Genomic DNA, 487,587 nt, shown 5'->3' on the forward strand with positions numbered 1-487,587 from the left:
GCCCAAGAAATGGCAAAAAAAATAAAAATAAAAAATAAAAGTAAATAAATTAGATACCTGGCAGTTAGAAACTGTCTTATTCATAAATATTGATATTACCAGTCCCTGGAGTTAGATCATAGGTTCTCAATACGTACTATTTCATGTAAACAGAATTAGACTTCCATTGAATCAACAAGGAAAACCAGATATCCTAACTTGGAGCTCCTCCATAGTTTAGTCTTAAATTCTTGTTGTGGAAATACCACCTTGGAGGTGGTGGTAAGAATAAGAAGCCCATCTAGGCCCCCAAAAATCTGTTCTAATATTCCTACTTATCTTGTTGGTTAATACTTTTAACATCATGCTGTTGAATCCCATTAGATGAGGTTCACATTTTTGTATTTGCCTGAGGCATGTGTGAATAGAAGCCAAGTTATAGGGAACGATTTGGAATAACAACCTCTCCAAAAAGAGTGAAAAAGTACCTCAGAGATAAAATTGAGTTACCGACATATAAAACAAAAAGAATTATTTTTATGTCTTTCTCAACCTTCACCAATGTTTAAAAGGATTGCATTCATTTCAAATTATTGAAGAGAGTGTTTCCCCTTGAGCCAAAAGTTTATAACACAGATTTCCATCCATAAGTCACATCTATTCTAAAGCCCTTGGATGTAAAGGGGAAATGAATAGTCTTTAACAAGTTCTGGCCTGTCCTTTTCAATTACAGTAGTGGAAAAAAAAACAATGGGTTTACCTCTCCATTTGAACTCCAACCAAGGTGATTTGGATATAATACTGTATGTTTATAGAATTCTTTACAAATGCTTGTGTCTAGATCTCCCACCAACTTCATTAGACTCGGTGTTCCAGTCTAGGTGTAGTTGACAGTCTTCCCATAGTTTCTGGTGATAAAATATGATTAAATCCTTTTAAAAAATTAAATTAGATCCCCCTCCCCCTCTCTCTCCTTTTCTGTGTCCTCCCTCCGTTTAATTGTTTCCTCCATACCTTTCCACGTCTGCCGTCTGGAGGAGTTTATGACATCGATGACGTGGTGAAAACACTCTTCCTTTCTCTGCATATCCTGTCGCAGTCATTTATTTTAAAGATGATATATGATATTGGAATCATGAAAGACAGCAACAGACTAAGCCTCAAAAGATCCCATTGAGTGTTCTTCCTCATGCTTGTTATGTAGTCACTTTCCCCCTTGAAAATTATTACAGTGGGGAATTTATTAGGGAAAACATCATTTAAAAATTTTAACAGCTGCTATAAACTGTCATTTGCAGCTCTCAGCTGACATTCAAACAGCTGCAGTCTGTGAGTGAGTTTTTGCTTTCAGCTGCCAGAGGTCTTTCAATTCCTGTTCCCATGGAAATGAGGAGGGCTAGATGGGTGGAAAGGAAGTGAGGGTTGAAATATACATTTCCCCATACCGTATTTTTCTTGCCTCCTCACAGTTTCCGTGGAAATGGGAACATAAAGGCCATTCCACTCCAAGCTTTGGAGGAACAATCATTCATTGTAAATAGCAATAGATGGACCTTAAACAGGCAAGGAAAAAAACTCACTAATCTCATGGCCTTTCCTTTATCTGTGTGGCCAAGCCTAATTGCAAATATATTCTTATTTGATCTACTCTGCACATAAAAATGATTTGATTAGCTTTTAGAAAATTACTTTGATCTTACCTTTTTTCAAAAGGAGAATCGTCTTAGACCTACTCTTATTGATGGTCAAATATATATATATGTTCAGCATTTAGTATGCATGATGTTTTTACTTTCTTTTTATGTCTTTCCCTCCAAGATTAAATAAATGAATTTCAATTTAGGAAACAGCATATGATTGCATAGCCTAAAAAAGCCTCCTCAAATAGTCTCATTCTTATGCACTCCTTTAAAGAAATTGCCCCACAGAGCAAAGGTAATTATTGGCTCTGTCAAACATATCAAGGAAAACTGCCATTTTTAATTGGTTATCACAGTCTTCTCATTTTAGGTAACAAAAATATCCTATGTTAAGCAGATTTCTGTGTCTTTCTACTTATCAACTCTGTGTCATCACATATCTCCTGTAATACTCATACTCAAGGAAAATATATGGGCATAGTCTTCATCTGTCATTTTTTATTCCAATATTTTAACTGCTTAGCAAAATCCATTTGAACCATGAGACATTAAGAATATACTTAACTGAACAAATCTGCATTAGGCATCCACTGAATATTCAGCTTTGTGTTAGATTAAAGCAGGCGATACCTGTTTAAATAAGGCAGGGTTGATTTTTGTTGTGGTGGTTGTTTTGCCTTAAGGCATCCTAATTGAGTTAAGAAAACTCATACCCCATCATAGCCATATGTGGTTATTATATGAGTGGTATAGACTAATTCTAAAGAAGTTTAAGGAGGAGAGGAATCACTTGGTCTAATAACCAAAATAACTCAGAAAGACTTGCTTTAAAGACCTCTTTTATTGGTTTTAATGGTCCTTTCTTTCCATTTCTACTATCACTTTTTTAACAAAGACCTTTTCTCCTAAACTATTTTCATCATTTACTAAATATTCTTTCAGTTTCCACCTATTCCTTTTCTTTATCCGCCCAGAAAGGGGATAAGTTTAGCATATATGCCTTTTCCAGATCAACATTCCTACCAGCACAGTTGTGATCTTTCTGTTGCCCTATTTGAAAACCTTAGTGATTTCTTATCATTACTGGGACAAAAACCTTTTTTTGAAAAAGGGATAGTTATGGAGTTCCCATTGTGGCTCAGTGGGTTAAGAACCCAACTAGTATTCATGAGGATGTGGGTTTGATCCCTGGTCGTGGTCAGTGAGTTAAGGATCTGGTGTGGCTGCAGACTACCTCATAGGTCACAGACGCAGCTCAGATCCAGCATTGCTGTGGCTGTGGCATGGTCTGGCAGCTATAGCTCCAATTTGACCCCTAGCCTGGGAACTTCTGTATGCTTCAGGTGTAGCTGTAAAAGGAAAAAAAAAAAAAAGTTCTAATGCCAGATATTCAACCTTCTAGAACCTATTAGCTACCAAAACAATAAAAAATTTAGTCTTTTATGTTCTTTCATGTTCTATATGGCTTCACATATCCAGAATGGATGCAAACATCTGTTAAAACTGTGTACCTGGTTTTTATTTGAGAAAACATGATCACTGAATTAGCAACTACCAAAATAGGTTCACACTTTCATCAATTTGGTGATGACCTAGATCTTCTAATAATCTGGCCGCAGTGTATTCTTCCAGCCTGTTCTGCAGGTGCCATAGACCAGGCACCCTGCTCCCAACCCAGACAAATATAACTGCCCGGCACAGTCAGTAGGCCCATGTTTTTAGCCCGGTGACTTTGCTTACAACATTTTCTTTCTGCTCCTTTATGGAGTGAGGAAAGAAAGAAGCTGTAATAAACTGTTTCCTCCTTGTCTCGCCCCTCTCTGTGGCTCTTACAGTCCTACCCTACTGTTTTACTCTCTGCAGTTTACATTAGGATGCTAAAACCTACACAGTGTGATATAATATGTGTTAGTTTTAGTCTATACCTTGGACTTGACTAATATTTGAAGCACCCTGATATGGAAATCCACAGTCTGTGGGTAATTGGCTGGCATTGGAAAGACCCTAGTCAGGAGACAATGGCTATAAATTTAACCTATTTATATGTAAATATACACTAAAGGGTTTTCTAATTACCATAAAGGACGTCAAGTAATTTTAAATATGGTTGGCTAGAAATACTGTATAGGCCCGACTAGTCTTGCATGGAGGGCCTATAAGATTCTGGCAAGGCAGCAGTCTAACACCTGCAGGATGGCACCTGCAGCTGAACATGCTGAGCTTGTAGGCTACTCCCTAACAAATGATGCTTCCTGCCTGGTAGAAAGGTAGTGAGGAGGAGACTTATGGCCATGCTTATCTCCAGTCCTTGGAGGATATTAATATCTACCAAACTACCAGAAAAAGAAAATGATGATGATAATGACGATGGTGATGAAAAGAAAAATCCTGACATGTGCAAATGTCCAATAGCAAAAGCTCCCTCCAAGACCATTCTTGCTTACATGCTAACTCCCTTTTAAAGTCTGTCCTAAATTTCTTCGTGGATTTGTGAAAACATTCTTGTCTAAACCAAAATAGCATGATGCTCATATTTCTATAATGGCATTGATCAGATTCTGTAGTTTATTGTAAGTTTCTTAATGAAAGAGTCATGTCATAGCTATCTCTGCATCCCATGTAGCATCTGGCATAGTGCCTTGTACAGTAGATGTTTGTTGAATCAATGAGCACATATGTGCACTTCCCAATTCTGTAAGGAGTGGATCCGGCATTGGGTTATGGGGGCACTGAGAGCCAATGTCTGGTTCCTGGAGTTCCACTAATTCATTGTTCTGAGTTCTCAAGGAGTAAGTAGTAATGGTCCATAACTCTGTCGGCTCTAGTGGGCCACTGGTACAAAGCATCAGGGCTGTCATCGGTCGCAGAGGAATGTGGCATTGTCTATGTCGTCTTCAGGAATCCCTACCTAAATGTATCTCACGTTGCTGTTTCTGACAACTCTGGCTCTAGTGAATAAAGATGGAGAAATATTTAAGAAAATTGTTTTTCTTGTTCTCTATCTTTTGGCCAATTTGAGACAATATATATAGCTAATTGAGTACATAAAAAGGTTAAAGTGATAGCACAAGACCAGAGAGAAAAAATTTTAAAAGAATAAGGTATAGATTGTTAAAACAAGCAAACTAGAACAATGTTAATAAAATGATGGAATCATATATAGTAGTTTAGAGCAAGGACTTTGGGTCTGGGCTGTTTGGATTGGACTAAATCCCCACCTTGCTAGCTCGGTGACACTGAGCAGGTTATTTAGCTTTCTGGCTCTCTGTTTCCTCCTCTGTAAAGTGAGGACAATTATAGCACCTGCGTCATAGATGTGAGGCTAAATAAATTAATACACGTAAAGCATATAGCATTCAGGGCCCGCTGTATAAGAGAGTGCTGGGTGTGGGTGCTATTTCCACGATGATGTGGCCAAACCATTGCTCTAAAGGCAGAGGAATGCTAATTTCAGTCTTTTTGAAGTCCTTCTGTCTGGGTTTTTACACTCTCCACCTCAAATGAGTAATCTTCATGCCTTGAATCTCTCACAAATTGGTGCTTATACTCTCTTGTGGAATTTACTACATTCTAGACCCTAAATTATAGAATTATTTGTAAGCTGCTTAAAAGCGAAGACTGCCGTCTTTGTCTTCCTCTTAGCACCCAGAAGAGTGCTTTCATAACAGCCTGGCTTACACAATAGCTCTTTAGTAACTGTTTGTGGGACTGTGAAGGTGACATTAGGAGGCTGGTCTGTGAGCTGGGTCCCTGGAGGCCCTGTCCCTCGGGCTGGTCCCCGTGTACCTCTCCTACCTCTTCAGCCTCAGCTAGCCATCTCTCTCCCCACGGTGCTCCATCTGCCTTTAGTCCCTCCAGCTGCATCCCTCTTCCCAGAGCCGGCTTCATGGGCATGTGACCTGCGTGACTGCATTTGGTGCAATGCTCTCCTGTTGTGTTGAAATTCTCACTTTTTGAACAAGGGGCCTTGATTTTCATTTTGTGTTAGTCCTGGCAAATTATATAGCCGGACTTGCTCTTCCCCACTGGTGCCCGTCGTTCCCTTTGCTGGGAGTACTCTCCCTCCCTTCTCTTCACTGGCTCAGCTTCATTGTCATTCCTGCAAGAAGCAATCAAAATTAGAGCCCTGTGCTCTGTTATCCCTCCACCTTCTCCCTAACAGCACTCACCTTACTTTGTAGGTGCATATTTATTATTTAAGACTGCCTCCCCGCCAGACTAAGCCTCTTGAGGGGCCATACGTGTGTGTTTATTCATTTATTTAATATTTTTTATTTTTGCTTTTTAGGGCCTCACCCATAACATATGGAAGTTCCTAGACTAGGGATAGAATTGGAGCTGCCACTGCCAGCCTACACCACAAGTCACAGCCACCCAGGATCCAAGCCATGTCTGTGACCTACACCACAGCTCATGGCAATGCTGGATCCTTAACCCACTGAGCGAGGCCAGGGATCAAACCCGAATCCTTGTGTTCAGGTTCACTCTAGTTGGGTTTGTTACTGTTGAACCACAATGGAAACGCTGATTTTTTTAAAAGCAAAGGAGGGATGCATTTTTCTTCCTGTGTTAAAAAGTTGATGTGTAAAGATGGCAATTCAAAACAATAGGTCCCTACTGTATAGCACAGGGAACTATATTCAGTATCCTGTAATAAGTCATAATGGAAAAAAAAACCATAGCCCTGCACTCATCTCACAGTTTAATACTGTTGCTAATGACTTCCAACCAGTTGGACTTACTCACTACCTTTATTTTTTTATTTTATTTATTTATTTATTTTTGTCTTTTTGCCATTTCTTGGGCCGCTCCCGTGGCATATGGAGGTTCCCAGGCTAGGGGTCCAATCGGAGCTGTAGTCACTGGCCTACATCAGAGCCACAGCAACTCGGGATCCAAGCCATGTCTGTGACCCACACCACAGCTCACAGCAACGCCAGATCCTTATCCCACTGAGCAAGGCCAGGGATCAAACCCTCAACCTCATGGTTCCTAGTCAGATTCGTTAACCACTGAGCCACGACGGGAACTCCTACTCACTACCTTTAAAGGTGATGAATGCAGTATTCTCTTTCTTTCCCACTACTTTCCTTTTCAGATAGTCTGGTATAGTGAAGGTGAGTCTCTCTGAAGAATAGAATTACTCAAGACTGTTTCATACAGCCACTGTTTGGTCTATTCGTTTTGAGTTAAATTTCTTACAGCATAAGTATCTATAACCTTCTGCCTACTTTGAATATTTTTAGCAAGATATATATATTAATGTTTGGCCTAACTGCCAATGACAACTGACATAAAAGCACTGCTTCAGGATTCTCAGCGTCCTGCAGTGCCAAGGCCAGCACTATCCTAATGAACGTGGCATTTGATGGTAATAAAGAACAGTGGCCTCCTTAGCTCTCCTGTCATTCTTCCCCTCCCGTCTCACTGTCTCGTTTTAAATAAGCTTAATTAGCTCACTCTGGATGCAGAGCTGTGTCAGCTTTCTGTGGCTCAGTTTGTAGACTATATCTGCTTATCCTACTCCCTGGAATCAGACCAATACCATTCAACATGTGACCACATTTCGTGTGTTATATACCATCTTACAGTCTTAATTTTTACTTATTTATTTATTTGTCTTTTTAGGGCCACACTCATGGCATATGGAAGTTCCCAGGCCAGGGGTCGAATTGGAGCTGTAGCCACTGGCCTGTACCACAGCCACAGCAACCTGGAATCCGAGCCATGTCTGTGACCTGCACCACAGCCCACGGCAATGCCAGATCCTAACCCTCTGAGCAAGGCCAGGAATCAAACCTGCGTCCTCATCGATACCAGTTAGATTCATTTCCGGTGGGCCACACAGGAGCTCCCTACTCTTAATTTTTAGCACTTGGTCATCATTCTTTTATTTTCCAAACACTGTAATAAACATTTTAAGTGTTGCATTTCTAACCAAAAAACTCATTTACTGCTGCAATATGTTACATGAGATATTATAGTGGCTTTTGAGCACCTCGCATCAGAAGAAATAAAAGCATCCAATATGGTATACTGACTTAAGATATCATTGCTTTTTAATTTTTACAGAGAGAAAACAATTTTCATAGTTTAGCCTAAAATGGAGGTTAACCAAAATTGTGAGATAAGGATTTGTGTTGCTTGAAAGAAGAACAGGCAAAATGTCTTTTTTTTTTCTCCTCGAAGTATAAAGAAACTGAGAAAAAAGATTTAAAAACCAGGAGAAGGAATTGCTGTAACCCAGTTGCAACAGCTGCATGTGGGTGAAAAAAAGAACCCAGCATTTTTGGTACAAATCAGCACGTGAAATGGGGGGGGGGAGGGAACAGAAAGAATCAAGGAAATATAAGAAACAATACACAGAGAAAGGCATTCTCACTGAAGCTGTAGGCCTCAAAAAATGTTCCATCTAAGCTCCATCCCGTTCCAACACTTTAAGTTAATTTGCTTTAAGCTATAAATCTCCCAGGTGTTTTATGCCTCCATTCATTTTTTTTTTTTTTCCACAAGGCTGGGCAAGGAGGAAAATACATCATTTCAATCTGTTCCCTCTTGAGACTTTATGGAATTTTAAGCAGGCTTCTCCCAGAGTTAAACTCCTGGTTCAGTCACCTCGGGGTCTATTTGACCTTCCCTTTTTTTTTATAGCTTGCCCAGAAAGTTCAGGGTGAAGGTGTTTATATTCCTCTGAGCCCCCGCTTTGTACTATGTAAGATGGCAGATATCCTGGGCTCATCATCTCCCAGTCAGATGTTAAAGTGTCTCCATTATCCTGCAGTTGATTTGCTCAGTTAGTTGCGGCAGGCGACGGAGGCAGTTTAGCAAGGGTCCTGGGGTTGAGAGCTCTGGGTGCTGAATAGATGACAGGCATGTAACCTACCCCAGGGAAGGTTTTCCCATTGGTATCAAAAAGGTCTGTGGGGAGTTCCCGTCGTGGCGCAGTGGTTAACGAATCCGACTAGGAACCATGAGGTTGCGGGTTCGGTCCCTGCCCTTGCTCAGTGGGTTAACGATCCGGCGTTGCCGTGAGCTGTGGTGTAGGTTGCAGACGCGGCTCGGATCCCGCGTTGCTGTGGCTCTGGCGTAGACCGGTGGCTACAGCTCCGATTCAACCCCTAGCCTGGGAACCTCCATATGCCGAGGGAGCGGCCCAAGAAATAGCAACAACAACAATAACAACAACAACAACAACAACAACAAAAAAGGTCTCTGGGGCCAGTCATTGCTGTGGTCCTTGGGCATGTCACATAGTCTTCTCAGTGTACTCATTTTGTAGAATGGGCATGGTAAACCCAGCTCAACTCTGTAAGACTTCAGTAATATGAAATATGTTAAATGCTTAAGCCCAGGGCCAGGGCATGCATTATGTGCTCCATAGAAGGAGACATGGTCATAGGGATTGCTAATTGTGTTATACCCTCATTTTAAAAATTAATAATTCAGGCTCTGAGTAAAAGCTTTAAATGATCTGCTTCTATAATTACATAGCTACTATTTGACAGAGCAAGTTTTCAAGTTTAACCCCGAAACCACCCTACATACAACAGTGGACAGAAACTCTATTGCTTAAATAATTGTTCTTGAAGCATATGGGTTTTCCCTTGTTTAAAACTTGATTTTCACTGAGAACTATGTCTAGATACTTACTTCTCAGCACAACAATGGCAGAAAAAATTATGTTTACATGTATGTGTAACTGGGTCCCTATGTTGTACAGTGGAAAAAAAGACAATTAAAAAAAAAAAAACTTGATTTTATCCTCAGATCCAAACTGTTTATAGAATAAATTCTTGAAATATTTTAGAACATTAAAAATATCAGTTTTTCTTGACGTTATTGTAATTACTCTCTCCTCAAGTTTATTTATGAATCGGTTGTTTGAAACTCAGGATCGTGTTCCCTGGTGGCCTCTCAGGTTAAGGATTCAGCATTGTCACTGGGTGGGTATCCCCTTAGAAACTGACAACTGTATTCTCAGGCCAGATCATAAACGCCTCTCCAGCCTGTTTGCCACCCTTCCCTTTCTAGCACTTGATGTTCCTTCCAGTGGTTTTCAAGTGGACAGTCTATCAGAATTGCTGGAGAAGCTTTATAAAAATAGAGGTGCTCGACCACCCCTCTGACTTTCGAATTAGAATCTTACGGTGAATGTGCTGGTTCCGCCCCAGCAGGAGCCACAGCAGGCTGGGAGTCCTGAGACTGTGCAGAATGCCCTGTGTCAAAGTAACTAAAAAGAAACAGTTCATCCAGTGTGGCTGGAGTAGAGACTGGTTGTCAGAAAACTTTTGATGGGGCATCCCTGTCAGCAAGAGTCACTTAAGCATATACCTCCTGTATACATCTGTCCATTTTGTAGTAAATTATGTACCTGTAATTTGATAAATGAGGCATACATAGGGACATTTTTTAAAAGTTGAGGTGAAAAATAAAACAAATAAAACCCAAAATTCTAATAATCGCCTTTTGCCTTTTCTGTTTGTTGGGTCCTTTTATGTACCCCTTGGATGGGTGAATCCCACTTTTGTAAAATATAGGCAAAGAAAGTAAGGGGAGACATAGATTGAAACCACATCCTTTAGAACCAGCAGAACTTTGTCAGGTATTTCTCTCCTTAGCCTAAGCACAACAAGAGGCAAATTCTTCCTGAAAAATTTAGGAAGGGGAATGACATCCGATGTACATCCTAAAAAAAAAGTTGATCCCCTTTGGGAGTAGAGCAAGCATGGATTGGCATGGAGACCAGCGTGGGGGTTACTGCACTAATGAGAGGCGATTATGGCTTGAACTAGGGCAGCGCCAGTAAGGGTCAAAAGAAGGCAAGCTAGAGATACATTTGGAGGCCTGCGCTGTAGAACCTAGTGATTGATTTCATGATCGTTGATGGGGGAGAGGTCAAAGGTGACTTCTAGGTTTCCAGCATGAGCACCCGGATGTAAGATGAACCCTGGGAGAACAAGTTGGGGGGTAGGGTGAGGTCATGTGTCCAGGTTTAAAATGCCTCAAATGTGAAACATCCAAAAGATGATATGAAATTTGCAGTTGGATATGTAGGTTGAGCTCCGTAGAAGTCCTGGGCTGGAAACTGTAAATCTAAGAGTTGTCAAAACATAGATAATAAAAAATTACTCTACCTCCAGATATTATTTATTGATAGGAAAGCTCTAGCGCAGAAGTGCCAAGGAGTTCTATAAAAATAGTATACAAGGTTAGATTTATAGGCCTGGAGATGAGGAATTAGAATTGAACAGATAAGCAGTTTCTATAAAATGCAAGCATCTTCTAAAGTTGCTATAGCCTTGCGACCAGACAGCTTATATTAGAATGTGGTAAAGAAAGTGGAAATCAATATTTCAGAAGCTTTCCTAGATACCTTGATGAACATACTACATTCAGGGGTGAACCCTGAATGTTGGAAAGTGACTCACATCATACAATAATTCATGAATGAGGATGGGAACCTGTCAGAGATGTGTGCACCATTAGGCTTGATTAAATGGGGAAACCGAGCATGCCAGATGAAATGAAAGAGCAACACTGTAGACTGATGCGTGGATTCGGGGCAAGAATCCCTAGGAGTTTGATGTCTGTGAGCCTTGGGAGTTCCTCACCCCCTTAAACCATGATGTTCCTTAAGTATTGGAATACAACTGATATTGCTAGAGGCTCAGGGTGGGGTGAAATGGGTGAAGAGGGTCAGAAGATACGAACCTCCAGTTGTAATTAAACAAGTCATGGGATAGAATGTACAGCATGGTGACTACAGTTAATAGGACTGTATTCTAGGGAGTTCCCTTTGTGGCATAGCAGAAACGAATCCAACTAGTATCCATGAGGATGAGGGTGTGATCCTAGCCTAGCTCAGTGGGTTAAGGATCTGGCATTGCCATAAGCTGTGGTGTAGATCAAAGATGCAGCTCAGATCCCACATTGCTGTGACTGTGGCTGTGGCTGGCAGCTGTAGCTCTGATTTGACCTGGGAACTTCCATGTGTTGCAGGTGTGGCCCCAAAAAGCAAAAAAAAAAGAAAAAAAAACAAGACCAAAAAACCCCAACAAACAAACAACCTATTCCATATTTGAAAGTTACTAAGAGAGTAGACCTTAAAAGTTCTCATCACAGAGTTCCCACTGTGGCATAGCGGGTTAAGAACCTGACTACAGTGGCTCCGCTCATTATGGAGGTGTGGGTTTGATCACTGGCCCAGCACAATGGGTTAAAGGATTTGCATTGCTGCAGCTTTGGTATACGTTGCAGCTGTGGCTTGGATTCGATCCCTGGCCCAGGAACTTCCACAGACCATAATGGAGATGGATGTTAACTAGACTTTTGTGGTGATCATTTCCCAATATATACAAATATCAAATCAATAGGTCGTACATCTGAAACTGATCATATGGCAGTTATATCTCAATAAAAAGAATATAATGAATAATCATAAATGATTCTTATGTTCTCTGAAGGTCTTTCCCTCTGGATCCTGGGGTAAAATTGGCTTTGTTCTTCCTCCTTCTTGTGCTAAAATCGCAAAAAGAGAGTAGCTTGGGAGTTCTCGTTGTGGTGCCGTGGAAATGAATCCAGCTAGTATCCATGAGGGATGAGGGTTCGATCCCTGGTCTCACTCAGTGGGTTAAGGATCCAGTGTTGCCATGAGCTGTAATGTGGGTCGCAAAATCGACTGGGATCCTGCGTTGCTGTGGCTGTGGTGGACCAGCAGCTGCAGCTCCAATTCAACCCCTGGCCTGGGAACTTCCATGTGCTATGGGGAAAGCCTTAAAAAGTACCTTCTTTTGCTAAACACTATGAAGAGAGTTAAGTGAAGTCCATAGGACATGGTCCGTCTTCCTAGATATCATCTCCTCTCAATTCCTTCCGTCGTTTTCATTCCAAGTCCTTTAGGCTGCTGCAAAATGACTATGAGCATTTCAGTTGCCACTGATCCACTTTCTGTGGACAGATCTTGACAGGTCCTTGCAGAAATGACTCTGAATTGAAAACTCTCAGCCTGTAGCCCTCCCTCCCCGTCACTAAGAAATGTGATGCTATACTTCTTATCTGTTTTTCTTCTGTCCAGTGACTAATGTATTAAATTGGGGTCATTTATATTTATCCTAAGAAGTTACCTGAAGTGAGCACGAATAGTACATAATGCTTAGTCCCTTTGGCCTGTTAATTTTTTAAGCACCCAGACCTCTGACCATCAGGAAAACATTAACCAGATCTCATCAGCCTTTTTTTGGGGGGGGGGGCTCTTTTTAGGGCTGCACCCATGGTGTATGGAGGTTCTCAGGATAGCTGTTGAATCAGAGCTACAGGTCTACACCACAGCCACAGCAACACCAGACCTGAGCCGCATCCACAACCTATGCCGAAGCTTGAGGCAATGCTAGCTCCTTAACCCATTGAGCAAGACCAGGGATTGAACCCACATCCTCATGGATATTAGTTGGGTTCTTAACCCAATGAACCACAACAAGAACTCCTTTTTCTATTTTTTTTTCAGCCTTTTTTGTTGTTGTTGTTAAATAGTGACTTACATTGCCAGCATTTGCATCTATCGGTAAATATTTTTGTATCATTTATTTCTGAAATAGAGAAGCAAATTCCTCAAGCCCTCAATAAATAGCTCTTACAAGTGATTGGCCCCTTGTTAAAATTTAGCACACGGGAAGTGCAGTATTTTTATTTTTTTATTTTTATTTTTTATTACTCAAATGAATTTATCACATCTGTAGTTGTATAATGATCATAACAATCCAGTTTCACAGGATTTCCATCCCTTAACCCAAGCACATCCCCTCACCCCCCAAATTGTCTCCTCCAGAGACCATAAGTTTTTCAGTGTCTGTGAGTCAGTATCTGTTCTGCAAAGAAGTTCCGTCTGTCCTTTTTTCAGATTCCACGTCAGTGAAAGCATTTGATGTTGGTGTCTCATTGTATGGCTGACTTTACTTAGCATGATAATTTCTAGATCCATCCATGTTGCAAAAAATGCTGGTATTTCATTCATTTTAATTGCTGAGTAATATTCCATTGTGTATATGTACCACATCTTCTGGATCCACTCCTCTGTCGATGGACATTTAAGTTGTTTCCATGTCTTGGCTATTGCAAATAGTGCTGCAATGAACATTGGAGTACATGTGTCTTTGTGAGTTGTGGTTTTCTCTGGATAGATGCCTAGGAGTGGGATTGCTGGATCAAATGGTAGTTCTATGTTTAGTTTTCTGAGTCATCTCCATACTGTTTTCCACAGTGGTTGCACCAATTTCCAATCCCACCAACAGTGTACCGGGGTTCCTTTTTCTCCACACCCTCTCCAGCACTTATTGCTTGTAGACTTTTGGATGATGGCCATTCTGGCTGGTGTAAGGTGGTACTTCGTAGTGGTTTTCATTTGCATCTCTCTAATAATGAGTGATGTTGGACATCTTTTCATGTGTTTTTTGGCCATCTGTATGTCTTTGGAGAATTGTCTGTTTAGGTCTTCTGCCCATTTTTTGATGGGGTTGTTTGTTTGTTTTTTAGTATGGAGCTGCAGAAGGTGTTTATAAATTTTGGAGCTTAATCCCTTTTCAGTGGATTCACTTGTAAAGATTTTCTCCCATTCTGTGGGTTGTCTTTTCATTTTGTTTAGGGTTTCCTTTGCTGTGCAGAAACTTTGAAGTTTGATTAGGTCCCATTTGTTTATTTTTGTTTTTATTGTCAATACTCTAAGAGGTGGATCTGAGAAGATGTTGCTGTTGTTTATGTCAGAGAGTGTTTGGCCTATGTTTTCCTCTAAGAGTTTTATGGTGGGGAAGTGCAGTATTTTTAATTGGGCAACCGAGTTTATAGTCATGATGAAAACCCTCCCCTCTGAGGCACTCTCCCCTCAACCCATCAGATTTCTTCTTGATCACCCTTGTACCTTTTATGAACATCTGCTATTGCACTTATGAAACTAAATGGTAATTAGACACATAACTGGCACTACATCTAGACTCTCAGCTCCTTGAGGAGCTTTGCCTTGATCATCTGGTCCCAGGCAGGAGATCAAAGTGGTTGAAGAGGGCAGCCTCTGAAGACAGATGGCCAGGATTCCATTTCTGACTCTGTTTACCAGCTGTAAGATCTTGGGCACGTTACCTCTCTTCAGTTTTCCTGTTTGTAAAATCCAAGTAAGACTTAACTCAGAGTTGTTGGGAGGCTTAAATATAAAATTTTCTAAATTACAGCTTTAAAACTGTTAGAAAGTTCTTTGACATGATGGCATTTCATGTTTTCCTTAGTGCCATTTAACCGCTGATCAAAAACAGAGCAGAACAAGCAGACAGCAGTGCTGAAAACCTCGTGTGCTCGGTTAGTCATCCTTTGTCTTCATTGACAGTGTTTAGCGCAGTGGTTTTCAGTAGGAATCCCACTTCCCAAGCATCTACCCTTCATGCATCCCATCCCCCAGTGCCCTCAGCTTTCTGTTCAGAAAGGTGTGTGCACGGTATCCTCATTGTCACAATGACTGGAGGGCATCACTAACCGCTCATGGGTGAAATGACAAATGGGCCAGGAATGCTAGGGGCTCAGAAATGGGAAGAGAAGTCTAACACAACTGTAAATCATTCCACCCCAGATGCCAAGAGCATCCCCACCTTGAGAAGCACTAGTGGCACCAAGATTTTCTCTAGTTGAATTCAAAACCAACTTTTCATAAAATTGATATACTGCTTTAGAAGATCAGCATATGCCAAAGATCATTTCATAAATTCTACAAAGTATAGACCAGGTTGGAAAATCTCCTCACGTGTATTCAGCTGTGTTGTGTCATTTCCCTCCTTTCTATGTATCAGTTTTCCTTAAGTTACTGTAATAGGCATATTCCAGATTTGTGATTTAAGGGTTTATTATTCTGTTGATTATTACTCAAGATTTAAGATCTGTTCTAGGGAGTTCCCATCGCAGTGCAGTGGTTAACGAATCTGACTAGGAACCATGAGGTTGCAGGTTTGATCCCTGGCCTTGCTCAGTGGGTTAAGGATCTGGCGTTGCCGTGAGCTGTGGTGTAGGTCACAGACGTGGCTCGGATCCCAAGTTGCTGTGGCTCTGACATAGGCCAGTGGCTATAGCTCTGATTTGACCCCTAGCCTGGGAACCTCCATATGCCGCGGGAGCGGCCCTAGAAAAAGCAGAAAGACACACACACACACAAAAAAAAAATCTGTTCTAAGGCATCTGAATTCCTTAAATGTAGGAAAATCACATTTGATAATCAGGAAACCTAACCAAATCATATATGTAAGAGAAGAGATATATTTCATTAGAAATTACACATGAAATTCAAGTATTAACAAGGAGTATTCAAAATAATGTAGTGAAGGTAAAAATATGAAATAAGGTAATAACCCAGGAGGGTATAATAATTAATGAGATAAAAGATTATTTAGATGAATTCATCTAAAAATTAATTGATATACAACACCATGTATGTGTATATATATTCATTTTATCAGAGTCATGTGTACAAACAGGAAATAAATGTTTTAAATGCAGAGAGAAAGCATGGGAAACAAAGAAAGTGATAAGCAGACAGTAGTCCCCCCTTATCTGTGATTTCACTTTCCAAGGTTTCAGTTATTGTCAGTTAACTGTAGTCTGAAAATATTAAATGGACAATTCCATAAACAAGCAATTAATATGTTTTAAGTTTCAAGTTGTTCTGAATAGGGTTATGAGATCTTACACCATCCTGCCCCAGTCCGCTCAGGATGGGAATCATCCCTTTGTCCAGCGTATCCACACTCCCTGCATGTGCTACCCTTGCAGGAGTCACTTAGTGGCCCCCTCGGTTATCAGAGCCACTGTCGTGTTACCACAGTGCTTGTGTTCCAGTGACCCTTTTTTTTTTTTTTTCTTTTTTGTCTTTTTGCCATTTCTTGGGCCGCTCCCAGGGCACATGAAGGTTCCGAGGCTAGGGGTCGAATCGGAGCTGGAGCTACCAGCCTCTGCCAGAGCCACAGCAACACTGGATCTGAGCCGCGTCTGCAACCTACACCACAGCTCACGGCAACACCAGATCCTTAACCCACTGAGCAAGGCCAGGGATCGAACCCACAACCTCATGGTTCCTAGTCGGATTCGTTAACCACTGAGCCACGACGGGAACTCCTCGAGTGACCCTTTTATTACAGCATGTTATAATTGTTCTGTATTATTACTAGTTATTGTTGTTAATCTCTTCCTGTGCCTAACTTATAAATTAAATCCTATCCTGGGTATGTATGTATAAGAAAAAATGGAGTGTATGTCGGGTTTGGTACTATCTGTGGTTATAGGCATCCACTGAAGTTTTGGAAGGTCCCCCGTGGATAAGAGGGGCCTACCGTATTCCTTTTCAGTCTTCCCCTCCTCTCCCCAGCTGAAGCCAGCCTGACTGACACTGCGAAAGAGTAAAGCAAATTAGTAATTACAGTCATCCCTCGATAGCCTCAGAGAATTGGTTCTAGGACACCCCCCACCCCGACCCCGGCAGATTCCAAAATCCATAGATGCTCAAGTTCCTTGTATAAAATTGCATAGCGTTTTCCTATAACTTATTTACACCCTCTCTTATACCTTTTTTTCCTTTTTTATGGCCACACCCGCAGCACATGGAAGTTCCCGGGTCAGGGATCTAATCCTGGCTGCAGCTATGACCTGTGTTGCAGCTGTGGCAATGCCGGATCCTTTTACCCCACTGTGTAGGGCTGGGGATTGAACCCACAGTGCTGCTGAGACAAAGCCAGATGCCTAACTCACTGCCACAGCGGAAATTCCCCTCTCATATACTTTAAATCTCATTCTTCAAATCCACACTTACATTTAATTTATTTAACTTAAAGGGAGAAATACCTCTACTGCTCTTGAGGTAATAGATTGTTTAAATTCTAATAACTTTTAATGACTTTCTGTTCTTTTAATTAAAACTACATACTAAAGAGATTTTTCTTTTCCTTTCTTTGATAAGAAAAATTTCAAGCTCAGTATTTCATTCCCTAAAATAAAATCAGTTTTCTTCCTGAAATACAGTTTTAAAAACCATAGCAGTCTGTATTCTTGGATTATCTCGTAAATAACAAGAGTTTCCCATCAGGTCTTCCTCTTCCTCCACCTTTTTCCCCCCTTTCACTTTGTGCCAATCACAGGCGGATGCTCAGTATCACCCCATAGCACAAGATAAATAAGCTTGGGAGGTTTCCTAGCAACATATTGTTCTGGGAACCTGCTCTGTTTCTCTGAACAAGATGAAGCCAAACATCCTAGAATCTCAACCAGATGGGAAAGGATTATCTTATTTGGGGGTGTTAATACATTTCCTAAAATTTCACCCTGAAATGAACCTCTTAACATAAGTAACAAGACTGACATTTAAAAGGACACTCTTACATGTTAAAAAAAAAAAAAACTCTCAGTAATAATTCCAGTTTTAAAAATACAATTTTAGTTCCCATAAGGGCTCAGCAGTTAGCGAACCCAGCAGTCAGCATCCATGAGGATGTGGCTTTGATCCCTGGCCTCACTCAGTGGATTAAGGATCCGGCGTTGCCATGAGCTGTGGTTTAGGTTCCAGATGCAGCTCGGATCCCGTGGTGCTGTGGCTCTGGAATAGGCCGGCAGCTACAGCTCCAATTTGACCCCTAGCCTGGGAACTTCCATATTCCGCGGGTACAGCCCTAAAAGACAAAAAATAATAATAAAATAAAAATGCAATTTTAGAGGAGATTCTCTAGAGACAAGCTTACATGATGTAATTCAGTCATTGGTGAATGGATCCATTCTAGAACCATGTAGAAAATCCTTCTGCATAGGACTGATGTTCAGCCTGGTACCCACTGGTACCAGTATTCAGCTACAGAAATACTGAAATATTGCCCTTCCTTCTCATTTGTGCAGTAAGTGGCTGCTAGAGTAGGCTCCCTCCTCCTAGGAATGCACGTGGAACCCCTGTCACTGCCTAAAACTCTGAGACTTCGTCCCTTTTCTCCTCAGCTTCAGGGCTACTTCAGTGCTAGGGATTTGCCACTCCATCTTGAGCGTCTGTGGTTTTCAGAGTATATGATGAATACAGAGAAAAGAAAACTAGAGGAAATCCCACTCCCCCAAAGTCCAGGAAAATAATGTTGTTGCTATTTTGTTAGCATATGAGCATGTGTATTTTCCTTGTTTGTCGAAGATATTGAGGCCACGCCGTTGGCAGGTGGTATTTTTCTCTCTCTTGCCCTCTCATTGGTCACTGTATACTGCTGAAGGTCTCTGGGGATGGAGCAGTAAAGAAAGGATTAGAGTTCTCATGGCAGAATTCAGCAGTGGTTTGGCCACTCAATTATATGCTGGAAAATGTCCTTCCTTCTTATCTGATGGAGTGGGCATCTCCCCCTCAGCCAGATAAATATGGTCATCATGTGGCCGTTGAGTGACTTACACAACCTAACAGATTTGGACTGTGTGAAATTTCCCAGCTGTGGTGAGAAGCAGATAATGCCAGGGCTTCTCAGTGCTCCTGGATGGGAAGAACAAAATAATTAGAATAAGCTGGGGAATGACACCTGGTGTCTTTTCTTTTTATTTAAATAATTCACTGGTCAGATTCAAGAGAATTGAAAGTATCCACATCCCAGAAAACCATAAGATAGTTTTATTTTCATTCTGATGCTTTCCTTCCTCTCTCTCTCACACACACTCACTCATACATGTTTTCCAAGTATCATATTTTGAACTCTACATGGAACAGTCTGTTGAGGGCCTCCTATGGGCCAATCACTTTGTTAGGCATCGTGAGGGACACAGAGGGACATCAATACATGGTCTTTCCCTTCAGTGAGTCCCCAAGAATTGAAGTCTAAAGGAATTATACCATTTTTTAAAATTATTATTTTTGTTTGTTTGCTTCTTAGGGCCATACCTGTGACATATGGAGGTTTCCAGGCTAGGGGTTCAATAGGAGCTACAGCAACACCAGATCCAAGCCGCATCTGAGACCTACACCACAGCTCACGGCAACACCAGATCCTTAACCCACTGAGCAAGGCCAGGGATTGAACTCACAACCTCATGGTTCCTAGTCAGATTTGTTTCTGCTGAGCCACGATGAGAACTCTGAATTATATCATTTTGACTCTCCAGGAAAAGCCTAAATGTAGACTTAATCTGTTATGTAGAACATAAAATAGATTGTAATGGGTTAATTTTAATGAACATTTTCTAGAAACACAGTTTAAGAAAATTCCATGCATCAGGCATTGTTTTCAATACTTTATGTCATAAAATTCTCCTGACAACCATTATGAAATAGAAATTTGCTTGCCTACTGATTTTAGAATCTGCTTTCTCCTTGGTGTATGAGCTCTATTAAAAATTTTTTTTGTTGCTCAATCTTTTATGAAATAGTAATTCTCATTTTTAACATGGTGGAAGAGTGAATTTTACTTAAAATTAGGCAGTTGCCAGAATTACTAGCACTCTTAAATACATTAACAAGAAAAAGTGGTGATATATCAGCACTTATAGAACAGAGATGGATAAAGGACAGTTCATTTTGGTAAATAAAGTTTTGCTGGAACACGACAACACTCATTCGATCGTGTATCAGTTATGGCGGCTTTTCTGCAATAACAGCAGTGGAGTTGTGACCTAGCCTCTCTGGTCCCCAAAGGCTAAAATACATGCTATCTGGACCTTTACAGAAAAAGTTTGCAGACCCTACTTTAGAATCTAGATTCTCTCCTCCTGCATGGAGTTGGGTGCTCCCCTTTGGAATGCCAAAGACTTCATGGGAAACACACCAGAAAATGTTTTCCTGAGTGATCTCCTTGTCTAATGTGCTTTCTCTCTAATCCCCACAGGTACCGACCAAGAAGCTAAAGAAATATGAGAAAGAATATCAGACAATGCGAGAGAGTCAGCTGCAGCAGGAAGACCCCATGGATAGATACAAGGTATGGGAGACGCGGGTCGCCTGTCACAGCCAAGCACTTTCCTTCCCCTAACGCTGCCGTTGTGGGAAGTTCAGTTCCCTGTTCCTTCTTCCCTGATGTGGACACTCTCTGACCATGGCCAGTGTCCAGGTGTATTTTCATTTCAGGAGACTCCTGAATAGCCAACCATAATATTTCTTCTCTTTCAGTTTGTATATTTGTAGGTGACTTCACCTGTTGCATTTATACTGGGAGTCTTCATAAGAAGCTGAGAGAAAGAGAGGGAAAAAGAAAGAGAGAAAGTGGCTATCGACTACTTTCAAAAATGAGAAAAAAGGAAAATGCAAAGTACTGTTTTAGCTGTGCACGGTCACATCCACAGAGACTTTTAGAAGGCGAGCTGTTCAAGACTGGCACAAGAAATGTTTCAGACTTACCTCTGCCTGTAGCCCATGTTAAAAGTACAAACTCCCTTGAAAAGACAAATAAAAACCACAAAGGCATATCGAGCACAGTAATGGTGTTTGTCGCAGCATTTATTTCCACAAACAGATTTATGAGCAACAGTGACTTTTCACTACAGTATGCAGTTCCAGAGTTAAAATGATTTCAGTTTATTACCTTAGTTAATTGCAGTGTTTTTAAAAATTGGGCCAGTCATAAAGTTCTCCTCAGTGGTCATGAGCAACACTGTTCCCATGAAGCAAATGTTGGGGAAATACTGATTTCACACTATTTTTTTTTTCCAGCTGAAATCTCATTGTCTCTCTTCAACATGTCTTAATTCTTCAGATTCCTGCAGATGCACGATTCCCTCCTCCTCCACCATGGCACATTAGGATAAGAGAGCGCCATATGTATACATCTAGCGCTAGCAATGCAGAAATGTCCTGTCAGAAAAAGTGCTGCGATGGCATTATTAAAAGTCCCCCACCGTGGGATGATGTCCATTTCTGTAGCTAGTGTTACCTCTCTGTGGTCAGACAGCGGGACGTGTGCACCTGCAGTCACACAGTCTATCTTGTCTCCATCAATAATAGCGTGGGAGGCTCACACAGGGGAGCGGTGGAAGGGGTGTCTGGAGTCTGTGGTCAGATCTGAGTTCAAAGCCAACAAAAGAGACAGGATTTGGAGTCCAAGTTGGGGGTTCAAATCCCCAGGCCACTGTTCAGCATCCGGGACCAATTATTGAACCTCCTCCTCATCGGTAGGACACAGAGTAGACATGTTTCCTTGAAGGACTGTTGTGAGGATGAGGGATGCTGTATGTTAAGAATCCAGCACATTGTTGCTGTTCAGTAAATGGTTTTCATTAGCCTTCTTAGGGCCACTACCTCTAATTACCTGATTATTACTAGAATAATATCACCTTATATGTGTCTGACCCACCAGTTCCTTGCTTATCTTCCTCCTATTTTCCCCAAGTATTGCTGCCCAATAATCTAACATCAGTATGTTTCTCCTCTTGTTTATAATAGTATCTGATAATAAAATCCCACATATTGCTATGTCCAGTAACCATTATCATATAAGATGCTCACAGATAAAATTTGAAGCTAATTTCTACCACCACCACCATGCCTCAATAAAACCAATTTTAATGAGGCTTATGGAGCATGCTGCTTTAGAAGGGCTTCAAGTAGTAATTTTGAAATATTATTAAGGATCCAAAATGAAGCTCTCCTACAGCTTGTGTCATTCTAATTTTCTTGTTGCTGCCATTGTTATGAGTAAAATCCGGGAAGGGTACTTTAAAATAGAAGATAGGGAAATGGAAGACTAAAATTGTGTATTTAAAATCAATCATGAACTTACTGTTTCTTAAATCCTTTTTGTGTCAAAGTAGATAAGTATAAATAATATTGCATATTATCTTTTAAAAAGTATCACATACAAACTATTGATGTATATAGTTTTTACTGAGCAATCAAAGCAGAATTAAACTTTTTGTTTGTTTGTTTTTGGTTGGAAAACAGGTACTACTTTTAAAATTCAATGCTCTATTTATGCATATCCAATACTCTCTATAGCCGTTTCTTTTGTATTACTGTAATAGCTTGTCAGTACCTCATCCAGCTAATAATGCCTAGAAATTTGTATTGGAGATAAGCTTGGTAAAGTTGTAGTCCTCGAGTTATAATTATATTTTCAAGATGGCAGTTGACAACATAATGTCCAACCATCAACAGATTTGTCCTTTCAGATACTTAGTACTTAAAGAAGCTCATTATAACTGTCTTCATTAAAGTAGGAAAGTGTCTTCGAAAATTCAGCATTTTATGAATGTAATCCTGTCAAGACTAAGATCTGTGTCCTAAGCATAAGCACTTTATAAATCATAGATCTTGGCCTGGGAACCTGGTTATATAAATTCCTAAGAATAACTTGGGGAGATCTTTGAAGGCATTGAGTGAGAACTGACACCCATTCACTAACAACCCCTCCTCAACTGTTAGGCTCCATCCTGCTTTAAATGCCATGTTTACCCCCAGCTTGCCACATGGCAGAGGAGTTGGGAAACTGTGTCAATTGTTTAAAAAGGCCCGGAAATATCCATACCATATAAGATATTCCAACAGATTTTCAGCCTGATACTATTTTTCTTGGGCATGAGGGGGTACAAAAGGGCCATTTCATGGAAGCCAGAGGTGAGATTAAAATCCAACAATGCAGAGATGGCACTCAGCAGTCACATTCTTTTTTTTTTTTTTTTTTTGCTTTTTAGTGCCAAACCCATGGCATATGGAAGTTCCCAGGCTAGGTGTCAAATTGGAGCTACAGCTGCCAGCCTGTGCCACAGCCATAGCAACTCGAGACCTGAGCCAGGTCTGTGACCTACACCACAGCTCACAGCAATGCCGGATCCTTAACCCACTAAGCGAGGCCAGGCTTGGAACCCGCCTCCTCATGGACACTGGACAGATTCATTTCCACTGTGCCACACCCGGAACTCCAGCAGTCACATTCTTGCTCTATCTATCCTCACATGTGTTTTCTGTCTATTTTTATGACAGACACAAGCATCTGCATTCTCAGGTTATGTCATTACACTACACTCACCTGCATCTAATACTTGATGAAATGGTGTTGGTATAAATTTAAATTTTAGAGCCCTAAGCCCAATGAAAATGTTCTGAAATTTGATAGTGGTGAAGGATGTACAACTTTGAGAATGTAGTAAAACCACTGAATTGTACATTTTAAAAAGATGAATTTTATGGTACGTGAATTCTCTCTCAAAAAAAGAAAAAAAAAATCCAAGCAGCATGTTCCAAGAGGATTAGCATCTGCCCACCGTCTTCTTTTCATAAATACCACTCACACCAGAGGTACCTGTACACAAGCCATACTTGTGGGAGGGAGACCTTCCTATAGAATTGGAGCTAATCAACAACTGTAGATCGTATGTGGACTCATATTTATAAAGGAAAGGCCAGCATAAGTGTGTGATACATTCACGTTCATATATGTATGTGTATATACATATATGAAATGTACCTATATAATATATACAATACATATATGCATATTCACAGACATTAACATATATAAGTAGGTAATGCATATATATACACACATATATATATGCACACACACATACTGCCTGTGTTACCCGGTCTTGGCATCAGTTTGCATTTGAAACTCAGCAGACTCTATAATGACAACTCACAGCCTTTGGTGTACTCTTTCTGTTTATCTTCAGACCTGAATCCAAAGCACTGGAAAGGAAACTTTATTGGAAGAAGATTATATAGTATTTATTCTAAGTCTCTTTTATTATCCTTCTTAAGTTTGACCTGGCCAAACTTGTATAGTGGTATTTATCTCCTCTGATATTTTGGTTTGTAAATTTATTTATAGATTATTTGTCTTTAGAAATATGTCATGTGTATTTTTATCTCCATATAAATCCCCAGAACAAACATTCATGGATATGTACCAGCTGTTTTCATCATTTTAAAAATGAGTAGCCAGGGAGTTTCCTTGTGGCACAGAAGGCTAAGGATCCCGTGTTGTCACTGCAGTGGCTCAGGTCACTGATGTGGCACGGGTTCGATCTTTGGCCCAGGACCATATGCTGTGGGCATAGCCAAAAACATTAGTAGCCAAGCCTCTAATAAGCAGTGATGAACTTCAGAAATTAAAATTTTTTTTTTCTCGTTTAAGAAGATGAATTGTTTTCATTTGGGCAAAGTTAGTTTTCTAATGATGTAACCTATTAATGGCATGTTTTAGAGAATTACAGCCTTCATCTGTCTGTAGAAGATGGTGTGCTTTTCTTGTTTAATTAAAGAACTACCTGTACAAACGTGGGATAAGCCTTTAAAAAGCACAGCTAATTAAATTCAGTGAATCTCCCAGAGCATAATGAAGGTTATGTTATTACCTGTTCTAGATGGGCAAATCCTAGAAAGACTCGGGAATGTTTAAACTCTCTTGGGTTTGGAAGAGAGAGAGAATTATAAATACATAAGTTCTAATTGAAGAATCTTACCTATGTTCAGTATAATTAAATTTAGAATGCTTAATGGCTTTCTTGAGGTTAGACATAGTAATTTTTTTAATCAAAATGTAATTCAAACAGAAAGGAAATGATTCCTCTAAGTTCACAGCAAGTTTTTCTTGTCCATACTGATTTTTGTAGAGCAGTTTTCCCTGCACGTAATTGAAATTAAGCTGTTTATGTATAAATAGTACAAACAAGATCTGAATAAAGCTTAATTGGTACTTGTATTATTTGCCATCCTTACATATCTAATGAAATAATTTAGAACAAGTATCACATTTTGTATTTAACTTGATGAGTGAAGAAGTCTGGAGTTCCCACCCTGGCGCAGTGGGTTAAGAATCCGACTGCAGTGGCTCGGGTCGCTGTGGAGACATGGGTTCAATCTCCAGCCTGGTGCAGTGGGTTAAAAGATTGCCCCAGTCAACTGCAGCTCAGATTCAACCCCTGGGCCAGGAACTTCCACGTGCCCTGAGTGCAGCCATTAAAAATAGTAATAATAATAAGTGAAGAAGCTTGAATTACGCTAAACTTCTTGGGAAAAAAAGATACCCCCCCCCCTTTTTTGTAAACTGTATTTTGGGTCTTCCTTATACAGAGAAGTCAAGATAAGTGAGTCCATCTTTGAAAAATGTTTTTCTTCCAGTGAAAGTAAAACTTTCATTTTCTTCTCTTCCATATCATAGAGATGTTGTTGGTTTGGGGAAATATTTAGTTATGAAATCATGTGCTTTTACTTAATAGCGATACTCAAGAAGAGGCTTTCTACCTGTGACAACTTAATGATAACTTCAGAAGGCTACTACTCTCTTTTTGCACTTGGCTAACTCGACAAGCTCACTCTTGTAGGTTGGTGGAGAATGCAAGCCTAAGTTCTCTTGATGCTTCTTGAGCAACTTAGCTGAGAAGGAGCAGGTGGTTTCTGATGATGCTTGTCTGCTGATTGAGTTATACTTAACACTCAGAGAGGTATAAATGTTATGCATGTTGAGAATTTCTAAGTATGTTTCTTGATGATTCTTAGAATTCTCAAATTTTTCTTCAATTTTTAGTAAGTCTTGTTTCCTGTTAAAAGAGTACTACCAAGAAAATTACATCACACTCGTATGTTTCCACATCATCTGTAACCCATTTGTTTTTTAAAAATTTGATTTGTGTGCTAGAGTAGTATAGGGGTTTGCAAACCATATGGCCTGTTTTTGTAAATAAAGTTTTATTGGAACACAGCTGCATACTTATTATCTATGACCACTTTTGTACAGCAGTGACAAAACTGAGTAGCTGCAACAAAGACCATATGGCCTGCAAAGTCTAAAATGTTTACTGTGTGGGCATTCACATTAAAAGCTTGCTGACCCCCTGCGCTTGAGTATAATCTAAGCTTGGTTTTAAATGTTAAAGGAAATGCAGTCTGGTTTGCCAAGCGCCAGTTAGTTATTACTGACAAGATTTTCTCTTTAGTTTGACATTTAAAATTGTTTAAATTTCCACCAGAAGGATAAAACTGGGTATGTTGGGTACAGGAAGAGCATAAATTGATTTCAGATATCCAGATTTTCTTTCTCAAATCTTCATCTACAGACAGAGTAGACATTTAAACATTTCATCTGTAGACATTTGTCTTTGGATGTCAAAAAAACCTGTTTGATGAAATCTGAATATGTTGACTATCAACTCTTTAGAAAGAAGCATCCAGAAGAAAAATGTGAGAGTTGAGTGTGTTGTTGCTCATAAAATTACACCGGGTCTTTTAGGAAAACATTTTCTTTTGACCCTTAAATATCTTTAAAAGCATGTGCCAAGAATTCGTTATAGCAGCAGACAGTACACCCAAAACACTGAGCCAGAGTTTATAAAGCCACCTCCTTCGCCTCTAGGTTTTCCTCTGAGGCTGAGCTTATTTTCCTCTGATTGCCAGTTCACATTTCTCTGGTTTCCCATCTTGGAAAAAATGAGATTCACTATTCCTTAGACTGCTTCATTCAAACTCCAACCCCCAGACACAAAGAGGACCTGGAATCAGTTTTTTCCTTTTGCATTCCCCTGCCCAGCAATTTCATTCTGTTGCTGGAAGATGAACTATTTTTGTTTTGCAAGGTTTCCGACCTTGTCATGTAAGGAAGTACCTTCTACCCAACTCTAATGACACAGTATAAACAACTCCCACTGTAGTTGCAAATAGTTCCACATACAGCATTTTCATCAGTCATGCAAACTGCAAATAGCAGCGTGGAGAGGGAGGAGTTTGGTGTATCCGTCTTCCTGAGTTGAGACTTGCCCACTGGCTACCTCAAGCATACTTTCTTCCATCAAATGTTAGCTGTCCTGCCGAGAATTTAGAATAAATGACACTCTAAGGGAAAAAAAGAGCAAAATAGCACTAACAAGTGTCTGTTTTTGTTATTATCATTTCCTAATTGTATTAGTAGGTGTGCAATTTCATTGGATATTCTTTTTTTTTTTTTTTTCAATTGTCTTTGTACCTATGATTGAAAACGGTAGTGGGTCTATGACTTTTGAGGAGGTAAGTTTTTTGTCTGTGTATGTCTGTAATATCAGCGTCTGTCTCTCCGAAAAAATGCAGTATCCTCCTCCCAAAAGTTACTAACCCAACTCTCCCAGCCGTACATCTCCTAGGCAAGAGGGGAGGGAACCGACGAGGGAAGTTGTTGTCTGCTTTTCGTCTAAATGTTGTTAATTGGGTGAGATGGAGGAGGTTTCAGACAGTGTGATGTGGATTTTCAGGGTCATGTAAATAAGCGCTGCGTCCTGTAGTCTTTTCTGAAAGGCAAGGAGAGCAATTTGCCTGTGTTGTTTATGGGCTCTGAGCCTTTAGCACATCTGCTTGTGCAGACTTACCGGCGTGTGAGCCGTTCTGGAGTGGCTGAGGTTAGCAGGGCCACTTCCAGTCTTTCTCTGGTGGGCCACCCTTGCCAACATTTCCAAATGATCCAGACAAGATTACTACCTTTCCCAAAACGAAACTGTCTTCTTTATTGTAGTATAAAGGCAAACTTTTTCTTGAATCAACACCCATTCTGGCTCCTCGGGGAAAGGCTGGAAAAAAACAGCCAAGTAATGTCGTCTCTCTTTAACCCTTGGTAAGTGTGGGCAAGTTCTTCCTCATAGAAAATCTCCACCTTGCCCCCCCACCCCCAGGTTCATACTTTGGAGGACGATACTGCATTTTTGGCCCCAGAGCTTGCTTTCCCACATGTCTGTGAGTGCAAAGCAGGAGGCTCACACTTCCCACTGTGCTGCTTGCTTTGCAGACACTCAACTGAAGCTTCTTGCTAGAGCAAAAGCCAGTCGTCTTGCCCCCTAGGCTATTTTGCTTCTTAGGGACCCTCCAACACTCATCATTCCCCTCTCCACCCACCCTCTTAGCTATGTGTCTACAAGGAAAGGTTTGAGCTGCAGCAGTCACACGGTAAGGGAAAGTTACGGGGCAAGTTTTAGCTGAGCTCATGTCTCTCATGTCTCTTTCTTGCTTTTTTTTTTTTGGCTGCACCTGCAGCTTATGGAAGTTCCCAGCCAGGGATCGAACCCGAGTCATAGTAGCAACCCAAGCCGCTGCAGTGACACCACTGGATCCTTAACCTGCTACGCCACAAGGTGATATCTCTTTTTTATTTAACAGCATAACCCATCGGATATTTATCTCTAATCAATAGTGAAGAAGCTATTTGGTGCTTTTTTTAAGTACCTTGAACACAGTGCTTTTCCACTAGCGTTGTTTGACTTTCCCTGGAGGTTCCTTTAACTCAGTTCTAGGCCTATGTCACTGTAACCTGAAAAACCAGTAGCTGCAGCATTTTCACTTATGCCAAATTAATTCAGTGTAAATAAATAGTTGAGGGAGCTCTTTGTACCTTGGAGAACTGCAGGTACAACTTCAGTAGAAATAGGACACTTAACTCAGGAATAGGTATTCAAGTAGTCTTCTCACGGTCTCTTTTGAAGGGATTTATCCAGAAATGAAAAAAATCTCCTCCCTGCCTAAAGCTGTCTGCCTTGAGAAATGTGATGAAATCGTGCTGAGTATTGCTGCCTGTTCCTGGCAAGGTGGAACTTTATTGGAAAAGTTTCTGAACCATATTTTTTTAAATCTAAGTTTCTGACAAGTATGTAAGTTGCTTCTACAGAAAGGGGTAATAGTTAGACATATCAGAATGAAAGACTGATCTCTAGCCCTTGCTCAAATTCGGATGATTTCAGCAAAGATTGAAAGATTCAGCTGGAGGTGCCCTGGCTATTTTTATATTTTATTTCTACTTTTGTTTTGCTCCTGTGGGAGGGTAGAGCTTCTGTAGATTGATGAGACAGAATTTGATGAGTACAATTTACCTCTGCAAATATGAACACTGTCTTTTTAGGAATATCTTGGGAAAGAGTTCCTGGCAAGATGGCACTTTTAAGGGGTTACATTGTATCTTGGTCACAGAGGAAGCTCCATTAAGTTTTCATCTAGAATATGAGCTTCTAATGGGAGAGGACTGTTAAAAAAATCCTCATTTTGGCATTTTATCCCTTCCAATGGAATTGACATTCTGAATTGCTTTTTATTTTTTAAACAACTTTTTAAACACATGTATTATAAATTCATTGTAGACAACTTGGAAACATTTTCAAAGCACAAAGACAACAGTAAGAATAATCTACTGCCCATAGTTAATGTTATTTATGTTGATATGAAAATGAAATTTTCCAGTTACTTGTATTTTTTTTCCTATAAGGTAGCATAAGCATTTTCCTGTCCTTAGAGACTTTTCACTGATGTTTTAACACTGCATGCAATTCTATCATTAATTTATTTAGATGTATTTAAGTTGGAGTTCCGGTCATGGCTCAGCAGTTAACGAAGCCGACTAGGAACCATGAAGTTGCGGGTTCGATCCCTGGCCTTTCTCAGTGGGTTAAGGATCCGGCATTGCCGTGAGCTGTGGTGTAGGTCACAGACTCAGCTCGGATCCTAAGTTGCTGTGGCTCTGGCATAGGCCAGTGGCTACAGCTCCGATTAGACCCCTGGCCTGGGAACCTCCATATGTCGTGGGCAAGGCCCTAAAAAAGCAAAAGACAAAAAAATAAAAATAAATAAAGTATTAAAGTGATTTGGGATTTTTTTTTCTTTTTTAGTAGATATCTTTTTCAAAATTGTTTTGACTCTTCCCAACTATCCCATTTTACCTTTTCCAAAGGAAGAGACAGAAATGGGCCCCATTGACTGGCTATAGTCAAAAGTGCAGATTTATCCTTTGGCTTCTCACTGGCCAAGTTTTTGGATCCTCTGCCTCCATGAATGCCTCAGGCTTTGCCCTGTTTCTTAACCTGTCTTGAAAGGACCAAAAAAAGAGAGAGAGAGAGAGAAAAAAAAATAAGAAATGAGGTTTTCTTGTTTCTATATAATAAACTGCAAAGTGTTCTATGGAAGATAAAATTCACTTCCTGCCCCATCTCCGCTCCGTACGCTCAGATGCACTATCTTCCAGGGCATAGATTTGTCTTCTGCTTGTGCAACACTGCTTTGTCTGAGTTTTTGCCATCCTTGCAGAAAATGCTTTGTTAGGAGTGTAAATCTGAAAAACAGGAAGGTCTCATCGCATTCATGTCTTTCCTGTCAGCTCTCTTTTGAATCTTCTGTAACTGCTCACAGCAGCAAAGGGAGCACTTTTGATACTTTGGGATGGAGGACACTAAATTGCTATTCAGAAAATAGACATGAATGTACTCTCCTTAACAGGGGAGTCCTTGCTTCATAAGAATTAGTGACTTGCTTCTTTCATCATGTAACTGTTTCCTTTTTTTTTTCCCCGGGAGTTCATGGGTTGGGGGGAAAGCTCAGTAATTCATTTTATCCCAAATCTTTTAATCTGAAGCTTTTTTAAAAAAAGCAAGTCAAACATTCAGAGCCATTATCGTAAGGCCTACTGCTCTTATCAACACAAAAATTGGCATGCAGAAAAGTAAATATATTCACGTCCAGAGAACGAAAATGTCAGTTGATAGCAAAAGAAACCTAAACTGTGTATCTTAAATATACTCAATGAATTTAAGCCCTGATATGGGAAAAACAATGTGAAGAAATGTCTAGTGGTTTCCCCAGTTTCATCACTATTGTGTCTTGCAGTTTCCTTTCTTATCAAGGGTCTGATTATCATGCATGTTTCAAACCAAAAATTGCCTGTGTCTGTGTTCTAGATCTATATGAAAACCTCACAGGATTGGGGGTGTGTTTGGAAGTTTTGCTTTTTGCGGCACGGTTTTTTTGATGAAGTCCTGTCTGGAGGGCTTCAGGGACAACTGTGAGTTTCACTGGGTAGCGTCCGCATCCGCACCGCTCGCTTAACCCACTGTTGTTTCCCAGACAGCAGCCCTGCCTTCCTGTGCCACTTGCGCCTTCCCCTTCTCACACCTTCAAAAGTTCACTTTGTTGTTGCCGTTGCTCGTCTTTCCTCCCCAGTTCCATTTGTTTCTGAGAGTACATCCAGGCACTAATGCCCCCCCCTCTGGCTGTTGCTCTTTTTCTGCAGAGGGAGAACCGGAGATTACAGGAGGCCAGCATGAGATTGGAACAAGAGAATGATGACCTTGCCCATGAACTAGTAACCAGCAAAATTGCTCTGCGGAATGACCTGGATCAGGTAAACCTGTGGTTCCCTAGGCAGAAGTAAGACTGGATGACCTCCTCCGGGCAGGGCCCAAGCTGCTCTCAGACAGGCTCCCAGGGCTTGCTTTGTACTTGACACTGAGTCAGCTGCTTGGTGGGTGGATGACAGTTGGGAGGGGACTGTTCTGCTCAGTGGAGAAGGTGGAAAAAAAAAGGCAAGCCTTTAAGATACTCAGCTTTTCAGTCCTTCCACATAGCATGTGCAACATACTTAAAAAAACACCTCTAAGCTTCTCTGGTGCCTCTTCTCTTAATCTGTATGTTTCCTAAATAAAGCTGCCAGCATCATTACCTGAGATTATCACTACCAAGAGTATACTAATACTGCACCAACATTTCAAGACATCATACCTTTTGTTCCAAAAAGAATTCTCATTACAGGAGTTCCCGTCGTGGCGCAGTGGTTAACGAATCCGACTAGGAACCATGAGGTTGCGGGTTCGGTCCCTGCCCTTGCTCAGTGGGTTAACAATCCGGCGTTGCCGTGAGCTGTGGTGTAGGTTGCAGACGCGGCTCGGATCCCGTGTTGCTGTGGTTCTGGCGTAGGCCGGAGACTACAGCTCCGATTGGACCCCTAGCCTGGGAACCTCCATATGCCACAGGAGCAGCCCAAGAAATAGCAAGAAAAAAAAAAAAAAGAATTCTCATTACAGTAATCGTGAGGATTTTGTATGAAGCCTGTACATTGAGATATGTATTGGCTTGAGAGGCATCCTAGTAGTTCAGAGCCAAGATTGCCTGGGCGTGAATCCTGGTAGCACCACTCACTAATCATGCGACCCAGGGTCATTCTTAACCTGCCTGTAGGTTTAAAAAAAATGTTTACCTCCTAGGGGTGATCTGAGAATTAAGCGAGGTAAAGTACTACAATAGTCTGTGTTCCGTAAACCTTAGCTGTCACTAGGGAGCCCTTAAATTGTTTAATTTTCTTGTCCTTTCCAACACTACTGCCAGCTTTAGCACTTACTGTTTTTCTATTGTTGGTGTCTTTGGAAATAAGTGGCAATAAAGAAAAAATCTTGTGCATATTTAAAATTATCACTTTCTTTTCTGACTTTTAAATTTAAAAAGTAAATATTCCCAATGGTGCGGGGTCAGAAACATTAGGCTGTTGAATCTGTTTAAAAAAAAAGACGTTAACCTGCGCTCTCACGATGCACGGACAGTATTTAAAGTACGAATTCACTAATAATATAAATATGATGGGATGTTTAAAATTGAAGGGACGTTTTTAATGTTTAAAAGTGGTCCACGCCACACCTCCTTTTTCTCCTGTAAACAGCTAATTTTGCAGCGCAGAGGTTTTAAGAACACTAAGATGGGAGATAAAACCGCTGTTAAGGAAAATAGTGCTGAAGGGGGAAGAGGAAGCTGAAGAAGTCAGCACTGAATGGAGTTTGAAAATCAAACAAACACTGTGCTGTTTGGAACACAGGATGTAGAAGGTGGAAGAAGCAACCCCATGGTGGTGGTTGGGGGCGGGGAGGGAATGGCCCTTTTAACCGCAAACCCCATTCAGCCAGCCTATTTGCAAGTTGTTGGAGGTGGTATGAAAACTGTGCAGCTAAGAGGCAGAACCAAAGAAGGTAGAAGGGTCCCCATTCAACAGGACCACACTCAGCCTGCCCTTGGTTGTTGTATTTTTGTAGTAATGAGAGCGTAGTCATGACTCAGTACTATAATGAAATTTGGGGTTCCATATTAGCTTTCCAAATGGCCTTGACTGACCCTTGATTCTGTCATCTTGTAATATTTTATCCATTAAAAGTTTTTCTAAGATGGCTTGCTGAGTGAAAAAGTTTCACACTAAACCTGTTGTGGTAATCATTCCATGATATGTGTCATTCAAGTCATTATGTGTAAACCTTAAACTTGCACATTCTCTGTGTCAACCATATCACAATGAAACTGGAAAGAAAAAAGTTTTAAGCAATTAGACTCAATAGTGATGCACTGAAATTAGCTATAAAAGGTTGTAATTTGAAAGTTACAAGGGAAATGAAGTTCCCGTTGTGGCTCAGTGGTAACAAATCTGGCTCATATCCATGAGGACGCGGGTTCGATCCCTGGCCTCGCTCAATGCATTGAGGATCTGACGTTGTTGTGGTGTAGACCGGCAGCTGCAGCTCTGATTTGACCCTACTCTGGGAACTTCGTATCCTGCAGGTGTAACCCTAAAAAGACAATAAAAAAAAAGTTATGAGGGGAAGGTATATGGTATATATCGTCTTTAAAAAGGTTGAAAAAATAATGAAATTAAATATTTACTGAGTACCTACTCTGTGCCAAGCCCTTTTATTTGACAGTTTGAAAGCATTGTCTCATTTAATCTTCCTAATGACTCCATTAAGCAGGTATTTTCATCTTTTGTTTTATAAATGAGGAAACTGACACATACAGTCTGACTTGGAAAGCTATCCTAAAAAAAAAAAAAACAGATTTGCTCAAAGATATACATGCAGAGTAGTTTACTGCATTGTTACAAGAATAAAAAGTAGAAATATATGTCCAATAGGTGGAAAGGATGAAGGCGTATCTGTAAAATGTCTTTTGGAATAGTTTTAAAAGACAACAGGAAGGTAGTGATATATATTTTTTAAAACAGTACATTTATCTATATATAATGTTTGTGTCTAAATCTCAAGGAAAATGGGCTGGCATAGAGCTGTCTATAGGAAAGGAGGCTGGAATATACCTTGATAGGAAAAAAGCCTACAAGGAAATACATCAAAATGTTGCAGCTAGATCTCTCTGAGTGATAAGAGTAAAGCTAATTTTTTTTGGCCACACCCACAGCATGTGGAAGTTCCCGGGGCCAGAGATCGAACCCATGCCACAGTTGCCACTGTGCCACAAGGGAACTTCCTGAATCTAATTTTTATGTTCATCTTTATACTTTTCTCAATTATTTATCTCTTATAAGAAGACCTTAAATTACTTAACCACCCTTGGCTAAGTAATAACATATCTTATAACTTTTTAATCATCAGAAAAAATATGTTATTTAAAAATGTGTTTCACCTCCAAAAAAAATCTGTTTTTGGATTAGTCTAAAATGATTGCTAAGTACTCATGAAATAATTGCTTATTGAGTACCTCGGTGCATCGTGAGACTACTTAGTCCCTGAGAAAAGATTCCTCTATTCCTTCATTTGTTCTTTCTCTTTGATTTCCTCCCTTCATACCTCTCTTTCTTTCTCCTCTTAAGTAAGTAGTTAAGACCTGCCTTTTGAAGTATATTATCTAGATGAAGGAATAAAAATTGCTATTTCATTGAATTGCTAATTCAAAAATTGCTGCCTTGCCATATCTGATTTTGCAGTTTCTACCTGAGCCAGGTTTATTTACAAGTGGAAAAACTGTCCTGGAGTTCCCTGGTCATGAAGCAGGTTAAGGACCTGGTGATGTCACAGCAGCAGCTCGGGTTGTTGCTATGGCATGGGTTCAGTCCCTGGCCCTGGAACTTCCACATGCTGTAGGCACAGCCAAAAAAAAAAAAAAAAAAAAGAAGAAGAAGAAAAAGTATCCCTGCAGCTTAAGTGTCCTGCCTCTCCAAGTCTTCAAGGAAGGGCATTAGCCTAAGAGAAAAAGTACTGGCTTGGCCTGCCTCCACCCGGTTTGCCCAGTACTTTTCCATTTCTAGTTTTCCTTTTTTTATTTTTTATTTTTTAATATTTTTATTGATTGACAGATTGGTTATTTGATTCTGCTTTTTTTTTAGGGCCACATGTGCAGCACATGGAGGTTCCCAGGCTAGGGGTCCAATCAGAGCTAAAGCTATCGGTCTATGCCACAGCCACAGCAACACAGGATCTGAGCTGTGTCTGCAACCAACACCACAGCTCACAACCTCATTGTTCCTAGTCGGATTCACTTCCGCTGCGCCACGACAGGAACTCCTCCATTTCTAGTTTTTCAAAATCAAGTCTCTTAGTTCGAATCGCAAAACACTGGCAAACATTAAACAAACATGAAAGCAAATTGTATTTGAGCCAATATGTAAAGCAAACAAACATGAATTAGGTAACTAGACACTTTGTAAAAAGTAAGTTACTTCTTACCTTTGTCATTTAGAGCTGGCTTCAGGCTTCCTGTGCACCAGCAGCTCTTCATTTTTCACTCAGACAGAACCTTCCCTTATGACAACTTGCCCTCCCTCAGACTCCTTAAATGAGGGCTTCTCAGTGATTAGAAATGAAAAAAGATACAACATCTCCATTTCAATTTCTGTCACTCCCTGCTTTCAGGCCCTTCCACAAGCCTGAAAGACACACAAGCATTGCTTTCCCACTGCAGACTAGGCCCAGGTCCCTGCTGACCAAAGTTCGACAAGTTCACATTAAAGCAGAGGCTGCATGGCACATTCTCTTGTTTTGTTTTATTTTATTTTATGTTATTTTTTCTTGTCTTTTTGTCGTTTTTTAGGGCCGCACCCGCGGCATATGGAGGTTCCCAGGCTAGGGATCTAATCGGAGCTGTTGCCGCTGGCCTACACCAGAGCTATAGCAATGCCAGGTCTGAGCCATGTCTGTGACCTACGCCACAGCTCACAGCAATGCCAGATCCTTAACCCACTGAGCGAGGCCAGGGGTTGAACTTGCAACCTCATGGTTCCTAGTTGGATTCATTTCTGCTGTGCCACTACAGGAACTCCTCTTGTTTTGTTTTAAATTGAATGACTGCCTTGGCTAATTCTTTGAGAAAACTAGGGATCAAATCAGAGCTGCAGCTTCTGGGTGCAGCTACAGCTGGTGGCAATGCAGGATCCTTAACTCACTGAGTGAGGCCAGGGATCGAACCCATATCTTCCTGGATACTAGTCTGGCTCATTACCACTGAGCCACAATGGGAACTTTGGGAAAAGCATTTCTGAAAGTTCCTCATTCCTGCTGTCAGAGCTGAGCCTTCCAAGCAGATTCTCAGTTGGTTTGTGATTTAATCACAGGCTCAGCGCTTGTGTCTCTCATATCTATGTCATAGAAGTTAGACAGTGATTAGAAGTTTCCATATCAGTGAGGCATCATGAAATGTTGGAAGATAATAATGACAGTGATCCATTCACTCACATCAAATGATGGTGAAGGTTTTTATCATTTAGGCTCAAACATGGAACTGGAGTATGTGTTTAGTATTTATGTTTCCTGGAGATTCCCTTTAACATTAAAGATGGTTTCTGCTTAAGTGAGATGCAGAGGCTGGCTGTACAGAGAACCAGAAGACCATTTTTAGAAGAACCAAGTTAGTTCAGATCTGGTTCTATTCTGATGAGCAGAATCATTCCTGCCTCACTGTTCAGTGTGGAGAAGAAACTCAGATGTGGCTTCCTGGGACTCTCCCCATGAGGGACCCACAGCGATTTCTGCAGATTGGATCTGATAACAGTAGAAGTGGAGTGAGGCCGCCTGACCTTGGCCTAGTGAAGAACATGCAGTAGAAAATGTGTACATAAAAATAATAGCACCCACCTTCTTACATATTTAAGTGTTTATCAAAAATTTCCTCAGGGGAGGAGAGTTGTTTTTTTTTTCCCCTTTCCTTACAGACATTTCCAGAACTATAAAACATCTAGATATGCTGCAGAATTTCAGAAGCTTGTTGCTAAGCCTCAGGATAGCATTGACTATTCAGAAGTTTATAGGAGGCCCATAATTTGGATAAATCTCTCTTCCAGAAGCCCAACTTAGAAAATATTTGTTTCAGAGTGTCATAATGTGTGTTATAAAAGGACTGTTCTCTTCATGAAATGGAAACTGCTGGGGGCATGGTAAAATGAGGTCAGATTGCAATTTTCTTTATTAGCAGAGCTATCGCCTGGACGGTCTGGGGTAGAACTTTAACCAATGGGCTGCTGTGGTAGGGAGACAGATTTGATAAGATTTTTAAGAACACTGATGCCATCAGGAAAGCTGCTCTTGATTTGTACCTGGCAGACCCTCTGTCAGAGACTTTGGGGACAATTTCCTGCTTTGTGGGTAATGTGTTATCAGGCTTGCAACTCCAGAATTCTCAGTTTGGAGTTTCCTAATCTACATCAGGTATTTTACAGTTTATTAAGACTGAACTTGCAACATACATGTTGCAATTTTTGAGACTCACCCCCGCTTTTAAGATGCCCTTTTGCTTGTGTAGATTTATCTCCCTAAAATCTAATGTGTTAGAACCAATTTCATAGTCCTTAAAAGGGACTTTTTCACTTCAAGTACCCAACAGTTCCAAATTATCAACAGAGCTAAAAGCACTGGGCTATGAGACATCAAGAACTGGAAGACAGATCAGAGAAGCTGGAATGTAGTTTCTCTGCCAGGATCCAGCAGACTGTGCTGGCCTGGCCATCTGGACATGTGGGAGATATGGCGAAACACAGACAGAAGGCCACCTGGCCAGTTTTCACGATTACTTGGACAATGTTTTGCTGCTGTCTGCCAGGGATGGCCTCTTCACATAGCTGCCTCTCTTCTGTGTCTGTGGTTTTCTCTGTTGAACTCATCCTGGGGGCCCCCTCCCGTCTGCTTCTCTAGTGACTCAGAGAACCACATTCATTCACTCCTCAGATGCTTAAGGAGCACCTGCTCTGCACCTGCCCTGGGCTCCATGCTGGAAATACAGTGATGAGCAAAAGAGAGGGGTTCCTGCCTTCCTTGCAATTGATTGGGCAAGTCACATAAATGACACACGCTATTCATCACTACAGATCACGCTAGTTGCTATCAAGGGAAATACCAGTTTAGATGGGGGTGGAGAGCCGATTAAGGCGGGGTGAGTGGACAGGGCTCAGACCCACAACCCTGCAGAAGCAAGCTTGAAGCTGAGACTAAAGGGTGAGCTGAGGGCCCTGACAAGCAAAACAGACACGCGTTAACTAAGTTACATACACACAGTGCTCTGTGGTGAATTTTGGCTCTGTATCCAAATTATGAGCAGGATACTCCATAGAAATATAGTCTTTCCTGCCCAGCTTCCTGATCCTTACTTCGCTTTTCCTCAGGGATGTGTCTATCATGGTTTTGGGTCTTCGTTTCTCCTTTCTATGCTCAATGCCATTGTGAGTATCCTGGTAGACCAAGCTACTTCAGCTGGACTTGGAATTTTCTCACCTAACTGTGGTCTGTGGATCCACCTGTCTGCTGGTCCTCTCTAAATCCACCCCACGGGCCCCCAGTTGGAAGCCTCCATGTGAGGCTCCCCCGCTTCATCCAGTCGGTTGGCACCGTCTCAGACTGAGTGCTGCTGTGACATCTGATCATGGGGAAGAAGCAATGGGAAAGAGCGTGGGCTAGGATGCCATTCAAGTCTGAATTCAGACAGTGGCTCTGATCTTAGATATGTGTCCCGGTCGGGTTATTTGATCCTCTCTAAGCTTTGTTATCTGGAATGTAATTTTCACTGTGAAGAGGAGAAATAACGTGTGCCAAGTGCCTGGGGCCTAATCAGCCTTCAGCGAAAGCAGCTACTACCCCCAGAGTGAGCGAGAGGGAAAAGGGAAGGCTTCTGGTAATGTTGGAATGGTAATAACTGGAGGTCAGGGGAAAGTATCCACATGCTTCCTTCACCTTCTTTATGACTGCGCTGTGCTTCTTATCTGCAGGCAGAGGACAAGGCAGATGTGTTGAATAAGGAGCTCCTCTTGACCAAACAGAGGCTGGTGGAAACTGAAGAAGAGAAGAGGAAGCAAGAGGAGGAGACAGCTCAGGTACAGGCACGGGCGGGCTTGTCTCTACACAGGTGTGTGGGTACGTGGAGTTGATTCATACTCTCCACCAGAAGTAAAATTAAATTTATGCTCAATCAAGGGGGATGTTGAAGCAGCACACGTGAGTAGCACTGAGTCATTTCTTTCGAAGGGTGTTCGGAGAAGAAGCAGCGTTTCCGCCCTTGAACAGCTTTTAGGAATTTGCCTTTACTGAGGTGTCTAGAAAGAGTGTTGTTTTTTCTAAGTTTAGGAACTTGGAATGATGATCTAGGAGCGTTGACAAATCTGCAGATTTCGTGTTGTGTCTCCGAGATCATTGACTTCGCTGAAGTCGTTTATGAGAATTGTTAAACCAACAGCCTACAGAGAGCTCTGCTGGGGGCTGCCTCCATCAGTCACGCTTAATTTTCCTGATTCATGCCTTAGAAGAAGGAGCACCAAGTCTTCTGTTCCTAGCAGAGCACTCAGGTCTTATTCCCTGGGGGAATTAAAAAAAGACATCCTTTGGGAAGCAGCTGTGAAGTTAATTCCCTTCAGTGTTCATGTGAGTTGGGAGGCCTATCAGCTGGAAGATGCTGCCATCTGCAAGAAGCCCCAGAGGTGACAGAAGGGGCGCTCCACCCAAGGAGTCCAAGCTTCCAGCTTCCCCGAGGAAGCGCAGGCTGCTTCGGCAAGGTCCTCCAGCTCCGTCAGTCCCAGCCAGGCCTGATTAGCTCATTTATTTTAACGCGTTTCATTCGGAGACATCCATAACACTAAATATAAAACAGAACACAAAACATTTCAAAGGCTGCTATCCAAGCAACCAGAAAAAGTTCCCGTAAAGTTTTAATGAAGGGATGTGTCATTTAGCACCTCCTGGGATTTATAAAAAGTGTTCCATGACTTTTTTTTTTTTTTTTTTAATGATGAGTCTTAGCAATTGCTGTAGACCAAGATTTTTTTTTTTATGTACTCAAAAAGTGTCAGGGGCTGATTGATTACTGAGTTTGTCCTGGGCCTTTTGATCAGTTTTGCTTTTTTTTTTTTTTTTTTGGCTTCTGCTTTTTGGGGGCCCACTTTGGTACTTGAGAACGAGGCTATTAGCACATAAATTAAATCCATGTTTCTCCCCTCTGTATGTTTGTGTGTGTCCTGTTTTATTGGTGTGATTCCCTTGTGAGTGAGGGATTATTCTCATCTACAGTGTAGAGAAATTCAGTGAACTTAACTCAAACCTCTCAACTGTCTCTTCACCCTGAGTCAATGGGGCCTTATCACAGCAGGGAAGAAGGGTGTGCTTGATGACTTTAACTTATGTAAGACAGAGAACAGAGACCAAGACAGACATCTAAGTTTGAATCAATATAACCTAGAAAAGCACTGAGAATTTAGAATGTAGCATATGTGAAGAAATTCAGAAATCTGCTAATGATAAGGCTAGTTATAAACTGCAATACCTTGTGAATATGCAATTACAGAATACACTCCATTCATAATTTGGGATGTTGCAAAGCAGAGCTCATTTATTTTTTCTGATTATGTACTTAAAGATTAACCAGAGTTGGGAATTCCCATTGTGGCGTAGCAGAAATGAAATTGAACTCCTTGATGTTCTGTTTTAGACTCTTATAAGGATAAAGATAGATTCTGAAAGTAAGGTTGACACTTTTTTTGAATTTTTAAAATAAATGTATTTAAACATTTAATAATTGTATAGTGTACATGTCCTGCAGTCATAAAAAGGTTGTTTGGGTATTTTAAAAATTGAAGTGTACTTGATTACAATGTGTTAATTTCTATTATATAGCAAAGTGAATCAGTTATACATACACACAGACACATATTCTTTTTTTTTTTTTCTTTTTAGGGCTGCATCTGTGGCATATGGAAGTTCGCAAGCTAGGGGTTGAATCAGAGCTGCAACTGTTGGCTTATGTCACAGCCATAGCAACATGGGATCCTTAACCCACTGAGCAAGGCCAGGGATTACACCCACATCCTCATGGATAGTAGTTGGGTTCTTAACCCACTGAGCCACAATGAGAACTCCTATACATTCTTTTGTGTGTGTGTGTGTGTGTGTATAAAATTTTTTTTTCTTTTTTTTCTTTTTAGGGCCTCACCTGTGGCACATGGAGGTTCCCCAGCTAGGGGTCAAATCAGAACAGCAATGCCAGATCTGAGCCATGACTGCAACCTACACTATAACTCACGGCAACATTGGATATTTAACCCACTGAGGGACGCCAGGGATCAAACTTGCAACTTCATGGTTTTTAATTGGATTTGTTTCCACTGCACCACAACGGGAACTCCTGTATATTCTTTTTAATTATGGTTTATCACAGAATATTGAATATAGTTCCCTGTGTTGTACAGTAGGACTTTGTTGTTTATCCATTCCATGAGTTTGCATCTGCTACTCCTAAATGCCAAATTCATCCCTCCCCTACCCCTGCCACTCCTGTGGCAACCACAAGTCTGTTCTCTATCTATGAGTCTGTTTCTATTTTATAGTTAGGTGGTTCATTTGGGTCATATTTTCAGATTCCACATGTAAGTAATATATGGTATTTGTTTTTCTCTTTCTGACTTCACTTAATATGATAATCTCTAGCTGCATCTATGTTGTTGCAAATGACATTATTTCATTCTTCTTTAAGGCTGAGTAGTATTCCATTGTGTATATATACCACAGCTTCTTTATCCATTCATCTGTTGATGAACATTTAGATTGTTTGAATAGACACTTATTTACCAATGTATTTATAAAGTCTGTATATGTAAATAAGCAGAAACAGTTTAATAATAGGATTGCTCATATGTCTTATATTTTTCAGGAAAGAAAGATATCTGTATCTTTGGAGATGAATAGATTTTTCAAATGATCAACATGCAGTTTCATTGGGAAAATGTATATACTTACAATTTCATTGGGGAAAATGTTGCTTATGTTGTCATTGACTGTGAATTGGGCAGCCTTGAATGTGGATGTTTGTGGACATGTGTTAAGATTTTGACTGAGTCTTGATGTTTCTCATTCTTATACTTTCTAGCTAAAAGAAGTCTTCAGGAAACAGCTAGAGAAGGCAGAATATGAAATAAAGAAGACTACGGCCATCATTGCTGAGTATAAACAGGTAATGTGCCACCTTGGGTTTTGTCACCATAAACATAATTGTTCTGCTGTTTTCTTTGGAGAAATTTTGTTTTATTTTAGAGTTTCCAGAGCAGTAACTGCACTGCAGAGATTAAATTTGTTGGCTCATTTTCTTGTCTGAAATAGACAGTGGTTGGACATGCTTGCTGATAACATAGGAAGTTTAATTGAGCAACACAATCTGTTGGCTGTTTACAGTGTTTGATAGATTTGGAGGAACAAGAAATCTTATTACCATTGGGATCCTGTTTCTGCCTTACTCAGAAGCTAATTTCCAACAGATCACACATTTGCCTCTTTGCTAAACACTCAAGTTTAGTGATTGTATCAAAGGGCAATAGCTCAGATATCTGTGTGTCCTTTGCTGTCGCAGGAGAGAATGTGGGAGCTCTTTTTCCCACACAGTCGTGTGGCCTTACCCAGTGGAGGCCAGTGTTTGCAGGAAACCTCCTGTTATGTACTTTAAAGTGATCTGTTAGTAGGGAGGGGGCGCTGCTCTCCTGAGGATGTTTCCAGGGGAGCTCAGAAAGCCCTCAATCTGGCTCCAGTAACATCTCTTTGTCCCTGCTGGTCATGCTGAGACATGGCAAGGACCTCTCTGGTTGTTGAAAGACTCTGACTGGACTGTTTTGGTTCCAGTTTTCCAGAATTGTCACGGCACCATATGCCACCTACGTAGCCAAAAATTGTCCTGGGGTTTCCTGCCTCACGTAGGAGTTTGAAGTCTAATGCTTAACTTTTTTTTTTACAAATGTGGGGTTTTTGGCTTATAAAGGAAATGTATCTTCCTTGTGGAAAATTAAGAAAGTGCAGAAAAGCACAAAAAAAGCAAACTTCTCTTAATCTTGCCAACTAGAAATTATAATATACCGAATATGCCTCGTCGCTATATAAATAAAAATGTCGATGATGTCATTCATGCTTTTGGGGGGGAAGGAATTCATTTGTATATTATGAACAAATGAATAATTAGAAGACTGATTAGAAATAAGGCTTCAGAGCTGTGTTACTCTCTTTTATAAGCAGTATGTGTGTGTGTGTGTGTAAATCTATGTATATTTAATGCCTGCTACATGTGAGGCCTGATACTTTGGAGGAATAAAAGGTAAATTCATTTAATTTCTCTCCTCTGGAAGTTGATCTTGTAATAGGGAGGTAAACCCTGTCCATAAATAGGAGAAGAGGGAATTTATTACATATGGGAAATGAGGAATCCCTTCCTGGAGAAGGGGTGATTGAGTTGTGCTTCAGATGCTAGGTGAGGCGTGGATATCTGGAGATGGAGGAGAGGATGGGAATGGTGGCAGGAGGGAAACAGCTTGTACACAGGCATGGGAGGCAGGGCAGGGCAGGGGGTGGGGGAAGATTAGTGAACAAAGAGTTTTGTTGAACAAGTTTCAAGTATAGTAGAAGCAAAGGTGAGCTGGCGCCCAGCTCAAGGAAGATGTACAGGAATAGGCTGGGGAATTTGGATTTGATTCCTTTTGTAGTAGGAAAGTGGCAAGAGCAGGAACACATACGTGGCACTCTCTGTCCCTGTGAGAAATGTGTAGCCAAGTGGAGAGATGCAGACGCAAAGACAGCAGTAAGAGGTGAACAGAGGAGTGTTCAACAGGTGAGAAAAAATAAGGCCCTGAACTAAAATAAGTAGTAATGAAAACAGAGAAGCAGGAGACACAAAAGAGTCATTTTTTGCTAGAGAAGGGAAAGCACTGGAAGTGATCCTGAGATTTTGAATTTGGGTGAACTAGGAGAAAGATTGATTAGAGATTAACCAACACAAGGAACACTAAAGACCTGGTGCAATGGAACTTGCCATGGCTACACATGCATTTTTTTCATCAGCGTGTTAGTCCTTGGGTGGACGCCTTGTGCAGCTCTTCAAAGAGCCGTCCTTGGGGCTCCTCATGAACATTATCTGGCAAGCACTTCAAGTATTGTAAAGGGCAGCAGACCCATCTCTTTGAAGATAATTCAAAATAAAGCAGAATCCAACTGCCCTCTGTAAGTGGAATTGGCTGTTTGGGGCTATGTATCAGAATATTGGGGTTTAGTTAAAAGGGTATATGGTTTGCCAAAATTGCCAGAGAGAGTGTGTCCTTTCAACATAAGCCAATCTACGCCTATTTATTGCTTCTAGGCTTGGATCTGGAGAAACTGGAAACTGAACTCAGCGAGTGGTCCCTGGTCCCTTGACCTTTTTGTACTTTAAAATAAGATATCCCCTGACTGTTTTTGGGTTTTTGTTTTTTTTTTTGCATTTTTTCCCAAATAAAAAATTCTTAAACTCAAGTTTAGCAAGGTTTGAACTTCCAGTAAAAAACACAAATTTAGGTGGGGGGGGGGGTGCTTTGAAAGCATTTATTTCTGTCTGTTCCTGGTATTGTTAGCACATTATATGATGGTGCTATATGAAGCCCTTTATATACATTTTTCCCCACCAATTAGCACAGCATAGCACTTTTAAGTTATGAGGAAACTGAGGTTTAGAAAGATTAGTGAATTTGCCCAAGGACTGAATGCTAGAAAGTCATAAGGCTGGACTTTCAGGCTTTTCAGTTATGTCATGTTGATTAGAGTTTTAAGTCTTTATTATTTTCTGGTCTTTTTTTTTTTTTTTTTTGGCCATGCCCATGGCATGCAGAAATTCCCAAATGAGGGATCAGACTGGAGCCACAGCAACGATAATACCTCCTTAACCACTAGGCCGCCAGGGAATTGCTTTTCTATTTTCTGGCCATTTTAACTTTTAAAAAATTCACTCTGTCATTTCCTAGGGAAACTTTTGTAATTGAAAACAGAAACTCTTTCTGTAGCTGTAGACAGGAGACATTTCTAGTTCAGAATTCATCAGATTCCTGCGATAGTACTTTGCCCAAAGTAGATACTCTGCAAAGATTCTGTAGTTGATTCCAAAGTGAGGACAGGATGTCACTGGAACCAGTCATGAAGGCTAGGAACAGAAGGAAATCAAATCTACCCGTGTGTTTTCTTTTTTTCTACTGATCGAGTTAGAGATGTGCTATACACACAGAACACTGTCAGGCTTTCTGCTCCTTGTTGCAGGAATAACTGGCATTTGCAGGGCTACCCATCTGCAAAAGTTCTCCCATCATCAGAGATACTGGAGTGATATATGCGTGGATAAACAGCTATCCATGTACATGTGCTACAAGAGTCATCGTATTTTCTAGTAAAGAAGCTCTTTTCTTTCTCTTAGATCTGTTCCCAGTTGAGTACCAGACTCGAGAAACAACAGGCAGCCAGCAAGGAGGAGCTGGAAGTGGTCAAGGTGAGGAAGAATGAACTAGTTATGTGATATTATTTCTTCCGAATTCATGTAGTCCTGAGTGAGTACCTGATAGGAGCATCCCAATAGACAATGATCCCTACCTCCCCACCCTTGTTTTAGGATTTAGGGATTATGGAGAATAAAATCTCTCTTCTGACTGGTGTGTGAGCCAGCTGAAAGGTTATGTTCCCTTAAATCTCATGGGTTGTCAGAGACAGGTAACATGAGAGGAGGTAGGGTTTCAGCATTGTCACAAGAGGGCCCTGAGCTTTCTTTTCGTTGGAAACCTGGAACCCTCAGCAGCCTGCGTCCCAACTGTGCCTGAATTGATGTGACTTCAGCGTGCAACTCATTTGAACCATCCCACGGCTCTCTCAAACTATGGATGCCAGGGGCACTCTAGAACTCAGCGGCAGAAAAGTGTTAGGTAACTGATTCTTCCACCAAAATTTTGGAGATTTGTTTTTAATGCATTTATTTATATGCTGCCCCCTGGTGGTAAAAACTTCTTATGTTGATTACCTATTTGAAAAAAGTGTTCACTGAGTCTATAGAAACAGCCATAAACCAAAAAGGATCAGTATTCCTAAGTAGTAATGTTGGCACAGCCAACCCTTGGAACCAGTGTTACAGAAACCTGATATATTTCTGCTTGAATGTATTCAGATTTACACTAGTACCTAAAGGCATTTTAGACACTGTAGCATATCATTTAACAGCTCGACAAGTTATTTAACCTCTCCCAAACTTTATTTGTATTCTGCAAAATAGAAATAACATTACCTACCTCAGAAGGTCAGTTTGAAGATTAAATAAGATAATGTATATAGAGTGCTTGGTTTAGTAGTTGGCACACAATAAATGCTCAGGAAACACATATTTTATAAGTTATAACCTGAAAATCTGAGACATGAGAACTGAAAATATGAACCCAGTTCTGAGAAGGTGACTTTTCAGGATTCAGGCCTGGGAGACATGCTTGAACATGCCTGAGGAAAAATTTAATGACCAGCTGCATATGGAATGAAGGAGAGGCTAATGGAAAGACTACACCAAAATCTCGAGGCCTAAATGGTGGAGTAACGCACAGTGACACAGGGGTGCTTTGTGTGTGTGTGAAGAGAGGAGTGCAGTTATGGGTATGGACACACTGAGCTTGTTGTAACAGTAGGCCATCAAAATAGAAATATTCTGTAATATCTCTTCTCTCTAAACTTTCGAATATTTTGAAAATATCTTAAGAAAACAGTAGCACTCTTGTTCAGTGCTGTGTGCTCAGCCAGCAGTCCAGACATGTGGCAGAGGTACTTTTATCACCTTCAACAATAAAGATCATCTTTGCTTAAAGCTGAGCAAAAGTATATACACTTTATTTATTGCAAAGGTAGGCTTGAGTTCATGAGAATGACCTTGCTCAGTCTCCCATAGGCAAATTACTTAAACTCTTAAGTTTCTTCATGTATAAAAGGCGGGTGATAATAGTACTTAATCATACAGTGGCTCTAGGATTAAATGAGGTGATGTATGTGGAACATGTGGCATGGAACTTGGCATCTGGTAAGAATAATGGTAGTGCAAACTTCTGGAACAGATTTCAGAAAAAAAAATGCTATATAATACTTTCTATCCCCAACATTCTCCCTAGAGATACTTTAAGAAAAAGAAGCACCTGTCTTGGATAGTTGGGTTTGGTGCTAACCATGACCATTTTGGTTGTAGCACAATAAAAATAATTGCTTTCATAAATGGGTCTGCATTTGATGACAACAAGCGGTATCTAAATAAAAAATCATATTGCATTGTTTCGGGAAGTGATCTATGGAAATACAGTTTGATGTTGGTTATCTCATTTGGATTTTTCAGGGTAAAATGATGGCATGTAAACACTGCAGTGACATTTTCAGCAAGGAAGGTGCTCTGAAAGTAGCAGCCATAAGCAGAGAGGACCAGGGAATTGAATCGGATGATGAGAAGGACTCTCTTAAGAAGCAGCTGAGGGAGATGGAGCTGGAATTGGCACAAACCAAACTGCAGCTGGTGGAGGCCAAGTGTAAAATCCAGGTTGGTGATTTGAGAAAAGATCAGTAGAAAAAAATGAACACTTTGTGGCCTAGGATATTCTAATACTGTAGAATATACCTGGAGCACTCAGAATCACTGCAATGTTACCATATATGATGAATACATTTTCTGCCCATGGATGATATGCAGTTTTGCATCATTTTTAAACACTGATATAAACAAACACATAGTTTAAAATACAATTAAAATTATATCTTACGAGAACTTAAGTATATGCTTTTTTTTTTTGTCTTTTCTAAGACTGCACTCATGGTATATGGAAGTTCCAGGCTAGAAGTCTAATCAGAGTTGTAGCTGCTGGCCTACACCACAGCCACAGCAATGCAGGATCCAAACCATGTCTGCAGCCTACACCACAGCTCAAGGCGACTCCAGATCCTTAACCCACTGAGCTATGCCAGGGATCAAACCCGCTCATGGTTCCTAGTTGGATTCGTTAACCACTGAGCCACGATGGGAACTCCTTAAGTATGTTTTTTTTTAAATTTAATTTAATTTAATTTAATTTAATTTAATTTTATTTTTTGTCTTCTTAGGGCCACACCCACTGCAAATGGAAGTTCTCAGTCTAGGAGTCAAGTCAGAGCTACCGCTGCCAGCCTACACCACAAGCAACACAGGATCTGAGCCACATCTGCGAACTACACCACAGCTCATGGCAATGCCGGATCCTTAACCCAACAAGTGAGGCCAAGGATTGAACCTGCATCCTCATGGATGCTAGTTGGGTTCGTTACTGCTGAGACACGGGGCTAGTATAGCCATGGGAACTACAAGTTTATGCCTTTTTAGTTTACCCTGATATACACACACACACACACACACACACACACACATATACATACACACACATATATATATACACACACACACACGTATATACATATATATATGTGTATATATATATATATATATATATATACACATATATATATTGTTTTGTTTTGTTTTCTTTTTTCCCTCCCCAAGGTCCTTTCTCATTGAACTTGGTCACTTAGCTTATCCTGAAAGTTGAAAGATCAAACCCCCCTTGTTTTCCTTCCCCCTGGCAGTGGAACATTGGCTGACAGCCATTCTTCTCTTTGGAGCTTCTCATCTTTACCTGTTTTTGCCAAATCCCTTTCCCTGTAATCTCTTTCCATACTGGAGGATATCAGAATTGGAGAAATAGTCCTGGCTTCTGATGGGCAATTCCCATTTCCTTTTAACCAGTAGTCCTTACCCTGGCCTGTGTCTTGCCATACAAAGGGCCAGCTGCACTACACTAAAGATCCTTAACTCTTCTGTGTCGGACTTTGTACGTTGTTCTCAGGGGCAAAGACCATGTGTTTGGAACTAGAACTCATTCATGCTTAAGCTATCAGTAAAAATTCATTCTATCTCTACATTTGTATTTACCCGTGGTTCTAAACATGTTCCTTCAGGCTGCACCATAAACCTAGATTTGGACCTCAATTTCAGGGAGAAAAGGGGGGTAAACAGGGTTTCATTTCTCTGATCAGAGAAAGCACAGATTCTGGGTTTTAGTGGTAATTCTTTTATTTTTTTTTTAATGACAATAACCATCACTTTTTAATTTTTTTAAATTTTTTCTACTTGCATAGCATTTTATTTTATTTTATTTTATTTATTTTATTTCCCCAATGCATTATTTTTTTTTCTACAGTACAGCATGGTGACCCAGTTACACATACATGTATACATTCTTTTTTCTCACATTATCATGCTCCATCGTAAATGACTACTTTAGCGGTAATTCTTTTAGCTCTAAAAATCTTTTCTTGCATTAAGAAGCCAACTAAATCTCTCCTGGGTTTTATAGGAAGAAAGCTATGGCTATATAGACTTGGGGATTCCAAACTCTATACTCTAGTTTTTTGGGTGTTTTTTTTTTTTGGCGGAGAGAAAACATTTATATAACTCAGATGATTTTCTTTCTTTAATTAGGAACTTGAACATCAGAGAGGAGCCCTTATGAATGAAATCCAAGCTGCAAAAAACTCTTGGTTTAGCAAAACCCTGAACTCTATCAAAACGGCCACAGGCACACAGCCCCTGCAGCCACCGCAGGCCACCCAGCCCCCCAAAGAGAGCACGTAGTTCCAGCCTCACCCAAGCACAAGAGCACAATGATCAAAGCAACGGTAACCCAGGAAGATCCTCCCTGGTGTCCCTTTGAAGGAGAGTAAAGGAGGCCAGACAGCAAGTCACGATCTTTCAGTAGCTCTCACTCTTTCTTGTGCGACACTTTCAAAGGGATGTAATTTAAACTAACATGGTTTATGTTAAATACCTGTTTTTGTGCTTCTTCACGGAAGGCCGTGTTCTGATCCATCATAGTATTACACATTATTTTATATGCCTGATGTTTGACTGGAAATAAGTAATTCAGAACTAAATGCTTTTTATTTAGAGCTAGAATTATTCATAATTATTTTTATCTTACATAAAAATGGAGATGTCTTTTATTCCAAGATTGAAGTGATAGGAAGCTATTTGTCATAGAAAAAAGAAAAAAAAAAAGATTGAAACCTAAACCTCCTAACTTTCAGGATTTATTCAGATAAAGCACTCTGGGGCCAGTCACGACCACTGTCAGGTTTCCTCCTGAAAATGATTCCCTGGATAGTGATAACCTTGTCCGAAAGAAAGAACAGATCTGGAAATGAACAGTTCCCAAGGAGAATTACTTCATTTTTATTTTCTTTGGGGTACATCTGGAAATAAAGTGCCAAGAACCACGGAATAAGGTTAGACTATTGAGAACACACATGAGATAGAAAGAACTGAGGTTTTGACATATGCAGGATAAAATAAATCATTTTGGTCCTACTATTCTAACAGGTCCCTTTAAGAACTCCATCTGGGAATTGCAAGTTCCTAAGAATGAGCACAGTTGTGACTTCTGGCAAATGTACAGTCAGAAGTGGATGCTGTGAGTTGCATCTTTAGGGATCTTCACAAGAGAAGCTAGAAAGGCCCAGGAACAGCTGTTGTGCTTAGAATGGAATAGAACCAGAGACAGAGTATTTCATTTAATGTTGTTATATACTTGCTAAGGAAACACTAATATACTATAACTTTGTTAAAGTTATGAAATGGGAAATAGAGGTCAGCTTCATGTCATCTTAGTGTAATATTAGGCAACTTTTTCTGATTTCTGTAGCTTCCTAAAAATGTGCCCCTGGTACCCCTAGATAAAGAGATGCAAATGCATTTGTAACATTTTTGATTGCATATAAAACCTTTATAGAAATACTTATCTCATGGAAAGGTAAAGCTATTGTTTAAAAGTTGATGGAAATATTTTTTTCAATTATATTTAACATGTCTTTATAAATAGACCTTGCAGGAAAATCCTTTGGTAAGGGAAAAACTAATTTTCCCATTTTTAAAGCTGTTTTGGAGGCCTTTGGTCCTTTTACACCAACCAAACTACTGTCAGCTATGTACAGTAACATGTATTGATACTCTTCCTTGGCTTCGTTGTTGAGCATATTTTTTGCAAGGGATCTTAAACTCTGCAGTGCCAGAGCAATTCTCATCTGTGCCATACGTCGCAGTTAAAAGTAATATACTCTTGGAGGTAAAAAGCATAAAAACCATATTCACTCCAGGAGCATGCACTACAAGCTCTTCACGGTGGATCCTTTCCTCAAAAATAATCATTAAACTCTAAAAAGTTAAGTCCCTTTCATCAGTAAGTGTTCATATCACCTATAACCCATAAAACTGATGTGGCTGTTATCCTTCGTCACACTCATCAAATAATACTTTTCTTACAAAAATTTTTTTTTTTTGTCCTCCACATCTTTTATCATAGTTTTCATTTCCTTTCACCCAAAAGGAAAGTAACTCAGCATTCTGAGTATCTGTGTTGACTTTAACATTCACTACATGGTGGTTTAGAAAAGGTAATTTTTTTTCTTTTTTTGTAAAATATAATGGCTAGAAAATTGCATCTTGGTACTTGTTTCTATAAATCATTTAGTATAATTTGTTAGCTTTACTGGTACTTCATGCTTTAGATCCCAAGAAGCCTTGTACACGTTGCCTTATCAAATGGCTAGCTAAATTAAAGCTCTTCTTTTGTGTTTTGTGACTCTCATAAATCTAACTGTACAGAGCTCTTATACCATTTCACAGAATGCCTAAATTGAATAATTTTCCTTAAATGGCAGTTGAGAGAGAAATAGCTGTACGTCCTTACCTGTAGTTATTACCTGTAGACATGGCTCAATTTCATAGCCCCTTATATTTTTTTCTTTAAACAAAATCAGTAGGTACATACATTCCAAACATTTAATAAATTCATCTTTTGCATTTTTAAAAACTCTTTTAAAAGATTATAATGACCATCTATAGATTTTTTTTTTTTGTACCCTTCTCCAGTTCCGAATCATACTTGGGTATGCGTATTGGTACCATAGACTAAACTGGCCCTCCCTGCAATGCCTTTGGGTGAGTAGCAACTGCAAATACAGAAAAAAAGAAAATTGAAAAGTTGGTAAATTATTCATATAATGTTATAATAGCACTGTCTCAAACCACATGTCCTTTACCATGTATTGATTAAAAACTCATGCATCCAAGCATTAAGTAACTGCTAATTTTAATTTCTCTTATTTTGAGTATATTTGAAAATTGCTACTCCTCTCTTGATTTCTTTTAGAAGGAGATTGACCAGCCCAAATATCCAGGAAATTTCCAAATTTCCAAGTGTTTTTCTTCTTTCCCTAGTATAAAACAGCCAACATTTGCAGCATTCTGAAAAGTGATTTTTTTTCATTAAATTCTGCAGAATCAATTAAGGGAATGAAATTCAATTTGACAATTCAATCATTAGCTTTTATATCTTAAGAATCTTAACACATTCCTTAAAGCTGAAAGAAACCAAGCTGAATTTTGCAGTGCATTGTTTGCTAGCTTCCTACATCCTGAGCCATGGCACAATTTAGTTATATTTAGTTACATATGATTTAATGCAAAAGAATTTTCAGTTACCTATAATGTTTTATATATGAGTGCCTATCAGAAACACTAATAGGAATGTGACATAGGCCTATGGCCTATTTTTCCATGCAACCAGTAACACTCTTCCCCTCTCCCAGCTATTAAGTTAGTAGTTTATTCTTCATTGGCTTTCTTAAATTTCCATAATAAGGTAGGAAAGTAATCTTTGTACTAATGTTGGGATATTTAATAGTATTTATCTTGTTTCCATTGTTTTCAAAAATTTTAATTCTCTTATGCTATGTATTAATATTTATTTTTCTCAAACCTTTACTCCATTTTCTTAAAATATTTTCCAGCTAATAACTAGTGGTTAATTTCCTAGCTAAACTGAGAAAAACAAGAGGATACATAGTTTAGGGCACAAGAGGTGAGAGTTAGATCCTTTAAGTTGATTAGTTACAAATCATTCTGCTAAGGTAGTTGTCTGATTTCAGGATCCTTTTAGAGAGAAAGGAGCCTTTAAAAAATCAAATACTTTGTTTTAGCTTTCTTGAAAAGAACACTTTTATTTACTAAGATGATTCCGTTGTATAACTTACTCTTTACAAAAAAACACTCTAAAGTAGCTCTGATTCTCTTGCTTCAGTTACAAGTAGATGAGAGCGTGGACAAACTCTGTTGTTTGATTTGAATGTTGTGAGGTGTGTGTGTGTTTGTGTGTGTGTGTGAGTGTGTGTGTGTGTGTGTGAAAGAGAGATTGGTAGAATTTTATATGGAGTCCCTGCCTCTTTTGAATACCCAGGTACCATGCAACTGAACATGCACATGGTGATCAGATATAGAAGGCCAGACACAGCTCAGTGGCCTGTTTTCCTACCAGACGTAACTTGTTCCCTCTAGTTGCCATGCTGGTAACATTGAACTGGAACTGCTCCACAACATACTTCCTCTCTTAGAGTGGCTTCCATACAATACAGGCAAAGCCCTGAGGCATTTTCCTACCTTTCAAAAGCTATCAAAACAAATACTTCAGTATGGGCTGCACCTCAGTAGGAGATGATCTTGAGTTGTAAGGAGAAAAGTGGATGTTTACAAGTAGCCTAGTAACTACAGTCAGCTGTCAGATGTTCCCTACTAAGCTTCCATCTAAAAGACTACATGTTAAGTTTATCTTCAAATGAATTTGCTACCTGCTATAAAAACATCTTCACCAACACGTCCCACTCTCCCCACCCCCACCCCTGGTTTATCATTTGTGGTATTCTGAAAACTTTAAAAGAATCATTGAGTAGAAAATTAATATTTTAAGTTTCTTTCCCTTTTCATTGGCAATAAATTAACATGTAAAATCTGTTAATAACTATATATTATATATGGACTAAAATATAGGAAACTGATTGATACGGACATAAATACATCAAGACTCTGGTGTCATGAAAGCACAAGAATAAAGCCTGGAAATGGTCCCAGAATCCAAGATTCCAATAACCTTTGCATCAGTTTCACTATTTTTGGTATTTTGCATAATATATGGATCCTTAATTCAAATAAAGAAAAAAAGTTTCTCAGCCCCACTTTATTTATTTCAATTCCTACCTTTCCCCTTGCTGGGGAGGTAGTAGAAATTCTATGCCATCTATTTTTGTGAATTCTATGATTTTGTCCATGGCTTCTCCAATGAAAACAGGTTCCAGAATAAAGGAGTTGATTAGACCAAACTGCTAATTGACTACAAAAGAAATTAGTGAGCAGCTTTTCTCCTCTCTAAACACTGACCAATTAGATGTTTCCATAATTCCATGTATTATGTATAGTACACTCTATAAATGTAAATGTAATGCTTGTTAAGAAAAGTGCAATTTATTGTACATTGTCCCAACAAATGTTTACTTTTATAATTGTTATGAACTTGAATTGGATTAGTATCTTGTTTTCACGTGTGAATGAAGCCTTGTGAAGTAAACAAATGCAAGAAGGTAGCAAGGTGACTGTTTTTGTGAGCCAGTGATGTTTTCAATGCTTTGTGTTGCCCCTTTGGCCCCATTAAGCAGTAATAAACATTTGTTCTGGAAACCATACATGTCTTTTTTACTTTCTTTAGTTGATTTTATTCTGAATCATCTGAACCCGGTTTTTATGTAAAACTTATCTGACACTAGATTCTACACAAGCAAGAAGAAATACACAGGAATTTGTTCCAGGTTATACCTACCCTACAAAACGATATCCTGTACAGCACAGCCAAGTGCCCTGTATTCCTCTCTGTAGAGATTCTTTGGTTGCAAGTTAACAGAAACTCTCTCCAGCTAGCTTACTAATAATGCAATTAAATAAGAAGAAAAAAGTATATTTAATTCATAGCTACCAAAAGCTAAATTGTTGGGCCTGAGGCAGCAATGGGGAGAGGGAACTGGTATTCCATCAGGAACCTAAGCAACTGTCCTCATAATCACTCTTCTGCTTGTTTTGCCAGGTGATGCTTATCTGCTCCTGCCTCTTTGAAAAGAGGCATCTGCTTCTAAATGCACAGCTTCCAAGTTTACATGTCTTCTCTTCAAGTGACCAGCAGAGATGGACTAGCATCTCAGCATCCCAATTCCAAAATCTTGCAAAAATATGCTTGGCTAGTCCTGGATTTGGTGGCTACTGCTAGCCTTTCAGAGTCACAGTGGGTGTCATATAATCCAACAGTGCTCCAGAGGCTCTCCTGGAGTGAAGGCAGGGTGCCTAGAATCCTGATTTGCGTTTTTTCCTAATTTGCTTTTCATTCAGGGTGTACATGGAACTGAATGAAAGTCAGATTGCAAATCTCCTCTTACAATTCAGTATTTTTTAAAAAATACTAATCAGAGATTGTAAAATTAGTTTGTAGCCCAAACCCAGACTACAGACATCTTTTGTTTGGTCCATGTTGTAGTTAAAACAATGAGAAATTTTACATCAAAAGTAAATTATTCAGAAAATATCTACTGAATTTGACAGGAGGTCATGAGTAGTCTTGACATGAATAGTAAGTGGAACTCACTGTTCACTACTGATTAAAGGTCCTACACTTAGTGAAGTTACCTGTTAACTTGAAGATTTTTGTTCAGTAGTGTGCAAATCCCTATTTTCCTTCCAGAGGAACACATAACTCCAAAGGCCATATGTAGTTTACTACACTATAGGACATTAACCAGCTTATGTCTAACTTTGAAAATGTACACTAACATTCCATTGTTAAATTGCCCATAAGTACTCAGCTATGCAAATGCACTTTTTGATAGTTTTAACAACTTATTGATTCTATCATTAACCAATGAGTTGTATGAAATAGCAAAGCTCATTTTATATTTGCCTGAGAATCTTGATTTTACCTTTTTGAAATTATACTTTAACAAAACTTTTGATTACTGTCAAAGGGGCACTCAAAGCACAATCTTTTAATAATTCACTTACAAGGAAGTTCAGGCTGCAGAAAGATGAACTCACCAAACAGAAATTACAATATTTATAGGAAAAAACTATACAATTTCCAAGTATAGACTCTGTAAGTAGTTTGTTTCTGCTGGGAAACAGCAATTCTCACACTATTATCCATACTTTTATTAGACATTAGCATTGCAAAAGTCACAGATAAAGTGTTTGATTTTTAAGGAGTCTAGTTTTATAGGAAAAGCTCAGGTTCAGAGTTTCATTGGGGAACTAGAACTAGACACAATGAACTGATGTGTATGTTGATGATGTTGGTTTTTGTTTTTGATGTTTTTTTTAATCTATCTCAGGATACAAAGTTTTTGTTTTTGCTTTGAGATCCCATGTACCCAATTACTCATAATGGCAGCAGAGCAAGGAGTCAGTTTTGTTTCTACATGATAGATGTATGGACAATTATAGTATACATCTGGAGAGAAGCAGAATTTTGTTTTGTTGACTCCTAAGAATGGGAATTCTGAGGTGTTTTAAATGCCGGCAGAAAGGGAAGACAGACAAAGCCAAGTGACGATCTGGTGGGAAGCCATTCCAGAGAGAAAGCAAAGTTTACATACAGAACCAGAGGTAAGAAGAAACTCAGTGGATTCAAGGAATGACAAAAATACCAGTGTTTAAACCAGGGAGAGGGGAGAGTGGTGAGAGATGAATTCCATGAGATGGGAAATTTATAAAAGGTGAGATATAAAATCATGTAGAACATCCTGGGTTATAGTGAGGAGTCTGGACTTTATTCTATACAATCGTGAAGGTTATTCTGGCTGCCCTGTGGAAAACTGTGGAGAAGCAGAGAAACCAGTTAAGAGGATAAAAATCCAGACAAAATAATGACACCTTAATCTCGGTTGGTAGCAGTGGAGATTATGAGTAGTTTTATTACCAACATACTTTGAAGATAAAACCAACAAGACTTGCCAGAAGATGGGATGTAGGACCTGAAACTGAAGACTTAGGTATGACTTCTTGGCCTGAGCAATTAAGAGAATGAGGTGGCCATTCACAGAGCTAGCGAATCATTGTAAGAATTGCAATGAGGTGTGAGGACGAGAAATTGAGAGGCGTTTTTTTACACAAGCTGAGTTGGACCTGCTTATGAGACATCCACGCAGAGACGGTCTGGATTTCCGAAGAGTGGTGGGAATGAACATATAGATGGTGTTTAAAACGTGTGACTTTAGGATATCTGAGGGGCGGAGTTGCTCCAGGTGCATAATCAAGCAAATTTTTACCACTGCATTAGGTCAAATTTTCACATAGTGCAATGGGATATTTGTTCCTATTTAAGTGCCTAAATAATTCCAAGCTTCCAGTTAGACACTTTTTTAAAAAAACCTTAAGTATAAATAAAATGCACAGATCTTTGGAGTTCAGTTCTATGAATCTTGACGATTGTTATCGGTATTACATTTCTACCAGGAAAATTACCTCTTGGGCCTACTTAAATATAACTTTTAGTTAAAAATAACATACACAAGAAACTGCACAGAAGGACGCTCAATGAAATTTCTACACAGTGAACACATCTGTAACCAGGGCTCAAATCAAGAAAAAAAAAATTAGCCGAATCTCAAAAGCCCCCTCGTGGCTTCTTTCTGTCACTGTCTTCCCAAACACAACCTGATTTTCAGTCTCACAGCTTTAGATTTTGTTTAAATGGAACCAAACGCTATGAACTTCTCTAGTTCTAGCATCTTTTCCTTAACGTCCATGAGTTGTGTGCAAAAATAATTTGTTTTTGTATTGTACTTCTGATTCTTTATTGAGATAATGGGCCTGCATTTTTCTGTACTTTTTTCCTTCTGTGACTTGCGGATCATCTTTACCTTGGGGTTGATAAAGCCGAGTGTGGGTTATTTGACGTCTCAGGGGTAACCGTCTACATTCTCAACCGTGTTTCAGACGTTTTGAGGTCCCCAGAGGCTAAAATAATCTATCTGAAAAGTGAGTTTTTCAAGGGCCTTACTAAGCCGGGCTGCAGGAGTCAGAACCGGAGCTGAATGCAGCCTCAGGAAATCTTAGCTCACATTTTCTTTGACATTAATAGGCTCACTGAAATCGAATCCAAATCTGGTGACTGGTCGGTGAAGGAAGCAAACTCAGCCACCCCGGGAGGCACCCAGCATATTAGGAAGCTTACTCCGCTTCGGAGCCGCCATTGGGTCCCGCCACACGGCCAACGCAACCCCACCTCCTACTGCGACCGGTGATGACGCCACCACGTCGTATACGCTAAATCCTGACGTCCCCAGAGCGCGAGAACCCAGTGAAGACACAACCGTTCCCCTCAGGATCCTGCGCACTTAATGTCCTCGTTTTTTCCCGTTTTAGCACATGTAGGCTCGCCTTTATCCCTTTTTTCGTCCTTCACTCGCATACGTTCACAGTCTTAAACAAGATGGCCGACGAAGGGGCCCCGGGTCCTAGAGCGCACCGAACCAGTAGACTCTCTAGTCAACTTCCGGTTTAGGCCCCGAAGATTGGTGCGTTATTTCCGGGGTGGTTTAAGGTAAGCAGAAGCGGCGGTTTCGAGCTGCGACTGCGCAGTCGGCGCGATGGGGTCAAAGTAAATTACGTACAGTTGCCCAGGCAGGAAGGAAGAGGCGTTACTCTTCTCGAACTGCCGGTGTGATCGCGAGAGTTGAGCCGTTGCTAGGGGGCGAGGTGGGCGGGGCGGGGCCAGGATAGGTAGGGCGGGGCCAAGCCCTATAGGCGGTGCTGGAGCGGGGTGGGCCTTCGGTGACGGACTCGCGAAGGTTCCAGAGGCGCCGCGTGCCGGAGGCCGGCTGCTCTCTCGCTTAGAGTCGGGCGTGTTCTCAGGCCACGGCCACGGCCACTGCGACTCGTGTCCGTGCGATCTGCGCTTGGAATCAGCGCTCTCGTTGCGGCGTTCCTGTTCTCATCCTGTACCGGTGGAGCTCGGGCCTTGCCTGACGCAGCTCGACCATGGCTTCAGCTTTGGAAGAGGTAAGGGGTCTGGCCTCATCTTCCTCCCTCGGCCTTGCTAAAGCTTCCCGCTGCGTCCTTCGCCCCACCGCCCTGTTTCCCCTATCGAGCTGCGCTGCGGCTGCCGGCGACACCTGCCTGTCTGGCAGCTTTCCTGCGTCCTTGGGTTCCCGCGCTTCCCCGCGGCCTCCCACCCGCCCAGCTGTGGCGGCCCCGGTGCCGACCGGCCACTGCGGGCCTTCGGGGCTTCGCTTACCCCGGAAAGTTGCCGTTGGATGCCTTCCACAACCCCGGCCGGCGGTCGGCGCTGTAGGTGAGCGGAGGTGTGTTGCGGTTCTCGGCGGCAGGTGGATCCAACCGTGGACCCAAGAGCTGGTCACCTTCACGTTATCCTCAGGCTCTTTTCACTCCTTGTACACCAGCCTTTGGACGTGAAGCTTTGTTAAATTAAAGCTGATTGCAAAAACTGAGAGTCGTTCCACTGAGAGGGCAGTTGGAAGGTGAGAAGTCCGCAGTCCTAGCACTTAAATTCTCTGTTATGTTTTCTCTACACATACTTTGGGCAAGTTATGGTGCCTCTCTGGGCCACAGTGGTATCCATTTCACAGAGTTGTAAACAGTGCTTGGCAAAACAATTGTTTGCTATGTGCGTTTTAAAAAATAATTATATTGGGAAATTGGTTGTAACTTTTTTTTAAAGCTCTATAAACTCTTAACACAGGTGGCTTAACTTTTTGGAGATTTAGTTTGTGCAATTACAAAATGGGAATAATAATACTTGCAATGACATTACTGTTAATCACAGTGAATTGTTGGGTTTCCACTAACTAGATTTACTCCCTGGGAATCTTCTGCTTAATATGAACAAGACTGGGAAATCCTCACATTTGACTTTTTAAGTCGAAGAATTTGCTTTAAATGAAAAAGTGTGTATGTGTTTTAAGTATTATTGTGGATAATGTGCCACAAGTTTGTTAGGAGTTTTAAAGATAGGTCTTAGGGTACCACGTGCCCTCAGGAAAGACTCTGAAGTGATTGTACATACACGAGTTGCTCAATATTTATCCCTTTCAAAGTAACAGGCTTTCTAATTGCAGTGTATAAGTTTAGGGACATTTGGGGGTTTTCTTTTTGTTTGATATAAAATTCGCTGTTTTTACCATCTTAAAGTGTATAATGCAGTGCTTTTTTTAGTATATTCACAGTGTTGTGCAACCATCACTATATGATTCAAGAACATTTTCATCATCCCCAAAGGAAACCTATTAAGTGGCCATTAGGCGGTCACTTCCCATTACTCCTCTTCTGCCAGCAGCCACCAGTCTGCTTTCTGTCTCTATGGATTTGCCTATTCCGAGCATTTCATCTAAATGGAATCTTAAAGCATATGACCTTTTTGGCCTCTTAGCGTTATGTTTTCAAGTTCATCCATGGTGAAGCATATACTTTTATGGCTGAATAATATTCCATTGTATGTATATACCACATTTTGATTCATAAATTATGGACATTTGGTTGATTTTCACTTTGATTATTATGAACAATGCTGATGTGAATATTTGTGTACAGCTTTTTATGTGGGCATAGGTTTTCAAATCTATGGTATATATGGAGGAGTGGAATTACAGAGTCATGGTTAACTGACAAACTGCTAAGTTCTTTTCCAAAGTGCACTATTTTTCATTCCCACAAGCAGTGTATGAAGGTTCCAATTTCAGTTCATCCTCAGCAACTCTTATTTGCTGGAGTTTGTTGTTGTTTGTTGATGTTAGTCATCCTGGTGGGTGTGAAGTGGTATATCATTATGAATTTGATGTGCATTTCCTTAAATGACTAATGATGTTGAGCATCTTTTCATGTGCTTGGTGGTCATTTGTACATCTTTGGAGAAATGTCTGCTCAAGTCCTTTGCCTGTTTTGAACCACTTTGGTTTTAATGCTTCTTAGTGAAGAACTTGGAAATAAGTTAGAAGAGAAAGCTTGAATATATTTATGATAGGAATAAAAAGGAGATGTGATTTTGCATAAGGAAGATAAATGAATGCCTAGAGAAATTAGGTGAGAAACTGCTGTAGATATCTTAAAGATATTTACAGGAAAAGCACCAAAGGGATCATTATTACTCATTTCAAATGTGTAAATAAGAGAACTAAGGAATTATCTTAAACAGGCCTGCTGTAAGTTGCTTCAGACTTAACAGTGGATATCTCATTTTTGTAGTGCTGTAGAGCCAAACTGGCTGTAAAGAGGGTCTGGGCATACATTGCTAAATTCACAGAGTTCTGAGTCTCCTAGAAAAAGGATCCATATTGTTTAGAATTTATACATTTTCTTTTTAAAAAAAAACTAAATCCCTACTCTGGAAACAAAACATACTCATTGTACATTTTAAATGTTTTAATCATATTATTAGAATCAGCGTGACTTTTTAAAGAAATTATAACAAAAAGATTGCTTTGGGAGTTCCTTTTGTGGCTCAGTGTGTTACGAACCTGACTAGTATCCATGAAAATGCGGGTTCGATCCCTGGGTTTGCTCCCTGGGTTAAGGATCTGATGTTGCCATGAGTTGTGTTTACGTCTCAGATGAGGCTCGGATCGTGGGTTGCTGTGGCTGTGGCCGGCAGCTGCAGCTCCAATTTGACCCTGAGCTTGGGAACTTCCATATGCTGCAGGTGTGGCCCTAAAAAGCCCCCCCCCCCAAAAAAAAGATTGGTTTGAACTAACAGCATCGTGGTTCTATGCTCGAAAGATGAGTTGCAGTTTTTTGCCTTAGTAATAAATGAATTTTGAGAGCCGGAGATAGAATGTGGACCAGAGACTGGGCGCACAGACTTTTTAAACCATGTTTTTAGCAGTCACATACAGGCAAAACAAGAGTATTGGAGTTAAGTGAGATAAAAAGACTTGTGATAAAAGAGTTCATTTTTCTGTTTTTGCATTTTCTTCTTCCTTTTTTTTTTTTTTTGTCTTTTGTCCTTTTAGGGCCACACCTGTGGCATATGGAGGTTCCCAGGCTAGGGGTCCCATCGGAGCTGTAGCCACCTGCCTACGCCAGAGTCACAGCAACGTCAGAGCCGAGCCGTGTCTGCAACCTACACCACAGCTCACCACAACACCAGATCCTTAACCCACTCAGCGAGGCCAGAGATCGAACCCACAACCTCATGGTTCCTAGTCGGATTCATTTCTGCTGCGCCATGACGGGGAACTCCCCTGTTTTGCATTTTCTAATACTATTAAGAAACATAAAGACTTTAAAACTGTACTTCACATATTATACTGAGTTATCAAGCATTTAAATATTTTTATTTTGAGCATTATATGATCTCAGGCTATAATATCAAAGTCTTCCCTTCAAATTGCTAGTATCAAGACAGATTGTAAAGTCATTTTAAGAAAAAATGAATCCCCTGTTTAGAAAGATCTTACAAATTTGCATTGTCAGAGGATAACCGAGGAAAAGTTTTTAAGCTCATTAATTTTCTAACAGTGTCTTTGACTCTTAACCTCACAAAATCTTGGCTCTGCCCCTGGAAAGAAATAGCAGTAGCTTTGGATAGGCAATGTCTTGGTGTAACAAATAAGAAGCAGGTGGCATTTCCAGTGATCCAGGATTGTGTTTTATGTTGGATTATTTGCCCAGGTTTTTACCCTTTACTGTGCAACCAAACCAGGTCCCAGACTTCTGATGGTAAAAGAAACCTGGAGCTTCAGAATCAAACTTATTAGAAGAAATATCTTTTTTTTTTTATCTTTTGTCTTAAAAATGTAAACTTTTATATATATTATTTGGGATAGGAAGATCAGTGAGGACCAGTTAGTGATGGAAAGTAGAGGATAACCTGTCAAGTTGCTGTAGCATTTCACCACACTCATCATGTATTCACTTATATCTTTTAATATTTAGAAAATTCCTAATATCTGATGATGGACTGGAAGTTACAAGGAAATCCCAAGAATTCCTTTTTGTTGAATTTCATCTTAACAAATCAGAAAATGTTTATAAATCACAAAAGTAAAAAAAAGTTAACAGTCTACCAAACTAGAAAGTTTTGGCTCGATTACCTATTGTTACTTGAAGATTAAGTTTTCCTATTTTAAAAAAAGGAAGCTTGAGTTATTTACAATTCAGTAGGCTGAACGAAAGAATCCTTGTTGCTACTCAACCCTAGAAAATTTAAATGAACCTCTTATTATTAGCTCCTATTTCAGTAAATTGAAATGACCAATGTGCACAACATCATATTATTATTTATCATAGCTAATGTGTTTTTTAACACAGCTACAGAAAGATCTAGAAGAGGTGAAGGTGCTTCTGGAAAAGGCTACTAGAAAAAGAGTACGTGATACCCTGACCACTGAAAAGTCCAAGATTGAGACAGAAATCAAGAACAAGATGCAGCAGAAATCACAGAGGAAAGCAGAACTTCTGGAAAATGAAAAGCCGGCGGCTGTGGTTGCTCCTATTACAACAGGATATACAGTAAAAATCAGTAATTATGGTATGACTTGCGCCCCCCCCCATCTAGTTCTTTCTGCCTCTGAGCAGCCTGTTCCTCAGTAGTGACCCACTAACAAAATCAGATTTTTTATTATCTTTGTCTTTCTTTTTTCTTTTTTCTTTTTCTTTTTTTCTTTTTTTAAGGGCTGCACATGCACATATGGAGGTTCCTAGGCTAGGGGTCAAATCAGAGCTATAGCCACTGGCCTATGCCACAGCAACTCCAGATCCAAGCTACACCACAGCTCACAATGCCAGATTCTTAACCCACTGACTAAGGCCAGGGATCAAACCTGCGTCCTCATGGATGATAGTCAGATTTGTTTTCCACTGAGCCACCACGGGAACTCCCCAAATCAATTTTTAAAACAGTGTATAAAGTATTTGTTTTTGGTGATTTATAAGAGAGCACCCGTCAGTTCTTACTTTATAGATGCTTTTTAAGAGATTAGAAGGGTTGAATTTCTGGAAGCTAATTAACAAGAGGTCAAGGAGTTCCCGTCGTGGTCCAGTGGTTAACGAATCCGACTAGGAACCATGAGGTTGTGGGTTCGATCCCTGGCCTTGCTCAGTGGGTTAAGGATCTGGCGTTGCCGTGAGCTGTGGTGTAGGTCAAAGACATGGCTCGGATCCCGCATTGCTATGGCTGTGGTGTAGGCCGGCGGCTATAGCTTCGATTAGACCCCTAGCCTGGGAACCTCCATATGCCACGGGAGTGGCCCAAGAAATGACAAAAAGATTAAAAAAAAAAAAACAAGAGGGCAAGATGATTAGTACAGTGATGAGTAGCAACAAGAAGGAACCTATTCTGAAATACATTAATTATACATGGAACACAGCTTTTGTTTTGGTTTTCTTCATTTTTTGGTTTTCACTTGGCCAACTATCCACTCATATTAACTGAAGAAGGGAATCATAAATTCAGGAAACATTTTTGAGCATCTAATATGTGCCTTTATTGTACTTGGACTTGTGAGTACACAGCAGTGACCAAGACCCAATCCTGCTCATGGTGTGGTTGGAACACATACAGCTAATACCATAACAATGTCATAATACCATTTTCCCTCAACTGATTATAGACATTTTATTTTGGAAATAGTGTAACTTGGAATCTGAGTAATGAGCTCTCATAAGGAGAGGGACAATCTTTATGCTCACAATATGTAGCACATAGTAAGTACTTAATATTTGCTTAACTGAATAGATTTATAAAGTACTATGGGAATATAGCTGTTAAAATAATTCCCCTGGGGGGGAGGAAAAGTCAGGAAGAATTGGAAGAAACATTTGAGTTTAAAGAGTGAGTTCTGGAGGTTCCATTGTGGCTCAGTGGGTTACAAACCTAATATCCGTGAAGATGTGGGTTCAGTCCCTGGCGTCTCTTGGTGGGTTGGGGATCTGGCGTTGCTGTTAGCTGCAGCTCTGATTCGACTCCTAGCCCAGGAACTTCCATATGCTGCAGATGTGGCCCAAAAAAAGCAAAAAATAGTAAAATAGTGAGTTCAGCAAGTGTAAAAAAGGAAGGCAAAGGACATGAAAGGCATCATGTTTTGAGTATTGTTATAGTAAAAAGCAATGTGTGTTTCATGTTTCAGTGATGCACTGCAGTACCATAGGAGATATGCTGTGCATGTCGTTAACTGTAGGAAACTAAGGTGGTAGGATTATGGAGTATTAACTAGGAACCTAGATTTGTGTTTAGGGAGAAATTTGGCAATGTGGAGGATGGGTTGAATGAATGGGGAGAAACAAAATGAAGTTCTATAGAACCATTTAGGACATCTTTTTTCATTGACACTGAATTTTTGTTCTATAGAATTAAGTGAGGAAAAGTCATATAGTACACAGTAAATACATGTATATTTTTATCATTTGCTTCTTGTGTGATGTTTGCATGTTTTCTTTGAAAGAATTCATCTAGGTTAGAGACTGAATAATTTGATAATAAATACTGAAATAGCCTTTTCTGGATATGTGTAGGTTAGTCAAACTGGCAGACTTGAATGAATTGGACTCCTTTTTTTCTTCCCCCTTTCTTTTTAGGGCGGCACCACAGCATATGGAGGTTCCCAGGCTAGGTGTCCAATCAGAGCTGTAGCTGCCAGCCTACACCACGGCCATAGTAATGCAGGATCCGAGCAGCATCTGCGATCTACACCACAGCTCTCGGTAACACTGGATCCATAACCCATTGAGTGAGGTCGGGGATTGAACCTGCGTCCTCATGGATGCTAGTCAGACTCGCTGACCACTGAGCCACAAGGGGAACTTCCCCTGGACTCTAAAAATTTATATTCATTCTACTTTGTCAGGGAAAGGAATTGAGGAAGCTAGGATTGCATTTTTTTGATTTGCTTAAAGAAGTAAAAATGTTTATGGAATTAGACAGTATTGATATTTAGCCAGTCAGCTTGTGGAGAATTAATAATATTTGGGAATAGGACAAAATTATTTCCATAAAAAGGGGAAATGAGCTATTCTTAAGGAATATATTTAACAATCATATTCCTCATTCTAAGGAATAAAAAGAACATGGGCTTTGTGTTCAGTAAACCTGGATCTGAATCCAACTTCTAGCACTAGCTAGATGCCTAACTTTGAATAGATTACTTAACTGCTCTGACGCTCACTTTCCTCATCTAAAAAAATTGTGTATTTTTTTCATGTGTCTGTTCCTAGATTTTTATCTTATAGTTTTTTGTTTGTTTGTTTTTTTTAATGAACTATAAGCATTTGCCATTCCAGAGATTGTATCAGACTTTACTCATGTTTTTTCTTTTTGTTGTTACCAGGATGGGATCAGTCAGATAAGTTTGTGAAAATCTACATTACCTTAACTGGAGTTCATCAAGTCCCCACTGAGAATGTACAGGTGCATTTCACAGAGAGGTGAGTTCTCATATAGGAAAGACAGTGTCTTATTATGGATTCTGTTCTTCTCAGTGTCTAAAATTCTGCTTAAATTTAGAATTAATTATCCTTTACGCTTGCTTTAAAGGTTGAGTCTTATCATCTGGGATGGCCAAATGCATATCCTAAGACTGTGCCTTTTTTCCCCACAAGAACTGAAGAGCACCTTTCCTGAGAACCAGAAAGATAATGTGTTCACTATTGTGTCGTAGGTCATTTGATCTTTTGGTAAAGAATCTAAATGGGAAGAATTACTCCATGATTGTGAACAACCTCTTGAAACCCATCTCCGTGGAGGGCAGTTCAAAAAAAGTACGTTTACCTTTTTTTGTCATAATACTGTGAAACCTTATGCATTTACCTGGCCAATTTATAATTAGATGAACTAGAACTGATTTATCTATCCTGTTGCCTGTTTTGTAAATTTTTATATGAACATACATTCATACGTTATCTGTGGCTGCTTTTGTGCTACCAACAGATGATGTGGCCCACAGAGCCTAAAATATTAATTATCTACCTTTACAGAAAAAGTTTGCCAGCTCCTGATCTAGAATAATAGATTATAGTAAGAATATTGCATTAAAATCAGGAGGGCATTGAATAAAATGAAAATGATTAAGAATGAAACTTGAGGGTTTGGGGTTGGTTGTTTTTTTTTGCTTTTTAGGGCCACACCTGTGGCATATGGAGGTTTCCAGGCTAGGGGTCTAATTAGAGCCACAGCTACAGCCATGCCAGATCTGAGCCGCATCTTCAATCTACGCCACAGCTCACGGCAACGCTGGATCCTTAACTCACTGAGCGAGGCCAGGGATCAAACCCACGTCCTCATGGATACTAGTCAGGTTTGTTACTGCTGAGCCATGATGGGAACTCCCAGTTTTATCATTTACTAGTTGTGACCTTGGGGAGCTCAGTTAATCACTGTCTACCTTGGTTTTCTCATTTGTTTTACGAAATTGAAATGATACACTAAAATGATATATATATAAAGTGCTTCAGTTAATGGTAGTAACTATAAGTATTAATGTGTTTTTGCTACATAAAAGGAATCAAGCACTAGCCTAGTTGGATTAGTAGAAACTATAAAACTTTGAAAAAATATTATTCATAACTTAAACTAATTGAGATAATCCCTCTTTCCTAATTTAAATAAATGAAGTTTAATGCATCTGGTATAAAGATGTGCCATTCTTTTTGTTTTTACAGTTATGTAGCAGCTTAAAGGCAATTAGGATATAATTTAATGATTAGCTTGTGACTCCCTGCTCCCTTCTTCATGTGCTAATCCCATAGTTGAAGTAATATTCAGAACACTCCTAGTTATGTGGATCATTGTTGAAAGAGTTTTATGTTCTTGCTGTTTACTCACCTTACAAACTCCTTAACCAGTGCTCCCTTATGATTTTCTGCCCATTTCTGACCGCTTTATGTTACTCTCGCCTTAAGTCTTAAAAGTCAGCCATTCCTCTTTTTTGAGAGTCTTCCCTTGGAGCCTTTCTCCTTCATATGTCAACTGTCTAGAAGGCCCTGTTTCCTGGATCTTGACCCATACCTTAGATTTCATCTCAGAAAGGTCTTTCTATTCAAGTTCCTTCCTCAATCCCCATTAACACCCTCTTTAACTTGGTAGTACTTAGTATTTGAAGGTTTTCCAGTTTTGCTTATTATGAACTTTCTCCATGAGACTTCAGACTCTGGCTTATTCATAAAAGTATTACTAGCACTTAAAACAGTCCTACACATAATAGTAACTGAAGTAATTGAGTAAATAATTTTCTAAATATTCATCTTTATCTCTGTGTGTTCTAAGAAATGGCTGTTATCCACTTTTCTTCCAGGTCAAGACAGATACAGTTCTGATCTTATGTAGGAAGAAAGCAGAAAACACACGGTGGGACTACCTGACTCAGGTTGAAAAAGAATGCAAAGAGAAAGAGTGAGTCGACTTTCATTTGTTTAAGAATTGTATTCTTTGCTAAGATTATAGATTTTCAAAGGTAATAGAATTAAAAAGTCTGTAGTTTGACCCTTTACCTCTTAATGTCCACTGACTAATCCAATTATGTCTGCTTTCACCTGTCAGAGGGCACCTGAAGGGAGCTTGTGTCTAGCAAGTTGCCTTTTAAGGAGGTCTTTGTACTTGTTGATTCTTTTGTGCTGGTGGTGCTCACCATTCCAAGAGATTCCATTTCAGTAGTTCCAGAGAGGCTAAGATACCCATAAATGGTTTTTGAATTCCGTAAAAGTTTCTGACATAAAGTTAGAACTTCACTGTCACTGGTATAGAGTGGAAATGATAAGAGTATTTTAATCCTACTTAGTAATGGCTATTCCGAAAAATGTTTAGTAGAGATACTTCCATTCTAAGTCAAAAATTCTTCTGCGCTAAATGTTCTCCTGCAGTGGTAATGTACTGCTTTTAGTCAGTCAGCCGTCCACATTGCATTTGGGATATAGTTGGTAAAGGTTAGGCATTGTCTGTGGGATTGATTTTAAATCTAGAATGAATCACCCAAGTATAGGAATCTTACTGTATCACCAGTGTCCAGTACAGAATTTGGCACTTAAAAAGGTGAATGAAAACTTAAGTATAAAGTTAATGGGCCCCTTTTGCACATTGATTGAACTAGAGGTGCTGACTACATTGAGGAATGTGCCTTTATACCACTAGGCCCAAGACTCATGCGTCTCATTAAAAGGATGACCTGTATTTATTGACATATAGTTGGTTTACAATGTTGTATTAATTTCTCTTGTACAGCACAGTGATTCATTTATATATACATAAAGTCTTTTTCGTACCCTTTCCTGTTACGGTTTATCTCAGGATATTGAATAATTCTCTGTGCTGTGCAATAGGATCTTGTTTACCCATCCTGTATACAAAGGTTCGCATCTACTAATCCCAAGCTCCCAATTCATACCTCCCCCAACTCCCCTACCACCAGCAACCACACGTCTCTTCTGTTCTGTAAATAAGTTCATTTGTGTCATAGTTTAGATTCCACATGTAAATGATAGATGGTATTTGTCTTAGTATGATCTTTATTTTAGGTCCATCCATGTTGTTATAGATGGTATTTTTTTTTTATGTCCGAGTAGTATTCCATTGTGTATGTGTATATACACACCCCATCATCTTTAGCCAATCATCTGTCACTGGACACTTAGGTTGCTTCCATGTCTTGGATATTATAAAAAGTGGTGATGGAGTTCCTGTCGTGGCGCAGTAGTTAACGAATCTGACTAGGAACCATGAGGTTGCGGGTTCGATCCCTGCCCTTGCTCAGTGGGTTAACGATCCGGTGTTGCCGTGAGCTATGATGTAGGTTGCAGACTCGGTTCGGATCCCGCGTTGCTGTGGCTCTGGTGTAGGCCAGTGGCTACAGCTCCGATTGGACCCCTAGCCTGGGAACCTCCATATGCCATGGGAGCGGCCCAAGAAATAGCAAAAAGACAAAAAAAAAAAAAAGTGGTGCTGTGAACATAGGGTGTGTGTGTACCTTTTTGAATTGTAGTTTTGTCGAGATAGATGCACAGGAGTGGGTTTTTATGATCATATGGTAGTTTTATATTTAGTTTTTTGCTTCCTGTAGTGGCTATACCAATTTACATTCCCACCAACAGTGTAGGCAGTTTCCTTCTTACCACATAACCTCTCCAGCATTTAATATTTATGGACTTCTTGGTGTGGGTGGTAAACCTCATTGTAGTTTTGATTTTCATTTTTCTAATAATTACCAGTGTTGAGCATCTTTTCATGTGCCATTTGGCCATCTGTATCACCTCTGCAAAAATGTTTACTTAGGTCTTTTGGTCATTTTTTAATTGGGTTGGTCATTACTGAGTTGTATGAAATGAGTGTGTATTTTGGAAATTAAACCCTTGTAGCATCGTTAGCAAATATTTTATTCCATTCTGCAAGTTGTCTTTTGGTTTATGGTTTTCTTTGCTATACAAAAAGCAAGCTTGATTAGGTCCCATTTGTTTGTTTTTGCTTTTATTTCTCTTGCCTTTGGAGACTGACCTAAAAACCATCCCACAATTTATGTCATAGAATGTTTTGCCTATGTTTTTTCTAGTTTTATGGTGTCATATTTTAAGTCTTTGAGCCATCTCAAGTTATTGTGTGTGGCATGAAGGTGTGTTCTAACTTGATTGATTTACATGCTGTTGTCCAGCTTTCCCAATACTACTTGAGATTATTTTCCATTATATATAGTCTTGCCTCCTTTGTGGAAGATTGTATTGGCCATAGGTGTGTGGTTTTATTGCTGGGCTCTCTATTCTGTTCCATTGACCTATATGTCTGTTTTTGTGCCAGTACCATGCTGCTTTGAGTACTGTATCTTTGTAGTATTGTCTGAGGTCTGGGAGAGTTATGCCAAGGAGAGCTTTTCTAACATGAGCTTCAGTATGTTTCCATACATAATTATGTTTTCCCTCAATGAAATTATTTTCCACATTATATGAGGAAACATGCTTTGAAAGAATAAAAACAATTAGAAAAGTAAATGCTTATTTAATTGCTAAAAATCAACTAAAATCCCAGTCCCATGTATAATCGCTTACTGTTTTAGATGACCATTCTTTGATGCATTAAATGTGGGTGTATAGTTTTCATTAAGATGAATTTGCACAGGAGTTCCCTCATGGCATAGCAAGTTAAGAATCTGGCATTGTCACTGCTGTGGCTCTGGGTGGGTGTCTGCTCTGGCATATGTTTGATCTCTGACAAGAACTTCTGTATGCTGTGGGTGTGGCCAAAAAAAAAAATTTGTGCATGTTATCAATTGGTACTCTTCCCCCCCCCATCTCCATTCCTAGACTTCCTACAGCCTGATTTATCTGTTTTCATATATAGTATATCATGATATACTATATATATTTCTCTACTTTATATAAATATATATACATCTCCATCGTTGATTGTGTTTTCTTTTTAACAGAAAGCCTTCCTATGACACTGAAACAGATCCTAGTGAGGGATTAATGAATGTTCTAAAGAAAATTTATGAAGATGGAGATGATGATATGAAGCGAACCATTAATAAAGCCTGGGTGGAATCAAGAGAGAAGCAAGCCAAAGGAGATACAGAATTCTGAGACTTCAAAGCCTTTGGGGAACTGTGATGTGGAAACATTGTTTCCAGTAAGGAAATGTTGGTGAGCTGCACAGATAAACTTGACAGATAAGTATTTACACAGCAAAGAATTCTCCATTTCCTATTGGAAAATTTATTTTAAAATAACACATTAAATACTTCCTCCAAAGATGGTTTTCCTTAGTAAGTGGGTCATTTCCTTCAAGAAAGGGTAATGCTGCAGTCCAGTGTGAAATGTAAAAAAGCAAGCGTTGCCTAATGAAAATGCCATATTGTGTGTATTTCTGTTCAGCTAAGAGGTAGAAAAGTCATTGCTTGCCTTTCAGTTCCTGACTCAGCTCCCGACGTCAGCTCCCACCAATGTAAGAATAAATAAAAATAAAACGTGAATTTTTTGCATAAAATTCAAGTTTGGACCTGTGTTTGAACACTGTTATAGAAAGGTTGATGTATGTATTTGGGGTTTTTTGGTTTTTTTTTTTTTTTTTTTTGCTTTTTAGGGCCACACCTGCACACAGCTCATGGCAATACCAGGTCCCCAATCCACTGAGCGAGGCCAGGGGTCAAACCTGCATCTTCATGGATACTCCCAAAATATATTTGTTTTTTCTGTAGTACCAGTTTTTGTAGTACCAGTTTTTTGTATGGTACCAGTTAAGTTTTGCTCTCAACCAGATAGCTTGAAAACAGTAACTATAAAGCAAAAATAAATGTGAAAATCATATCTCTTCCTATGTTCAGTGAAAGTCAGGTTTTTATTCTGTGGAGTAGCTTTACTATCTGTTCAGGAGTATGTCAGAAAAGTCAGGTTTTGGGGGAAATTATTTATTTTGGAGGGTATAGTCCCCCTAAAATCAGAAGTAAGAACAAGATGCAAATGATCTTCATAACTATGTTATATTGCAAGCATCTGCCAGTGCAGTTAGATAAGAGAAAGCAAATTAAAACGCATAAAAGAAAAATCTAAAACTATAAAAATTAATAATCAAGGTTTGGTAAAAGTAGTAGTGTAAAATTTGGTGGGGTTTAAAATTAACATATGAGTTCCTGTCGTGGCACAGTGGAAACCAATCTGACTAGGAACTGTGAGGTTGCGGGTTCCATCCCTGGCCTTGCTCAGTGGGTTAAGGATCTGGCGTTGCCGTGAGCTGTGCAATAGGCTGGCAGCTGTAGCTCCAATTAGACCCCTAACCTGGGAATCTCCATGTGCCCTGGGTGTGGCCCTAGAAAGCCGAAAATAATTAACAAACAGTTGTTACATAGGATAGCTATTACTAAATATTGAACACATTATAAAACCAAACTAAAATTAAAGGTCTTATGTTGGCACATGAATAAGCAGATCAATGGAACAAAATAGGAAAAGACCTAAGGTGTATTAAACAGCATTTCAAAGCTGTGGGAAAGAAATGGGCTCTTAATTGAAATAACTAAAAATTGCTACATGGATACATTCCAATGACCTAAATGTAAAAATGAAGTCATGAGTACTGGAAGATATGGACTCCACTATACCCTAAGGGTGAGGGAAAACCATACTATATGACTTAAAATGTAGAAGTAATAAAAATAAATAATTTTAACTACATTAAAAAATGTAAATGGCAAGAAAACCCCATATAACCAGAACATGACACATTAAGAGGATTCCTAAATTACTAACAGTTCATTACAAGAAGAAATACAAGTGACATATAAAAAGATGTGTACCTTGTTCAGAGAAATAATTTTTAAAACCTCCATTTTACATTTTACTGGAAAAATTCTAAAAGCACTGTTGAGGTTATAGGGAAATACATATGAGGGAATGGAATGTAAATGTTGAGCTTAAAACTTGTGTAAAATAGTTGGGATATCTACCAGAATTATATACGCATTTATTCTCTGACTCACAATTCTGCTTCTAGGCTTTTTCCCAAAGATAATACTGGCAGAAATATGGAGTGATACCTGCAAAAGATCAGAAATACCCAAGCATGAATTCATAGGACATAGAGAACTAGCTCAGCCGACGTACTTTGGTACATCCAGACAAGAAATACCGGGAGTTCCCGTCGTGGCGCAGTGGTTGACGAATCTGACTAGGAACCATGAGGTTGCGGGTTCGATCCTTGGCCTTGCTCAGTGGGTTAACGATCCAGCGTTGCCGTGAGCTGTGGTGTAGGTTGCAGACGCGGCTCGGATCCCGCGTTGCTGTGGCTCTGGCGTAGGCCGGTGGCTACAGCTCCGATTGGACCCCTAGCATGGGAATCTCCATGTGCCGCGGGAGCGGCCCAAGAAATAGCAAAAAAAAAAAAAGAAATACCGAGTCTTCAATAAATGATTATATCTGTGTACTAACCCTAACCCTAACCCATACCTGGTGGAAAAGCAAAGTGCATGCAGATCATTATTTACAGTATATTTAACTACTTTACTGTCAGAGGGAAAAACGTGAATAACATTTATGTGTGTGCATATACATACATGTATACTTGCATATATTTCAAAAAGAAACAAAGATCAGCACATAACCAGGTAGGATGAAAAAAAGGAATCAGAATGGGACCTGAACCCCTGGGAAGGAGTTGTGAAAGGTTCCTTGTGACAGTTGTGAAAGCAGGGAGATCTGGGCTGCTCGGACAGATAGGCTCTGAGGAGAGTGCAACAGGAGGGTCGATACCAGCAGAAACAGTTCTTGCCGTCTTTGCTGCACTTCCCAGCCTGAGTTGAGCACCTCCTGATGTGCATGGCGACTGGGTGCTGAACCCTGGGCTTCAGTGGGCAGACCTGGGGGGAAGATGGCTGGACTGGGTGAAGAGAGCCTGTAGAGCCAGAACTGGCACAGGCTACACTTGAGGGTGTGCACAGGACAAAGCCCAGGTCTCCTATCATGAGCCCCATGTGTGAAAGGAGGGGCATAGTTCTGCCACAGCAGCCTAACTCTTGGCTTGCTCACAGTGGGTGTAGCTCAGCCACTATGAGCTTTGGGAGTACATGCCAATGGGTTGCCCACACATGGAGACAGGGCTTAAAGTTGAGTCAATTCTCAGTGGGTGTACAATTTCAGAGGATTTAAGTTAGTGGCAGCACCTGGGGGACATCTGATCTGATAACTTACCAGCACTCCTGCAGGTGAGGCAGGTCCAGCACCAGCAGTAACAGTCTTTTGGGGTGTGCACAGGCTGGGGGCAGTGCCAACAACAGTGTACTTTTTGAGCACCCAAGTGGGTGACAAGTGACATCACAGAGCACGTGTCCTGGTGGACAGCTCCTGGGGAGGAATATGCAGTGGCTCTTTTCCCAAAGCAAGTACTCCAGTCCCACTGAGCTCACACTGCAGCTTAGAACAGGGTCTGGAGCCTTCTACAACTGGGGAGCAGACCCTGCACCTGAAGGGCTGTGGCGACTACAGAGCAAAGAGGAAACCCCACTCAACATCCAGAACAGGCTCTGGTGACCACAATACCACACACCCACTATTCAAGGTGTAATGCTCAGCACACACTGAGGAAAGACGTGATAGACATTCATACAAAAGGGAACCCTTGAACCAAAAATAACGGACTCACAAGCTGCCACATAAAAACAGCCCTTCAGGACCACAGTAGAGAAGTGTTTCCCCTAAGTGTGAGGCAGAGAAATATGAATAAAGTGGAAAAGCAGAGAAACTATACTTGATAAAAAGAAACACAAAAATCCCCTGCAAGAACAATGAAACATCTCTCCAGTCTACCAGACCCTGAGCTCAAAAAGTAGTTAAAGTGCTGAGGGAATTAAGGAAACCTGATGATAGAACTGAAGAGCACCATAACAAAGAACTAGAAATTATATAAAGAACCAATCGAAATTATACAACTCAATTGCTGAGATGAAAACTGAGCTAAAGGCAAGACAGCAAAATAACGCAGAACAAGTGATCTAGAAGACAAAGCAATGTAAAAGGTCTAAGGGATAATATAAAGCATGCCAATCTGAATAATAGGGATCCCAGAAAGAAGCAAGAGAAAACAGGATCAAAAATGTACTTACAGAAATTATGGCAAAAAACTTCTCGACCCTAAAGAAGGAAACAGACATACATGTACAGGAAGCACAGAGGATCCCAAACAAGATGAACGCAAACAGACCAACCAAAACCAAGACAGAGCATAATTAAGATGAAAGAAGTTAATAATTCTAAAGGCAGCAAGACACAAGCGAAGAGTTATTTATAAGGGAACCCTCATAAGACTATCATCTGATTTCTCTATAGAAACACTTCAAGCCAGAATGGAGTGGCAAGGTATTTTCAAAACCCTAAAAAGGAAAATCCTGCAATCTAGGATACTCTACCCATCAAGATTATCAGTTAGAATAGAAGGAGAAATAGATTTTTTCAGACAAGCAAAAACTAAAAGAACATAATTTCAGTAAACCTAAGAAATATTGAAGTCTTCTCTAAATAGAAAAGAAGAATCTACAGATAAGGGAAAATCACAATAGGAAAAGCAAATATATAAAGGATTGTAGATCACTTACGACAGCATAGATACTAAAAAATGTTGTGAAAGCAATTATAACTGCAATGAACAGCAAAAGAATAAGCATGAAGATATAAAATGTCAAAATCATAAATGTGGGGGAGGGGAGTAAGAAAATGTAGATTTTTCTTTTTAAATGTGTTTGACCTATGACTACTAGTCTAAAACACATAGGTATGGTATAACATACTTGAAACCCAGGTTAATCATCAATCAAAAACATACAAAAGATGCACAAAAACCAAAAAGAACTCAAACATAATACAAAAGAAGATAAAAAAAAAAGGAGCAAAGAAGAAATACAACCTATGTAATATATAACACCAAAAGTGAGCTCTACATTAGACTATAGACTTTGGGTGATAAAACGTGTCAACACAGGTTCATCAGTTGTAACAAAAGTACTTTCTGGTGAAGGATGTTGCTAATGGAGAAGGTTATGAGTTTGTCCAGAGCAGAGGGTATTTGGGAACTCTCTAAACTTCCTCTTAATTTTGTTGTGAACCTAAAACTGCTCAGAAAAATAAGGCATTACAAATTAAACTATAACAGAAACTGTACATAAATTTCAAAAGATAAGAAATACAAAATCTATTGAAATACAAGGTTTAAAATGGCAGTATATACATAACTATCAATAATTACCTTAATGTCAGTGAGCTAAACTGCCCTAATCAAAAGACATAGAGTAGCAAATTGGATTAAAAAAAAACAAGAACCTACAATATGCTGTCTACAAGAGACCCACTTTAGGGCAAAGGACAAACAGACTAAAACTGAAGGAATGGACAGTGGTAGTTCATGGGAATGGAAATAACAACGAAAAGGCAGGGTTGGAGGGGATAAGAGTCAAAATACTCTTTAAAACAAAGGCCATTAAAAAAGTTAAAGAAGGTGGTGCAGTGGTTAACGAATCCAACTAGGAACCATGAGGTGTTGCGGGTTCAGTCCCTGCCCTTGCTCAGTGGGTTAATGATCCGGCGTTGCCGTGAGCTGTGGTGTGGGTTGCAGACGCGGCTCGGATCCCGCGTTGCTGTGGCTCTGGCGTAGGCCGGTGGCTACAGCTCTGATTCGACCCCTAGCCTGGAAATCTCCATATGCCACAGGAGCGGCCCAGAGAAATAGCAAAAAGACAAAAAAAAAAAGTTAAAGAAGGACAATATATACTGATAAAAGATACAAGAGGATATTACACTCGTTAACATATTTGCACCTAATATAGGAGTACCTAAATACATAAAACAAACACTAATAGACAAAAAGGGAGAAAATGACAGCAATATAATAAAGAGTAGGAGACTCTAACACGTCACTGACATCAGTGGACAGAACATCCAGAAAATCAGGCAACAGAGATTCTAAAAGACTCAGTGGAACAGTTAGATTTAATTGATGCTTTTAGGACACTATATCCAAACACCACCAGAATACACATTCCTTTCAAGCACTAACATTGAACATTCTCTAGGACAGACTACATATCAGGAGACAAGTCTCAATAAATTAAGAGGCAAGAAATTATTTCAAATATTTCCTCCAACTACAATGGCATGAAATTAGAGAAATGAGAAAAAAATGATTACATGGGGATTATACAACACGCTCCCAAAAAAACCAATGGGTCAATGATTAAACCAAAGAGGAAGTTAAAAAATAACTTAAGACAATGAAAATACAACCATAAAAAATCAATGGGATCTATGCAGCAAAATTAGTCCTAAGAGGGAAATTCACAACAACGAAAGAAGGGAGGGAGGGTGGAGACAGGAAGGAAGAAAAATCTCAACTACCACATAAAAGAATTTAGCAAGAACAAGCAAAATCTCAAGTCAGAAGAAGGAAATCAAGAACAGAGAGGAAATAGAGGTTAAAAAAAAAAGGAAAAAAAAATCAGAGAGCTAGTTGTTTTTTGTTTGTTTAATGGCCACACCTGTGGCATATGGATATCCCTGGGTCTGGGACTGAATCTGAGCCACAACTGGGATTTATACCTCCGTTGTGACAACAATGGATCCTTTAACCCACTGTGCTGGGATGGATATCAAATCTGTGCCTCAGTGACCTGAGTCACTGCAGCTGGATACTTAACCCACTGTGCCACAATGGAAACTCCCAAGAATAGGGGGGGTTTTGTGTTTTGTTTTGTTTTTTTTTTTTTTAATTTTAGGGCTGCACCTGTGGCATATGTAAGTTCCCAGGCTAGGGGCTGAATCAGAGTCACAGCTGTTGGCCTATGCCACAGCCGCAGCAACACCAGATCCAAGCTTGCATCCTCGACCTACAATGCAGCTTGCAGCATTATCGGATCTTTAACCCACTGATAGAGGAGGCCAGGGATACTAGGCAGATTCATAACCCCCTGAACCACAATGGGAACTGCCAGAACTGGTTTTTTGAAGGGATAGACAATCAACAAACCTCCGGCCAGTCTCACCAAAAACAAAAGAGGACTCAAACAAGAAATGAAAGAAGGCAAATAACAACTGATACTGTTGAAATATAAAAACCCTAACAGAAGACGAACCATTATATGGTCAATAAATTGGATGAGCTAGAAGAAATGGATAAATTTCTAGAAACATATAGCCTACCAAAACCGAATCAAGAAGAAACAGGTAGTCTGAACAGACCAATCACTAGAAGTCAAACAGAATCTGCAATAATAAAATAACCCCCCTCCCTGCAGCCAAATCTTCCCAACAAAAGTCCAGGATCAGATAGCTTCACTTGGGAATTCCACTAAACATACAAAGAACTTACACTGATCCCTTTACAAACTCTTCCAAAAGACTGAAAATGAAGAAACACCCCCGGAGTTGTTCTATGAAGACAATACCACCCAGATACCAAATCAAAAAATATTACAGGCCAATACCTTTGATGAATATGGATGCAAAATTTCTCAACAAATTAGCAAACCATATCCAACAGAACATAAGGATCCATACATCACGGTCAAACTAGATTCATTCTAGGGTCACAAGGATGGTTCCACATACACAAGTCAATCAATGTACAAAAGAAATGACAAAAAAAGGCATGGTCATCTCAACAGATGCAGAAAAATCATTTTATAAAATTGAACATCCAGAGTTCCCATCTTGGTGCAGTGGAAACGAATCTGACTGGGAACCATGCAGTTGTGGGTTTGATCCCTGGCCTCGCTCAGTGGGTTAAGGATCCAGTGTTCGGATCCCATGTTTCTGTGGTGTGGTGTAGGTCGGCAGCTGTAGCTCTATTTGTCCCCTAGCATGGGAACCTCCATATGTCGTGAGTGCGGCTCTAAAAAGCAATAAATAAAAAATAAATAAAATTCAACATCCATTCATGACAAAAACCCTCATCAAAGTGGGTAGAGTGGGAACATATCTCAACATAATAAAAGCCATCTATGACAAACCTCACAGCCAACAAATATTCAACAGTGAAAAGCTGAAAGCCTTTCCACAAAAATCTGGAACAAGATAAGGTGCCACTCTCACAACTACTACTCAACATATTATTGGAATTCCTAGCCAAAGCAATCAGACAAGAAAAAAAGGTATCCACATTGAGAAGGAAGAGGTAAAATTGTCATTGAATGCAGATGACATGACACTCTATACAGAAAACTCAACACTTCCTACAAAAACTATTAAAACTAGGGTGGGATCAAGATGGTGGAGGAGTAGGATGTAGTGCTAACCTCCTACAAAAACATCCAGAAAAAACCATTCTAGGGAGTTCCTGTTGTGGTACAGGGGGTTACGAATAGGACATTGCTGCAGCTGTGGCACAGGTCACAGATGTGGCTCAGATCCAGCTTTGCTGTGGCTGTGGTGCAGGTCAGCAGCTGCAACTCTAATTCTACCCCCAGCCCTGGGAACTTCAATATGCCACAGGTGTGGCAGTAAAAAAGACAAAAAAGAAAAAACCATCTACATGTAGAACGATTTGCACAGAACACCTACTGCATGGTGGCAGACCTCAAAACTCTAGGACTTCCAAACAGGCAAGAAACCCTCTACATAACTGGGTAGAACCGAGAGGGGGGGTAAAAAGAGAGAAAAGAGAAAAAAAAATAGTACAAGAATGGCACATTTCAGAGGCAGCTGTGAAAGAGGAAAAGAATCCACACTCTGGGAGGCCAGCTGGGATGGAAGGGAAGCCTCAAAGAAAAGCACAGCAGGACTGTTACGGGCAAAGCAGAAAGAGCCGTACAGACCACTGGTACCACCACCAGGAGCACCACAGCATGATATACTCAGCAGGTGCTAGGCACTGAGATCCTGGCTTCGGAGATCAGTTCTAGGGAGAGGACTAGGGTTGGTTACATGGAAACAGCCTGAAGGAGCTAGAGAGAAGTGTCCCACAGCCTGAGGTATGTTGTGCCACAGCTGAGGGAGCACAGGAGGAGGGCTGGACCCACAGGAGAAGCAAGGTGCCACTGCTGGGTGGAGCGAGAGAAGCGGGGAGCAGAACCACCACAAGAACTTTATCTCAGGCAGGCTCTCAGATGGCAGGGTGCCTCTAGCATGAGCTATGAGGTGGGTGTAAACTGCCACAGCCTTCTTGAACTCTAGAGGTGGGTGCAGCCCAACACCACTGAGGGTCCCATGACCAGGCAACACTGGTGGCCCTGATCACCTCGGGGGTCGCCACCAAGGAGTGCTCTGCAATCCAGCATTGTACATTTCCCTCGCCTCCCTGGGAACACACACACTGCTGCCATTGCCACCAAAGGCCCACCCCCCCACCTCCTTGAGGGGTCACTGCCACTGCCCAGGGCCCTGCAAACAGAAGCAGCCTGCACCCCCCACCTCCACCTGGGTCCTCATTACTGCCAAAGGCCTGGCAACCAAATGACTCCTGCAGGGGCTGCCGACTTCCTCCACCTCCCTGGAGGCACTTGCAGGCTGTACACTGGCACAGCCCTATCAAGAGGATAAAGACCTGCACATACTGTGGAAAGAGACAGCAAGCATCCAAACCAAAAGTAGTCCTTACACCAAAACAGCACGCCTTCACAAGCTACCCAGGGATGCTGCCACACATAAGTAGCCCCCCAAGCTACATACAACAGATAGTTGTTTTGCCTAGATTCACATAATAAGGAAAATATAAGCAAAATGAAGAAACACAGGAACCATTCCCAGCTAAAAGAACAGGAGAATTTCCCCTGAAGAAGCAGACAATGAAATAGACCTCTGCAGTCTAACAGACACCAAGTTCAAAAAGGAGGTAATGAAGGAGTTCCCATCGTGGCTCAGTGGGAACAAATCTGACTACTATCCAAGAGGACATAGGTTCGATCCCTGGCCTGGCTCAGTAGGTTAAGTATCCGGCGTTGCCGAGAGTTGTGGTGTAGGTCGTGGAAGTGGCTCAGGGCTGGTGCTGCCCTGGCTGTGGCGTAGGCCAGTAACTACAGATCCAATGTGACCCCTGGCCCGTGAACCTTCATATGCTGCGGGTGTGGCCCTAAAAAGACAAAAAAAAAGTAGGTAATGAAAATACTGAAGGAATCAAGAAATGGATATCAACAGTAACACAAGTTACTTTAAAAAGGAACTAGAGGGAGTTCCCATTGTGGTGCAGCAGAAATGCATTCAACTAGTATCCATGAGAATGTGGGTTCAATCCCTGGCTCACTCAGTGGTTCAAGGATCCAGCACTGCTGTGAGCTGCAGTGTAGGTCGCAGATGCAGCTCAGCTTCTGCACTGCTGCAGCTGTTGTGTAGGCCAGAAGCTGTAGCTCTGATGCACCTCTTAGCCTGGGAACTTACATATGCTTCATGTGCGGCCCTAAAAAAGCAAAAAATAAAAATAAATAAATATTTTAAAAGTAACTGGAAACTATAAGGAGAAGATAAGAAAAGTCAAAAAATTCATTTGCAAAAATGAAAGCTGAGTTAAAGGCACTGAACAGCAAAATGAATAATGCAGAGGAACAAAAAAGTGACTTGGAAGATAGTATAATGGAAATCACCCAAGGACAGCAGACAGAAAGCCAAATGAAAAAAAAACAAAAGCAATATAAGACATCCAGGGGATAATATAAAGCATGTCAATCTACACATAATAGGGATTCCAGAAAAGAAAAAGAAAAGGGGATTGAAAATATAATTGAGGAGATTATGGCTGAAAACTTTCCAAATCTAAAGATAGAAACAGATACCCAGATACAGGAACCAGAGGGCCCTAAATAAGTTGAACCCAAATAGACACACACCAAGACATATTATTAAAAAATGGTAAAGGGAGTTCCTATTGTGGTTCAGTGGTTAACGAACCTGACTAGGACCCATAAGGATGCAGGTTTGATCCCTGGGCCTTGCTCAGTGGGTTAAGGATCCAGCATTGCCATGTGCTGTGGTGCAGGGTACAATGCGGCTTGGATCTGGTGTTGCTGCGGCTGTGGCAACTATAGCTCTGATTTGACCCCTAGCCTGGGAACCTCCATATGCTGCAGGTGCAGCCCTAAAAAGACAAAAAGACACATACAAAAAACAACAATAACAACAAAAAACCGAAACCTGGGAGTTCCTGTCGTGGCACAGTGGTTAACGAATCCGACTAGGAACCATGAGGTTGCAGGTTCGATCCCTGCCCTTGCTCAGTGGGTTAACAATTCAGCGCTGCTGTGAGCTGAGGTGTAGGTTGCAGATGCGGCTTGGATCCCATGTTGCTGTGGCTCTGGCGTAGGCCGGTGGCTACAGCTCCGATTTGACCCCTAAGCCTGGGAACCTCCATATGCTGCGGGAGCGGCCCAAGAAATAGCAAAAAGACAAAAAATAAAAATAATAATAATAAAAAAAACCAAACCCCCAAAAACAAAATAAAAAATGGCAAAGGTTAAAGAGATGATTCTAAAGATAGAAGAGCAAACAAGTTAATTATAAGGGAACCTTCTAGCACTGGGAACTAATCTAAGTCATTTATGATGGAGCATGATAATGTAAGAAAAAAGAATCTATACATGTATGTGTAACTGGGTCACCATGCTGTACAGTAGAAAACTGATAGAACACTGTAAACCAGTTATAATGAATATATATATAAAAGGGAACCCTCATGAGGCTATCAGTTGATTTCTCTTCAAAACGCTACAGGCCAGAAGAGAGTGGCAAGATATATTCAAAGTTCTAAAAGGGAAAAATATGCAACCTGGAATACACTACTCATCAAGTTTATCATTTAAAATAGGAGAAAGAATTTCTCAAACAAAAACTAAGAGAATACAGCAACACTAAACACATTCTAAAAGAAATATTGAAAGGTTTCCTTTAAATAGGAAAGAAGTAAGAAGATATAGGATGGAAGAAATCACAATTGGAAAGTAATCACTTAAATAAGCCAGTATATAGATCAAAAAGAAAAAATCTATTTGTGAAAATGACAATAAACACAAGGAACAACAAAAGGATAAACATGAAAATGTGAAAAAATCATAAAATATGGGGAAGGAGAGTAAGAAAATCTAGACTCTTTTTTAAAAAGAATGTGTTTGAGCCTATATAACTATCAATCTAAAGGAAGCAGATATAGGAAGGGGTTAACATACCTGAAAAACAGGGTAACCACCAAACAAAAACAAATATATTTACAAAAATCAAAAAGAGGACACAAGTATAAAATAAAAGGAAATCATTAACCAAAAAAAAAAAAGAAAGAAACAAAGGAGGAACATAGAATCAACTGGAAAACAGGGTTTACATGGCAATAAACAAATGTTATCAATAATTACCTTAAATGTCAATGGACTGAATGCTCCAATCGAAAGACACAGAGTGGCAGACTAGATGAAAAAAAAAAAAAAGCCTACAATATGCTGCCTTGTAGATACCAACTGCAGGGCAAAGGACACATATAAACTGAAAGTGAGGGGACAGAAGAAGGTAGAACGGAAATGACAGGAAAGCAAGAGTCACAATACTCTTACCGGACAAAATAAACTTTAAAACAAAGGCCATGAAGAAAGATAAAGACGCACACTATTTAATGATAAAAAGATCAATTCAAGCAGAGAATATTACACTCATCATTATATGTGCCCCTAACATGGGAACATCCAAATACGTACAGCAAATACTAAAATACATAAAAGAAGAAACTGATGGGAATACTGTAATAGTAGGAGACTTTAACATCCCACTCACATCAAGGGACAGATTCTCTAGACAGAAAATCAATAAAGCAACAGAGATGCTAAATGACACAAGAGAACAGTTAGACTTAATTGATATTTTCAGGACATTCTATCAAAAAAACCCAGAATATACATTCTTTTCAAGTGCACACAGACATTCTCTAGGATTAACCACATAACTGGGGAACAAAACTAACCTCAACAAACTTTAGCATACAGAAATTATTTCAAGCCTCTTCTCTGACCATAATGCCATGAAAACAGAAATCAACCACAGGAAAAGAAATGAGAAAAAAACAGACTCTATGAACAATAAACAAAATGCTACTAAAAAAAAACCAGGAGGACATCAACAAATACAATAAGATAAAAGGACAATGAACACAATCATACAGAATCTATGGGATGCTGCTGAAGCACTTCTTAGAGGGAAGTTCATAGAGATACGGGTCTCCCTCAGAAAACAAGAAAAATCTCAAATCTACAACCCAACCTGTCACCTAAAAGAATCAGCAAAAGAAGAATAAAACCTAAAGTCAGAAGGAAGGAAATCATAAAGATTAGAGAGGAAATCAATAGAGATTCAAAAAACAATAGAAAAAGAAAATCAGTAAAACCAAGAACTGGTTCTTTGAAAGGGTAAACAATATTGACAAACATCTGGCCAGATTTACCACGAAGATAGAGAACCCAAAGAAACAAAATAATGAAAAAGGAGAAACCTCAAAGAATATTACAGAAATAAAAAATATATATAGTAAGAGAATACTATGAACCATTACATGCCAACAAATCTGACAACCTAGAAGAAATGGACAATTTTTTTAGAAACATACAGCCCACCAAAATTGAATCAAGAAGAAATATATAATTTGAACAAAATGATCACTAGAAATGAAACTAAGTATGTAATAAAAATACTCCCTTACAAAAGTCCAGGAGCAAGACGGCTTCACAGGCAAATTCTACCAAACATACACAGAAGAGGTGAACTCTTACCTATCCTCTTAAATACACAAATCAATGTAATATACCACATTAACAAAAAAAAAGTAAAAAACCACATGATCCTCTCAAAAGATACAGGAAAAATATTCGACAAAATCTATCTATTCATAATAAAAACTCTTACCAAAGTGGGTATATAAGGAACATACATTAACATAATCTAAGTAATTTATAACAAAAACCACACACAAGATAATACTCAATGGAGAAAAGCTGAAAGCCTTCCCAATAACATCTGTAACAAGATAAGGGTGCCCACTTTCACCACGTTTATTCAACGTAGTATTGGGAGTCCTAGCCATAGCAAGCAGACGAGAGAGAGAGAGAGAGAGAGAGAGAGAGAGAGAGAGAGAGAGGAGAGAGAGAGAGAGAGAGAGGGAGAGAGGGAGAGGGAGAGGGAGAGAAGGGGAGAGGAGAGGAATCCAAATTGGAAGAAATTATATACAAAAAATCCTAAAGAGTCCACACAGAAACTACCCAAACTGATCAACAAATTCAGCAAAATAGCAGAATACAAGATTAACATTCAGAAATTCGGTGCATTTCTGCTGTATGCTAACAATAATGTTAGAAAAGGAATATTAAAAAAAAGAAAAACCTTTTAAAATTGCACCAAAAAAGAAAATAAGAAAAAGAATGTATATATGTGTGAAGAATGTATATATGTGTGACTGGGTCACCTTGCTGTACAGTAGAAAAGTGACAGAACACTGTAAACCAGCTGTAATGGAAATGAATAAAAATTATTTAAAAAATAAATAAAATTGTACCAAAAAATTTAAATAACTAGGAATAAACCTAACCCAAGGAGGTAGAAAGCTCATATGCTTAGAACTATAAAACATTAAGAAAATTAAGAGGATTCAAAAAAATAGAAAGATATCCCATGCTCCTGGATTGGAAATTAGTATTGTTAAAAGGGCCGCAGTGCCCAAAGCAATCTACAGATTCAATACAAACCCTATCAAATTACCCATGACATTTTTCACAGAACTAGAACAAACAATTCAAAAATTTGTATGGAGCCATAAAAGACCTAGAATTGCCAAAGTAATCCTCAGGGGGAAAAAAAACAAAGCAGGAGGCTTAACTCTCCCAAACTTCAAACAACATTATAAAAAGACAATAATCAAGATAGTGTGGGACTGGTACCAAAACAGACATACAGATCAAGGGAACAGAATGGAGAACTCAGAAACAAACACAGACACCAATGGTCAATTAATCTTTGACCAAGTAGGCAAGGATATAAAATGGGAAAATCTCTTCAGCAAATGGTGCTGGGAAAACTGGACAGTTGCATGTAAATCAATGAAACTGGAACACACTCTCACACCATGCACGAAAGTAAACTAAAAATGGCTTCAAGACTTTAACATAAGATAATGACACCATAAAATTCCTAGAAGAGACTTGGGCAAAACATTCTCTAACATAAACAGTACAAACGTTTTCTTAGGTAGGTCTCCTAAGGTAGGAATAAAAATAAAAATAAATGAATGGGACCTAATCACACTTACAAGCTTTTGAACAGCAAAATAAACCATTAAAAAAAAAAAGACAACTTATGCAATGGGAGAATAGTTGCAAAGATGGAACTAACAAGGGCTTAATCTCCAAAATATACAAACTCATACAACTCAAAAACAAAAAAATAAACAACCCAATTGAAAAATAGGCAGAAGACCTAAATAGACATTTCTCCAAAGAAGACATAGAGATGGCCAATAGGCACCCAAGGAAAAATGTACATCACTAATTATCAGAGAAATGCCCAAATCCAAACTACAGTGAGGTGGTACACACCAGTCAGAATGGCCATCATTAATAAGTCTACAAATAACAAATATTGGAGAGGGTATGGAGAAAATGGAACCCTCCTACACTGTTGGTGGGAATGTTAATTGGTACAGCCACTATGGGAAACAATATGGAGGTTCCTCTGAAAACTACAGAACTACTGTATGATCCAGCAATCCCATTCCTGGGCATATATCCAGACAAAATTATAATTCAAAAAGATACATGCACTTGCAAAATTACAGCAGTACTGTTCATAATAGCCAAGACATGGAAACAACCTATATGTTCATCGAGAGACAGACACACACACACACACACACACACACTCACACACACAATGGAATACTACTCAGCCATAAAAAAGAATGAAATGCCATTTGCAGCAACATGGATGGAACTAGAGATTCTCATACTAAGAAAGTAAGTCAAAAAGAGACAAATACCATATGATTATCACTTATATATGGAATCTAAAATGTGGCACAAACGAAATTATCTACAAAACAGGGACAGACTTACAGACATAGAGAAGAGACTTGTGTTTGCCAAGGGGGAGGGAGTGGGCTGGAGAGGGAGTTTGGGATTAGTAGATGCCAACAATTACACTTAGAATGGATAAGCAATGAGGTCTGACTGTATAGCACAAGGAACTATATCCAGTGCCTTTGGATAGACCATGATAGAAGATAATATAAGAAAAGGAATGTGTGTGTATATATATATATATACATACACACACACACACACACACACACACAGTTTCTTTGCTATACAGCAGAAACTGGCACGACACTGTAAATCAACTATACTCTAATAAAATTTTTTTTAAGTATTAGAACTAAATGAATTCAGCAAGTTAGAAGGATACAAGATTAACATATACAAAATAATGCCATTGCAGCAACATGGATGGACATAGAGATTACCATATTAAATGAAGTCAAAGACAAATATCATGGTATCACTTAATTGTGGAATCCCTAAAAAAAAAAAAATTAAGGAAATGAATTTATTTACAAAACAGAAGTAGACTCACAGACAGAGAAAATAACATAATTATCAAAGGGGATAGTAGGGATGGTGAAGTGGAAGGGTGGGAATAAACTAGGAGTTTGGGGTTAACATTAACATAGCTTCCACGTATAAAATACGTAATAATGACCTACATACTGTATAGCAAGGGGGATTATATTCAAAATCATGTAATACACTATAATGGAAAAGAATCTGAAAAAGAACATACACCTATGTATTAAATGTATGTATGTATAACTGAATCCCTTTGCTGTTCACCTAAAACTAACAAAACATTATAAATTAACTACACCTCAATAAAAACTGTAAAAAAATTGACAAATCTGTTGCATTATTTTACGCTAACAATGAAATATCAGAAAGTTAAAAAAAAAACTTTTTAAAAATTGCATAAAAATACCTTTGGAATAAATGTAACGAAGGAGGTGAAAGACTTATACCCTGAGAACTATAAAACAATGATAAAGGAAATTAAAGAAGATTGCGAGAAATATACAGATGTACCATATTCTTGGATTGGAAGACTTAATATAGTTAGATCGGCCACAGTCCCCAAAGCACTCTACAGATTCATTAAATCACATTATGATCCCTATCGACATTTTTCACAGAACTAGAACAAATAATCCTAACATTTAAATGGAATCACAAAAGACCCAGAACTGCTAAAGCAATCCTGAAGAAAAAGAACAAAGTTGGAGACACAGCCCTCCCAGACGTCAGATAATACTACACAACTAAGCTACAGTAATCAAAACAGTGTCATACTGGCACCAAAACAGACACATGGGTCAAAAGAACAGAACAGAGAGCCCAGAAATAAACTTAAAACATCTACTGTCAATTAATCTTCAATGAATGAGGAAAGAATATACAATAGAGAAAAGTCAGTCTCTCCAGCAAGTTGTGTTGGGAGAGATGGACAGCCACATGAAAATCAACGAAGCCGGAATACTCCCTCACACCCCACACAAAAATTAACTTGAACTGGAGTTCCCATTGTGGCTCAGCAAATTAAGAACACAACTAGTACCCATGGGGATGCAGTTTTGATCTCTGGCCTTGCTCAGTGAGTTAAGGATCTGGTGTTGCTGCAAGCTACAGTGTAGGTCGTAGATGCAGCTCAGATCCTACACTGCTGTGGCACAGGTCAGCAGGTGTAGCTCCAATTCAACCCCTAGCCTGGGAACTTCCATATGCCACAGGTGCAGTTCTAAAAAGAAAAAAAAAAATTAACTCAAATGGACCAAAGACTTAAATATAGGCAAAAGTCTCTGACATAAATCAGCAATATTTTTAGGTCAATTTCCCAAAGCAATAGAAATAAAACCAAAAATAAACAAATGGACCAAATCAAACTTATAAGCTTCTGCACACAGCAACACACAGCAAAGGAAACCATAAACAATATTTAAAAAACATTGGGATTAGGAAAAAATATTTGTGAATGATGGGACTGACAAGGGCTTAATTTCTAAAATATACGAACAATTCATACAACTAACAAAAAAGCAAACCAATTAAAAAATAGGCAGAAAAACCTAAACAGGGAGTTTCTCTCATGGCTCAGCAGAAATGAATCTGACTAGCATCCATGAAGACGCAGGTTCAATCCCTGGCCTTGCTCAGTGAGTTAAGGATCTGGTATTGCCATTAGCTGGGGTGATAGGTCACAGACGTGGTTTGGATCCTGCATTACTGTGGTTGTGGTGTAGGCCAGCAGCTATGGCTTCAATTCAACCCCTAGCCTAGGAACCACCATATGCTGTGGGTGTGGCCCTAAAAGACAAAAATGAATAAATGAATGAATAAATAAAAATATGATATTAAAAAATATCTAAACAGACATTTTTCCAAAGAGGACATACAAATGGCCAATAGGCACATGAAAATATGCTCAACATTGTTATTAGAGAAATGCAAATCAGGAGTTCCCATCGCGGCACAGTGGTTAACGAACCCGACGAGGAACCACAAGGTTGCGGGTTTGATCCCTGGCCTTAGTCAGTGGGTTAAGGATCAGGCGTTCCCATGAGCTGTGGTGTAGGTTGAAGACGCAGCTCGGATCCTGCATTGCTGTGGCACAGGCCAGCGGCTACAGCTCTGATTAGACCCCTAGCCTGGGAACCTCCATATGGCATGGGAAGCGGCCCTAGAAAAGGAAAAAAAAAAAAAGAGAGAGAGAGAGAAATGCAAATCAAAACTAAAATGAGGTACCACTAAACACTGGTTAGAATGGCCATCATCAAAAAATCTACAAATAATAAACACTGAAGAGGGTGTGGAGAAAAGAGAACCTTCCTATACTGTTGGTGGGACTGTACATTGGTGCAGCCACTGTGAAGAACAGCATGAAGGTTCTTTACAAAACTAAAAACAGAGTTACCATGTGATCCTGCAATCCCACTCTTGGGCACCTACCCAAAGAAAACCATAATTTGAAAAGATATATGCACCTCAGTGTTCACAGCAGCACTACTTACAATAGCCAAGACATGGAAGCACCCAAGTGTCCATTAACAGATGGATGGATAAAGATGTGGCGTATACATACAGACATACACACACACACACACACACAATGGAATATTACTCAGCAATAAAAAGAACAATGCCATCTGCAGCAACATGAATGGATCTAGAGATTATCATAGTAAGTGAAGTCATAGAAAGACAGCAGCCATTATGTATCACTTACATGTAGAATCTAAAAAAATAGTACAATGAACTTATTCACAAAAGAGAAACAGACTCACCAACATAAAAAATAATCTTATTGTTACCTAAGGGGAAAGGGGGGAGGGATAAATTAGAAGTTTGGGATTAAGATATATATACTACTATATATAAAACAGTTAAAGTTTTACTATATAGCACAGGGAACTATACTTAATACCTTATAATAACCTATAATGGGAAAGAACTGAAAAAAAGATTTTAATTATGTAACTGAATCACTTTACTGTAATAAAAAAAATTTAAAGAGAAAAATAAAAAACTTAACCTGCAAATTTGAAACCAAAATGCATATAAAGTTGTTATAAACGTACTTTCAAGTGACTTTAGAATACAGTGTTTCATCCATTTTCTAAGGACAAAAAAATAAATAAAAATCCCCTCACACAAGCATTACATTGCAATCAATATTAAAAGGAGTACTTTATGTATTATGTGATGATGGTAATAAGTAGGTTGATGTCATTATGAGCTAACATTTTTTTTTTTTTGGTCTTTTTTTTGCTATTTCTTGGGCCACTCCCGCAGCATATGGAAGTTCCCAGGCTAAGGGTCCAATCGGAGCTGTAGCCACCGGCCTACACAAGAGCCACAGCAAAGCGGGATCCGAGCCGCGTCTGCAACCTACACCACAGCTCACAGCAACGCGGGATCGTTAACCCACTGAGCAAGGGCAGGGACCGAACCCACAACCTCATGGTTCCTAGTCGGATTCGTTAACCACTGCGCCATGACAGGAATTCCATGAGCTAACATTTTTTTATGGTATAAAACCAGTATAAACTTACCATTATTTTTTATTTTTAAAAACATACTTATTTCCTGGCAAAGCCCACCAAAAGAAATAAAAGTGATAACTGAGAACTCACTAGCAATGAGCAGCACTCTGTATGCTCAAATGTGGTTTCAAACTACCATCTCCTACTAGAAGAGGGACCCTTGAAAACAATGTCTAAGGCAGGAAATATACAAGAAAAGCCTAGGTTATCTTATGTCAGAAAACAATGAACTATCAAACATCCTGTACCAAGTCAACAAGATACAGGACCCAAGAGCGGGAGGATTCATTTGAGCATCAAAATAATGTCTGTGAGTTCCTGCTGTGGCTCAATGGTAATGAATCCAACTAGTGTCCATGAGCACACGGGTTCACCCCATAGCCTTGCTCACTGGGTTAAGGATCCAGCATTGCCAAGAGCTGCAGTGTAGGTAGGTTACAGACTTGGCCTGTATCCAGTGCTGCTGTAGCTGTGGCACAGGTTGGTAGCTGCAGCTCCAATTCAACCTCTAGCCTGGGAACTTCCATATGCCACAGGTGCAGCCCTGAAAAAAAAAAGACAAAAAAAATAAATAATGTCTGGAGTGATTTGAAACATTACACATACAGAAAATCTACAAGTTTATAATGGTAGTGAAAATCATTTGTTAACCTCTGGAAGTTGCTAGAGCACCAACTCATTTACTCCAAAAATTGACAGAGGGGAGTTCCCATCGTGGCTCAGTGGTTAATGAACCCAACTAGCATCCAAGAGGATGTGGGTTTGATCCCTGGCCTTGCTGTGAGCTGTGGTGTAGGTCACAAATGTGGCTCAGATGCTGCATTGCTGTGGCTGTGGTATAGGCCAGCAGCTACAGCTCCAATTAGACCCCTAGGCCTGGGAACCTCCATATGCTGCAGGTGTGACCCTAAAAAAAAAAAGACAAAAAAAAAAAACAGATAGAAAATCACTCCATTTATCTAGAATTTAAGAAATGTATTTCAGGAGAACAAATTGTTAAGGTAAAATTCCTTACAGAGAAGTTCTGGCTAACACAGAAAAAAATGATGGAGTTTAGAATATAACCATTAATTGAAACCATGAGTGAAATGCTAAAATTATTAGGTGACAGGTTAATAAATGGTGAACTTCAAATGCACAAATTAGACTGACCCTACCTGAATCCACTGATCATCACTAAAAATTGGACAAGTTATGTGCCTATGGGACAGAGTACACAGCACACTTGAGAAAGTTCATTCCTAAAATACTGAACCTGAATCTAGTCAAGCCTCTGAATGTAGCTACCACTTCACAGGGATAGAAGACTAAGTTAAAAGGACACATGAAGAAGAAAACAGCCAAATGTTAACAGGACAAATGACCTGGCTCCTCCAGCAAATTAATGATATGAAGAAAAAAGGGAGGAGTGGGAATCGGCAACCATAACAAATGTATGGATCATGCCTAGACCCTGATTCAAAGGAGAAGGTGGATTATCAGTGACACGCCAGAGATCAGCAACCTTCATGTTCTAGTTATGATCTGTCTAACACTGGTTACTAGTTGGGATATTAGCTAGAGCATTCCAGTTGGTAAGTTGTAATAAAAATTTAGGAAATATGGAGTTCCCGTCGTGGCACAGTGGTTAACGAATCCGACTAGGAACCATGAGATTGCGGGTTCGATCCCTGGCCTTGCTCAATGGGTTAACGATCCGGCATTGCCATGAGCTGTGGTGTAGGTTGCAGACGCGGCTCAGATCCCTCGTTGCTGTGGCCCTGGTGTAGGCCAGCGGCTTCAGCTCGGATTAGACCCCTAGCCTGGGAACCTCCATATGCTGCGGGAGCAGCCCAAGAAATGGCAAAAAGACAAAGAAAAAAAAAAGGACATGGCTGTTTTTCAACTACAATAATAAAAAAATTTAGGAACTATGTATCCAAGGTATATCTTGCTGATTCCCTCTCATGACCTGATTTCCAGACTACACTTTCCCATTGGGATGACACAGGCATCTCCAACATTGTAAACCTGAAACCTGAACTTAGGTACATATCGTGTCTCCCCCCCACCAAATCATTCTTTTCCCCCCCATAATTTTCTACTTTGGATTTACCTTCTACCATGTATATAGTCACCCTTACCAGGAACCCAGACAAAGCTCTTAAAGCACTTAAATAGATCTTGCCCAATTTTCTTTCCTAAATAAACTTTTAAAATCTGTCCTCTCAACTACTCTGCTAATTCTACTATCTTAGTTCAGGTCCTTCTCTTCCTCAACAATTAGACACCTTCCCTAGTTGCTTATATATCTTACAGCCACTTCTTCTCATGGCCATCTACTACATAGCTGTCATTTGTCTGAAGAGCAAACTATCATGTCATCCCTTTGCTTAAAACTCTCCAACAGCTGGTATTTAAGTCTCAGCTCCTTCACACATGTGAAGTCTTCCTCGATAACGGCCTTTGTCATGTGCTTCTTAGTTCTGATCTATTGACATAACAGCAGGTCACTATTTGATGCCTTTGTGCCTTTGCTTCCACTGTTCCCTTTGCAAAGAGTCTCACCCCTTGCTTCCTAAGTTCAGGTTTCAGCTCCAGAAATACCTTCTGGATCGATGCTTCCATACTACTCCATGCATGTACTATCACTGGGCTGACAACACTGCACAAGACAAACTTTAGCTATCTTTACTCATTTATGTCACAGATTAAATAAATATGAATACAGAGAAATATACTATTCCAGCAAAACTCTTCCTCTTTGGATAGATTTTCAGGGCTTAAAGAGACATATTTTGTTCTAAGGATCCTTGAAGATGGAACAAGAAAATGATTAGTGGTTCTGCCTCTGTTTAGCTATTACATAAAGAACTTGAGCATTAGTTAGATAATTCAAAACATCAGCTTTACCTTCCAATGTATTGTTTGCCTAACAAATAAATGAGCTGTGCTGGTCAAGGTACCCAGTTCATGATTAAAAATTGCTACATACCAATTGAGTTGGATTACCTATAACATAATATTGCTGTATAAAATAACGCTCTTAAAAAATACAGGAACCCTTTTGTATTGCTAAAAGACTAAAAACTCGAAGGAAAAGACAAGCATACAGAGCATTACTTTCATAGAAATATTTTTTTATTACTCTATCCTTTGCCCTATGCCTGGTAACAGGATGTTTATTAAATCCAAGAGAAAAGATAATTCACAGCCAGAATTCACTGACAGAAGGAAACATTCAAATTTCTTCATTTAAAATGTAAAAGTAATTTAACTACAGACAGCATTCGGTAGATTAGACTCCTATTCTGCACCCTCATAAAAGCTTTTTGTCTGTTAGAAAAGTCTCTTGCCAGAACTGGTTTCCTTGCAAGTTCAATAGGTTCTGGAGCTGATTACCAAATTGCTCGCTGGACCCCAGACAGCTGCCCGTGGTCGGCTAAGTGACGGAAGACGATACGACTAAGCCTCCAGCGCCGCTTTACACCTCGTGGACGGGACGTCATAACACACCGATTTCTGATTCTAACAGGACAGCTATCCCGGGGAAGGGAAGCGATTTCTTCATCAGCTACTTCCTAGGGGAAGTCACAACATTATTTACACAGATCACATGTATTTTCTTATTCTAGACAATCAGTCAATGCTTAAAGGAAGAGAACAAAGAGCTATATTCATTAATGTAGCCAGAGTTTGGCTAAAGAACCCCAGACACGGTAGTGAACCTTAACCTCTCATGAATAGAAACAAACAGACTAGAAAAATGACAGAAATGTTTGACACGCTCTTGATATAATTTTTCAAACTTAACTGACACTTAACATAGATACATGAGAACCCACAAACCATAGGTGTAAAAGCTCAGAAGTTTTCACAAACAGAACATACTTATATAACCAGTCTAAAAGATGAAGACACATTATTGGCCTCCCTTCAGTTACTGACCTCCTGGCTAACAAGTAACCTGGTTACTAACACCACAGATGAGTTTTTCTTGTTTCGATTTTATGTAAATATAACCAGAGTACTCATTCTTTTGCATTCACTTCTGTTTTGCTTCTTTCATTCAATAACATGCTTGAGAGATTCTTTATACTGCTGCATGTGTTATAATTTGTTCACTCTCAGTGGTGCTAATTTCCCCTGTGGGAATACGCCATAATTCATTTATCCATTCTACAACTGATGGGCATCTAGGTATCTTCCAGTTTTGAGCTATAACCAACAGAGCTGCCACAGACATTCTCATTTCTCTTTTGGAAAATACATCAGTGCATTTCTGCTGTTTCCCCAAATGATCTTTTCCCCAGCTTTATTGAGATATAATTGATATATAACACTGTACAAGTTTTAGGAATAAAATGTGATGTTCTTATACATGTATATATTACAAAAAATAATTACCACAATAAGGTTAGTTGACACCTCCATCACCCCACACAATTACTTCTGCGGTGTGTATGAGAGCACTTAAGATTTACTTTTTTTTATTTTTTAAGATTTACTCTTTTAGCAACTTTCAAATAAATAATACAGTACTGTTAACTGTAAGTACAGTCACCACGTTGTACTTACTGAACCCCAGGACTTAGGCATCTTATAACCCCAAGTCTGTACCCTTTGACCAACATCTCCCCATTTCCCTCAACGCCCAGCCTCTGATAACCACCATTCCACTCTCTGTGTCTATGAATTCAGTAATTCAGATATCACTTCATTTAGTATCTGTCTTACTTCACTTAGCATAATGCCCTCAAGATACATTCATGTTACTGTAAAAGGCAGGATTTCTTTATTTTTTATGACTAAATAGTACTGTACTCGGGGGGGGGGGGGGGGGAATCACATTCTCTGAATGAATACCACATTCGTCTGTTGATGGATATTCAGGTTGTTTCCATGTCTTGGCTATTATGAATAGTGCTGCAATGAACATACAGGGGGTGCAGATATTATTTCTATCTAGTGATTTCATTTCCTTCAGATTTCTCCTCAGAAATAGAATTGCTGGATCACATATGGTAGTTCTATTTTTAATTTTTTGAGGAATCTCATGCTGTTTTTCATAGTGGCTGCACCAATTTACATTCCTACGAAGGATGCACAAGTGTTCCCTTCACATCCTTGAAAAGACCTATCTCTTGTCTTTGGACAGCAGCCATTATGACAGGTGTGAGGTAATGGCTCACTATGATTTTGGGCGTGGGGCACACTCACTGCATGTGAAAGTTCCTGGGCCAAGGATGGAACCCATACCATAGTGGTGACCCAAGCCACTGCAGTGACAACACCACTTAGCCCCTAAGCCACAACGGAACTACAGCTCATTGTGATTTTTAGTTCTATTTCCCTGATAAATGATGCTGAGCATCATTCCATGTACCTATTGGCCATTTGTGTGTCTTACTTTGAAAAATGTTTATTCAGATTCTCTGTCCTTCTATTTTTTCTATTATAGTTGATTTACAATGTTCTGTCAACCTCTGCTATACAGTGAAGTGAACCAGTCATAAATATAAATATACACACACACACACATTCTTTTTCTCACATTATCTTCCATCATGTTCCAACACAAGTGACTAGATATAGTTCCCTGTGCTATACAGGAAGATCTCATTGCTTATTCACTCCAAATGCAATAGGTGGCAAATCCACTAACCCCAAACTACCAGTCTATCCCACTCCCTCACCCTAGCCCTTGGCAACCACAAGTCTGTTTACCACATCCATGAGTTTGTTTCTTTTCTGTAGATAGGTTCATTTGTGCTATATATTAGATTCCAAATATGAGTGAATCATATGGTATTTGTCTTTCTCTTTATGATTTACTTCACTTAGTATAAGAGCCTCTAGTTCCATCCATGTTGCTGCAAACGACATTATTTTCTTGTTATGGCTGAGTAATACTCCATCATGTATATATACCACATCGTCTTAATCCATTTGTCTGTCAATGGACATTCAGGTTGTTGCCATGTCTTGGCTATTGTGAATAGTGCTGCCGTGAACATACACAGGTGCATGTATCTTTTTCAGTGAAAGTTTTGTTCGGTTATATGCCCAGGAGTGGGATTGCTGGGTCATACAGTTAGTTTTACATTTAGTTTTCTGAGGTACCTCCATACTGTTTTCCACAGTGGTTGTACCAATACACATTCCCATCAACAGTGAAGGAGGGTATCCCTTTTCTCCACACCCTTTCCAGCATTTGTTATTTGTTGACCTGTTAATCCTGGCCATTCTGACTGGTGTGAGGTGGTACCTCACTGTAGTTTTGATTTGCACTTCTCTAATAATTAGCCATGTTGAGCATTTTTTCATGTGCCTGTTGGCCATCTGTTCATCTTCTTTGGAGAAATGTCTACTCAGGTCATCTGCCCATTTTTCAACTGGGTTTTAGTTTTTTTGCTGTTGAGTTCTATAAATTGTTTGTATATTTTAGACATTAAGCCCTTGTCAGTTGCATTGTTTGAAACTATTTTCTCCATTCCGTAGGGTTGTTTGTTTTTAATGGTTTCCTTTGCTGTACAAAAACTTAGTTTATTTAGTCTCACTGGTTTATTTTTCTTATTTCTATTGCCTTGCAGACTGACCTAAGAAAATATTTGTACGATGATATCAGATAATGTTCCACCTACATTCTCCTATAGAAGTTTGATGGTGTCTTGTCTTACGTTTAAGCCTTTAAGATATTTTGAGTTTATTTTTGTGCATGGTGTGAGGGTGTGTTCCAGTTTCACTGATTTACATGTGGCCGTCTAGTTTTCCCCAGCACCACTTGCTGAAAAGACTTTATTTTCCCCATTTTATATTCTTGCCTCCTTTGTCAAAGATTAATTGATCATAGGTGTCTAGGTTTATTTCTGGGTTCTATATTCTGTTCCATTGGTCTGTAAGTTTTGGTAACAGGACCACACTGTCTCGATTATTGTAGCTTTGTAGTATTGTCTTAAGTCTGGGAGTGTTATGCCTCCTGCTTGGTTTTTGTTCCTCAGGATTGCTTTGGCAATTCTGGGTCTTTTACGGTTCCATATACACTTCGGGATTGTTTGTTCTAGTAATGTGAAAAATGTCATGGGTAATTTGATAGGGATCACAATGAATCTGTAGATTGCTTTGGGTCACATGGCCATTTTAATGATACTAATTCTTCCAATCCAGGAGCATGGAATATCTATTTCTTTGAATCGTCTTTAATTTCCTTGATTAATGTTTTCTAGTTCTCAGCATATGTCTTTCCCCTCCTTAGGTTTATCCCTAGGTATATAATTTTTTGTGGTGTGATTTTAAAAGCTATTGTATTTTTATATTCCTTTTCTAATATTTCATTGTTAGCATACAGGAATGCACCCAATTTCTGAATGTTAATCTTGTATCCTACTATTTTGCTGAATTTGTTGATCAGTTCCAGTAGCTTTGAGTGGAGTCCTTAGAATTTTCTATATATAGCATCATGTCATCTGCACAGAATGACGATTTTAGCTCTTCTTTTCCAAATTGGATACCTTCTATTTCTTTTGTTTGTTGGACTGCTGTGGCTAGGACTTCCAATACTATGTTGAATAAGTGGTGAGAGCAGGAATCCTTGTCTTGTTCCAGATTTTAGCAGGAAGGCTTTCAGCTTTTCTCCACTGGGTATTATTTTAGTTATAGGTTTGTCATAAATGGTTTTGATTATATTAAGGTATGTTCCCTCTACACCCACTTTGGTAAGAGTTTTTACATGAATGGATGCTGGACTTTGTCAAATGCTTTTTCCGCATCTATTCAGATGATCATGAGGTTGTTGACTTTTCTTTTGTTAATGTGGTATATGACAACTGATTTGTGAAAGTCGAACCATCCTTGTGAACCTGGGATGAAGCCCACCTGGTCATGGTGTCCATGGATGCTAGCAGGGTGTTAAAAGTCTCCTACTATAATTAATATGTATTCCAATGGATTTCTCCTTTTATGTCTGCTAGTATTTGTTGTATGTATCTGTCTGCTCCTACATTAGGGGTATATACATTGATGATTGGAATATCCTCCTCTTGAATAGATCTTTTTTTATCATTAGTATCCTTGTCATTCTTTATGGGCTTTGTTTTAAAGTCTATTTTGTCTGATATGAGTATTGGAACACCTGCTTTCCTGTTTTTTCCATTTGCATGAAATATCTTTTTTCATCTCTTCACTTTCAATTTGCATGGGTCCAGTGCCCTAAGGTGAGTCTCTTGTAGACAGCATATTGTAGGCTCTTGCTTTTTTATCCAATCTGTGTCTCTGCGTCTTTTGATTGGAGCATTCCGTCCACTGGTGTTTAGAGTAATTATTGATAAATGTGTATTTATTGCCATTTTAAACCCTGTTTTCCAGTTGATTCAATGTTTCTCCTTTGCTCCTTCCTTTTTTGGTTGGATGATTTCCGTTTATTGTACGCTTGCCTCCTCTTCTTTTTAGGTTTTGTGGGATGTCATGTTTGGTTTTGATTTGTGGTGGCCCTGTTTTTCAAGGATGTTAACTCCTTCCTATATATGCTTGCTTTAGCCTGATAGTCCCATAGGCTCAAACGCACTCTAAAAAAAAAAAGAGCCTCGATTTTCTTACTTCCCCTCCCCACAGTTTATGATTTTGACGTCCTTTTTTAACATCTTCACTGTTTGCCCTTTTCTGTTCCTTGTGTTTATCGTCGCTTTTACAATAGCTTTTTTTTTTTTTCTTTTAGATCTGTGTACTGGCTTGTTTAAGTGATTGCTTTCCAGTTGTGCATTCCTCCATCCTATTTCTTCTTCTTTTTTATTTAGAGGAGCCCTTTCAGCATTTCTTTTAGAATGGGTTTAGGGAGTTCCCGTCGTGGCGCAGTGGTTAATGAATCCGACTAGGAACCATGAGGTTGCGGGTTCGGTCCCTGCCCTTGCTCAGTGGGTTAACGATCTGGCGTTGCCGTGAGCTGTGGTGTAGGTTGCAGACGTGGCTCGGATCCCGCGTTGCTGTGGCTCTGGCGTAGGCCGGTGGCTACAGCTCCAATTCAACCCCTAGCCTGGGAACCTCCACATGCCGAGGGAGCAGCCCAAGAAATAGCAACAACAACAACAATAACAACAACAACAAAAAGACAAAAAAAAAAAGAATGGGTTTAGCATTGCTGTACTCTTTTTCAGTTTTTGTTTGTTGGAGAAATTCTTTATTTCTATTTTAAATGATATTCTTGCTGGGTAGAGTAGTCTAAGCTGCAGATTTTTCCCTTTTAGAGCTTTGAGTGTATCTTGCCTCTCTCTTCTGGCCTGTAGTGTTTCTGCAGAGAAAGCAACTGGCAGCCTTATGGGGGGTTCACTTATAATTAACTCTTTGTTTTCCTCCTGCTGCCTTTAGAATCCTCTCTTTATCTTTTGCCATTTTTATTGTAACATGTCTTGGTGTGGGCCTGTTAGGGTTCACCTTGTCTGGGGCCCTCTGTGCTTCCTGTATCTGGATATCTGTTTCCTTTAGCTCTGGAAAGTTTTCAGCCATAATTCCTTCAAATATATTTTCAGTCTCCTTTTCTTTTTCTTCTCCTATTATCCGTAGATTGGCCTGCTTTACATTATCCCGTAGATGTCTTATATTGCTTTCATGCTTTTTCATTTGGTTTTCTGTCTGCTGTCCTGGCTTGGTGATTTCCACTATTCTATCTTGCAAGTCACTAATTAAGTCCTCTGCATTATCCATTCTGCTCTTCAATGCCTTTAACTCAGCCTACATCTCTGCAAATGAACTTTCTCATTTTTCTTGGCTCCTCCTTCTATTTTCTAGCTCCTTTCCAAAGTAAACTGCATTACCGTTCCTATCTACTCTTAATTCCTTCAGTATTTTCACCATCTCCTTCTTGAGCTCCATGTCTGTTAGCCTGCAGAGGTCTGTTTCATTGTTTGCTGCTTCAGGTGAATTCTCCAGTTCTTTTAACTGGGAATGGTTCCTGAGCGTCTTCACTTTGCTTATATTTTTCTTATTCCGTAAGTTTAGGGAAAACTACTGTAGTCTTGGAGGGCTATTTATAGGCACGAGCACCCTTGGGTGTTTTGTGAGAGTTTTTTATTTTTACAGTGCTGTGTGTGCTTCCAGGGAGATGGAGGCAATGGGCAAAGCCTGGAGCAGTGCCTGGTTGCTGGGCCCTTGACAGTGGCAAGGACCTGTGGCAAGGTGGCACAGGCTGCTCCTAGTTGCAGGGCCCTGGGAGGTGGTAGTGATCACTCACATGTAGGCGGCACCAGGAGCATTTGGCAGTGGCAGCAGCAAGGGAGTGAGGGCAACAATAGGTGGTGCTCAGTTGCAGTGTCCTGTTCTTTGCTGAACTCTGAGTTGACTGGGGCCAGGTGGTGCTTGTTCACAGACCCCTAGTAGTGGCAGGCCACATCCCCCTCTGGTGTCTGAGGTGACTGCTGTGGTTTCCCCCTGTGGTCTATAGATCATGCAAGAGGTGCTGTGTCGCACTTAGCCCCCCGCTGCCCTCAGCCCATACAAGAGGTACCTGGCCATCCACAGCCCTTGTCACATGTAGCTAGTCCAAGTGGGGACTGGCCACCCATAACCTGTACCAGAGATGCCTTGCCCTCTGAGAGTATGCGCCTGCACAGGGAAAGATAATTCCTGAGGCAGTCCACCCTGCCTCCTCTCACCCTCCCAAGGTGCCTTGCTTCTCCTGCTGGCCCAGACCTCCTTCCAGGTGCCCTCGGCTGTAGCACTTGTCTCCCCATCCCACGGCACACGGATTCCTGGCCCCTAGGCTGTCTCCACACAGCCAACCCTAGTCTTCTCCCCAGAACTGACCTCAGGAGCCTGATTCTCAGTGTCCAGCCCCTGCCCGACTGTCTCAGGCTGTGGTGTCTGAGGGCAGTGATGCAGATGGACTGTGTGTCTCACTCTACTTTGTCCTCCTCAGTCCAGCTGCTGCACTTTTCTCTGTGACTTTGAGGTCCCTCCTTCTCAGCCAATCTCCACTGGTTAGGTGGCTTCCCAGGGTGTGGGTTCCTTTCCTCTTTAGCAGCTCCTTCTTAGAAGTGCTAGTTCTGTCCTGAATCCTTTTCTTTTTTTCTTCTTGTTCTTCCAGTTATGTGGAGGCTTTCTTGCCCTTTTTGGAGGTTTAAGTTCTGCCAGCTTTCAGTACATGTTCTGTGCAAATTATTCTACGTGTAGATGAGATTTTTTTGATGTGTTTGTGGAAGAAGGTGAGAGCCACATCTTATTCCTCCACCATCTTGATCCTTCTCCCCTCTGTCCATTCGTAAATCAATTTTTTTTTAAGTTGTATGACTTCTTATACTTTTTGGATATCAACCCCTTATCAGGTACATGATTTGTAAATACTTTCTCCCATGTTGTAGGGTTAGAACAGTGTGGGCCACACGCCGGACATGTGGCCCCAGGCACTGGCAAAGCCTTCCAATTCAATGCCTTGAAGGTTCAAAGACTGAGATGAAGTGGGGAGAGAACGCAGCTCAAAATAACTGCCCAGGAGTTCCCGTCGTGGCGCAGTGGTTAACGAATCCGACTAGGAACCATGAGGTTGCGGGTTCGGTCCCTGCCCTTGCTCAGTGGGTTAACGATCCGGCGTTGCTGTGAGCTGTGGTGTAGGTTGCAGACGCGGCTCAGATCCCGCGTTGCTGTGGCTCTGGCGTAGGCCGGCAGCTACAGCTCCGATTCGGCCCCCGGCCTGGGAACCTCCACATGCCGAGGGAGCAGCCCAAGAAATAGCAACAACAACAACAACAACAACAACAAAAAAGACAAAAGACAAAAAAAAATTTAAAAAAAAATAACTGCCCAATTTCTTTGTGGTTACCCCTCAGTACTTTCCAAGTATTACCTAATTAAATGGTTAAAAGGCTAGTTAGCAATGAACAGTTCTTTTTAATTTGAAACTCACCAATATCAGTTACAAGGATCTGTTGACTGCGAATATCTGATTATGTTATCCGGAAAGTATACTCATCCTAAGTGACGATAAACAGTATCAAAAGTGATCTGACTTAACAGTTTTATGATAGATAGAAACTCAATGAGCTAACCTGAAGGTCTTTAGGCAAAATGGTATTTTTCCTGAGAGAATTGATCCGTAGCCTCTCATCTGCATACTCATAAGCCATTTTTCTTCTCTTCACATCACGCAACATTTTCCAGTCTACGTAGTAACTTCGAACTTGGCCTGAAGCTGATGAAGGAACCATCTAAAAGACAGAGACAAGGAACAAGTGAAGGGTAGTCAAAACTCAGGCTCTGCCAGTGTCTCTATGCTGTGATCCTCTTTAATCACTATTTATAATCTTTTATTTCCCCCAGTAATTTTGGGTCACCTCAATAATTTTAAATAATAGACTTAATTCAGAACAAGTTAACGTTTATGGATATACATTCAGCCAAAATGATAGTTAATTAGTATAATGCCAATAATGTGGGTTGAAAGTGAATATTTTTCTGTTATTTTTAATATAATTGTTTGCCCTTTACTTAGACTACTAAGTATAAGGTTCAATAATTTTTAAAAAATATGGAAAGGGGGAGGAGATCAAGACGGCAGAGCACAGGGATGTGGAGCTCACCTCCTGCCACAAACACATCAAAAATACATCTAACATAGATCAATTCATACAGAATACCTACTGAAAGCTTGCAGATCCCACACAACAAAAGTTGCAACAAAGTTCCCAAACAACCACTGAGGACCAAAGGAAAGGGAGAGGAGAAATTAGGATGGTACCTGCACCCCTGGGAAGGAGCTGTGGAAGAGGTAAGGTTCTTTCACCCTGGGAACCTCCTTCACAGGCTGGGAGGACAGAATGGGAAGGAAACTTCGGGAGCTTGAAAGGAGACTGCAGAAGCTGGCCTGCTGCCCCATAGAGTGGAAAGAGACTAACAGAGACAGTCCTTGCCACCATCACATTTCCCAGGCCAAGACATGTTCTTGCTGGTGTATACCGTGACTAGTGCGAAAACTCTGGCTTCAGCAGACAGATGTGGGGAGCAGATTCAGTTTGGCTGCTTGGGGGTAGCCTGAAAGGCCCGGAATGTGGCCCAGGCCACAAGTGGGGTTGCATGCAGGACAGAGCAGGGTCTGCCACAGGGGTCCCAATGTCAACATGGGGGGAAAGGGGTGTGAGTCTGCCATAGCACCCTCCCTGTCATGCTCACAATGGTGCCATGTCTCAACTGTAGAGGTTTTCGCAAACCTGGAGGGCACACACACATTCAGAAGCAGGGATGAAAATCTAAACCAATTATCAGAACTCCTACTGAAGGTGCTGGTGTGTAGCTTTAGCAAACTTTCTCACCCATAGTTTTGTGAGCGTGCATGCATGCTTAAGGGACCTCGAAGCTGATTATAAGTACTCCTGCAGCAAATGCAGCAAAGGGAAGTACTGGCAACAGTGATCTTTGTGGGTGCGCACAATGGCTGGAGGGTGGTGTTACAGAGTCACACATCAGGGCAAACAACTCCTGGGAAAGAATACATAGGGGTCCCTTTCCTAGAGTGTGCTCTAGTCCCAACTAACTCATACTGCATGCAGCTTAGAAATGGATCTAGGGGCTTCTACTCCAAGAACTGGGGAGCAGACTCTGCCTCCGACATGGTTTTGACAACCACAGAGAAAAGAGAATGCACCACCCAACATCCCATGCAGGCTCTGGTCACAACACCAAAAACACCACCTATCAAGAGGACAAGGGCCAGCATACCCTAAATTAAGACGTGGCAAGTATCTATATAAAAAATAGTTCTCAGACCAAAAACATTGGGATCAGTCAACACAGGGCCACTCCCATATAAAAATAGCACTTGAAGACCACAACAAACAACTATTTTTCCAAAATACATAAAGAAAAATATAAGTAAAACAGAAAAGCAGAGAACTATTGCCAATTAAGAGAACAAGAGAAATCCTCTGAAAGAGGGGGGAAAAAAAAAAAAAAGAAATAGACCTTTGCACTCTACAAAACCCCAAATACAAAAAGGAGGTAATAAAAATGCTGAATGGAGATCAGCCAAGATGGTGGAGAAGAAGGACCCTAAGCTCATCTCCTCTCACAAGCACACCAAAATCACAACAATCTGTAGAACAACCATTGTTGAAAAAGGCTGAACCCTACCAGAAATGGCTAAGTTGAATGGACTGATCACTGGAAGTGAAACAGAACCTGTTAGTTAAAAAAACTACCTACAAACAAGAGTCCAGGACCAGATGGTTTCACAGGCGAATTCTACCAAACATACAAAGAACGACTTTTACTTATCCCTTCTCAAACTATTTCAAAAGACTGAAGAGGAGGGAACACTCCCAAAATCATTCTATGAAGTCATTCTATCACCCTAACACCAAAACTAGACAAATAAACCATCAAAAAAAGAAAATTATAGGCCATTATCTTTGATGTACATCGATACAAAAATTCTTAAAATTCTAGCCAACTGAATCCAACAACACATAAAAAATATCATACAGCACAACAAAATCAGATTCATCTCAAGTTCACATGGATGGTTGAATATACAAAAATAAATCCATGTAATACACCACATGAATAAAAGAAAAGTAAAACACAATCATCTCAATAGATGCCAAAAAAGCATTTGATAAAATTCAACATCCACTCATGATAAAAACTCTTATTAAAGTGGGTATAGAGGGAACACATCTCAATAGAACACAAGCTATTTATGAGAGACACACAACCAACATAATATTCAACAGAGGAAAGCTGAAAGTCTTTCCACTAAATTCTGGAACAAGATAATAATGCTCACTCTCACCAAATGTATATAGTCTCAAAAATGACTATACTTATCCAAGGCAACCTACAGACTCAATGTGATCCCTATCAAATTACCAATGGCATTTTTCATAGAACAAAAAATTGTTAAATCTGTATGGAAACACAAAAGACCCTGAATACCCAAAGCCATCCTGAGAAAGAAAAACAGGGAGGAAGAATCAGACTCCCTGACTTCAGACTATACTACAAAGCTACAGTCATCAAAACAGTAATGGTGCTGGCATAAAAACACAAACCCATGTACATACGGTCAACTAATCCATAACAAAGGGGGCAGGAATATACAATGAATAAAAAAGTATCTTTAATAAATGGTACTGGGAAAACTGGATAGCTACATGTACAAGAATGAAATTAAAATACTCTGACATCATACACAAAAATAAACTCAAAATGGATTAAAGACCAAAATATAAGATCAGATATTATAAAACTCTTAGAAGAAAACATAAGCCTCTAGCTCTCTGATATAAACCACAGCAGTATCTTACCAGATCCACCTCCTAGTGTAATGAAACAAAAAAGAAAAAAGAACAAAACCAAACCTAATTAAGCATAAAAGTTTTTGCATAGCAAAGGAAACCATAAACAAAATGAAAAGACAACCCACAGAATGGGAGAAAATATCTGCAAATGAAGCAACTGACAAGAGATTAATTTCCAAAATATACAAACCCCTTCTGCAACTCACTATCAAAAAGAACACACAATACAATCAAAAAATGGGCAGAAGATCTACATGGACATTTCTCCAAAGACAAGATCCAGTGGGCCAAAACACACTTGAAAAGATGTTCAACATCACTAATTATTAGAGAAATGAAAATCAAAAGTACTATGAGGTACCACCTTACACTAGCTAGAAGAGCCATCATCAAAATGTCTACAAACAGGAGTTTCCACTGTGGCTCAGCAAGTTAGCAACCCAACTAGCATCCATGAGGATACAGGTTCAATCCCTGGCCTTGCTCAGTGGTTAAGGATCCATCATTGTCATAGCTGTGGCACAGTCCTGCAGCAACAGTTCCAATGTGACCCTGAACCTGGGAACTTTCATATGCCACAGGTGCAGCACTGTCAAGAAAAAAAAAAAGTCTATAAATAATAGCTGGAAAGAGTGCAGAGGAAAGGGAACCTTCCTACACTGCTGGTGGGACTGTAACCTGGTGCAGCCACTATGGAGGTCCCTCAGAAAACTAAATACAGAACTATCATATGATCCAGCAATCCCACAGCTAGGCATCTATCCAGAGAAATCCATGAATTCAAAAAGACACATGTGCCCCAATGTTCACTGTAGCACCATATATGATAGCCAAGACATGGAAGCAACCCAAATGTCCAATGACAGAGGAATGGATAAAGATGCTATGGTATAATGGAATATAACTCAGCCATAAAAATGAATGAAATAATGCCATTTGCAGCAACATGGATGGACTGTCATACTAAGTGAAGTTAAACAGTAAAAGAGAAACAGCATATGCTATCACTTACATGTGGAATCTAAGAAAAGGATACAAATGAATTTATTTGCAGAACAGATACAGACTCACAGACTTTGAAAAACCTGCGGTTACTAAAGGTGACAGGTTGGAGGGAGGGATGGACTGGGGCTTTGGGTACTGGGATATGCACTATGAGGTATATGGAATGATTGGCCAACGGGGATTGCTGTGGCAATCTATGTGGGAAAGTAATCCGACAGAAAATGGATGTGTGCATATGTACAACTGAATCATTTTGTTGTACAGCAGAAATTATCACAACATTGTAAATCAAGTATACTTCAGTAAGACTTTTAAAAAAAAGGGAAAATTAAAAAAAAGACATGGAAACAACCTAAATGTCCATCAATAGATGAATGGATTAAGATGTGACATATACATACAATGGACTACATAAAAAAAAATACTGCCATTTGTAGCAACATGAACGGAACTAAAAATTCTCATTAAGTCAAATGTCAGAAAGAGAAAAACAAATACCACATGATACCACTTATATATGGAGCCCAAAATATGGCATAAATGAACCTATTTACAGTGCAAAAACAGACTCACAGACAAAGGGAAGAGACATGTGGTTGCCAAGGGGGAGGGGGAGGGATTGGGGTGGACAGGGAGTTTGGAGTTAGTAGATGCAAACTATTACATTTAGAAAGGAAAAACGACAAAGTTCTACTCTATAGCACAGAGAACTACATCCAATCTCCAGGACAGACCATGACAAAAAACAATATACCAAAAAACGTATATATAGGTATAACTGAGTCGCTTTGCTGTAGAGCAGAAATTAACACAACATTGTAAATCAACTGTATTTTAATAAAAAATTAACAAGCAAACTTAAGTCATATCAATCATCTTTTCCAAACACAATACTATAAGGCTAGAAATAAAAACAAAACAAAACAAAAACAAAAACACGAAAACGTAGGGACTAAACAAAATGCTAATAAGTAATCAATGGATCACTGAAGAAATCTAAGAGGAAATTAAAAAACACCTAGAAAAATGAAAATGCAAACATAATGATTCAAAATTTTGGGGATGCAGCAAAAGCAGTTCTAAGAGGGAAGTTTATAATGATAGCAAGGCTACCTCAGGAAACAAGAAAAATGTCAAATAAACAACCTAATCTTACACCTAAAGCAAATAGAGAAAGACAAACAAACAAAACCCAGTTAGTAGAAGGAAAGAAATCAAAGATCAGAGCAGAAATAGAGGCTAGAAAAAACAAAAGATCAGGAGTTCCTGTTGCGGCTCCACAGCAACGAACCCAACTAGTGTCCATGAAGATGCGGGTTTGATCCCTGGCCTCACTCAGTGGGTTAAGGATCCAGCATTACCACAGCTGTGGCATAGGCTGCAGCTGCAGCTCCAATTCAACCCTTAGCCTGGAAACTTCCATATGGCATGAGTGCAGTCCTTTAAAAAAAAAAAAAAAAAAAAAAAGCAGCAATGAAAATAAAAGCAGGTTCTTTGTAAAAAGAAACAAAGTTGATAAACTTTTAGCCAGACTCATCAAGAAAAAAAAAAAGAGCCAAAGAGGGCTCAAATCAATAAAATTAGACATGCAAAAGAAGTTATAACTGACACCACAGAAATACAAAGGATAAGAGACTACTACAAGCAACTATGTGCCAATGCAACAGACAACTTAGACAAAATGGACAAATTCTTACAAAGGTCAATCTTCAAAGACTGATCAAGGAAGAAACAAATTATGAAAAGACCAGTCACAAGTACTGAAATTGAAAGTGTGGTTAAAAAACTTCCAAAAAACAAAAGTCCAGGGCCAGATGGCTTCACAGATGAATTCTATCGAATATTTAGAGTCAAAAAAATTGCAGAGGAAGCAACACTCCCAAACTCATTCTATGAAACCAACAACACCCTGATACCAAAAGAATAACTATAGGCCAATATCTGTGATGAAGATAGATGCAAAAATCTTCAACAAAATACCAGCAAACCAAATCCAACAATATATTAAAAGGATCATACACCATGATCAAGTGAGATATATCCTAGGGAAGTAAGGATTCTTCAATATCTGAAAATCAACCAGTGTGATTCACTATTTTACCAAATGGAACAATAAAAACTATATAATCATCTCAATAGGTTCAGAAAAGGCTTTTAACAAAATCCAACATCCATTTATGATTTAAAAACCCCCCAGAAAGTGAGCACAGAGGGTAAATACCTTAACATAATCAAGGGCATGTATGACAAACCCACAGCTAACAGCATCAACAATAGTGAAAAGCTGAAGGCATTTCCTCTAAGATCTGAAGCAAGACACAGATGTCTATTCTTGCCACTTTTATTCAACATAGTTTAGGAAGTCTTTGCCATGGCAATCAGACAAGAAAAAGAAATACAAGGAACCCAAATAGGAAAAAAGAAGTAAAGCTGTCACTGTCTGCAGATGACATGATGCTATACATAGAAAATCCTAAAGACATCACCAGAAAACTACTAAAGCTCATCAATGAATTTGGTAACTTTTCAGGATAAAAAATTATTACGCAGAAATCTCTCACATTTCTATACACTAACAACAAAAGACCAGAATGAGAAATTAAGGAAACAATCTGACCTACCATCTCATCAGAAAGAATAAAACCTAGGAATAAACTTACCTCAAGAGGCAAAAGATCTGTATTCTAAAAACTCTAAGATTACACAGATGGAAAGATACACCATGTTCTTGGATTGGAAGAATCATTATTATTTAAATGACCATATTATCCAAGGCAATCTACAGATTTAATGCAATCTCTATCAAATTACCAATGACATTTTTCATAGAACTAAAACAAAAAATTTTTTTCTTTATTTTTTTTAATGTTTTTTTAAATTTTCCCACTGTACAGCAAGGGGTCAGGTTATCCTTACATGTATACATTACAATTACATTTTTCCCCCAGCCTTTCTTCTGTTGCAACATGACTATCTAGACAAAGTTCTCAATGCTATTCAGCAGGATCTCCTTGTAAATCTATTCTAAGTTGTGTCTGATAAGCCCAAGCTCCCAATCCCTCCCACTCCCTCCCCCTCCCATCAGGCAGCCACAAGTCTCTTCTCCAAGTCCATGATTAAAACAAAAAATTTTTAATTTCTATGGAAACACAAAAGACCCCAAATAACCAGAAAAATCTTGAGAAAGAAGAACAAAGCTGGAGGAATAATGCTCCCTGACTTCAGACAGTACTACAAAGCTACAGTAGTCAAAATAGCACAGTACTGGCACAAAAACAGAAGTAAAGGTCAACAGAACAGGATGGAAAGCCCAGAAATAAATCCATGGACTTATCACAGCCCTATTTTTAGGAAGCATATCTTAGAGTAATGGAAATAAAAACAAAAATTAATAAATGGGACCTAATTAAACGTAAAAAGCTTTTGCACAAGGGAAACCATAAACAAAAGGAAAAGACAACCAATGTACTGGGAGAAAACGTTTGCAAATGATGCTTCCAACAAGGATTAATTTCCAAAATATACAAACAGCTCATACAGCTTAATATCAAAAAAGCAAAGAATCCAATCAAAGCACGAGCTAAAGACCTAAATGGACATTCCACCAAAGACAAAATACAGATGAACAACAGGCACAGGAATAAATGCTAACCATTGTTAATTATTAGAGAAATGCAAATCAAAAGTATAATGACGTATCACCTCACACAGGTCAGAATAAATATTATCAACAAGTCTACAAATAATAAATGCTGGAGAGAGTGTAGAGGAAAGGGAACGCTCCTAGACTGTTGGTGGGAATATAAACTGGTACAACCACCATGGAAAAAAAATGGAGGTTCTGCAGAAAACTGAATAAAGAACTCCCATATGATCCAGCAATCCCACTCCTAAGCATATACCTGGACAAAACTAAAATTCAAAAAGATACATACAGTTGTATGTTCACAGCAGCACTATGTGCAATAGCCAGGACATGGAAACAACCTAAATGTTCACCAACAGATGAATGGATTAAGATGTGGTATACGTGCACAATGGAATACTACTCAGCCAGAAGAAAGAATGAAATAATGCCACCTGCAGCAATATGAATGGATCTAGATATTATATTAAATGAAGTCAGAGAGAGGCAAATATCATATGCTATCACTTTTATGTAGACTCCTAAAAAATGATACAAATGAACTTATTTAGAAAGCAGAAACAGACTCACAAACATAGAAAGCAAACTTATGGTTACCAAAGTGGATAGCAGGGGAATGGGGGGTAGATAAATTAGGAGTTTGGAATTAACACATACAAGCTATTATATATAAAATGGATAAATGATAAGGACCTACTGTATAGCACAGGGCCTCAATATCTTGTAATAACTTATAATGAAAAGGAATCTGAAAGAGAATACATATACACATACATACACACACACACATATAAATGCATACATACATACATATATATATATACACATACACACAGATTTGGAATGGTAATAGCAATACCTTCTTCGTGAATATGGTCATCATTAAGAAGTTGAATAGTTTTATTTATTTGTATTTTTTGTAAAAAAAGTTACTGAAGGAAATTTCAAATCTTTCCATGTATACATAAAACATACAAATTTTTACTAATGTAAAGTTATCCACAAATGAGAACTCCAAAGCATAATTCATATATATAAAGCATCACTTATATGTATTCATATATATATGAATACATATATATATATATGAAATCAAATAACTTTGCTCTTCACTTTGAAACATAATATTGTAAGTTAACTATATTTCCATTAAAAAATAGAAAAAATACTGAAGAAATTAAGAAAGCCTACAGATAGTAATATAGATTATAACAAGGGACTAGAATCTATAAATAGCCAATAAAATTAGACAACTCAACTGCCAAGATGAAAACTGAGCTAAAGGTAATAAACAGTCAAATAAATACTGCAGAAGAATGCATAAGTGATCTGGAAGACAGAATAATGGAAACCATCCAACTGAAAAAAGAGAAAAATGAAAAAAAAAAAAAAAAGAGAGAGACCTATGGGATAATATAAGGCATGCCAATCCATGCAAGATAGGGATTCCAGATGGAGAAGAAAGAGAAAAGGAGATTTAAAACATATTTGTAGAAATTATGGCTGAAAACTTCTCAAAACTAAAAAAAGAAACAGCTATCCAGCTATAGGAAACAAAGGATCCCAAACAAGATGAACTCAAACAGGTCTACACTAAGATATTATTATGTTAAAATGGCAAAGGTTAGAGGATTCTAAAGGCAAGAGAAAGACAAAGAGTAAGTTACAAAGGAACCCTAAGGCTGTCAGCTGATTTTTCTACAGAAATGTTGCAACCCAGAGGGACTTCCCTTCAAAGTCCTGAAGGGAAAAATCTTGCAACCAAGGATACTCTACCTAGCAAGATTATCATTTAGGATAGAAGAAAATTCTTCTCTGCATAGAAAAGAATAAATAATCCATAGTAACCAGAAAATTACAATTGGGTAATAAATCACTTAAATAAGACAGTACATAGATTAAAGAAAAAACTTTTTGTGAAAAGGGTTATAACTCAAACATCTGATGTTGAATAAACACGAAGATGTCAAAGAGGACATCAAAATCACAAAATATGAGGGAGAAGAGTAAACCGATTTTTTAAAAGACTGTATCTAAAGCACAAAGACTAAACAACATGTTACTAAAAAAAACAATGGGTTGGGACAGGGGAGCAAAGGATCAAGATGGCAGAAAAGTAAGACATGGCACTCACCTTCTCCCACAAACACATCAAAATAAAAAAAATTCTACATGTAGAATGATTCGCACAGAACATCTACTGAACGCTGGCAGGAGAACTTAAACCTTCAAAAAGAGCAAGAAACCCTCCACATAACCGGGTAGAACAAAAGGAAAAAAAAAGAGAAAGGGCAAAGGAATAAGGACAGAACTAGCATTCCTAAGAGGGAACTATTAAAGAGGAAAGGAACCCACAACCTGGGAAGCCACCTAAACAACATGGAGATCAGCCGAGACAGAGGGACCTCACTATCGAGGAGAAAACCACAGCAGCTGGACTGAGAAGAGCAAAGTAAAGTGAGAGCTGAGCAAACCATCTTAACCACTGGCCCGAGACAACACAGTCTGAGATGTTCTGACAGGGGCTAGGTGTTGAGACGCAGGCTCTGGAGGTGAGTTCTGGGGAGAGGACTAGGGTTGGCTGTATGGAGAGAGCCTGAGGGGCTAGGAATCAGTGCGCCATAGGATGGGAAGCAGCACAGCACAGCCAAAGGATCCAGAGAGGTCTGGGCCTGCAGGAGAGGTAAGTCGCCATTGTTAGGGAGAGCAAGAGGAGAAGGAGCAGACTACCACAGAAATATATTTTCCTGCACAGATGTGGACTCTCAGAGGGCAAGACACCTCTGGTGCAGGCTATAAGTGGCTGGGCACTTCTTGTGTGGGCTAAGGGCAGTGAGGGGCTAAGTGCAATGCAGCAGCTCTTGTGTGATCTACAGGCAGCAGGGGAAAACCACAGCAGTCATCTCAGACACCAGAGGGGGATGTGGCCTGCCACTACTAGGGGTCTGTGAACAAGCACCACCTGGCCCCAGTCAACTCAGAGTTCAGCAAAGAACAGGACACTGCAACTGAGCACCACCTATTGTTGCCCTCACTCCCTTGCTGCTGCCACTGCCAAATGCTCCTGGTGCCGCCTACATGTGAGTGATCACTACCACCTCCCAGGGCCCTGCAACTAGGAGCAGCCTGTGCCACCTTGCCACAGGTCCTTGCCACTGTCAAGGGCCCAGCAACCAGGCACTGCTCCAGGCTTTGCCCATTGCCTCCATCTCCCTGGAAGCACACACAGCACTGTAAAAATAAAAAACTCTCACAAAACACCCAAGGGTGCTCGTGCCTATAAATAGCCCTCCAAGACTACAGTAGTTGTCTTCCCTAAACTTACGGAATAAGAAAAATATAAGCAAAGTGAAGATGCTCAGGAACCATTCCCAGTTAAAAGAACTGGAGAATTCACCTGAAGCAGCAAACAATGAAACAGACCTCTGCAGGCTAACAGACATGGAGCTCAAGAAGGAGATGGTGAAAATACTGAAGGAATTAAGAGTAGATAGGAACGGTAATGCAGTTTACTTTGGAAAGGAGCTAGAAAATAGGAGGAGGAGCCAAGAAAAATGAGAAAGTTCATTTGCAGAGATGTAGGCTGAGTTAAAGGCATTGAAGAGCAGAATGGATAATGCAGAGGACTTAATTAGTGACTTGCAAGATAGAATAGTGGAAATCACCAAGCCAGGACAGCAGACAGAAAACCAAATGAAAAAGCATGAAAGCAATATAAGACATCTACGGGATAATGTAAAGCAGGCCAATCTACGGATAATAGGAGAAGAAAAAGAAAAGGAGACTGAAAATATATTTGAAGGAATTATGGCTGAAAACTTTCCAGAGCTAAAGGAAACAGATATCCAGATACAGGAAGCACAGAGGGCCCCAGACAAGGTGAACCCTAACAGGCCCACACCAAGACATGTTACAATAAAAATGGCAAAAGATAAAGAGAGGATTCTAAAGGCAGCAGGAGGAAAACAAAGAGTTAATTATAAGTGAACCCCCCATAAGGCTGCCAGTTGCTTTCTCTGCAGAAACACTACAGGCCAGAAGAGAGAGGCAAGATACACTCAAAGCTCTAAAAGGGAAAAATCTGCAGCTTAGACTACTCTACCCAGCAAGAATATCATTTAAAATAGAAATAAAGAATTTCTCCAACAAACAAAAACTGAAAAAGAGTACAGCAATGCTAAACCCATTCTTTTTTTTTTTTTTTTGTCTTTTTGTTGTTGTTGTTGTTGTTGCTATTTCTTGGGCCGCTCCCGTGGCATGTGGAGGTTCCCAGGCTAGGGGTTGAATTGGAGCTGTAGCCACCGGCCTACGCCAGAGCCACAGCAACGCGGGATCCGAGCCACGTCTGCAACCTACACCACAGCTCACGGCAACGCCAGATCCTTAACCCACTGAGCAAGGGCAGGGACCAAACCCGCAACCTCATGGTTCCTAGTCGGATTCATTAACCACTGCGCCACGACAGGAACTCCCTAAACCCATTCTAAAAGAAATGCTGAAAGGGCTCCTCTAAATAAAAAAGAAGAAGAAATAGGATGGAGGAATGCACAACTGGAAAGCAATCACTTAAACAAGCCAGTACACAGATCTAAAAGAAAAAAAAAAGAGCTATTGTAAAAGCGACGATAAACACAAGGAACAGGAAAAGGGCAAACGTGAAGATGTTAAAAAAGGACGTCAAAATCATAAACTGTGGGGAGGGGAAGTAAGAAAATCGAGACTCTTTTTTTTTTTAGAGTGTGTTTGAGCCTATATGACTATCAGGCTAAAGCAAGCATATATATAGGAAGGAGTTAACATCCCTGAAAAACAGGGCCACCACAAATCAAAACCAAACATGACATCCACAAAACCTAAAAAGAAGAGGAGGCAAGCGTAAAATAATCGGAAATCATCCAACCAAAAAAGAAAGGAGCAAAGGAGAAACATTGAATCAACTGGAAAACAGGGTTTAAAATGGCAATAAATACACATTTATCAATAATTACTTTAAACACCAGTGGACAGAATGCTCCAATCAAAAGACGCAGAGACACAGATTGGATAAAAAAGCAAGAGCCTACAATATGCTGTCTACAAGAGACTCACCTTAGGGCAATGGACCCATACAAACCGAAACTGAGAACTAGAAATCAACCTCAGGAAAAGAAATGAGAAAACACTGACTACATAGACTAAACATGCTACTAAATAACCAATGGGTCAATGAGGAAATCAAAATGGAAATTAAAAAATACCTCAAGACAAATGGTAATGAAAACACAACCATTCAAAATCTATGGGATTCCGCAAAAGCAGTGAATGCTTAGAGGTAAGTTAATAGCAATACCGGCCTTCCTCAAAACAAAACAAGAAAAATCTCAAATCAACAACTTAACTTAGTACCTAAAGAATCAGAAAAAGAGGAACAAACAAAAACCTAAAGTCAGCAGAAGGAAGGAAATCATTAAGATCAGAGAAGAAATCAATAAAATAGAGATTCAAAAAACAATAGAAAAAAATATCAATAAAACCAAGACCTAGTTCTTTGAAGGGGTAAACAAAATTGACAAACCTTTGGCCAGACTCACCAAGAAGAGGAGAGAAAAAACTTAAATCAACAAAATAAGAAATGAAAACGGAGAAATCTCAACGGATACTGCAGAAATATAAAATACCATTAGAGAATACTATGAACAATTATATGCCAACAAATTTGACAACCTAGGAGACCTGGACAACCTTCTAGAGACCACATTAATGAAAGAAAAGTCAAAAACCACATGATCATCTCCATAGCTGCAGAAAAAGCATTTGACAAAGTCCAACATACATTCATGATAAAAACTCTTACCAAAGTGGGTACAGAGGGAACATACCTTAACATAATAAAAGCCATTTATGACAAACCCATAGCAAATATATACACAGTGGAGAAATCTGAAAGCCTTCCTGCTAAAATCTGGAACAAGACAAGGATGCCCATTCTCACTTTTACTCAAGATAGTATTGTAAGCCTAGCCACAGCAATCCAACAAACAAAAGAAATAAAAGGTATCCAAATTGGAAGAGAAGAGGTAAAATTGTCATTCTATGCATTTGACATGATACTATTATATAGAAAATTGTAAGGACTCCACACAGAAACTACACAAACTGATTGACGAATTCAATAAAAGTAGCAGGATACAATATTAACATTTAGAAATCAGTTGATCCAAGGCAACTTTCTGAAATTATGCTCACAGATGACCTTATAAAGAAAAAAAAATCTAAGTGGCTGAAGAACATGTGAAATAATGATTCAATAATATATTTTTTATGTAAATCTAGACATGCCTACATTAGATGCGCTACTAAGTAAGTGGTTCTAATGTATTCTATCATAAATGCTATTCCTGTATATTAACAAAAATTTCAGTAAGTGAGGTTTGTAACTACATAGTAGGAGAAAAATCTTGAGAAGGTTTTTGCTAGGGCAGCAACACCATTTTTAAAGTAGATTATTAGAAATTTCATAAGTAGTTTTTCAGGCACACAATAACATTCCATAGTCTCTTCTGTGCTAATGGAAAACCAGTTGGTGTATTTTCAAGAGAATTAAATAACTAAAGCTCCCAAACAAGTTGCTCTCTTCGGAAGCTAAGGAGAAAATAGGAACATAAAACTTTGCTTAGTTAATGTATAGTAGTGTAAAAATAGAGTAAAGGTAGAGTTTAGAATGTTGAGTTCAAACTACATAATATGGTAAGTTTCATTACAGTTTGGGCACTTAGGTGAACTTGCAGCAGCTGTTTAGATTTGATATTTAGTAATCTTAAGGCTATTGAATTTCTTAGATTTGTATTTCTAAAATTGCCTCTTACCTAAGTAACCTTTTGGGGATGAATGTTTCATTCAATAAAGTATGCCATAATCTCAAAAACAAACAAAACCAAAAAACCAATGGGTCAATGAGGAAATCAAAGAGAAAATTAAAAAATACTTTGAGACAAAGAAAATATCACCATACAAAATCTATGAGATGTTGCAAAAAGTCCTAAAAGTTTAGTTTACAGCAATACAGGTGTTCCAAAAAGAAACAAACCAAACTCAAACAGCCTAACCTACCACCTAAAAAAATTAGAAAAAGAACAAAACCAAAAGTTAGAAGAAAGAAACCAATAATAAAGATCAGAGAAGAAATTAAAAAAGAGTTTTTAAAAAAGTCCATCAAACCAAGAATTGGCTTTTTGAAAAGACAGACAAAAATCAACAAACACCTGGCCAGGAAAAACAAGAAGAAAGAAGAGGGCCCATATAAACTAAGTAAGATATGAAAGATTGGAGTTCCCGTCGTGGCGCAGTGGTTAACGAATCCGACTAGGAACCATGAGGTTGCGGGTTCGGTCCCTGCCCTTGCTCAGTGGGTTAAGGATCTGGCGTTGCCGTGAGCTGTGGTGTAGGTTGCAGACGTGGCTCGGATCCTGCGTTGCTGTGGCTCTGGCGTAGGCCAGTGGCTATAGCTCTGATTGGACCCCTAGCCTGGGAACCTCCATATGCCGCGGGAGCAGCCCAAGAAATAGCAACAACAACAACAACAACAAAGAAAAAAAGACCAAAAAAAAAAAAAGATATGAAAGAGGAAAAATAACAACTGATACCACAGAAATACCAAAAAACCCTTGGAGAATCACTAGGAACAATTACATGTCAACAAATTGAACAACCTAGAAGAAACAGACAAGTTTCTAGAAACATATAGCCCACCAAAACTGAATCAAGAAGAAACAGATAATCTGAATAGGGTGATCACTATAAATTAAATAGACTATTAATTTAAAAAAACTCCCTGAAGGCAAAAGTCCAAGACCAGATGGCTCACTTGGGAATTCTACCAAATATACAAAGAACTTATCCTGATCCTTCACAAACTCTTTCAAAAGACTGAAGATGATGGAACACTCTCAAAGTCATTCTATGAAGCCACCATCACATTGGTAACAAAATCAGACAGACACTACCAAAAAAAGAAAATTTCAGGCCAATACCTTTGATAAATATAGATGCAAAGATCCTCAACAAAATATCAGCCAACCAAATCAAACAACACATAAAAAGGATCATATGCCATAATCAAACTGAATTCATTCCAGGATCACAAGGGTAGTTCAACATATGCAAATCAATGTAATAGACCACATTGACGAAAGAAAAGACCCCCCCACACCCAAAAAAGTCATCTCAATAGATGGCAGAAAAAGCATATGATCAAATTCAATATCCATTCATGATTAAAAAAAAAATCTTACCAAAGTGGGTATAGAGGGAACATACCTCATAATAAAAACTATTTATTACAAACCCACGGCAAGCATAATACTCAACAGTAAAATGCTGAAAGCCTTTCTGCTAAATTTTGGAACAAGAAAAGGATACCCTCTCACCACTTCTACTCAACATGTCCTAGCCACAACAATCCAACAAGAAAAAGAAAAAAATATCCAAGTTGGAAAGGAAAAGGTAAAACTTATTATATGCAAAAAACATGACACTCTATATAGAAAATTCTAAAGACTCCACACAAAAACTCTAAGAAATGATTAATGAATTTAACAAGGTGGCAGGATACAAGATTAATATACAGAAATCGGCTGCATTTCTTTAACAATAAAGTATCAGAGAGTTTTAAAAAAAACTTTTAAAACCACATCAAAAAATATGAGTTCCCTAGTGGATCCACGGATTAAGTATCTGGCATTGTCACTGATATGGTAGGCTGAATCCCTGGCCCTGGAAATTTTGCATGCCACAGAAATGGCCAAAAGAACAACAAACACAACCAGGAATAAATCTAACAAAGGAGATCAAAGACTTATATACCACGAACTATAAAACATTGACAACCATACAAATGTTTTCTTAGGTCAGTCTCCCAATGCAACAGAAATAAAAACAAAAATAAGCCAATGTGACCTAATCAAACTTACAAGCTTTTGCACAGCAAAGGAAACCATTAAAACAAAACAAAACAAAACCTATGGAATGAGAGAACACAGTTGCAAAGGGTGCAACCAAGAGGGCTTAATCTCTAAAATATACAATTTATACAACTCAACAGCAAAAAAACAACCCAGTTGAAAAATGGGCAGAAGACCTGAACAGACATTTCTCCAGATGGCCAAGAGGCACAAGAAAAAATGCTCAACATCACTAATAATCAGAGAAATGCAAATCAAAACTACAATAAGGTACCACCTCACACCAGTCAGAATGGCTATGATTAACAAGTCAACAAATAACAAATGCTAGAGAGGGTGTGGAGAAAAGGGTACCCTTCTTTACTGTTGATGGGAATATAAATAGGTACAACCACTATGGAAAACCACCATGGAAACCATATGACCCCTGCAATCCCACTCCTGGGCATATATCTGAACAAAACTTTCATTGAAAAAGATATATGTACTCCTATGTTCGTTGCAGAACTATTCACAACAGCCAAGCCATGGAAACATCTCAGATGTCCACTGACAGATGAACGGTTTAAGAAGATGTGGTATATATACTCAATGGAATACTACTCAGCCAAAAAAAAGAACAAAATAATGTCATTTGCAGCAACATGGATGGAACTAGAGACTCTACTACTAAGTAAATCAAAAAGAGAAAGACAAAGACCATATGCTATCACTTATATCTGGAATCTAATATACAGCACAAATGAACCATTCTACAGAAAAGCAACAAACTCATGGACTTGGAGAACAGAGTGTTTGCCAGGGGGACAGGAGTGGGAGGGACTGGGAGTTTGGGGTTAGTAGATGCCAACTATTGCATTTGGAGTGGATAAGCAATGAGATGCTGCTGTATAGCACAGGGAACTATATTAGTCACTTGTGATGGAACATGATGGAGGATAATGAGAAAAATGACTGGGTCACTTTGCTGTACAGCAGAAGTTGAAAGAACAATGTAAATCAACTATAATAGAAAATAAAAACCTAAAAAAATTTGTTACTCCAAAAAGGAAAAAAATCAAAAGCCAAACTCAAAATATATTTTGTATCAGGTAAAAATTCATGTTCTTACTAATAAAAACTAGATAATCTACTTAATAGAAATATTGGCAAAGCACAGTATGAAATTTCATATAAAAGAAATAACACATTCCTTATACGCTTTTGAAAAGCAAACTCAAATTCACTCCTAATGAAAGAAATTCATATTAAAATACTTAAATATTTGCAGTATACATTATTCTGGAGAATATGAGACCAGAGTGTTTTTCCTACACTATTTTGTGGGGTACAAAACTGGTGTAACCTCCTTGAAGGGTAGATTGATAACGTGTTTTTAAAAGTAAAAAAAAAAAAAAAATTAGGAGTTCCCATTATGGTTCAGTGGCTAACAAACCTGACCGGGAAACATGAGGTTACAGGTCTGATCCCTGGCCTCCCTCAGTGGGTTAAAGGATTTGGCATTGCCATGAGCTGTGGTGTAGGTTGCAGACGCAGCTTGTATCCCATGTTGTTGTGGCTGTGGTGTAGGCTGGTGGCTATAGCTCTGATTAGACCCTTAGCCTGGGAACCTCCAAATGCTGCAGGTATGGCCCTAAAAAAAAAAAAATAAGTAAATAAATAAAATTTATGGATTTCTTTCTTATGTCCAAAAAAAAAAATGAAAAATATAAAAGAAAAAAATAAATGAAAAGGAAAACAACTCAAATGTCAATAAATTCATTAAATTATGAAAAACTTGCCAAGTCATATTACAACACAAGAAAATCAAAATGAGAATCATGTGTGAAGTATTTCCAAAGTGCGTGTATATTATATAAACATTGTATTTTATATAACATTATATATCTCTCATGTATAATACAGATATACATGAGTTACGCAGAAAATTTGTGGTAGTACTTAAAAATGTTTAACAGTAGTCACATTCATAAGGTGAGATCGAGAAAGAAATTTTTTTATGTTTGCATTTTTAAATAAATTCATATATTGTTTTTGTGGTCAAAAAAAAAAAAAAAAAAAAGGTGGGCAGAAGACCTTAACAGACCTAAGCAGACATTTGTTTAAAGTCAGGTGACCAAAAGACACATGAAAAAAGGCTCAACATCACTAATTATTAGAGAAATGCAAATCAGAAATGTGAAATCACCTCACACAAATCAGAATGGCCATCATCAAAAAGTCTACGAATATTAAACGCTGGAGAGTGTGAAGAAAAGGGAACCCTCCTACACTCCTAAACCTGGCCTGGTGCAGTGGGTTAAAAGGATCTGGTGTTGCTGCAGCTGTGGTGTAGGTCACAGCTGTGGCTCAGATTCAATTCTTGGCCCAGGAACTTCCATATTCTGTGGGTGCAGCCATTAAAAAATAATAATTTCAAATAATAATAAATAATAAAAACAAAAATAAACCAATGGGACTAATCAAACTTACAAGCTTTTGCACAGCAAAGGAAACCATAAAAAAAAAAAAAGACAACTTACAGAATGGGAAAAATTAGTCTCAATGGGTGCAAGAAAAAATGCTCAACATCATTAATTATCAGTGAAATGTCTACCAAAACTACAATGAGGTTTCACCTCACACCAGTCAGAATGGCCATGATTAACAAGTCAACAAATAACAAATGCCGGAGAGGATGTGGAGAAAAGGGTACCCTTCTTTACTGTTGGTGGGAATGTAAACTGGTCCAACCACTATGAAAAACAGTATGGAGGTACCTCAGAAAACTAAACACAGAACTACCATATGACCCAACAATCCTACTCCTGGGTATACATCCGAACAAAACTTTCACTGAAAAAGATACAGGCACCTGTATGTTCACAGCAGCACTATTCACAATAGCCAAGACATGGAAACCACCTAAATGTCCATCGACAGATGAATGGATTAGGATGATGTGGTACATATACATAATGGAGTACTACTCAGCCATAACAACAAAATAATGCCATCTGCAGCAATAGGGATGGAACACAGAGACACTCATAGTAAGTGAGGCAAATCAGAAAGAGAAAGAAAAAGACCGTACGACATCACTTATATCTGGAATTTAAGTTGTGGGACAAATGAACCTATCTACAGAAAAGAAACAAACTCATGGACGTAGTGAACAGACTTATGGTTGCCAAGGGAGAGGAAGAGGGAGTGGAATGGACTGGGAGTTTGGGGTTAGGTAGATGCAAATTATTGCATGTGGAGGATGAGCAAAAAGGTCCTGCTGTACAGCACAGGAACTATAGTGCTAGTCACTTGTGATGGAACATGATGGAGGAGAATGTGAGAAAAAGAATGTGTGTATATGTATATTGACTAAGTCTCTTCGATGTATGGCAGAAACTGACAGAGCATTGTAAATCAACTATAAAAAAATCTTTAAAAAATTAAAAGTATATACATGTACATATTATATATATATATATATATATATATATATACACCAAATCACTTTGCTGTACACCTGAAACAGTATCATAGTTCAATTAAAATTTAAGTATTGAAAGACATCCAGTGGATTCAGCCTCCAACCTCATTCCACACATGTCCAGCGATCATATCCCCACCTCTAGAGATGTCCAGTTACTAGTTTCCTGTTTAGCCTTTCAGAAATTTTTGCCTGTAAAATACATGTATACACTCCCTTTTCCACGTTTTTTCCTTATGCCCCCTTTTTATATTTAACAATATTATCTTGGAGATCTTTCCATATCCATATGTTAAAAAGCTTCTGTATTTTTTTTGGTTGCGAATATTCCACTATATGGATGTGAGAGGGTTCAAGAGACACTCCCTCAAAATATGGCTCCTTGCCACATTGACCATTTCAAAAAAAAAGGAATTTGAAAAACAGCAAGTGCAGGAAGGACTTTCTGATCTTCCTCAGAAAGACATCATAAGACCTATACCCCAGGTCTTATGATAGATCCCCTCCCTATACCCCAGGAGGAAGAGGGAAGTGAAAGAAGAATCCTCATGTCTGAAGCCTGAGGGACACTGAGAAGAATCTGAATTATAAATCTTGCTAGTCTCCCTTAGTTGTCTACACTTAGCTTACACCTTTTATCGTATCACATTTTCCCATGACTTTCTAGGCTTCATCAACCTAGTGAAATAGGTTTAACTGCTTCTTTGGGTCTTCCTTATGAAGGGTCCTTTGTAAAACTTACAAATTTGTATGCTTTTCTCTTGTTACAAGGCCCCCAGCTGAGAACTTAGAAGGGGATAAAGAAGTTACTTTTTCCTCACCACAGATGCTTCATGATTTATTATCCTGTGATTTATCAGTGGACAGATAACCATACTTCACCAGTTACAAAAACAATGCAAACAGTGAATAATGTCCTATGTAAATCATTTCATACATATTTCTATATATCAGCAGGATAAATTCTTGGAAGAATTGCTTGGTCAAAAGGTATTTTGAAATGATCACTGACCTAAATTTTTTTAGCATGAGTTGTCCAGTAGTAAGACAGTAGACTCTTCATTGTCACATGTTTACATGGTGATGGTTTACAGTTCTCACTGAAAATATAGGCATGGTGTGTACAGGCCACTAGAAACTCCAGTCTCTCCCAAACCAGAGCTAATATTATATGTTAATTAAACTGCAGCTATGGAAAATGATGATGGCTTCTTATAACTGCTGTTTAGAAAATACATATATATATATATACAGCATTATACAGAATAAAAAACTGAAAATGAGAATACTAGACTGGAAAGACTTTTTTTCAATTTATTTTTTAAAAAAGATAAACTAAGCATCTTCAATGCTGAAAGTCTCATGGGGAAATACAACAACTCTATTATCTTTTTGGAAATAAGACAGCATGAGTGAAATTTCAATACTGATTTGAAACATGACTGGGTCAAATGAATACCGTGGTCACTGTGGCTTGAAATGAGCAACATGGAAAGGGGGCTTTGACAAGGCTTTGAAGGACTGACAGAATTCTGATACAGATGGGAGGTGGGGAAGGGAGAGAAGGTGATGTCTGTCCAAACCTAAAGAAAAAATGAACAAGATTACAGTTGTAAGGTCAGGGGACATTATTCTGGCTTTCTCCAGTTGCTCTTTTTCTCCCACAACTGGGAGAAAACATCCTTGCTTTTCACTGCAGCTCCTTGCTGAAAGGAAGCTTTGACACTTGTGCCATTGAGTTATACTCCCACTGCCCGTCACTGTTGCAATCATCTACCACAGCCCCCACCATTCCCTTTCATTTTTCATTCACTGTATCCTGGGCCCACTGTCATTCTCTCCAGTATTCTTCCTGTCTTAATTCCTGGTGATTCCAATATATATGAACTTATACCCTGATCTCTCCATTTCTTGAACTCTTTCCCTCCAGTGGTTTTTGTCCTCCATTCTTCTTCACCTATTCACTTTCACGCCCCAGGTCTTTCATTACCAGTAAGTGCAAGCTTTCTATCATCATCATCATCATCATCATCATCACCATCACCCGAGGCACGTGGAAGTTCCCGGGCTAGGGACTGAATTCGAGCTACAGCTGCGGCTACACCAGATCCTTTAATTTGCTGGCCAGGGCTCGAACCCATGCCTCTGCAGCGACCCGAATCACTACAGTTGAATTCTTAACCCACTGCATCAGAGCAGGAACACCAAGCATTCTATTTAATAACTGCGTTAATTCTCTATCACTTCTTTCCAGCTTGCTCCTTCTAACACCCCAATAACAGCCACTCCGAGACTATTATTGGCTAGTGAGCACTTCAAGTTAACTAGAAGAATGTAATTCCTAATTTTACTTAATTTTAATTAATTAAAAATGTTAAAGAATTTAAAAATTTAAACTGAACCAAGGTAAATATCAAGTAACTGTTTTGATACTACACTTTCCATTTCAATGGTGGAAAATTTAGCATCCGAACTAAGATGTACTGTAAGTTTAAAATACATACTTCATTTTAAAGATCTATATTTAAAAAAATAAATATATCACTTTACAGATTACATGTTGAAGTAGCAGTATTTTGGATATACCTATTAAAATATTTCAATAAAATAATTTCATCTTTTAATTTTTAAACGTGACCGCTATAAAATTTTAAATTACATATGCGGTTGGCATTTTATTTCTACTGGACAACGGTATTACAGATAACTCTTCAAGTTCCTGAGACCCAAAAAACCGAACACTAAAGTCATCACCTCTTGCCTACACAGCTCCACCAATTCTCTCTCCTACATTTTCCCCACTCTACAGAATTTTTCCCTTTAACACAAAAACATGCAGTTACTTCTGCCACGTTAAAAATACACACACACAAAACACCTGCTCTTAACTCATCTCCTCTCCAACTACCGACTCCCTTTTCTGCTCCCCTTTGCAGCAAAACGTCTTCAAATGCTCATCTCCAATTTCTTTCCTCCCGCTGTCTTGAACGGTTTCGCCCCTACTACGCAAAAAAAACAACTATGATCAAGGTCCCACCAACTTCCTCACTACTAAACCCGACAGGCAACTATCGGCCCTTTTTAAAATTGATTTTGAGCAGAGTTGCCTATTCCCTGATCTTGGAATGCTTCCAGGCCACCACGCTCCTTCCTCGCTCTGCTCCTTTGAAGTCTCCTTTGCTTCGTTCTCTTAACACTGGAGTCCCTAGGGCCTCATTCCTCGGACTACTTCTGTCTCCACCTACATTCCTTAAAAAATGGAGTCAATCTGCAGCTTTGAACCCCACTTAGTTATAAGCGAATACCAAATTTAAAATCGCAGCTCAGCCCTCCCCTGAATCAGACAGAAGGGAAGTGGGCAGAGGGAGAACGCTGACACGGGTCTGCACTGGACGCTACAGGTGGCAGAATGGTGGGCGACTCGCAGGTTTGGAGGTTCAGGGGAAAGAGGAGAGAGGGTATAAACGCGTGGGCCAGACCTGCCGGACGGTCCGCAGCAGAAAACCCAGCATGGAAGCCGCCATGTTGTCCGCCGCAAACGGCAAACCGCTGCAACTTTATTAACACTGCCGGAAACAGCGGACACGAGGGGCGGGGTCTGGGCCGCAGGGGGTGGGGCGATGCGGAGGACGGGTCTTTAGCGTACCGGCAGAAGGGAGAAGTTATTGGATAGGAGTTCTCGCGGTATTCAACGGAATTTGGGAATTAACAATCTGGGAGCGGAGTTGTGCTACTGACCGTGGAGGCTGACGCTCTTCACCTGTTCTTCTCAGGCTCTTTACACACCCTCTTAAATTAACTGTGTCCCCACCCACCTCCATTTCTTTCCCCCACTCCCACCTGCCAGTTCATTATCACTGGTTTCTGTTTCTCAAGTTGTCTCGCTCAACTTGCTTCTCCTATACCCGCCATTAGTTTATTTGCCAGAAACTAATGGTCAGCTCCAGAAACTTATGGTCAGCTCCTCCTCTGTTATCCCTTATGTAGATTTTGCAGGTATCTCCTTTCTCTCCGCTGTATGATGAGAATGATCAAGTTGCTAATGGCAATGCTACAATTCCCATTTGTATGTCTAAGGTTTAAAAAATAAATTTTAAAAATACAGTTTGCATATTGGAGCTTTAGGTGAAAAGGGCTTAAAACATTTGGGGGTTTTTCCGGTGGAGGGGAGCATTGGCATTTAAAACTGCTGTTTTCAGTCTGTAGGTCAGAGAACTTTGAGTTCAGTTTCATAGCAAATGTCCTTTGTCTGGAATAAACTCTGAGGTGCCCCTTTGTGCGATGTAAGGCAAGTACTACCCACCTACCGTCCTGGTGAAAGAACATCAAGGACTGTATTTTAGAGGGACCTGTATTTTAGATGTGTTGATTGATGAAGCGAGGAGTTGCCTGTGTGTTATTTATATCTGCATCATTGAACAGGAATCTTGTGGAAAGGGAAGATGAGTACATACTCCTTTTTTTTAGAAGATCAAGTTTATTGGGACATAGCTAACGGACTGAGGAGAGACTGACTGAGACCAGCTGGCAGGAAAGGACAACATAAGCCCCTATCATAGCAGAACCAGAAAATTTTTGAACAGGGGTCAGGCAGCCACCTATTCCTAATTCTAGCCCATGTAATGCCCTTCTCTCTCCTCCCCACAGTTGAAGGTCATTTTCTGCAATTGTAATAGGGAAGAACCTATGTATTCTATTAAAAGTTAATCACTGAAAGGATGTTACTTATAAGCTAAAATTACACATAATGGTCCATCTCTGGTGACCCTGCCTCCCAGGTAATGAGAGTTAAGCTAAAATACCTTTGTTTAGCTCACAGAAAACATCCTGACCAGGGCCCAACTATGAATGCCGGCAGGAAGGAAGAAATTAACACATGCCTCTGGAGTTGACCTGGAACCAGGACTTTATCCCCTCCCCTTTTAGTATATATATATTTTTTAAAAAGCCATAATTCTAACTCTGGGAAGATGATTTTTTTGGGATACCATTGCCCCATCTTGTTGGTTTGCTGGCTTTTGGAATAAAGCCACTATTCCTTGCTCCAACAACATGTCTCCAGTTTACTGACCCGCCTTGCAGCAAGCAGTACACCCTTAGACTCAGTAACACAATCAACTCATGAAATGGGTGAGCCAGCTGTATACACAGTGTCCTTTTTTTAAAATTGAGGTAAAATATATATAAAATAATTTTTACTATATTTAACCATTTTTAAGTGTACAGTTGGATGGCTTTAAATACATTCACATTGTTGTACAACCATCACCACTGTCCATCCCCAGAACTTTACCTTCCCAGACTGAAACTCTGTACCTATTAAACAGTAACTCCTCATTCCCCCTGTACCCCAGCCTCTGGTGACCACCATGCTGCTTTCTATCTCTATGAATCTGATTACTCTACATACCTTATATTAGTCGAACCACACACTTGTTTTGTGTCTGGCTTCTTTCTTTAATATTACGTCTTCAAAATTTATGCATCTGTCAATACTTCCTTACTTTTCGTGACTGAATAATACTCCATTGTAAGGATATGTATCATTTTATTTCTCTTTTCATCTGTTGATATTCACTTGCTCTGCTTCCACCTTTTGGCTATTGTGAATAATGCTATTGTGAACATTTATGTACAAATAGTTTAAAAAATATTAGTATGTTATTGGGTTGTCTTTCACTTTAAGAAGAGAGTAAGGCAATGTAATGGCAGATAAAATAGAATGCTCTGAGATAGTAAGAGAAGACTCCAGGATCCTCTTTAACTGCATTGTTTTTTTTGAAGAAACAGCCTAAGATGATCCCCTCAATGCAACCTCCTCTGTTAGCGTGTGGAGAAGCCTGGCAAAACCTAAAGATGGTTCAGTTTACCTTGTGTTCTCCCAAAGAGTCTGTGATTCTCCCTGCCCATTTAACATAAAGTGAGGAAGGCTGCTGGCCTTACTGTCCTGGAATTCTAAGATCAGGAGAACCATCATCATTCATTTCGTTTATTCAGTCAGCAAACCTCATGTACCACTGTGTATGTGTGTAAGGTAGGGTGACAGAAAAAAAAAAATCCCTGCCCTTCTGATGCATTAAATTGCTTTACTCTCTTCTTAAAGTGAAAAACAGCCCAATAACATACAAATATAGTTTAAGCTATTTGTACATAAATGTTCAATTGGGCATTTTTTTTTTTTGGTCTTTTTTTTGCTATTTCTTTGGGCCGCTCCCGCGGCATATGGAGGTTCCCAGGCTAGGGGTCGAATCGGAGCTGTAGCCACCGGCCTACGCCAGAGCCACAGCAACGCGGGGTCCCAGCTGCGTCTGCAACCTACACCACAGCTCACGGCAACGCCGGATCGTTAACCCACTGAGCAAGGGCAGGGACCGAACCTGCAACCTCATGGTTCCTAGTCAGATTCGTTAACCACTGCGCCAGACAGGAACTCCTCAATTGGGCATTTAGATTTAGAAGTGGGTGAGAATAAATACCATTGCCAGTACACTGCCTTTTTTTTTTTTTTTCTTCATATAGTTTTTCCCTTGGATGCTTAAAAGTTATTTTTGGGTAGATGGATTAAAATTTTAATTGTTAACTATTTTGATATTTGATTGTGAGAGGCTGTTCTATGTACCATATTTATTCTGGGTTTAATAAATTAATGAGAACCATTGGATAGATGACGAAATTGAAGCACAGAGAGGTTAGATGACTTACCAAGCTCATAGAGCTAGTCCTAGGTTAAGGCCTAGGATCTCAGTCCACACTCAACACTGTTCTCTGGAGAAGCAACAGCTCTAGGACAAAAGTCTGACTGCTGTCAGGGAATCCTTACTTATAAAACATGTTAATTGGTTAAGGTATAGATTTTGTGCTATTTCAATCAAAACCCCCAATGCAAACGTTCTTAAAATAAATCTTAAATGTGTATAAAAGCATAAACAGAATGGGAGAGAGGGGGAAAGCTGTGAAAACTTTTTTTGTCTGTTTCTTTAGGGCCCCACCTGTGGCATATGGAGGTTACCAGGCTGCAGGTTGAAGTGGAGGTGTAGCTGCTGGCCTACACCCAGGCACAGCAATGCCAGATCCGAGCTGCGTCTGTGACCTACACCATAGTTCATGGCAATGCTGGATCCTTAACCCACTGAACGAGGCCAGGGATCGAACCTGCGTCCTCATGGATGCTTTCAGATTCATTTCCACCGAGCCACAATGGGAACTCCAGAAAGCTGTGAAATTTTTTAAAAGGTAAAACAATGAATAGGTTTGTTCTACCAGATATTAAAATGCCATATGTTATAAAGCCATAGTGGGGAGTTCCTGTTGTGGCTCAGTTGTACCGAATCTAACTAGTATCCTTGAGGACTCAGGTTCAATCCCTGGCCCCACTCAGTGGGTTAAGGATCCAGTGTTGCCACAGTGTAAGTCATAGACTCAGCTCGGATCTGGTTTAACTGTGGCTGTGCTGTAGGCTGGCAGCTGCAGCCTGGATTTGACCTCAGCCTGGGAACTTCCATATGCCACATGTGCGGCCCTAAAAATAAATAAGTAAAGTCATAGTGATTGAAATAGTGTGCTAATGCCAAAATTGACAGATAAATGAATTAGATTCATAGATCAGAAAGAAACCCCAGTGTAATTACAATTTGTTACGCATTAAAGCCTAAAAATCACAGAAAAAGTGGTACTGAAACAACTGGTTATATATATATATGGAAAATGTTTTAATTATATCTTTACCTCTTACTATTTATCAAAATAAATTTTAGAGGAATTTAAAGAGTTAAATGTTGGGAGTTCCTATCATGGTTCAACAGTTAACGAACCTGACTAGTATCCATGAAGACTCAGGTTCGATCCCTGGCCTCACTCAGTGAGTTAAGGATCTGGTGTTGCCATGAGCTGTGGTGTAGGCCAGCAGCTGCAGTTCTGATTCCACCCCTAGCCTGGGAATTTCCATGTGTCACAGGTGCGGCCCTAAAAAACAAAAAAAAGTTAAATGCTAAAAAAGCCTGAAAAGAAGGAAGAACAGGTGAATACATTTGAAACTTAAATCCCCAGTAGACAATTCTCAGAATGTCTAGTAACATTATAAGTATCCAACCTCATTAGTTTCCAAGAGAATGCAAATTAAAACGATGATAATTTAATCTAGCAAATTAAAGTTACCAAAGAAGTTCAGTGTTGTTATGGGTGTGGGGAAATGGATGATTTCATAGCCTAGTGGTAGAAATAAATTGGTATAACTTGTCTACAAAGTAATCTGGCAAGAGTCTTTTCAAAGTTTTTATCTGTTGACCCAGTTACATTTAGGAATCTATTCCAAGGAAATACTGAGGCTCTAAAATTTATATATAAGGATACATACCCTGCAATTATTTATAATAAGAATAAATAATTTAAAAGTCTAACAGTAGAGGGAGAGTTAATGAATTAGGAAATAACATGCTTTAACTCTAGTTTAAAAAATCTGATGGGTTCCAAAATTTTAAATTTGTACATTTAAAAATACAGGTATATTTATAGGTTAGGTAGACAGAAAAAAGATTAAGAAGGAAATATACTCAGCTACAAAGAGTAATAGGTGAGTGACCAGAGTACTGGTTATATTTATGTTTAAAAAATTTTTTTTCAATTTCCTTATCATTTATATGTTTTCCTTTTAGACTCACAAAAATGTTGATTTTAAAATACTAACCTGTCATTGTCTTTTTATGCCTCTGTTACTTCACCCAAAATATTTGAAAAAATGTTTCTCAGAGGGTGTGAAGGAAAAAGTCATGATCGAGTCCCAGTCAGTAGCCTGTGCTAACCCTTGGGGACAGAGACAGTCAAACCCTGGACAAAGTAAGAAGAAATGAATAACTCAGGGACACCTGTTTCCTTCCTATGTGGTGCTAGTCATTTGCTCTCCCTTTGGGCTTCATTTCGCTGGCTCCTCTGTGTCCACCATCAAGTAATTTGTTCCTTTGGCGTCTAGTCTAGACCTAGTCTGTACAGGATTGATCATTTCCTTAACCTCTCTCTTTAGGGGGAGGATTATTTTATTATTCCTTTTTATTGCTTTATAATTGGTAATTAGCAGGATTAATTTGGCTGCAGCCCTGAGAGTTTCACAGTAAGAATAAAGAATATTTACTTGGCTTTTGCCTGTGCCCAAAGATTTTGTCTGGCCCAGGCTGCCTCAGCAACTTTCTAGGGCCCTGAATCCTTCCTGCTTCACCCCTTCAGGGCTTCCCAACCAAGGTGTTCTCCTGGAGGGGCCTCCAGGGCCAGGCCGCCCCCCATGGGGAAAACTGGATATGGTTTGACACAAAAGAACCAGACTCCTTGGGCTCTCCGCAGTCCATGTGTGGGGACAGCCAAGAGGAGCTATAAAGAGGAAGAAGGAGTTCCCATTGTGGCTCAGTGGGTTAAGGACCTGAAGTTGTTTCCCTGAGGATGCGGGTTCCATCCCTGGCCTTGCTCAGTGGGTTAAGGATCTGGTGTTGCACAAGCTGCAGTGTAGGTCGAAGATGTGGCTTGGATCTGGCATTGCTGTGGCTGTGGTATAGGTTGGCAGCAACAGCTCTCATTCATCCCCTAGCCTTGTAAATTCCATATGCCACGGGTGCGGACCTAAACAGAAAAAAATAAAATAAGAAAATACTGTGTTGGAGGGAGAGAGAAAGGTATACACACAGGCATTTTCAACCCTGGCTCTAAAATGGTGTGTATGGATAGTCTGCCTCCATTAAACACCTCCTGTAATCCTACTCAGTGATAAGGGAGCACCTGTCGCTTGGCTGTGAAATGTGGGTGGCCTTAGCACTTCCTTGTGGAAACAGCCGCTTGGGAGTTTCCTCTTGGGCTGTGTGCCATTCATTGAACACAAGGTGGCAGTAGTAGCACACCTAAGTTCCAAGCCAGCTAGCAAACTGGAAACATGTTCACACTCAGCTGTTCTCCAAATAAGATAACATGTTGCCTGTGGCCAGGTAGGACCTTTGTTTGCAATTGAGTTGCCTCTTTTGTAGGACTAACCAGCAGGCCAGGCTACATGATTTGTAGGGCCCCGTGCAAAATAAAATTGTAGGGCCCCTTGTTCATAAAGCAGGAAAATGCTGCAGAGAAGGGTTGTAAAATATATAGCAGAGCTCAGGTGTCGTGTGTCGGCACCTTGGGCGTACCTCAGTCACCTCTCATTTTTACTCTGGGGTTTCTCTGAGGTCAATATGGGAACCAGGACACAGTGCAGCACTCACACATGCATGGCCAGCACGTGTAGGAACGTGGATGCCTGTGGGGACACACTGAACCGATGGACGACGGAAGACCGTGGATGACATGCTTCCTATGATTTCTGGAAGGTCTCAGTAATAAGGGAGCACCTGTCGCTACCTCAGTAACGCATCTTTGTGTTGCCTTTTCCCCTTTCCTGTCCACCCTCCTGAGTCCTCACTCCTGCTCCCTGGGGTTGCTGCCCAAGTCTACTAATTGCACATAACCCTTTGTCATGGAGTCTGTTTTTGTAGGGGGGCAGGAGGCAGTTGTAGGGGAACTCTAGCTAAAACAAAAATATTCCATCCAACAGATCATTCAAATCTTGTTGATTCTACCCCTGCCTTTTTAATCTTCTCCTTTCCTACTTCTGCTCACACCTTCATCTCTTGCCTGAACTAGCATTAACTGAATTCCTAATTCTCTTTTGTCTCCCATTTTATTTGTTTGTTTGTTTACCTAATGCATCACCTTCTCCCTCCAAAAACCTCCACCCTTTTCTGCTGCCAGAGTGAACTTTCTAACACACTACGACCACTCACTTTTGGTAGCTCCCTTTCTCCTACAGAATAACATCCAGCCCGCTGCAGCACCCTTGCTGTTCCTTCCTCCTTCCAAGCACCCCTAGTTACACCAGTTTCTCCCCCTCACAAGGTCCCCTCAATGGTTCTTCCCTGTGAAGACTCTTTCTGGCAACCTTTCCATCCAGTTCAATTTAGTTCACTAAATAGTTAATGGAACACCAGGCACACAGTAGTTTCTGTGGTCCAAGGGGATGAGGAACAGATGACAGGGTTGGGGGAGATGCTACAAATTACTGGGGTTAGAACAAATACGTTACATGTCAACACAATTCTATTAAAAGCTTCTAGCTTGTCTGCCCCAAGGACAGGGCTGAAAATACTCTTTCTTTTCTGTCTTTTTTTTTAGCTGCACCTAGGGCATGCAAAAGTTCTCAGGCCAGGGATTGAACCTGAGCCACAACAGTGACCCCAGCCACTGCAATGACAATGCTGGATCCTTAACTTGCTGCGTCACAAGGGAACTCCTGAAAATGCTTTTTCACCAGGTCAGAACCACTGCCGGGGTTTTGGTAGAGAGATAGGAAAATTTACCCTTGCAGAACTTGACATTTTGTAGGAAAACAAGGCTCTGAGTGGGGGTAAATGTATGAAAAGTCTTTTTATCTCTAATCCTAAGGACTGAAGTCTAAATAAAGCAAAGCACTGATATCTTGCACATTTTAAATTATTAGTAGCAAATGTGATACTCAATTTCCACTAACCATTCCTGACTCACAAAAATGTGTTACATTTTCTTCCCAGCAGTTCCAAGGAGATGCTCGCATATTTGTTTTGATTTGTTGCAGAAAATATGCATGCAAAGAGGTTTTTCTTTTCTGAGCCTCATGTTTCGTCCACATATTCAGTACCTTCCTTACTTGAGGTCTTGGAATTGTTGATTTTCCATCTCTCTTGTTCTGCCTTCAGGCCCTGGGTGTGGTATGCCGATTGGCACTGGTTAAGGAGGCAACAGCCTGATGTCTGCCCACTCATTTTGCCAGCCCTGGCTCCCTGGCCCACAGCTGCATTACTTTTCTTTAATTTTGCTATGATTCAGAGATGTCAATAGAGTTGCTGCTTGAGACAGAAATGGGGTAGAATAATCTTATTTAAATAACTAGGCATGGCTCAGCGGGTCATTTTCAAGCCTTCCATCCAGCTCTAGGATTTACCATCTCAGTCATGGCCTTGGTATCTATGTGCAGGAACACCTACTACCTACCACTCCTTTTTCCACCTTAGCTAACTACCTACTTCCTGTCAGGCTAATTTCCCATCCCAAAGATCTGGTTTATTTTTCCTCATTGTATTCATTTCCCACCCCCAACAAACTGGTACAAACTGGGGGACTTAAAACAATAGAAATTTATTCTCTCACAGTCTGGAGGCTGGAAGTCCAAAGTCAAAGTGTCAAGAGGGCCACACTCCTGCCAAAGGTTCTAGGGGAGAGTCCTTCCTCTGCTGGCTTCTGGTGGTCCCCAGCCTTCCTTGGCTTGTGGCATCATTATTCTAACCTCTGCTCCTGACTTCCCCTGGCCATCTTCCCTGTGTATATCTTTGAGTTCTTTTCTGCCTATCATAAGAACATTCTCATTTGAATTTAGGCCACTTGAATGATCTCACCTCAGTCCTTGTCTTACTTACCTCTGCAAAGACCCTATTGGCAAATACCATCACCTAAGGTCGTGGGTTGATATGAATTTAGGGGAACCTATCCAACCCACCATAGTTGTCTACTTCAACTTGACCAAGATGGCATTGCCAGCATGTCTCCTTCCAAGGCTCTTGCTAGTCTCATTTCCAAGTTCCTCTTTTCCTATCTGACTCCATTAGAAGTGGCTCATAATTTCTGTACTTAAGATTTTGCCACCCTAACTTTCTAAAGAGATATCTAAAGGTAAGCACATATTTGCTAGAGCTTCTCATGGGGGAGTCAAGATTAGGGAAGGTGGAACTGGTATATTCACATATACTTCTTTCAATATTGTACTTGGTATGCTTTCCATGCTGCATATGTATGTGTGTGTATATATACATATGGTATATAATATATATAGTATATATGTATATATGTGTGTGTATACTATACATATATAGAGTATTTATATTAATTTACTCAACTTATTTGAAAGTTCCTTAAGGCAACGTGTTTTCAACTCAATACCCAGGTTCCTAGCGGAATGTCTGTAATACAGGAGGTGCTCATAAATATTTTTGTATTGAAATGATTCAGACTCTCACCTTGACCATGTCCTAATCAGACACTGTTGATCTGAATGGAAAAGGAGAGGACTGACACAAATTCTCTCTTCATGGCTCATGGATTTCCCCTCAAGTCCAGCCTCTATGGATACAATCTGCTGACCTAATATTTTAGCAAAAAAGTGCCCTTCTGTCTCTCATTTTCCAGACATGGCAAAGACCATGCTTGCAAGGCTGATGTGGTAACCCCGACGTTTAGTCCTTTCCAGAGGAGAGGGACTGGAATTGCCTCAAGAGGACAATGGGGTAGTAAAGGGCTTTCAGGGGCCTCTCTAAAGCACAGTCATAAAGCATGTGTCTTGTCCCTGTGATAAAGTGAAGTCCATGAGGACAGAGATGAGGCTTGGCCCCTTATTCCTAGGATCCAGCATGTTGCCCAGCCCAGAGCCAGACCCAACAACCCTGGATGGTGATGACAATGCTTTTGCCCCAGCTGAAACCTGAGCAGATGGAGTCACTCTGCTCTCCCCTGAAATGCCCAAGACAGCCTAGCTTGCTACCTGGAGAGACAGGGCCCCCAGGGCTCCCTGGCTTTCAAGGATTCCAGACCCCCTGCCACAGCAGAATCCCAGGAGGACTACAGCATTCTATCCCCTGTGGCTTCCAGGCCCAAGGCCATGGTCCTTTTGATAGGCCAATTCTGTTACTTGCTCCTGCCTCTCCAGCTGTGTGGGTGCTTCTCTACCCTCTTACCAGAGGGAAATCAACACTTACTGTGAGGTTTTGGGACCTCCATGGTGCTCTCTTCCAGCTGCCTGTGGCCCAGGCAGAAACAAAATGTTTCGTGTGGTTTCAGGGATGAGGTCACACCCGTTTTCTTTTGCAATGTTCTTAACCAGTTTTCATTTGGGGCAATAAACAGTTGAGACGAAAGCAGCCTCTTCTTTCTTTGACATCATTTCCTCTTTTTCTTTTTTCTCCTTCCTGGTTTTTCTAAATTTCAAACCCCGATGAAAAAGGCAAAAATGTTAGCCATTTAGCTGAAGTGTTGGCTATTTAGCTGAAATGCATCGCTCTTGGGACCTATAGGGAAAAAAATACCAAGGAGTCATAAGTGAATGGCATCCAAGGGTAGAAAACCTCTGCAAAGCCACAGGGCGAGTTCTGATGATAGATACTAGCACAAAGCAGAGGGTCCCTTTCCCAGGAGGTGTGACCTTGAAGGCCACCCGGCAGCCCTGGAGCAGAAATGCATATTGTGTCCTCAAGCCAGTGTTCCCTGTTGAGCCTGGGAGGGAGCAAGAAGGGAAAAGACTCACTTTACATGTCTGACCAACAGCCCTCTCCAGGGCTTTCTCCCAGAAGCCCAAAGATCCTGAAGTTCTATCCCATCTCCACCTCCAGGCAAATGTAATTAGACCAGGAAAGATGTTTCTGGATATGCCTTGTCTCCTGCTGAGTTTATCAGTGGTCAGGCAAACCAGGTGAATTTGAATTTTGTCCTGATTTACTAAAATTAGAAAAAGAAATGAAAATTTTGTTTCTACAAAACAGAAACAGACTCATAGACATAGGAAACAAACTTATGGTTGTCAAAGGGAAAAGGGGAGGAAAGATAAAATAGGAGTTTGGGATGAAAAGATAAACCTTACTTTATATAAAATAGATAACGCAAGGTCCTACTATATAGCCCAGGGAGCTATATTCAACATCTTGAAATAGGCTATAATGAAAAAGAATATGAAATACAATATATATATTATTAGGTTATGACATATATAAAATGTATACATTGTATTTCATATTCTTTTTCATTATAGACTATTACAAGATGTTGAATATAGTTATACATATATAACTAGAATCCCTTGCTGTACCAGAGAAACAAACGCAACCCTGTAAATCAACTCTATTTCAATTAAAAATTTAAAAACCCCAATTACCACCCCAATATTTGCATTTCGAAGTATGTTTTTCATTCTCTGCTCTTTGCTGTCCTAAAACAATGTTTGGTGTTATTTGCTAATTGTTTCATGTCTAGTCTCTCTGAAGGTAGGATTCATGTCACAACACTTTCTTGGATGTCTCACGATGCATAGCAGAGTGGGCATTCAGTGCTCGGTGAATGCCTTTTTATCAAGTGAGTAAGTTACTGGATTGAGTTTGACTTGGTGGGCATCTGCTTTCAGGGTTCCACTTGGGGTTTTAGTTTTTTCTTTCTTGGGTGCATCTCATGGCAACCAAAGAGCCTCGACTTCTCTGCTCAGGGAAGAGACAAGAGAAAAAAAGCACAATGGTAACCACCTAAATTGCTCTCTCTGTAGAATACAGGCTGTGGGATCCTTAGTATCCTGTATGGCACTAGGAAATATGCATTTTCCCTAAGAGATACAGGAAGAACATACATTGCCATATATTCATGTACTTCTGTCATAGAACCACAGGGTCAGACTTCACTAATATTAATTCTCTTCTGCTACAGGGAAAGCTAGTCTGTCTTTCCCTCTAGAAACGTAACCTCCAGAGGGCAGTGACAATGACAAGGACTCTATTTTGTTCAATTCCCCATCTCCTAGACAGTCCCTAGCCCATAGAACACATTCCAAATTCAATTTGAATGAGTGGAGTTCAGGTTCTATCGGGTATAAACTTTACAAATTATGGTAAAGAGCAAAGTAGGGATTAGACTTGTCCTCTCAGACATTTGAAGTCTGTCCTGAGGTCTGACTCAGGCCGAGTGTCTCCCACTCTGATTTGATCTGGGATTTGGTACAAAACCTCAGCCCCATGCTTCCAGGAACCGCTGGGGGCTGCATCTGGAAGGGGAGGGGCATTTTCAGGCATGAAGGGGTGTGGTGACCCAGTTGGAACAGCTGTTGTAATGAAGACCGGAGGCCAGGCCTGCCCTGGTGGGCCCCTCACTGGAGAATGCCATTGTCTGGGTGAAATGACGTGGTTACCAAAACCTTTTCTTTTTTTTTTTTTGTCTTTTTTGCTATTTCTTGGGCCGCTCCTGCAGCATATGGAGGTTCCCAGGCTAGGGGTCGAATCGGAGCTGTAGCCACCGGCCTACGCCAGAGCCACAGCAACGCGGGATCCGAGCCGCGTCTGCAACCTACACCACAGCTCACGGCAACGCCGGATCGTTAACCCACTGAGCAAGCGCAGGGACCGAACCCGCAACCTCATGGTTCCTAGTCGGATTCGTTAACCACTGCGCCACCATGGGAACTCCCACCAAAACCTTTTCACAGGATTCTGTTTCTTCCTTTTGCTTCATTTAGTTGTCCTTCGCCCCTCAATAGTAATAAGCTGGGTTCCGATTAACGTCAATTTCTATACTGGGGAAGAATCAAAGAGGATTGTCACCAACTAGTCATTGTTGGTAGTATTTGTTTTTATAAAGGTTTTAGTAAGTTATGTCATTTTTTTTAACTCATTGAGTTTTATTACATTTATAGTTGTACAAGGATTATCAAAACCCAGTTTTATAGCATTTCTATCCCGAACCCCCAGCCCATCCCCCTACCCCCCTGTTGGTATTATTTGGATTCATTAATCTTGGTAATCATTGTTTCCTCTGAGAAGACCCAGGCTTCTCAAATACAGACATGAATTTCTTCAACTCACGGTGTTCTAATGAGGCCCAAACATCTTTAGCTCCACTTTTTTTTTTCCTTTTTTTACTTTTTGGCTGCACCCATGGCATGCTGAAGTTCCTGAGCCAGGGGTCAAAACTGCACCACATCAGCGACCTGAACTACAGCCCTGACAATGCTGGACCCTTAACCTAATGAGCCACCAGGCAACTCCTAGTTCCATTTTCAGGTGGTGACACCAAAGCACGGACATTAACCTGAGGTCAGGAACTCTAGTTCTGCTCTTGTGGTCCTTTTTCCAGGTCCCCAGGCCCTCCTGAGCTCCTATTGCCAGGAAGCAGTAGGACCTTGGTTTGTCACTATTCTCTAATGGGGAAAATGATGTGCTCCATGATTCTAATATTATCTTTTTTTATGGTTTATTTTTTTTAACCACTGGAATAAAAGGCCAGGCAAAAGGGATTGTCTATAAATTTCCTTGAATTCAGGATCTACTCATTTCTGCAGGGAAAAAGAAGAAATTAGGGGAAATGAACTGGTGGATATTATGTAGCTTTGAAAAGTTTTAAAATAATTTGGGGTCTCTGGCCTATACACTGGCAGCAAGCTCAAGATGCCTTTGCCCTTACTTTTTGGTCCTGAGGGTGGGATGCAGTCAGAATTGCAGCCTTGCAGCCAGATGGCGTTGGCTCCACCATCTGCTCTCTCTGGCTTGCCCAACAACTTATGTGACCTCTCTGTGTATGGACTGAAGTCCTTACCTGTAATAATACTCACCTCTTTGGGTTATTGTGAGGATAAAATAATTTAGCACATTTCATACTTAAGGCTCTCAAAAGAGCACCTGTGTGTTTGTGCTTAATAAATGCTCCATGATATTTATGATGACAATGACTTCCCTTCTAACCATAAGCCATGGGTATCCTCTCCTCCAGTATCTCCTCACGTCACGAAATGGCAATTTCTGTATCTCATTGGCATCCACTGGATATATAATCCCTAAGTGGAATTGCTGGATCATAAGGTAGCTCTAATTTTAGTTTTTTTAGGAACCTCCATACTGTTTTCCATGGTGGCTGCACCAATTTACATTTCTGCTGATGGTATAGGAGGGTTTGCTTTTCTCCACACCCTCTCAGGCATTTATTACTTATAGGTTTTTTGATGATGGCCATTTTGACCAGTGTGACATGATACCTCATTGCAATTTTGATTGGCATTTCTCTAATAATTAGCGATGCTGAGCTTTCTTTCATGCGTCTTTAGGCCATCTGTTTGTCTTCTTAGGAGAAATGTCTGTTTAGGTCTTTTGTTCATTTTTAAATTGGATTGTTTGTTTGGTTTTTTGCTATTGAGTTGTATGAGCTGTGCGTATATTTTAGAGATTAATGCCTTGTCTGATGCATCCTTGGCAAATATTTTCTCCTATTTTTGTTTGGTTGATGTTTTCCTTTGCTGTGCAAAAGTTTTCAAGATTGATTAGTTCCCGTTTGTTTATTTTTGCTTTTATTTCTATTATTTCAACAAGGCAGATCTTGACGACACTTAAAGGGACCAGCCACAGGCTTCTTTTGCTTCACAACATCAGTACTCAGGCTCTGGCTTTTGTGTCCCACAGAGGTGTCCTCTCTCCTTAAAAGACTTCTTTGCCTACTGGCTCACCTTCCCCTAGAAGTGAAACTAGGGGCTGAGGGGAGAGTTGACCCAAAGCTTGGATCAAAGAGCCCCCTAAGGTAACTGGGCTTATCTTGCTCTTTTGTCCCTGTTTTCCCCAACCTGGCTCTTGAGCACAGAGTTCTCAGGGCCAGCCTATTCTCCCAAGGGCAGCAGACCTGTCCAGCTCATCTCGCAGTCAAGTCTCTCCAGCTGCTGGCTTCTGTCTGTGGCTGGAGCCTTGGGCCTTTCTGAAAGTAACAGCACAATGTGTGTCTGCAAAGTGTTTATGCCAAGTGCGGTCTCATGCAGACTTTCATAAACACTGCCAGTTACTAACCATCTTTGGTACTCTTTCCATTGGTCTGAATTGCTGTTCATTTTTCCAGGCTGCACGGAAAGGCACAGCCTCCTGTGACACATGTGCTCCCTAATACACACTGCCCACCAAGGCAACTGCTGAGGTGTCGTCCTGTACACTCAGGTTCACAGACTCAGCATGCCTCCTGATGTCTTCTGCAAAGATCCAACTCATCTTTCTCTCCTTCTGGGCTTATGCTTAGCCAGATCCTTCATTTGTAATTGTTTTTGAAGCTAAGCTTCAAAAGTCTACCCAAACCACAGTGGTGTGGTAGAAGGTACGCCTGCCAGGGTTAGAAGAGTCACGGTGCCTATCCTCCCCTTGCCTCAGGCCATCTTCTTTGTCTTCTGGAACACTGTAATGGAAAGGAGAACAGACATTTTCCTGCACTTGTCTGATGGATCCTTCTGGAGCATAAACTAACACATGGTGCTTTTAGCACCAAAATGTCTCATCATAGAGGCTATTGAATGAGCTGGGGTTGGCTTTGGAGTTGGCTAGACCAGAATTCCTGGGGGATGCTTTTTGTCCTTTGTCATCACTGAGGGCCTGACTATAAGAACCAAGCAAAAATAATGATGGTCTTTGAAAGTCTGAGTTTTACTCTCCACTTAAGTCAATGGTGACCTGGTTAGGTGACATACTGATTGATAAGACCTATATTCTTATTGCGCTATTGTCTACTTCCTATCTCCAACTCTTGACCATGTGGGTTGAGATTTTGCACCCTTAGCCCACCAGTGTTTCTCAATTTCCTTCCAGGGCTGGGAGGCTCAGTCAGATGCAGCCAAAACATATACATTGTCATCACCACTAATTATGAAGGTGCTGGCTAAAGAGTTAACTTTGCCTTGCATTTAGGCCCCCCAAAATCCAGCTCCTATGTACCACTCCAATGTACTACTCCCTTATTTTAACACTTGCTTTGATCAAAATGGCACTCCTTGTTGGTGGGGATGTAAGTTTCTGTGGTTACTGTGGAGAACAGTATGGAGGTTCCTTAAAAAACTAAAAATAGAGCTGCCACAGGATCCAGCAATCCCACTCATGGGCATACATCCAGACAAAATCATAACTCAAAGAGAGACATGCACACCAATGCTCATAGAAGCACTATTTATAATAGCCAAGACATGGAAGCAACCTAAGTGCCCACTGATAGAGGAATGGATAAAGAAGACATGGCACACATATACAGTGGAATATTACTTAGCCATAAAAAAGAATGAAATAATAAAACAGAAAGACAAATACCACATGATATTACTTATATGTGGAATCCAAAACATGGCACAGATGAAACTATCTACAAAATAGAAACAGACTCACATACATAGAGAACAGACTTGTGGTTGCCAAAGAGAAGGGGGAAGGGAGTAGAGTGGACTGGGAGTTTGGGGTTTGTAGATGCAAACTATTACATTTAGAATGGATAAGCAATAAGCTCCTACTGAATAGCACAGGGAACTATCTTCAGTCTCTTGGGATAAACCATGATGAAAGATAATATAAGAAAGTGAATGTAGGTAGTTTCCTTGTGGCTCAGTGGTAATGAACCCAACTAGTATCCATGAGGACATGGGTTTGATCCCTGGCCTCGCTCAATGGGTTAAGGATCTGGCATTCCCATGAGCTATGGTGTAGGTCGCAGACATGGCTTAGATCTGGTGTTGCTGTGGCCGTGGCCAGTGGCTACAACTCTGATCGGACCCCTAGCCTGGGAACTTCCATGTGCCTTGAGTATGGCCCTAAAAAGACCCCCCCCACAAAAAAAAGACAAGAAAGGGCATATATATATATATATATATGGCTGGGTCACTTTGCTGTATAGCAGAAATTGGCAAAATATTGTAAATCAATTATACCTTGATTTTAAAAAATAAATGGGGAAATAAAAAAGAATGAAATAATAATACTATCTGCAGCAACATGGGATGGACCTAGATATTATCATATTAAGTGAAATAAGTCAGACAGAGAAAGAAACTATCATATGATATTGCTTATATGTGGAATCTAAAAAATTAATACAAATGAACTTATTTACAAAACAGAAATAGACTCATAGACACAGAAAACAAACTTATGGTTACCAAAGGGGAAAGTGGGGGGAGGGATAAATTAGGAGTTTGAGATTAAAAAATATATACTACTCTATACAAAATGGATAACCAACAAGAACATACTGTATAGCATAAGGAACTATACTCAATATCTTGTAATAATCTATGAGGGAAAAGAATCTTAAAAGGAATGTTAAATATATATATATATATAGAGAGAGAGAGAGAGAGAGAGAGAGTTTATATATACACACACACACATATATACAATATTGTAAATCAACAACATTGTAAATCAACTATATATATATATATATTTTTTTTTTGTCTTTTTGCCATTTCTTGGGCCGCTCCCATGGCATATGGAGATTCCCAGGCTAGGGGTGTAGTCAGAGCTGTAGCCACCGGCCTACACCAGAGCCACAGCAATTTGAGATCTGAGCCACATCTGCAGCCTACACCAAGCTCATGGCAACGCCAGATCCTTAACCCACTGAGCAAGGCCAGGGATCGAACCCACAACCCCATGGTTCCTAGTCAGATTCGTTAACCACTGAGCCATGATGGGAACTCCCAACTATATACTTTTTAAATGGCACTCCTTGTTTCATGTAATCTGCTCTTTTTACTCCTTTGAAAGTTCCCTCTAGGGGAAGGGTATCCTAGTTAAAAAAACAACAGATGACAAGTACACCATGAATTTCTTCCACACTGTTATGTGTTTGATCTATTTTCTTTTTTAGAAAGCTTTATTTTTTTTTTCTGGTAAAAAATCATAAACATTTACTGTGGGATATTTGGAAAATATTGAAAGATTTAGAAAATGTTTATTCACAATCTCACCATCCAGTGACAAGCACTGGTTACCCTCAAGTGTGAGTCCTTTCAGTGGTGTCTGTGCACATATGCATTTTCAGAATGATCTCCTTACACTAGAAATCTCATGATATTATTTCCTTTCTTAAGAACAATCAGTGGCTCCTCACTGTCTGGAAGCTCAAGTGCCTGGCCCAATGCTTAGCAAAAAATATTTGCTGAATGGATGACTAAATGTATGAGTCAGTGAGTGAATTAATGTATGCCTGCTCACTGCCATAAACTCTTCCTCTTTTTCACTGTCTGTTTGACAAAGTCTAATCTTGGGATATGACTCTATCCAAGGCCTTCTTTAAAGCCTCCAACTCTCATGATAATCCTTATCTTTTTAAAAATCTTAATTTTTTTTTTTTGGTCTTTTTGCCTTTTCTAGGGCCGCTCCCACGGCATATGGAAGTTCCCAGGCTAGGGGTCTCATTGGAGCTGTAGTCGCCGGCCTACACCAGAGCCGCAGCAACGTGGGATCCGAGCTGCATCTGCAACCTACACCACAGCTCACGGCCAATGCCAGGTCCTTAACCCACTGAGCAAGGGCAGGGATCGAACCCTCAACCTCATGGTTCTTAGTCGGATTTGTTAACCACTGCGCCATGACGGGAACTCCTAAAATATTTTTAATTGAACTATAATTACTTCATTATTCTATTATAATATTATATTAGTTTCAGGTGTACGATATAGAGATTCAAAATTTTTAGAGATTATACTCCATTTATAGTCACTATAAAGTATTGACTCTAATTCCTGTGCTGTAAAATAATCCTTGCAGCTTATTTATTTTGTACATAGTTGTTTGTAACTCTTAATGATGATGCTAGTCTTTAAGCACAGATTGTGTTGCTTCTCAGGTCCTTAGCACAGGTTAACGGCCTTTGAATGTTGTTTTTCTAAATTTATGCTTAGAAGCCTTTCATACTGAATTGCCTGTTGACAACTCAACATCATTCCATCCCTTTTCCATACTCCACCCTTATCTCATGGCTTAGAAGCCTGAGAACTACACACCCCAGAATCCTTTACTGCCAGGGTTCCCGGTTGGATTCCACCAATTTAAGCCGTTTGCCTAAGATCTGGCATGAGAAAGAGAAACAGAAGTGTTTTTATTGCTCCCCTGGCTGTGGAAGCACCTTGTGGCTGGATGGTCCCCTGAAAATTTCCTACCTTGGTGCTGGAAGCAGCTGGGATCATCGACAGTGGTTTCTCACAGTTCTGGAAGCTTCTGATTTTCTAAAGGATAGAGACAAACCTGAGAGCCAGCCTTTGCTTTTCTGTCCCTTCCTATCACCTTTTGTATTAGGCTTCACGTTTTTCTGATCAAAGCCTCACTGAGTTCCCTCCTGGGCCAGCGTCTGGTCCCTCTTTGTATCCTCTTAACCCGCAGACCGCGTGACCAGTTCCTTAACACAAACTTGCTGCTGCTGTGAATGACAGTAACACCTGATACCTCATCACTGCAGGCAAAACAGCTCATTTAGTGGGCACAGCTGTATTTGTTTAGTGATTTAACTTGCTCCTCTGCAGGAGCTTATCGAGGATGTGTGCCCTTCCACAAATATAACCAAAAAATATTACAAGACAGGTGAATACCTGTCAGTGACCCAGCTCATTGAGGCTACATCTAATTTTGCAACATAATCATCACTCAAAGTACCTACTGATATTTATTAACTATGCATTGTGTGTTGAGAGCCTGCATGAGGCCTAACTGGGGTGGTTGCAGGAAAAATTAAAGCAAACTTGTATCTATTTGATAAGCACCTGTATGGACCAGGCATGGTGCTGGGGGGTTGGAATTACACCTTAAACAAGAGTGGCAGCTGTCTGGCTTTCCAGAAATTACAGTCTAGCAATTCCATTGCTTGATGAAAGTAATAAATAATCAATAATAAGAATAGAATAGAGTTTTATTTGAGCCAAACCGAGGATTAGCCCGGAAGCCAGTTTCTCAGGTTACCCTGAGGGCCAGCAGTGGTGTCTCTTGAGGAAGGGCATTTAATCCTTTTTTTTTTTTTTTAAGATGACAGGTGTGGCATATGGAAATTCCCACGCTAGGAGGGATTGAATTGGAGCTGCAGCTGCCTGCTGGCCTACACCACAGCTCACAGCAACACCAGATCTTTAACCCACTGAGCGAGGCCAGGGATGGAACCTGTGTCCTTATGAATACTAGTTGGGTTCGTTACCCCTCAATAACTAAACAGCTCAATAAATAAAAATCTTTATTTTTAACATGGACATTCTTCTGATACATGTGCTCTTTTCTTTAATAATTAAAGCAGATGTACAATGTATGTTTGATAGGACACAACCAGGTTGCTTTAGGTAGCATAAAATTCAAGTTAACTCATATATAAACCAGAATGATTTCCCTATGTCTCAGTATGTGAAATTTTCTTTTAGCAGTGGGTATTACTGAAAAGAAACGGAGCCTGTCGCTCACTATTCCCATCCCCGCCCCCTGTGACCTTGGCATGAACATCATCAAGCTTTCCAGACTGACTGAACCCCCAGCATAGCACCAGACTTTCTAGGAGATATGGCTGCAAACCAGGCTCGGCCTGGGGTTCCCCCAGCCACGCCAGCGTCAGTATGTTCAGGTTCGGCTTGGTCCTTTCAGGATTGCTTGCTTCTTGCGCAGCATTTCATTCATTGTGGAAAGCTGGCCTGAAAGCCAGTGGCATTCAACCCTAAACACTAGCAAAAAAGGCAAGGAGAATAGTAATGTGATTGTTACCAGGCAGGGTTGGATGAACTTTTACAAATGAACTAGAGTGGTGCTTTGTGCCAGGCCGCAGGGTGGAATACAGGGGATAGGGTAACACTTAAATACCATATTTTGAGAATTTTTTTAAGGAAAAAGAAAAAAATGTAAAAATCCACTAAGTAAATGAATGGCAGGGCAAAGGTAGCCATCCCGTGGGTTTAGCAAATGTTTATTGATTGCTTACTATGTGCCAGGCACTGTTCCTAATAAGTTACATCAATGGTTCATTTAGTTCTACTCATGCTGCCGTGAACCCCATCTGACAGGTCAGGCAACTAGGGCAGGAGAGAGGAAGCACCTTGCCCAAGACCATTTAAGTTACTGGGGTGTGAACCTGGGTAGTTTGATTAAAATGAGGAGACACATCCAGTCTCCATCCTTTGGAATTTCTCCTGGTTCCATCTGAGCTTGTCTGATCTGGAGGCCCAGAGAGAAGTGCTATTTTTTTGTCTCTTTTTGTTTGTTTGTTTGTCTTTTTAGGGCCACACCTGTGGCATACAGAGGTTCCAAGGCTAGGGGTCTAATTGGAGCTGTAGCCACTGCCGCCAGCCTATGCTAAAGCCACAGCAACGCCAGATCCGAGCCACACCTGAAACCTACACCACAGCTCACAGCAACGCTGGATCGTTAACCCACTGAGTGAGGCCAGGGATCGAACCTGCAAACCTCATGGTTCCTAGTTGGATTTGTTTCCGCTGCACCACAACAGGAACTCCAAGAGAAGTGCTATTTTTAAAAGGAAGTTGTAAGGGGTCTAGGGATGTTTCTGATGACTTTTGGGATCTGAGAAGATGTTAAAACCCAGGCCCCAATGGTCACATTTATTCCTTGGGCCTGGAGTTTCATCTTAAAACGGGAAGGTGCCATCTGATCAATAATCAGCTCTCAGCATCTCAATGTAAATTGTCACATTACTTCACTCTATTTTCAAGACTTGTGTCTCAGAACAGATAGGTTGTAATGGAGGGAGAGGAGTGAGAAGGGTCCGGAGGAGGAGGGGTGGGAGAAGGATTTATTGAGCTTGTGCTGCAGGATGGCAGGTGGCGAAACTCCAGAAAAATATACACGATGTCCTTGCAGTAAAGAAGTATCACCTTGAAGATCAAGATCAAAACAAGGACATCAGCTTTCAGTGCTTCTATTCAGTAATGTAAAAAATTACAAGGATAAAATAGAAGAAAATGAAACTGTCACTATTTAGATTATGTAAGAACTTATATAGAAACTTGTGAAAATCTATGAAAAATTATTGGAATTAATAAGAGAATGAAAACATAAGGTAGCTTAGAGTAAATCCAACAAAAGATCTATAAGATCCCTGGAGAGAAAATTGTGAAACTTTCTTTACAGAAGATCTGAATAAGGAGTTCCCGTTGTGGTTTAGCAGGTTAAGAACACACTATGTGTCCCTGAGGATATAGGTTCAGTCTCCAGCCTTGCTCAGTGGGCTAAGGGTCCAGCATTGCCACAAGCTGCAGCATAGGTTGCAGATGCAGTTCTGATCTGGCGTTGCTAGGGCTGTGGTGTAGGTCAGCAGCTGTAGCTCTGATCTGACCACTAACCTGGGAATTTCTATATGCCTCAGGTGCAGCATTAAAAAAAAGAAGAAGATTCAGGTAAATGAAGAGATAGCCTCTTTATAGTTAGGAAAGCTCTATTAAGGTTCTCTGTATTATTTTGCTAGAGCTACTATAATAGCCATAGGATACCATAGACTAGGTCCTTAACAGGATACCACAGCCTAGGTCCTTAAACAATAGAAAATTAACTTTTTCATAATTCTAGAGACTAGAAGAGATCATGGTATCATCAGGGTTGGTTTCCTCTGAGGCCTCTCTCCTTAGCTTGGATGGTCATCTTTTCTCTGTGTTTCCACATGGTCATGTTTGTTCATGTCCTAATCTCCTCTTCTTATAAGGACACCAGTGACATTGGGTTAGGGCCCCACCCCATGCCCTCATTTAACCTTACCTCTGTAAAAATTCTCTCCCCCAATATAGCCACATTCTGAGGTACTGAGTGTAAGCACTTCAACATATAAAATTTGAAGGGACAACAATATTCAGCCTATAACATTCCCTAAATTAACCTACAAATTGAAGATGACCCCAATCAAATCTGAACAGGGCTTTGACCTTCTGAATTGAAGCTTATTTGAAAGAGCAAACGTCACCTATAGACTAAAATTTCTTTGAAGAAAAGAATGTGGTGGGGAGTTTCCACTATGGTGCATCAGGTTAAGGACCAACTAGTATTCATGAAGACGTGGGTTCAATTCCTGGCTTAACTCAGTGGGTTAAGCATCCAGTGTTGCTGCAAGCTGTGGTGGAGGTTGCAGATAAGTCTCGGATCTGGCTGTTGCTATGGCCAGCGGCTACAGCTCCAATTCGACCCCTGGCCTGGGAACTTCCATATGCCGTGGGTGCCCTCCGCCCCAAAAGAATGTGGTGGTAGGGAAAGCCCTATTGAGTATTAAAACTTATAAAATTATAATAACTAAGGCAGAGAATATCAGCTAGGAATAAGCAAATAGTCAAAGGAATAGAATAGAGAATCTAGAACAAGCCCACATATATATGATAACTTGATAAATGAGAGATGACATAGCATGTTAGAGAGACTAACATGGCCTATTAAATAAATGATGCTAAAACAACTAGGTATCTACAAAGACAAATAAAATAAAATTGGATTCTTTCTTCATGCCCTGGAAAAAAATAAATTCCAAGTATGCTATAAACCTAAATGTCTTAAAGCAAAACTTTAAAACCCTTATAGGAAAATATTTCTTAAATAAGTCATAAAAAGAACAAATTATAAAGGAAAAGATTGACAAATTTGACCAAATTAAAATGAAAAAACTTCTGCACATAAAAATACCAGAAAAAAAGTTAATAGAGAATCATAATAAGAAGAAAATACCAGTAGAGAGGCAATGCAGACAAAGAATTAGGAACCAGGATAAATAAAGAACTACAAATCAATAAGAAAAATACACACAATCCAGGATAGTTCCCAAGAGAAGCAAAAATAACATGAAAAGACATTCAACCTCATCAGTAATTAGGGAAATAAAAATTAGAACCGTGGATAATATTTCACACCCTCCAGACTGACCATAATATAAAAAAATAAAAATAATTCTGTTAGTTTCAAGGGTAGGAGAGTCACATAATTCGGTGTGTAAAATGGAAGTAGGTATGACTACTCCAGAGAGTAATTCAGCCATAATAGTAAAGTGTAAACATGTATGCTTCAAGGTCTAGAAATCTTTTCCCATGTACAGAAGAGACCTATAAAGATTATTAAGCACAAGATGTTTATAATAGCAAGTAATTGGAATCACCCTAATATAATTATTAACAAAAAAATGGGTAGACTTTTATGGTATAGTCATAGAAGGCAGCAGTAACAACTGAAATAAATGGACCAGAGTTCCATGTATCAACCTTGTGGTAGCTAGATCCTAGGCAGACAAGAGACATTGATAATTCCCATCTACTGGCATCCATGCCTCTGTGCAATCCCTTCCCCTTGAGCGCAGACAGAACCTGCATTTAAACTCTAATCAACAGAATATGGCAACACTGATGGGCTAAATCTTATACATATATGATAGCATTTTAGCCGACTAGAGTGAGAGATTCTGCTGGCCTTGAAGAAGCAAGATGCTGTGGTGTGACCTGCCAAGGGAGGGGGCCACATGGCAAAGAAGCAGGGTACTCAGCCACACAAATGCAAGGAAATGAATCATGCCAACAACCTGAATGAGCTTGGAAGTGGATTCTTCCCCAGTCAGGCCACCAGATGAGAATGTAGCATGGGCAATTCCCTGACTGCAGCCTCATGAGACCCTGAGCAGAGGATCCAGTTAAACCACACCTGGCACCTGACCCACAGAAACTATGAGATAATAAGTGTGTGTTGTTTTAAGCCACTACATTTGGGGGTAGTGTGTTACACAGCAGTAGGAAACTAAAACAAACATGGATAAAGATAATATCAAGAGGAATAAAGCATGTCTCAGGAAGATACCCAAAATATACATGACACTATTTACAACACACAAAGATTAAAAGCACACAAACCAATTCTACATACTGTTTTTTGATTTACATGTAGACATATATAGTAAAAGTATAAAGACATTCACAGGAATCAGAATCCCAATTTCAGGAAAGTGTGTCTCTCTTATAGGGAGGAGTATATGATCAGAGAGGCACATGCAGGGACTTCAACAGTATTTATTTTCTAAGCTGGGTAGAGGCACAAGAGCATTTGTAATACTCTTCCTTATACCTTTTTATATATCTGAAATATTCCATAATTTTAAAGAAATTCTGTCTTCAACTTTGGGCTCCAGTGAGAATGGTGTTGTGATGACAACAAATTTTGCCACTTTCCCAGACCTCTAATTGGGAAGAGGGAGTAGGAGAAAGAGGAGCCTGTAAGGACTGGATATATGGGATAATTGAGATGGAAGGAGGTGGGAGGAGAGAGGACTAGAGAGAGGGCAGTCTATAGAGGTACCTTCAGTCTCGGGGAGCCACCCGTAGACCCACTTCCCAGAGACCACAGATGGCCTAAAATGGGTGACCTCAGCAGTTCCACAGTAAGACCTTGTCATTAGTTGTGGCTTTGCCTGGGGTTGCAATGGAACAGTTACCACACAGCAGCCTTGTTGTAATCCTACACTCTAAGAAGACAACAATTAAAAAAATAAATGAGTATGTCAGCAATAAAATTATTAGAATCAAAGTTGTGTTAAAAATAAAAATCATAAGACAAAAGCCTGAACAGCCTGGCCTTAGGAGGAAAATTTGAGGTAGGAGGCTATGACTCAGTTTGCAAAGAAATTGATTGAATTTTCCTATCGTATTTCAGCAATTAGTCATCTTCAGGGAGGTTCCGTGGGGTCTTTCTTTTTAATTTACAGCCATGGAGCTTGGGAGACGTGATGCCTGGGTTGTATAAAGGAGCCTCTAATCCCCAGAATGACCAAGAGAGGAATTTCCAGGGGTGTGCTGGTAATGCTGAATATCAGCCTCTCCAGAGAGAGAGAGAAAAAAAAAAAAAAACAAAAACCTCTGCAAGTCACTGAGTGTGACTTGGGAAGAGTTAGGAGGCTCTCAAAAACCCAGACATGCTGGTTTCAACATACAACTGAAATTTCCTCCCTCCTCTGGTGGTGAGCAGCGCTGGTTGGAAGTTTCAGCTGTAGGGAGGTGAATCCATAGGTGTGGCTTCTCCTGGCTCCCTCTCAATTCAAAGATGTTGAGATCTCATTGTTCTGCTTAGAATGTCAAAGTTCTTCCTTCAGAGCCAAACATTTTTAGAGGCTAAGAATACATTAAACAGGAGTTCCTGTCGTGGCGCAGTGGTTAACGAATCCGACTAGGAATCATGAGGTTGCGGGTTTGGTCCCTGCGCTTGCTCAGTGGGTTAACGATCCGGCGTTGCTGTGAGCTGTGGTGTAGGTTGCAGACGCGGCTCGGATCCTGAGTTGCTGTGGCTGTGGCGTAGGCCGGCGGCTACAGCTCCGATTCGACCCCTAGACTGGGAACCTCCATATGCCGCAGGAGTGGCCCAAAGAAATAGCAAAAAAAAAAAACAAACAAAACAAAACAAAAAGAATGCATTAAACACACAAATACCAAAACTCTATTCCATTTCAAGAAATGCGGTAGAGATGATGTCCCTCCCAAGGACGTCAGGGACTCAGTGCTGAGGATGGAGTTCAACTTAGGTACAAGACTTAGCCAGCAGCAGCAGCCCAGGGGGCAGCTCTCCTTGCAGATCTCAGGGAAGCTCATCTGAGGCTACGTTTGGGAACTCCCCTTGGAAAATTTCTAGTCCCTGAGTCACTGCGCTCAGTTTCACAGTCCCCTTCAAGTTTTGCTGTCTGAGATGCACTTTCTGTGAGAAGTCGGGAGGTCTGTGTGGGTTAGAATGATTTGAATACAAATCACAAAGCTCTGACCCCAGTCGGCTTAAAATAATGAAGAAATACATTATCTCAGATAATGAGATGTCCCAAGGTAGGAAAGCACCAAGGTGGGTTAATTCAGGGGTTCAAGAATGCCATTAAGGACCCTGATTCCTCTCATGGTTCTGTTCTGTCATCTTGTGTTCTGTTGAGCTTGTCTCATGGTTTTAAGATGGGTACCATATTCCAGGCAAGTGTGGCAACAGCCCTTGGAAAGAGAAGGACCAACCCTTCTGCTATAGGAAAATTTTTTCAGAAGCTCCACTTGACAGAAGTGGGTCAAATATTCTTTTCTAAATCAAACCATTGCAAAAAACTGAAATTATCATGATTAGCTTGGAATAAATCAGAATCACATGGGAGAGAGGTAAACAGAGAAAATTGTTCGGCTTGGTTGGCAACTTCCATCCCAAGGATTCCTCCACTCTTCTGATCCTAAGCCTCTTGACTTGGGTAGATCAGTTTGGTCCATTTGGCTGATCAGAGAGAGCCACTTGAGTCAGACCAATCAACTTGATTAGAACCAAATCATGCTATGTTTGTTAAATTGATTAACCTCAAGATTGGCTTGTTAAAAACTATTTGTTAAGCACATAATTTAAATCTGGCACTTAAAAGTCACAACTATTTAAGACAAAAAAAAAAAAAAAAAAGGAGTTCCCGTAGTGGCGCAGTGGTTAACGAATCTGACTAGGAACCAGGAGGTTGCGGGTTCGGTCCCTGCCCTTGCTCAGTGGGCTAAGGATCCGGCGTTGCCATGAGCTGTGGTGTAGGTTGCAGACGCGGCTCGGATCCTGCGTTGCTGTGGCTCTGGTGTAGACCAGTGGCTACAGCTCCGATTGGACCCCTAGCCTGGGAACCTCCATATGCCGCGGGAGCGGCCCAAAGAAATAGCAAAAAAAAAAAAAAAAAGTCACAACTATTAGGCACTGGACCCACTGATGTGTGGACATGGACAATCGAACTGAGAACTCCTAATCAACAGAAAAAAATAAGTAAAAATTTCTTCCAGGTGAGAAGAGGTAAATACTTTAAAAATACGTAATTCTGATTTTCAGTAGGAGTGCCAAAACAATTCAATCCGGGAAAGAATGGTCTTTCTAACAAATGGTGCTGGGACGACTGGATATCACATGCAAAGAAAAAAAAAAAAATGGAATGGACCTTAATAACCTCATACCATATACCAAAATTAACTCAAAATGGGCCACTGACCTAGATGTAAGCACCAAAACTATAAAAAACTTAGAAGAAAACTTGTAAATTTCACGACTTTGGACTAGTCATGTTTTCTTATACATGACATTTAAAATATAAGCCACCAAAGGAAAATAATTGGACTTCATCGGAATTTAAAAATGATGTGCTTCAAAGGACACTATCAAGAAATTTAAAAGCTAACCCAAAGAATAAGAAAATATTTGCAGGAGTTCCCGTTGAGGCTCAGTGGTTAATGAACCTGACTAGGAACCATGAGGTTGCAGGTTCGAACCCTGGCCTCGCTCAGTGGGTTAAGGATCTGGCGTTGCCGTGAGCTGTGGTGTGGGTCGAAGACACGGCTTGGATCCCGAGTTGCTGTGGCTCTGGCGTAGGCTGGTGGCTACAGCTCTGATTAGACCCCTAGCCTGGGAACCTCCACATGCCACAGGAGTGGCCCTAGAAATGTCAAAAAGACAAAAAAGAAAAAAAAAAGAAAATATTTGCAAATCATATATTTATTAAGAGTCTCAGGTAAGTCTCATGTGCTATCAAGACTGAGAAACTGGGGAAGTTCCCGTCGTGGTGCAGTGGTTAACGAATCCAACTAAGAACCATGAGGTTGCGGGTTCCATCCCTGCCCTTGCTCAGTAGGTTGACGATCTGGCGTTGCCGTGAGCTGTGGTGTGGGTCACAGACGCGGCTCGGATCCTGCGTTGCCGTGGCTGTGGGGTAGGACGGCGGCTGCAGCTCCGATTAGACCCCTAGCCTGGGAAACTCCATATGCTGTGGGAGCGGCCCAAGAAATGGCAAAAAGACAAAAAAACAAAACAAAACAAAACAAAAAAAAAACTGAGAAACTGAAGCATAGACCAAGATCTAGGTAGCACTGGTTCCTATTATGAGGTGATTTTTTTAGAAATTGTTTCTCTCTCTGATTTTTTGAGATGCCATTTATATACATTAAAGTTTACCCTTTAAATTATAAAGTTTAATGCATTTTAACAAATGCATATAGTCCTATGACAACCATCATAATCAAGAGAAAGTTTCCATTACTCCCCTAAAGCCTTGGTTTCCCTTTGCAATCAATCTCCTCCCCCATGTATTAGATGCACACACTAGAATACTAGGCAACATTAAAAAGCATGTCCTTGAAGGTACATACAAAAATAGAGAAAACATTTGCTACATAAAGAGCAAAGAGCAGAAAAATATATAATATAATCGTAATTATAATATAATCATAATTTGTTTGTTTGTTTTGTCTTTTTAGGGCTGCACCCGCGGCACATGGAATTTCCCAGGCTAGGAGTTGAATCAGAGCTGCAGCAGCCAGCCTACACCGTAGCCACAGCCACTGGGGATCCGAGCTGCGTCTGTGACCTACACCACAGCTCAGGGAAATGCCAGATCCTTAACCCTCTGAGAGAGGCCAGGAATCGAACCTAGATCCTCATGGATGCTAGTCAGATTCATTTCCATTGAGTCACGACGGGGACTCCTATAATTGTAATTGTTTAGCCTTATTTTACAAATGTGCACAGATACATACACCTCTTCATCTATGTAGGAAAAAAAAAATCAGTGGTTATCTCTGGTCATGGAAATTACAGGAAATGTTCTTTTTTTCTATATGTTTTTCTACATGTTCTAGTTAGCCTATAATAATGTTACTTTTACAATGAAAATAGTAATGATAGCTACAAAACAGTGATCTATGGGCACCTGATGTACGAAGAGCCTCTTAAAGATTAAACTGCCATCCCTTACAAGGTTTCAGGCCCCTATGGCTGCAAATCTAGCCTTCTGACCCCACGCATTTCAGGTCATTGGCTCACAGCAACAGTTACAGCCAAAAGAGATAAATAAGAAGTTATCGACTTCTACTGAGATAGATATCAAAAAATATTGACCCAGAGAAGAAAATATTGATGGAAGAAGAATCAAGGCCATCCATTGCCTTGAAGGGAGTAATAAACCTTCTTGCTTGCTGAGTGCCACATTCTGTTTATTTTTGCAAGCACCTGTGCATTTAAAGTCGAAGATGGCACGTCTTTGTAAACACTAATAGAAGTTTTAATTCAGAATCTACCACAAAGGGAAAGTGTCCCTATGGGTACAGAGTAGATATAATTTGTAGCAGAGAGAGTGCGCAAGCGAGCTGAGACAAGATCTTGACAGCGGAGGATTATTCAGGTTTGGTTTCAGTTCCTTTAGATTCAGCAGAATCCTAATTAATGATACTCAGACATGTCTTTCAACCAGCTCACACTGGCCCAAACCAGCTGAAACCAGCTCCAGGTCTCCAAACTAGACACAGTGGATTCAGGCTCCCTCAGAGCCAGCACATTGGTCTTCTGGCTTTAGGGTGATTTCTTAGGACAAATAAAATTGGACATGACTACTGTTGGGATTCTTTTTCCTACATTTTTCTCAAATAAAAGAAAATGACATAATAACATGTTGGTTGAACCACCAACTTTGTTTTTTTCCAGGTTGTCCTGGAATGGGTTGAAATTAGCTTCAAGTTAAACTATTCCCCTAGTTTACATATAGGCGCTGTATCATTTTTCCGTTGTTGCATAGCAAACCTCTCCAAAATACAGTGGCTTAAAATAATTACTTATTTGCTCATAATTCTGTGGGTTGGCAGTCTGGGGTAAAAGGAGTTGGTATGGCTCACAGAGTATTGGCTGGGCTCATTCATGTGTCTGTGGCCTCAGCTTGGATGGCAGAGACCTCTTTCTCCTTGTGCTCTTTCATCCTCAGAAGGTGCACGTACTCCAAGGGAGTGAGAGCAGGAGCTGCAAAGGCCTTTGAGGCTCAAGCTCAGGTCCATGGTGTCACTTAGCCACATTCTGTTGGGCAAAGGAAATCACAAAAGCAGGCCAGGTTCAAGCAGTGAGGAAATAGACTCAACCTCTTTGCAGGGAGAAGCTGCAAAGCATCTATGGCCATTTAAAATCCGTCATAGGAGTTCCCGTCATGGCTCAGTGGTAACAAACCTGGCTAGTATTCATGAGGACATGGGTTCGATCCCTGGCCTTGCTCAGTGGGTTAAGGATTGGCATTGCCGTGAACTGTGGTATAGGTCACAAACGTAGCTCAAATCCTGTGTTGCTATGGTTGTGGTGTAGGCCAGCAGCTGTAGCTCCGATTCGACCCCCAGCCTGGGAACTTCCATATGCTGCAGGTGCAGCCCTAAAAAGACAATGAGTGAGTAAGTAAATAAATAAATAAATGCCATCATGGCTCCAAACCTAAAGGCAACACAGCTCAGCTGCAAGAACAGAAAGCTGTGGAAACTGACTTTCCTGTCTTCAAGTCCTGTCCCTGGCTGTGATGATTTTTTCCCTGGAATTCCCTACATCTCTGTATGGACTAAGCAGGATATTAATAAATCGCTTTGCTACCAAGAAATTAACCGAGCAATGTGGAATCCCCTAGAATGTTTTCAGTTAAAAAAAAAAAAATCCTGACTCAGGAAAGTTCTGAAGCAGAAAAATCTGAGGGGCAGTTAATTCTGCGGCTTATCAGAAAAAACCCAAATTCCTTCCATTTTTCTGTTTGGCCATTCTTGATATGTTTTCATCGTTTTTGGCTAGGACCCTTTATGTTTGGTTGCAAGGTGTCTGACAGAGTTTCAGGCATTATATATAAAGATGTGAAAATGTCTGTCTCCTCTTTGGGTCATTTATTTATTTATTTTAGTGAAGGCGTTTCCTCGAAGCCCCGCCAGCAGCCTCTCCTTATGTCTCCCTGATCCCATTATATATTAGATCGGTCAGTGGTAAGGACAGTGGGGTCACCCTGGTTGGCTTAGGTCAGTCAGAACCCATCTCCTGGAGCAGGGAATGGGCCTAGACACCCCTGAAGCCCCAAATCAGGAAGAGGTGAGTGAACATCTGAATTAAACTGGGGTTCTCTCGGGAAAGAGGAAGGGTGAGGCTGTTCAGAGGCTGACCAGACAGTGCTTGCTGCTATGGATTGGGCCTGATGTGTTTGGGGAATTTGCTTTTTCCTTGGGCATGTTGAGGCATAAATGATGGAATTTAAGGGAATGTATTATGTACTTCACAATACCATGGGCAGTGAGGGGAAAAGAAGCAAACAAAGTCCTTATTCTCCAGGTGCTCATATTGAAGTTGAGGAGCTGCTGCATAAACACCTGGAAAAGCCAATCAGCATGAAGAGTCTTGAAATGAAAGCTACTGAGAAGAAATCCTGTAACTCAGGTGCCAGCTGAAGTCACCATCCTTAGGGAGTTAAATCAAATCAGATCCAATGTCCCCCTACAACCTCTGGGAAATCCAAAGAACCCTCCCACTCCCTGCCTCTATTTCCATGACCAATTTCAGTGAATTCTGTCCTTGACAAGGTGAAGGGACTTAGGGCCTGTGGTCACATCTGCCTCTGGATTCTTGCTGCCTCTGAACTCTACTGCACTGTGTCTTACATCTTATGGCTGCTTCCCTCTCTTTGTGCAGTGCTGACTCAGATGTATGACCCAACTCCTCCCCTTTGATTTTTTTCCCCCTCCCTGTTCAGGTCAATCAAAAAAAGTGTGTGTGTGTGTGTGTGTGTGTGTAGAAGACTCAATCCAAGGTTTAACCATGAAGGGGGATTTACATAAAGCAAAGCAAATACTTTAATATCTAACAGACATTCTTGTTCTTAAAAGGCAGCTATGCTCACCACTATACCACCAATGCCAGACATTCTTGTTCTTAAAAGTAATTCATCTCCTAAGGAATATCTTACCCACCCACTCTTCCCTAGCCCCTACCCTCTGCCCTCAGGCCTCACGACCTCCACAATCTTTTCTGTTCTCACTCCCAATTCCTATTTATTCTATCCAATGCTGTTTCCCTTTTATTGGTTTGTTCCTTTGTTTCATTGGAAGCTTACTTTTAGGATCCCAAGTATTTTCCTATGCAAAGAGTTACCTCCCTAAGAGACACTCTGGGGTCAGCTGCTAGAAAAGTAAAAATTTCACCTTGATTCAGGCCATTACAGGAGGGAAATCAGAGAAGACCTCATGGAGTGGACCTGGACTTGACCCCAGAACATGGAGCCTACAGGGAAGGAGCACCATGTGACCCAGGGACTGGGAGGGGGCTGAGTGGTAGAAGCTGACCTTTGGTATTTATAAACAGTGGGAGATGAGTTTGGATAAGCTTGTGTATAGGAGGTGATGTGACAATTACACAAAATTTCAGAAGCTTGATCCTGTTAGTAATGCATGCTTTTAAAACATTTGGACAGATGAGTCACATGATGTGATTTTATGATTCAGGGGAAGCATTTTGCCAGTGGTGTATGGGTGGGATCTAGGATAGAAGTCAAAATGTCCATCAGTGCTCATTCTCCCTTACTTTCTTTTATTCTCAGAGCTCCTGCACTTTGGTTGAACACATGAACACCCATTTGGAGAAATGCCAGGCTTTCTAACAGCTGCGTGTGATCATGTGACTAAATTCTGGAAGGGATGTGTGCCCTGTCAAGAGATGTGCGCCCTTATCAAAAATGTGCATTATTTTCCGATAAAGGGAAATGGGGCTCCTTAGAAAAACAGCTGATTCTAGGGCAAAGGCAGAAGAAATACAAGATGAGCTTGGGATGTCTTACTATCCAAAAGTAAGGAAGAGCTCTAAGAATGATGGGTGTATGTTAAAAAGACACAGGAACCAGTGAGAAGTGCTCCTTGTGGCCAAATTTTGGACAATTTGAGCAACAAAATAAATAATGACAGTAAAGAAAATATAATCCAAGGAATAAAAAATAAGCATACAGGAGTGAGTTTGACAGATAAATAATTATTAATGAATAAAATGGGTGGAGGAGAAGAAAAATCTCTTCTTTATAGTAGAATTCCATATACTAGGCATACAAGGAGTAATGGAATTAGAAGAATCACCATTTCATAGCCATCATCGCAATAGATATTTCAGCAAGAATCAATAGTAGGTGCTAAAACCAGTGGATGAATAAGAAGCAGGATATTTATTTGGTCTCAAAATACCTTCCCACAAGACACATATTAATTACAAAGGGGGCATATATTTATGATGGAGAAACTTAGCAGACACTGCATTAACATCACCAACATTGGGACAGACAAGTGTGAAGTGTCTCCTGATAAAGTACACAAAGGACACACCAGTTCTGCAGTATTCTTGCCCTAAATGCACAACTTAAATCTAGTTGTGAAGGAACCTCAGACGCTTCCAAACTGAAAACATTCTACCAAATAAGTGACCCTCACTCTTCAAAAGTATCAGGGTCATGAAAGGCAAAGAACAGAAGAACTGTTCCAGGTTAAAGGAAATGCAAAAGACAGACAAGAAAATGTAATGAGTTACTTTGGATTGGATCCTGGATCAGTAAAAATTTTTGTCTTTGGCTATAAAGAACATTAGACAATTATCGGAATTTGGATACAGTCTATAAATTGGGCAGTAGTATTACATCGATGTTAATTTCCTCATTTTGATCCTTGTATTGAGGTTATATAAAAGTATGTCCTTGTTTGGAGAACTGGAACACACGGTAGTTATTTAGATGTAAAGGGTAAAGGGGTAAATCATGTTTTTAATTCACTCTCTGTTTTGGGGAAAAATTTGTAGCAAGAGGATGAATGATCAAGCAAATATGGTAAAATGTTGACATTTGGAGAATGTGGGTGAAGATTATATGGGAATGCTTTGTAGTATTTTTGCAACTTTTTTTGCAAGTCTGAAATTATCGTAAAATGAAAAGTTCTTGTTTATGTGTTTTTAAGGACTGGGCATGAACTCCTCTCTGCCCTCATTCATTTACCTTTCCTGCTGGCTAGGAGATGTTCTTAGAGAGTGGTGACTGTGTGCTATGGATGGTGGTGTCCCTACCAGCCCCGGACAGACTTCTTCCACTCTTATGTGAGAGGGAACTCACCTTCTATCTTGTTGGGCGACTGCATTGGGGAGGGAGCTCTTTGTGATAGTGACATGTCCTGTATCTGACCAATCCCAGCTGGAGGAAGGTGGCTTCTTAGGAGCCTGTTGCACTGGTTTAGTTGTACCTGTTTAGGGCAAGGACCATCAGGTAATGGATAGAGTTGACAAGGACCACTTATTTAGGGAGAACAAGTGAGAGGAAATTAAGAATAAGAGAGCAACTTGAGAATACAGCAGAGTCCTAGAAGCCTCTAGGGGGGTTTTCCTATTTAAGAAGCAGTGAAAAGAGATTCAAGGGAGAAGAGGCATATTTGGGGGCTGGGGGACTTTCTGGTGACCCCTAATTCACAGCACAGTGGTCACCTCTGTGTAGACCTGGCCTTGATTCCAGGGGCAGTTACCAGGACTACTTGTAATTGTAAGTAAAGTGTGGCCGAGAACTATCCAAGTCCATTTTATGGGGCATATAAGAAGAAAAAATGATCATAATAATAATTACAATAGTGGAGTTTGTGGGACTTCAAGGCCTCTCCAGGAAATCAAACTCAAAAAGCCTCTGGCTAAAATAAGAATTGTCAGACCCTTATCATCCCACCTGTCTCACTGTAATTGTTACAAAGTTCCTAAGGACCTCCCCACCCCAGCAACTTGACCTGCTCCTTCCTGCACCCTACTAAGAAAGGTATGTGGCCCCCTCCTCATTGGCTCCCCTTGATCATCCTGGCCTACTCCTTCCTGCCCCTCCCCACTAGAAAAGGCATGTAGCCCACTCCTTCTCCTTCCCCTACAGGGGCAACACATGCCCCCAACCAACCAGCAAGTGTATCAGAAGACTCCATTCTTCCCCAACCAATCAGCAGGTCAACAGGTGTATGACAAGACCATGCTTTGCACTCTTTTGTCTTTGGGCTATAAAAACAGACATGACCACGTGCCCAGAGTCGGCTCTCCCTGATTATTAGGAAGTCAGCACACTGGGTTAACAGTGTCTCTTGCCTTAATAAACCTGTCTTTTCTACACCTTGGTTTAAGTCTGGAAAATTCTTTTTCCACCCTTATGCAGAGACCACAACAGAGTTCCCATTGTGACTCATTGGGTTAAGGACCTGACTGATGTCTCTGTGATTGTGTGGGGTTCAATCCTTGGCCTGGCTCAGTGGGTTAAAGATCTAGCATTGCTTCATGCTGTGGTGTAGACTGCAGCTGCAGCTCTGATTCCACCCCTAGACCAGGAACTTCCATGTGCCGGAGGTGTGGCCGGAGGGGAAAAAAATACAATAATAATAGAAGTTACCATTTTTTAAAATTGAAGTATTATTGATTTACAATGTTTCAAATGTACAGCAAAGTGATTCAGTGATATATATCTATTTCTATATCTATAACCTTTTCTTTTTCAGACTCCCTTCCATTATAGGTTATTACAAGATATTGAATATTGAATGTAGTTCCCTTGGCTATATAGTAGGTCCTTGTTAGTTATCTATTTTATGCATAGTAGTGTGTATCTGTTAATCCCAAACTCCTAGTTTATCCCTCTCCCTACCCCGACTCCGAAGCTAACATTTATTGGATCATCACTGTATTCCTGGGACTAGTCAGAATTCTTTACATGTATCAACTCATTAAATCCTTACCATGACCATATTATTCCTCTTTTAGAGATAAGCAAATGGAAGCAGGAAGAGATTAAGTCAAAAGTCCTTTGCAACTAGCAGACGCAAGCTTCAGATACCGGCAATCTGGCTCTAGATGCACCCTCAAACTTCCAGGGGCAACCCTTGATCCCCATGTCTCCTGTCCCCTTCCTTCTTCTACTCTCCTTCCAACAGCATTTGATGTGTATGAACTGAAAACGCATGGGCTCCTTCCATTTCGTTGTAGATTTTGCACTCCCACATCTTCCTCAGGCAGGGTAGGAGGGGGTGAAGGTTGGGAAGAGCAGCAAGTGTCAGCCTTGACTTATGGGTGGTCGCCCTGATTCATAGGAAGAAAGGCCTGGCCATCTGATGGCAAAAGGGGAAGGGTGGCATGAAAGGGCACTGCTATGCTTTCCTGGGGATGGGATTTCTCTGTGGCTGGTGTGTGTGTGTGTCTGCGGGAGTTGCTCCGAAGAGGTGGAGGTCAGAGTACACTGTGGAATGGAATCCCTGGGTCTGCTGTTGCTCTCAAGTGCCCTTGAACCCTGCCACTCACAGCTGTGAGCTGATGGAGGGAGGACGGGCGGGGGCGGGGGCAGTCATAGGAGGTTCTGTCCCTGAGGGTCTCTGATCATTTCTTTCTGTGCTAAAGATCTTTTCCTATTTTAAAAGCACTAGGCAATAAATCCCAGAGCTCCTGAAACAGGAAAAAAAAAAGAGAGAGAGAGAGAAAGAGACTTTGTGAATGTACTTTAAAACCTTGGCCAGGAGACATGCAAACTCATTTAATAACCTTATTCTGAATCTACTTAAATGGAAACAGCCTCCTATATTTTTAGCTGGTGTGTAATCGAAGTAAAAATGAAGGGGGAAATGTGTGTATATTTTTTCCTTTCCTAGTTAGAATAAGAAAGAATTGCTCATTATCTCTTAACTGAATCTTTGCCTTGGAGAGAGGGGAACACCCACAAGGGCGTCTCAGTCCCTCCCCTGGTCTGGATGGTTTTAAACCCAAGGAGGGAAGCCAAGGAGAGAAGAGAGTGAGGGACAGACAAGCACCAAGGTCTGTAGCCCAAGGGGCCCCGCTCCCAGGTGGCAGAAGTGCTGAAGGTGGACCAGCAGCCTCTGAGGTAAGGGTGCCAATCTCCAAAAGGGCTTTACCTGTGGGAGGGAGGATGGTGCCCAGGTGGGAATGAACTCAAGTGTTCCCCAGCCTGAACACCTAGGCAGTATAACTAGTCTCTTATCACCTCTATGAGGAGTGAAAACCCAATTAGGAGATATTTCCCAGGACCTAAGTAACTTAGCTGGCAGTATACTTGTTTCCCCAACTGGGCGAAGAACAATCTTACCTAGCCAAAAGCAGTCTGTGTTGTAGGGAAATTTCTACCTGGATTCATAGATTTTTTTACATTAAATGTTTAAGTCTAGCATATTCTCCTCATCTTTAGTTTTTTGTTGGTTTCTTTACAATGTCAAAGGCTTTTTGTTGTTGTTGTTAATTTATCTGCTTTATGTCACTTAAAAAAAATCCTGAAATGAAACTTTTAGTTGTGGTCGGGGAAACTACGATAATTTTTTTCTGGATGTCATGTCTACCAATTAAGATGTTTGTGAATGTACTTGAAGAGCTTTGAAGTTTATTCAAACATTTAATTTTATTGGTTTTGATTCTTTTTTTGTAAGAGAACAACCTCTTTTCTCAAAATTCCCATGTTTTTATCCTCACAATGTGGCAAAGACAACTTTTTGAAACATTTCAAGAAATAACAAAAAAAAAAAAAGTAAAAAGAAGGAGTTCCTGTCCTGGCACAGCAGAAACGAATCCGACTAGGAACCACGAGGTTGTGGGTTTGATCCCTGGCCTTGCTCAGTGGGTTAAGGATCTGGTGTTGCTGTGAGCTATGGTGTAGGTCTCAGATACGGCTCGGATCTGGCATAGCTGTGGCTCTGGTGTAGGCTGGCAGCTACAGCTCTGATTAGACCCCTAGCCTGGGAACCTCCATATGATGTGGATGTGGCCCTAAAAAGCAAAAAAAAAAAAAAAAAAAAAAAAAAAGAAATGATGTGGTAAGCCAGGTTTTGACGGTTTTTTAATTTTTTAAATCTATTTATTTATTTTTGTATTTGGGAGAGAGTGAGAATAGTCACTTAGAAGCACAAAACTTGAGTGCCGATGCAAGCATTAAAGAGAACATGTCCTGACATAAAAATGAGAAACTGCCCACATCTGGACATAGGTTAACCACAGTGCCCAAAGTCCACTGATTCTTAGAGAAGCCAAAGTATTACCAAGGTATCAGGTGACCCCTGCTCAGCCAGACTATAGATTGGTGGCTGGCAGAGCACTGGCTTTACATGGGGAAAATCAGTGATTTTTGGCATCTGGGCATTTGTTGGAGACTCAGAGTCAAGGTGTTGGGACAAGGGACTCAGGAAAGAATAGATGGTACCAACATCAGCATCATTTTCCCAAGGAGGAGGGAAAAAACCCCACTTGCCATTCTTTTTACGTAATTTTGAATCCCGCTCTGTCCCCAAGTTTGTGGGCTGCAACTGACTCCTGGAGGAGAGAAAATAGGACAGCAATTCGAATCATCTTGTGGCTTCTGCTTTCCATTCCAGCCCCTTCTGTGGTTTGAAATGAAGGGTAGACTGAGATCTGTTCCCAAGAAGATGCCTGAGGAAATCATGCCCAGACCCAGTGGAAACTCTTGTCCACCCACCGCTCATTCCAGAACCTTGGCTCCTATAGGGCCCGGACACAGACATGAGATCATGGTTTAGGTTCTGTAGCAGCATCTGGAGCCACCAGTCTATGAGCTGATGATGCTAAGGTCTCAGGCCTGATCCCTAGCTGGGAAGGGTCTTTGCTGGGTTTTACCACAGTAGACTTACTGCTAATGCCAACCAGCTGCCATCTGAATATGTGCTGTTGGTCTCAAAAAGAGACCCAGAGAGGGTGAGTAGAGCAGCCCAAGTCCTTGGAAACTAACAGGAAAAGCTTCTCCTATTTGATAGAAAACTTTCAAGTGATTTCAATATGTGGAAAACCACATGTTGGACTAAAGAAAGGAACTGCATCTTTTCATCATGTGCCTCTCTTCATTATCATTCAGTTGAAGTAGGGTTTGTCATCAGACGCCCCTCATGCCCACAGGAAATAAGGCTAATTGTATGTAAGGTTGTACTTAGTTATTCTGGAGATTGCGTGTTTGGTTTGATGTGGTTTGAGGTCCCTGAATCTTTGCGCTTGTGTTCATTTTATCTTCCCCTGGTGCATGAGCCTATGTGCACTCATGAAAGCAAAAGGAAGGTCTTTTTGTGAGAAAGGGAGTCATTCCTGTGGGGTAAATGAACATCTTTACCTGATGTTCAGGAAGAGTTTCTAAAGTGCTGAGCACAGAGGCTGGCCCATAATAAAGTGCTTGGAAAATGGTAGCCACCATTCTTCTCACCCATTTGAGCCCTTGCAAGATGGATTAAGATTTGGTTGATAGAAGAAAACAATCACACAAGCCTGTGGTCACCCATGAAAAAGTGATTGAGTGCTGAGGCTGGGTTGGGGAACTCCATCCTTTATCTTTTTCAGCCTATGGCTCGTGGGCAGACTTGGTGGAAAGAATTCTTTGGGAGAAGGTGTATTTCATGGCGGTGTGAGGTCTCTACAAGGATTTCTTCAGCACTCACCGGGCGTATTCCACTGAAGGGGAGGGGTGCAGAATGATGCCTGGAACATAACCATATTAAGCCTTATCACATGAAACCAATTTTTCATTCTCAGCCACACACACGCAGTTGTCTCGTGTACCATAGGGTATGCCTGTGCAGAGAGGTCAATGCCACAGAGACTAGAAATAAAAATACTGGTATATATCTTGGTTTATCTGGAGATGGATCCAACAGAAACAGTACTGCCTTGTGCATCATACGCACTTGAAAACTGAAGGAGAAAGAGATCAGAGGTGAAACCCATTGCCTAAGGTCTCCAGTCCAGGATGAGTTGAATCAGGGAAATTCCTCAGTTGCGAGAAAACTTGTTCTCCTCGATTGAGTATTTGGGTCAAAAGACCCTGGAGTCACCCAGGGCCAAGGTTGAAGATCACTGGTAGAATAGGCTCACAAGAGTCTGGGGAAGGAGTAAATTTGCTAGGTGACATTTGTGACATCATTGCATCCCTATCTACCCGCTTCCTTTACTTTTCTTCATGGTTGAATGGTGTCCACCCTGTCATTTGGGGACGGAATATCTTTTTAAGTGATACCACTGGAAATCCAAGATAATACAGTGCTTCTAAAGCCCAAAGCAGCGCTCTTATGTGCTTGTGGTTAACTGTAAGGGCAAGATGAGGTAAGCAGGGAACCAGAGAAAGCCCTAAATTTAAGCAGAAGATCTCTAATGGTGCCTAAGAAATTGGCTGCCACTCTCTTTGGTCTAAGTAGTATATTTTATTCCTGACCAGGGTGTGTGCCCTTCTTTGGATAAAATGAGGTGACATGAAGACCATCAGCCCTAGGATTAGAGGGGATCCTCTGGAACCAGACTGCATCCCTCTCCTCTGGTTCAAAGCTTGGTCAGTATCTGTCCCCAACAGACAGAAGTCTTGGTCTGCTTTGTGTTTTCTTGTGAGGGAGTTTCCCAGACTCTCATGAGCTGTGACCAGAATTTAACCTCCCTATGGGACAAACACTAATTTATTTTTCCGGGGGATCATCCTTGGAACATCGCAGAGAAAGTGCGGACATAGGATTTAGTTATTGAACAATGAATGTTTCACTGAGCACTCAGCATGCCTTGGGTTTCTTTTATTTTCAGAAGAACCCCTCTCTTAAATATGACAGGAAGGAGGACACAGGGTCTCTTTTTCACATGTCGTAATCTTCTCACTCGATTTTTTCACGTAAGGCAGTACATACAGCCGAGAGATGAAGAACACAGATAACGGGGAGTGGAAAGAACTGGTGTTGATCCCAGATTGGCTGCTTATTAGCGGTGTGTCCTTAGGCAAGTTACTTAACCTCTTTGAGCACCTGGAACAAAGAATGACATCAACGGACTCCGGGGATTTTGAAGATTAAACGAGAGGAATGTTTATAAAGTGTTTGGCACAATACTCATCATCTAATAAACACACATGCAAAAAACCCAGCAACTATTATTATTTAATACATAAAATATTACTTTGGCCAGGACTGTGCTGTAAGGCTGTGGCTAGAGAGATCAAACCCAGTCACAGCTACTGTCATCCCTAAGCTTCCAGGGATGTCTGGGCTAGGAACTCACACACATGTCAGTGTTTGGCTGGAAATTAAAGTCACAGGGGTAGATGTGGCCACCAAGAGAGAATGAATAGGGCACAAATGTGGAACCTGGTGACATCTCTGTACCTCTCAGGGCCAAACCAGGGGGAACCATTCATCCAGGTCACGGTCAGCAGGACACACCTCAAAGAGTCTTTCATGAAATAGCAAGAGCAGGCGGCTTCTGCGTCTTAATGTGCCACTGCCCCTCTGCTCCCTACACCACCCACAACCCCTCCTGCAGTCAAAGTTAAAGACAAGTTCAGTCACTGAGACCGAAGCCTATGGACGCATGGTTTCCTGCATGCATATTCCCGGCATGTGAACCCCTTTTGCCTGATACATTCCTATAGCATCTACCCCTCTTTACATGAGAAACTACTCCGAAGCAGAATAATCATCCCCCCTCAGAAATATATTATCCCGCATTTCTCTGGGTGACGTTTGCTGACCTCCCTGCCCCTTCCCCATCCTTGTGGTGCTGGGTCTGTGGTCGCTGTTCAGTAAAGACTTGGTGAAGTCATCCTTTCCTTATGCTGATGCTCCTGCCACATGTCCGAGAGAGAGCCAGAAGCCTTCTCCTCCTGCTCATTATCCTCGACAGAAGTCCTAGGTTGAGGACCTCCCCGCTCTCACCTTCTTTCGAGCAATCACCCTGCCCAGGAAAATCTGAGCTCAACATGTGGCATTGAGAGGGTGAAATTAGCAAGGACATCTTGCTACACCTCAGGAGGATGGGTTACAGGGAACACTCCTACAAGGGCTTTTGGGGTCTCTCCTATTCTGGGCTTCAAAAACACTGTGAGATCGGGCTGTGTGCAGTCCTGCTGCGGTTTATGGCAAAAGTCCGTGGCTTTTTTTGCATTCTTTCGGAACTTCTTCAGAAAACCATCTGCATTCCATTTATGTCTTGGAGAACAGTGAGCCAATGGCTGGGGCTGGCGGAGGGAGGGTGGGGGTTAGATGACTGCAGTGGGCAGAGAGGTCTGAAGCCTGCCTTTTTAGCTCTATTGTTACCTGGGAAGGGGATTTTGGACAGTGGCAAGCTGGTGATGCTGGTGCATAATGAGACTTTTCTGATCCATCTGTGTGGTTACTGGGGATGGCAGAGTGCCCAGGGGTTAACGGCTCAGTTAGCGGACACCATGCGCCTGGGTTTCAATCTGCAATCTACACTCTCATTGCAGAAGCAGGGGCATGTTCATTTTTTGCCTCTGAGCCCGAGCCTCAGTTTCCATCCTAAGAAGTAAGCAGAGAATATGCAAGTGACTGTTTTATCATTAGGCTCAACTTTTAAAGATAGCAGTTGTGAAATACCCTAAACTTTTTTCTTTTCTTTTCTTTTCCTTTCTCTCTCTCTCTCTCTCTCTCTTTTTTTAGGGCCACACCTGTGGCATATGGAAATTCAGCCAGGGACTGAACTGGCATCCTCATAGATACTAGTCAGGTTCCTAACCCACTGAGCCACAACTAAAACTCCTAATTTTTATTGTACACCTGCCTTCCAACTCACTCTCCCAGTGCTCCTCACCTGCCCCATCCTCTGGCAAAAATCTCAAGCAGATTCCAGCACCTTTCTGGTCACTTTTAGGGTTGCAAGGAAACCCTTTTGTGAAAGGCAGTTCCGTTCCCAGTGTCAGAGCCTCAGTCTCCCATCCAGGCCACTTCTTTTCTTTTCACCCAGTTCAGGAGCATGTGATGCTGGAATCCACAGATGAGGCAGAGGGCAGGAGACTGTGGTTGGCCTGGTGCCTGCCTTTCTCTGGCTACCTGGCTGTTTCTGGCTGCTGACTGAGGCAGGGTGGGGGCTCAGAAGAGAAGAGAAAAGGTATTTTTATTCAGCGGAGGAGGCTGTTGTAGTTCTCTGTGTTTATCAGTCGCCCTTGGCCCTTCTTAGGGCAGCTGCTCCCAGTGCTGGCTCTACCCACCCCCTCTTGTGGGAGCCTTTTGTGGGCTCTTCAAACAATCCCCTTCCTACCCTCTGGGCACCTTCTCTGATAGTTTGCCCACTGGGGGGGGGGGGGCGCTGGGGGAGTGCACCTTAGCTCTGGTACCAGATGCATTATTTCTATGATGTGGATTTGACCTATGGCAGGACTTACATATCCTTGTCTCCCCAAACTCTGGGTGCAAGCCTCTCCCCCTGTGTCCTCCCTCCAATGTCTGCTATGCCCCTTATTCTAGGCAAACTCCCGTCTCTAAATTCCTCTGGGGAGTTCCCATCGTGGCGCAGTGGTTAACGAATCTGACTAGGAACCATGAGGTTGTGGCTTCAATCCCTGGCCTTGCTCAGTGGGTTAAGGATCTGGCGTTGCCCTGAGCTGTGGTGTAGGTTGCAGACGCGGCTCGGATCCTGCGTTGCTGTGGCTGTGGTGTAGGCCAGTGGCTACAGCTCTGATTGGACCCCTAGACTGGAAACCTCCATATGCCGCCGGAGCGGCCCAAGAAATAGCAAAAAAAAAGACCAAAAAATAATAAATAAATAAATAAATAAATTCCTCTGGGCAAGAGGCAGGCAGTCTTCTCCTCTGCCTCCTAGTCTCAAGAGCCTTCTATCCCTAGAATGTCTCTAGTAGAGAAGCTTTCTTTAAAATGAGTGGGCATGGAGTTCCCATTGTGGCGCAGTGGTTAACGAATCCGACTAGGAACCATGAGGTTGCGGATTTGATCCCTGAAACCTCTCAGTGGGTTGACAATCCGGCATTGCCGTGAGCTGTGGTGTAGATTGCAGACTCGGCTTGGATCCTGCGTTGCTGTGGCTCTGGCGTAGGCTGGCAGCTACAGCTCCGATTGGACTCCTAGCTTGGGAACCTCCATATGCCACAGGAGCGGCCCCCAAAATGGCAAAAAGACAAAAAAAAATGTGAGGGCACTATCTACCCACTGTCCAAATCACCTGACAACAAGAAATGTCTTGCTGACCATTCCATTACCTCTACAAGGTGTTGGGCCCATGTTCCTAGAATGTAGTAGATGCTTAGAAAAGGTAAGCTATTATTATTACTATTATCAATAATACATGCTTTAGATAATAGAAAGCACCAAGAATGAGGGAGTGGACCAAAGGGTTAACATGAAGAAGAAATTTTCTTCTGTTTAGTTCATAGTGGTGACATGACCTTTGGGTATAATATATAGGACCTCTGCCTAAAGGAGGGGATTGCATAGATATAGTATATACTGAACTCATTTTTTTGTCTTTTTAAACCTGGACATATGGAGGTTCCCGGGCTAGGGGTCGAATCGGAGCTGTGGCTGCTGACCTACACCACGGCCACAGCAACACAAGATCTAAGCCGCATCTGTGACCTACACCACAGCTACAGCAATGATGGATCTTTAACCCACTGAGCCGGGCCAGGGATTGAACCTGCGTCCTCATGGATGCTAGTCAGATTCATTTCCAATGAGTCATGACAGGAATTCCTGTTCTTCTTTTTTTTTTTTCTTCTGTGCCCAAAGTGTGTGGAAGTTCCCAGGCCACGGATTGCACCCAAGTCACAGCGGTAACCCAAGCCATAGCAGTGACAATGCCGAGTCCTTAACTGCTCAGCCATCAGGAAACTCCCTGAACTCATTTCTTATTTGTATCGGAATGTCACATCCATGCACAACAGGTACAAGCTTGAAATCAGATGCACCTAAGTTAGAATCCTGACTGTGCTGCTTTCTAGTTGAGCACCTCCTGGGAAGGGAGGTTACTTTCAACACCTGGGTCCTCACCCAGACTGAGGAGAGTGGCACCAATTTTACAGAGCAGCTCTGAGGCTGAAGTATGATGATTAACGCACCTGGCCAATGCCTGGCACGTAGCAGTAGCTTGACATTTGATATTATTGCAGTGTTATTATCGCTCTTTTTAATAATAATTCTGCCAGAGCCCTTCAGCCTCGATTTCCTCCACTTCCTGATACTAAATAAACAGTGATTATTAAGAATTAAGGATTTTACACAGTATTAGAATTTGGTTTAATTCTTTTAATGGAATTCTGCTGACTTCAACCACTGGTTTGGAGAAGAAGCAGCATCAGGTGAGGGCATATGGGGGACATCTAGGATGCTAGCAATATTGATTAAATTCTCTCTGCTGTAAATTATATCTTTGTAACTGGTGTATTTTATTTTACTTCAGCCACACCTGCGGCATGTGGAAAGTCTCAGGCCAGGGATGGAACCCGTGCCACAACAGTGACCCAAGCCTCAGTAGTGACAATGCTGGATCCTTAACCTGCTGAGCCACCACGGAACTCCAGTAATATATATTTTACCCCTAGTCACAGGTACCTCTTAATCCAAGTCACCTGTTTTGCCCCTCCCCCCTCCCACTCCCTTCTGGTAACTACTAGTTTGTTGGTATCTGTGAATCTGTTTCTGCTTCGTTATATTTATTCATTTGTTTTATATTTTAGATTCCATATGTAAGTGAAAACATGCAGTTTTTGTCTCTCTCTGTCTGACTTATTTCGCTAAGTACACCTTCCAGGTCAACAATATTCTAGCTCCTAACCTGGGTGGTGGGTCCATGGCTATTGCCTTTGTAACAATTCATTACAACTATATAATTTCTGTTGTATGCTCCTTTCAATATTGATACCACCTCTCCCGATTAAAAAAAATAAGAAAAGGAAGACATACACTTCCTTTGTGATTAAAAACACAAGCCTCAGAACATTTATTGAGCCCTTACTATGTTCTTGGCATGGTATAAAGTGCTTTTCACACACAATGCAGTCAGGCAGGCACTGTCATTCCCACTTTATGGATGAGCAGCCTTCGTAAGGCTAGGCACCCAGGACCTGCCTGATTCGTTCTTTCAGCACCTTGTAAACAGCCTTGCACAATGGGGAGGGAGAGCCACCCCTTGTGGGACACAGCCACCAAGAAAGAACTGGGCTTCCTGACTTCTTCAGTCTCTGGTACGAATGCTTATGAGCTGGTCACAGAAGCCCATCAACCAGAGGCAGCTCTGCAGATTGGTTTCTGGATGACAACCTGACTGAGGGGTGTCCTGGTGACAGAGGGTCTGTGAGTCAATGTGAGGCTCACACCAGGTACCTGTGGTCTGCCCTGACTCAGCTTGTTAGTGGTCAAGAATGTGCCACCCCAGATGGGGGCTGGGGGCACTAGAAGAGAGGGGTTCTCCTGCACACGGATGGCGCAGTAGGTCCACACCTCCTGCTGGCGGCAGAGGTGGTGAATATAATGGCCCAGCTCTGGTCTGGATGGTCTGGCCCTACTGACTAACCACCTATGTGCTGGAGGATTTGAGGCACAAAATGTTATTCTGCTCCTGCCTTGGGGGGGTCCCCAAGGGTCCTGTCCTTGAAGGCTTATAGCTTCACCTCACATGGAGACAGGCTGGGTACAAGAGTAACTATAATAACTGTTAACAGATGCTCAGAAGGACCAATACATTTCTCTGACTGCTTACCAGGAGAGCTAGTTTCCAGCTGGGGTGAGGGAGAGGGGTGTGAGAGAAGACTTTGCGGAGAAGGTATTTTTTATTAGAAATTCTGCTCTTTTGATGGTTTGTGGGCAGAGGTGGTGAGTGGGACACCAGCTTGGGGTCTGAGTACAGGCTTGGCCCTTCCTGGCCGTGGTACCCAAGTCTGCATATTCCATCCCTTGAACCTCTGGTTCCTTATTGGTGCCAGGCAGCATGACATTGGGGTGGCCAGAATGGACTCTGGAGCTAGACTGCCCTGGTTCAAATTCTGCCACCCTTGGCCATGTGCTTGTGGGCAAGTCATTTGAGGTAGTTAGTTGTGCCCTGGTTTCCCTATCTGTAAGAGTATATTCCATGAAGGGTTGTCGTGATGAATGAATGAAGTTATACATGCGGAATACTTAGAAGAGTGCCTGGCACACAGCTTGTGTTCTACCTGCAGCTATGATTGTTGGTGGTGTTAGTGGGGAAGTTGATATTAGGGTTGTTGTATAGATCAGGGATTAGGGTGAGCAAAGCCTGGCATCTGGTAGGTCCTCAGTATAAGAAGCTGTTCTCTTTGTTATTAAAGGGCAGGTGAAATAAGGAATTAGAAATGAAGAGAAGGGGAGTTCCTGTCGTGGCTCAGTGGATAACGAACCCAACCAGTATCCATGAGGATAAGGGTTCGATCCCTGGCCTTGCTCAGTGGGTTAGGCATCCGGCATTGCCATGAGCTGTGATGGAGGTCACAGATGAGGCTCGAATCCCACGTTGCTGTGGCTGTGGTGTAGGCCAGCAGCTACAGCTCTGATTCAACCCCTAGCCTTGGAACCTCCACATGCTGTAGGTGTGGCCCTAAAAAGATTAAAAAAACAAAAACAAACAAACAAACAAAAACAGAAAAGAAATGAAGAGAAGGACCTCCCATGGAGTGGGAACAGTGTCAGCAAGGCAGGATGCAGGAACGGGCAATGTATGAAGAAGAAAAAAAAATCTGGCTGGGATCCTCAGGAGATAGAGAATGAAATCTTCCTGATGGCATCTCAGCTTCCTGTAGATTCTTAGAATCCATTAAAAAGGTCAATTTCCATCAGCACATATCGATGGCTTTCTTTTGCATGTTCTTCTGGATGCAGGCCTTCTGGAGTGTCTGCTCCCCGTATCGCCGAGGATGGGTCTCCAGGAGATGTTCTGCTTCTTCCTGGCACTCCTGTTTGGCTCTGTGCTCTTGGTGGCCTCGGCCCCGGCCACTCTCGAGTCTCCTGGCTGCAGCAACAAGGAACAACAGGTCACTGTCAGCCATACCTACAAGATTGATGTGCCCAAGTCTGCCCTGGTCCAGGTGGAGGCTGATCCTCAGCCCCTCAGTGATGATGGGACCTCACTCCTGGCTCCAGGGGAAACTGAGGAACAGAATATCATCTTCAGGCACAACATCCGTCTGCAGACACCACAGAAGGACTGCGAGCTGGCAGGTAGTGTTCAGGACCTCCTGGCTCGGGTGAAGAAGCTGGAGGAAGAGATGGCAGAGGTGAAGGAGCAGTGTAGTGCCCAGCGGTGCTGCCCACGAGCTGCTGGTGAGCTTACCACCTGGTATTCATTCAACAAACACCAAATGAACACCTTCCACGTGACAGGTGTTCTGCTAGCCTCATGAGCACTCCACCTCTCACTCTGGGTTTTCTCTGGGGCGGGGGTGTCATCACTGGCATTAGCTCCAAGGGTTATCTGCAAGTCTGAGCAGGGAGAGACCAGCAACTCTTAAAGGGAGTCTGGACTTGGGTTAATACTTTCAGATGAAAACTTCTGGGCGCAGTTTTACTTGTGGATCCAATCTCTATTGCAAGGGAAAGCAATGGGCTAGAGAGGAAAGACTGACGGCCTTGGAGCTAGACAAGATTGGATCCAAATCCCAATTCTGCCATTCTTTAGCTGTGCGACTTTGGGCAAATTCCTTAAGTTTCCTCAACTGTCCATAGAGGATAATTCTATCAACTAGTCTAGTTCTGAAAACTATAGAAGATGTGCAGAAGATTTCTTGGCCCATTATTCAACAAATGGTTCACTCTTTTACTGGTAATAAAGTACCATAATTTGACTTTACAAATAGTAAGCACTCCCCATCACCACTTTCTTCCCAACATAAAATGCCCAGGCTGATCCAAATAATAACCAGTGATACTTTGGCATGCATTTTAATGCTTGAAGAAATTGATACCATCGAGAGCACCTCCTATAGGCCAAATCCAGAACTAGGCACTGGGAACATTTCCCAGAATAAAAACAGCGTGGAACTGCCTCTGAGGGGTCTCCATATCAAAAGTTTTTAGGAAGGGGAGTTCCCATTGTGGCTCACCAGTCACCAGCCCTCAAACCCCAGCTCTTTTTTTTTCTCTCCGGCAGGTCTGAGTCACCACTGCAGCGGCCATGGGACTTTCTCCCCGGTCACCTGCAGCTGCCACTGCGAGCAGGGCTGGGAGGGCGCGGACTGCGAGCGGCCCGCCTGCCCCGGGGCGTGCAGCGGCCACGGGCAGTGCGTAGACGGCAGATGCCTGTGTGAACAGCCCTACGTGGGGATCGACTGCGCCTACCCCGCCTGCCCGGAGAACTGCAGCGGGCACGGCGCATGCGTGCGCGGCGTCTGCCAGTGCCACGAGGACTTCACGTCGGAGGATTGCAGCGAGCGCCGCTGCCCGGGTGACTGTAGCGGCAACGGCTTCTGCGACACGGGCGAGTGCTACTGCGAGGAGGGCTTCACCGGCCTCGACTGCTCCCAGGGTGAGAACAGAGACTTGGCCTGAGCTGCCCTTGGCTGCCTCTCTTCTTAACCTGCACCCACAGCCCCCAGGGCACCATTTAACCATCAGTTAATTACCTTTTGTCCTATGCCAGAGACTCTACCTTTAGCCTACATTAGAATCACTTGGAGGGCGTGTTAAAACAGTTTTCTGGGCCCCCCACGGAGTTTCTGATTCAGCAGGTTTGAGGTGGAGCTGGAGAACTTTTCTAATACGTTCGAGAGTGATGCTGATACTGCTGGTTTGAGAACCGGTAGTCTTTATGTGTTTTCTAGGGACGCACCCACGGCATATGGAGGTTCCCAGGCTAGGGGTCTAATCGGAGCTGTAGCCGCTGGCCTACGCCAGAGCCACAGCAACGCCAGATCCGAGTCGCATCTGAGACCTACACCACAGCTCACGGCAGCGCCAGATCCTCAACACACTGAGCAAGGCCAGGGATCGAACCTGCAACCTCATGGGTCCTAGTCAGATTCGTTAACCACTGAGCCAGAATGGGAGCTCCTCCAGGACCAGTAGTCTTAACATGACCTAAGCCTGCGTGTTCTGTGCTTGTGGGTGTTGCTGAATTAAGTCTTATGAACCCCACTGTGGCCCTAGCTCTGTTAAGGCTTTCTGCCTCTTTGGGGGAGGGTCCGGTTCCAGCAGCTAACAAGGAAACTTAAGCTGAGATCCACACAACACAAACTTCAGGGGCCAAAGAATGGGTAAGAGAAGCAAGAACTAAGTGCACGGGTTGACTGCCCACCTGGCAAGAGAGACTTCATTTTAAAGAGTAAAGACAAAAGGAGGAGTGAGGCTAATGACGGAGACATATGCAAGGAAGGGTCGGGAAGGGTCGGTGCTTTTTCTCTGCGAGTGGGGAGTCACCCCCTTTTTATCCTTTTGTGGACCTTAATGGCCAGTTGTGGCTGCCATAGCTGTGTCATTTAATATGCTAATGTAGTAAAATCAACATATAATGAGACTCAGGGTCTGTTGGAGGTCAGAGTCACCATCTTGGCCCCAGCTAGCTCCTGAATTTTTTTTTTTTCCTCCATTTGTGGCTTCCTTTATCTCTGGCCCCTTTATTTATTTATTTATTTTAATCTTTTCAGGTCTGAGTGGCATACAGAAGTTCCCAGACTAAGATAGAATCGGAGCTACAGCCACTGGCCTATGCCACAGCCACAGCAATGCCATATCCGAGCCGCATCTGCAACCACAGCTCATGACAACACCAGATCGTTAACCCACTGATCAAGGCTAGGGATTAAACCCGCCTTCTTATGGATACTGGTTGGGCTCATTACCTCTGAGCCACACTGGGAACTCCTGGACCCTTTAATTTAAAGGTATATGTCAACTCCTGATAAAGGTGGGGGCTGGAGGATTTTGAGACTTGGAGCAGCTCTGGCAACATAGGGGGTTGGTGTTAACTCTTAAGCAGATAATAACTTTTGAGGGTCCACAGCAGTGCCTCACACAGGCTCTGTATTCTCCACACATACTGTCATAGTGGTCAGTATAAAGTAGGTGCTCAGTGGATGCTACTGGCTATGGTTTCCCACTCTTCTTTCCTCACTGTCTCCACTCCTGTCCTGTTCCTGTTCCGGGTGCAGTGGTTGCCCCCCAAGGCTTGCAGTTGCTCAAGAGCACCGAGGATTCCCTGCTGGTGAGCTGGGAGCCCTCCAGCCAGGTGGACCACTACATCCTCAGCTACTATCCCTTGGGGAAGGAGCGCTCTGTGAAGCAGATCCAAGTGCCCAAGGAGCACCACAGCTATGAAATCCTCGGTTTACTGCCTGGAACCAAGTACATTGTCACCCTGCGCAACGTGAAGAAAGAGATTTCTAGCAGCCCACAGCACCTACTCGCCACCACAGGTGAGGAAGCAGCCAGGTGCCCCAGGTTTCCCAGGGGAGGCCCGATTTTAAGCTTTTTCTTATATTGTCTTCACAAGTATTCTTCTGCTCAGGCCATTGCCCTGATTTGGGGTTTGAAAAACATAGCTGCTGCAATCCTAGGTTGGGAAGAAAAGTCTCTGTTCTTGTTTCCCTTTCTCTGCTCTGTGATGATTGGGTCCTCCAAGCCAGAGATGGAGCCTGCTGGATTGGGGCTTATGGGGGGGGGTCTTCTCCATCCCTGATATTAGTGAGATCTGATTGCCCTCCACCCACCTACAAGCAGCCACGGAGGACCCCTGCATCCCCAGGCCCTCACTCAAGGGCATGGTCAAGGTCAAGTTGGCATGGATGGGGGTCTGTGAAGCCACCTGTATCAATGAGATTCATCTCAGCAGGAAAGTGGGGGGGGGAAACTGGGTAGTTGACGGAGGTTTAATGAAGAAGTTGTTTAAAAAGGTATAGGTAGGGTTTGGATGCTGAAACACTCTAAGACCAGCATCCGTGGGAATCCACCCCAGCCTGAAGGAGCAGGGGATGGGAGTTGGTACAGGGGCCCAGAAAAAGCTGTAGGAGGGGGTTGCCTGATGAAGTGCCCTTGGTAGAGGGGTATGGGCAGTCCACTGTGTCTGTACCAGGAGGGTGTAAAGGAGGTCAGTTGCCCATACCCTTTTCCTGTTTTCTAATCTTCTCGTGACTCAAACTGGCTGGACATGACCAGAAACCAGAGGACAAGGGAACGTGGCTAACGCCTTACATGGGACTCATAATCTGGGTACAGGGCAGAAGAGAGAATAAATCTCGGGGGACACACGGAATCTCCAGAGCACCCCTAAATGCTCCCACAATGTTTGGAAGGGCCAGCATCATTGCTTACTCTTTAGGAATTCTTGTCTCCTCCTGAACATTCTTGTGGCAGTTTAGATCTTCAAGGGTCTGGAAGAACCTAGTTGTTCGAGTGATTCTTTTTTATCCCTCACTCAGCCTATTTTATTGAGCATTTACTATGTGTGGGGCACTGTTCTAGATGCTGATAAAAATGAGCTGCCTGCATCCTTCCCTAAACTCCTGGGGAAAATCCAGGGAGATGCAGGTGGATGGGCCTTTGGCATGCAGTGTCTTTGTAGAAACATCAGGCTACCTGTTCTTTTTGGGGATGAGGATAGAGCGGGGTAGGGATGGCTCAGTGTTGGAAGGAGCCTTGAGGGCCTTACCTTCCTGGGAGCACACTCTGTGATTGCCTTTGTCAACACTCCCCAGCCACAGACCCCTCAGAACACCCCTATTCAACATCCTGTCATTGAACAAGTTTGATTATTGAGTATTGCAGCTTGGGACCCTCAGTAAGACAGGGTTAGAAAGGACTGGAATAGCATTGGGGCTTTTCTTAGGTGATTTGGGGAAAGAGTTAGAGAAGTGGGGATTCGCTTTGCGATTGCATGACTCCTATGTAAGGCGTTAGCCACGTTCCCTTGTCCTCTGGTTTCTGGTCATGTCCAGCCAGTTTGAGTCACGAGAAGATTAGACAACAGGAAAAGGGTGTGGGCAACTGACCTCCTTTACACCCTGGGGGTAACCCTATGTTTGGGGAATCTTACCTAGGAAGAGGGCAAACTAGGGTGAGGCTAAGGGTGTTGTTGGTAAAGAAGGAATGGTCTCTCTTATGGGTCAGGAGGGAGGATGTTTAGTAATTTGTGTGATTTGGACAATGTTTGGTTCATGTTTTTTTTTCTTTATTTTATTTTATTTTTTTTTTTGTCTTTTTGCCATTTCTTGGGCTGCTCCTGCGGCATATGGAGGTTCCCAGGCTAGGGGTCTAATTGGAGCTGTAGCCACCGGCCTACACCAGAGCCACAGCAACGCGGGATCCGAGCCACGTCTGCAACCTACACCACAGCTCACGGCAACACCAGATCCTTAACCCACTGAGCAAGGCCAGGGATTGAACCCGTAACCTCATGGTTCCTAGTCGGATTCGTTAACTACTGTGCCACGATGGGAACTCCTTGGTTCCTGTTTTGCCTGTGTGCGGACATGACCTTGGAATGGACTTGTTTCGTCTTAATCTGTCATGGACACAGAGCGTGCTGTTTGAGGGTGATATTATGTGAAACTGCTGATGTTCAACAGAACACGCAGGCCAACCCACCGTGACATCTGGGCCAGCTCCCTGTGTGGGGCTGCTTTTCTCTCCCCCCCATTTTTGTCTGTGGCTTCCTCTGCCTTCAGACAGGACAGTGTGAAGAGCAGAGATGTCTATTCTGAGAGTCTGAACCACCCCTCCTGGCTTCTTGCTCTCGGGACTTGTCATCCTGAGGCTGTGAAGCCGTCTTTCTGTCTAATCTGATTCAAGTGAAACCCATTCTGGTTTGCTCCTCGGGGGAGCCTCAGCCCACGAGACACTTATCCTCATAATAATCTTGAACGTTTTCATTAAGTTCCTGCTTTTTCATTTGCGAGCCATGTAGGGCCCCTTCTGGAATCTTTGAATCACTTTCATTATTTGCCTCTTGACCTGGCCCCTCAAGGAATTCTCCTCTTTGAGGAAAGAAGCTGGGGGCTGGCAGGTGGAAGCCAGCACATGGGAGGAAGTCCTTCAGAGAAAAGGCTCTGTAATGGAGTTCCCCTCGTGGCTCAGCAGTGACGAACCTGACTAGGATCCGTGAGGACATGGGTTTGATCCCTGGCCTTGCTCATTGTTAAAGGATCCAGCATTGCTGTGAGCTGTGGTGTAGGCTGCGGATGCGGCTTGGATCTGGCATTGCTGTGGCTGTGGTGTAGGCTGGCAGCTGTAGCTCACATTCAACCCCTAGCCTGGAAACCACCATATGCCTCAGGTGCAGCCCTAAAAAGACAAAAAAAAAAAAAAAAAAAAAAAGGAAAAGGCTCCATGAGGCTCTTTATCCATAACAGAGGGAACTGGAGACCTTCAGAGCTGTGGGACCTTGAGAGCACTGAGTTCACTGAGTTCACCCCTTGTCTGCTGCACGAGGTCCCTGTCCTGTGTCCGTGATCAGGGGTCATTCAGGCTGGTGGGAACCCCTTTGGAACCAAGGCACTGGAGATGAGGAAGGGGGCGAGGCTGAGGGGGCTTGTCTTTTCTGTCCCAAGCTTCAGGCCAAGGTGACATCGGCCTAGAATATGGCCTTTGGAATTCAAAGGTCCCCTAGAGACTTCAGTCCCTGTTCCAACAACACTGGAAATTTCTTCCCACAGTGCCACATCAGCGAGCGATCCACTCTTTTAAATAATCATTACATTTTCTTTTTTTTTTTTTTCTGAATGGAGGGTTGAACATTTAGCTATTGATGCTGTACTATGAATAAATATGCATAGTAACTCACCTCCTTCATGAGATGTCAGGTGTGGCCACTAAGGACACCAGGCAGCTGGTGGAGGTGCTAAAATTTGGTAGAAGGTGCAAGAAAGATACTCAGAAGGACCATGCTAAAATTCTTCTCCCTTCCTTCCTTCCTCCTTCTCTCCCTCCCTCCTTCCTTCTTTTTTTCTTGGGTTGTACCTACGGCATAGAGAAGTTCCCAGGCTTCTGGTTGAATCGGACCTGCAGCTGTTGGCCTGTGCCACGGCCACAGCAACGCCAGGTCAGAACCGCATCTGCGACCTGTGCCGAAGCTTGCAGCAACACCAGCTCCTTAACCCACTGAGTGAGGCCAGAGATTGAACCTGCATCCTCATGGACACTCTGTTGGGCTCTTAACCTGCTGATTCACAACCAGGACTCCCCAAACTCTCCTATAGTTTTGCTTAAGTTTAACCCTTGTAGGAGAATTTGAGAGAAGAGAAAGGAGCTATGATTTGGGAGACTGAGGAAGGAGCTGTTGGTATTATCAGTTAGACTCCAGAAAATCTGAAATGTGTTTCCCAGGTGCTCCATGAAGGGGCCTTGAGCATCTCATCCTGGGGCTGAGTCTCTGAGGGAAGGGGCTCTCAGTTAGAGAACAAGTATTTAGTTCAGAGGGAGTGACCCTTGGCCCAGAGGGCTGGATGGCTGGCCCCCTAGGAGGTGAAGTTCTGGGCTTGGCCACAGCAGTGTGGATGGGGAGGGCTGCAGAGCGTGCAGGGGGAGGCGGTGGCTGGGGAAGAGGCTTTCCCAGAAAATAGACTGCCCCCCATGGACAGTGTGAAAAGCAATAGTTATTTGCTATCTGAGTAGTCCTACGGCACCTGTCAAGGACTGGGCCATGGGATGAAGCCTGCTCTCTGTATGTCAAGAAAGGAAGCTGAGGTGGTAGCCAGTGGCCTGTTCCAAGCTTGCAGGCCTCTGCTCATCCCTGCCTGCTCTCACCCTCCCTGACCTCTGCCCTAGATCTTGCTGTGCTTGGCACCGCCTGGGTGACAGATGAGACTGAGAACTCCCTCGACGTGGAGTGGGAGAACCCCTCAACGGAAGTGGATTACTACAAGCTGCAGTATGGCCCCCTGACAGGCCAAGAGGTGGCCGAGGTCACCGTGCCCAAGAGCAGTGACCCCAAGAGCCGATATGACATCACAGGTCAGAACCGACCCTGGGGATGTGGGGTGTTTGCTGCAGATGCTGAGGTGACGACAGCGTGTGTGGAGGGCATCCGCATCTGTACCGCTCAAGTGTGCACAGCGGGTCCTGGGGCCTTAGGAATCAGTTGACCCTGACCCTGGGAGCTCCCAGGGCTAAACTCGCTCTGGGAGCCTGAGGACTCTGCTCCAGCCTCCCAGTGCTGACTCTGGAATCTTGGAGCACCCGGGTGACAGGTTCCACATCCTAAATCTTCTCCCAGGTCAGCTAACCCTCTGGAAGCCCCTTTCTGTGTCTCAGGTGGATTTGATGGCACACAGACATTCCTTTTGGAAGAACCTTGTGTGTTGGGGGGGGAGGAGGAGGGAGGGGGGAGAGAAAGAAAGAGAGAAAAGGAGAAGACGAAGGAGGAGGAAGAAGAGGAGGAGGAGGAGAGGGGAGGAGGAAAGAGGGAGAGGGGAGGGAGAGACTGAGAAGCTGGTTGGCTGAGGTTGGTGTGTTTGGCACTATATGTGGAAGGAGTTGAGCTAGGAGCCCTGAGGAGGGGGCTCCTTGACCCAGGTGACCGAGCTAACACTGCAAGCGCTGGAAATCAGATGGCTGCAAAGAAAACAGAGCCACACAGGGCTGGGTTATGTTTTGTGACACCTGAAGCTTATCCAATGTTCAGGGCCCTCTGTAAGAAAAGTAATACACAATTACGAAGACCCAGTTTGGCACATGGCCTTGGAAGGGGCCGGTGCAGGTGAGGCGCCCTAAGGCTTTTTGGCTCCACGGTGAGTCCTCCTCTGGGGCCTTGTCCTGCCATCCACTGCCTGAGTTCTGTCTCATGAAGTCATCTTGGGGTTCTCAATGTTTTGCAGGGTGAACGATAGTGTGTGTGCCTCCTACAGGCTGCTCTTTGCCTGCATTTTGCCACCACGGTCTGAAAATTTGTGTCACGGAGAACAATCATGTGCTGGCCCTGAGCCACGACAAACAAAAAAAGAGAGAAAAAAAGAAAAAAAAGGAAAGGAAAGCAAAGGAAAAAAAAAGAAAAGAAAAGAAAGGGGAAAATTAGGTTAATGCGAAGCAAAAGAAGCTTTTCAGAGAAAAGGATTATTGGAAGCAGAAAAACTCTTGGGCTGTGAATAAAATTGGAAAATTAGTGTCCAGTGGTCCAAGGAGGGACCAGGAGTTCCATCAGCTTCATCTCATCCACTCGGGCCTGCTCCCCCATGACAATTACACCCCTCCGTGATGCCCCGTGCTCCAGTGGTCCTGCAGCTCTTTGTCTCCCTTAGATTACAGTCTTGAGGCAAGAAGCACAGCCCCTCCCCTCTCTGACACAAGAGGAAGCCCGGGGAAGAGCGGTGCTAGGGACCAATGGTCTGGAGCCTGCACTCACCCCCAGCACCGGTTGCTTGTTTCCAGGTCTGCAGCCGGGGACGGAGTATAAGATCACAGTTGTCCCCATGAGGGGGGACCTCGAGGGCAAGCCAATTCTCCTGAATGGCAGGACAGGTAAGAACCATGCGGAGGCACTAGGAATGTATCTCATGGTTGCACTCTGATATTTTTCCTGGCTGACTCCTCTTAGGATAATAATTCTGGGATTTGTGTGTAGAGAGAGCTTATCTCTTTGTGACTGATGTCTTTTGGAGGCCAGGAGAAGGAAAGGAAACTCGTTCTATTTCACATTTTTCTTGCCATTGGAAAATCTCTGCCAGGATCTTGGAGTCAAGGGGAAAGGCCATTTCCACCATCTTTCTGCTTTTTTTTTTTTTGTCTTTTTGCTATTTCTTGGGCCGCTCTCGCGGCATATGGAGGTTCCGAGGCTAGGGGTCGAATCAGAGCTGTAGCCACCAGCCTACACCAGAGCCACAGCAACGCAGGATCCGAGCCGCGTCTGCAACCTACACCACAGCTCACAGCAACGCCGGATCGTTAACCCACTGAGCAAGGGCAGGGACCGAACCCGCAACCTCATGGTTCCTAATCGATTCGTTAACCACTGCGCCACGATGGGGACTCCTCTGCTTATTTTAATAGCTTCAATCACTGGGTTGTTTTTTTTTTTTTTTTTTTGGTCTTTTTGTCTTTTTGTTCTTGTGTTGTTGTTATTTCTTGGGCCGCTCCCGCAGCATATGGAGGTTCCCAGGCTAGGGGTCGAATCGGAGCTGTAGCCACCGGCCTACGCCAGCGCCACAGCAACGCAGGATCCGAGCCGTCTGCAGCCTACACCACAGCTCACGGCAACGCCGTGTATGGATTTATTACTGTTTGTCCCTTCTCTGCCGGATCCTTTAACCCACTGAGCAAGGGCAGGGACCAAACCCGCAACCTCATGGTTGCTAGTCGGATTCCTTAACCACTGCGCCACGACGGGAACTCCTCTGATTATTTTAATAGCTTCAATCACTGGGTTGTTTTTTAAGACATTGTCTTGGATCTAGGCACACAGCTTCATATTCCCTAAGACAGGTGATTTATAACTTTTTTCTTGTCATTTCCGTATTTTTTTTTTTTTTCAGGGCTGCAAGTGCGGCATATGGAAGTTCCCAGGAGGAGAGGGGTCAAATTGGATCTGCAGCCTCTGGCCTACACCACAGCCACAGCAGCGTGGGGTCTGAGCCAGGTCTGCAACCTACACCACAGGTGCCAGATCCTTAACCCACTGAATGAGACCAGGAATTGAACCTACATCCTCATGGATACTAGTCGGGTTAGTAACCTGCTGAACCACAACGGGAACTCCTTATTCCTATATTTCTTTTCCTGACAAACACACTCAGGGATTTTGCTCTAAAATGTCAAAAGATATTAAAGACTTTCATGTGGGAGTAGCAGTATATTTTTCATCTGTGGATGGGGAAAATAAATAGTGACAAACGTTGCTATACATCAGGAGCATTTGATAGTAAGTTAATAATTTATTCATCAGAAAAAGAAACTGAAATCATTGTAGCTGAATATGCAAGATATCCCGTGTAATTTTTAGTTTGCAGGCAATGCTTGAGCTCCCACTGAGTTGCGAGCCTCTTGTAATCCCTGTGTGCTCTTGACAGCTGATGTTGGGAGATGGTGATCTGGAACAAAAGGCTACTGGGTAGAGGCTGATCCTTGCAGCCAGCAAAGAAGGGGATCTTCAAGTTCTGAGACTTCTTTGAAAAGCTTTGTAGTTCTGTGCAGTTCAGTCCTGGCAGTAGCTGGTGAGGTGGTGAGAATAAGGTTGAGATGGTTCAAGAATTGAATTCACCATGCAATGCAGACTGTGCAGCCTGCCTGAATGGTGGACTAGTGAACCATGTTAATGAGTTGGAAGATGGTACTCCTTCCTTGCTTCCAGTGGCTTTCTCTCTCTCTCTCTTTTTCATTGCTTTTTAGGGCCACACCTGCGGCATAGGGAGGTTCCCCGACTAGGGGTCTAATTGGAGCTACAGCTGCCAGCCTATGCCACAGCCATAGCGACACAGGATCCGAGCCACATCTGTGTCCTATACCACAGCTCACAGCCCTGCCTGATCCTTAACCCACTGATCGAGGTCAGGGATTGAACCTGCAACCTCCTGATTCCTAGTCGGATTCGTTTCTGCTGCACCACGGCTGGAACTCCCTGGTGGCTTTCTCTTCAGCTGTGAATTCATTGAGAGCTTCCCAGATGCCAGCCATTATATTAAGTGCTTCTCATGAATTATCTCATTTTGTTCTTATCCTAATCCTATGTTGTAGGTCTTATCATTATTTCTAAGTCACATATAAGAAAACTGATACTTGGAGAAGTTAAGCTCAAGATTGCACAGCCAGGGGAATTCCCATCGTGGCTCAGTGGATTGAGAACCCGGCACAGTCTCTGTGAGGATGTGGGTTCGATCCCTGGCTTCTCTCAATGAGTTAAGGATCCAGTGTTGGCACAAGTTGTGGTGTAGACCTCAGCTGCAGCAGCTCTGATTCGACTCCAGCAAAGGAAAAAAAAAAAAAAAAAAAGGAAAAGATTGCTCAGCCAGGAAATGACGGGGCCGAGATTTGAACCCCGGATGTCCACTTTGGTGGATGCAAAACTGAAATACCTCCTACTTTGACTTTCCTGTCCATTATTTCTGGTTAATTTTCATCCTGTTTACTCCCTAATTAAAAAGATTTCTGTGACCCCTCATTGCCTTTGGATAAATAGAACTATAGAACTATTTTATCTTGACCTCTGTGGGAGCCTTCAACCTGGGCCATTATTGTTCTCGAAACTTCCCAACGGGAAGCCTTTCTGCAACTGGACTGTTCTCCGGGTTCCCTAACACAGATGGCTTATTTCTACCTTGTGGATTTGTTTGTATTGTTACTGCTGCCTAAAAAATTCTCTGGTTATCTCTAGCTATCCATTCATTCAGTTCAACAGACAGTAATTTCAGAGTACCCTTGAGCCCTAGAGACATAGTCCCTGTAGATACTTCCAAAGGTGATGAGCCTTGGTCCCTGTCCTTCAGGGGCTCACAGCAGTAATATCGCTCATCCTTCCAGGGTCAGCTCCCATGTTAGCCACTCCCCTGAGGCCTTCTAGGACTGTATTAAGTGACAGCATCTTTGCCCCTGAATTCCTAGAGCATTTAATCACATACAGCCTTGACTTGCTAGTTAACCTTTCAAGTATATTATCCCAACTGGAAGATGAGCATTTAAGAACCATTTTTATTGTCAATTATATTCTAAAAAGCGGAATGGGATATTTTATCGGATTGCAAATAAAGTTGTGTTCTGTGTCTTAGCAACATGAAGAAAAAAAGACGCAATAATTGCTAAGGTCAGGAAACACTTTCAAACCTGGCTAGACTGTTAATTAATACAGGGGGGAAAAAAGAATCTTTTCTCCAGATGTTTTGTATTTCGTGAGTTGGAAAAACACCCTGGACTATAAGAGCAGCATCAGCATGTACTGGGAGGAAATGGCACAGTTCAGGTATTTTCCATTTAACAAGTCACTCATGGAACTAATACCATGAAAGAGAAAGGGTCATTTGAAAATCTTCACCCTGTAAACACACTCACGGTGCATGGAAACGCCTGCTGGAAAGGTGAGGCTTTAGAAACAAGTCAGCTTCCAGAGAAGCAAGCACAGCCAGGCCAGTGTCTCTAGACATGTCCCTGGACCCCTCCATCAGACCCTCCCAGCCACTCACATCAGAGGACAAGAGAGGCGGTCCCCCATCGAAGAAGTGACGCTATCCTTTTTTCTTTCCTTTCTCCATCTGTAAAATGAAAGGTTGGACTAAATGAGTTTTAAGTCTGTTCTCTTGTTTTTCTTTTCTTTTTTTATGATTATGATGCTTTTAATAATGTCTATGATTCATTCCTTTCCACAGTGAGTCTAAAACAAAGGACTACTCGCTTTGTTATAATCTCACAGATGCTCACATCCAACAGAGCATATGGCCTGGCGTATTCACTTGTTCACAGTTTTCTCAGAACTTCTCCTCTTAGGCTATGCTATGAGATAGAATTTTGGGTAACTCTTTTCCTTTTCACTTTTTTTTCCTCCTTATAGCCACCCCTGTGGCATATGGAAGTTCCCAGGCTTGGGGTTGAATCAGAGCCGCAACTGTGACCTATGCTGCCGCTTGTGGCAACACTGGATTCTTAATCCCTGAGTGAGACCAGGGATTGATCTCACATCCTCACAGAGACAACATCTGATCCTTAACTCACTGCGCCACAATGGGAACTCCATCCTTTTCACTTTTTATTGCTTCCAAATGTAGCACTTCATTTGAAATCGCCCAGCCCCTAAAACTTTCCTTCTCCACCTCCTTCATGTTTCAAGGTGAGCTCCTGTCAACATTCCAAACTCCTGTCTCTCATAGCCACCCCTATACATACATCCAGTAGCTGAAAAAATAATGATCTCTAGCCCCTGAGGACTCACTGTGTTCTAGGTACTGTGAGAGGGGCTTCATACACATCATCCTTGGTCCTTACGATAGCTTTGTAAGCATTATTGTTCCCATTTTGCAGATGAGAAAATTGAAGCCTACAGAGTTTAGGAGATTCAGAATAAATTAGTGAATGGCATTTGAATTTAGGTGTGCTTTCCAGAAGCAAAGCTAGAAGACAGCATGAAGGTGGGTTTATCTCTCGAGCACATTCTCCATAAATGGTGCCTTTGGAATAATTTCCTTGCCACAATGAAAAGCAGTAGAGAAGACCTGAGCAGGCATAGCTTCTGTTGTCCGCAGGTACCTCTTCTATGAACCCACCTTCAAACCAGCGGCATAGGCCCTGTCCCCCGTCCCGTCTCTCAAGCCCTGGTGGTATCATTTTCCACTCTGACACCTGGTTCACTCACACGTGGCTGTTGTGACTGTCCATCATGCCTGTGGCCCTGAGTTGGAGTGTGGGCCTGTGCTGTGGGGTGTGTCAGCACAGACCAAGGACAGCCATACCCTACCCAGCCCTGTGGTGAGTCTTGTTATAAAGTGGAATAAACTTTCCTGATGTGCCTAGAGCGCTTGATTAGCCTCTTCTGTATCCTTAAACTTGTAAGTTAGTTCTCCTTGAAGTAGGGCTCACCTTTGTTCTCATGCATGTGCTCAAAAGTGAGTCCTACCTGTCAAGCCTTATAAGTTTTTTTTTTTTTTTTTTTTTTGAGCCACATCTGTGGCATATGGAAGTTCCCAGCCTAGGGGTTGAATCGGAACTCCAGATGCAGGCCTACACCACAGCCGTAGAAACGCAGGATCTGAGCCATATCTACAGCCTACACCGTAGCTCACGGCAACACCAGATCCTTAAACCCACTGAGCAAGGTCAGGGATTGAACCTGCATTTTCATGGATACTAGTTGGGTTCATTACCACTGAACCACAATGGGAAGTCCATAAGTCATGTTTTAAATCTTCCTAACCCTGAATGGCCCTGAGAAAAGTCCCACCAGGGCTGCTAGCATCTAGCAGGTATGAAGTTGCAGCCCACGGAGGGAGTTGGGGTCAGTGTAGAGGGCCTGTCTCTTAGTCGAGGCTGCTGCTGTGACTCATCTAGGATTTGGCCAGTTGCTGCAGCCACTAAAAGGCTTCGTTGCATGGAAAAAACTGTTTATGATCCCCACATTGCTTCTTGGCAGAGAGGGAGGTTTTGGTCCTGCTAAGCTGACTTCTGCCAACAGTGTGGCCTAGCGTGGGGGGTCCCATCACTGAGGCTTTCCTCCTCCATCTGTACGCTGGCATCTGATTCCCATCCTGAAATTTATCAAGTAGAAGAGCCTCCTTCTGGCTGAAGTTGTTGTTGTTGTTGTTGTTGTTAGCGAATTGAGAGAAAGAGCGTAGGAGTCCTGAGTTCCAGGCTGGTCCAGCTTCTCCCTGGCTTTATGAGTTTGGAGAAGTCACATCTCCTCTTTGGGCTGGAGCTCAGTAATTCTGATGTGGTGTGATTCTCTTTTTCCTTCTTGCCTTCCTCCTCTTCCTAACCAAGATACCTTCTCCCAGTTCTCCTTTCCTGAGGGCTCTGGGACTCCTGGGAGGAAAAGGAGCTTCAGGGCTGGTTACTGCTTCCTCCATCCACGCATGTGGATGTGATGCATCTTGGGAGGGGTGCACCACCCAGTCAGCCCTGTCCCTAAAAAGCCACGGGCCTGTGCCGTGGGTCCTGGCGGCCATGGTAGCAGGCATTGATCGGGAGCAGGGAGAGGCGGTGGGAGGCACTTCTGGGATGGTGGGTTGAACAGCTGCAGGTCACGTTGGAGAGGATGAAGACCAAGGACTTCAAGGGGCAGGACTGTCCGGGTGTTCCCCCATCCTCATTTGTCCAGTCTGAATGTCCGTGTTCCTAGTTCAGCACTGATGTCCCCAGGCTGACATCTCCTCTCTCCCTTCCCGCCCTGTCATGTGCAGATTCATACTTTGTACTGAAAGGGGCAACGGGGTGAAGAGGGAGTCCTGTCTCTTGCTGTGCACACTTTCTCCCAAGCATCCTCTGCTTGAGCCCCCAGAGGCTCAGGACCTGGTCGTGTTGGTGTCTGTGTTCTGACTGTGCTGCCCTTTTATCCCTAGAGACCCACCTGCCGGGCCGTTTGGGGTATGCCAGCCCCTGTCTCCCAGAGGCAACAGTCCAGGACCACTTCCTCTCTCTTAATGTTACTCCACGTTCCAGCCTACTAGTGCTGCCGGGTTTCAGATTGCAGGACGTTTTCAGATCATACTTTATTTCATTTGCAATTTATTATTCTCATCCTCAGCAGTCGTCGTCATAGTTCCATAAGAAAAGGCCGATGGTAGTGCCACTTAGCCAGTAGTGCTATAAAGTGGAGGAGGGTAGTCTTTGGTAGGTAGGACTGGGTTCACATCTTGGCTTTATCAATTCATATGTCCAAAAGCAAACTCTTGGTCCCATTCCTCTTCTGGACCTCGACTGCAAACTCTGCCCTCCCTCAGATCTCCCCATCTCTGTAAATGGCCACCTCATTCTGCACATTGCTCAAGACCCAGCATGTTGTGGTAGCCTTCATCAAATTCATCAGCAGATTCTGGCAGTGCTTTCTTTGAAATCTCCCCAGACCACCCTTTCTCATGTCTTTCATCTCCCACGGCTGTCCCTATTCCTGTCATCTCGCACATAAACTGCTCTAGCAGCCTCCTACCTGACCTCCACTCTCCAGCAGCCAGAGGGATCCTTTTATAACACAAGTCAGATCATGCCCTTCTGTGAAAACCCCTCAGAAGCTTCTCATCTCATTCAGTGCAAAAGCCAAGTCATTGCAATGACTTTCAAAGCCGTCTTCTTGCCCCTCCGCCTCACTGGCCTCGCCTCCAGTCCCTCGACCCCCTCACTTACTCTGTCCAGATGCCCTGGCCTCCTGCTCTTCCCTGCACACATAGAGCAAGGCCCTTGAACTTGCTTCTCCCTCTGCCTGGAATGAGGTTCCCCAGATTGCACATAGCCTTCTGCCTCATTTCATTTCAGTCTTTGCCCAGGTATTACTTTCTCACTAATATAGATCTTTCCTGATCTTTTTTTTTTCTCAAATCACAGATATTTTTTGTTCATCATTTTCTAGTTCCTTTACCTCATCCTGTTGGGCTTCCCAGTGCTATCACTACGTGTTTATTAACGGCTCCACTAGGAGAATGTGAGCTCTGTGTAGAGAGTATTTATGCTCTTCATTGCTTATATTAGTTTCCTAGGACTGCTGTAACCAAGTTCCAAAAACTGGGTGGCTTAAAATGGAAATTGATCGTCTCCTGGTTGTGGAAGCTTGAAGTCTGAAATCAGGGTGTCAGCAGGGCCACGATCTCTCTGACAGCTCAAGGGGAGAATCCTTCCTTGTCTCTTCCAGCTTCTGGTGTTTGTTGGCAGTCCTTAGCATTCCCCGACTTACTGAGGAAGCACTGCAGTCACATGGCCGTCTGCTCCCTGTGTGTCTTCGTCTTGTCTTCCCTCCGTATGTGTCTGTCTGTGTCCACATTTCCCCCTTTCATAAGGACAGCAGTCATATTGCATCAGGTCCACCCTAATGGCCTCATTTTTAACTTGATTATCTCTAGAAATGCGGTTTAACTCTAAACACTGCTGAATCTCTAGCACCAAGTAGGCACTCAGTGATTGTTTAAAGAATGAGCCAGTGACTACCATTTACTCTCTGTGTGACCTTGGCCAAATTATCTAATCTGAGTCTTGCATATAGTCAGTGATCTAAAAGTGGCAATCATTATTGATTTTCTAAACCAGTACGTGGAGAATCTGCCAAATGCCTTATGCTGTTACCATGAGGTCTGGTTAAAAAACGTGTGAAAAGCACCTGGCACTTAGTAGGTGCTCAATAAATGGCAGTCTCTGCTGATGGGAGCTATTTCATTTCCTTGCACACAAATAAAACACAGCCATTGTGCTCAGGAAAGGTGCACTGTAGTTAATGTTCAAGAATGCAGCTATGTAAAGTTGTAACTGCTCTGCTGGAATACCTTTGGCCAAGAGAACTACAGCAACATAGGAGAACTAGGAAGAAAAATGCTTAGACTTCTGGGAGTAAGAGGCTGTTTTGTGTGTCTTTACCCAAAGGATACCAATCTGTATGCAAGGAGGTTTCTCAGGGCAAGCTGTGTTGTGTGCAGCATCTTTATCAAGTGACCTTGATGAATGCAGACAGATGGCTCACTTATTAAGTTTGCAAATGGGAAAAAGCCGGAATGGAAAGTGGGCATGTTAGATAAAAGATCAAATTATAAGTGAAAGACTAAATCCATAAGATAAAATATAATGAGGATAAATAGTGGGTCCAGGACATATATCATATGCCTAAAATGGGGAAGATATGGCTTGCTATGCAGGTTCTCAACCTTTGATGGACATCAGAATCACCTGTGGAGTGATTTGTTTACTTGTTTTTTAGATAGAGATGTCAGGGCTTATCTAAGACCTTCTGAAGTAGACATTCTGGGTAGGTATCCAATACTTAGTAGGTATCCAATGCTGACAAAAGTTAAGATCCCCTGGGTTAAGAAGGGGCATATATGAAAAAACAGGGATTTTCTGAGGCTGTGGGCTGAGGATATGTTATTGGGGGGTAAATTGTTTGGGACATGGAGGGCATTTTGTTCTGGGTTGGTCCTTCCAGAGTATAAACTCTGCATGGGCAGGGATTTCTGATTGTTCTGTTAATTGGTGACTCCTGAGCACCATTGCATTCTGTGGCATAGGATGGATGCTCAATGAACTGTTGAATGAATGAACTAAGCTTTGGGAATTTTTCTCCAAGAAGGGAAAGACAGGAGTATGTCTAGATGTAAGTGTCAAGTATAGAGACTATAAATTGGAAGTTGGAAATTTGAAACTATAAGTTCATAGTATAATATCATTTAATACTTTTTTATAAGTTGGAAGCTGGGAATTAGATAATATAGGTTTATGATGTAATATGGTATAATGGTTTTTAATTTATAAGTCCATTCATTAGAGAGGTGTAGCTGTTTTCATTAGAGAACGAGGAAGAAGAATGAACTATTCCTGAATACTTGCTGGATTGTCTCGTGGAAGAGAAACTAGGTGTATTCTCTATGCCCACTGAGGGTGGACATACTTGAAGGAGTTATAGTTCAAGTGGCCACACTTGAAGGAGTTTTCTCTAATGTGATCATTGGTATGAAAGCAAAAGTCCCTCTGGAAGGGCTTTCTCGGCTGGGCATTCAAGCAGAGGCCAGTTGGCCACCTGTCACACACGATGGTGGGGGCCTCTTGCATTGCATGGACTATGGACCCAAGGCATCCAGATGAACTAGATCTTGAAACATCTGTGATCTCAACCAGCCAGATGCCTTTAATTTTTCTTTCCTGTGTGTTTTTATAAAGAAATCGATAGTCCAACCAATGTAGTCACTGATCAAGTGACAGAAGACACAGCGGTGGTGTCCTGGGACCCAGTCCGGGCTGTCATTGATAAGTATGTGGTGCGCTACATCTCTGCTGATGGGGAGACTAAGGACACAGCGGTACCCAAGGAGCAGAGCAGCACCGTCCTGACGGGTCTGAAGCCTGGAGAGGCTTATGAAGTCTACGTGTGGGCCGAGAGGGGCAGCCAGGAAAGCAAGAAGGCCGACACCAACGCCCTCACAGGTAATGCAAGAATGGGAGCCTTATTTCATTTTCATTCTCTCTCATCTCCAAATAAATAGGTTTCTCTGTGGCAGGGAGATGATTGAGTTTTTTTTGACTGTGCCTGCAGCACGTGGAAGTTCCCTGGGTCGGGGATCGAACCACACCACAGCAGTGACCTGAGCCGCTGCAGTGACAATGCCAGATCCTTAATCCACTGCACCGCAAGGGAACTCCAAGAAGATTGACATTTGAATCAGGAGGCCAGTGGCCACCTAGCATCAGCTCTTTTGTTTGCAGGTGTAGCGGAGGGGCTTGCAAAAGCAATGTCAGATTTCATAATTACGATTTTTTTCCTTTGAACCTCAAGCCGAAGAGACCGTCCTTTTTATTTGATATAGGAGGTCATACTCTTTGGGTTGGAATTCCATATGCAAATCCCTCCAAATAGTGGACCACTTTCTTTTTTTGTTTGTTTTGTTTTGTTTTGTTTTGTTTTTTGTCTTTTGTCTTTTTAGGGCTGCACTTTCGGCAAATGGACGTTCCCAGGCTAGGGGTTGAATCAGAGCTGCAGCTGCTGGCCTACTCCTCAGCCATAGCAATGCGGGATCTGAGCCACGTCTACAACCTACTCCACAGCTCAAGATAACACCTGATCCTTAACCCACTGAGCAAGGCCAGGGATTGAACCTGCAACCTCATGGTTACTAGTTAGGTTCGTTAACCACTGAGCCACGACGGGAATTCCCTGGACTACTTTCTAATTTTCATGTTTTTGGGTGTTAAAACTCAAAACATTTGGCTGATAGCTTATCTTTGTTTGTAGTGAGTATATGCCATGTTGCTCGTAATCTGGGGCTCTCAGACCATGGAAATGGTTTGCTTTCTGAGTTGATATTTAGCAAATGTCCCAATTCTGACTTTAAGCTTCCAGAGTAAGGGCTCCCGTACTCCATCCAGTTGTTCTGCTCAGTTCGGGCCTGCAGATGTCCTGAGGCCTCACAGGGTGTATCTGATACATTCCTTCTACTTACACCCTCCTCTGGCACTGTTCCTGAGTTCACAGAAGCCTAATCCGGGAGTTTGCTTGAGGTTCCGGACGCTTGACAGGCATCATAGAAAAGGATTCATGTGGAGTTCCCGTTGTGGCGCAGCTGAAATGAACCCGACTGGTAACCATGAGGTTGAGGGTTCAATCCCTGGCCTCGCTCAGTGGGTTAAGGATCTGGCACTGCTGTGAGCTGTGGTATAGGTTGAAGATGCGGTTCTGATCCCACATTGCTGTGGCTGTGGTGTAGGCCGGCAGTTGTGGCTCCGATTCGACCCCTAGCCTAGGACTCTCCATATGCTGTGGATGCTGCCCTAAAAAGCAAAAAAAAAAAAGAAAGAAAAAGGATTTGTGTGTTGAGTGGCCTCTGTTTGGGACATTGTATAGAGACTCTTAGAGAAACTGATGATTAGTTAGGAATGTGGTTTCAGAAACTTGACTGTCCACATCTTATTTTTATTTTTATTTGTTGGTCTTTTTTTTTAGGGCTGCACCCAGGCCATATGGAGGTTCTCAGGTTAGGGGTCGAATTAGAGCTACAGCTGCTGGCCTGCACCACAGCCCAGCAACTCGGGATATGAGCCGTGTCTGCGACATACACCACAGCTCATGGCAATGCCGGATCCTTAACCCACTGAGAGAGCCCAGGGATTGAACCCACATCCTCATGGATTCTAGTCAGGCTTGTTACCACTGAGCCACACCGGGAACTCTGACTGCCCATGTTTTATGCTCAGCTTAGCCATTCACTGGCTGAGTGATTTGGGGCAAGTTACTTCACCTCTCTTCCTCAGATTCTTGTCTGTAAAATGGGGCATATGAATGTCTCCATCACTGGGTTAGTGTGAGAGTTACCTGAGTTAATTCAGGTGGGTGCCTGACATGGAGAGCACTGCCTAAGTGATAGTCATGCTTATTTCTTAAAATGTGTCTTAGTCTGCTCGGGCTCCCCTAGCAGAATACCATAGACTGAATGGCTTAAGACAACAGAAATTTATTTCCCGCAGTTCTGGAGCCTGGGAAGTCTCATGATCTAGGTGCAGACTGATTCAGTTCCTGCTAGGAACCCTCTTCTTGGCTTACAGATGACCGCCTTCTTCCTTACATGATGGAGCGAGCAGGCTCTGGTCTCTTCTTCTTAGGAGGCACTAATGCCATCGAGAGGGGGATGAAGATGCCCCATCCTCATCATCTCGTCTAAACCTAATGACCGTCCAGAGGTCCCACCTCTCCATACTATCAACTTGAGGTGTAAGGCTTCAAAATTGTGAATTGGGAGAGGACATGAGCATTCAGTCCATGGAAATGTTCATCTGCATTTGGCCTTGAGAGGTCAAGGTCAGAGCCTCCTGGGGCCAGGTGGACCTTGTCTGCTCCAGGGGAAGGAGAAGCGGAGAGGAAGGATGGTGAGATCTAGATTTGCTTAAAGTCACGGTCGGAAAACCTCCTGTAAGGGAGTAAATGTTTTCAGCTTTGGGGGCCATACGTTCCCTGTTGAAACTACCCAACTTTGCTATTGAAATGAGACAACAGCCACTGGCAGTATGTAAAGGAACTGGCATGGCTGTGTTCCAAATAAAACTTGGCTCATAAAAATAGTCAGTGGGTCAGATTTGGCCCCATTACTATGTCCTGGTTTATATTACACGTGGCCTCCCATTTACTAGGATTTTGGAAGTTGTGAAAAGAAAGAGCCTGGGAGTTAGTCTTTTTCAGACAGTGGAAGTTGGAATGGAAGAGAGGCTTCCTCTCTTGTAGGCGAGGGTGGTGAGAGCACCCCAGATCATGGTGAGCCACTGGGGTGTGGTATTGCCATGGTGTCAGGCATGGAGCAAGGCTCTGGAGGTACACAAGTGAAAGACATATTTCATGCTTGTATGGCGCTCATATCCTCTGGATAGAGAAGACAAGTGAAGAAGATAAAATGCAGTGAGTTATGTTCTAGTGCAAACAAATAACCCTGGAACTATGGGCACCTGAAAAAAGGGTACGTACCACAGCCTGGGGTGGGAGAGGGTTATGGCAGCCTGAAGGAAGAGGTGATACCTAGACGGAGGTTAGATGGATGGGTGGCCATTAGCAGTGGGGGCAGCCCGTTCAGAGGTGTGGGAATATGATGGCTGGTTTTCTGTCATGTCTTAATATGCACTTATCTTGCTGATGTTGTCTTTGTGGTGTTTATGGTGGGCAGGTCAGTGGGGAGGGGAGGGAGTAGGGGAGGATGAGGCTGGAGCATTGACACCAGCTCAGAATCCCAGGATAAACTGTCCTTGCATGTCAGCTGTCCATGATGCATTCGGAACTCTGTGCTCCTTCTAGCAAGTTCTCCCTTGGTCATGCATCTCACTGAGCTGGCCTGTGTTTTTTTTAATTTTTTTTTGTCCTTTTAGGACCGCCCTCACAGTATATGGAGGTTCCCAGGCTAGAGGTTGAATCGGAGCTGTAGCCACTGGCCTACACAGCCATAGCAATGATGAATCTGAGTTGCATCTGTGACCTACACCACAGCTCATGGCAACGGCAGATCCTTAACCCACTGAGCAAGGCCAGGGATCGAACCCATAACCTCATGGATACTAGTTGGGTTCGTTAACCGCTGAGCCACAACAGGAACTCTGACAGTGAGCAGGTTTGAAATGTAGCTGCCATCACAAAAAGCTTGGCCTTTTAAGGAGGTGGTTTTTGAAACAGGTTAATAAAGGCATGCTCCTTGGATTTTTTTACTTTTTAAAGGTTTACATTCTGACAGTAATATTTCATATCTCAAGTGGCATGTGTAATAACAGAGAACTCATATTTAAGCATTTATGCAATATCTCATTTACTGTTTGCCATAAGTAAATGAGGTAGTTACTGATATTTCCTTCTTTGTTGAGATGGGGAGATGAAGACTTAAATAAAGTTTGTCCAAAGTTAACAACCAAGAAGCAGAGGGTCCAAGTTTTAATCCAGTTCAACTGCATGGAAATTCAGGCAGATTCTGCAAGTAGAATTATTTTTATCAGCCTAGACCACAAATATTTTTTCTTTAAAAGTCTCCCAGTTCTCTGGCCTTGGACATAATGTTTTATGTGGAAAGAGCTGACAGCTCCTACTTCTGGGATATTTTTCTTCCAAAAGAAAATACTAGAACTGATGCAAAGATTTATTGAAGTGTAGTTGCTTTCAGGCACAAGGAGTCAGAAACTAAAATGGCATATTAATTTAAATCCAGGGTGAAGGAGAAATTTGGATATGAACACTAATTCTTTTTCTCCGAAGGCCACTTTTGGAAAAAGATTATAGAGTTGAGACTTTATGTTGGCTTTGTCTGAAAACCCTACTTCTCATTAAATGCAAATAGCTCATTCTTGGTCATTTCAGACCACTTGCTTAATTAAACCCTGAAGTTATGCCAACCATTGACATATAACAGACTCTGAAATTTGTTGAGGTCATCACGTTGGGTTGTTTATGGGCTGGCCTTTCATGAATTAGAGGGCTGGCAGATGCTACAGTCTTTCATCTCTCTTGAAGAAATCGATAGCCCCAAAAACCTGGTGACCGACCTGGTGACAGAGAACACGGCCACCGTCTCCTGGGACCCGGTGCAGGCCGACATCGACAGGTACCTGGTGCGCTACACCTCTGCTGACGGAGACACCAGGGAGGTGCCAGTGGGGAAGGAGCAGAGCAGCACCGTCCTGACGGGCCTGAAGCCGGGCGTGGAGTACACGGTCCACGTGTGGGCCCAGAAGGGGGACCGGGAGAGTGGGAAGGCTGACACCACAGCCCCGACAGGTAACAGGAGAAAGATGGTACATTGGAATCAAATTTTGAGGGTGTAGCTTGGGTGTGCATGATGCCAAAAGATGAGGCTTGGGTTGAGAGATTTTGCAAAGAAAATCCTAAAGATCAAAAAAGGCAGTGAATGGGGGTTCCCGTTATGGCACAGCAAAAACAAATCCAAGTAGTATTCCTGAGGATGAGGTTCAATCCCTGGCCTCGCTCAGTGGGTCAGGGATCCAGTGTTGCTCTGGCTGTGACGTAGGCCAGCAGCTGTAGCTCCGATTGGACCCCTGGCCTGGGAACTTCCATATGCCTCTGGTGCAGCCCTAAAAAGCAAACAAAACTAAACAAAACGTTGAATTCTAGTGGTGATCTCAAGGTGCTGCTCTCTCCTGACAGCTATAGCTGCTCCTGGGGCCATGCAACCCACTGGAAGACAGAAGTGAAGCTGTGCAGTGGCCAGGTTTTTATCAGGCTCAGCAAAGACACTGATGGGGTCTGGCCATTGCAATCTTGTGATAATGGTTTTAGAATGATTGTTTGGGAAGTAGCTCTTGATAAAATGATAGATACCCTGACATCATGGCAGATGTTGAGTTGATGGCTTTGATGTGCCCTAACGTTGCTAAGAAGACATTGGTCTTCTCACATTTTAGGGAGAGGAAATCTGAGAAACTATGTCAAGTTTATCATGAGTAGTCTCTTGAAGTGGAGAACGGGGGTCACTTTCTCCCTCACCTCCCACCAGCAACTCTGGATGGGAATGCCATTGCCTTGTGCTAAGAGGGCTCTAGGAGATGAAAGTCAAGGTGACAGGGTTGTGGGTGTCTCTTACATGTTCAAAGCTTAAGTTTTCCTAAACCTTTTCTTAAAGAAATTGACAGCCCCAAAAACCTGGTGACCAACCAGGTGACAGAGAACACAGCCACTGTCTCCTGGGACCCGGTGCAGGCCGACATCGACAGGTACCTGGTGCGCTACACCTCTGCTGACGGAGACACCAGGGAGGTGCCAGTGGGGAAGGAGCAGAGCAGCACTGTCCTGACGGGCCTGAGGCCGGGCGTGGAGTACACGGTCCACGTGTGGGCCCAGAAGGGGGACCGGGAAAGCGGGAAGGCTGACACCATGGCTCCGACAGGTAATGGAGCATGCATTGTCAGTGGGTCATTGCTTAGTCTAGGTTGCTTTTCCTTCTCTGACCTTGGCAGAAAGGGAGGCTTAAGGATGAGCAGGCTGGTGTCCTTGCGCAGTACAGGCATCCTTACTTCCATGGAAAGTCTCCTCTTTCTTCCAATGCACAGCTTGTCTTGCTCGGTTAAGACCAAAATTTGGTCTTTAAACATTGACATTATTGCTCACTGACCTTCATTCTCTGCCCATGCACCTGCCTAACACCTAAAGGTGTCACCTTCATAAGGAATAAATATGAAGAAAGCAGAAGTAACTCTCATGCTGAGGGATGCTTGATTCAGAATCGACTTTTTTTTTTTTCCCCACCTCACCTGTTTAAACCCTTTCTGTGATGCTTATTTTTGTTTCTGCCCTTTGGATGAATGTTTTAGGCAGAAATAATACCAATGTTTTACATCTAGTTACTTTTAGCCCCCAACATATGTCATTCTGATAATTAAGATGTCTACATCCCTGTAATTGTATGTCATTCAAAGTTAAACCTGCTTCTCTCCATCAGCTTGGGCCATTTGCAGGTTAACCTCGTGCCATGGAAAGGGCCGTGCTCGGCTTCTCTTTTATTTCCCTTCTGTTCTTCAAGTGCTGTCCTTCCGGAGTACTAACTAGAGTATCTTACCCATTTGTGTTTGGTACAGCTGGGAGTGAGGGAGGTCAGGGGTCAGGAGGAGGAGAGGTGGGGGTCTTGCTCGAAGGTAACAGTCACAGCTGGCTGGGGTCTGTCATGGGGCCTGACTAGGGTTAAAGCTCATTTTTCCCTCCTGGAACACTTCCTTGGGTTCTTCAGGACACCTCATCTGTCCTCTTTTCCTCAGATCTTTCCCTCTAATGATCCTGTGGGCACATGCACCTCTCCTATTTGTCCCTAATGCCCCTTCCTCTCCCCGCACTGACCCCTCCTGCTGGGGTCATCTCACGCCTCAGGCGACCCTCTTAGACATCTTCCAGAATAATCCTAGATGGGCTCTCCTTTCCTCAGCCCCCGTCTGGTCCGTGGGGAACACACATGGCTCCTTTGTCCACGCAACCGCTGTATAGGTCTTTTTCAATGCTGTAGCCTCTCTCGTTGCTCTGCAGCAGGGCAACCAGCGAGTTTCTCACAGCTATTTCGGGCACATGTCACACACCAGCCCATGGTGTTCCGCAAGCTTTGGGCAGGGTTTCTCAACCTTGACACAGTCGATGTTGTGGATAAATCTTTGCTGCAGGGGTCTGACTTATGCATGGAGGATGTTTAGCAGCATCCCTGGCCTCTACTCATTAGATACCAGGAGCCCCCCATTCCCACACTGAACTGAGACCACCAAAGATGTCTCCAGACATTGCTGATCACCCCTAGTTGAGAACCATTGCTCTGGAGTATACTTAAGCAGTTCTGTAAGGGATCCCATTGCAACTGCTCATTCGAGGCTTGGCTCTTACCCGTGGGATTCAAGGTGTAACTCTTTCCAAAGAAATCTACTCTTTAAGTCCCACCTGTTTGTACCTCTTTCATAGTCTGGAGTTAGTTGGTCAAGCAAGGGCCATAAAACTCTTGGTCTCATCTTGGCTGTGGGCCCTTGGTTTGGAATATAGATACCAGTTTTCTCAGAGTCACAGCCTAAGCCAAGGTAAGAATAGTCCCACATTGCACATATGTGATAGGACCTTAGAGTAATGGCTTTTGCAGTGAACTACAAGCATACCTCAGAGATATTTTGGGTAGGTTTCCCTGCAATAGAGTGAATATTACAATGAAGAAGGTCACATGAATTTTGTTTTCCAGTGCATATAAAATTTATGTTTACACTGTACTGTAAACATGCCTTATTGCACCGTAAGAAGTATGCAATAACATTGTTCTAAAAAAAGTATATTGCTTATTTTAAAAATACTTTATTGCCAAAAAATGCTAATCATCGTGTGAATCTTCAGCAAATTATAGTAACATTGAAGATCATTGATCATCATAATAAAAACCATAATACTGAGAAAGTTTGAAATATTATGAGAATTACCAAAACACAACATAAGACACAAAGTGAGAAAATGTTGGAAGATTGGTACCAACAGAGTTGTTGGATACAGAGTTGCCACAAACCTTCACTTTGTAAACAGCGCAGTATCTGTGATGCACAGTAAAACAAAGCACATAGAACTATAAGTTGGAACAAAGAAGCATTATTATTTTCATGGTAAATACACTTTTTAACACCTTCTCTCTGTGCGGTATGAAGGAACATAATCTTGCACATTCATAAACTACCAGCAAATGGAGATCACTTAAAATAGCTTATGACCATTGGACATCCACTCTGTGCCAGGAATTGTCGTAAGGGGCATGTTATTAACTCAGATACCACTCAGGGCAATTCTAAAGAATATACATGAATATTATCTCCCCCCTGCTTTTTTTTGTTCGCTTTAAACACTATAATACTTTAGTAGCTTCAAGGCCTCTTTGCTGCCTGACATTTTTTTGTCCTGGTTTTCAGAACGACCTGGAGAGGTATGTATAATAACTATTAAAAACTCCATTTTGCAAAAGTGAAGTGACTTGCCCAAAGGCACAAAACAAGCTAGTCATTTACCAAAGTAGATGCATACGTGAACAGCAGTGCCTGAAGGAACCTTCCAAGTCCATCCAGACTAAAGCCCAGATTTACAAGTGAAGAAACAGGCCCAGCCAGGGCCATGACTCTCTGCCTCCAGGTCTGCTACTCTTTCTGCTGTCCTGTGCTGCCTCCCTGAGAATCTACAGGTCCAGATGTGGAAAGAGGTCTCCATCCATGAAACAACTGAAAACTGACGTATGAGAGAGAAAAATTATGAGAACAGGAAGCTGGCTCACCACCAGCAACAAGTCCACACGATCTCACTCTGTTAATAGTGTTTATTGATCATCCTTTTCCTTTCAGACCTTGACAGCCCCAAAAACCTGGTAACCACCCAGGTGACAGAGAACACGGCCACCGTCTCCTGGGACCCGGTGCAGGCCGTCATCGACAGGTACCTGGTGCGCTACACCTCTGCTGACGGAGACACCAGGGAGGTGCCAGTGGGGAAGGAGCAGAGCAGCACCGTCCTGACGGGCCTGAGGCCGGGCGTGGAGTACACGGTCCACGTGTGGGCCCAGAAGGGGGACCGGGAGAGCAGGAAGGCCGACACCACGGCCCCGACAGGTAATGGAGCATCATTCTTCCGGAATGTAAGGCCTGTCCTGCTAAGCCTGTGGCTGGTCAAGTTCTGTTTTCCTGCTCTGACACTGGCAGAATTGATGATGTGTGGAAGAGCAGGATAGTACATTTCTGTCAAACCACAGGCCATCCCTCACTTCCTTTTTACATATTATATCAAAATAAGGAGCTCATAATTTGGCCTCATACTTTGATCTTGTAAAGATAAATGATGCTTGGTTTTATCTACCCACTGTTCTTCTCCAATTGTGTATTTTCTTTGTCATCAGTCATTACATGTTTCTTCTTGAAAGGGGAAAAAAAAAAAATAGAAACCACATGTTAGGTCTGTGAACTAAGTACTTTAGGGAAATGGTTTTTGCTATAATCTCTTTGGAACAAGGAAGTGTTATCGCTTTCCTAGTGGATAAATCCTCGTTTTTGTTTTTTTGTTTGTTTGTTTGTTTGTTTGTTATTTTGTTTTTGGTTTCCTTTCTAGGGCTGTGCCCATGGCATATGGAAGTTCCCAGGCAAGGGGGTCAAATCGGAGCTGTAGCCACCAGCCTGCACCACAGCAACGCCAGATCCAAGCCACGTCTGTGACCTACACCACAGCTCATGGCAACGCCGGATCCTTCACCCACTGAGCAAGGCCAGGGATCGAACCCACAACCTCATGGTTACTAGTTGGATTCATTTCCACTGAGTCACAAAGGGAATTCTGATAAATCCTCTTTTGAATACTATGTACTTTGTTTTGAGGATCCAAATATTGTACTTTTATATAATAGCAGTTCTTAATTTTTTAAGCTCTCCCGTCTCTATTTCTTAAAGAACAAACCTATTGAATTGTAACTTTCATACTATAAAATTCACCCTTTTAAAGTGTACAGTTCAGTGGTTTGTAGTATATTCACAGATTTGCGCAGCCATCATCACCATGTCATTCAGAATATGTTCATCACTCTAAAACCAAACCTGTACCCATTAGCAGTCATTCCTCATCCCTGCTTCCTCCAGCCTTTGGAAACCACTGCTTTCTGTCTCTAGAGATTTCTGTATTTTGGACATTCATGTAAATAGATTCATCTAAAATGTGGCCTTTTGTGACTAGCTTCCTTTACTAAGCGTAGTATATTCAAGGTTTATCCATGTTGTAGCTTCTGTCAATACTTCATTTTATTGCCAAATAATACATGGATCTAATACATTTTGTTTATCAATCTGTCACGTGATGAGCATTAGGGTTGTTTCCACTTTGGGGCTGTGGTGAACGGTGATGCTGTGAGCATCTGTGTACACATTTTTTTTTTCCTTTTTTTTTGTCTTTTTTGTTGTTGTTGTTGCTATTTCTTGGGCCGATCCCTCGGCATATGGAGGTTCCCAGGCTAGGGGTTGAATCGGAGCTGTAGCCACCGGCCTACGCCAGAGCCACAGCAACGCGGGATCCGAGCCGCGTCTGCAACCTACACCACAGCTCACGGCAATGCCGGATCGTCAACCCACTGAGCAAGGGCAGGGACCGAACCCACAACCTCATGGTTCCTAGTCGGATTCGTTAACCACTGCGCCACGACGGGAACTCCTGTGTACACATTTTTGTGTGGACATAGGCTCTCAGTTTTTTTGGCTATATGTCTAGGAGTGGAATTGCTGGGTTACATAGTAACTCCATGTTTAACTTTTGGAGAAACTGCCAAATTGTTTCCAGAGTGGTGGCACTATTTTACATTCCTATCAGCCGTGCCTGAGAATTATATTCCTCCTTTGGTTGGTACTCAGAGGAATTTGTTGAAGTGGGCAGGGCAGGAGTCCCCATTTGACAGTTGAGAAACCTCAAGTACAGAGAAGTGAGTGGTTTCTATAAGTCACCAAGTTAGCTGATGATTCATGGAGTAAGAGTTCTGGAATATTCATGGGACACCATGATATATTAAAATCTATTAGTCAAGGCCCACATTTTACAAATGAGGAGTCGAGATGCAGCCAGAGGCAGCAGAGTTGCCCAGGGCTACCCCTGGCTGATGGTGGAGCTGGGCCTAGAACCCTGGTCTCCTGGTTCCAGCCCAGGGCTCTGTCTGCCCCTCTGCTCTGCTGCTCTGGGCTGGGATGGAAATAGCTCCGCTGACTCTGGATCCAGTGCCCATTCTACTGTCCTGTGCTGCCTCCTTGAGGACCAAAGAGTCCGGCTATGGCAAGAAGATCTATATCCATGAATCAACTGAAAATCCTCAGAGGAGATGGAAAAGCGTTAGAACTGAGACTGCCTCTCCCCCAGCATCAAGACGGAAAGATCTCACTCTGTTAATAGTGTTTATTGATCATCCTTTTCCTTTCAGACCTTGACAGCCCCAAAAACCTGGTAACCACCCAGGTGACAGAGAACACGGCCACCGTCTCCTGGGACCCGGTGCAGGCCGTCATCGACAGGTACCTGGTGCGCTACACCTCTGCTGACGGAGACACCAGGGAGGTGCCAGTGGGGAAGGAGCTGAGCAGCACCGTCCTGACGGGCCTGAGGCCGGGCGTGGAGTACACGGTCCACGTGTGGGCCCAGAAGGGGGACCGGGAGAGCAGGAAGGCCGACACCACGGCCCCGACAGGTAATGGAGCATCATTCTTCCGGAATGTAAGGCCTGTCCTGCTAAGCCTGTGGCTGGTCAAGTTCTGTTTTCCTGCTCTGACACTGGCAGAATTGATGATGTGTGGAAGAGCAGAGTGGTGTTCTTTCATAATAGACTGCACACCCCATCCCTCACTTCCCTTGGACTGGCTTCTTTACAAGTCATGTCCACCTGGCAGCCATGGTTTTGCTGTGACTGCTCCTCCGAGTGCATGACTCTTTTGTTGCCAACGGTGTTGAGAGTCTTCTGTAGAGTTTGTGATTGGAAACTGGAAAGGAAAATCAAATATGGTTAATATTAAGAATAATATGTTCAGGAGTTCCCATCAGGGCGCAGCGGAAACGAATCCCACTAGGAACCATGATGTTGTGGGTTTGATCCCTGACCTTGCTCAGTGGGTTAAGGATTTGGCATTGCTTTGATCTGTGGTGTAGGCTGGCAGCTCTAGCTCCCATTAGATCCCTAGCCTGGGACCTACATACGCCGTGGATGTGGCCTTAAAAAAAAGACAAAAAAGACCAAAAAAAAAAAAAGTTAAAAATTCAACTTTAAAAAAGTAGACTTTACATCCACCAGATCCAGTAGATGTGTGTGGTTTACTTTCCTGCTTTCATATGATAATTCTAATTTTGAGGATGAAAATAACATTTATGTTAAATTCTTTTCTTTAACTGATGTACAGTTGATTTACAATATTGTATAGTTTCAGGTCTGAAGTTCTAGGCTATAATCTCATCTTATTGTGAAAGATATGTGATTATATTTCTGTACAGTGGTTTAGCCAGCAAAGCAGCATTACAGGTGAATCTGTGATATGCTAAAGGATATTAAACCGAGTTTTACTTTTGCTGATGCATTTAACTATGTATTGAGCATATTTCCATGGGCCCTGCTCTCTACTAGACTGTGGGAACCCCCAGGGGAATAGAATATGGCCTTCTTCCTCTGGGAGCTCGCATTTGCATCTGGCCAGTAGAATCTTCTGGTCTGCAGTGGGAGTTCTTCCTTGACATGATGCTAGAAATAAAATGATGAGCTGCTTGTGAGCAGAGACCATGTCTTCTTCAATTGGATCCTATGCACTGCCTGGCATCATGCCTTGTACACAGTGGGCATTTGATATATGCTTATAAATGAATAAAGACATTTGTCTTGCTAAACTCTTGGTAGAGGAAATAATGTAGATGCTCAGATTTTGGTCTCCTGTGCTTTCTCCTTGAGGGGTCAAGTCTGCCTGGGGAGAGGTGATGTATGTCCTTGAGCAGTTAGAGCGTGAAGATGGAAAAACCAAATGTGAAAGGGTGTCACCTCAAGCAAAATGGTCATGAGCTTCTGCACTGTATGGCCTATTAATAGTGCATATTTGGAGTTCCTACCATGATATTGTGGGCTAAGAATCTGACTTTCAGTGGCTGAGGTTGCTGCAGAGGTATGGGTTTGATCCCCAGCCTGGCAAAGTGGGTTGAAGAATCCAGTGTTGCCATAGCTGCAGTGTATATTGCAGCTGTAGTTCAGATTCAGTTCCTGGCCCTGGAATTTCCATTATGCCGAGGGTGTGGCCATAAATAAAATAGTTCATAATGATCAGCATTTTTCCTTTTAGACATTGACACCCCCAAAAACCTGGTGACCACCCAGGTGACAGAGAACACGGCCACCGTCTCCTGGGACCTGGTGCAGGCCGTCATCGACAGGTACCTGGTGCGCTACACCTCTGCTGACGGAGACACCAGGGAGGTGCCAGTGGGGAAGGAGCAGAGCAGCACCGTCCTGACGGGCCTGAGGCCGGGCGTGGAGTACACGGTCCATGTGTGGGCCCAGAAGGGGGACCGGGAGAGCAGGAAGGCCGACACCACGGCCCCGACAGGTAATGGAGCATCATTCTTCCGGAATGTAAGGCCTGTCCTGCTAAGCCTGTGGCTGGTCAAGTTCTGTTTTCCTGCTCTGACACTGGCAGAATTGATGATGTGTGGAAGAGCAGGGTGGTGTTTCTTCATAATAGAAATACACAGTGGCATTTGACATATGCTTATAAATGAATAAAGAATCTGACTGCAGTGGCTCGGGTTGCTGCAGAGGTATGGGTTTGATCCCCAGCCCAGCAAAGTGGGTTAAAGAATCCATTATTGCCACAGCTGCAGTATAGGTTGCAGCTGTGGTTCAGATTTAGTTCCTGGCCCTGGAACTTCCATATGCCGAGGGTGTGGTCATTAAAGAAATAGTGAATAGCGTATTCTCAACATTTTTCCTTTCAGACATTGACAGCCCCAAAAACCTGGTGACCACCCAGGTGACAGAGAACACGGCCACCGTCTCCTGGGACCCGGTGCAGGCCGACATCGACAGGTACCTGGTGCGCTACACCTCTGCTGACGGAGACACCAGGGAGGTGCCAGTGGGGAAGGAGCAGAGCAGCACCGTCCTGACGGGCCTGAGGCCGGGCGTGGAGTACACGGTCCACGTGTGGGCCCAGAAGGGGGACCGGGAGAGCAAGAAGGCTGACACCATGGCCCCGACAGGTAACAGGAGGGAAGAGGAAAACAAACTAGGGTTATCCCTGTGGGCTGGTCTACTGCTGCTGAGTGATGGCACTGTTGCTGAGTTATGGCACTGCTGCTTTGGGGCCTGTGGCCTCAGGGACTGTGGGCTGTTTTGAGAGTTTGCTGTAAACAAAACAAAACAAAATTGGCCTAAAGAAAGAACTAAGCATTATAACAGGCTAAGTAATGAGCAGTCCTATGAATCCTTAAAACTCCTTCCCAAAGCCTGTGTTTTTAAACGCTGTGCCTCTCAGTTACAGGAAATTATAGGGAATAAGATAAAACCAATATAAAATGCTTAAAAACACTGGGTTAAAGTACTGTTTTGTGGCAAGCAATTTTATGTAGGTTTGACTTGAGAGATGGAGTTTAATCTAAAGGAACAAATGTTACCGTTGGCAGCTGGAGCTCTGTGTTCATTTCAACAGGCAGCTAAAATGTTAATGTACATTTTCTAAGTGCCAGGCTTAGGATGCAGTGGTAAACAGAACAGATAGGCTTCCTACTCTCTTAAGGCCAGTGTGAAAGATAGACAACAAGCAAACACATCTGTAACTACAAATTATAATGATAAGTTCTATAAATGAGATGAAGAGGGTGCAGATATATAGAGAATGGGATGTAGAGAGCAGGAGGAAATGGAATGGGGTGAGTAACAATTAAGATACATGTTGTCAGAAACACCCAAATAACAGTGGCTTAAACGAGAAGGGTTTTTTGTTTTTGTTTTTGTTTTTTTGTCTTTTTGCCTTTTCCTGGGCTGCTCCCACGGCACATGGAGGTTCCCAGGCTAGGGGTTGAATAGGAGCTGTAGCCGCCAGCCTACGCCACAGCCACAGCAGCGCCGGATCTGAGCCATGTCTGCAACCTACACCACAGCTCACGGCAATGCTGGATCCTTAACCCACTGAGCAAGGCCAGGGATCGAACCTGCAACCTCATGGGTCCTAGTCAGATTCGTTAACCACTGAGCCACGATGGGAACTCCACGAGAAGGGGGTTTTATTTCTCTCCTGGGGAATGGTCAGAATGTAAGGGGTCAAGGCAGATATGGCAGCTGCATTGTTCAGAAGCCCCAGGCTCCTTCTGTATTGTTGCTCAGCCATCCCTAGAGAGTCGCCTGCATCTGTGTGGTCATCACCCATCCTCACTCCCGCCAGTGGGAAGGGGCATGGGAAAGGGAAGAGCATGACTGCACTGAACACGTTACTTCTCACATTTCACTGGCCAGATCCAAGACACAGTGCCAGACCTCACTATTAAAACAGTACTGGGAAATGAAGTCTTTAGCTGGCACTCAGCTGCCATTCTGCTATACTTCCTTTCCAACATGGCTACTAGCGACATTTGTCAATTTAAATGCGTGGTTTTTTTTTTTTTTTTTTTGCTATTTTTTTAGGGCCACACTTACAGTGTTTAGAAGTTCCCAGGCTAGGGGTTGAATTGGAGCTACGGCTGCCAGCCTACACCACAGCCATAGCAATGCCGGATCCAAGCCTCATCTGCAACCTATACCATATGTCATGGCAATGCCAGATCCTTTACCCACTGAGCAAGGCCAGGTATCATACCTGCAACTTCATGGTTCCTAGTCGATTCATTAACCGCTGAGCCACAACGGGAACTCCAGAACTCCTAAATTTTAATTAATTAACAATAATTTAAAAATTGTTCCCTCAGCTGCACTAGCCACATTCCCAGTGGTCAGTGGCCACATGTGACTCATTGCTACTGTATTCGGCAATGCAGATGATAGGGTATTTCCATCCTTGCAGCGAGATCTATTGGAGGAGCTTGCAGAGGAAGGGAAGAATGGCTATTGGGGGAAAGTAGCCACTTGGAGCAGAGGGAAGAATATGTGTGATAGCCCAAAGCTGGAATAGCACACAATGGCTGAAGGACTGAGAGGAGGCTGGTATTGCTGTAGCGTAGAGAGTGGGAGAGAAAGTGGCATAAGACGATGTGGAAAAGAGGACAGGTTGGATCATACGGGATGTGCTGTGTTTATTAGTAGAAGATGCAATATTCGTCTTAAGAAAGTTATTCAGGCCAGAGCGAGGAGAATAAATGGGAGAGATGATAAGGGGAGAAGGAGGAAGTTACTAAAGAGGCTGTAATAAAAGTCAAGGGAGTGGTGGTGATGATTTGGACAAGTGTGATGGCAATGGCGTGAAAAAGGGGGTATCTGAGCGCATATTTGGGGGCATAAATGACAGTATTCGTTGATGGATGAGAGAGGTGTGGGGCAGGGAGAAAATGCGGAGCAAAGTTTGACCTATGGTTTTGACTCAAGCAATGTAGAGGACTAGGGCATCTTTTTCTGAGAGATAAATACATTTGGGGAGGAACTTTAATTAAGACTTTTAGAGGAGTTCCCTGGTGGCTCAGCAGGTTAAGGGTCTGGTGTTGCCCCTACTTGGCATCACTGCTGTGGCACAGGCTCGATCCCTGACCAGGGAACTTCTGCATACCATGGGTGTAGCCGGAAAAAAAAAAAAAAAGACTTTTAGACATTTAAGCTTAATGAGATTCCTTGGTTAATCAAGTGACTTATTTATTGATTCCACAAATACTGAGTGTCTAATACATGCTAGGCACTGTGGTGGGTATGTGGTTGCAGAGCCAAGTCAGGGGTTCAGACTTGCTCCCCACAGGGGAGCTGTGAGCCTCTGGCTGATATTTGAAGGTGCAGACAGGGGTGAAATCGCCTGTAGACAGAGAGGAAGAGAGAGTCTTGGGCGCCCTACCACTTCCAGGTTGCTGATGAAGGACGCGGAAGAGGGGGAGTCAGGGGTTGGGAGAAACCCGGGGGAGTGCCTGGTCCTCAAAGCCAAGAGTGTTTCAAGACAGAGGGAGCAGCTGAGCTCTGCCAAATGCTGTTCAGAGGTCAAGCAAGGTGCAGATAGCAGGTGCCTTTGAGTTCGGCAACATGATATCGTGGGTGCCCCAGACAAGCAGTTGGTGTGCTGTAGAAAATGCCACACTTCACTGAGTTGAGGGGTGATGGGAGGTGAGGAGTGAAGCTGAGATATGCAGACGAGTCTCCTGAGAACTCTGTCCGTTAGGTTGCAGAGGGATGAGAGATCCTAGAGCTTGTTTGTCTGGGAACAGTGGAAGAGGAGGGGAGACGGGTGATGCAGGAGAAAGAGGGTAAATGAGAGGGAACAACGTCCTTGAGAAGGTGGGAGGGCTCAAAATTTAGAGCAAAGAGGGTCCAGTTTTTTTTTTTTTTACATTTAAAAAAAATTGAAGTATAGTTGATTTACAATATTGTGCCAATTTCTGCTGTACAGCAAAGTGACCCAATCATACACATATATACCTTCCTTTTCTTATATTATCTTCCATCATCGTTTATCCCAAGAGATTGGATATAGTTCCCTGTACTGTGCAGCGGGACCTCATTGCTTATCCATTCAAACCGTGATGGTCTGTATCTACCCCCCCACTCCCCGTTTATTCCACTACCGACCCACCCCCTTGGAAACAAGTCTGTTCTCTACGGCTGTGAGTCTGTTTCTGTTTGGAGGGCCCAGGTTTTGTTTTTGTTTTTGTTTTTGTTTTTGTTTTTGTCTTTTGTCTTTTTGTTGTTGCTGTTGTTGTTGTTGTTGCTATTTCTTGGGCCGCTCCCGCAGCATATTGAGGTTCCCAGGCTAGGGGTTGAATCGGAGCTGTAGCCACCGGCCTACGCCAGAGCCACAGCAACGTGGGATCCGAGCCGCGTCTGCAACCTACACTACAGCTCACGGCAATGCCGGATCGTTAACCCACTGAGCAAGGGCAGGGACCGAACCCGCAACCTCATGGTTCCTAGTCAGATTCGTTAACCACTGTGCCACGACGGGAACTCCGGGCCCAGGTTTTAACACAAGAAAACAGCAGAAACTTGGATGAGTCTTTTCATTTCTCTGGGTCTCCCTTCTCCTCCTCTTTTATAGAAGACAAGAAAGTTGGAAGATGGGACTGCTCAGCTCTCAAATTCTGTGAAACAAAATAACTAGATACCACGGCGATATCAAAAGGGATTGTTTTGGTTGCCATTTGGGTGGCTTATCTTGTTGCTCAGGAGATTTTTATTTCATTTTTGTGGGAACTAGAAGCAGAGAAAATTTCCATGTTGATTAACTTGGAGGAGATCCCATTCCTTCCAGTCTCAATATGCTGGGGCTTGTTTCCCTGGAGAATGTTTTCAGTGGAATTGGATCATTGATAAAGATAACATGTATGGTGATGGGGTGCTGAGATGTCCTCCCAGGGTTCTAAAATTCAGCCTTTCCTTTTACAAAAGAAATTGACAGCCCCCAAAACCTGGTGACCACCCGGGTAACAGAGAACACGGCCACCGTCTCCTGGGACCCGGTGCAGGCCGACATCGACAGGTACCTGGTGCGCTACACCTCTGCTGACGGAGACACCAGGGAGGTGCCAGTGGGGAAGGAGCAGAGCAGCACCGTCCTGACGGGCCTGAGGCCGGGCGTGGAGTACACGGTCCACGTGTGGGCCCAGAAGGGGGACCGGGAGAGCGGGAAGGCCGACACCACAGCCCTCACAGGTACTGTGGGGGACAAGGACATTGAACCCTTCACACCTGTCAGGAGACTGTCTTCCTGCATATCCTGGGCTCGGGTGGGGAGCAGAGGAACCAGTTTTTTTTTCACCAGAAGGCATTCTTCAAAGGGGCTCCCTTTCCACCTTTTGGAGGTAATACGTTGACATGACTGTTCAGATGAAGATGAAAGAGTGTAGAGGAGAGGTGTGACATCAGACTAGAGTGACTCCTTCAAGATGGTTCTGCACAGGTAGCCTCCCTTACCACCCCTTCCCCCAGCCCAGCTCCCAGGCCCTGGAGGTGAGAACTTGGCTCGGGCCTCAGCTCCACTTTGGAGAAGAGGGAAGCAAGGCGCCTCTTCTGCTTCTGTCACCAGACTGGGGACAATGGTAGAGCATCTCCCTGCCCTCACTGTCCCTCTCCAGTGGGAGACCAAAAGGGCCTGGACCTCTTGTATTGTATATGTGTGATGAGGCCTCTGGCCTTGGTGAGCACCATAAGCATCAGGCCTCAGGGGAACCTGAGAGCATCACTGAGCCCACCCTGATGTCTGTGGGCCTCTTTAGACAATCTGGGCAAGGCCTGGCCATCCGCCATGTGGCTGAGGACACCAAGTATGGCCACTGGAGTTAGAAGTGCCTTGAATGTCTTTATTATTTTTATTAGTTACAGTTAACAGAAGTTTTTGATCAACAAAGTAATACATGCATATAGTAAAAATTTCCAAACTAAACAAAGATGTGTCGAAAGAAAAGCTATTTTCCACATCCCAGGCTCCCTAATACCCAGTGCTGCTCTCCCGAGGCAACCAGCATCTTTCTCCTCCCTTCTCCCCTCCCCCGCCCCCTCCCTTCCCATTCCTCATATTCCTTTCTTCTCTCTTCTTTCTCTTCTCTTTGCTTCACTTTCTCCACTTTTAAAGTCAATAATATTTTATCCTTCAACTTTGTAGAAATGTGGAAATAACTTAAGATAGACATCTCAAGTCCAGAACCCCGGGGATGGGCGGGCAGTCCAAGAGGTGGCAGAAGCCGGCTTAAGATATTTAAAGAGTTAAGGTTTTGCTTTAATTTTGCAGGCAGGAAATCCAGTTTTTCCATGTGATGGATGGAATAAAATCCATACCAGATGTTGTGCTTTAGAATGTCACACCAAGCTGATATTACAGAAACCCCAAATTTGTCAAAACATCCTAATTCAAAACAACAGCTGCCTGATTCCTATTAAAATGACTGCAATCCAGTTCTCAGTTGAAATGCTACTGGGTCGAAAATAGCCTGGAGACATCTTTTTTGGAAACTTCTAAATTAAAATCACCTTCTATGATAATGATTTTTCAAAATGGAAATTTCCATTCATATCTTGTTTGGTTACAAAAAAATGAGCCGTCTGACCAGTTACTGTGGTGCCGAGTAGAATTTTTGTGGCGCTTTTGTTTTCCGGGTCTGCGGTACACATGCGCACCCACACTTTCCCTCTGGTGTTTAGCGGGCAGGTGCATAGGATCCAGAAGAAATCTCTGCTTTCCCCATACCTCTCCTACCTTTTTTTCCTTTCTCTCCTCCTTTGCACAAGCACCTCCCCCACTCCCTTGTTCTGTACAGGGTATGCCTTGAAGGCTGCCTACTTAGTTATGTGATAAGCAACCTAATTGGCCCCCATTTTCCCTAAATTTCTCAGTGAATTTAGGGTCAGGCTCCTTCCCAAGGGCTGTATGTAAAGTCTTGGGTGGTTTCCCAAGGCCAGGCATGGGGGCGCCCATCTGGTCTTCTGGTCGTCTTTCCCCGGAAGCGTGTGCCCAGTGCCCCTGGTTTGTGAGTGCACTTATCTCACTTCCTTAGAAATAATAATGACTTGATGTTTTATCTACAGACATTGACCCTCCCCAAAACCTTCGTCCGTCTTCTGTAACACAGTCTAGTGGGGTATTGACCTGGAAACCCCCATCTGCTCAGATCGATGGCTATATTCTGACCTACCAATTCCCAGATGGCACTGTCAAGGTATGGGACAGACACTCCTTGGCTTTTCCCTTGTGCCCCCACCCACCCCTCCCTTGGGCCAACCAGCTCATAACTGGTCCCCTGGCACCCTGCTGATAAATGCATTGATCCTTATTGATCATCTGCTGTGTTCAAGGGACAAAAATCCTTTTGAACAACATATACGTAGTCTCATTTTATGGGACTGATTTTTGTGCCTGCTCCTTCCCAGCTGTCATGGTTTTTTGTTTTTGTTTGTCTTTAGGGCTGCACCCGGGGCATATGGAAATTCCCAGGCTAGGGGTCAGGTTGGAGCTGCAGCTGCCGGCCTACACCACAGCCATGCATCTGTGACCTGCACCACAGCTCATGGCAACGCTGGATCCTTAACCCACTGAGCAGGGCCAGGGATTGAACCCGCCTCCTCATGGATACTAGTCAGGCTCATTACCATTGAGCCACAACAGGGACTCCCTGCCCCATATTATTTTATTGTTTGTCTACCCCAATGAATGTTAGCTCCATGAGGACAGGAAATTTTTGTCTGTTTTGCCTATCCTTGTATCTAAAGTGTTTGGAATTTAGCATGTGGTTTGTGGTCATTAAATATTTATTGGATAAACTGATTAACTCTTATTTTAAGAGTGGAATCTGAAGGCCAGCACATTTTTGTAACTTACACCAGTGGAAAATTATTATTCTCTCTTCTTGGCAAGGAGGGAAGAAGGGAGGAAGGAAAGAAGGAAGGGTCCTTTGATTTATTCATTATCTCAGTTAATGCTATGGCAGTCTCTCTAGGAAGGTTGGCCCTGTGTTTATGGAGGGAGTAAGACAGATCCAGAAGAAAGGTTATGGAAAAACCAACCATCTTTCTACCCCACAGATATCAATGGCCAGCTTCACCTTCCCTATTAATTTCTCAGCCTGGTGTTGCCAGCCTGTTGCTGCCAGCGGTGGGTGTGGTTGGTGCCCCAGCATGTGTCTAGGGGGCAGAGGTCACCAAGGAGGCCCAGTGGATGCTCCCCCAGCGGCAGTGCTGGTTCACAAATAGAGTTCCCAGTAGTGCCATGGGGAGAGGCTGGGACCTGCTGGGGTTCTGGATTGCCACCGAGCCCTCAAAGAAACCGAACTCTACCTTCCCAGAAAGCTTCTGTTGTTAGTACCAGGGAATGCTGTTGACACTAGAGTGCAGGGGGTGATACAGGAATGACGGTCTACTGTCTCCTTTGTTTGGTAGGAGGTGCAGCTTGGACGAGGGGACCAGAGGTTTGAGTTGCAAGGCCTTGAGCAAGGTGTCACCCTACCTGTCTCCTTGGTTGCCTTTAAGGGTGATCGCCGTAGCAGGAGTATATCCACCACCCTTTCCACAGGTAATGTGGGTTCCTGTACTCTGAACCAGAATGCAGTGGAGGACACGCACTGGAGGAGCCCCAAAAGCTGCCCAAGGAAGAGCACGTGTTTTAGGGTTATGGGTTATGGATTTCTTTAGACATGGGGAAATGGAAATGGGGTTATGGTTCAAAAGAAATCCATCCTATAGTAGAGCCACTAAAGAAGGGAATGAAATGGAGTGTTATTTGCAGAGGGGTGGGGGGTTGGGTCAGAGGAGGAAGTGATGTGAACTTGACCTTGTTTCTAGTACATTTGGAGGGTTTGATGAGAGCAGAGTGAGTGAGAAAAATAAGATGGAAGTGAAGAGTTGGAAGAAGCAAAGTGATAGGAGGTTCCAAAGTAATTTCTCAACAAAATAAATTATCTTAAAGTGGGGGACTAGCCCCACTCCCCTCCTCCCTGTCCCTAACGACACTATCCCTCTGCCTGGCTCCCAGTTGGTGCCCGTTTTCCACACCCTTCGGACTGCAGTCAAGTTCAGCAGAACAGCAACGTCGCCAGTGGCCTCTACACCATCTACCTGCACGGGGACGCCAGCCGGCCCCTGCAGGTGTACTGTGACATGGACACGGATGGAGGTGGCTGGATTGTGAGTCATGCAGAGCCCTCGGCAGTGTCTTGCTTCTCATCCCAGGAAGCTCAGTTTCTTCTCTATCTCTGGGAAAGGGGAGCTTTGGTGGCTTGTAGCTTTTTTTGGAGAGATCCCACCCCACTGCAAGAATGGGGCCCCAAGAACTTCACTCCTGGGATAGAGTAGGCCTTATAAACTAAGGCTGATGATTGGGAAGGCGTGTAGTTTTATCGCTATCTATTAATGTCCTTTACGCTGCGTTACCTGCATTTCACTCTCATAAACATGACCTTCACAAAAGCTATAGAGTAAAATCGAGGGATTCCTACTTTATAGATAAGTTGAAGCCCAGAAGGAGAGGTGCCTTGGCTAAGTCACCTGAGTTGGGACCAGATAACAAAGCTGGGACCAGATTTTAGGACTCCAGCCTCCTGGGTCATTGTTTTTCCCAATGGGTCATCTCAGGCCATCCAAGATGGAAACCCATGACTTCTCTGGGGGCTCAGTCCTCTGAATTGGAGGCCATTGTCCAAGTTCTGCATCCTGGCTCCACAGTACAGAGATGAGCCCTTGGAACTTTGATATGAAGGGTTAAAACCTGAAAGAGGGAAGCTTGGCAATGTTCTGATCATCCCTCTGTGTGGAAATTTTATTCTCTTGGGCCATTGTCTGCTTAAACCGCATGGCACCTTCTTTGATTGCATCTGCTTGATCCAATTATATGAGAGTTTCAATCTGAACTTTCCATCTTCCCCACCCCCTGTGCTTGAACAGAGGGAGGCTCTCAATGCCCCCAACCAGCCTGCAGCCCTGCCCGCTGTGCTTCCGCCACACACTGTGGGGAGGAGAAAGCGTGATCTCATGAGCCCAGACTCTTCATTTACACATTCACTCAGGGGCCTGCGAAACCAAAGACTCTTGAGCAGCCTCGAATAAAATGATACCATCTGATTAGCAGCAGAGAAGAAAAAACATATTATCTACACAGCTGCAGCTGATGGCTGAAAGGCAGGAATGGGATCAGATGGGGGAAATTCATGATTGATTTATAAAAATAATGGGACAGAATGCAACGTGGGAGGCCTTCCCCTTGACCAGGCTCATGAGGCCGTACCTGCAGCTTCTCATCATCACCATTGTAACTCCAGCCATCTGTCCCTTCAGGCTTGAAGCCAGTTCCCAGCCTTTGTGCTCATTGTCAACCGCTGGCAGGATGTTTGTACTTTTTGAAAACCGGCCTCACCCAGGGAAGGAGATGGGGGACAAGGACAACCTTTAGAAAGAGACCTGCTAGTCTGTCAGCCTGGGAACACCCATGATTGTTTTCCCTCAAATATTTATTGAGTGCCTTCTATGTGTCAGATAGGCGCAAGAACCAGCAGTGAACCAGACACAAATCCCTGACCTCAAGGAGCTTGCTTTCTATGTGTTGTCCGCTTACCAGAACACAGAGGTTGTTCCAGAAATAACCAAATCCCTCTGGGTTCTAACCTTCGCCAGTCCCCCTGCCCTGCCAAGTCACATTTTCTGATTCAGATTCCTGAAAATAGTACATGACCAGAGATTCTGTAGGTTCTCCTCAAAGTCCCCACACTCCAGAAAACATAAGGAGTCCTGAAAACTTCTCCACCATATCTTTTACTGACAAGTTCCATGTTTTGGAGGGTTGGAGAGTCTTCTGTCACTGAAAGATGATCTTAGGTATATTGCTCTTGTAAACTGAGCTTCTCAACTCCTTTTAAGGAAGTTCTTCTCCATCCCAGGCGGCAAGAACCCTCTTTGATTGACAGGCCAGAAGAACTCTGCCCTGAGGTAATGGAGGCTGTGGGTAGGAGACTGGAATGAAGGCCATCCGGAAACACTTGAGTGTCTCAAATATTTCCATCTTTGTTTTCCAGCTTGCACATCTTAAGGACTGCATTAGAGGCTCTTTCCGCAGGCATTTAAATGAGGTTTTCATTTTTCACTCCTGATTTAGTCATTCAGACCTGAGTGAGCTCTCCAGTGCAATGAAGCTCTGCAGTGTAGAACCAGACCGAAAGAGAATTTTTTTTTTTTTCCTCCTTTGAGACTTATTTGCTCAGGGGCTTCTGTTTTCCCATGTCGTTCATTGTTAAGTATTCACCTCTTAGAAGGGAATGGACTAGATTCTGAGTGAGTCAGTTAGGGCTGTCTGATCAAGACGTACAAATGATCCCCATGGGTCAGTTCATTTGGAATTTGATATAATGAAGTGCACACTAACATTTACTGTGTTAATAATAATACCTTATTCTGTCTGTCTGCGCCAGACTCTGTCTTCCGTACTTTATGATTTATCATGATTAATGATCTTGCTAAAAAGCCTTGAGTTAAGAGAATGACCTGTGGGCTATTAACATCTTGATCTAATGGTTTAGAGAAGTGAGGCTTGTCAAGGTTAACTAACTTGCCCAAGGACACCGCTAGTAAGCAGAGAGCTGGGTCTAAATAGTTGTACAAAGAGCATCAGAATCCTTTTTTGGTGGTGGTGGGGGGTTCCCTAGCCAAGCTGAATCATTAATGAAACAAACAAACTAATTAAAAATGCCTGGGCACTTTGTTTATTAACTGGAGATGGAGACCAAATGCTTTTGTAAAGCATCTGTCCTAGGAGGGCAGGGTCAGATCTAAGCTGACCCTAGAGTGTAACTGATTACTTTAGTGGGAATGGAATTTGACGCAGTGCATGTGGAACCAAACGTTGGTGCTCACGGCTGCCCTAGGATTCCACTGTCCACCATCCAGGAGTGGTCCAGGGAAGGGACTGGAACTGGCATCGTGCTAGGCAATTAACTCTCAGCTTCAGAATCTTAAGACATGCTTTTCGACCCATAGGCTCCGAGGAGCTGGTGTTTTCAAACTCAAAATGATTGTTACATAAGTGAAGAAATGGTCCGTGACTTCTCACTAGCATTTGAAGAAGCACACCTTCCTCTCCTGGCCTTGGGGACTCCACAGTTTCCTAGTTGTCCGTCACGTCGCCAGTTGCTCCTTTCCCTCCCTGATGAACTCATCCCGCTCCATGGGGCTCATATATCTTGGGGCCCATAAGGCTTCGTTCTAGGCCGCTTTCTCTTTGCGGTTCCTGTTTTCCTCCCAGGCAGTCTGATCCTTTCCAGTGGTTGCATCTTCCTCTCGATGTCCTGGTGGCTCTCTATGTTCATTAGGATGGAAAGAGCTATACTGCAGTAGCAAATCAGCACCAAATTCAGATGATTTAACCCATAAAATGTTTTGTTTTTGTTTTTGCCCTGGTGTGATGTGGGAGCTCTATCCCCAGACCAGGGCTCAAACTGGGGCCACAGCCGTGAAAGCGCCGAGTCCTAACTGCTAGACCACCAGAGAACTCCCCATAAAAGCTTTTTTTTTTTTTTTTTTCTTTCTTTCTCACATGCGCAAAGTCTTCTGTGGATTTGGCAGTCACTTCTAAGTGGTGACTCAGAGATTCAGGCTGATGCCAACTTGTGGCACTGCCTTGTCAATAAGTGGCCTTCACGGTGGCACTGTGGCCCAGGGCAGTGGGAGAGCATAGAGCCCCCCGGCCCTGCACCTGTGTTCCCGCTTACAGCCTTTTGACTCTAGAACAAGTCACATGGTTCCAGCTTAACAGCAAGAAAGGCCGAGAAAGAAGATCTTTCTGTGTTCCGGGGGAGGGGAAAGTGGAATGGGACGTGCCAAACACCGAGATCCTTGCTAAGTCCGTCTGGCTGTCTCCCGAGAACTTCAGCCCTTACATTCAGCTGCTCTGATGGTGTCTCCCTTCACCAGGATATCTCTGGAGTCATTCACACTTGCCAGGTCCCCAGATGAGCCCCTGTTGCACTCACAGAACCTGTCTTCTCTCAGAGCCCCTTGCTCAGCCAGCAGCTGAGTGAATAGCCATCAGCATTGTGAGCTCAAACCACAAGAAGCAGTCTTGACTTCCTCCTCTCTCTCTCTCGATTCCACTTCCAGTCCATTGCCACCACTGTCAGCATTACCTTCTGTCTTCAGGGCAGCCCCTGGTCCACACTGCTGTCCTCTTTCACCCCGTCATGCTGCTCAGGTGTGCCTGTGACATGTCCATCTCCCTCCTCAGGTCTTCCAGAGGCGGAACACCGGGCAGCTGGACTTCTTCAAGCGCTGGCGGACCTATGTGGAAGGCTTCGGGGACCCCATGAAGGAGTTCTGGCTTGGTAGGACCTTTGAGCATCCATGAAGGCTGGGTTGTAGAGGGGAGATTTTCCCCTGAAAAGGTGGTCAGGGAGCTTGAGGGGGCTCACCCCATTCAGAAGAGCTCTAAGCTGCACTCCGAGGAACCTGCCAGCCAGGAGGTTAGCGAAGCCGTGTCCCTGGGAGGGTCCTTGTGTGCTCTGGGCGTGTGAGAGGGCAGGACTGTCACAGGTAGGTGGGCTTTATGCTGCACCTAAGCCCCACACAATCTGCCTGGAGCCTGAGCTTTTTAGAATCCACAGGAGAAGAAAAATATTTGATGGGGATTCTGGGCTCTCCTTGGGAGGTCACACCAGAACCTGAAATTCTGCCAGTAATGCCAGTCATTATGGCATTGTGTTCCCCTGTTTCCTTCTGCTCTCTTCTGGAGCAGATGTTCAAAGGGAATGAAATAGCCAAAAGCATCAATTGGGAAATGAAGAATTAAAAAAATCGTAATCTGAAAACTCAGCGTCTGGTAGAGTAGATGATGCTTGTGGTTTGCTTGGTACAAAACTCCCTTCAGTGACCTGAGTGTCAGTGTTTGGACTCCCTTCCCAACTGGGGAGGTAAGTGGATGATAGCTAGAACTGGCCTGCTTGAGAGGGAGGAGTCAGTGGGGCCACCCCACGATGGTCCCCCACTGCTCCCTCCCAGAGGACTTGGTCTCCACACTCATAAGCATGACTGTGCCAAAGAAATAAGGAAGGAGAAAAGGAGCCGCCCCCCGAATAGACAATGTGGGTGGGGAGGCCCCCATTAGCAGAGGAGTTAAAGGCTAAGGCAGCTTTGGGGTCGCACTCACACACACTGGCAGGTGAGTTACTGGAATTTCATTTCTTACTTAGGACTCGACAAGCTGCACAACCTCACCACGGGCACGCCCACCCGGTATGAGGTGAGAGTGGACCTCCAGACGGCCAACGAATCTGCCTTTGCCATATATGACTTCTTCCAAGTGGCCTCCAGCAAGGAGCGGTACAGGCTCACGGTCGGGAAATACCGAGGCACCGCAGGTAGGACAGCACATTCCCTTCCTGCCAGGTCCTCCTGCAGAGGGTGTCTGAGGATCCACCTGCCACCTGCTACGGGTCTGGGGGTGGAATAGTGTTCTGAGAAGGTGGATGTCCACAGGGACAGTTGGGACCCCACTCCCTGCAAAGAGTTGGGGGTAAACATAATCGTTACAGCAAGGAGTTCCCATTGTGGTGCAGTGGTTAACGAATCCGACTAGGAACCATGAAGTTGCAGGTTCGATCCCTGGCCTTGCTCAGTGGGTTAAGGATCCAGCATTGCCGTGACACAGCTTGGATCCTGCGTTGCTGGGGCTCTGGCGTAGGCCAGTGGCTACGGCTCCGATTGGACCCCTAGCCTGGGAACCTCCATTTGCTGTGGGAGCAGCCCTAGAAAAGGCCAAAAAAAAAGACAAACAGAATCATTACAGCAATCTTTGACCATTATAAAATGGAACTTCTCTGTATGTTACATAACGACCCCTTCCCAGTAAAATCTCTCCCCTTATACCCCCCCCCCCCATTTGGGCTGTTGTGCATTAGCTGATGAACCCACATTCTGGGTGATTTCCTGGTGTCTGCTCACTTCTCATTTGGCTTCAGCAGTGTGACTGCCATTCTTGGAGAATAGACATGTGGTTGGTGAGGGGAAAGGGAAGGGAGTGAGCTGGACCGGGAATTTGGGGTTAATAGATACAAACTATTGCCTTTGGAATGATGAGCAATGGGATCCTGCTGTATAGCCCTGGGAACTACATCTAGTCACTTATGATGAAGCATGATAATGTGAGAAAAAGAATATGTATATGTATCTGTGACTGGGTTACCTTGTTGTACAGTAGAAAATTGACAGAACACTGTAAACCAGCCAAACACCAGATACAGCAATGTGTGTGTGTGTTTGTGGGTGCATTTTTGTTTTTGTTTTTCTTTTTACGGTGGCACCTGTGGCATATGGAAGTTCCCATGCTAGGGGTTGAATAGGAGCTATAGTTGCTGGCATACATCCTAGCCTTAGCAATGCCAGATGTGAGCCACAGCTGCAACCTATACCACAGCTCACAGCAATGCCAGATCCTTAACCCACTGAGCAAGGCCAGGGATTGAACCCACGTCCTCATGGATACTAGTCAGGTTCATTACTGCTGAGCCACAATGGGAATTCCTGTGGGTGTATATTATTTAAATTTTTGCAATACTTTGCCATAAATAAAGACAGAAGAATGAAAGTGCTGATTCAGACCATAGGAAGTATAGGTCTCATTAATGCCACACAACTGTGACAACACAGAAATGAGCCGTTCAGCTGGAAGTGGGGGAACGTTCGCCTGGATTAGCTGCTTGTTGGATTTAAGCCAGTTGGTGGTGTGTTCAGTTGTAAAGGAAAGTACAAAATTAAGCAATGTGACGGAAACACTGGAATTATATTGCTGAGTATTTTATTTGAGGCGATATGGGTTATTGTTTTAAATACTATATTTTAAACCTATATTTATGGTCTTTAAATCCTAACAGGTTGCTGTGGTGTTTGGCTTTGCATGTTTTTGACTTTGCTGAAACGATGTAGGAATGTGTTGCCAGCCGAACTGGCCGTCTAAGACATGGTCACTCCTTTTAGACTCACATGTAAAGAGATAAATAATAATATAACTTCTGCAAAGAATCAAGTAAGTGGTAAGGAGAATAAGGAGCTACAGGAGTGTGGAGAGCTGGGTACACTGAGGACCTAGGTGATGGTTGGCTCTGAAAAGGTGCAGCTCAGATGGCAGGAAAGGGAGGGGCTCTCCCCAGGCCCGGTGGAGTCCAGGGGTGAACAGAAGCGAGGAAATTGGGGTGTACCATTGAAGCCTTGCAGGCCTGCTCAAAATTGTCCACTCGAGAAGCCCCTGATGGCAGAGGACTATGAAGAGACACGCCAGAGTGTCTGGGGCCTTGACTGGAAGTGGCCAACTGCCAATGCAAGATTTCTTCAGGTCTTTTAATTTTTTTAAAAAATCACATGAGTTTTGTGTTTGCTGCTTTTTCCCAAGTGCTTAGCATGGAGCCTGGTACAGAGCGGGTGAATTTAAAAGGTGAGCTTTAAAAAAAAAAAAGAAAGAAAGGAAAAGAAAAGGGAGTTCCCGTCGTGGCGCAGTGGTTAACGAATCCGACTAGGAACCATGAGGTTGCGGGTTCGGTCCCTGCCCTTGCTCAGTGGGTTAACGATCCGGCGTTGCCGTGAGCTGTGGTGTAGGTTGCAGATGCGGCTCGGATCCCGAGTTGCTGTGGCTCTGGCATAGGCTGGCAGCTACAGCTCCGAATAGACCCCTAGCCTGGGAAACTCCATATGCCGCAGGAGCGGCCCAAGAAATGGCAAAAAGACAAAAAAAAAAAAGGTGATCTTGTAGGAGTTCCCTGGTGGTGCAGCAGGTTAAGGACCTGCTGTTGTCGCTGCAGCAGCCAGAGTCGCTGCTGTGGTGCAGGTTCTACCCCTGGCCTGGGAACTTCCACATGTTGTGGGCACAGCCAAATCATAATAAAAATAAAAGGCAGTATTGCTAGTATGACCTTTCTCTATAATCTTATGAATGTCTTATATTGTAAAGAATAGCCTTTGAAACCCAAATATCTTCCAGAGGTTCAGTACAAGGGTGAGTTTGGTGACATGGGAAGAGACGAACCTACCAGAGGGGTAGGCACCTACCAGAATATGAAGGATCTAGGCAACAAACATGGTAACTGTTCAGGGGTTCTGAGTAGGGTTTGAGGGTGGAGAAGAGTGTGTAAAACTTTTTTTTTTTTTTTTGATATTTTTAGGGATGCATCCACAGCATATGGAAGTTTCCAGGTCAAATCAGAGCTGCAGTTGCTGGCCTACACCACAGCCACAGCAACACAGGATCCAAGCTGTGTCTGCGACCTACACTGCATCTCATGGCAACCCTGGATCATTTAACACACTGAGCGAGGCTAGGGATTGAACCCATGTCCTCTTGGATACTTGTCGGGTTCGTTACCACTAAGTCACAATGGGAACTACCCCCCACCCTTTTTTTGATTTATGGGAAAACAGTCCTTGGGGAAAAAAACCACTGCAGCTCAAAGAGCCTGCACTGCTTTAGGTACTGTCTCTTCTTTCCTCACTGGTCCTGGTCTCCATAGGCTGGAACAGGCTGGGCAACTATTTTCTACTGTAGAAAATATAATATAAAACACAAAAAATCAGGCAGAGGAAAAAGTTGGTTAAAATACAGTTGGGAGGAGTTCCCTGGTGGCTCGGTGGGTTAAGGACCAGGCATTGTCACTGCTGTGGTGTGGGTTCGATTTCTGGCCTGGGAACTAACTTCCACATGCCATGGTGCATCCATGGCAACTGAGAAACACAGATGGACATTCAAATGATTATAAGGATATTAACTGGACTAAGGGGATTTAAAGGTGCCCTTTTGTAGGTCTCAGCACACTGCCTACCCTTGCCCTCCCCCGAGCTGTGGCTAAAATCAGATGGCTTTGGATCGCCTGGCCAGTAGGTGGAAGGGGTATGTGCATTGCAATCTCCATTAGACCTGTCAGTGAAAAAAAAGACACAATGGTCGGTCTAAAAAGGAAAAGAAAAATTTTATTCAAGCCAAACTGAGGACGATAGCTCCGGTGTCAGTCTTTCAGAAAGCTCTGAGGACTGTTCTGCCTGTTAGAGGACAAAGCACAGTTATATAAGTTTTCGAGACAAAGAATCATATGTCAAATGATGTATTATTGACAGTTTACACACTCCAGAGCTACGCATGCAAAGTGGTGGGGTCAGGAGTCATCATGGCCCTTTGATGAGATTAAGAGGGAGCATTATCTCCAAGGGAGATTTGGTTCCCGTGGATGCCTAGTACACACTAAAAGGGAGGGAAGAGGCCTGATGGGCAAAGACAAATTTTATTTAAAAATTTTTCTTGGAGTTCCCATCGTGGCTCAGCGGGTTAAGAACCTGAGTAGTATCCATGAGGTTGTAGGTTTGATCCCTGGACTTGGTCAGTGGGTTAAGGATCTAGCATTGCTGTGGCTGTGGTGTAGGTCAGCAATTGCAGCTCTGATTTGACCCCCAGCCTGGGAATTTCCATGTGCTGCAAGTGCAGCCCTAAAGAGGAAAAAAAAGGGTTTTTTTTTTGTCTTGCCATAAAACATGACCTTTATCATCAGACCCCATGGGCCTCCTCCTGCCCTGGTCTCAGTCCACGTGGCAGATACCTAGGCATCTATACCTGGTCACATGACTGGTCATTCCTTTTCTTTCCAATATCCCATTCACTCTTGACCATGGTCATCTGTCAGTCTTTCTTTCCCAGGGTGAAGAACCCCCATCTTCAGAGACCCCATTCCTGGGACTTCCCCAGCCAAGATAGGGGGTCAAGCTCTTTCCTTGGCACCTATACCCACATCTCTTCCTGAAACCTGGTGCCCTCACCAGCCTTCTGCTGGGCCCGCACTCAGGCCTGCCCTCCCTCTATTATTCAAAGGTACCTTTTCTGAGGCCTGTCTTAATCCAGTAAATGAACTGATGCTAATGGGAAAATGAGTGAAAAGGAGTCAACATATTCGTGAATTACTGTGATTCTCCTCCAGGGGACTCAGTTTGCATTTTAACTGTGGTTAGGGGATAATTCCCATTCTAAGGTTGTTCGGGCCAATGGTGCTGATCAGTGGAGGATGTATTTTTTAATAGGAAGCCTTGGGAACCTTTGAATTCACGCAGCATTCAGGCAACCATCTAGTCTTCCCCTGTGTACTATCATTCTCACTTTTAAATTCTGAATTGCAGTGGTGGGGTGAGTGGAGTTTTAGCTTTCCTCCTATATGCTTATTGGTCCCTGAGGAGGATTTTGAAATTTAGGAAGCTTCTGGCTACTCATGTCCTCAATGATGAGCTATGGTTTAGAGGACATGGCGTTCACATCGAAGGTGAATGTTTTTTGATATCTCTTGGCACGTGCCTGCTCTCCCCAGCTTTTAACTCTGTTGTAGCTCTGATTAGAGCTAGAGAAGTACAGCTCTGGTGGAGAAGTATGGTTTTAGACTCTGCCCCAGCTCAGACTCTGTCCAGGTGGGCTCTCAGCCTTTGCTTCTACCAGCATCAAATCAGAAAGCCCATTGTTCCTCCCTGAAGGAAACTCCTGCAAGGCAGTGCCGTGTAACTTGCCTTTCTGAGTCTGCATCTTGGAGTGAGACAGGTCGGACATCCTGTGAACTCTTACTTTCCAGATGCTGCTCTTCGCTTATTTGGAGATTCTAACGGGAACATAAACAGGTAGACACTCGGAGCGGTGTGGAGGGATTTATGGGCCAACCGATCATTGACAGCCGATTTCAGGTCCCACCTGCTGGAGATGCAGAGCTGCTCAAGCCAGGCTGGGTCCACTCCTTGGGGGCACTTGGAAATGTGACTGAGAAACGCTACCAGCCTTCAGTGGGCTGGGACCATAGATGCCAAATACCTAGGTGAAGCGTTGTTCCAAAATGCCGGGGCCTTCCTACTTTGGAGTGGATTTTTAAGTACTGGCACTTAAAAAGAAGAGGGAAAACACTGTTGAGCACCTGGACAAAGGAGGAAGCTAGAGATGGCACAAGTCACTCTCTCATTGGCTCATTCGTGGTCCCGGGATAGAACTAGACACATGGTCCCATGCCTCCAGGCCATTTATAGGGGGTGTGATATTAGTGGCTTCTCCTGGCCTGAGATGCCTCAGCGGGGTCATCTGTCCTGTCTTGGGAAGTGCTAGAGAAGAAGAGTTGGTCCCAGAGTGGTATTTCAATGAGATGCATGCTGACCAGCTCAGCTGCCCCACCCCTGGGGCTTGGATTCAGAGCTTGTTAGGGATCTGCCACCAGCTCCTCTCACCCACTACCGAGGAGAATGAACCTCCCACCCCAAGCCATTAGAGCATACGGACACTTATCTCCCATCAGTGTGTTCTCCTAAAACTCCCGTAGAAGGGAGGGAGCCTAACCACCTTTTTTACTTTATCTTCCTTAGGGAGATAAGCTTAATAAATCAGAACACTGTCTCAGCCAGGGCCTGATGACCAAAGAAAAGTTAGTTTTTGATTTATGAGAACACTTACTATCTAGACTCCGAACATCAGTGTGGCTTCAGTTTCTAGAAAGTAGAAAATCTATCTGCAGGGAAAAAAACTCCTACACTCCGGCCACAACCTGTTTGGCCTTTCTTTATTCCAGTGCCCAAGGTTAGACAACCACAAACAAATCTTTAAGAGCCTCTGCCCAGATTCTTAGATAACAGCTCTGGGAACTACATGTGCACCTTAGGTAAGTTGGGCTCATTGAAAGTGTTACTGAGGGAGCCATTGTGTGTTATTTTGAGCTGTAGGGATCTGTCTGCAGGAAATCGGAAGAGAGGAAGAAATGTATGTGAATGAAGTTCTCCCTTCTTTGGAGAAAATCATTGGGGGCGGAGTGGTTTTGCTGTGTCTTAGGGGCCCAGATGTGAAGGAGCCACTGTTTGCACCCCCAAGTCAGAAGGACATGCTGGGACTTTCCCTTTACACAGTGTGTTGTCAACTCTTTATATATCTGCCCCCAGCCACCCACAACTAAGTTATTGAGAGCAAGGACCTCTGCCTGTCTTCCCAGAGTCTAGCATGGTGCTGGGCCATAGCAGGTGTACCCAATGTTTCCGGATTGAATGAATGAAGTTGCAGGATGGAAGTTCTCAAACATTAGTTGGCAGCAGAAGGGCTTACGGTCATCTGAAGGCCTTGTTAAAGCACAGACGACAGAATACAGCCCTAGAGCTTCTGACTCAGTAGGTCTGGGGTGGGCCCGAGAATGTGCATTTCTCACAAGTTCCTAGGTGATGGTGATGCTGCCGGTCCAGGGACCGCACCTGGAGAACCATTGATGTAGATGGTTGGAGATGGCTCGCTTCCGCTAGCATAATGGAAGGCAGCTGTTGAAATAAGGACGCCACAGAGGAATTGGCATCTCGGAAAGAACTCTGGGCTTGGAATCTCAGGTCAGAGAATTGAGCCCTGGCTCTGCTGCTGCTTGTGAACTCTGGGACCATGACAAGCCCCTGGAGTCTAACTTTTGTGTGTGTGTTTCCTCATGGGATGAAGAGTTGCCTGACCCACCCCTCAGGCTTGTTGTGGGCACCAGACAAGAATGTAGATGTGAAGGTGATGGGTAACTCAGAGATCAGATTAAATGGAAGTATTGTTATTGTAGGAGCCAAACTTGATGGAGCTTGGGATTGCCATGAGTCCGAATTGCCTTTTATGAGCTGAATTTAAAAGTCAGCTTATAAAAGGATGACAGATATGGTGGAGAAATAATAGAATAATTAAAGCTGGTTTCTAGAGAGGATGTAATGAAGCACTTAATTGCACCTGTGTGCCCAGATGGGCTGTGGAAGATCAGGTGCGTGTGTTAAGAGGGCGTGTGGGAGGATTAATAAGGAGACTCTTCCTCAGGCGTGGGGTCGAGCTGGGCTTTGAGGAAATGGTGAAGATTTGGATTGATGAAGGGCAGAGCGAAACCGGTGAGCCGAGGCATGGGAAGGTGGACCCTCCTACACTGGACGTAGAGGGTTGCCAGTGGGCTACGAGATTGTGCAAAGCGTACAGTCAAGTTACAGGCCAGCAGGGCCAGGAGGAGTAATTCGCCTCCCTGTGGGAGGAAGTAGAATGGTAGGTATGAGATGATGAGATGGATGCTTAGGCTTTGGAAAGGCTAGGAAGGCTGTTGTGTTCACAGAGGCCTGGAGAGATAAGAACAGGCCCAAGTGGCAGCCATGGGAGCAGGGGTGTGTGAGTGATCTGCCGAGGGAATGGCCCCATGACGGGTACGGCAGGAACGTCAGATATGTCTCCCAGGTTCCCAGTCTGGGTGACTGGGAGGATGCTCAAGCGGAGACGGAGCACGGGAAGGGCGTTAGCTGTTTGAGAGGGTCAGGTACTGTGGGTCTGTGGAGATGTTTAGTTTTGGATCCTTGGATATTTTGCTGCGAAGCCTCTAAGTGCAAAAGCTATTAAAGCTATTGGAGAGACAGCCTGCAGTTTGGGTGACAGGTGAGGAAAGCGAATTCGTTTGTCTGTATCGTGTTCTCATCTTGGTGATCTTGAGAAGAAGGTGCCTCCTGGTGGATCCCTGGCATTTTCATGCCCGGAGATTGTCCTGTGAGTCCTCTTTTGGGCTAGAGAATGATCACGCCCTCAGGGGTGAAACTTGGGTTCACCCCTCTCCCCTCTTTGCTCTCACAGGTGACGCGCTTACCTACCACAATGGATGGAAGTTTACAACCTTTGACAGAGACAACGATATCGCCCTCAGCAACTGTGCGCTGACGCATCACGGTGGCTGGTGGTACAAGAACTGCCACTTGGCCAACCCCAATGGCAGATATGGGGAGACCAAGCATAGTGAGGTAGGTGACAGGTGAACATCTTTCTTTGTCCCATATTCCATTCCCAGAATGCCACCCTCCAGGCTGGTTTGGCTGCCTTACCCCTCCCAATGCCAATAGTCAGGGCAGGAGGGCTGTTCCTCCAGGCTTCACGGCCTTGAGGTCAAGGCCCTCCTGGCCCATTTGCAAAAGCCCCTTCCCACTCTGCATTCCCACTGGTGCTGCACTTTTACTCAGTGCAGGCGTGGGACTCAGGCTGCCCATTGCTTCACAGAGATGATACGGGTCACACACGGTCTCACTTTACAAGTTCACACATGGACTGTCTAGGTCAGCTTGAGCTGCTATAACAAAATACAATAGGCTGGGTGGCTTAAAAAACAGACATTTATTTGTCATGGTTCTAGAGGCTGGGAAGTCCTAGATCAAGTTCCCAGCAGATTCAGTTCCTGATGAGAGCTCTCTTTCTCCTCGTGGAAGGCTACCTTTTCACTGTGTCCTCACTTAGTGGAGAGAGAGAGAGGGCTCCAGTCTGTCTTCCTCTTCTTATAAGGGCACTAATCCACCATGGGTGACCTAGGCTCATGATGGCATCTAACCCTAATTACCTCCCGAACACCCCACCTCCAAATACTATTATGTTGGGGGTTAGGGCTTCAATATATGGATTTTGGCAGGGGGAGGGGGGAACGGGACACAGACACTTCATAACAGACACTTGAGAATTCTTTCTAGTTGTTCTCCCAGTTAAACCAGAGCTATTTTTCTCAGTCCTTTGATGACAGGGAAAATGAAGTTTTCTGCCTTAGGTCAGACCCACTCTTGGATTCGAATCATCCAGAGCCACCCAAAGTCTGCCCAGGATGCTATGCTAAATCGTGCTCTCCATTTCAGGAGTGTGCACAAGGGCCAAGAGGTCTTAAGGGCTCCTCATCCCTCCCTTGCTCTGAACTTTCCTATCAGTGATTTCCCGAACCTCCATGCCCCGTGAACATCGTCTTGACTCCTCACCAGCCATGGGGCCTGTCTCAATCTGCTTCTGGAAAATTGCATCTTTGTTCCAACTCAGCATTAATTCATCCCCTCCGTGAACTGTCAGAGTTTCCTTCTTGGGTTTCTAATTTCCTATCCCGGGTCTTGATCCCAGCCTTCAGGAAGTCACCTCTTCCCTAGCACCCGCCTGGTACCAATGTGACTGTAAATATTAGTACATCTAACTTTCAGGTATGTTCCAATTCCTTAGGTCCTGACCAGGCAGCAGGGACTCCCAATCCTTATGTGATTTTTTTCAAAGGCAAGAAGAAGTTTGCCCCCAGGGAAGCCAAAGAGGGTGGGCCCATGAATCATGGTGGCAGCATGTGGGTTGACTCAGGGAAGCCTGTGATCAGAGATCGGATATTTGAAATGAGCAGCCAGCGTGCCCTAAACCATCCCCATATTTGCTAATAAAAGACATTCATCTGGTTAATGTGCTTTTCACAGTCTGCAAGGCATTTAGCTTCTTGTTTATTATTTACCTCACAAATTAAAATACATAAAATTGGTCACTTGGGCTCTTTATTGGCCAGGTTGCAAGGTTATTAAATGAATTAAATATTATTGCACTCACCAGTCAAAAGTCATAAAATGAAATTTAGTTTTCAGCAGGCTATTTGTTACCCCAGAGCTAATATCTAAACAGTTTAAATTGAAAATGATTTTACACAATTGGCCAATTAATATGTTTATTTTTGCCTTTAATTTTTTGGAAATGAGGAAGTGTAAGGCAATGGTAATTTGCTCATTGCTGGCCAGATTGACTCGATATTATCTTTGCCGCTGCTCTGGCCACACCTACCTCTTGGGCAAACATCCCCTTACTCCAACCACAGGGGCTTCTTAGACGTCAGCCTGTCTAACCTCAGCTGCCCAGCAGAGGGCGCAAGCTTCTAGATTCCACCCTCACTTCCTTTCTATAACCACCCCAGTCATGGGTCTCTTTTTCTCTCCCTTAAGCAGAGAGGGTGTGGTTTCCTTTGCAGATAAGCATCTTTTTGTACCATAACTACCCCGCCCTCCTCCAAGCGCCTCTTCTTAATGTTAGCTTGTTTGTTTATTTAACCTAGGGGGTGAATTGGGAGCCCTGGAAAGGACACGAATTCTCCATTCCTTTTGTGGAGTTGAAGATTCGCCCCCACGGCTACAGTGGGGAGCATGTCCTGGGCAGAAAGAAGCGGACACTAGGAGAAAGTTCGAGAACATTTTGATGGCCCATTTGTGCACTCATCGCTGGAGAGGAGAGAGAGGAGACCAGCCTGGAGTTGGGACCGCATAAGCATGGGGTGGGGTGGTAGTGGTGACTGGTTAAGGGAAGTTTGAGAGTTGCTCACAGCCTCTGACTTCTGAGATGACTAGATAATCTGCAGGACAAAGCATGTCACCAGGCTTCCAACCCTAGAGCTTACCTCTCTGTCACTGGCAATTTTGTCCACCTACATGGGGGGCCTGAAAATGCAAAAGTAGTTGCACAGTGTGATGGGAAAGACAGCACTGGGACTGCAAGGTTTTCTGGTCTGTCTTCAATAACAAATACATGGGATTAGGAGGAAAAGTGAAAAATATCTAGTACTTCACTCATTGGAAATCTCTGGAAATTGGTATAATCACAAACACACACACACACACACACAATTTAAAGCTCTGCTAATACAAATCTTCTGTCTAAAAAGAAGCACCAAAGAGGTTTTCTTTGATGACAAGGGGCTGACGTAGCTGAAGTTTACCTCCCATTACGACTGGGTTTTGAGGAAAAAGGCATAAATCTTCCCTAAAAAAAAAAAAAAATTGCTGGTGTTAATGAGGAAGGATAAAGCGAACCAAGAGGAACCAAGAGGGGTTCGAATTTTGCCAAGTCCTGACTGGTGACCGACATGCTGGAGCCCCTGCTTTCACGTTACTGCTGTTTTCCTTGCCCCCTCTCTGGCCATCTGCATAATCACTTCCAAGGTCTGCATATGTTGTGAATAAATTCTCACTTATTTCAACTTTACATAGTTTGACTGTCTGGGTCATTGCTCCCTCCCCAGGACTCTTCTGTGACTGTCCTTCACGTCCCCACGTCTTCAGCCTCCCTCCCCTCCCCAGCCCCCCAACTCTTCTCAGACCCTGCAAGTGCTCAGCACCAGAGGCTTATTATTTGAACAGACACTTGGCAATATCAGATCCTTTTGGCTTATTTTCCCATCCCTTTGGAAGCCCTTTTCTGTAGCAAAGTCAGGGACCATTGAAGTAACTTAAATTCCTATCCAAGAAAAGAGAATAATAAACCACTTGATTAAGAAAAATTTGCCTTGTGTTATTTCCCCCACCTAAGTGCACTTGAATTCTAAATTTAACCTAAGTGCAAGCGAAGGTACCGTTTGTTCATTGTAATGGAATTTGGTTGGCTGAGGCCTCTTACTGGCATGATGGCAAATTTGGAGCCAGAAGGGAGTGAATGGGGAGGAAGATAAATAACCCTAAAAAGCTGCGGTCCTCCTCCAGGAAGTGGGTTCTCTAGGTTTAACCTCTGGCTGAATGCCGAGCCATACTCTCGAAACAGTGTTTGTCAACCTTGAAAATTTTCAGCATCCCTGTGGCCCCCTACACACTTGCACCGAGCAATACCTTGGTAACCACGTGATCTGATGAGGGGTGGTCTGGATGACATGGGGTGTCAGTGTTGGGGGTGAGTGTCTCATTGATTGAGAATTTAAGTGTCTGCCTGCTTACCAGGCAGTGTCTGGGCACTGAGGAGACAGAGGTGAGCTCACAGACGTGAGCAAGCCAGACACAGTGCTTGCACTACTGGGGTGTGTGTTCTGTCATTTGTTCACTCATTCACTCATTCATTCAGCAAATATTAAGCCCTATTATGTGCTGGGTTCTACGCTAAGCCCTGCTGCTTTGGAAGTGAATCATACACAAGCTTCCTGCCCTCGTGCTTATAGTCTGTTGGTGGAGACTGACAATAAACCACAGATACACATTCAATTCTCAGATGTGCTAAGTGCTACTAAAGAAAAACATAGTATGATTAAGAGAAGGAGGTGGAGATGGGTGGCAGAAGTAGGGGACTCCACGGCCGTCTCTGAGGAGTAGATGTTTGCAGAGACTGGCCGGATGTCTTTAGTCTTGATCTGGCTTCCTCAGGGCCAGAGCCTGGCTAATTTCCTTGTGCATTTTAAACGTCCTTTTGCACAGCTTCTCAGCTCTGAGGCTTCTCCTCCACTGTTTGCACGTTGAGTCCACACCTTGGTGGCTCAAGAGCCCTGTCCTCATCTCAGCGTGTGCAGGTTTTTCTTTTCTTTTCTTTTTTTTTTTTAAAGAAAAGAAAGGCCTCCTTTGCAAAGTGGCTCAGACCCCGAAATGATTCTGAGGGGGGTGGGAGTGATGGTGGGCAGTGTTTGCCTTATGTAACCCTGTTTGGGTGTCAGTCCTACCTGGCGAAGCAGGATCACTGGGCCCCAGCCCTGTGACTCAGCAGCTCTGGGCCAGGGGCTGCTGCTGCCTGGGTGACTGCTCACGCTCTGAGGGGCTCTGGCAGAGGGGGGCAGAGGAGGCCACCCACCGCTGGCCTGTGTGCTCAGGAGGCATCTGTGATGGCAGCGGCACAGCCCTGTGTTCACCGACCCTGGTATTTTTCCACTGCTGGCCAAGGAGAGGGCCTGTGGGAAACTGGAGTTGTTTCCTGCATTCTTTTACCTGTGAGATCCTTGCTGCCCTGAAGGGACAGGGCAGAAAAAACAAACAAAAAAAACCCCTCAGTTGACACTTCAAGGATTCCACTGGGGCAGAGAAGGAAGTGGAGAGAAGTTCATTTTCAAAGGATGTTTATCTGACTGAAGAGAACATTCCAGACCTAAACCTCCATGCCTAGCTTCATTTTAACATGAGCAGTTCTGGCTGCTCCTGCTCTGGTTGCTGAATATAAGCCTTGGGAATAGATTGCTGGATAGACCCACTTTTCCAAAGGACACTTAGAGCCAGGTGATGAGCTGTCAGTTTTTTTCTTTTTAAATCTTGCTTTTTTCCTTTTTTTTTTTTTAATTTTTTGCCATACCTGTGGCATACCTGAGTAGCAGCAGTGACAACGCCAGATCCTTAACCCCCTGTGCCACAAGAGAATTCTGAACCATCAGGGTTTTGAAGCTTAAGGGACAATTCCTACCTGTTAGGACAAACCAAAGGAAAAAAAAAAACCGTCATGGAAGGGACAGGTTGCAAAGCCAGGCACTAGGGTAAAACCAGGACAGAAATATCACAGCAGTTGAGGAAGTCTCCAGCCACTGCTACTTCCATGCAAGCAAAACCATGATGAGAACACGGCCCCTGCCTGTGGCACAGTGAGGCAGCCACGGGGACAGACCAGCACAATGGGCACTGTGATGGGGACAGTGCTGTGAGCAGGGTGGGGGCTGTGGAGAAGGCATCTCAGGTGTGATGTCAGCCTGACATCTGGAAGGATGAACCTGAATTTCCCAGGGAGACACGAGAGGCCTGGGAGAAGGCAGGGCACCTTGGAACGAGGCCACTTCATGGCAAAGGGTAGAGTGTGGTGGGTTTGAGGGACGAAGCTGGTTTCTTGGTGGAGTGAGGAATGTTTGGTGGGGAGCCATGACAGAGAGGTGGGCAGGGACTCGCAGCTCTCACGGGGAACACGGTGAACCAGAATCAGCTGTTGGGTAGACTCATCCCACTTCACCTCCAGAGATGCTGCTTCAATGGGCCTCAGCTGAGTTCTGAACCGCTGATCTTTTTACAGCTCCAGGGGCTTCTAACATGCACGTGGAGTTGAGAACGGGCTAAGATGACAAAGAGGGCAGTGGAGAACACTCAGGGGTGTTTAGACCTGGGAGTGATACATGAAGTGAGGCTTGTAGTTTGGAAACATCAGTCTGGTGATAACATAGAGATTGGAGGGAGGCATAGAGGTTCCGGGGAAAGGATGGAAAGTCATGGACAAGGGCTATTCCACCAGGCACTGTGCACTGACTTCCTTGGCCTGTGGCAGAAATGGTGGGAAAGAGGAGAAGAGCCCAAAGGAAAAGATATTTAGGAGGAAGAATGAAGAAGATTGGAGGGGGATGGGTGGTAAAGGGAGGGGGAGGGGTTCTTTGGGGGCTGAGTTTAGAACTGGTTGCTCCTAACAGTAGCCTCCTCTGGGAAGAGGGTCCCAGGCATTATGTTTGTCACATGACATCAAAAGCTCTGCTTTTAAACTCAGAATTCTCAGGGATTCAAGGACCCTTAAAGCCAGGGAATACTGAAAGAGCCAGGGAGAAAGATTAAGAATGACTCAGAGGGATGCTGTGAAGGAAAAGGGCCCGGTCTGGTGTGTGAAGAGCGAGGGGCTGTGGACAGGGTGGAGTGTGAGGGCCGGCACAGCACTGGCAGCAGAAAAACAAGTGTAAACAGTGAAAGGCCCTCGGCAAAACGTAGTCATTTATTGGATGAAGTCTTCCGTTAAAAAAATTTCGAAGTCTTTTCCTTAAGCCCTTCAGGGGAGCGAAGGAGAGGATCAGGAAGACGTTTCTGTCAATAAAGAGCACGGATCAATCAATACGATTGCCGGGGCAGCGCAGCGCAGCGCAGGGGCGCGCTCTACCCAGCCGGGCCAGCAGATGGCAGTGTGGTCCTACTGGGAACCTCTAGCCTCAGCGCTACTTTCCTCTCCTCCCTAAGGGGAAGTTCTGGGGGTCCTCACTTTTCTTCCTTCCTGGGTAATATGACCTGGAGAGTCAGCCTGTAGGGTACGACTCAGCATCCAGCCAGTGCTTGGCGGCTGCGCAGGCAGTGTTGCTGCATGAAACAGGTAACTGGGAAACACTTTGCAGAGATCACCTATGAGACTGGAGTCCCTCACCGCACCTGGTCTACAGGGCTGGTGGTCAGGCAAAGGGGTGGGGAGGCCTGCATGTTGAAAAGTGAAGGGAGCACCCCTGGAAGGGGTTTTGGGCAGTTCCTAAAGTGCAAAGAAAGCCACTTCCCAAAGTTATGTTAGTTGGTTGTTTCTAACGGGGGCGGGGGGTGGGGGACGGGGGGAGATGGGTTGAGTTCAGATTCCAATGGTATATAAAGAAGTCAGGTTCTCCAGTTAGCCCATAAAAGCCTGTTCATTCTGTAATACAGATAAATTGCAGTGCACGAATAGTGACAGAACTAGAAAACGAAGGTATTTTAGTATTGCAATTTAAATAAAACGGGACACAAAATGGAACGAAAACAGTTCTTTATTTCAGCAAGTGAAGCAAATTAGTTTTGATTAGAGAGAGCTAAGAGCAGATGAGGCTGGCTGTGTGGTCTATGCTCATCTCAGCCTGTCAATAATAACCAGTGTTGTGGTTGGACTGGCCCTTGGGCCTCTTATTATGATTATAAGACACCTTTCAGCAATAACCATCAGGAATCTTTGAAAAAAACACAAAAGTTTATTACTTACAAGACCTGAAAATTACACTACACACCTGGGGCATATAGTAAGGTTGAAGGTGGGGGAGGGAAGAGAAAACCAGCACAAGAATGGGAGTGAGCATGGGATTCTGCTTTTATTGGGGTCTTCTGTGGGGGCCTAGGATTTCAAGGGCTCACTCCTTACTGCTGAATTTAAAACATAGGAGAGGAAATTTAAAGTGCAGGAAAAGGAGTTCCCTTTGTGGTTCAGTGGTTAACGAGTCTGACTAGCATCCCTGAGGAGGCAGGTTCAATCCCTGGCCTTGCTCAGTGGTTGCTCAGTGGGTTAAGAATCCGCCTTTGGGAGTTCCCGTCGTGGCGCAGTGGTTAATGAATCCGACTAGGAACCATGAGGTTGCGGGTTCGGTCCCTGCCCTTGCTCAGTGGGTTAACGATCCGGCGTTGCCGTGAGCTGTGGTGTAGGTTGCAGACGCGGCTCGAATCTCGCGTTGCTGTGGTTCTGGCGTAGGCCGGAAACTACAGCTCCGATTGGACCCCTAGCCTGGGAACCTCCATATGCCACGGGAGCGGCCCAAGAAATAGCAAAAAGACAAAAAAAAAAAAGAATCCGCCATTGCCATGAGCTGTGGTGTAGGTCGCAGGTGTGGCTTGGATCTGGTGTTGCTGTGGCTATGGTGAAGGCCAATGGGACCCCTAACCTGGGAACCTCCATGTGTCATAGGTGCAGCCCTAAAAAAATAAAAAAATAAAATAAATAAAAAAAAGGAAAGTGCAGGAAAAGAAAACAACAACAGGTGGCCCCAATGGTCAGTTACTGAAATCAACCAAGGCCTCTAAAATGAAGGCGCCTCTGGGGGAGGTGGCCTGGGTCTTTGTCTAGTTGTGTGGCTGACAACTTGTTTATCCCACACAGTGGTCTTTGAAGTGAGTGCCTCTTTGAAATGGAAGCCTCTGCAATCAAAGCTTAAGTCCTGCACTTGGATTATGAAAAAGAAAAAACAGAACTGTCACATAAAGGGCTCACACAGTACAGTGGAACATCTGAAGGAGAGGTTTGGTTGTTTCAAGGCTTGTGGGCAGAGCCCTTTATTGGACGCTGGAAGTTTCTGACCCAGAGGAGATGCTTCTGCGAGTTGAGAGTCTCTGAGGCGCCTGAGATCTCAGACTGGCCTGGGTCATGGTGCCTGATGTGCAGAAGGGATGCTAGACAGGAGGCTGAAGTCTGTGGTTTCCAGTCCTGATTTGGGTGAGTTGCTGACCTTCTGTGGGCCTCAGCGTCTTCCTCTGTAAAGTGGGGATGATGACAATCTTGGGTTTACTCCCTGTGGCAGGGGCCGCAAGAATCAAATGAGATAATGCAAGTGCTCTGCTGTGTTAGAAAGCACTCCAGAGACAGTGATCAGAGAGAGGCCTTGCCTCCTTCGTCTTCAGAACCTCATGCAAAACCTTTAGATTTTTTTTTTTTCCCTTGATAGAGGTGTATCTCTAGCCAGCTCTAAGGTATCTTTACTATGAATAGTCACTATTGGGATTATTATGGCTCATGCATAGAAAGAAGGAGCAGAATGAGAAAGAAAGGTGAGTAAAGGGAAAGGAGAATCTGTCTATATTTTGGAAAGGGTTTCCTTGGGGAAGATATGAATTGAGGTATGAGCAGTAAAAGACAGGAACAGATGAAGCCCGGGGTTACACAAATCACCCTTGGAAGCATTTCCCAAAAGGTGTTCCTCGGAACCCCTGTTCCTCCAGATGTGTTAAAGAAAGAGGTTTTATGGGGAAATAAACTTGGGAAAACTTAAGTAGAAAACTCAAGTGGAGTTACACCAGTTTCTTTATGCCAGTACCCTTAAAAAAAAAAAAAAAAAATAAGGCGTTCCTTCATGGCTCAGCAGAAATGAATCCGACTGGCCATCCATGAGGACACAGGTTTGATCCCTGGCCTCGGTCAGAAAGTTAAGGATCTGGGGTGCCATGAGCTGTGATGTAGGTCACAGACACGGCTCAGACTTGGCATTACTGTGGCTGTAGCATAGGCTGGCAGCTCTGGCTCCAATTTGACCCCTTGCCTGGGAACCTCTGTATGCCATGGGTGCATTCCTAAAAAAAAAAAAAAAGAAAAATTAAGACTTTATTTATTTATTTATTGGTCACTTCTGTGGCATGCAGAAGTTCCTGGGCCAGGGTTGGAACCCGAGCCACAGCAGTGACAACACCGAATCCTTAACTGCTAGGCCACCAAGGAATTCCCCCATTAGAACCTTTGATGTGATACCTGCATTGCAGATTCCAAGGAGGAGTGGGAAAGTCATAGTAGCAGTGCTTTGCAGACTTATTGGACCATCAGATGCTTTTGATGCTTCCAAATATTTAGGTAATATTTCTCAAGATGTGGTTCAGAGACCTCTGCCATTTACCTAGAGTGCTTGTTGGAAGAGCAGGTTGTCTGGCTCTGTCCAAGATGTAAAAAACCACAGAAGGGCCGAGAGGTACTGGGCATCTGCACCAGTAAGAGACACCAGTGATTCTTTTTCTTTTTTCCTCTAATCAATTCATTTATTTAGCATACAGTGTGTGCCAGCTCCATGCTAGGTGTTGGAGATATAGTGGTGAGTTAGGCAGTTGCTGTTCTGGCCTCTTAAAGGCCAACTCCTAAAGGCAAGTGAGAATGGGGGTGGAGGGCTGGGAGCACAGGAACACGACTGCCAATAGTCTGATCCTGTGATGGAAAAGACCCGTGTGGTTAGGGCAGCTTTCCTAGGCACTGGTTTTAAATCTGGAGTACTTTACCAGAAATATGTTTGTAACAGCAATTAACAGGTTAATTAAGGGGTTATGAAAATCCCGTATCTGGCAAATGAATGTGGCATCGTTGACCCCGGCAGATTTGTGACTATCACATAAAACCCAGGGAGTCTTTAGCACATTTAGTCTGAGGACCAGTGACATAGCTGGATTGATGTGCTTGCTAAGTGTAAGGCGGAAAGAATGTCGACTCAAACGCTCTCCTGATCTGGACACCAGGGGGCGCTGTCACCCTAGGGTGGCCTGGTTGTGGGCAGAGGGGCTTGAGGTGAGCCAGGAGAGGTACTTAAGTTGCCTGTCACGTATTGCAAATTGGGAACCCTTAATTCATGGAGTACTGATAATACTGCAGACAGTGCAGTGTGTTATTGTGTGATGGAGATTATATGTACAGGGCATTATTGTGTGAGATGAGGGAATTTATTACACCAACGGGAATAGATGTACATTATTTTCTATCCTTATCTCATGTGACTTGTCTGCACCCTTTGACTCCATGGACTCTGGCTTTCTTGTTGAGAGCTGCTTCTCCTTTAACTTCTAGGACCCAACTCTCTCACGATCTTCCTTCTGCCCTTCATAAGGAACATTTGTTTACTGAGCACTTACAGTAGGTCAGGCCCCGTGCGAAATGCTCTCTATGCATTATCATTTAATCCTCTCATCCCTGCCATAGATACTGTCGTTAATTCTACCCAGGAGTCATGGGCCTAAATTACACAACCCATGGGAGCTGGGTGAGCCTCAGAATGGGGACAGCCTGGTCCTGAGTCCTAGCCTGCTGCACTTAGCTGGTCCTTACCAGGCTGTCCCCACATCACTGCTCCAGGCTGCACTTTCGGGTGGTAGGAAGTGCTGATGGTGCCATCTTTTCTCAGTTTCCTCCTCTGGAACTTTCTCCTGGGTATCAGCTTCTGGGTGGCTCCCCTCCCCCTGCCCCTAGTCTGTCCTACTCTAGCTTTAGAACGTCCCTCTTAGGGAGCAGTGACCACACTGTACTGTAGTAGTCTCTTTGCCTGTCTGTCCCCTCAGCCAGGCTGTGAACCCCTCCCATGACTCCATATTGGTGCCATCTGGTGTGCTTGGTACATACCAGAGTCACACATGTTAATGGAATAAATAGCCTCAAGAGGGAGTTAGATACTTGCATGCATGGCCATTCCCGAATGCCGTGTCACAAATATTTGAAAACATCCCTTTGAACCTATGCCAGAGACAGCAAGCTAGCTTAAAGGGACTCTTCTTTGCTGTCATGCAGTCCTGTGGCTTTGAATTTGGGACTCATACTAAGGGCAAAGGGCAGGGGGCCAGTGCGGAGCGTTCTGGTGAGTTGAGGATGCTCCTAGCATTGTCCACATTTACACCCACACCCCCAAGGTCAGGGCCGAGCGTGGGCAGGCGGAGCAGAGGGTGCTGAGCTCTGGCAGCCCCTCAGGTGTGCAGCAGCTACCCGTCCCCAGGTGGTGTCTGGCCGGCGTTCCCTCCTCTGCAGGGGGCAGTTTGGAAGTGCTGGAGGAACGAACAGGGCTGAGTGCAGGGTCTCTGTCCTCCGTCTGTCATGGAAGGTGTGATGACGGGGAGGGGAGCCCAGGGATCAGGTACAGCCACCAAAACACCAACCTGCTGGGGGAGATGAGGCGGAGGCCTGCCTAGGCCCTCGAAGGGCAGTAAACATGGTGTTTTGGGGCCTGTGTGACCGCTCCCCTCACAAGCTTCCAGGCCGGTAGCTACCAGCCACGTGTGGCTCTCGAGCAATTGAAATATGTTCCTTTACCTTTATTTAATTAATTTAAACAGCTATATATGCAAATGAACTTATTTGCAGAACAGAAACAGACGTAGAGACTGGAAAATTTTTGGTTACCAAAGGGGACAGGTTGGGGGGAGAGGGGTGGACTGGGGTTTTGGGATTGGCATACGCACACTGAGGTACATGGAATGACTGGCCAGTGGGGGCCTGCTGTATAGCACAGAGAACTCTACCCAATATTCTGTGATGGTCTACGGGGGAAAAGAATCCAAAAGAGGATGGATGTGTATCCATGTACAGCAGAATCACTACGTTGGACAGCAGAAATTATCACAACCTTGTATACCTGTGCTGCGATGAAACTTGAAAAAATGGGAACAAATAGCTGTACATGGCTAACAGTACCATATTAGAAGGGTATGAACCTTTTCATCCTTCCTAGTTCTGTTGGACAGCACTGCTCTGGACGGTTTCTGTTTTAATGACAGCCTGGCATCCTCAAGGGAGGAACTGGGAGTGTCTAACTCATGACACTTCTTTACCTATGCAAAACTAAGGCCACCTTGAAAAAAAAGACATGCACTTCTACGTTCATATCCTTGTGTGAATGTCTGTCCCCTTATCACCTGTCTACTCTCATCTGTGTTCCTTTGCTGCTAGTATAGAGGCTTTTGATCTCTCCCCTTCCAGCACCCGATTTAATTTAGAGGTCTATTTCTACTTAGTTTTTGCTATTTCCCCCTTTTGCCTTTAAGAAGACATTGACTGACTTCACTGAAGGGAAGTTTCTCTGAGTGTTGCCAAGGAGCATCCGTGTGTTGTTCTGTAGCTGGCACCTCTGCGGGTGCCTAGTCTCCAAGGTGTCTGCTCTGCAGGCAGTGGTGCCAGAATTCATTCCTGGTCCTCTGACCTTGGCTCTGTGGGACAGGGCAGTGCCAGGAGATGGCTGGGCCTTTGGTGCCCCAGAGGGAGCTGCTGCCTCCGTCATTCTGAGTGATGTCTGGGGAAGGATAATATTGAATGCCAAGAAAATAACTATCTGATGCCAAAAGTAAGGAAGCCAGGCAAGGTTTTTATTTTCAGAGTATTTAATTTAAATAAGTTTTTATCTTGATGTATTTGACGTTTCCAAAAAAAAAAAAAAATACTGACAGATACTATACAACTTAGAACCATTTATATTCTTCTTGAAAAGGTGACTTTATCTTCATCTTGCCCTCCTCCCTTCCCACCCCCTACTCCTCCCTTCCTCCCACCCGAAACCCAAAGCGAATCCATTGAGCAGCAGGGGAAAGACCTGACCATTCAGAAGTCCTGAGCCTGGAGCCTTCTCCCCAAGCCTGTGCCATGTTAGCTTAGCCATTCCCCCCGCCCCCCGGCCCCCAAGATAGGCCAGGCAGACTCAGCCCTGCCCTCCCCTGCCCCTGGCTGCCTGCCTGTGGCAGTTCTGGGGCAAAGGCTGGGAAGGAGTAAAAAAGGAGGGATGGAGAGACGGAGCCAGGTGGTACCCAGGGAGGAAGGGAGGAAGAAAGGAAAAGAGAAGAGAGAAAGTTGAGAAGGAAGTGGGAAGAAAGGGAAGTAGACTCCAGTGATTGCTTTGAGTTCCTTTTATCTACCCACTTTTTCAACAAAAATGTGAGGGCCTGTCACGCACTGGGTGCTCCAGTGAAGGTTGTTTTGGGTGCTCCAGTGAAGATTATCAGGGGAGGCAGGCTGGGGAAAAGATAAGCCTCTTTCAGGGTCTTGGGTCTGCACACTTTGCTATGGAAGCTACGGAGAAGTGGCTTTCTGGGTGTTTCATGCCTGGAGGTAGAGCAAATCCATGCATTCAGGAGATGGCAGGGCACCGCACCTGGAGACAGAGGCCTTGTCACAGCCACGACAACTGACTGCTGTCTTCATTCAGACTAGCAGCTGGTTGCCATGGCAACCATGGTACCTGTGTGGTTCCTGATCCCAGAGCTCTGTTTTTCTAGATCATATCTGACAGCAGTCTCAGCCGTCAGCCTCCACGTCTCCCCCAAGTCATCCATTTTGGGGGGCTGAGAGTGGGAGACATTCAGGGCAACTCAGCCCGCTGGGCAGTGGGAGGCATGGGGAGGCGTGTGCGTGTTATGCGGGGAGATGACGAGTCATCCTGGGATAGAAGGAGACAGCCAGGTATTCTGTGATAAGCTCTCCAGAAGACAAGGGGACAGAGCATCAGAGGGTGCCTCTTTCTGTGGTCAGAGGGGTTTATGCGTGAGGGGCCTGAGTGCCCAGGTATTTAAAGCCACTTAGGATGGAAGGATGAGCGTGACTGGTTTTAAAATGTAAGCAGGCCTGAATTATGATTCACAGGGTCACCTGTCAGAAGACCTTGGTGTTATAGTCACCACCCCCTCCACAGGACCAGGCCTGGACTGTGTCCCTGGAGGGCAGGTGACTACCCGCTGGCCCAAGTGAGCAAGCAGAGTCCATTTTTCCATGAACACCATCTTAGAGAATTTAGTCCTTGCTTCTATAAATATCATAGTTTAGCTCCATTGTTAATTACATCTCAGTTTCACCACCATGTAGAAGAGCTTCCATGGGAGAATATTTTAAGACCGCTACCCAGCAGATTTGCAAATGAACTTTTAGAGCACAGCCTGCTCTCAAGTTGGGAATTATCCATCTCTGTGATATGGTCACAGTATAGTCAAAATACCAACCAGTGCATCCTATGAATGCATTAATTTGGCCTCCCAACCTCACCCTAGTAAGGGGACATTTCCTTAACTGACCACGGATCTAGCTTATATGTCCTCATGGATCTTGGGGCACACACCTGTTGACTGGACCCTTGGCCCGGCATGCACTTCCTCCTGCAGAATTCAATACCCAACTTCTGTTCATTGCAGCAACTAGTGGGCTCACTTAGAAGAAGGTCACTTGGAGGAGCTGGTGAGGTATTACAAGTTTCCTTAACATCACACATCCAAGAACATCCACAGACAATTCTAAGTACCGACTGTGTGCAAGGCACTTGCCTGAGCTTCAGGATAAATATGAATCAACCTCTGTAGAGCTTCATCCTACTTTCATCAAAACTCTGTAACTTCTACGTCCCCCACGAACATCCCATGAGTCCATGACAACCTGTGAAGTTGTTTCCAGGGTGCCTGCTATGGGACTGGACCAGCAATTGTCTTCATCCCTTCCCTGCTGAAAACCTTTGGTTTACACATAGGACGTCCCCTGCTCCCAGGGAGCACCTCCTTCCCATCTGTGAACAGGCACTGCACAGGCGCGCAACGGCAGTCCACTGGAGTGGGCGGAGCACACCTGGGTGCCACAGTCTTCTAGTGGTCACTCCCAGGAGCCATGGGTTCTTGCTTGGAGAAGGGAGCCTTGCAGAGTGGCCCTGGGGGTGGCATCTCAAAGAGAGGTTTTGATGTAATCAAACGCCCATCAGTGGTAATGAGGACCCTGTCACGAGTTGTAGGACAATAGCTTTCGATGAAGTTTGATCTATCACTTTAAACTTCTCCTCCCAAGTGAGAGGTCAGAAGCCCAGGAACTTGTCTGTTCCCATGTCAGAGTCAACATACAGGAAGGGGGACTGTACCAGGCTGCTGGAATGTCCAAAGATGAGGATTTCCAGTAAAAGGTTATGTGGAGATAGGAACAGGAAAGCCTACATCTCTAACCTGAGTGGTGTGTGGAACTGACAGTGCATAGGCTTTTTCCTGGTTATATAATTGTGCATATGTGCCCAGATCAGGTCTTGCTATGAGATGTTTTTCTAAGAGCGGATAATGTGCTGCATTGTTTAGGACCTTGCACAAAGTAGACATTCAGTGGCCATTTGATGAACATGAATATACTTGCGCAGGTACCTATTGCCTGGTTGTGCGTGCCTCTGTGTGTGTGTGTGGTGTGTGCGTGGTGTGTGCATGTGTACACTGGGGAGATATGTCAAGATGTATGGATAAATGTTCCTTGTGCTTCTGCATGTGGACTATGCTGGAGACGGGTGGAAGGCCTGCCTGAGTCTGCAGTAAAGAGCATTGCTATTGGACATGCAGATGCTGAGACAGAGCCACCACTGGTCCTCGTGCTCCCTGGGAGTGTCCTCCATGGGCCACTGAGTCTGAGGTTTGCTCCTTGGTTGCCATGAGTGCATCACTTCTGGGGTTTCTGCTCCCTACCCCCCGTGTGTGTGGTTGGAAGGTAGCCAAGCCCCCAAAGGAGGACACTTCTGCCTCCTGCCTAACTAGACTGGCAGCGACGGCCTCTTTTCCAGCTGAAGAAGCTTGGGTTGAGCAGAGATCCAGAGGTCTTCTTCAGCCTTCTTTTTCTTCTTCTTCTTCCCTTTGTTTTGCTCTGGCTGTTGGCCACCTTTGCTTGGCCGGTTCCAACAGCAGTGGCAACAGATGAAGAGGAATGTGATGATCACCAGTAGGGGCAGCCCCAGGAGGATGCCCAGACAGATGCTGTTGAAGAGGCCCTCTTGGTGTTTGCTCGAGATGATGTCCCAGATGGCGCTGAAGAAGGCGCTGATTTTCTCCATGGTGCTCGGCTAGACTGGGCCAGAGGCACCTCTCAGCTCAACTGGCAAAGCCTGGGCTGAAGAAGATGCAGACTTTTTCCCTTGCAACTTAGTTCTCTTTCAGCTTTGGGTTTGGGCATGCCACAGGGAGCACCTAAAGGGAGAAAAACAGATAACTTAAGGGAGAAGGCAGTGGGAATGGGCTATAATTTTTAATAACATCATTGATCTTAGGCTTAGGAAAGGGGAGGAAATCAAAGATTTCCAGAGTTCACTGAAACCATATTGAGACGCAATAAACAAGATAAATGCATTTAGTCAATTAAGGAATTCTCTCTGTATGCACGCTATATGGGGCTTAGGATATAAAAATTAGTAGTATATCAGACCTGGCACATAGTAAATGCTCAGCAGTTGTTGGATAAATAAATCAACGAGTGTATTCAGTGTTCTGGTTAGGGGGTCAGCTCCCTGGACCCCCTTGAGGAGTAGTTCTCCCCACAGGACAGTTCCATATCTGATCTTCAGTGAACATGGCATGCCATTTTCAACACAAATGAAAGCTTAAGCACAAGAGACAATGTCCAAGGCCTGCTGGGAGGCTTGCATACTTGCTTCGAGTCTCCTTCCTCCCGACACCCACTCCTATGCCTGGCCAGGACCCTTCGTGCTTTGGGTGCTTTGCTTCTTTGTTTCTCCCCTCTCTGCCCCTCATTACCCTTGTCTCTGCTTTCTGACCCCAACTAAATATTCCAAAATCTCCTTTCCTGCCTGGTCCCTTTCTCTGCAGTGGAAAGAGATTGCAGGCTGATAAGGGATGGGGTCACTGGATGTCACTCTCCTCCTGTCCTGAGCTCAGCTCTTTTTTTTTTTTTTTTCCTGCTTTTTTTAAGGGCTGCACCTGCTGCTGCATGTGTAAGTTCTCAGGCTAGGGGGCAAATTGGAGCTGTAGCTGCCAGCCACAGCCACAGCAGCTCAGGCTCTGAGCCGCCTTTGCAACCTACACCACAGCTCACGGCAATGCCAGATCCTTAACCCACTGAGCGAGGCCAGGGATTGAACCACAACCTCATGGACTAGTTGGATTTATTTCCACTGCCCAACAATGGTAACTTCCCCTGAGCTCAGCTTAGCCTGAGCCGGCACAATTCTGGTTGCTTTTCCAGAGGGGTCCCTCTTCCTTCTCCAATTCTCCACACAGCTCTTAGGCCTCAGCTGTCAAGTCTAAGGTCTGAGAGGAGCCTTTAGTTCTGGAACCCACAGGTCTAAATAAGACTCGAGGGACAGGCGTGATTCAAAGAAATTTAAGAGACCTCTTGGCGTAAGACATTGCCTGGGAACCAAAGATCAACGCGTCACTGATTTCAGGCTGGAGACCTTAGAAATCATCCTAACTTTCTCACCTGAAGATGAAGATCTGAGGCTCAGAGTGGTGAGGGGACAGGTCTGAGAATATACAGAGCTGTGATGAATGCCCAGACCCCTGAACAGTGGGCCCTGTGCTCTCTCAAGGCTGCTGGGCAAGCAGGAGGACTAAGAATGGTGACATTATATCCGTATTCCACGGCCATCATTAACAAGTCAACAAATAAATGCTGGAGAAAAGGGTACCCTCCTTCACTATTGGTGGGAATGTAAATTGGTACAACCACTGTGGAAAACAGTATGGAGGTACCTCAGAAAACTAAGTATAGACAACCATATGACCCAGCAATCCCACTCCTGGGCATATATCCAGACAAAACTTTTCTTGAAAAAGACACATGCACCCGCATGCTCATTGCACCACTATTCACAATAGCCAAGACATGGAAACAACCTAAATGTCCATTGACAGATGAATGGATTAAGAAGATGTACATATACACAATGGCATACTACTCAGCCATAAAAAGAATAAAATAATGCCAGCAACATGGATGGACCTAGAGATTCTCATACTAAGTGAAGTAAGTCGGAAAGAGAAAGACAAATACCATATGATATCACTTATATCTGGAATCTAATATATGGCACACATGAAATTTGCCACAGGAAATAAACCCATGGACTTGGAGAACAGACTTGTGGTTGCCAAGGGGGAAGGGGGAGGGAGTGGGATGGACTGGGAGCTTGGGGTTAATACATGCAAACTATTGCATTTGGAGTGGATAAGCAATGAGGTTCTGCTGTATAGCCCAGGGAGCTATATCTAGTCACTTGTGATGGAACATGACGGAGAATAATGTGAGAAAAAGAATATATACATGTGTGACTGTGTCACTCTGCTGAATAGTAGAAAATTGACAGAACACTGTAAACCAACTAGAATGGAAAAAAAACATTAAAATATTCATATTCCACTTAGTTCTTTTCTAAATCACCTTCATCTGCATTATAACTTGTAAATGAGCAGCAGGGCGGGCATTGTGAATGGAGGAAAGCACTGGGGGACCTGGGTCCAGAATCATTTTGAGTCCAGGCTTCACTGGGTTGCCTGGCACTGGAACATAAATGTGTGTTACACACCTGGATGGTGTGTTATACATGGTGTCCCAGCGGTTGTCCTTGGAGGTCTGATTCCTTGGATAACACACTCTATAATTGTCCCATGTACCCAGTGCCTGTGTGACCAGCCAGGCCCCACCTGATCTCGTTCTGGTCTGCACGTATGGGAATCCATCCCCCTAACACTATTTATACATTTGCGCAATTGTATAAATAGGCACCTGCCGCTGTACCATTTGGCCCCAGGAGTCTGATATCAAGCTATAAGATGGCACTTATTATATACCAGGCACTGATGTAGCTGCTTTTCACATGGACTCATTTATTCTTCACTAGAACCTTGGGAAGAAGGTACAGTTACTTCTCCCCTCCCCCATCCTACAGTGGAGGAGACGGGGGCCCAGACCACACAGTCAGTGAGTGGCAGAGCTGGCCTTGTGGATTCTGGGAAGTTTGACATCAGATCCCCAAGGGGTAAGCCTTTCACAGGTTCCCTGCTCTGTTGTGGGAAGATTTTGGTTGCTTTTTCCTAACTTGACCCTACACATAAACTTCTAGGTGACCAAATGCTCCTCGCACGGCATCTCTGTGATACAAATTAGACCACAACAAATGACACTGCTGACAAACTGTCCTGTGCCAGGGGTCAGGCTGGCCTCTGGGGAGCATATGTGAATCAGGGCCCACTCTTGGGTTCAGCCAGGGAGAGAGAAGGGCATCAAGTCCTTGGAGATTATCAGGGCAGTGTTCGTGAAAGTAGGGCACCTTGAGAGAAGAGGAGGTTCTGGACAGAGAAACGTGTATGCAAAGGATGCTCCAAGATTCCAGGCAGAGAAACTTCTAGAATGTTGACAGAAGAGGAGGGGGCCTTCTGGTGAGCTTGGAGCTCAGGGGGGAGAGGGACGGGCTGTAGGTCATCGCCAAGATGGATAGGGTGTGTGTTTATTTGGAAGGCTTTCAAACTGGAGGATGTTGTGATCACATCTGCCCTTCAGGAAAAGATAACAGGAGGTGAAAAGCTCTGGAAAATGTTTTAAGAGAGCACATCATCCATTGAGCAAATGTTTATTGAGCACCTAATATGTGCCCCACACCGTGTTAGGTTTTGAGGATTCAGGAGTGAATGACAAAGATACAGTTTCTGATATCATGGAGCCTCGTACATTCCAGAGGATTTATTATCCTTGAGGCATTATGTCAATAGGCAAATATAAGAAGCAAGTTCCAAGTTAGGTTGCTTAGTTGGATGAAATAAGCGCATGCATTTGAATTATGTTTTTATTTCAATGTTTCAGGCCCCTCCACCCCTCCCAACCTTTGTTTCAAACTTGTCCATCCCATGGCATCTAAAATGGCCTTTGAATAAACAGATGTCTTTTTAAGCTAAAGCTAAGTCAATAATTCACTTCTGGATCCCTAAAGGTGATTATTTGATTCTACTCTCCATACAGCAGAGAGAGATTCATTAACATTTGGGAACCCTGTCTGGGGAAAATTTGATTAAAAGATATTCTTTATATTTTTTAATCTAAGAATTCTCTTCTAGCCCCCCCCCCCCCAGGTTACTTGCTGAGCTCGGCTAATCTATAGTGTTTCATTAGTATTTATGAGCTTTGCATTATTAGCATTTCCAGGAAACAATCAAATATCTCCTTGGTGGCATGAATTAAAAGTTAGAGCTTCTATGGAATGCTTTTGCAAAAGAAGCCACACTGTGGGCCTTAGAAATACACTCTGGGAGGCCCCATCCTTTTGTTGGCTCTCAAGTATCGTTGACATTGTATGAAAAAATGATTCATCTATTCTTGTAAAACCAATAATAGGTGCTAACCGACCTTGACTGTGGTTGTGGGGGTGGGTGTGAGTAGAGAGGAGAGGGGGAAAATTTCTTTCGGTTTTCTTGAAACCAAGCAGTATCCATTTCTGTATCCTCTGTAGTATCTATCTGGGAAAGAGTCATTCATTCTTTCTTCCCACAAGCTTCCATCTGCCGGTATGTGAGGTGTTGATGGAGAACAGAGATCCTGGAGCCAGAAGACCTGGGTTTGAGCCCTAGGTCAACTCTCATGACCTTAGCCAGTTACCAAAAACTTCAGTTACAAAATGAAGCTAATAAGCTTCCTTGTAATGAGGTTGTGAAGATTAAGAGCTCAATCTATTTAATGCCTCTTGTAAACTGCAAAACACTATAAAACATAAGCTGTCCAATAGTGAGTTATTTCCAGATCACAATGGACCGATTCTAACCTTGAGCTTTTCTTTCCCATCCCTCACCTCTAAGCCTGATCCTCATGGCCAAAGAACCATGGACCCCTGCCCCATTCAAAGGAAAAGGGCTTCACAGGTGACCTCCCTGCTGGTCTGCAGGTCTGTGGCTGCCAGGTCTAGACTCCGGCCTCCAGCCACAGGGAAGGAGGGTCACTTGGGGGAATATCCAATGGTGTCTGGAGGACTGCTGAGCTCATAGAGTGAGGCGAGGGAGAGCGCCTAGCCCTGTGCCGGCCCCCGGCTCTCAGCTGCTCTAGAGTCCTGTCCTCACATTGGTACCCTTCTGGAGCTCCCCAACAAGGGGTTGGCTCTACTTTGCACCAGCCTCTTGTTGTTTCTGTTTTTCTAGGTGAACTAGTACATATGGAAAGCTGGAGACTAGTATTGGATAGCAAATGCTTTCTAGAAATGTTCACGATAAGGATCATAGTGGCAACCCAGTTGAAACCCGGAGACCTTCTCCAGGGTGATTTCTAGGTGGTTTACAGCTTTAGCCTTCTTTCAGGGGGTGGGATGAGGCAGGAGGTGCAGGTCTCTCTCAGAACCTTAGAAGAGTCCTCTCCTGCAGCTGCAGACTCCTGGGTCTGGGTGGGGGCCATCGTAACTGCGGGGCAAAGACCTCCCCCAGGGCTTTTCCCCAAATGTTCCATTGAGCCCATACCTGGAGTCATGCGTGCCCTTTATCTCCTCCCTCAAAGAGCTCAGGTGATGGCAGGATGGCCTTCCGGCCAGGCAGGTTGCTGGAGAGTCACCAAGGGAGGTAAAGATACAGATTCCTGAGTTCAACCCCCTGGACACCCTGATTTGGTAGGTCTAGGGTATGCCCAGGAATTTGTAACAAAACCCCAATCATCCGGTTCAAAAACTGCTGTCTGAGCAAGTCAGCCTGATGACCCCTCTCTCTACGCTCCGGAGCCATGTGCTAGGCGAGAGAACGGAAGGGTCCTGGGTGAGGAGAGGAGGGGAGAGGTCTGTCTTCACTCACAGCAGCACCAGGCCCCCTGGGCTGTTCCTTCTTGCTCTTGGGTAGTCAGGGCATCTTGGCCAGACTTCTTTCCCGGAGGTCACAGCTCAATGCAGTCAGTATTCACGGAACACTCAACATGTGCCTGTCCTGTGCCTTCAGACCCTCAGCGCCTCCCTGTCCAGGAAGGAGGAGAGACACAAATAGCAGAAGCACAATGGGACAAGTCCTGTGGTCAAGCCCTGTGTATAGGACAGGGGAGCAGCCCAGGGGAAGGAGCAAGCAGGCGGGCCTGGAGAGGGTGAAGGGAAAGGGATGAAAAGGAAATGCCAGTCAGGAGGGTGTCTGCTCAGTCTTTCCTTCAGAGACCATGCATGGAGCACCTGTTACATGCCAGGAACCATGTTGGGTCCTGGGTATCCAGGACCAGGCAGATCCAATCCTTGTCCCTTTAGTGCTCAGATTCTAGTGTGGGAAGCAGACACTCATCAAGGAACCCTGCAGGTGGCGTGGAAGTATAATGTAGTAAGTGCATGAAGGAAAAGCCCAGGATGCTGCAAAAGCGATACCAATGAGGGAGGTGGCGCAGGCGCTGGGTAGGGATGGCTTCGCTAGGATTGGAATGACAAAGACAGCCAACACGTGGTCAGCATGTTGCAAGAGTCTCAAAACAGAGACTAAATTTATCTAAAGCACTTTCAAGTAATACGCGAGATGTGTTTTTCTTCAACTCTCTGATGATACCTTTTCAGATGAAGTGTCTCTAAATTTAAAGCCGTGAGTTCAATTATTAATACACTGAAGAGCAGTCCCTCGAAAGTCTGGAAACACATTTTGTCTGGAAATGATATGTTCATGTTCATTTTTTTTTTTTCAGATGAACGACTGGACCTCTTGCTTCTCCAGCAAAGGACCTGAAGGGACAGTGTGGCTGGACGCAGCAGCAGTGAGTGGGGATGACAGTGGGGTGGCGTGAAGCCCGTAAGGCAGGTGGCCCTACACTGCCAGGGGCCTTCTAAGCCATGTCGGTGGCTGCTGTGTGCTATAAGGGCATGGGCTTTCAGCATGGAGGGGACAGAATAGACCTTTGTTCCATAAAGAGCACTGTCACTGGGCTGAGAGAGAACAGGCTGGCAAGAGCAGGAGCAGGAGGATGATGGTTGTTCAGGAAAAATGGCACTGGGACGAGGGTGAGGCGTGACTGGCAGGACAAATGGCCTGACTTGGGTGTTCTCCAGTGGATGTGGTGGGAGAGCCATCAGGCAGAGAGAAGGACAGGAGAAAGGGTCCCTGGGCTGTGTTTACTCTCCCTCGTGCAGCTCTCATCTCCTCTTAGGCCTCCAACTCTGGTATATTTCATTTTTTTTTTCCTAAACTAGGAACCTCATCCAGCAGGCCCTACCTGCCTCCTCCATCTCTCTTGGGGGTTTAAAACATCTTACTTAGCCCCAAACCTCTCCACCCTGCCTGCCTGACCCTTGCCCCAGCTCTCAAAACCACCTTGCAGTCCTTGCAAAATCCCCATGGTTGCGATAATATCACACACTTCAGAAACCCAGGCTCTCTGGCAGCAAGGGCATGCAGTGGAACCTCAGTCAGCAGTTATTAACTCTGCCGCTTTGGACATATATTTTCTTGACGGCTCTCACCTGGCTAACCTGGCATGCTCAGATGCCCCCTAATAGATGTAAGTACTGTTTTGTGCAGAAGTTGTCAGATCACAGGAAATAATCTGCTTGTGGAGTATTATGTTTATAACTTAAACCTGGCTCAAGGCATGATGAAATAGATATCTGTATTTTCCCCAATTTCATTAGTTGCTTCAAGTAACTAGTCCAAATACAAAGTTGGATCTCCCACCCCACCCAGGTATGCATATAGGAGGTGGGACTAGATATTTAGTATTAGATGAAAATAGATAGTATTTCCCTTCAGAATCAATGTTATAATTATGGTTGCAATTTTGAATAGAAGCACAACTAGGTCATCCATGCAGAAACAAGGCACCGTGGTTATTAAAAATAATAAAATGATACCTTATTATTTAGACATCCTGAATTGGAAGAATCCAGAGGTGGGTCATGTGGTTGGGTTCCCTCACTTTATTGATAAGGAATCTGGGACCAAAAGAGGCCGTGACTTACGAGAAGTCACCCAGTTGACAGCTGGCGGAGTCAGGGCAGGAGCTAGGGTTTTCTGACTCCCAGGAGCCCCTCCTGCCAGGTCTCTCCTGCAGAAGTCCTTCAAAGTAGGCACTGAGGCAGCACTTGGCAAGATGCCCACCACATCCTCATCCTGGGCACAGCCTGGTTTACCCCTCTTAGCCCCCTTCCGTCTTGGGGCACTGGGACTGAGTTCTGGCCAAGGGAGTGTGAAACCTCCTGAAATTTTCCCCAAGGTCCTCCACGTGCTCACTCTGCCTGCTCGCTGGCTGGCCAGATGCAAAGGGCCCAGGAAACTGTTCCTGAATGACAGCCCACAGAGCACCTCGCTGGCCTCAGTGAACAGTGGGCGAATGAGAAGGAAACCTTTGCTGGGGGAAGCCACAGAGATTTAAGGGTTATTTGCTATAGCAGTCAGCCCATCCTGACTGACCCAGGTGACGGAAAGCTGGAGAGTGCTGGTTGTGGGACCAAATGTCCTGTGTTCGAATCCTGACTGCTCCTCACTAGGTCTGTCCCCTTGGGCAGGACACCTGACCTCTCTCTCTGGGCAGCTCCCTTTCCTCATTTGTAAAATAGAGCTGTTGTGAAAACTTGGTGAGTCGGGAGATGCCGAGCCTCTTGGAGCCATGCCTGGCGACAGAGGTATGCCCTTATTATTTGACCCTAAACTCACAGGCCGGCCAAAGAAACATCCTCAACTGCTGAGCTAATGATGATTTTGCCTTTTGTAGAGTTTGGGATGGTTCTGGGAGAATCTTGACTTTTTTTTTTAGGTCTCCTTTCAAAGGTATTTTTCCCTCCTTTCTCTGGTGTTCCTGTAGGAAGGAGCTTCTTGCTCCATGCCACTGATCAGCCTTTTTTCAAAGCAACCATTTCAGAATTAAAACATGTACTCTGAGGGTCTGGATACGGCGTCTTCACCCTCTCTCCACGGTTCTCACCCCATTGGTCAGAGGGGGACACACTTTGTTTCCCCCGGCCCCACCAACCGTCCTTTCGTTTCCTCCCTGTCTCCCTTCTTTCCTTCTGCCAACTCATTGAATGAGCCCCTCGTGTGTGTCAGCTCCTTCCCAGGCACGCGGCTGTCGTCCTGAATGACGCAGGTACTGTGCAGCTACTCACTTTCCCCAGGGAGAAGTGAATAATAAACAGGTGCACAAACACAGAAACCGAGATAGGCTTTTGGCGCTATAAAGGCAAGAGTCAGCATGGCCTCTGAGGAGGTGGCTCTGAACTGAGGCCTGAGGGACAACAAGGGTCCAGCTGTGCACAGGTGCCAGGAACAGCAGGGCGAAGGCCTGGGTATGGGAGAGAGCTGGCATAGTCTAAGAGACAGCCAGGCCAGTGGGGCTGGAGCACAGAGCGGCGAAGGTGAAGCAGGGTTCAAGCCAGCTGGCTCTGGGGGTGGGAGCATGGAGGGCAGAGGATGGAGAGGCAAAGAAAGGATTCCGAGAAGCCCAGGCGCCCCCCTCTTCACCCGCCTTGTCATTGCATTTGTCCAAGCCTGACCTCAGATTGGTCTCTAGGTTTTCCTTCCTTCAGTTCATTTTCTAAAATCCAAATGGGGTCATGTTCCCTGCTCAGCCCATCTTTGGCTCTTCATCACTTGTGTGATAATCTCAAGTCTTTAGCATGGAGCACAGACAGCTTGTGGGCTGGTGGTCCCGGCTCCCATCCCAGCCTCACCTACATCACACCCCTTGTTGCCACGTTTCCTTACATCTTCCCAGCATCCCTGCTCCCCCACACTGCTGTGCTTGGCACGTGCTGTTCTGCTTGCCCTGGGATGTTCTCGCCTCTTCCCTCAGTGTCTTCATGGGGGAACCCCTAGTCCTTCAAGCTTCTTATGTCAGTTCTCAGCCCACAAACCTCCCCAAATGGATTTCTTTCCCCTCTGAGCTTTCACGGAGTTAATCACCTACCACCACCCTTGTCTGACTACATTGTAGTTACTTGTTTTCTTTGAAAAAAATTAGAAGGATACAGAAGAGCACAAAGAATCATATATGTATCTACTTATGATATATTTATATGTTGAAGTCCTAAGCCCCATCTCAAAGTATGACCTTAGTTGGACACAGCGTTTCTGCAGATGTAATTCATTAAGATGAGGTCCTACTGGAGTCAAGTGGGTCCATGATTCAGTTTGACTGGTGTCCTTATGAAAAGGAGAAATTTGGACAGAGTGGTCGACTTGCACAAGGGGAAGACAATGGGAAGAGCCATTTAGAGAAGATGGCCACTGACACCCAAGGAGAGGGACCTGGACCAGATCTTTTTTTCCCAGCTTTCAGAAGGAACCAACCCTGCCAACGCCTTGATTCCTGGCCTCCAGAACTGTGAGCCACTGCACGGATGTTGTTTAAGCTACCCAGCCTGGGGCACCTTGTCACAGTAGCCTTTGTCACATATTCCCTTCTTGCTTCATGCCACCTGCAACCCCTCAGCTGTCCCATTGCCTCAAGTATATTCAGAATCTAGCTACTTCTCTCCATTTCGTGGCTAGGGCACCATCACCCGTCACCTGGATTATGGCAGCAGCTTTCTAACCAGTCTCTCTGGTTCTACTCTTCTCTCCACTAGAGCCAGATCCTGGCACCCCCACCCACTGCCCCTCCACTCACCATGGCTCCCCGCATGGCTTCCCCACGCCTGTGGAGTGGTGTCTGAACTCCCTGCCATCCCCAACAGGTGCCTCCACAAGCCAGCCCTGCCTCCTTCTCTAATCTCACCCTCCACTCCCTTCTCACTCACCTGGCCTGGACACACCGGTGTCAGAGCTGTCCACCCCTCAGGTCCTTCTTTGTCCCTTTAGTACATCTTCTCTTAGGTCCCGGCATGACCGTCTGCTTCATAACTTGCAGAGCTGGGCTCAAAGGCACTTCTACTCACTGCTAACCTCAAACGTTACCTTAACAGGAGCCTTTCTTAACCGAGTCATCTAAGAAGCCCAGCTCCCAGTCAACCACTACCACACCATCCTGTCTCATCGCCTTTGTAGTTCTTCCCCCTCTGAAACTTCTCATTCACACATGATGCTCTTGTCACTTCAAGGTACGCATTTGTGGACCGTCTCCCTACTCTGGAAGATGAGCCAATGAGAACAGGGCCCTAGCCTGTCTTACTCTGTTTGGATGTCCAGAGTTGGGCATGTTCCTGAATGAATGAAGTCATGCCAGTGAACCGGAGGGTCCTGAAAGAAGAGAAAGCCTAAAAAATGTAATGTAGGAGTTCCCTTCGTGGCGCAGTGGTTAACGAATCCGACTAGGAACCATGAGGTTGCGGGTTCGGTCCCTGTGCTTGCTCAGTGGGTTAATGATCCGGCGTTGCCGTGAGCTGTGGTGTAGGTTGCAGACGCTGCTCGGATCCCGCATTGCTGTGGCTCTGGCATAGGCCGGTGGCTACAGCTCCGATTGGACCCCTAGCCTGGGAACCTCCATATGCCGCTCCAAGAAATAGCAACAACAACAACGACAACAACAACAACAAAAAAAGACAAAAAAAAAGTAATGTAAACGAGCCAACCTAGATCATTGAGGAGAGAGCAGGGGCAATGAAAGACATCGAAGAGGCCATCAGTCACGTCTGTGGCCAGACTTAGATGACAATTACCCACCACTTAGCCCACCATCCAGATGTCCTCCAGCCAAATAACTCACTTAAGGAGGAAATAATGATCAAGGAACTCCCATATCACTGAAAGCAGAAGGGAACAAGGAGTGTGCTTTATCAGCTCTGAAATAATCATCTACCTTGCTTTCGCTCAGTTACAAAGAGCTCATTGTGGCTGGGACTTTCTGATAACAAGGGATCCTTTCCTAATTACTATATGCTCTATTTCAGGTTCAGCAGAAAAGAAAATGAAAAAGCTCCATTTCACTCGAGGTTCAAATGAGTCAATCTTTCAATCAATCTAGTATTAATTAGGCTATGCTAGGAAAAGACAGGGGAAGAAAAAGATACCTTCTCCCCAGTCAAAGATGATACGAGAAAAATAATTAGAGAATAATTTAAGAACAAAGAGAAGAGTTTAAAACGATTTTCATCTGAGCTTTCTCTGAATTTCTGTTACAGGAGGCCTAAAATCTCTAGCCACCTTATTCTCCTTCCCTGTTTCTCCCTCCCTCTTTCCTTTTCTCTCTTCTCAACCCTAATTACATTGTCTGCAAAGGGTCCGTGTCATAGACTCTGACAATCATTAGTCGTTTTCAGCCGTGCTTAGGGATTTAACACTAAAAATCGTGTCTCTCTGATATTCTGAAAATTCCAGTCCTGTTACATGTGATTCAACACAATATCCCAGCCTGTTTGCAAGACACACACGTCCTCATGTTTATATTCCTAGATCATCAAGGAAACTTCCTAATTTTTCTTCTCCTAAACCAGAAAACACACAGTCAAGCATTTTGCCTCCTTTACCAACACCGGTGTGGAGTGCAGGCATTCACTTAAGCACTTTGAGTTTAGTTTTCTTTCCTGTAAGCAGAGATATGAGTGCATTTCTCAGAGGGCAAGGTGTTTTTTCCACTGTGCTACTTCATTTTATCCTTTATTCTGAGCACAGTACCTGGCAGAAAGGGGGCTGGAAATAGGTCTTTGTTGAATGAATGAATGAATGAGTGGGTTAGCGAGTGGATAATAGTATAAAGATAATGTGTGTAAAGCATGTAGCCCAAGTGCATTTCACATAGTGGTTGTCTTAAAATCGCCTTGAAAACCTGATAGCACGATATTTACTATTATGCTACTCCTGTCGTGTGAAAGGCAAACACATCCATTCATTACAGAATGAATTTGTTCCAAGCAGCGTCTGATCACTTTTTCTGTGAACTGGTTTAAAGACTGAGTCAACCAACCGATGTTGGGACTCAGAGCAGATGCATGTGTCTGGCCCCCGCTGTCTTGCTAACTTTGTTTCCAGCTTCAGCCCCTCTTTAAAGCCCTCCTGACCTTCAAGATCTAGTTTCTTAGGGATGCCTTGTTTTGCCCATCACCATCAACTTTCTCCTCTTCATTTCAGCTGGAATGCTCACTTGTTTTCCTTGGACTGGCCTCTATGGACATAGATACCTCAGGGGGCCAAAGCCTCAAAGCAGAGGGTCTTATCACCTTTCACAGAAACAGGGAACGATCTGATGAATCAAAAAGCCACCATTTGCTGTGTTCTTACCAAGGGTGCAACTCTGGGAGTGGGAATCAAGGCTCTACAGACGTGGCCTCTTCAACACCTTGGGAGGTGGGTCTTTTAATACCCATTATGTGGGGGAAGAAACTGAGGCTATTAGAGACCTAAGTGATTTGCCCAAGGCCGTGGAGGTACTAAAGTGTGAAGATCCTGCTGTACCCATGTACTCTGCTGCCTCTGTTTTCAGGGTGCTGAGGACCTCAGTCTCTGGATCCTTCCAGGATGAAGGGGTGTTCCCTGATCATTCATCCATCAGGCGTCTGAAAGCCAGTCATGTGTGCCACACCCTATGGACACACTGCTGATGAATTAAGACACCTACTGTGACCTCAAGAAGCTCACATACACATATATATTTTAATAGGACCAAAACCTTAAGAGAAGTGTGATATAGTATCGCCTATGACAGCGGGCATTGGGGACCCAAAGGCATAAAACTTACAGTGCTCACTGGCAGCCCAGGAACTATATCCAACCCAAGGGCACTTCTATTTTATTTTTTTCCTCCTATGATTTCATATAAAATTCTGTCTTTAGCTCATCCTGAAATTTGGCCACACTCACCTCCCACTCAGCCACAGTCTGCTGGGGTTTAAGAAGGACCGATGTTCCCTAACCTGGACTCCAGTGCCCACCCTGCCTGCTTCACCCAGTCCTGACACCTACCTGGTCTCTGGAGGCAGGTTAAGCTTGCAGCCCCTGGACCACACGCTCCCTCCAGAACTGGAACTATATTACCTGTTCTTTGTGCTGTCATGTGTAGGGGAGAGCCAGGCAGGGGGCCGGAAAAAGAGGTGAGGACAAAAGGCAAAAGGCAGGGCTGACTTTCCAGTCTGATGGACTGATCCTGGTCTCTGGCTAATCAGACAAATGATAAGGATGAGGGTTGTTTGCAAGAGGAATTAATCCATATCAAATGTCCCCAGCAGAATACAAAAGGCTGGCAGAGGGGTGCAGTAAAAAGAATATTAAGAAGACCCAGTTCTAGTGCCGGTTCAGTTGTCTTCCAAGCCTCTGTTCTTGGGCAAATCAGTTAAGCTTTCTGAGCCCTTTTCTCATCTGAGAAATGAGGCTATTAGCCATCTCTGATCTCTCTCAAGATTGCTGTGAAGAACAGACTAGACACGCAAAAGAACACTGAGAAGGGAAATCGCAATCTAAATGCAAGGTAGTGGCATGTTAGAGGACTGTATTAAAAAGCTCGATTACAGCTAAAATTAGAATCCTGAGCTTCTCTTACCCATGCAACCCTCCACCCTCCCCGTACTTCCCTTCCTCACTCTGCCCGCCCCCTCCTGCCGCCACCACCAGCCCAAGGTCCTTTATGAATCATAGTCATTAAGAGCTACGTTTCCAATTTGGAGAATTTACGGCGCACATGCTGACACCACTCAGGTTTGTGTTTGCCGTCTGTGTATATCTGATCTGACCACATCCTGGTATTAGTGCTAATAAAACCTGTAGCCATGGTTACAGTGACATACCTGGGTTATGCTGTTCTCATTTGTACTCCTCAAAACTATTTGGTAAAACATTTTGGAGCCAATTTTTGTGGGTGTGGTAAAGCGCCGAGGTAAAGTTTTATTTTTGGAAAGTGTGAGCTGAGGCTCTGAGGTCATCTTTGAGTTAGAAGCCGTTGGGGATGGGCAGGGCCGTCTCTGTTCCCCAAATAAAGGGGAGACTCTGTGACTGCCTCCAGTAACTGATGTTTAAGTCTTCAAATGTCACATCCGCTTGGAGGGAAGGTGTGTTTTTTGGAAAGGCAAGAAGACAACCAAGCACTTGTGTGAGTCAGGGTCTCCCACAGGTGGTAATTAAAAAATAGACTCTGAATTTAAAGTGGCATCATCCTCTTTAATATTAGAGAAGAGAACCTAGAGCTTGGCGGACTTTGCAGCAATAAAGGAATGACTGATTTATTTTCCTCGGTGGTGGCAGGGGAGAGGTTTGTAGGCTGGAATAGTTGAAAACTAATGAGGTGGCAAAAATATACAATTATCCAACTCAAAAGCAATACAGATACGGTTTTATTTTCCTTTCCATTTCCTTCCTTCATTTAATGTTAACAAAAGTTCAGGGCAATTAAAAGCCAGAAGCTACCTTAATGTAATATTAGGGCTCAAAAGATAAAGGCCAAGTCACAGAGGGAGTGAGCTGAAATGTTCTCATTCCAATCACAAGTCACCCCTGTGGAATGCACAGCGTGGAGTATTTCAGGTTCGCCAGACTTTGGGCCACAGGCTCCATCCCAGAGGGCGGCTTGTGCAGAGAAGTCCATGTCCTGGAGGATGAACCTTTGCTACCTGTGTGTACGTGCATTTACATCAGTATCCCTAATATTGCATAGGTATGTTTTTTTGTTTTTTTGTTTTTGTTTTTTGAAGTTTTGATAAATAACTGTTGGTGAATGCAAAGGGGCCATATATGAGTATGCTAAAATATATACTGAGCAGCCAATCAGGCAAGCAGCATCCCCCCCCCCTTTTTTTGGCTTCCGTACCCTCTTTATTTGATACAGATGACATCTGCTCAGTCTCATCAAATGCACCTTTAGGTGCTTCTGTACAAACAACCCATTACCCCAAGCCCCTGATCTAGAGAAACTCTGGAACTGCCACTGGCTTCAGCCCATGCCTGATGCCCTCAATTTGCCTGTCTTTGGTCCCAAATAGCTTCCTCTCCACACCTGAAGTGATCTTCCCAAAGGAGGCTGTAGGTATTACCCATAAATGATTTGGGAGGATGAATGGAGGAAACTGCTTAAGCTGGGGATTGCGGGGGAAGGAGAGTTCCTCCTAAGTACTGATGTATACGTATATGCATGTGTGTGCATGCACACACACACACACACACTCACTCACTCACTCACTCGCTTCCTCTGAAAAGCACATGGAGCCACTGGGAGGTGGTGGGGATGGTGGGAGAGGTCAGAGCACTCTGTCCTTGTCTCCCAGTTCTCCACACATGGCCTCTGGCCTGGACCACCTGCAGGCTTTGCACCAGCCTTAAGCTTTATCTCTCATTAGCAGCCCAGAATACATTTTTTAAAAAAAAATCAGACCAACCCCCAAAGTATCAGAGTTTTGAAGGAACAGGACATTGGGTGGGAACATTTTGATAGAGCAAAACGGTCAGGATGTGTGGTCCCACCCCTGCTCAGTGGAAGGCAGGAGAGGGTCCTAGAGATGGGAGTTGGCCTGCAGCAGCCAGAGAAGGGGCTGGAGTGCCGTTGCAGCGCCCTGAGAGGGGTGGTCAGCCCTGCTCCTCAGTGGGCAGCTGTGGGGCTCCAGGCCTCCAATTCTGACTTTGACAGTTATCTGGTTTTGTTTACAGCCTTGTAGGTTTTCATAGGAGCTGAATTCTTGGCTAAACATTAGTCTGGGAGCACGGGGGTAGTTCATAGTGATGTGAGAAACCAGCTCTGTTTCTTACCTGTGACTTATTCAGCATGTGTCCTTGGGAAGGTCACTCTGTTGTCTGGGGTGTCAGTTTCAAAATGGGAGGAAATCTGGGAAGAGACACAAGAAAGCATGGGTTGCCTGTGTGGGAGGACAGTGGGGGCAGAGCTGGGAGGGAGGCTGGTTTTTCTCGCAGACCTTTGGTACCATTTTGAAGGTTTGACCACATGCATGCACTTTCCAAAGTCAACAACCAACTGGAAGTGAGTGCCTGCCTGGTGGGAGGGTCCTGTGTCAAAGCAGATAGCACATATGAAGGTCATTAGGCTATTAGGAGCTGTACAGATGACTAGAGTCATAATTGGTATTATTCCAGGTAGATACAGGGACATGGCCACAAACATCACTCCTCAGTTCTGCCAGGTAGTCAGAGGGGCCTGGAATTCTTAGGAAATTGGGTCGCATGCTGGAGGTCTTCCTACCTCCAATCTCGGATGGGTGGATGGACCCCATCCCGGCCCTGCCCCACCCTCACCTGGGTGGCTCCTTGGCCTGGCTGTGCAGTGGTGCCGGGCAGCCTGGACCCTCCCTGTGCCCAGATGACCTCAGATTTCCAAGGGCTAGCTGAGCATGTCCACCCTGCTGGGCAAGTTCTGATAAGCACATTCCATCTTTCACCAGGAGGCGGTGGGGCCATGCTGCTTGGGGTGAGCAGAGGGAGTGGTACCTGTCCTCTGATTGACTCCTGGTGGTGGGGTGGGGGTGGGGAGGATTGTATAGAACGTGTGAGAGCCTCCCTTAGGTTGTTTACTGGGTCCCTATAATAAAAATAATGCTGCAAGCATACTGTTCTTTATACACGAAGAGACTAAAGTATTAACAGCAATGATTTGCATCAATGAAATATGCCATTGGAATTATTTTTTAGTAGTTGCATATGGATTGCATTTCAAGAAATGTTTGTTAGTATCTGCTGTGTGATCACCATCATGCTGAGGGAAAAAAAGAAGCATATGATCTAGTTCCCATCTTAGGAGAGTTTCTTAATGAAATCTAGAACACAGTACATCCAGCCAGGTGACAGGCAAAGTCCCTGAGTCCCCAGGCCTCAGGTTTCCCCCCTCTCAGATGGGAAGATAATAATCCTACTGACTCTGCTCACCATCCATGTTGTTGTGAAAGTCAGATAATATATACATGAGATTCTTATAATTGATAATGCCCTGCACCGTTAAATATTCACACAAGCACAATAATAGCAACTAAAGGCTAAGGTAAATATCAAAATGCATGCACCATTAGAAAGGAGAGAGACTGGTGTTGGCTTAGGCGTTTTTTTTTTTTTTTTTTTGTCTTTTTGCCTTTTCTTGAGCCACTCCCGTGGCATATGGAAGTTCCCAGGCTAGGGGTTGAATTGGAGCTGTACCCACCGGCCTACGCCAGAGCCACAGCAGTGTGGGATCTGAGCCGCGTCTGTGACCTACACCACAGCTCTCGGGAACGCTGGACCCTTAACCCACTGAGCAAGGCCAGGGATCGAACCTACAACCTCATGGTTCCTAGTCGGATTCGTTAACCACTGCGCCACGATGGGAACTCCAGGCTTAGGTTTTAAAGCAGAGAGTGCATGGAGGAGATTGAGGTCGTTCAAGGCCCTGTGCTGGGTGTTATCCCATGGAAGGTTGGACATTCCAGTGGGAGAAGGGAAGCTAGGGTGAGCTGGGTAGGATGGGAAAGCAAGAGCAAAAGTACAGAGCCCCAGCATATGCAGAGTGTGGGACGGGGAAGGCAATGAAGAAACCTTCCGAGGGAGAGGTGGAAATGAGGTGGTGCAGGCAAGGGTGGTGAGATTACAGGGGACTTGGACGTCTGAACATAGGTTTGGTCTAACGGATATAGGAGAAGCCATGAAGCAGAGCAGACATAGCAGCGTCAGTGTTTCAGAGGCTCGAGTCTCTTACCTGATCCCTCTCCTAATTCCAAGTATGCCTTGGCCAGAGTGCCTTATTATGCAGGATTAAGCTCCACCCGGGCTCATGGGCAGTCTGCCCTAACCAGCCAGGCTCAGTAAGCACAAATATTACAATTAAAAAAACCCCTCTTTTATTAATAGCATACTTTCTCCCTTAGACAAAATCTGATTATGAGCTGAAATGAAATATCACCAAACCAATCAAAAAGAAACTGCTATTTATCTCCCGATCCCTTGGGAAGCAGGGCAGGGGATTAAAAACCCTGAAGCCATCACTTCTCCAGTCTTCAAACTGATGTCTGAATGGGCTTGCATTTATTTATGATTGGGGAAAGTCCTAGCAAAGACCCTGCACTTATAACTCATTTCAATTTTTTAACAGCTTCTGCAAACATTTCTTCGTTCAGTCCACTCTAATGTGAAGAAGGGAGGGACCTCTTGCCCTATTTCACAGATGACTAAACTAAAGAATAGAAATGCATGTTCAAAATTTGTTTAAAATTGCAAAGCTGATCAGTGGCCAAGGGCAGACAGGGTTCTAGTTTCCAGTTTCCCAGAATGATACTCTCCTTACTGCATTTCTTAAAAAGCAGCAGCAGAGGAGCAGACAATGGTCGCCCATCACTTTTCCAGCTTACAAAGCCTTCCAGTTCTCGGACTCCCCGGGATTTGTGGTCCCTCCTGGTTTGGAGCCTCACACCAGCTTCTCTATCTGAAACCCCAGCTCTCCCCCATCCCACCCCAACCAGTACCCCTCAGTCTCCTGCCCTCCATTCATTTAGCATCAACTAAAATGTTATCTCCCTCGGAAAGCCTGCTGTGACCTCATTACGCTGTCCTGTGCCCATCACTGTTCCTATACTATTACCACAGCCCCACAACCCACTTGAGGGTCACTGTTTAATCATCTTTCTTCATTTCTAGACAGAATCTCTTCCCATCAGGGTATCCCCAACATCTGGGACTTGTTTTGTGCTTGAACATGTTGGCTGCATTAATGAGCATTTTTATAGATGAGGAAACTGAGGTTCACTGAAATTAAATGAGTTACCCAAGGCCTTACAGCCAATCATGGAAGACATGGCGATTTTTATGCCCCTTAATATCTGGGACTCGTTCCACTCTGCCATGTTGGTTTTAGGGTTCACATGCAGCATGTGGCCAGATAGAAGATCTTGGGGCGGGGGAAGGGGGAATCCACCCATTTCAGAATTTCAGTATTCTGGGTTTGGAGAACTCTTTCAGCCCGGGCTCAGACTAGGCTCAGATGTCAGGTATTCTGGAGCATTCCAGATGGTAGGCACACTCTGCAGGCCTCTTTTGGTGACTGGCTACTTTTGACTCTCCAGTGAGGCTTTCAGTGCCAAGAGACAGATGACAGCAGTGAGACCTGACCTCCAGAGATCCTTGGCCTCAGATGGGCATGGGCCTTTGTTTCACAAGGTGCCATATTAAATATTTTGATTACATCATTCCAAAGTGAGGCTATCACTGTGTTTTGGAAGGCCCCGACTGGCTGTGTTCCTGACACATTTTGGTGTCGTGAATTGATATTCCAGTTGGTAATTTCCAGTTGCCAAGCTGATTGAGTAGAGAAAGTGTGTGTAGCACTCAGCGTCTCACTACCTCACTGTTATTACTGCAAAAAGCTCTCTTTGTTTTTTTTTTTTTTGGTTGTTTTTTTTTTTTTTTTTCTCCCAGAGGGAGGAACTCCCTCTGCTGGGGCTTTTTTAATCCTTCCCCAAGCCTGGGTTGTTGACACAGTTGAGGCCAGGGAGGCCAGGAACCGCCATCTCCTCCTCTCTCTGCAGCACAGCAGGAGACAATTCAATTTAATGCACATTTGTTGAGAACTTACTATGTGCATTAAAAGAGAAAAGGAATTTTTCTCTTTTCTAGGGCTCTCCCAAATTATGCTGCCTAACAAGATACAGAAACCTGCCAACCACCTGTGTAAGGGATTCCAAATTGAACTAAAGACATAGAGTGTGAAGTCAAAGAATTTATTTTTTTTGTTTGGGAAATGGATGAGCACAGGGGAGCTATAAAGCATGACTAGTTAGGTGTCCCAGGGGAAATGCAAATAAATGGTTATGGGAACAGCCCAGAGGAAGCTGTTAATTCCAATGAGGAACTTAGGCAAGGTTTCCAGGAGGGTGTGATTTGAGCTGGCACCTGCACGGAGGATGGGATGATTAAATGCAGTGAGGATGAGAATGAAGGGATTCCAGGCTGCTCAAGAAAGCACAGCTGGCTCAGAGGAAGAATCCAATCAAGGTGGCCCAGGCACAGGGCCCAGATCTGGGGACTTGGAATCTCCCATTGTTTCCATGGCAACAAACAGCTCACTCCAGCCTGGCCCTCTCCCCAGCTGCTCTAATCCATAGCATTCTGGGGAACAGCCTGGCCCATGGTGAGGGTTTCTCAAGGTTGTGGCCTGAGGAGGAGGGCCACTACTGGGAAATTTTCTCCCCCTCGCCACCTCCTTACTTATTATGACTTGAATGTCCAAGGACAGGGCAGGGGTGGCGGGGGTGGCGGTGACTGATGATGTGCCTAGAGAGGACCACAGAAGCCATTCTAGGCCAGGGACCTGCAGGGGATGTTTTTCATGTTTACCCATGAAAGCAGATTATTGTGTAAGAAAATTTGAGTGAATAGTGAGTTTTCTGCCTCCTTCCCTCCCAACTCCAAACGTACTTTATTCCTTTGTATATTCTTAAATTCAGTATTAATTCTGAATTCGAATCTGGGGCCACAAGGGTAACCAAAGCTGGTTCCAGCTGGCACAAGTTCAAAGGGATCTCTCTCTCTCACACAGACACACACATACACACACTTAGCCTAGTCATGCAGCAATACGTTAACATTTAGCCCGGGGTTGGTGGAAACCAAGGGAAATTTTTGTGCAAGAAGGCAAACCTAGATCACGGGTTGCAAACTGGAAACCCACGAGGTAGACGTGACCAGTGAGGAGAGGTTGTTTGAGCCACAGCTTCTGGCCTGCATAGCATGTCCTCCCCACATTCCCACACTGCTTGTGATACTCTTTCGGGGTGGAATAGCTTTGGTCAGAGGCTGCCCATCCCCCATTCGCTCTCAGTCTGATCTGGGGAAGTTCCTTTACGCCCTGTGCCTCAGTTTCCTCAACTATAAAAGAAAATGAAGAATGTACTCTGTGTCATTGACTCGTTCGGGAATCAGATGAGTTAAATCATCTCTACCATGTGGTTCAGGCTGCGCCTGACACAGAGTAAGTGCTCCATCCATGTTAGCTTTATCTGTCAGGCCCCATGGGTGAGCTTGTGACCGCTGCTGTGATCCAATGGTGGGGAATTCAACCTTGCAGAAGGGACAGTGGTGATGGATGACTCCTGTGTGCAGGATGGAGAGATGCCTTTGGTTATCTCAGGCAGAGCTGTCGAGGAGTGTTCTGGCCTTAGAGAGTTTGGGAAAGTGGCTTACCAGTTCATTCCACTTCTGCTTCAGGATCCCAGGCACCTCAACAGACTCCTCACCTGGGCGGGGGAAGGTATCTTCACAGTCACACCCCTCTTTCCACCCCCTTCCCCCTCTTCTCAGGTACATGAGCCCTTTCAGGTATATGAGCTCCTTCAGAAGACCACAGAGAGGACCGCAGAAGCCATTCCAGGCCTTTTTCAGTTCCTTCCCCTCATTCTTGGGCCGCAGCTGTTTTAAGAAAGCCTATGATTTGAGTCCTAGGCACTAGAGTCCCAAGACAGTGTGATGGGGGCTGGAACTCCATCTGAGGAGCATGTGTGTTTAGTAACCTGTGTTTAGTGAGCAGCTACTATGTTCTAAACACTGCATGGGAACAGAATGACGAGGTGGTGGTGCCAAAGGGAGGGTAGGGAAGGGCTCAACTGTGTCAAGGGGCACAAAGGCCCATTTATTTATAAATGAAATGACACACCGGCCTTAGATTTTGTCTCCTCTTGTAAGTCTGTCACCTAGAGCTGAGCTAAGTACACATCCTCCCTGTTGTGACACCTGTCCTGGCATTGATTGTACTTTATTATAATTGCCTCTTTATCCATCTGCCAAAGTAGACCATGAGCTCCCGAGGCACAGAACAGCTTCTGATTCATTGCTGGTGGCAGTTGCAGAATTTCTTTGTAGGAGAGGCTTATAGATGATGGGAGCCCGGGGGAGGGGCACTTAGCTCTTGCTCAGACCTCAGTTTTCCTCATCTGTAATAGAGGGCTCACAGTTGAACTGGCATGAGGGTTAAGTGGGAGGAAGTAGGTGATACCTTTAGTCCAATGCCCAGCACACATATAGTCCTCCGTAAGTGTTGCCGGTGTTATCTGTTCCTTACTACTCAGCTACACCAAGAAGGATTTATAGTTTACCCAAATGTTTTCTCTGTCAAGCATCCAAATCACTTTGCATCTCTAGGATAAGAAGAGGCAGGGTTTAACATCTTACCTTAAAGTATAAGACCAGAGGCAACAAATAAGGGACCAGGCGTGGGAAAGCATGGCAGTTAATATGCCTTTTATCCTCAAGACATGAAAGTGAGTTTATAAGGATGTTGATTATGGTGTGGAAGACAACAATTTGGTGGGTCCAAAAAATGTTAAACAGAGTTACCCCATGATCCAGCGATTCCACTCCTGGGTATCTACCCAAAACAACTGAAAATAGCTACTCGAGCAAATCCTCGTACCTGCATGTTCAGAGCAGCACTAGCCAAAAGATGGAAACAACCCAGTGCCTATCAACACATAGATAGGGAAAACAAATCATGCTATATATGCACACAATGGAATATTATACAGCCATGAATAAAGCACAAAGCACCAATAAATGCTAAAACATGAATGCACCTTGAAAGCATTATGATAAATGAAAGAAGCCAGACACAAAAGGACACTGTATGACTCCATTTATATGAAATGTCAGAATAGATAAATCCATAGAGGTAGAAGGCAGATTGGTAGTTGCCAGGCGCTGGGAAAGGGAAGCAAGACTAGGAAACTGCTGAATGGGTAGCAGGGATTATTTTTCTATGATGAAACAATTTTTGAACTAGATAGAGGTGGTGGTTCTACAACCTCGTGAATGTACTAAATGCCACTGCATTGTTCACATTAAAATGGTTAATTTTATGTCATGTGAATTTCACTTCAATAAAAATGGGAGGAAATAATGTAAAATTTCTTGAAAGCTGATAGAAAAGAATGGTATAGTTCTTTTATTTTATTTATTTATTATTTTTTGCTTTTTTTAGAGCCACACCCAAGGCTTATCGAGGTTCCCAGGCTAGGGGTCGAATTGGAGCTGCAGCCGCCAGCCTACACCGTAGTCACAGCAGCACAGGATCCAAGCCATGTCTGTGACCTACACCACAGCTGATGGCAATGCTGGATCCTAACCCACTGAGCGAGGCTAGGGATTGAACCTGCAACCTTGTATATCCTAGTCGGTTCTTCAACCGCTGAGCTGCAAAGGGAACTCCAAGAATGGTATAGTTCTTTTAATAGCTCAAGAAATATAACACCATTGATTATTTTTTTAGTGTGTATTTATTCATTCACCCCAATACCAAATGTTTGAATGACCACACACCTCCGTGGCTTAAGTATTCCTTATTGAAGGGACAATATTTTTTTAAACCTCTGAAAACTTATTCCTGGAAAATATCAGTCAGGAGCATCAGACCTTCTTCCCCATGTGTCACATGCTCTGTGACTGTGTCCCATCCTTTTGTCCCAGACAAGGTGGGGGCAATGCAGTGTCTCTGTCTGGAAATGAGATATTCTTTCCACGTCCAGCTGTGGAAACCTGTGCCATCCATCTATTGAAAACACAACCAACATCGGCTTGATAATATCTTCATGCAAAACCACAGAGAGCACAGTAGCTGGAAATCAACGAGTATCCTAAGGCACCTGACGCATCGTCACTTCTTTCCTGAATCAGAGAAGGCTTTGGGGCAAATATTCTGCAAGGCAGGGTCTGAGTTTCTAATCTGGAAACCAGGAGAGCTCTGAGCCAGCAGGTCATATCTGGGTGGCCTGCTGTGCCAGCGTGGTTCTCCTCTAGCTGGGGAGGTTTCACTGTGGGATGAGGTGGGTCACCCACGTAATGAGTCTGGAGGTTTTAATCTAGGTCATGGCTGTGCTGCGTCGGCAACTGCCACTCGGCAGATTGTGGGCCTGGGGCAGGAGGAAAGTTTCAGGTCAGGAGTGGAAGGGGGAGTGAGGGAGGCGAGGGGAGGAGCCATCAATCACTTCTAGGAAAGGAGCTTGACAAGTGGGGTACATCTGCAGGGCTGGCCCTGAGAGCGGTGTGTTCTCTCCCCGCCTTGCCTCTTCTCCCCAGCAGATGGTTGAGGAAGCAACCATGATATACTCATAAAGCAACCTGGTGGGTGGGAGGGAGGGAGCAATGGCTGTTGTTTTTTTTTTGTGTGTGTGTGCCTCAAATTCTTAGCACTGCTTTTCAACAAATAGCTCTGGAGAGCCTAGTATGCATACTGCAGATCCGTGGGAGCTAGGAAAAACTGGATGGACATTTGTTTACTCCCAGTCCCTGATCAGTGAAAGGTCACTTGGACTCCAGCGTTAGGTCCTGGGTGACTTTGGGCCAGTGTGCCTGAGTGGCTCTCTGGAGCCTCTGGACCATGGCAGAGGGGCTCTTGAAAGCTGGCATTTTGTCCCATTGATGGTGCTGCATAGGATCCTAAGATTAGAAACATCCAGCAGAAGGACACAGACTCAGGATCTTACTTGCGTCGGGTGGGACAAACCGACTCTGGACTTGCATGTAGCTTTTCTCTTCTTTTATTTAAGGCGGCCACAGGGACATCTCATTTAGGTAAAGACCCAGCATGTTCACCACATACCCATTCTATTCCCATAACCCTAACGCTAAGTAACTTGCCATTTTGCCCTGCTTCTTTGTCCGTCCCCAGTCCCAGCCTCCACACCCATCTCTAAACCTGTCTGCCCCCAACTTTTCCTTCCCAGGACAATTTGAAGACTAAAGGCCTATAACATAACGATCCTTACTACTCGTATATTTTTTTCCCCCTCTCTTCTGCCAATTTTCTTTTACGACTTGCCTGGAAAACTAAAAGAAATTGCTGATGGGCTTTCCTTAAGCCTCTCTGGCTTGAAATTAAGGGTGTATTTGAGGAGAATAAAACTCAACTGAAAAACATCCTAAGAGGAAGGAGTTATAGACAGTGAAGAGCAAGGGCAAGTTGGCAATGGCTCACAAACACAGTCTTCAATTTTGACCAAGAAACACAGCAATGATTAGGTTTTCTTTCATTTCTTAGCAACAAATTCCATGGAGCAGTTTGCTTATGAGCGTGGGAGTGAGTCTCTTCCCAGGGCCAGGATTCAGTTTGGACACTGCCATAGCCCCTTGGGAGTTGCCCTAAGAAAGGAATCTTGTGCTTGTGTGAAGTTCTTTTTGGGACTCAGCTCCCCTTGCCCAGTCTCCACTAAAGGTCTACTCACGTCTGCAGGTGGTGACCTGTTCCAACGGCTCAGGCTGATGTGGGGGAAAAGTCAGCAACCTGAGCCGGTCTGTGGCCCTGGGGGTTGCCTGTCCAAGCATTCGCTGTAGATTTTCCTTTGCTGCTTGGAAAAAGGAAAAAGTTTGTCTGCCACTGTTTTCTCTCTTACTGTGCCTGCGATGAGTCTCATGAGCTCCTATGATTCACTTAGAATTCACTTAGAATCGTCGAATGGTAAGTTATAGATCATATTTGATGTGTAATGCTGACCCTCCCACTGGTCTGGACAAGTTTCATGAAACACTGAACAGGTTTTAGTTCATTCAGGCACCCAACGCTGTGTCCCTTATTGAGGGCTCTTTGGGAATTCTTGAGACAAGAAGAATAAGGGTGGATGTAGAGGAAACAGAGAGATGGGTGGGGCATGGAGACTGCTTTAAAGGCGGTCTGCCCACATCTCCTTAAGATTGGCTCCTGGTTATCCCCGGAGGCCTCTTGGGGAAGATTGAGCCTTCAAGTACAATCTTTTCACTTTTTCCCTCTGCCAGCATTTGAGGGCGTGCGTGTGTCCCTCTGGGTGAGGCACGGAAGGACTAGGTGACAGAAACCCTAGAGAGGGTTCACTACTCCTGACCTTGGATTCTGGTCCCTCCCTTAACCAGCTGTTGACCCTGGGCACACACTTCCCTCCCTGAACCTCAGTTTGCTCATCTGTGAACTGAGGGGGAGGGGCTGGCTCATCTCTGAAGTGTTTTTCTGTTTGAAGTCTCTGAGTCTGTGGTTACTTCCTTTTCTTGGTCAATAACCAGCCCCTATCAGAAGTCTGTTTACTTGAAAGTTTTGACGTTGGCATCAAATTCGAGCTTTACCGGCTTGGAATATGTTGGGCTTCTCTGATTGGGAGAGAGAAACACCACAGAGATATCTAGGCCATCAAAAGATGCTCAGATTCAAGGCCACTGCTGGTTCAACTAGCGCATTGGTGAGGATGAGAAAAAAAGTGTCCCCTCTGGGTGGACTCGGCTGCAAATGGGGTGGGTCCATGGCCTAGTAAGTGGAATGCTGGCTGCTTTCCACTCCAGGAGCTCCCAGGAGCCTTGTGCAGTGTGCAACCTGTGTATACTTTAGGAGAGCATTTTTTTTTTTTTTTTTTTGTCTTTGACTCATCAGGTAAGGAGTAAAAAGAGAAGCAGCCAGAATGATGCATGCATGTCATTGCTCTGATGGAAGGAGACTTTTATAATTACTGCCTTAAAATATTTCCTGCAGTTAAAAAGCTCCAGGTCTGGGCCTAAGATGCTGCCCAGATCCTCCACCTATATAATCCACCTGATTTGGTAGCTTTGAGAGCAAAGATTAGTAATAATAATAAAACCCCTTACATTTTTATAGAAGCTTACAATTTATGTAGCAGATTAAATGTACTTTCTTCTTCAATTTGATTCTGATTCTAACCATTGCCCTGGTGAGATACAATCTTCCCCATTTTAAATATGAGGGCAATGAAGCCAAGAGAGATTCAGACTTGTTCAAGGGCAGCTAATAAATGGTCAAGGCAAGAACTGAACTCATATCTGTCTAGTTCCAAGTTCACGGTTTTTTTTCTTTCACACCAGATCACATAAGCTCCTGAGCTGAGCATTGGTATTGGCAACCAGACCTAAAGAACCACTCTGTAGAGGCTTAGGATTAGTCTGAAAAAGTTGTCCTTGTTTTAATGAAGGGAGGACTCTCCCACACAGGTGCAATGACTAGACTTGAGGTAGGAGTTCTGGAGAGGTCTCTGCAGATCTTACAGTTGAACTAAAGTATTCACTTCTCATGCGGGGAAATGATTCCTGGGGGTTTACGTGTTGGTTAAATGCATCTCTATCACCTGTGCACCATTAGCCAGGGTTCTAGCAACATGTTAGGTCTCACTCCGCAAAGCATTCGGGGAAAGACTTGGGAGTCTAGAGAGACATCTGGAAGTCATTGCATGATCTGAAATAATATCTGTAGGCCATTACTGACACATCCAAGACTCTTCACGGTCAAGCAGTCTCACTGAGAGTGTAATAGGCCTCTTTAGCTTCCATCAATAACACTTTTCTGTACAACATCTGAGATAGTTAAATTGGAGCAGCCACCACCTCTCCTTGGGCTCCAGACCTGTTTACCCACTGCCTCCCATATATTTCTACTTAGACACCTCCTGGCTACATCCAACTTAAGTGTGTCGAAAGTGTAAATTGTCTTCTTCCAAAGCCCTCCCCTAGTTCATGTGATCTCCATTATGGGCATTGCAGTGTGCCCCCTCCCCAGCTCAACACCTTCTAATCCTCTGTTCCACTCATTCCTCCCTAGACACATTCACTTGGTTACCAGGAACCTTTGCTTCTGCTTCCTAAACACCACTAAAGTCCACGCCCTTTCCTCAGTTCCCTCTGCTGTTATCTTGGTGGAGGTCCTGATTTCTGTTCCTCATCTTTCCAAGCCCACCTCCATCTGACCATTAGTTCTCTCGCCAAACACAAATCTGACTATACTCTTTCCCTCCTTATTAAACCAAAAATGACTTCCTGCTGCTACAGGAGAGAGCTCACCATTCTCTTACTTGTAGTCCCTGCAACCTGCTATTGATTTTGCAGATGCTCTTTCCTTTATCTGAAATACCGCTTTCCTGGGAACACCTAATCATTTTCAACATGTGCTCATCCATCACTTTTGCAAATAATTCCTGGGGGAGTTATTCACTTCCCCCTCTGGATTGTTTCGGTGTCCTGTAGCTTCTGCTCCGATGATGTGTATTATTCTGAACTATGTTTTACCATCTGTCTCATTTAGCAAATTTCAGGTCCTCATGCAGAAACTGCGTCATTATCTTTGGACTCCAAGGTCCTGGTGCACTGCCTGGCACGCAGTGGGTACAGTAACTATTGAATGAATAGAAGGAATGGATGTACATCCCTCGTTGATGAAATCAGTAGCTCAGCTTATTGAATGCACATTTTTCTCTTGGGCTTAGCCTTCAGGAGAAAGGGCAGAAGTCTTCCTTTAATCCACAGGCTAAATAGTAACAGGGTTTGGAGGCTGGAGAAACACATATTTTTGCATTTTATTTCTTTCCTAAAATTGTTTCTGGGGTGGGAATGGGGAGCCAAAATTTCATAGGAAATGAAGGACTCGATCAGGTATTTCAGTACAGCTGCCTCCCCAGCCCAGCTCTGAGCAAAAGATTGGCACATCAGACTAGGAGGTTGATGGTAAGATCCTTGCTGAATTTTTTTGGTGGAACTTGCAAACCATTTGTATAAAGGTTAGGAACAACCTAGCACCAATGCTATCTTCAGTTCCTGCTCCATATAACTCAGGGCTATCCCATTATCCCACAGGACCTCAGAATGCGGGTTCTTTATTTTTTTTATTTTTTAATTATTTATTATTATTATTATTTTTTTGGTGTTTTGTTGTTGTTGCTATTTCTTGGGCTGCTCCCGCGGCATATGGAGGTTCCCAGGCCAGGGGTTGAATCGGAGCTGTAGCCACCGGCCTACGCCAGAGCCACAGCAACGCGGGATCCGAGCCGCGTCTGCAACCTACACCACAGCTCACGGCAACGCCGGATCGCTAACCCACTGAGCAAGGGCAGGGACCGAACCCGCAACCTCATGGTTCCTAGTCGGATTCATTAACCACTGTGCCACGACGGGAACTCCAGAATGCGGGTTCTTTAAAATTAGCTTCAGGTTCTTATGAACTTCTGCTGAGTGAATGAAATGCAGCAGCTTCGATGGAAAGTGATTCTCAGATACTTAAGTGCAAGGCCCATCCTCATTCAGCAGCATCTGAGGAGTAGTCCTTCAAGGTAGCTAGCACCCGGCACCCAGCGGTCTCTGTGAAATCAGGGCAGTGCTTGTCTGCTTCAGTTTCCCTTTCGATTAGGCAGGACTGGCTTTCCCACTAGCTAATGTCTATAGTTAATTTAACTCTACTATTACATAGTGTATTCCTGTGGGGCTCTTCAAAATACCAGGGAAACAGGTTTCATTGTGTTCTCCATTCTACCTTCCTGGGTGGGGTGGGGGCTGGGAGTGGGCAAGGAGTTTAGGAAGCAATCTGTGGCATGGCAAATCCCCCAAAGGTTCAGGGAATAGCCCATAGGTTCCCATCCCACCCCTGGCTCCAGGCCAGATTTTCATTGTGGCCAGTTTCTAAGTCCTCTTGAAAATTTGGCTTCACCTAGAATAATTTAGAAACCTCCAAGTCCAGGATGCTTTTTGGAGGGTCTCAGGTCTTGACTTTTTCGAGAATGTCCCTCTGCCCCGTTCAAGCCGTCCCTACAGGCAGCTGTTGTTAATTGGAGTCAGAGTACTCCACCCCAAACCCGCCTAGGAACCCATGTGGACTCAGCCCTGAAGCAGATGTAAGGCCGCTGAGAATCCACGCAAAGCAGAGATAACAGTGGGAGTGGAGTTGTGAAGGGACAAGAGGCTATTTGGAAACCGTCCTTAAGTTTCACTTATTCCTGGGGCTGGTCTCATCCTTCTAAAGGGGAGTGAGTGGGAAGTCCGCTTGCAAACTGAGGGCCACTTCAACAGTATAAACACACACACACACACACAACAACAACAACAACAACAACAACAGCAGCAGCAGCAGCAACAGCCACAAAAAGTCTTGAGACTCACCTCTGAGTCCACCGGAGGGCTTCCTGTAGGCGCGGTCGCCGCCGGGTGCTGTGCTGCCCCTGCGACAGTGATCGGGCGCAGGGGCGGGGTCCCGTGCCGGCGTCTCGTCGGAAGCCCCAGCGGGGCCCGAGCTGACCAGGCCCGCGTGGAGGGTTAGCGGGGGCCGCCCCGCGCCGGGAGTACCTGCCGCCGGCTGCGAGACAGGAGCTCTCTGAGTTCCCTGCCCTCCCGCTGGCCGACGCCTCGCATTTTTGAGGTTTCACTCCAACTCCGTCCTGCCCCTGATGTCAGAGGTTCGACTTCCTGAATCGCTCCCCTCTCCTGCTCCCTGAGCTCTGCCCAAACTTTCCACCCCGGGGCCCGCAGAGAACGGGTGCCCTTGGAATTGGGCGCACGCACACCGCCCAGACGCGCCCTCCCTTCCCCTGGTCTTCCCGCCAGTTACCCCCTCCCCGCCCCTGCCCTTACGCGTCGGTGCCCCGTCGGTCTGAACACGCCTCCTGCAGGACACAGCCGCGCTCCTGCCTGCAGAGCCAGTCCTCAGTCGCTTTGACCGAAGCACCTAAGTTCCCAGGACCTAATTCTCTAATTCTCTGGAAAGTCAGCTTAAGTGAAAACAGCCCAGCCCTTCCTAAAGGAGCAGGCTTCTTGGAAAGGGATGGGGGTGTCGGAGGCCTTGGGGCAGATTGGGTGAAGGCTCCAGGGTCTTATCTGAACAAAGGAAGTGATGGGCTCCCCTAGTCAGCGCTGCATGTTCCGTGGGGGGTTCCCGAAACACCTGAGAAAAGTCTGCTTCGCTCACTGAGGGCGAATGAGTGTGCTCCAGCAGGAGCTGCCAGAAGCTGAGATGCCAGAGGCCTCCTTAGCGTTCTCAGAGGTGACCCCTCTCTTACCCTCAGTTGCCCTCCATCCATTTTTTTTTTTTTTATTCAGCTCTAGTGGGTCAGGTGATCAGCACCTGGAAAGCTAGGGAATGAAAGTGCAGGCCAATGTGGGATGGAGGATTCCAGAGGCAAAACTTCTGATGAGCCAGGGCAGGGAGCTAGCTTAGTGCCTCCATGGTACCATGTATGTAGGGACAGGGGCATGATGACAGACCCTGGCCCTGGAGTGTCTGGTGGCCTTCTCAGAGGTCCTTCCATGTCATGGACCCGGGATGCTGCTCTCTTGACTGGTTTTGTCAGGTGCCCAGGTGCCAGGTGCTGAGCTGTGTTTTGCCCTGTACCTATTGCACTTGAGTGCTGGTGTCCTTTAGCCTCTGCTTGTGGCCGCTAAAATGACAAGTGCAGCCAGCTGTTTCCACCGAGGAACAAGAGATCTGTTTCTGTTAGTATGGGAGAAACCAAATGGTTCTGAGCTGAAAGATCAAAAACAAACAAACAAAAAAATATCCAGGCCTCCACTCAGAAATGCCAAGGATGATTATGGAAAGGGAGATAAAAAAATTTTTTTTTTCCTCCAGTGGAAGGAAATTAGATGAGACCTACTTTCCAGAAACCCAAGTGGAGGAAACTCAGTCTAGATTTGAACATGAGGAGGAGGAAGTAAGTCCCAGAAGCAAGTGAGCTAACTGGTGGTCAGATAGGGCAGTGGCAATTAGAAGACTGGGCTGGACAGACTGATAAGAAATATCCAGACGAGGGCTTTCCCTTGATAGATGGGCTAACTAGGCTGGGAAATACTCACTCTGTAACCATACTTTGAGCCGACAACTGTCTACCCATGTAGAGTTGGTCCCTCTGACATTCTTGGAACTTAAAGCCAGAGTGTAACAGCCCTGAGCAAGGGGTGAGTGAGGTCAGGGCAGGGGCAGAGTGAGTCCTTGAATGCTGGCCTGAGGATTTGGGAATGGAGATTTCTTCCCCAGCTAAGGGCACTCAACTCTCTGCCAGGAGCTTCACATACAATGTATCATTCAGCCTCTCACAGCAGTTAGGACATGTAGTGCCATCCTTGTTTTATAGTTGAGAAAACTGAGGTTCTGAGTAGGTAAGGAACTTCCTCCAAGTCACATCACTCATAAATGGTGAGTCCCAGATTTGAGTCTGAGTGTTTCGGGCCCCTCAATCCTTCCTTTTGCTTTTCTGTCATCAAGTAGGGGAAGAACTCGCTTTCTGTGAAGGAATGCCACATGGAGCAAGGCCTGGAATGAGGCCCATTGAGGAAAGATTACAGAAGATACTTCCCTGGAAATTGAAAGCAACCTTACAGATTGGCTCTGGCTCATGAGAGGTGCTTTTAAGAGACAACATGGGAAACCAAAGCTACTGACTTGAGTTTAGGGCTTTATGGACATGGCTGTCAATGGTGGAAAGAAAATTGGAGACCTGTCCAGAAGATGGTATCTCTGTGCTGTCTCAGTGATGAAGGCCAATAGCTTCTGTGGCAGAGAAAGCGGTGGGCAGCATGGCAGATTTGCTCACACTGCTTTGCCAAGGAAGATGCAATTATGATAGAAGAAAAGGAGTGGGCGTCCGGCCAGGATGTCCTCACTCCAAATGGGTGACGCATCCCTTATGAAATAGCAGGTTAGAGCACCCACCTACTATTTTATTCTCTTGGCAGTGCAATCCCAACTCTGATGACCTCATGGATGGCCCTGGGCAACCACAGGGCTGTTACATTGTGCTTAGTCCTCATTATTTTTCCTATTTTTAGTAAAGATATTTGAGAGCGGTCAAGAGGTTAGCGGGCTCTAAGTGGAGTGAAACTGAGCATTAACATCCAGTTAAAAAAAAAAAACAAAACTGCCAAAGGAGTTCCCTGGTGGCTCAGTGGGTTAAGGATCTGGCATTGTCACTGCTGTGGCTCTGATTTGATCCCTGGCCTGGGAACTTCCGCATGTCATGGGCATGACCCCCCCACCCCTGGGAAAATAAAAAAGCCAAAATAAGCAGATTTGTGAACTGAGACTGGAGATTTGAGCGACTACCCCCTGCTAACTCTAGCACCTGCTAAGCTCTGGTTTCACATCAGTAGTTGGGGACAAAACATGTTGCCTCCCTCTCAGAGTGTTGTGAAAATCAAGGAGGTATTTATTATAGAATCAATAGCCTGCTCTGAAGCCCACACCTGCTTTTCTTTCTTGAAAATGCCCCGTGTCAGATGGGTTGACCCTCACTATTGACCAGCATCTGTCTACCTTGTGCTGCCTGAAGCCACTGTCCCATCAGCTCACAAACTCCCTCTGAGTCTAGAAGCCATGTGAAATATAATGTGTTTGCACCCAGGAAAGTGCTGCCCCCAAATGGGCATATTCTTCAGGGATGGAAAGTATTAAGTTGAGAGCTTTATCTTACTCTCATCTTAAACTCTGGTATATTCTTGCCTGTGCCACTTGGGCGAGGGTCTCAAGCACACATGGGCTCAAGACAGGGGAAAGTACTCCAACCGCAGCCTGGATGCTTCAGGCGCCTACTGGAGGTCAGAGGGGCTATTGACAATATGCAGGCTGTTAGGAGGATACAGCCTGTAAATGGTGTGAATAAGATGAGCACAGACTTGTTCACCAGATCCTGAAATGTAACAGCACTGCGGAGCCACGAGGAAAGCAAGTTCAGGACAAGTCAGCGGAAATAACTACACTACGCAGCAGGTAATGAATTTATGGGATGGCTTATCTCCCAGAGGTGGCACAAGCTGACGATATAAATGGATTCCGGAAGGGTTTGGACAGAGATGTGGCTGGCAGGGCCCCAAAGGAGCACTACGGGAAGCTGAGATTGACTTCATGTGGTCTGGAGTTCAGGGTGGCTGGACAGGCCCTTATATTGTGTGTCTATGGGGTCTTTGTGGACAAGCGTCCTGGCCTGGATCTGAGCCAGTGGGTATCACCAAGCCCCCCTCCCTAATTCTACAGTCCCCTCGGCCTTTGTCTCATAAAGGTAGCAAAGCCTCGTTTTTTACATTTTCTGCAGATGCTTTTATTTTTAGTCTCATGTGCGTTCAGTTTTAGCAGGTTATCCAAAATATAGTGAGTTTTCCAGATAAATTATAACCATTCTAAGAAAGTATTTCTCTCCCCCCCTCTGCCCACCCCTCACTGCTGCCCACCTCCTCACAGCCCCTTTAAAAGTGGATTGCTTTTTCAGGAATTCCAGTCATGGTTCAGCGGAAATGAATGTGACTGGTATCCATGAGGACTCAGGTTCGATCCCTGGTCTTGCTCAGTGGCATTGCTGTGAGTTGTGGTGTAGGTCGCAGACACAGCTTGGATCCCGAGTTGGCTGTGGCTGTGGTGTAGACTGGCAGCTGTAGCTCTGATTCGACCACCCCTAGCCTGAGAACTTCCATATGCCGCAGGTGTGGCCCTAAAAAAAAAAAAAAAAAAGACACACAAAAATAAAATGCATTGCTTTTTCATTTTGACTTTGGATTTCTAAACAGACTTGAAGAGCCTGTTTTCATATTTATCCCTTGCAATTAGATTTCTGTTCCCTAAACTGTCTGATTCTGACATAAATTACTCTAATTATGAAAGCTCCTCCAAAAAGAGTGGTGACAATACACTTTTCTGGGAGCTCTTTTTCATGTAACATCCAAAATGTCTTCAATACTGCATCCAGGAAGCCAGGGAAAATACTGCTTTTATGACTGTGACTCCAAATCTCGGCATCGGGGGATGTTTAGGAAACTTTTAAATGTCTCCTCTAACAATCCCCATGTCTCCCTGCTCCATGTGCTCTGCACTTTCTCTAGCATCCCTGTAAGTTCCAGAGATAGGGCACCCCTTCCGGCAGTGAGGCTGGTGAGGGGGTGGTGCTGGCTCCGAGGGCCCTTTGTTTATACCTCTGGGGCACGAAGGGGCTCAGCTTTCATTTTCTGTTTCTGCCTCCCGGCCTCCCCAGGGTTGTGTCTTGAAAGCTCCTTTTCCAGCACTGTCTCTGGCAGTGGTGAACGGCAGGGCAGCACTGCTGTTTTGTGCTCTTTGTTGGGATTCATCACTGGCTTAGAGTAGATGTAAACAAAGGACCTGGGGATTCTGTTTTTCTGGCAGGGGTCTTGGGGTGGGAGGAGAGCCCCACAGAACTCTGATTTCACCTCTCTTTGTGGCTCCTCTTTGTCTCCTGCTGCTGGTTTACTGATCAATTTATTGAGTGAGCCCATTGTGTGGGTTTCAAACGGCACTTCCATGGCCTAGGTAAAACGTTTCTTGTCACTTTGTTTGGGAGACGTCTGGGAAACCCCAGCTTGCCCTGCCCAGCACATTCATTCTGGAAGAAGTTTTTGTGAAGGCTGGAATTGTTTATTCCTTTAGCCCCGAGGGCCCACAAAGTAACTGTGCCTTTGAAATTTGCTTCCTTAACTAGTTCCGTGACTCAGAATATCGGCGTTGCTGCAAACAAACTTCCTTTCCCTAGGCTGGCTCTTTCATAACAGGTAGAGGAAGGGCTGACAAAACCATGAGCTAATGACCTAGCTTTCATTTACTGAGTTGCAGGAATAACACTCAGCCTCTCCTTCTGTTTTAACTGCCATTGACTTACTGCCTTCCATGCACCAGGCAGCTTATGCATATTGCCTTTAAATTTCTAACATTATGAGATACTATTACACTCATCGTAATAGATAAGGAGATTGAGATTTAGATGTTTAAGTTTGTCAAAGATCAGGTAAATGATGGAAGGCAGAGATTCCAGTAGTTAGAAAGACATTCATTCAGCATCTGTATATTCCCAGGACCATGAAAACATGAGCTATATAAAAATGGATGAGACTCTAGCCTGGTAGAGCTTACACCAGGGTCAGGTTTCCACCTAGAACTTTCTGAATTCAGAGCTCCATGGCTGCCCACCTTAGTCATCCCGACAAGTTTGGGAAGCAGCCTTTGTGTCTATGGGACACAGTCAAATGACTGCATTCTGGGATGATAAGGACCACAAAAACAATACCTGAAGCTTGCACGTACATTTCAGTTTACAAAGACGTTTCAAATGTATTCTTTCATTTAACCCACATTTGTTAGGAGGGAACAGTAGCTGAGAATCCAGGGCTTTGAAGAGTCTGCTTGCCCACAGTAGTTGCGTAACTGAACCAGAACCACGGTATTCTGGCTTCTGGACCAGTGCTCTCTGTGTCGTTGGATGCAGGATGAATGATACCTTCCAGAACATCTCTTGGTGGGTTGGCATCTGTTGGCATCTGAAAGTACCTAGAGGCAAAGTCTAAGTGCATAAATTCAAGCAGTACCTGGATGTCAGCCTGGAGGAAATTTTTGCACTTGGAAAAGCAAGGGCTGTAAAAGTGCTTTGCACACTCTTCCACCAGAGTATTCCTAAAAAGTAGGACACTTTTGCTTTAGATTGTTAAATATCTTGTGACTTCATACTCTTGAAACACTTTTCTGTATCCCTCTAGGGTTGTGGGCACCCCGGTTGAGAAGCATAGAATCAGATGACATATAAAACTTAATTAGAACTGTGCTCTAACCAACTGAGCTAATAAATACACCTAATGGAATTTCATGCATCCATCTATCCACTAGCACATATTCATGGAGAATTTACAATAACCTCTGCATTGTGCTAGGTAGACACTATGGAATGGCCCTTAATTTATAGTCTAATGTGGAACCGACCCATGAAATGATTAACAGATAGTAGAAAACTGCATATAATGAGGTGCTCAATTTATACTTTGGCTTTAAGGGCAGTAAGGGCTGGAGCATTCAAGAAACCTTCCTGATAGAGATGGGTTGGTTAGAACCTAGAAGGGGCAAAAGGATTTGAACATGGAGAAAGAGAGCAAAGTTTTCTTAGTTGGGTACAACACAAAGGCATAAGCATGGTAGAACTTTTTTTGTAAATTACATTAATTAATAATCTTTTCTTAATCTCCCTCTCTCTCTCTCTCTCTCCTTCTTGTGGAAAACTAGGGAAAAACTCAGAAGAATGAAGGAGAAAAACAAAGTATCATCCATAAACTTGGTAACCAAACATGACCAGCGGTACATTTTGATAGGGTTATTCTACTCTTTTGGAAGGAAATTAAAATTTGTATGTCAGTCGTTGGAGTCACTGTAGATTTTGAACAATGGACTGACCACTCTCAAAGAAAGTTAATCTGTTGGCCTTTTGTAGCATTTATTGAGTATGGAAAGACTTCAGCCTGGTAGGCGGTCACTATACACTCTAGCTCCTGCTTTTATTTATTTATTTATTTATTTATTTATTTTTTATTTTATTTATTTATTTATTTATTTATTTATTTATTTATTTATTTTATTTTCCCACTGTACAGCAAGGGGGTCAGGTTATCCTTACATGTATACATTACAATTACATTTTTCCCCCAGCCTAATGCAAGTCAAAACTACCATGAGATATCACCTCACACCAGTCAGAATAGCTCCTGCTTTTAAAACCAACTAGTTGCCTTGATCCCTGCAGAGCTCTCCATTACTGGAGCAATTCGAGCAGAGGCTGGGTGACCACTTGGCAGGGCCGCTGTAGGGGGATTACAGTACCTGGTGAGAGGACTCAGTGGCCCATATGATTTCCTCCAATCCCAAGTTTCCAGGGCTTACATTGTTAGCTGTCAAAATTCAAGGTCAAATAGATTATGATACTGTCTTTTCTTTTTTCCCCCTTATAATTTGAAAGCAATTAATTTGCTCTGTAATGTTATTGGGTAACATGGTCAGTATGATTGGGAGGTAGACGTGCACTGTGTCTGAGGTGTTGGGGTTAAGTTCTTGAATATTTTAGCCCTGTTCTGTTCCCTTACCATGTTATTATTTGAGAGCTGAATTCACATGGGGCTTTTTTAGGAGAAATTCTTCCCCCGACCCAATCTCTACCTGCTTGGGTGCCAGCTCAGCCACCATCTCCTCTGGAAAGAGCTTGGCTTTCTAAGACTTGGGTAGAAACTAGTCTTCTGTGTTCCCACAGGACTCTATGCTTCCCCTCATAGCGCCTGCCCCACAGTAATGACATTGTTTATTTGTTCTTCACACTGGTCTGCAGCTCTGGGTGGGCAGGGATGGTTCTGTGAGGTGCTTGGTAAATATTTGCCAGTGAGTGAAGACCATCAGGCCCCATCTGGGAGGTTGCAGAGGCCTTCTCCCAGCATGGAAGAGCGTGGTACCCTTGCTTGTGCACTTCTTTCTTTGTAAGTGCCTGAAGCATTGGGTTCTTTCCTTCCTCAGAACTGCCTTGGGGTCTGCAATTCTGTCTGCTCACATGGACTAAACATATAATCAGGACTATATGTGAAAAGGGCCATGAGAGGGGCAGAGAACATAATTAAAAATGACATGGGGTCAGAGTATAGCCCAGCTAAAAGCATTTGCATGGCTAAAGAGGTACTTCTGAAATTGGACCAGGTGCATATTTTTCCTAAAGCCTCTACGACATTTATAAGGAAAGGCCCCTCCTCTGTGTCAGCTTCAGAACTCCCTTCTTACAATGTCCAGACCTGCCAAGGATGCTGGATCTGAGTTTCTGTGAGTCACACAGGTTCCAACTAAAGTCTAAGTTAAGAGGAGAAAGGTCTCCTACTCACAAGCTTATCTTTCACTCCTCTGATGGGGTCACTAGGCAACACAGTTTTCAGTAGCCCTCAAAAACCATGTGTGTAAGAAATGATTTACTTCTATATATGGCCAGAAGAGAGTCCAGTCACGGGCTGGCTTCCTGGTTGTCGCCCTCCAGTTTTTCCAGACCTGCAGACTCCACAGACTTCCAGTTTGGATGTCGGTTTCTGTGGCCTGTGTGTAATTAGGTTCAGCAGTGGGGAATTTGGCTCCCGGTCCAAATGTCCCTAGTTGTCCTCGCCCCCCACCCCCTCCACCCTTGGGTCTCCTCCCTCAGAATGCTGCAGCTCAAAAGCAAATAATGAAGCTCTCACAGCTGCAGCCCTGCTAAAAATAGAAAGTTTGTTTATTTTTATGTTCATGGAGCCCTTTTCCTGCTGTTGCTGTTGTTATGAGCCTAAGACCAAGGCAGGAATGGGAAGGACTCTGTGTGCTGGTCACTGGCCAAGAGAGTTCTGTCCTCTGCTGGGGCTCAAATCAAAGTCTGTTTGGGGTCAGGGGATTTGGTCATCTGTTTTCTTTCTTGAGCCTCTCCTCTCTTAACTGACACCTGCTATCCAGAATCTGAGGTGTGGGTATCTTGGTTTTTCGATAATCTGCATGAATGTACTTCCCCGTCAGAGACAGCCTCCCTTTTTGTTATGATCTGCTCACAGGAAAGGAGACTGGGCTAAGCAGCGAGGAACCTGGTTTTGCTTCCTTGCTTTCTGACCTTGTGCAAGTCACAGCTTCTTTGACCCTTGGTTTCCTTATCTGTAGAATAGGGGTAATGGTATGTGCCCCAAACTCAAACATAATAACGGATATAAAACAACTTTGGAAAATTCAGGGTATCTGTGAGTGGATTGCTTTCTGCTTTGGAAACAAACCCAGGTTTCTCAAGTGTGTCCAAAGGATAGATATTCCCTTTGTGTTGAAGGGCTTTTAAATCCCTCTTCCCCAAAGGAAAAGTGGAAGGGGGATGAGAAAATAGTACCTGGGTATTTCCTGTGTGGCACAGCAGGTTAAGGATCCGCCACTGCCGCAGCTGTGGCACAGGTCGAAATTTCAGACACTGGTTCGATCCCTGGCCTGGGAACTTTCACATGCAGAGGAGGTGCCCCCCGCCCCCCCAAAAAAAAAATATCTGGGGAGGTATGTTTTGATCATATTTCCTTTGACATCTCCAAAAAGCAACTCATGTTGAAATATCTAGAACAAAGAATTCTGGGTTAGAATTTGGGAAATTGAGAAAGGAGACTCTTTAGCTTTCTGTCAACTTGCTGTGGGCTTTGGAGCAATGATTATACAGTTATATGTCTTAGCTCCCGTCTCATAAGATAGAACCATTATTAATAGTGGACCTTCCCAGTTGGAAAGGATCTCCACTTGCTCAGATGTCTAGATCACTTGGATTGTACCACACACATAGGGCCAGTCACATGCTTCCCAGACAGCATCCTGGACTGTTGTCATTGACACTTTCTCCTCTACGATCCTCACACTGAGGCGGAGCCACGTTGGATACATCTTTGACTCACCTGGGGCCACTCTGGTTGTTGTGTTTGCAAGGCTGGTCCTGGGGGCCTGGGTCCCATTGGGGTCCTGTATCCTTCAGGCTTCTCTTTGTAAGCAGCACATACTAGCTTTGGCTGATTGAAGCAGAAAAGGAATTTATTTAGATTAAATTTTAATTGTTTTAAAATTAAATTTTCATTAAAAAAGTAGAGCTCTGTGACTTGGACAGATCGATGAAAAAAAAAATCTCTCACCGAATTTAGCATTTCCTTAAGTTATAAATGTGGACATGTCAGATACCTGTGACTTTATTGCCTTTAGAAGCCATAGATATTTTCAAGTCCCATTTCAGTTGTTGCTGGTAGTTTTATTTAAGGCACTAATAAAAAAGCACACATACTATACTATCGTATATTCGTTATTTAAAAAATATTTAACTATATTTTAATATAATTAGCCTCCTATGTATTTTATTTTGTGCATTTAAAAAGATTCTTTATATACTTCATAGGCTTCACTGGATCATCAAAGGACTCTGTGGCACACAAAAGGTTAAGAACTGCTTAACCTAAAGTATGGCCAAGCTAGCTTACAGCAGGCTTGGCCATGCAATTGGCAGGGCCCAGTACAAAATGGAAATGTGAAGCTTCTTGGTCAAAAATTTGAAGGGTTGGAAGCCGGACAGAAGAGCATTTAAGCACAGGATCGTGCTGCGCCTGGGGCCCTGTGTGACTACACAGGTTGCTGACCTGTGAAGTAGGCTCTGGTTCGTAGAATTTGCAGAACGGTCATAGGACCAGGCTCTGGGGCTACTCAGCCTGGGGAAATAGCCAAATTGTGCTGGAGAACTGGTCTGGTAACGCTTCAGAGCAGCTTCTGCTGAGCACAGACACTGCAGCTTGTCACCTCTGCCGCAGTGACAGTGAGAGCTGGAAAGTGCTCTGAGTCCGCCAGTAAGCTGGATGGAGCCATCCCTGTGCCAGAATGCATTCTGTGTGGTTCCTGCTTTTTTGTATGACGAGCTTCCATTTTAAGTCTGGACTAGGAAACGAATATCTACCACTGCTAACTCTGTAGAGGTAGACTGGCTCTGCCTCCCAGGGAGAAGGACTCCCCAAACATAAGTGGCTCAATGTCCTTGATGGTACCCACACACCCAGTGGGTACCCTGACCACTTCTGAAGAAAGCCCATGGGCTGGCAGAACATGGGGAGTCGAGGCTGTCAGAGAGAAAATACATACTAAAACATTTTCACGTGGGTGGTTTCTAGGATCAGTAAAGTAGAATATTTGGAACAGAGATTACTCAAGAAAATTCACAACCTATAGAGACAGGACATAAAATTTTGGGACTTTCACCAAATATATTCTGTCTGTAAAACCAGACAATGCCAGGAAGAACGGATGGGCTCTACACTGTCACACTGTGGCAAGTTCTAGTGAATTTAACAGTTTCCTTGAAGCAAAAGAGAATGAGTCAGTGTGGACTTATTAAAAGTTGGGCCAAGCCAAGGGGAGCGAAGTTTGCTCTAGAAATGACCCACCTCATGGCACTGCATAGTGACCCTCTGTGGGGCAAGAGCTGGGCCCCCAGCCTCAGCTCATGACTCATTTTTTCCCTTCTCAGTCTTACTGAAAAGTAAATTAGTTAAGTAAGTGGTAGGTCCCCCTATCCCCATAGAGCAATGGGTGGGCTGTTCTTTAAAAAAGTGGTGCAAGGGCAGAGCTGCCCCCAGAGAGCTTGATAGGAGCCCAGCGGAACAGATGCTGCTCTGGAAGGGACTGCGAGACCAGTCCAGGTGCTAAGCCATCCAGCAGGTCCTTCTGAGGCCACAAACATGGGTGAGCCCTGCCTGCCAAGATAAAGGAGTTGCTCTTCTACCTGGAAGGACCCCCTGTAAGGTTTCCCTGAGGAGCTTCCAGGAGCTGCCAGTGGGGTGTCCTGAGAAAGAGCAAAGGAAAATGCCGCTTACCCAGCTCCTGACACATACCAAGTGCTCAACATGCATTGTGTCCTTGATTCCCCATAGGGATGCTTGAGAGAGAAGGCATTACCTTAGAATCTGCAGACTGAAGAGCCCACATCCTGGAGCTCCTATTTCTCTTTACCTTCCCAACATGGTACCTTGAGGACAAACACAGCTGGCTGCCATCTTTTGGTCGATCTCTAGGAAAAGACTGGAGATTTTTGTCCTTTTAATATACCTTCCACTGGGGAGAGAGAATAATAATCCCCACCCCTCTTACCCACCAAACATAAGGTTTTTAAGCAAATAAATCTTGACTATTTTTTTCTATTTTAAAACTAAATTTTTGAATAAACTCTTGAATAATTTTAGATTTATGAAAAAGTGACAAAGGGAAATATAGAGACCTTACATACATTTTACTCAGTTTTTCCTGGTGTGGACCTTAAATGTGACCCTGGTGCATTTAGCAATTAGCACTCAGAAATTAACATTAGCATTATACTAATAATTGAACTATGAACTCTTTGGATTAACCAGTTCATCCACTAATGTCCTGTTTTTTCCTATTTGAGGTTAGGATCCAAGCTAGGATACCACATTGCTTTTGGGAAACCTTGAATTTTAAGGGAACTTTCGGATTGCCAGTGGAGGGTTTGACACAGGATAAAAAAATGGGTTTATTTGTAGTGCCCCCATTTTTCAAAATTCAGAAGTGCTTTGAATATGAAGTGCTCTTTCAAGTTCTCTGGCTTCCACAAGCTCTTGGCTGCTTCTCTGAGATGCTAATGTCAGACAAACAGAAGTAGTTTGAGGATTTGGGTATAAGGATGCTGGAAAGAAGCAAAATGTTAGGGTCTTTGATTAGACGTTAGGATATCCAGTTCTATTTCTTTCCCCTAGGTTCTAGGTACTAAGAAATGGGATACTTTTCACACAGACGTCTGCCTCACATCTTCCCGTGGAATCATGAATTTAGGTTCGGAGTCTTGCTTTGAGAGGAGGGCAAAAGAGAATAAAAGCAGGTGAAGTATTGTGTGAACTCAGTTATGCAGTTGGTTTCCCTGGGTTACTGCATCCATTGTTCATAGCGTCAGGCTTGCACTGGCAACATTCCAAGTCATGGAGTGTCTTACTATATTTGTCTGGGCTTCTGTTTATTGATTGGGTGTCCTGCCTAACATAGCTTGTTTTCTCTTGAAATGGAACTAAAAATGGGATTATAGTTAAGCATTCTTGACTCTATGACAGGTCCCTTTTTAGAGTCTACTGGTCTGGGCTCCTTTTGCTTTTGGAAATCTGTAAAATTTCAGGAGCTGGGCAGCTGCTGTGTGTGTAGGTGTGGGGTCCCTGTTACGGTTATATGGAACTGAGATCTCACAGAATACATTAGATATCAGAGTTATTTATGAGACTTCATGGGATAGATATAGCAGAATCGTAAGTGCTTGGTTGATAATTTAGCTCTCCATTTCCAGACTTTATCTGCTACTCTATAAAAATATGGGTATATTACACATCCATACATATGACTCTATCTATCTGCCTGACTCTTAGGGCTTTACTTATAGAATAGTGATAATTGCTAATATTTGTTGAGCACTTAGTATGTGTTAGACAGTCTGCCATACCCATTACATGTTTCTGTTTTGTGTAATTTTTCACAATTCCATGTGTTAAGTACTATTATTATGTTCACATTTTGGATGAGGAAAATTAAGAAACGTATTTCATCCAAGGTCTCATAGCTAGGAAGTAGTGAAGCCAGGACTTGACACAGAGCTGTCCAACGCCAAATCCAGTGTTCTCATAACCACCTTGCCAGGCAATGACTCCCTACTCCCCTTTTAAGCAAAGATTACTGAAGTTCTGGAAATTAGTAATCACTTACGGAATTTTTCCTACCTGTAGAATTCTGTGCTTGATACTGATGGACATGGAGAAATAGATGAAGATTAACAGAGGACTGGAGTGGAAAGAGCCCAGGAGATCTGAGTTCTCATTCCAGCGCTCTCACTGAGTGGTTTGGCTGCCATCATGCCTCCTCTTTGAGCATCAGATGATTTCCATGTAAAGTGAGCGTGTGGGATTAGATGAACTCGGAGGTCCCTGCCACCTCTTTCATTCTGTCTCCCATCTTTGCACCAGACATGGCACCAGACTAAATGCCAGATGCCATCCCTGCCCTCAAGGGTCATAAAATAAAACCTACGAACACATAAAACAATTAGGGGACTGTGACGTTGGAAATAGTCTACCTTAGGCTATAAGCAGTCACTGGACATGCACTTACTTGAATCTCTTAAGACTCAGCAGTTTTAGGGATAAAAGACATATGTCATAAGTTCTGCCCTTAATAGGTATACAGATTGGTTGGGAAGCAGGACATAAGCATTTAGAAGAATGACTAATACAAGAAATTAGACAATTAAGTGCTGAATTGTAATGTGCAGTCATTGTGTGATGATGGTAAAATAATAGCCAACATTTACTGCGTTCTTAGGTGGGGGTGCAAGAGTTAAGGGATACCCTTCAAAAGCCTCAATAATCAGATAAGTAATACTTGAAGGCGGTATTTTTTAAATTAGAAGTGCAAAGTGCAAAAAATTTCATGATGAGCAAAATAGCAAGATGTTAAAGACAGCCTCAGTAGTACTAATTTCTCCTTTGGTCTCAGGCTCAACTACAGTTCAGCACAGCACTGAGTGCCAGTGACTACACCTTATTGCTCTACATTCACTGTCTTATTTAATGCTCACAATGACCCATATGGTTTGATTCTACTATTAGCGTCGTCTTAAGGATGAGGAAGCTGAGGCTTGGAGAGGTGGTAAGGGGAAGGGATGGAACTTTGCCCAGGTCTCTGGCTTTATAGTTCAGGTTTTGAAACACTGGCTTGTATGCCCTTACAAATATGCAGACAGGACTCATGGCCCCAGTAGGAAGAAGGCTGTGCCCTAGTGTTGCTGAACTGCGGATGGGCTCTTCCCAGGGCAACCCTGTGGTCCTCCTGGCTGCGTGCCCAGTGCAGCTGCATTTCTTACACCTGTTGCCTACTAGCTGTTGGCACCCTTGGGTGCCTCCTCTTTTCCTACCTATCCTGACAGCTCCTACATTAGAAAAGTGATGCAAAGCACTTTGGTGCGGGGGCTCTACCTAATTTCATCCAGAAGTAGGAAATCCAAGGTGAAGTCCATCCAAATAGTGCTTTCTACCTGACCACATGAAAAGAAGAATTTTACAGTGTTGAGCGATATCTCACAGCAAAGTAAACCATGCTGAATTCAGAACCTGTCTCAGAAGTGTTTGTCATCTCAGGCCCCATCTGCAGCACCGAGCTCCGTTTCCGGGCAGGAAATGAAACCACAGAGGGCAAGGCAAACATTGATTTTCAAGTTACTACTTTGGGGGCAGTGATCATTTTCTTGCTGATTTACTTCTAGTGCACATTTGCCCAAGGTGAGGGGCAAAGACACTGATCAGATGCGCCCATGGGCATTTCAGCTAAGCTGTGATGTTTGAGTCAAGAGTCCACCCCTGTGCCTTTGGGGACTGGAGGTTAGCCTTCTGCTGCCCAAGGCAATTGGTTGTTAGTACAGGTAGCAGCTTGGGATAACTAGATGTGGTGAAAAAGAAATTCAGAATTGTATACTGTCAGAATGGGATTTTGGAAGTTAGTTGGTCCAGGTCTTCATTTTACAGGAGGGGAATTAGAAGCTTGGATTATGTGATCTTTGGAAAAGTCATGTAAACCTTTTGTGGCAGACCTAGGACACAAAATTGGGTAGGTGACATTTTGAAGTGACCATTTTAATGCAACCATAGAGCCATTTCAATGATGCCTAAAAGCACTATTTTTAACAGCATAAGGGATGCTTTCATGCTCTTCTTTGACCTCTCCTAATCCCCTCATCTCAGGTTCAGTGAAAAAACATACTGAGATCATCTAGTGATGCCTGCTGTGGAAATATTGGCTATTTCTGTAAATAAGATGATCTGTAGTGGCACAAAACCCTCAGGTGCTGTGGGTCTCTCCACAAATTGGCACGTCTTGTCTTTAGTTTTTTTTTTTTTTTCTCGATGGAAAATGTTTTTGTTTTTATATTGTGAAATAAAGAACCTAAGGCTCAGGTTTCATAGTACAGAGTGGATTCATGTACTACTCACATTTCTAGCATATTTCTGACATATCCAGAATGTTTGTTTCTCCAGGATGTTGGGTTATTTTGTTGGGCCTTTGAGATGCCCACACCAGGAAGCTGTGTCTCTTTATCCTTCAGTCTCCCAGGACCTTCCTTCCCATCCTTCCCAGGACCTTCATCACTGTGGGTGGCCTATCTTGTATAAATTCAGAACCCCATGAAGAGCTAGACATAGCTGACAGGGGGTCATTTAACAACCTGTAGCTGATAACAACTCCAGGTGTTAAGTTAAAAAATATTAGGCGAGCAGTCGAGTTCATGGAACATGCATCAACACAGTGGGAATAATTATTTGCTGCCCATTTCACAAGGATAAGAAGATATGTCTAGGGAGTTAGGGGTTAGTAGATGCAAACTATTACATTTGGAATAGATAAGCAGTGAGATCCTGCTGTATAGCACAGGGAACGCTATCTAGTCACTTGTGATGGAACATGATGGTGGATGATGTAAAAAAAAAAGAATGTATACAGATGTATAACTGGGTCACTTTGCTGTACAGCAGAAATTGGCAGAACATTGTAAATCAACTATAATAATTTTTTTATAAAAAATAGAATAACTGAAGAAGCTGAAAAAGAAGATGCGTAAATACTGTGCATGTAAGATGCTCTATCTACATACATTATGTATGAATTGTAAATGTCCCAGTTCTCATGGAACTGCCTGAAATTCCCTGAGTTCATCTGTTTATTTAGACTTGGGCCTTTGTCCCAGGGGTTCCCCTTCCTGGATTGCCTCTACCTTCTCTTGGCATGGAGAGCATCTTATCTTTTAAGGTCTAGCTCAGTTGCTACTATGTCTGAGAAATATTTCCTTCAGGTTCAATGGACCACTCCTATCTTTGTGCCTCCATGTGTCCTTGTACATACCTCAAGTATAGCGATTCACTCTCTTCTCACAATTGTTTATTTATATGTCTACCTTTCTTCTTGAGGACAGGGATCATGATCTACCCATCTTGGTCTCCCTGAGCCCAGATGGCACCTGGAACACAGTGAACTCAATAAATATTTGTTACCTGAACTGTGTCTTGGGGATGATGCTGCTATAGGAAGTGTTTGAATGGGTGCTTTGGTCGTGGGTGTGTTGGTCAGGTGTGTTGGTCATGGGTGTGTTGGTCATGGGTGTGTAAGGCTTCTGGGTCGCCTGCTCCCTGGGCCATGTGGAGGGAGGTGGCCACAGATGTCATGACTGCACACATCCCTCTCTGCCTGGAACACTTTTACTTCCACTTTAGCAATTTTGCCAGTGAGATGCCAGCGTTTTGGGTACTGTGCCTCTAGGTGTTCATATAAACTTGTAGCTGTAAAAGAAAACCTGATTTGTTTTCCAAACGATTTCCAGTTTCCTTTACTGTTGCTTATAAAAATAAAATACTTATTGAAGTATAATCATTATCCTGTGCTGATTCCAAATTACCCTTTTATGCTGTTATCTCTTTCCATCTCTGTGATTTTTATGATCCGACAATACATTTGTCAGTCAACAAGTATTTATTGAGAGCCCTGCAGGGTTTCTAACATAACATTTTTAACACATATCATGCTTTTCTTAGGTATTCTCCTGATGTTATAACTTTGGCTTCTAATACAGTTTAAATGAGAAAAATATTTCACCTGAAGGGGTTTTGAAGTTCATAATCCAGAGATTGGTGCCTTTGATGGGGAAAGGCACAGTCATAATTTATTGGCCTACTGTGTGCCAGGCTTTACACTCTACAATTTACATACATCATCTTATTTAATTCTCACACCTGTCCCATTGTAAGTGGTCCAATATTGAATTTTACAGCCAGGGAAACAGATTAAGTGGCAGGCTTCTATAACTAGCAAAGTTCAAGCCAGTCTTGAACCCAGGCTTTTTTCAAACTATAGTCCACACTTTTTCCCATGAATTTTTTCCTTATTACATTAAACTGCTCTAAAGGCAAACATTTGGAATGATTACAGCAGAAAGTAGACTGTAAATTCCTTGAGGCTGGGACTGTGCATAGAACTGAAATGTGGTGTTTGATGATTTGACATGTCTTTGTGTCTCTTTTTTTTGCCTATACATGAAAAATAGGATTCACACTGGGCTTCTTCTCTAAGCAGTTGGAAAGGATGTGATGATTTCTCACCCTCCCTCCTTCCATTGGTTCCAAAGAACGATTCAAAGAAACTAACTCCAAACTTAAAAGCTGTACAGTGATATTCATGATTCCAACCACGTATTCCTTCTCCCCTGTATGTGCTGCTACTACGTAGGGCTTTTCATTGTGAGTTACATGGTTTTTGTGTATTTTTCTGTTCTTCTCTCTCTCTCTCTCTTTCTCTCTCTCTCTCTCTCTCTCTCTCTCTTTATAAAGGGTTCTGGAACTGAGTTAAAAAACAACCTACATTGTATAATTTACAAAATATTCCGAGGTCACTCATTCATTTGTTCACTCGTCTGTTGAACATCTTGTTTATCAATTGGTTTTGACCTCTTTGGTGTGTCTGAACAATGCACACTGCCCATCCTCGTGGAACTCTTAGGCAAGCATGCACAAAACTGACTGTCCTGTGAACAAAGTCTAAGAGACTGTAGGAGAGTAAGGAATGAATTTGGGTAGGGGGCAGGGAGCATGAGAAAAGGAGTGGTCAAGGAAACCAAAAGAATGCAGGAGTCAAGTGATAGTCAAGTGAGCTTCTACAAACGTTTTTGACCACCTGCTATGTGCCAGACACTGTATGACGTGCAGGAACTGCAAAGGTAGATATTATACAGTCCCCATTCTGAAGGCATTCACAGATCAGCAGGCAGAAAGACATGTTGGCAGTGGCCTATTGGGTACCAAGATAGATGTACCAGTTATGGTGCCACTGCAGAGAGGTGGTGAATTCTCTCTGGTCTGGACTCTTAAGGGGGTGGGGGTGGGGGAACAGGCAAGAACTCTTAGAAGAGGTGGGTTTAGTGGAGTCTTGAAAGCTGTGAAGGTTATTGGGTGAACAGCCAGAGAAGTGTTAAGCAATGAGACACATTAAGGAACTTCATGTGGTCAAAGGATAGAGAGAGAAGTGTCTTCATGCCAGTGGGCAGGTGTGAAGGGTGAGTCTGGGTTGATGGGCAAGGGTCTGGAAAAGGGAAGGCTTTGAATGCCAAGCTAAAGTGATTTTATGTTGTAGAAACCTGTTTTTTAAACAAGGGAATGAAGTCATCAGAATGATATTTGAGTGTATTTTCATCAAAGTTGTAAATGGGAGTAAACATTAAAAAGTGAAAATTTGATGTTATTTTTCATGTACGTTACTGAAAATGTTTTACCTAAAACATTTACAATTATATATTAAAATTAACAAACACAAATTATAGCTAATGAATTTTTACATGAATTTAAATTTTTTCGGATAATTATAGATTTGCATACAGTTATAAGAAAGAATGTAGGGAGATCCCCTGTACCCCTTTCCAGAGATAAAGAACATTTCCATCGCCACAAGAATCCCTCATGTTGCCCTTTTACAGCCACACACTTCTCTCCCTTCTATTCACTTCGTGATCCTGGAAATTTCTCATTTTTCCTTTTTTTTTTTTGGATGGTGCTTTTGGTGTCAAGTCTAAGAATTCTTTGCCAAGCCCTAGATCCCGAAGATTTTCTCCCATTTTTTCTCTGAAAGGTTATAGTTTTGTGGCTCACATTTAAGTCTATGATCCATTTTAAGTTCAATTTTGTATAAGGTATGAGATTTAGGTCAAAGTTTTGTTTCTGTTTTGTTTTGTTTTTCACTTATGGATATCCACTTGCTCCAGCATCATTTATTGAAAAAGCCTGTTGAATTGCTTTTGCATATTTACCAAAAATTAATTGGGCATATTTGCATGGGCTTGTATCTGCCTCTCTATTCGATCCATCATCTGTGTGTCTTTCTCTCCACCAAGATCACAGTCTTGACTATAGCTATGCAATAAGTCTTGGAAGAGGGTTGATTGATTCCTTCTACTTTATTCTCCTATTTCAAAAAGGTCTTAGCTATTCCTTTACCTTTCTGTATAAATTTTAGAATTATCTTGCCCACATCTACAAAAAGTTTTGCTGGAATATTGCCAGGAATTACATTAAACCTGTATAACAATTTGGGGGAAATTTCACATCTTTACCAATTTGAGTCTTCTAATCTGTAAAAATGATCTGTTTATTTAGGTTTTCTTTGATTTCCTTAATCAGCATTGTGTAGTTATCAGCATACAGGTCCTGTACATGTTTTATTAGGTTTACACCCATTGCTTCTCATGTGTGATTGTAAAAAGTATTGTATTGTTAATTAAGATATCTGTGTATTCAGTGTTGGTCTATGTAAAAACAATGAGTTTTTGTATACTTATCTTGATTCCTGTGACCTTTCCAAATTCACTTATTTGTTCTAGGAGTTTTATTATTTTATGTAGACAATCATGTCATCTGCAAATAGGGACTATTGTGTTTCGCATTTTAATGTTTTCTGATCTCTATGCCTTTAATTACCTTTGCATTATTGTACTGGCTAGAATTTCTGGCACTCTGTTGAGTAATAAGAGTGGTTAGAGCAGACCTTGCCTTGTTTCAGACCTTATGGAAAAAGTGTTTAGTCTTTCACCACTAAGTGTAATGTTAGCTGTAGGTTTTTATAGCTTCTTTTTATCAAGTTGGGGTAGTTCCCTCTATTCCTATTTTTCTGAGAATTTGTCTTGTGAATGAATATTGAATTTTGTCTGTTTTTTCTGCATCAATTAATGTGATCATATGACTTACTTCATTTGACTTGTTGGCTGGTAGATTACATACATTAGTTGCTTTTCGAACATTGAACCAGCCTTGCATCCCTGAAATATACCTCACTTAGTCATAGTGTATTCTTTTTTCATATTACTGAATTCTATTTGCTGATATTTTGTTAAGTATTTTTGTGTCTAAATTCACAAAGGATATTGGTCTGTCATTTTCTTTTCATGTATTGTTTTTTGCCTAGCTTTGGTATCAGGTAATGCCAGCTGCGTAACACAAATGGGGAAGTGTTTCCTCCTGTTCTGTTTTCTGGAAGAGATTGTGTAGAATTGTTATTAATTTCTCATTAAAAGTTTGGTAGAATTCTCCAGTGAAACCATATGGTCTTGGAGGTTTCTTTTTTGGGAGTTAAACATTTAACTTCCTTATTAGTTGTGGGATTATTCAAATGATCTATTTCTTATTAGGTGAGTTATAGTATTTTTTTATTTTTCAAGAAATCGGCCCATTTATCAAATATAGGTCTGCAGAGTTGTTTGCAGTATTCATTTGTTTTCTTTTTGACAGCTGCAGAGTCTACAGCAATACCTCCATTTCATTCCTGATATTTATAGTTTTTATCCTCTCTCTCTCCTCTCTCTTTCTCCCATGTTTTGTCAGTCTTGCTAGACAATTGCCAATTTTCTTGGTCTTTTCAAAGAATCTACTTTTTGTTTCAGTGATTTTTCATTGTTATCAAATTCATTCATTTCTGCTTGTATCATTATTATTTTCTTCTTGTCACTTTGGGTTTATTTTGATTTTCATTTTCTAGGTTCTTGAGATAGGGACTTGATTATTGAGACTTTTTCTAATTTTAACATATCCATTCAGTGTTATAAATTTACTTTTTAGCACTGCTTTACCTGTGTTCTCACAAATTTTTCTATGTTGTATTTTCATTTTCTTTCATTTTGATATATTTTAAAAAATTTACTGAGACTTCCTTTTTAAACTATAGATTATTTAGAAGTGTACTGTTTAGTTTCCAGGTGTTTGGAGATTTTCCTTTTATCTTTCTGTTATTTACTTCTAGTTTTATTCCATTGCATTCAGAAAACACACACTGTATAATTTAAATTCTTTTTAATTTTGTCGAGGTTTGTTTTATGGCCTAGTCTATAGTCTCTCTTGATATATGTTTTGTGGGAAATTGAAAAGAACATGTATTCTCCCTTTGTTAAGTGAAGTGTTCTATACATGTTGATTATATTGTTGGTTGATGATGAATTCCGTATCCTTGATGATTTTATATCTAGTTATTCTAACATTTGTTTTGGGAGGTGTGTTGAGGTTTCCAACTATAATTATGGATTTGTGTATTTCTTCTTTCACTTATGTTTTTATTTCACATATTTTGCCACACCATTTTTTGGTGCATACACATTTCGGATTGCTTTGTCTTCTTGGTAGATTGACCCTTTTGCCGTTATACAACATCTCTCTCTGGGCCTGCTAATTTTCTTTACTTTTAAGTCTACCTTATTTGATATTAATATAGGCACTTCTATTTCCCTTTAATTAATGTTTGCATTATATATCTCGTTCCATCTTTTTACTTTTTTCCTGTTTATACTATCATATTTAAAGTGGTTTCTTGTAGAGAGTGTACAGTTGCATCATGTATTTTAATCCTCTCTCCTAATATCTGTCTTTTAATTGGTATATTTTGATCATTTACATTTTCTATAATTATTGATAAAGTTGAAGTATGCCCTATTCTTTTTTGGCTAAGATTTTTATTTTTTCTATTAGTTGATTTACAATATTCTGTCAATTTCTGCCATACAGCAAAGTGACCCAGTCATTCATATATATATATATATATATATATATATATACACACACACACACACACACATTCTTTTTCTCACATTATCCTCCATCATGTTCCATCACAAGTGACTAGATATAGTTCCCTGTGCTATACAGCAGGATCTCATTGCTTATCCACTCGAAAACCCATACTCTATTTTTGTTTCCTCACTTTTCTCTCACATTTTCTTCATTTCTCAGTTTTCTTTTTCCTGTCTTCCTGTGGGTCACTCAAATATTCTTTAGAATTCCACTTTGATTTACTATAGTGTTTTTGAGTATCTCATGTATAGCTATTTAATTGGCTGGTCTACATTATATACACATAACTTATTACAGTCTATTGGTATTGTCAGTTTACCAGTTTAAGTGAAGTATAGAGTTACCTCCTTTATATCCTTTACCCTTCTCCATTTATAATATAAATGTCTTAAATTTTCCCTCTATATACATTTAGAGCCATATAAGAACCTCTTTATATTATTTAGAACCAATCATATCAGTTATCATTTTTGCTTCAACCATTAAGAATAATTTAGAAAATCAAGAAGAGAAGGAAAGCCTCTTGTATTTACCTATATTTTTGCTTGCGTTTTTTCCCCTTCCTTTCTCTTATTATTTCTTTTCTGTTTAAGGAACTTCCGTCATCTGTTTTCTTAGGGTAGGTTTTTTTGGTGACAAATTCTCTTAGTTTTCCTTCTTTTGAGAATATCTTGATTTCTTCTTTATTCTTAGATAATTTTTCTGCTGGATAGGATTCTGGGTTTACAGCGCTTTTCTTTCAGCACTTGAAATATATTGTAAAATGTTTTTTATTTGGAAAAAACTCTTCCGACTTCCATGGTTTCTGATGAGAAATCCATTGTCATTCAAATTGTTTACCCCCTATAGGCAAGATGTTTTTCTCTGGCTTTTTTCAAGATTCTTTTCTTTGTCTTTAATTTTCAAGAGTTTAATTATGATGTATCCAGGCTGATGAATTTCTTTGAGTGTATTCTGTTTGGGGTTTGCTAAGCTTCTTTAATCTGCATATTTATGTCTCATGTCAAACTTGAGAAGTTTTCACCCATTGTTGTTGGTTTTCTTTTTTTGGCTGTGCCCATGGCATATGGAGTTTCCCAGGCCAGGAACTGAATCTAAGCCTCAGCTGCAACCTACACCACAGATGCAGCAATGCCAGATCCTTAACCCGCTGCGTCAGGCCAGGGATCAATCCCATGCTGCTGCAGAGTCAATGCTGGATCCTTAACTCACTGTGCAACAGTGGGAACTCCTCCCATTTTTATTGTTTGTTTTATTTAAGCCTACCATTGCTTTTTTTTTTTTTTTTTTTTTGAGCCCTTCTTCAGCCCCATCCTCTTTTCCCTCTCTGGCTCCATTGACATGAATAGTAGAACTTTTGTTAGGATCCCATAAGTCCCTGAAACACTGTTAATTTTTTTTTCAGTCTGTTTTCTCAGTTGTTCAGATTGAGCAGTTCTTATTGTTCTGTCTTCCCAGTTACCATTAAGTTCAACCATTGAGCTTTTTATTTTGGTTATTGTTTTTCAGTTCTACAGTTTCCTTTGGTTCTTCTGTATTCCTTTTATTTCTTTGTTGACACCTTCTACTTCTTTGTTGAGACTTTATGTATTTTTTTTTCATGCACATTCTTAATTGTTCATTGAAGCACTTTTAACATGGCTGCTTTAAAATCTTTGTCAGATCATTCTAACATCTCTTTTATCTTGATGTTGATATCTATTAATTGTCTTTTTTCATTGGTTTGAGATTTTTCTGGTGGTTGGTATAGTGAGTGATTTTCAAATGAAAATTTAATGTTTCCATACTATGTTCTGAGGCTCTGGATTTTATTTAAACCTGTTTTGAAGGCTTTTTTTTTTTTTTTTACCACTCTATCAGGGGAGGGGTCATATCATTACATTACCGCAAAGTGGAGGTAGAAGTCCAAGTTCCCCACTTGTCCTCTGTTGAAGACTGCCACTTAGGGGGCTGCTCCTTGTTACTGCCAGGGGGAAGTGAGAGTTCCAGCTACCATGTGGTCTCTACTGACTCTGCAGTTGGAATGACCTTGTTACCAGTGGGCAGTGGTGAAAGTCCTGACACTCCAGTGGGCTCCTCTGACAGCACCCAGAGGGGAATGAGGGAGAGGGGCTTCTTGTTACTGCTGGAAAGAGATGGGAGTCTGGGCCCTCAATATGATCTCCACTGACACCGTGGGTTGAGGGAAGCTTATTTCAGTGAGGACTTTAGTCCAGGCATCCTACATGACCTGTTCTGGGGGTGGTGAGGTACCTAAGTACAGTCTTAAGAGTGGGATGGCTAGGCTCTCACTTGAACTTTGCTAGCATGGATGGGAGTGGGCCATAGATATGTGTTTGCCTGGAGTAGAGTTGTTATAATCTAAAAAGCTTTCTATCTGCCAGGCTGCTTTTGTCCTATTCCTTTGACTAGAGAGAGAGGGCTTTTGTTGGGGCTTGTTTTGCCTGCCTGCTGATGTTTCTGAGCTACTGGTTTTTAATGGAAGAAATAGGTATATCTAAGTATATCTACTCCATCTTCCTTGAAGAAATCTTAAATGTAAGTATTTTAAATAAAACTGAATTTTAATTTGATTTTTCTTGAAATTTAATTATCTTAAAATGCTTTCTACAAAAAGAAAACCATCTACAATTTTAACATTCAGTATTCTTCTAGTTACTAATTAAAATATTGATACCATGCTTCAACCATATACACAAATTTAAGAGTGATATGATTTGCTTAATATTGCATAATGTTCCTCAGCTGCTACCTGCATCTGTTGTAAATACTGTGCTCATTTGTGAATACTTCTGGAACCTTGAATTAGAGTACAAAGAGATGGAAGAAAACAGACACCTAGCACTTCCAAGGAAACAATCATTTGGTATGCAAGAAGTATAGCGTTAATGCCGAGAGGAAGGATTTGACAAGTTAATTTGTCTTCTTCTTCTACCTAAGTGCTTCTGTTGCTCAAATCCTCCCTATGCTTCAATGTCTGCAGGACAAAAACCCACAAACCTTCATGGCATTCAGACACAGCTTCTTTTCGTTTTGAGGACATGGGCAAGAGCTGTGAAGTATTCTCTTGGGGCCTGATGGGTGCTAGAAGCAAGATTGGATCTTTGGGATTGTAGGTTGCTCTGCACCAGCTCTGAGTGCCAGATCTCTAGTAACAGAGGTGTTCACACGGTCTTCAGTGTGTGTGTGTCCTATGAGGTATAGGAGCCCTTCTAGTACTCAGGTACAGCCAGGGACTTTCTTGCCTGGAACCTAAGTGTAATGTCTTCCACTGGGAAAATTCAGCTAAGACTTTTAAACCATTTGCCACATTCTAAAGGTCTTCTTCCTCGCCTGTTTTCTTGTAATCTAGTGTATGGCTATTAACAATGTAAATGAGGCAAAACTAAACATTTCCACATTCAACTGAGAATTAATATGAGGTAAACACAGATCAGGAGATGGTGAGCATTCTTTCTCTATGATATATGATATGATTTCAGTGGCACTGCACTACTCTGTCTCTGTGGAGAGACTGTGTGGGCAAAGAGGGGTGTTTCTCTTTCTGAATAATAAGAGAAAGAGATGAAGAGGTTTTTTTTTTTTCTTACCGTTTTTCATTTTTCTAAGTAGAGTCAAACTCTTGATATGATAATTAAAAATACATCAAGTCATCCAGAACAGTAGCAGTTGTGTGTTTGGTTAGATGGTAGGATAATTGCCAACCCTTATCTTCAATTTTCAGACTTAAATCTCTTTCCCATTTCATTTTAATTGGCTCTAGGCTTCCATCCATCCTTAACTTTGGGTTCATTTGTTGCAATTGTTTTATCTGAGCAAAGCTATTCTCCAGTGAATACAATAAATCTATGTATCTGATTCATCTTTGTTTTTATGGTTAATATTTTAAGATTATAAAGCCAGACTCTTCAGAATGTGACGTATAGGAGCAAATGCCTGCATTTCAGAATCACTTTATTGATGTCTTTGTAAAGGCATTAGCTATTAGGCACTAGCTTATTGAAGCACATTTTTTTAAAACTCTCTATAAAAAACAAGAATTTGTATTTTCATCTTCCCTGCTCTTGGCTCCTGTTGATTTTTTACAACTCTCATAGCAGCTATTTTTGAAAACTTACTATTTTAAAAATCATGATTTCTTCTCTTTCCCAAACTGCCAATTAAAGAGTGACCTGGTTTAAGGCTACCTTAGCACCTTAGGCTGCATTGCTGATAAAGAGCTCCATTCCTGCTCTCTGGCTAACTGATAAGTGGTTAAAACCTTTGGGGGGGTATCTCATTAAAGTTATAAACCCTCTTTCAGAAAAATGCACATAGTTGCTTACAGTTTGAGGGATTCACAGAGGTTTTGTGGTTTTGTCTAGCTTTCTAGCGCATTCCTCGACCCAGGTTAAGCTCCTTGGTTTAGACCATTTGGTGGCAGAGGTATTTGAAGCAGTTATAACTGGTAAAGTAAGGTTATTATGTATATTATTTATAAGAGCCAGAGGGCTAATGCTGTTGGAAGAGGGAATCTAAGTTAGGGAAGTCTGTTTCTTTAGCTATGCATGGAGTTGGAGGCTTGGGGCCTAAAAATAGCAGGCAGAGAATGCTACACATCAGAGGGTGTATAGAGAGAATATATCCTTTGCTTCCTAATGAGTTATAATTAATTGTAACTTTACTGGTAAAACAGAGGGAAAGGATCACCATTTAAAGCAGGTGTCTTGGAAAGCTGGCCCTTCTAAAGGAGTCAATTCGTTTTGGTCCCATTGCATACCCAGTTCGGCTCTGGCTGTGCAAAGCCGGGGAGGGAGCCAAGGGCTCTCTGAGCTAGGAGTGGGCAGAATTCCTGGGGGAGTTAGGGAGAGAGGAGCCGCAGTACTTCATATTAAAGCCTGGATGATGAGAGATCCCTAGAGAATGTTCAAGAAATGGGACATCTAGTATCAGGTGTTGGGTTGTTTGCTGTGTGGTGAGAAAATGTAACCCATCCCTCATGACCTACAAACCGTCAATAAAAATTCGGCTAATGTACAATGCTTGTAAAAATGATTGTTTTTAGGTTAGGGGATAGGGTTGGGTGAAAAAGGTGCGGAATTATGGAGAGCAGGGAATGAGATTTCAGTGAGGGCAGGAAATTGGAGCCGGAGGTGAGGGGAGGATATAGGTTCCCTTGCAATTTGCAGAAATCTCAAGGCTGGCAGTAGATTTTTCCCTAGGATATAAAACAGGGCTTTGAGCCAAAGAGATGTGTATGTATATATGTGTGTGTGTGTGTGTGTGTGTGTATACACCTTTTTATACGTGTGTTTATATATATATATATATATATATATATATATATATATATACATATACACACATTTTTTTCTCTTTTTAGGGCCGTACCTGAGGCATATGGAGGTTTCCAGGCTAGGGGTCGAATCGGAGCTTCGGCTGCAGGCCTACACCACAGTCACAGCAATGCTGGATCCTTAACCCACTGAGCAAGCCAGGGATCAAACCTGCATCCTCTTGGATACTAGTCGGGGTCTTAACATGCTGAGCCGCAATAGGAACAGATGTATATTTTAAGGTGTCTGGTGATCCTGCTAACCTCTTGAGTAACTTCTGTCTGAAGTGTTTACCTTTCTAGAGCACGTTTACATTCCTTCACGTTGTTTGTTCCCCGATTCTGGGTCCACAGGCAGGGATGTTCCTGCAGGGCTGGCAGGTGCTAGAGCAGCAAGGACTGAGGGAAAGTTCAGGGGAGCTTTTAGTAAGTCTGGGGAGGGAGATTACTGCAGCTCTGAGTGTCAGAGGACAACAGTGGTGGGGCCTCATTGTTGGAGAAGCATTTGCAAAGCTTCATTACAGGTTGCCCAGTCCAGTCATATCTAGTTCCCGGGAGGGATAGCCCTGGGCCAGGGGTGTCGCTCTGCTCATTTTTGGGAGAGAGCTCCCATAAGAACATGCTGGCCTGAGCTGACCCCTCATCTCTCACAGGCCTGTGGGGCCCTGGTTTTCCGGTGGCATGGAAGGGTAGGAGTTGGGTAGGGGAACAGGGCTGTGATCATCCTTTTTTTCCTTTCAATTATAGGCTGGCACTTTAGGCTCTGGAAAAATTTTGGTATGCTGACCTGTATGGCCTCAAAAAAAACCAAAAACAACAAAAAAATGAGTATACCTGCCTGGACTCTGCACAGGAATTCCTTTCTGAGGAAATCTGCAGTGCTCAGGGAATGGACTCTGTGGGGAGGGGGGAGGTGGGGTTGGGGTGCAGGCTGGGCTGACGCAGAGCCTGGAAAGGTGGAGCCAGGGATGCAGGGCCTGGAGGTAAGGTTGACCGGCTGATTTGTTTCATTTGGTCACAATGACCTACATTCTCCACCCTTTTCTCCAAGAATGTCAAATAATGTGGTCTCTGGGGAGAAGCAATGTCCTCCTTTAGGGAGGGTGACGACACACCTTTGGGTGGTGAAGATAGCATCTGCCATTGCATCCAGGATGTTTGCAGCACTGGAGGAAGGCAGGGAAGTGGGGGCCATATTGGTGACTCAGCACTGGCCCCTGTACCAGGATGTGATAAAAAACTCATATCATACTCAGTGATTCACTCAACAAGTATTTGCTGGATGCAGGGAATGGGCCAGGTGTTGGGGAGGCAGACATGAAAATGTGTGGCCCTCACTGTAATGGAGCTCATTGCAGTTTCTGCACCAGCTGGTGGGTCCCAAGTTCTAACAGCAGCTTACAGGGCCCTACATGGCAGGCCCTGTCACCTCTTTAGCCTGTGCTCCCTCTGATAGCCCAGACATACTGGCCTCTTGGCTGTTCTTGAAATGTACCAGCCACACACCTCCCACCCAAGGTCCTTTGCACTGGCTGTTCCCTCTGCCTAAAATGTTCTTCTCCCTTGTCTCCTTCATGTTTTACTCAAATGCTGCCATGTTCTGACCACAGTATTAGAAATGCAATGGGCCCTCTTCCTGGTACTCTGATTTCCCTTATCTTCTTCTACATTTTCTTTCTAAAGCGTTTATCTCTCTCCATCACATCATATGATTGAGTTTTTATTATGCTTTTATTGTTTATGATCTGTTTTCACCTGTTAGAACATAAGCTCCATGAGGAGTCGCCATTTCTTCCCAAGGCTATTGAGTGAATAATTGATGATAGTTTATAGTATGAATTTTGAAAAGTCATCTTGCCCATCCCCCCTCTATGCCAGGCCTTTCCAGGGGTTTATGCCAGCCACTACTCCCATCCATCTCTTTGGTCTCACCCTTGGTATTGTATCAGGAAATTTATCAGGTCCTCTAAGCCAGCTTGGCCAGTTGAGGTGGTGCCTGCAGGAAGAGCAGTATAGCCAGGTACAAGATGGGACATACTGCTGTTGTGGTCAGCGCTTTGGACAGGCAACTTAATTATAACAGCTTTTGAGATAATTTAGCAAGGGAATTAATTAATCACTTCCTTCCTTCCTTCCTTTCTCTCTCTCTCTCTCTCTCTCTCTCTCTCTTTCTTTCTATTTTATGGCTGCCCCTGTGACATATGGAAGTTCCCGGGCCAGGGATTGAATCTGAGCTGCACCTGAGACCTACATCACAGCTATGGCAAGCTATAGCTATCTTTAACTCACTGTGCCCAGCCTGGGATCAAACTTGCTCCTCCTCAGTGACTCTGAGCCACTGCAGTTGGATTCTTAACCCACTATGCCACAGCGGGAACTCAGCAAAGGAAGTTCTTGAGAGAAGGCTATTTTGTGTTAGAGATCCAATTCTATTTTTCCAAAAATGATCCATATTTCATCCATCCATCTGCTTCTGCTCTTTTAAGAGACCTTCCAGCCATCAGCAGTCATTACTGTTAATAACTTGCTGCCACGGTCTGAGCCCTACCCTGCATGTCTCAGGAATCCTGTTCCTTCCCCAGGTGTTTCTGAGAATCACCAAGGAGTGCCCACATGTCCCTCCAGTCATCTAGGCTTCTCACAGCTCCGTCTGACTGGTTTGCTCTTCTGATCACGTTAGGCTTGTTGTAGCCATGTCTGCGGAGCTCCCTATGGCCTAGTCCTCCAAACCAGAACATAGCCTGGACTTCATTGCCCCCAGATAGCTAATTCAAGGCTATAGCTATGTGACAGAATTTCCCCCAGGGCCTGATGATACCACAAGAAAATTATAACCCATAAAATGGAAACTTAATACCCCAAAGTGGTTGTCAGTACTTCTAGAGTCTGTTGGCCATGCTTCTTCATGGCTGGAGTGTCCCTAATTGGCCACCTCTCTCCATGGACTGCAACCTGCTGCATTGTTCCAGGACTCACTTATCTCCTCTGCAGAAATGTTCCCTCTTGAGAGTCCTTCTTTCCCTGAATGCAAACCCCTATCCCCAACTCTGAAGTCAAGTCAGTGGTCCCACTGGCCTTTTGTCTGTTACTCCTAAAAATCAGGTTGTACCCAATTTGGGTTTTGAACTTTGGGTGTCCCGCCCTCCCCATGCTCTTCCCATAGATCTCCATGCACTGAGCTCCTTGTCATTCAGGCTTCAGCTCACATGACACCTTCATGGAGAAACTTCCCTGACCTAGGAGCATTCTTACCCTCCCTCCTGTCCCCTTGGTATGTTTTATTCTAGCCACTCAGCCCTGCCTGAAAGGATCCTGTTTGTCACTGGTTTGCATGTGATTACTTACCCTCCCCATGCCTGTCTCTATGTCCCCAGCAGAAAATAGAATGTAAGCTCCCTGTACACTGGATCTTCATCTGCCTTGTCCACTATTTATATTGTATCTGCAGAATTTTTTGTCCTGCTGGCTTCCAGTTGAGGTCACTGCCTTAAACTCATGCAGACAGTCTCCTGGTTTTCTTGGAGGGAGGAAGGAAGGAGGCTAGGACTTTGGAGGGGAAAGAGGTGAGAGAAGAGAGAGGAGGGATTCCTTTTCTCTGGGAAGGGAGGGGGAGGGGTGGTCAGAGAGCTCCTCAAAGCATGGGAACTTCTGCCCCTCTTCCAGACAGTGCCTGTGGGGAGCCTGGCAAGACTTTGGAGGGGATGGCACACCTAGGAGGGCAAGACCCAGATCCTGGTGGAGTGGGCTTGCAGTGCCCCAGCCCCCCTCTAAGGTGGTGAGAAAGTCACAGTGAGGTTGGATTTCAAGGTCATGAGGAGGATACAGAGCTGTGGGCATTGTGTGCTGGAGGGGCCTCACCAATATTTTGGGCACAGAAGCATCCCTGGGGACTGGTGAACAACCCTAAAGGGTTATGGGTGAGGAATGACTGGTTGGATTCCCCACCAGACTGGAGGGCAAGGGACTCTTAGTCAGATTTAAATTCAAGTAAATGACTCCGTATGCCATCTCTCATATAATCAAGTTTGCGGACCAATATTCCTCCCTATTACTTGACATTCTGTTTTTGCCAAAGTCAGGGGGAGACGGGTGGGAAGGATTTAGGGGGCAGTAGGACACTGACTCTCACACCAGTACAGGCCCCCCATCCTTGGATGCTCTTGTGTGCCTTCTTGTCACCCCGAGAGCAACCTCCCAGATGTGTCTTGGCTTCAGCCGCAAAACCCCACACAAAGTGAGGGTCCAGCCTGCTCCCCAGCTGCGTTCCCGAGGAATTTTCAGTCACGGCATTTGCCACATACGTTTCAGCGATGAGGACAAGGTTAAGGCATCAGAGACTCTTATGGTCCAGATGAGGGACAGTCAGTGCTAAATTTACAGCATCCCTCATCTGTGTTCTCAACACCACTGGTTTGTGAAGGGGAATTTCTAGGCTCTGCTGGTTCAGTCCTTTTTTTGGAAGAGAACAAAACCCTTCCTGAACCTTTTCATGCTCTAAACACCCTTCTCCTGCCCATTTCTGCCCCCCCCCCCCCCCACCATCGACACACACACACACACCCTCCCTAGAGAATGGAGAGGAAACCAGCTGGCTCAGGCTGGTAGAAGGGGTGAGACTTACTGTGTGAGAATGTTCCACCCAGTGGAGCCAGCAGCTAGAAGTGGTATTGCTGTTGCCATCTAGGAAGCAGAGTTTCTCTCTGGCCACGTTTAAAGGGGCAGATACACCATCTGCCTCATAGGCTTTCCATCCTCCTGGCCCCGTCCACAGAAATGGTAACTGCTGGGGAGTTAAGGCTGCAGGACTTACCGTGGGCGTGGGATCGCTCTGTGCTGGAATGTTGCCTTCTTCCCAAGGGAGGTGAGTGCACACAGCACAGGGTAAAAGCGCTCAACTCTCTCTGAGGACTGGAAAATATAAGCTACATTGTCTGCTTGAGCAATGGAGGAAAAGTATCTTTTTTTTTTAAATGAAATAATACTTTTATTGGTACTTTAAAATATATAATACATTTATACTCAGGATAAATATTTGTTTTTGTTTTTTTAATGAATTTTATTATTCATGTAGTTATACATCGATCATCACAACCCAGTTTTACAGCATTTCCATCCCAAACCCCCAGCCCATTCCCCACCCCCCAACCTGTCTCATTTGGCGGCCAAAAGTTTTTCAAAGTCTGTGAGTCAGTATCTGTTCTGCAAAGAAGTTCACTGTGTCCTTTTTTTAGATTTCACAGGTAAGTGATAGCATATGATGTGGGTGTCTCGCTAACTTCACGTAGTGTGATGAATTTCTAGGTCCATCCATGTTGCTGCAAATGCCATTATTTCTCTCCTTTTAATGACTGAGTAACATTCCATTGTGTATATGTACCACATCTTCTTGATCGACTCCTCTGTCAATGGACATTTAGGTGTTCCCACGTCTTGGCTATTCCATATGGTGCCGCAGTGAACATAGGAGTACATGTATCTTTTCTAGTCATGGTTTTCTCTGGAGAGATGCCCAGGAGTGGGATTGCTGGATCAAATGGTAGTTCTATGTTTAGTTTTCTGAGGCATCTCCATACTGTTTTCCACAGCGGTTGCACCAATTTACAATCCCACCAACAGTGTAATAGGGTTCCCTTTTCTCCACACCCTCTCCAGCATTTATTGTTTGTAGGCTTTTGGAAGAGGAAAAGTATCCTCAGGCTGATTCTTGCTTGTGCCTTCCTCCACATCTCACCCCACCCCTGCTACTGGGACAAGTGAAGGAGAGGTGGAGGGAGGGAAGGAATGGGGAGAAAGAGGGAGAGAAGGAGAAGGGCCCAGAGATCAGGTTTTAAAGTGGGTTGGCCAGGAAATAGGGATGAGATTCAAAAGGGCTTTATCGAGGGCACCTGCATACCTGCCATAGGGGGACCTGAGGCCTGCTCCTGTCAGTCACTAATTATAGAGGGTGTATGGTATCCACCACTGGAATTCAGACATGTCTGGGCATCTCTGGTCCAGTGATCCAGCCAGGGGCTTGGGGGCCTCCTAGAAGACTCCTTGACCTGTGGAAGTAGGAACCAAGCAGCACCATGTTGGCCTGGTGATAGGGCCTTGGGTTTCTGAGGGGAGGAGTGAGGTGGGGAGCCTAGTGTCTCTCATGCAAACCAGCCCTAGCCCCAGCCCCTGCCCTAGGGGAGAGAGAACCAGCTGCAAGAGGAAATGGAAAGAGTTCTTGTAAATTCCACAAGACACTGGGCAGGATCATCCTGCATTAGGAGCCCCGAGAAACTTGTAAACCCATGTGGTGGTTGGGGCTGGGAGGGGGCAGTGGCAGAGCATGCTCTTCCACATCTTGCCATAGGTAACTGAGTGTCTGGTGGGACACGGAGGATGTTATGGGAAGTGCTTCACCAGAGCCACATGGTGGCTGGTCCAAATGTTGGCAGGACACATGTATATAAGATACCACCTGAGGATGCATGAAAATTGTTGGTGGGACTTAGCAGGGTGGGCCTCTGGGATCCCACATCAACATAGTTACAACATCCACAACGATATTTCCACCTCATCTTTACATGGCGAGATAGACTTTACAGAAACTTTGCATACATGCTCTTATTTGCTCCTGTAGCCTCTCAAAGGCAGAGGCAAGTATAATAATTTTCCTCGGTACCAAGAAGGGTTGGACCTACAACCTCAAGGCCACTCCAGTGTCCTGAGGAGAGATTCATTGACCTACTATGGGCTATTCCTTAGGTTGATACACTTTAGAAGCTTTGAGGTCAAGATATGAGCTTTGCTTGGGGGCCTCCTCTGCCAGGGTTCTGAACAGGAAACAAAACGGTAAAAATGGAGAAAACGTTTTTTCTTTTATTACTGATAGAAGCCAAGTTGGAATATGCAACTTAAAATGAGAATCAAATGGTCCTTCTTATGAGCAAAGAGTTGGGCAGACCCTGCCACATGCACAGCTGGACGTTTTTCCAGGGAAGACTGAGAGCATAAAAAGGCAGAGGGGAACAGGAAGAAAAGGAAGAGGATGAGTAACTCGTCTGGTTTCTCCACTTAACTCACCAACCAAGTGAATGAGGGGTGGAGAGGGTCAGGAGTGTCACACTGATGGATGTTCTTCCATGTGGAAGAAACATAAGGGCTTGGGAAAAAGTGTCCCTGTATGAATAATTGTACTGAGTTGACAACAGTAGCTACTGGGGCCAGGCCCTCTGTTCTGGCAACAGTTGCTTAGTTTTCCAGCCTGTCGAGGGTTGATTGCTGTATTCATCAGGGTTTTCTAGGGAGACAACAGAATCAATAGTGTATGTGTATATATACATACTATACATGTGTATCTGTATATATCTCTGTGTGTGTGTATGTGGGTGTGTGTGTGGTATAAGAAGAGAGAGAGAAATCAATGCAGGCAAATTCAGTGAACAAAATTAAATTATAAAGACTTATAGCAAGATATAAATCCTTGAACCTCATAACCATCTAGGATCCGTGGACCAGTACCTGAGCCATGATGCTTCTTAAATTTTTTTTTGTATTGCAATCATAAGAATAAGTTTCTTCCTGATTCAATAAGTAGCAAACAAGAGTCTGCTGTCTGCTAGATCCTGTGTTGTTGGGCGGGGGGCACAAAGGGAAATGATACGTGATGTTTGTTTTCTGGGAGCTTAAGGTTAAGCAGAAGATGGCAAAGCATAATACAACGAGGGCAGTTAAAATATAAGCTAAGCACTATTATGGTCCAAGGTAGGATTAATTCTGACTTGAGGTCTAGAGAAGGCTCTGTGGAAACAGAGACATTTAAATTGCACCTTGAAGCATGAATAGAATTTTGACAAGCAGAGATTAAGGAAAAGGATCGTCTAGGCTGTGTCGTACTTGGGGAATGCTGATGAGTCTGGTCTTGTTGGAGTGTTCTGGACGTGTGGGGGGAGGGAAGGGGAGGGGAGGTGGAGAGGGTGGAGGATGGCTGGAGAGGGTGCTAGGGGCTGGAGGACAGGAAGAAACAGATGGGAAAGAGAGGTTATATTGGGAAAGGCACTGAAGGCCACGCTAAGAAGTTAAGCCTCCCTCCAGAGGGCCATAGGAGGCTGTTTGAATGTTTTAAAGGGGGAAAGGGGATTTTAGAAAAATTCTCGTAGTGCATTTGGGACTGAAAGATGGTCTGAGGCTGGTGGGCGAGTCTTGGTGAGAGCTGGAGAGGGCAGAACCTTTGCAGAGGTAGTGGGAATGGATTTGAGAGGACTCATCTGAGCATGGTGTCCAACGCAAGAAGCAGTTTTGGCTGGCATGGGAGGAAGTCAGTCACGAGGGGACCTGTTGATCTCTGTGGGTGTCTGTTTTCACCGTACCTCCTTCCTGTGTCAGAGGCTCTTCTTTGTCTTCTGCCACCCTCTGGGCTGGAAGTTCTTTGAAGGCCAAGGGTCAGGGTTTTCATCTTTGTGCCCCCCTTAGCCTCCAGCTCAGAGCTCTGACCAGGTGAAGGTAATATAAAAATATTTGTGGCAATGAAGTGACCCCAGGGGGATAGGCTGTGGCATGCAAATCTCACAAGAGAGGGTCTATTTGTTGCTCTGTGGGTGTGATGCCTGCTACTTGAAGTGAAACTCTCTGTGTAAAGTACACGTGTGGGGCCAGGGAACTTGTGTGGGAATCCCCGCCTGACATCCCTGAGTGGTCACCTCCTGGGGCCCCTAAACGGTTAATCAATAACAGGAGGCGGAGACGGGTCCAGTCACTGTCCTGTCCTGGACTGGGGAAACTCCGAAGGCCAGGATTCTGGCTAAGAGGATGGCAGGCTCTGGCTACTCACTGGCCTAGGAATCACCCCCTACGGTCACCACGGGATCCAAAAAAACACCCGGAAGTCACCAGTTGTGGGTTCCTGGGGGCCACCCACAGGGACGCTTGCTGGCAGGATGAGAGATGTGGACTAAATATTTTATTCTTCAATTTACTTTTTATTTTCTTTTCTGAAAAAAGTAATTAATGCATGTTCATTGTGGAAAATCTGAAAACAAAAACAAGTAAAAAGAAGTTCCCTGGTGGCTCAACAAGTTAAGGACCTGGTGTTGTCACTGTTGTGTCTGGGGTTTAATCTCTGAACTGGGAACTTCTGCGTGTCATGGATGCAGCAAAAAAAAAAAAAAAAAAAAAGGTAAAAAGGTAAAGAAATCATCCATTTCCTTACTAGTAAAGATAGCTGGTACCACATTTTTAGATATAAGGCAGTCTGCTCTCTCTCTCTCTATAGATATACCTTATGATATACATGCTATACCATACACCATACCACATATATGTCCATTATACAATATGTGGTGCATTTGTTGTCTCAGTTAATCCCTGGGGCCCTCATCTGTCCTTATTTTCACAAAGTGCAGGAGCTCATCTGAAGGCCCTTCCTTCTCCCACTGTCTCTAAGACCAGGGGCTCACTCAGTCCAAAGGGATCCAGAGATCATTTCAGACACCAGGAGGAGACAAGGCAGGGGCTGATCGGTCCTGTGCTGCTTGCTTTTCTTGCTGCCACATGGCGCCACTGTTGGAAACTATTTGCCAGTACTGTAATGTCTTCACAGGGCTAGACTCTCATTACTGCCATTGAGGAACCCCATGCTTGAGCTCTGCAGTCACCGCTCTCTAAGCCCCGGGCTGCACCATGAGACTTTGTGTTCATCCACTGCTCTCCCAGAACTGGCCCAGTGCTGAGAACCTCAGGCTCCTGTGATGAGCCAGGCTCCCGATCAGGGCATCCCTTTGCCCCTCCTGTCTCTGGGGCTTTGGAATCATCTCCTGCCAATGAAACATGGTCAGGGCTGCCTTTTTTCCACCCTAATTTTAAATCTTTTTTTTTTTCTTCATGAATTTATTAATTTACTGAGTTCATCTGCATTACATTTTTTATTTTTTCCATCTTTAAAAGCTTTATTGAGGTCCAGTTGATTGACAGTGTTGTGATCATTTCTGCTGTACAATAAAGTGATTCAGTAACACGTGTACACACATCTATTCTCTTTCAGATTTCTTTTCCCATTTGGTTATCATAGAATATTGGGTAGCGTTCCCTGTGTTATATAGCAGATCCCTGTCGACCATCCTTTCCATATAAATAGTGTACATTTGCCAATGTTTTATACCATTTTTTTCCTCCCTAATTTTAAATCTTGAGGGAAAATGTGCAGGTCCAGGTTGCTTCCTTCGCAGAAGACCCTGGGCTCCTTATGTAAATTGATCCTCCTCTGCAACCCTTCTCTTCGTGGTTCTACCTATGGAGGAATATTGGCTTCAAAAAACTTAATTACACCATTCTCTAAGGGACATGTCGCAAAACTCAGATCTCCTCCAAAATGGCAAATAGGACACACTCAATGGACAGTAGTGTGACTGATTGGAAAGCTGCCTACCCACCTGGGCAGAGAACCAGGAGGCGGCCCTGGCACACTGTTACGTGGAACTTTCCTTTGGGAGCAAATACAGACCCCTCATCCCCCCACCCCAGCTGTCCTGGTGATTTGGGTGGGCCCCTCTGTGCTCCGGGGCAGGCTCAAAATGGCAGTCTGCCTCCAGGGCACTCATGAAGTCCCCAGCTCAGCAGTTTTAATCATCACTTTAAAAAATGAAAATGCTTCCAAATCTCGGAGCTGAGGAACTGGCTCTGGATAATAATGATGTGTGGGTAATGGAGGCATTCCGCCGTCAAAGCACACCCCCTGTCCGATCTCTTCTTTCCACCCAGGTTCAGGCCATGATCACTGCTCTTCTAGACAATTGTGGTCACCTCCCAGCCAGTGTCTGCCTCCACACATTCCCTTCTAAAGTCCGTTTTTCACACAGTGGGCTGGAGTGGACTGGCGTGGGCTACTGAGAGCCGCCCCAAGCCTTCCCCCGGTATCCACACACCCCACATGGTGTGAAGGCTTCCACCCCATGACCCCATGCACCTCCCAGTCTTGCCCTGTCCCCTCTCCACTCCAGCCCACTCTGCCTCCTTGCTCCTCTTGAGTAGCCTCAGCTTGTTTCTTCCTCAGGGCCTTTGCGTGTGCTTTCCCCTCCTCCTGGAATATTCTTCCTCTGTTTCTCCACTCAGTTCCCTCTCTTGATTCATCCACGTCTTTGCTCAAAAGTCACTTTTTCAGAGGGGACTTTAAAAATAGACACCGCTCCCTGCCATACCCCTCCTCCTTTTAGCATGCTCCAACCTTAGATCACACGTTCTTTTTCTTCATAATTCTTACTATGAACCCCTAATTTTTATATTTTATTGATTTGTTTCCTTATTGCTTGCTTGCTTTCCTAACATTAGAGCTGAAATTCCTTGGAGCAGGCAGAACCACGTCTGCCCTTTTGGTGGTGGAATCCACTGGGCCTAGAACAGTGCCTTGCACACAGATGCTGTTTCGTGGACATGTTTTATATGAATGAATGTAGGAGGTCATTTCTTAAACTTACGAAGATGAGATGCACACACACACATATACATGCCATACCAGTGAAATGAGTAGATGGGAGTATAATTACATTTCTTTCCTGAAATTCAGAATCATGGTTTGGATCAGTTCTCAACCAGAATCTGCTCTACCTTTGAGTGTTCCTTCTGGCCCTCCAAGGCTATGTCGTTCTTTGCCAACTGTGCCGGCAGATTCTTTAAGAGAAATTAGCCTGTAAGAAAGCAGTCTGGTTTCAAGTGACCTACCTTCCTCAGTGGAGTCTTCTGAAGGCCTCTAACTTTTTGGCTTTAAAGACAGGAATGGTAAAGAACTTGGATAAATTTTGGCCAGAGAATTTTGTCCAGTGTGACACTGGCTGAGGTCATTCCCTTGTCTGTATTCAGCTGGTGCCTAACATGGGCTGAAAATCCTTAGAAGGCTTCACACACATGCCTGGTTCCTTCATGCTTCTTGGTGAGGTTTTCCTCTCTCTCCACATGGCTGATTTGGCTTCCTTGCACTATGGTGGTCTCAAGCTAGTTGGGCTCTCAAGAGAGAACAGCAGGCCAAACACTGAGTTACAATCTGGACTCTGTTACTTTTTAGTTTCATGACACTGGGTAAATTGTTTCAATTCTCTAAGCTCAAACTTCTTCCTCTGTGAAATGAGGACAATAACACATAGGAAAGATACTAGACTTCTCTAACTTAGTGTGCTTAGGTAGGGGCTCACACTATTACCCTGCAGAAGGCTGAGCCCAGGAGGGTGGTAGAGTTGGTGATATTCTGATATGTACATAAAAAACATGACCCATAGCTGACTTACCTTAAAATGGTGACTTCAGGTAACTTGCTAAGGGAAATAAAGCTTGACATGGCAACTGTTGTTCAAACCCAGGTTGGTCTGAGTCTAAGATCTTTACTTTTACACTATTTCCACATTTCCTTGCTACTAAGTTGTTGTCGTTGGTTGTTTTTTTGTCTTTGTTTTGTTATTACTTTTTTTTTTTTTAGACCTTCAGGGCTAATTTAAAGACCTGGTGGCAGCTTATAGCCAAGTTAAATGATGACTCACTCTAGGTCGCCAGAGGCAAGGCAGGGCATTCTTAGGGCTGGCCGAGGATTGCCCAAGTGCACTTTCTCTTGAGGTCAAGTCTCTAGTGATTAGCAGCCTCTAAAGTCCTTTTCTGGTCTGGCTATTTTAAAATCTTGTTTATATGCTAATTGTACTCCATCCTGAGCTGGCTTTCTTTCATCGGTCAATAGTGCCCCTAATGAGAAAAGAACCCAGAGATGTAAATGGAGAAAGACAAAGAGCGTGAGAGAGCAGAAGCCAGTGTAGCAGAAACATTAATTCCTGTTCAGAGCCACATTGTCTCGTATCTAAGCTCACACCTTTATTTTTTATTTACTCTGGCATAAGAAGGTTTCCTTGCATTAGTAATGATACTGTTAATGTTTTATAGGATATAGAAGTCAGAGTCACATTGAAATCCTTTCTCATCAGATGGAGGACTCTTAGACTTATTGAAATGTCTACTAAAGTCAGACTGTCATCTCTCCCTACCAAGGACCTGAGAATTCTTCGGGTACATTGGTGACATTTAGCTTTCTGTTGTTAACATATACTTTTCTGTGTCACCAAAGGGGTTTCAGAAAACCCCTTAACCTTGTGTTCTTAACTGAGACTTGGATCTCCTCAAAGCCTCAGCTTCCTCTGCAGTCCCCACCTGTAGAGGCTGCTCATCCTTCTATATTCCATGCCACAACCTCCCAGGAAAATAGTCACTAGTTTCCTGACTCTCACCTCATTTCAAGGTTAATCCCTTCACTAGTGCTCTTGATCCTGTTGCTTCCTGCCTTTTCTAGAACTTTGTCACATCATTCACCCCCGTTTCCCCCCTCCCCCACAACAGCATCCTGTAATCCTGTATCTTCTGCTAAGTCTAGGAGCCTGTACAAGTTGCCTCTAATGTTAGAAGCTTCCCTGTATCCACCTCTTCCTCTAGCTCTCAACAAATCTCTTTTCTTCCCTTCTCATGCAAACTCTTTAGCGTGGGCTGTACTTTCTGTCTCCACTTCTTCACTTCCCATTTCTTTTTAAGTCACTCAACTTGTCTTTTAGCTCCATCATTCCATTACCATGGTCAAGTTAAAATTACCAATGATCTCTTAACCGCTATATCCAGTGGGATGTTTAAGCCCTTATGTCTTTCTGTACTTCTGTTATATTTGATATAGGTTATGGCATCTCTTTCCTCTTTTGGCTTTCATGTGGTCTCGCTCTTCTGGTTTTTCTTTGTGACCCTTCCTCTAGATCTCCTGTAAACAGACATTCCTCTCTCTTCTCACCCCTTGCATTTTACTGTCCAGGTTACATCAATAGTTCAGCTCTCCTCTCATTTTACATTTTCTCTCAGGGTCAGTGTACCCACTTTTATGGTTTAAACCATCACCTTGCTGTTGATAACACTTAAATCTCAGACCTCTTGCCTGTCTTTCAAATCCTCCTGTTGAATGACTTGCCGGCAAACCTACACCAGGATGCTACTTAGCCCCCTCAAACTTAACCTGGCCATGCTGAATTTATCATCTTTCTCACCAAACTTCCCCCCTTCCTGTGTTCTCCAGCTAGATTGGTGGCCCTACTATTTACCAGTCATGTAAGTAAGACAATTGAGGGCCATCCTGAAATCTCCCTTTCCTTCCTTCTTGTTCAGTCTGTCTCCAAATGCAGCTGGTTTTGCCTCCCATGGAGCTCTCGTTCTATTCCTGTCCCATCCCCACAACCCCTTCCCCACTTCAGGCCCCCATCACCTCTCTCCTAAGCACAGCAGTGACTCCTCATTGCCCTCCCCACCTCCATTGTTTACCTCCTCTCGCTCATCTTCCAGACAACTGGCCGAGGACTGCGCATCATAATGAAGTTGGGCAACAATATGCCCTTGATTGAATTCTGTCCAGGGCTTCCCGGTTTTTATTTACAGGATGAAGTGCACATTCCTTAACCTGGCATACACTCTTCCTCATGAGCGACCCCTGCTGGCTTCTCCAGGTTTATCTCCTGGCTTCTGCCTCACAGTATATTCTCTGGTGACAAAATTTCTTTTGTTTCCTATGCACATTATTCCTCAGTGTACACACACACACACACTCACAGACACTTTCTGCTTTATCTAAGTTGGGTGCCATTTCTTTATTTTACCCCAAAGACTCTGCCTGTTCTACCACTATGGTTTACCCTATCCCACTGTAATTTTCAGTTTTTTGATCATCCAGAGGCGTGTTTTTTAATATCTGGGCTGCCAGTGAATAGCCCATAGCGGGCATTCCTGTCTCATAGTGCAGGTTATGTAGTATTTGTTGAATGAATGGATGAGTAAACATATTCTGTAGGGAGTTCAGTCTCCTGTCTTTGTAGACTGGATCCCTCAGTAGCTTCAACTGAGAACATAAAGAGCGAACTAACAGCTATGCCTGCAGATACCTCTGAGACCACCTTGTCGCTGTCCCCATATTTAACATCTTATTATAATTCTCAAATTGTTTTGTCATTTCTTTGGTGTTGAAATAATAGGAGGATATCTTCATGGATCTACATGCTGGAAATAGTAAAAGCAACATAATTCTGGGATTACTTGCATAGCATTAACATGAATGTAAGTAAACTATGTTTCTGTTCAGGCTACATCAGAAAATGTTGCTTGCTGATTTTGTTTTTTTTTTCCTATACCTCCTAATTCTCCTATTCAGTTGCTGGGTGAGAAGTTCCCTCATCAAGAAAAGGAAATTCTTGAAGCTGGAGGAGGCTGCAAACTTTGCTTCTTCCTGAATTTTATAGAGCATTGTGTTAGGATGGGTGTCTTCCAGTTTAGAAATGTTTGTCTCTCTAAGTCTCCTATTGTTTTGCAAACATCCTCCTCCCCACAGCCCCAGATACCTGCATAGGATCCCCTCCACCCTCCTGAACATATGTGAACAATTCAGAACAAAGTTAGTCCTGGTCAAACTGAGGAATACACAGATTTGGATGTATTGCCTCATGTTCCTTCCATCCAGGCAACACAGAAAAAGAGGGAGGGCCCTCCCATCAGCAAATTAGTGTCAGAGTTTCAGTCCAGAGAGAGGGTAATGTAGGAGGTAGGCAGACCTTTTGTTGATTAATGTCTTCAGACCACATGACAGAAGTAATTGCCTACTTGACCTATTATTCAAGATAGGGAAACATTTGTCTTTGAGCAAAAACTTTTAAGATTCTTCAGCCTTCCTGTATATTCCTTAGCTTCTTCCAATCACAAAGATTTCTCAAAGAAAACTGAGGGGCAGGGGTGGTAATGATAGAATTATAGGGTTTTCTTTGTTACCCAGGCAATTCTAAATGCAGGCTGGTCCTGAGGTTAAGAGACAATCTTAAACTGGGAAATACAGTGTGAGAGGACAAGGACAGCAGGGACACTCGCCCGTAAGTGGTAGAGTCCACTCTTCCTCTTGTCATTTGCTGCAGAAACATGAATCATGACCACATCTTTCCAGATCAGGGAGGGCCTCAGAATCATCCACAGATACTCCCATGCCTGCTGGCATATGCCTTGTCAGATGGCCTGAGGGTGACCATGAGTTGTCCAAATGCTCTTTCCCTACTTTGAGGGCATGGAAATGGAAAAATCCCAAGAATGTACTGCAGTGGAATCCAGGACTCTTAGGCTGGGTTTCTTTAGCTGCCTGGTACAGGATAAAAGAAATTGGAATAATGCTAATAGATGTGGCATGGGTGGAGGCAATAGGTGGATAAACAGCATTGCCTATACGTGAGATTATCTATTTCAGGGTAGGAGACAGTGGGGGAGTGGGATGTCTGAGGGGCATACTTCCCCTTCTCCATCCTTCCATCCTTGCCCGAGTCTGCTCGAGAGGTACCTGAAAGATGCAAACATGGAAGTATATTTTGATTAAAAAATTATTTTGCTTTTGATTTTAGTTAGTTATGGTCCTTCAAATAGCATAATCTTATAAAATTGTTCAAAATATAGAGGAGCCACCAAGTATGACCCACCAAATTCTTCATTTAGGAGATCCATAGGTTTTAAAGTAAATGATTAAAGCTCTTCAGTTCATTTGGTGATGCAATCATAATTTCAGTCTCAAGATCTTTGGAGGGAACTAAATTCAAATGAAAATTTAGATTATTTTCACTTATAGGTATAGGAATTATAAGTAAAATGTCATTCTAGTAAATTAGTTAGACTAGTTGTCAATCCAGCTGATGGCGTCCTAAAAGGGAAATGGGAAAAGAAGAGGTGAGTGGAAGACCTTAAAGAGAAACCCTACTCATGTCACTCTCTGCACCAGAGCAAATCCTGGTGAATTAATTACATCAGGGAATGAAAAATAAGAAGACTGCAGAAAACGCTGAAGCTATGTTATCAAAATAATAGATAGTATTGGGTAAAAGAAGTGAATTTGAAATGCAAATACTAGTGTGTTTCTATGTCAGTGCCTACCATCCTAGGTGGAAATGAAAACTGGATAAACTAGCTAAGTATAAACATAAATCAATGGTATTTAAGAGATAGTGTGGTGCAGTTTTAGTGATCAGAAGACTGGATATCTAGTCCAGTTCAGCCCCTAACTTGCTGTGAGATCTTAGAGAAGTCACTTGACTTAATTGTGAAATGAAGTAGTTGATTTAGATTAGCACTTCCCAAACCTTAATATGTAGATGAATCACCTGAGGATCTTATTTAATGTGGATTCTGGTCCAGTAGGTCTGGGGCTAGCCTGAGAGTCTGCATTTCTGTCTTTCTTTTTCTTTTCTTTTTTTTTTCTAGGGCCACACTTGTGGCCTATGGAAGTTCCCAGGCTAGGGGTCAAATCGAAGCTACAGCTGCCAGCCTGTGCCACAGCCACAGAAACGTGGGATCCAAACCACATCTGTGACCTACACCACAGCTCTTGGTAACACTGGATTCTTACTTAACCCACTGAGCGAGGCCAAGCATCAAACCCACAACTTCATGCATCCTAGTTGGGTTCATTAACCGCTGAGCCAAAAAGGAACTCTCTTCCTTTTTTTTTTTTTTTTAGATTCTGCATTTCTAAGTGTGTTTAGATGGTGTTACTGTCGCTGATCTGCAGACCACATTTTAAGTAGCAAGGATCTAGATGATCTCGGTGTCTCTTCCACTTCAAATGAACGTGCTTTTATGATATGCTCATTCACAGGCAATTAGCAAAAACTTCCTGGTTTATAGGAATGAAGGTAAACCAGAACCACTGGAGTAAATAGGAGCAAATTGAATGGTGTGGGAAAAATCTTGCAGTGAAGTTTGACACAGTGAGTAAGAGAAACACAGGTGAGGTAAAATTGGAGAAAGAGTCTCAGGCAAAAGGATGTGATCAGAGAGAGAAAAGAGCAGTGGAGAAATAGAACCAGAAATCTTGGGTTAGGTAAAAGCATTTGGTGAGGCATCTCTCATTTTGCAAAAGAACAAAAGGGTTCAAAGTGCTATTGGTTCCCTCCTAGTCTCCTTGGCTTCACTAGGATCGCTGTAATCCTGGATAATCCCCTCCTTCATCATGTAGCTTCTCTGAAATGAAAAGACAGGTAGTGGGTTTATTGTGTACATTACAGTGAATTCTGAAAACTCCACTCAGGTGCTGATTGACGAACACCCTAGTGTTTTGTTTAGGATCAGGCACAAGAGTGGAAGGTTCACAACACATGTTCCAGGTTTGTCTGCGAACAGGGGAGGAGAAGGAAAAGGTGGCGAGGACCCAGCAAGAGGAGCACTCAACATGCCTTCCAAACTAGAAATCTTCCCTATTGTATTTATTCATTGGAAAATGACTTCTGTTTAATGATAATAATGATTTAGTAAGCCATTTAGATTAAGAAAATGTCCATGAGGTAGATAGAGGCAAGGATTGTTAATCAGTATAAAAAAAAGAAGTCAAGATTAGGCAGGTTAAGGTCATCCATCTGGTTGGTAGAACTCAGGTCTCTTCACCTCCAGTCAGTGGAGCTCCCTTCGCAGTGTTGTGTACCTAGAACCATGAGTATTTGGTCATATCAGATTTTGATTTTTTCTCATACTCCTGTAACCTTATATATAAATTACGTCTATAGAATTACCAGATGTTTCGTTTCAGTATTTGATAGCAGGATGTTAATAAAGAAGTCTGCCATGTTGAAGGAGTTACAGTTACTGCTGGTGGCCAATACCAGAGCATTTCTCCTCTCTTCTTTGTAGGCAAATTTTATTTACCTTCTTTTGAGAATCATGTTCTTCAGCAGTGACTGGACCCTTTCCCAGCCTTAGGCCATCAAATTCTTATTGGTAAGCTAATCAAGATGGTACTACTTGCAAGTAATTGGCAAGTTTAGGTAAAGGCATGTGATGAAACTGAGGCCAGTGAGTTGTGAAGGAAAGTTACCTCACTTTATAAAAAGAAGTGCTTTATAGAGATAGTCTCTTTTCTGTCTCTGGACTTTATCTACATAGGTGATGCCTAGAATTGTAGTAGCACCTAAACCATGAGGGGAAGAATTTGACAAAGTGGGGGCAATAGGGAAGAAAAATAGAAAAAACTCGGGTGCTTTCTAAAGGCAATGAAGCACTGAATCAAGTGCTCTTTGGATTTTTAGCTGGGGTTTCTTTTGTTGGCAGCCATAAGCATCCTAATGGATATAGAGAGACTGGAGGTAGCTCTGTCATAAACTGGCATCAAATTAGCAGGGTTAGAATTGCAGCTGTATCACCAGCTAGCTTTGTGACCTTGGGCAAGTCACTTTCTCTTCAAAAACCTAATTCCATGTAAAAATGGAGGTAATAAAATATTTCTGAAATGTTTCACAAGCTCTAATGCAAACTGAAAACACTTGAAACTTGTTGCTATTACTACTCTTGTCTTTATTAATATTACGTTATATAATAACAGCATCATAATCGGACTCTATCATGATGAATCTATGAGAATGCTTTAAATTCTTCCAATATTTTTAGAAAAATCACTGCATCCTGAGATATTTGTACCTCCCCTTTCTCCCCTTTCTCCTGAGGGGAAGAAGCCAGGTTGGTTACAATTTGGGGTGGGGCATTCCTCAGTGGAGTCAGAGAATAAACAAATGGTGGCTTATCAGACTAATATTCCTTGAACGTATTTCCAGAAATTTCAGTGCATATGTGGGGCTACAACACACACCAGGTAATTTTTCTCCTCACTTTCCTTCACATTAGGGGTGGAAAGCTCCACAAATTTAAAGTGAAAAGCCATGTCTCTTATGCAGTGAAGAGAAATAAATCTGGGAGTCTGACTGTATTGTGTCATGAGAATACTAGTGCCCCCAAGTAGAAGTTTGCCTCCTTCCATTCCATTGTTTCCTTCCTCTCCCTAATACTTTGCCCCTAACAAGACCATTTTTTGATTAATTTACTTATTTATTTTTTGTTTGTTTGCTGTACAATATTCTAAAAGTTAGAGGTTTAAAATTCACAATTTTTAAAGCTTATATTCCATTTATAGTTATTATAAAATATTGGCCATGTTTCCAGTATTACACAGTATATCCTTGTAGCTTATATTATTCCTAATAGTTTGTGCTTCTTAACTCTCTGCCTCATTTTTCCCCCTCCCCTCCCAAATGGTAACCGTGAGTTTGTTCTGTATATATATGTCTTCTTTTTTTTGTTGTTATATTCACTCATTGCATTTTTTAGATTCCACATATGTGATATCATACAGTATTTGTCTTTCTCTGTCTGACTAATTTCACTTTGCAACAATGTCCTCCAAGTCCATCCATGTTTCTATGAATGGCAAAATTTCATTTTTTTTTATGGCTGAGTAATATTCTTTCTCTCTCTCTTTACACACACACACACACACACACACACACACACACACACACACATGCCACATCTTATCTTTATCCATTCATCTGTTGATAGGCACTTAGGTTGCTTCCCTATCTTGACAGCTGTTAATGATGCTGCTATGAACATGGAGTGCATATATCTTTCTGAATTAGTATTTTTTTTTTTTGGATGTATACCCAGGAGTAGAATTGCTGGGTTATATGATAATTCTATTTTTAATTTTTTGAGAAACTTCCAGAGTGTTTTCCTCAGTGGCTGCCTAATTTGCATTCCCACCAACAGTGTACAAAAGTTCCCTTTTCTCCATATCCTCACCAACATTTGTTATTTGTGTTCTTTTTGATGATAGCCATTCTGACAGGTGTGAGGTGATATCTTATTTTGGTTTTTATTTGCATTTCCCTGATGATTAGCAGTGTTGAACATCTTTTCATGTGCCTTTTGGCCATCTTCATTTTCTCTTTAGAAAAATGTCTACTCAGTTCTTCTGCCCATTTTTTTAATTGGGTTGGGTTTTTTTGTTGTTGAGTTGTATGAATTATTTATGTGTATAGACTGTTAATCCTTTATCAGTCATACCATTTGCAAATATTTTTCTCCCATTCAGTAGGTTTTCTTTTTGTTTGTTGATGGTTTCCTTGGCTGTGCAGAAGCTTTTAAGTTTAATTAGGTCCTATTTGTTTATTTTTGCTTTTATTTACTTTAGGAAATGGATAAAAAAAAATTGCTGTGACTTTTGTCAAAGGGTGTTCTGCCTATGTTTTCCTCTAAGAGTTTTATAGTATCTGGTCTTACATTTAGATTTTTAATCTATTTTGAGTTTATTTTTGTATATTGTGTTAGAGATTGTCCTAATTTCATTCTTTTATGTGTAGCTGTCCAATTTTCCCAGCACCACCTATTGAAGAGAGTCTCTTTTATCCATTGTATATTCTTGCCAACTTTGTTGTAGATTAATTGACCATAAGTACATGGACTTACTTCTGAGCTTTTCATCCTGTTCCATTGATCTATATGTCTGGTTTTGTGCCATGTCATACTGTTTAGATTATTTTAGCTTTGTATTATAGTCTGAAATCAGGGAACCTGATTCCCTCTAGCTCCATTTTTCTCTCTCAAGATTGTTTTGGCTACTCAGGGTCTTTTCTTATTCTGTACAGGTTTTAAAATTATTTGTTATAGTTCTGTGAAAAATTCCATCAGTATTTTAATAGGGAGCTCATTAAATTTGTAGATTGCCTCAGGTAGTACAGTAATTTTAACAATATTGATTCTTTCAATTCAAGAACATAGTGTATCTTTCCATCTGTTAGTGTCATCTTCAGTTTCTTTCATTGGTGTCTTATAGTTTTCTGAGTAAAGGTTTTTTACCTTCTTAAATAGTTTATTCCTAGTTATTTTATTCTTTTTGCTGTGATGCTAAATGGGATTTTTTTTAGTTTCTCTTTCTCATACTTTGTTGTTAGTGTATAGAAATGCGACAGATTTATGTATACTAATTTTATGTCCTGCAGCTTTACCAAATTCATTGATGCACTCTATAGCTTTCTGGTGGCATCTTTAGGATTTTCTATGTGTAGTATCATGTCATCTGCAAACAGTGACAATTTTATTTCTTCCTTTATAATTTGTATTTCTTTTTCTTTTCTGATTGCTATGGCTAAGGCCTTCCAAACTATGTTGAATTAAAGTGGTGAAAGTGGGCCTCCTTGACTTGTTCCTGATCTTAGAGGAAATGCTTTCAGTTTTCACCATTGACTATGATGTTAGCTATAGGTTTGTCATACATGAACTTTATTATGTTGAATTATTTTGCCTCTATGCTCACTTTCTGGAGAATTTTATTTTATTTTATTTAAAAAAAATTTTTTTTAAGGATGCACCCTCAGCATATGGAGGTTTCAAGACTAGGAGTCAAATCAGAGCTGTAGCTGACAGCCTATACCACAGCCACAGCAATGAGGGATCCGAGCTGCATCTGTGACCTATACCATAGCTCATGGCAATGGCGTATCTTCAACCCACTGAGCAAGCCCAGGGATGGAACCCACATCCTCATGGATCCTAGTCGGATTTGTTACCACTGAGCCTTGAGAGGAACTCCCTGGATTTTTTTTTCTTTTACCATACGTGGATGTTGAATTTTATCAAAAGCTTTCCTGCATCTATTGAGATGATCATATGGTTTATTCTTCAGTTTGTTAATGTGATGTATCACCCTGATTTGTGGATATTGAAAAATCCTTGCATACACGGGATCAGTCCCATTTGATCATGGTATGATTCTTTAATGTATTGTTGGATTTGGTTTGCTATATTTTGTTAAATATTTTGGTATCTATGCTCATCAATGATATTGACTTGTAATTTTCCTTTTTTGGGGGGATATCTTTGTCTAATTTTTGTATCAGGGTGATGGTGGCCTCATAAAATGAGTAGGGAAGGGTTCCTTCCTCTGCAATTTTTGGGAATACTTTCAGAGGGATAGGTGTTAACTCTTCTCTAAATATTTGGTAGAATTCACCTCTGAAGCCGTCTGGTCCTGGATTTTTGTTTCTTGGGAGTTTCAAAATTACTGATTCAATTTCAGTACTGGTAATTGATCTGTTCATATTTTTTATTTCTTCCTGGTTCAGTCTTGGGAAATTGTACCTTTCTAAGAATTTGTCATTTTTTTCTAGGTTGTCCAGTTTATCAGCATACTATAAGACCACTTTTTAAGCAGTCCTTAAACAGTAGTAGACTTGTTTTGTTTATAACTCTAGCCATTTTATTCTCCTTTTTGTTGCAAGGGTAAGGGCCAGAGTAGCTCTGCATTTTGTGTGTATTTATGTTAGAGATGTCCTTTTGTTTTTGATTGAAAATAAGAATGTTGTGATTCTGATGAGTATGCCACCTGGGAAGGCATTTTCAGAAATTTTTGCTGTCAAAACTCTGGAGAGGATAGGAACTGGGCTCAGCCATTGTAATGAGGAGGAGGAACCCATGGGATGGTTGGTTGGCTCAGTTCCAGCCCAGAACTCACTATTTTTTATGGAAGGTCAAGAAATTAGGAGCTGGGCCTATGGACATCTGCTTGAACTAATATTTCCAAATTGGTCTTTCTCCTCTGGAGGTTTAGTTTCAAATTTAATTAGCTAGCTAATGATGGTGAATTACCATAATTAATTGATGAATGCTAAAGTGCTTTGACTAAAAAGTACTATGTGTAATTTTGAGGGCAGTTAATTTCTGATCTAACTTTGAGAACTAATCTGGAAGAAAGACTTTTATAATAATAATAACAACAATGATAGTAATAATTTTTTTCATGGTTTATGCTGAAGCTGTTGGTTTGGAACACCACCTTAGTGGAGCATCTCATATAGTCTCTCATTTCCTGCTTAGTTAAAAGAAGTCTTTTTTTGCCAGAGGCATTCCTGGAGGAAGAAGCCCTTGTGAGAGACCTGTAAGTGTGTCTTAAAGTCCAGTGGGTAAGAACAGAAAAGTAAATAAGCAGCTGTTGTCCAGAAAGATAAGTGCTGTGATGGGGAGATATTCAGCAAACTATGGGATCATAGGATGGGGTCTTGGAAACATCCTGGGGAAGGTGAGAGCTCTTGGTCAAGGATGAGCAGGAGGCCTTCAGGGAGAGGTGAGGGAAGGGGAGGTAAGAAAGCCAGTCTGGCAGAGAGAGTAATATAAAAGCGTGTTTGTGTTTGTGTGTGTGTATGTGAGAGAGAGATAGGCATAGAGAGAGAGAGAGGGAAGCATATTTGAAGAACAACAAGTAGAATGTATTTGGAAGAATAGCAAGAGTTATAACTAAAAGGCTATGGGGGCTTTTATTTAAAGAAGATAAATTGAATGCATGCATTTTATATTTCCCTGCCAAAACTCTAGTAAAGAGATGATAATAGGTTTTTATAAATATATAAACATAACAACAAACATAAGGGGAGAAACACAATAGTAAAAATCATTTTAGAAGCTAGGCAGTAGATGGAAGAGTAGCCATTAATTTAGCATCCTGGAGAAAGTGCAATTGTAATGTTAAGTAAGCAGTGGGGAAAGCTAAATAGGAAGCTGGTTTGAACCAGAGATTGCCACTCGAAGTCTTGGGAATCAAAGGTAATGGACATTCTGGAAGTAGAAGTAAAGGAAGATATGAAACCAGGAGAAGTGGTTCAAATTATTATAAAGAAAGAGTTGGATCCCCAAATCATTTCCCCATCTGTATAAGAAAATGACTTCCTACTTCCACTCTGATGGAAGACTAGAGAGTTATTCTCTTGAGGGGGTAAAATAGAAACCATAGAGTGTTGAGTTTGGAAGTAAATTGAAAATATGGTGACTTAGTGGAAGTTTACATACTGAGATTTAGACACCCTCAGTCTTCAACTCTTTCCAGGCTGTCAGAATTTTGACAGCCACATCTTTATCCTTTAAGAAAGAGATGAAAGCATTCTCTGGAAATATGACCAACTCAAGAAAAATGATCTAAAGGTACTGACATAAGGGATCCCACAGGGAGCCCAGTGAGATATCAACAGTGAAGTCCGTCTGCCGGCATTTTCTTTAAGGAAGTAAAATTGACAAGAAGCCTAATACACCAAGGATGTTTACATAGCTGGAGGAGAGTTTGGAGCTGCATTGCCAATGAGTACATGAAAAAAATAAGGGTGTGTTTATAGAAAGATAAGCAAACAAACAAACACAAGGCAACAATTAACTCCAGGGAAAAAACAAAGTTGTCCAGGAATAGAAAAGTCATTATAGTATATTACATGGCTCAGTTATAAAATGTGTTTACATGGTTGTAATCATCTAAATACAGAATATTTATCCTATGAAAATTCTAAACTGTAAGTAGGATGAAGGAATGTAAAGTGTATGTTGGGAACAGGGCTGTGTGTGTGAGAAATCACACTATCAATCATTATCTTCCACAGTAGATAATTAATAGGTAATTAACAGATTATGTCTAAAAATATAAAAATCAGGAAGTAATATAGTGATCATTTTCATCAAACTAGCAAACACAGGAGAAGAAGAATTGAGAAGAAGGCAATAGATTTATTACCGAAGTGTGGCTTTTGAGGTATCTGTGAAACAGCCAAATGGAGCTATCTTCTAAGCAGTTGGCTTTATGGGCCAAATGCCATCCAGCTCCAATAAAGGTTTTTGGAGAGAATTAAGCCCAATAAGAAATGATTCTAATGACTATTTTCCCAATTCTCCCCCCGGATGATTGCTAGCTTCTTTCATTCTAGATACATAGAAGTTAATTAATTACATACAATGGATGCACTAGGGCTTAAATGCCCTTAGTGCCAACTGAGAAGGACTAGGTCAGCAGGGTTACAAGTGGAGAATTGGGGTCTTTTCCAGAGGAGTAGATTAAATAGGAAAAGGGCCAAGGATAACTGCTAGAGGGCATTAACAGTTTAGGCATGGACAGGGAAAGAGATAAATGCAAAGAGATTAAGAAAGGGTAACTAGAATAGAAATTAAAAGGAAAAACAAAACAAAGCAAAACTCAGGAGAATGTGGCATCCAGAAGCTAAAAGATAAGATACTTGAAGAAGCGGGTACATGGGAGGTAACAAAAGTAGCAGAAAGATTATGTGAAATAAGGACTATATGGAGGCTGTTGATTTTACCTATAAGGAGATTGTCAGTGACCTTAGTTGGAACAATTTTACTGGAGTAGATAGTTTTCAGAAGCTAGATTGCAGTGTACTTGGAGCCCAGGAGTCAGTCAGCTGAAACTAGTTATTTCTTAATGCCCACCTCTCTAACCTGAGCTAAAGCTCCATTCATGCTCTGGGTCCCATCTCCTAGGAGGGAGCTGTATTTTCACCCAGGACACCACTTAGACACACAACACCGGGTTTCTACAATGACTTTGTGAGAACATTTCTAGGGATTCATGGACCCTGGCCAATCCTATTACTGCATTCTTTAGATTAGTTATTTTTATGTTGTTTTTAATGTGAAACCTTAAATGGGATGAAGTGCTGAAACTGACCAGGGAAAGAGTGTATTGAATTACTTTGTCCTTCAAGTAATTTCTCAGCATCAGCCAAGAACTCTTCACTTGGAAAAGTAAAAGCTTCCCTATAATATGAATGGGTTTGTTGATATGTCACTGGTGATATCCCTCCCTCTTTCTTTCCTTCCTTCCTTTCTCTCTCCCTCCCTCCCACTCTTCCTCCCTCCTTCCTAATATTTACTGCTATCCTGGGAGTTACAGAGATAAAAAAAAAGGTGGATATGGACTTTGCTCTTAAGAAAGTAGAAGCAAGGGAATAGTTTGTGTGCCCAGATAGCATCAGGACAAGGTACAAGGGTCATATGGAGGGTGTTCTATCCAAATCAGCCACTCACTGGAGAACTAAAAGGAGGTGGAATCTTCTAGGAAGTATGCCAGTAGTTCTGCTTTGACATTGCCCTTCATCTGAGCTGAGTGGGACCCCAGTCTTTCCAGAGCTGTGTGGGTTGTGAACTCTCAACCTGTAGGGCTACCTCCAGATACAGCAACCAGGCCACATGTGCAAAGGGAGGGCGAAGCGGGTGTGTGTGTGTTGGGGGAGTGGGTATGTGGGGTGTGTTCCATCTTATGCTTGTGTTTGGAATTTGTTAGAGTGTTCTTTCCCTGCAAAGGGATTATAAATGGGGGTTCACAAATAAAATGATACTTCTGACTTTCTGGGTACTTCAAAGAGTGTATTAAAATTTAAATGTGTCAATCCCTATAATTGGAAGATTCATATCTTATTGTCGCATAACCAGATATGGGGCTCTCTTTCTTTTTTTTCACGTGAGTTTCTCTCTCCAAATATTTCTAGGCCCTCCCTCTGATCTGTTCATGCATCTCAAATGGGCCCTTGGTCTCCTGGGATCACCTTAGGTAGCATGTGTGTGGGATCAGTGGTTTCTCACAGCTGTAATGGGAGCTCTGCCAGCAGCTCTGACATCCCTGGGCTCAGCTGGCCACAAGACGTTGGCCAGCCAGTGATGCTGTATATATGTCCGGGTGGCGTCCTGTCCTCTGGACCTCTTCTCCCTCTGGAGAGTTAGGAAATGCCTTTGTCTTCTGACCAGCTCTTTCAAAAGTGTTTTGAACAGCAGTGCTATTGGACCTCAGCAGTAGAGTCTCTCTTTGCCCCCACAGCCTATGTTTTCCCTCATTTAGGGGGAGTTTGGCTGCCTAACATCAGGTTCCACATCATACCTTCTGGAGCTTTTGCGTCTCCAAATCCTAGGCTCATTCTACCACCAATCTCAGTATATTTTTGTTTTACTGTTGGGCTCCAAGAATACCAGGGCTATTTCTGGACAGCTCTTTTGGGGCCCTTAGAATATTTCATGGCAGTTAAGAAGTTCCTTGAACCTGCTCATGGAACCCCAAGAACTTCTTTTTTATTTATTTATTTATTTATTTATTTATTTATTTATTTATTTATTTATTTTTATTTTCCCACTGTACAGCAAGGGGGTCAGGTTATCCTTACATGTATACATTGCAATTACATTTTTCCCCCAGCCTTTCTTCTGTTGCAACATGAGTACAAAGTTCTCAATGCTATTCAGCAGAATCTCCTTGTAAATCTATTCTAAGTGGTGTCTGATAAGCCCAAACTCCCGATCCCTCCCACTCCCTCCCCCTCCCATCAGGCAGCCACAAGTCTCTTCTCCAAGTCCATGATTTTCTTTTCTGAGGAGATGTTCATTTGTGCTGGATATTAGATTCCAGTTATAAGTGATATCATATGGTATTTGTCTTTGTCTTTCTGGCTCATTTCACTCAGTATGAGATTCTCTAGCTCCATCCATGTTGCTGCAAATGGCATTATGTCATTCTTTCTTATGGCTGAGTAGTATTCCATTGTGTATATATACCACTTCTTCCGAATCCAATCATCTGTCGATGGACATTTGGGTTGTTTCCATGTCCTGGCTATTGTGAATAGTGCTGCAATGAACATGCGGGTGCACGTGTCTCTTTTAAGTCGAGTTTTGTCCGGATAGATGCCCAAGAGTGGGATTGTGGGGTCACATGGAAGTTCTATGTATAGATTTCTAAGGTATCTCCAAACTGTTCTCCATAGTGGCTGTACCAGTTTACATTCCCACCAACAGTGCAGGAGGGTTCCCTTTTCTCCACAGCCCCTCCAGCACTTGTTATTTGTGGATTTATTAATGATGGCCATTCTGACTGGTGTGAGGTGATATCTCATGGTAGTTTTGATTTGCATTTCTCTTATAACCAGCGATGTTGAGCATTTTTTCATGTGTTTGTTGGCCGTCTGTATATCTTCTTTGGAGAAATGTCTATTCAGGTCTTTTGCCCATTTTTCCATTGATTGATTGGTTTTTTTTGCTGTTGGGTTGTATAAGTTGTTTATATATTCTAGAGATTAAGCCCTTGTCGGTTGCATCAGTTGAAACTATTTTCTCCCATTCTGTAAGTTGTCTTTTTGTTTTCTTTTTGGTTTCCTTTGCTGTGCAAAAGCTTTTCAGTTTGATGAGGTCCCATGGGTTTATTTTTGGTCTAATTTCTATTGCTTTGGGAGACTGACCTGAGAAAATATTCATGATGCTGATGTCAGAGAGTGTTTTGCCTATGTTTTCTTCTGGGAGTTTGATGGTGTCCTGTCGTATATTTAAGTCTTTCAGCCATTTGGAGTTTGTTTGTGTGCATGGTGTGAGGGTGTGTTCTAGTTTCATTGCTTTGCATGCAGCTGTCCAGGTTTCCCAGCAATGCTTGCTGAATAGACTTTTTTTTTCCCATTTGATGTTCTTGCCTCCCTTGTCAAAGCTTAATTGACCATAGGTGTCAGGGTTTATTTCCGGGTTCTCTATTCTGTTCCATTGGTCTGTCTGTCTGTTTTGATACCAGTACCACACTGTTTTGATGACTGTGGCTTTGTAGTATTTCTTGAAGTCTGGGAGAGTGATGCCTCCTGCTTGGTTTTTATTTCTCAGGATTGCTTCGGCGATTCTGGGTCTTTTGTTGTTCCATATAAATGTTTGGATTGTTTGTTCTAGTTCTGTGAAAAATGTCATGGGTAATTTGATAGGGATTGCATTGACTCTGTAGATTGCTTTGGGTAGTATGGCCATTTTTACAATATTGATTTTCCCAATCCAGGAACATGGAATATCTTTCCATTTCTTTACATCTTCTTTGATTTCTTTGATTAAAGTTTTATAGTTCTCGGCATATAGGTCCTTTACCTCCTTGGTCAGGTGTATTCCAAGGTATTTGATTTTGTGAGGTGCAATTTTAAAAGGTATTATATTTTTGTATTCCTTTTCTAATATTTCATTGCTGGTATACAGAAATGCAACTGACTTCTGAATGTTAATCTTATATCCTGCTACTTTGCTGAATTTATTAATCAGTTCAAGTAGTTTTGGGGTTGAGTCCTTAGGGTTTTCTATGTATAGTATCATGTCATCTGCATACAGTGACAGTTTGATCTCTTCTCTTCCTATATGGATGCCTTTTATTTCTTTGGTTTGTCTAATTGCTGTGGCTAGGACTTCCAAAACTATGTTGAAGAGCAGTGGTGAGAGTGGGCATCCCTGTCTTGTTCCAGATTTGAGTGAGAAGGCTTTCAGTTTTTCCCCATTGAGGATTATATTTGCTGTGGGTTTATCGTAAATGGCTTTGATTATATTCAGGAATGTTCCCTCTATACCCACTTTGGCGAGGGTCTTGATCATGAATGGATGTTGGACTTTGTCAAATGCTTTTTCTGCGTCTATTGAGATGATCATATGATTTTGACTTTTTTTTTGTTAATGTGGTGTATGATGCTGATTGATTTGCGTATGTTGAACCATCCTTGTGAACCTGGGTTGACCCAACCTGGTCATGGTGTATAATTTTTTTGATATGTTGTTGGATTCAGTTGGCTAAGATTTTGTTGAGAATTTTTGCATCTATATTCATCAAAGATATTGGCTGATAGTTTTCTTTTTTGGTGGTATCTCTGTCTGGTTTTGGAATGAGGGTGATGGTGGCATCATAGAATGTCTTTGGGAGTATTCCTTCTTCTTCAACCTTTTGAAAGAGTTTAAGGAGGATGGGCACCAATTCCTCTTTATATGTTTGATAAAATTCACCTGTGAAGCCATCTGGTCCTGGACTTTTATTTGTAGGGAGTGATTTTATGACCTCTTCAATTTCATTTCTAGTGATTGGTCTGTTCAGTTGGTCTGTTTCTACTTGATTCAGTTTTGGCAGGCTGTAAGATTCTAGAAAATTGTCCATTTCTTCCAGATTGTCAAACTTGTTGCCATATAGTTGTTCATAGTATTCTCTTATGGTTTTTTGTATTTCTGCTGTATCCGTTGGGATTTCTCCTTTTTCATTTATAATTTTGGTTCTTTGGGTTCTTTCTCTCCTCTTTTTAGTGAGTCTGGCCAGGGGTTTGTCAATTTTGTTTACGTTTTCAAAGAACCAGCTCTTGATTTTATTAATTTTCTCTATTGTTTTTTGAGTCTCTATTTTATTGATTTCTTCTTTGATCTTTATAATTTCCTTCCTTCTGCTGACTTTAGGCCTTTTTTGTTCTTGTTTTTCTAATTCATTTAGGTGGAGGGTTAAGTTGTCAATTTGGGACCTTTCTTCTTTTTTGAGAAAGGCCTGTATTGCTATAAATTTCCCTCTGAGCACTGCTTTCGTAGCATCCCATAGATTTTGAGCAGTTGTGTCTTCATTATCATTTGTTTCAAGGTAGTTTTTAATTTCCTTCTTTATTTCCTCATGACCCATTGGTTTTTTAGTAGCATGTGTTTAGTCTCCATGCAGTAGGTTTTTTCTCTTTCCTTTTCCCATGGTTGATTTCCAATTTCATGGCATTGTGGTCAGAGAAGATACTTGAGATAATTTCTATGCTCCTAAATTTATTGAGATTAGCTTTGTGTCCCAATATGTGGTCTATTCTTGAGAATGTTCCATGAGCATTTGAGAAGAATGTGTATTCTGCTTTTTTTGGATGTAGTGTCCTGAAGATATCAATGAAGTCTAACTTTTCTATTGTTTCCTTTAGGATCTCTGTTGCTTTATTGGTTTTCTGTCTAGAGGATCTGTCCATTGATGTGAGGGGGGGTATTAAGGTCTCCTACTATGATTGTATTCTCATCAATATCTCCCTTTATGTCTGTTAATATTTGTTGTATGTATCTGGGTGCTCCTGTATTTGGGGCATATATGTTGACGATGGTAACATCCTCTCCTTGGATGGATCCCTTAATCATTAAGTAGTGTCCTTCTTTGTCTTTCTTTATGTCTTTTGTTTTAAAGTCTATTTTGTCTGATATGAGTGTTGCGACTCCTGCTTTTCTGTCATGTCTATTGGCGTGAAATATTTTTCCCCACCCTTTCACTTTCAATCTATATGTATCTTTTGTCCTAAGGTGAGTTTCTTGTAGGCAGCATATTGAAGGTTTTTGCCTTTTTATCCACTCAGCCACTCTGTGTCTTTTGATTGGGGCGTTCAGTCCATTGACATTTAAGGTGATAATTGATAGATGATTATTTATTGCCATTTGAACCTCGTGTTCCAGTTGATTCTATGGTTCTCCATTCTTCCTTCCTTTCTTTTTTTTTTTTTTGGTTGGATGGTCTCCTGTTATTATCTGCTTGAGTATATTTTTTTTTTTCATTTTTTGCAAATGCAATATTTGGTTTTGGCTTGTGGTTGCCCTGTTTTTTAAGTATGCTAACCCCTTCCCATAATTGTGTGTTTTAGCCTGATGGTCCTCTAAGTTCAAACACTTCATTACTATATTAAAATTAAGAAGAGAAACATACAAACAAACAAAAAGGGTTATTTACTTCCTAACATCCCTTACCCACATTTTATGGTTTTGATGACTCTTTTTTATTTTTTTCTTTTAAATTTTATTTTGTTTGAGGCCTGTTCATGATTAAATCTGTATGCTGGCTTATTTGAGTGACTGCTCTCTGATTGCGGTTTCCTCAGTCCTAGTTCTTCCTCTTCTTCTTCTTTTTTTTCTTTTCTTCTTTCTTCCCTTTCCTTCCTTTCTTTTTGGTTTAGAGAAGCCCTTTCAATATTTCCTTTAACCTGGGTTTTGTGTTGCAGTATTCTTTAAGTTTTTGTTTGTTGGAAAAAATTTTTATTTCCCCTTCTATTTTAAATGATATTCTTGCTGGATAGAGTATTCTAGGTTGCATATTTTTTCCTTTGAGCACTTTAAATATCTCTTGCCATTCCCTCCTGGCCTGTAGTGTTCTGTAGAGAAGTCAGCTGATATTCTTATGGGGGTTCCCTTGTAGGTAACATTCTGTTTTTCTCTTGCTGCCTTTAGGATCCTCTCTTTATCACTAACTTTTGCCATTTTTATTATGATGTGTCTTGCTGTGGGTCTATTTGGGTTCAGTTTGTTTGGGGCCCTCTGTGCTTCTTGTATCTTGAACCCAGTATCCTTTAGATTGGGAAATTTCCAGCGATAATTTCTTCAAATATATTTTCCATCCCCTTATCTTTTTCTACTCCTTCTGGAATTCCTATTATGCGTAGATTGGCCCGCTTTATATTATCCCATAGGTCTCTTATATTGCTTTCCAGTTTTTTGATTCGGTTTTCTGTCTGTTGACCGGATTGAGTGATTTCCATTATTCTATCTTCCATATCACTGATTCATTCTTCTGCATTATTCATTCTGGTTTTTACTGCCCTCAGTTCAGTTTGCATCTCTGCAAATGAATGTTCTAGTTTTTCTTGGCTCCTCCTTATATTTTCTAGTTCCTTTCTGAGGGTATCTGCATTCCTGTTCATATCTTCTCTTAATTCCTTCAGTATTTTCACTATTTCTCTTTTGAACTCCAGGTCTGTCAGACTGCAGAGATCTGTTTCATTGTTGACTGTTTTGGGTGAGTTCTCCTGTTGGTTTGACTGGGGTGGTTTCTCAGCTTCTTCATCTTGCTTGTTGTTTTCTTTCTCCTGAGGGAGTTGTACTCTCTGTTATCGGGCAGTGTTTGCCTTGTCACTGCCGTGGAATATTTCCTGAGGGCTGGCGTTGTTGGTCAATCTTTTTTGAGGCAGTGTGTCTTTTCTGGAGTGTTGATGGGGCTAACAGTGTTTCTTTGAATCAAAGGAGGGCTTCCTGAGGGCAGACAGGACTGGGAGGTCCACACCACGATGGTAGCAGATTTCACTTGGTCATGTAGAGCTTGCTCTGGTGTTTTTAGGCTGTGGGGTTCTTGCAGGGGGTTGGCGGTGTTGGGCAGCTGTTCCTCAGGAGTGCAGCACCCCCTGGGGGCTGGAGCAGCTATCTGGGTCACTGAGAACCTAAGAGGCTCTTCCCTAGGGCAGCCCAACTCAGAAGGATGGCCTGAGAATGTAGGCAGATCTTTTCACAGTCTGGCCGAGCTTGTTGCAGCTTTTCTGGGCTGCAGGGGCTCTTCTAGGGGGCTGGTGGTGCTGAGCAGCTATTCTGTGGGAGTGGGGCACCCCCTAGGGGCTTCAGAGGTTAGGAAGGCCACTGGAAACCCAAGAGGCTGCTCCCCAGGGCAGCCCGACTCAGAAAGACCGTCTGAGATCTTTTCCCGGCTTGGCCAACCTTGTTGCAGCTTTTCTGGGCTGTAGGGGGTCCTGCCTGGAGCTGGCAGTCCTATGCAGCTGATCCACTAGGGCACCCCCTGGGGGCTTGGGCAGGTAGCAGGGCCATTTGAAACCAAAGAGGCTCCTCCCTGGGGCAGCCCAACTCAGAAAAACCGTCCGGGAATTAGGCAGATCTATTCACTGCCTGGCTAGGCTTGTTCTAGCTTTTCTGGGCTGCAGGCCTTTTCTCGGGGGCTGGTGGTGTTTGGTGCTACTCTGCGGAAGTGTAGCCCCTCCAAAGGGCAAGCAGGCCTGTGCAGGGACAGCCCCTGTGGTGGTAGGCTTCAGGCAATTGTTGAGGCCAGCCCTCCTGGATGGCAGGCAGCCCCAGGTTCGGCGAGAATGTAGGGGGTGGTGGGGGTGGGGGGAGGGGATGCACTGGGAAGCACAGCTTTCAGCTAGCTAGCGGACCTGTAAGCTTGCTGTGGCGTGGGGGGTATTCTATGGGGACCCACCCCTTCTTCTCTCCCCTCCCCAGCACGGGCGCAGCCAGGCTCTTCTCCCAGGTTCCCTCTGATTCGGCTTTCCACTTCCCCGCCCCTAGAGTATTGCTCCCTTCCTCTGCGACAGCTTTGTTTTCTAGTCTCCCAGGCAGTCTCTGCCCCGTCAAATGGTTTCTAGACCTCCCAAGCAGTTTCCGCTCCACCCCGCCCCGCCAGCCCGGGGACTAACCTCTGGAGCCTAGGTCTCGGTGCCCAGCCCCCACCCAGGCGTCCCCCGGCCCTTTCTTGGGCACCATCCTCTGGAGCTGAGGACTCGGTGCCCAGCCCCCACCAAGGCGTCTCAATTTTTGGTGACTGTGCCCGTAGTTCAGATGGTCCGTTCGGTTCTTGATCGGCTTTTCCGTACTCCAACTTACTGCTACACTCTTCTCTGCATCTGGAGATTCCTCCGGTTCGTTTGATCTTTCCTCTGTGTAGGTGACTTTCCAGGGTGCGGGATCCCTTTCTCCTCCGCAGTTCCCTTTCGGGAGCGCCCCTCCTGCTCGGATTCACCTTCTCTCACTCTCCTCTTTTCTCCCGTTCTGCCCCGTAATGTCACGAACTTCTTGCCGTTGTTGGAGTCTAGGTTCTTCTGCCAGCGATTGGTTGCTGTTCTGTGCGAGTCATTTATTCTGTAGATGTGCTTTTTTTTTGTTGTGTTTGTGGGAGAGGGCGAGCGTGTCCCCCTACTCCTCTGCCATCTTGTCCTCTCTCCCCAAGAACTTCTTACGGAAGATGTATCCTAACTTCACCACACTGACTCAGCTAGCTAGCTCTGCCTGCTCCCCAGTTGGGGGGAGGGTAGGAGAAGGGGTACATTTTGGTTTCAGTGTTATGGAAACCAATAGAATTTTGTTTAAAAATGCAAGTTGTACAGTGAAGCTTTGAAGGGCTACTTAGGGTAGGGGGTGGTAGGGTGAACATACAAAAACCAACAACAACAAATAAACAAGCAAAACAAAACAAAACACAGAACGTTTTGGTTGAAATTTTCAAACCTGTGTCATTGCCAGCAGGGGCATCTCCATAGGTTCGAGTGAACTTAGCTCTTTAAATAACATGCTATTTATTATAGCTTCCTGCAGAGTCTCAGCTGTTTGTGGATTAGCCTCCAAAACTCTTCATATTGCTATAAAATTTGTAATAGAGGAGATGGAATGTGGGTATTGTGGGAAGATGGGAGAACAAAGCATAGTTGAATGTGAAGTAGCAAAGGTGGGGGGGAGTGGAAACGACTTGGGGGAAGAGGCCACTTGCCATTCGTTTTGGCTGCCTCCCTACTCTCCCTCCCCTCTTCATCTTGGAGACATTTTCCACCCAGGCAGAGAGCAGAGTCTTCCTTTCTCTGTAAAAGATAGATACCATTCCAGCTTTCCTTTCAGTGAGACCATAGGCATGTAACTAGTGATTCATGAATCAGATTCACCCAGAGTGGACTTTGACTTGGAAGCTATGACTCCAGAAGAGCTGGAGCTATCCAGATACCATCTTGGTGAGGCTAATGGTGCCGATGGAAGCCACATCTGGTTTCCAGAGTCTGTGGTGGTAATGGTTCTAGCACCAAGGGCCAATGTCCAGGATCAGCTCAGGGGAAGAAGCATTTGGGTCAGTGTCCAGTAGAAGCAACAACTATGTCTTCACAGAATCAGTTCTACAAGAGAATTTTAGATGGGTGACATTTAGGCCTGATTCTGATCTTCCTGGAGTCTCCATGAGCAACTCAACATCTTTTAATAATTCCCTTTCTGCCTCAATCACCCAGCTTGCAACTAAGAACCTTGACACCCATACGAATGAACTAGCAAAATTTAGATTACAAAAGGTTTGAAAAGGGGAAGAAAAGGCATCCGTAATCCTGTCATTTTAACACAACAGTAATGACACCTGTATTTCCCTTGTGACATTTTGCCACAGTGTTTCTTTCCATGGAACACTAGATCTCATGTGGACAGAAAAAGTTCCCATCGTCAAATGATTTTGGAAATTTAAAACTGTTTTGATAGTACAGTTTTCTTTACTTCAATACATAAGTTCTCAAAATCTTTAGTATGTTAGTGCACTTTGTGAAGATTCAAGAGAGAGACAGACAATTACATTTCCTGTCCCCCTACCCAGAACATTCCAAGGATTTCTGAGGCACACGTGCTGCAAAATGCTGCCTTATGCTCTTTCCCCACACACAAGTGAGCTACACAATAGTCCTTAGATGGCACTGGCAGTTTGGGGCCCTGCTTTCTTCAAGGTCGTATCATAGGAGCTTTGAGGGCAAGACTTTGCACGGTGGAAGCTTCCCTCCTTTTGTCTCTAGGGTCTCTCAGTGTGAACCCAGGATCACTCAGTAGGCAAGAAGGTGGGAACCCCTGCCTTATATGCCAGCAGATCACATATTGGTACTTAGTCTCTGCTTATGTGTACTCCTGGTAGAAGCAGGTTGTTAGGACTTGAAATTAGGGTCAAGACCTTCTAATGCTGAAAGGAACTGAATTTATCTGGGCGTTCCAAGTCGCTGAAGAGCATATCCAACTCCCTGTCCGCTCCTCAGACGTAAGGGTGAGACCTCACCCTGTGATTTCACACAGGCTATAAAGGACAGAAGAAAAACTGATTTTCCTCAAAGTAAGAAACTCCAAGCACAAAGGGCTGACTGCAGCAGGGTTTGTCATGCAAATGACTCAGGGTATCCTTGTCGCTCCCCATTATGCCTATTGTGGAAAGGGCAGAGATTTAAGAAAACTTAACTCAGAGGAAAGAAAAATAATGGATCATCTATGTGGCTCTAGCTGTTAAAGGAAAAAAGAAAAAAAAACAACTCTTTTCACTTTATTATTTTTTTACACCTGCTGAGTTGGCCCCAGGAAATATGACTCTAACTGATAGCTCTATCTCATCTGTGCTACTTTACTCTGCTGGTTAGAACGGGGCGCTGGGAAAGGCACAGACGTGAATCTCCATGCGAATTTATATTCAATGAGGATAGAGACTTGGTTTTTCCCCTGCTGTATCCTCAGGATGTAGATTAGTTGCACTATAAATATTTGTAGAGTTAATGAAATCTGTCTCCTTATAGAAGAGCTAGTTTTGCTGGGCCCATAGATAGAGGTTAAACCTCTAATCCCCGCCAGCCCGAAACCTCTAGTTGGATGTATATTGTGCATAAAGGCAATTACCATCATATTTCTCCAAGTCCCCTTTGAAAAGTTGTCAAGGAACAGATCTCTGTACTGTCCTGTTTAGTAGGAATTCACTCTGAATTATCTCCTTGTTACAAACTTGCACATTTAGAAAATGCATAGCTCTGTTTCTGGTAATATAATGGCTAGGTATCTGGAACAGTCTTCCTGCTAATGACTATGAAAAATGCTGGTTAATGTATATTTTAAAAATCTTCTTAAAAGCATTGAAAACTGATAAAATGTAGCAGGAGAATTTATCTGTCCTACATCTAAGGGAAGACAGGAAGCAAGAGAAATAAGTAAAGTTTTTACCCTGAGGGCTGTTGCTGAACTTGATGAACCTGAGTTTCAGTTTTCATAGTTTTTTAGGACAAGTGCCTGTGTATATATGTGTCTGTGTGCGCGCCTGCGAACGCACGTGTGTGTGTGTGTGTGTGTGTGTGTGTGTGTGTGAGAGAGAGAGAGAGAGAGAGAGAGAGAGAGAGAGACACAGAGAGACAGAGAGAGAGACAGAGAGAGGAAGAAAGCGAAGTCTGATGACTGTTCCCAAATCCTAGAACCCCTGGGAATCATGTGCTAAGTGTCAGTATGAGCCAGAATGACACCCAATAGCACTCCTTCCACACACAGGAAATTTCAAGGCAAGATGCCTAAGCACCAGACAAAACAGGAGATGATGATGATTATAATAAAAATAACAACAATAAAAATAACAATAAAGGAGTTCCTGTCATGGCTCAGCGGTTAACGAGTCTAACTAGCATCCATGAGGATGCAGGGTCAATCCCTGGCCTTGCTCAGTGGGTTAAGGATCTGGCGTCGCTCAGAACTGTGATGTAGGCTGGCAGCTATAGCTCCAATTTGACCCCTAGCCTGGAAACTTCCATATGCCGCTAGTGCAGCCCTCAAAAGCGAAGAAAAAAAAGGAAAAAAAATTAAAAAAGAAAAACTCTTCCTGGTAATTAAACATTTAAGCTAACCTTTGGGAGGACATATAAGTCAAGTTCATGGGACCCAGTGGTCCAAAAAACTTCAAGTCAGATTTTAAAGTATTCCCAGAATGGCAGTGCCCCAACCATTTGATAAAAGCAAGCACAAATCCTTTATGAAAGCATCCAGTTCCATCCAGGACCTCAAAGAATTCTCCCAAAGAAAAGGAAAAGGAGATGATAACACTGAATAATGACTAAATGTGTCAACAGAACAAACAGATCTGCATAGACTTCAGATACTGCAATTATCAATCTTATTATCTGAAATAAATGTGATTACTGCATTTAAAGAAATAAAAGACACAGTTAAAATGTCTCTAGAAAACACAAAACGAATGCCGGTCTAAGCAGATGTTAACATCTAAATTGAGGTATATTACCAATTTTAAAAGAGTTTTATTTGAGCAAAAACCATTCAAATCAGGTAGCGCCAAAATGGAAATGGTTAGAAGCACTCTGCCAAGACGAGCAGGAGAGACTTCGATAGAGAAAGCAAAGAAAGGAAATTGACTGGGTACAGCTTAAAGCCTTGCTGGCTGTTCATGATTGGTTGTTCTCAGTGTTTTGATTTCAGAAGGTTGAGGTATTTGTAGGCTTAGATTCTGGTTTGCTTCCATAGGCTGCCATGGCATAAGATCCACCTCAATGTGAAGAGCTCCTTGTTTAATTAATTTACCACAGATTTGAAGAAGAACCACATATAATTTATTGAAATGAAAGTTATAATAATAAAATTTTAAAACCTAATGGATGAGTTTAATATCAAATTAGATGGCTGTGAGGAGAGAATGGGTGAACTAGAAGATAGCTTAAATACATATTTAAAATGTAACATAGAGACCCCAAAAACAGAGACTATGAAAGAGATCTCAATGGACTTAGAGCATAGAATGGAAAGATCTAACAAAAATGTAATTGGAGTTCAGAGGAGTTCAGAAGGGAAATTGTTCAGAGAGAGAAGAACCAAGAATTTTTCATAATGGTTAAAGACCAAAATACATAGATTCAACAATTCTCACAAATCCTAAGAAGAGAAAATAAAAATAAGTTTCTAGGCACATTGTAGTGAAACCTCAGAACATCAGCAACAAAGAGAAATCTGAAGAACAACTAGAGGGGGAAAATGTAGATTACCTTTAAAGAGCAACAGTCAGACAGAAAGCTGTTTTTTCAAAAGAAACAGTAGAAAGCCAGAATCAAATCTTCAGTGTGCTGAGGGAAAAAAACAACCACTAACCTGGAATTCTGTATCCAGGGAAAATATATTTCAAGAATTAAGAACAAAATAAAGACCTTTTCAGCAAACCAAAAACGAAGACAATTTGCTGCCAGGGGACCCTTCTCAAAAGGAAATTCTAAAGGATGAACTGCGAGCCAAAGGAAATCAATCCCAGATGGAAGCTCATAATCAAAGAAGGAATGAAGGGTGAGAGAATGGTAAATACATGGGTAAATTTAAACACTTATTAGGACAATACCAATAACATCTTGTAACATCTTGTGGAGCTTTATTTTTTTTGAGTAAGATAAAAGTAAACTAATGGAAATAGTTAAGTCTAGAGGATGATAAATGGTATTAAAGTGTTATAAAGTCCCTGTATTGTCTAGAAGAGTAAAGGTATTGTTTAAATTAAGTTTTGGCAAGGCGGTTGGGGGAACATAGTGGAACAAATAGAAAGCACAAAATAAAGTGATGGAATACATACAGAAATATATCAGTAATTTCATTAAATGTAAAAGGAGCAAGTGAAAATATACAAAGAACACTTAACAACTTAACAATAAGAAAGACAAGTCAATAAAAGTGGGCAAAAGACGTGAATGGACAGCTTACCAAAGAAGATCGATGGAAAATAAGCATCTGAAAAAATCCTAAACATTCTTTGTCATTGAGGAATTTCAGATTAAAACAACAATGAAATATAAGCACATGCCATGAGGTTGGCAAAAAACTAACAATATCAAATACTAGCTAAGATACAGAGGAATAGGAACTCTCATTCATTGCTAGTGGTAATGAAAAATGGTATAGCCAATTTGGAAGACAGTTGGAAGACAATTTGGATGCAGCTTCTTAAAAAGCCTAATTTAGTCTTACCATATTACAGCAATCACATTCCTATATATTCACCAATTGAGTTGAAAACTTACATCCACACTAAAACCTGCACACAAATGTTTATAACTGCAATTCATAACTGCCCAACACTGGAAACAACTAGGATAGGTGAATGCACCTTCAATGGGTGAATGATTAAACAAATTGGCATATCCATGCAATACAATACTATTTAGGGATAAAAAGAAATGAACTATTCTACCTTTGTATTCAACCTACAAAAAGACTTAGAGAATTTTGAAACACACATTGCTACATAAAAGGAGTCTTAGAAGGCTACATACTGTATGGTTACATGTATATGGCTTCTGGAAACGACAAAACTCTTGAAACGGTAAAAAGATCAGTGGTTGCCAGGGAATTGGGAGGTGAGTGAGTGGATAGTTGAAGCCTAGGGTATTTTTTAGGCAGGTGAAACTATTCTGTGATTCTGTAGTGGTGGATACGTTACGCATTTATCAAAAACCATAGAACTTTAAACATAAGCATTGTTTCTTCATGCAAATTAAAAAAAATCATCTAAGAGTCTGGGGGATCCCAGGAAAAACCCAAACTATGACAATGAAATCTAACTAGCACAAAGGAATTTTAAAAGAGCTCACTGAAGAGGATGGGGGAAAAGGTGCTGACTTCAGTCGCTTTGGAAATGAATGGAATCTTTAAAGGCAAAAGCAACTGAACATAAGCACTGTATTGTAGTTGATAAAATTGCTTTCCATGGAGGTATAAGTTAGCAATTCTGGTACGGCTATATGTGCATGCTGGAATTGAAGAATTAAGTAAATAATGGCAGATGGTGGGAGCCTGGTTTCTCACTGTTGGGATGGGAATTTACTAATGAACAAGGGAAGGAGGCTAGAATCATCCACTTGGTAATGGATTAGAGTTGGAGACCTTAGTAAGAACTCATGTCTAACCTAATGTAACTACAACTGGTGACATACCATTAATACTGGTTAATATACACACATGTATTTATTTGTCAGCTGGGAGGGCTTAAAAGAAATGCCACCCTAATAGTAATGAGCATACCTGGTACACAAGTTTGGTTTGTAATACCATTAATCCAGCAGAAGAAACCAGACTCCTTGGAGAAATGGCTAATTCTAGGACTGGGACAGGAAATATACAAGACAAGCTAGGACCATTTTCTAGTGCCAGAAAGTAAGGAAATTATATATATATATAACCAAACCACTGGATGAACAAACATTTCATAATGATGAAAGTAGATCAGAGGGTCTCAGGAGTCAACTGAAAGAGCTCCCAATGGTCAGAGCTGGAGCAATTTGAATAAGAAATGAAGAAATACTTATTTATAACGCAAACTATAAACAAATATCCATGAGTCTGTATTGACATAAACAAATGATAGAATAAATAAACAGGATAGAAGAGACCGTTCTCCTATGCAGAAACATTTCAAATAATTTCTGCCCTCAAGGAAGTGACACAGGAGTTTCCAGTCTTTAAGCATGAGTGGTGCATAGTGACTTCCTTCGAAAGAATAGAGTATGGATGGGGGGAAAAGTGACTTGATAGTGGAGAAACCTGATAAAAATTATCTCAGTCAAGTGATCAAGGTCAATATCAAGAGTGATAAGTCATGTTGATAGTATGTTCCCTTGATCTGGTGTGATGAAAACGGTACTTTATCTCTGTGATATTTTTCTCCAAAGCAAACTACCTCAGGATAATCATGAGGGAAACATCAGATAAACCCCAACTGAGAGACATTCTACAGAATATTAGATCATTACTTTTCAGTACTATCAAAGTCATCAAAAAAAGTAAGTCTGGGAGTTCCTGTTGTGGCTCAGTGACAACAAACCCAGCTAGTATCCATGAGGACATGGGTTTGATCCCTGACCTTGCTCAGTGGGTTAAGGATCTGGCATTGCCATGGCTGTGGTGTAAGTTGCAGATGTGGCTCAGATCTGGCATTACTATGATTGTGGTGTAGGCCGGTGGCTGCAGCTCTGATTCGAACCCTAGCCTAGGAACTTCCGCATGCCGTGGGTGCAGCCTGAAAAACAAAACAAAACAAAAAGTTCAAAGTTCAATTTACTAAAAAGATATAATAATTTAAACTTATGTGTACCTTAATAACATAACTTCTAAATATTCAAGCAAATAATGTTAACTATAAAGAGAAATAGACAAATCCATACAGTGGGTCATTTTAATACTCCTTTCTTAGCAATTGATTGAACAAGCCGATAAAAATGTCAGTAGGAATATAGAATATTTGAACAACAAAATGAAAAAAACTTGACTTAATAGACACATATCATTGGCTTGACTGGGATGTGCATTTTTTTCAAATTACACAGTGTATTTATCAAAAAAAAAAAAAATGGCCGTATACTGAGCCGTAGCCCAAACCCTAACAAATTTAAAATATTGAATAAAGTAGATTGGGTCTTAACACAATCCAATTAAACAAGAAATCAATGATAAATAACATGGTAATTAAAAGAGTACATTTAGAATTGGAAAACGCAGTGCTAAATACTCTTTGGTTCAAAGAAGAAATGCTTATAGAAATTAGAGAATATTTTAAACCGAATGGCAATAAAAAAATACTGTCAATCAAAATGTATGAAATGAACCTAAAGCAGTACTTGGGGAGTTTATACTTCAAATGCCATTATAACAAAAAGAAGGGCTAATTAAATTTAACAGTGTATAAAAATCATATCATGACAAAGTTGAATTTATGTCAATAAAGCAAGGTTTTAACATTAGGAAATTACATTTGTTTTAACATTACTAGATGAATAGAGGGAAATCATGCAATTATTTCAATAGATGCAGAAAAAAATGTTATCTTTTTTGTGAATGTTCAGCAACCTGGGAATAGAAAGGGGTTATTTAATTTAATAAAAGGTATTGTTAGAAATAGGGGAAGAGGACTAGAGAAAGCATCCTTTATAGTGGTGAAATATTAAAAGATTTGTCTTTGAGGTAAAGCATAAGATGAATGTACTATCACCGCTTCTCTCAACATTGGTCTAGTTTAGCCAGTGAAATAAAGTGGTAAAAAAAAGAAAGCTATAAATTTTGGATCAAAATAACAACACTTCATCATTCAAAAATAGTATGATTTTGTATGTAGAAAATTCTATAGAACCTAAGGATGTTATTTGAATTAATGAGTTAAGATTGTTAGATAGTAAATTAAGGTACAAAATTAAAATATATGTCTATCAGCCACAGACAGAATATCAAATTTTTACAAGGTTATGTGAAATACTGTTGGAAGTTATTCCTCCAAGAGTCTTTCATACTCTTGCATGTCTTGCTGGATATGTTAAGAATGCAAGATCCTGGCAACTCTTTACATGAGTCTGATCTTAAGGTTTTTACATAGAAAATTCTTAAGGAATGAAATAATGTCTTCCTCTGACACAAAGAACAAGCTTGCTTATTGCTTGCAATAAAATAATGGGTTTCTCAAGTTCAGTGATCCTTAACCATGAAGCAAACCCACTACATGTCTAGATTTCATCTGGTCTCCTTCATGGGTCTTGGATCAAGGAAAACCAATGCACATGTTTCTTGTTGGGAGTAATAAGAATTTTCATCTCTGTAGGGGTCTCATGTCTTCTACTAGCATTCATGAAACAATAATAGGCTAATATTAGCTTGTAAGTATGGTAAAATCAAATTACAGAGCCAAAAAGTACCTGGCAATAAATCTAATAAAAGATATGTAAAATCTCTTAGAAGATAATTATAATCCTTTACCAAGAGACATAAAGAGATATGATAAGTTGAGAGATATGCTGTGCCCATTGACTGGAGAACTCAACATTGTAAAGAGGGCCGTTCTTCCAAATTAATATATAGGATCAAGGTACTTCCAGGAAAAAAATATCATTTTTTTGGTGGAAATTGACAAACTGATTCTAAAATGGCAAAAAGTCTAGAATAGCCAAACTCTGTTGAAGAAAAGGGAAGAGCTAATAGGTCCTGCCTGAAAGATACAAGTTATTTTAAAGCCATGATAATTGAGATGGTCTGGTATGGGGTTAGGATAGACAGAAAGTCCTATATTGGAAAGGTGGCATTGCATATCAGTGGTCAAGGATAGACTTTTAAATAAATAGCAGTGGGAGAATGTCTTTTTTTTTTAAGTTTTTTTAATGATTTTTGTTTTTTCCATCATATCTGGTTTACAGTGTTCTGTCAATTTTCTACCATACAGCAAGGTGACCCAGTCACACACACACATATACATTCCTTTTTTTCATATGATTGTGCTCCATCATAAGTGACTCAATACCATTTCCAGTGCTATACAGCAGGATCTTATTGCTTATCCACTCCAAATGCAATAGTTTGCATCTATTAACCCCAAACTCCCCCTCCCCCTTGGCAATCACAGGTCTGTTCTCCAAGTTCATAACTTTCTTTTTTTTTCATTTTTTTTATTACTCAAATGAATTTATCACATCTGTAGTTGTATAATGATCATAACAATCTAATTTCACAGGATTTCTATCCCACAGCCCAGGCACATCCCCCCAATCCCCAAACTGTCTCCTCCAGAGACCATAAGTTTTTCAATGTCTATGAGTCAGCATCTGTTCTGCAAAGAAGTTCCGTCTGTCCTTTTTTCAGATTCCACATGTCAGTGAAAGCATTTGATGTTGGTGTCTCATTGTATGGCTGACTTCACTTAGCATGATCGTTTCTAGGTCCATCCATGTTGCAAAAAAATGCTGGTGTTTCGTTCTTTTTAATGGCTGAGTAATATTCCACTGTGTATATGTACCACATCTTCTGGATCCACTCCTCTATCGATGGACATTTAGGTTGTTTCCATGTCTTGGCTATTGAAAAGAGTGCTGCAATGAACATCGGAGTACATGTGTCTTTGCGAGGCATGGTTTTCTCTGGATAGATGCCCAGGAGTGGGATTGCTGGATCCAATGGTAGTTCTATTTTTAGTTTTCTGAGGAATCTTCATACTGCTTTCCACAGTGGTTGCACCAATTTACAATCCCACCAACAGTGTACTAGGGTTCCTTTTTCTCCACACCCTGTCCAGCACTTATTGTTTGTAGACTTTTGGATGATGGCCATTCTGGCTGGTGTAAGGTGGTACCTCATCGTGGTTTTGATTTGCATTTCTCTAATAATGAGTGACGCTGAACATCTTTTCATGTGTTTTTTGGCCATCTATATGTCTTCTTTGGAGAATTGTCTGTTTAGATCTTCTGCCCATTTTTGGATGGGGTTGTTTGTTGTTTTTTTTTTAGTATGGAGCTGCAGAAGGTGTTTATAAATTTTGGAGCTGAATCCCTTTTCAGTCGATTCACTTGCAAAGATTTTCTCCCATTCTGTGGGTTGTCTTTTTGTGTTGTTTAGGGTTTCCTTTGCTGTGCAGAAACTTTGAAGTTTGAGTAGGTCCCATTTGTTTATTTTTCTTTTTATTGTCAATAGTCTGATAGGTAGATCTGAGAAGATGTTGCTGTTGTTTATGTCAGAGAGTGTTTGGCCTATGTTTTCCTCGAGGAGTTTGATAGTGTCTGGTCTTATATCTAGGTCTTTAATCCATTTGGAGTTTATTTTTATGTATGGTGTTAGGGAGTGTTCTAATTTCATTCTTTTCCATGTGGCTGTCCAGTTTTCCCAGCACCACTTATTGAACAAGCTATCCTTTCTCCATTGTATAGTCTTGCCTCCTTTGTCATAGATTAGTTGGCTGTAAGTGCATGGGTTTAGTTCTGGGCTTTCTATCCTGCTCCACTGATCTATATGTCTGTCTTTGTGCCAGTACCATGCAGTTTTGATGACTGTTGATTTGTAGTATAGTCTGAGGTCCGGGAGCCTGATTCCTCCAGCTCCGTTTTTCTTTTTCAGGATGTCTTTGGCTGTTCTGGGTCTTTTGTACTTCCAAATAAACTTTAAAATATTTTGTTCAAGTTCTGTGAAAAATGTCCTTGGTAATTTGATAGGGATTGCATTGAATCTGTAGATTGCCTTGGGTAGTATAGTCATTTTGATAATATTAACTCTTCCAATCCACGAGCATGGTATATCTTTCCATCTATTTGTGTCATCTTTGATTTCTTTCATCAGTGGCCTGTAGTTTTCAGAGTACAGGTCTTTTGTTTCTTTAGGTAGGTTTACTCCTAGGTATTTTATTCTTTTGGATGCGATGGTAAACGGGATTGCTTCCCTAATTTCCTTTTCTGCTTTTTCATTGTTAGTATATAGAAATGCTATCAATTTCTGTGTATTGATTTTGTATCCTGCAACTTTGCCAAATTTGTGGATAAGCTCTAACAGTTTTCTGGTAGAGTCTTTAGGATTCTCTAGGTATAGTATCATGTCATCTGCAAATAGCGATAGTTTTACTTCTTCCTTTCCAATTTAGATTCCTTTTATTTCTTTTACTTCTCTGATTGCTGTGGCTAGGACTTCCAGAACTATGTTGAAGAGTAGTGGCGGGAGCGGACATCCTTGTCTTGTTCCTGATCTCAGCGGGAATTCTTTCAGCTTTTCACCATTGAGAATGATGTTCACTGTGGGTTTGTTGTATATGGCCTTTATCATGTTGAGGTAGGTTCCCATTATGCCCACTTTCTGAAGGGTTTTTATCAGAGAGAATTTCTTATTCATATGGAAAAAATGAAAATTTATCCTGCCTCACATCATATCTTGTGTTGAACCGTAGAGAGCTATTATTTTGCAGGTCAAAACCAGTCAAATATAGGCAATTCCAGATAATTCTACCTAATAAAAACCTCCATGTAAAAAGTAGATTAAAAAAACCTAAATGTAAAAAGTTAAAACCACAGATAACACAGGAGAATATATTCATGTCTCTGAAAACAAGAGCAACAGACACTAACTATTAAGGGGAAGATGGATAAATCTGATTACATTGAAATCAGAAACTCTATCAAAGACACCATAAATGAGCAGAAAGCAACAGAGTGCAAGAAGATATTTGAAATGCACATAACTGACAAATGCTTTCTGTCTGGAATATATAAAAATAACATCTAAGATCAATAAGAAAATAATGGGATAGAAAACATAAATATAATAGAAAAACCATTCAATGAGTTATGCAGATCTTTCAAATTTGACATATTTTATTATACAAAATCAAACAGGCACACATTTAAACATCACCACTGATCTCATCAGCAACATTCTTAAGTATTGGGAAGCTGTCAAGCTCAGCATGGTGGATACAAGTTTTTCAAAATTCTAATTTTCTCTTGAGAGCTCAATTTTTATCACTCGCTACAAATACTGTCAATTGTTTTCCTCAGAATGACAGGCTTACTTGGCTCATTTTTAAGAAAAGTTCTGCCAAATACCCAAGTCTGAAAAAACATAGTTGGTCTGTCAGTTGTTCTTTCAAGTAAAAATGGCATTCTGTGAGGAAAACAAAAAACAAACAAAAAAACCCAACTAATTCAGCTGATGACTCAGACAGTCACACAAGTTCTTTTCCCTGTGACAATGACTGTACTTGGGTATGCTGAGAAGTGCTTTAAGAATTCTTCCCACAGAATTAAAAAGATAGGCACTCAGGGTCAAGATGCAATAAAATTAATAATTTTTTTCTCAAGGACATTCTTAAGTGAAAGTGATTTTTCTTTTTTTAATTGTGAGAAAATAATAATCACAGTATAATTTATTGCCATTGCCTTGATTTGGGCTAAGGTACCTGTAGTTTTACCACCATCAGTGCATATGCAATGCAATGGAAAAAGGTGAATATTATCTTAGTATTCTTGGGTTTTGTGGGTCTCCTAAAAAGTTCTTGTGGACCCTTGAGGGTCTGTGGATCACAGTTTTTGATAATAGCTGACCTCGATGAATGGTTTCCCCAATGTCAACAGCAAAGCAATCATATAAACATCTAGAATCCAAGTGTCCAGTTATCTTTCTTTTCTGCTGCATAGGGTCTCTCAGGACCATTCTGGATGAGCTGAGAATCAAGGACATTTTGATGGGGGCAGTCTGATGGAACTCTTTTGACATTATCCACTTGACTATGCAACTGACATGACTTTGGGGATGGATGCGGTTGAAGTCAAAGATGGAAAGAGGCAGTTTCAACTTTTCTTAATTTTTTTTTAAAACTAGAAGTTATTGGTAGGTATTTTTTAGATTGAGTCAAAAATTTCCTGGGGCCTAAATGTCATGAGCCTACTTACCATATTTTATAGGTTAAGATTCTTTTTAGTATCGAATAACAGAAAACCCAGCTGAAACTGTCTGAAACAAAAAAGAGGATGTATTCATGAATCCAGGTCAGACTGGATTCAGTAACTTAACCATGTAATCAGAACCCAGTTTCTTTCAGTGTCTTTGTTTAGTCCAATGTAGTGTCAGGTTCTTTCTGAGCCTGACTTTTTTTCATGGAGAGAAAAAGGATGTACTGCTTCCAAGAGTTTCATCCATATACCGTATAATTCAGGAGTGAGAATTCCATTCCTGGAAACCACTCAAAAATGTTTGCTATGATCTTCTGTCGTTGAATTGGGGTTGTGTTTATCTTGAACCAATAACTGTGGGCCAGGATAGGATTGTGCTGTTTGGCTTAGGCCTGAACCACTGTACCTTGTCCCTAGAGCAATGATTTTCAAGGTGGGGGTGATTGTCCCCCCAGGGACCAGTTTTGGTTGTCATCACTGGAGTGTGAGTGTGTGTGTGTGTGTGTATGTCTGCATGTGTGTATGCATCTGGTATCTAGTGATTAGGGGTCAGGGATTGTGCTAAACATCCCGCAGAGCTACATCACAGATGGCCCCCTCTCCTCTCCCCAACAAGTACTGGTGGTTAGGACTTCAACACAGGAATTTGGGGAGCATACATAACACACTATGTCTGATGGAATTTTAGCATTCAAACTGAGATGTGCTCTACATGTAAAGTATGTACCAGAATTTGAAGATATCGTATAAAAAGGAATTGGATATCTTTTAAACAAATTATTTCATATTGATAACATGTTGAAAAATAGTATTTTGGATATATTAGGTTAAGTAATGCATATTATTAAATCTATTTTATGTGCATTAATATGGCTGCTAGAAAGTTGAAAATTATACATATGGCTTTCATTCTACTTCTTTTAGCCAGTGTTGTTCTCTCAATGGCCTCCCATTGCTGAGGTGATATCACTTCCTGCTACTCTCCCTCAGGCTCTATTCCACCCTCACTGGTGCATCTAGAACTTGAGCTAGCTCCCTCAAGGTCTTTGTATTTGCCTTTCTTTCTGCCTGGAGCACTTTAGCTCCAGACTTCTTCATGGCTTGTTCCAGCGCCTTCTTCATGGGACATTATTCAAATGTCATTTTTCTCATTGAAATCTTCCCCAGCCTTCTATATTTATTTTTTAATGGAAAAATACCCATCTTAAAAAGGTTCTTCCAAAAGCAGACCACAAGACAGTAGAGGCATGTGGTTTTTCTCAGGTGGCGCTCTCAGGAAGTATGGTGAGGGGGAAGGGAGCTGGAAAGGGGAAGGAATGAAAGCCCCTAAGAGGTGTGTTAATACATGGCTCATTGCTGTGGGCACCAGGAGACTCTGAGAAACTACATAGAACACACACTTCAGAATTGTTCTGCTTGGGTGCATGGAAGCTGAAGTGTGGCCATCATCAGAACCACTCCTGACTTTCCCCCCAAATCTTGTGCATCCTGCGATTAGTTATGTGATGGCCACAGCCAATTCTTTTAAATGCATGTATGAACATCTCACTTTCCTATTTAGAATACCTCCTGTGGCTTCCTCCTACTCTTACCATAGATCAGAATGCATGTGTGTCTTGCAGGACCCTGTCTAATGAGGGCCTGCCCAGCTACCTCCTGCCCTTTTACAGCTGCATCTGTGTAACCCACTCACTGCCCATCTGAGCTCCAGCCACCCCGGCTTCCCACCAGTTCCCTGCACGGTGAGAGCAGACAGGGGGCTTTCAGTGACTCTTTGTCGAATAAATGAGTGAATGAATGACTGGGCAAACAAGTGAAGGAATGAGTGAATGAATGCTCTAGGGCTGGAATGCTGGGTGGCTCAGATGGGAAGCTGTGTTGAAGAGCACAGTCTTCCTCTCTGCCCTGGGGGGCCTCTTTGGCAGTGGGTTCTCTGTGTGGGGAGATGCACTCTTGCTTTCAGTGTGCAAGGCCGTATCTTGATGGGGAAAACAGTGGCAGAGAGGCCCCAGTGCCCTAGCACATCTGTCATAGCGTATAGGACACTATCAGAGTGAAACAGCTGGCATGATGAACCGCACATTTGCACCCCCGGGTATGAGCAGGAGCTGAGGATTCAGTGTGAACGTGGTAATTTCTGTTCCTCTTCTTTTTTTAGGTCAGAACCTGGGACAGATGAGTGGTTCTGAAGGTAGCTATGAGCCCTTTGCCCCCCTATATCATCAGGCAGAATGGGAGTGGGCTATGACAAGTTATTGTCCCAATTCCAGAGTCCTGGAGGGGGAGTGGGGTGTGGTGAGTGCCCAGCTCCTGGGGTGGGATGGGGATGGGGGTCGGGCAAAAGCCTTCACTCAGACCCAGCTTCTGTCTGCAGGAAGTTTTGGGTCCATTCTGAAGGGTAGACGCACTTTCCTTTGTGGGCTTCTCAGCAAAGTTTGAGGGCAAGGCTGGGTTGAGGCATGTGGACATCCAGAATAATGGCCTTTTCAAGAGAATTTTCTTCAAACTTTGTTTCGTGTTTGTGTAGAGGTGGGGCTAAGGGTCTCACCCTGTGTTGGGGGAAGGCAAGGGGGCTGATGGCAGTGCTCAGCCTCTCCGACCCTTGAGAAGTTGGACTCTAGCCCAACAAACCTGAAGTCCACAGCTCCTCAGAATCCCCCTCCCTAGAAATCACCCCCACTGCTAGTGAAGTGTACCCTTTAGGGTGTGAATGTTTGAACCCAGCAGACTTCAACCGCAGCCAGGTGTGGTTTCGGAGGAGGAGTTTTGATAAATACAGGGTGTCAGTGAGATGCCTTCACCCACATATTCAAAAAAGTGCTATTAAGCATCTCTGGTGGCTAGTGAGTGCCTGTATCTCTGGTCCTGATTCTATATCCCTGCATAGAGACTGGAGGAGGAATGAGCTGGAACCAGACTGTCTTTAAACTGTAGCTCTGGAACATCCTGGGTTGGCTTTCAACACAGCCTGGTCCTCTTCACCCCTCTCCACCAGAAGAGTCCCCTGGGGGGCCGACCTCAGCTGTGGCTGCTTTGTTCCACTCTCCCGTCCTCTGTTCCTTGTTCTCTGGCTTCTCATCTTTTTACCCCTTCCTGTTCTCAGAGAGCCATCAGCTGACCCATGATGACCAAAGCTGATGCTCTTCCATCGCCCAGGGCATCTTTTTCAGGCAATAAATTGCTTTAGAGAACTAGGTTAGTGAATTTTAGATCATAACACTGCTGGGAAGGTATGTGAGATTTCAGGATGATTTTCAACATTTTTGTACTTTCACCAACTGAGCACATTTCCAGGAGTGAGGACGCCTATTTGAAAGCACTGTCTGCACATTTTAAAGTTTGCCTCTCCCAGTAGTCTGTGAAGTAGGAAGGGCATTTTAGAGATAAGGACACTAAGCTTCAGAGAGGCCAAAAGACTTACCCTAGGATGTTTTAATAGTAAGTGGCAGAATGGTCTGATCACATAGGTCTTTGACCTAATATCCAGGATTCTTTCCTTTGTTCTTCAAAAATCTCAATGGATGTTATTTTAGGGATCTGTCCTGAGTTCTAACATAATTATAGCTGTTAATTGAGTCTCTTTTATAGACATAAGACTGGTTTGATTCAATTCTGTTTATATCAGTTCTGTGTTGAGTCTATACAGAGGGCTGGGCTAAATTTTGGGAATTGAAATGGAAAACCCAGCCTCTTCCCTCAAGGAACTTACAGATTAGGGGAACATTCTTCTCATTGGTACTTTCCCAACCCCATCAAACCTTTGGAAAGAAAATATACTCTCTACTCTGCCAAACTGGAGGGCCGACCCTTCAGAATGGCTTGGTCTTAGAAGAGAAACATATGCTCCAGAAACCTGATAAAGCCAGATCCCGATGGGAGAGACACTTTTTGAGCTGCTTTCAGTGGCTCTGGACCCAGGTAGATTTTTGGAACAAAGCCCTCCCTTCCTCCTGTCTTTGCTCGCTAACTTACCCTCCATTTCTTTTTTTCCAAATGAACCTTCAGGACGCATGAGATTTTGAGGTATTTGGGAACTTTAGGCAATCAATACCATTTCTTAGTGTCCATCAGTTGGAGCAACAGAGCCAAAGGTCTAATTTCCTAGTGACCCTAGATTTGAAAGTTAATTGATTTCTGGAGAGCCATGACAGACTGAACCATTGTAAGTCAAACTCTCATTTTCTGTAAGCACCATCTTATAAATTCTGTTTCCTGCCTTGGAATCTAATCTCATACCACAAAAGTACCTGGAGTAATTCCAACAAAATGAAACTAAAATAAAACAGATATATGCTTTTCAAACATTTATAAATTATACTTAAAAAACTCAATAGAAAACCTACAGCGGTGTTCAATTTGTGGGACTCTTTTGTCTTTTGGACTGTAATGAACTGGTTGAAGCTTTTGAAAATGTTGCCTCAGTGAAGTTGGGATTGAAGTCATCTATTTGTGATAAATCTCCCTAGACAGTGGCTGTCAACTATGGGTGATTTTTTTCCCGAGGGGGTGTTTGGCAGTGTCTGGAGATATGTGTGGCTGTTACATTTCAGAGGGAGTGGTGGTCCTACTGAAATTTGGTGGGCAGAGGCCAGGGATACTGCTAAATATTCTACAGTGCACAAGAGACTTGCCTGCCACAAAGAATTATCTGACCAAAATGTCAATAGCACTGCCGTATTGAAACCCTGCCCTATAGCAAGCGTGGGCATTTAAAACGGAATTAAAATCCAGGTCATTTCTTTGGGGGAAAAAGGGTCAGAAAGCATAAATGTCTCTCCGAATCTCTAACTGGTACAGGATGGGGCTGGGGGAGGGGCAGAGGGCACGTGGTTTCACCTTGACCTCTTCGACAACCCCTCGCTCATCTATGTCAGTAAGTCAGCTGAGTTGCCTTTAATAGCAATCCAAGTTGTCACTGCTGGCGGTTGTTTCAGTGTCGCTCTTTTAAATACAAGTTTTGGTTATTACTCTGTGGTTTTTATTTATGTGGGGGGAAAAGCCATAAAAAGTGAGTGTGGATCACAAATCACGCCAGGTATCGCCTGCACAGGGACATAATTTACACTTTCCTCAGAGTTCTCTCTGTTTTCCTTGGATCTTTGAATTTCCTGTACAGCTAGCGTATTGAATTTTCATAATTGCCACTGCATTTCTTGTCATTTATACTCATTTCCCAGAAACCTCTAAAGGGCTTATTGTTTGTCATGAAGAGCAGACCCAAAGCTTTTACACAAGCTATGAATGAGTGCTTAGTAGTCATCTCTGAGCAAAGCAATTCTTTCTTAAGGCATTAAATTGCATCCACATCTAAAAGTACCAGAGAATTTTCTGAGGCCCTCCACTCTCCCAAGGAATGTCCTGTAGTAACCTGTTCTTTGAAAGGGTTCTGTTAACTTTTTGGATTCAAGAAGTTCCTTAATTGTCACTTTTCTTAGTGTTTGAAGCATTTGACATGTGTCTGAGTTTCCAAAAAATATGTCAATATTAAAACGACAACCGTCATCCTAATTGACTGCCATCCTTTTACTGTATGTCTCCTTACAGTTCCTCATGAACACATACACATAAATTTAGAAATCTTACTCTATTTTATCTTAAAGCCTTTGATGCGAGGGGCTTCACTCACATATGTGTGGTGTGGAATATTGATTGGGGAGTAGGGAGTTTGTTACCAGTGCATGGAAACAGAAAGAGGCAAAAAGAGACTAAATCTCTTCAAGGGGAGTCAGCCCTTTCATTTCTGCACATCCAAGGCCAGCATTGGGTCTGGTCCATGGAAGGTGCTCATTGAATGCAGGTGGTGAGATGAGGGAAGAGGAATAAGAAATGCAGTTTGTGGATTTACGAATCCAGTGCATGTTCCTTGGGCAATGGAGAATATTGTACCTATCACACTAGAGGAGAGATACAGACCCCCTGGGCCCTTTCTCTGTGATGATATCTTACTGGTAGCTGGCAAAGAGGTTACTGCTAAGGCCTTGGGCCTCTGGGTTCATTACAGGAGAGACGATGCTACTGTGTTTAGGTTGGGCTCTTGGCAATCACACTGATTACTAATGCTGCTAACATTTCTCTTGCTTAATAATTCACTTTTAATTTTACCCGTGGCAGTTCTTCGTTCCCACAAGACAGCCATGATTAAATCTGTGTTCGGATGGTTGTAAATGCACCCAGAGGTCTTAGGCAATGGGTGAATTATACTCATTTAAGTGATAACATAACGTTAGCATTTGGCCACCTCAGGAATAAATACTAATTACTGCATTCCTTTAAGTTCCATTATATCCTTTAAGTTTTCTTTTCCCAGATAATACGCAAGACTAGATTCAGGGTACAGGATTTATCTGCATGTTATAAAGGTCACTCCTCTGGTGTGGGTTTCTGAGGCGGCTTATTTAAAATAGGACCTGGAAATATGGCTTAAAAAAAAAAAAGAGCCTCTCTTGTCTGATATTACAGAAATCTGTTTTTTTAGGAAATGAGGCACAGGGAAAGGCTAAGAAAAGAGTCCTGCCCCCTGATCGTGGAGTCTCCTCCGTGGGAGACTGTCATGAGATAGGAGGACTGGATTTTGTCCCTGTTTCTCATGTGACCCCACGATTGAGGACAGGCTGGTGGGTCTCTAGAAAATCCTAGGAGAAATAAACCTTAAACGAATTATTTCCAAGGCTGGGATTCTGTCCACTTTTTAAAGTGCTCTCTGTGTACTCTCTCTTTTAATATGGGGCCTCTCCCTATTGGCCTTGGCATTTCGCAATGTTCAATCTGTCCCTGTGAGCAGCTCTACCCTCAGACTCCAGCTCAGGGACCCGGGAGCCGGCAACCATGACAATGGACCTCCCCGGCCCTGCTCACACAGGTGCTGCTGCTTCAAGCCCTCTGACTCTTTCTCATGCTGTTCCCTGCTCATTTTTCCCTTGGCTAATTCCTATTGTCATAAGACCCAGCCAAGCTGACCCCCCTGTGCCCCCACCCCCAGGTAATCGCCTACATGCCCCTACCCCATCCAGGGGAAGAGCCTGTCTGGGTTCACGGCACCTACCGCACTCTGTCAAGGTTGTCTCTGTACTTTCTAGCCCTGCAAGCTTGTGGAATTGAACTGCATGGAAATTTCTCACATGACCCTCCTCTAGGGGCTGTTTCCTAACTGGGTCTCCCTTAATGTTACCTGGAGATTAGACTTGATCTGGCAATGTGCACTGGGTCCATTTTCAAGGGTGGGAAAGGGAAAACGTTTTCCCAGGTGACTAAGCCTGAGAGGCGAGTGGCCACAGGAGCTGCAGATTGACTGAACCAAGCCTAGGCAAGCTCAGCAAGCTGGGGCCATTGATACTCCCCACCAATGCCCGTAGATGGCACTAGAGCATTGGAGATCTGGCTACCACTGGGCACTCCAGGGTTGAGGAAGCTGGGCAATGAATCAGTCTTTGTGGCTAATCAAGGGCTCAGAACCATAGACAGGACCAGTCTGGGGGATGCTGGGGCATCCAGCAGAGGCTGCCACTCATCAGTGATGATTTCAAGCAAAGGGTGAGATGGAGAATTCAAAGCGAGTGGGAGATAGAGATGAAGAAAGGAGAGAGGAGGAGGAGGTGGTGGGGGAAAGAAAGAAGGGGTAGAGAGAGTGTGGATACAATGAGAGAACAGGAGCAGGGGAGGCAAGAAACACAGATGGTGTAGCAAGACATTGGGAATGAAAACAGCCGACCTGTGATGTTGTGATTTATAATAAATACATATATTTGTCTTCATCCACTGTTCCTGGCTCATAGCTCCCCCAAAACCTTGGGATTTCCTACAAGTTGAGATGCGATAAAGATGTCTTATGTGAATGAGGTGATTAAGGCTGGGGGCTGGTTGCTGGGAGAGCCAACCACACGATTAGAGGGCTGGAACTTTCAGGTCCACCCCTGACCCCCAGAGAGGTTGGATGGGTCACCAGTGGCCAATCAGTCGTAATCTGTGTAATAAAAACATAGAGGGGCAGGGCTTGGAGAGCTTCCAGGTTGGTGAATAGGTGGAGATCTGGGGAGAGCAGCGTACCTGGAGAGGGCACAGCAGCTCTGTGCCCCTTTCCCCGAGCCTTGCCCCACCCAGCTCTTCCATCTGGCTGTTTCTGTTACAATAAACCAGTGATCTAGTAAGTAAAATGTTTCTCTGAGTTCTGTGAGCTGCTCTAGCAAATTAATCAACCCCAAGAAGGGGTTTGATGGAATTTCCAGTTTGTAGCTGGTCCATCAGAACTGCAGGTAACAGCCTGGGCTTGTGACTGGCATCTGAAATGGAGGGTGTCTTGTGGGGCTGAGCCTTAAAAGGCTCTGATTCTGTCTCTGGGCTGATAGTGTCCAAAGATTGTTTGTTGATATGGGGAAGTGCCTCCCCCCCCCCCCCCCACGAAGGAATTGGATCCAGCAACTCTTTCACTTCCCAGAAGGGTGATGTGGGGAGTACACACAGGACACAGGACACACAGTCCTGTGCTCCACAGGACTCAGCAGAGGCACAACATTCCTTCAGGATCTTTTATTAACGTATAGAAAATGTGTTTAAAAAAGGAACTATACAGAGGCTAAAAGCAACCAGGACTAAAAATACTAGTTAACAATGGTTAACAAGCGGAGATTCCAGTCTTTGAGCTACCGTGCTGTGGAAGCATGGGAGAGGTTGTTATTCCCTCCTTTCCTCTGTCTCTTTTTATTTTTATTTTAGTTCATTTAAGACTGCATTGCCTGAGGAGTATGTACTCCATTTCCTCTTCTTTTTTTTTTTTTTTTCTTCCTCCCAGTCTTTCTTTTAAGTAAATGCTTTTCCAGGCACATGGTAGCTGCAAAGTCAGTAAATTGGTCTTTGTTACTTTTACCTGAAAAGGCTGTTAAAGGTTAAAACAACAAACTCAAATTTGGAGGGACTGGAGGATTTGGTGTTTATGATTTCTCAGAACAACCGTCTAGAGACCACCAGGGTGGGTTCTGCTGCCGGAGCCCCAGGTAACGGCTCCCTCAAAGTCCTGGTGACTTCCTTGTAGGGTATCTGGGAATTCCTGTGGGCCTGCCATGTATTTGAGGTTGGAGTGATGGGGTGTGTGTGTAAAGGATTGGAAGCGGGGAGTCTGTGTGTTAGTAACTCATGTATATTTTGCACCTTGAGTCTGTGGGGCCATGGTGTGAGTCCAGGCATCAGAGGGGGCACAGGTGGGGACAGGTGGGGTTCGGGAGGGGGACACTTTCTTGGCTGGCATTTTTTCGGAAACCATGGTGTCCGCTGCATCTAACACAGAGCTGTCACTGCTGCCCAGATAGCCCCCACAGGACTGAGGACCATGCAATGAGGATTCTGTCTCAGATCTCTTTCTTTACATATAAATGTTGTTAAAATAAGAGAAAGGGGCTTCATTTCTGGAGTTTGGGCCTAGCAGGGAAAAATACAAGTTATTAAGTACTGATGTCCTTCTAATTTACCCAAAGTAGCAAACAGAGCCGAGATGGTATAGCCACTATCCTCCGAGCCCCTTTACCCACTGGGAGGTGGGAGCAGGTAGGAAGGTAAAGAAACCAGGGAGGAACCAAAAGTAGTTTGTCTCCTGCCTTCTTCTAGCCTCATTCCTCAAAAATTTCCCCGAATGTGTCCCTGTGAGGGACCATGAAGATTCTAATACCCCCAAAGAGTTTGGAAGGAAGGAGCCCAAATCAATCTATAACTTACAGGTTTGAGCCTAAAAACTCATGGGATTAGTGCATTTGAGGCCATCTCCCTTGATTTGAATGCATGAGTCATATTATCCTTTCCCTCCCAAATTCGGGTATAAAACTGACATTCTAGGAGCACGTGCCATGCTTATTCTATGGCTTCCCCCTCCCCAATCCTGGCTACATGTCTGCCTCAGTCTGAGAAGAGTCGTTCTGGAATTTCCCACTCTTTTAACGTTGGATGAGAAAGAAGCTGCATGTTTTCAAAGGAGTGGGGTCTGTCAGGGGGGCGTAGTGTTTGTGTTTTGGTCTTTATCTGCCCCTTACCCACTGTGACCCTCTCTTTTACCTTGCGAATTAAAAAAAAAAAAAAAAAGGAGAAAAGGAGGAGTTCTCTTGTGGCACGGTGGGTTAAGGACCCAGTGGTTCATTCTAATGACTTGGATCACTGCTGGGGCCCAGGTTCAGTCCCCAGCCTGGGAACGTCCACACAGGGCTGGAAAAAAAAATTCCATAAACAAAACAAAAATTAAAAAAAAAAGAAAGGAAAAGGAAAGCGTTCCCAGGATGTTTCTTCCTTCCGACGGTGAGGTTGAAGTTCTCCTAGAGTATGTGGCAAAAACCATGCAAGAACTCTCTTTTCCTAAAGTCAGAGAGGAGAGAGAAACAAAAGGCACCAGAAGCTCCTCTGTTGAGAACATTAGTGAATCCAAGATGGTGGCCACTTGGCTAAATCAGGATAAAGGGCGGCAGCCTCATAAAGCAGCAAAGGCAAGAGCTTTAGAATTAGACAAGAGGTTCCAATTATGGCTCCCCTTAGTGGCTACATGACTTTGGGCATGTTATTTAACCTTTCTGGGCCTCCAGTCTCCCACCTGTAACATGGTTAAACTTGAGTCAGGATGTGGTGAGGATTTAACAAGTAATAGATGGAAAGCTCCTAGCACAGTATCTGGAAAGTAGTAGATGTTCCATAAATACCATTTCTCTTAGTCTTTATTTGGGGAGGGAAAAATGGAAAAGCCTATGCCAGATGTCAGCTCTGTTACTAATTAGCTGCATGAACATGGGCGAGTTGCCTAAGCGTTCTGGGCCTCAGTTTCCTGGAGTATGAGATGAGAGGCATGGGTCAGATGATCCTCAGAGTCCCTTCCAGCTCTGAAGGTTCCCAACATGTTTGCGTTTTGGAGGCTGTGTTGAGCATATTAGTGTCAAGGACAAGATGTTAAAAAAAACAATACAGAGTCTCCCTGGGGGCTGCCAAACCAGTGATGGGGAGAAGACAACAGTTCTCATCCACGCATTTACCTCCTGGCTGTGCATGTGGACCCATGTCCTCTCTTGTGGCTTTGGCATTCCGGGCCTTCTGGGATGTTTGCACTGCCTCCCATGAACCCCTGGTGGCAAGGAGCCAATGCCAGTACCTGGGAGAGCTGAGCCCATGAGACCAAAAGGGTTAAATGAACTGGAAATTTAGCAGCAGCCCAGCCTCACAGCCAACCATGAGGAGCTGTTTTATGAAGTTAACAGTGGGCAGGGTTTTTCTGAGGAACAAGAGCTGTGTTCTTTGGCTGCTCTGCAATGGCCTTATTAAGCTTAGGGAAGGAGGGAGGATTTCCGGTTGGGAGAAAAATGTAACACTGTCCAAAGACTGTGAGGTTTGCCAAGGACATTTGGACAATGAAGTGCTGCAGGTGCAATGAAGTCATGCTTCAGGCAAGGGGTGACCTTGAAAAATTAATCAGAAATGCTGGAGATGGCAAGTCAGGCCTGTGACTGCTATGAAGAAAAAGCGAGGTCCAGGCCTATTGGTTGAACAAGCAAAGAAAGCCCTTCTGCTTCTTGTTTTCTGTGCAGCGAAGGCCTCTGCTGCCTTTGTTTCTCCTCAGGTGAAGTGGGTGAACTGACAGACGTTCTGATGGGAAGTTTGGGGCCAGAACTCAAGGAACTAATTCTGGTCCTTTTACTCTGGATCCTCAAGCCTGGTCTCTGGGTTTTTCGTCCTTTCACTGGTGGGGCCATCTGTAGAGGGCTTGCTTTTAGTCCCCAGCTTTTTAAACATGTTATTTCATATTCTTCATTAATTTTTTTTTTTCCTTCCCAGCTGTTTCTCAAAGATTGAAGAGCCCAGAATGGACACAAGTAAATCCAGGGTGGATACAATTAGGATGAGCTTGCATCTACACCAACACACCCTCTTAAGAATCCTAGCGTTTGTTCCTTACCTGCTTTTAGAGGTTTGCATTCGGTCTGTGAGTGCTCATTAGGCCGGGTGGTGCCACAATATTTCAGGATTGATGAGGGAAATCTTGTCCCATCTATGTGGGGCTGGGCTATGGAAGAAGCAAAGGTGTAGGGAAATGTTTCATCAAAGATCTTCAGGATCTTGGCCAGAGAGAGGATAAAGGTGCTGTGACTCACCAGCCCGGTGACTCACCTTTCCTCTGAGCAAAGAACTTCTCTGTCATTGTTACTGGGAGGAAAATAGACCACCCAGGGAGGCTGGGCAGCGCTGAGTCAGCAGCTCCTGGCATCTGCAGCTTTCTGCAAGAGGCAGACTCCCAAGCTTCTCAGATTCACTCCAGGCCCCTGAGGTCCCAAGGCCCTTCTTGCAGCCTTGGCACGCTTGAGGCAAGTGAAAACGGATTACCCCCACCCTCGTGGGATTATTGAAACTGAACTGAAGTATGAGTCTTTCTGAGGCTCCTTATCAATGTTTAAGAATGAACAGTGAGATGCAAGTACAGTGCCTCTTTGAAGGGAAAGAAAGGGAAGTAAGGGATTAGATTGAATAGCAGTCTGGTGAAAAGAAAGCAAGACATAGAAAAGCTTGAGTAAGTGGCTCCATCTTTCCTGAAATTTGGGGCGGATATCAAAAAAGAAAAAGAAAAATGTTTTCATGCCCCAGGAGCATTTCCAAATCCAGGCCACCAGCTAGTCTGTCTCAACCCCCTCAGCCTAATGCATCCAACTGTTCTCACAGGTTCCATTTATCCCCTAGAGGAGAGGACAAAGAGGAATTCATAATCCCTCCTTCAACTGATGCTTATAAAAGGGCTCTTTGAGAAGTTCCCTTCTCGAAGAATTGAGGATCTGGCATGTCCCTGCAGCGGCTCATCACTGCCATAGCAAGGGTTCAATCCCTGGTTCAGGAATGTCCACATGCCACAGGCATGGCCCAAAAAAGATAATAAAAGGGCTCTTAGAAAAGGTTCCATAATGACCTTTTTGTCATTTAACCTACAGCTTGGTTCTGGGACTGGATTTTTAAAGTATAAATGTGATTAAGGATTGTTTGGTTTGGCATTGAGCTCATTGGCAACCCAGGTTCCTCAGGTTTGTCTGAAATAACAGCTTCACTGTGCAGAGAGCTGGTTGGTTCCCAGGTGGGAGGGTGCAGGTGTTGAGTGTCCTGCTGCTCTGGGTAGCCGAATGGGGCAGCTAGGAAGTGAAAGGTAGGGTGGATTTAACTATTTGTGGAAGTTTGCTTGGCTTTTCTTGCCACCCTTTTTGTTGTTGCTGTTTCTTTTACAAATCAATCTCCGGTGCAAATCAGGTGGCCAGTTTCCCTGGGTTCGGATTTGGTGTTGAGTTCTCCTGAAAACATGGAGGCATAGGCTGTCCTCAACCCCACCATCAGGAGGTAACTAGGGGAGCTGTAAATGCCACCTTGTGGTCACACTTAGCAAGTCTCCCTCCTCCAATTAAATCTGTCTAAAGGCCAGCAGCAGTTTGCCACAGAGCTCTCTCCCCTGTCCCTAGCGCTTTTATGTCTGCCCCCTTCACCTTCCAGAAATAACCCTGGAGAAAGTGAGTTTACTGTGTTGGAAATTATCTTTATCTGAAGGGGAAATGCCAAAAAAAGAAACTGTCTGGATCTCAGTTCAGTGAGTCTGTTGAGGCATTGGGGTAGGTTTTGTGTGTGTGTGTGTGTGTGTTTGCTTTTGTAAGTACACATCCTGATGTGTCTACAGGTAAACTGCCTCTGAGCAGGTGCATTTCTATTCCTCTGGAGTCCCTTGAGGGAAGCCTGTGTGTGAGGGCAAGTGCTTTGTGAATATTGTATACCGGATCCACCCTTGGGAAGAATATAGGTGGTTGGGAGAATAGGATCAGCAGGAATACATGTGTCCAGTTAAGAAGCTTTGAGTCAAGTTGACCGTGGGCCTTAGGGAAATAATGGGGCACAGTGTTTCTTAAAAATGGTGAAAACTTGTGAGAAAATAACTCTCCTTAATCAAAAGAATCTATAAATCCTTTCCAAGAAGGTGGGGGGTGAGCTAATCTTTGAAGTCCCTTTCTTGCTTTAAAATTCTTTAACATGAGTCTAGGCAGTGCTACTGATACTATTTATAAAAATGTTCCATAGGGTAAAACGATCCCAATAAAAGACTGATTTTGGTTTCCACTGATGTTTCTTGGCTTTCACCTGAACTGACAACATGAGGGCTCGCAATCTTTTTCCGTTTCAGTTCCCTTGATGAGGTGGGCTGTACTGGCACCACCCAGGTCCCTGGGTTCTGCTTTTATGGACAAAATGAGTTCAGCCTCTTGGCATAGTCTTTTTTGCAATGGTTTCGTGTGTGTGTGTGTGTGTGTGTGTGTGTGTGTGTGTGTGTGCACGCGCGCGCGTGCACGAGCAGTGTGTATGTTTTATTGATGAGTTCTGAATTAGCATTTCTTTCTTTCTCTCCTTCCTTCCTTCCCCGCCTCTTTTTCATTCATACAGCAGGGCTTCTGTGAATTTTCATTACTTAATTGTGCTCCTTCACCAGTGCCGATCTGCACTGAGATTTTCAGATCAGAGACTCACCTTACTGACTGTCAAAACTGAAAGAGAAGCCGTTCTAGTGTGAGATTTCATTCAACAGGTGAGGAGACTGAGGCCCAGAGAGGTGAAAGAACCTTCCTGATGTAATAGCGCCAATAAAATGGCAGAGGTGGGTCTACTCTTAGTCCCCGGGGTCCCCTTCAGCGTGCCTCCTGTTCTCTGGTGTCCCACTCTCTAGCCGAACCTTACTCAGTTCAGGTTTCTTGAAAGGATTGTTTCTGTTTCTTTTTCCTTCCCCTGGTTTTTTGAAGCCCATGGTGAACTGAGAAATGGAAATATCACCTCAATTTCCAGCACCAGTTTGGCAGTTACATCCACAGCACGGCAGTGACTGAGGCCTTGAAAGTCCACTAAAGGGCGGGTGCACATGGCAGCTGACTCCATTCTCGTGACATCGGAAGTGTGGCTGTCAGCCCGATGGACCATCCTTTCCTGGTTGACAGTTTGGTTAGGCTGTGGATGTTTCCATTAGAAAACTGGCACATCTTGGGCTCATCCAGTAATTGGCTGGGAAAGGCCCAGGGTGTCCCAGTTTGACTAAATGTGGGCATTTATAGCAAACCAACCTGGGGCCTTAAGGAAAAAGAGAGGAAAGGGAAAAGGCAGCTGGGGAGACTGGGCATAGATTTTGGCAGACGCTGTAGAGGTGGTTGCAGCTGACATTTGATTGGAGGAGTCAAAGGGTCATGGCTTTTTGAGCCTCCATCTCTCTTGAGTTTAAAAATCAAATCATGCTAGCGAAGAGAGCACATCTCATAAAATGGGAGGCAGGCCCACACTCCTCCCCTCTTCACCTTTGGATTTCTAGATGTAATTTCCTCTGGCGCTTTTCATTTTTCCTCTCAAAGGCAGAATAATAAAAGAGGATGGAGAAAGGCCTCTCCTGAGCTCACCTCATTAAGGAGGTCATTCCTGTTTCTCACAGGACCCCAAAAGAGGAGAAAACTGAAATAAGGACCCTAAAATTCTACCTCCTCCCAGGGATTATCTGTCAGGGGAATGGCCGGCTGGTCATATAACTTCTTCTAACTCTTATTAAGCCACCCGCACTAAGGAGAGCCTGGCTGAAGACAGAAAAGCTCTTTAGTTTTCAATTCAAGGGGAAAAAAAATTCATGACAAACAGGACTGGAAATAGAGAAAACAGAGCTAGGTAAGATCTGTGTTCCCCAAGGAACCTATAATCTCAGCGGTGGGTGCCCTGATTTCTCCTTCTTCTAGTCTTTCCTCAGTGTCTGACCCCAATGTGCTACAGACCACACCTCTCCTTCTCCCATCTCCAGAGAAAGTTTCTGCCTACAGTGCTGGCTGGGGCCAGTGACTTAAGACCCACAGGTACACGGCCACTCTGCAGCGCAGGGCCAGGTGCAGGCAACACCTTGGGAACCAAAATCCAAAACAATGGTTGGGATTGTGGGGCTGTGGGGGTCTAAGGGTAGGATGGAAGTGGGCACAGGAAGGATTGGCTGGAAAAGAGCCCACTACTCTTGAAAGGTGACATAGGACACTTGGCTGACAAGAGTAAGAGTGCCAGATGAGAATCTTTGGCCCATTACAAAGGACTTGAGTTGCTGGGCTGGGGTGAGGTTAATCCATTTTCTTTTAAGGGGACTTTCTGGCCAAGGCTTCTTCTGCAGGCTGGTGTGAGAACTTGGCCATCCAAGGCAGTGACCAGAGCACAATACCTGGAATTGATGGACATCAGGAGGAGGCAGGACAGAAGGCACGTGCCTGTCACCATAGCAATCTGACTCCAGGATTCTCCTTTGAATTGGTCTTTTAAGGAAATGGCTCCCTTTCCCTCCTTGGTGTGAAAAGAGGGGAAGGTTAAGGATGACTGGGGAGGAGGGAGCATGGAGACTGAGGGTCAGGCCCGGCGGTGGGGCAGCAGAAACCATGAGCTGCTGATTCTCAAGTGATTCCTGCTACATCCTGCTTCCTTCCAACACTCTTAGTATGTCGCAAAGCATGTTACTATTTCCCCCACCCCTTGTTTCATATTATAAAATACAAACAAATGACAGAAAAGGTCAGTTGGCTTGAAGCTGCCCACTGCTTAGAAGCGCAGGGACCGCCGCTTCCTCCCCACCACGGGACGGTGGTTGTACGGGCGCGTCTTCATTTCCACAAAAGGGATGGAGAACTCGTGGCCTTTCCAATGGTACCAGTTGATCCCCTGGGAAGGAGAAAGATAGGCATGTCAGATCACCCTTCTCCACCTTGATGGAACTTCAGCTTGAAAAGAAGGGGAATCATGAGAGCTGGGGATCCTAGATAGGCATTTAGCCATTTTCCATCACCATGATGCTCTGTGGCTGAGTTTCCAAAAAGGGCATAAGAGCAGAGATTTTTTTCCCCCCTAGCTTTTCTCTTAAGACATGCCCATAGCCTGGGTCTGAAATAGGAGTGTGTTTCAGGTCATTCCTTATTGTTGGCTTTCTGGTTTTGGCTTTCAGGATTTGCATGCACCAGTGACTAGTGTTGAATTTCAAAATCCCAACAGTATAGAAGGATTTTTAAGGGAATAAGTGTTTGACTGCTCACTCCTGATGGCAGTCAGGTGGTTACTATCTGTCAGGTCACCAGCCCTCTTGGTTTGACCAGGACTAAGTGGTGTCCCTGGCTGCTGGCCTTTGAGTGCTAAAACTGGGGAGGTCCAGTTGGTGATTCTAGCACCCAGCCCAGCCTATGGTCTTGCGGTCTCCAATGGAGAAAGACAGTTCTACACTGTTACACTGCTATTTCTGATCTCTCCTTTCCTGGGACACTTCTCTGGTTGAAGCTGAGCCTGTGAATTGTCCCTGAAATTGGCAAGCTCTTCATGGGATATTCTTGCTGAGGAAATGAAATGGGACATGACTGGTTGTCAAGGGCTTCTCTGACTTTGAGCTTCTGAGTCCCGATGCTTCCCTTTTCCTCCTCTGGCTTTGACTGTGTCCTGCCTTTACCCCAATGTCTGCATTACTTTCCTCTGTGTGATAGTCCTTTCTCAGCATTCTAGAGCATCTTTTTAAAGGGGAAATGTCAGACCCACACGTTTACTTAAGACATCCAGTTGAGGGACCGTGGGCTGGACGGCTCTGGGTCCTCCATGCAGCGGCAGAGCTTCACCCACCTGACTGTGCCTGGACTCCCCGTATTTGCCATTGAGGTTGGTCCGGTGGCAGTTCTTATACCACCAGGCCCCCTTGTACGACATGGCACAGTTGGTAACTGCAACATCATTGTCTCTGTCCTCTGTGGAGAAGGGGCGGCCCTGATGATAGCTAAGAGAGTCCCCTGGAAAAAAAGACACATTCATGAGGAGGCCATCCAGGTCTGTCATTGTTTTGCAGGATGTTCTGAACATCTGACCCACTCCCGATAAACCTGGCCTCTGCTTAGAGACCTTACACTTACCCCTTGGTTTCTATCTGGCTCCTCGGCCTGGCTATGCTGAACCCTTCCTCCACCTGTCCCCCCTACCCCCTGGGTCCGCTGCTCCTGTGCTGCTCTCTCCAGCTCAGTTCCTCATTCCCCTGGCCTTCTGTTCAGAACTCTGTCCATTCAACTCCACCTCACCATCCCCATCTGTTCCTTCCAGGCCAGCACTGGGGCAGACATTCATGGCCTTTTAGTCTCAGAGGAGATGGTGACCAGCCCTGGTGACGTGGGCCAATCTGGGTCACCACAGTGTAACCTGGCTTTCTCTGCAGGCCTGGTCTGCTCACACCCAATACCCCTTGTTCAGAACTTGGGGGGGCACATGTGAAGAGGGACATAAGCTAACTAGAGCTCAGGTCCTTAGGAAACAGGATGATAAGAAAATCCTAACCCTACCAGAGGAGAAGTGGTTGGGAAAACTGGGGCTGTATCTTGAGGAAGAGCAGGCTTGAAGGGGGAGACAAGGTCCATGATCAATAACTCCAAATACTTGACGGACTATTGAGTAAAACAACAACAATAAAACCCTAAGAAACAAAAACTCATCAGAGGACTATGAGGATCAGTATATAGAGACTATAAAGAGGCGTATTCTGGCTAAATATATGAGGACTGATCACCTAATTATTAGAGCTGTGTGTAAATGGGGTCGACTACTTGGAGATGTGGGGAGATCTCTATTCTTAGAGGCTGTGTGTTCTCTTATTGGAATATGGAGTAGGGGGCTCATATGAATTGGGTATTTGAGGTTCAAACTGTAATTCATTGATAACTATTAGGCAAACATCTGGCAGGATTTGTGGTTAAGAGATGTTGTGAGGGGGCTCATGCTATTGAATGAGTGTTGTTTTAGATGCTTCCGAGGTCACTGTAAGCCAGGAGACGTCATGGGTCTGATCCTGTGGCTTCCAAGTCCACACTCAACAGTGGCCCTCCAACATCTCCAGTGCATCCACCACAACTGAGCTCTTGGGAGAATGATCTTTATTTTATGGGGAAGCCCAATCCCCTTGGGTCTGTTGGGTTTCTAAGTCAACATATCTTTATTTCTGTCCTCTCCCCCTCCCAGTCTCCCCCAAACTAGGTTTTATGTCCACCTAGAGCTGATCCCATACCTGCAACTCATTTTTCCCATTTCTTCCAGGTCTTGGAGAAGGAAGAACAAATTTCTTATTTTTTTCCTTTAAGGAAATATATTTATAAGGAAATATATATATATATATATATATATATATATATATATATATAATATTTCACCTCTTCTCATCCTAACTCATATTCCTATCCTTTGTCTTAAAAAATCTTGAATTAATCCTACTCTGTAGTGATGCTTTCTTTACCATCAATTCCTTGACTCTGTTGCTGTCTTCTCATCTCCTGCTTATCTCTCTGTGATCTAGAAGCTGCCCTCTGTAATCTAGAAGCTGATCTCTCTGTAATCTAGAAGTTTATCTCTCCATAATCCAGAAGCTGCCCTCTGTAATGTAGAAGCTGATCTCTCTGTGATCTAGAAACTTTCCTCTGTAATCTAGAAGTTTATCTCTCCATAATCCGGAAGCTGATCTCTCTGTAATCTAGAAGCTGCCCTCAGTACTCCTTGGAACAATTCTCTCCAGCTTCTGCTCTGATGTTGCTGCCATTGCTCAGATATGCTCCTGATGTTCGACTTTATCTCCTCCCCATATCTGGCTCCCCTTCCCATTTCTGCTTGATATATCCACCTTGTCTGTTCCGTGCATTATCTAAGTCTTGGTTTTTCTTTCTCAAACTGCTGTTCAGTTTTGTACTTTTCTTTTAATTCCTAGCAGCAGTCAATCTTCTATGCTCTCCTACCAGGATTAGTGCAGCAGCTCCAGCTGGTCTCCGTTCTTCACTCAGATTTACATTATCCTGTTTATGGCTGTCACTTTGATCTTCCTTTGAAACCCCACTTTCATTGTGTCGCTCAGGCCCCTGCATGGCTCCCCACTGCCCACGATATTAAGTTGGAACTCCTCTGCCCCCTCAGTTTCAAGGCCCTTCAGGGTCAGGCGCCATCCTCTCCACCCCCTTTCTTTTTCTGAACTCACTCCCTGTCCCAGGCAGCCAGGCCCTTTGCCCTTTCCCTCCCTCCACAGTAACTGCTCCTTCTGTGACTTCTCTCCCAGGATCATCCTGCCCTGGAGTGTTTCTCTCACCATTGGGACCCCAGGCAAGTGATGCTACTTTCATGAAGCCTCACTTCAACCACTCAGACCCTCCTCTGAATGCCTGTTAAGCTGGAGGTGAGTTCCATTTATTTTGGGCAAGTTGCTTTCAAGTAGATGTTTGTTTCTTTCTGAGGTCATGTCTCATGCCTCTTTTGAGTCCTCAGAGTTCACACAATGAACTTTTAGGGATTCCTCAGCAGCCTTTTATTGATAACTTGACTTGGAATTTTTAGTTCTAATTCATTTAGAGTCCTAGTTAGAGACTTGGATTTTTGTAGATTCGGAAATGAAGAAATGAGAAGTGGCTGAACTTGGAATTGAGGCCATAGGGGTGGATTGTTGCCAGTAGGGCTGGAAAAATGAGCAACATGTAAGATAAAGGCCAGGGGACTTGGGCAATAGTAAGTGCCAGAGAAGGGATGGGCTCTTCCTCCCCAGAGACCTTCCAGTCTGGAAAGAACAACCATTGGGTGAAGTTGCCCAGAGAAGGGGGCAGCCTACATAAGCCTAGCTTTTTGTCTTTTGAAGACAATGATCTGACTGTTTGATATAAGAGGTCAGACTGCAGTCAATTTATGATGATTGGACAAATTGTTGCTGGGACTTGCCTCTGAGACTTGAGAGTAGAATGCAGCCCAATAATTCTGACCTCCTTGGAGCCCAGTAGCGAGACAAAGTTGGAGCAGAGGCCTCAGTGGCTGGGCCCAAGTTAGACAGGTAAGAGCAAAGGCCTGGAGCAGGTGAGGAGGAGGGAGGGAGGTAGGCCAGGTAAGGAGGTGGGAGGGCTTGTTTCTAGCTCTGTGGGAGAAATAAGAACTGCTTTTCTGCAGGCATGATTCTAGTCTTAGAGAGTGGTTGGGATCAGGTTATTTTTGAAAGGATGTAGTCTAACATTTTGTTTAATATACTTCATTTCAAGGCTTATTTTATGCCCAAATTGTGGTAAATTGGACCTTTTGTTGGGGTACTTCAGGAAGGTCTGACTGCCTACCCTAGAGTTTAGCCCCATAACTGGAGTTAATGAAAATACCAATAACTCCATATACCAAAGAATAGAATATTTGGCAAAGCCGGTTTTAGGAAATGTGCTATAAGAGAACCCAGGAAACAGATTGACAAAGCCTAAGCAGCAGACTAGATATTATGTTCTGATAAAACTATTAATGCAACAGAGCTTATGCAGATGGTTGTTCTACTGAGTGGAAATATAAAAATCTATACAGACAGCATGACCGTGAATAGGTTCTTGTGGAGGAATGGAAAGAAATGTGGCCCACGGGTAACATTTAGAGCTATTGTTTATTCCTTGATGAAGGTGTTACCATGACTGCTGGTGGAAGAGGGTACATCTCAGAATAGGGGGGTGGAAATCTGTTTTATTTTCATTAGTTCAGAGGTGGTTTTATCATTGCAGGGGAAATTTCTCTCTAGACAACAGATGATTCTACTCTCACTGGATGAGAGCCCATATTGATTAACCTAGACAAGAAAATTAATCCTTGGCTCTCACGTTGTACTTTTTAAAAAAGCACATTCACTCTACTTTCACATGGTCCCCCCTGACTGCTCTATGAGGTAAGGCAGGCATCATTATTGAGATTTTCCAGATGAGGAAACCGAAGCCCAGAGAAATTGATTTCAGGTCCCCTGAATGGGTAGGGACACCTGGACCAGGGCCAGTGCTTCCCAGCCTCTGCCTTCCTCATCGGCTGGCAGGGAATTTGCGAACACCACGAGCGCTGCTGCTGCCTAGGGAAGCTCAGGCCTAAAACGTGGGGGCCCTGGTGCCAGTGTGCACCCTTTGCCCTCAGGGGCTGTTCAGGGGCGCAGGTACCTGCGGTGCCGTTGTAGGCTCCTATGCGGAGTTTGTACAGGCTTCTGCTGTCCTCCACAGAGAACTTGTCGTAGTAGGCGAAGGCGGCCTCCTGGCCATCCCGCATGTCCACGCGCAGCTCGTAGCGGCCCTGAGACGTGATCCTGTGTATGTTGTCCAGCCCTGTGGAGAAGAGCAGAGAAGACAGTGAGCCTGGCCTCAGCGGCTTGGGAAATGGGAAGGGAAATGTGACTGCGGCCTCAAAGCAGATGCTCTAGGAAAGAGGAGGGATCCTGGCATTGCTTTTGGCTTCAGCCCCCTCCCAGGTTGTTATCACACAGACCTTACCAGACTCCAAGGTTCCTTTTGCAAAAACGCCAGCCCAGCTCAGCTGATGAGTTCCCAACATGGGTCACCTCATGGGTCCTAACCTCTGGTCTTGACCCAGGACCTGACAAGCCCTGAGCCTCGGGATTCCAGGCCCTGTCCCCCGCCACTTCCCATTCCAAACCGTGGCGTTGGTTGAAAATGACAGGAGGCATCGCATGGGTGTGAATCCTTTGGTGTGAGTGATAGGAAGCAAGAGGCAGGAGCACTGATCAGAGCAATTCCGAGTGGGCGCTAGGGATCCAGGATATGGGACATCCTACTGTCTCCTAGTGGCCTGTGTGTGTGTGTGGGGGGGGTTCCGTCCACCTTTGATGACACTGCCCCTCTTTCAGCTCCAGTCCTCCTGAGGCTCCTGTCAGAGAAGAGCATCACCCGCCTCCTGACTCCAGTTCCTTCCTCTCTAACCTGCCTGCTGTATCTTGCACTGACCTCTTCACTGGTCTTTTCTTACCTTCCTTCCCTGCTCTTCCCCTTGGGGCCTGAGCTTCCCAGGCCTTTGTCTATAGATCCTTGTAAGGTGCAAACCCCTTGAGCCCAGAGTTAGGCAGAACCCAGATCCTCCTTAGTGATGTTTTCTCACGTGTATTTTCTTGCTGACTTGCCCCGGCTGGCTGCGCTCTAAAACTTTCTGATTTTGATCTGCCTGTCCAGACTTTGAACCACTCACCTTGCATTGCTGGTGATCTCTGAGTCCTGATTTTTAGCTTCCTACTGAACTGGAGTCCTCCGACTTTGCTGTGACTTTTGATATCTGTCGGAGGACGTCATGATTTAGAATAAAAAATCACAAAGATGGAAGAGAATTTAGGGATTACTTAGGCTAGTCTCTTTGTTTTGTGGAAAAGGAGGCTAAAGTCCAGAGAAGTGAAGTGACTGGCTGAGGGTCGCCTGGGTCTTTCTGTTTCCCCATCCTGTGGTTACAGCTTTGTGCTGATTATATGTCAAAAGCTGATTGCTATGTGCTGTTTGCCGGGTTGCTGTTACCCTAGGCTTGTGGATATGCTGGGTCCTGGTGGTGCCTTGCCTAGATGCCCTTAATTGGACTATGGACCATCCCCCAGCTGCCTGCTTCTCGGATCATTGTCCTAGATCAAACAGGATTTACTTCACACTGGATGCTGCCCTTTCCCTCCCCCACGTCTTGGGCAGACCCCCGTCGGGGCCTGATGTGGCGGGTGCCAATCCCAGCGTCCTTGCCCCACTGGAGACTAACTCTGAGGAGCAGTTCATGCTCCAGAGCTTCCCTGAGGATCAGACTGAAGCTAATCTCCCACCAAGATCACATCATTGCCCCTTTTTCCCTGCTCTGCCCCATTCTGAGAGCACTCCCCTGATAAATCCCTTGAACAAGAATCCCTATCTCAGGCTCTGCTTCTAGGGCACTCAACTTAGAACATAAACTATGGGTCAGAGTATTACCCCTTCCCGGAGTATTGCCACCAAACTACATTCCCCTAGGCCATGTTTCTGTTTAAGAGCCCTCCCTGGCTCCCTATTACCTATGGCACCAAGTCAAAACTCTTCTTTGCTTTAGACACCGTTATATATGCCTTCAGTCAGCCCACTTCACTTCATTTTCTTCTTGCCCTGAGCTGCATCTCTGCTTTGGTTGGAGGGTTTCTTCATTGTCCTGTTTGCACACGTCAGAAAGATCCCTCTTGTCTTATGCCCCCTCCCTCCTGCATTCTTCTTACTCATCCCTCCACGCTTCCCCCATGAAGCTGACTCTTCCTTCTCTGAGTATCTGTGGCCTTATTATCAGTAGCTCATCGGTTGGTGCAGTGTTTCCAGTGTGGATGGCATCTCTGATGATGTGAGGAGCGTTTTTGGAATAAGGACTAAATAACTTTGAACATAGAGGGAGAAAGGTATTATTTCCGAATTCTCTTTCTTAATAGATTAAGGGGAACCCTTAACCCTGATCCCTACCTTACCTCTCCGTGTCCGTTTGAATCAAATACTCTGTGGTTTAACCCCCAACACATTCTAATTTCCATTTTTAACATGACCCCCACAACTGTCATTTAATAACATTTATCCTGTTTTCATTCATTTTTGAGACTCCCTTTTATTTATGGCACATGACGACTAGCTTTCCATTTTTGGCAACGCGATAAAGTTTTTTTCACAAACTTTGATAGATTTCATTAAAAGAAGTGATAGACAATTCAAGTGCGTGGTAGTTCAGATATTTCTCAGATGTGACAGAAATTGTGCGAGTGGTATAGAGTGGCTGAGGTTTGGGAAGCATGAGCACTGTCTGCTGTGGGTGTTTGTTTCCCAGGCAATGCACTTGTCTCCCAAGCTGTCTGCAAACTCTTAGAAGGCAAGGGGAATTCCCTATTCCCTGGACTTCTCTTTTAAATTCTTTTTTTTTTTTTTTTTTTTTTGTATTTTTAGGACTGTGCCCTTGACATATGGAGGCTCCCAGGCTAGGGGTCAAATTTAAACCGCAGCTGCTGGCCTACACCCCAGCCACAGCAACTTGGGATCTGAGCTGCATATGCGACCTATGCCACAGCTCACTGCAGTGCTGGATTCTTAACCCACTGAGCGAGGCCAGGGATGGAATCTGCATCCTCATGGATACTGGTCAGTTCCTCTGCACCACATCGGGAACTCCCTCTTTTAACGTTTTTACATGGTTTTTACCTTATATTTTTATTAGGTACATCAAATATAGATTTGGGCATCTAGTAGGTACGTAATAAATTCTTATCAAGTGATCGATTGATTAATATCTACACTTTAAGTACCTATGATGCTAAAAATGAATATGGTCTGGTCCCAGCCCTGAAAGAACTTTACATAGTATCGTTAAGAGACAGAAAGGAAAATGGACACTGATTTGAGCCACAAAAGAGAGAATAGCCAATTTTCCCATAGGCGAAGGGTGAGAAATATTGATGGGCTAGCTTCTGTGGAAGAAGAGTTTAGCTGCTTGAGAGTTGACTGGCAGAGTGTTCTTTGCAGAGGAGACATTAATGTTTCTAAGTGTTGGAGTTTGGGGTTGGTGAGGGAGAGAAAATTGGGGAGTTTGGGATTCACAGTTACATACTGCTATATATAAAATAGATAAACAACAGGACCCAACGTATAGCACAGGGAACTATATTCAATATTTTATAACATTCAGTTTATATTGTGAATATAGTAATAAATATTCAATATATTATAATGGAAAAGAATCTGAAAAAGAATATACATATAACTGAATGACTTTGCTGTACACCTGAAACATTGTCAGTCAACTGTGTTTGAATTTAAAACAGTGTTTGGAGGAGTTTCCACCACGGCACAGTGGGTTAATAATCTGACTGCAGCAGCCCGGCTCACTGTGGAGGTGTGGGTTTGGTCCCCAGCCCAGCACAGTGGGTTAAAGGATCTGGCATTGCTGTAGCTGCGGCATAGGTTGCAGCTGCAGCTTGGATCTGATCTCTGGCCCAGGCACTCCATAGGGTGTGGGGTGGCCAAACAAAGGACAAAAAAACAAAACATTAAAAAAAAAAAAGTGTTTGGAGTTTGGTGTTGGTTGGAGGGTGTACGGGAGAGGAGTGAGGCCCTTGGAGGTTGGGAGCAGGCACAAGAGGAGGGCTTTGTACCATATCCTTCACCTGCTGGTGATGGAGAGTCATTTGAAAACTTTAAAAATGGGCTTAGCCACTGCTCAGATTTGGAGTGTGAGGGAGATGACAGTAGGGGCCGTGTGGACCATGGGTGGTCCTGGAGGCAGGGAGCCAGGTGGGGGAAAGATGGTGAGGCTGAGTGAGACAGTGATGGGGAAAGTGAGGGGAGACCACGAATACAGAACACAAGTATCTGCCTTTCCTCTGCCTCCTTTCATAATCACTGTGAAAATCTAACCAAAAGGGAGATGCAGGTAGTAATAAATTTACTGCTCTCTGGGATTAGCTCCACTGCCATCTGCCTGGGTCAGGGGTGTGTTTACCTTCTCATACGAGTTCAATTCTCAATCTGCACCTCCTGTTTGTGTCGGATCTCTAGGAAATTGCAGGTCACCTCTAATGCCACTTTCATTTTCCCCTTCCCATCCAAGTCAGGTAATAACATTCCTCTAAGGAACTGGAGCCAAGCCACTGCCTCATTTCTCTCCTGACCTACAGGCTGGTTGGCTGGTGCCTGGCTTCTAAGAGATGACCAGCCGGCCTGTTGCTCCCTGGGCCCCCTTCCCCCAACCAGGCAGCCCACTCCCTTTGTTAACGTTGCCTCGTGTCAGGACCTATCAGCATAAGAGACTATTAATGAGATGGGAAGAGACAAAGCAAAGAGGAAAACACCACAAGATAAAAACAGATCAATAGTGGAGCCAAACAGAGCGAGGTACTGAAAGCAATTCACCAGCTGTCAGCTTCTCAAAGGCTCAGGGTTTCTGATAATCCCATGTGGACACAGAAAGGAGAGAGAGGGACGAAAAGCCAGAGCAGCATTCCAAGGGAAACAAAAAGGAGGCATTACCCAACCAAAACTCATCCTCCAGGTTCCCAAAGCCAGCCCGGTACTCAGCCCACTTCCGGAAAAAATCGGTTTGGCCATTCTGCCGCCTCTGGAATACCTGTGAAGAGAGGGAGGAAATGAAAAAAAAAAAAAAAAAACCTAAGGAAAATAAACTCTAACAAGGAAAAGTGCTATAACTGAGTTTTATATCTGCATCGACAAAGATGCTCAGATAAGGACCACTCAGTACAGGGCTCAGTACTTGCACAGCAGTTGTTGTAGGAGCTGCTCAGAACCCTTCTCTGAAGAGCAGGGGCCCTTGATGAATAGGCCAGGGTGTAATGTTGACACTAATTTGCACCCCTGAAATGTAGAAAGGATTTAGGATACATATCAAGCCCCCAAATAGTCAAGGGAAATAGGCTCGGCTCTCAAATTAATCTTTTCGCACCATGGGGTACAGTAGACAGCATTTCTCACCAAAAAAAACCCGGGACCAACTTCAGATCAGCTAGTAACTGTCATCATCCTATTTCAGGCAAAGCAACTGCATGTCATTCACTTTCCGAGCTGTTTAAGTGCTAATTTCATTTAACCTTCAATACATCAGCCTCGGCTTCAATTTCCAATTATACTTTAAGAAGGAGGCACAAATATGTCAGAAACATAAAAGAAAATGTCTCCCAAGAGTGGTTGTTATGAGCACAGCCACCATTTAACTCCGTTCAACAACTATCCATTTTGCACCATGAAAAATCCAACACTGTGTGTTAGTGCTGGAGGGGGGATCCGAGGAGGGTGGGTGGGAGGGGCTGGGTTTCCATCGGCACTGACTCAGCTAATGCTGAGCTGCTTTAGGGCCAGGCTGCCAGAATTCTCCCATCTGCATAGTGGCCTGTACTGATGCTTGAGGCCATTCGCCAGGCTGCCCTTTCTCTTCGCTCTGTACTGCCTTATCAGACACGAGAGGAGGGTGGTGACAGAAAGTAGTGTCTTTCTTTTCCCCACCACTGCTGCTCCCTGAACCCCTGGGGAAGAACCAGAGAAGCCAGGGAGGGATGAGGACAGGAGTGACCTTTGTCACTAGAGGTGGCTGTCTAGGGTCTGCCCCCATCTGCTCCGCCATATGCAATCCTCCAATAGAAAGATCCTAATCACCTCCCCTAATCACTTCCTCATGCAGGGAATTCATCTCCTCTATTCCTTTATTATAGTTGCAGCCTTTGGCAGACCAGACCCCTTGGCCTGTCTGAAGCTGGGTTGGGCCACTGCAGCCTCCATATGCTTATTCTTTCCTCTGCCTGGCCAAACATATGACTGGGCTGCTGAGCAAGGGCCCTGAGGACATGGAGATCCCTGGGTTGGACATGTGAGGGGTGTATGAAAGGATGGCCAGAGGATGATGAAGTGTGGATGGATGGATACTGAACCAGGTGGACCAGAGCACCAAGGATGCTGGTGTGCACCGAGAACAGCCGCAGGTACTTACAATCCAGCCACCCCCATCGGTGGTCATGTCGCAATACACCTGTAACTTCTGGCTTAGCTCTCCATTAAGGAAGATGGTGTAAACCCCACTCAGAGTGTCTCCGTTCATCAAATGCTGGGCACAGTCTTGAGGATGAGGGAAGACCCGGCCCCCTGCACAGGAAGAGAGGCAGTTTCCAGAAAGGGTCCTTCTTTTACTTATTGCATAAGGTATGCCAAAGAGCCCCTTGGATCAGAGGACATTTTAGAAGCCTCATGATACTTCATCGAGAACTGTAAGAAATCCTCACTGGATCTGTAGGTGAATCCTACATCATCCTGCATTCCTTCCCTTCAACGGATGTTGGATTTATCAGACAATATACAGTTTTATGGGATCTGAGGACCAAAGAGCTGGGTTTACTCTGTGGCTCCTCCGTTTACCTCTTTGTTTAGCTTAGGCAAATAGCCCGGGCACCAGTTTTCTCACCAGAAAGACGGGAATAATAAAGACGTTCCTCCCCCAAGGGTGAAGGTAGGTTACTGCAGCTGGTGATTGGTTACGCAGGCGGTGATTACAGATGCATGGGCCACAATAAAACACCGCAGAGCCCACCTTTCAAAAGAGTGAGCCATATTTAGAAAAGCCTTCTGCTGTCTTCACAGCGGCCACTAAGGAAAGCCCAAACAAGCTTAGCGTTAGCAGGAAGATGGATATCTATTCCTTCTGCAAAGTAATCTCCTGATTGGACTAAACAATCAAATGGCCATGTTTTACAGAGCAGTTTAAGTTTAAGGAGAGGGCAGAGGAAATAAATTGCTGCTCATCTTTCAGCGAGAACAGCCCAATTTGTAGAACAATATCTAATTAGCTGAAAGAGAAGCTTAACTCGTGTGTCTTGAAGAGCTTAGCTTCAGGGCAAATTTTAATGTTTAACAGGCAAGCCAGAAAGCAAAGGTCCCATAAGAGGAGCTCCATTGGACTGCAGGAGCTGATGGAGCAAGTTAAAGGCAGAGCTTGCCACGTGAGGAAAAGTGGTTTGGGTGCTTTGTAAGTATATGATCTCTGGGTCAGTGAAAATTGTGGTACCTTTGATGTAGCTCTGCATCCTTGAACTGTAGCAGAGTTATGAAGAGGTGGGGTACGGACCTCGTGGGACCTATAGTGTCCTCTAGTGGTAGAACTAGTGCACTGCAGGTGTGACACAGGGCCACTTGGAGAGTCAGCCAGTGCGCCAGAGCCAAGTGACAGCATAAGGAAGGTGATGTAGTAACCTCCCTGAACTCGGGTTCATCAATAAAGGGTATTATGGGAGTTCCCGTCGTGGCTTAGCAGTAATGAACCTGATTCGTATCCATGTGGATGTGGGTTCAATCCCTGGCCTTGCTCAGTGGGTTAAGGATCTGGTGTTACCATGAGCTGTGGTGTAGGTGGTGGACGTGCAATGCCCGGATCTTGCATTGCTGTGGCTGTGGTATAGGCTGGCAGCTGCAGCTCCAATATGACCTCTAGCTTGGAAATTTCCGTATGTCGCAGGTGTAGCCCTAAAAAGCAAAAAAAAAAAAAAAAAAGGGGAGGGGGTCTTATGTTAGGAAGAGGTTGTTGCGGTTTGGTAGGCTTTATGCAAGGACTGGCCATTTTCCTGCACACCATAGTCAAGGGTAGCTCCAATTTAACGTAGTTTAGAACAAGGCACCAACTACTTCACACAGGGAATAACAACATATTCCTATAGAACTTATACTTTACAAAATGTAGTTTTATTTATATTTAATTCTTATCAGAAACTTGAGAGGAAGGCAAATTGTTACAGAGTGAAGATTTATTTTACAGAGAAGGAAGCTGTACTCAGAAAGATCACATGACTACCTCTGTTCCCTTGAACTCAAGTTTTCAGACCCCAGGTCAAGGGCTCCTTGCACTCTATGAAGATAGGGAATTTAACATATGGAACAGTTTACCAGATCTACATCTGTCCAGACAGCAAATGATTGATTAACTACCATCTGTATTTATCTTGTAAGCATGTAAAGCCTCAAAGGTTAAAGTTACCTCAAAAAGTTTTATGTTCATATTAAATATCTTAACCTCCCAAAACGTATTTGCTTAATAGCTACAGGAAAGCTCTCAGCTTTCATCTCCAGCCTATTCTAGAGTTCCTTATTGCTCCGGATCCCACCTGTTCCTAGAGGTGTGTTTCAGGGGACAGGTGAGAGGGAGCGCCTTTTCCTCCCCTTCTGCTTTGGGAGACAGTGCGTATTTCCTGGCTTCCAAGCCCTTCTCTAGCTGGTCTTTGGAGCAACTACTATCTGCCATCCTTCCTCCTCTCTTCTCTCACTGCCTGAGTTTCTCATTTTAGATTAATACATTCTTGGTCTTCTGTTCGCTCCTACCTTACACATTAGTAGCCCTCTCTCCTAAATCAGCTCAGCTCCTTAAAGAGGCTGGAACCCCCAGTCTTTTCCTAACACCCAGTGTGTTTGCAATAGGACATTTTCCCCCAAACCTCAAATTGACAGCCTCATTCAAATACACATAGAAAGCCAAGCCAGACTTTAGAATAGGTATATAAATGATCTTATACAGGCTTCTCCCCCTTGATAATGTAGATTATTTCATATTTATATTACAGATACTTTCAAAAAGCTCAAACATATTACTTGCTTTAAAGGTAGAACTACCAAAAACAAATATAGTAAATTGAGATGACCTGCTCTGGGGGAGAGAGGTTTTTAAATATTTGAAGGGCTGTCATATAAAAGAAGGATTCATTTTTATAAAGTCAGGAAATGGAAATAAAATCAACTTAAGAAAAAAGTATGACCTAAGGGGCAGCAAAATTTAGATGGGATGAAGGTCTCAGATAGTACCTGGGAGAGAAGGGGTCATATTTTCTTCCTTCTGGACCCTCATATTGGACTGGTCGGTGGGAATGCTCACTAAATATGTGGGGCTGATGCATAGCTGCCGAGTGCACTTGCCTTACCTCTGACCAATGGCAGGGCCACCTGGTGGTTTAGAGATTCCATTTACTGTAATTTAGTCTGTCTTAATAAAAAGAAAATCAAAAGAATATCCAGCCTGGCATTTTCACATCCTGGGAACTTGGAGGAGACATTTACCATGAAACCACTCCTCTCCACCCTTCTCTGGCTCTGGAGACTGCCAAAGTTTTACCTGGCACCACCAGTCACTGATCAAATTATCATTCCTTTTCGCCAGATGAAAGGAAGCAGGCTAACTAATTGTTCCCAAACCAGGGACTGTTAAAATTCAGCTTCCTGGGTTCTGCAGCAGATTTACTGATACCCTACTGAACCTGGGGGTGGGTGTCAGGAATTAGTGTTTCACCAACGCTCCTCAGGTGAGCCTGAAGATCGGCTGGACTTGAACCCCACTCTTTCTCTGGCACACTTTCCTCTTCTCTTAGAGGTCCAGAGGTGGGACTGGTTAGCTAGACTGTACTGCAAGGGGCCCAGTGGTCTGCTTTCTTTGTCGAGATCTACATGGTTGGGTGGATAAATGTATGGAGTGTGTCTGTCTCTCTTTCCCCACCGTTTTTTCCCTTCTTTCCTTTCCCTATTCTTTCTTCCCTTCCTTCTCTCTCGCTTTCTTTTTCTCCCTCTTTCCCAATAAACATGTCTAAGTGGACTGGTCCCAAGACTTACACTGATTGGAGGAGATAAGAGACTCTAATTATCCTTGCATGTAAGCTTTGTATTCAAAAGTTTTTACCATCAAATTCTGTTCTGGGGTTATTGAACTCTGGCTTAGCTAAACAAAGAATATGCCGATTCCCAATCAGCTTTGTTCATTGTGTGTATGCTATGGTTTCATACATTTTTAGGAGGCAGTCAGAATGGATTTCAGGCTTCCCTAGCTCTCTGGATATTATACTGTATCATACCATCAGAGACTCACCTTTAATCCTAACATAGGTCATCCCAGTAATTTTTCCCAGGGCACTAAAAACAAAACTAGACGACTTTTCTTCCCTTTCCCTTTGATACAATTATTAGGGCCTGGCCTGACAAAGGACCTTTTTTTTCCCTTTTTTTCCTTTTAGTGTAGGCTTTGGTGATTGCCAAGTTAAGATGAAAGCAATGCCAAGTGATCGGTGCACTGAAATGTCTCATGGTTAAATGTTTCTAACTGTAATTTGGAGATGAGCAGGACTGGAGCACTCACTGGAAGAATTGCTCAGAAATTGGTTTGTTTTGGGCATCCAGAGGCTGAATGCAGAGTAGAGGGAAGTGAGCTACGTGACACCAGGTGCATACAGAGAGCCAGCAGCCAGCTGGGAGTGAAGGAAGAGACTCTTTCTGTCCCTGCCCTGTCCCTTATTTGCTTTGTGTTCTTGAATGGCGTCTTTAAAATGGTCAGAGTTAACGGCTTTGGAGACTGTGCCACTGCCCACTCTTAATGGCCTTAGCATCACAATTGAGGCCATATCAGTGTTTCTCTCTGAGAACCTCAGCAGGTCTCTCTGCAACGGCAGAGAAAAGGGTGCTGCTCCATAGCACAGATGAGACTACTTCTGGCCACCTGCACTTAGGTTTTTTTCCCAGACTCCTTCATAGCATCTTCCAATTCATTTACCTGTTCATTCATTTGTGCATTTATTCATTGAACATATAGGAAGTATCCATTGGTATCTAAATACTGGACTAAGAGATTGGAATATAAGGAAGAAAAAGGCATAATCCCGTCTTTCAGATTGCTCACACTCTGGTGGGAGAAACAGACAAGTATAACCCCAAGTTCTAAGTGTTCTGGAAAAGAGAGGGAGCTATCAAAACATGGAAGTGAATATGTAGTGAATTCTGGGGCTGTTGAGGGTAGAGTGAGCAGTGTATCCTGGTATGGGGCAGGGATTACAAGTGCTAATCAGAAAGTGCTTCTTGTTTAAAGAACTGGATGTAGAAGTTAACCACAAATTAGTGCAAGAGGAGTGTTCCTGGTCTGTGCAAAACATGGCCTATATGGGAAACTGCAGATTTTAGCCATGAAACAAGAGAAAGGACTGGGTTGGGTGGATGAGGGAGAGCCTTGAGGAGATAAGAGGGACTGACTGGATCATGCCATTTTAGGGGTTGAACCTTCTAAAGGAAATAGGATAAAGAATCCATGGATGGACTTTAAGCTCAAGTTTTTAAAAAGATCATTCTCATTGTAGTGTGGAGAACAAGTTAAATGGGAGTGACAGTGGAGGTAGGACCCCATTCAGCAGGTAGTAGTGGGAATGTAGGTTGAGAGATGACAATAGCCTTTAAGGAGTCAATGGGAACATAGAATTGACTGAGCAGTAGACAGCATGGATTTCTCTATCTTAGCAGAGTTTCTGAGGAAGGTCCTTAAATTCTGCAGACTAAATCTTCCCTTCAAAGATCAGCCAAAGACGCCCTAATAGTACAGAAATGTTCTGACATAATTTGCCTTACTGTTCCTTGGATTCCCTTATGTCAGAAGACCCATTTCCACGTCACATCAGCTGATCGCAGACTGGCAGCTTCCATTCTGGCCCCTTCCTGTGGCTCTTGGTTTAATATGGGTGGGTCAGGGTAATGCCCCCTATCTGGTCTCTTCTGCCATTCTGGCTCCACTTGCATCCATTCACTATATATATATATATATATTTTTTTTCTTTTTTGGCTGCCCTGTGGCATATGGAGTTCCCCAGGCCAGGGATCAGATCTATGCCATAGTTGTGACCTAAGCTGCAGCTACAGCAATGGTGGATCCCCAACCCACTGTGCTGGGTGGGGGATCAAACCCACACCCCAGCTCTCCCAAAATGCCACTGATCCTGTTGTGCCACAGCAGGAACTCTCATTTGCCATATATATTTTTAATTTTATTATTCTTATTTTTTTGTCTTTTGCCATTTCTTGGGCCGCTCCTGTGGCATATGGAGGTTCCCAGGCCAGGGTTCAAATCAGAGCTGTAGCCACCGGCCTACACCAGAGCCACAGCAACACAGGATCCGAGCTGCATCTGCAACCTACACCACAGCTCACGGCAACACCGGATCCCCAACCCACCGAGCAAGGGCAGGGACCGAACCCGCAACCTCATGGTTCTTAGTCGGATTTGTTAACCACTGCGCCACGACGGGAACTCCCATTCACCATATTTTAACCAGAGTATTCTTTCATAATGTAAATTTGAAACTCATCCTTTCTCTCACTTGCTGAAAACTCTGCAATATCTTCTTTGATGTGATGGCTCCAATTGCCATGGCTTCTTGCAGTTAGAATAAAATCTAAAATCCTTACCACAACTTACAAATCTCTCATCCTCTGACTCTTCACATTGGACTCCTGTACTCTTCCCTCTTTCTCGCTGGCTTGTCTTTTTTTTTTTTTTTTTTTTTTTGACTGCCACTGTGGTATGCAGAGATGCAGAGGTTCCTGGGCCAGGGATCCAACCTGAGCCACAGCAGTAACCTAAGCCATAGAAGTGACATTGCTGAGTCCTTAACCATTAGGCACCAGGGAACTCCCTCACTGCCTTTCTTCTAATCTGTTGAACAGAACATGTCAAATTTCTTCCTCCCTCGGGGTGTAATAATTACTCTTCCCTATGCTTGGAATGCTTTTCTTGTGTGACTTACTCTCATCATTCAAGTCCTGGCTCAAATGTCTCAGCTCAAAAAGAGGCCTTTCCTAACCACCTTAGTTGAGGCCAGGGTCTGGAATGAGGGAGATAGTGGCAAGTAAGTACTAGTACGGAGGCAGTAATTTGAAAGAAACCTGGGTCAGAGCCACTTACTGATCTTGGAGAGCCTCCCAAAGAGGCAAGAGGCAACGGGGATGCCCTCTGAGGACACAGATGCTAGTGGCAGTCATTTTGGGGAGCCACTCCTACCAGGAGGACACTGGTGCTGGCAAGCATCATTTTGGAATCCTACCTCTGGCGTATTAGTACCGGGGGCTTACCCCCCACCCCCAACCAGTGGCCTGGCACTAGCCTTGGACCTCCTGGGCCACACAGCTAGGCTCGACAGGTCCTGGTCCCGCCCACCAGCCACCACATGGTTGTCAGGGCCTGGCAGCCAACCAGGCCAGGGGCCAGCCCTCCCTACCCACACACCCACGGTAGTCAGCTCCACCTGCCCTCACACCCACAGCAATCAGCTCCACCACTACAGAAGGGTCTTCACAGACCACATAGCGGGCACCCCTAGAGAATGTAGCTCTGGTGGCCTGAGGGGAATGTGCTGCTGGGCCCCACAGGACACCTCCTACATAAGGCCACTTATCCAAGATTGGAAACGTAACTTACCTACCTAAAAACAGAGAATAAGGCAAAATGAGAAGACAGAGGAACATGTTCCAGTGAAGAAACAAGACAAAACCTCAGAAGAGCTAAGCAAAGTGGGGATGAGCAATCTACCCAAAAGAGTTCAAGGTAATGATCACAAAGAGGCTTAATGACCTCGGAAGAAGAATGAATGAATGCAGCGAGGAGTTTAACAAAGAGGTAAAAAAATATAAAGAAGACCCAAACAGAGCCAAAGAACACGATAACTGAAATGTTTAAACATGCATTAAAAGGAACCAATGGTGGATTAGATGATACAGAGGAATGGATCAGAGAACTGGAAAACAGAGTAGTGGAAATCACCTAAGCTGAACAGAAGAAAAAAAAAATTTAAATTTAAAGTTTTGTTCCAGAGGTTTAAGATATGTGTACTAACACTCACATTACATGGGCCCCAGAAGGAAAAGAGCGGGAAGAAAAGGGCAGTGAACTTATTTGAAGAAATAATAGCTCAAAACTTCCCTAATCTAGGGAAGGAAATTGACATCCTACTCCAGGAAACAGAGTTTCAAACAAGATGAGACTACAGATCCACACCAAGACACAAGGCAAAAATTAAAGATAAAGAATCTTATAAGCAGCAAGGGAAAAGCGGCTAATTTCATACAAAGGGACAGCCATAAGACTTTCAGCTGATTTTTCAGCAGAAACTTTGCAGGCCAGAAGGGAATGGTATGACATATTCAAAGTGGTGAAAGGAAAAAAATACAACCATACTCTGTCCAGCAATGTAGTCTTTCTGATTTAAAGGAGAGTTAAAAAGAGTTGTACAGACAAACAAAAGCTAAAAGAGTTCAGCATTTTACAGCAACAGTAAAAGAGATTTCTGATCATACTAAGTGAAGTTAGACAGTGAAAGACAAACATCATATATCACTTATATGTGGAATCTAAAAAAAGGATACAGATGAATTTATTTGCAGAATCAAACAGACTCACAGACTGAAAAACTTCTGGTTACCAAAGGGGACAGGTGGGTAGGAGAGGGATGGACTGGGGGTTTGCGGTTAGCATATGCACACTGAGGTATATGGAATAATTGGCCAACAGGGACCTGCTGTATAGCACAGGGAACCCTACCCAATATTCTGTGATAGTCCATGTGGGAAAAGAATCTGAAGGAGAATGGATGTGTGTACATATATAAGTGAATCACTTTGTTGTACAGCAGAAATTATCACAACCTCGTAAATCAACTATACTTCAATAAAGCTTAAAAAAAAAAACTAAAAAAAAGAGACTTCAAGTGGAAAGGAAAAAACTGTCATTAGAAACATGACCATTACAAAAGGAAAAATCTCGTTGGTAAAAGCAAACGTGTAGTAAAGATAGTGGATCAACCACTTATAAGTTAGTGGGATGTTTAAAAGACCAAAGTAGTAAAGTCACCTATATCCACAATAAGTAGTTAACAGATACATTCACGCACACACACAAATGTATGTATATTTGTAAAATAGGATGTTTGACATCCTATTTGTAAATTAGGATGTCAAAAACATTAAACATGGTGGCAAGGCATTAAAAAAAGCAACATAGTGTTGACAAAAACAGATAAATAGAGCATGGACTAGAACAGGGAGTTCAGAGTTCAGAGACAGATCCATGTATATATGGGAACTCTATAATACAGCACCACAAATCAATGGAAGAAGGATGGATTGCTTAGTAAAAGATGCTGGGGAAATTGGCTCACTGTAGAAAGGAAAATAAAACTGCATCCCTACCTAATTCTTGCATACAAACTAGATTAGATAGATATAAAAATAAATCCGGAGAGTTAATAGAAGAACGTGTAGAAGAATATCTTTGTGTCCTGCAGGCAGGGAAAGATTTCTAAAGAAAGACTTCAAAAGTTCATATAATAATAGATAATAGCTATGTTGCAGAAGAACCCTGATAGAAAGACGGACAAACTCTATGAACAGATCATTTACAGAACAAGGAAACTCGAAAGGCTAACAAACATATGAAGAGATGTTAAAAATCACACGTTATTTAATGAAATTTAACTAGAACAATGACATAGCAATTGTGCCTATTAGACTGTCAAAAATGACGAAGCTGGATCATGTCAAGTCATAGAAGAATGACACATGTCATTAGGAAAGAGGAGCCTTCATGCTCTGTTGGAGGGAGTGTAGACCAGTACAGCCATATAGGAGAGCAATACTTAGTGAAACTATATAAACGCATACCCTATGACCCAGCAATTCCTCTTCTGGGCATATATACCAAAGGTATTGCCTCACTGGTTTATAAGTGGACACGTATGAGGTATTTACTGTAACACCTCTTGTGGTGGCGGGCGACTGGGGACAATGTGGTGCCCATCTTTAGGAGAATGAAGACGTGAAAAGCAATGGGTGCACAGTGTGTGGTATTTTGCAAAGAGTACACATGCATAACAGCATAGATGGATCTTAAAATTGGTTCTGAGCAAAAAACAGAATAGGGAATGAGTTATGTAATCCAGTAACATTTACATACATGTGTTTGAAATATATTAGGCTCAAGGCCATTTTATAAAAACATCTTTCTTAAAAACACATACAACAAAAGTTTACGAATTTAATGCATGAGAATGGTTGCCTATAGAAGATGCAAGAAAAGATGGGGGTAAAGGGAAATAAGTGAAAAAAATATACAAGTGACTGTGTTGGACATGGGCGCTGGTGGTATGTAATAAGCTGAGTGGTATGATTAATTCAAACCTCTCATCCGATGCCCATCTATCTATCCATGCTGTGCAGGGATGGGAATGGTTCGTTCACATGGGATGCTTGGGCCTGACCGTCTTCCCTACAGCCAGGATCCAAAGAAAGCAGGTGGGCCTCTCCTTTTAGGGGTTTGCTTGACTCAATCAAGCAGGAATTCGAGCTGTTTCTAAGTAGTGAGTGGAAAGAAGCCCCTGCAGTGCCCTACTTTGGGCCAGGCAGGTGTGGCACGTGTAGGACCTGACAGCAACGGATAGTGATGCTCAGGCTTTCCTTTCCAATTCAGAATCACGTGGAATTGCATAGTTCACCATCTCTTGTTCCAGAACCCAGCATTTGCCCATCTTCACTAATTTCCACAACCTCAGAAACTGAAGCTTGTGGTAGAGTACACTCTCAATGCTTTCCTGAAAAGCCCCAGAGAGCAGCTCAGCCGGGCTGTGGGAGAGGATGGACAGGAGTAAAGGCAATAAAGAAAACTTCTCATTACCTATCTCTGGGTACCTCTGAAAATGATTGTCTTCGCTTAACCTCAAGGTCAAGACAACCTATTTTATAGTGTTCACTGTCTCTGAGGACAAGCTTTAGCGAGCAGCTTGTTTGCTTCTTATAGTATTAAAATAGACAATGAAATCTGCTTCTCAGAAGATCATTTCACCAAGTCCCTGATGCTCTGTGGGGAATATTTGTTTCCTCATTTATATTCATGTCTCTAAAAGACAAGTAGACCTTGGATGAAATTTCAGGCGACAGTAAATTATAAATAATGTATCCATATTTTTTCTCTTCCCTACTACTTGTGTTTAATTCCCCCCAGAGTCTTGTGCAAACACCAGAGACAAGAGGACAGGAAGCTATTAACATGATGGAAAGAATGAAATGGGCTTATGTTATACGGCAGGAATGCAACAAAGGGAGATATCTTGATCAAAGGAGTTTTTTGAGGTTTTGTGGGAGTCAATTTTTTACTTTTTTTTTTTCCTTCTCTCTCTTTTATTTTATTTTTTAACAACTCAGCTTTTCCCCAGACCATCAGGTAGGCATCTACTTGAAACAAGTCTCTTTCCTTGGCCTACTCAGGACAAGATGAGGGTTTGTCAGTGAACGGAGGCCACTTTGGGGCCCAGCTTTAAGCTCTTTTGTTCCCTGAGATACGAAATAAACATGCTTAGAACCATCAGCTGAGATCAGCCTGTCCTAAGAATAGGATGCTGCTAAGTGGGAAGTTCAGGTACTGTCGGTGAAGTTGGAAGGGATGCTGGTTACTAGGACAAAATTAGCCTATAAATCCATCAGCCCTGGTTTGCCATCACACAGGATGCTCTGGTTTTCTCAGACCTCTCGCTAGGCAGGAGTGCTCCATGGGGTTCAAGCTGGCAGCCGATCAATCTTTGCAGTAAGTGAAAACACTTTACTTTTGTTTCTTACCCTTATTTCTTTCTCTCTATCTCTTACTCTCTCTCTTTTTTTCCTTTTAAGGATGACACGATCCTGCAGATGGAGCTTGCAGGGTGTGCTCTGTGGCTTTGGGTGTGTGAGGGGAGTAAGTACTGCTCATGATGGTGGGGAGAGGGTGGGTTGGGATGGGCTGAGCATCCAGGGAGGCTCAGAGAATGGCAGGATCAGACCTGAAGTGCTGCTGCCCCAACCACTCTGCCCAGAGGAAACCCAGTCTCAGGGGAGCTCAGAAGATATCCTGGGCAGACAGGGGTGTTCTGGATGAGAAACACCTGGGTGCCCATGTGCCTGAGGCCTCTTTTTCCCCATATTCCTCCTAAAAGGGTCTAGGTCATGCTGTCTGTCAAGTGAATTCCAGTCCTTTTTGATAACATCTCCACCCCCATACTTAGGAAGCTAGTATACTTGTCTTCTTTTTTAATAAAACTTGCTGTTTTGGTGGAAGAGTTGGAGGATGGGGGTAGAAAAGGAGAGAATACATGGCACAGACAATGAGGACTCATTAATATTGACATGCAAATGATGGTAGGATTTGCATAATTCACTCAGGAAATTTGCATGTGGGTGTCAGAAAGAGCCTGTGATTAGGACATTGAGCATCATACTCTTCTGGCTTAGCCCTTTGCGTGTGGCATCCCTTTGAGGGATCCTGAGAATCCTCTCCTCCTACAGCTTTGTTTCACCAGAAACCCCTCTTCTGTGCTCTGCAGCTGGGATTTAACTATTCCATTCAACTACCATTATGCCTGCTGTGTGCCAGGCTTTGTACAAGGTCATGTCACATGTCCCCAAACTCTGCATCCTGCAGCTGTTTATTTCAATGGATTCTGATAAATCTCCAAGGCAAGGCCAGCAGATTTTGGTACGCACCAATGATTGAAATTTAAATTTGAGCTTTTTAGTAAAACTCTGCAAAAGCTACCAAACATGGACCTATCTTTGCCATATACCATGGTAGCTGTAGTGGCAAGTCCTCTGGTTCCCCAAACTGCATGGAGCTACTCAGGCAGTAACTACACTGGTTGTATTGGCAAGAGGGCTCTTCATGTTCTCCTTTCTGAGGGATATTGGTCATGCTGCAGGGGCCCAATGTCAGTTGCAGTCTCATAAAAACAAATACCTAAATACATTCTGAGGGTCCCCCTGTGCTATCCACCGAACAAAGCCACTACCCTGGGCTCCTTGCCAGATTTCCACGAATTGTCAACCCTCTGCTTATTGGATCTTGCTGAGCTCCCAGTTGGATTTGGGATTCTAGACTCAAACTGTGGCACACCTGTTCAGGGCAGCATCATCCAAGAGGGGCCAGTGGTTGGCATAGAAGCTGGCATATTTTAACAGCCTGGGTGATCTGAGCAAAGTACAGCTGCAAGATATTGCAGAAACCTCAGGCATATCGTCGTACTGCTCACAACCACTAGTTATGGTACTACCAGGGTGGGAATTGAAAGCTCATACTACATTGAGCAGGCACTGAAACCCATGCATTTGAGGAATGAGATGATTAGTTTAGACCTAATAAATATGCAAATTGGGGCTCTGTTTATGTTTCCGTCATCTGTATCATGTTTAGGGGAAGAAAAATTTTAATTCAGTGAAAAGCTCCAACCCCTGGCTTTTGGGGTGGTAGCCTGGTTTGGGAAAGGAAACCCTAGAGGACCCCTTAATTAACCTGTGAATGTGCAGGGAAGGTCTTGAACAAGAAGAGGGTGATGCCTTCGTTCTGAGATAAGACACCTTTGAAGGGTCACGGAGGGTGAGCGTAATTGACTTCAGCCCCATAAAAGAGATCAAGTGTCCTCTCAATTCCTCTTGGCAAGGACCCATCTTGGATTCGTGTCTTGGTTGTGTGACCAAGGTTTATTTTTATTTTTTAATTAAAACTCGTTTTTCTGATTCATGTGCTCATGGTAGAGACTTTGCAAGATATTGAAAAGTGTAAAAAAGAAGGCAAAAGAGGACTTATTACCTCACTAACCTCAAGAACCACTGGTGAGATTTTGGTGTATCTGGTCCAGTGACCTGTTTTGTCATTTAGAACAAGTCTTGTGGGGAGGCACCTGAGTAGGAATGGGGTACTTTCGGCCACCTCTCTCTGTGATGGGAGGATGGGCTCTGGGGTGTGGACAGGAACCCTGTCATCCTGGTGCTCTGAGATGGCAGGCAGAGGTATGACTGGTGATAAGAGACATGTCCACCCGTGCCCCACACTATGCTCAGTCCCACACCCAGAAAGGCTTAATAGCACAGACCCCAGAGCCAGAACAACGGGGGTCAAATCCCAGCTCTCCAAAGAGCTGTTGTGTCTTGGGTGAGTTTCCCCACCTCTCTGTGTCCCAATTTCCTCATTGTAAATACGGACACTAGAACCTACCTCACAGGCTGTCATGAAGATTAAATTAGAGGGTACATGTAATGCAGTGAGAACAGTGCCTGTCAGATAGCCCTTGAAGGTTTGATATTAGTTTATTTCCTGTATACACATTAGAATACCCTTATCTCTTAAGGACATTTCCAGGATCTTCTGCTGATACTTAAATGAGGGGAGGCAGGATAAGCCCAGGACATAGAAGACCCTGGTTCAAATTCTGACTCAGCCACTTACTACCTTGTAAGTCATTTGAGTTCCATGCACCTGAGTTTCATCATCTGTGATGAAATGGGACTAAGAAGGCCCTTCTCACCAGTTGTTATAAGGATGAGTTGAGACCATAGGAATGCCAAAGTGCTTTGTGTATGAAGAACTGTAGATTTAATATTGGGACTTCGCTACTGAGACTTCTACTAGGTGAGTCTGATTACAGGCAGCAGAGGACGGAAGGAGGGAAGGACAAACTCTGCTGGAAAACACCTGGGGAAAGTCTAAGTGGGAGTCTGCTGTCTGACTTGGTGCATTTAGTTGGTACAGGTGGACCAGGAATTTGCAGCTGCTGGTTCCTATGGTTGCCTGAGTAGTGAGAGGTTCCAGGCAGGGCCTTGGAATTGGGGAAGGTAGGAGTGGAGGAAATATTTATTTTCCTTTGCAGGAAGAGGCAGTTGAGTTTCTGTGATGGGCTCCTTTCTGGCCAAGTCTCAGCAGAGGCTGCCAAGGAGCCAAACGCCATGCGGGGAAGGAGAGGCATCCAGGTGGCCGTCAGTGTCTCACCTGTGCTGAAGGCAGTGGAGGTGACACCACTCCGCTCAGTGTCCTGGGCTGCCTGCAGGAGCACTGTGTAGTCTGTACTCTCCGACAGGCCCTCCAGTCGTATCCACGTGTCCTCCGCATCCACAATCAGCTCCTGCAGGATGAGCCCGGGGGAGGGGGATGGAAGAGGTACCAGCTTGTCATGGAGAGAAGCAAGGGAGGGAGGTCCAGACCCCCCATGGTCAGTATTGCAATGGCCATTTTTGTCCTTTCCATCCCACATTATGTAGGGAGGAAACCATTCCAATAAGCAGAGAGAGCAGCTCCCCATGTGAGATTGAGGCCAGCAGCATTCTCATGGATGCATGTGGGGATAAACTTGGGCCCTGGATTATTGAACCCAAGGGTTTGCGGATTGCACTGGGCCTCCTGGAGGCCTGAGGAATCAGATCGTAGGTTCCCTTCTTCTATGTCCAACAGAGTAGCTCTACTTAAATGTATTCTGTGTATTTGGCTTCTGAGTATGATTTCACTTTAAAAAAGGATTCCACTGGTAACAAAAGTTTGACAAGCAGTGCTCTAGGTAGGCTGTTTCAACTGCTCACCTGAAACTGAAATTTGGGAGTTCCCTTCGTGGCTTAGCAGTTCACTACCCCACTAGTATCCATGAGGATGCGGGTTTGATCCCTGGCCTCGCTCAGTGGGTTAAGGATCCTGAATTGCTGTGAGTTATGGTGTAGGTTGCAGATGCGGCTCAGATGCCATGCTGCTGTGGCTGTGGTGTAGGCCAGCAGCTGTAGCTCAAATTCATCCCCTAGCCTGGGAACTTCCAATTGCCTCAGGTGCCCTAAAAAGCAAAAAACAAAAAACAAAACAAAACGGAACTGAAATTTGTCATCTCTTTACTGTGGGCTATTTATTTAGTGATAGCCTTTATAATGCTTATCCTGAGGCCTACAGGCCTGTCAAATTTGGTATCCAGCTTATGTTTTGTTGGCCCTGCCAGTGACAATTCATTCCAACAGCATGTACTTATATTGGCTTGGGAGTTGGTACATCACTGTATTTGTTGCATCACATAACTGAGTGGAGGTGCAAGGTAGATGCCCCATAACTTGGAGAAGAAACTGAGGCTCAGGGAGGTTTAGTGCTTTGCCTCGACTTGAGTAGAGAGTAACAGTGGCGGCAGGACTCTCATCCAGATCTCTGTCTTGCGTTCAAGGGCTCTTTCCTCAACAGCATGCCATGCATCCATAATGGCAAGCCTAGTTTGTTCCCCACGGGTTGCTTGACAAAAAAAAAAAAAAAAAAAAGGTCTTTCCTTTTTCCAGAAAATCTCACCTTGCGACTTCCATCGGTGGATTTGTAGGTCAAGACGTAGTTCTCAATCTCTGCTCTGGGAGGCTGCCAGGAGATCAGGGCACTTTGTCTGGTGACTTCACTGGCTGTCAGATTTGCAGGAGCGTCCAGGACTGCAAAGAGGAGAAAACGCCAGGAGTGCCTACCCCTCCCATTCCCCCCTCTTTGATTCCTGCCATGTGGATCAGTATGTCCACCTGTGAGGTCTCTGGGCTGCTCCTGTGCTGACCCCACTTCTAGTTTGGACAAGAACATACAGGGCACTCCTGGATCAGGAGATAATCATTCCATGTCATGATCATTCTTGCAGCTATTCCCCTCTTCCCTCACCTGGCCTGCTGGGCCTAGATGTGACAGCTTCCAGTCTGACCCTCTGGGTCTGAAATCATGACCTTGTTAAACCCGCATGTCTGTGAGTTCATTCTTGAACTTAAAACATTCCCACATCTGTGCTTTTTTTTTTGTACTGTTCTCCAGGCCATGACTGCACCCAGCAACTCTCTCCCCTATATCAAGCCCTTAAATATCCATCAGACTTTTCTGGACCAGATGCATTCCCGGCACTGACCTCTATTGCCCTGTTTCTACTGCTGTCAGCCAGACCAAGAAGAGAGAGCTACAACTCACTTTCATTGGCACTTGGGCCACAGTTAACTAAAATAAGAACAGCTCATAGCTGCATTGTCCAAAGCCTATAGGCTGTAATCTAGTCCAGGTCATGGAAACTGGTCATTTTCAGGATCCACAAAAGCCTCCCAGGATACAGGATACGTAGCTGAGGATATACTCACGAGTAGAGAAGTTGGTGCTGATAGTACCACTGGTGAGAGGCCCACTGGTAGCGTACATAGTGACGGTGTAGTGGGTCCTAGGAAGCAGGTCAACGAGCTGGAACTCCTCACTGTCTCCATCAACCAGGATGGTCTCTCCAGCAACTGAAATCAATGGATACAGATAAGGATGGAATAAGGCTATTCAATTCAGGAAAGATGTATCAATCAGATCCAAAGGCATTTCCTAAAGATACAATATTAGGGAATTTGGGAAAAAAGCTTTTTATTTATTTTTTGGCTACACCGTCAACATGTGGAAATTCCTGGGCCAGAGACTGAACCTGAGCCACAGCAGCAACAGAACCACTGCAGTGACAACACTCGATCCTTAACCCACTGCACTACAGGGAACTCCTGCCAAAAAAAAAATCTTTCAGAGGTTATTTAGCTTAGCATTTTATTCTATACAAAGATCTCCTCTCACCTTGTTTTGCATCTTAATTGAAAAACGTATTCCCTATTTGGAGGCCAAATTGTCTTTGTGTAATTTCTATTCAGGTCTCTGGAGTTACAAGAATAAACCAGATCCTTTGTCTACATGACACGTTCCTGCCCCCACCTCCTAATCATGTCTTTTTTCTTCTAGACTGAGAAAACTCAACCCTCAACCCCCATTACGTATGTGGTAATTCTAACACTGTCACAATCCTGGGTGCCTTTCTTTAAACAAGTAACAATTTATCAGTATCCCTGCTTAAATGCAAACTTAGAGGAGAACTGAGAACAATAATTGAGATGTACTGACAAGGAAAGAAACAGGGTCAATTTCTGCTTCTGTTTGTGCCAATTATGTATATTAATCCTTTGGGTTTTGAGACAGTCATGGGGTATTGTTATCACATGCTGGATTATTACTAATCAAAGATCTTACTTATAACCCCCTCCCCAACCTAGCCTTGTGTAGTTGATTTTCGTTGATTTTTTTGCACCCGTGGGAGGAAGTTTGCTTTCATTTCTACTGCATTTTGCCTCATTGACTGGATTTGGGGTCACTGTTTCAGTTCATTAAAATATATCTGAATTTGGATTCTATTGATCACAGTTTTGTTTTATACACAAGTTTGGTATTCATGTCTTCTCAGTATTCATTCAAGCTGTTGATAAAACTGTTCATTAGATCAAGGCCAACCCTCTTATTGTGTCTTGAGAATTATCCTGAGTTAGTCAGCATTTAACAGAATTTACTAGGCATTTCTCCAAACCATGGAAAGGCTGAGGTTTCACGTTTTTTTGTGCTCTAAAGGCACAGAAAGGCATGCAAACAGGTTAAAATGTAAAATAGCCCTTTGGAAGCGCTCACATAATGCCTCTATCTTTTTTAATAGCCTCCTTTGCAACACACTGCCAATAGTCAAATCTCCAGCCACATCAACTATGACAGTTCCTTAAACTCCCCGAGCTCTCTCCAAATGCTCACAGGCTGCTCTTTTTCTTGGAATTCCCTTTCTTCCCCTATTCTCTTTTTCAATAACTGTATCTAAGATCTGCCTTCTTTCTTCCCCAAGGTGTTTTGCGGTTGCCCATATCATGAAAGTGCCCACATCGAGTTGTAACTGTTTACTTGTCTGCATCATCACCAGGAATGACTTCTGTGAAGACAAGAACTCATGTTTTGTCTCTGACTCTTTAGAGCCTTAGGGAGGGCTTGGCACATGGAAAGGCGTTAAAAGTGTTGAATGAAAGGAAATTAGATTGAATCTGAGCTGCAGCCATGACCTGTGCTATAGCTGTGGCAATGCCAGACCTTCATCTGTTGTGCTGGGCTGGGGATCAAACCCGCACCCCAGCAGTAACACCAGCTGCTGCAGAGGCAATGCCATATCTGTGAGCAGGTGCATCTAACTGCCTTAAGGGAACAATGAGAGCTTTGACAGAGGAAATTGTTAACACCAAGTCTTGAAAGAGGGGTTTTTCAGGCAGACAGGTGGGGAGAGCATTTCCTGGTAGAGGAAAGAACATGTACAAATGCATGGTGGTTTGAGAAGGCAGGGGAGAGTTAAGAAATGCAGGATCACACTGTACAAGGAGGGATGGTAGGAGTTGAAGTGGCTTGTTCATGCACACAGTGGGTCAGGATGTATCCATAATAATGATATTTATTCTCCTAGGAAGGTCATTCTGTGAGCTATGTTAACTCCAAATATGATCCACCATCTCAGTGATTAGTGGGTCTTTCTAATGCTGTGCTGAGATACTAATATGTGCTAGCAGATTTGCCTATTTAAAAAAAGGACATAAAGTGGCTTTCATAAAATTCATTCTTTGTGAACCTGTGCTGGTATGTAGTAATCACTCACTGTTTTCCAAGTTATTTAATAGTCTGTTTTGGTTTTTAATGTCCCAAGCTTTGACAATCAGTTGACTTTGCAGCTTACGGAACTGACTTCGTCTGTCATTTTCGAAAATTACAACATATGTCTGCCTTCTGTCTTCTGGCATCTTTGTTCTCTAGATTCCTGACTATAACCCATAATATTCTGTGCGCACATGTATAATTTAGGCAGGGGAAGAATTTTCCTAGGCCTAGACACTTGTACTACTCAACACTATTTTGCTTTGGGCTTCTCTATTCAATTTTTGCAAACAGCATTAAGGTGAACAAGTATCGTGAAGAGAAAGTTGAAACTCAAGATTTCGTGGTGGCTCAACCTTTTGGCTTGGATATAGGTAGAGAAGACCAAAGCAGCAGGAAGGCTTAATAATAGTTCTGAATCCTTTGTCACCTGTTATCTTAGATTATGTATTTCAAACATGGTCCTTTAGTATTTTCATTACTCTGTAAATATCTAGAAAAGTCAGTTTTCTTGCCCATAGCACTTTGGGGGCAAGTTCAGCTCAATTCAGAGTTTTGTCTTTCAAGTGCTATGTCTGCCTGTGATTGCCTTTGGTTACATACCTTTCTTTACCTTTTAGAATCAGCTTTCTCAATGCCCATGGTTGATAACAGTTCACAGAATTTGGGGGATATCTTGAGGGCTTTTTGGTGAAATTAAAGCAGGAAAATTTCGAATTTTCTCTCAGACTGAGAAAGTGTTTTGTTTTATCACTCTCATACTATTCTTCAGCCCTAGTCCCCACCATTCCCACATGCCTAATGCATAGACCTGCAGACACTCACCTGAAAAGTGAGTGAGAACAATAACGTAGTTCTCCACTATGCCCACTGGCGCCCTCCAATGCAACAGGGCTTCTGTTGGAGTGATGTTGGTAGCGGTCAGATCCACAGGATTGTCCATGGCTGAAACAGGATAGGAAAATATCAGGTAAAGGTAAGAGGAATGGCAGGATGGAAGTGCAGTGAACTATCTCCTATAGTTTTACCCATAATGCATGTCTGCTGGTGTGTTGTACAAAATAACCAAGTGAGAGAAGACCTCTTTCCTTTCCCTGCTTCGGATTCCATCCACCCCTTCCTCTTCTCCTGTTCCTCCTTCCCTCAAATACCCAGTGCTCCCTGATTGTGCTCAGATCTTCCTTTAAATTCATTCACTAACTTCTTATGTGGAGAGTACTGTCACATCTTATGGAGGAGCCCAAGGTATGGCTATTGTGTTTCAGACATTTAAACCCAGATGGAGAAACTACGAACATACAGAAACTGTGATATTTCATTAGTTAGTGAGAGAATATGCTTGCCAGGCCTTTTGTCTTTTCTTACATATAAGGGGTATGCCTTGTGGAACAGTCTCTGTTGATGAACTTCCGGGAGTGTGGGGGGAGTTCCATTATGTCAGGAAGTAACCCCAGCACCTGGAACTTCGAAGGGACTCCGTTAACATGGGTGAGATAAAGAATGTGCCTCAGGTTGCCTTTAAAGTCAGATATGATTATTGAATTCTTGCTTTGCTACTCAGGAGGCTGATCCATCCTGAGTCCTGGGGATCCCTTTTTGTGGCATAGAGGTCAAGAGCCAGGAGTGCTTGTGGAGGAACAGAGTCTGCTTCTCAGAGCACCACGTCTGCATTCTCATTTGCCTAAGCTCTATGCCTAAGCTCATCTCCCTTCCAGAAAGTTGGGATTTATTTTAGAAATTCATGCTATTACAATAATTTAGGCATCAGTTCAACCAGCGTGTCATATAATTTACTTTGGGGGACCAAGATGTGCTGTTGGTCTGTACTCTTGTTCTCTAACTGAAGGTTTTTATCACTAGCCTATGTCCTTCATTTCAAAGAAACAACTATAAATTGTGCTTACAGTTTTAACATCTGATTTGTATCCATAATCAGTGCCTTGAACGAGGTCTTCACATGTAACCTCATGAAAAGAAACAAAGCACGACAATGGGAGAAAAAATGTACGTATACGTGTATGTATAACTGGGTTCCCATGCTGTACAGTGGGAAAAAAAAGTGTGTTGGGGGAAATAACAATAAAAAAATAAATTAAAAAAAATCGGGCACCAAGTCTCAGGACATTTAAAAAAAAAAAAGAAGAAGAAAAGTCTTATGAGACTATGGTTAACTTGACTTCTCTAAGATTAGCCATGAGACCCCGAGGAGTACTCATTTTCAAAAGTTAAAAAATCACAGCCCTCACATTAAAACAACAATAGAAAACAACAGCAAAACAAGACGTTTATTTCTATGAGCAATCTGGTTATGGGGAGTTTCCAAAATAACTCTTCCTGCACTTGAAGGAAGGAAGGGTGAGTTGGTACACTATTGAAATTCTGCTTTAGACATGCTTGCCTCTGTGCCCCAAAAGCCAAAGAATGAGTTTTTCATTTGAGTTGCTGTTCTCTTTTACCTTAGGGGTAGGAGGCTCTTGAAATCCATTTTATTGTCCTCACTGAGAAAACCCTAATTTCTTTACCATGAATTTCTAAGACTTTAAGGGACATACCGGCTGGCTTCTTTTAACTCACTGGGTATCATTTCAGGTTCATATCTGCTGATATTTCTATGGTCATAGATAACTTGATAGAAAGGGGAAGACTGAACCAAAAATATGGCTACATTATCTGTAGTCATAGACATAGAAGGAGATTAGGCAAGGTGAGAGCATCCTGTGTGTAGTTTTTAGAGGAATAGTTTTATTTCTGAATTTTTGCAGCAATGTTTCTTTAGCCATGGCCTTAGAGATGCTCTTTCTGGGCTTGTGAGAGCATCTACAAAAGCAGTGAGGAATTCCCAATTACATTGCCCTCATGCAGGAAACACCACTCTCTGAGGAAAGTAAGCAACCTCAGGAAATCCAGGCATTCTCTCTCAGTTAGCAAGCTGGATGTTTTCCTCTGTGCTATAGGAACAATAGCTTTACTGAGAGGTAGGTCTGGGGGTTGGGAACAGAAAATGTTGGCTTTCCCCTCTCGTGACTTCTACAGCAAATCTCTCCTAGTTCTGCATGATGGGCCGACTGAGGGGTCAGAGAAGGAGGGCAGTGGAGCTGCTGCAGGAGCCCTATCCTCAGGCCCATCTAAGGGGCTCATTTTCTAGAGGAAAGCGCTGATGCAGCTCTTGGGTGGTTTCTAGTCATATGGGATGAGGAGTTTCATGACTCCGAGGATTGTTCCTGGAATAACTACATACTTTTTCCTCTAAGGTAAAATTAGATGGGATGCATCAGATGTCTGCTCTGGAATTCACTTCTGTCATGAGTCTTTGAAAGGTCACTTTTCGTATTGGAAATTCCATGAAAATTTATGAGCTAAACCAGTAAAACTCTTAAAGGGTGACTCTCTAAACTGGAATTACAGAAGAATGTCAAAGGGGAGACAATTGCTGACTGCTTTGCATAACGGTGTGAGTCAGTGTGATCCCAGGAGTGGAGCCTGGTATCCTGGAACCACTGTCATGTGCATTAGCCGGAATAACTTCAATTTTGCCTCTTCTGTTGGTCACAGGTCCTCAGCCAGGGTCCTGACTTGGGCTGTGACAGGGAGACATGCCCACCTGTGTGCACGAGGGTGCAGATGCGCTCACTCTCCTCCCTGCCCCGCACGCTGTTGAGGCTGATTTCATATTCGGTAGCTGGGTACAGCTTGGTGATGGTGAATTCCGTCACTGTGTTGGGCACCACTGAGCTGTCCAGGCGTCCCACTAAGAGCAGAAGCCAGAGTTAAAGTTCAGCAGCTCCCGCACTGACGCCACTCATCGTACAGTCTACTTAGGAACTCCTGGTGGCGCTTGGTCTTGAAGCCCTGATGGGTGCAATGCTCAGCACCCAGTGGGGGGAGGGGTGGCCTGGAAATGTTAGATGTTGAACAGACCTTGCATGCTGATCCCACTCCCTCCTTTTATAGGTTCCCAGGAACAAAGAGAAAAACCATTATTTTAAAAGTGGTTTTCTAACAAGCTGCTCCTAAAGCAGTATAGAGGGCATGACTGCCAAGAGTGGTCCATGCAGCCCAGAGACAGGATAGTCTGGCAAATTCTCTCACCCCCTCACTGGCAGCGAGTGTACCCTCCACTTCATTAACAATTCCACATGCACCAGCAAGAACTGGCAGGATGCAGGTGAGGTCTGGGCCAACTTCTTCTGACTCATAACTTGGCTGGAATGGCAGTAATGAGGCCACTGTCACTGTGCTTCCCTTCAAGGCTCCATCTGACTCTGAGGTATCTTTAGGTGTGCCCTGGGGGTTTTAGCCTTGGGCTTTAATCCTTAGAAAATTGCATGTGATCCTAGCTCTTGGCAGATTCTTTTAGAGTTCCTTGCTTCTCACTACACTGTCTGGATAATGGTGACCAAGTACCATGCTTCACTCTGCTGGTGAAGGGCCTGCTTTCTGAGTAAGTGTATCAACCCACTCTCATTCTGATGGAGCATGCTACAGAGAGGGGGGAAGATGCCTGTAGCAGGGTGAGATCTTCTGGGCTATTCTAGTTCTCCCATAATAATCTTCATCCAGCTGCAGTAGTGAAATCAATAAACTTTATTACCTTGTGTTGGCCGATACGATACTCGATAGTAATCAAAAGATGCAACAGGAGGACTCCAGGAGACCATAACTGAGTCCTTGGTCACATTGCTAATTGTGATGTCTTTGGGTGGATCGATTCCTACGAAGACCCAGGTGGTCATGGGAGAAAGAGAGAAAAGCACAGTGTGAAAAAGAAATCCTACTTTTGGTTTTATGTGGACCAAGAGCTAATGGTACCCCAGAGGCAGGCAATAATTTACTTTATCCTAGGGCATTCTTAAAACCATGATCAGGGTGAAGTCTCACCTGAAACCTCATAGGTATGGCCAGAGCCATGCTCCTGGAGAATATTTTAACAACATGAAGTCAAGCTGTCAAGGTCTGTGCCTGTGCAGCTACCATTACCTATCTGAAGGCCAATTGGGGAATTTCCTTTAAGTTTGTTTGTTTTGTTTTGAACTGGGAGTCATGGTCATTTTCTCTGGGGCAACTTCTCTTAGACAAACCCAACTCTGCCTCTATGTCTTATTTTATTTTATTTTATTTTTTTTATCAACTACTTTTTGTTCAATTTAGAAAAATTGCTATTGACTGTGGAGGGATTTCAGAGCACAAGTCCAGAACAAATCCACTTTCCTAAATTGTATTTTATTTATGCTGTATTTTTGGTTTTGACTACTGGAAGATTGCAGGGGCAAAACCAGCTGAGTGTTTAATCCACTTGTTCAGTTTGTGAGTTCTTGGAAGGATGTAGGAAACCACCCAAACACACATGTCCTCATCCACATGCACACTCATATTTGTGATTGTATTTGAGGAGGATGAGATGCGAGCGAGCCAGTTCATCTCAGAGTACCTGTGTTTTCCAAACAACATGCAGATCAACCCCATTCTCAGAGTATCAGCTTTCTATGTGTTTGCATGTTAGTCCCATAGGATTCTGAAGAAGCATCATTCATATCAGCGAACTTACTGGGCTGCTAAGAGATGGCTCTCCAGAACAGGAACAGATGTCTCCTCATGGTAGAAGGGTTTCCTCTTGGAGACTAGCTCTCTCTAGGACCTTCTCCTAAGTTGGTAGCGGGAGGACCTCTGGACCAATGCACTCAAGCCCTGGCCTCCTCAAGACATTGAACCATCCTGCCTCCTTTAGAAGCTTCCTGTCTTATACATTTTGTGAAGCCCTGGAAGAGGTGGCTGTTTCAGAGCAACTCATGGACCCTCACTAGACAAATGAGATAATCTCCTACTCCTTAGGGCTTTCTCTTTGTAAGTCATTGACTTGTCAAAGGTAACTGTGAGAACCCCCTTCATCACTGGCCATGAAGTCCTGCAGCCTCACCTGTGGTGATGGAGCCCACGATTGGCTCAGAAGTCACTGTGCCATGGACGGCCACCAGGTTCACAATGTACTCGGTGGCTGGCTGCAGGTCTGTCAGGACAGCATGCCTCTTGGTGGCATCCAGGGAGACCTCCATCATCTCTTCCTCTTCATCCCGGGGACTGTAGTTCAGAATGAGCCTGTCTGCAGGAGGGGATGGGTCGCTCCAGGTGATGTTCACACTGGAGGAGGTCACGTGAGAAAAGTGCAAATGGGAGATGGGGCGGAAGCCTGCAAAGCAGAGGACATGGATGGTTCTTAAATACCGGTGAGGTGGTGAGGCCACTGGGGTAGAAGAGCCATCTGGCTGAAGAGATCTGCTTTCCTTGTTAGTAAGGACTACACCTTCACCTGATGACCCAGAGTTTCCACATCCTCACTCCTGTCCTGTCCACCCTCCTTTCTTCAAGCCACACACTGAAAAATGAACACTCTCAACAGTGTAAAACTGGCATTTTCTCTTTGAGTTATTCATAATGCTGATCTAGGATCTAAAGCCTCTATCCTGGAAGGAATGTAACATGATCCCGTGGATCCTCTGAATACCCACTGGTTTAGTGCAGGCAGAGAAAGATGAACTGAAGCAACCACTATGTCCAGCCTATAGGAAACCAGACCCCAAATTTCAGGCATGTAGGTAGCCTTGTTCATCTCTCCCTTTCCTTCCAACCATTACCTCTTGAGGCATTTATTAGTTTCTCTTCTAGCTCTTCTTTCTCTATCTACATTCTTCCTTTCTCTAAAGCAAATGGGGCTTTGGAAGAGTGAGTTGCCCTGATGACTTTCTCACACTAAGATCCGTCAATCCCTGGATGCAGCTGAGATTTCTGCTGCTCTGGCACCTGTGAAGGCATCCACAGTGGATTCCAAGCTCTGCTGCCGACCCCTCTCCGCTGTGATTGAAATGATGTACTCTGCCCCGGGCTCTAGGTCTGTCAGTGTATATGAGGTCCTGTCCTTGGGCACGGTGACTTCCGAGGCGATCCCAGAGGATGGGGTAAAGGTGATTCTGTAGTGGTCAATGGGGCCACTGGCCTTGGTCCAGATGAGGGAGATGGAGGTTTCTGAGGAGGCTGTTACCATGAGGTCTCGAGGGCTGTCAAGTTCTGTGGATCAACATAAGTGGTCTCTTTTACATAAGTTTCACACAAGGGCCAGTATTTATTGGAATTGGACTCCCTGTGGATTTCTAAGCTATTAGCGGGTCTGCTGACCATGAAGATTGGCTTCTCATTGCTGACCTCACACTTTGTTAAGCACCTTCCCTTTGAAAGTTGGCCAGGGGCTTGGCATATAGATGAATAATCTACAGAAAAGCATCAGTAAACTCCAATGCCACTAGAATACATGCATCTTTGGGATAAAGCTGGCTGCTGATTTTTAAGCTCTCCACATTCATTTTCTCCAAGCCTTTCTCAATGAGCCAACCAGGGCGAAACAGGAGCCACCATCAAGCAGAGATATGCTGTTCCTGGCAACCATAGCTACCTCTGTTCCTGATGCCATTTTGACTGACCTGGCCATGGGTATGCAGGCAATAAGCCCTGAGGACTCCTGGGGCCCCATGTCCACATAGCTCTCTAAGAGGTTGTCTATTCTGAATAGCCCTGGGATGGAGATGGGTTCAAAATCCCCAGCCCAGCCCAGGCTGCTTGTACCTAGGGTACTTAAAGTGATTTTGGAATGTGCCCAGGATTTAGATGAAAAACTGCTGGATCCAGAATAGCAAGGGTCTCAGTGGACTTTTCCATTGCCCTTAGACTGAATGGGTTGCTTCTAAGTCTAGATCTTTACCCTGTGGCCTTTCTGAGGGCTTCTGTCCTACATGGTGAGGAGTGCCACATTTTGCCTGCTGTTGGGTGCTCTAGAAGGTCTTGCTATGACACCAGCCTATATGGGATTTTCCACCTCTGCTCTGTACAGCTGTGGGCAGCCTTTCAGACCAGGGCGACCATGCACAGATCTGTGGGGAAGAGTGTGGGACCCCATCCCGCATGTCAGATATCAGAGGTTAGGCACGGGGACCCTGAGAACTGAAGAAAGATGTTCCTAGGCTGATAATAGTCACATGGGCACCTGGTCACTAGGGACCTTGCCTTCTGACCAGTCCTTGCCTCCTTCCACAGAAGCCCTCCTACTCACCTGTCCTGGCATTCATGGTGGCTGGTACACTTTGCTGTGAGCTCATGACGGCAGATATTCCAACTCCATACTCAGTGCCAGGCACCAGATCTATTGGTAGATGCAGAAAAAAATGTTATTCCATGTGTGTTGGGGGTGGAGAGGCTGAATGGAGGGAAGCGGATGACCTCAGGCCCTTGTTCAGATCTTGTGTTTAATCCTTCCTGAATCCCCTCATAATTTTACCTATTAGGAAATCCCAGTTTTGCCACTTAGGAAATCCATATCAAGTCAACAGGATGAACCGGTCAGTGCAGAGCTTCCTTCTTGCTGCTGGTCTCCTTGGAGGGCATTGAAGCTGCCCTTGTCAGAATATGCTCTCCTGTGGAAGGTTTCCTCGGGTCTCAGGTTGGCTATAACTGGTGAAGGGATTTCTTGCTTACATTGTGAATTGGGGGAATTGTAATTGATAAGGACTGTGTGGACAAAAGCCTTTAAAGCATTTGTGGACATTGTGGATAAAGACTGAGCTGCACCTTTTATAGGTAGGGACTGGGGCCATATAGAGACTCTTGCATCCCTTCTGGGTAGCAACTGTGGATGGACTCTCTTGCCGAGCACAGGGCTGTCAGGCCTTTAATGCAGGGCCATTCAGAAGTCCTGTTGCTGTGGGCTCCCTACCAAGGTCTGTAATCCCGGCCCCAGGGTACTTAAAGCTATAGAGTCATTGTTAAGATGACTTATGGGGGACTATGAAAAAAAAAAAAAAAAAAAGGAAAAACTGTTCAACTACAGGATATAAGCCTCTCTGGGGAAATGCTTTAGGGTTCGATACAGAGGATCGCTGGGAGCCTCCCAGAATGCCTGGAATTATCTGAGGTCTCCCTACCCTTTCCTACCACCCTTTTCAGATTAACTGGTTTGACTGGTATATTAATTTCGTATTGCTGATGCAAAAAAAAAACGGCTCTATAACCTAGTGGCTCAAAACAACACACTTCTGTCAGGTTACAGTTCAGGAGGTCTGAAGTCTAAAGTAATTCAGCAGGGCTGCATTCCTTCTGGAGGTTCTAGGATAGAATTTGTTTCTATGCCTTTTCCATCTTCTAAAGTTGCCCTCATGCATTGGGTAATGGCCCCTTAATCCTTCTTCAAAGCCAGCAGCATAACAGTTTCAAATGTGGTTTTCTGTCTGTGCTCTGCTTCCATGGTCCCATCTTCTACTGTGACTTTAGTCTCCCTGCATCCCTCTTATAAGGACCCTCATGATGACATTAGCCCCACCTAGATCATTCAGGATAATCTCTCTATTTTAAGATCCTTAATCACATCTACAATTTCCTTTTTGCCATGTAAGATGGCATAGTCACACGTTCCAGGGATTAGAATGTGAACATCTTCGTGGGTCATAATTCTAGCATCAAACTAGCGTCAACCTCACCTCACTTATTAGGTCTGGGATTGTAGGAAGATACAACAAGATGAAACCACACCTGTGGGGCCCCTCACTGTCAGCTTGATTTCTTCTGGGAGGTTCTTTTTGGGGCCGTGTGTGGACTCAACAGAAGCAAGGCTGATGATCATGCTATTCTGCACGTATATGAGATGTGTTCTTTTCGAAGTACCAGAATGGAATTTCATCAAGAAATGTGTGTGTGTGGGGGGGTGTCTTTTCACCATCTTCCCTTCATTTCATCCCTTCTCCAGAACAGCTGCTGTGATTTCCCCAGGATCTCTGAGGTAATAGGAAAGGCATCAGGCAGCATTTCCTCTACAAATGGCTTAGTTTAAGGAAGGTGAACTCTGTGTGGCAGCCAGAGGGCCCTGCCCCCTCCTCAAGATGGCTTTGGTCCAGCCTGTGCAATGCGTCCCCCATGCTTGAGTATGGCAGCACCCACCAGGCCTCACTGACCAAGCCTTCCTGAAGGTATATGTTACCATTAGCCCTCTTTCCCCCTTCTCAGACCATCTCCCTTCATTCCCTAACCTTTAGTTCCTCCTTTCTCTAAAGTGTCAGCGCTGGTGGAGGTGACTTTGACTTTGAGGCCTTCCATACTAAATGTGCTGATGTGTATTAGGTACAGTGCCTGGCCCATCATGATGGGAGCCAGTGTTATTACTACCTTGCTCAGAGAACTATGGCAGGATTTTGAGTCCTTTGTCGGTGAGCCCCAGGCAGGTACAGGTTGGTCCTCAGCATACCTGTTGTCAGTTTGCTGAAGCATAGCCTGGTGGCTCTGATGAACCAGTGATTCAGGGCATCCTGGCATCAGTGGGACCTACCCCTGGCTGGGCAGAGCACTTGCCACTAGATTGAGTTGGGTGGCTGCCACGCCCCCAGACCGTTGGAAGCACACATTTATCTCCTTCAGTATGTCAGGCGAGTCCCAGGTACATCCTTGGTTGGAGAAATTAGATTACCTTTGGGACACAAACTACTTTTCTCAGACAACTGATGGAGACCTTCAATTGCCTGTAATGAAGTAGAAATTCTCCGACGTAGACAGAGGGTGACAGATCAAAGGAAGAAGACAGAAATTATATGTTGCCAAACAGATCTAACATGTAACGTTTTCATCCCAGTTTCTTATTTATGAAGCTTAAATGAAATGTTCAATAATTTACAATGGAAGCATCTTCTCCCAGAAAACTGCAGAGTGGAATTTAAAGTACTCTCTTCCCAGGCTTTCTGTCTAGGGGATGGGGAAGGGGGACTAGCTTATAGGTTCCTGCCTGCTGCTTTCCTTTGATTTTCAGCAGCTTTCTTTCTGTGCTACAAGTGAATTGTTGCTGTTTGCCAGCAGGTACAATGCACTTCTGCTAGAAAAGAAAATGCATATCCGAGGCATATCCACTATACTTATATATGAGCACATGGAGGACTCCTAGGGGTTTCTCACTTTTTAAAGACCCCATTGCTCCCTGTCAATGCTCCTTTTATCTTTCCATCCAGCTCCTGCAAGTGCCAGCATATGAGCAGCTCTGTTCTCTTTCTTAACAATAGCTCAGAAAAGTTGTCCCATAGGAAACCACCACTCTCCATCCCTTATAGAACTTCCTTTGTTCAGCTTGGAGGGTGACACCTTCCGCAACTCTCTCACCAGATACCCATTCTTCTTCGAACTCCCTCACAGTTCATTCACTCAGCAAACATTACTGAGGGCTTTCTTTGTGCCAGGCAAAAGGCTGTGTTCTGGGGATACCAGGGTGAGCTGAATGGACCCACCCTTGCCCTTAATGAAATAAGAGATCTGTAACTGGAGAAGGAAATTAATTCCTTATTGAGCACCCATAACATGCCAAGAACTGAGCTGCATGCAATAGGTAATCTAGAAGAATAATGAAGAAGAGAGTAAAGCAAGGAGGGATAAAAATCAAAAGAGAATTTTGAGTGTCTGAGGGCCAAAAGGACAATTATCAACTATAGTTTTTTAGAGATTCATACACATTATCTTATTTTCCCCTGCAACTCTGCCAGGAGGGCATTACTTATGAGTAAACAGAGGATTCAAGAGGTCCATTTCTTGACCAAGTTTGCAAAATTAATATACATTAAAACTAGATTTGGAACCCAAGTTCATTGTTCTCTCTGACATGTCATAGCATGGTCCCTGACCCTAAGAGTCTTACAGGCTCGTGGAAGGAAGTGGAGTAAGCAAATTGGAATTTGAAGGCCACTTGATACTACACCAAGGGCTGCTAACTCAGAAATCCATTTCAGAAGGGGGATGAGCTTGGCATCAGCGTGGGCTGGAGTAGCCAGAGAGGGCTTTCCAGAGAAGGGGCTTGAATGGAACTTTGCACGCTATCCAAGATGAGGGAAGGTTGAGGGAGAGGGATGTGGAATTCTCCGGCAGGCAGGATGGGGCATGGTGAGCAGGAAGAGATTAATTAGAGCTAGAGCCAGGGGACCTGGCAAGTTCTCACCTGCATTGCAAGGACTGTGGGCGGGTAGCAAAGGCAGAGTGACTCACTTCCCTCTTTTTAGGAGACCTATTCTTCAGGCTTCCTGCTGTTAGCAGGAAAGCAGTGGGGAGAAGGAGGCCCAAGAAACAGAGATTATTGTGCCAGGAAAAAAAACATGAATAAGACATCTGGTGTCTGCAGGCTTCCTTGGGTTCAGGTGGACATGCAGAAATAGGGATCCTTTCCATCTCTAAATCCCTGGGCTCATCTCCAGAATATCTGTCAAGTTCAAATCTACCAAACTGGGTACAGGATTTGGCTCGAGTGCATCTGACGGACATCTGCCTTTCAAGTTTGCAGTCAGTCTCTTAGTGTTCATAGCAATTATATTATACTGTTACTGTTTTCTTGTTGGTCTCCTCACTAGACTCTTAGGTCTTTGGGTCAAGTATTTGATTTTTAATATTTTAATTCAGTATGTATAGTGACAAACTATGATGCATGTCAGCATGGTGGGGGCAATGGTGGTATTGGGACCATTGGGAAAACTTCCATGAGAGAATATTTGATCTGGGTTTTGAAGGAGCAGGGGACATTTGCTTGCAGAAAAGGGCATTGCAGACTGAGGAAATAACGTATGCCAAAGTAGATCTGGTAAAATAATCCATGAAAACCAGGGAGCTAATGTAGGGCCCCTCACAGGGAAATTTCCAGCAGGGAATTTGGGTACCAGAGGTTTCATAGATGGGAAGATATTTGGAGACAGGATCTTCTGGGAACTCCTGAAGTCTACTTTTTCATGTAATGAGGTCCAAGCTCCCAAGCTCCCCTTTCTCATCTTCTTGGATAATGGTAGCTGCTTCTCCAGGGTTCCCTGGAATGAGTCGGGCTCTGGAGAACATCTCCCTGCTTTTTGGGTGTGGATGATAGTCAAACATCAAGGGAAGATTCTGCACAGACTTAAAGGAAGGGTCTGGTCCCACAAACCTATACTAAAAAGGAAATCGCCCAGGAATGTTCTCAGATGCAACTTTCTTGTTGCCAGTGGGATTAATGAGGAACACGGGCCATCGCCTCAAATCCTACAAAACATCCCATTGCCAGGCCTTTGCTGTAGCAGGCATCTCCTGATGAAGAAGCCAAAGCAGAAATGGAAGAATTCCCACCTGACTTGACTCCTGGTTCCCTTGCACCAGCCCTTTAACACAAATAAGGGGACAGCAGCCCTGACTCTGTGAGCAGGAGGGTGGGGAAGCCTCCATCCTTTCCTCTCTTCTGTGTGGGTCTCTGCAGCCCCTGGAAGGTGGTGCAGTGCTCAGAGGGTGCCTTACCGAAGCCACCACTTGGGGTCACTGTGACTTCGCCCAGAGCAGGCTCTGCATGGTCTGGCCCAGGCCCCAGGCTCATGCTTGACTCCTCCTCCTCAGAAGAGCTGCAGGGCCTGGAAGGTCTGGCACAGGGTCTGGGGCTTGGGCCCTGGCACATTAGGGAGTGCAGGCAAGGTGAAGTGAACATCAAGTGCCTCGGTCAGTGCTGATTTGCCAGCTGGACTCCTCAGGGGGTCTCGGATTTCCTCATGGAAAATTCTCTTATGGACAAGCACCTCGAGGAGCCCACCTTCTCACCACAAGACCGCCACTTGGGCCCCAAGGAGACAACATGGAATTTGGTAGAGGCCTTGGTTTCCTGCCCCCAGCATCTAGAGGCCTGGAAGGGGGCAATTTTCAGGGCCTGACTGGGATGTGCTTGTCAACCACAGCTGTGTGTGTGCGTGCGTGTGTGTGTGTGTGTGTGTGTGTGTGTGTGTGTGTGTGCGTGTTGCTGGCTGGCTGTAGGTCTGTGTTTTCTCGCCATCCGATGTTGCACCGTGAGGTCTGTAGGAAGCTTTAAACCCCTGGGTTTCCTAGTCCTGTTGATGATTCTTCTGATCAGCAGCTTGTTGACCACAGATCAGGTAGTCAGGATGCAGAGAGAAGCACCTGGTTGGGAGGCGTCATCAAGAGGCGTGCAGGGGGCACCCTGTGGGGGTGAGGGAAGTGGTGACCGGGCCCTGGAGCTGGGAGAGAGCCCAGTGCTCATGTGGCCGTACAGGCCAGCCCTTCTGCCCCTCTCCCGGCCATAGGGCTCCTCAAGTGTGGGCTTCTTTTCCCAAGGGAGGACCAGGCAAGAGACTGCAGGTGGCTGAAGACAAACCCCTGCCCCCTTTTCCCAAAACACTGCAGCCACAGGCCTTTCTGATGATAGATGAGTAGAGTCCCCGCAGATGCAGAGGCCAGGGCAGGGTTTATCATTTGCCTTGGTCCCAGGCAGGGCTTTTGTTGTTGTTGTTTGGTTGGTTGCCAAATTCCAGGCAAAGAATGAGAATCTCCTTTCTTTTCTCCCCCACTTCCTTCCTTCCTTTTCTCCCTCTCTCTCTCCACCGAGAGTTTTCTGTATGCTTTATTGTGTTTCTTAGAAAACAGTAGTGGCGCCAGTCCCTGGTACAGGCTGCCAGTTCTAACCTAGAGGGAACTTGGTGAACCCATAAGCATGTGATGCTTGGGGACCCCTTTGGGACTCCAGGTATGGTACACAGGCCAAGTAGACATCATCCTGGCTGGGAGGCTGAGCCTAAAAAAAGACTTATCATTAAGGACACAGAAATCACCAGAGCAGAGAGAAAAAAAAAATCATTGCAGACAGAGTCTGTTGTTCAGAAACAGATTCCTACTCCAGAGGGAATTTGCTGGGCATTGCCTAGAGAGAATAATGGAAAAGAAATACTTGATATTCTGTGCCCCGACCTGGCTTCTGTGTTGCAAAGGGTGAGGTATATGATGGGGGGGGGGGTGGCGGCTGGGGGCCACTGTGAGCCCTAAGTGTGCCTCTGAGACCTGGAGTAAGGGGCCTGTATTCCACAGGGAAAGGGTAAATGGTGGCTGTGGAGACCAGGGCTTCTGCTGGGAGTGTCAGGTACAGATGCCACAGGATGAAGGACTTAAAGTTGGCTGGCTGTGAGCACCCCCGAGGGGCTTCCAAAATGCAGGCTCTGACTCTGCAGATCTAGTGGGGGCAAGGTTCTGACAGCTTCTGGGGTGAGGTCCTTGCTGCTGGTCCCCATGCCCCACTTTGAGAAGCAGGGTCTCCCCTCTGGCCACACGTACCACGGGAGGTCCTCCCAAACCATCTTTTGGCTCAGACTTCCTCCTCTGCCTCCTTCTTCATCCTCATCATCCACGAATTGAGCACTTCGCTATGTTAGAAGAACTACCTTAAACTCATGAAGTATATGGTCTCATTAAAGCCCTATGACAACACTAGAGGCAAATGGCATCATTCCCCTTTTACAGATGATGAAACAGAGGCTTCAGACTGTTGATTCCATGGCCCCAAATCACACAGGAAGTGGCTGAGCCTAAATACAGAATCTAGAGTCCCAACTCTTAACATGTTCCAAAGAACTGAGAATCCAAATAAAGTTAGTGCAAGAAAGAATGGGACTTTCTGCTAGGGTCCCAGTTATTTTTGACTAGAGGGTGGGAATGGGCAGTGTTGGAAATTTCTAGTCCTACATGCTCTTTCTGGCCAGAGAGGAATCATTTTAGGGGAGCCTGGAATGCCCTTCTCATTGTGGCCAGGGTCTTGTTTTATATCTACAAGCCAATAACTTCTTTGGAATCAAAACCAGACAGACGAAAAACCCAAAACAAAAAGTTTCAGAAAGCTGAAAATCTCTCTTTTTTGGCATCCAAGTTGGGGAGTGAGGGAGAAAACACAACTGTTTAGAGCTGGGGTCAAACTTCTCCCTTTCTTCTTCTTCCCTCCCTCAGAATCTTTCCTTCTCTTCCCCCGGGTACCACAGCAAGAGTGCCAGCTATCCTCGTAGTGTGCATCTCAGCGTGTACAGGCATGCTTGATTTCCTTACATGACTATAATCCCTTTTTAAATCACATAAGGCTATTTGCCTTTATAAATCTTCCCAGCAGTGAGCTCCCTGGGATAATTATGTGTAATATATATTTATACTTTTATTTCATAAGCCCAACGCAAATCAAAAAAAAAAAAAATCAACCTCTCTGAGCTCCTGCCTCCATAATAATCTTTCCATTCATTGCAAGTTGGCAGCATTTACGTTTTGATGACCGTCCCTTCCATGTTAGTCCTTTAGTAAGGAGAGGCCAAGAGAGGGGCTTTTGCCTAGGATTCAGAACTTCTTTTGCGTCACGGCCCCCTTACTTGCTTTGCGAACCTGGGCAAGTGTCCAAGCTCCCTGAGCCTCGGTTTCCTCATCCATAAAATGGGGATGCTAACATTCTTCATGAGATTGTTGTACAGATTAGGCTGAAACTATGTGCAGGCACCTGGAATAACAGAAATGATCCATGGATGTAAATCTTTTTTTTTTTTTTTCCCCTGGCAATGGGAAATAATCAAGATGTGACTAAGTTCTTCTCTGTAGCTCTCATGATTTTATAGTATATCCTCCATCTGAATAGCTAGCCATCATCTCTGTAAAATTGCTAATTGCCAAAGCAGCCTGCGGCTCCAGGCAGGGGTGGGCTGCGCCTAGAATCCGTTCCCTCCTGTATCATTTCAGTTTTTTTTGTTTAGCTTAATTTTTGTGAGTGTCTCCAGCTCTCTGTAAAGGCCCTCCACCAGCTGGTCTGTTCCTGCTATGTTTAATTCATCCCCATTAACCTGCTTGGTCAGCATATCTTTCCATCTTCTTGCTGTGTTTTCAGGGGTGCGTCTGTCTGGGAAAAGCATTTATTATATTTATTTTAACTGGCCTTGTTTGGCAAGGCGGTCTGGGATTTCAGTTGAGGAGGAAAACAGCTTTGATTATTGTGCCCTTGTTTACTGTACGCACTCTTTGCTGCGTATCCCTCGTCGACTAAGGTGACTAACGCTTTTGGAAGAAGCCAAGACGCAGGATAAACAGTCTCTGTGAGCACACTGGCTTCCCCTGGGTCCATGGCTGCTCTGCACAGTCTCCATCTGAAAGTCAGGTCCCACACATCTGGTCATCTAGCTTTCAGTGAAGCCTAGGAGGTAGGTTTTCCTGGATGAGTGTGTCTAAGGCTCCAGGAGGAGCACTGGTTGGGCTTCATGTCCTCATAGGGACAGGGTATGCTCCTGGCCAAGTGTCGTGGTGACTGGGGGCATCATCTTAGTTTACAGAATTATTAGCTCTTTCTCTGACTCTAGCCCTGCCTCCTGACCACTCTCTGCCTCTGGCCTTGCCCTCCTCCCTCCGTTCTTCACAAGGTTTGTAACTGCACAAACCTAGTCCTTACATCACCTTAATTAAGTCCTCTCAGCAACTCCCCAATCACACTCTTTATAGGGGACATAAAGTAGGATCAAGCCTCTTGGAGCCAATGCCCCAGTCATAGTGAACACATGCAGTTTCTCTTGTTCATTCATTCATTCATGCATCATTTATCTAGGACCTAGTTAGTGCTAGATGCTGGATGCTGGGGAGTCGTGATGAGCAAAAACAAACATGGTCCCCCTTTCACAGAGCTCTAGGTCTAAGCTGGAGACCGACAATCTGATCCTCACAGCCACAAGCCTACAATGATCACCTGAGGAGTGCTGTGAGGTGAATGGTAACCAGCAAGATGAGGCTGCCAGACAGGACAAGCTGGCCTCTCCCAGGAGGCAGGCAGAGTTCCAGGGAATTGACAGTGAACTGAGAGCTAGAAGAGAAGCTGCCCTCATGAGGCGAGGAGGGTGGTGGGAGAACCTGGCAGGCAGAGGGGACAGCACATGTCAAGCCCTGTGGCAGAAGGGAGAAGGCATTTGAGGACCTGAACAAAGTAGACCTAGAGCACAGGGAGCACCAGTGGACCTGGGAGGGAGGGGAGCCTGGTGTGTGGGCTGAGTAGGGGGTTTGGAGTTTATTCTGAGAGTAACTCAAGTTCCTAAAATGCATGCACAGTGGGATGGCAAAATCAGAAATGTCCTTTGGAAAAATCACTGATGGCGTGAAGAGGAGAGTAGGGGGGCAGGAGAGAAAGTGGGGAGGTTATTGCAGCGGTAAAGATAAGAAGTGATGGTAACTTAGACCAGGCGATGGCGGTGCAATGCAAAACAGTAGACGGATGTAATGGGTACTTGAGAAATTAAATCAATGAGACTTGGTGATCGTTGGATATGGGGTGGGAGGGCAGGGGAGAGAGCTGTGAGGGTGTGAACTCAGGAGCCACCGTGCCCCCAGCAGTCTGGGCTTTCTCACCTGTGAGCGTGGCTCTGGTGGTTGGACCGATGCTCTTGGGGACCATCAGTTCATGGTACTGCTCGCCTGCCAGGGTGCTATACACAACCTTGTACTCCTGAACCTCTGCTTCACTGTTGTCCCACTCAAGGTCAAGGCTGGTTGCTGTACGGGAACCAACCCGCAGGTTCTTAGGGGCATCAATCTCTAAAAAAAAAGGCAGACATCACCAACATCACATAGGATAATATCCATTTGTCATGTACCTTAAACTTGAATAGTCTTTAGGGTGGGAGCCCCCTGGTTCAGGTTTGAGTGAACCGGGTTGGGGGCTGCCCTCAGGTTTTGGTCTGCCAAGCTGGCCATGACAGGTTCTGTGGGCAGGTTGGAGAGTTTTACTTGCGAGTTAAATATCAACACACTTCATATCTCCCCCATTCCTAATCAGGAATTCTAGCAGTATTCTAGAAATTGTAGTTTCTAACCATTACAAATAGTATCACAAGCTTAAGACCAAGCAAGGGAAACTCTAGAAGGAGGAAACCAGAGATGGCATCCACGTCATTAAGACGAAATAGAGTAATTTCGAATTTGATCACCAAACAAAAAGGAGAGGCATGATTGCAAGATTTTTATTTATTTATTTATTCTTTTATTTTATGTATTTATTTATTTCCTATTATTATTTTTTCTACTGTCCAGCATGGTGACCCAGTTACACATACATGTATACATTCTTTTTTCTCACATTATCATGCTCTATCATAAGTGACTAGACTTAGTTCCTAGTTCTACACAGCAGGATCTCATTGCTAATCCATTCCAAAGGCAATAGTCTGCATTTATTAACCCCAAGCTCCGAATCCATCCCACTCCCTCCCCCTCCCCCTCCCCCTTGGCAACCACAAGTCTATTCTCTAAGTCCATGATTTTCTTTTCTGTGGGAAGGTTCATTTGCGCCGTATATTAGATTCCAGATACAAGTGATATCATATGGTATTTGTCTTTCTCTAAGATTTTGAATTGTAAGATGTCTTCCCCAGGAGTTCCCACTGTGGCACAGTGGGTTAAGTATCTGGCATTGTCACTGTGGCAGCTGCGGCATAGGTCACACCTGGGGCTTGGATTTGATTCCTGGCTCAAGAACTTCCATATACCATGGGTGCAGCCAAAAAAGAAAAAAAAAAAGATGTCTTCTCCTGGGTTTACGTGTGTAAACACTACTGAAAGATTTTGCATATAAAGAGAGGATATAATATAATGGAAATTAGTTTTGGAGTCAGGTCTCAGTTTAATCCCCACCTCTGACTCTTATTATAATGGGACCATGGGCAAGTCTTTATCTCACTGGGCTTTGCTGGCCACCTCTGTAAAATGGGCTAATAATACTGACTATTTAGAGCATTGTACAGATTAGACAATGCATGTAGAAGTGTGTGCCATGGTGCCTCATACAAAATTAGGTGTCCAAGCCAGGCCTCTGAAGCTCTTCCTAAGTTCCAATAATCTGGCGACCCCAATGCTTGGTCCCGGGGGTTCCAAGAATTCCACAACAATGAAAATCCACAGGCAATGGACTTGCTAATGCAATTGTGGGGGGATGGTTCTCTCCCAGGGCTGGTACACAACTTATAGGCTAAGAAGGTGCTGTCTTGACAAACCGTCACTTTACAAGTTCTAAATAGGTCTTGACTTTGAGACTTGAATTTGACTTTGGAGTGGACCAGCCATTTGTTCTGAGAAAACCTAGAGTGGACTGTTTTAATTTGCAAATGCCAGGCAAGTCTCCACCGATTGTTCTTTAGGAAGATGAGAATGCTGTGAATCAATCTGAGTGCAGCTGCTGCAGAGTGAGAAGTGTTCTGTTTAGTGATGTAAATTGGGTGAATCTTTTAGCAGATTTATGCCTCTGCAGCTTATTTTTCTGAGAAACATTTCCTTACTCAATGGGGGTTTAGCATGCTGGAAACTGCATTCTCCACGCTTTTTTGGTGATTTTTCAAGCAATTGGAGGGAGAGAGGGGCTTGGGTAGAGGTGCACATGGGAGGAATGCTCTGTACTGCAGGTCCCTAAATCTCAGGCTGCAGGAGAGGCTGGACCAAGGACTGAGTGGGGTTTGAGGGTGTGGCCTGAATGGAACTGGAGCAAAATGAAGTTCGTGTTGGGTTCAGGTTTGAGTTTTGTATTTCCCTACTGCTCTTCACAACTAAAGGTCCCAGACTTTGGGAATGTTAGCCTATAGTTTTGGCTTCTGCTTTTTGGCCTTAGGGCCTGTGGTCTGTGGATGGGGGCAGTGTTTTCTCTGAAGTGATTCCAATGTCAGTGATCCCCAATGAGATCAATCCTGGGAATGGGGGCTTGAGAAGTGGGGTGGGGGCAGGAGGGGTGTCTTAGAACTGGGGTGGAATGAAATGGTTTGCTCCCCCTGGGTCTTGAATGTTGGACTTCAAGGCCTCTTCAAGGAGATAGAACTCAAAATCTCTGGCCAAGACAAGAATTACCAGACCCTTATCATTGCCCCACCTGTCTCATTGTAGTGCCCCTTCCCCCACCTGGAGCAATCTGGCCTACTCCTTCCTGCCCCTACTAGGGGCAATATAACACCCCACCAACCAGCAAGTGTATTGTAAGACCCCTCTTTCCCCAACCAGTCAGCAGATCAGCAGGTGTATCATAAGATCTCCCCTCTCTCCCTGAGTTATAAAAACAGACACAACCATGAGCCAGGGCCTGGGCTCTCCCTGATCATCAGGAAGTCATCCTCCTGTGCTAGTGTCTCTTCTCTCAATACACTCTTCTTTCTCTTCACCCTGCTGTGAATCTGAAAATTCTTCTTCCCACCTGCAACCCACATACGTGGACCACGACATTGAAGGCTGACCTCTAGGAGAGGTAGCTGAAGGGCACCTCGCAAATGGGAGCTGGGCTGGTCTCTGCAATACACCAGCAAACCAGGGCCGAGGCAGAGGTCCAGCAGGGGCCCTGCAGAGGGGCTGGGGCCATGGTCTTTCATCTCTAAAACAGAAATTAGATCAAGCAGTTCTCCTGCTGAAAACTCTCCGTTGCTTCCTATTACAACTCCTAATCGTGACCTGCAGGGCTCTGCATGGTCTGGCCCTGCCTGCTTCTCAGATGGCATCTTGGAACACTCTACCCTTCCTCACTGTGCTCTGGCTGCACTGCCTTTTGTTCTACTCTTGAATCACATCAAGCTGACTCTCACCTCAGGGCTTTCACACTGGCTGCTGCTTCTCCTGGAATCCTCTTCCCCAGACCCTCACACGGCTGAGGTCACTTAGGTCTTGGTTAAAACTTCCGTTCCTCAGAGAGGCCTTTCTGACTCTATCTCATCCATTTCGTTTTTTAGCATAGTTCTGATTGAAATGATCCCATATCTTTTTTTTCTTCTTCCTTGTCCAGGTTCCCTGCTGGAATGTAATGTCCATCTTGTTTATTCTGCAGTCTCTGTGCCTAGGACAGCACTTGGCACCTACTGGATGTTCATTAAGCATATGTGAAGTGACTGAATGAACACTGTCATCTCTCTGTCTGGTCTGCTCCCTCAAAGTTTTTGGAAAAGTCTTGTTAAATATTCCAGCTAAGGGAGTTCTCTCATGGTGCAGCAGGGTAAGGAGATGGCATTGTCACTGCTGTGGCTTGAGTCACTGCTGTAGTGTGGGTTTGATCCCTGGCCCTCATGCCATGGGTGGGCCAAAAAATAAAAATATTCCAGCTGGGGACTTTGAGGATGCTTGGGACGAGGTGGTCAGGGAAAAGAACAGCTTTGTCTTGGTTGGCTGCCAAGGGCCCTGCAGGTTGAACTTGCAGAGGCATTTCCTGGGGAATCCCAGAGTATAATCCCTGCCCGGCAGGAGGACGTGGAGCTGTCATGACTTGGGCCTTTGTATGAGTTTCCTGGGGCTGCCCTAACCAAGTGCAACACACTGGGTGGCTTAAACAACAGAAATGTATTGTCTCACACACTAGAAGTCTGAGATCAAGGTGTTGGCTTCCTTCCGAGGTCCTCCAGGGAGAATCTATTCCATGCTTCTCTCTGGTGGTTTGCAGAAGAATCAACCAGAAAAATCCTAGGAATGGCCCAGCAGGGCAACCACAACCAGAGGGCAGGGAGGCTCCAAAGACTGGCCTCCGGGTTACCCTGGGCTGGCTTCTCTGTAACCACTGGCCTGGTGGCCTTCCATCAGTTCTTTCCTTTTTACCAGCGCCTCTAAGACCCAGGCAAATATCCACTCACCACGCTGGAAGCAAATCTCTGTCTTAATTGCCGGTGCAATTAGTGCACTCCTGGTGTCGAAGCCATCACCTGGAAAAGCACTTTGGCTAATTTGAATTTAAGCGGAGTTCTGAAATGACTGAGGGCCCTGCCGTGAGGGTTCAGGCACCCTCCTGTCATTCAGCCAGCACCTGCCAACCCCAGATCTGGAGAGCTGGTCTGCAGAGCTGTCTGCAGCTCCCCGCCCCCACAACCCCCTCACCCCCTTCGAACAGAGGGGACGAGGTAGCTTGGAGGTACAGGCTGCTGCTGCATGGGGAAGGCAGCCACCTAATAGCTGTCAATCTGCCAGGCAACCGGAAACAGAAAATCATGCAACCAACAGAAACTCAGGGGGACCTTGTAGGAGGCAGAATGTAATTGTCTTGAGTGGAATTTTCCTGGGCCACCAGCCAATCCCACTTCCATCTCCTCGACCTAAACATCAAGCATTTTCCTTTCATCCTGCAAATGCTCTAGAGCTCTCTTCTCCTGTTCTGCCTCTTCAAACTCCTTATCTGAGCGAAGCACAAAGAAACCACTTTTCACACAAAAACTATCTTGAAATTAAAAAAGAATATGGGACTCGTGGCCCTCAGGATTTCCCGCCTCCTGAGTGGGTGGTTCTGTGGGGGTGCAGGGGCTGGTGGGGTGGGGAGGGCTGACCTTGAATTCACCAGGAAGGGACATTATGGAGGCCCTGAGCAGTTTGGGTACCATGAGGGAAAAGAAGGGAAGAGAAACGTGCAGAATGTACTTCCTTCATTTTACTTTTTATTTTTATTTTTTTGTCTTTTTGCCATTTCTTGGGCTGCTCCCACGGCATATGGAGGTTCCCAGGCTAGGGGTCGAATCGGAGCTGTAGCTGTCAGCCTACGCCAGAGCCACAGCAACGCAGGATCCAAGCCGTGTCTGCGACCTACACCACAGCTCAGGGCAACGCCGGATCGTTAACCCACTGAGCAAGGGTAGGTATCGAACCTGCAACCTCATGGTTCCTAGTCGGATTCGTTAACCACTGCGCCATGACGGGAACTCCACTTCCTTTATTTTAAAGGTGCGTGTACTTCCTTTATTTTAAAGGTGCATGCTCTGTCACTGGGTATCCCAAGATGTATTCAGTAAAACATCTGACCAGTGGCCCGTGGGTGGGCTGGAATCTAGCATGGGGGCTGGAGAGAGAACCCCAGAGGGCCTCTTTCAGAATCAAACTGCCTTCTTCATTTCATCAGTGTCCACAATTGCTCCCTCTTAACAGGGGAGTTAAAGGAAGGAAACCCAGGATGAGGTTCTCGGCCTCTCTCTCTCTTACCGTGGAGAAGACAGACTTCAGTGGTGCGTTTTGCAGCAGGACTGGGCAGGACCCTTCTGCTCTCCTCTCTCATGGGAGCCATCTGCTCATAGGGATCAGCTTCTAGGCTATGAGTCCTAACTGAGTAGTCCCCCAACTTCCCCTTGGGGGGGGGCAGTTCTTGCCCAGGTCCATGGGGGCCATCCATTGGCAAGCCCACCTGACTCTAACTCTAAACTACGTCATGCTCCAATATAGGAGCTATTTTGCCCTTCATCTGTCTCAGTCTTTGCCTTATTTATCTGCTGATTTTAAACACAGGTGGAGGGTAGTGGACTATTTATCAAACCTCTCCAAAGCCCCTTGGCTGGCTTACCCCATTCTGTAACAGTGAAGGATGCTTGAATTAGTGATTCTTCTTCAACTTTAACCCATCAGAAGATGCTGGTTCTTGGATCTTACAGATGCTAGCAGTTTCCTTTGATCTCTGCCACAACTTGAAGTTGGCTGAGACATCCCCTGACATGTGACCTCCCCAGGGCAGGGAGGCCGAGACTGGGAATCTGGGTTAGACAGAGCCTCACTCTCGGATCACAGCCCCTGCTGACCCAGAAGGCGCTGGGCAGCCTGTCTTTGAATGGTGCCTGTCCTACTTGTGCACTAGGTGGCCAGCCTGATGGGCTCTGAGAGTGCCAGGGGGCAGGCCACCACGAGACCTGGCCTTTCCAGACCGTTGGCCAAGCTCTTGAAGAACTGACAGCCCTGGGAAGGGGGAAGGTCACCCCGGCAGTGCAGGTGGCATTGATATGGGCTTCCTTCAGCTTGCCCTCTGTGGGAGTCAACCCTGCATTAGTCTTCTGGCCACTGCTCACAAAGGCAGGATGAGTCACAGACTCTCAGGAGAAAGGCCTGCTTCTGCTCATGCAGGCTGTGCTGTGCACAACCCCAGGGGGCGCCATTGTGCTGGTTGCTGTGGATTTATGGAATCCTTTCAGCAATTGCAGGCAAATAGCAATGAAATGTCTCCAGGAAGAGGCACTGTACTCCTACAAAATGGCCATTTGGTGCCATTTGCAGCAACATGGATGGAACTAGAGACTCTCATACTGAGTGAAGTAAGTCAGAAAGAGAAAGACAAATACCATATGATATCTCTTATATCTGGAAACTAATATATGACACAGATGAACCTTTCCACAGAATGGAAACTCATGGACTTGGAGAACAGACTTGTGGTTGCCAAGGGGGCGGGGGAAGGAGTGGGATGGACTTGGAGTCTGGGGTTAATAAATGCAAACTATTGCCTTTGGAGTGGATAAACAATGAGATCCTGCTTCATAGCACTGGGAACTATAGTCACTTGTGATGGAGCATGGTGGAGGATAATGTGAGAAAAAGAATGTGTATATGTGTGTATGTACGTATGTGTGACTGGGTCACTCTGCTGTACACTCTGCTGTACTGCTGCTGTGCAGCAGAGTAATGGAAAAAAATAAAAATCATTTAAAAAAAATGCCATTTGGGCTGGCCATGTGGATGTTTAAGGCAGGCCTTTTATAAAGGAGACACCTGAGACTGTGGAGAAGAGGCTCATGTCAGGTAACAGACCTGGCTGGCAGCAGAGGCAGGCCAGGAACGGAGCTCTCCCATCCACTGGTGCCCTGCGCCCCACTGTACAGTGAGGCGACACCCTGAAACCTCACCCTTCCGTCTCTGTCTGTGACACATGGGTGCCCAGGCACAGGCCCTCTCTCTCCCTGGGGGCCCCCTCTTGGCCCTCTTGGGTCCCTCTTGCTCTAACAGTACCAGCTGGCTCAGCGCCCCCTTTCCCACCACAGCCTCACCTGTTGTGAACTGGGTGGTGGTGGACTCGCTCTCATTGGTCCCACGGACTGCACTGACCCACACCTGGTATTGGGAGCCGGGCCGCAGGGCCTGCACCGAGTACTGGCTCAGGGGAGGCTGCAGCCGGAACGTGGTCTTCCCGCCTTCCCCGCCCACCAAGCCGTATCTCAAGAGAATGAAATCAACTTTGGCTCGAGGCGGAGTCCACTCCACGAAGGCCACGGTGTCGGAGACATCTCGAACCAGGATCTGCGTGGGCCCATCGATGACTGAAGGAGAAAGATCCAACAGAAAAAAAGTTTGAGAAATGAGCCTTAGCCTTTGACATAAGCTCTTCCCTTTCCTCCTTACATCAGCCTTGGCCGGGGTGGGGGGCAGAGAGAGGATGGGGATTATTTCCTCATTTTAAAAATGGGGAAAAGGGGGCATAGTAAGATGGAATCATCCCTTTCCTGAGGACATAGGATTGTCAAGGGTGGAACAGACACTGCAACTCAGGTCCCCTGAGTCTCGCTTTCCCAGGGCTGTGGTTTTTCAGGGCTGGCACTACCCAGTTGGGGCAGAGAAAGGGCACTTACTGGCTTGAGAGGCTAGCACTGCTCTGTCTGGAGGTTATGGGACAGAGAATAGAGAACTGCGCTTCCACTAAAGGTCTGGCTGCCCAGCTCTCAACTTCTTTGAGTTCTGAGGACAGATCTATGAAATGATCAGTGCTCTCGCAACACCTGAGACTTCTAACTTGGTTGCCAGAGAGGGCATCACGAATATCCCCAAATGTCCCTGCTCAGCTGTACCAACAACGCAGTCAGCCAGCTGCTCAGACAGAGCAAAACCCAACGGACGTTTGTATTTGTGGATATGAAGCGTGTCTTCTGGGGGAACTTGCTCTCCTGTGAAAAAAAAGATCCTCTCAGTTTTGGAAGAGCCTCCTGGGGGGCTGTTTTTCCCCCACCGTTTCCTGCCTATTCCTGAGCCACAGCGCTCTGCAGTCGGGCACAATCCCTCCAGGTTGTTCAGCGTGTGTCCTGACCTCTGGCACTGAGCCGCTGAGGGGGGCACCCCTGCGGGACAGCATGACCTCGAAAGGCTGGCTGGTTTCCGAGGGGGCCTCCCACCCGTGCTTCCAATACCTTCTTGGGGTTGTGTTCATATTGAAGTGGATGATCGTGAGGGCGGGGGAAGGAAGTGAATTGTAGAAGGGAGCTAGAAAAAGACAGGGCTGAGCGAGGACAATAAAAATAGTGTGCTTGGAGTTCCCGTCGTGGTGCAGTGGTTAACGAATCTGACTAGGAACCATGAGGTTGCGGGTTCGGTCCCTGCCCTTGCTCAGTGGGTTGACGATCCGGCGTTGCCGTGAGCTGTGGTGTAGGTTGCAGACGCGGCTTGGATCCCGCGTTGCTGTGGCTCTGGCGTAGGCCGGTGGCTACATCTCCGATTCAACCCCTAGCCTGGGAACCTCCATATGCTGCGGGAGCGGCCCAAGAAATAGCAAGAACAACAACAACAACAACAATAACAACAACAACAACAAAAAAAAAAGACAAAAAAAAATGGTGTGCTCAACTCCTCATGATATGTCTGCATGGCTAACATGCCCTCCGTTGAATTATTCATCATCTTCTCAATAGCACTGGCCTACCTTATTAAATGACTACACCCCTCTAGCCAGGGCTGGTCAATATTAATATTCTTCAAGGATTTGCAACTGGGACCAGAGACTCTGGCTCTCTGGCTAGCTGGTTTTGGAACTTGTAGAGCCAGGGCTGGTGTGGCCATTCTCTACCATATTCACACATAAGTAAAAACCACACAGGGAACTATGTCCAGGCTCTTGGGTTAGAGCATGATGGAAGATGGTCTGAGAAAAGGAATACACATATGTGGGTGTGGGTGTGCATGTGCATGTGTGCGTGTGTGTATGGCTGGGTTACTCTTCTATACAGCAGAAGTTGACACAATACTGTAAATCAACTATATTCTTATTTTTAAAAAGATTTAGAAAATAAAAAAACCCCATCAAATATCTGTTCTGGAGAGAAAGAGGGAGAGAGAATGCTAGAGTGAGAGAAAGGGAAGAGGGAAGGAAAGAGGGGAAAAGGTAATTTATAATAAATACATGTTTGGTCTTCCCTTCTTAGCACAGGTCTCCTCAAACCCTTAGAATTTTCTAAGTGATTAGGGTGATAAAGTTGTCTTCTGTTGTGTTAATGATGTAAGGATGGAAGCTAGTTGCCAAGGGACACAACCAGGTGATGAGAAGGTTGGAGCTTTCATCTCCACCCCTGACATCTGGTCAGTTCCTCACTCATGGCTATAAGGAAGCCTCCATAAAAACCCAGGAGGGGAGTTCCCATCGTGGCTCAGTGGTTAACGAATCCGACTAGGAACCATGAGGTTGCAGGTTCGATCCCTGGCCTTGCTCAGTGGGTTAAGGATCTGCCGTTGCCCTGAGCTGTGGTATAGGTTGCAAATGCGACTCGGATCCCGTGTTGCTGTGGCTCTGGCGTGGCTATAGCTCCGATTCTACCCCTAGCCTGGGAACCTCCATATGCCGCGGGAGCGGCCCAAGAAATGGCAAAAAGACAAAAAAAAAAAAAAAGTGGAAAACACACACACAACTGTGGTTTCTGAAATAAATAAATAAATAACAATACTTAAAAAAAAAAAAAAAAAAAAACCAAAACAGGGTTCAGAGAGCTTCCATGTTGGGAACCAGAATTCTTCCATGTGCCACCATGATAGGCCTCAGATTCCAAAGGGACAGAAGCTCCTTTGTTTGGGACCTTCCCTATGTATCTCTTCATCTGGCTGTTGACTTGTATCCTTTAGTATCCTTTGTGATAACAGTGATTTAGTGAGAAAATGGGTTTCTCGGAGTTCTGTGAGCTACTCTAGCAAATCAGTCAAACTTAAGGAGGGGGTTGTAGGAACCTCCAATCTGTAGCCAGTCAGTCAGAAGCATAGGTGACACCATAGGCTTGTGATTGGTGTCCGAAGTGGAGGGCAGTCTTGTGGGACTTCACCCTCCACCTGTGGAATCTGATGCTATCTCTGGGTAGGTGGTGTCAGAATTGAGTTGAATGATAAGACACCCAGCTGGTGTCAAAGAATTGCTTGATGTGGGGAACTCCTCCCCCAAACACACACACACTGGAACTGGGCACAGAATTTTAGGAGCGCAACTCTACACAGAGAAGCAGAAATGAACCATGTGGAACTCCTAGAAGGATATAGAGAATAATTTGATTCTTGACTTTCCATTTTCTGGTTCAAGTCTTTCATGAACCTCAGATGCATTTCTAGCCCTGGGGTTCCCTGAGACACTCTATGTTCCTTCCAGTAAATTCTCTTTTTTGCTTCAGTTAGTTTAAGAAAGTTTTTCTGGAGTTCTTATCATGGCTTGTGGCTCAGTGGTAATGAACCCTGACTAGTATCCATGACATCATGGGTTCAATCCCAGACCTTGCTCAGTGGGATAAGGATCCAGTGCTGCCATGAGCTGTGGCGTAGGTCGCAGACAGACACAGTTCAGATCTGGCCTTGCTGTGGCTGTGGCTGGCAGCTGCAGTTCTGATTGGATCCCTAGCCTGGGAACTTCAATATGCCACAAGTGTGGCCCTAAAAAAAAAAAAAAAAAGAAAGTTTTTCTTCATTTGTTACCAGAGAGCCTTGACCATGACCGTTAACCAGTCGGCACTGTAACACCTCCTCATCTGTCTTCAGAATGGAGTGTTTCCCTCAAGACTGTCTTAAGCTGACCTTGAGCTTCTTAGTCTTTCAGAGGTGGGCCTTTCTCCCGGCACCCCACCCTCTTTCTGAGTCTAGCCCAGTCCAGTTCTCTACTAAGGCAGCTTAGGATTTTTGGTCTAGCACCAGCCAAAATGAAAATCACCAGACCATTTTGGTGTTGGTGCCACAGGTTTGAAGTTAAAATGAAGTTCTATTTTCCGTATTTGGGGTAATAATGCGATTAACAGAACACGTCAGGATGTTTTCTTTTCCGCATGCTGTATTTGGTGGTTTTAGATAACTTGAAGCTTTTTAATTTCATTGAACTTAATAGTGAAAAGGTGGAAATGGTCTAGCTGCTGAATAAGCATAGTGCCTGAGACTTGGTAGACACCCAGTAAATGGGTGTTGACTAAATGAGATCAATGGATGGTCCTCTGTATCCTTGAGAAAAAAGGGAAGCATTTCAGTGAACTGGAAATTCTTAAAAAAAACCAAAAAGATGTCGCAGAAACTCAGATAACCATCCTGTAAGGGTTTTGTCCATCACCTCTTTAAATCCCTCAATCCTAATCATCATGATTGCTCACGTCAGAATGCGATTATGTAGCATCAAGGGCTCTGGCTGCAGGAGGTCTTGTAATTTGAATTCCCAAAGTGGCCTGTCTGGAAGAAGCTGGCCTATGTGCCTGATGAGGGCTCAGAGCTTCACAGGAGGGGATTGGTGTAGGGCAGACCTTAGCAGAAGGAAATAATTAAACAATCGTTTCCTAAAAGCAGCAGACAGAGCTGGGAGCCAGCCATCTTTTCTGCAGCCACCCTTGGATCCGGCCCTTCCATCGGCCACTTGGTAGCCATGTCCCATTCCAGTCAAGGAGGTCTCAGTTTACTTTCAACTTAGGCCCTCATGTTTAAACAAACACATATCCTACCCAAAAAGTAAACTAGAATAAATATTTTTCTTTCCATTTCTTCATGATTCTGTACACGATCCCAAAATATGAACCAGGACTCTTAATTGAAAAAAATTCTGCCTGGCTTTACCACACATGACTGGATCTGGAACTTTTCATTTTAATCTTAAGGAAATTCCAAATCCTAAAATACTGCAGATTTTGTAAAAATGCAGTTGAGGAGAAGAGTGAAGCAGAATTGCACTGTCTTTTCTAAGTGTTCTCAATACTTTGGAAGAAAAGCATCCTATAGCTGTAATGTTCCTCTCTGCCCTCTGATGAACCATCTCCTTCGAGCCTTTGGTTTTGTAGTAATACTTTCTTAATATGAAATCACAGAAATGATTTGGGGACTCTGAAATCTTCCACATCAGACAAGGAGAATCTACACATGTTACCAAGTCAACATTTGTGGTCCAGCATAACCTTAGGAAGCAGAGCTGGGGAAAAACTCCAGCCATTGGTGTCTGGAGGGATTCCTACAGAGCAATTTTAGGCTTTATGGCTATAGAGTTTCTTCTAAAACATATTTGGATGAGTATAGTGGTGGTTTTTTGGAGCTACATCCACAGCATGTGGGCCAGGGATTGAACCCAAGTCGCAGCAGTGACAACACCGAATCCTTAACTGCTAGGCCACCAGGAAACTCCTGCATTAGTACAGTGGCTTTAAAGCATTTTGAGGAGGGGGGGTGCTAATACCCTTTTTTTAAAAGAACAAAGTCTTGGCTTTCCCTTGTGGTGCAGTGGGTTAAGGATCCAGTGTTGTCATTGCAGCCACTTCAGTTGCTGCTGTGGTTCAGGTTTGATCGCTGACCAGGGAACTTCCACATGCGGCAGGCACAGCCAAAAAAATAAAAATTAAACAAAATGACAAAATCTTAAATGGTTGTACAAAATACAAAACAGATAAAAGTGGAGCTGTCTGGGTTGGAGGGTGTGACAGGCACGGGAGTGGGAGTAATTAGAGGCCTGGATCTCCACTTCATCCTTGCCTTCAGGCACTGCCATGGAATCCTAGCACTCTAATGGAACATAATCTAATGCCACAATAGTTTTAAACCAACATCTTCTAGACTGAGCATAAGCCTCAGCACCTTATGTTGTTTAGTTTGGATCCAATTAGCAAGGCATGAATCACTAATCTATAAACATGGGCTCATTATGTATTGTTGTGGCTCCCTTTTCGGGCCAGCTTGGCCTTTGTCCTGGACTCACAACTGGTTTTCTTAGGTGTCAGTTTCTGTTTATGAAAAACAAAGCTGTCCCAATGTTCGCCTCTGTTTCTGTTACTAACAGGGCAAGTTATTAACTTTCAAGTCTCAACACTCCTATCGATAGAATGAGAACCAAAAAATGATATCAGGAGCTATTTATAACTTTCCAGAAATTCTTGGTGAGGGCACACACACATGCGTCATAATTGTTAATTTACAGCACTGAGGTTGAACATCCTTTGTTAGCTCAGGAAACAACAAAGCAAAATGCAATACGGTTAATGAATCAAACCTAGAAATATAATGATCTTGCAGGAAATGAACTGTGGGGATGAAATAATAATCAACTTATGTTTTCTCCTTGAACAGTGACCCAACCCACACATAATGGTTTTGAATGATTTGTTTCCTCCTGCTCTCACTTCTAAAGGTTTTCTCTGAGTACATGTGTATACACAAGCTATTAGCACTGTCATCAACACAGTGCTAATCACTTTTTGTACTTTATCTGATTGAATCCTCATGCCATCTATGAAGGAGGGGTTATTGTTCATCATTGTCAAGGGAATTGAGGTTTGGGAAGGGTCAAATGACTTCTGTAAATCTCACAGTAAGAGTGAATTAGCTCTTGCTGGTTCCAAAGCTCAGATACTAGGAGCTGACAAATGAGGCTTCTTCATGAGTAAGATCAGAAGAAATACACAGGATATCTTAACAGAAAATCTCCCTGTAGAGTACTCTCCTGGATTTCTGTGCTTTCACGGATAAGGAAGATGTTTAGCAGAGCATCTGGTCCATCCCCAGGTACCAAAATTAATACCAAAATTAATCTCAGCTGTGGGAGAAATCCTAGCACCCGTTTGTCTCTCTGCTTCTTGAGTGGGTCTGCAGTTCTTTTTCTGGAGTGACGTATGCATGGCCAGAGGAAGAAGGGCTGGAGGCACTCACCAGTGGAGACGCTGGCCGAGGTAGGGGGGCTCCGGGCTTGCTCTTTCAGAGCCACCACATTGACGATATATTCCTCCCCAGGCTTTAGTCCCGTCTGGTTGAAGGATGTCACGTCGCTGGGGAGCTGGGCAATTACCCCTCCTTCATTGTTCTGGAGCGTGGGGGGAAGGGAGAAGCAGAGAAAGCAAAGGAGAAGCTCAGTGGTAGGGAGAAGTGTGGGACACTGATTGTGAGTTAAAGAGTCCGGGGACCACATCTCTTCCCTCCATGTTGAAGCAGGATGTCTGGGGCCAGGAATGACTGCCCCCCAGCAGGCTCAAGAGGATTGCCACCACTCTATGAGGATTTGGCAAATTGGAGCACCAATTTTCAAGAACATTTCTTTGGCTTCTCCTGAGTCTACAGACTTTGCCAATAAAAATTAGTCATGAGGTGATGTAGCATGCTTCTTGCCAAAGACAAAATGTTTGATGCTTAATATCTATCAGATTTCTTGGCATTTATCATGGTGAGATTGCCCTTGGTTATTCAGAAGAGTATAGTTGTGTATGTATGTGTGTAAACATCTTTATGTATATGACAACATATTTCAAACGAAGACATTCCCAGGTTTTTTTTTTTTTTTTTTTTAATGAGCCAGAGCTATTATTTTGCAGTATCTGGAGTTTCTCATGGTGCCACATTGGCGGCAAATCTGTCATTGTCCCATTTCCCCATATGAGTTAGGAATCAGTGACACAACCAACTATGAAGTACAAAGAAGAGAAAAAGGGTAGAACAAAGAATAATCCAAAGGAGAGAAGGAGGAGACACATGGGTGGAAGAGGAAGTGAAAGAGATCAACTAGATGAGGTTGGGTCCAAGATTTAGTATCTGTCTACCCACCTATCTGTCTACTTATTATCACACATTTTCTCTGTGTGCCTCTGGAAATGGAGGCAACAGGGGGCTCTTTTGTGGCACTGCCCATCTCCCCTATTCTTTGGTCTCTGTTCATGTTACGAGGAGTGCCTTATATGTAATTTATCGCCATATTCTTATAAATCAGTTTGACAAATGCTTCCCACTGGCTTCAACCTGCACATCATACAGTTACTCTGTGTGGCCATATATTTGACCTTGGCATGCCCTGGCAAGCCCTGCTCTTTTCTAGAGTTTTACATATTGGATGTAAACCAGGCAAAACCCACTGTTGTTTTTTTCCAGCCTGAGCAGCAGAGTGACATGATTCTCTCTGCCCTGTTATAAATCCAATTGCCCACCCTGACTTAACTGGCCGATTTAATGCAGATAGGACACAAAAGAAACTCTGTGTATAGAATGTCTGTCTAGACGTATTTACCTGGCCAGCCATGACTATATCCACATAGAGGGGGAGCATATTCCCTCCAGACCAGTGGACAGAGTAGGAAGTAGAGACCCTGCTCTTGTTTCAAGCCTGCCACTGACTAGTTGTCTGCTGTCATTTATTTATTTGTTTATTTTTGCCTCTTTTTTGAGGGCTGCACCCTCAGCATATGGAAGTTCCCAGGCTAGGGGTCGAATCAGAACTGCAGCTGCTGGCCTATGCCATAGCCATAGCGATGCAGGGTCCAAGCCATGTCTGCAACCTACACCACAGCTCACGGCAATGCTGGATCCTTAACCCACTGAGCGAGGCCTGGGATGGAACCGGAGTACTCGTGGATTCTAGTTGGGTTCATTACCCCTGAGCCACAATGGGAGCTCCAGTTTTCTGCCGTCATTTAAGGTCACTGAGTTAGTCTCTACAAACTGAACAAACATGCAGAATGAAGGGTCTCACTCTGTTAGCTTGAAGACCTTTTGCAGTTCCAACAATCCATGCCTCTAAGAATTTCGAAGTAAGGGAATGGTGAAATCACAGTCTTGTCAGCCAAAAATGTGTCATCTGTCATTAAGCCTGATGGATGACTGAAAAAATGCTCTTTGATATTGAAAGATGAAGACTGAGGAAGGAGTATAATTCAACATTATCCTCTCATGAGTGGTATAGTTAGGGGAACAACAGTGGCGTTAATAAATCCTAGAAAACAAGAACTAATCTGACTCCTCGGGCAACTTGGCAAAGTTAGTTTTTAGAATTAATAAAATAAAATACTACTTTGATGAATGGAGAGGAATCTTAGGATACTTTTTAACTCCAAGACGAAAAATGTAACTTAAGGAAAAAATGTTCTTAATGAAGGGGTTCCAGAAGGTGTTTGTGTGTTAGTCTCCGACTTTTTAGAGGCCGATGTGCAAGCTGACTTTTGGTGCTTCTCTCTGCACAGAATGAAGCTGTGGGTTGTCTAGGCAGCTGATTTAGTCTGGCTTTTCTTGTGTCCTAAAGAGAGGTCCCAACTTGTCTAAGGTATAGGTTTTCAGACTTGTTAAAATCATAGCTTGCTGGATGCTAGAGCTTTCTGAGCAGAGAGCTGGGACTGGTGGCTCCTTCCACATCCTCCTGTCATCCAAGGCCAAGGCACCAGGCTCGGGGGCACTCTTGTTAGTCAGTCCTTACCAAGCCTTCATGAAAGAAATGTTCTAAAGCCCAGATACCCACAAAATACCGCTTTATGTCCTTAACAGCATGGAGAGAGAGATGGGGGAGTGCCTTTTTGCTGTCCCGATTCTAAGTGGAGGGTATGAATACTCCACATAAGGCTGTTCCTCAGCCTAACAGGTGGGGGTTACCTTTGGAATGAAGCTGATCTCCCACCCATCAAAGGAGAATGAGAAGGGCTCCCACTGCACCTCCACGGTGGTCTCTGTGATGGTCTTGAATCGCAGCCCTTGAGGCGTGGAGAGATCTGGAACACAGCAATGTGGGTGGCAGGGGCAGAGAGTGTTACCTGGGGCTCCCTCTGGGTGTGCTCCCTCCACGCCACGGGTGCGGTGGTGTGTGATGGACTGTCCCCATCTCATTACCCTCTCAGTGGGGTCCAGGCAAGGGGTCAGCCCGTGCCCTTGTGGTCTTTGCATCCAGTGTGGGCCAGTATATGGGTAAATGTAACAACTATAACTGGAGAGATACTTTCTTCTGCTTTCTATTCCATAATAAGTTAAAATTAAATTGGAAAGTCACATTTTCCTTACTAAGGTGGTGAATCTTGGCATTTAACATAACACCTTTTTCAGAGAAACTGAACACTATCTTCAGACTTTAAAGATTCCTGGGAGGTGATATAAAGGCTAACATCACAGTCCCCATCTCACACCTAGGAGAAGGGGGCACAAGAGAGTGTTAGCTAAAGACGTGGAGCTAACCAACTGCAGAATAAAGACGAGGATGCTTTTCTTTTTCTTTCTTTCTTTCTTTCTTTTTTCTTCCTTTTCTTTTCTTTTCTTTTTTTTTTTTTTTTTTTGCTTTTTATGGCCACACCTGCAGCACATGGAAGTTGCCAGGCTAGGGGTCGAATTGGAGCTACAGCTGCTGGCCTACACAAGAGCCACAGCAGCATGAGATCGGAGCTGCATCTGTGACCTACGCTGCAGCTTATAGCAAAGTGGGATCCGTAACCCACTGAGCAAAGCCAGGGATCAAACCCACATCCTCATGGGTACTAGTTGGGTTGTAACCTGCTGTGCCACAACGGGAACTCCTAGAATACTTTTCTTGATCATCTGATGTTCACTAAGAATATCTTGTTTAGCTCAGATCACCACATCTAGGACGGTCTGAAATTTCCATCTCATGTATATACGCAGAGCAAGGGCATAAACAAGGGACTGTAGCAGAAACAGGCATTTTTGCTCTCGCTCCATTAGCTCCTTCTTTTCTTCAGCCGTTCCTTTATTATCTCTCCCTTCTGTCCCCCACTCTCTCATCTTACTTGCTTTTGGTTTCTCTCCTAATCTTTTTTTTTTTTTCCCAGCCCCCCCCCCTCCCCCGCCCACCTCAAACACACACATGCACGCACAGGTGGAAGTATGCTTGTCCTAATGGTGTTCCAATTACCAGCCCTGAAATATGACAGCACGACTTTTCTCAGTTCTCCAGGGAGCCTGCTCCCATTTTAGCTGCATGTCTCCTGGGATATTCCCATTGGAAAACTGACAGATTCTCATCCTTCCTATTTGGAAGTGTCCTCATGCTTCTTGGAGAAAGGCAGGACCGATTCGGAACCCACTTGAAGGCAGGTCAGGTGAGCGTACATGATTTTGTCCTTGTCACCTGGAAGCTTGCCAGAGGGGACGCCCTGAATTGGCCTAAGAAATGCCACAGGAGATGGCAACCTCATCACGGCATGTGCACGTGGCTCAGCGAGGCGAAGCTTGGGAGCTGGGCCAGGCTCTCGCTCTGGTGACTCATCCTGGAGCAAGGTGGGAAAAGCAGCAGATGGTGACCTGCCTCTCTGCACAATCATCGCAGATCTTTAAAACTAGTTCTCAGGCACCAGAGGAATTGAAAAAAAAAAAAAAAAGGTCAAATATAAACAGAGATAATTATAGGCATATTAAAAGAGTCAGCATTCATAGTGGGAGTCCAATATTATAACAGGATCTTTGTCACCTGAAAAGCAAGGGGACAAGATGACTACTGAAATCCTTTCCCCTCTGCCTGGTCCTATGCTCGCATCCTTCAAAGTGCAGTTTAAGTCCTTGGGCCTCCATGAAGCCTTCAAGGTCAACACTTCCTACTTCCACTTCTTCTCATTCTAAACTCTCAGGGCATCTGTTACCCAAATATCATCTTGTCATTTGAGACCTACATAAATTGAGCTCAGATCTTTCATCCCATATTTGGTGCTAAGTCCCATTTACCAGTCCAGGGGCTTATGTTTCATGGTCACGTCTTGTTCCAGTTTCCTGCTACTGCTAAAAATGTCTGCATGATATGATGAAAAAGAAGTGTTTGGTCTTTGTCCTTGGCTCCTGGCACACAGCTCCTAAACCCCTAGAAACCTCTGGAGTGATAGGACTGTCTTCGGTATGATTATGAGATAACTGGCCTCCTAGATAGCTGGTCTGTAGAAAAATCCAGACATGGTGTAGAGAGAGGGTTGGAACTTTGAATTCTACCTCCCAACCTCCAGGGAGGGAAAAAGGCTGATTTGAGTTAATCACCAATGGCTAATGATTTAAGCAATCATGCCTGCATAATGAAACCTCTGTTAAAAAAACCCTAAGCAATGAGGCTCGGAGAGCTTCTGGGTTGGTGAATATGGAGGTGCTGAGAGGAGGGTGTGTGCCCAGAGGGGGCATGGAAGCTTCGCCCCTCCATATTTTGCTCTATGCCTGCCTTCCATTTGGCTATTCCTGAGTTGCATCCTTTATAAGAAACCGGTAATAGAAAGTAAAGTGCTTTCCTGAGCCCTATGTGTTTTTCTAATGAATTGCCAAAAGTAGGGATGGGTTGTGGGAAGCCCTTATATTTAGAGCTAGTTGGTGAGGCGCAGAGGTGACAACCTGGGACTTGTGACGGGCACCAGATGTGGAGGCAGTTCGTGAGACTGAGCCCCTGACTTGTGGGATCTGAGGCTAACTCCAGGGAGATAGTGTTAGAATTAAATGGAATTGTAGGACACCCAGCTGGCTTGGCATTGGAAAGACAATTGAAGAATTCAGAGGTGTATAAATTCAACAAAAAACAGTGCCTTCCTATCTCTTTATTATTCTACTTTTTGATGTAGTCAGTGTTAATCATTGGTATGCATTCTCTAAAAAAACCTCTGTGCTTAAATAAACATAAAAATATAGATACCTGTCTCTAAGCAGTTTCTTTGTTATAAATAAAAAAGAAAACCTTCCCTTTCTCATGGGGAAGGGTTTAGCTTGCTGTCTGTCTCAGTCTCTCTGTCTCTTTCTTTCTTCCCGCTGAATCTTTCTAAACTATGCTCTAGAGCCTCAATGTTTATATTAAAAATGGACTAATAGGATATTTTGCTAAACAAAAGATCACGAAGAAATAATGCCACCTGTCTATGAGAAGTGGGTATTTTCAGTTGTGGTTTTAAATAAGATTTTTTTTTCCGCACTCTGCTATACTCTTACCGTCTATAACATATCATTTAGCACATGCTTATTATATGTCCTTCATATCTTCTGGTTTTGAATCTCTAACTAGATTAGAAATCTGTATAAGTCTCAGACTTTCCTTGACTGCTAATCAGACTCTAGCTTATAACAAGTCAGCACTAAATAATGAAAGTACTTTTTGTCCTTTTGGTTCTGTAATTGATGGGGGCTGCTTGAATTTGGAAATTCTCTTATTTGGAAGTGCCTTTTTAGTGATGGACCCTTTCCTAAGTGGGTCATGTCAGAAGCCCTTCCCCTCAAGAGCAATGCTTATTGCAGGCATCCCTGAAGAATTCAGAAAAGACACTACTATCATGAATGCCCATGATCTCATGTAGGAAAAAAGGAAAATGAAGCAGGACGGGGAAATGGTACGTACGAGTGGCCACCTTGGCAGTGATGGGAAGGCTGAGGATGTTGCTAATGACAGCGTAGACGCTGATGTTGTAGGTAAGACCTGGCTCCAGCTCCGAGATGGTGACACCACTCCAATCTCCAGGCACCCGCTGCTGGAGCTGGAGGCCCCCCAGGGCCGTCGGCTGGTAAGAGATCACATATTCCGTCACTGCCATCGGCCCGTCCCATTCCAGCTCAATGGACCTGTCGCTGATACCAGCCACTCGCAAGTCCTCTGGAGGGGCAACTACCAGGAGGCAATACACAGATAGCATGAGCTCAGAGGACTGTCTTCCCCAGCCTGGACTCAACTTCCTTCCTCACATCTCCTCCCCTGGCCCTGTCTGTATGTTCTGCTCAGCTCATTGGCTTTGAGGGATTGGCAGTTCCCTTGGCAGGCAGGTGCTTGTCTTTTCTGTGCTCAGTACTCCCATCTCTACAGGACCATGAGTTAGCAGTGTGCTGGAGCCTGTTCCTACTGGCTGGGAAAAGTTGCCTGTCAGATTTTGCAAGACAGTTTTAAATATTCATCATTAAAGATTAAATTTTATAAACTTCCAATTAAGTAAATTATATTAAAAACAAAAGTAATAAATACTCCAAACTCATAACTGGCAAATTACTTCACTATATTTTACTATTATCCATGCCCTTAAGGCAATTTTTGCGTGTTGTATCTCTCTGGTGGAAGTACTATATAATTGTGTTCTACTACACAGCTGTTCCCAGCTCTGCATTTAGTGACATCAGTTGGTGGTTTGAAATTGTCCACAGAGGGAGTATTTACACCATGGAAGTTGGCAAGTGCTTTGTAAAGCAGGGCTTTCTATTTTTTTTTTCCTCAGAGGACTAGTTGTTCAATATTTAACAGCATATATTGGCTAATATTTTTGGTGGTTGAATAAGTTATTGTCACCAGATTACCCTGGGAGTCAATATTTGATTTGACAAGTGGCAATGAAGCCTTATTCCTGGTTATCTTGCAAAATATAAGAAGCCAAAACAGTAAGTCCTGAATATCATAGACTGATGAAGACAGTTAATAGCCCTTTATTGTATGTTTGAGTTTTGAAAGAAATGTAATCATGTTAGAAAATTTTTTATTAGCTTTGATTTGGGGAATAATGATAAAGGAGTTTTTTTGTTGTTGTTTGTTTTTTTTTTATCTTTTTAGGGCCAAACCATATGGAAGTACCCAGGCTAGGGGTCGAATCTGAGCTGCAGCTGCCGGCCTACACCACAGCCACAGCAACGCCAGACCCAAACCACATCTGCAACCTATACCACAGCTCATGGCAATGCCGGATCCTTAACCCACTGAGCAAGGCCAGGGATTGAACCTGTGTCCTCATGGATGCTAGTCAGATTCATTTCCAGTGAGCCACAATGAAGAATAAAGGAGTATTCTTGAGGGCTTGCTTTTCTCTCTTGTTCTACTCCTCAAATGCTATTCCAGGAACCACCAAAGATTAAACTTCATCGAAATAGCCTTTCACGTATCGGTTCCCTTGAGAAGTGAAGATTCGCCAGTAGTAGGGCTATTAAATAATTGAAACTTTAAGACCAATTAGGAAGCTAACTCCTGTGTGCCTGTAATTGGACCTGCCCATAGATTAAATCAAAGATCAGGCCAATATTTAAACAGTCGTAGTTAACTTATAAATTTATATGTAATGGAGGCTTCAGTTAGTTTAAGAGTTTCTCCTCTGAGAATTCTCACACTTTCACCTTTACAAAAGCATAGGACCGAGCCTACTGCTCATCCCAGGGCCGTGTGGGTGGAAAGGGCCCGCCTTCTCTGTGGTGCTCATGTGCGTCCCCTCAACTCCTCAGCAGAGGCAGAAATGAGGACTCAGATGATGGAAATTGGGAACATATATTTGCAATGTTGGGCACTTGCTTTGATTGCTTTTGTCCCAAACTCTTCATGGTCCAAAACAGTCTGGATAGCAGAGCTTCCTCTGATTGCAGATGGCAAATGTTGACCAAAACAAAAAATGTAAGATTGACTTTTTAAAATTTATAAAGCTCAATGAATGTCAACGAAATTTAATCCAACTTGCAAATGGTAATTTATAAGCTTAGATCATTTGTTCACTCTGACATGATTAAAGCTTTGAACTGCATTAGGATCTTTGGGAGAGCCTGTATAATGCACACAGAATGACTCCTGGACTAAGGAAAGAAGAGGTAGTATAGAACCCACCACTATTTTGCATTCTGTACTGAGCATTTATTACACACCAAGCACAATGCTAAACATTCGTATGTGGGTTTTCTCATTTCATCCTCTCACCAACACTATGGGAGATGTATGATTTTTACCCCTGTTTTATAGATAAGAAAATTGGGTCACACAGTCAGCAAACACAGACACTAGGATTTGAACCCTGGCACAATGACTCTAGAATCTCTAGGCCAGAATGCAGTACCACTTACCAGTATGCATGGTGTTTCAGTCTCTACACATGTTTCGACACACCATCTAACTAGAATTTATTTTAACAATTCCTTAATAGTAGTTCTGTGAGGTAGACCTGGGAGATATAATTGTCCCAACTTTACTGATGGAGAAACTGAGGCTAAGGGACTTGCCAGAAGTCATAGCTTGCTGGGTCATAGCGGAACTGATTCTCACACCCAGTTCTTCTACACTCAGTGTGTTCTTTCCCCTACAATTTGTAGGACAGGTTATGGATTATGCCAGATGCTTCCTTTCACTTATACACCTCCCAAACAAACTACATCAGTGAATAATTCAGGTTCTCTTTAAGGATAGGAATTCCAGATTGGTAAGAAACCTCTTTTTCAAAGGATCGGTGTCTTTCATGGTTCAACACTCTGACTGCAAGTTTTCTGGGTGGGCCCCTCCTGCCATCGTGACCGAAATGGCCATTCCAAATTTCAGGTCACCAACAAACAATTTTTGGGGTATACAGGACAAGTTAGTGTATTCTTTTTGGTTCCTTCCTCTGACAAATAAAGCTAATCACGACAATGGAGAGTGATCCAAGCAGAGCATTTGGGGATTTTAAAGTAAAAAAAAAAAAAAAAAAAGGTGCAGAAGGATTTTTTCATCTTGGCAACTTAACTTGGCAAATTCTTTATCTTGAGACCTGCGCCTGGTGGTGGGGAACACTGCCCTCGCTTCTGATGAGAAAGGTGCAGTGGTTGCGATCATGGAAGAATCATTCCTGAGAGCAGTGGCTCGAAGGAGACCAGCACCACTCGCCCTGTAACTTAGCAGTAGCTATGTATATTGAGGGCCAGTAATCCTTATCCAATGAAATGATGTTGAACTATAAAGCGAAGTACGAAAGAGCCACAGGCCTTGATTCAAGGAACTTAGGGTGGGAGCAAAGTATTCTTAGTCTTACTTTCCAATTTGGAAACTTGGAGAAGAGCAGGCAGTTAAAAAAGGATAAACTGTGGCTTGAGGAATGGGAGTTGCTTATCTGCAAAGATGCCATGCTGTTTACTTTTGAGATCGTGCGTCAGTTTTGCACATATGTTGGGAGAGTGATTGGAGTTGGTTCCAGGAAGTATCCTGCTCAGAGGAGTGAGTGAATTCAGGTGCTGAGGTTGGGCTGGCTGCAGTGCTGGCGGACACAGGGGCTGATGCTGGTGCATCTCTGCAGGTCTGACTGAAGTCTAGGGAATAGCTCTCTGGATTGCTTCAAGCCCCTGGTCCAGGGGTTCTTTCATCCGACTGATTCATAGGCCGTTGTGGCCAGCTCACTGGCCAGCTCCTGCACTAACTTCCTTCACTGGGAGCAGATGTGGACAAATGGTTTAATGGGCTCGCTTCCCTACCCCATCTCTAACACCTAGTAATTTTTTATCATTTGACAGAGCTCAGCTTTCATATCAAAAGACTATTTCTTTGTGTATGTGGCTTTCAAGCTTTTTATTTTCCGATTCCACTCTACTTAGCATGCGGGGAGGATTAAAGAGTGCTAGAAGTTGGTAGGAGACTGGGGTTCTCTTTCTTGCTCTGCCATTAATTAGCTATCTGGCTCTGGAAAAATCTATCTGCATCTCTGGGCTGCTGTTTTTTTCCATTTGTAAAATGAGGATCCCAGAGTAGCTTGTGTCTAAGGCCTGTTTTAAGTGCACATAGTCATGATTTTTTTTTTGTTCTATTATCTTTACCCGGCCAGAGAATAGAGGCGGAAAGGTTGAGATCTGGTCCCTTGGCATGCTATGAGAGAGATCAAGGCTGGGAGTCAAATAGAGTGGCCTTGTCATCTCTATTCAATTGCCTTCAGTCTCTAGAGGCCTAGGGGGCCTCAGAATGAAGTCTACACAATGGGAAGCCATCTTCCATGCCCTTGCCAAAGAGAAAAGAATGACCTGTGAGGAAGGGTATTCTGTGGCTCTCCATGTTTTCACCTTCCCCATTCTCTCTCCTTTCCTCGCTGTTGTTGGCGAGGGGAGCAGTGTGCTGGAGTGTATGCACCTGGCCAGAAATGTCAAACAGTGGATAAACAGCCCCTCTCCTAGAGCTTTTTCACAAAGAGCAAGCAAAGTAGCACTTTAGATAATGACCTAGATACTGCTCTGGAAGAGACTCATGGCATTTGGTTTAAAAGACAAGCCTTGAGAGCAGCATTGCAATGAGTGGTGGCTCCATGGTTGCCATAGAAACAGATGGAGATTATGCAACTCTCCCTCCTCACATGCTTTGGGAACCAAAAAGTAGTTTATCTGGGCATCCAGAAGTCTTCCTCAGTAGTACAGAAGTGACGTGTTGGAGGTAACATGAGCTCAGGGTTTGGGCTCAACCCAGTTATAGTTATGCTCACAGCTGCTGGGTCTTCCCTGAATGACCAGAAGGGCTTATCTCCAGTTCAGTTTGGACCCTGATCAGATTAAGATTCTCTTTGCAAATGAACACATCCTTGTGGAAGAGCAGGGTCAAGATCATGACAGGTATGTACAACCCAACAGAAATCACTTTTATTAAGAAGCATGTGAACTACAGAAGAGCCATACACAGCAAGGGCCCAGATGGACCCTTAGCCTCCTCCGATGGGGCCTCGTGGGGCCTCATGGGGCCTCGTCCTCTGGGTGGGAACTAGGATCTTGCATCAGCCTCCCCTTCCCAGCAATTACCTAGTGATTTGGATTCAGAAATGACAAGGCTTAACTTCTGCTTGAATTATCCTTCTGAACAATTAGTATAAAGACTATACTTTCATAAAGAGATTTCAATTTTAGTAAACAGGATTAGGAGGCAAAATGAAACCACTGAATACGGAAAAAAATGGAGGAACATGAAAGTATTTTCCTAAGCACCAAGGTATTGTTGTTTTTCATTTTATTACTGCCATGGATCTTTTAAAATAATTTTAAGTTGAAGTCGCAGGTGCAGGAGACTGGTCTGGCTGGTCCAGTACCTAGTTGGGAATCACCAATGATGCTCAAGAATAAAAATCTGGTAGAACTGGCCTCCTGGGATTTCTCCCTTAAACTGATGTCAGGAGGCTGATCAGAAAATTCCTAGAATCAACCCATCAGAAGGTTTAAAAATATTTGGTTTCGTTTTAAATTTTCTCAACGAGCACTCTGAACCCACTATTGCAGACTAAACTGTAAATGGAAAGGCTCAAGGCCCATCATTCAGTCTGTACTGTTTAAAACACACACACAAAAAAGGACCAGAAAGTGTCAATGATTTAGTCAGAAGAGGACGAGCAATAACAGTGAGATGTATGAAAAAAGTCTGATTTTAGGCAAATGATCTCCAATGAGATGATTGGTATTTTCCCACTGATGGACTTAGGTCTTCATTTTGGGACATCACCTTTGTCTTGGTTTCCATGGTGTAGACACATATGGGGTTGGTTCCAATTTGCTAAATGTCATCTGGTAAAAGTGAGTCAGCCTTTTAATATTCTGTACTAGTTGTTAGAGTTGTGGCTCAATGCCTCTAGTGCTTTATTTCTGTTTACATGTAATTCCTTGCCTATGAATACTTTTATCCATGTGGATACTAGATCATTTCATAAATTAATAGTGCTTGGCAATATGAAGCTCCAAAATAACCAGAGTGCCTGGTTTTTAGTCTGGTTATCACAGAGTAACTGCCACTTCATGCTCTAGCATTGTAAAAACACATGTCTCTGGAATATGGCAACAGCCAAGGTGGGTATTTTAGAGCAGGTGGAGTTCTTGGAAGCCCTCTGAATTAGAGAGTGGCCTTGCCTATGGTGGTCCCAGGTTCTGACTCTCCACTGCCCTCCATCTCAAGGACAGTGAAATGCTGTCGCCATTATTACCATTGCCTTTGCTCCAGTTTGGGCGTAAGAGTCAACTTTCAGACTGAACTTGACCTTTTCTGGCTTCCATCCTTTCCCCCCTTAACCTCAATAAATCAGCTCTCTTGGAAAGAAAATGCACACGACCCAACTGGGAATTCTTTGGCCTAAAGGTCACCTTCCCTCCCATCCCTCTTCCCACCTCCAGCTGGTTTGCTAGACCATGTTTGCAAAAGGCCCCACGGAGCTCCCCTTCCTACCTGCTGAGCAGTCAGGGCCCTGGTAGCCCTCCTCACAGAAGCAGAGCCCCTCCTGGCAATGTCCTCGCCCACTGCAGGCATTCAGACACCGCCGCTGGCTGCAGTCCTCACCAGCGTAGCCCTCCTGGCATAGGCAGGTACCGTTGGCACATCTCCCCTTCCCAGAGCAGTCCCCGGGGCATCTCAGTTCACTGCAGTCCTCGCCTGTGTAGGCCTCTTCGCAGACACACTCCCCATCCACGCACAGCCCCCGGGAGCTGCAGTCTGTGGGGCACCGGAGCTCCGAGCAGTCGTCCCCACTGTACTCGCTGTCACAGATGCACTGGCCGTCCACACACACGCCCCGACTGGAGCAGCCCAGGGGGCAGTAGGGTTCCGAGCAGTTCTTGCCAAACCAGCCTTCATTGCAGATGCAGCCACAGGACTCGAAGCTGAAGTTGCCATGGCCACTGCAGTGGGGTATATAGTCCAGTTGTCCTGGAATGGCCAAGGAGAAGGTCATAGGGCAGCAGTGAGTTCAGGGCGGGACGGGCAGAGACCTCCTCTCACTCTCTGATCAGATTCGTGTTGCTGAGAATTAGGCTTAAGCTAGTGTGGTATATCATGGACTTCATAATATTTTCACCTAATGGGGGTCATCTGTGCCTGGCATAGCGCTGGGGGAGAGGATGGATGAGATCGGGTCCTCACTTGCCCTTCAGGAGCTTACCTTCAGTGGGTCTTAGTTCTGGTTTCCTAGAAACAGACCTTAGATGAGGATTCAAGAGAGAGTGCCAGGAAAAACTGGTCAGTAGGGAGGAGAGACTGGGGAAGGAGGAGAGACTGGGGAGGGAGGAGCCCAAGCTTGGCCATTTTCAGGCAAAGTCCCAGGAGGGGTCAGTCCTGCAGGGTCTTCTGGCCACAGTGCAGACATATCTGACCTGGGATGAAGGGCTGCCCCTCGGGGGTGTTAATACTCAGGCTCGTCCATCCTCTCCCCCAGGCAGGTCAAGGAGGTTCTCACGGCCCAAGCACAGCCCCTCACCGAGACTCTCGGGTACTGGCTGTGGGGACTGAAGGAGCTCTGAGGGGATGTAAGCTGAGTACCAGGCCTGGCGTGCAGGGCATGGTCACATATGCTGCAGGCCCATCCCTCATCCTCCACTTCCTGCCATCTCACTAACTCTGCTTCTTTATCACAGCTCAGCACCAGGGTCACTTCAAAGGCTTCCCAGAACTGGTTTCATTTAGTGACTCTTTGCTGTGATCTTTTTAGGATTCTCTGCGTATCTCCTGCCTTAGCCCTTACCACGCTGTAACTCCAGTGTAGTAATTTGTCTGTCTAGCACGAATCAAATGAACTTACTAAACAAACACAAAACCGGTACCTGCTTGGCATCCTTCTCTGCCCTTGGCCCTGGGGATATGAAGTTAAGTAAGATATAGCCTTGTTTGACTCTGCCCCTTCATGCCATCCCCATGGCCTGAAAAGGTACTACACTGACGCAGTTAACGTGGCTCTTCCTTGTAGGTTTCTTCCTTGTCTGCCAGGGAACCTGGGGGGAAGCTGGTCAAAAGCCCACTCATAGACGCCACCCAGCCTCCTGGGTAGCAAAGAGCCCATGTCCATGGACATAGACTATGCCTTCCCCATATTCCCCAGCTTGATTGAAAAGGTGAACTGAGCACAGCGTTCTCACTGGGGAACAGGAGACTGAACAGCTGGACTTTGTTCTCTCAGCTTCAGGTTGGTTATTTATAGTTTTGGTTATGAGGAGGAGAAGGAGGTGAGAAAACCCAAGAAACATTTCACTACTCCAAGACCGCCCCCAGTCTCGGTGTCCCCGCCAATGTGTTGGATGTCACTCCGGACACATGGGCCATCCAGGCCCTGGGAAGATGTCATTCCTGACACCTCTTTCATCCCTGGGCAAGCTTGAGAGAGTAGACCCCATAGAGGTAAAATCTTGAGCCCAAGATAGGAAGACACGGCCCTCTTCTTGTTAAAGAATAAACTGCGTGGGACAAAGGTGCCTTTCAGGTGAGAGAAGCTGGACTCAAAAGGGGACAGACACACTCTCTGCTCATTGCGGGTCAATTGAGAATGGCTACTGCACCACCTAAGGTGCTTACCAGAAGCCAGACTTTCCTCTGAAGGGAGGCTTTTCTATTTTGTAACTCTTGTTCCTTCTAGTCTGTCACCAATTGTTGATGGGGAAAGGAAGGCATGGGTAACTTGCTTAAGTCACGAGCTGGTAGGTAGCGGAGCCAGGATTTGAAGTCAGGACGTCTGGCTCTGAAGATGTAATGACTTCTCCCGGAGAGATCCAGCTCATCATGCCTGAGTGTTGCTAGTCAGGGAGCGGGGGAGGCTGGAGGTACAGCTCCTGGATGCTCAGCCTGTGGGGGGAGGACTTGTAGTAAGCTCTGTGAGTGGGCGTGTGCGTGCATGCGCATGCACACCCACATGTGTTCATGGGGGTGGGAACAGGGGCTGAAACTTCCGTCTTGCCAGAGAAGATGGGGACAGGTGCTCTGAGCCTTTAATGACTATCGTTTCCTCAGATGGGAGAGAGGCTGAGCGGCGCACACAGAGCACCAGCGTTCTCTAGTCCCCCGGGTTAACATAGATAGATATCAGTTCAACAGCCTGTGAAAACCAAAGATGAATGAAGACAGACATCAAATTCCCTGCTCACCACAGAAGTTGCTGTGCTGAACTGATGTACCGTTACCTGACTCATCCCCCCAAAATCAGGTTAATGTATTTCAAACCAGCTCAGCGCTGTAGAGAATCTCTACGTCAGATCCCCTGGGAAGGGCCACATTAGATCTTAGAGGCAGATTAACAGAGAGCTACAGACTGGGGCAGCCTTTTCCCTCTGTGTGTGAGGAGGTGCCAGGTTTCACGGCGAGTGGCTGCTTGCCCTCCTGCCCTCATTCACTCTCCCTCTCTGCTCAGCACCCTCCCTTCCCTCCTGGCTCCCAGGCTCTACCTGTGGCTGCACTGGCTTGGCAGCAGTTGCTGTTGCACTGGTCCCGGAGCACCGACACCTCCCTCTCCAGCATCTCGATTCGGCTCAGCAGCTCCTGCAGCACCTGGGCCGAGCTGGCACACGGGCAGGCCTTCTTAGGGAGGTTGATCCTGTGGGTGAAGGTGACCTGGCTCTCGTGGTCTGAGGTCTGGCCCGTGTACTCCGCCAGCACCTCGTCTTCAGTGCTCACCTCCTGCTCAGCTGAGGCCTCCAGCCCCGAGGAGCAGAGGCTGTCCAGGGGCACGTTGATGTTGTACACATGGTTGAAAACCACTGGCTGCTCTTTGCCAGATGTATTGTAGCTGGTAGTGCCTCCTTCCTCCTCCACCGCCTGTCTCTGGACCCTTTCCGTGGTGACCTCCAGCTGACACTCTGAGGGCTTGAGCATGGAGCCCAGAAGGATCAGGTTGACGCCAATGAGCATGTTCTTCAAGACCACTGTTTCCCCGTCTGCCCCCATCCTCTCAGCAGAGGCCCAGGTTCAAGACCAGCCTGCAGCAGAAAGCATGGAGTTATGGAAATCTGCAGGAGAAACCAAGAAACAAAATGGCCTCTGAGACCTGCCCCCAGCACTTCATCGTGCTCAGTCCTACAAAGCTAAAGAGTTAAAAGCTGAAAGGCAGTTAAGATTTCAAGGGGAGGGTTGGGAAGGGACCAATAGGTCATGAAAGCCCAGAGGTTTGTCCCTTAGAAGAATGAGTCCCTGAAAATGTGTCCTGCTTCTGTAGAAGGACTTCCTAAAAGGCTCATCTAGAACATATGAGTCTGGCCTCCACAGTCATCAAGAGGTTCCAGCAAAGAGGAAATGCAAGGACAGGGGACAGGGGCTTTATGTATAGGCTTTTCCTCCAAGGAGAACTTAGAACTTCCTTCCACTTCTGGATGAGAGTTAGGATGAAGGGTACCAGGGAGTCTTGGGCATCCCCTCATATTTCCCCAGATATTTATTATGAAGCGGCCCTGCCAGCCACTTCAAAATAACTTGTTAACTCCTCTAAGCTCATCTATTCAAAACAAGTTGACTTTAGAATAACTAACCAGGCAAATAATATAGTTCTAGGTAATTGTGGTTGTTAATAGTCCTTGGGTACATTTGTGATAATCTCGGACTGTGTGAGCCGAACTTTCTTTTAATCTTCTCATTAGTATAGTCCCAGTGCTTTGTAACCACAGGGTGCCTTTCTTCTGAGGCCCTGTTTAAATTGCTAAAATAATGAATTAGCTCCACTGCTGGTTACCTAGTCACCAGGAACCATGGAGAATGATAAATTTACTGTAATGCAAATTAGTTTTACAGAAATTATCATTCTTTTGTATTCCCTGTGTAAAAGAGAAAAGAGGCTTACAAACTTTGGTTCTAAAGGTAATGTTAGAACTGCTAAGAAGATTAAGGATGAAGGAATGGAATGAGTGTGAATACGAGTTTGGGAAAAAGGCAGTAAATGACAGCTGACATCAACTAAATGTGTATTCTATACAGATTGCAGCGTGCACCTCCCATGTGACCTTACTGGACCCTCAGAACAACCCTATGATGGGCCAATGTGATTATCCTCATCTTGTAATGGCGTGAATCCTGCCTAGAAAGCTTAAGATTTGAATGCAGGTCTAACTTGAAAAGCCATGTTCTTAACTGCTAAGCTCCAATGCTTTTCCTGACAAGCATGTTCAGTTTTCTATTATCTCTGATGGGAATTGTGTTATAATATTGAGATTAGAAAGTTTTGCTAGATCCAATGTTCCTTCCTCTGTGAAGCATTCTGCTCTCACCTTTTCCCCTGTTTCTTCATCTCTCCTCCTTCGTATAGACTAAGTCCATCCCCCACTCTTCCATAAACCTCTTCTGACAGCATTTGCTGCACTAGACCATAGGCTTCCTTTGTCTGCTTCTGCCCCTGCCACCTCCCAATCCCACCCCCCATCCCAGACTGCTAAGTCAAATCATATCAGACCACATCTTATCCACAGCATTAGATATGTGTCTAGGACAGCAAACATGCTCAGTACCATGGCTGTTGAATGAATAAGTGGGTAGATACATAGAAGGATGAATAAACAGTTGAATTAATGAATAAATGCCCAATGAGCAAAAGGTTGAATCCTTCTCCAACTCATTTAATTTCTTCCATCATCCTCAAGTAATTCACTATTCAATTTCAGTTCAACTGGGTAATGTCTGAGGGTTTATTTTATTAGGAGTAACTGTATTAGTGACTAATGTATGAAAACCATGTCTTATTACTTAGTCTTTATATTATATATTGGACTGAAATCTATCTCTGTTTCCAGAATGACTAGGAAGCAGAACAGGGTACAGCTGTTAAGATTCTGGACTCTGGGGGTTCCCGTTGTGGCTGAGCAGAAATGAACCTATATCCATAAGGACGCAGGTTTGATCCCTGGCCCCGATCAGTGGGTTAAGGATCCAGTGTTGCCGCAAGCTGTGGTGGAGGTCGCAGATGTGGCTTGGATCTGGTGTTGCTGTGGCTGTGATGTAGGCTGGCAGCTGTAGCTCTGACTTGACTCCTAGCCTGGGAACTTCCATAGGCTGTAGGTGCAGCCCTAAAAAAAAAAAAAAAAAAATCTGGACTCCGGAGCCAGTCTACCTGGTCTTTGCCTATCCAAGGACTACCCTGAAATCACTGGAACATGTGAGACATCTGGCCCATCAGTAGGCAGCAGGAAAACCGAACATTAGCACACCCTTACTCAAAGAAGGGTGAGGTTCTTGGAGTGATGTGGGAGGTGGTGATCCACTGGCTATATCCAGATAAAGTAAATCCACCTTGGGGCTAGATGGAGTCACATTGCTAAACCAAATTGCCCTCAATACTGTAAGGTCTTTTCAAGGCCCCTTGTCTGAGGCATTACTTGACATCCCATTTTCAGATGCTCTGGGCATTGCAGCCTTGGAGTGGCACTCTGCCCTTATATCATGGAAAGCTTCCCAGGAATGGCTCTGAAATAAGTCACTTATCCTTACATTTACATTTAAGGCTAGGACCTTTAGCCATCTCACTTGCTAAACTAAAGTAGGTTCGTTGATCCAAGTTGACGTTGCGGAATAGCTTTTTTTTCCCCTGGGAATCATAAAATTATCATGTAACATCTATAGCACTTATTCTAGCTTTTTGCACAAAGCAGACACTCAATAAAGAAAGAATAAATGGCATTATAAATGAAAGGGACACAAGTGATAGGAAAATTAAAAGGGAAAAACATAAGGTCTACACTGAAGTCCAAAGTAGCAACTACAGAATCATACATGGAGAAAACAGTATAGCTTTATGTGTGAAAAACACAAGACTTTAGTCAATAATCAAACTGACTATGAAGTAGTCAACTGTGTGATTTTTGTAACCTCTAAAATCTTATTTAGACTCAGGTTTTATTAATTGAAATATAGACTAGGATGAACAGGGGGCTGTTTTGCTCTGTACTGAACTTGTCATTGGTTACTTCTGGGTGGCAAGGATGCTGAAGGTACTCAAAATCTTGTCATAAGAGAGGGAGGAAGTTAGCATTTTGGTCCAGAGAAGTGATGACTGGAGGGTTATTTTTCCTTTATCATCCATTCCTTTGACAGATATTTATTAAGTACCTACTATATGCTGGTTCCTTCATTCACAGAGGTTACATTTAACTATATGTGAGTGGAGAGGGGAAGACAGATAATAAATTAATACAATCATTACATATCATATAGGAAGAATGCATATTATATGATATTTAACATATGACAAGGTAACATTAATTTATGAGTGTTGTGTCATCAAGTGGTAACTGCTGCGAAGAAAAACAAAAGGAGAGAAGAGGACAGAAGAGTTACCAGGGCAGGGAAGTGATGTGGATATTTTATGGAGCCTGGCCAAGGAAGACTTGTCCAATGAGGACCACTGAGCAGAGACCTGAAGGAAGTGAGCAGTGAGCTCAGCAGATGGCTGAGAAAGTGCATTCCAGCCACAGGGAACAGCAAGTGTGAGGGCTCTGGGGTGGGAGCTGGCCTGGTGAGTGAGTGACAGCGAGAGATAGGGGTCAAGTGAATGAGGGAGCAGATGTGGGGTGATGAGGTCAGAGAATGAGTCGGGGCCTGATCAGAGAAGGCCTTGTGAACCCCTGTAAGGACTGGCTTTTGCTGTGAATGTATGGTCAGCATTCTCAAGTCCATCCACACACCAAATATTTATCATGACTTAGTCCCTGTCCCTGAGAAACTTTCTGTTTCTTGAAAGAGATAGAAACACAAGTAAATATAATGACAATGCAGTGTGACCATTACCATGACTGATGGACGCATGCAATGTCCCAAGGGCTGGAGGTGCATCTGTTCCAATCGCTCCTTCCATCCGCACTCTGCACTCTTCCTATATGTCTGTGTCTCCTTTCAAGGACATCAGTCATATGGGATTAGGGGCCCAACCCTCCAGCACGACCTCATCTTAACGAACTACATCTGCAATGGCCCTATTTCCAAATAAGGTTACATTCTGAGGCACTGGGAGTAGAACTTCAGCATATCTTCTTTGTAAGGCATAATTCAATCCATAATAAATACCAAAAGTGAACTGAGCATCTACCAGGCACCCAGCTAAGCATTTCCCTTATGTTATTTTATTCATTCCTGACAACAACCCTATAAGCCAGGGAGGAGTGATATTTAGGTGTCAAGATATTTTATGACCATTGTGGCTTGGGCAACAACCAATCAGAAGGGGGCATCCATCCATCAGACCTGCTGTAAACAACCAGCAGGGCCCTGGGCTGATTTCACCGTGATGGTAGGTCCTCTTTCAATTTCCATGACTTGAGACAAGGAAAATGAGTTTCAGGCAGGGCCAAGGAATGTGACCGAGATTGCACAGCTAATGAGCACGGGAGCCAAGACTGAACCCATATCTTGCTGACCATAGTCTGTACTCTTAACTGCTGTTTTTCAGCCAGCTTTAATTAGCAGCCACATAGAACTCTAATGAAAAGACTTAGAACTCTTACACATCAACACTCTCCTCTCCCGGGATCAGATTTAGGACTTCCTGACAGCGATGGCTTTTCGCTTAATGTTTTCTCCACCAATCCAGGCTACTACCCCAGAAATTGCTGTAGTCTCTCACCCTGAAGGGAAAGCCTGTCTGCTGGCTCATTATTTAAAAGTGCCCAGCCTCCATGGTGTCTCAAAGACTCAAGAGCCATGCTAAATCAGCAAACCTTGATCCTAGAGGGGTTGGGAGGCATTTTTTACATTTGCCCTTTCCCAGGACAACTCCCCACCCGGCAGTAGTTCCAGAAAATCATGGCCTGCCCTGGCCCCCTCTGGCGTCATTCACTTCTCTGAGCTGCCACTGGCTCAGTCACAAGTCACTATTAAGCACACCGAGGACCTCTCTGCTTCTGTCCTGTATCTCCATATGCATTTGGCTAAGGATGCTTCCTGAGGGCAGGCAGAGAGAGGGGGTGGGATGCATGGCCTGGGAGACTTCATTTTTCTCATCTCATCTGAAGCCTGTTGGAGGAGGAAGGAGGATGAAACTCATGCTTATTAATGCTTACTTAAAAAGCATACCCTTAATTTTGCAAAGCTCACGTTACTTAATAATCATTTCAAAGTGGCTTCTCTTTCTCGTGTCCCTGAAAACTTCCCTCTCTGGCTTCATTCTCTACCTCCACCTCCTGTTCCCCTGGACCACATAGAATGTGGACTGTTCTGCAGGTGGTCTTTCTGTGGCACCTTTCAGTGACTCTGCTGGGCAGATTTTTGCAACTTCCTCCGAGGGAGATCTGGTCTAATCCTGTGGCATATCCAAGACTGCTGCGTTTGATGTGTTTGTCTCCACTGGAGAGGTCTGGCCTGCTCTGAGACCCATGGTCTGGCTTTAGTGAGAGGTGGTGGCTGCACTTCTAAGCTGGATGCAAAATCTCTGGGATTCAAACAGCTTAGGGGCCTGAAGGGGACCCCCAGAGTCCCCTCTCCTCCTCCACTCTCTTCCTGTCTCTCAGGTGAGTCATCCGACTAGAGCTATCAGACTCGAGGGTAGATGCAGACCAGTCCCATCAAAGGATGAAGTGGTGGTGGGAGAGGGAGAAAGGGGAGAAAAGTAGAGATGATGGGGAAGAAATAAAAAGGGTGGGGTGCCAGGCTGGAGAGAGCAACAGACAAAAGTTCTACAGATAGAGGGAGACGACATAAACCCAAGGGACAAATAATACACTCAAGGTTTGGTAATACACTGACAGTGGTGAGCCAGACAGGTAGCTAGTGACCCTCCAGATGAGAGGGCAAGCCAGTTGCAGTAATTTGATAGATTGATACTCAAGAGATCTGCACAGTGCCATTGATTCTTTTCCTCCATGCCAGCTTCCTTATCAATATAATTATCATGATGGGTGCCAGAGGTGTCTCTGGGCTGTTTGTAAGAGGCAAGTGGACAGCTGGGTGGTCCTCCAGGCCCAGGTGATGCCACATTACCAAGGTGTGAGCGCCTTTCCCAGGCGGCCTGCAGGGAGAGCTTGGGTTACCCCCGGGGCCAAGTCTTGCCTCCAGCTGAAGTTGTTCTTAAATGGCTTTTCTCCCCTGTGCCCTCCTCCACGTGCCTTGTCCCACTGAAGAGCTTTGCTACTGTGATAGATAAATATTCTGGGAGCCATCACCTTGGCACAGGCTCAGAGGAGGAGAGAACTGGTCTCCAGAGGGTGGGATACAGAGGAGGAGGGAGGTTGGGGAGGTGATGCAAGGGACCGGGAAAAGACATGGAAGCTATGTCTTTGTGATTTTCCTTTTTTTTTTTTTTCTCTCTCTCTCCTTAAGTCAGAGAGGGGGTGAAAGAGTAACGTGGACAGAGGTGCCTCAGGGGAAGGGGGGGGGAGGAAGAGAAAGAGGAAAAATGAGTGTGTAGTTTGTTGGGCAGGTAAGGAGAGGTGATCTCCAGAGGGGTGGGTGGCCAGCGCTCTGTTTGGATTTTCTAGCTTCTGCCAACCTTCGTCCCCACGCTGCCCCTAAGAGTGATGTATAAACCAGAACTGTATCTGTGGAAAAAAAATGACACTTTTCCTGTGCTTTTTTTTTAAAGTTAGAATTAGTTTAAAAATAGTTCCCTCCCTGCCGTTGGGATGCTCTGTCACTGGAGAAAGAGGGTAATTATGAAAGACGAGGGTGTAATGTGATTACTGCCGGCCCCATTGTGTCAGCAGAGGCAGCATCAGGGCTGCTGGGAGGACTTGGCCTCGGTCTCCATCAGCACTGGGCCTTTATTGGGCCTGTCAGGTTTCTGAAAAGAACCTAAGGGCAGAAAGCTCCCCGCAGACAGGACTCCTTGGCTGGTCTGGAGCTGTCAGGAGGGACCTGTGCGGAGGAGGTGCAAGGCAAGGCTGGGGCGTCGCCTTCTGGCTGCCTCCTTCTGCTGGACCATGTGCCCTCCGTGTGCCCCATGTAGGAGCTACAGGCAGGGTCGTTGGTTCAGAATGTGATGGAGCCACATTCATATTTTGGCATAAGGGGTCAGCGGGTGTATTTTTGTGTGTGTCCATGCAGGTTAGAAAACCTGCAGAGGCTGGGCCGAAGAATCTAGCTTCGGGTCTGTCCTCTGGCTCTGTCTTGTACTGTCTGTGAGAATTCTAATTGACCTAGGCTCTCAGAGCCATTCCTTCTTCATCTGCAAAATGGGGGTCATGGATATCAATCAAGGGAATAACACCAAGGGAGGGATAAAATCTCGCCATTGGAAGCAAGGGTCAGATCATTCTGGTATGAATTCCTGCTTTACCACCCAGGTGGCATGGCTGGGCAGGTGTTACCACTGGAGGGCGCCTGTTTCTTTTGGGGGCAGCTAAGGCTGAGAGTCTGCCTTCTGGGTTTCCACATGATTTGTGGTTAATAGAAATCCTGTTTTGGTGAATTTATCCAATTTTTATAAGTCCAAGAGAATTCTTAACATCTGTAGAGCCTTTGTATGATATATGACTATATATATATATATAATAGGCAGTTTTATGTATATATATTTACATAAAAGTGGTTTATATATATGACTGTATATATACACACCGATAGAACTATACGTATATGGTTACATATATATTTACATATATACACATATATAACCATGTACCTACTATGGCTATATATATATATATATATAACCATGTATGTATATATACATATATAGTTCTATTTGTGTATGTATATATAGTCATATACATAAATATATATACATATGGTAGAGGATATGGAGCCCCATTTAATCCTCAGACAATGGGATTATTCCAATTTTATAGACAAGGCTCAAGGGATGGGGGTGATTTGCCCAATTATACACAGTGAGAGCCAAGCTAAATCCCGAGGCATATATCCAGACTCTCAGTTTGGTCATAGAAGCCACAGCCTCCCTCCATAAGCCACCTTTGTCCTTTGGAAGTAGATAGGATATAAATAATGAACTCTCAATTAATCTCCACCATTTTGGTTTAAAAATTCTTCCCAGATCCTGACCTTTTGCTATCATTAATATCTATTTTTCATCTGTGTTTCTCAAGCTGGGAGAACAGCATGTCACCATTTGCTATTCAATTATTCTTCTTGAATGGTCATCATACTGCTTTTCGTCTTTCTCTTCTTTCCATTTAATAAAATTGCAAAGCAAAGTCTGTTGTAAGAAAGATAGCCACTCAGACTGCAGCTCAAATAGATGATTTCAGTTTCTCGCCCATGCTACTCCACAGAACAGATTAAGAAATTGGTTTAGAATATTAAAAGTGGTCTCTGCCCCCATGGGGCTTATAGTCTAGTTGAGAGGACTAGACTCACACATGTGAAACCAAAGGACAAGGCAAGGCAGCCCATAAACTGAAGATTGCTTATTTTAAGTTTAATAGATGCTCTTCACAGTGTGGGAGAAGTGACCAGAAAAGACTTGCTGAAGAAGTGGTGTTCCAGTCCAGATGAAGTGGGGTGGCTGGGAAGGTGGATATGACTTGTGGGGAGAAGGTGGGGAGAGGGGGCATAGGGTGTGGCATAAGCAAAGTCGATTGAAGCCTCAAGGCCAAGTGTAAGGAAGTTCTTCCTCTGAAGGGACCATCTTCAGTTTTCATGAAGGTCTAATATAAATTAAAACTATATTATGAATATTTAGGGTTTTTTAGGCTAAGAAGATGTAGTACATATATAAAATGGAATATTACTCAGCCATAAAAAAGAATGAAATAATGCCATTTGCGCCAACATGGATGGACATAGAAATTATCATACTAAGTGAAGTAAGTCAGACAGAGAAAGGCAAATATCATATGAGATCACTGATATGTGGAATCTAATAAAAAATCGTATGAAAGAATGAAACAGAAATAGACTCAAAAATTTCGAAACCAAACTTATGGTTACCAAAGGGGAAACAGTGGGGGTGGTGATGGAAGATAAATTAGGAGGTTGGGATTGATATATACACACCATTATATATAAAATAGATAAGTAACAAGGACCTACTGTATAGCACAGGGAAATCTCAATACTGTGTAATAACCTGTATGGGAAAAGAATCTGAAAAGGAATGGATATGTATATGAATAATTGAATCACTTTGCTGTATATCTGAAACTAACACAACATTGCAAATCAACTATATTGCCAATAATTTTTTTAAAAACTATATTATGAGGATGTATGAAAATAACCCCTACATGTCCTGTGTGTACCTATGAAATGTGGGAGCCGATCATGTCTTAGCAGTGTTCCCAGGGCTTGATGTCCAAAAGGCTAACTCAGGGCCAGGCCAGTTTATAAACATGGACTCAGAACTTCTAATTAATTATAACTATAAATATAGGAATCATTTGCATGATTGCTTGGACTTTGAAACCCTTTAGAAACAAACTTAGGAGTAGTTACATGGAGAAATTGTGCTCATTCCTATTCAGGAGACCAGATAATTCATCTGCTCTAAAAATACCTAATGACGGATTCAAATGTCAAATTCATGCTGTTTCTAGTTATATGACATAACTATATTGGAATTGATCTTTCTAGCAGGAACTGAATAATTGCTTTAATATTGGATATCCGTTAATATCTCTAGATGACATGTATGTTGGAGGTGGCACCTTATGAAAGTTCACCTCTTGAGGCCTAAAGGAGATACTTACTTTATTGGGCAAATTATGTGTTTTTAAGCATGAAATAACAGCATCCTGACCCAAAGACTACACACAGGTGGGCTATATTTTCTAGTGCACGAAATAACATTTTCTAACTGAAATTTGGGGAAGCTCTGAGGGTCCAGGTATATGGAGCACAACCTGCTTAATTCAATTCAGTTGCACCCTGACTGCGTGCCAGAAACTGGGCTAGGTCCCATTCACGATGTCAGGGGTGAGCCAGAGGAATCTCAGGTAACTCCTTTTGTAACTAGGAGGAAGGTACTTCCATAACAAGAATAAATAGCAAACCCTGATAAGTACCATGTCTGAGGTATTAAGAAATTCTTCTGGAGGCCCAGCAGAAGCAACCATTTCAACTGCAAAACTCTGGGGAGAAATCTCAATGGAAAAGGTGGCCTCTGAGCTGGGTCTTGAAGAATTAGATTTTGAAAGGAGGCATCCGGGGAAAAGGCAGGAAAGTGAGTGAGGAATAAAAACTGAGGAAAATCAGGCTTGAAGAAGGGCACAGTTTCTAGAGTGGTGGCGAAGTGTGTTTGTGTGCTTTCAGGGTGAGGGTACTCGGAAGATGTCACAGAGCCTTGATGGGCATCTAGAAATTTCCTCGGGATTCTGTGGGCTGGTTGAACCTCAGTATTTTTTAAGCAGGGCATGACATGATTAAAGAAATCCTTTAACATCTGTAGTTGCTGTTGGCCCCAGAGATGAATTCTAATCTGAAAAACTCAAAAGATTTTTTTCGCTTGTCGTTTATCTTATTTTGCAGTTATTCAGTCGGTAAGGCCCGGATTAGCCTTGCTCATTACTTTAGAGAGTAGTTTTTCAGGGTACATAATTTCTTAAATTCCTTTTCTCTCACTCTCTGTCTTGACTAAATGCATTTTGCTCTCCATTAAGTTATACTGCATCATCTCTGTTCATTATTGTTAAAAGGGGGCTTCAGCAGAATTCAAATGTTGTTTTATTAACTGCTAAGTCCAGGATATGTATTGTAAAATATTGGACTTAAAATGTTTTCAATCTGAGTAAGGATGAGAATTGACCATGTAGCTGCAAGCAGTTGCCTTTCTGACAAATTAGGGATGCGGATGGCACTGAGGAGGCTGAGGCTTTGGTAAGCAAACCACAGTTTGGAGGGTTCCCAGAGTCCATGTATGATCCATCTAGGATACAAAAGAGCCCACAATAAGGTGCAGAATGTCCCCAATGGGCTGAGGTTGATGTCTGAAATAACCTGTGGGTGGCAACTTCTTCTCTTTGATGGGTGGTCTCCCTCCACACAGCAACTCTCCTTGCTCCCCAGCCTTTATGTGCACAGCCCGGCCTGCCCTCCTCTTCGGTACACACAGTTCTGGGGTTCTCCCATTTGCCCTTCTTGATCCTCTCTGCACTCTTCTCTTCCTGGGTCTGTTCTTTCTCGGTAGAGAGCTTCCTATTCAGCTAAAGAAGGCCACCAGCCGAGGAGCTGCTTCTGCATCCAGAGGGAAGTGGGGTCCTGGAGCCCGGCTCAGCAGAAGGACGTTGTTTCTCCTCAGGGGACCTCCTCTACATGACTGACTGTCTTTCCAGGTTCTGGTAGCCTCTCTGCCAAGTCCTCTCACCTCCTTTGGGGCTTAAAGATGGTAACCGATCAGCTTCTACTAACCCCAGATGGTGTGAGTGCAGAGTCCTTCCTGACTGGCTCTCTACTGCTCATCCCCACAGGTACCCATGGGGGCCTGGCTTCCTGGGAAGGGCTCCTTACCCCCGGCGTTTCCTTCTGGCCCCAACTCTGCTTAAAACATACCTGTCCTCGGTGCCTCATTCCCTCAGTAGTCAAATGCCAAAGTAATACAGGTGGCTATAAATTAACACCTTCTGAAAACCTCTTTGGAAACAGGTAGGCCTTAAACCATAAATAACAGTGACATTTTCATTTTAACAACAGCCTGCAACTAACCTAACAGTGGACATGGTTCAGGGTGGTTTCATGCTGTAGCAGAGGATAAGATTCATTGCCTGTAAAAGGTTTCAACATTTTTTTCTCACATTGATCTTTCTCCCTTTTCCCCTGCTGAAAAGAGCTAAAATGAGTCAGAGTAACAGAACACCTGGCATCTGCAGAGCTCATTTCAAGGTGCTTTCCTAAACAGAATCTCAGTTGGTCCTTTTATGAATTTTGTAAAGTATATGGGGTGGGTATATTGCCCCAGGTTACAGATGAGTAAAACTGAGGTCTATTCCTATGAATAACAAGCCATAAGGCTGCTCTTAAAGAAATCAGGTCTTCTGAGGAAAACTTGAGAAATTTACCTCTGATAAATTTACAGCGTAAATAGGAATATGGCTCACATCTTGAGTTTGCTTTCCTAATGGGGAAACTGGAAAGGTACAGTGATAGGAAAAAAAATCATAATAAAGGCATGGGTTTCTTTATTCCTCAGCAAGAATGTATTCTCGGAGTTCCCTGGTGGCTCAGCGGAAACTAATCTGACTAGTATCCATGAGAACCCAGGTTTGATCCCTGGTCCTACTCCGTGGGTTAAGGATCTGGCATTGCCGTGAGCTGTGGTGTAGGTCACAGATGCGGCTCAGATCCTGCATTGCTATGAATGTGGTATAGGCTGGTATCTACAGCTCTGATTCGACCCCTAGCCTGGGAACCTCTATATGCCATGGGTTCAGCCCTAAAAAGATGCGCACACACACACACACACACACACACACACACACACACACACACACACACACACACACACAAGTATATATTCTCTAAGTTAAAAAATAGTTTCAGGGTTTTTTTTTTTTTTGTCTTTTTGCTATTTCTTTGGGCCACTCCCACGGCATATGGAGGTTCCCAGGCTAGGGGTCGAATCGGAACTGTAGCCACCAGCCTACGCCAGAGCCACAGCAACGCGGGATCTGAGCCGCATCTACAACCTACACCACAGCTCACGGCAACACCAGATCCTTAACCCACTGAGCAAGGACAGGGACCGAACCCGCAACCTCATGGTTCCTAGTCGGATTCGTTAACCACTGCGCCACGACGGGAACTCCTAGTTTCAGGCTTTTGCCTTTTCAACTCTTTGGCCATTTATAGTGGTTTAATGAACAGTTGCCTGGGGTGGGGGTGGGGGTCCATGTATGGGGAGTGAGGAGTGGTGGGCAGCCATAGACTCTGCAGGGCTGGTGGGTCTGAGAGGAGAGTAAGTGGAGGAGCCCAAGCTGCTTAGGGCAGAGGGAACTTTTGTGTTTCTCTGTGGATTTACTCAACTCTCCTACTTGAGGGTCGGAGGACTATACCCCAAGAAGCTCTCAGATTCCCTCAGTAACAACTCAAGGGTGGATCCTTTCTCTGGAGTTTGTAATGGAAAAACCTATCCCTTTGATCCTAGTCTGCATTATCAATCCAGGATTCCTGCAGGGAAATCATTTATGAAAGAGGTCTCCCTGCTGAGCAAGATACCAGCCTGATTCACCCCAGTGGGAAGCCCAGCACAGGTGAATTATTTCCCAAGTGGGCTCTGAGAATTTTCCATGCTTTATCCTGTGTTTGAGGACAATTATGAAGCAGGCAGTGATGTGCCTTCCTACGGTTCTGGAATGTTATACCTTCATTAATCTGGACCAACAAATGTGCCCAGAATGATCCAAATTCGATCTATGAGTCCACTGTATTTAAATCAACAATGAACATTTACTACCTTTCTCCAAAGTAGCAAGCTCTCTGGGCTTTTTTTAGTAGGCTGAGGGTGTGAGACTGGCTTTGTCCAAACCAGCTGCTTTCAATTAGGAAGGGACACTCTCTATCATCTTCACCTTCACCTTCACACATAACTGCATGCCCCAGGCTTTGTGCATTCCACCCCATTGTGATATGTGTGCATGGCAATTGTATTATGAAGAAAAAGAAGGGCTTTCTCTGACACCAGCATGTTCCAGGCAATGCCAGGCATTCATCCAAGGGCATTTCATATTAACTCATTTAGTTTCTCACAGCAACCACATAAGCTAGTATGATTTCCCCATTTTACAGATGAGGCAACTGAGTAATAGAGAGGTTAAGTGACTTGTCTAAAATCACAAAGCAGACGAGATCGGGCGCGTTCAGGGTGGTATGGACAAACTAAGGCCATTTGCGGCAACATGGATGGACCTAGAGATTCTCATACTAAGTAAAGTAAGCCAGGAAGAGAAAGACAAATACCATATGATACCACTTATTCATGGAATCTAAAATATGGAACATGTGATCCTATCTAAAAAAACAGAAACAGATCATAGCCAAGGAGAGCAGACTTGGGGTTCCCAGGGGAGAAGGGGGAGGGAGTGGGATGGATGGGCATTTTTGGGCTTTTTTGGATGCGAACTGATATATTGGAATGGATGGGCAATGGGATCCTACTGTACAACCCAGGGAAATGTGTGTGATTGGATTGCTTTGCTGTATAACAGAACTTGCAGAAACATTGTAAATCAGCTAGACTTTAATTTAAAATAAACTAAAAAGAAGGAAGAAATAACAGAAGAATAAAATAAAATCACAAAGCATTTAAGCAAGGGCACCAAGATTCCAACTTTTTTGTCAAGGAGTATGTCCAGTGGGTCTGGAAGTCTCCATAGGAGAAAGAATTTATGACAATACCCTCCCTCTCAGAGTTCCCGTCATGGCTCAGTAGAAACAAATCTAACTAGTTTCCATGAGGATGTGGGTTTGATCCCTAGCCTTGCTCAGTGGGTTAAGGATCCAGCGTTGCCATGAGCTGTGGTGTAGGTCTCAGACGAGGCTCGGAGCCCCCATTGGTGTGACTGTGGCGAAGGCCGGCAGCTGCAGCTCCAATTCGACCATTAGCCTGGGAACTTCCATATGTCACAGGTTCAGCCCTAAAAAGCAAAACAAACGAACAAAAACAAAAAAACAAAACAGCAACCCAAAAATCTCCCTCTCTGAGCTCAAGTGGAACTTGTTATTATGCTTATCACAGTAGTGACCTGCACGGTTGTTCCCTTCCCCCACAAGAAGACAGGTCTGTTATCTAGTTGTCTTTGGTCCCAGCTTATAGCACAGATTCAGCGGTCTATTAGATCCTTTCTTTCTCTAAATACACACATATACAGACATGAGCTGTGGTTCCAGCCATCCTTACCCACTCAGGTGTCTGCATGTTCCCCTAGACTGATTTTTCCTGTTCTCAAAGTTTCTGAAACATTCCTCTCTGCAGTGTTAGCCACCACTGCTGCCAGGAGTGTGTGAGGTGACCCTGAGGGGCCTGAGGAGACACTGGCTGGGCATCAGCACAGTTTATTGTTAAAGTAGCAAATGTCCTGCCTTCCTCCTTGAAGGCTCTCCTGCAACAGCTTCAGGATTATAGGTCTTCCCCCACACTTTTATTTTGATTACCGCTGCCTGTCACATTGTTTCTTATTATTGACCTTGGTACCTGTCAGACCGTTCACACCCCCTCATTGTCTTTACCTGCCACACGTCCATCTTCACTGAAAGCCTGGTTTCTCTGATTGCTGAGGCCTGTCAGTTTCTCATGGATTTACTTGATTCTTCTCATAAGTGAAGGGGTGCTTTGTGGCCGTCTTTGCCCTTGGACTTGATGGAGGTTGTTGGCCATGAGCCAGGTCATAGATGGTCCTCTCCAGAGGACCACCTCGGGGAGATTTTAGTGAGGGGGTCACTGCCTGGGGTGCAGGGCCCTGCCTTGAAGAAAGTATCTCTCTTAGTCTCCTGCCAATTCCATGTAGTGGCTTTCTGAGCTTGAGCAAGTCATGTGACTGCTCTGAGTCTCAGTTTCCTTAACTGTGAAGTGGAAATTATTTAGACTGAGAATCAAGCCTATGTGAAAATATGGCATCAACTGTGAAGTGCCACATAATAAGTGGGATGGTCTCAGCATCACTACTGTACAACCAATGAAGCACTTGGTCTCCATTTCTGCATGGATCGGAGATCTGGTATTTGACATACAGCCATGAAATTGTATTCCCTCCTCAGTCTTCCCTCAGCCCCAGCATTCAGATGGGGCACGAGCAGAGCGGTGAGTCCCCACTGGGCGCTCAGTTAGTAATTGTTGGATTGAGCCGAAGTGTGTCACAAAGGGTGACAGATCCCATGGTGCCATTTGTGGTGTGTCTCCTTGACCCATGAGTATTGAGAAGGACCATCACTTTGTGCAGATGACCAACAACCCCCAGAGAATGGTGGCCTTTCCAGAATGGGGTTGATTAGAATGTAAAAAGAGACCTCAATCCCCTGGGAATCACAAGGATTCCTGAATTATTCCGTGGTTGTTCTTGGGCCAAGTTTGATCCCTGAAACTGGACTTTAAGAAACCAGATAGGGAGTTCCCGTCATGGCTTAGTGGTTAAGGAACCCAACTAGTATTCATGAGGAGGAAGTTCGATCCCTGGCCTTGCTCCATGGGTTAAGGATCCACTGTTGCCTTGAGCTGTGGTGCAGGTTGCAGACGCTACTCTGGATCCCACGTTGCTGTGGCTGTGGTGTAGGCCAATGGCTACAGCTCCAATTCAACCCCTAGCCTGGGAACCTCCATATGCCATGAGTTCGGCCCTAAAAAGACAAAAAACAAAATAAAATTAAAAAAAGAAAAGAAACCAGATAGGCATCAGGGCTCAAAGCTATTCACCAGATTATAGCAACTACTGGATGTGGGGCCTTGGAGGTCAGCATTGACCAAGGCGAAGGTGGGCCTGTGCTGAGCTGGATAGCACTGGGGTAGACAATGTTGTGTATCCAGGGCACTGCCAGGGTCTACTGAAATTCACAGGGCTGGATTAAAGCCACCAAGGTCAGAAACTAAAGGAGAGGAGACACATCAACAGAACCAGGATACAAATCCCACGTGTCACTGAGGTAATGGGGGGGTGTGCCCTGCCAAACACCCAAAGCCTTCAGGTTACCCCACCAGTGACCTAAAAGTAACCCAATTCTCTATTTGGAATTCTTTTATGGATAAGAAGAAAAATAGATATCATTTATAAACTAATCCAAATGTACAGTAAAGTTGAATTTTTAATAACTTGGCCCAGCATAAGTCACTAGTGTTTTTGGTGTATTTTCCTCACTTTTTTCTCTGTGTTTATTTACATAATTGGGATTGCACACAATTTGAATTGACACTTAAAACCAACACCTTCCTTGGGCTTGCCAGCTTTGAGGAAGCACCACCCAGGGACAGGTCAGGCAGGCCCAGAAGGCAGGTCTAAGGCCAGCCCAGGTCCACGTCAGCTGCCAGGCTGCAGGGTCCTGCAGGGAAGGCAGGTGCAATCCTGGCCAGGTGGTGGGGGGCACTGGGCAGATCTCATCAAGGGAGCAACTTCTGTATTTGTCCCTCCTTCCCTGGCACCAAGCACATTTCTCTGTCGCTTGGGAGCCTGGGCAAGTGTTGACAGGGTGATTAGCTTCCTCTGCACAGTTCTTCTCATTAACATGAGTACAGAATTGTGTTTGAACCTGTGGTTCCATTCCATTCTGGTTCTGATCAGAATAATAAACCAAGTCTATTAGAGAGCCCTGAGGGAGAGCATTGTCTGCCCTCCTCCTGATTCTGTGATTTCTGACTATTCTGAACAGCATGGTTCTCAGGCAGGTGGAATGAAAGCTCTGGAGAGGTTCCAGCAGAAGTGGGCATACCTGGAGCAGGAGACAGGGCAGGCGTGATGGGTGGGGATGAAGTCCCTGGGTTCCCACATGCACCTGCACTGCTAGGTTCCATCAGAGGGAGTTAGGAAGGGCCAGTGGCCAAGTTTGAGTGGAAGACAGAAGCCACTGTTCAAGATGGAAGTGTGCTCAGAAAGAGCTTCAGGTATTTCATTGAAACTGGGATGTCAGTTCCTGAAGCAGTGAACTGATCAGCTACAAAAATGACCTTTAGTGACACTACTGAGCAGGATAAAGGACAGCTGGCAGCAATGGGATGTGTTTGCATTTTTCTCCTTACATACTGTCTACTGCCACTGCACTGGAATTAGCAAAGATGAACCTTTTGACAGTGTCCCTGTGGACTGGGGACTGGGAACAAAAGACCCCTCTGGCCCTTCTTCCCAGGCCTGAGACTCTTGGGGCAGAGCTGGGGGTAAGCAGCAATTCCAGGGCTGGGAGCTGCAGCTTCCATGGCTTCTATGGCCTTGTATCACTGGGGTAAGGTCAAGACCAGCCCCAGGGTGGGCCTCAGCCTCTGCTACATGTGAGTCTTAAATCAACCAGGAGCCAGCCTTTGATCCCCAGACAGTGCTGCCTCAGGACTCTGCTGAGGTCACTTAGTCTCAGCCTCCATGAAGTGCAGGGGTTGCATTTTCTAATTAAATTATCTGGAGGATTTTTGATTCCCCGACTAGTCTGGAGAGGAAACTGTTCCAGCCATGCAAGGTTGGGCTGAAGGAAGGAGCAGACCTCTCTGGATAAAATTAGGAACATGAGGTCTAACTTGCCTTTGGGTGGGCATTGCTTTCTGCCCCTCGGTGTACTTGGATGGTGCTTGCCCCCTGCCTTCATCTACCAGCACCCCAGGAGCCCTCAGGGAGTCAGAGGGCAGTGCTTAGCTAATATCTCCTTAGGCCTCTGTTCTTACATGACTCAGGGAGTTGGATTAATGGGCAGTGCAGGTGCCCTTCTCTCCTGCTTTAGTACAATATCAAGAGAGCCTGTGAGGTTCCCAAGGGCAGAACTTCAAAGTTATAGCTTTGACCTGACTCATCCCCAAATCTCCCTCGTCAGATACAAATCATGTAGCCTTTGTTGTTTATTTTGGAACATCCCAACTCAAGGGAGTACTCTCTCCTCATGGATAATTTAGAAAAGGGATGTTCAAACACTTTTTTACCCTATTGGCAATAAAAATATTTCTTACCTTGTAACTCAATACGTAATGTGTAAATCTTATATATATATATAACAGTGAAACCAAATTTCACAAAACAATACCTACTACTTTGTTTCAGTCCAATCTATTATAGTTTATTCTTTTCTCCTTCATTAAGGAAAAATATAGGTTGTAACTCACTCAGCTGGTTTCACGTTCCATTAATGCATCACAACCCTCAATTTGGAAATCACTGCTTTAGAGCAGCGTCCAATAAAAGTGTAAGGCAAGTCACCAGTGTGAGCCACGTACGTAATTTAAAATTTTGTATGTAAAAATGCAAAGATAAATGGGTGAAATTAATTTTGATATTATATTTTATATAGGTAAAATATCATTTCAACATGTAATCAGTATTAAAAATTATTGTTGAACTCTTTTTTCTTTTTTTGGTCTTCATTTTTTGATTTATTTTAAAATCATGGATCATTATTTTCTCTGGAACACATAAAAGTATTTAAACAGAAGCATATAAGAGCAATGAACTAGACCTCCCCAACTATGAATTCATTTATTGAATGCTAAACTCATTTTTTTCATTTAGTCTGTTTATTTCAAAATAACTTAAATAATAATAGTTACCAGTAATATTAAAAATAATTTAAAATGAATTATTTCTATACATCTAAGTCTTCATATTTTTAGCAAAAATTATTTTGGCTAATGCTTTGAATAGTTTTGAAAAGTGAATTTTTTTTTTTTTGTCTTTTGTCTTTGTTGTTGTTGTTGTTGCTATTTCTTGGGCCGCTCCCACGGCATATGGAGGTTCCCAGGCTAGGGGTTGAATCGGAGCTGTAGCCACCGGCCTACGCCAGAGCCACAGCAACGCAGGATCTGAGCCGCGTCTGCAACCTACACCACAGCTCACGACAACGCCGGATCGTTAACCCACTGAGCAAGGGCAGGGACCGAACCTGCAACCTCATGGTTCCTAGTCGGGCTCGTCAACCACTGCGCCACGACGGGAACTCCTGAAAAGTGAATTTGACTCCACTCTAAGAGCAACAAATAAGAAACAACACTGCCAGTAAAATTATGAAGGCTATATAGTAAAAATTATTGTTGGTCATCACCTGATGGATTTTGACTTGACTTGAGGGGGGGCAGCATTCCTCCACAGGAGTTTGTACAGTTGATAGTGTATAAACAAAGTGACCTTAAGATAATTGTATAATTTTTTAAGTTTTTGAAACCTAGTATGTATTTTATATTCATAGCACATCTCTTAGTTTGAACTACGGATGTCTTCCTTTTTGTGGGGAATTTTTTAATTAAAGTATAGTTGATTTACAATGTGCAGATTTTGCTGTACAGCAAAGTGACCTGGCCATACATACATACATATATGCATATATATATAATTTTTTCATATTATCTTCTATCATGTTCTATTCCAAGAGTTTGGATATAGTTTCCTATGCTATACAGTAGGATCTCATTGTTTATTCATTCTAAATATAATAGTTTGCATCTACTAGCTCCAAACTCCCAGTCCATCCCACTCCCTCACCCCTCCCCCTTGGCAACCACAAGTCTCTTCTCTATGTCTTTGAATCTATTTCTGTTTTGTAGATAGGTTCATTTGTGCCATATTTTATTTTTTATTTTATTTTTTTGAATTTTATTTATTTATTTATTTATTTTTATAATTTTTTTTTTCCGACTGTACAGCAAGGGGATCAAGTTATCCTTACATGTATACATTTTTCCCCCACCCTTTGTTCTGTTGCAATATGAGTATCTAGACATAGTTCTCAATGCTACTCAGCAGAATCTCCTTGTAAATCTATTCCAAGTTGTGTCTGATGAGCCCAAGCTCCCGATCCCTCCCACTCCCTCCCCCTCCCATCAGGCAGCCACAAGTCTCTCCTCCAAGTCCATGATTTTCTTTTCTGAGGAGATGTTCATTTGTGCTGGATATCAGATTCCAGTTATAAGTGATATCATATGGTATTTGTCTTTGTCTTTCTGGCTCATTTCACTCAGTATGAGATTCTCTAGCTCCATCCATGTTGCTGCAAATGGCATTATGTCATTCTTTTTTATGGCTGAGTAGTTTTCCATTGTGTATATATACCACCTCTTCTGAATCCAATCATCTGTTGATGGACATTTGGGTTGTTTCCATGTCCTGGCTATTGTGAATAGTGGTGCAATGAACATGCGGGTGCAGGTGTCTCTTTTAAGGATATATGCCCAAGATTGGGATTGCGGGGTCATATGGAAGTTCTATGGATAGATTTCTAAGGTATCTCCAAACTGTTCTCCATAGTGGCTGTACCAGTTTCCATTCCCACCAACAGTGTAGGAGGGTTCCCTTTTCTCCACACCCCCTCCAGCACTTGTTATTTATGGACTTATTAATGATGGCCATTCTGACTGGTGTGAGGTGATATCTCATGGTAGTTTTGATTTGCATTTCTCTTATAATCAGCGATGTTGAGCATTTTTTCATGTGTTTGTTGGCCGTCTGTATATTTTCCTTGGAGAAATGTCTATTCAAGTCTTTTGCCCATTTTTCCATTGGTTGATTGGCTTTTTTGCTATTGAGTTGTATAAATTGCTTATATGTTCTAGAGATTAAGCCCTTGTCAGTTGCATCATTTGAAACTATTTTCTCCCATTCTGAAAGTTGTCTTTTTGTTTTCTTTTGGGTTTCCTTTGCTGTGCAAAAGCTTTTCAGTTTGATGAGGTCCCATGGGTTTATTTTTGGTCTAATTTCTATTGCTTTGGGAGACTGACCTGAGAAAATATTCATGATGTTGATGTCAGAGAGTGTTTTGCTTATGTTCTCTTCTAGAAGTTTGATGGTGTCCTGTCGTATATTTAAGTCTTTCAGCCATTTGGAGTTTATTTTTGTGCATGGTGTGAGGGTGTGTTCTAGTTTCATTGCTTTGCATGCAGCTGTCCAGGTTTCCCAGCAATGCTTGCTGAATAGACTTTTTTTTTCCCATTTGATGTTCTTGCCTCCCTTGTCAAAGCTTAATTGACCATAGGTGTCAGGGTTTATTTCCGGATTCTCTATTCTGTTCCATTGGTCTGTCTGTCTGTTTTGATACCAGTACCACACTGTTTTGATGACTGTGCTTTGTAATATATATATATTTTTTGTCTTTTTGCCATTTCTTGGGCCGCTCCCACGGCATATGGAGGTTCCCAGGCTAGGGGTCTAATCGGAGCTGTAGCTGCCAGCCTACGCCAGAGCCACAGCAACGCAGGATCCGAGCCGCGTCTGCAACCTACACCACAGCTCACAGCAACGCCAGATCATTAACCCACTGAGCAAGGCCAGGGACCGAACCCGCAACCTCATGGTTCCTAGTCGGATTCGTTAACCACTGCACCACGACGGGAACTCCGTAATATTTTTTGAAGTCTAGGAGAGTCATGCCTCCTGCTTGGTTTTTATCTCTTAGGATTGCTTCGGCAATTCTGGGTCTCTTGTTGTTCCATATAAATTTTTGGATTGTTTGTTCTAGTTCTGTGAAAAATGTCATGGGTAATTTGATAGGGATTGCATTGACTCTGTAGATTGCTTTGGGTAGTATGGCCATTTTTACAATATTGATTTGTGCCGTATTTTAGATTTCACATATAAGTTATACCTTATGGTATTTGTCTTTCTCTTTCTGACTTATTTCACTTAGTATGAGAATCTCTAGTGGCATTCATTTTGCTGCAAATTGCTTTATCTTCTTCTTTTTTATGGCTGAGTAGTATTCCATTATGTATATGTACCACATCTTCTTAATCCATTCATCTGTCAATAGACGTTTAGGTTGTTTCCATACCTTGGCTGTTGTAAATAGTGCTGTGATGAACATATAGTGCATGCATCTTTTTAAATTGTAGTTTTGTCCAGATATATGCCTAGGAATGAGATTGCTGAATCATATGGTAGTTCTATATTTAGTTTTCTGAGGAAACCCCATGATGTTTTCCATAGTGGTTATTTACTAATTTACATCCCCACCAACAGCAAAGAAGGGTTCCCTTTTTGCCATACCCTCTCCATGTGTTAATTTTAGACTTATTGATGATGACCATTCTGACCAGTGTGAGGTGATCTCTTTTTAGTTCTGATTTTCATTTCTCTAATAATTAGTGATGTTAAGCATTTTTTCTTTTGCTTACTGGCCATCTCTCTGTCTTCATTGGAGAAATGTCTATTTAGGTCTTCTGCCCATTTTTTGATTGGGTTGTATTTTTTTGTCGTTGTTGAGTTGTATGAGTTGTTTGTATGTTTTGGAAATTAAGTGCTGTCAGTTACACTGTTTGCAACTATTTTCTTCCATTCCTTAGGTTGTCTTTTAGTTTTTTTCTTTTTGTTTTCTTTGCTGTGCAAAAGCTTATAAGTTTGATTAGGTCCCATTTGTTTATTTTTTGTTTTTATTGCCTTGGGAGACTGACCTATGAAAACATCTGTACAGTTTGTGTCAGAGAATGTTTTGCTTATGTTCTCTTCTAGGAATTTTATGGTGTCATGTCTCTTGTTTAAGTCTTTAAGCCATTTAGAATTTATTTTTGTGCATGGTGTGAGGGTGTGTTCTAGTTTCATTGATTTACATGCAGCTGTTCAGTTTTCCCAATACCACTTGGTGAAGAGACTGTCTTTTTCCCATTTTATATTCTTGCTTCCTTTGTTGAAGCTTAATTGACCGTAGATGCCTGGGTTTATTTCTGGGTTATCTATTCTGTTCCATTGGTCTGAATGTCTATTTTTGTACCAGTACCACACCGTCTTGATTACTGTAGCTTTGTAATATTGTTGGACTAGCCATATTTCAAGAGCTCAATTGTCACATGGGCCTAGTGATAACAACTTTTGGCTAAGTTTAGCAGATACTTCAGGGAAGAAGAATCAAGTGTTTTTCCTGGTGTTTGCAGATGTGTAAGGTACTGGCAACACATTTTTTTTGAAACTGCTTTTTCCAGGCACCTCTACTCCAGCATCAAGAAATACATCATAACAGAATGGATTTGGGATTCGAATCTGGGTTTATTATTATACATTCTATCTTTTCTTCAAGGAAAGGATAAGAGCAACCCCATTCTACCCCCTAAGTAAACCTTAAGATGTATAAATTAGCTGAATTCAACAGTTATTGAGCAATTACTGTGTAGCGACTGTAGACCAATGTCTCAGCATCTAAGTGTTTTGGGAGGCTCTTTTCCTCAGAGCCAGAAGGTGATTTGCTTAGGCATTGTCCCTTCTTTGTCCCTAACGGCAAAGAGTTAAAGAATTTTAACTACTGACCAGCATCCCCCTACTCAGGGTGTCACTTGGGTGGGGACCTGGTTGAGAGATCTGATGTAAATCTGGGATGGCTGTGCTTCAGATCCAGCTAAGTTTATTATTGTTGATGATGACAGCACTTGCAGCTGACATTTACATCAGCCTTTTAAAATTAACACTTGCTTACAAATACATCATCTGATTAAATTTTCATAGCAGCCCTGGAAGTTGAAATCTCTATTATCATCTCCATTTTATACCCAAGGAAACAGAGGCTCAAGGAGGTTAAGTAAATTGTTCAAGATGAAACATTCATTTGCGACAACACACTTTTTTTTTTTATCACCTTCCAGGCAAAATATTTATTATATGTTGAGCTTTTAAGAAGGATTTAAGTTCTAGCTATTGGTTGAACTTGGGCTCAAATGAAAATATCTAGTTCAGATTTCAAGATTTTTATGCCATCCCACAGTATTCTCATTTTATGTAGGTGGAAATGCTTACCATCTGTATTAGTTGGTCCTTGGCTTGACTTGATTCGTATACCTATCATCAATCATCAGTTACTTAGACGCTTCATTGGGTATTCATGGATAGAGTCCATTCTGTTTTCTACATTTACCAACTCCCTTTAAACTCATTTAGGACCTGACAAGTTGGATCACTCTCATATGGATTTTGAGTTGTTCGGCTATACTAATACTAGTCTAATATTGTATACTGATATTATTAATATTGGTAAATAAAGCAGAGAGCTGAGTCTAGTATTCAACATTCTCATCATTGCTTCAGAAAACCCTCAAAATCATATTTTCATGGTGCTCTAAAACATTCTATAACAGGAGTTGTTGGTAGAGGCCAAGCAAAAAGAGGAGTAAAAAGTGTCTGCAGGGCTTCTTGTGTCAAATTAATTTAGAAATCACTTAATTAAACAGAGTTAAATAGATTTCTTTACAGAAGAAATTTTAAGAGCCTTTAACATGCTAATGTGATTTGTGAATCATGAAGATAAATATAGATTGGGGTAAATATAGATTTACACTATATATATTAGATAAAGATGCACATTGTAAAGATAGATAGCTAGATATAGAAGTGAGAGCAGCATATGTTATGTTAAAAGAATGGATTCTATATTTGCATTGCCAGATTGAAACTTGGCTCCAAGAGTTGCTCGTTGTGCGACCTCTCTTGCCTCAGTTTCCTCATCTGTAAAATGGACATTATGAAGGGATTGTTGTGAGAATTAACTTGACTAATACATGCAGAGCACTTAAACCAGAATTTGGCATGTTAAATGCTCACTACCTCTTTGATGAAAATGTTGCAACAATTCCCAAATGTCAGATCAAAATCCCTTCTTCTTCTTCTTCTTCTTCTTTTTTTTTAATTTATGTCTGCACCCACAGTGTATGGAAGTTCCTGGACCAGGAGTTGAATATGGGCTTCGCTATGACATACACCCAGAGCTGCAGCAATGACGGATCCTTTAACTCATTGCACCAGGCCAGGGATTGAACCCACACCTCAGTGATGACCCAAGCCATTGAGGTTGGATTCTTTACCCACTGTGCCACAGCAGAAACTCACAAATCCTTTCTTTTAATAAGCATCTTATGGTATTAATACTACAGGAATACTCTTTGTAAAAATTTTATCAAGGACTTAAAGCACAGGTTGGAACTGGAGAAACTGGGTGGTATCTGGGAGCTATGTTCCAGAAGATGGGAGGAGACTGTTGTATGAGATCACTGGCTAAGGAAGACATTGCTCACTGGAGGAATGGGCTCCTCACCATTGTAGTTTCATCTCCATGAAGGCACAGGTTGGCAGTCCTAGAGCCCGGGGCCAAGGAACACTAAATAAGTGGCATGTGTGTCACTACTTCTTCCTTCTTTCCTCATGGCAGGCATTGCTAACTGATCATGATGCTCTTTCCTGCCAGTATTCTCAATGCAGCACTTCATGCAACTCTATAAGAAGGGTGGAAGTCTGTGTGTGAGACAGACCTACTTTATAGCCCTGGGTCAGTCACCATTTGGTTATGCAGAAAGTAGCAGTGCTTCAGAACTGCTGGCTGCTGAAACCCCAGTGTGTGTGTGGGGGGCAAGTAATTCTACTGAGACACCAACTTTTCAGCCAGCTCTGTATAGACACTGAAGAAGTTAACTAATAGCGCAAGTCATGATAGTCATGGTAATGGTAAAAAGTGAGAAATAAATTGGTGGGCAGGTAGCTGAGTGACCACTTGGACAGCTTTTAGGAAAAAAACATCTAAAGAAGGGATTGAGTTCGGTTCCTAAAACTAGAATCAGACAAATTCTTACTGAGGACATTTGTTAGTTACCTCCTATCTCAGGCTAGAGGGATCATTCTAGTGACTGAGATTAGGTCATTTTCAAGAACAGTTTCACATACTCCTGATCCCCATCTCCAGGTCCTTCCCAGGGGTATAGACTCCAGGTGGTGGCATCAGCAGTCTTTAGAGATCACTTTAGACCTTCCTTTTTGATAGGAGAGGAAGCAACCCGATTCTCAGTGGTAGATCTGAGGTTAGGAAGCAGGTCTCTCTCCTGACACCTGGCTCTGTGTTCTTTCCACTGTTCAGTCTTCCTCCTCAATGCCAGCTCAGTGTTGTTTTTTAATACCGGCAGAGAAACCTGTTTTTCATTGGAAGCTGTCAAATTTCTTCTCTCCTTTCCTTTCACAGTCTTTAGATAAAAGTTGTTTATATCTACTATATAGAGACAAGGGGCTGATAAAACATCACGTTGAAATGTTAAGTTGTTACCTTATTACTGCAATAATGGGTTCTTTCATATTTTGGAATAAAAAAAAAACATCATTTTCGATGAAGGGAAGAAAAATTTTGTTTTAGTGCCACCCCAAGTATTTTGGAATCTCTCTTGGGTCGAGTTGGGGCATCTTTATTTTGCAGGGGTACATATGAACTCGGGGAGATGTTTGACCTTGTTACCTGCTCTTATCCATAAGAGTACCTGTTCCAGGAAGTGCCATCCACAGCTCCCCACAGAACCTGGGGAGCAGACTTCCGTGTGCATAATCACCAGTGTGACATCTAGCATCAGGCATCCTCACCACTGCCTTTGCATTTGGGACTGTACCAAGTGGACATTTAGGGAGGAATGAATCAAGTGGGAGAAAACTCAGAACCTGAACCATTTCCTTAGAAGTCTTTCATATTAATTTGTTATTTACAAAAAAAATATGAGGTTTATATCTCAGTTATGCAGAGCTGAGAACAAGTATTGTCTATTTAACAAGTATTGTCAAATATCTACCATGTGTGGAGAACACTGTGCTTGGCATTGAGGGTAATATAAAGTAGGTGTAAGATCACAGTTTCCATTCAACAGAAGCTTGAGTTCTCACTAAGGTGATACTATAGGTGACATCCTCCCTTCTGCTCTTCCTTTCCTTCCACTGGGGGATGAGCCAACACCCACTTAGTGCTTTAGGTGCTATGAGAACCCAGAATAAAAATAATTTCATGGGCATGGACCCTTTTCCTTCCAGGTGATCATCAGGCTTCTGTTGACTGTGATGCTTCTCTTGCACTGGGCCGGACCTCAGGCAAAGCAGGAAAGAATCAGTGCATCCCAGCACAGTTTTTGATGGGGGTGAAGGCCAGGGTGATGGTCTTCTGATTTCTAAAGTGCACAGTCAAAAGCTGAGGAAAACAAAAGCTTGCCATGAGCAGTCTAGTAAGGGCATCGGCCAGTCCTCAGCCCTGCCTGGGCATCCACACCCCCTTGTTTAGACTATAATCTGTCTCTCTTTCTCTGCAGGCTACCGATGGAGGTGAGAACACTATCACCTTCTGCCAAAGCTTGATGCATTGTTGCCCCAACTGGAGAGATACAAAGAGGAATGTAAGTGAGCCTTCTGGGTGGAGGGCTGGAGAGGGGATGGGGTGGCTGACTGAGAGTCTTGATGCAGGGGCCTCATGTCCCAGATGAAGCAGCCACAGAGAACACCATGTTGCAGAGGGTAGGCTGGAAGGAGCTAAGTTAGCAGCAACTTCCACACTTGAGATGTGCCCGATCCTATAGTAAAGAACCCCAAGTGTGAACATTGTGTACCCAAGTGCTTGGTTTGGTGAAAGCTCATGGTCAAGGGTGGCCCAGAGATAGAGGATCCTGGCTGGTCTAATTTTCTAGGCACTACAGGAGAAGGGGCTGGAACATCTATGGTTACAAGCAAAAGCAAGGAGCCCTGCTTCTAGGAGGGCACAGAAGAAGACATTAGGCTTGAGAAGGAAGAAGCTTAAATTTCCTCTGGTAGTAAAACCCACACTTAAGAATGGAAAATGGAAACATTGAGACACTCCTGGGTTACAGTTTCCCTTCCCTCCTTTTGTTAGCCCTCTCTTATTTTTCTCTTTTTTCTTGTTTCCATCTCTTTTCTACTTTCCTTTCTTCACTTCTTCCTTTCATGTCCCTTTCCTTCCCTCCTTGATTATTCTTCTTAGCCTCTCAATCCTTCCATTCTTCTAGGATTTGTTCACCTTGCTGAGCATTTGCTGTTGTTTTAGGTTCCATGGTATTATATTAGGTGCTGGTGTCCTCTGCTCCTCATATGATTACAACCTAACTGTAGCTGACATTGGTGGACTCCACCCAATACTCATTCTCCTCTTCTCCCTTGGGTAGTACACACATCACGTTTTTGGGGGGGGGGGGTCCATATTGCCTCCAACTAAAAGACTACATTTCCCAGTCTTTCTTGCTAGGAGTGGCCAGGTAATCAAGGTAGGGCCAATGAGATGTTAAGTAGGGTATTGTGTGGAACTCTGGGAAGGTTTCCCATAGAAAGCTGACCCACTGAAAATTACATCCTTCTTGCCCTTCTACCTTCCTCCTTCTGTTGCCTGAAGCATAAGTGTGATGGCTGGAGCTCAAGAAACCATCTTAGACCATACAGCAAACTTGAAGATGGAAACTATACCATAAGAAAAATAGAAGACAGAAGGTGTCTGGGTTCATGTTGACACTGTGTGTTTACTATACCAGCCCTGGACTGAATGTCTCCAGACTTTTTATATGTGAGAGAGAAATATATTTTTATATGGTATAAGCCATTTTTATTTCCAATCTCTGTCCCTACAGCTTAATTCAGTCTTAAATGATCCATTAACCTTACCAAAACTTTTCCCATGCTCCATCATTCCATCCTGGGTCATTGACCCTTCTGTCATCACTATCAGGTAGGACACAAAGGCTTTGAGGGGCAGTCTGGCATCCTCACATTAGATAGCTCATTATAAGCAGTGGCACATCCCTGACTCTGTTCTCCATCAAAAAAAAAAAAAAAAACCCAAAACCATTCAGAGTCACAGTGTGGGACTTCAGGGAGTTTAGAGTTATAGCAGCTCAAATTTTGAGTCCCTTGTACTCACAGCAGAGTGTCCTACAGAAATGTCATATGGGGAAGCAAGAACAATCTGTCTGAGGCTGTCAGCTGTCCAGGAGCCTGGACAAGGCAACAATTTATGATGTGCCTTCAGTCACTGAATGTAAGAGAGGGCTTCATCAAGCGGATTTTTCTGGCTCTGTTGTATATACATTCACAAAGTAATTTACAGTTCCCTTGGAAACATGAAATAGTTTGGATCTAAATTTAGAGTGTTCATTCTGAGCTGTTGTAATGAGCTCAAAGAATATGCAGAGTGAAGGAACAGAAAGAAGAGATGTGGGACAATTCACTCATTAAGTCTAAGCACCAATCTATCCACTGGGTCACAGAGACTAGACTTGCTCCTGCAGGAGGTCCATACCCCTCTCAGTCTTCAGAATCAAGAGTCAGAGGGGAGGTGACCACTCCTTCACCTGCTCCAGGAACTCTGGTCCTAGCACTTTGCTTCTGGGTTTACTCCTTTGCCTTCTCTGTTGTGTGAGGCCCCACGACATTTGCCATCTGTTTTCTGTTAAATTTTCTTGCAAAGTGTCGCAGTGTGTGGTCCCAGAGAACCAGCATGTGAAACTCTCGGGATGCAGCCAGATTGAATTTTCAAGATTCATCTACATGCTGGTTTCCCAAGAAGGTTCTGGCAGCCTGTGGGGTAACACATCCATTTCCAGAGAGCAGGTGTGAGATGAAGCCTTGGAAGAGGATTGAAGACCCCAGATAAGCTCTACCTTTTATGATGACAACATATGGGGTGTCAACTGTCCCTGAGAACACTGTTCCTTCTCTGGGTTTGATAATTTATCTTCTCTTGCCTGAATTGGAATATGAGTCTTCCAGCTGATATTTCGCTGCTTCCTATGTGGCTCCCTGCCAGACGTCCTCCATACCACCAGGGAGGTGATCAAGCTCGAATGGTACTCCATTCCTCCCTGCACTGTAGCTGCTCACCGACATCCCTGCTGGGCCGTAACCATGACCACAGGGCCATTTGCCCAACAGTTGGCACATTGCCTATATTAATTCAGAAGAAGCTTATTGAGTTCCTGAGAGAATAACACCATCATGCCTCTGCATACAACCTTGAAATGTCTGTCATCTACATCCCAAGCTCACGAGCTTGGCATTGAAGGTGCCTCATGATATGACTCTATTTATGGCTCTGGCCTCATCTCTTACCACTCCTGGCCTCTTGATTTGTGCTTAGGAACATGGTATGTGGGCTCAGAGACACGTTTCTCCTGATTCTGATTCCTACCATGTTCTGGCCTGCAGCTTGGAGTTTGTGAATCCTCTGGATTTGCTCCTGCAGACCCTCTGCCTGAGAGCCCTTGACTGGTCTTCCCTATTCCTTTCTCTCTCTCCACCAAGACATCTTACCCAACCGATTCCTCCTTAATTTTAAGACTTTGATTATCACTTCTTCCAGGAAGTTTTCCATGATCTTCCCCAATTTGAGGTAGTAATTGTGTCTCTCTCTCTCTCTCTCTTTTTTTTTTTTTTGATTCCAGGGCTTTCTGTCATTGCCTTTCTATATTTCCCTGTGAATCTTTAAATTTTTTGTCTGCTCTGACATACTGTGAGCTCCTTAAGGGCAAGGACTTAGCTTTTACTTCTGTTCACTAATACGTTATTTACTGTGTACCTACTGTATTTTATGTATTGGGGACCCTGCAATGAGCAAAATAGCTTCTAAGCAACTTATACTCCAGTGGAGGAAGAGAGAAAAGAGATGCATAATTACAGTCTATCAAGTATGATAAGTGCTATAAAGGAAGTTCAAATAGAGTAAACATGGATAGTAAAGCAGTGTTAGGAGGTGGAAGGACACCGCTGATGAGAAATATTTACGCAGAAGCTGGAAGGAAGTGGGGGAACAAGCCATGCATCTATCTAGAGGAAAAGCATTCTAGTCAGAGAGACCAGCAAATGCTGAGGTCCTGAGGTGGGGTTATATTTGATATATTCCAAGAATAGTATGGAGGCAAGTGAGGGGAGAGTGACATGAGATAAAGTCAGGGGTGTCTGAGAGCGGTGCTCATAATGTTGGAGCTTGGAAGCCATAATTAGGACTGCAGGTTTCTGAATGGGATGGGGAACTACTGGAGGGTTATGAGCAAAGGAGTGACATGATGTGGTTTACGTGATCTTTTGAAGGATGAATTAATAGAGTTTGCTGATGGATTGAATATAGTAGGTAAGAGAAGTAAAGAGTGAAAGATGACATCAAGATTTCTGGTCTATGCGAGTAAAAGAATGGCAGTGCCATTAACTAGAATGAGAAAGACCAGGGAGGATTGGGTTTAGAGCATGGTGGTTTAATTGGGGATGTATAAAGTTTGAAGTAACTCTTAGAACTCCAAGAGGTCATACTGAGGAGGAAGTTGGATATAAAGGTCTGTATTTCAAGGAGAATATTGGGTTATAGACATATATATGAAAGTTATCAGTGAATATTCATGAAAATGGAAGGAGTAAGGGTGATGCAGCTGATGGTGCACCAACATTTAGAGATTTAATTGATGCTAAGGAGCCAGCATGGATGAATGAGAAGGAGCACCTACTGAGGCACAAGGAGAAACAAGAGAGATTGGATTCATCAATACCAAGTGAGGACAGTGTTTCAGGGAGATGGGAGGATTCAAATGTGTTGAGAGCTGTGACTCAGTCTAATAAGATGAGTGAGAATTGACCATTGATTAGATTTGGCAATGTGGAAGTCATAAGGGACTTCAGAGCAGGCGGAAATAGAGGATGCAAAATAGAGAGGATGTTTAGTAAGCTGATTTCCTTAAGTGGGCAAGAGAGGATGGGATCCAGTGTTCAAATGGATAGACTTGGATCTGGATAAGAGCCTAGTCACCAGACAGAAGGCAGAGTAAAAGCAAGTGGGTTGGTAAATGGAAAGTGGGAGTGGATAGAATTTCTCTTCTGGTTGCTTCCATTTCTCAAAGAAGTAAGAGGCCAGGTCATCTGCTGAGAAGGAAGGTAAGAGCGTATGTCTTATTCACTTCTGGGTCCCCAGCAATTAACATGGTTCCTGTCACATCGACTGTATTACCACATGGTGGATGAATGAAGCTCTATCCAATGACTTGGCATTTTCGGCTTGTCTGGGAAATGAACCGTCACTCCATCACTCTAGTTTTGTGCTATTTGTGTGGTCAGAATATTTATTAGACTAGTACAAGATGAGGAGATGGGATACTGTGGAAGAAGCAGAATGCTTTTTGATCAAAAATCTGTGTGCATATTCATATGCTATATGAATAAATATGTTCTTTTAATTTCATTTTTATATCAATAAATATAGCATATGCTATATGCTAAATACTTATATATCCATATATATTACATATATGCTATGTATACATACTAAAAAATTAAACCAATTTAAATAGACATTATCAATTACTATGTATTAGACAAACCATCCCAGATCATTGTTCCTCCTTGTAATGGGCAACATTCTACCATCTGTGGAAACACACAGACTTGCAAAAGATTGTGGAAAGGCAGGTCCATGGGAGGCCAGTGGAGGAGCTGTGGCGGGAGGAGGGGGCCTCAAGGAAGCCCTAGGGAAATCACTGCACCTCATCTACCAGCCCTAACCCTGGCCTGGGGGAGGACCTTTTCTCCCTTCCTTTCTAACTGATGAGTTCCAACCAGCTCCTCCTCAGTGACTTGGTCCAAATACTCCTAATACACTCCCATTCTGCCAAAAAAAGAATATGAAGGAGAACTTTTAAAAAGAATTGAAAAACCAAGGTGGGGTTAGATAAGCAAGGAGAGGGAGTGTGAATTACTAAAAAACAGAATTTCAAAGTTATGTCTAAGTGTGACATACTTTGCATTTGGAAGTCTTCCCAGTCCGGAACTAGCTGCAGTGGGAACAGCGGGGCAAAGCCTGACATCTGTCGGCTAACGGTGGCTTCTCGGGGATGCTGTGGCTTCAGTCTGCAGAGAGGCAGCATGTTTTTATTCTCTGAAGTGGGAGCTCTGGAGGAATCCATGAGGTAGCGCAGTGCAGTAAATTATAGTTTGCCTCACTGACCTACCATTTGTTTTTACACCTTATTTTTCTTTTGGCTTTTCCTCCCCCTCTCCTTTCTCCTTTTCCAACCATTTCCTAGAATTCACTGTGAATAAGCAAGCAGCAGGACGTGTAAACTAGCTTCATAAATTAGGACGAGGTGACTCCCATCAGTTTGACTGGGAACCATGAAAGTGATAGGAGACTTAAGCAGAAACAAGATGAAGGCGAATGAAGACAGAGTAGCTCAGGGGTCACGCCTGACGAGAGGCTGTAAGACGGGAGAGAGATGGGTTGAAACATTGATGTGGAATCCTAGGCTCTGCAGTGATATTGGCTGAATTCAAAGTGAGAGGGTGGTCTCGGAGCCGACTGGAGAGGTGAAGAGAGATTGAGTATGGAATCCCTGGACCATAACTAGATGCATTGTCTATCAAGATAGATGCATACAGAACGACCGGAGGGAAGAGGCGAAATCTTCCACCCACATCCTTCTTGGCATACCCCCGACATTAGCTCTGCTGTTTCCAAGCATGAAAGTACCATAAATATGACAAGTCCTGTCAACTGCCCCAAACCATATTTATTCAAATCAGCCAGAATAGGTTTCTAAAACCAAATGTCAACATATCAGAAAGATTCAAGGGATCTGGGAAAAAGAAGTCCTGTGAAAACTCCAAAATAGGTTCTCACCCTCTGACAATTGGTTCGTTTGCCGGATCTACAAATTTACCCATGCTGTATACTTTGTTGTAAAATCCCCATACCTTTCCAAGTACTCAGTGCCAGCTTTGTTTCAGAAGGCTGGAGTAAGTGCAAAATGAATTGTAAAGATAGTAACATATTCACCCATGTTTATTTACAACACATTCCTGCAGGCAACTTGTAGCTCAATGGAACATTTACTCTGTAGCCTAATTTTTCAAAAATATTACATGCATTAATAAAGGTAATTTAGAAAAAGCCTCATAAAGTCATTTGACTTTTTTGCCAATTGCCAGAGTAATAAAGTGCCTTTACATTCTGTGGCAATAGAAAAGCGGTGCCCTTTTTGCTTGATTAAGTCAAGTCTCTTCCGCGTTTTACAACTGGATATTTGTGTGTCACTTTATTGCCATCTTATTTTAATCTGAACTATGGATTTCCTGTCTCTGGATGGCACTGCCCTTATAGTTTTGGAGAAGGGAACTCTTAGTCTGTGTACCAGGAGGATTGGGGACGTGAAGGCTAGACTGGAATGTTCAATCACTACCAAGTGTTCATAATATTCTCACCCCCACCCCCCACAGGACTCCCGGGTCAACCAGGTCCTCCAGTCAACACTCAGCTAATGTTTTCAGATCACCTACTGTGTGCTTGGCACCACGGAAGAAACTATGGAGGGTATCGAAGTGAGATCATAAGCTGGGGTAAGGAATTTTTTTTTAAAGTTTTGCTACATTGCACCTGGAGTAGAGGGTGACAGTCCTAATGCTTGTTTCAGCTTCCATAGATAATCACTGCATTTCTCTGCCAGAGCCAAGGAGCATTGTTTTGGCCCCGAGAAAGAGGAGGGGAAAGGAGAGATGGTACCTTAAAGAAGGGAGGATCCTAGGGAAGGATCACATAGTCAGATGGAGTAGTTGGAGAGGACTGGAGTAGGAAGAGATGCAAGGAGATGGATTCTGAGATTGACTGCTCCAGGAATTGAGATGGGATTTCCCTCTTTGAAGCTTCCAAATCCTTTAGGAAAATTTTGCTATCCCTACAAATGTTCTGTTTGGGGGTTGATTTTTTTTGCAGGGGGTGGGAGGGGAACCTCTTCAGAGGAATCTAATAGGGAACTGAATCACTCCTTGACAGGAGCTTGAGGCAGAGGGATTCGAGAAACCACAAGTCCACGGGAGAGCATTAGGATTCGTCTGGCCATTAACTTGTGGAT

The 487,587-nt window shown here is 43.4% G+C and overlaps 6 protein-coding genes and 3 long non-coding RNA genes across 26 annotated transcripts in view; 4 read left to right on the forward strand and 5 right to left on the reverse strand.

The window, feature by feature from the left end:
* Positions 1–54,957, forward strand: part of RABGAP1L (RAB GTPase activating protein 1 like) — a 651,588-nt gene extending 596,631 nt beyond the window's left edge. For 5 of the 10 annotated variants that reach the window (XM_047753890.1, XM_047753894.1, XM_047753896.1 and 2 more), the window contains 7 exons: positions 20,474–20,566; positions 31,583–31,693; positions 39,305–39,409; positions 42,448–42,531; positions 45,772–45,843; positions 47,707–47,904; positions 49,873–54,957. In XM_047753890.1, the coding sequence (XP_047609846.1) occupies positions 20,474–20,566; positions 31,583–31,693; positions 39,305–39,409; positions 42,448–42,531; positions 45,772–45,843; positions 47,707–47,904; positions 49,873–50,025 (816 nt within the window). In that variant the 3' untranslated portion in view covers positions 50,026–54,957. Of the gene's footprint in view, positions 1–20,473; positions 20,567–20,754; positions 21,060–25,531; positions 27,577–31,582; positions 31,694–39,304; positions 39,410–42,231; positions 42,306–42,447; positions 42,532–45,771; positions 45,844–47,706; positions 47,905–49,872 lie in introns of those variants that run through there. The other 5 variants (XM_047753895.1, XM_047753899.1, XM_047753891.1 and 2 more) reach the window with 4 other exon arrangements.
* A 4,100-nt stretch (positions 54,958–59,057) lies between these two features.
* Positions 59,058–72,226, forward strand: CACYBP (calcyclin binding protein). The gene is made up of 6 exons (XM_047752789.1): positions 59,058–59,316; positions 63,580–63,799; positions 66,594–66,690; positions 66,924–67,023; positions 68,556–68,653; positions 71,667–72,226. The coding sequence occupies exons 1-6, from the start codon at positions 59,296–59,298 to the stop codon at positions 71,821–71,823; spliced, it is 693 nt and encodes a 230-aa protein (XP_047608745.1). The 5' UTR covers positions 59,058–59,295; the 3' UTR covers positions 71,824–72,226.
* A 22,682-nt stretch (positions 72,227–94,908) lies between these two features.
* Positions 94,909–127,727, reverse strand: MRPS14 (mitochondrial ribosomal protein S14). 2 transcript variants are annotated; one of them, XM_047753499.1, is made up of 3 exons: positions 127,603–127,727; positions 103,822–103,980; positions 94,909–95,370 (listed from the first exon to the last, which is right to left on the reverse strand). In XM_047753499.1, the coding sequence occupies exons 1-3, from the start codon at positions 127,645–127,647 to the stop codon at positions 95,188–95,190; spliced, it is 387 nt and encodes a 128-aa protein (XP_047609455.1). In that variant the 5' UTR covers positions 127,648–127,727; the 3' UTR covers positions 94,909–95,187. The 2 variants fall into 2 exon arrangements, with proteins under 2 accessions (XP_047609455.1, XP_047609456.1); XM_047753500.1 differs by lacking the exon at positions 127,603–127,727 and adding an exon at positions 125,136–125,197.
* A 37,512-nt stretch (positions 127,728–165,239) lies between these two features.
* On the forward strand, positions 165,240–235,139 carry TNN (tenascin N). Of its 2 annotated transcripts, XM_047753504.1 has the most exons (21): positions 165,240–165,340; positions 176,076–176,516; positions 177,343–177,717; positions 179,339–179,602; positions 183,948–184,133; positions 185,547–185,636; positions 195,438–195,701; positions 200,245–200,508; positions 201,371–201,634; positions 204,582–204,845; positions 207,179–207,442; positions 209,067–209,330; positions 209,719–209,982; positions 214,292–214,555; positions 216,425–216,555; positions 217,772–217,904; positions 218,364–218,515; positions 222,597–222,693; positions 223,558–223,725; positions 231,969–232,132; positions 234,217–235,139. In XM_047753504.1, the coding sequence occupies exons 2-21, from the start codon at positions 176,111–176,113 to the stop codon at positions 234,355–234,357; spliced, it is 4,419 nt and encodes a 1,472-aa protein (XP_047609460.1). In that variant the 5' UTR covers positions 165,240–165,340; positions 176,076–176,110; the 3' UTR covers positions 234,358–235,139. The 2 variants fall into 2 exon arrangements, with proteins under 2 accessions (XP_047609460.1, XP_047609461.1); XM_047753505.1 differs by lacking the exon at positions 207,179–207,442.
* Positions 235,140–238,784: 3,645 nt separating this feature from the next.
* LOC125111990 (uncharacterized) lies at positions 238,785–487,329 on the forward strand. Its single transcript, XR_007131002.1, has 6 exons — positions 238,785–238,943; positions 240,456–240,788; positions 255,204–255,272; positions 376,299–376,415; positions 480,016–480,099; positions 486,956–487,329. It is a non-coding gene; the product is annotated as an uncharacterized LOC125111990 (long non-coding RNA).
* Positions 245,198–279,654, reverse strand: KIAA0040 (KIAA0040 ortholog). 5 transcript variants are annotated; one of them, XM_047754213.1, is made up of 4 exons: positions 279,209–279,654; positions 265,109–265,184; positions 254,348–254,503; positions 245,198–248,761 (listed from the first exon to the last, which is right to left on the reverse strand). In XM_047754213.1, exon 4 carries the CDS (start codon positions 248,626–248,628, stop codon positions 248,332–248,334), a length of 297 nt encoding a protein of 98 aa, XP_047610169.1. In that variant the 5' UTR covers positions 248,629–248,761; positions 254,348–254,503; positions 265,109–265,184; positions 279,209–279,654; the 3' UTR covers positions 245,198–248,331. The 5 variants fall into 5 exon arrangements, 4 of the variants coding, with proteins under 4 accessions (XP_047610169.1, XP_047610167.1, XP_047610170.1 ...); XM_047754211.1 differs by lacking the exon at positions 254,348–254,503; XR_007131001.1 differs by lacking the exons at positions 245,198–248,761; positions 254,348–254,503 and adding an exon at positions 263,689–263,979.
* Positions 286,505–312,123, reverse strand: LOC125111991 (uncharacterized). 2 transcript variants are annotated; one of them, XR_007131004.1, is made up of 4 exons: positions 311,965–312,123; positions 291,294–291,416; positions 289,262–289,372; positions 286,505–286,741 (listed from the first exon to the last, which is right to left on the reverse strand). It is a non-coding gene; the product is annotated as an uncharacterized LOC125111991 (long non-coding RNA). The 2 variants fall into 2 exon arrangements; XR_007131003.1 differs by lacking the exon at positions 311,965–312,123 and adding an exon at positions 293,111–293,267.
* On the reverse strand, positions 364,968–370,487 carry LOC125111992 (uncharacterized). The gene is made up of 2 exons (XR_007131005.1): positions 368,124–370,487; positions 364,968–365,036 (listed from the first exon to the last, which is right to left on the reverse strand). It is a non-coding gene; the product is annotated as an uncharacterized LOC125111992 (long non-coding RNA).
* On the reverse strand, positions 370,537–452,496 carry TNR (tenascin R). 2 transcript variants are annotated; one of them, XM_047754209.1, is made up of 21 exons: positions 451,919–452,496; positions 448,944–449,420; positions 442,407–442,670; positions 438,704–438,819; positions 436,010–436,160; positions 429,163–429,432; positions 421,775–421,960; positions 411,669–411,758; positions 410,369–410,632; positions 409,488–409,757; positions 408,165–408,284; positions 407,175–407,321; positions 404,399–404,518; positions 401,239–401,382; positions 400,430–400,560; positions 399,110–399,242; positions 384,488–384,639; positions 383,020–383,116; positions 378,175–378,336; positions 373,844–374,007; positions 370,537–372,904 (listed from the first exon to the last, which is right to left on the reverse strand). In XM_047754209.1, exons 1-21 carry the CDS (start codon positions 452,415–452,417, stop codon positions 372,785–372,787), a joined length of 4,077 nt encoding a protein of 1,358 aa, XP_047610165.1. In that variant the 5' UTR covers positions 452,418–452,496; the 3' UTR covers positions 370,537–372,784. The 2 variants fall into 2 exon arrangements, with proteins under 2 accessions (XP_047610165.1, XP_047610166.1); XM_047754210.1 differs by lacking the exon at positions 451,919–452,496 and having other exon boundaries at positions 442,407–442,566; positions 448,944–449,024.
* Positions 487,330–487,587: the final 258 nt, after the last annotated feature.

The sequence above is a fragment of the Phacochoerus africanus genome, chromosome 11 (assembly GCF_016906955.1).
Source record: "Phacochoerus africanus isolate WHEZ1 chromosome 11, ROS_Pafr_v1, whole genome shotgun sequence".
Classification (NCBI taxonomy): Eukaryota; Metazoa; Chordata; class Mammalia; order Artiodactyla; family Suidae; genus Phacochoerus; species Phacochoerus africanus.

What these genes read in the sequence shown, in the direction of transcription:
- TNN (XM_047753504.1), top strand. Translation starts at nt 176,111, where the DNA reads ATGGGTCTCCAGGAGATGTTCTGCTTCTTCCTGGCACTCCTGTTTGGC. An exon ending in TGACACCATGGCTCCGACAG is followed by an intron (nt 201,635 to 204,581) that starts GTAATGGAGCAT and finishes TTTTCCTTTCAG; the next exon opens with ACCTTGACAGCCCCAAAAAC. An exon ending in CGACACCACGGCCCCGACAG is followed by an intron (nt 207,443 to 209,066) that starts GTAATGGAGCAT and finishes TTTTCCTTTTAG; the next exon opens with ACATTGACACCCCCAAAAAC.
- TNR (XM_047754209.1), bottom strand. Translation starts at nt 452,417, where the DNA reads ATGGGGGCAGACGGGGAAACAGTGGTCTTGAAGAACATGCTCATTGGC. An exon ending in CACTGCCAAGGTGGCCACTC is followed by an intron (nt 438,820 to 442,406) that starts GTACGTACCATT and finishes GCTGTGTTCCAG; the next exon opens with ATCTCTCCACGCCTCAAGGG. An exon ending in CACTGTGGATGCCTTCACAG is followed by an intron (nt 409,758 to 410,368) that starts GTGCCAGAGCAG and finishes TCTGCTTTGCAG; the next exon opens with GCTTCCGCCCCATCTCCCAT.
- MRPS14 (XM_047753499.1), bottom strand. Translation starts at nt 127,647, where the DNA reads ATGGCGGCTTCCATGCTGGGTTTTCTGCTGCGGACCGTCCGGCAG. An exon ending in TGCTGCGGACCGTCCGGCAG is followed by an intron (nt 103,981 to 127,602) that starts GTCTGGCCCACG and finishes TCTGTCTTTTAG; the next exon opens with ATGGTTCCTTCATCAGCTTC. An exon ending in TTTTGCCTAAAGACCTTCAG is followed by an intron (nt 95,371 to 103,821) that starts GTTAGCTCATTG and finishes GACTTCCCCTAG; the next exon opens with GAAGTAGCTGATGAAGAAAT.
- KIAA0040 (XM_047754214.1), bottom strand. Translation starts at nt 248,628, where the DNA reads ATGGAGAAAATCAGCGCCTTCTTCAGCGCCATCTGGGACATCATCTCG.
- CACYBP (XM_047752789.1), top strand. Translation starts at nt 59,296, where the DNA reads ATGGCTTCAGCTTTGGAAGAG. An exon ending in TGGCTTCAGCTTTGGAAGAG is followed by an intron (nt 59,317 to 63,579) that starts GTAAGGGGTCTG and finishes TTTTTAACACAG; the next exon opens with CTACAGAAAGATCTAGAAGA. An exon ending in AAAGAATGCAAAGAGAAAGA is followed by an intron (nt 68,654 to 71,666) that starts GTGAGTCGACTT and finishes TCTTTTTAACAG; the next exon opens with AAAGCCTTCCTATGACACTG.